At 37.2% G+C, this 521,045-nt stretch overlaps 6 protein-coding genes and 1 non-coding gene across 24 annotated transcripts; 3 read left to right on the plus strand and 4 right to left on the minus strand.

The window, feature by feature from the left end:
- Positions 1-18,391: 18,391 nt before the first annotated feature.
- On the minus strand, positions 18,392-60,871 carry CYP20A1 (cytochrome P450 family 20 subfamily A member 1). Its single transcript, XM_055398781.2, has 13 exons — positions 60,674-60,871; positions 55,502-55,551; positions 54,723-54,889; positions 54,118-54,260; positions 43,413-43,580; positions 39,388-39,466; positions 37,406-37,521; positions 36,524-36,578; positions 33,532-33,652; positions 28,760-28,871; positions 27,630-27,694; positions 18,830-18,919; positions 18,392-18,652 (listed from the first exon to the last, which is right to left on the minus strand). Exons 1-13 carry the CDS (start codon positions 60,743-60,745, stop codon positions 18,502-18,504), a joined length of 1,389 nt encoding a protein of 462 aa, XP_055254756.2. The 5' UTR covers positions 60,746-60,871; the 3' UTR covers positions 18,392-18,501.
- A 5,050-nt stretch (positions 60,872-65,921) lies between these two features.
- Positions 65,922-231,107, minus strand: NBEAL1 (neurobeachin like 1). 7 transcript variants are annotated; one of them, XM_055398716.2, is made up of 57 exons: positions 230,959-231,096; positions 230,418-230,535; positions 229,830-230,099; positions 207,825-207,916; positions 202,934-203,095; positions 190,818-190,899; positions 190,132-190,259; positions 185,599-185,681; positions 181,562-181,647; positions 178,607-178,913; positions 176,734-176,840; positions 170,452-170,538; positions 168,073-168,156; positions 163,231-163,329; positions 162,558-163,138; positions 161,525-161,657; positions 160,516-160,635; positions 159,257-159,560; positions 155,348-155,433; positions 154,476-154,565; positions 151,279-151,447; positions 150,751-150,884; positions 150,158-150,317; positions 149,946-150,048; positions 149,295-149,451; positions 147,835-147,993; positions 146,025-146,184; positions 143,140-143,228; positions 139,534-140,109; positions 139,023-139,198; positions 137,920-138,073; positions 137,488-137,616; positions 131,349-131,654; positions 131,104-131,253; positions 125,556-125,713; positions 123,305-123,429; positions 120,705-120,831; positions 114,570-114,718; positions 113,822-113,955; positions 111,403-111,504; positions 109,935-110,030; positions 109,415-109,539; positions 106,849-106,989; positions 103,796-103,926; positions 100,576-100,685; positions 96,292-96,409; positions 93,565-93,662; positions 90,942-91,058; positions 86,740-86,829; positions 85,311-85,420; positions 84,700-84,872; positions 83,632-83,726; positions 80,454-80,570; positions 79,914-80,075; positions 78,760-78,908; positions 76,248-76,383; positions 65,922-73,602 (listed from the first exon to the last, which is right to left on the minus strand). In XM_055398716.2, the coding sequence occupies exons 3-57, from the start codon at positions 229,878-229,880 to the stop codon at positions 73,501-73,503; spliced, it is 8,169 nt and encodes a 2,722-aa protein (XP_055254691.2). In that variant the 5' UTR covers positions 229,881-230,099; positions 230,418-230,535; positions 230,959-231,096; the 3' UTR covers positions 65,922-73,500. The 7 variants fall into 7 exon arrangements, with proteins under 7 accessions (XP_055254691.2, XP_055254693.2, XP_055254689.2 ...); XM_055398718.2 differs by lacking the exon at positions 170,452-170,538; XM_055398714.2 differs by lacking the exon at positions 65,922-73,602 and having other exon boundaries at positions 73,627-76,383; positions 230,418-230,490; positions 230,959-231,107.
- Positions 231,108-239,124: 8,017 nt separating this feature from the next.
- On the minus strand, positions 239,125-315,954 carry CARF (calcium responsive transcription factor). Of its 11 annotated transcripts, none has more exons than XM_088828252.1 (20): positions 315,837-315,954; positions 309,579-309,742; positions 306,728-306,838; positions 304,340-304,451; positions 303,674-303,901; positions 299,467-299,587; positions 298,289-298,418; positions 297,330-297,414; positions 292,542-292,731; positions 286,334-286,454; positions 278,341-278,484; positions 277,511-277,744; positions 275,529-275,691; positions 274,209-274,272; positions 264,114-264,244; positions 263,371-263,737; positions 261,191-261,369; positions 259,096-259,124; positions 248,059-248,197; positions 239,125-245,538 (listed from the first exon to the last, which is right to left on the minus strand). In XM_088828252.1, exons 4-17 carry the CDS (start codon positions 304,406-304,408, stop codon positions 261,251-261,253), a joined length of 2,166 nt encoding a protein of 721 aa, XP_088684378.1. In that variant the 5' UTR covers positions 304,409-304,451; positions 306,728-306,838; positions 309,579-309,742; positions 315,837-315,954; the 3' UTR covers positions 239,125-245,538; positions 248,059-248,197; positions 259,096-259,124; positions 261,191-261,250. The 11 variants fall into 11 exon arrangements, with proteins under 11 accessions (XP_088684378.1, XP_088684376.1, XP_088684366.1 ...); XM_088828250.1 differs by having other exon boundaries at positions 306,728-306,882; XM_088828240.1 differs by lacking the exon at positions 306,728-306,838.
- A 122-nt stretch (positions 315,955-316,076) lies between these two features.
- Positions 316,077-342,028, plus strand: WDR12 (WD repeat domain 12). Its single transcript, XM_055398897.2, has 13 exons — positions 316,077-316,727; positions 320,840-320,934; positions 323,180-323,274; positions 324,156-324,262; positions 325,132-325,247; positions 325,559-325,713; positions 326,997-327,042; positions 329,476-329,561; positions 337,276-337,416; positions 337,637-337,742; positions 337,914-338,046; positions 338,781-338,853; positions 339,667-342,028. Exons 1-13 carry the CDS (start codon positions 316,687-316,689, stop codon positions 339,742-339,744), a joined length of 1,272 nt encoding a protein of 423 aa, XP_055254872.2. The 5' UTR covers positions 316,077-316,686; the 3' UTR covers positions 339,745-342,028.
- Positions 342,029-370,701: 28,673 nt separating this feature from the next.
- ICA1L (islet cell autoantigen 1 like) lies at positions 370,702-404,991 on the plus strand. 2 transcript variants are annotated; one of them, XM_055397765.2, is made up of 12 exons: positions 370,702-370,863; positions 373,413-373,485; positions 377,438-377,561; positions 378,705-378,903; positions 381,750-381,875; positions 383,531-383,629; positions 384,849-384,934; positions 386,927-386,970; positions 392,599-392,673; positions 397,383-397,637; positions 398,754-398,843; positions 404,763-404,991. In XM_055397765.2, the coding sequence occupies exons 1-12, from the start codon at positions 370,702-370,704 to the stop codon at positions 404,876-404,878; spliced, it is 1,449 nt and encodes a 482-aa protein (XP_055253740.1). In that variant the 3' UTR covers positions 404,879-404,991. The 2 variants fall into 2 exon arrangements, with proteins under 2 accessions (XP_055253740.1, XP_088684407.1); XM_088828281.1 differs by lacking the exon at positions 392,599-392,673.
- A 5,886-nt stretch (positions 404,992-410,877) lies between these two features.
- On the minus strand, positions 410,878-481,575 carry FAM117B (family with sequence similarity 117 member B). Its single transcript, XM_055397764.2, has 8 exons — positions 480,846-481,575; positions 444,520-444,671; positions 439,628-439,720; positions 438,352-438,465; positions 425,982-426,125; positions 424,431-424,656; positions 421,906-422,026; positions 410,878-416,626 (listed from the first exon to the last, which is right to left on the minus strand). The coding sequence occupies exons 1-8, from the start codon at positions 481,438-481,440 to the stop codon at positions 416,308-416,310; spliced, it is 1,764 nt and encodes a 587-aa protein (XP_055253739.1). The 5' UTR covers positions 481,441-481,575; the 3' UTR covers positions 410,878-416,307.
- Positions 477,505-477,576, plus strand: TRNAS-GGA (transfer RNA serine (anticodon GGA)). The gene has a single exon. It is a non-coding gene; the product is annotated as a tRNA-Ser (tRNA).
- Positions 481,576-521,045: the final 39,470 nt, after the last annotated feature.

Genomic DNA, 521,045 nt, shown 5'->3' on the forward strand with positions numbered 1-521,045 from the left:
TTTGGTCTTGCAGTTACTATTCTGTATTGTATATTTTTTTTCCCCTAAATCTGACTACTCCACCCATGTAATTTTTAAAAACTGAAATTTCTGACAACTGCTGATGTATTATAAAGTCCATGACCTTTATTTGCACGATGGAAAGTCAAAGTTGACTGCCTTTGCAGTTTAGAGCAAGATCTATTGCTTCAAGTCTTGTATTTGTGATCTCTGGTTCACCTAGTGATTTTTACCCTTTTTTTTCTCCCCTGATAATAAGGAAACTACTTTGGCCACCTCATGCGATGACTTTACTCACTGGAAAAGACTCTGATGCTGGGAAGGACTGGTGGCAGGAGGAGAAGGGGACGACAGAAAATGAGATGGCTGGATGGCATCACCGACTCCATGGACATGATTTGAGTGAACTCCGGGAGTTGGTGATGGACAGGGAGGCCTGGCGTGCTGTGATTCATGGGGTCGCAAAGAGTCGGACACGACTGAGCGACTGAACTGAACTGAACTGTCTCAAATCACTTTAATGCTTTACCATTGTTTTGTTGGCTTTTTGATATATACATTAGCAAATTGTTTTGAGTTTTTTCTGTGGAGCCCGAGTTAAAGGATACTGAAAATGTTCCAGTCTGACTGGTTTTATTCTTAACCACTTAAGATGTCTTCTGTATTAGTGGTTCTCAAACTTAAGTGTAAGGCACTTTTTAAAATGAGAGCTCTAGGGTCACACTCTAGAGATATTCATTAGCCTTAGTGATGGAATGGAGTAGTTACTTAAATGGCACATAAACTTGCTTCAGGGATTAACATTATTAGATCAAGCAAACTTTTCTTTTAGACTTCATTTCAATGAATCAAAGTCTACTGTTGAGCTGTAAGATGTCCACCAGGCTAAGTTAAATGCTAAACACTGTCCCCCATTACTTGTTTCTACCTGTCATTCTTTCAAGTACTGCCTAGTAATTAGCCCAATAAACAGTTCTCCCCAGAGGGCTGACTCATCACCCTAGGAATCACTGAAAGAAGATTCTAGTATGTACTTTCTCGAATTAATTTGTGACAACTTCGGATTTTAGCTTCCTTAACTGAAAAATCAAAGTATTAAACTCAGGTCAGTTCTCAAACTTCTCCTTGGATTAGAATCACCTGCAGGGCTTGTTAAAACACAGAAGTGCTAGGCCGCACCCCTGAAGTTTCTGAATCAGTTGGCCTGCCTCCATTTATAGGTCTAACAAGTTCCCAGGTGATGCCAATGAAACTGCCCTTCTGGCTAAGAAGGCCTAACTGGGACTCTCTACCAAGAGAAGGCCTTTTAATATTCAGCAAAATCCAAGGATCAAAGAACAGAGATAGACACTTCTGTTGCCACCAAGGTCATTTCAGTAAAAAAGACAACTACAAAATCTATGAAAACTACATGCATCACATGTGCATATATAATTGGTGGGATTGTAGGGCATTTGTTCTTGCTCCTCTTAGTTTTTCTAAAATGACCATGGATTATTTTTCTAAGAGACCAATAAGGCTATTATCTCTAAATCAGAAAGAACAATCTTATTAACACAGCACAAGACAACATTTTTAATAATGTTATCGCCAATCTGATTCAAAGTAAGCATTTAAAATTTTGTAGATTTTTTTAATATATTAACCCAGTCATGCTGAGTGCAGTTGATTTTTTAAAAATCAAACTGTACATCCTGATATTTATTTCCAATTAATTGTGCCTTGACTTTTCACCAAATTTAAATCCTCATTACTATCTACTGAAATAATCTTGATTCACATCATCTACAGATTTAATAAGCAAGACTTTGAGGTGCATTATTGCCTTTAATGGAGAAGGCAATGGCACCCCACTCCAGTACTCTTGCCTGGAAAATCCCATGGACGGAGGAGCCTGGTGGGCTGCAGTCCATGGGGTTGCTAAGAGTCAGAGACAACTGAGCAACTTCACTTTCCCTTTTCATTTTCATGCACTGGAGAGGGAAATGGCAACCCACTCCAGTGTTCTTGCCTGGAGAATCCCAGGGATGGGGGAGCCTGGTGGGCTGCCGTCTATGGGGTTGCACAGAGTTGGACACGACTGAAGTGACTTAGCAGCAGCACCAGCAGCATTGCCTTTATTTATTTTTTTCTTTTTTTTTAGCATTGCCTTTAATAAGAATGTTGAATAAATCAAGGCCAAGAAGAGGGCCTAATGGCTTGGCCCTATAAGACTCACTTAGTTGGTCAGAGCCACAATCAATATACCTTGAACTAGGTCAGTTGTGATTGTACCTTAAAGGACTCACATTTATCAAATATTTCATCATAATCACATAACTGGTGAAAAAGTGTCAAATTCTTCTGCTGAAATAAAGATACTGTGGAATTCTCTGGATGTATAGCACTCCTAAATGAGAAAATTAAGGTAAAGCACAATATATTGCCTTAAAGTATGGGTTCTAAAAATACAAATTTGCTTAACTGAGAAGTTTACAATTGCTTCTCTTACATCTAGAAGACATGTCCATTCACTTCAGACTTTCCCCTCAGATTCTTCCTGCACACCACTGACATAATTCATCATAAATACTGCTTTCATCAGTAAATCTTTTTTTCTCCATATTATCAGTCTCTCTTCCCAGGTGGTTCAGTAAAGAATCTGCCTGCCAATGCAGTAGACACAGGAGACACAGATTTGACCCCTGGGTTGGGAAGATCCCCTGGAGAAGAAAACTGGAACCCACTCCAGGGTCCTTGCCTGGGAAATCCCATGGACAGAGAAGCCTGGATGGCTACAGTCCATGGGATCACAAAGAGTCAGACATGACTTAGCAACTAAACAACAAACAACAGAAACTTTTAAATGACATCAACCTACCAGCTTTAAAATCCATAGCACTGAGTATTAATTAGTACTTAATATTATTGTATTGCCTCAAACATTTTAAAGATTAGAGAACAAATAACATTTCTGGCATCTAAAGAATAATATTATCTGTTTCATTTACACACAACGGAACTTCCTGGTTTTACCTTAAACGTTTGGAAACTATTAAATAAGAATGCCATCCTTCTTCATGAAGATTTATTGTTGTTGAGTGACTTTAGTCGTGTCTGACTCTTTGTGACCCCATGGACTGTAACCTGCTAGGCTCCTCTGTCCATGGGACTTCCCAGGCAAAAATACTGGATTGGGTTGCCATTTCCTTCTCCAGGGGATCTTCCCAACCCAGGGATCGAACTTGCAACTCCTGTGTCTCCTGCACTGGCAGGTGAATTCTTTTACTGCTGAGCCACCAGGGAAGCACTCTTCATGAAGATACTTTGGGCTGTTTTCTTTCTTTACCTTGAGAATCTCAAAACTAGTTTTCTGGCTGCTATATAACTTTATCAGGCAATACTTGATATATATGTGCTTATATAATTCAATGAATGTATATTTCAATGAAATTTCAAAGAATTCCTTTTTAAGTAATTAAGTTCCCTGTTTGATATATTTGGAGAAGGAAACAGCAACCCACTGCAGTACTCTTACCTGGAGAATCCCACAGACGGAGGAGCCTGTTAGACTACAGTCCATGGGGTTGCAAAGAGTCGGACACAACTGAACACAGTAATAATCAGGAGAAATGCAAAGCATTGTTTTTTACTCAAGCAATAACATGGTTAACTTAATAACATGGTTTCCATTCTTACCCCAAACAAGAAAAATAGTTATCAGTGATTAATTTGTTCATACACATTTATATACATTTTACAGTTTTAATCAAATTTAAGACTACTGGAAATTTTAATACCAAGTGCATATAATTTGAACATACTAAATCTTTGAAACAAATTTTCTATATGTAATAAAAAAATAAATGACTGGAGTCTAAGCCTTATATTTTTAGGCACACTTTATCATATGAAATTTTGGTCTCAGTTTTAGTTCTTTAAATCTTGGTCTCAATTTTAGGGATATTTATTTAATTGTTTAAAATGTACCAAACTATTTTTCTTAAAGCCTTACTGTGTAATAGAGTTTCCCATGCTTTGTAACTGTATGAATGCACATTTTAAGAAATAAGTTAAAAATGATTGGAAAGAATACATATTCTCCAAAATTAGTCTATAAGAATAAAAAAAATCCCCTCCCATTTTCAGGAAGTCAGTAGTCCACAAGTCCCAAACATATTTTCATTTGTACTGAAAGTCATTTTTTGTTTATTTTGGAAATTACAAATATACAGTATGGAAAATGGTTTAATTGACTAGATGTAACAAATAGCTTCTATTTTACCTCATAAAATACAATATTGTAAAGTAAAATAAATAATTAATTTTTAAAAAAGCATAAAATAGATCATTGTTTCCCACAGCAGAACAGATCACCAATCAGTTCACAAAAACTGGATTTCTAAAATTAGCTACTTTTGTTCACACTGTCTTAAATTATGTTAAAGGTTTATAGAGTGTCAAGTCTCAAAATGTACTAACTAGGTTTTTATTACTGATAACTATACTTCCCTTAATAACATGAATTGCTAAGAGTTTGAAAGGTACCAGTTTTTCTGATTATTAATACAATTAATACCATTTATTAATTATTAATTATACCAATTATTAATTGGTAATTAATTATTACCAATTATTAATACCATTCCGTTCCGTCGCTCAGTCGTGTCCGACTCTATGCGACCCCATGGACTGTAGCCTACCAGGCTTCTCCGTCCATGGGATTCTCCAGGCAAGAATACTGGAGTGGGTTACTGTTTCCTTCGCCAAGGGATCTTCCCGACCCAGGGATTGAACCCGGGTCTCCCGCATTGGAGGCAGACGCTTTAACCTCTGAGCCACCAGGGAAGTCCATTTAATACCATTAGAACCTGTATATTGAATATTCACTGAAGCATGTATAATTTCCAAAGCTGCTAACTTTTTTGTATAACAATATTTCTTGTCAGTTTCAGTAATATTGCAAACAAATAGGTTATACTTTGACAAAATTGCTAACTAAACACCATGGTATATGTTAACAAGACTCACATGCATAGTACAAGGTTGCTAACAATAAGAATATTGTTCACCACTGATTGCTATGTTCATGAAATGGAATGTGAAAGAGCAAAAAAGTGACTCATGATTCTCTTTGTCAAAGTAATTTTATGTAGCCTCTTGGAAAGAAAGGACTAGAAGAGAATAATTTTGGTATATTAAAATGGAAAGCAATGCTGAATTTAACTACACTTAAAATACATTGGTAGGATTTCTGACTTCCTCCTCCACAGGAATTAACAATATATTTCTCACAGATTCCTATTATCTAGATGTCCAACCATATGAATAAGTGAACGACTCATATCGTTGAAATATTTCATAGGGTTTTATGTTGATTATTTCAGGGGAAAAATCCCACTTTATCTTCCAGCAGAAAAACTGTTTGGCAATTATGATTAAAATATAGGAAAACAGGAGTTTAAATGTGGTTTAAGATTTGATCCACTATTAGAGTATTGGATCACTTTTGCAACTTTTTAATAAAAATGTGTATTATGAAATTTTTTTAAGTTTGGCATCTATTTGTTGCTTATTTTGTAAATAATTTTAAGACATCCTGGAGAGGCTTAAATCGCTTGATGATAAATCATAAAAAAGACATTTATGGGTATTTGCAAGAACGACTGGCATAAACCAGAAAACACAGTGCTCAAAAACCACTGAGTCACAGTTCGATGATGTATAAGGTGAGATGTGCCCAGGGCTGGTTTCATGGGCTGCAATCAGTGCAGACCCTCAGAAGCCCAGTGCTCAGAAGGACCCCATGTTGGGGTATAACACTGAGAGGGCACTGCAGCGAAATTCTCACATTTTACTTGTGAATTTGTATTTTGTAAATGACGTCCAATGGGACCCTGGAGTATATACTAGGGACTTAGGCAAGGACTTCCTTGCCTCCCTAGACATGTTCTGTTACCAGCTTCCTGGTGCCCTGGACCCTGCCTGGCCTCCCTCTCCCCATCCCCACCCATTAATTACCATGGCTGCTTTCTACCCAGAGCAGCAGTAAGGCTGCATTAGCAGGACAGCTGATGGAGAAGGCCCACTTTCTGCCATGTCACCCTCCAGTGGTGAGTCTGGGAGTAGGTGTGGGGAGGGCTGGGATCCAGTAAGCAGTTTGCTCTGCAATCTTGAGGCAGGCAAAAAGTCATGTCTGCCTTGGGCTGGCCACACCACAGCATTTTCACCAGATGGGGCTTCTTTGCCTATACCAATTCAGGTAAACAACACTGTCCCAGCATGGGGACTTCAATCCCTTGGGGGCCACCCTCTCATCAACCATGGGTTACAGAAGTAAACTCATGTGAGGACAGATTGACTTCATCGCCAGCTAAGACCCCACATTTTCATTTTGCACTGAGCATACAAATTATAGAGCTGGCCCTGATTGTGCCTCTTATAAAATAAACCCCCAAACCTTTATAAATATCATAGCATGTCCCATTCACAGATAAGACAACTGTTTTTAAGTGTTTGTTTTTAGGAGACTATTATCCTATTTCTCCCTATGTTATCAAGAGCATAGTATAGTAAATTAGGCGGTTTTTGTTTAGGGGTCCTTTCCTTGGTTTTAAATTCATCCTTTAGAGAATAAGATAAAATCAAAAGGAAATCACATTTTGAAAAAGCTTGAAAAAAAAAACTGTACTGGTATGGGCAAACTCTCATATAAAATAAGTAGTCTCAGCTTTGATTTTCCCCTTCTACAAGGGTATTGGATTAGAACATACCCATGGGTTCTCTTAAATGTAACATAGTTTTACAAAGTCAAAGCTAAATCAAAGCTAGCACATTAGTAGATGATACTTCTAACCTCACCTTAATTAATTACTTTCAGGGGTTCTTGACTGTGCTACAGAAGAACTAAAATATAAAACATAACAGCTCTTTTGCAAGCATCTCAAAACCTCAAGTAGCCATGTTAAGAGTTAAGTTCAAGTCATAGTTACTCAAAGGCACCAGTGACCACCTCCTCATTCCATTGCTAAATAAATTTATATTTCCCTAACTAAGGATGAGAATTCCTTTCTTCCAAACTTTGGGTGTCCAAAATCCTAGCAGTCTGCTCCTGGCCCCTGACATGCAAAAGAGAGTCTGACAGACAAGGGTATCTGAAGTGAAGTAAAAGGAAGTGAAGAGGTCTGATAATGGTGTCTCTCTAGCATTGCTGGATTGGAGTTCAGGCCAGGAATCTCTGCGGTGTTTCTGTGCACATGCCTGGCCATTACAGAGATGTCTCTTGTGGTTCTGAGTCAACCTATGCGATCAACTATGGATTAGATTTAATGATCCCAAAGAGAAGGGATCAATTTGGGGGGTTATCCAAGAGATTTAGTACAAAATTTCCCACACCTCCAACGGCTCTCCTACAAATCCTCTAAACACAAAAAAACCATAAACTCAGAACAGACGCATGGTTCTATTTGCATCCAGAATTTCAGCTTAGATTTCAAGCCAGATCAGTCTCTGATCATGGAGAGAACAAGATGAAATTTACCTTGGTGGGATCACCATACTAAACAACTGCTGTAACACTTGATTTGCATTTCCCAAAATTACATAATTCTCACAGGTCATCATCTAGCTAGAAATATACCACAGTGCCCAATTCTTGTGATTAAACCCTGTATTGGGAAAGATGAAAATCTCAGAGACAGACATAAGTTTTATGCACACATTAAGAAAGGTTGTCATGGTAACTTTGCTTGAAGATATATATTTTTAAATCTAAGTAAGTTTAACATTCAAAACACATTTGCATCTCCCTCAAAGGCTCTGCATCAAGAATATTAAAAAAATTTTTTCCCAATTCCTTCTGAATCTACACCTCCTTGAAAGCTTAACAAAATCCCTATGAATATAATAGCAGCACTGACTTAAGCACCTGTCTTCAGAAAGCTATGAGAAAATCCAAAATGAAAGCCCAATAATATTACTCTTCTACTCCCAGAGGCTCTAGGCTTCTCCCTCCAAAATTTGAACTGTGAGCAGGTTGCCATATAATCTCTACAACATCATTTTAAGCTTTAAAAATTAATTATCTATTAGCTGATGACCTTACAATACAAACAAATCATAAAAGATAAACTACTTAGTGCTGCAGTATAACTGAACAATTCATAGAAATTTGGACAAAAATATCTCTTTAACCTAGTCAAACCAATTCCTAGCTTTGTTTCTTCTCACTCTAAATGATCTCCAGTATTCCTATTCATCATCAATGTTGACAGTTTTCCTTGGTAAGATATGTAGTTTCTCTTGCTCATAAACTAAAAATAACAAAAACAATGGCTTGACTCCCAACAGTTCCCCATGCTTCTTCCTTCCTTGTACCTATAACGGAAGCCTTCTGTTCTTTGTCATGTAATCAGCTTTCTTCTTTCCCTTTCAGCCACTAACCTGAAGGGTCTTTGAGTTGCTTCCAAACCAAGGACCTAGAGAGCTCAAGTGCTAGAAAGTTAAGCTTTGGCCCATGAGACTTTGGGGTTCTTCCTCCTGGGGTGAAGCACAGAAGACAGAGCACACAGTAAGTTGCATGTCTGTTTGGCTCACTGCTATATCCCCAGCATCTGGCATAAGATTTGGCTTACAGGAAGGGACCAATAAAAAATGTTGCCTGACTAAATGGTTCACATTTTTTTAGACAGAAATGGAAGTCACGAGGAGAGAGTCAGTAGAGTACGAAGGTTCTAACAAGGAAAAATAGTAGCGGTAAGGGAGTGAGAGAATATGGAATTCAGGTGAATTGGAAAAACTAGGTTAATCCTAGCCTGGAGAATTTCTGGACCATGCACAGATTGAAGAACTAGCAAAGACAGATGTTTCTACTTGTCTATGTAGATCACTTTGGACAAAAAGGGTTCTTTTCTGTGAATACTACATCTCCATGAAACACAAGTTTTTCAGGATAATAGGTGTTATCTGTAAAGGAGTACCTTCATCAAATACATTTCGAACATTTAGTGTCGTATCAAGTTAAGATAGGTTTCCTTACATTAGAACTTCTCAGCTCTTCCTATAGAATATGCATTACAGGTGTCTGAGAAAGAACATACATACACAATCTGAGAATGAATATGATCAAGGAAACTTTTTCTCAGAGTATCTCATAGGACAGGGCACTGTGAGACACTTTGGGAAATAATGCTCTTGCTAACCTAATAAAGAACTCTGATCCTTACATATTTTCTAGTTTACTGATAATCTGATGATAAGATATAGAGGAACAAAGGTCTGCTTGTTTACCAACTATTCTGGTTGATACTTTGTAGAACTGCTGCTGATTATAAATCTATGTTCACACTTAATACAGACATCACTGAAAGATGTCATACAATATCTTCTTAAATACTTCCAGCAATACATATCACAAAGTACTATTAGCATTATAAGTAGTTTGGTTTTCTTGATCAACTATTAAGTAACTTTAATAATTTCCAACCCAGGGATCGAACCCGGGTCTACCACATTGGAGGCAGACGGTTTAACCTCTGAGCCACCAGGGAAACCCATATATGCATAGAAAACCTCAATAAAGATTTCATTCATTGATACAAAAGTATTTACTGATTGCCATTTGGAGACAGGCACCTTACAACTTTATCCATGATAGTTACCATGGTGGAGTAACAGTTTCATTTTTACCATTAAGTGTTAAAAATTAAAACGAGAATTTGCAAGTATTTTAGACATACATAAAACCAAGTTTTTTTAAAAAACTACCAGACAGGATTATTTGTGATTTATTTACTCCTGGCACGTTTTCCATGCTATAATAAGATCTGCTTCCAATCTGAAGAAAGACAGCCACCAAACCATAAACTGCCTGAATGGGAAGCACACTGGAAGAAGGAATGTCATTTCCTGCCTTTTTGTTTATTGTCTGGATATTTTATAAAATCACTTCAAGCTCAAATGTTACAATTATCCATAAAATTGTATAAATCAAACATAAAATTAATTTCTACTTTCAAAGTCTACCCCCCTCAAACAAGACCTTACAAAAATGAAGTAACAAAAGAAAATGTTTGAAATCTATTAAGCAAAAAAGTAGACCATGTTGTTCTGACCGCAATGGGTAAAAATATATGTATGTGGGAACAGGGAAAAAACTTCAACAGCTGTACAAATGGCAATTGAGTTGGCAGTATTAGTTTTGAGAGTTCTTTTAATACCTATATTACTCTTTTATAACCTGTACATCATTTGAAACTACTGCTTCTCTCTTAAGAACAAAACCCCACTACACCCCACCGAAGATATTAAGAAAATCTGAACTTTAGATCTTTCAGTGTTTCTTAGCTAGTATTTGCTATCTTCATTTACAGTTCTGTTTCTTCTTACAAGAATGAAGAACTATTTTTGTTTTAATTGGAGGACAATTGCTTTACAATATTGTGTTGGCCTCTGCCATACATCATCAAGTATCAGCCCCCTCCCTACGGCCCCTCCCTCCTGAACACACCTCCCATCTCTCGCCCAATCCCACCCCTCCGGGTTGTCACACAACACTTTGTTGAGCTCCCTCTGTCACACAGGAAATTCCCACTTGCTGTCTGTTTTACATATGGGAATGGATGTGTTTCCCTGCTATTCTCTCAGTTCATCCCACCCACTCCATCCCCCACTGTGTGCATGTCTGTTCTCTACATCAGCGTCTCCACTGCTGCCCCGCACATAAGTTCATCAGCAACATCTTTCTAGATTCCATAGGCACGCATTAATATACAATATTTTTATATTTTTCTCTTTTCTCTTTTCTCTTTCTGAGTTACTTCACTCTGTACAATAGGCTCTAGGTTCACGCACCTCAAGTTAGTCCCACCAGCACCTACAGTCATGTTCTAAGGACTAAGTGAGATGAGTATATAAAGAATTTGGTTGGTAACAAAGGCTTCTTCCAGTCCCGTGTTCTACTTTCAGCAAGTTTCGGTCTCACTCCTTTTTATCAGTGTAGGTCACTTACCACACTCAAAGCAACACTGTATGGAGCCCTTCTGGCAGTGCAGGTTTTTTGGCTTCTGCAGTAACAGTAACAGCTTTGTTGTCAAGTCTCCCTCGCCCTCCTCCTCCCCTTCTACCTTCATCATCGGTCTTAGGAACTTAGGAAACAGGCACAGGGCTGGCAAAGAAGAAAAACAAGGTCACTAGCATCAATTTGTTGACATTATCAAAATCCACCCTTGAAGTAGTGTCCATTTCTCTCGTAGCTGTCTTCTCGCAGCTCCCAAACGACTCCTTGATTCTACTGGCCACTTTTATACTCTCAGTAGAATTATGCTTTTTTAAGCAATTTTCAATCTGTCAACATAACCACATGTGGAAAAAAAAGTACATTTTATAACAGGCGACAGTACTTTTTATGGATCTGAAGAAAAAAAATCAAGATGTCTTCAGAGAAGAATGTTAATATTTCCCTCAGAGTCCAAAAAAGACAACAAAGATTCTTAAAATGTCCTCTTAAAAGGTAAAATGCCACCCCAATTTCAACTTAATTATATCAAAATTTTTTCTTAGGCTAGTGGAGTTATTTCATTTTTTAAGTGCTCACTGCAGTACCTACATTACGTTTTGACTTTAGCAGCTTGAGTTTATTAATATATAACTGTTTTGAGAGGAGCCAAGAGGAGCTACCCCACACCCCAGGTCAGGGGCGGCGGGGAGAGGAGCTACCGCACATCCAAGTAGCGGCGGCTGAGCAGGCGCAGGAAGGCCGAGAGGAGCTACTCCACATTCAGGGTCAGGAGGGGCTGCTGTGAGGAAATACCCCTTGTCCAAGATAAGGAGCAGTGCCTGCGCTTTGCTGGAGCAGCTGTGAAGAGATACCCCACGATCAAGATAAGAGAAACCCAAATAAGATGGTAGGTATTGCAAGAGGGCATCAGAGGGCAGACACACTGAAATCATAATCACAGAAAACTAGTCAATCTGATCACACGACCACAGCCTTGTTTTACTCAATGAAACTGAGCCATGCCATGTGGGGACACCCAAGATGGGCGGGTCATGGTGGAGAGGTCTGACAGAATGTAGTCCACTGGAGAAGGGAATGGCAAACCACTTCAGTATTCTTGCTTTGAGAACCCCATGAACAGTATCAAAAGGCAAAATGACAGGATACTGTATGAGGAACTCCCCAGATCAGTAGGTGCCCAATATGCTACTGGAGGTCAGTGGAGAAATAACTCCAGAAAAAATGAAGGGATGGAGCCAAAGGAAAAACAATATCCAGTTGTGGATGTGACTAGTGATAGAAGCAAGGTCCAATGCTATAAAGAGCAATATTGCATAGGAACCTGGAATTTTAGGTCCATGAATCAAGGCAAATTGGAAGTGGTCAAACAGGAGATGGCAAGAGTGTATGTCGACATTTTAGGAATCAGTGAACTAAAATGGACTGGAAAGGGTGAATTTAACTCAGATGACCATTATGTCTAGTACTGTGGGCAGGAATCCCTTAGAAGAAATGGAGTAGCCATCATGGTCAACAAAAGACTCCGAAATGCAGTACTTGGATGCAATCTCAAAAACAACAGAATGATCAAGGCAAGCCATTCAATATTACAGTAATCCAAGCCTATGCCCCAACCTGTAACGCTGAAGAAGCTGAACGGTTCTATGAAGACTTACAAGACCTCTTAGAACTAACATCCAAAAAAGATGTCCTTTTTATTATAGGGGACTGGAATGAAAAAGTAGGAAGTCAAGAAACACCGGGAGTAACAGGCAAATTTGGCCTTGGAGTATGGAATGAAGCAGGGCAAAGGCTAATAAGAGTTTTGCCAAGAGAACACACTGGTCATAGCAAACACCCTCTTCCAACAACACAAGAGAAGACTCTACACATGGACATCACTAGATGGTCAACACCGAAATCAGATTGATTATATTCTTTGCAGCCAAAAATGGAGACGCTCTATACAGTTAGCAAAAACAAGACCGGGAGCTGACTGTGGCTCAGATCATGAACTCTCCTTATTGCCAAATTAGACTTAAATTGAAGAAAGTAGGGAAAACCACTAGACCATTCAGGTATGACCTAAATAAAATCCCTTATGATTATACAGTGGAAGTGAGAAATAGATTTAAAGGACTAGATCTGATAGACAGAGTGCCTGATGAACTATGGATGGAGGTTCGTGACATTGTACAGGAGACAGGGACCAAGACCATCCCTATGGAAAAGAAATGCAAAAAAGCAAAATGGCTGTCTGGGAGGCCTTACAAATAGCCGTGAAAAGAAGAGAAGCAAAAAGCAAAGGAGAAAAGGAAAGATATAAGCATCTGAATGCAGAGTTCCAAAGAATAGCAAGGAGAGATAAGAAAGCCTTCCTCAGCTATCAATGCAAAGAAACAGAGGAAAACAACAGAATAGGAAAAACAAGAGATCTCTTCAAGAAAATTAGAGATATCAAGGGAATATTTCATGCAAAGATGGGCTCGATAAAGGACAGAAATGGTATGGACCTAACAGAAGCATAAGATATTAAGAAGACGTGGCAAGAATACACAGAAGAACTGTACAAAAAAGATCATCATGACCCAGATAATCACAATGGTGTGATCACTCACCTAGAGCCAGACATCTTGGAATGTGAAGTCAAGTGGGCCTTAGAAAGCATCACTACGAACAAAGCTAGTGGAGGTGATGGAATTCCAGTTGAGCTATTTCAAATCCTGAAAGTTGATGCTGTGAAAGTGCTGCACTCAATATGCCAGCAAATTTGGAAAATTCAGCAGTGGCCACAGGACTGGAAAAGGTCAGTCTTCATTCCAATCCCAAAGAAAGGCAATGCCAAAGAATGCTCAAACTACCGCACAGTTGCACTCATCTCACACTCTAGTAAAGTCATGCTCAAAATTCTCCAAGCCAGGCTTGAGCAATACGTGAACCATGAACTTCCAGATGTTCAAGCTGGTTTTAGAAAAGGGAGAGGAACCAGAGATCAAACTGCCAACATCCGCTGGATCATGGAAAAAGCAAGAGAGTTCCAGAAAAACATCTATTTCTGCTTCATTGACTATGCCAAAGCCTTTGACTGTGTGGATCACAATAAACTGTGGAAAATTCTGAAAGAGATGGGAATCCCAGACCACCTGACCTGCCTCTTGAGAAACCTGTATGCTGGTCAGGAAGCAACAGTCATAACTGGACATGGAACAACAGACTGGTTCCAAATAGGAAAAGGAGTACGTCAAGGCTGTATATTGTCACCTTGCTTATTTAACTTATATGCAGAGTACATCATGAGGAACGCTGGACTGGAATAAGCACAAGGTGGAATCAAGATTGCTGGGAGAAATATCAATAACCTCAGATATGCAGATGACACCACCCTTATGGCAGAAAGTGAAGAGGAACTCAAAAGCCTCTTGATGGAAGTGAAAGAGGAGAGTGAAAAAGTTGGCTTGAATCTCAACATTCAGAAAACAAAGATCATGGCATCTGGTCCCATCACTTCATGGGAAATAGATAGGGAAACAGTGAAAACAGTGCTGACTTTATTTTTTTGGACTCCAAAATCACTGCAGATGCTGCCTGCAGCCATGAAATCAAAAGACGCTTACTCCTTGGAAGGACAGTTATGACAAACCTAGATAGCATATTCAAAAGCAGAGACATTACTTTGCCAACCAAGGTCCGTCTAGTCAAGGCTATGGTTTTTCCTGTGGTCATGTATGGATGTGAGAGTTGGACTGTGAAGAAAGATGATTGCCAAAGAATTGATGCTTTTGAACTGTGGTGTTGGAGAAGACTCTTGAGAGTCCCTTGGACTGCAAGGAGATCCAACCAGTCCATCCTAAAGGAGATCAGTCCTGGGTGTTCTTTGGAAGGACTGATGCTAAAGCTGAAACTGCAGTACTTTGCCCACCTCATGCGACGAGTTGACTCACTGGAAAAGATTGATGCTTGAAGGGACTGGGGGCAGGAGGAGAAGGGGACAACAGAGAATGAGATGGCTGGATGGCATCACCGATTCGATGGACATGAGTTTGAGTGAATTCCGGGAGTTGGTGACGGACATGGAGGACTGGCGTGCTGTGATTCATGGGGTCGCAAAGAGTCGGACATGACTGAGCGACTGAAATGAAATGTTTTGATAGAATGGATGGAGAAGTAAGGCCATTTGTAAAGCTGAATAGAATAACAATATCTGAGAAGAGAAAGAGGGGAAGAAAAAATTGGCAAGTCTGTATTTACTTCTGAGTGAGAACAGTAATGTTTCAGTTGTAGAAAACGCTATTGGTTAATAACACATTAAATGAGAGAACTTTATGTATACCTGTGAAAAGTATATGTGAATAAAAGAGTAGAAAGATTAACCTCAGAAGCAGAACATTGGTTAAGTTCAAATAGTGGGGATGGAGTTTAGTATTTTTGTGCTTCTATATTTCCCAGAATTTTCTACAATAACCCATATAATTTTTCTAATAAAAATATAACATTTTAATCTTTAAAATACAAACCATTTGAATACGAAGGAAACAAATGAAATTTTGATATTGATCTATAAAGAAGATATAATCTATTTATATATATAAATAAAACTGCACATTTGTGGGCCGGACAACATGTGTTTTTCTTTTTTCCCAAACACGTGCACAGAACTAATTCTGTTTCGTATTAGCACAAAGTATGGAAGAGCCCTTTCATGCCGTAAGAAATGTGTTGTGTTGATGTTTTTAAAAATAAACTTCTGAACTATCAAAAAGAATGCAGATCAAAATCAGTGAAGAGATAGATTTTAAAAAGCTAAAAAGCTATAAAACTTGAGAGTCCAGCCAGAGGCATGCTACAAGCATCAGTGATGATACCAAGGCTACTAAAATTTAGGTCGCTTGACAAAGGGCCAAGAACAACAGTGAATGGATAACTTATTTTACACATGATAAAGAGTATTTTTAAAAAATCTTACCGAAGAGGACTTATTTTTAATGTTGCACATTAGTTATGTTACTCTGGATAAAATATGCTTATGTACCTGATTCTTCTATCCTCTATTTTCCTCACATCCAAACATTACTAAACACTCTTTCTTTTCATTTATTGGCAATAAGGCAACACCCTGACTCTGGCTCAGCTACCCTGGTGTTGCTGATTCTCGTCTCACTTAGAATTCCACTTACCTGATTTTAATGACACTTGGCTTACACATCATCTGCCTCCTCTAACCTTCCACTGCCATTTTCAAAGCCAAATAAAGTACTTAGATAATAAGGGAAGATTCTGTTTACACTATGTCATAGAAAATGAAGGTGAGACGAAATAAATTTAAAACACGCCTTCACTGAAACAACATGATGCTAGGATCTAGGACATATCACTTAAAGTTTCCAAATTTAAATTATTCCATAAATATTTTTGACAGAAATAAAGGTTGCATCTAGTTATTACTTAGTTTCTATGTTTAACAACTCATTATTAGGTCTGAAATTTAGCTATATAACCATAAACACAGTATAAAATGACTCTTTAACCAGAGTACATTCTTGAAACTTAAAATTACAAGAGAAATTCAGCAGTGTCAATAGTAAGTCCATTTGCAAACATTTATCATTATTCTTCCTTTCCTCTCTATTGGAACTTGGCATATTTCCTTCACAGTTATCTTTTTAAAAACGTATTTAAAAGAAATTCTTCAAGAACAATATAACCAGGAAATAAAAGCAAAACTAAAATACAATGCTGTCAATAAAAAAGTATTAAATATAAAACTTATCAGTACTAAAATGTAAATCTGGAACGATACTTCAAATACTTTTGAGAAAGCTCCAAAAAAGAAGTATTTCTTACTAATTCTTACTAATGAGATTGATCTTTTTCTAAAAGCTTATTAGCTGTTTCCCAGTAAAAGCTGTTTTATCCATTTATCTACTGCATGTTTTCTTGCCAACTTGTATGAGCTTTTTATATGTAATATGGGTTATTATCCCTTTCTGTCATATATACTGCAAATATTTTCACCCATATTTGTTTTCTTTTTTAAAAATTTGGTTTGGTTTTTAGTTAATGTTCTCCCATTTCTTTTTTTATTGGAGGCTAATTATTTTACAATATTATATTGGTTGGTTTTGCCATACATTGACATGAATCTGCTCCGGGTGTACATGAGTTCCCCTTCCTGAACCCTCCTCTCACCTCCCTCCTCCCCTTATCCTCCCTCTGGGTCATCCCCGCATACCAGCCCCGAGCATCCTGTAACATGCATCGACCCTGAACTGGTGATTCGTTTCACATATGATAATATACATGTTTCAATGCCATTCTCCCAAATCATCCCACCCTCACCCTCTCCCACAGAGTCCCAAAGACTGTTCTATACATCTGTGTCTCCCATTTCTTAATCATAAGTTCATTATGGTTAGGATATAACATAATAAACAAATTTAGGAATTGCTTTTTCCACAAATGAGAACTAGTGGAATAATATAATGCTACTAAGATTTTCAGCAAAAATGGACAGACAAGCCTCAGTCTTGGTTTGCTACTTAGGAGGGACATTTCAAAACACATTCAAAAACAACTAATTTTCCAAATGATTCAGAACTGTTCAAAATGATGAGCAATATGTCATGAAATGAACACTGTTGTCTGGGAATGCACAACAACAGCAAATACAAGGTACATTATTCACTGAATTATTCAAACCTAATAACAATAATCTGCAAGGAGATCCAACAAGTCCATTCTAAAGGAGATCAGTCCTGGGTGTTCATTGGAAGGACTGATGCTAAAGCTGAAACTCCAATACTTTGGCCACCTCATGCGACGAGTTGACTCACTGGAAAAGACTCTGATGCTGGGAGGGATTGGGGGCAGGAGGAGAAGGGTACGACAGAGAATGAGATGGCTGGATGGCATCACCAACTCGATGGACACGAGTTTGAGTGAACTCTGGGAGTTGGTGATAGACAGGGAGGCCGCGTGCTGTGATTCATGAGGTCACAAAGAGTCGGACACGACTGAGTGACTGAACTGAACTGAATAACAATAATTAAACATAAAATAATTTATACTTGGAAAATAAAAACATTAATCCAATAAATAAAATTATGAAAAGTCCTTTTTCCCCCCTTTAAGGTGATTTACCGTAACTATGAAAAGGAGTTAATATTATTTTTCTTTTTTATGAATATTTGGAAAATATTACTGTGCAAAATAATTTATCTTCAAGAATATTAATTTTAGAAATCAAACCAAGGCTAAGATAATGAAAATAATGGCACAGAAAGTGTAAGACAAAAGTTAAAAGCAGAAGGCCACCCATTAAAATGATCACTATACTGATTCAATGAATATAAGTGTGCACCAAGTGCAATATATGGTGCATCAAGAAATTCCGGTACACAAAAATGCAAATTCACGTGATGAAGTATTAATAGGTGTTTATTTTATACAATGATGCTTGGTTTCTAAAAGGATTCAATACAGATTTTCTAAATGATCGTTTTCTTCAACAAAGTTAAATGCATACAATTTTAATATCTCTTTGAGACAGTGATCCAAGCTTCCTCTTTGGATGAAGTCACCAGTTCATACTTAGTTTCAATAACTTGTCCCTTCACAGAAAGGAGGTGCAGTCTCCTCAGCAGAACACTCAAAAGCACTGTGGCCACCATATAGGCAAACCTAGTCAGGAAGAGAATGACATGGTTACCAAAGATTAACGATTATTTATACAATTTAACTTTTAAACTTAATTTATACAATTTATACAGATTGTTCATTCTCATCAACAGTCATCTCAATCTTATCAAAATTTTAAGTACAAAGCCTGACATCTTTCCTTTCATTTTATCATCTCACCTCAACTCTGGGCATTCCCGTGTGCCTGAAAATCCAAGCAAGGAGAAAGTTTTCATTACAGATTCATCATCAAAACGCTCTGGATCAAACCTAAAAGAAGAATTGGGGCCAGTCAAACAGAGCTCCACTGGCATGGCATGTATTTACATTATAAGAACACAGGTATGTAATAAAGTTTATTTGTGGATCACAATAAACTGTGGAACATTCTGAAAGAGATGGGAATCCCAGACCACCTGACCTGCCTCTTGAGAAACCTGTATGCAGGTCAGGAAGCAACAGTTAGAACCGGTCATGGAACAACAGACTGGTTCCAAATAGGAAAAGGAGTGCGTCAAGGTTGTATATTGTCACCTTGCTTATTTAACTTATATGCAGAGTGCATCATGAGGAACGCTGGGCTGGAAGAAGCACAAGCTGGAATCAAGATTGCTGGGAGAAATATCAATAACCTCAGATATGCAGATGACACTACCCTTATGGCAGAAAGTGAAGAGGAACTCAAAAGCCTCTTGATGAAAGTGAAAGAGGAGAGTGAAAAGGTTGGCTTGAAGCTCAACATTCAGAAAACAAAGATCATGGCATCTGGTCCCATCACTTCATGGGAAATAGATGGAAAAACAGTGGAAACAGTGTCAGACTTTGTTTTTTTGGGCTCCAAAATCACTGCAGATGCTGATTGCAGCCATGAAATTAAAAGACGCTTGCTCCTTGGAAGGAAAGTTATGACCAACCTTGATAGTATATTAAAAAGCAGAGACATTACTTTGCCAACCAAGGTCCGTCTAGTCAAGGCAATGGTTTTTCCCGTGGTCATGTATGGATGTGAGAGTTGGACTGTGAAGAAAGCTGATCGCCGAAGAATCGATGCTTTTGAACTGTGGTGTTGGAGAAGACTCTTGAGAGTCCCTTATACTGCAAGGAGATCCAACCAGTCCATTCTAAAGGAGATCAATCCTGGATGTTCATTGGAGGGACTGATGCTAAAGCTGAAACTCCAATACTTTGGCCACCTCATGAGACGAGTTGACTCACTGGAAAAGACTCTGATGCTGGGAAAGGTTGGGGGCGGGAGGAGAAGGGGATGACGGAGAATGAGATGGCTGGATGGCATCACCGACTCTGTGGACATGAGTTTGAGTGTACTCCGGGAGTTGGTGATGGACAGGGAGGCCTGGCGTGCTGTGATTCATGGGGTCGCGGAGAGTCGGACACGACTGAGCGACTGAACTGAACTGAACTGATTATATTTTTGCTGACATATTGTTGAGCTATTATTGTTATTTTTTAAAATTTATTTATTTTAATTGGAGGCTAATTACTTTACATTATTGTATTGGTTTTGCCATACATTGACATGAATCTGCCCCGGGTGGACATGTATTCCCCATCTTGAACCCCCATCCCACCTCCCTCCCCATCCCATCCCTCTGTTTCATCCCAGTACACCAGCCCCGAGCATCCTGTATCATGCATCGAACCTGGACTGGTGATTCGTTTCATATATTGTAATAAAGTTTAAAAACTACTAAAGATAGAAACTGCTGTCACATTATATTTCATTTTGACCTTTTATGTTCTAAAACTACTGAACATATGTCTCTTTTTGCTTACTTTATTATTTCTAAACAATAGGCACAAAATACATTTCTCTAGAACCATAAAGGAATACAAGCATAACAGGCACTTATATCACTTATGAGATTTAAGGATAAATCACACAAAATCACATAGTGAGTATTTACATTGAGTATTCAAAATATGTTACATGAGACCATCAAAACAATATGCAAAGCATTTTATATTGCCTTTTCAATTAAATTTCATTTCTTAAAATTGAAGTCACCAGACTTAAAATTATACACATCAAAATCATATTACATGAGACCCAGACTTATTAATAAGTGAAGGAAATGTTGGTAAATCATTTGCCTGCAATGCTAGAGACCCAGGTTCAATTCCTGGGTGTGGAAGATCCTGTGGTGAAGGAAACGGCAACTCACTCCAGTATTCTTGCCTGGAGAATTCCACGGACAGAGGAGCCTGGCAGGCTACAGTCCACAAGATCGCAACAGTTGGACACGACTTAAGTGACTAAACTATCATCACCAAGGATTTTTTACTGTACAGAAAAAAAGTTTTACTCTGTAAAGAATCATGGGGAAATGGATATATTAAAACAAAATAATCAACCCACCAAGGAGCATAAAAATTCGCCTCAAAAACAAATGTTTTTAAAAGATCTAAACTCTACTATGAGGAAAAAAAAAAGAATTCTGCTTTCCTAGTCTTTTTAAAGAGTGTAAATTATCTTTTACTTTTAGGATATACTCTATTTACATTAGAATCTATAGAAAAATTATATCAAATATAATCAACTTTTTCCTTTTGTAAACTAACTTGAAAATTGGGACCCTAAGTGTTTACTTGAAGATATCTATGTTTCCAGGTTAAAAGAGAATGAAACTAGATTTTTCTAACTTAAAAAAATTTTTTAATTTTATATTGGAATATAGTTGGTTTACAATGTTGCATTTATTTCAAGTGAACAGCAAAATGATTCAGTTATACATACACACAGATCTATTCTTTTTTCCGGTTTCTTTCCCATATAGGTTATTACAGAATATTGAGTAGAGTCCCCCATGCTATATAGATGGTCCTTGTTGATTATCTATTTTATATATAGTAGTGTGTATATGTTAATTCAAATCTCCTAATTTACCCCTCACTCCCACTTTTCCCCTTTGGTAACTGAAAGTTTTGTAAGTCCCTGAGTCTGTCTCTGTTTTGTAAATAAGTTCATCTGCATCACTCTTTTAGAGTCCACATATAAGTGATATTATGTGATACTTGTCTTTCTGTATCTAACTTACTTCACTTAGTATGATAATCTCTAGGTCCATCCATGTTGCTACTGCTGCTGCTGCTAAGTCACTTCAGTCGTGTCCGAATCTGTGTGACCCCATAGACAGAAGCCCACCAGGCTCCCCCTTCCTTGGGATTCTCCATGTTTCATTCTCTTTTATGGCTGAGTAATATTCCATTGCAGGTTTCCCTGGTGGATCAGTAGTAAAGAACCCACCTGCCAATGCAGGAGACACAAGTTCAATCCCTGGGTCGGGAAGATTCAGAAGAGCCTAGTGGGCTACAGTTCATGGGTTGCAAAAGAGTAAGATGTGACTTCACGACTAAACAACAACATATTTCATTGCATATATGCATCACAGTTTCTTTAACCATTTCTCTATTGAGGAACACAGGTTGATGCCATGACTTGACTATTGTAAATAGTGTTCCAAAGAACATTGGAGTCCATGTATCTTTTTGAATTATGGTCTTCCCCAGATGTATGCCCAGGAGTGGAATTGATGGATCATATGGTAGCTTGATTTTTAGAGTCTTAAGAAACCTCCATATTATTTTCCATAGTGGCTGTAGCAATTTACATTCCCATCAACTGTATAGGAGGGTTCTTTTTTCTCTACACTCTCTCTAGCATTTACTGCTTGTAGATTTTTTAATGATGACCATTCTGACCAGTGTGAGGTGATACCTCACTGTAGTTTTGATCTGCATTTCTCTAATAATTGGTAATGCTGAGCATCTTTCATGTGTTTTAAGCCATATTCACTAACAACTAAAGATGAGAAAGAGAAATTAAGGAAACAATCTCACTTACCATCACATCAAAAAGAATAAAATACCTAGGAATAAACCTACCTAAGGAGGTGAAATAGATGGGGAAACAGTGGAAACAGTGTTTATTTTTTTGGGCTCCAAAATCACTGCAGATGCTGATTGCAGCCATTAAATTAAAAGACGCTTACTCCTTAGAAGGAAAGTTATGACCAACCTAGACAGCATATTAAAAAGCAGAGACATTACTTTGCCAACAAAGGTCCGTCTAGTCAAGGCTATGGTTTTTCCCGTGGTCATGTATGGATGTGAGAGTTGGACTGTGAAGAAAGATGATCGCCGAAGAATTGATGCTTTTGAACTGTGGTGCTGGAGAAGACTCTTGAGAGTCCCTTGGACTGCAAGGAGATCCAACCGGTCCATTCTAAAGGAGATCAATCCTGGGTGTTCATTGGAAGGACTGATGCTAAAACTGAAACTCCAATACTTTGGCCACCTCATGCGATGAGCTGACTCACTGGAAAAGACTCTGATGCTGGGAGTGACTGGGGGCGGAAGGAGACGGGGACGACAGAGAATGAGATGGCTGGATGACATCACCAACTCGATGGACATGAGTTGTAGTGAACTCCGGGAGTTAGTGATGGACAGGGAGGCCTGGCGTGCTGTGATTCATGGGGTCGCAAAGAGTCGGACACGACTGAGCGACTGAACTGAACTGAAGGAGGTGAAAAACCGATACTCCAAAAACTATAAGACACTGATGAAAGAAATCGAAGATGACACAGATGGAATGATATACAATATTCTTGGATTGAAAGAATAAATATCAAAATGACTGTATTATACAAGGTAATCTACAGATTCAACACAATCCCTATCAAATTATCAATGGCATTTCTTGCTGATCTAAAACAAAAAAACTTAAAATTTGTATGGAAACACAAAAGACCCCAAATGACCAAAGCAATATAGAGAAAGAAAAACAGAGCTGGAGGAATCAGGCTCCCTGACTTCAATCTGTACTATAAAGCTACAGTGATCAAAAGAGTATGATTTTGGCCTGAAGACAGAGATCAATGGGAAGCCTAGAAATAAACCCACACACCTATGGTCAACTAATCTACAATAAAGGAGGCAAGACTATACAGTGGAGAACAGACAATAACAATAAGTGGTGTCCAAAAACTGGACAGCTACAGTTAAAAAATGAAATTAGAACCTTCTCTAACACCATACACATAAATAAACTGATGATGGATTAAAAATATAAATGTAAGACCGGATACCATAAAACTCTTACAGGAGAACACAGGCAGACGAACACTCCTTGACATAAACCACAACAATATCATTTTGCATTCACCTCCTAAAGTAATGAAAATAAAAGTAAAATCTAACAAATAGGAGCTGGTTAAACCTAAAAACTTTTTTGCACAGCGAAAAGAAAACCATAAACAAAGTGAAAAGACAACGCACAGAATGGGACGAAATATTAGCAAATGATGTGACTGATAAGGGATTCATCTCCAAAACACACAAACAGCTCATGCAGCTCAAGATCAAAAAAACAAACAACACAATCAAAACATGGGCAGAAGATCCAAAAAGACATTTCTCCAAAAAAGACACACAGACAGCCAACTATTTGTTAAATATCTCACAATTTTAAGGATTAATAAATGAAAATAAATAGGTAACCTAATCTCAAGTACTGAGGTTTTTTTAAAAACTTCTATAACACTTATTTTGTTTATTTTCAGGGTAAGAGGTAATTCCAATTTTATTTTTCATCATTATTTAACTCAATTTACAACACAAGATTATAAAATATGTAGCAAATGACAGTGTTATCCAAATACTAGGTTTTCAGAATTTTGAAAATACACTAAATTATTTAGGTATGCAGTCAAACTCCTTCCAGAGAAGGTCTGGGAGATAGGCATTTTGCTGGCTATGCATTGAAATGTAGGGGCTAACTACAGCCAGTACCTCCATGCCCATTAACATATGCTTCTTTGTTTGCTATGATCCTGTGGGACTTATGAATGGAAGACGTGCCAGTTAACAGAGCAGGGAAATTTGGGGCATATCCCTCCCTCGATGGCAGTCATAAAAGTTGGGACACTCGATGTGTGTGAAAGGGAGATGCTGGCAACTTGGTTTTATGGTTGGAGTGAACTAGAAGAAGGTTGGGGGTATGTCCACTGACTCCCATAGGCTCTGGAGAGGATCACAGCAAGTATTTATAAATGCATGCTCATTAAGAAGTTGGATCTTCAGGCTGCAGCTTGTAAGCAATCAACCCCCTTCCAGGGAAAGACTGGGAGATAGGCTTTTTTGCCTGTTCCCTCTATGCTGAGCCCTGTGGAGACAGCCATGGTGAATGCTTGTGCTCCCAACATGCTCCCATTAAGAACTGCTTCTTGGCTACAGTCCTGTGCGATTCAGGGACGCAAGCTCAGATGGCTTTTGAAGTAGATGTTTTGGAAGCCCATCCCTCAGGTGGGAACATTTAAAACTGGGGCACAAAATGTGTGGTTCAAAGCCTTTAATCTTCAGGGAGAAGCTGAGAATTGGATGTTCTCTCCTGATTGTATGGCACTGTGCTGGGGGTGGAGTTTATGGCAAGAATGTGTCTTAGTCTTTCCTACCTGTTTCAATGCAGGTATTTTCTCATTTACCTAATGTAGAGGAGTCACTCAGCTAGTTTCTGGATTTTTCTCAGAGGGAATTGCTCTACATTCAGAGCATCTGTCGGAGAAGGCAACGGCACCCCACTCCAATACTCTTGCCTGGAAAATCCCATGGACGAAGGAGCCTGGTAGGTTGCAGTCCATGGGGTCGCTAAGAGTCAGACATGACTGAGTGACTTTACTTTCACGCATTGGAGAAGGAAATGGCAACCCACTCCAGTGTTCTTGCCTGGAGAATCCCAGGGGTGGCGGAGCCTGGTGGGCTGCCGTCTATGGGGTTGCACAGAGATGGACACGACTGAAGCAACTTAGCAGCAGCAGCAGCAGAGCATCTGTGTGAGGAAGGAAATTCACAAGTCTGCTATATCACCATCTTGGTCTCAGTCCATACTAAGGATTTTAATGTTTGCCTTAGTTCTTTTTAGTTGAGAATTCTATTTCAGTATTTTTTTTTTTAAGTTGATAATATTTCATTACTTGGTTTAGAGTTCAGTTCAGTTCAGTCGCTCAGTCGTGTCTGACTCTTTGCAACCCCATGAACCACAGCATGCCAGGCCTCCCTGGCCATCACCAACTCCCGGAGTCCACCCAAACCCATGTCCATTGAGTTGGTGATGCATTTACATTATTATCAATTTAAATCACAGAATTTAAGTCAGAGTTTCTTCCTCTGAGACACTGCCAATACAATAAAAGCAACAATGCATTTATTTCTATAAATAAATCATGTCTAGACAGTTTTCTATAAGGAGAATAAGGTAATGTCAGTTACTCAAAAAGAAAACTTATAAAAACCACAATGAAATATTACCACATACCCATTAGAACTAAAATAAAAAATAGAAACAATAGTTAATGCTATTGAGGCTACAGAGAAGCTAAATCTCTCAAACACTGCTGCTGAGAATCTATAAAAAATAGTCTGGCAGTTTCTTGTGAAATTAAGTATGCACTAACTGTATGACCAATCATACTCTGGCACTTTTCCTAAGAAATGAAACTCCATGTTCACACAAAACCTTGTACACAAATGTTCGTAAGAGCTTTATTCGTATAAGCAAAATATTAGAAACAAGGCAAATGTCCTTTAGTGGGTCAAAGGGTGGAAGCTGAACAAACTCTGCACCTGAAGACTACTACTCAGCCATAAAAAATATGCAACACCTTTTGTTGATCTTAAGAGCATTAAATTTAGTGAAAAAAGTCAACCTCTCCATCTTCCTCTGTGTGGTAATTATATTTAAACTGTAATTCATCAATCGTCTCTACAGGGTCTACCTCGGTCCTATGTACATTTTGGTTAGTGTGACACAGTCTCTCAAGGATCATCTCAAGGCACTGACACAAATTAATCTCTGGAGTTTCCACAAGGGATGGATGATGAGGTATCCAACTGAAGAAAGCTTTTCCATGGCATACAATATTACTAATAACATTTCCTGAATTTGACCGCATTTGACCCTAAAAATGATTTCTACATTTTAGCACATGTTTCTTTCAGTATCTTCAATCTCTGACCCTGATTCTCTGAGTGTTTTGAGGATAGGAATAGTGTCAAAAGTTCTAGCAAAGTTCTTATGCTTTTTGTATTACATATAAAAGTTTATCAAAAATTTGGCATTTTTCCACATGAAAATTTTTTTAAGATTTTAAAATGTGAAATTTTAATATTTTATAAGTTATAAAATTTTTATTTTACAAATGTGTATCTAATTCTGCTATGAAAGCCCCTTGGAATATTAAATTTACTTAATTTTTTAGCAGATTTTGAAGTATTGTTATTTAATTTGTTAATAGATTTCCCTTTAATATCACTGTAACATGAAAAACTAAAATTACTGAATGCTTAAATGTCCCAGGCTTATACTCTGGAAGTAGGTTTTTCTTTTACTTCAACCATGCCATCAACTCTGCCCCCTGCCTGTCACATAGCTGTCTTAGCCCTCATCAACTCAACATATAACCTTCTTTCAAGCCAGTAGATCTTAACCTACTTCTTTAAGGCAGATTTTACCAGATGCCTACTGAGGAGGCAAACTGTATCAGCTTTGTTCTTCACCTTTCCCCTCCCTTGCTGTTCTCACACACAATATACACACAATACCTATTTTCTGAAATCGACCAAAGAGCTTAATAACTGAGACCAACAGAATGAAAACAAAGAAACTGCATCGGCAATACCCATTTACCAGTAACAGAACTCCAAAATACCACTGAAATCAAAGGATAATTGTAGAGATTAAGTAATTAAATAGATCTTGGGACAGAAGTGGTAATAGGAGAAATAATGAGTAGAAGACAGCAGATTCATGAAAGAGAAAGTAGTGAGCAGAAGACATACAGGGAAGGTGGTGACTTTCCGCTTTTATAGCACTGTTACATACTGAATTTCTCCTCAAAACTTAGAAAGAGAACACAAAACATGCAAACACATAAAAATTAAGACAATGACAGAAATTTCCTACTTGAATGGAGATGACCAAGTACTGGGATCCTGAAGCACGACTCCAAGGGCATACAGGACAAGGGTCTGCAAAAAAAAAAGATACTCTGGTTATGAAAGGTCTAACAGAGACAAAATGACTCCCAGAAAGCCAGCTTATAAAAATATTCCACAACAGTAGAAAACACAGGCCATTAGTTTGGTGATCTCATGGTGAGAAGGTATCCCTTAAGCATGTAACAAAATACTGAAGTCATAAAGGAATAACAGACTTCACTATGTGAAAATTTAAAACCAGCATCCAATAAAAACAAAACACACCATAAAATTAGTAAAAGATAAATGACAGAAAAAAAAGATTAGCCATATAACTGACAGAATTAATGTATATAATCTACAAAAAGACATATAAACTCACTAGAAAGAAAATAATTCACAAAAGAAATACAAACTGTGAGTATATGTATGAAAAGCTGTTCAATCGCTCCAATTATCAGGGGAAGCAAATTAAAATTATAAGATAATTTTTCATATATGATTCACATAATATATAGAAGATTCATAAATCCAGAGGTGGTAAAGAATATGGAGAGGAAAAGCATTCTCATACACTGTTGCTCAAAATATAAATTGCCTTTTAGAGGCAATTTGTAGTAATGAAAAATATTAATGTCACTCTAAATTTTCATCAATGAGGACTACGTAAATTATTGTCCATTCATACAATGCAGTACTATACATCCATTAAAAATAATGAATTGGATCCACAGTAAGTACCAGTTGTATTAATGGCCTCAATAAAAGAAAAAAATTAAAAACAACATATAAAGAGTATATTTCCACATATAAATTAGGTTTTTAAAATACATACATATATATGTATATATACATAGAGTAATACATATACACAGGAAAAAACCTACAAAATATACACTAAATGATTCACAGCAGTACCTAGGGAGAAAGGAGTCTTTATTTTATGTTGTTTGAACCTTAAAACAAGCATATATTATTTTGTAATTTAAAACAACTGTCTTTTATTTAACAATAGGCAGCATTTATTGGATACTTTAAACAATAAAACTTAAAAATAAACACTAAAAGAGTTGAAAAGAATAACTGAATGGGTTAAGCATACCAAATGTTTCCTACCTCCCTAGGAATAATAAATTTGTCAATCTTTCCTTCAATATCTTGAAGCCGGGCAGAAACTGGGGTCAGTTTGGCAGTCCGAACAGTTTCACAAAGCACTTGCCGACAATACCTGTTTTAAAAAAAATTTTTTGAAGATCCTTATTTTGGGAGAATCAATTTGAAATGTATATACATTTTAAAGTGTCATTCAACAATTTTAATAACCTTCTTAACTTGAAACAGTCATCATAATTCTTATTTGCTTAAAATACAGTGTATACTAGAAGCATATAAAGTTTAGGTTTAGGTGAGTAAGAATTTAAACAAATAAAAACCACTTTAAAAGTACCAGAAGAAAACTCAAATCAATATTTTTAAAATTTGTGTGTAGAAGCATCCTTTATTTTTAATAAAGGATCTAATAAAAATTTTAACAAGACTTTTCTACTTCAAAATTAAAAAAAATATTGAAACGATGGATATCATAAAAACATGACTACTATGGAAAAATTTCTACATACTTGAACTCATCATTATGTAAAATTAAAAGCCAAGTAGAAAAATTATTTACTGTAAATATATCCTTAATGCATCAAAGCTCTTTAAAAATCCCAAATTAAAATGATCAAATATCCCAACAGGAATATGGACAGAAAATATAAAAACAATCCACAAAAAAAGAAAAAATATTGCAAAACTCATGGAAACATAAATGATACTCAACTACTCAACCTCATTAACAATGGAAAGACTGCCAATCAAAGCAAATTTTTTAACCTGCCAGATTAGCAAATATGAACAAGAATACTGTCATAGACAATGCTAATAAAAAATAGGGAAACAGACATTCATATTCACTTGAGGGAAGTATAAATTGGTACAACCTTACTGAAGGATGCTGTGCTGTGCTTAGTAGCTCAGTCATGTCTGACTCTTTGCGACCCCATGGACTAGCCCTCCAGGCTTCTCTGTCCATGGGGATTCTCCAGGCAGGAATACTGGAGTGGGTTGCCATGCCCTCCTCCAGGAGATCTTCCCAACCCAGTGATTGAACCCAGGTCTCCCGCATTGCAGGCAGATTCTTTATCATCTGAGCCACCAGAGAAGCTCTGATAAAGGATAACTTGGCAATATATATGAAAATATAAAGTTTGCATTACAATGAGAAGAATAAAAGCTAAAATATATTGAAACCTTGCTATGCACCAGTTCTGTTAAATAGTTTCTATGCAGTATTTCACTTAATCCTTATAAGAAACTCATGGGTATTATTGTTTTTTAATTTTACAGATTTTAAAAATGAGGCAATTGTTTAAGATCACAAAGCAGGATGAAACAGGGCACTCAAAGCTGGGGCACTGGGACAACCCAGAGGGATGGGATTGGGGAGGGAGGTGGAGGGGGGTTTGGGATGTACACCCGTGGCTGATTCATGTCAACGGATGGCAAAAACCACCACAATATTGTAAAGTACTTAGCCTCCCAATTAAAATTAATTAAATTTTTAAAAAAGGATCACACAGCAGGTAAGTGGTATTGACAGGATTCAAACCCAAGTCTGTTACCCCACAGCCCCTAACCGTAAACACTACACTACTGCCTACATTCTTAAATAATTATCTCATTTCTCGGACCTTATTAATAGAAAGATTTGAAAATATTTGCAAAGATATAAGCATAGGAATATTGATTTTTTATAATTTCTAAAAACATCAAAAAAAAAAAAAAGGAAACATCCTTTCCTCTTTGAACAAATATATTTTAGGTACCTACCACATTAGAAGCACTGCATCAGATACGAAGCTACAACAGTCAACAAGACAAAACCCTCAAAGAATTTCAAAGCCTAGTTGGCAGGGGAAAGGAAAGAGGAAGGAACATCAAGGATGAACAATTAAAAAGGCACAGTAACTGTTATGATAAAGGAAGTTCAGGGTGTTGGGGAACACATGGCAGGAGCACCCAACTGGAGAAAGGACTTTGCAGATGAATAAACACTTAGCCTGAGACCTAAAGAAAAAACTGGACTCAGCTAGAGGACAGAGGAAGAGAGAATGTAGCCAAAAGTCAGAAGATTAAAAATAGTGCTTCATGGAAAAGGAAATGGCAACCCACTTCAGTATTCTTGCCTAGAGAATCCCAGGGACAGAGGAGCCTGGTGGGCTGCCGTCTGTGGGGTCGCACAGAGTCGGATACGACTGATATGACTTAGCAGCATCAGTAGCACCTTTCAAACAAGAATCTAAATTTGTACCAGATTTAATTTCTTAAAAATATTGAACTAAATAAAAATTTAACTTGAAGGTGGCTTAGAGAGTGGGAAACCAAAGAGCTAGGAAAGGGAGCAAGAAATCGTAACCCGACAGCCATAGACAAATGGTGAAAGCTGAGAAGTTCATTTATTCACAGTAAAGATGCAGGAATTTTAGGCAACACACTGAAATAAAATGAAGACACCTGAAAAGTAAAAATAAATAAATAAATAAAAATAATGCTTTACATTTGAAGAAACAAAAGAATTTCAGTAAAGCTGAAATGCCTAATAAGCCAAGTTAGTGGGTATAAATTTTATCTTAAGGGAACCAGAAGTCATTGAAGGATTTTAAACAGGGGAGTATGATCAGATAAAACTTCCCAGATACAGAAAGATGACTAGTATAGTGATTCTCAACCTTGACTACACATTAGAATCATCTGAGAAGCTTCTGAAACTTTCTGATGCCCAGAGACTGTTGGTTTGGGATTAGCCTCAGGTATACTTTGGCCACCTCATGCGACAAGTTGACTCACTGGAAAAGACTCTGATGCTGGGAGGGATTGGGGGTGGGAGGAGAAGGGGACGACAGAGAATGAGATGGCTGGATGGCATCACCAACTCAATGGACATGAGTTTGAGTGAACTCCGGGAGTTGGTGATGGACAGGGAGGCCTGGCGTGCTGTGATTCATGGGGTCGCAAAGAGTCGGACACAACTGAGCGACTGAACTGAACTGATGTATATTTTTAAAGCACCTGAAGAGATTAGTGTACAGACACTGGCTCCAAGAGCAATCTGGAGTAGCTCAGTTGGTAAAGAATTTGCCTGCAATGCAGGAGACCCCAGTTTGATCCCTGAATTGGAAGATCCACTGGAGAAGGGATAGGCTACCCACTCCAGTATTCTTGGGCTTCCCTCGTGGCTCAGCTGGTAAACAACCACCTACAATGCAGGAGACCTGTTGGGAAGATCCCCTGGAGAAGCAAAAGGCTACCCACTCCTACCTATTCTGGCCTAGAGAATTCCAATGACTGTAGAGTGCATGGGGTCACAAAGGGTTTCACGTTCATAGGAGGACGAAAGACACAAGGCTGTTGAAATGCCCCAGACAAGTTGGTGGTGCTCCTCATGGGTGGGGGTGGGGGACAATGGAAAGAACTAAAACTAAACTTCTAACTAAATGCTGTTTGGAAAATAAAATCAACAAAACTTACTCACTGACTAGATGTGGTGGAGTTACTACGTATAGAACACTATCTACAACACACTAAGAGAAAACATGGAATTTACAGAAGAGTTACATGTTTTGTATTTTAAAATATTTTTAATTTTTTTGTTTTAAATACATACATATATATCTATAGAAAAAGTCTGGAAAAATAATATAGATAGTTAACAATTGTTATCTCTCTTGTCCTCATTTACAAAGGACATTCACCTTCCATGTCATACACTTCTGCATAATAAAAACTTCAAAAAACAAGTATGTATTACTTTTAAAAAATTGTAATCAATAAAGCTTTCAACATTTTAAAGAATCCCTAACAAATGTCTCCTTGTGAAATCCTTGGTTTCGAGTTCTTTCTAATGGCTATATCTGTATCTTCTTTTCTACAGTTGAAAGATGCTCCAAAGTAAGGTTGCTTGCTACCTAGTCTCAGACCTCCAACCCCCTAAGAAGTCACAGTTGCTATTTTTAAGAATCTTTTACATTCAAGTATTACTTACACATTAAAAATGTTATCTATTTTACCTGTAAAGTTTGATGAATTTTAGTCATCGTATAGGATTGTGTGACTACAACCACAAGAAAGATATCTAACAGTTCCCTCTCCCTAGAAAACTTTCCTCATGCCTCTTTGCAGTTGATCCCCTCCCCATTTCTGGCCCCAGCCATCACTGCCCTACTTTCTATCACAATAGCTTTGCCTTTTCCAGAATGTCACCTAAATGAAACACACTGTAGACAGTTTTTGTGCTTGATTTTTTTCACTTAGCATAATGAGATTTATCCATGTTGTTTTGTGCATTGATTTTGTGTTGGTACTATTCCATTGTATGCGTATAACACAATTTATCTATTCAACAGCTGATGAATATTTGGACTACTTCCTGTTTTTTGCTATTATGAATAATATTGCGATAAATGTTTGCATACAGGTCACTGTGGGGACATGTTTTCATTTCTCTCGGGTAAATGCCGAGGAGAACTGCTGGGTCATACTGTACAATTTCATAAGATCCTGCCACATTGTTTTACAACAGAACAGTACCATTTTGCATTCCTACCATCAGTGTATGAATGTTCCACTTACTAGACATCACTGATGCTATTTTATATAGGCCCATGTAAAAGTTTCCCAAGACTACCTTATGATTTTAAAAAGCAAATTAAGTCATCTTTTAAAATCTATATGTAAATACTTTAAGTCCTGTAAAAATACATAGCTTCCCTACATATTAGCATTAGTTTTAAATAAGATAAACCAATTCAAATTTTAAAGATCTCCCCTCCCTTTCCTCAGGTTCTTACCTGAGCTCTTCGATTTTCTCTGAAGTGATAGGTCCCTTCCCCAAAACTTGGTCAATCTCTTCATACAGTTTTTTCTGAATTTCCTCATAGGTGGTTAAAAAACAGATTGCCCAGGTGCACACTAAGAGAAAATTTATATTAATAACAATTAAAGCAGCGAATTCATAGTTTGGGTGCTGAATAAAAAACAAACTTACTATTTTTCAGTATTTTCTTTTTTTTCCCCTGATACAGAAGATACATAAATGCAACCAGAAGATAAAACAAGATTGTTCATGAGATTTGTGCTTCATTCAACAGAACATAAACATTTACAGAATATTCTTAAAGAGAGACAGTGAAATCTAGAAAATTTCTTTCATAAAATTGGCAAGTAGTCAAAGGCACTTGATGTATTTTACCTTAAGCAAAACAATAATGATAATAAATAAACTTCATATCTGGGGAAGTGTTAAATGCTGGCGACTGTGATGGACTGTTTGGTTCACTCGACCATGTAAAATAAAATAGTTGACTTGTCAGTTTCCTCAGGAGCCCTAATGAAATGATTCACACAAATCAAAATAGCAGGAGACTTACCTATAAATCAGTGTTTCTAAGTTTTTACTTGTAATACACTGATTCAAGAACTGAAACTGATTACTTGCTTAGGACAGTGGTTCTCAAAAGTCTCCTGGGAGTCAGAGACTGTGTGATGACACAATCCTACCATCCACAGTTCCTGACTTAGTAGGTTTAGGGTGTGTCCAAGGTATCTATATTTCTAACAAATATCACAATTATTCTGATGAATGCCAATACTGGAGTTCACTGGCTTATGGCTTACTTTTTCTTAAAATGGCTTACAGATTATAACCACTGAGGAAATCAAAAGGTAATTAATTACATAATAAATATAAAAGTTATATTTCCCTTAGGGATCCACTGGGATTATAACTGTTCAAATGGAACCATCCAGACATACAGCATCTCTTTCCTAAGATTAAGCTTGACATAGCTCTATCTACAGCTCTACTTTTTCTACGTCAAGTACTTTTTCAACTGTGTTTAATAATTTCAATTTCTATTTATTATCTCTTTCCTGAGCTAAAGGGCTAGCTTAAATTGGCCTTAAAGTTAATTTTTTTAAATATTTGCCAAAGTCACATATTATCCAAATCCAATGTAAATACATAACTCACTTTCTGCACTTAATATTATTATCAGTAAAATCAATAGCTACCCAGTACTCAATTATTTTGATAATTTATTCACATCCAGAGTTCATACAAGGCATATGAGTAACTCACTTTAACTTTTTTCCTATATGTGTTTCTTTATTATGGCTTGTGAGTGAACTGTAGAACTTCTATTTCACAAACGATGTGAAAACTCATGCAGACAGTATATATGTACATGTATGCAATCTTACAATAATATGTAGCAATATATAACACTGAAAGATTTAGCACAAGGATTTGGATACAGTAGGCACTCTACACCCTGACTGACTACATTATCATTTAAAATTAATATAACTGTTTAATAACCTCAAACACTGTTTTTTTGTATAACTATTAAAAATAACCTCAAACACTTTTTTTTGAACAACTATTAAAAGACAGAGAGTATAGCTTTAAAATGTGATTTTAAGCCACTTAATTACAATGTTGAATCAAGACACCAATTTATAGTTGGAAACCTTGGAGGTCATTTTTATTTCAGAAGAGGAAAAAAATGTAGAGGTCAGTATCTTGCTTCAGGCTACTAAGTCGCAGAGGAGGGACTTTAATTAAGGTTTCCTGCTGGCTGTGCCTCTCAAAATTTCAGAGGTGCTTTAAAAAACAACCAATCAACATGCAAAAAAACAGCAATACTCAAATTTTCCCCCAAAACTACAAAAAAGATTAAAATATTAAGTCAACCTTGGAAATGATAAATTTTTGTAATATCCAGAGTACAACTGATTCAAATTTTCTAAGCATTTATTTATTATTATTTAATTATTTGGCTTCATTTTGTCTTAGCTGAAGCACGGGGGATCGAGTTCCTCGACTAGGGATCAAACCCAGGCCTCTTATATTGGGAGCATGAAGTCCAGTCATTGGACCACCAGGGAAGTCCCTGATTCAGATTATTTGAAGGTCTTCAGCAAAGATATATTTAAACAGTAATACATTTTTTAAACAAGTATTTTTTTTTTAAGGTTCAAGACATTATTTGTGACACATGCTCTCCTATATTCCACTTAATCTATAAAATCTGGTACATCTCTAGATACCAAAAAAGTATACAAAGAAGAAAAACTTATAGGAACTTCACATTTGTACTCATCCTTTTTTAATTTTCTTAAACAGAAAAAGTTGTGAACAAAATCCTTCAAGTAAATATAAATTCTTTAGATTTTCAACTTGTGTTTTAATACTTCCTTTAGCATTTTTTGTTAACATAATTTTACGGATATACAAATTCTTAAAAATTGTATAAATAAATGGTAGTCTGATAAACTCAAAACCAGTAAGAAAGCTTAGAAATGGGATCACCCATTTTAGAATTTAAAATAATAATCACCTTTAATTTCACCAAGAAGTTCTTTTAAATCATTATTCTGTGGCCTATATTCGCTGCTGGTAGATCTTATTAATAGCAGACAGGATTGAAGTCAAAGTGAAAAGCCGCAGCAGGAAACTGAAAAGCTTACAGCTCTGGTTGGAAAGGTGTCAATAGCAGTTCATTTTAAAGGCACTAACTAGAATTCACAATCCATAAACTGTGTCAGGAAATTTATGGCAATGTTCAGAGGTGGCACAGAGCACCTGGGGTTAAGCAAAGTGGGGGTGTGGGGTGCGGGGGGAGGAGCACTGTGTGAATCTAGCCTTTCAAACAGGAATAAAAAATAAGAGCTAAGGGAAATTATAAAGAGATCTTGCAAACAGTATTTCCTTTATTTTAGAATAGCTTTATCTTTCTGTATTTTATAATCTATCTCAAAAAGAAATCACTTTATACTTACATTTTGCAGTTATTATGCAACTGGCCAGAGAAAATATCATAGTGTCTTCTAGGATCTAGGAAATAAAACTAAGTTTAGAAAGTGTGACATGTAAGGTGGCCTGTATTAGACCCTGTATTAGACCTAGTAAAATCATCTAGAGTATAGAATTGGGAATTAAGGAAAGGAAAAAAGTATATTATTCCTTTATGAAGTTTTCACTTGAATAAAATCTATATAATGTAAAAGCCAACCTAAACACTGCACTGCATTTTTGATATAGTAACACTTATCCAGTAATATTACTGGCTCATGACAGAGCAAACAAACTGGCTCAGTCTTATCTTTCTAGCTTGGCTGAGTGCAGCAATGAAGACTCAGTAAGAGTGAGGAGCCTGTCACTGTTCTGGAGCGTGATTTAATTTCTGTACCCACACTTTTTGTCTGTGAGGACTTACATCCACAGAGGAGGCAGAAGATTCCTACAGTGAACATGTGTGGCAGTAATGGCTCCACTCCTGTCATGTGCCTGACACCGCCATAAACACACAGTAACCCAGTGGTATGCTGGAGTAACAGATCCACACTGGGAACAAGCCACGCTGCCACATCTGGTCATGTGGACAGAGCTGTTTAGTTGAAAAAGGCTTACCCAAGTCCTCCTTTGTAACAACCAGAGAACTTTAGTTCAATATCTGCTTACTCAAATATTAGATACTATATAGCTGCTTCCAAGAGCTAAATAACAGTACAGCAAATCTAAATACTATTTATGGATGATGTATAATAAAAAAGGAAAAAGCCATTGAATTCTAGGAAGGCATCTGGGTTAAAGTGAATAAAAAGCACACTTATACATGTCTGATTATCCTTTGTTTGATAAACATTTAAGAATTACATCACCTGTTGGTCATTAAGGTTCCCCTGTACTAAGGAGTCAATGAAAATATGCTGACTGAAGTTCCTTCCTTTTCGTTCTTTAATGATTTTCTTTAAAATAGATTCCAGTTGCAGAAGGGCTTAGAGAAAAAAACAAAAAAGATTTTCATTTGTGAGGATTGAACAATTTTTTGTATTTCTACAATGTTTCTATGTGCAGAGTAAAACTTTCAGTTAAGAGAATAATAACATAATTTTTAAAGCTAATTTAAACTCTATTATTTCTCCTTTTTGCTAACTTTAACACATGTACCAAAATGCATAAAACATATATGCACAATTTAACAAGTAACTAAATCAAACACCCAGGTCAAGAAGTAGAACGATTCTAGCCCCTTAGAGGACTTTTACACACATACCCCTCTGCTGGTATTATTCACCTTCCTTATAAATTCTGTCCTCTTAATTCCATTCTTCTCCCAACTCAAGCATCACTCATTTAGAGACTCCAACAAGTGTGAAACAGAAAAGTAAATTTCTAAAACCCAGAAGATTAATCCAACTTCCAAGAAAATTATCCAGAGATCATTTCTCAGGCCCCATCTTACTTGACTTATCACAGCACCTGATGGAAACACTTTCTCATTTGGCTCCCAGGATCCCACTCTCCTGGGCTTCACACTTTGCTCCCAATTTACTGCCTGCTCATTCTAAGGATCCTTTGTCAGTTCCTTCTCATCTCTCCAATTTCTTAATGATGGAATGCCCAAGGTCAAGGACTTCTTTTCTTAGATCTTTATTTATATTCATTACCTTGATGATAACCATTCTCATGTTTTAAATACAATCTACAGATGGAACACTCCCAAATTTAAATTTCCAGTTAGGACCTTTTTCCCCTGAATTTCAGACTCGTATCAAACAATCTACTCAGCATCTCCAGTGAGATGTCTGAAGTATACTAAATGTAACATATCCAAAACTGAAGCCATGATCTTCCCCTCAAAACTGGATCTTTCCATAGTATCTGTCCCATCTGATTTCCTAGCAATTTCATTTTCCAATTACTCAGGTCTAAAACCTTGGTATTTCCTTCTCTCATACCTCACATCTAATCTGGCCATCAATGTTGGCAGTTCTAATTTTCAAAACACAGAATTATTCTCCCTTATTCTTTTTTTAAAAAAATATTCTATTTTATGCTACCTTCCACCCAGTCCAAGCAGTAGCCTCCTAATTAGCTTCCCTGCTTCTGTTCTGAGCCCAGAGATGAGAGCAGCCCAGTCACACCAAAGCCAGACAAAACCTGTTCCACTCCCATCAGTCTTTCTGGTCTTCTATTCGCCTAACTCATTTCACTCCAGCCATAGAGTCCCCTGTTGTACCTCAAGTATATCAGGAAGAATCTTACCTCAAGGACTTTGCAACTACTTTTCCTCTACATGGAATATTCTTTCTCCCCCTGGTCATGTGGATGTATTTATAAAATATATAAATATTTTTTTACTCAACATTATAATAGCAAGAATTTTTTATTTTGTTACATTTCTTTTATAACATTCATCATGTTGATATTATGTCCTTAATAATTCCTTTATTGTTGGATATTTAGATTTTCTTCTGTTTTTCTACTTGTAGAAATATTACTACAAAGATATTCATGAATATTTTATTTTAGATAATTTCACTCATTATTTATAACTCTTACTTAACATGCATTTTTAAATTGCTTTCCCAGGACTGTACCTTCGCACTTTCCATTAATCCTGTAGGCTATACCAGCACTATAGTACTCTCATTCTGAGCAAGTGCTAGAGTTTATTGACTAATTGACAGCCTTTACCTCTCTTTTATTTAAGAAAAACTTTCACAATAGGAAATGCAGGAAAAAACATAAAAGGAAGAAAAAACACGTGACCTATAACTTCATGAATCAGATATAACCCTATTAAAACTGGGTACATTTCCTTTTGTCTTTACTAAAAACTAAGAGTGAAAAAACTTACCATCTTCATATTGTTTTTTCCGAGTTGTACTTTTATCAAGTGATCCATCCAGAAAGCCTTTTCCAATCTCAGACCAAACCTGAAGATAGGAAAGTATATCTATATTTAGTACGTAATTTTTCCAAATAATACCAAGCAATCTAAGCTAATAACTGAAGAACCTGTCTCACCAACAGAACTGTTAAACTCTCCCTTTCACATGGAAATCATTTACTCCATTGTCTTTGAAGATAAGGCACAAAATATATCTTACTAATTTCATTCAAAGTACTTTCAAACTAATAATAACTAAAAAGTCAGTTTCCTTATTTTCAAAGGAATATGAATGAAAAGGAAGAGGAAATAGCAGTAGAGTAAATTCTCAACTTTCTATTACAATGGCACTGGTAGATAAGTAAAATTCACTGTAAAGTGGTAAAATGGAATTCGCTCAGTCGTGTCCGACTCTTTGCAACCTAATGGGCTGTAGCCTGCCAGGCTCCTTTGTCCACTGGATTCTCCAGGCAAGAATACTGGAGTGGGTTGTCATTCCCTTCTCCAGGGGATCTTCCCGACCCAGTCATTGAACCTGGGTCTCCTGCGTTGCAGGCAGACTCTTTACCAACTAAGACGAATTCCAAATTTTTACTTCACCATGATAACTGGAAGGGATTCCCTAGTAGCTCAGTCGGTAAAGAGTCTGCCTGCAACGTGGGAGGCCTGGGTTGGATCCCTGGGTCGGCAAGATTCCCGGAGAAGGAAATGGCCACCCACTCCAGTATTCTTGCCTGGAAAATCCCATGGATGGAGGAGCCTGGTAGGCTACAGTCCATGGGGTGGCAAACAGCCAGACACAACTGAGCAACTTCACGCGACTTCACTCTTCCCTGTTGCTGTGCACCTCAAAGATAAAGTTAAGATGATTAACTGGTAAGCACTGGCTAAGATCTAGAAAAAGGTTAAAAATTAGTCTAAAGTTTTATTTATTTATTTTTTATTTCTAAAAAAGAATTTTAGTCTAAAGTTTTAGAGAGAGTAGACAATAGGATTTCAATACTGGACACCTAGTCCCGAAAAATTTTCTTTATAATTGAGAAATTCTGAAAGAACTTGTGGAAAAAAGAAAATAAATATTTTAAAAATATTCATAGTTATGAGTCCTCAAGTCTTATCTTACAAAGAGATGCCTTTCAGACTATTTAAATGTAAAAAATTAAACTACTAAATGTACTGTAGAAACGTGCAGCAAATGTTTATATTAGGAATACCCTTTAAGTGAGAAAGAAGTGCCTAAGTACAACAAAGAGCACAGGATAAAAATTTACGATGAAAAAGTTGAGTTAATTTAGCTATTCCACCCCAACAAAAAAAGCTGAACAGACTAAAAAATCAACAGCTCTTCTTGGATCTCTGAGATAAAATAGGGCCCTAGGCGAACTGAGGCCCCCAAGACTGGAGAGGTGAAAATGGGGAGGCACGTCTTACTGTAGCAGACTCACAGTGCTGGGGTAGGAGAACCTGAACTAAACCTGACTAATGGCTGAGAGATTCATTATACACAACTCTGACAGTCAAAAACAGAGGCTTATGGTAAACTTAAAATTGCTTTTTTTAAAAAAAAAAAAGTCTTTTTAAAAACACTATAGATTGGTAAGAAAAAGAAAGATATTGACTGAAATACAGGTAGAGGACATGAGAAAGCATCCCACAAAAAAGAAACACAAGTTGCTCGCAAAAATATTAAACAATGTTAAACTTCACAAACAAGAAGAGAATTACAAATTTTAATCACGAAAGATCATTTTTTACTTACTAGATAGGCAAATATTTAAAAGATGAATAACTGTGTCAAAAACACAAGGAAAGAGCACACTAATGTTGGTGGGAAAATAACTAGGACCGTGTTTCTGGAGGGCAATTCAGAAACACAGTATGCAACTGGGTGTGAGATGTACATTTTTTCACGTTAACACCTGTGCAATAGAAACGCATCTTAGAGCGGATGACATCCCCCAAGTATGGACAGCCAAGCAGTAGGCATGGTGCAGCTAATGTTGCCTCTGCATTCACAACCCAGTTAGTACTTCTCGTGGCTTGGCTGGACAACAGCAACCCCTTAGAGTTTCAGACATTAAAGATCAGACATTAAGGACATTACAAATCACTTAAGGCAGGATTTTAGGTCATGATTATGGTCTGAAAACTTTCCTTTGACAACTTGCAGTAACATTAAAAAAAAAAAACAGATTCCTGCAAAAATAGAGAATTTGCACCTAGTCACACACAAAAGCATGTAATTTGAATCTAGTCAAATTAAACCCAAATGAGGGACATTTTACAAAATAACTGGCCTGTACTTAAAAAAAAAAAGTCAACATCAAGAAACAAAGAAAAGATGAAAAACCATTTCATGTTTGACCACTAAAAGTGAAGAAATCTGAATATGGGCTCTTGATAAAAATATGATATGAAAGCTAAATTTCCCAAGTCTGACAACTATTTTGTTGCTATATGAGAGAATATTCTTGTTTTTGTGATGTACACACTGAAGTATTTAGGGGGAAAGAAGTAAAGTGTCTACTCTCAAATGTTTTGGGTAAGGAGGAGAGGAATGCATGCAAGGATGGATGGACAGACGGATACTGAATGAGAAAAGTAAATGGGGCAAAATGTAAACAACAGCTGAAGGATGTCATGGGAGTTCCGAGTACTAGTTGCCACTTTTCTATACGCTTGAAATTATTATTTCTACTTTGAAATTCTAAGGAAAGAAAGGTAAAGAAAATGTCTGCTTAAAAATACTGAGAATAGGGACTTCCCTGGTGGTCTAGTGGCTAAGACTCTGAGCTCCCAATGGAGGGCATGAGTTCAATCCCTGGTTGGGGAACTAAGATTCCACATGCTGCATGTGTAATAAATATATAAAACATTAAAAAAAAAAAAAACCCAGAATAGGAACAGGTATCAGCAGCTTGGAATAAAATCCTAGAAATAACAGTGGAGTTCCTTTTTTAAAAATGCTGTCTCATCAACATTAAAAAAAATCAGACATCAACAACTGAGTCAAAAATTGATTCTTCATTAAAATAGGAAAACATTTTAGGAATCCTTTAGCCAGTTTACTTTACCTGGATACCCTGAGTAGTTTATTCTAGGAAGTGGAATTTAGGGAGATTTTTTCCAGTTTTAACACTCCTGAACATGTGAACATTTTCTAAGATCTGGACATTTTTCAATCATCAAACACAAGTAATAAAACCACCTTAATGGGAAAAAGGATAATATTAAACAGTGACACAGTATTAAGCCACAGTTCCTAGTGATTTTGTTTTACATGCATTGCACTGATTATTTAACCTGTTTTAATAGATTTGAAGAAAATAAGGAATAACTGATCAGAGATCCACAACTTCAGTGAAATAAATGACTTAAGTACAATTCAAAACAAATTAATATAATGTTGAGACTGGTAAAGATAGAGAATAATAAAGTCCATATGAGAGTCCAGAAAAGGCAAACAGTAACTCAATCTTCAACTGAATTATCCTTTTTTGAAATCATATTCATTAGCATGAACTTTAATTTCTTTCAATAGAGGATATAGTCTAGTTCTACTAAGTACAGTTTTCCTCTTTATCCCAGAAATTAGCATTGTTTTGTAACACACTTGGTTCTTATTTTTGTTTCTACCAAGCCACACAACTTGCAGGATCTCAGTTCCTCAGTCAGGGACTGAATCCAGGCCACAGCAGTGGAAGCCCAGAATCCTAACCACTGGGCCACCAGGGAACTCCTGACGTACTTGCTAAGTATTCAAGAAAAATTTTTGAGTCATTTTTTTAAATTTCAAAAGGTAACTGCTTAAAAAGGTAATTCTTAAATTTTTTTAAAAAAACAACAATTATCTTTCTTTCATTGTTTTTAGCCACAAACAAGGACATTCTGTACGACAGAATCTTAAAACTTCTTTTTAAGAGGGGAGGTCTACATTCCTCAAGTATCCAATTTGACGAAAGAGTAAACTTTAAGTCTGGTCCTAGACTTACTGTGCCATGATTCTTCTGGAAGCGAATGACTTCCTGTTCATCTTCAAATGTACTGCCCATTACCATCTGTGTAACAGACTTCATAGCAAAGCCAAGCATATGCTGGCAGAGGGGGACATGCTGGGACTCCGGGTACGATAGCCATTTATCCAATAATTCTTCTGAAAGCTGAAACAGAACAGAAAACCACAATGATTTTCTATTCCCTCCTGCTAAATCTTAGAGAACTCCAGCAAGTAGATTCATTTCATAGAGTTCAATTCTGTAACCAAGGCAAGCATTCAGGTGTTTACTTGATCTGTCAGACTAACACTGGCTCTACCAATAATTACATCTCTAGTAGTTTAGGTTCAGACTCTGTCAAAGGGCTGATATGTAACACAAAACAACCATGACAATAAGAACAGAAAATATAAGTCATTTAAAGGCTGGGAAAACCTTGAACCTAAAGGAACTTTCAATATTAGAGTCTTAGTATCAAATTAAAAATAGTAAAGATTCACCACAGAGGAGCTGTCATCTAGTAAACAATAAGTATACAAATGTGTGAAAGTCTTAGATAAGCTTCAGTGACGGAAACCTCTCAGGGTCTCTGTCATTCCTTCATCCACTGAACATTCATCAAATCCCTGTGGAACAAAACACCATGTGTAAAGAAAGTGAAAGTGAAGTCGCTCAGTTGTATCTGACTCTTTGTGATCCCACTGACTGTAATCCACCAGGTTCCTCTGTCCATGGGATTCTCCAGGGAAGAGTACTGGAGTGAGTTGCCATTTCCTTCTCCAGGGGATCTTCCTAACCCAGGGATCGAACCCAGGTCTCCCGCATTGCAGGCAGATGCTTTAACCTCTGAGCCACCAGGGAAGCCCAACAATGTGTAATAAAGAGATCAAAAGCTTTGGAGTCAAAAAATCCTGGGTTTACTTCTGGCTCTGTCACTTAGAAGCAATGTAACTTTGAGCAATTTGCTTGACTCTTCCAAGGTGTAGGTGTCTCAAAAGTTAAACAGGGATGCCATCTCCCACTTTTCATGGTTGCTGTGATAGGGATAATCATACTTACATCAGAAAACACAGTAACTAGGTTTATAAAGTAAAATATATGTAGACCCTTTCATGTTAGGAACTCAGATTTAACCTACTTTGCCATATCAACTCCATGAAAGTTTTGCCATAGGGTAAAGGGTTTCACTGATCCACACATATGCCACTATCATAAATTTTGAAAATTTATTATATCTTTATATTTCCCATTACAATTCTGTTTCAAAAAGTTCCAGAAGAGGGACTGACTTCCAGAATGGTGGAGTGAGACTCTGGTGATCTCACTCTGCCTCTAAAACAATGAAAATACGTGCAAAACCACTAACCAACTAACATTAACCATTTTAGCACTTTGGCAATTAACCAAAACTCAATACCATGTGAAGTGTCTATTCAACAGGAACAAATGGACCTTGGTAAGACAGTGAGTTCTTTGATGTTTTTAACCTAACATTACTTGATTTCCTTTCTCTCCCCATCTCAGTGGTAGCCAAAAGGCAATAGCATTGCAGAAAACAGCTCTAGTAAAAGCACCATCACCACTGGTGACCAAAATGGTCACTGAAAATGGACAATTAGGGAACCCAAAGGCTCTATCCCTCCCCAAAATTAAGTAATGAGCTAGCTAAGCTATCAGAATCAACTTCTGAAAAACTCTGGAATATGGTAAAAAAACAATCAAGGGAAGGCTTGATGAACAAAGAAGCAGCTGCTCTGAGATAAGGAAGTACAGAGGCATTTTAAACAACCTGGTTCTGATTCCCATATCCCAGAGAAGTAGCAGCTAAGACAACAGCAACACATACTCCTGATGCAAATTGCGAGAAAGCAATACAGTCATTTTGGTCAAAAAATTGTGGCCGTGAGTCTTAACCTGAAAATTCCCATTAAGGACTGTCCCTGTCTTGCCCAATTCTGAGCATTCCTACAGCTAAGACAGGTTCCTAGGTGACTTCTTCTGAAAACATTTAAAGGTGCAGGTATTGGCTGCAACAGCTGGTGAATGAAACAACAATTGGGATGAGCAATAAACAGGCCTAGAAGACAGGGAAGGAAGAGATTGGGAGAAGAGACAACTAAGAGAATGAGAGCTCAGATATCATGATAAACCTTTAGAGTTAATAAGGGAATTTGGCAAGGTTAATGACTATAAATAAGATCAACATGCAGAAATCAATAAAAATGTATATATATAACAAATAAAAAAGAAATTTAAAAACTGTACCATGACAGTATTTTTTAAAAACTACTAATTATGTAAGAGTAAATTTAATAAAGATATATAAGATCTCTTAAAAGTGAAAAAATTACTGAGAAAAACTAAAGACCAAAACTAAAAACAAAAAAGTGGAAGGGTATTCTTCCATATTCATGGATTGGAAAATTCCATAACATTGTGGACAAGGAATGTTGCCTACCATTCCAATAAACAAGGCATTTTGCCACCATCAAGCCATCAGTCACAGTAGCCCCTCCTCCCAACACAGCGTACCCTGAGGGGATTCAGAATGAAGAAAAACAGGATACTGGTCCTAGGTTCAGTTCAGTCGCTCAAGAGTCGTGTCTGACTCTTTGCGACCCCATGGACTGCAGCATGCCAGGCCTCCCTGACCATCACCTAGCCCCCCGAGTTTACCCAAACTCATGTTCATTGAATCAGTGATGCCATCCAGCCACCTCATCCTCTGTCATCCCCTTCTCCTCCTGCCCTCAATCTTTCCCAGCATCAGGGTCTTTTCCAATGAGTCAGCTCTTTGTATCATGTGGCCAAAGGACTGGAGTTTCAGCTTCAACATCAGTCCTTCCAATGAATATTCAGGACTGATTTCCTTTTTAGAATGGACTGGTTGGATCTCCTTGCAGTCCAAGGGACTCTCAAGAGTCTTCTCCAACACCACAGTTTAAAAGCATCAATTCTTCGGCCCTCAGCTTTCTTTATAGTTCAACTCTCACATCCATACATGACCAGTGGAAAAACCATAGCCTTGACTAGATAGATGGTCCTAGGTAAGTAGATGTATATCTAAGGAATTATTTTAATGAGTCCAGACTCTTAAATAAATTTCTCATATGAAGAAAAGCACTAAAGTAACTAATTTGTGAAGTCTTGTTTTTGTGATCAGCAGTAGTCTTTTGATGTTTGACTACACAGTTTTCTCAGGATACACAGGAGTATATCCTGGCTTCTCCCTTACCTCTCTAGAACAATTCCATAGGGCTTCCCTGGTAGCTCAGTGGTAAAGAATCTGTCTGGCAAAGCAGGAGACAGGGGTCGATCTCTGATCCACGAAAATCCTATGTGCTGTGAGTAGCTAAGCCTGTATACCACAACCACTGAGCCTCTGCTCTAGAGCCTGGGAGCTGCAACTACTGAGCGCACATGCCCAAGAGCCCATGCTTCACAGGAGAAGCCACCACAGTGAGAAGCCTGCACTCTGCAACTCGATAGTAGCCCCAGTTCTCCACAACTAAGGAAAGGACAGTGCACCAATGAAGACCCAGCACAATGAGAAATAAATAAAATTAATAAACAAAATTTTTAAACAACAGTTCCTCAGAGCCATCTGAGAGGCTGTTCCCCATGCTACTGTTCCCACTAAGGTCCCCAAATAAAACATAATTTTTAGGTTGCAGACTTTTCTCCGGCCAACAAAACTATACATACATCAAGTGACCTATACAGTTACCTGGTTTATGATAAAAGGAATATTACAGTACAATGGAAAAAGGATGATCTTTTCAATGTTACGCTGGATCAACTGGATAATCATATGGGGAAAAAATGTTAATCCCTTCCTCGTTCTTTGCACAGTAATAAACACTAAACAGATTATATATCAAAGTTTGAAAGATAAATATGACAACTCTGAGAACAAACCTTAAATTAATATATTCATTACAATAGGTTAAAGACGTTTTACAAAAGATTTAAAATGCAGTAACCATAAAATCAAAAATGAAAAGAAAAAAGCCAGACTAAACTAAAATTAGTATCTGTTCATCAAAACAAGCTTGTTGAACTTGTTCAGTTGCTAAGTCACGTCCAACTCCTTGCAACCTCATGAACTGCAGCACGCCAGGCTTCCCTGTCCTTTGCCATCTCCCCGAGTTTGCTCAAACTCATGTCCACTGAGTTGGTGAGGCCACCCAACCATCTCATCCTCTGTCACCCTCTTCTCCTCATGCACTCAATCTTTCCCAGCATCAGGATCTTTTCCCAATCAGTCAGCTCTTCTCATCAGGTGGCCAAAGTATTGGAGCTTCAACTTCAGCATCAGTCCTTCTAATGAATATCCACGGTTGATTTCCTTAAGGATTGACTGGTTGGATCTCCTTGCAGTCCAAGGGACTCTCAAGAGTCTTCTCCAGCACCACAGTTTGAAAGCATCAATTCTTTGGTACTCAACCTTTTTTATGGTTCAACTCTAACATCCATACATAACCACTGGAAAAACCATAGCTTTGACTATATGGACCTTTGTTGGCAAAGTAATGTCTCTGCTTTCAAATATGCTATCAAGGTTTATCATAACTTTCCTTATAAGGTGTGTCTTTCAATTTCATGACTGCAATCACTGTAGTGATTTTGGAGCACAAGAAAAGAAAACCTGTCACTGCTTCTGCCACTTTTTCCCTTTCTCTTCACCATGAAGTATTGATACTTTCAAAATGTGGTGCTGAATAAGCCACTTGAGAGTCCCTTAGACAGCAAGGAGATCAAACCAGCCAATCCTAAAGGAAATCAACCCTGAATATTCATTGTAAGGACTGATGTTGAAGCTGAAGTTCCCATACTTTGGCCACCTGATGCGAAGAGCTGACTCACTGGAAAAGACCCTGGGTCTGGGCAAGACTGAGGGCATGAGGAGAAGAGGGCGAGAGAGCATCATGGACTCAATGGACGTGAATCTGAGCAAACTCCGGGAGATATGAAGGACAGGGAAGTCTGGAGTGCTGTAGTCCATAGGGTGGCAAGGAGTCAGCATGACTTAGAGATTGAACAACAAAATCAACATTATTAAGCTGTTTCTAATGAAAATTTAATGAATATTAAGACTATCACTGATAGTCAAGAGGTTCACTGTTTTTTTTTTGGATAGTAACACAGGTTAGTGTAAAAGCAAATTAATATGTAGAAAATAATAATAAAAAATAACATAAATGAAAATACAGAAATTTAAATCACCCTATAAACCAGTAGTGATAATTAGAGAGGATTTTTCATACAGCTTCTCATGTTTTTCTATAGTGTGTCTATGTATATGTGCACATATATGTGTGTACAGAGGTATACTTTGAATAATGTAATAATTCTCTACAAACTATTCTGTATATATTGGTTTTTTCACTTATCATCTGTTATGGGTTGAACTGTGTCCCCCTCAAAAAAAAGATCCTGAAGTTCTAACCCCTGCAACGCCTGTGAATGTGACCTGATCTGGGAATAGGTTCTTTGCAGATAATTTAATATGTGCACATTAAGGCCTTAACACAATATGACTATGTCCTTTTAAAAAGGGGAAATTTGGACACTGAAACACACACACACAAACATAAACACACACAGGGAGACCTTATTATAAACAAGAAGGCAGAGACTGAGGTGATAGATGTACAAAATGGTCAGAAAACTACCAGCAACTAGGATCGAGGCATGAAACAGACTTTTCCTCGAGGCTCTCAGAAGGAACCAACTGTGCTGACACCAGAATCCTGGACCAACAAACAGCCTCCAGAACTGCGAGACAATACATTTCTGTTGTTTAAGCCAGCAAGGCTATGGTACTTTGTTACGCTAGCCCTAGCAAACTAACATATCACCTTAAAGCCATCTCCCCATGTCAGTAAATAAATGTCTTTATCATCTTTCTTAACGTTTTCATCCTCATCCATTGCAAGGATTTGTGATTCAAATAATCCTCTACTACTGGACATTCAAGTATTTTCTAATTTCTGCCTCAATAAACAATGCTTCAATAGTCATCTTTGCCATCTGGCTTCTTTTGACATGAAATTTATGAGTTAAGAAGTCGTTTTTTAAGCTTTTATCACACTGCACTGGAGAAAGCATATATCAACTTATACTCTTATCAGTAAAATGCCCATTTTCCATACCTTGGAGAGTACTAAGTGTTGTCATTTTATAAAATCTCTATCAGTCTAACAAGTAAAAAAATCCCAACATTGCTTTAATTGGTTTATTTCATGATAATTACTGATAGGCTCTGGATATGCTTCAAATTTAATGGCCCTCTACATGTTTTCCATAAAGTACTGCATGTTCACTTTTTTAGCCATGTTCCTATTGGGGCTTATATCTTTTTCTTAATAAAGAGCTTTGTGCCTAGCTGGTTTTTAAATGAAGTCCAGGATATATCTTTCTTCAGTTCTCAGTGATGACTACTCAACAGTTTTCGGGTGATCTTTCTTCTGTGAAATATTACACACTAAAAAAAGAAAAAACCTGAAAACGGTACTCCAAACACCAAATCTGGGATCCAAATGGTATCCTAAAAACCTATTAGGACAACATGGGACTTATCAGAGAATTTCACTGTGAATATCTCCCCACAGTACCAGATCATTGCTGATTATGTAACGAACAGATTAAATGCTTTCCATCTATGCTGGTAAAGTCTTTTTTTTACCCTCTTTTAAGCCATGGCCATAAAAATTTTATCATCAATACTATCATTTGTATCACAGAACTGTACTAGGATCTGCTCATCCATTTGTTTTACACAGTACTCTACAATATAATGCAAATATTAGATATGATTCGTGTCAGTTTTTACTCTAGACACAAAGCTAGTGCATCTGCTAGAAGTTTATGTGCATCTCATTTAGTTTATGAATCTTGGTTATGTACATTAGATGGGAATGCTAACAATCTGTTAAGCTTCATCTGACAGTGTTAAATCAATGAGTTCAATAATTTTGGTTATTAACATATGACTAATGAACTGTCAACTAAGAGGATTTTGGAAAACTGTCATAAATTCTAAGATCCAGAAATATTTGTTAAATCATAGTTTAACTCAAAAGTCAAAGGAGCATACGGGGTTGAAGCACTGAAGAGAGAAATTACACTCACAGAATTAGAGTGCAGGTTCACACACAGCCTTGAAGCAGAGAAAGTCAGGGCAGGAAGGAGCCAGAACTTACAGGATGAGGTCTGAGAGGGTTAGAGAAGAGTCAGAACACAGAACTCGGATCTGGATCAAAAAAAAAAAAGGAAAAGGTTTGTCATGTCAGTATGAAATTAACTTACTTTGGAGTGATAACTCTGGTAAACGCCCCTGTTCTACAGAAAACCATTAGCAGGGAGGAGGAGGATGCTCAGACTACGTCCTCTTCAATCATGTGCTTGTTGATTAAATATTACTCGGTATTTCTGACTGATGAATAAGCTAAGTAACTGGCTTGTGCTAAGGGGTTGACACTATAAGCCTGAAACACATTTCTCATGTATGGACATAGTCTATACACCAAAGCTTGAAAATATGATGGTGAGAAATGTTAAAATTGGGAAGTAATTTCCACTTTGATTTGCCTTTGATCAGACAGGAGAGGAAAAAAACCACAATACAGATAAACAATAAAAAGATTGAACATTTGGGAAATAGAGCCTATGATAAAAGATTAAAGAAGTTTGAATTACTCAGTTTGAAGCAAAGAAGAAAGACTAATTAAAGCTTTTAACAATAAAAAGTACTGAAAAGCATAATCACTGGAAGCAAAGCAAAGAGAAAAATGGGTAAAATTCCCGGAGATATACAATTAAACACTAAGATTCTTATGGTCAAATGTAAGGTATTTAAACAGAATAGAAAGAAAGATTCTGATTCATGAATGCTTAGACAGAGGTAACATAAGTGCTTTCAGGAGGACAACTGGGTGTGACAGGACCAGCTATGACAACCCAAGCAGGCAGCCTGAGAGGTCCAGAGAACATCATAATACAGAATAGTACCGACAACGATGAGTAGGTAGACATCTGATATACAAATCTCCTGATGGCCCTCTGAATAGTGGCCATCAGTGAGAAAAGGGAACTGGAAAGGAGAAAGACTAATCAGCAGCTATGAGTAAAAGCCTTGTTCAGTTTCTTTTCGGAAGCAAAACTGTGCAGAGAGGAGCCAACATATTAATTAATGCTTCCAGTAAACTCACTTGGAAGCCAGTAAGTTTGAGATTTGAGCCAGACTCAAGCCAGTCTCAAATCTTGAATATAAAGTGTGAGTTCCAAACAGAATTGGAGAATAAGGGAAAAAATGGCATTAAGTATTTATGAAATATAATTTTTTAAAAAGTAGTTACTGTAGGATGAATCAAAATGGTATCCTCTTAAGAATTATCAACTATTCTACAACTCAAAAAAGTCACAAAAGTGCTTAGAATGTGCAGTCTGAACATTTTTAGAAGGAATGAACATAGTTAAGGTCAAAGAAAACTGACCAAGTAGCTGCTACATGCTAAATCCTGTTAAGTCCTTGAAAAAGCATGTCCTCATTGTATGATGTCTGGAATCTGCTCAAATACAATCCAAAAAGAAAACAGGGGAGTTAAGTAGGGGAAAGATAAAGTAAGACTGCGTCGAATTTGATAACTGTTAAAAAGTTTATTGATGAGAATATAGATGTGTGTTATAGTATTCTATTTTTATTTAAATTGTCATGATTTTTTAAATTATTTACTCTATGTAATGTGAGAGACAGTGGGATGTATTTGTGTACTTGTGAGTGTATGTGGGTTTACTCTATATAGAACAGAAAGGACTACCATGTAACCTTTCAAATGGGACAGATATAGGTCCATCAACTATAAAATCCCAGCATGAAAGAAGTAACACATTAGATAAACTGGAAACATTAACAAGGAGATACAGTTTCAGAGGAGCAGGAAAAATATAAGGAGTGAGGGAAGCAGGAAACAAATGGCAGGAAAACCTCAAGCAGAAGAAGGAAAGGTATTTTTTTGAGTACTGACTGTGCTGTAAGACTTGATGTTAGGAATTTTACATCATGATCTCACATAATCCTCACAGCAAATTTGTAATGTGGGTGCTATTAATATCATCTTCAATTTAAGATAAGGCAATAGGACTTTCTTGGTGGTCCAGTGGTTAAGACTCTGAACTTCTAATGCAGGGGGCATGGGTTTAATCCCTGGTCAAGGAATTAAGATCCACATACTGCACAGCGTAGGCAATAAAAACTCACAAAGGTCAATCATGCAGATACTAAATGACAGAAATAAGATTGAAAGCCTTTTCTCCAAACTTAGTGTCTCTGCTCTATACCATATTGCTATTTCCCAAGAAGTTACATTAAACACACAACAAAATAAATAACTTTGAGATGCACTGAGTCTGCATGCCACAACTAAAGAGTCTACGTGCTGCTGGTTTTGAGTCAGGTCCAAAAACAAAGAACAAATCTATTGATACAAATCTACTGCTCTAAAAATTTCTTCAGGTTCTTCCATTATAAAGAATGAAGTAAGTCAGAAAGAGAAAGATAAACATTGTATTCTAACACATATGTATGGAATCTAGAAAAATGGTACTGAAGAATTTATTTACAAGGCAGCAGTAGAGAAACAGACTTAGAGAATAGACTTACGGACATAGGGAGAGGGGAGGAGAAGGTGAGATGTATGGAGAGGGTAACATGGAAACTTACATTACCATATGTAAAATAGATAGCCAATGGGAATTTGCTGTATGGCTCAGGAAAGTCAAACAGGGGCTCTTTATCAACCTAGATGGGTGGGATTGGGAGGGAAATGGGAGGGAGGTTCAAAAGAGAGAGGATATATGTATACCTATGGCTGATTCATGTTGAGGTTTGACAGAAAACAACAAAATTCTGTAAAGCAATTATCCTTCAATTAAAAAATAAATTACTTTTAAAAAGTAAAGAAACATAAGGTTTTAATTTAAAAAAACTTTCTTCAGTTTCTCTTCACTCCCATCATTCCAACTTACACAGGAAGTCTAGGTGTTAAAATTGTTTTGCTTTTGTTTCTGTTTCAGAATTTCAGGAGAATAAAAATAAGCTGAGAAAGAAGGTAAGAATAGCAAAGACAAAGACACACTAACAGCCAAAATATACAGATGGTCTCCAACCTACAATTTTTCAATTTTCAACAGGGCAGAAAAGCAACAGGCATTCAAAAGAAACTATACTCTGAATTATTTTTATTTTGATCTTCTCCTGGGTGAGTGATAGGAGGTGCGATACTCTCATAATGCTGGGTGCAACAGCAGCCACAGTTTACAGTCAGCCACGTTGGTGATCATGACAGTGAACAGCCCTTAAGCATACAAACATTCTGTCCCTAGACAACCATCTGGTTTTCACTTTCTATACAATATTCAATAAACTACATGAGCTATTCAACACTCTATTATAAAACAAGGCTTAGTTTTAGATGATTTTGCCCAACTGCAGGCTAGCATAAGTGTTCTGAGTACATACAAAGCAGGCTAGGCTACTAAGTTATGATGTCTAGCAGGTTAAGTGTATTCTAAATGCATTTTCAACTTATGGTATTTTTTTAGTTCACAATGGGTTTATCAAGACATAACCCCATTGTAAATCAAGGAAGATCCATATACTATTATCTGTAAAACAGAAATCCAGGTCAAACAAGTTTACCTTTAGCAGGAGAGCAAAATTACTCCGCAGACAATTATTCACACCATTTTCATACAATTTTTTCCTCATGTGGTTTTCGCTCACATTCCCACTATCAGACTGATACCTTAATAATGATTTCAGCATGGTTTCAAAAGGGTCCACTGAAACAGACATGATTAAACATTTGTAAGTCAAAGTAATCACTTAAAAAAAATCATTTCCTACTCCAGGGAATCTTCCTCATCCAGGAATCAAACTCACATCTCCTGAATTAGCAGGTGGATTCTTTACCACTGAGCCACCTGGGAAGCCCAAATGCTCTTACACCTTTACTCTTTCAGATGTACCCTTGAACTATTTTTTCAGGTTCAAAAAAAAAATCCTGTTGGCATTTGCACTGGGATTTTTTTCATATATATCTATAAATTGAAGGAAGAAAATGATCATTTAAAAATACTGTGTCTGAAGTGAAGTGAGGTGATTAATATAAAGACTTCAGCACAATGTCTGACATATATTTAATAAATGTTAGCTATTCCTAAAAGCAGTGTATGGACCTTCATTTGGAGACATCTATTCTTAAAAGATAAGGATCAGCTAATCAGAAAGAAAATCAGGCTTACGTGTCTTATTGGGGTTGATATGTTGCTTTAGTACATCAACAGTGCCCAAACTAACCACAAGGCGCCTGCCAAACCAGAAAGACACCACAGGCCCGTATCTCTCATGCAGATTAACCAGGAACTCGTGCAAACTTCCACTGTTCACAATATCTGGAAGATTACCATCTCTGAAAAAAGAGCAATATTTGACAAAATAATTTAATATGGAAGAATTAGAAAAACAAAAATACTAGTTGATCCTGAATTAACTGTGTCAACAGATGAAAACAAAGATAAACGAAAATCAAATTACTGCAAAATCCAAAACTGTATTATATTTGACTTCTCACTTTTGGTAGCCACATTTAGATATGAATTTGTCTGATATTTTGAGACTTCATAACACTTCACATCAACAAAGCTGCACAAGGAACATCTGACTTAAGACACTGGAAAATGATCCAATTTTGCAGCACCTCATTCTGAGACAGCAATGGAAGCCACCACTGGCTATTAAATCACAGGTGAATTTAAATCAGCTATGGCAATTTTTTCTTATTCTATCTTAATCCTATCTTTCTGTTTTCAACACTCTCTGGCTAGGGGAAGTGAAAGAAATTAAAGGTTTTGATTTATACAGGCTTTCTTTATTAACAAAGTTTAGGTGGTATGCCCAAACACAAGTTTAAAGAAAACAAAGGCACTAAATAAACTGAGCAATCTAAAGATATGGTTTAGTTTTTATCCAAAAATTAAGAGCTGACTTTACCTGATTTAAAAAAGTCAAAAAGCCAACTCACTTTTCTTCTGTTGGAGTAATGCCTGGAATTCCTGCAGCTTGTCTGGAAGCCTTAGGGAAAAAAATTTAAATAATTTAGTATAATGAATGATCATATATCCCATAAGTCAGATGTGTTTTGCTGACACATGCAGGACCTTAAATGATGGTTATTCAATTTGGTTGAATTCCAGAGATTATTTCTACACTAAAATTAAAAAACTGGATTCTTTTTACTTAAAAGAATTATCCTAATATTCCTCCTCTCTGTCAATTAAACTAACATTTTAGAAGAATTTAACATCCATTATATATCAATTAATATATAAAACCAAGTACATTTTTCTTTGTTCTGAGACTAAAAATGGTCTCATCTGGCTCAGCTTTCAAAAAATTTAATGTCATAATTATAATAGTGTCATTCCTAAAATAGTTCTCCTCTTTCAAGTCAATGAATTTGTCAAAATACAAAGTGATATTCATCTTTTAGGACTTCCCAGGTTAGTGTAGTGGTAAGGAATCCGCCGGGCTTCCCTTGTGTCTCAGCTGATAAAGAATCCGCCTTCAAAGCAGAAGACCTGGGTTCAATCCCTGGGTTGGGAAGATCCCCTGGAGAAGGGAAAGGCTAACCACTCCAGTATTTTGGCCTGGAGAATTCCATGGACTGTATAGTTCATGAAGTTGCAAAGAGTCATACACGACTGAGTGACTTTCACTTTCAAGGAATCCACCTGCCAACGCAGGAGACATGGGAGACTCAGGTTTGATCCCTGGGTTGGGAAGGTCCCCTAGAGACGGGAACAGCAACCCACTCCAGTATTCTTGCCTGGAAAATTCCATGGACAGAGGCAACTGGCAGGCTACAGTCCATGGGGTCACAAAGAGTCACAAAGGATATGATTGCACAAGTGAGCACACACACACACATTTATCTTTTGCTTTAATGTAGTTATCATTATCAGAGTCATAGAGTCAGAGAGATCACCTGGTATACAAATAAATAACAAAATAATTTATAGCAAATTGTTAAAGTGACAACCTCTGAAGAATGAACTATAAAAACGTTGGGGGGAATTTTAATTTTTTACAATTTTGTACTGGGTTTATGGTTACTGTATTTAGAGATTAGCATTTTTATTTTATCTTACAACAAGCATATCACTTTTAAAATAAGACTTCTTATAATTTTTAAATTAGCTAAATATCTATAGAAAGAATAACCTAAAATATTCAACTTTAGAATCAATTCTGAATTTTGTCTATGATTTTAACTAGGTAATAATCAGAGTTTGGCATTCTGCCCCTTTTGCCTCCTACTTAACATTATATAAATAAATAGTTATTTATTTGAACATTTAAAGTTTAAACTGTCTTCCATTACATGTTCAAAATTGCATAATCATGTTGCTACTATAGGTTGTAAAACATCTAGGCTATTTCCTTCATTTTCTCATTGTTACAGGTAGTGCCATGAAAATCACTGTACAACTTTACTTTTTTCCTCCTTTGGATTATGTATGCCAAGAGATATACTAAGTTCAACAGTACTAACGAAGGAGTTTTACAATTTCTACTACATACTACAAGAATACTATCTAGACAATAGTATGTGCACCTTGCCTTTAACTGATGACAATGAAACCTACAATGTAAGATTTTGTCCTACAGTCTCATCAACAATGGAAACTTGTCAAGTTTAATATATAAAAAGTGGGGGAAAGAATGGAAGGAACTCCATAATTAAAAGTCAGTGATACTAGAAAAAAAAAAAAGACCCTACTTGTTATTTTCTAGATTGAAGTTATTAATGACTGAAGCGAGCTTCCTGACTTCTCTTTAAACATGGTAGATTGACAACACTCATCAGTGATCTCTTCCTAAAATCCCAAAAAATGAAAGTGAAGAAATAAAAAAGAACAAAATAAGGACAAAGAGAATGGGAGAGGAGGCAACAGTGGATGAATAATCTGACCAGTTTCTTTGGAAGTGTTAAGTTGTTAGAGCAGTGATTAGTTGACCTTGAGAGGCCTCCTCTGGGGTCTGCAAAGGATTCCCACAGGAAGCAATCAGATTTGTACTTGTAACCACAAAGGCAGAGTAAGATGGAAGACTTCAACAATAAGCAAAAAGTCAGTATACAGATCCATCAGACATCATTTCTGTGACTGCCATTCTTCTGGAAGAGACCTTGAGATTCCAGATTCAGGAATAACAGGTTGGTGGGGGCATCCCCGATAATCTTAAGCGAAAACTGTTTCCAACCTAGAATTTTATACCATGCCAAGCTATCATTCAAGTGTGAAGCTAGAAAAAATAGATTTTCAAACAAGCAAGATTTCAAAAAATTTTTCATGCACACTCCCTCAAGAAATTATGGAAAATGATGCACTGCAGCAAATAAAAGAATTTAAACAGAAAGAGACAAAGGGAGAGAGAAACTCATGTGGCACCCAGGAAACAGGGTTTACAACAAAGGCAAAGAGAATATCAATTCTGAATTTTCTTCCCATAAAAATAGATAAAAGCAGAGATATTACTTTACCAACAAACCAACATGATTATGCAATTTTTCCAGCAGTCATGTATGGATGTGAGAGCTGGACTATAAAGAAAGCTGAGCACCGAAAAATTGATGATTTTGAACTGTGGTGTTAGAGAAGAGTCTTCAGAGTCCCTTGGACTGCAAAGAGATCCAACCAGTCCATCCTAAAGGAGATCAGTCATGAATATTCATTGGAAGGACTGATGTTGAAGCTGAAACTCCAATCCTTTGGCCACCTGATGCGAAGAAGTGACTCATTGGAAAAGACCCTGATGCTGGGCAAGATTGAGGGCAGGAGGAGAGGGGGAGGACAGAGGATGAGAAGGTTGGATGGCATCACTGATGTGATGGACATGAGTTTGAGTAAGCTCTGGGAGTTAGTGATGGACAGGGAAGCCTGGTGTGCTGCAGTCCATGGGGTCACAAGGATTCACACATGACCAAGTGACTGAACTGAACTGATGTCTTTGAATATTTGAACGAACTCACTGAATAGCATTATGACAGAAATGCTGAGATATCTGCCCCAAACTACAGACAGGCACAAGTAAAGAACCTCTATGCAAACACTAAGTACAACCCCTCCCCTTCGCCCTAATCACAGGTCTATAGCTCCAACAGCAGGTATGCAGAGAGAGCCTCAGAACTCCGTGTGCTCTGGATAAATGGCTCCCACACCAGACTCCATGTTTCAACATGAGAAATGAAGAGTGAGCCCCAAAATACCAGGCAAAACACTCCCCTGTGCTTCACTACATTCACAACTCTGAAATAGCTAAAATAATAAGATCAATCCCCACACCTGGCATGCCCCTCGAAGAACCCAGCAAAACTTCAATCTCTCTGATAATCACAGCCTCACCTTCCTCATCTTCCTTGAGACCATCCAGAATGTTGTTATGACATTTTCCCTTACATATATTAGACACCACACTAAGCCGAAGACTACAATCCCCAGGTCTTCCTTCATCCCCTAGACTTTTTATTCCTAGAGAAGTTTGTCTTCTTTCCTGACTCATCTGTCCCCAACTCAAAACTCCACCTGATCTCAGCCGTTCATTCCTATGGTTGCACTAGGCCTTGACAACACCAGTAACTTTACCATTCCTGGAGTTTTAACATCAAGCTTCCAAATTTCCAAGCACCTCCTACTTCTCCTTCTATTTTTAATATCTTGACTCCAAAAACTGTTTTTACCCCAAACAGCCTGTTAACCCACTTACTGCTGCTGCTGCTGCTAAGTCACTTCAGTCGTATCCGACTCTGTGTGACCCCATAGACGGAAGCCCACCAGGCTCCCCCGTCCCTGGGATTCTCCAGGCAAGAACACTGGAGTGGGTTGCCATTTCCTTCTCCAATGTGTGAAAGTGAAAAGTGAAAGTGAAGTCGCTCAGTCGTGTCCGACCCTTAGCGACCCCACGGACTGCAGCCTACCAGGCTCCTCCATCAATGGGATTTTCCAGGCAAGAGTACTGGAGTGGCTTGCCATTGCCTTCTCCGAAACCCACTTACTCCTATACTCATTTTCCAGCCATCCGGCTCAGATTCCATTGTCCCTTTTAATCACTCCCTTGCCCCGTAACCTTTTCTCAAAAGTACCTAGCAAAACACGAACCCTAATTAAATCCAATATTCTGTCAACTGCCCTGATGCCACATAGTTGAAGGAAAACAGCAGAGGAAAAACACAGCATGCTGCCTAGTCTTATTTTACTTTCATGAATCTCAAGTGAGTTGCCTGGAAATCTCATTTCCCTACTCCCTCTCTCTCCTCAGAAAAGAAAGACACCCTGAAAGTTCCAGATTGGGTAGTTCTAACATTCCAATCAAATTCATTTACCAGCAAGAATATTTAAGATGTTCTGTCAATATCAGTGATGTGTTTGCCGTTATTCTGTTGCTTTACAACTTTTTCTACAAAACCACCACCTTGCTTTGTAGATGATTCCTCATCCATTAGCTTCTTTGTTTTCAGAAGCATCTTTTGAGGCTGAAGAAGGTAAGCAGAGAAAGGTCAGAAGGAGATTCAGACTTGAATACAGCACTTGGCTGTAAGCTCCTTCCACGACCCCTTTAGCATGTGAGGCCCAAGAGGAACAAGACCCGGTCCGGACCTTAAGGACTTTAGATTTCAGAAATGAAAGTCGAAAGACAGTCGGAAAAGCAGGCGACAAAAGAAACACTGGGGGAAAATCCTTGGTAATGGATAAAGGCGACGAGCAGCCTGGAGTTTCCTCTCAGACACACTAGAAAATGGAAGTGGGGTGGGCAGTTACTGCCCGAAAGCCACCGAAGCACTTCGGACCCGCCCTCCACAGCGGCGCGGCGGGGACAGGGAGGCCGAATCCGCGAACCAGCTCTCAGGCCCCTGCGGCCGCGCCCGCTCCGCCGAGCCTCCGTACGTGCTTCTCTCGGCGTCCGAGGATGATCGAGCCTCCTGCCCTGCTCAGTCTTCAGCGCCGGCCGCGCGCGCCCGCGAGGCGTCACGTGCTCCGGGAGCGGGGCAGAGCGGGGCAGAGCCGGGCAGAGCGGGGCAGAGCGGGCGCGGGGGCGGGGGCCCTCCCCCGGGGCCCGTTCCCTGCGGCCCGCTGCGGGCTGCGCGACGTGGATGCGGGCGGCGGCCAGAGCCCGTGAGGGCCGGGACGGCGGTTACCGGGTAGAGGTAGAGCACCGCTCCCACCAACGCCAGCAGGAAGGTAACAGCGAAGATCGCGAAGTCCAACATGGTGCCTCCGCCCGGGAACCGCGTCTCAGTTCCGCGCTGCTCTGCAGCGTCTCAGCCTGGCGGGACCCGAGGGACCGAGGAGTGGGCCGGGGCGCCCGCGGGACCTGCGAGCGAATAGGTCGCCCGGGCGTGGCCTGGGCCGCTGGGGGCGTGGCCTGGGCCGCTGGGGGCGTGCCGTGGTCAGCCCTGCCGTCGGGCGCCGAGAAACAGGGAGACCCGAAGCAGGATTCCGGCGGATTCGACTCTGAACACGCCCATGTTTCCCGGGCCGAGTTGCTGGAGAAAGAGGGACCCCGCCTTCTGGAAAACGTTAGGAGTTATTGTCCTAACCAAGTGTTTTCCAAGTGGGTTTGAAATACATATAACAAAATAAAAATAGCTCAAGTTAATCATTGTTGTTGCACGTCTGGATGTTCTACCAGTCTACTGATTTTTGAATCAAACATATGGACACATAAGTCATAATTATTATGTATTTATTTCATGAAATAAGTCTTCCCTTTATTTCAGCATGATCTCTGTATTTTTATGATCAAGATTTTGACATCATTTGTCTTCTGTTGGCAGAAATGCCAAATTATCCTGTTCCGTCATTGTGGTCCCTGAAAAGATTTTTTTGATAAATTATTTTAAAACAATATTTTCAGGTTTATTGAATCATATAATTAATATATGGGATAGTTTTAATACTTTCAAATTGAAGAAATTTTGCTCTGTTAGCAAAATTCTAGGCAGTAGCAACTGGAATTATCAATAAAAATTTATAGTTAATATTTAGCTTAAGAAATGAACTGACTTTTATCTATGGTGTTCAACTGTAATGGAGTTGTTACATATGGTACCATTGTTATTCCAGCAAATACTGTAAAACAGTTTAAATTTATGGTAACGATTTTATCACTTACGATTCTCACCATCTCTTAAAGCAACAACTAAATCTGTAGGGTAAAGAATTGGTATCACACTTTACATCATATCTAGACCTACATATATATTATTTTAAAAGGAATTTAATATGGAAAAGTGTTCTTAAGCTGGCAGTTGCAACCACCATGTTTGCCACAATAATTGTCAAGTACTTCCAGTCCATTATTGGAACCCTTGGGGGAGATCAATCCTGAGTGTTCATTGGAAGGACTGATGCTGAAGCTCCAATACTTTGACCACTTCATGCGACGAGTTGACTCATTGGAAAGGACTCTGATGCTGGGAAGGAATGGGGGCGGGAGGAGAAGGGGACGACAGAGAATGAGATGGCTAGATGGCATCACCGACTCTATGGACATGAGTTTGAGTGAACTCCGGGAGTTAGTGATGGACAGGGAGGCCTGGCGTGCTGTGGTTCATGGGGTCGCGAAGAGTCAGACACAACTGAGCCACTGAACTGAATGTTTTTTAATTAGGCAAAAATCTATTGTGTTTATTCTGAGAACAAAGATTGCTAATTTATCTATTTTTATCGACTTGCTCAAATACTCTTTCCACTGTTATAGTCTCCTCCAACTTTAAAGCATAACTTACAAACACAGCACTTAGCTGCAGTCCCATTTTATTTAAAAGATATTGAACATGAGATATGAAGTAGTTCCCTGGAGCCTGAGCAGTGTTAACTATGAGGGTGGATATTAAAAGTTCAGTTGACCACAAAATCCTGATTAACCACTAAATCCTGACTGAACGCCAAATACTGATTTCCTCATGTGGGCATAAAAATTGACCATTTTTATGGATTTGTGATATGTGGGTTTCTCTCAAGCATGGGGCCCAGGGCAGGGGCCTGTCTTGCTCTGTTTTATAGGTGGTTCTATCCATATAAGAGGACATTCAGTGGGTTTCCTAGCCCTCTGACATCTGGTTAGATTGGCCAATAGGAAATAGTTTAGGATGAAAGGGAAGTCTGGATATTCTTTCTCCTGGTTTTCATGCTGTGGGCTCACTGTTGAGTGCAGCTTCTGTCGTAACGCCCCCACACAGATACTCTTTCTAGGAGCTGGAACTCTTTGTCACTTGAGGCTTAGGGTTAATGACAGCTTACCACTGTTGCTAGTCTTGGAGCACTGAAACCCTATGGCTTCCTTAAACCCTTCCCACATCTTCATAAAAGTTTCCATTCTTGAACTCTCCTACTTACCAGTTTCAGTATGCCAGCTGTTTCCTGCTGGGACTCCAATCCACATGGTAATTATCATCATCAAATTTGCCTATTTGGTGGGTGCAAAATTTTTTTCTCAATTTATGAATAAGGGTAATCAGATACAGTTTGCCTTTACCTGGAAGAGACAGTATTACACCTTCAGTGTAATACTCCAGGACATTGTCATTTCTCCTCTGTGATGTGAGCACATATACCTCTAACTTGTTTGTAATGGTATTCCACACAATATCTTGCCTGTCCATTACTCTGATGACATACAGTTGAGACCTGGTGAGCATAAGGTAGAAATTCCCTGCTGTTGCTGTTAAGTCACTTTAGTCATGTCCGACTCTGTGCGACCCCATAGACGGCAGCCCACCAGGCTCCCCCATCCATGGGATACTCCAAGCAAGAACAATGGAGTGGGTTGCCATTTCCTTCTCCAATGCATGAAAGTGAAAAGTGAAAAGTGAAAGTGAAATCACTCAGCTGTGTCTGACTCTTAGCAACCCCATGGACTGTAGCCCACCAGGCTCCTCCATCCTTGGGATTTTCCAGGCAAGAGTACTGGAGTACCTTCTCCAGAAATTCCCTAGATGCTTTTAAAAAAAAAATACATGCCAGAAAGTCAAAGAGCAATCTCAAAAATTATTTAGGAGTCTGGCATAGTGATAAAGTGCCCACAGGTTGAGTGGCATGGGGTACTTGCATACTGTAACAGCAGTCTGAGATGGAGTTTAAAATGCCGGATATTTAGTGGGGATTAATACATGTGAAAGATGAAACCTGGATTGGGCAGAGAGGAAGTGGAATTATGATGCAGCCCCCATAACTCCTAAACCAACCTAGTGGGGAGTTTGGGATGAGAATTACAACAATGATTGGGCTTTGCTGGGCCTTTTTTCTATGCACCCACCTTACTCTCTTCCTGAGAAAAAACTTGGAAGTTAGCCTCTGCAGTTTTTCTGAGGGCCACAGTTGATACTTAAAATCTTCTTTCTCCTCTATCCATGCTAGAATCTCTGCTCACCAAATCTTGAGGCTTGCTTGGTTAGCCTCGAATGAGTGAATTATTCCGAACTGCCTGAGTGCCTGGTGATCATGACTTCTCAGACTATGGTTTCTCTATCTACAGACACATTTGGGCAAAGAAGTACAAAGTAGTGCCCAAGGAGATCGCCTGGGTTCTACACTATTACATATTCCATTATGTAGTGGCAGCTGTCCCTCTAATTATCCAGGTCAATTACCCCTCACATCAGCTAGCTGTTCTGATGCTTTATCAGTATGGCAGCTTGTGGGTGATGGATATATGACTAGTGATCCCGCTGTCATGGGCTCCCTCCAGCACTTACTTCCTGTAAAGTGGGTCCTATGATCTAAGGTCATGTTGTGTGGAATCCACTGCCAATGAATCAAATACTCCACTGTCCTTAAGATAATAGTGCTGGCTAAGGCCCTGCAGACATAAAAGGCAAACCATGTACATAAAATACATGTCTATTCCTATGAGTTTCTAGCCCTTCCAGAATGGAAGGGGCCCAAAATACATAACTTGCCAGCATGTGGCGCACTGAGGAATTAGGAATGCTTGGGCACTAAGCATTTATCTTCATTATTAGTAATCTGGACATTCATTGGTGGCAGTAGCTAGACCAGCCTTGAGAAGTGGAGGGTTCATCCTATTAAGCCCATGGTTAGTCTCCACTTCTACCATTGTGGCCACTTTGTTCATGTACCTCCCCATTGTACCGGCCCTAGAGTAGCCAATGCAGGGGCCACCAGACATGACCTGAATTGCTTGTTTGGTCCACTTGATTGCATAATGCCTCTTTCATGGTGGATGCTCCTGATGAGTGCCAATATTTGACTCAAAGATTTTCATGTTTCTTTCCTCATCCCATATGTCCATCTATACACTCGTATCTGATACCTTTATGACCCCAATCATAAAATTTTTTTCCATTTATGCCTCTCATCAGCTGGCCAGGCCTTTCATCATGGCCCATGATTCCTATCTATATTCTAACCTTGGACCCCTTCTCTTTCCACCCAAAGTAAATTACATGGTGTACTGCTAAAGATCTGCCCACCAAGATGGTTTTCCCTTGCCACTGTTTTTCAAGACCACCCGTAAGTAAGGCTTCAACTCACCTGCTATCCATTTTTGTCTTTACTCACATACTGAGCCATCCCCTCTGTACATGCAGCTTGGTCTTTTTTCTCCTCTTATCTACTCATACAAGATGACTTGTAAACCAATGTGTTAGCTGAGGAAGGGGCACTGGTGCAACAGTGGTGGAGACTTTGGAGATCTGGGATCCTTGCTCAGGCAGCTTCTCTCTTCCCTATGGTCCTTGAGACATGGTGGTCTGACAAGACTTAGCGGATGATAGCGGAGAAGGCAATGGCACCCCACTCCAGTACTCTTGTCTGGAAAATCCCATGGATGGAGGAGCCTGGTGTGCTACAGTCCATGGGGTGACTAAGAGTCGGACACGACAGTGATTTCACTTTCACTTTCACATATTGGAGAAGGAACTGGCAACCCACTCCAGTGTTCCTGCCTTGAGAATCCCAGGGACGGGGGAGCCTGGTGGGCTGCCGTCTATGGGGTCGCACAGAGTCGGACACAACCGAAGCAACTTAGCAGCAGTAGCAGCAGCAGCGGATGACAGGTAGTGCTGGGAAACTGAAGCTGTTAAGAGCAAGGTATAAACTGCCATTCTGTTCTGGACATGTGTTTTCAAGGACATCTGTATAGCAAACAACCTTGGGAGGCACAAACAGTCTCCTTCTGGAATAGAAGGCAGGTTTGCTTACTCATCAGTATGTTTCTCTCCAGGGCAAAAGTCAGGAGGGTTTGTTTGCAGCCCATTATAAAAGATTCACCTTTCCAAAACTCAAATTCTTCAGCTGTGACAGAAGAGTGTGAAATGCATTCTTTTAGGTTCATCTGTAAGTTGACAGTTACGGGTTTCAAATAGCTTAGCAAATGTTAAGTTCTAATCAGACTATATAAATTAAGTATTACAAATGAACTGAAGAAAGTAACATCACTTTTTTATTTGATTCAAACCCATTTTCATATACAAAGCTAATTTATTATTTACAAAATAAATGCATATTCTTAAAAACTGTTAGAATACAAATTTCCAAATGACTAAAAAATGTGCAAATTTTTCAAATATTATCTTCAATCATGCTATACAGAAACAATCAAACATTAGCTCATATACACACACTGAAAAATTTTAAAACATTCAACGTAACAAAACAAAACATACATCTTATATATTTAATTTTAAAAGGATGAGAAGGGGAAGAACGTATTGCACCAAATTAACAGTAACTTCATTATAATGAGAATACTAATCAAAATTATTTACACATCTTTATTAAGTCTAAAACTATCTCAACTTTAAAACCTTTTATTTTTTTGGCATACAAGTATTCATTGAGTCACAGTTTGCAGTCAATAATCAGATATAAATAAGGCTTAATATTCTCTTTTTAATGGTCAATTCCAGTAGAACAAATGAGAAGGAACATTTTATGATAAATACGTAACTTTTTGAATTCCTTAAATATTTAAGTAGCAGCACAATTTGCAAGTACTTTTTTAAACAAGTAATTCTGAATTTTTAGCTATCCTCCTCTGAATTGCCTATGTGCATACACACACAAACACACACATATTCAATCACTGTCACCTCTATGATAACACTGAAATACTCCTATTTAATCTGGGTCCCAGAAAGATTGACGTAAGAGGCAAATCATATGTGTTCAATATTTTTCAGTCTTAATGTAATTCACTTCTATAGCAATGAACTTGACAGAAAATGACCGGTTAGATAATTATTTTTTACTAATATTTTTGCTCCAAATCTATATAAAAGTAAACAGTTGGGGGAAGGAAAGCAATACCCATTAGGAATTTCTGAAGAGAACAGACCAGCCATATGGTTTTCTGTAAAGCTAACTGTAAAATAGTAGCCACAAAAACTTTTTGGTGATGGTATTTAAGAATTGGAGAGACCAGTGAAAAGTACAATAGGAAAAAAAATAAAAAGTATAAAAGATCTTTAACAGTAAGATGTACTGAAATATGCAATAATTTTGGAAAAAATGTAGAAACTATTGCAATTAAATATTTTGAAAATTATCCATGAAAAAGTCAAAATCCCAAAGGAATAAAATTATTCCCTTTAATACCTACACAAGAAACGAAGGGGCTGAAATTTTTTCAATTAAGTCTGACAACTGACATCACCCTACCAGAACTACTCTCTAAATTGTTTATTGATTAATATAATTTTAGCATTCTAAATAGAAAAAATATGTTTATCATAGATAAGCTTTTTTTCCTCCAAAATGCAAGAGGACTATTTGTTGAATCTGTTGATTGAGTCCAGTAAATCTTAAACCACATTGCTTAGATATTGTGGGAAAATGTTTCCAAGATAAGGAACAACAAAAATAGCATTTGAATATTAACTATTCATTTGGAATACTGGCTACCAGAAAGCCTCTAATTTTATACACATTAAGTACAATATATTATTACAAAAATAAATTTTAAAAGGTCCACTGGAATAAGACTTTTTAAAAAGTTTATATTTTAATCAATAAAATATAATTTTATTTTTCAATCCCACCTAAATCCTAACTTGTTTTCTTTCTCAAATTACAATGCTATACTGTAAGAGTATTATAAATAGCTAATCAGTTTTTACACTCAAAAATAGTTATAAATTTTAAATAATGAGACAGCCATTTTAAGTGAAAATACACACACACAAATACCCAAAGTCCACTATCAGTCAACTTTGAAAAATGAATGGGAATTTTTTAAAAAAAAGAATAGGTAACCTTTTCAATGACAATATTGTGTTATTATCATTATTATGGTAATATTTGCAAAATAAGTTTCCAAGGAAACATTAATATTAAATCAAGGAAAACAAATGTTGACCAAGTGACTTTCTACTTGTTCTTTTTCTCTGAATTTTCAATTCATAAGATTAAAGGCATTAAGACAAAAGTAAATACAACTTTATCTCTGTCCTTTTTACACTAAAGCCATTAGCTTTATAGGTCCAAATCCTACAGTGTCTTTAGAAATCACCCACATGTGACAAATGTCAGTGAGATAATCTAAGAAGATGTATCTGATGAATTACTACAATATATCAGAAAAGTACTTGGTAAGATAGCCACTTTTTACACACTTTCTTATACTGATGAAAATCATAATTTCTATAATCTAAAATGGCCCTATGTTTTTAATGCAGAAAATTATTCCCAATACAGGCTTAAATATCTTAAATGTTAATGCTCTATTTTTTCTTAATACTAGGACTTTTCATATGAAAAATTAAGGAATATTTCCATACAGAGGCTACACCTACAAAAGTCCTCAGAAGTGCTTAGGGAATTTAAGTCAATGCTTTTAATTAGGAAAACTATTGATTACTAGCTTCAAAGCTTTAAGAGACCTAAGTCGATGTTTTAAATCTAGCATTTTGTTACTCATGATTTTATTAGCACTTAAAAATATTACCTAATTCAGATATGCAAAATATTCACTGATAAGTCACTAAGAACTAATACGAGACAGCAAAAGAGACACAGATGTATAGAACAGTCTTTGGGACTCTATGGGAGAGGGTGAGGGTGGGATGATTTGGGAGAATGGCATTGAAACACGTATGTTGTCATATGTGAAACGAATCACTAGTTCAGGGTCAATGCATGTTATAGGATGCTCGGGGCTGGCGTGCGGGGATGACCCAGAGGGAGGATAAAGGGAGGAGGGAGGTGGGAGGGGGGTTCAGGAGGGGGAACTTATGTAAACCCGGGGCAAATTCATATCAATGTATGGCAAAACCAACCAATATAATATTGTAAAATAATTTGCCTCCAATAAAAAATAAATTAATTACCTAAAAATAATAAAAATAAAAAAATAAAAGCTACATGGCAAAAAAGAACTAATACAAGCAAACACTTTTCTGGAGACAGTTATTAGTTACAATTTCAAATATGAAAGGTTTGAAGAGAGTTTATGATAAGAATAATGCAAACTGAAAAGGAAATTTAGATGTTACTGTGGCATGCAAAAAAAGATAAGAAAGCCATTCCAAGCAATTTTAGAAAAAAATGTCTTCAAGGATAATGATCACACCTACTTTCAAATAAGCCTGTAAATACCGGATCTGATTTATAAAAAATGAATGGATATAATTTCTATAGCAGAAAATATTTTGATTTAATAACCCTGAGACATAGTTTTTTTATACCAAGAATATCAAGTAAAGAGGTTCAAAATATCCAGAGTAGTGCCTAAACTTCTGTATATTTATAAAACTTCTCAGAGAAGTCTATCTGTAATCTCAGTTAAGAAACAATGGCCTTGAAAAATGCTAGATTCAAATTAAATAAATAAAGCTGTGGCCCACATTTTAATAATAATACTGAAATGATGACAACAAGGACTCTCATATGGGAAAACTCTCTAGAACAATGTTCTAGATGATCAAGTTTAAAAGCAAATCAAATGTATGCATAATAAATAAATAAAGCTGAAAGAATATTGAGAACAGTATTTGCTCAGAGTGATAAAAATGTTTAAGACTAGTCACTTACTGGAAAAGGACAGTTTTAGTTGATCAGAGAAACGGGAGTTAGGACAAGCTATGAATCTGCCTGATACCAACAGATTAGATTTAGGAAAAAAAAGAATGTATTTCATTTCTTAAATCAGTCAAAAACTATATCCTAAAGACAGGTTTAAGAATTTATTTATGGATGACATATTTAATGATGTATTTGAAGAGACCAACCTTCATATATGTACACCCACACATGATACATGATATTAATATTTATATAATATTTATATTTAAAATAGTCCATGTACTTGCATCTTTTCATTGGAAAGGTGATAAAGACAATGCTATTCACTTTATAAATATATAAAAGGAGCGCTAGCTCTTTAAATTCAATTAAGAGATTTCCATTAGTGATTCTTTTAATAGTAACAATATAAAATATACTTAAAGGCAAAGGCCATGTCATGGTGTCATCATTAAATAAAAATAGGGTATTCAAGTTAATTTCCTCTATCTACTCCTATGTAAGCAAAATACAAAAAATATTTGATTAAGATTCAACTTTCAAATCTAAATTCTAATTAATTATGAGGGCACGTTTACTCCTTCAGAAGCATAAAAGTGATTTTTAATACTAGTTCTTAAAAGATAATTTTTATACACCTTAACACAGAAAAAAGGAAGCCTCACTGTTGTTCTTTGTTAATGACGAATACTTGACATTTTCTCGTCTACAAAAGGATGTGACCTGAAAAAGCACTGTGACTAAAGGAAATTAATAGAAATTGATTCATAAATGACATAAGCTTCACAGGCTTATAAGACTTTAAAACAACTGGTCAAGCTCATTCACGCCCTGCTCTATTTTTCCCTTCTCTTCTCCAACTTTATCTAAGTAATGAAAGAATACAGTTTGGAAAGAGTTGAAAAAAATCTTACAAAGCTTCTTTTTTCTCTAAATGAGTAGTACCTGTATTATGTTTTAATACTTGACTTCACTTTCTAAAAATAAAATCAATATCTTACTATAAATCACTCCGCATCATCAGGATGCGGAGATTTTATTTGTGTCAAGAAACAAAAGCAGAAGAAAAGTTCTTCAAAGACAACATATTTCATATAACAGCTAAGTTGAAATATTATATTCATTGTCTAAAACGTCCACCTGTTACTACACTAATGATATTATTCATCTCTCCCATTATACAATACAGAACTAATTTGTATGGATAACATCTAAATACATCAGAATCCCTCAAAGTATATCTTTTCAGTGATTTTACCTAGCAATTTTTAATTCAGTGGTCTACACTGTTTAAAAGAGGAATTACTCAGCCAAAAGTGAAAGTTGCTCAGTCATGTCAGACTCTTTGCGACCCCATGGACTATACGGTCCATGGAATTCTCCAGGCCAGAATACTAGAATAGGTAGCCTTTCCCTTCTCGAGGGGATCTTCCCAACTCAGGTCTTCCCAATCGAACCCAGGTTTCCTGCATTGCAGGTGGATTCTTTACCAGCTGAGCCACCAGGGAAGCCCTATTCAGCCAAAGCTACTACTATATTTGCTTATTTAATAAACTTTAAGCTCCATTCTTCTAGACTGTTGTTAGTATTCTCAAAGACTTTTCTCAAAATTTTGAGATTTTGGTTTTCACTTTTTGGAAAATGTAAGGATGAATTCTACTGCTCTGAACATCTACTATTGTTCTAGATAGAAGATCTACTGTGAACAAAGCTTCTTCATGTTTGTGCTATAAAATGAACCCTGTTTGTTTAGTTACTCCATCTAAACGGCAGCAAAGTACCAAAAATTTAGGAATTTCCCCCTAATAGTCTAAGTTAAACTTTTCTGTAACTTCCAAAGCCAATAACTTCCAAAACCAGTATAAAATAACCTTAAAAATAAAGAAGGCATCCTTATACCAAAATCTCTAGATGAAATAGGCAAAAGAAACATTTCTAAAGTTTTCATTTAGAAACTTTTTTTAAAAACTTCAACATTTAAAATACCAAAAATCAATCATTTCTATTCTCTTGACTTCAAACCTACAAAATAGGTTTTGGAGGACAGCCTACATTTTATAAGATGAAAAATGAAAATATTGATGAATATTTTATAAGAATGAATATTTTATAAGAATGAAAAACTAATAGAAGAAATTAATCTTAATGTATCATAATTATCTCTACTGACTTGGTTGAGGCATTTTTACCCACAAATCACTGAAGTCCTCAAAAATGGAAACCTTCACATTTACGGATGTTCTACTTTATGCATCAGTTTATTTCAGTGTGATTCACCTAAACATAAGTTTTTTACTGATAAAAGAGAGGATTTTAAATGACTGGAAAGAATATTCTTCTACAACTTTTTGCTAGCTCTTCTACAAGCCGATCAAATCTATCAAATAATTTTCCTATTACAGAATCCTTCACTTCTCATATATTTTTTACTCTCTCATAGGATTATAAAGAAAAGAGTGTTAGACAACTGTGGGCAACAGGAAACAGGAGAGGACTGCAAAGGAAAAATTTTTCAAAGATTCAATTGAGAAGACAACTGGATATAAGGAATTCTATAGTTTGTGGAATAAAAAAAGAATATTATTATTTTAGAAGGTATTGTAAAACGTCTTTTTTTCCTCCTCTTTTTTCACAGACCCTGTTTAGAAAGCCACTCAACCACCCATTCCTAGAAAAAAAAAGGCAGTTAACAAACAGAATTTCCTCACAATTTTAAGGGATTCATAAATTCTCTCAAAACATGTGGAATCTCAGATTAAGGACACTCAAATAGTTGTAAAAGCTTTCTGACCTTACTCAAAACATGACCTTACAAAAGTACAAGGTTTAACAATCTCTTTGAATTCTAAAATACATCTATCAGTACTTTAAAATCTTGAATAGCAAAGCATAATGTAACATCTAGCTATGTATAATAAAATTAATTGTAGTCCTAAATTATACATAACATGAAACAAAAATGTGTTTTTAAAATTACTATATCTAAATGACTGGTTTAAGTTATGCATATCTTTTCAGTTCATCAATCATATGAAATAAGTAAAAATATAATTATTTGGGTATCATTTCTAACTCCAAAAATTATTGAGGGAAAACATAGTGTTTAATAAAGAAAAAGCCAAGAAATTTTGTACTCTGCATATATAAACTGAGCTGCAAATGCTATACAGGACCCAAATGTCAAAATCATAATTAGCATTTTTTTTTAACTATACTACTAGTGAAATATATCTGTAAAATGTATCTCTAGTTTCTTTTATTCCTACTCAACCTTTATTATTTAAGGATGATAATATGTTGCAATAAATTCTCATTCAGTTCAGTTCAGTTCAGTCGCTCAGTTGTGTCCGACTCTGCGACCCCATGAATCACAGCACGCCAGGCCTCCCTGTCCATTAGTAATATGCTAAGTAGTAGTGGGATGAGCCAATGTACCAGTTTCAAAAATACAAGTATGCAACAGATGCTTTTCAAATATTACCTCTGATCAGAAGTTCCATAAATACATTGTATTTTTAAATATGGTGGTCAGTAAATAGAATGATTAACTAAAGAATGTATTAAAAGCCATATCTCTCAACTGTCCCATTATCGCTATCTACTCTTTTATTAGAAATACAACTTTTGCTGTTTAGAATAAGTGAGTTGAATCTAACTTCTTCATTTTTAGAAGTTTTTAAAAAAAGATCTAATTATCCTTATCCATATCTAATCAAATGTCTTTTCTCAAATTCATCTTAGTGTAGACTAAGAATTAGTTAATAAGATAGATTCAATGATGTTAACCAGAAAATTTTAAAGTAGATAACAGTAATATCTATGACTAAATTTATACATATGCTATACCAAATTTTGGTAAACCCTGAATGATTTCCAGGGATAACAGACCTGAAGCATTTGAGATGGTTGAGAGATGTGGTTAAAGTGACAAAGTGATAAATCAAATTTCAGTTATCCATGACAGAAGGTAGAATAACAATCACTTGGAATCTTGAGTATTATATTCAGTTTCTCCAGCTGAGATCTGGCTGAGCCGTTTGCTAGATCCCCACAATTTTCGAGAAAGCTGACCTGAGCGCATCTGTTTAAAGTAATCCAGAAAAATTAAGAATAGATGTTATTAAGTATGAAAAAAAATAAATGAAATTAATATATAAGGCAATGATTTTGTAGAGTGTAGAAATAGGTTTGAAATAGGTTTGGTTAGCAGAATCATTAACATTTTAATGATTCTTAATTAATAAGAATTAAAGAAAGGCTTTTCTACACTGTCTTTTAGTTGAGAAAGATCAAATACCAATGTATAAATTTTTAAATTAAATGTGCCAGTTATATCAAAATTACAAGACTCCCTTACATTATATATTTACAAAACTACATTTCACTTCATTAAAATAATCTCAAATTATACTTAATCTCGCTAATAAGACACATAGCTTTGAGGATTTTTCTCCTAATACAGTACTATTAATGACAATCACAATCATAAGAAGAAGGTAAAATAACATTTTGATGAAAAGAAAGTAATTTTTAAATAGTTTGATCTAAGAAATTTAAAAATTCTTTATCAATAGAATGATAAAAGTAATTTAGAAAATAAGAACAGCATAAGCTCTTTGAAAGTGAGAATCACATTTTTCCACCATTAAATTTTTTACCACTTAGCACACTTCTTGGCACATAAAAATTATTAATCAAAATTAACTGAATCAGTGGGTTATTGCCCCTCTGAAAGTATAACATTTCTCTATCTAACCATATGATTTGTTGGAATTACTTTCCCAAGAGCAATCTACTTTTTAATGGTGCTTTATCTGCTACCCTTTTTTAATGCTTACTTTTCTAGGGTCCATTCATTAGTTATAAAAGACAGGCCTCAGGCAAAGACATTTTGGCATGTTTGCTTTGCATTTTCATTTCCAGATGTATTTCCAAAACCATTATTTCTATTCATCTAGTTCCACTTTAACATCTAATTTACAAATATGGATTCTGTACGACAGCATAACGCATGAAACTGATACGATTTAAAAATACATATTAACCAATAATTTTTACTTTTAGATAAAAATAGATGTTGAAATAGAACTCCTCATAACTACTGATCTATTTAATTTCTACATAAAATTATATAAAATTTCACATAAAATTATATTTTAATTATGCAGAATTCTAAGCATTCAATTATATTATTTACTAAAGTAGATCCATAATTCAGCTAATGGGAGATGAATTTCACGAAGATGTAAAAACAGATAAAAAATCAAAATCTACACACAATTCAAATTCTATTGTTGTAGACTACATAAATCTTCCAATGAGGACCAAAAAGTTATTTGTTAAGTATTACAGAACATTGACTTATTAGGCCTATGAAATGAAGCTATTTAGGTATTTTTTTTTCCAATTAATTTTTTTTTTAATATGTATGCACAAGGGCATTTCATTTTTTAAAACTTCAGTAAAATCGTAAGCTAACAAATTACCTGAGTTGGAGGATGAGCAAATTTAAAAGGCATTTGAGTAAACCACAGAAAGTGAAAATAAACATACTCAAAGAGTAATAACTGGGCAGAGTTCTCAAGTAATCATCACATTAGCAAAGGACAGGAGGGAAATCATTACTTGGGAAGTATATTAATCAAGAAACTATTACTGAATGTAAAAATGTGTATAATGTTTTAAATGTAAGTGGAATACTGAAATATAGACAAGATGACATTATTTGGGGAACCATTAGACCTGAAACTAAATGTTGTTGTAGTCACTTTAGTAAGACCTCTTTTATTAACATCCTGGAAGAAAGTATCTGGCAAAGAGGTTCATATGATCTGTAATGGATTTAATATAACCAATGACAGTATGTTATTCAATAATGTCTTCTCTTGAAATAACCCCCACAGATGTCATATTTTAGATTTCTCAGAAAAGACCAATGATATCAATAAAAATTTATAATGCTTAAATATGAGTCTATGTAATAAAATAAATTTTCTCAATCACTAGATTACTTGGAGTACAGCCACTAAGTTTTCTTAGGAATAGTCTTATATTTATGATATCTGAATATTCAGTAATTAATAAGCCACTGGCAAATAAATTTATAGGAACTATAGGAAACTCACTGAGAATCAGCATGTTATATGGGGATATCTGTAGTTCCAAGTGAAAAACAGAAAGCCGTTTTTACAAAAGTACAACTGGTATATAATCATGCTAAATATCTGTTGAAATTAAAATAGTTTGGAAAATTCCCTGGTAGTCCAGTGTCTAGGACTCAGTGCTTTCACTGCCAGGGCTCAAGTGGGATCCCTGTTCAGGGAACTAAGATCCTGCAAGCCACACAGCATGGCCAAATTTACAAAAGAACAATAAAGTAAATTGTTTTGTTGTTTAGTCTATATTTCATTTTTAATAAATGCTTTTATATGTATTAAAAATGCAAGTGTGTGGTTTTCAACCTAGATTTGGAAAGAAAGAATAAAAGAATTTTCCTACTCATCTAAAGTTGTAAATGAAAACTGCTAAATATGTGATTTCAACAATAATATAACTATCACTCTTGAATACTAGCTTTATTCACTTTCATTTACTGTACTTTGAAAAATCAAATTTGTTTTTCAGTTTGTTTATCCATAATGGAGACGTCTGATTCAGCTGGAATAAAGAAGAACCAAGGGAATCCCCAAAAGTACGGGAAACTAAATCCGTGATGTGAGGTTTTACCTCAGCTGGCTTGCCAACACCCACTACAATCAATTTGCCATCTTCTAATCCTACAAGAATATGGCTATGTTCTTTGGTTACACAAACACAGTGGATAGGCGATCGCATGGCTAATGGGTTGATGCTGAGATTCAAACTAGAAGAGAAATAAAAAGCACATAATTACACAGATATACAATGGATTCATAGAACTTTATAACTGGAAGATAACTTAATAGTCATCTAATTATACATTCTAATTTTATAAATGTGGGAACTTACCTTCAGAAAACCTGAGTGACACAAGAGCTGACATTTATAGCATTACTCAAAATACTTAATACACTTTTTCTCTATTTCCAACATTGTTTGCCCTGTAACCATTTATATGTGCTCTCACGAAATGATTAACAAATGAAAGTTGGATAAACAAAAGGGTAAAAGCCCAAAAAGTATGTGCTGGTAGGGGATAAGGTCAATAAAATTGGTATATTTGCTTTGTCATAAAGGATGTAATATATTTTAAAATATAATGTGGTATAAAAATATAACACGCCATTATGATAAATGCTCACAGCTTTTATGATTAGAGAATGAAGAGTTTTAGATGTGTACACTATGCTCTAGATTAACTTGCTAAAAGATTCCATTAACTTTTTCTAATTTGGGATTCTCCAAACAATACCCTAAAATCAGGGCTGTAACACAAAATGTTGGAAAGATACTGCTGAAATGTAGACTTAACGCTCTACCACATGGGAAAGAATGACAAAAATGAGAAGGAAAATATAAAAATCAAAAGTGATATTGATACAGAAGTGATTTTGATATAAAAGAAGTAAGAGAACACTCTGGATCAGGAAACTATTAAGAAGAAAGGGTTTAGGGAGGGGCCAAGATACTATGAGGCATATAAATAAGTCACAGTAAGTTTTTTAAAAGAGAAGAAAAGAAAAGAAAGTATTTGGGCATGCAAGGGAAAACAGTGCTTTGTGAATATAAGTTGTTAAACATAAAGAACACCAAACTTAAAAACGTACTTACTTTACAAAGATTTTTTTCCTTCACTGGGTTAAATAACAAAAGCCTTTCGCCAATTTCAAACACACACATACATAACATGAACAGATATGCTAGACTTAGCCTGAAAAAGACTTTATTTGATTACAACTGAAAAAAAATTTTAAACCCAACTTTACAAACAACTCAATCAAAAAATGAGCAAAAGATCTAAACAGACAATCTCTACAAAGAAGACATAGTGATGGTCAAAAAACACATGAAAAGATGCTCAACACTGCTCATCATTAGAGAAATGCAAATCAAAACTATAATGAGGTGTCACCTCATACAGTCAGAATGGCCACCATCAAAAAATCTACAAACAATAAATGCTGGAGAGGATGTGGAGAAAAGGGAACCCTTCTGCACTGCTGGAGGGAATGTAAAATGATATGGCCATTATGGAGAACAGTATGGAGATTTCTTAAAAAAACTAGAAATAAATTTACCATATGACCCAGCAATCCTACTAATGGGCATATACCCTGAGCAAATCACAATTCTAAAAGACATGTGTACCCCAGTGTTCACTGCAACACTACTTACAATAGCCAGGACACGGAAGCGTAAATAAATGTACATCAGCAGATGAATGGATATAGAAGATATGGTACATATACACAATGGAATATTACTCAGTTATAAAAAGAATAAATTTGAGTCAGCAATAGTGAGGTGGATGAACCTAGAGTCTGTTATACAGAATGAAGAAAGAAAAAAAAAAACCATATATTAACATGTATATATATATATATATATATATATATGAAATCTAGAAAAATAGTACTGATGAAACTATTTTCAGGGAAAGAATGGAGATGAAGATGTAGAGAACGAACTTGTGGACACAGCAGGGGAAGGACCAGGTGGGACGAATTGAGAAAGGAGCAAAGATATATACATATATATGGTCATGTGTAAAACAGATAGCTAGTGGGAACCTGCTATATAACACAGGGAGTCCAGCATGGCACTCTGTGATAACCTAGAGGGGTGGGCTGAAGGGAGGGGAGGAAGGCTCAAGAGCGCGGGGATCATATGTATAATTATGACTGATTCACGATGTTGCACAGCAGAAACCAACACAACATTGTAAAGCAATTTTCCTTCAATTAAAAAAAAACCCAACCCAACTTTAGTTTCTAAAAATTGAAGCTATAGTTGGACATATTCCCAAATCCATAATGCAGGCTTGGCACTTTGAAAATTGTTTTTTTTTTTGGCTATTTAAAAAAATTGTCGTAATTGTGGTAAAATGTATACAACATAAAATTTTCTACATTTTTTAATGTACATATAAATTTTATTTACTAATCCAGAAATAATTTAGCTTTCCCCATTTTTTAGTTACCAAAAAAAGCAAGTTCATAATAAATGATAAAAAGATTAGAAATCTTAGATTACAGATTTTATTCTCTGAAAATACTACTGTCTTTTCCTAAGTGATACTTCAATAATTCTTATTATTTACCTGTGGAGATCTCTTATGGACAGGAATCCTTGTAAGCTGCCTGTGACAATGTGCTCTCCAATTATACATATATCTGACACTTGTTCCTTCAGGACTTGAGACCCTAGATACTTGCCATTTACAGAAAACAAATGCAATGCATTCTTATCCTGCAAAGATTAAAGAAAATTTAATGATCTCAAATTAAAACTGAGTTTCAGAATTGTTAATTAAAACTATGACTAATAACAGAATGATGACTGGCTTTAAAATTCTGGAAAAAACATATATTATACTTAAAGAGAAAATATGTAGACAATATTGTTAAAGTGATTTCAGTCAGATTGCTAAGTAAATAAATATTAAACAGGAACTCTCATCCCTCCAAAATAATTTTTAAAAGTTCTCGTAATTTTTAAAAAGCTTTATCACTGAAATGAAATAAACATATAAAATTCATGGTTTATTTATACCCTGCCTTGTGCAAAAAGAATAATTTCCATCTAAGCTTATGAAGTGCCACACAATTAGAAATTATTTTTGAAATCATACAGGCCTATAGTGCTAGTTAGTGTTAGTTACTCAGTCGTGTCCAACTCTTTGGGACCCCATGGACTGTAGCCCGACAGGCTCCTCTATCCATGGGATTTCCCAGGCAAGAATACTGGAATGGGTTGCCATCTCCTTCTCCAAAGCCTATAAAAAGCTCTAAAACAAAACATGAGGCTAATATTGTGATAGGGAATGAACAAACTGCATGACGGAAGGAAAATACCCTTTTCAAAATACTGTGCTCTTTCCTTCGGAGAAGTTAATGGCAACCTATTCCATTACTCTTGCCTGGAAAATCCCATGGATGGAGGAGCCTGGTAGGCTGCAGTCCATGGGGTCGCGAAGAGTCGGACACGACAGAGCGACTTCACTTTCACTTTCATGCATTGGAGAAGGAAATGGCAACCCACTCCAGTGTTCTTGCCTGGAGAACCCCAGGGACGGCGGAGCCTGGTGGGCTGTCGTCTGTGGGGTTGCGCAGAGTCAGACACAACTGAAGAGACTTAGCAGCAGCAGCAGCTCTTTCCTTCTTCAAAATGCCCCATATGTACACAATGTATACAACATGGAAAGAAGACAGTCTCATTAATGGTCTAGCCATACTGCATGAAACTGTTATATACCTTGAGAGTGGTACTTTCTTCAATGCTGGAGTACATGACAACATGTCCTTCCCAAGACAAAGCCAAATTAGGAATGGTCAGGAGCAGAGAACTCTCACAAGGCGGTCGTAAAGTCTGCATGTACTGACCCTTCTGAATGGTATGTATAATCACAGTGCCATCCTACACACAGAAAATATTAGAAAATAAGAACAGAAAAAGAAAAAAACTGAGCAAGAGAAAGAAATATGGGAAAGTACCTGAGAAAATGATTATTCCATCAAGGAATAATACATGTACCTTAGGAAAAATTCCAATCTTGAAATTTCAAATAGCATTTTATTTCATAAAATGGCCTTCTTTTAATTAATAAGACCTGTAAAATCCACAAATAGAATCCAGTCTCTTTAAACTTTTTCTTGCTGTATTTTTCTACTTCTGCAAAGTCCTGCACAAACTTAGCATAAAATTTCTATGCTTTTACCAATTCTCCTATATAACACAAATATTGTCTCTGAATTTGTATTAAAAAAAATCATATTTTTAAAGGTACAATCTTACCCTTGATCCTGACACTGCCATGTCTAGCTCAGTACTGATGGCGACACTCAACACTTCATCAGTGTGTCCATACAGAATCTGAAAGGGTTTAGATGCTAGGCCCACGGGAACACCTCCCTAATATAAAAACAGAAAAGCAAAGGTCACTTTCTTGTACACTATTTTCTATAAAAAATCTTATACTGTATTTTAACTGTCTAGTCACAAACCAACACTGCAACTAGCTCTTATCACTAAGTCTATTCCCAGAAGTATTTGTTCTTGGGTTTCTCCTTGAATTCTCAAATGGTTCTCAATCTTTTCAACCTCAAAAACATATTAATAATATGAGGAGTTTCAAAGCTGATTGCTTTGGATTAATTTTAACAAGTGTATTGTTCGCCCTTTACAGAATTATTCTTCCTTTACTTCAAAGAAACTTTTTCTATTACATCTCTGAATACTTTCTCTTTTTTATTTATTGGAGTCCTATTTCAGGGACATCAATTATCTTTATGCTGACTTGTCTTTGATTTCTTTACTATCATTCTTTTTCTAATTGCTTTTGTTGTTTCTATTTACTTTGATTACCTTAAATCTTTCTTCCATGCTAATAATTTGATTTTTCAGTCACATTAAATTTGTTCTTCGCTTTTTCTGCTTTGGGTTTATTTATAATTGTAATGGTATTGATTTTAATCTCAGTTTGATAATTCTGCAATCTCCCTTTCATTTTATTATGCTAGTTTATAATTTCATCTTTGAGGTCCTATTTTATTCATTCAATATTATTATTCTATTCTTCTAACAGCACAACTTATTGCAGGCAATCTCTCTGTACATAAGTTATTTTCTTTATCTGCTTGTAGCATGCTTTGTTTGGTATAGTACTTTCTATGATACAGAACGCTTGAGTAGTTGCCATGGTGTTTGATTTATGATTACCATGGATAAATGTCCAGACTTTCTACCTCCATTACACAATGTAGATGAATTCTCCCTGACACTCTATAACTTGGGTCATATCTGTCTTCCTCTAAGAGAATCAGTCTGAGTGCTTACTGTACTCCATCTAATTTTCAAAAGTCAAATAATACCTATATTATTCAAAGAAGATGGACTCTTCCCAAATTCATTTTATAAAAGCTGCATATCCCAATGCTAAACATGCAAAGATAGAATAAAAACAGATTTCTTTCACATATAAGTAGAAAAATAAAGTACTAGCAAAGAAAATCTTGCTGTAGAATATAACAAGACAGTACGAAGTATATAGGTTTATTATAGAAATTCAAGGATGGTGCAAAACTAGGACATTTCCCAAAATAATACATGACTTTTTAAAAAAGTAAAAGAAAAACTTATACATTAAAAAAGGAAGAGAGACTGGGAAAAATAGCTGAAAAGAAAATGATTACGACTACTAACAAAATTAGAACATGGACTATGGATCAGATAAAGGTATTGTATAAATGTTCAGTGTTTTGGTTTTGATAACTGCACTGTGGTTATATATAAGAAAGTCTTTGTTCTTAGAAAATACACACTGGTGTGTCTAGTTGTAAAGGAACATAAAATCTCCAGCTTTTAAAATGTTCTGGAAAAAAAATAAGATAGGAGAAAAAGATAGGGAGAGAATGCTAAGGCAAATGGCAAAAATGTACTACCTCTGTATCTTTTCTGTAAATTGAAATTTTGTTAAAACTAAAAAGCTACCAAAAAAAAAGAAAGAAAGAAAGAAGGTAACCACTGAAGTATAAAAAAAAATCCCACAAAACCCATTTGTGAAACCTAACAGTAAACAGTAAGTGAAGGCAAGTTCATCAAAATCAGACATTAAGACAGGAATGCTCACTGTAATTTTTGTGCTTTATTGTATTCACTAACAATGTAAAAGGGTAAGAAAATAAGTAATTAGTATACTGGAAAAAGTAAAGAAAATCACTATTTTCAGTTCACATGAATGTGCATTTACCCTGTTTTCAGAAAATTCAAGAAATACTAATAATTATGAGTTAGATAAAAGGATTTGGTAAACTGATTAGATACAAGATAACTGTATAGAAATCAATAACTTCTTTAGCAATAGTCAGTTAGAAATAAAAACGATTTTTTAAATTCTACTGAAGCAGTCATAAAAAAATGATAGTTAAAAGTAAACATAACAAAGTACAGGACCTAAATGGGGAAAAAATTATTAAAAAATTTTACCAAAGGACATTGAAAAAAGACCTGAAATAAATACAGAAAGACATTTCCTCTTTAGCAATATTAATAATTATAAAATTGCAATCCACACTAATATAGAAATTAAATATAATTTCATTAAGACTAAAATGAAATGTTTTCAGGACAGTTAAAATATTTTTAAAGTTCATATGGAAGAATAAAAACTCATGAAAGAATAGCTGAGAATCTTTAATAAAGGAAACACAGTGAGAGAAGATCTGCCTTACCAAATATTAAAACTACTAAAATAAAGTCATTTTGATGTTGACATAGAATAGATATAGAAGAAAGGGAAATCTAGAAAAAGATCCAATTCAGTGGGTAATCATTTGTGTTGGCATAAATTTCTACTCATAAATATACAAAAGCATGTATTTTTATATTCTATATTGTTATATAATGTATCTATATAACTAATACATCTAATATTAAATATTCTATGTTATAAAATTTAGAAATGGATTAAAGATTGAAATGTAAAAAAATAAGTATTACAAGAAATATTTTAGATATTTTCATAAATTTGGAGTGAGAGAAAGCCTGTTTATTTTTCTAAGCAAGGTAGAAAATCCAGAAGCCATAAAGAGAAAGACACTTCCTTGCATCAACATTATCATGAGAGTACACAACAAGGTTGATGAAAATTCTAAATTTATAATTTCTAGTTTTTCCACTTGAAAGGAAAATAGGAATATTATGTAAACAAAGACAAGAAAAATAACCATTTTTCTAGAAGAAGTTAACAAGGAGCAATCTTTGGAAAGTAATACGAGATAATGTTATGAATCAGGACAATAAATCTAGGAAAAAAGTGGTGATTAAGACAGAACAGAATGAGGGGTAAAAGAGGGCAAAGGAGCTCAAATATTCATTCAATGTCAGAGAAAAATTCACTGACTATTAAGACATCTCAGTAGTATCCCAGGGAGAATTTCTGATCTAAACCCAGAGTATTTAAATGTGTGACTACCTGTTGGGTAATCTGCCATATCATACATGTAGTATCTCTGGAACCAGAAATCAAATGTATTCCACAGTAATCTGTAGCTAAACAAGTCACAATATCTGTAAGAAAAAAGAATGTAAAAAAAATGAAATGGCATAGTTTGACTGAAACAGAAATACAGGGGCAATTTTAGGTTATTTCAAACTATCACTAAATCAGTTGTTCTAGCAGAGAGAAATGTAGGAATGCCATTGGAAAAGCACTGGGAAAGAGTGACACAGGAAAGGAAGTCACTTAAATCATGTAGGAGAGCCTTCTTTGAGGCCACCCTTCTTCGGAGGTAACGACTAGACATAAGGCAAAATATGCCTGCCAGAATCTTGGCATGAGTTTAAGTAGCTTCAAATGAATCCCCACTTATTTTGATACTCTTCTCTGTCCCTCACTGTCTCATCTCCATTTACCTTCTACTACTACTGGAACTGCAATCCTACTGAATATGTGTCCCTAACTAAAACAGTACATGTTACACCATAAATTCACAAAATATATTTTCCCTAAACTGAAAAAACCTGCGCTAAGTGACATCTTGGAAATCACTGGCGCAGAATTAGTAGCAGACTATTTCCCTTTCTTAACAGCTTTATTGGGGAAAAAAAAAAATCTACTCAACGATTTATCCTTACGTTGAAAAGATTGAGATATTAGGAAGCACCAGATTAAACTATATTCAACAATTTTACCTATTTCATGCTTTACCCATAACAAAGTAATAGAACAGGTGACTTCTTATTCAACTATGAAAGATTATTTTTTACCATTTTGTCATAAAATTCTTATTCTATCAACCAATTTTTTCAGACTTACCCTAGCATCTTTCCAATACTGTGAAGCTGTATTTAATTTATATGATGCTTAGTATACCCAAAATACATTAGACACTCTTAAAGAAAGAATATTCATAACACTCTATCCAAAAGTTCACTCAATTTCAAAGGTAAAATTCATGTCTTTTATAATATAAGAGGCATGTACTACTATTATGGTTAGAAATCAAAAACAAAAATTTGGGTGGGGGGAGTTAATGCTTACCCATATGTCTGATATTGTGTGAAATAAGTTTGCCTTTTGTAAGTGACATCACTTGAATGCTATTATCCCAGTGTCCAGCACTAAAAAGCAACTTCGCATCATGTGATACTATAAATAGCTTAGAAGTGATCTCCAGCCCTGGAGCAAAAGGGCCATTCATACTACGCTGAGTTCTGTAAACACAATTAAATATTAGACTCTTCTGCAAAAGATCATTTAGACTGATATCAATGATTTTTTTAATCTCTCCCAAAAGAAATAAAAAATAAGTCTGTTCAAATGTTTAATTAGAAATATCTATTAATAAATGATACATTCAGAAAATACATTAATCTTATTATTAATAAAACAAAAATATATATAACAATATAGTCTCGAGGATTAAGTGTAAAGAAAGTGGGATTGGTGAAGGCGTGAAAATGATTTAAATCTTGACTTTCACAACCAATTTAGTAAGACTGTCAATTCTGTAAATAGCCTCAAAGGATAAAGACAAGACAAAGGGATGTCAGGAACAGGAATCCTGGGAGTTGGAAATTTTAATCTATTTGTTTTTCCTGGCAATAAGATACTAAAGGTGCCTGTTTTGTTTTAAATGACCATTTACTTACTTAGGATTTGTCACAGTTTGATCCCTGATAAATGTAAAGTAATTAGAAATGTTTCTGTCATACGGTAGCCATCCATGGGTTCCAATAATGTAATTCATGCTTACTGTTATCTGGAAAAGAAACACATGAGGACAAACCTTAAATGAAAAGATTAAAGAAAGCAACACAAAATAACCAAATGTCCACATGATGTTATTAGCGTTTGTCATTTAGAGAACAGTGCAGGATTATGTACTTAAAGCATGAGACTCATTAAAAAAGTCTTAAAATAATTCAAATGGTTAAAAATCTCATTGCTCTCCTACTACAAAAAAAGTTGTCCCAATGTATCCTCCTTTAGTAAGATTATTTTCCTCAAAATTTCTCAAATACTAGCATCTATTAGTCAGTAGTCAGAAGAAATTAAGGATCAAGTCTTACCACAAAAATAAGATACTTATCACTTAGAACATAAATCATAAGTAGAATTTAGGAAGAATTGTTAAAGAGGTCTCCTTTTAGTAGGGACAATAACAGTGAATATTTACATTAAAAAATGGAAAGTTTACTCCCCGTTGATGAAAGGGACAGACTTCCAAAAAAAAAAACAATTCAGATAGCTTAAGAATTCTGCCACTTAAAAAAAAGTACTTATTATTTTTGTTAATCTTTGAAGATGTTTTATTTAAGCAAACACACAATATGCATAATTAGAAAAATGCGTCTAACTCTGGAATCTCTACTGTTCACTGTGCTATGCTCAAATTCTTATCATCTCTAAGTGATAAAATAAGACAGACCTATGTTTGGTCAACTTGCTAGGGTCCCAGATCCCTTACTTGCTAGCTTTGTGACTCTGAGCAAGTGACTTCTGAGATTTAATCCCCATCTGTAAAAGGGAAATAATAATCATCGCGCCTATCTCACAGGATTTTCAGGAGCGGTAAAGGACAAAATTCACATACTCACTAATATGTCCTGCAGGTGGTTAGACCTTTGTCAGTTCTGTATTGTATCTCATTTTCACTGCTTTATGATAAATTTTAATATCTAATAAGATGTTATAGCATACTTTTCTTATACAAAATTTCCTGGTATTTTTCACATAATTATTATTCCAAATAAACTTTATAATTATAGAATTACTTAAAAGCTATGTAAATACATTTTTATACTTGATCAAATTAATTCTATAAAAATTTTATCTTTTTTTTCCTTTTTTGGTCATGTTCAGCAGCATGTGGGATCTTGGTTCTCCAACCAGGCAACTGGGGATAGAACCCATCCCCCATGCAGTGGAAGCATAAAGCACTAACCACTGGATGGCTAGGGAATTCCCTTATCTATTAATTTTTTAAAAGACTTTAAAAAAAAATTATTTTCTTAATTTTTTCAGTAAGTTGTAATGGATATAGTCATGGCAGTGTGAAAAAGGTATAAACCAACTTACCAGTAACTCAGGACTCCCTTGTGACATAAAAGAACGAGACTGATTTTTGGGAACAACTGCCTTTACTAGTGGAATACCGTCACTAATTCCCTATAAAATAAAGGACACAGGTTTTACTGGCTGGTTCCTCTTATCTTAATTAGATACAAATTATTGAAAACTTCTATTTCTTTAAATAAAGATAAACCCTGTAATATAGCATTTTACTCTATCCAAAACATATTACCAGTTAATTTAAAATACAAGAAAGGAATTTTATATCGTGTTTGAATGGCATACTTGAAAGTTCTGAAACCATCACCTTCTTGTATTCCACTACTCTGCTGTTAAACAGGGAAGTAGATTTCAAGGAGTGACAACCATCTAAAACAGCCAATGATTTAAAATATTTCTTTTTCCCATGCCTAATGACATGAATATAAAGTAGAAAATATAGACTTTATAAGAAAACATTACTCAAATAAGTGAAATGGAAAAACTAGTTATACATTCTAGACTTTTCCTTTTGGGTTTAACTTTCAAAAAACAGATCTGTTCCATTACCTGAGGCCCTTCCTGAAAGCTACAACAAAAGAACCAGAAAATAAAGACACTCCTTGGAAAACATCATTTTATTATTTTATTACATTATTGCCATTATTACATTACCATTATTTTACTACAATGTTAAAGAGAACAAAGATTTGAGGTAAATTTCTTGATGTGACAATAGTTCATAAATTACCGTTAACATTTATGAGGTAAATTATAACCTAATATTACTAGGTACAAACTACAAGCCAAGTGCTTTTCTAAGAGTTTTATATGAACTAAATAATTATAACCATACAAAGTTAGAATATATCTTTTCTCTTCATACTGTGAATTAATCAAGAGAAGACGACTGACATTTAAACAAGCATAAATGGAAATGATATCTGAAGGAATCCATTTAATAAGCTCCTGCTTTCACTGCTACATCAATTTTCTTCACCATTTTAACACCTATGAAGAGACCTAAGAGAGGCCTTCTCTTTTCATATGAGTGGGAAACACCTTCTTTTTTACGATGATGAAAAGGGATTAACAATTACTGGTATCCAAGGATATCAATTGCATTCCTTATCCTAATCCAGATACTGGCCCTAGGAAAGCTACCACGTAACTTGGGTGCAGAGAGAGGCAAATGCCACTGCACTGCAGATAGAACCCAGAATATATTACACTATAAAAATGCCATAAGTGATTCAGTTCAGTTCAGTTCAGTCACTCAGTCGTGTCCGACTCTTTGCGACCCCATGAATCACAGCACGCCAGGCCTCCCTGTCCATCACCAACTCCTGGAGTTCACTCAAACTCACCTCCATTGAGTCAGTGATGCCATCCAGCCATCTCATTCTCTGTCGTCCCCTTCTCCACCTGCCCCCAATCCCTCCCAGCATGAGTTTTTTCCAATGCGTCAACTCTTCACATGAAGTGGCCAAAGTATTGGAGTTTCAGCTTTAGCATCAGTCCTTCCAATGAACACCCAGGACTTATCTCCTTTAGGATGGACTGGCTGGATCTCCTTGCAGTCCAAGGGACTCTCAAGAGTTTTCTCCAACACCACAGTTCAAAAGCATTAATTCTTCAGCGCTCAACTTTCTTCACAGTCTAACTCTCACATCCATACATGACCACGGGAAAAATCATAGCCTTGAATAGATGGAAAAACCATAGCCTTGACTAGTTGGCAAAGTAATGTCTCTGCTTTTTAATATGCTGTCTAGGTTGGTCATAACTTTCCTTCCAAGGGGTAAGCGTCTTTTAATTTCATGGCTGCAATCAGCATCTGCAGGATTTTGGAGCCCCCCAAAATAAACTCTGACACTGTTTCCACTGTTTCCCCATCTATTTGCCATGAAGTGATGGGACCAGATGCCATGATCTTTGTTTTCTGAATGTTGAGCTTTAAGCCAACTTCTCCACTCTCCTCTTTCACTTTCATCAAGAGGCTTTTGAGTTCCTCTTCACTTTCTGCCATAAGGGTGGTGTCATCTGCATATCTGAGGTTATTGATATTTTTCCTGGCAATCTTGATTCCAGCTTATGCTTCTTCCAGCCCAGCGTTCCTCATGATGTACTCTGCATATAAGTTATATAAGCAGGGTGACAATATACAACCTTGACGTACTCCTTTTCCTATTTGGAACCAGTCAGTTGTTCCATGCCCAGTTCTAACTGCTGCTTCCTGACCTGCAAATAGGTTTCTCAAGAGGCAGGTCAGGTGGTCTGGGATTCCCATCTCTTTCAGAATTTCCCACAGTTTATTGTCATCCACACAGACAAAGGCTTTGGCATAGTCAATGAAGCAGACATAGATGTTTTTCTGGAACTCTCTTGCTTTTTCCATGATCCAGCGGATGTTGGCAATTTGATCTCTGGTTCCTCTGCCTTTTCTAAAACCAGCTTGAACATCTAGAAGTTCATGGTTCACATATTGCTGGAAGCCTGGCTTGGAGAATTTTGAGCATGACTTTACTAGCGTGCGAGATGAGTGCAATTGTGCAGTAGTTTGAGCATTCTTTGGCATTGCCTTTCTTCGGGATTGGAATGAAAACTGACCTTTTCCAGTCCTGTGGCCACTGCTGAGTTTTCCAAATTTGCTGAAATATTGAGTGCAGCACTTTCACAGCATCAACTTTCAAAATTTGAAATAGCTCAACTGGAATTCCATCACCTCCACTAGCTTTGTTCGTAGTGATGCTTTCTAAGGCTCACTTGACTTCACATTCCAAGACGTCTGGCTCTAGGTGAGTGATCACACCGTCGTGATTATCTTGGTCATGAAGATCTTTTGTACACAATTATTCTGTATATTCTTAGATGCAGTGAAAATACTTATCAGAATTACATAATAACTATAGTCTTACATGTCCATCAATTTAGCGGTCAAATAGGAATTTATGGGTTACTTTATGTATAGTAAAAATATAACAGCAGAATTAAGACTGCTCTCCTTAGGAAGGCTGTTTGCAAGGTTGGCCATTGGCTGGCATCAGGGAACTTGGCAGGCAAAGACTTCCTCATGTGGACATAAAACTTTTCTTCAATGATGCACATGGCTCACTATGTCTAGACTGTGCAGGCAATCATCTAAAGTACCTGCTTTTCTTTGGAGAGTCTAGAATTTGGAATGTGCTAGGCAGAGGGTACTTCAGCAACCAGCCCCTGATAAATATGTTGGGTGCTGAGTCGCTAATGAGCTTCCCTGGGACACAAAAGCATGTCCCATTTCACTATCGAAAGAAATTAAGTACCTTCAAATTATATGTAGGTACAAAGCCCAAAATATTTACTATCTGGCCCTTTAACATTTACCAACCTCTGTTATGTTGCATAAGAGTTACTGCACGTTCTATGTACATCTTCAATATATTCTTGATACCTTTTTATCATTTTTATTCTCTCAAAAGAGTTAATATTATCTGTTCTAACCACATTTATAGGTATGAACGCATTTCACATTCACATTCTGAACTATTCAAACAGCTGACCCTTCAGCAACTCAAGGGTTACGGATGCCAACTCTCCATGTATTACACAATTTATAGTCAGCCCTCTGTACCTGCAGTTCCTCCTTATCTGCAGTTCTGCCCACAAATTCAACCAACCAGAGATTATGTAGTACGTCTAGTATTTGCTACTGAAAAAAACCCATGTATAAGTTTACCCACAGTGCTCAACCATGTGTTGTTCAAGGATCAATTGTAACTCTATATGTATATTTCAACATTTGAATTTGAACATACTCTTTCAAGAACTGCATTAATTACTTATCATGCTTCACTGACTATTCCTTCTGATATTAGCAGTTAACAAGTTGACTCATGGGCCATACTTTATATATGAATAGACACTATAATTAAAAGTTATTTTAGATTTCCTCTACGTATCATCTCAACTGACACAAGAAGCCATTTAAATCAAATTATCCTTCCTTCTTATGTTTCCTTCAGGAAAACATGAAATTAGAAGAGAGAAAGCCAGGAGAAAAAGTTCAGCAGCAAACAAAAGCATTCAACAAGGTTGCTTTAAAAATTCTAAGAATATAAAAGTGAAGAATTATTTACTGTTTTGGATTAAGTATTAACAGCTATACTCTCCATTAAGGTATAAAAGGAATGTGAAAGTGTACAGAATTTATAGAGAAAATCTATTGATATTATCACGTTGGCGATTACCTCTATAAAAAATGACTTGAGTTCAGGGAGGTGTTGAAATAGGTTAAAGGTTGAAGTGTCTGTTTTGGCTTGCTTCTGCACTGCTTCCTCTGCTGATAATCTAGAAGGGTGTGGTTCCTTAAAAAACAATTAAGAAAAAATAATTCATAATTACATTAAAACACCTCTCACTATATTCCCTTATACATACTGGACTCTAGTTTCAATGGATTACACTCTATGCACTGTTGACACCTGAACTGCTCAGACAATTCCCTCAGCAGAGCTCAGCTCTCTTAATTTCTAGAGAAACCCTAATTCTACAGTCTTTCTTACTGATATCTCCCTTGAATTTCTAAGTCAGAAGTAATTAATTATTCATTTTCATTATTTTCCTCTGCACATTACATTATTTAGCATTTCATTCAGTACTTATTTCTTTTTATGTTGGATTATATATAGTTGGTTATGGTCTTTTCCAACTAGACAATAGGTATCTTAAAGTAAGAAAGTAAATCGTATTCAGTTTTGAATTTTAAACATGTAGAAGAGCACCATAAATATGGTACATGCTGATGTATATATACTGGTAAACTTAAATGGATTATTCAAAAGTCAAAGTTTATAAAATGGGTGAATCTTTATAATTCTTGAAATAATATCTGAAGGTCCATATTATTGGAATTGAATTACAGGTATTGCTGCATTGCTTTTCAAATAAATTATTATTATTTCTTAGATTTTATGTCACAGACAAAAGATAGTATCATCTTTTTAAATAAGAGAATTACAAGTCAAATTAGTATTCCAATGCCACAGTTAAAATGCAGAATAGAATTCTATCTAAAAAGGATTCTTCTGTCTCTATTGTAAAATATCGCTTGTATCTGACTCTGTAACCCCATGGACTGCAGCAATTTTTCCTAGAGTGTGCACAAATTCATGTCCATTGAGTCAGTGATACTATCTAACCATATCATCCTCTGCCATTTCTGTCTCCTTTTGCCTTCAATCTTTCCCAACATCAGGGTCTTTTCCAATGAGTCAACTCTTTGCATCAGATACCTAAGTACTGGAGCTTCAGCTTCATCATCAGTCCTCCCTGAATAGTCAGGGCTGATTTCCTATAGGAATGACTGGTCTGATCTCTTTGCAATCAATCCAGGGGACTCTCAAGAGTGTTCTCCAAAATATTAAATCATGGGAAATAGATTTGACAGCTCTAATTCAATATTTAGCTCTCAATTAACCATGTGAGTATTCACTTTATTTGAAACCAAAAGCTGATTTTTAATGACATTTTTTATCATAAAAACTAATTCATACTACCCTTGTTTAAAAAAATAAGTTAAGCTGCTGCAAAATTACTATAGAATCTATTTCAAAGTCCAATGAAGTGTTCTGTTATTGTTACTTTTACCTCTGACTGTCAGCAGGTAAGGTTTAAAGCACTGATTTCAAATATGGATATTCTGTAAAGATCAATATTGGAGACTTCAAATAAACTGTTGCTAATGAACAGTAATAATTATAAAGCTCAGTCTGATCAGTGAATTAATGAAGTATATCCATAAGCCAGAATTTAGATCTACCTTCGCGATTATAGCTATGGAGATGTCAATTCAACAAATATTTACTGCACACAAACTATATGCAAGAAAGATACAAAAATGATTAAAAGAAGGTTATTGCCTTTAACATAGCTATAATATAGTGAGGCAGATGGATAAATAAACAACTAAGTCAGAAAATGTCACAATTAGGATGTAAACAACAACCCACAAGAACTGGAAAAATGATCTACAAGTTCAACAAGGGGGTTTACAGCTATTAATTCAGAGGAAACACAGGATGGCAGAAAGGCTTCGGAGTTAGATGATCAGGCATCCAAATTCTGCCCCAAGTCACATTCTAGCTGTGTAAAGGTGGAAAAAGTACTTGACTTTTCTAAGGCTAGGTATTAATTTCTATGAAACAGAGCTTTATCATCTAAAAAAATAACGATAATTTTTGAATATTTACTGTGAGGGTTAGGTAAATCACTTAGCACAGTGCTAGCATAGGACAGTATTAACTTAATAAATGTTATATTATTAAGTATTCTTCATTTCTAAATTCACACTAACAAAGATAAAAATGTCTTTGCAAACTAATATTAGACTAACTTCTATGATAATTTTTTTCCTTCTCTCTCTCTCCTTTTTTCCCTCTGTGGACAAACAGGGATCAAACTGGTGGCCCCTACACTGGCAGTGTAGATTCTTAACCACTGGATCACCAGGAAAGTCCTCCTTCTCCATTTAAACAAGAGGGAATAATAGCTGACCTGACAGGGGCCTTCAACCTCACCTTTTCCTCTCAGGAGATAACTAAACAAAGGTGATTGGCTTTTTGAGTAAATATAAATCCTTTGTGACTCAAGAGAAACTGACTGAATATGTGGATTTTGACTGTAATATTTTGTTATTCAAAATAGAACAATCATTTAAATTCACTTTTTTTTAGTCACAGTATAATTTTTTTCCAAATTCTAGATAATTCTGAAATAAAGTTTTAAATCATTAAAATTATTGAAAATACTGGTAGTACTATTCCTTAGCAATTAAATTCTAGACTTATGTAATTAGTAACTTTTACGCTTTACCTTTAACAGTTGACAAGGTGTTTGCCCAAAATTGTTAATCATCCCTTCTAAGGCTTTTCTTTCCTTCTCATCTGTTAAGGCATCCAGATCCACAGCTCCTAAAACCAAGAAAAAGAAGCCAAATCAGTGAAAACAAATCAGTAAGCCACTCAACTGTTTAAAATATCAGAGACTGATTAGTATATTTTCAACAAAATATTCTGAATGGAAAGAAGCAAATTTTTAAAAAATCAGTAACACTTCAGATATTAAATATACATAAAAATAAATTCCATCCACTATTTACAACTAAAAAGGCTTTAACCAAAAGTTAACTATAAAAGTGTCCATAAAAGTCTACAAAAGTTTCTCTTGGAAAAATACACAGTATACTCACTGTACACCTGATTGCTTTCTTCATGACAGTGAAGCTGAAACAAGTGTAATAACCACACAAAAATGCTGCTATACTGTCTATCTAATAAAAGTTGGGAAAAGTGATGCTCTGGCAAACTGACTATACCAAGTCATACTTAATAGAGATTGTTACATGGCTAGCATTTGACCAAAGTAAGTAAAGTCTGATTTCAAAATCTATGCTCCTAACTACCATGTTATGCTACCTCCCTACAAAACTGTTACCAAATGAACCAAGTAGGGTAAAGTAGAACAAGCTTGTCTATTTACCAAAAGTCAAGTGGGCTCTGTTCAATTCACAAAACTTCATACTATTCATGATCTTTAGAAGTATTAGCTCTATGGAAGGATTAGAAAAGAACTCCTGGACTTCCCTGGTAATACAGTGGATAAGAATCCGCCGGTCACTGCAGGTGACATGAGTTCTATTCCTGATCTGTGAAGATTTCCTCACGAAGCGGAGCAACTAAGCCCGTGCCCAAGTGCCACAAGACTAAAGCCCATACGCCCAGACCCTGTGCTCCATAACAAGAGAAGCCATTGCGATGAGAAGCCCATGCACCACACGAGGAGTAGCCTCTCTCATAACAATTAGAAAAGGACTACGTGAAGCAACAAAGACCCAGCACAAATAAAAATAAAATAAACAGAAATATTATACAGAAGAAATTCTTCTTAAGCCTTTCAAAGCCTTCAGAAAATGCACTGAGCTAGCCATCAAAATGTTGTTTAGTCGCTAAGTCACATCTGACGTTGCAACCCCATGGACTGCACCACGGCAGGCTCCTCTATTCTTCACTATTTCCAGAGTTTGCTCAAATAGTGTCATCTTATTATCACTGGAAAATATTTTATTCATAATTCTAAAAAGTCTTCTATAAAGTGTGTTAACAATTTAATACTGTATATTCAGACTTGCCTGAACAGGACACATATGGCCAGAGATCAAAATATTTAATACCACCAATATTTGATCCTTATAATTTGATTTGCATATATGTACCTATTTTTTTTTTAAACCAGCACTCTGAAGAAGGAAATGGCAACCCACTCCAGTATTCTTGCCTGGAAAATCCCATGGACAGAGGAGCCTGGCAGGCTACAGTCCATGGGGTAGCAAGAGTCAGATACAACTTAGCAACTAAACAACGAACACAGCAACAATGGCAAATATTTACCTCTTATTTCCACCAGTACTCAACCCAACTATTTATAGCATAAAGACAAAGCAGATTCACCAAGGCTTCCCAAGGATATTACTATCCAAAAGTGTTGGGGCTGCTCACATTTCAAAGACATATGAGGCCCTGTTATCTCAACCTTTACATTCATTTTCATTCATCCTAAAGAAAACCTGTTCATAAGTTCTAGTACACATTTGGTACATAACAATTCCATGACAGTTCATAAATTCTACATGTCCCTTCAAGAAAAATATTGTGGTTATTTCTGTCATCTCTTCCTAGCTTTAAAGCATCTCAGATTCCTTATGTAAGAGAGAATTTATTTCATTAAAATATTTTATGGAGATATTTTCCATGCAAGTTTAAAGAGAAGTTCAATAAGATGAAGTTTACTATGAATCTATGGTAAAAGATAATATACAGTAGACTTGGTGCAGACAACTCATTATATTTTCTTTCCACTGAGAACAAGTAGATTTCATTCTCCATATTTTGAGTCAAATCATGATCAAATGGATGTTTAAATTTAGAGATGGGATAAATGAAACTATTGTTTAAAAAAAGTACTCTTTCAAACAGAAAAAGTCACTAAAGCTATTTTTTTTAATTTTTGTGTTTTTTTTTTTTTTGTGGGAGGAAGTGAGCTTTACATCCTACTATTCCACCATCTTGACAGCCCCCCACAAGTAGCTGGTTGGTTTTTAATTAATTATTTATTTTTAATTTTTTGGCTGTGCTGGGTCTTCATTGTGGTGAACGGGTTTTCTCTAGTTGCAGAACACAGGTTCAGTTGTTCCACAGCATGTAGGATCCTAGTTCCCCAACGAGGGATGGAATCCACATCCCCTGCATTGTAAGATGGATTCTCAACCACTGGGCCACCAGGGAAATCCCTAAACGTATTTTTAAAATGTAGTCTTTCTCGTGTTAAATAGTTATGTCTAAAATACCATGTATAAATACATATTAAATAATATTTTCCCTTTTTTTGACGGCATCCTGTGGCATGCAGGATCTTATTTCCCTACCAGGGATCAAATTTATGCCCCTTGTAGTGGAAGAACAGATTCCTAACCACCGGAGAGTCAGGGAATTTCTAATATTTTCTATCAACATAATATAAGAGAAAAAGTATATAGGCTTATACCTTCGTAACTACAGTAATAGAAAACATTGAGTGCCTCCACTGCAGCCGGCCCCCTCTGTTTATAGCCAAAAATCAGATCTATCCATTCATGAAGATGAGCAGAAACATATTCGGACTCCTAGAAAGAGAACAAATTTAATCATTAATATAGTTACCTTTGATGACAGTGTAAACATGGGTCCTTTGAAAAAGTAAGAGCATTTGAAACATTTCCACATACAAATATTAATGCTGTAAATAAAATAAAATTATCTCAAAATGACATTAAGTATGTATCTAACATCATTATAAATATTGACTATATTCTATCTAGGATAATACAGATATCATATTTATTAATATTTATTACATATATATTTCCTAACTATTGGGTGATGAAAATAAAATACATTCTAATAGCCCAAATATGAACAACAAAAAACTTAATGATAGCTGTAGAATACATTTTTGTTGTGAAACTTCTACTGAAACAGTTGTCTAGAAATTCAATTCTCTCTGTCCATGGAATTTCCCAAGCAAGAATACTGAAGTGGGTTGCCATTTCCCTCTTCAGGGGATCTTCCAGACCCAAGGATCAACGTCCGAGTCTCCTGCATCTCCTGCATTGCTGGCAGATTCCTTACCACCGAGCCATCAAAATCAAGAGTGTGGCTATAAGACAATCTACTGAGATGTCAAAGATCTGAGGTTGTGTGTCACAGACCCATTCAAATAGAAAATAGAGCCTCTTAAGAACGTTAAGAACATTTTCCTGTTGTAGCCTCCCCCTGAGCTCAAAGGAGATAATGGACAATCTTGTAATGTGGACTGTTTTTTGCTCAATAGAGTTGATTTATAAGAAACCCACAACATTTTAAAAGAAATCGCATTAGTTCAAACTGAGAAAGATAAAAACTGTTCAAAAAATAAGAAGATTTTTGGCTTCCAACTTACTATGAGGAAAGAGGCAGGCAACGATACTCTTGTGCATGTGCATGTTAAGTCGCTCAATCGTGTCTGACCCTTTGTGACTCTATGGACCATAGCCCACCGGGCTCCTCTGTCCATGAGATTCTCCAGGCAAGAATACTGTAGTGGGTTGCCATATCCTTCTCCAGGGGATTTTCCCAAGTTAAGTCACTCAGTCATGTCCGACTCTTTGTGACCCCATGAATCACAGCACGCCAGGCCTCCCTGTCCATCACCAACTCCCGGAGTTCACTCAAACTCACCTCCATCGAGTCAGTGATGCCATCCAGCCATCTCATTCTCTGTCGTCCCCTTCTCCCGCCCCCAGTCCTTCCCAGCATCAGAGTCTTTTCCAGTGAGTCAACTCGTCGCATGAAGTGGCCAAAGTATTGGAGTTTCAGCTTTAGCATCAGTCCTTCCAATGAACACCCAGAACTGATGTCCTTTAGAATGGACTCGTTGGATCTCCTTGCAGTCCAAGGGACTCTCAAGAGTCTTCTCCAACACCACAGTTCAAAAGCATCAATTCTTCGGTGCTCAGCTTTCTTTATAGTCCAACTCTCACATCCATACATGACCACTGGAAAAACCATAGCCTTGACTAGTTTGCAAAGTAATGTCTCTGCTTCTTAATATGCTATCTAGGTTGGTCATAACTTTCCGTCCAAGGAGTAAGCGTTTTTTAATTTCATGGCTGCAGTCAGCATCCGCAGTGATTTTGGAGCCCAAAAAAATAAAGTCTGACGCTGTTTCCACTGTTTCCCCATCTATTTCCCCATGAAGTGATGGGACCAGATGCCATGATCTTAGTTTTCTGAATGTTGAGCTTCAAGCCAACTTTTTCACTCTCCTCTTTCACTTTCATCAAGAGGCTTTTGAGTTCCTCTTCACTTTCTGCCATAAGGGTGGTGTCATCTGCATATCTGAGGTTACTGATATTTCTCCTGGCAATCTTGATTCCAGCTTGTGCTTCTTCTAGCCCAGCGTTCCTCAGGATGTACTCTGCATATAAGTTAAATAAACAGGGGGACAATATACAACCTTGACGTACTCCTTTTCCTATTGGGAACCAGTCGGTTGTTCCATGTCCAGTTCTGACTGTTTCTTCCTGACCTGCATACAGGTTTCTCAAGAGGCAGGTCAGGTGGTCTGGTATTCCCATCTCTTTCAGAATTTTCCACAGTTTGTTGTGATCCACACAGTCAAAGGCTTTGGCATAGTCAATGAAGCAGAAATAGATGTTTTTCTGGAACTCTCTTGCTTTTTCCATGATCCAGCAGATGTTGGCAATTTGATCTCTGGTTCCTCTGCCTTTTCTAAAATCAGCTTGAACATCTGGAAGTTCACAGTTCACGTATTGCTGAAGCCTGGCTTAACCCCGGGATCAAATCCACATTTCTTGAGTCTCCTGCATTGGCAGATGGGTTCTTTACCACTGGCTTCCAACTTACTACAATTAGGAAAGCGGCTGGCAAAGATATTCTTGTAAAAACATTTTTTGTTTTAGTTTTTATGGAAAAGAATGACTCAGCAAAAGCCCAAACGCCTGAGGGTAGAACAAAATGATTTATGGAAAACCAATTATCATGGAATAGCAGTGGGCTATACAGGAACTGAGAGCATGTCCAGGCTAGAATTCTGAACTGCTGTGAACAGTTAGAAGTTCACAGGAAGAAGTTAGGTGCCTCTAGTGTCTCACTCCCTTTCGAATGTTAGTGTCTATTATAGTTCTCCTGTCCTTATTACACTACTGTTGTTACGTGGGGGATTAACTTGTATCTACTTCATAGCCTTCAGATCTAAGAGGAGATACACCGTAGTAGTTTCATCCACACATGGATTTGATGTACATGACTAATAAGACTCTGGACTTCAGGTCTCATGGCTTTCTGCAGGGATCAGCAAAACTACTGCTTGTGGGCCAAACCTTACTTGCATTCAGATTTGTAGATTAGTAGAAGACAGCCATATCCCATTTTCTTTTGCACTAGAATGGCAGAATTTCAACAAACACTAAACTTAGAGCTAACAAAAATATTTACTACCTGGTCCTTTACAAAAGGTCTGCAGAACCCTACCTTAATAAGGTGGGACTGTGGGAAGATCTTAAGAGGAAGTATGCTCATTTTGCATGTGGAAGGAATGTAAACACTTCGAGGCCAAAGGGCAGCCTCTGTGTGGTGGATTAAAGATAGTTGCAATTCTTTCTCACTCCCACCATTAAGAGATGGGGTTTACTTTCTTTCCTCTGGAATCTGCACTGATCCTGTTACTATTTAACCATTAAAGGGGAAGGCATATGTGGTACTGTGACAGTTCACAGCTTAAACCAGATAGTTCACAGGAAGCATCTGAAAAGTTTCTGCCTAGTTAAAAAGTTATAGATTATTTTTCAGAGTTGTTTTACTTTTTTCCCCAATTCTTTATTCATGCATGGAGTTATTGCTTAGAAGTATTATAATCTAGAAGAGAACAGCTGACTCATTGGAAAAGACCCTGATGCTGAGAAAGGTTGAAGGCAAAAGAAGAGGGTGACAGAGGATGAGACGGACCCACTCAATGGACATGAATCCGAGCAAACTCCAGGAGATAGTGAAGACCAGGGAAGGCTGGCATGCTGCAGTCCATGGGGTCACAAAGATTCGGACATTACTTAGAGACTGAACAACAACAACAAATTATAAACTAATCCAGAATTTTGAAGTTTGACAAACTACCTACCAACAACAAGGAATGTTCCCAGGTATTGGCCATTTAGTTCTAGAATCTGAAACATTTCAGTTTAGATAGAAAATTAGGTGGGCTCTGTGGGTGTGGAGGCGGAAACAGTGTCTTCAAGATAATAACATAACAGCAATATTAAATGAACTCTTACTAGTCCTTCAACTCCAAAATAGAAACTTTGCTAAAAACTAGCAAAACACTTAAGTAGTATTTAGTATTTATTTAGCTATCTTATTAAAAACATACTGAATTCCTTCAGAGGAAAAAACAATGTTCTTATCCTTGATAGATTTGAAACAAATACGGGAACTATGACATATCACACTACACCAGCTTGGTGACTGAAACATACATACAACAGGCAGATGCCTTACAGAAGTGAATTATTTTTTTTGCTATATATCTGAGGGACAGTACTACTATAGTCTCACTATATCAGAAGATACATAACCTCAAAATAGATTACTATATTATACTTTCTAAAACAGCATATAATACAGATTACAAATTAATGAAGAAAAATAATAGCTATACTTTATTCCATCATCCTCTGGAAAACACATATATCTTTATCTTATTAATCTGCTTAATAACTAAACATAAAAATCTTACCAGAGCTTTCCTATGTTTATAGATGAAATCTTCAGCAGACTTAGCCCATTTGGGGAGAACGACATCATTTACTAGTTCTTTGGAAACTTGTAGACGACCCAAGTTAAATTCTAAGACATAAAAAATAAATGTATCAAATCATTTTAGATTTAAATAAATCAAGAAAAATAAATAAAAGGATATATACCTTAGCAAAACTAAGATTTTTCTTCGTTTATTAAAAGATGAGAATCAAGTTTTTATAAAATTTGACTTAAAAAATTAATTAAAATTTTTTTATTTTCTATTGGGGTACAGTTGATCAACAATGGTGTGTTAGCTTCAGGTACAGAGCAAAGTGACTCAGCCATGCATAGACATGTATCTTTTTCAAATTCTTTCCTGAATTAGGTTATTACAGAGCACTGAGTACACTTCTCTGTGCTACACAGCAGGTCCTTACTGTTAATCTATTTTAAATATAGCAGAATGTACATGTCAATCTCAAACTCACAATCTATCCCACTTATTAAGTTTCCTTCTTGAGTAAATTCATTGAACAGGTAAAAATAACTCATCTATTAGAATGCATTTTAACAGTTGATCAAAAAAGTAAATGAAAATAAGATAGTTTAAAATGAGTTATTAGAAAAAAATAAACTATAATTAGTTATTAGAAGATAAATAGTTTATTTTTTGCTGAGAAATTGAGAAAAATTATAATTATGACCAAAATCTTAATCTGAACAAAAATGCAACGGTAAGCATTCTTCATACATTAAAAAGAATTAACACAGTTCCTCTAATGGTTAATTTACAAAATCCAGTGACTTAAAGTTTTTGGGTGTAACTTATACCTTAAACTCACTCAAGTTTACCTTACGGAAGGACAATATATTTCTACAACACTATTTTAAATAGATACTGACATAATAAACATTTGCTCATACTAGTTATGATAGAAGACAGTATTTTGACAAAACTCTCCCAAAGATAAGATTTTCTTGTTCATCCATATGGAAAGGGAAAAGTGTTAACACAAAAGTCCTTCATTAAAGAAGTTATCTAAAAATATCAGTGTGTCCTTAAAGCTGGAGAGAAGTTTAAATGTCATAAAATATCACGATGCAGGGTCTGTGGCCTTAACTCAACTACTATATGGCAGATACTGGTGGCCACCTGACAGCCATCCTTTCTTATCTAATAGCAGAAACTTTATTTTATTCACGTGTGCATCCTGCCCTATATTTCATGCTTGTTGCAGGTGACTGGCATAGGGGTTGGTACATGACCCAGCTCTGGACAGTGAAGGGAGATCATGAGAAAGGATTTTTCATTCTTAAGAAACAACACAAAGAATTAAAAGTGTCAATTCTTTCTAAGACAATGTTGCATCTGCCTATGATGTCTAGAATTTTTTAGTCATGATAGTAACTGGCCAAGAACAAATCTAAAATACTCAGAACAGCAGAGTAAAAAAATACAGAAGGAACTTGACTCTGAGGATGCTGTTAAGTTACCATATCTCAGGATTTTTATTATGGAAAATAAATACTAACATTTTCTTCCTCATACAATTTTGAGTGGCTTTTATTAATATTTGTTGTCATTCTAATGAATATACTTTGTTTTCTCCCACCCAGCTCATTTTGAAAAAATTGGTGATGGATAATTAGAAATGGAGGCCACCAGGACAGTAGTAACAGAGAGCAACTAGCTCTGGCTCTGGTGAATGTCAGAAATTGTCAAGCTAAGCAGACCTTTAATTCTGGGTCCAAATTTAATTCGCTCATCCCTTCTATCCTGGATACCCTGCCCTAGAAGATCCAGTCCTCTGGTTGACTAGGGTCAGATTTGTCAATAGTTTCACTCAGTTTTCTGAAGGTGACCAACTGGAACTGCCTTTCTCTGAGAATCAGATGCCTTGGATCCAACAGCCAGTCCTAGAGCGCACGATCAAAGGTCATGAGATCCTGGATACGTTCTCACCAGCATGGCAAATAATTCTACTGGGGAAGCAATGGGTCAAACCTTAACATTACATGCTAGGGGAGGAAAAGGAAGTTGTTAACAGCTGTTGACCCTGGAATTTTCCTAAAGAACACAAATCTGAACGATCTTGCCATTTTCTTATTTGTACTTAGATCTAAAACTACGTCATCGAAAATGTATTTGGATATCCTTAAAGACCATATTTCCTTCTATGATTCTTTTCTTCAAAAACATAACATGATACGTATAGCTGATTCACTTTGCTGTACAGTAGAAACAACCACAACACTATAAAGCAACTATACTCCAATAAAAATTAATTTAAAACAATAACAAAACAATAATATGGTTTTTCAAATATTGTGGTAACTTAAACTCAGTCATTATTTTCAAATTGCCTCCTGTTTTCTACTCTAAAAGGAGTCAGCAAAATTCTACAAAGAGACAAAGAATAAGTATTTTTGGCTATGTGAACCTATGGTCTTTGCTGCTGCTGCTGCTGCTGCTAAGTCACTTCAGTCGTGTCCGACTCTGTGTGACCCCATAGACGGCAGCCCACCAGGCTCCCCCGTCCCTGGGATTCTCCAGGCAAGAACACTGGAGTGGGTTGCCACTTCCCTCTCCAATGTGTGAAAGTGAAAAGTGAAAGTGAAGTCGCTCAGTCATGTCTGACTTGTAGCGACCCCATGGACTGCAGCCTACCAGGCTCCTCTGTCCATGGGATTTTCTAGGCAATAGTACTGGAGTGGCTTGCCACTGCCTTCTCCATGGTCTTTGCTGCAACTGGTCAAATCTGCCATTATACTGTGAAAGCAGCCACAGCTTATGTAAATGTATTGGCCAGCTGTATTCCAAAAAATTTTATTGATAAATAGTAGTTTGCTCACAGATTTGGCCCATGAATCTATAGTTTGCTGACGCCTGATATAAACCTTCATCTTATCTAACTCAAACACTAACTCACGCAGCTGTATGGCTGAAATAGCTTGCAGCCACTTTTTGCTTCACTAGTAAACACTGTACTTGGATAAATTCCCTTACTAATTCAAATTTCACTCATTTATCTTATTCACTGCAGCATTTCTGTGGAAGGTAAGACTAGTACCTGGATATTAAGTTAAGCCTTGTCACTGAGTAATACAAACACAGAATAAATAATCTATAGGTCATCACAAAAAATGTCCTAAAAGATATTTTTCAAGATCCTCCATTGGGACCTATTCAATCCAGTTTTAAAACTATTTCTTACGATTTTGATTTTCTAAAAACTCTGGGAAATAGAAGAATTCGGGAATAAGTTCCTTCACATCGTATGGATTGTCCATGAGAGCCTGCCAGGTAGCAGGGATGGAATGGAATTGTCGATCGGCACAGTCGAACCTACATGTGGAGACGGGAAGGGAACAGTGAGTCCTGACTGTGAGTAACAACAGGCTAAAACAAAATTACACTTTCTTCAGGGTGCCTCATGTTTACTTTCTCCTTATTTACCCTTTCTCTTTAACATCTAAAAACAAAATATGCCCTCCTTATGAAAATCTTTCTTATTTTGTTGTCAGGAACTTAATACTATAATTTTAATCACTAGTATCATCTTAGATGAAAATGGCGTAATTTTGCTGAGTAAAATTTATTACAGAGTGTAAATAAATATTATTTGGATATTTTAGAATTACAGAGTTTAAATATCACTAAGTATTATAGTATTTATGACATAGTTAACAGATCTATAGTAATGCTGCTGATTAATCTATGATACAAAATATCTTCACAAACTCTTTGGCTAAAAAGTAGATGGTGAATTAGGGAAATAATTCTGAGGTTAAAGCTTTTATACTTTACTTCCATATACTATTATCTTAACTTTATTTTCAAGTTCCATCATGGGCGTACCGCAGTTGAAAGAAGTGGTCATGCTGCAATTTTTATTATGTTTTAGCTAATCACAAACCGCATAAACCCCTTCTGTTTCATCTCCTTTGACGTTGTTTTCCTAGTTTTATCCCATAAATGATGTCTTCTAAGTGACAACTGATGACTAATATGACTCTTCTTGTGCCTAGCAATCTTGTTTTGAAGCAGAGCTGAACTTAGCAGAACTCTAAATTTAACTATAGTTAATGACTGGGTCATCAATAAAGTCTAAGAATGATATATTCAAATTCAATGAGAGGTACAGCTTTCAGGGCAGAATCTTTTTGTTTGGGTGGGGGGAGAACAGCTTAACTGATATATAATTAACATATATGTAATTCACTCTAAGGGGACAATTCAATAGCTTTCAGTATATTCAGAGCTGTGCAGCCATCACAACAAACAATTTTAGAACATTTCATCACTCCAAAAGGAAATCCTGTATCTAATAGCAGCCACTCTCCATTCACCCTCCCTCAGCCCAGGGCAGTAACTGATCTACTTTCTGTCTCCATGGATTTGCTTTTTTTAGACATGTTATGTAAATCATATATAACATATGGTATCTTGTGCCTGGTTTACGTCATTCAACATACTACTGCTTTCACATTTCATCCATGTTGTAGCATATATCAATCTTTCATTCCCTCTCTTAACTCATAGCTAAATAATATTCCACACCATGGGTATACCACATTTCATTTATTCCTTTACCAGTTCACAGGCATTTGGGTTATTTAAATATTTGGACTATTACAAATAAAGCTGTTAAGGCCATTTGTGTGCAAGTGCTTGCATAAACATACGTGTTCAATAATCTTGGGTCTATACCTAGGACTGGAATTGCTGGGTCATGGGTAATACTGTGTATAATGTTTTGAAGAACTGCCAAACTGTTTTCCACAGTGGCTGCATCATCTTAAATTTCCACTGGCAATACATAATTGTTCCAATTTCTCAACATGCTCATCAACAGTAGGTATTATCTATCTTTTTATTACAGCCATCCTCATGAGTGTAAAGAGGTATCTCATTTTGGTTTTGATTTGAATTTCCCTGATAACCAATGATGGTGATCAACTTTTCATGTGTTTATTAGACATCTGTAATCTTCTTTGGAGAAATGTCCATTTAGATCTTTTGCTCAGTTTTTAATTGAGTCATTTGTCTTTTTACTGTTGCATTGCAAGGATTTTTTTTATATATTCTAGATACAAGTCCTTTATCAGATCTATAATTTGCAAATATTTTCTCCAACTGAACTGGTTGTCTTTTTAACTCTCTTGATAATGTCCTCTGAAGCACAAATCTACTTTTGAAGTCTTATTTAAAAAATCATTTAAAAGCTGTAAAATCACTAAAAGCTGAAGAGACCCAGGTTTACTTTCCTGGAAGGAAAATTATCTGATTTCATGGCAAACATAACATTTGGAGATATGTAGTGATCTAAGCCTCTCCTTGAAAGACAAGGCTCAGTGAACTAAAGACAGGAATAAGAAACCCAGGCTAATTTTAAGAAATAAACGTTACATGGAAAGAGAGCACAACAGGCAATGTTTACATAGTTTCTGATTCATCAGAAAAGGCAAAAGGATAATGTTAAAGAATAAGGCAACAGGGAGTCACAGTGAGAGTAAGTAAGGAGGAACCTGGAGGATACGCTTGGGAATGGAGGATTCTTGAAGAAGTTTCTTTCTTTAGGATAAATAAGAAAATGTGAAACTTAGGTTAAGTATAATATAGACAGGTGATACAATAATACAGTGGCATCGCAGACCTGTTTGAGCTGCTACTGATAATGTAAGGGCCTTCATTCCTCTCTATTTTTATTCCTACTGATCAATATTTTTAGGAGGACTACAGAGGCACTGGTTAGACATCTCTGGTAGATGTTTTGGATTAAGGTTTAAATCAGTTCTAAGTTTGAATCTCTGGTAGATTCCTAAATCCAGCTGAAAATAATAAAAGTTCACTAGATAACAGTAAAGAGGAATTCACCTTAAAAGTCATTTGTGTAAGTCAGTTTGAGTGACCCGTTCTCAAAGTAGTTTGACTACTTTTATCTAGGGGCTATTATATGAATCAAAACCTAAAAAGAGGAGAATAAAAAAGGTAAGGTCCTGTTATACTAGTATATGAAAGTGAAAGTGTTAGTCGCTTAATTGTGCTTGACTTCCTGCGATCCCATGAACTGTAGCCCACCAGGCTCCTCTGTCCATGGAATTCTCCAGGCAAGAACACTGAAGTGGGTAGCCATGATCTCCTGCATTGTAGACAGATTCTTTATCATCTGAGCCACCAGGGAACCCTATAACAGTACATGACATGAAGGCAAAGCGTTTTCAACACTATCATATAGTCTTAAGAAAACATTTACCCGAAACATACCTTCCACTCTGAAGCTGGATGTGGAGAGTGGTGAATGGTTCTGTACGAATAAGATAGTGCATAACTCCAGCAGAATTTGAATAGTGAGTACCATAATGAAATTTATCAATAGTTCCCATAGGATCCTCAAAATTTTCATATCTAAAAACAGAAACTAAAGTTTTATAATCACAAGAGCAAAATTAATTTAGGACAGATACTTGTATTGCTGAAAACAGTTTATTAAGAGGCTATGTATTTATATCATCACATCACATGAATAAATGAAAAAAATTACTAATACTTCCTGAACAATAAAGTAGCACTAATAGTGGAGTTTGGAATACTTTTGTATTATGCAATAATTATTTTCACTACAGATAGATTAGAAATCACAGAGAACCAAAAATAAAGAAATTTAAAATCAATTACAATTGTACTTCCCAGAGATAATAAATAATATCATTCTGGCAAACATTTGTCAATTATGAATTAATATGTATTTTAATATAAAATACACTTTAATATAAAACTGTTACACCTAGTATATTGTTCACAACTTATTTTTTCATCTAACAATTTTCTATTAACATCTTACAAAATATGTAAGTGACTCACTTTGCTGCACAGCAGAAACTAACACATCATAAATCAGCTACACTTCAATAAAATATTTTTACAAAATCTTGGAATATATAACAATTTAACTATTTATTTATAGATAGTTAGGTTGTTTCTATTTTTCTGCTATTGTAAGAATGTGATAATTAGACATCATAGTATGGCCAAGGTAATAGAAAAAAATACAGAGGGTCAGTCAAGAATTGTGAAAATGAATGTCTAATAATTCAAAGGTAGAAGAAGGAAATAGATGTGTATAGCACAGGGAACTCTACTCAATATTCTGTGATAAACTATATGAGAAAAAATCTGAATAAGAATGAATATATGTGTGTATTACTGAATCACGTTGTACACCTGAAACTAACACAACACTGTAAATCAACTATATTCCAATAAAATAAAATAAAAAGTAGACAGTGGAATAGAAAAAAGGCCTAAGTCAGATTACTAGCACAGGGCATATATATAATAACTCTTCAAGCACTATCACTAATATTGTAATTGTTCTGAATGGTGACATCTGAGTTAGTGGGCATAAACTCTAAATAAGAATGAACAGTTTTTTGGAAGCAATAAACATTAAAATTTTAAACCAAAATACTAATCAATTTGCTAAGCTATGGTCAATTTCCTTTTTACATAGAAATCATTAATATTCAGGAGAATAAAGAGAGTTTTTAGGTCAAAGTCATTTGTACCTAAGCAGAAAAATATACTATTGAGACATAAATTAAATTGTATCTTCCATTATCTATAAAATAAGTTAGCCTACATGAAATATATTTCCTAAGGAACAGTGTTAGTAGTTTGACTAATAGCAGTGAGGTAATATACATACAGCAAAATTCCATTAGTAAATCAAAATTAAACACTGCAAAAAGGTCTTACAGAAGATTTGCAAATAAAAAGGAAAAAAAATAATGTACTATCAAATCTACAACTAAGTTTTTGTTTGCAAAAACTTTTTTATTCCTGGAAGTTATCCATAAGTTCACATGGAGAAAAAGGAAAATTAAAATTATTGTTTTACTTGTCAGCCACTTGCTTTGAACAAAAAAAATTATGAGACATTTACAGGATGATCATAAATATATATAAGTATTTTCTTTCCTTTCAAATGTTACTTTCTAAATTTTCTTACATTTCACTGTTCTTTATTCACATTATTACTGAAAAGATTAGTATTATTAATTTGGTATCTACCAAAATAGTACATCAGATATAAATGCTAGATTAGCAGGTTATTAAGTCTAAAATACCTAGGGATAAAGAATTCCACCCTTGGACACTTACTTTTTATCTTTTAATTGGGTAGATAATTGTTTTGCAATGTTGTTTTAGTTTCTGCTGTACACCAAAGTGAATCAGCTATACGTATACACATCCCTTCTCTGCTGAGCCTCCCTCCCCCCAGCCTCCATCCCACCACTCTAGGTCATCACAGAGCACAGAGCTGAGCTCCCTGTGCTATGGAGCAGCTTCCCACTAGCTATCTGTGCTACACAAGGTTCAATTTACACGTCAGTGCTAGTGTCTCAATTAATCCCACACTTTGCCACCCCAACCCCACCGCCTGTGTCCACATGTCGGTTCTCCAGGTCTGCATCTCTATTCCTGCCCTACGAACAGGCTCATCTGTACCACCTTTCTAGATTTCATACATATGTATTAATATATGATACTTGTTTTCCTCTTTATGACTTCACTCTCTTATTACAAGGAGAAAAGCAATTCTAAACAACATTAAATTTGGTAATGAAGGGACACAGACTACAGTTAAGATATTTGAAAGACAACTGATAACATTTTCAAGAAAACTTAGTGAAGGAATTATCAGACTCTAATTAGCAAAAGCAGCAGTTGTGCATTTTTTAAAAAGTAACACTTGGTTAGCCATAGGAGAAATCAATACAAATTCAAACTGCTATAGGTTTATCTATCAAAGCAGATGAAAGGCACTTACTTTTCTCTCATGGCTTTGGCATTTTTATCATTAACTACCCCAATTGGTTTGGATAGATCTCGAAATACAGATGGGTTATTAAGATCCAGCTCTTCTGAAGTATAATCTTGTAAAATCCAGGGGAACTAAAAGAGCCACAATTTACAATTGAGACATTCTTTCCAAGGGAAGCTACCAGCTCCATAACTAATATCAAACACTTTTCTAAAGACAAAAAGGGACAGTCTTTACTTTTTCCCTGTTGGAAATGTTTATTCATTTTTAGCTCAATAACCAGAAACATTATCTCCTGTAATTCCACTGAAATATTCTCAATTAAGTAAAAGAAAAAAGGCTTTCATTTTTAAAATGCCCTTCATACTTGTATACTTCTTGAAAATAGCAGGGTAAGAAATAAATAGAAAGGCAAAAATAGTTTTTATATCTTTTTTTTTAAAAACTAGATATAAGCCACTTATATTTTTGTATATAATAAAACTGAAAGGCAAGTGTATATTTACAGAATTTTTATAAAACTCACCACAGGATACTGTGCAAGGTCATTATAAGTTCGTCCTGCCATTGTATTTAACTGAATGAGGTAGTCAAAATTTGATATCTCTCTGTTTACCCATTTCTAGATAGCACAGAAAAAATCAAAATTAGTCTACATCTCTTAGAAATCAATAACTATTACTGACAGTACTAACATAATCTTGCAACCACTATCTCTATCATCTTTCTGGTAAAAGTTAAGTTTTTTAAAAAAGATTTAACAGGGAGAAAAATCAACATACTTCTCCTAAGTTCACTTTCTTTTAAAAACTGGTCTTTAGAAAAGGAAAAGAAAGTTCTCACTGCAGTCTAAAAGATCTCCTAAAATAATTAAGTCTTTTCTTTAGTTAAAAACTATTTTATTTGAATATAAAAATGTTTAATTCTAGAAGGACTGCCCAAATTTTAAATTTTTGTCATTAACTGAAATCTAAGTATAAATATTAAAATATCAGTATCTCAATGTGCTTAACTGATCTACAAATTTTAAATAACATTATAATATCTCTGCTCAGAAAAATTCCTTTATACAGTAAAGGTAGGTGGGATTTTGCTATAACAGATAAAAAACTTTCTAAAGAAAGACAGAATCATTATTTTTTTAATTACCTTGTTAAATCTAGTCTACTAGTTACTCTACACAGTGTGAGTATGCTCAAGCATTTTTTTTGAAGACAGATTAACATACACCTTTAAGTTTACTGTGTGCCTTAAGCAAAAGACATGTAGAAATGGTGAGAAATCAATCTATCTATACAGAAAGCCCAATAATACTTATGTGCCAAATTGAGGACTCAGTACTTTAATGAATAAAGTGTATACCACAGAAAGCAGGGAATGTACTTTTAAATAAAGCTGATTCCATGAACAATAGGAAGGAACTGCTGATGGCTTTTGAATAAGAGCAACACTTTAAGATTAACACATATGTAGGAGGAAGGAGAGAGCCAGGAGGCAGAGAACCCAATTAGGAGACTACTAACAACACCAGAGAGCAAAAAAACAAGAGCCTTTCCTTGGCTTTTGACAGTGCAAATTCAAGAGATGCTGGGATTATGTGAGGATAAAATGCATGGAAACATTAGTTAGCTTTGGCAGACAGAAAGACTGGAGAAATTTTTTTCTGCCTGTATTCCAAGGTGTCTTGTATTTTTTCATTTTTTCTTGGCATGGATTTTTATTATTAAGAAAAGTTCCACATTATTTTTTTAAAAGAACATTATAATGAAAGAAGTTATAAGATATACCCATGAACTGAATGATATGGGAGCCGGAGGACAGGGCACTCTTATGTGTGAGGGAAACAGAAAGATTCAAAGACAGTTCAAAAGATCAACCTGAATGGAACAACAGCAGTTGTATAATCAAAATAAAATAGTCAGAAGGAAGATTTACTTCTAGGCAAAAGTCTAAGATACAAAATTAACACCAAACAGTGACTTAAAATTTCCTACCTGTGTCAGTCCTGATGTTTTGAATAACTCCTGTGGTGATCTGGTTCCATAACTATTTGGAGAATGAAGTGACAACAGTCTGCTATATACTTTGTTCCTAACCTATTAAAAAAACAGCACTTTATGGGTTAAAAATAGATTAAGACAAAACAGGATTATGACGTTATTAACAGATTTATTGAGATATAATTCACATACCATAAATTCACCCTTTTAAAGTATACAGTTCAGTGGGGTTTTTCTCTTTTTTAAAAAAATATTCACAGAGTTGTACAACTATTCACATTACCTAACTCTGGGACATTTATGTCATCCTCAAAAGAAACTACATACTTATGAGTCATCACTCTCTAATTTCCCTTTCATCCTGACAACCACTAAACTTTCTGTGTCTATGGATTTGCCTAATCTGAACATTTCACTTAAACAGAAGATTACGGTTTTAACTTCTTTATTTTACTAGGCTTAACAAATTTATGACATACATTTTTTTTAGAATGTTACAGTATATTAATAGTGTAACCGTCACACATTTTATCAGAAAGCTAGCTCACTTTCAGTTCAAATCTAGTTCTGTCATTTACTAATCATCTGAACAAATCAACTAATTTACTGAGTCTCATTTGTGTATTCAATATAATAATCTCTACCCTTTACAGCTTTGTGGATTATTCAGGACTATGAAAATGTAAAGAAATAAAATTAATCTTTGAACTTCAGCTTCCTCATCTGTAAAAAAAAGGAATGGAATTTTCCATATCTAATCTGAAGATTGTTATGAAGATTAGGTACCACATATCAATATGCTTTAAAGACTATATACAAGAGACTTCCCTGGTGGTGTAGTGGCTAAGACTCTGAGCTCCCAGTGTAGGGGACCCTGATTCAATCCCCGGTAAGGGAACAAGATTCCACATGCCACACCTAAGAGCTGCAACTCAGATCTGGTGCAGCCAAATAAAATAAATTAAAAAAAAACAAAAAACTATATACAACAGGAGTGTGTTTAGTTTAATTACATAAAATAGCTTTCTAAAAAACACATACATTGTATTTTCCTATGGGTGAAAATTTATTTTTAACAGTGAAAAATTACCCTTTTGTCAAAATAGAAAAATGTTCCTCAAAGGTCTGAATCAAATCATTTATAAATACACCTGGATCTCAAATGAATAGAAAGTAAGTTATTGACTCTGCTAATCCAGGTCCTTGGAAGAAAAGTTATTGACTCTGCTAATCACTTGCTCCTTGGAAGAAAAGTTATGACCAACCTAAACAGCATATTAAAAAGTAAAGACATTACTTTGCCAACAAAGGTCCATCTAGTCAAAGCTATGGTTTTTCCAGTAGTCATGTATGGATGTGAGAGTTGGACTATAAAGAAAACTGAGCGCCAAAGAATTGATGCTCTTGAACTGTGGTGTTGGAGAAGACTCTTGAGAGTCCCTTGGACAGCAAAGAGATCCAACCAGACAATCCTAAAGGAAATTGGTCCTGAATATTCATTGGAAGGACTGATGCTGAAGCTGAAATTCCAATACTTTGGCTACCTGATGTGAAGAACTGACTCATTGGAAAAGACCCTGATGCTGGGGAAAAATGAAGGCAGGAGGAGTAGGGGACAACAGAGGATGAGATGGATGGATGGCATCACTGACTCAATGGACATGAGTTTGAGTAAACTCCGGAAGTTGGTGATAGACAGGGAGGCCTGGCATGGGGTCACAAAGAGTTGGACATGACTGAGCGACTGAACTGAATCCAGGTAATCTGAGAAGCAAGTGCTAAGACAGAATTGAACATGGAGGATTTTATTAGGACAGATACCAGAGAGAAAAAATGGAGAGAAAGCTAGGCAAGGTAAAAGAAAGCTATCAAACTGTAATGCAACTCTGGCCTCACGTATATGCCAAAGGGAAGGAAGGTTGAGAGCAAGTATTGCGCCAAAGGTTACACTGCTAGTGGTGGAATGGTTTTGGATCCAGGGAACCTGAATTCAGTGACAATCTCTTAACTGCTTATACTATTTAAGAATTTATGTTATTCCTAGAAGAACTGCATGCTCCATTATATTTTTTTTTGATTACACATACTCCATTATTGTTGAATTCAACCCAATCTAATTTCATAAATCCAATTATATCATATATATATACCATAGTATTTCACAATGTGAGACATCTATTTGCTGACACTCAAAACTCTACTGACTTCTTTATCTACCTAGATATAAAATACCCTCCAAACACTCAAACACAAATTCCAACAAAAATTCATATGCTTCTTAGTCCCAAAGTATATTTTTTTTCTCTAATATTCTGACACAGTGGAAGAGCAGAGTGTAAAGTTTCATTATAGCTTACTAGTTGGAAAATTATTTCAAGCTAACAGTCTAGGAGAAAGGTAGTCTTTTACAAACCTCTTTTTTGAAATTGAGAAAGTAGTTGGATTGGTCAACATGAAAAATCTCAAGGGCTGACCTCCTTAAGTTGTACCGTCGTAGGTGAATCTCTCGAACTTGAGAGTGAGGCCACTTGAAATCAAAGCCTACTCCTGAAAACAGAAAAAAGTCTTGTGACTGTGGACCACATAAAGTTAAATATGCTATGCAGAAAATACATCCTTTTCCTGACAAGAATAGCGTTTAGGGAAATAGAATTCAACCTCTATAAGATAAAAACCATCTGTTAAATGTATTGCATGTTTAAACTATTTCTTTTAAAACTATTTTAAAATTCTATAGCTTTTTCTACTTCCTTTCCATTGGAATAGAGAATAACTCTGAATATTGTATCTTAAAAACATTTTCCCTTTTCTTTTTATGTTAGCAGCTTAGATTTAAATATCTTTTCATTTTCAGATAAAGGACTAGGTGAGAAGCCTATAGGAACAAGAGTACACATAAATAAAATATTGCATTTATAACTTAAATTTATAGCAATCCCCGTTAGGCAAACATTTTAAAAAGCATTGATAATAAAAAAGAAGCATTCCCCTCAGTACACTGTTGAATAATGAATTTAATCCCACAATGAATTTCTATTTCTCCCTTTACATGAGAGACTACAATTTTACAGGCCCATCTTATTGCTTTCTTCTCATCAATGATTGATAAACTGGATACTTAACTATTGAACAACAGAAATTATTCCCCCAGAACTCCTCACCATCTTCTTTTTCAATGCTGCCATCATAGAAGTAAATGTGTTGAGTAGTGATTTCTAATCTGCCAGGAATTACATCAATTATTGTTATGAGTTCACAATCTTCTGATAATACTGATTTTTCTTTTTGATTCTGTTCTTCTTTCTCATCACTGAAGGGGAAAAACAAACAAAAAAGATCCAACAATGTATTCTGGGTAAATGGAAAAGAACACCATATTCAAAATCAAATCTCATTTCTGTGAAATCACTATCCAAGAAAGGGTACTTGAATTTTCTACAAAAAACATTTCATTGCATATTTCACCAACCTAACAGGTAATACTGCAATCCTTAAAGCTAATCTCAAAAAAAATTAAGAATGTTTTTTTAAATAGTGAAATTCTAAAGTTCACAGTGATGAAATTGAGAAATAAGTGACTTAAGGAAGTACATAGTCTGTTCCTTATTTATATTTTATGAAAGAAAGAGTTTTGGCTTTTCATTTGTAAATGAATGAGACTTACATCTACTGAATTCACTAGTCATTGAAGAAAAAATAAAACCCCAATAAAGTCTGACTAAAAAAATCTACCCAAATCAAAGAGCTCCCTAGACAACCATGTCTACTCCATTTGCTAAAAAATAATCAAGGAAATATTTTAAAATTATTAAAATTATATGAACAAAATAACCTGCTTATGCTAACAAAAGATATTATTGAAACTGGTCAGTCTGTAATATTAAAATAAGTTCTGAAGAATTATTTGCCATATGTTATTTATAACCTGAACAAAGTGATGCTCAGAATAAATTATAAACTTGAGACTTAGCTACTCATTCTTAGATGACTGTGAGGCTTTACAATCATAGTAAAAGTCAGGGCAGATGTGTAAATCACCAAATTTGAATGAATTCCCTCAGCCACTTACAGATCCACTGGCAAAGAGTTGCAATATTACTGATCAAGGAGTTTAACACAAGCACAAACTAATTACTGGCTGACCACTAAGCTATGCTGATCCAGAGGCAACCCCCAACAAGCAGAGTTTTAAAAATAAAACAAAACAAAAACCCAGTAAGTACAGACATCAATGGCATTCACTATAGGTAAAACAGATTCCACAAACTTAATCTACCAAAGTCATTAGACAACCAAAAATACAATAACAACAACCAAAAACAAGGGAGGAAACCAGAAACCAAAGTGGATATATATATTTTTTTTAATGTATGGGTTTCACACAGATTATGAGACATAGCAAGAAACAGGAAACTATGGACCATGAACTCAAAAGAAGTAAAAAGAAACTATTTCTGGGAGGACCTCAGAAGATCAACTTAATAGACAAAGACATCAGGGCAGTTATCATAAAAATACATGAAAAAAACTAAAGAAAACTATGTTTAAAGAACCAAAGTGCATTATGGCAAAAATGTCTAGTCATAGAGAGATTACAATAAAGAGATAGTAATTATACATATATTTATAAAGAGGAATCAAATGAGAAATTCTGAAATTGAAAAATAACTAAATGAAAAATTCACCAGAAAGACTCAACAGCATATCTGAACTTGCAGGAGAAAGAAGCAGAGCTCTTGAAGACAGATCAAAAAGAAACTGTCCAATCTGAAGAATACAAAGAAAGAATGAATTAAGCAGAATGAAAGAAACTCAGAGGGTTCTATCATGCAAAACAACATAAGTGCAAAAGGAGACCCAGAAGGAGAGAACAGAGAAAAAGGCCAAGATATATTTGAAAAAATAATGGTAGCAACTTCTCAAATATGAAAGAATTTAATCTACAAATCCAAGAAGCTCAGTGAACTCGAAGCAGGATAAACACGAAGATATCCATACATGGATAGAAAGTCAAGGTGACAAAAGCTAAGGACAAAAAGAATAACTTTAAAGCATCACAATATAGTATATAAATTGTCAACCGAGAATTCTATAACCAGCAAAACTACCTGTCAAAGAGAAAGCAACGGTGCTCAGACAACTAGAATCACATGCAAAAGAATTAATACAGATCTCATAAGCAGAGACATTACTTTGCCAACAAAGGTCCGTCTAATCAAGGCTATGGTTTTTCCCGTGGTCATGTATGGATGTGAGAGTTGGACTGTGAAGAAAGCTGACTGCCGAAGAATTGATGCTTTTGAACTGTGGTGCTGGAGAAGACTCTTGAGAGTCCCTTGGACTGCAAGGAGATCCAACCAGTCCATTCTAAAGGAGATCAATCCTGGGTGTCCATTGGAAGGACTGATGCTAAAGGTCAAACTCCAATACTTTGGCCACCTCATGCGACGAGTTGACTCACTGGAAAAGAGTCTGATGCTGGGAGGGATTGGGGGCAGGAGGAGAAGGGGACGACAGAGAATGATATGGCTGGATGGCATCACCGACTCGATGGACATGAGTTTGAGTGAACTCCGGGAGTTGGTGATGGACAGTGAGGCCTAGCATGCTGTGATTCATGGGGTCGCAAAGAGTCGGACACTACTGAGCAACTGAACTGACTGACTGACATCATACCACATACAAAAATTAACTCAAAATGGATCAAAGACCTAACATAAGAGATAAAATATAAAATTCTTAGGAAAAAAATTGATAAAACGAAAGTCATCAAAATTAAAAATACCAACAAAAAAGTGAAAAACCCAATTTAATGGAAAGAATATTTTTGTAAATCCTCTATTTAATAAAGAACTTGTTGCTAAAATATATAAAGAACACTTACAACCCAGTAACAAAAAGACAGCCCAGTTAAAAAGTGCAGAAAAGATTTTCATAAAGATTTATCCAATAAAGACATATAAATGGCCAAGAAACACATGAAAAGATGTTCAGTATCACTAGTCATTAGGGAACTGCAAATTAAAACCACTAGATACCACCTTCTGAAAGTGAAGTTGCTCAGTCGTGTCCACTCTTTGAGACCCCATGGACTGTAGCCTGTCAGGCTCCTCTGTCCATGGGATTTCCTAAGCACTGGAGTGGGTTGCCATTTCCTTCTCCAGGGGATCTTCCTGACCCAGAGATCAAAGCCGGGTCTGCCGCATTTGAGACACTTTACCATCTGAGCCACCAGGGAAACCTTCTAGAATGATATAATAAATTTTACAAAAACAACAGACAGGGCTTCCCTGGTGGTTCAGTGGTAAAGATCTGCCTGTTAATGCAGAAGATATGTGTTCAATTCCTGATCCAGGAAGATCCCACATGCTGCAGTGCATTAAGCCATGTGCCACAACTACAGAGCCTGTGGTATGAAGCCTGGGAACTGCAACTGAGTCCTCATGCCACAACTACTGAAGTTCTCATGCTCTACAGCTCATGCTCTGCAATAAAAGAAGCCACTGCAAAGAGAAGCCTGTGTACCACAACTAGAAAGTAGCCCCCACACAGTGCAACTAGAAAAAAGCCTGTGCAGCAACAAAGATACAGAAGAGCCAAAAATAATAAATAAATTAATTTAGATTTAAAAAAAAAAAAGAGAATAACAGATGCTTGAAAGGATTGGAGAATCTAATATGAAAATTAGAACTTTCATACAATGCTGAAATGTAAAATGGCATAGTCATTCTGAAAACGGTTTCATAATTCCTCAAAAGGTTAAACATAGAATTAGCACATGATCGGCAAATCTAAATTTTTTTTTATACTCAAAATAACTGAAAACATAAGTTGACACAAAAATAAATACATGAATATTCAAGGCAGTATTATTCATAATCATCAAAAAATAGAAACTACAGAAATGTCCATCAACTGATGAACAGATAAACAAAAATAATATATTCATATAATGGAATATTATTTAGCCAAAAAAAAAACAAATTAAATTTTGTTAGATGCAATAACCTGGATAAACCCTGGAAATATTATTGAAAAGAAAGTAAAAATGTTAGTTGCTCAGTCGTGTCTGACTCTTTGTGACCCCAGGGACTGTAGCCTGCCAGGCTCCTCTGTCCATGGAATTCTCCAGGTAAGAATACTGGAGTGGGCAGCCATTCCAGTGATTGAATCCGAGTCTTCTGCTTTGCAGGAAAATTCTTTACCACCTGAGCCACCTATACCGAAAGGCAACATATCATATGAAATACATGAAATGTTGAAAGCAGGCAAATCCATACTGAAAGAAAGCCAATAAGCCATTGCTAGAGGATGCAGGGAGGGAAAATTGGGACCGATTACTAAAGCAGAGACATTACTTTGCCAACAAAGGTCTGCCTAGTCAAGGTTATGGTTTTTCCAGTGGTCATGTACAGATGTGAGAGTTGGACTATAAAGAATGCTGAGCACCGATGTATTGATGCTTTTGAACTGTGGTGCTGGAGAAGACTCTTGAGAGTCCCTTGGACTGCAAGGAGATCCAACCAGTCCATTCTAAAGGAGATCAATCCTGGGTGTTCATTGGAAGGACTGATGCTAAAGCTGTAACTCCAATACTTTGGCCACCTCATGCGAAGAGTTGACTCACTGGAAAAGACTCTGATGCTGGGAGGGACTGGGGGCAGGAGGAGAAGGGGACGAGAGAGAATGAGATGGTTGGATGGCATCACCAACTCAATGGACATGGGTCTGGGTGGACTCCGGGAGTTGGTGATGGACAGGGAGGCCTGACGTGCTTCGTCATGGAGTCGCAAAGAGTTGGACACGACTGAGTGACTGAACTGAACTGAAAAGTATAATATCTGCTTTTGGAGTGATGGAAATGTTCTTGGACTAGATAGTAGTGATGTAGTATAACTCTGTGAATAGACTAAAAAACCACTGAACTGTACACTTTAAAATGGAAGTTTTATAGTAAGTGAATCTCAATTTTCAAAAAATATATCTCAGTTATCTAAAAAGCAGCCAAAAATGAAGCCAAATTCAAAATCTCCACAGATGACAAAAGACTAAGATAATTTGTGGCTTAAAGACCTTCCTTATAAGAAATACTAAAGAGAGTCCTTCAGGCTTAAAGGAAATGCACCAGATGGTCATATGAATGAATACCAAGAAATAAAGTGTAAAGGTAGATAATTACGCAGGCAAATATAAAGGAATGTAAAGGAAAACATAATTACATAGTTTTTTCTTCTCAATTGATTTTAACACAAGTGCATAAAACAGTAACTGCGTAAGCTATGCTGTTGGGCTTAAAATATATAAAGGTTCAATATTATGGTAATAAAACAAAAGAGACACGAGAAATGAACATGTTTTACATTTGCTTAGGGGAAGTTTTGGGGCTTCCCTGAAGGTTCATATGAGAAAGAATCCGCCTGCAATGCAGGAGACCTGGGTTTGATGCCTGGATTGGGAAGATTTCTTGGACATGAGCATGGCAACCCACTCCAGTATTTTTACCTACAGAATCCCCACAGACAGAGGAGCCTGGTGGGCTACAGTCCACAGGGTCACAAAGAGTTGGATACAACTGAGCAACAAAGCACAGGGGAAGTTTTTAAACCACAAATTCAAAAATTTTAAGTGTATCTAAGGCTATTCAGGATATATATTTTTTCCTGGTAGAGGTCTGATAAGTTATATTTTTCAAAGAATTTATCCATTTCATTTAAACTGTCAAATTTATTGGCATAAAGTTGTCATTTCCTTTTAATTGTTTTAATGTATTTCTTTTTAATCATTTTAATATCTGTAATGTTTTCTCCTCTTTCATTCCTGATACTGGTCATTTATGCTGTCCTTACTTCCTAAATAGTCTAACTAGAGGTTTATTGTTCACTTACCTGATTTTTAATGACCAGCTTTTTAAAATTTTCTTTTTCTTGTTTGGTTTTCTCTTTCATGGATTTCTGCTTTTATCTTTATAATAATTTCTTCATTTTGCTTAAGAGCTTATATTTTGTGCTGTACTTACCATCTAAATACCTCAGCAGTATCTATAAATTTGGTAATGTATTTATTATCATTCATCTCAAAATATTTTCTAAGCAAGGTCCAGCTCCAAATTAATCCAGTTCTAAGAAGCCTTCAATGGTTTCAGTTGACACTGATAGACTCCTAACAGTTGATATGGTATTAACTACTGGATCCCGGAAATGTATAGTATTACAATTTCAAGCAACTATTTTCTACAATTTTACAATCCCATTTCTCAGAATAAAGTAATCTTAATTCTCTCAAGTACTGATACATACATATTTACTCTGGCTCTTATTTCCTCTTCAGGAAGATCTAATTTATCCTCCTCCATGTCACTAACTTTTACTTGTTTCACCACTTCCAGAAGCAATGAATCACTGGAAGGCTGTGAGTGTTGGATACCTGTTTAAACATAAAATATCCATTAAACACAAAGTAGAAAAATCATATCAGAGTCCTTCTGTAATTTCTGACTGTTAATTATATGATAATAATGTGTATTATAAAAAGGTGCTTGAAATTTTCTAACATAAAAAAGTGATTTACTACAGAAAAGCTGTTATACATAATTTAGAGTTATCTATGCTGCTTAGGCGTGCTGTGATTCATGGGGTCGCAAAGAGTCGGACACGACTGAGCGACTGAACTGAACTGAATGCTGCTTAACTGATTTTTTAAAATTATTATACATATAACAAAAGGAATAAATGTTTTTAAAATGGTATTTGTTTTTAATGATGGTATTATTTATGTCTCAGAAATAGGCAAAGTAATCTCTTGAACCATATTTACTTCTAAAGCATGAGAATAAGTATTATTCTCACTACATTAATTCAATAGAATTAATCCTTACCATGCATTTGTACTATACAAATATTAAGAAAGAATGTGAAAAATTATTGTTAACTGCAAGATAATACATAGGCCATTCTGAAGTGTTCCTTTCTGAAGTACATAGAATAGATAATTCTGATACATATATATGCCACAAATGTAATTAACTATGCATTATGTAAGAAGGCTGGGCTAGTGCAATGGAAAGAACATGGATTGTGAAGTGGTAAACCTAAATTCTAATGCCATTTATTAACCACATGACCCCTCTGAACCTATGTTTCTGTAACTGTGAAATGGAGATACATCACATTACACATAAAATAAATGGTAGCTATCCTTACTGTACATTTACCTATGAATTATCTGAGTGGCATAACAGTAGTAATGAAAATATAGGCATAATTTATAGATAGGACTGGAAAAAACTCATGTTTAACTATGAATACAGACATTTCACATTTAGAAAATAAAAATAGTTCATGCTAAATAACAAAACATTGTAAAGACAAAACCGCTCAATTTCTCAAATGGTATTCTTGCTGACACATAAACTGAATTAACCTAATGTACAGTTGCATTTTTCCTTTATAAATCTGCTTTGATCACATACAAGTTTAGATAATCTGATATAAATAGAATATTGATGAAAATACTTATGGACAAACATATGGAGTAGGTAAAACACTCTGCAGTTGATTCTGAAGTAAGCTTCAGGGAACTCTAAAAGTTTTAAAGACTGATAACACTGGTTTTCTACTATTACCAATTTCACTTTGAAATGTATGATTTCTTACTTCTGTACAATTTTATTATCACCACTATACCTGAGATAATTTTGAAAACTAGGTAAAGAGAGAAAGAGATGTAAAAAGAGAAAGGACACTGGTCTTCCTGAATTTAAAACAAATTATATCTGTGTACATGTGTTAAGAGGGATCAAGAAGGAGAGGAAAGGGACAAGGAATTTCCTGGAGTGATATTTCCTGACAAAAATGAAGAAAAATAGAGAATACTACTCCTTAAATGTTACTAAATTGAAGTCATTCACCAGAAGATGTTTTCTGAGTGACAAGTATAAAATTTCAAGAAGTAGAAAAGTGTAATAGTCTCAGGACACAAACAGGGAGGACAAGTTTGTATGCAAGTGACCATTCCTATATAAGAGATTCTCAAAGTTAGTGTTTGTACCAGGGAAAAGGCCATTATTTTACATTAAGGAAAATTACTGAGTCTCATTTATTTCAGAATGTAAGATTTGAAATGGCAGGCATGATAGCTCTCTTATTTTTATGGCACTTAGTGTACGGGCCAAGTTATTATGGCAATTAAAAAAAAAAAAGATTAAAAAATTGGTACTCATTTTATCTATAACTTAGTCATTAAATACAAGATGCACAACTAGCTTTGGTAAAGTAACTACAATTTAGTATACACATGACTCTTAATATTCTGGAGTATTTCAGAGATCCTTATTAAAAAAGAAAAGGATTTGTCAAGTCAGATGGTTATAAAGGAAGGGCTTCCTAAAGAATTATAGACACTCTTTAAAATCTGTTTTGATATACTGCTAGGCTACATATTTTTAAACACTTTTTTTTCTATAAAAAAGGCATTGACTCATCTAGATACTAAAATGTCTGGAGTTCTATAAGAATAGGTCATAAAAGAAAGACCTAAAGAGTTGCTAAGAATTCGAAATATATTTAAGATTGGCCTCAGTTTCAGGAGGCAAAAGGCTCAGGTTAAAGCACTGTATTTTACTATACCATAATGGATATAGAAACAACACATTTCACACCAACTGCTGTATAATTTTATGAGTTTATATTTTTTTTTGAAAAACTGCAAACAACTGAAACTGGAAGTCATTTTAGATATGACTAAGATTTGACAAAGGCAACATAGACAGCCATTTAAATATCAATTATAAAACATCACCCTCTCTCAAGAACAATTTTCAAACAATAAAAACAATTACCAACCCCTACCACCACTCTCATTATCTTCAATAGATAATTAAATATCCATTGGAACTCACCTAGATTATCTCTCAAAGCACTAGCTTCTTCATGGGTTTTGAAATTATAATTTGGCACCAATTTAAGTCTCATGCGGGAATAATTTTCTACATTAGCTAGTTTCCAGTGAATTGGATTTTGTTTCCTATGAATATTCATAAGTACAAATAAAATTATTTTAGCTTAAAATTACAAAAGATCAGCTGATTGAAACAGAGTAAAAAAGTGACATGTATTTTACGTTTCTTTGGCATCATTTTATAAAAGCATTCACATTCGTATCTCACTTGACCCAAACTATCCTTAGGAAAAAAACCAATGTTAGTATGCATATCAACGGTTTATACTTAAGGAATCTAAGACAGGCTAAATTACTTGCCTAAGATGCCATGGAGTTTATAGACATCAGAAATAAGATTTAAACAGAAATCTTCAGACTTATAGCTTGATATATTTTACTCTTTCACTGTTAACAAGGAATTTTTAACTAGCTATATATGAGTTTATTCCAAATACAGTGTTCAAAATAAAATAATAATTTTACTACAAATAAAGATAATATAATTACAAATGGATCAAAGATCTAAATATGAGTTAAAGCTCTTAGGGGAAACACAGGAGTAAATCTTAATGACTTTGGATTTGAAATGGTTTCTTAAATATGATATCAGTAACATAAGCAACAAAAGAAACAGATAAACCTGACTTAAACTTCAAGTCTTTGTGCACCAAAGGCTACTTATCAGGAAAGGGAAAAGACAACCTATGTATTTATAGACAATATATCCAATAAAGGCCTATTATTGAGAAAATAAAAGAAACTCTTACAATTCAACCACAAAAAGTCAAACAATCCAAGTTAAAAATGGACAAAGGAAAAAAAATAAAGGACTTATACATTTCTCTAAAGAACATATACAGACAGTCAACAAGTATATGAAAAGACACCAGTGTCATTAGTCATTAGGGAAATGCAACAAAATTATAAAATACCACTGTATAACCAATAGATGACCATAATAAAAAAAAATTTTTTTTAAAGACAAGTATTATAGTAAGGTTGCAGAGAAACTGGAACCTTCAAGCACTGCTGATAGGAATGGAGCAGCTGCTATGAAAAACTTATGCAATTCTTCAGTAAGTTAAATACAGAACTACCATAGCAATGCTGCCTGCAGGTATATGACCAAGAAAACTAGAAACAGGAATTGAAGCATACACTTGGTCACAAATGTTTACAGCAATACTATTCACAATGTGTGTGTGCTCAATCGTGTCCAACTCTTTGCAACCCCATAGACTAGAGCCTGCCAGGCTTCTCGGTCCATGGGATGATCCTGGCAAGAATACTGCAGTGGGTTGCCATTTTCTCCTCCAGGGGATCTTCCCAACTCAGGAATCGAACCTGTATCCCCAGTGGCTCCTGCACTGGCAGGCAGATTCTTTACCACTGAGCCACTGCGAAGCCCACTATTAACAACAGCCATAAAGAAAACAACCCAAATATCTATCATCCATTTCATATAATGGAATATTGTTCAGTCGTAAAAATGAAAGAAAGTGAAAGTGCTACAACAAGTGAAAACACTACGCTAAGTGAAAGAAGTGGCACAAAAGGCCACTTATTGTATGATTTCACTTATATGAAATACCCAGAATAGGTAAATCCATAGAGACAGAGAGCAGACAAGCAGTTACCAGGGATCAGGGGAAGAGTTAACAGGCAGTGACTATTACTGGTTCCAGGGTTTCTTTTTCAGGTGATGAAAAGGTTCTCAAGCTGGACAGTGCTCTCATCTCAAGCTGATTACACATTAGAAATATACTAACTGTCACTAAATTATACATTTTAAAGCAGTTAAAAGAGAAAATTTTATATGAAGTATATTTTACTGGAATAAAAAGGGCTGTTAAAAATATGTGTGTGGAATATAATTCAGCAAAACAAAAGTGACTGATCAAGTAAAGAAATAGTAAAATATTCAAACACACAGCATCACTAACCCTAGTTCAAAGAGGTAGTGTCAGGAAGTAAATGCATTCAAAACAAATTCTATGTTAAACGGTAAGAGTAAAGGAAACAACTCCACAGTGAAAAATATACAAACACGAGGTTCTACACTTACCAAACCTATAATTCATAAAAGAAAAGCAAATTAATTAAAAGCAATCTTGTAAAAATTGGATTGGAGAGGTCACTGGAGAGGTTCATGAAGTTCTAGATAAGAGTTCTAAAGAAGAGGGCATTTAATGAATGACAGCTAATCCTACCTTTTAGCCCAAGGTCCCCTTTCACATGTAAGATAAAGCTTTACTGCCTTCCAGCGTCTCAGAGTGGCTAACTGCTGACTGCTAAGTTGTTTCAGCATGTTATTATACCTCAAGTTCTCCTGGCGTGCTTTTCGATTAAATGGCTCCACAAAAAATTCCTGAAAGAGAGAGCAATAAATAAGAGCACTGAATCATGTATTGAGAGGTATGTTTAAATTTCAATGTCATCACTTTAGAAATCTGACTCAATAAAATCATAAAATGAAAGAAAGAAGCTGGCAACCAACAGGATTTTATTCCATTAGAATCATTAATATGACTCTAGCTATAAAACTTATTTTTCTAATATAAGAAAATAACAAGCCAACAAGAAATATATGAAGAACTTCAAAACTGTAAAGTGTCTCAAAATTGGATTATTTAAGACTTAGAATTATTAACTGTATCCCATCAAGTAAAATGATTTTCTTTGGGGATCTTCTGATTTATAAGGCATCTGGAATCTGACTCAAGTCAAATAAAGTACAAGGAAGAGGACCACATTCCACACTACTACTGATGGCCTGAAAGGCAGTGCTGAAGACAAAAGAAACCTATAGGAGTAAATGTCTCATAATGAAAAATTCCATCATTTAGGAGTGCTTCTCTCAGAATAGCATCCGCTCTAGCAAATGAATTCACACTCCTATTATAAAATAAGATTCTGGTAATAAGTTCTACCAAGATATAACTCTAAACCCTGAAATTAAAATTCTAAAGTTTTCAGAAAGACAAGAGGTAAGCCTGGTTTAGGACTTCCCAGGTGGTGCAGTGGTAAAGAATCTGCCTGCCAATACAGGAGACATGGGTTTGATCCCTGGGTGGGGAAGATCTCCTGGAGGAAGAAATGTCAGCCTATTCCAATATTCTTGCCAGGAAAATTCTATGGACAGAGGAGCCTGGCAGTCCATGGGGTTGGTTGCAAAGAGTCGGACACAACTGACCAACTGAGCATGGAAGCCTGGTTTACCTACCTCACACTGACATTGATTAATTAAGAAATACTAGGAACTAAAATAGTATTCAGCTTGTTTCAAACAAATCAACAGTGAATTACATTAAAACAAATGGTTAAAGACATGGATTTAAAAGACATCTTTTACTTTTTTTTTTTTGGTAATGCTACGCAACTTGGGGGATTTTAGTTTCCAGGTGGGATCAAGCCTGAGCCTGTGCAGTGGAAGCACAGAGCCTGAACCACTGGACCATCAGAGAAGTCCCTACCAGACATCTTTTAAAGAGTTAATACTGTACTATATGGTTGAGAATACAAGCTTTGGAGCTAGACCTCAGGACAAATCTTACCTACTTAATTCTCTGAGGCTCAGTATCATCGCCTGTAAGCTGAGGTTGACAATAATTGTTATGTGCTTAATATAGTGCTAGAAAAGTAGCAAGCTTTCAATAAATTAGTTATTATTATAATTATTACTATAATTACGGCTAGATTTATAGAATATCAATATTTGATACAGTGTTATCAAATATTTAAAACAGATCATTGTTGTGACAACTGAAGAAGTCATGAGAATTTCATAAACATCAATTTCACAGCTTTGCAGTTTGAGCACATGAGGATATTTGAGAATATAAATTAAGTTTTTCTAGAAGCTAAGGGTGAAATTACAGAGAAAAGAATGGTTGGAATAGTAACTGGTAGAACTTCTATGATGGAAATATAATAATAATTATTATCATGATTAGTGCTGCTGCTACTGCTGATAAGTCGCTTCAGTCATGTCCGACTCTGTTCGACCCCATGGACGGCAGCCCACCAGGCTCCCCTGTCCCTGGGATTCTCCAGGCAAGAACACTAGAGTGGGTTGCCATTTCCTTCTCCAATGCATGCAAGTGAAAAGTGAAAGTGAAGTTGCACAGTCGTGTCCGACTCTTCGTGACCCCATGGACTGCAGCCCACCAGGCTCCTCCGTCCATGGGATTTTCCAGCCAAGAGTACTGGAGTGGGGTGCCATTGCCTTCTCCGATCATGACTGCTACATACCAGTAATTCCACTTAGTCTAGGGAAGTCATTCTGGATAAACACAAAAATATGACTAGAGAGATGATCAGTACTATCCATAATAAAGAAAAAACTTGTAAATTAGGTCTAAAACCAGGAAACAAGTTTAAATTTTCTAATATATAACATTGTGGAATATTAGCCATATAATGGCATGGGAAAATACTCATGACACATTCTAAGTTAAAGTAGTAGCAAATGAAACTATCATTTCACTTAAACCAAATATATACATAAAACTACAGGAAAGACAATACAGCAAAATGTTAGTACTAGTGGATTACAAATGTTTCTTCTTATACTTATGAAATAAAGCTTTATTTTTATCTGATCTTCTTTGTTTCATCTGTGTTTTGCAGTTTTTAGCATATATATTCTGTACACACTTTGTTAGACTGGTATCTAAGTACCTCGTTCTTTTTAGTCTTACTGTAAATAGCATTTTCTTTTAAATTTCAGTTTCTAGTTGCTCATAGCTACTGTATAGAAATATGATTAAATTCTGTATATTGATCACAGATAATCATATGATCTGTAAATAGTTTTATTTCTTCTTTCCCAATATGTCTTTTATTCTTTTTCTATTCTTACTGAATTTGCTACATCTCATAGTACAATACAAAGAAGCATGAGAGTGAACATTCCACCCTTAATGGGCAAAGCACTCAGATTTTCATCATTAAATATGAAGCTAGTTGTAGGATTTTTGTAGAGATTTGGGTCTTCCCTTCTGGTCCTAGTTTGCTAAAAACTTTGATCATAACTGGATGATGAATTTTGCCAAATGTTGCACCTACTGATATGATCATGTATCTTTTTTTGACAAGTTTATTAATATGACTGATTATCAAATGATTATCAAATGTTGAATCAGTCTTGCATTTATAAGATAAACTATCCTGGTTGTGATGTTATTTTATTATACATTGCTAGATTTGGTTTATATCTAAAGCTGATCACTGAAGAATTGATGCTTTTGAACTGTGGTGTTGGAGAAGACTCTTGAGAGTCCCTTGGACTGCAAGGAGATCCAACCAGTCCATTCTAAAGGACATCAGTCCTGGGTACTCGTTGGAAGGACTGATGCTAAAGCTGAAGCTCCAATTCTTTGGCCACCTCATGCGACGAGTTGACTCACTGGAAGACTCTGATGCTGGGAGGGATTGGGGGCAGGAGGAGAAGGGGACGACAGAGGATGAGAAGGTTGGATGGCATCATCGACTCGATGGACATGAGTTTGAGTGAACTCCGGGAGTTGGTGATAGACAGGGCGATCTGGCGTGCTGTGATTCCTGGGGTTGCAGAGAGTTGGACACGACTGAGCGACTGATGTTCCAAAAGGGATACTGTCTTCAGTTTTCTTATACTGTTTTTGTATGATTTCAATATGAGGGTAATATTGCCATTATATAATGAGGTGGAAAGTTACGCCACTTTTCTAATTTCTAAACAGACTGTGAAGAACTGCTCTAATTTCTCTATTAAATATTTGGTAAAATTTGCCAGTGAAACCATCTGGGTCTACAGTTTTCTGTTTTGGAAGGTGAAGTGAAGTGAAAGTTGCTCAGTCGTGTCCAGCTCTTTGTGACTCCATGGACTATACAGTCCATGGAATTTTCCAGGCCAGAATGCTGGAGTGGATAGCCATTCCCTTCTCTGGGGGATCTTCCCAACCCAGGGATCAAACCCAGGTCTCCTGCATTGCTGGCGGATTCTTTACCAGATGAGCCACAAGGGAAGCTATTTAACTGTAAATTCAATTTCTTTAAGAGATAGAAGACTATCCAGGTTATCTACTTACTATTGAATTATTTTTGGAAATTTGTATTTGTGAAGAAACTGATCAATTACATTTAAAGCATCTTATTTATGTGCACAGGTTGGCCACAATAATCCAATTAGCATGTTGAGGTCTGTGAGGTCAGTGGTGATTAATGTCTGGTAGGAGTACTTTTTCCTCTTTTTATTCCCCCTTCAATTTGGCTACAAGTCTATCAATTTTATTGATATTTTGAAGAAGCAGATTTTGGTTTCATTGGCTTTCTCTATTGCTTTTCTGATTTCATTTTCATTACTTTATGCTCTTTAATAATTTCTTATTTAAAAACTAATGTAGGGAATTCCTTGCCGGTCCAGAGGTTAGGACTCAGTGCTTTCACTGTGATGGTGGGGATTCAGTCCCTGGTGGGGCAACTGAGATCCTACAAGAGGTGCAGCACAGGTGAAAAAAAAATAACAGTAGATTACCTTACTTTTTCAAGTTTCTTAGGATGGAATGAACTTATTGAGGTCTTTCTTCTTTTTTAGTATAAGTACTTTGTGTTATAAATTACCCTCTGCAAAGTGAAGTTGCTCAGTCGTGTCCGACTCTCTGCGATGCCATGGACTGTAGCCTACCACGCTCTTCAGACCATGGGATTTTCCAGGCAAGAGTATGGGAGTGGGTTGCCATTTCCTCCTCCAGAGGATCTTCCCGACCCAGGGATCGAACCCAGGTCTCCCACATTGTAAGCAAGACGCTTTACCGTCTGAGCCACCAGGGAAGTCAAAAATTACCCTCTAAGCACTGGTATATACTCAGCCTCCTTCAGTTCAGTTCAGTTCAGTTCAGTCGCTCAGTTGTGTCCGACTCTCTGCGACCCCATGAATCACAGCACGCCAGGCCTCCCTGTCCATCACCAACTCCCGGAGTTCACTCAAACTCATGTCCACAGAGTCGGTGATGCCATCCAGCCATCTCATTCTCTGTCGTCCCCTTCTCCTCCCGTCCCCAACCTTTCCTAGGATCAGAGTCTTTTCCAGTGAGTCAACTCATCGCATGAGGTGGCCAAAGTATTGCAGTTTCAACTTTAGCATCAGTCCTTCCAATGAACATCCTGGATTGATCTCCTTTAGAATGGACTGGTTGGATCTCCTTGCAGTCTCTCAAGAGTCTTCTCCAACACCACAGTTCAAAAGCATCAATTCTTCGGTGATCAGCTTTCTTCACAGTCCAACTCTCACATCCATACATGACCACAGGAAAAACCATAGCCTTGACTAGATGGACCTTTGTTGGCAAAGTAATATCTCTGCTTTTTAATATACTATCAAGGTTGGTCATAACTTTCCTTCCAAGGAGTAAGCATCTTTTAATTTCATGGCTGCAATCAGCATCTGCAGTGATTTTGGAGCCCCAAAAAATAAAGTCTGACACTGTTTCCACTGTTTTTCCATCTATTTCCCATGAAGTGATGGGACCAGATGCCATGATCACCTTATCAGCTTAATAGACATTTTACATAATCACTGTGCATAGAACATTTTGATATTAATTTTTAAATTGCTACTTATCAGTTCTTATATTCTAATTCTGAAATAATTTTCTGACAAACAGTAAGAAATACTGTTTGTTTTCAAAGTTCAGGCTTGCTATTACTCTCATTTGAACATTAACTGCTTGAAATCAACATAAAAAACTAAATATTGAAACATCTAATAATTTTTACCTGAAACTTGAGCTTGCTTTCTCCCCCTTCCCGGTCTCGCTTATGCATATTCACCATCAAGGCTTCATAACAATCCTTCCAATAAAGTGCCATGCTCTCATGACCATCATAAAATGTATGGGTTTCATATTTCTTCATATAAGGTACAATCTTATAAAAAAATATATACACAAAATTTACTATATGCTTCCATAAAAATGATACTTTAGTAGAAAAAAACCTCACTCAATAAAGATAAAACTTACATATTTTTCAATGTAAACTTGCCATTCATTTGAACTGCAATATTCTTGAAAATCTTCAAAAAATGAAGCGCTACCATTAGTCAAAGGTAAAGAAGGCAGATGCAAGTTCATGAAGAGAAGCTCATAAATTTTAGAAACTAGGGTACGGACAAGGGGAATCAGAAATGAATATATTTCAGTCTGTCCCTTGATTGACTGACTTAGAACATGTTCCAGCTTCCCTAAAATGTAACATGCTTCATCCTGATTTTCAATCACTTTGGTCTGAAGAAGGGTGTTTAGCTTAGCAGATGCCACTGCACAAACCTGGAGGAAAATAGTAAAATAAAGCAGATATTTAGTGATAGCAAAGTTCTTTGGCTGTTCTTGAAGTTGTTTTTTAAAATAAATTATAAAAGTAACCCGTGGAATACACAGAAAAGTTAAAAGGTTGATAATTAATCACCCCAACATCCACTCTATTCCTTCTTATAGTTTGCAAGAAGTGGGGGATGATTCCATCTCTAGTTCCAACTTAGGTCCTAAAAGATATAAGCCAAACAGAATATTCAACCCCTTGCCACAGTGACCGGTTCAGGTAACTTATCTCTCAGTCCACTCATGTCATTATATTTGTCACATGGATTCATTCAGGTCAGGTATTATTAGTGCAATGTCAGAACTTTTATATAGTAACTATAAAGAACTGTGAAAGGGCTTGGATACGACCTCACCTTCAAACTAACAAGTTAGTTTACCATAGTTTCACAGATGCAGGCAGAAGAATGAGACTCCTGGATCAGAAAAAATGATCAACAAAATTAGCAATAACCAGAATATCAGGCAGAGAAGGCAATGGCAACCCACTCCAGTACTCTTGCCTGGAAAATCCCATGGATGGAGGAGCCTGGTAGGCTATAGTCCAAGGGGTGGCGAAGAGTAGGACATGACTGAGCGACTTCACTTTCACTTTCCACTTTCATGCACTGGAAAAGGAAATGACGACCCACCCCAGTGTTCTTGCCTGGAGAATCCCAGGGACAGAGGAGCCTGGTGGGCTGCCGTCTATGGGACTGCACAGAGTCGGACACAACTGACGCGACTTAGCAGCAGCAGCAGCAGAATATCAGGATTTGCCCTGTTTGCCAAACTAATTCCACAGTGAGAAATGAATAGAAGGAGATGATGCCTGCACACGCAATGGCTGCATTATAAAAGAGGAGCCCCAAGCAAAGGAAATCCAAATCTTTTACCCTGGGTAGTAAAGGTGCCTGAACATTGCCGTGGAGGGAGATATTATCTTTATCACACTGGACAGTAAAACAAACCTGCCTTTTAGTCTGGAGGGAGATATTATCTCTATCTTCTCAAGCTGTTTACTATATATGCATCCTCAAAAAGACAGTTCGTCACAAAGGCATCCACTGTCTGTATTCACAAGAGATCCAAGAAGAAATGTCTACCAACAAGGACTATAGGAAGAAGCAGTCTCTTTCTCTGAATATGAACAAGCAAGCATGCAGCCTCAGTTTCTGCTGGCAGTCATTTTGTGATGGTAACAGCAGCCAGTTTAAGACAAGCTGGTACAGGATGGAAAACAATGCTACAAGAACAGCAAACAAATGGAACTGGAGCCTTGACTGAATCATGCCTGGAACTCATCTTAACTATGGAATTTTCAACTACATGAATTTTCTTAACTAAGTCATCTTGTATTGACATTTCTGTTATTTGGAATTACAAGCATTCTTACAGATAAAGAACAGTACATAAGAGAACAAGTAAAGTTCCCGTAGAAAATACATATTTAGGACACATGCATGCATGCTCAGTCTCTAAGCTGTGTCCAACTCTTTGCGACCCCATGGACCGTAGCCCACCAGGCTCCTCTCTTCATGGGATTCTCCAGGCAAGAATATTGGAGTGGGTTGCCATTTCCTTCTCCATGGGATCTTCCCAACTCAGGGATCAGATCTCACACTCTTGGATCTGCTACGTTGGTAGGCAGATTCTTTACCATTGAGCCACCTGGGAAGCAGAGTCCCCAAGGTAAACACACATTTAGGGCACAAACTCACACAAAGTAATACTCTATATTACTCTTAAGCTCTGGCCTCAAACTTCATTGCAGAAAGGTCACAAAGGGGCCTCCTTTCATCGAGACTAGAGAAAGATGTAAGTCTTAAAACCTTAACAAGACAAATGATAAAAAAAAAAAAAGCTCCTCCTTTTCCCTTAACCTATATCCCAATCTTGGATCGTATTACTTTCAAAATAAAGAAAAGCAAGAGAAAAAAAAGGAAGTATTAGAAACCAACATGACTTCAAGAATTAAGTGTGCCAAAAACTCAGCTGTTTACACAGGTCTTCGAAGGCCAAGGCAACAATAAGGGATGTCAGGCAGTCTTTCCGTAAAAGAAGATTTAAAGAAGCAAACAGCATTTGAGGAAATAACCTCTAAGATGGTTCAAAATTTTAACTTTTCTATTTTTAACTTAAGCTTCCACTGTGAAACATCTCTACCCTCCTCAGGTTTCCCCCAAACTCTTTCAATTTACTCTTTGAATCTGACTAAAGCAGCGTAAACCCAATAGAAGGGAACAAATGTGAGACAAAAGGGCATAAAATCTCATTTTCCAGGAAACACCAATGCTAATATTCTGGACTTTTTTGCTACGTGTTTTTAAAAACACTGTTTACATAAAAAGTTGAATATTCAGTGCTCTGCTTTAACTAGTGTCACAGTATTACATGATTATAAGTTTATATGATTGTTTAAAAATATAAAGACACTTTTAGTGAATATAATGATTTACATACCACTGGCCACCCCCCACACATAGATATGATCCCCCTGACCTCACATTATAAAGAGTACTATATTATGGTCACCTGAGAAATGACAGAAACACCAGTGCCCTAGTTCCCTGCTTAATTACTGAGTGATGCCCCACACAAAGCACACAAAAACATTTTTAGAAAGCTCCTCTAGGTGATTTCACGTGCAGCTAGTGAAAAGAACCATTAGATGAGCTAAGACCATTGAGGGAACATAAACCCAGACAAAATGGTGACCATAAGCAGCATCTAAAGAAATGAACAGATACTTGGTCCTGCTTTAAAGACATGCTGGGAAATTCTGGCATTTATGTGAAATCTCCTGATAATTAAATGCTGGGAACTAAATAATATAAATGGGTCAAATAAAACAAATTTGCTGGCCAGATTCATTTTGCAGGCAATTCTGTTTAAACCCCTATGAGGGAAGGGATTCCTTTCCCAATCTTTTAACATGCATGACCTCAGGGAAATCTGCTTTTAGCCTGAGAGAGTGAAATTAAACAAGTAGCTAGAAAGAAATGTTCTAGATCACTAACTACTGGTTGACAGAATCAAGTCTAAGCTGTAGGTGCTACAACTCTTAATTTATTTAATAGCTATGTCCTACTATGGGACAGGCACTGGATATTTAATGGTGAACAAATTATAACACACATGTTATTTCTCCTTGGAAATCTCACCAAGGCGAAAAACATTGAGGTCGATTATCAGCAGGAAAAAACAGAGTCTTAATATCTAAAACAATTAGCTATCCAGTATACTGGCTGCAAGGGCTTTAATAGCCACCAGGCTCATTTCAGTGAAAAAGCCAAAAAAGTTATTTTTGCTCTATTCCTACATGGAGGAAAAAAGAAAACTACAGTGAACATCTATGTGTACAAAGATTGCTTGATATTTTAGATTATTACCTTAGGATACAGTTTTAAAGCAGAATTACTAGACAAAGAATATAACAATCTTTATAAAAGTTCTTAGTTCATATATTTTCAAATTGTATTTAAAAGCTGTACAATTCAAACGTTCATCATTTATATATCAGAATTTCTAGTTTTGTTGAGTTTTTCTGCATTTTCCATGTTTTCTACAATGTATTACCTTTTTGATTAGGGAAAAAGCTCACTATCTTAAAAAAGTCAGTAACATGGGGAAATAAATTTAATATAATTGTAAGAAAAATAGAAAAGAACAAAATTATCAAAATATATGATAGTTTCCATCACCCCCCAAAAAATATATACACAGAAAAAAATATTAAAATGTTGAGAGATCGTTTCTTAGGCTATAGAATGAAGCATGTTTTACCTATTTTTTTCTCTTTATGTTTTTTGTGTATTTTCTACAATGAGCATATTTTCTTTTCTGATTGGAAAAAAATACTTACTGAAAAGTATGGCCTTCTTTAAAAAGAGCAAATGTATGGTATTTTAACATCCTCATGCTCTTATCAATATTATAGCAAGTTTATATTAGAAACCATTCACACCACAACTCCCATAACCCAAGTACTTAAAATTCCAATATCAAAAATGAATGTATAGCCAGGTAAACAGCCATGACAAAGACATAACTTAAGACAGCATATTAAAAAGCAGAGACATTACTTTGCCAACAAAGGTCCGTATAGTCAAATCTATGATTTTTCCAGTAGTCATGTATGGATGTGAGAGTTGGATTATAAAGAAAGCTGAGCACCAAAGAATTGATGCTCTTGAACTGTGGTGTTGGAGAAGACTCTCGAGAGTCCCTTGGACAGCAAGGAGATTCAACCAGTCCATCCTAAAGGAAATCAGTCCTGAATGTTCATTGGAAGGACTGATGCTGAAGCTGAAACTCCAATCCTTTGGCCACCTGATATGAAGAAGTGACTCATTGGAAAAGACCCTGATGCTGGGCAAGATTGAGGGCAGGAGGAGAAGGGGACAACAGAGGATGAGATGATTTGATGGACATGAGTTTGAGCAAGCTCCGGGAGTTGGTGATGGACAGGGAAGCCTGGTGTGTTGCATGCAGTTCATGGGGTCACAAAGAGTCAGACACAACTGAGTGACTGTACTGAACTGAACTGAAATAGCCATGGTACACATGTCATGACTAATTCAACCCAGGTAATCACAAACAGCCAAGTAAAAAGAAAGATGACAGACTAAAATCTGCATGGAACTTCTCTAACCTTTAACATTTTAATTTAAAACAGAAACAATAAATATTCTGTGTGTCCATCTTTGGTTTACCCTCATTACAGAAATCTAGCACAAAGCTAACACTTGGTCTTCACTAAGTGCTTAATAAATGAGAAAAATGTAAAACTGAAGTAGTGTTTTAGTATAGAAAAAGATTTTGACAGGAACAATTTAAAAAAAAAATTTCTTAAAAACGCAAGCCCTAATTGAAAAAGACACATGTATCCAATAGCCAGAACGTGGAAGCAACCTAGATGTCCATTGATAGATGAATGGATAAAGAAGCTGTGGTACTTATACACAACGGGAATATTCAGCCATAAAAAAGAACACATTTGAGTCAGTTCTGATGAGGTGGATGAACCTAGAACCTATTAATGAAAGTGAAGTGTCAGAAAGAGAAAGACAAATATATTCTAACCCACATTTACACAATCTCAAAAAATGGTCCAGAAGAATTTATTTACAGGGCAACAATGGAAAGACAGACATAGAGAACAGACTTATGGACATGGGGAGAGGGGAGGAGAGGGTGAGATGTATGGAAAGAGTAACACGGAAACTTACATTACCATATATAAAATAGACAGCCAACAGGAATTTTCTGTATGGTTCAGGAAACTCAAACAGGGGCTCTATATCAACCTAGATGGGTGGGATGTGGAGGGAGATGGGAGGGAGGTTCAAAAGAGAGGGGATATATGTATACCTATGGCTGATTCATGCTGAGGTTTAACAGAAAACAACAAAATTCTGTAAAGTAATTATCCTTCAATAAAAAAATAAAAACAAAAAAAATGCAAGCCCTAAACTGCACATGTACAAAAAGTCTATGCAGGCTATACAGCTCCTAGCTATGCTAAATACAGATGATGTGAGTAACGCCCTCTAATACAAGCTATGTATTAATGCTCTAAAAGAAAACCATAAATTATAGAGTCACAAACATCAGGGAAAAAATAACTGACTAGCTGCCTTTCAAGCTTGTTTCTAATCCTACAAAATTGAAAGTAGAGTTAAGTCATGGTATTTTTGAAACTAAAAAATTAAAGTGCTGAAAATATAATTGCCATTCAGTTATTATACAAATTCATATGTTGCATGTCAGTATATAAAATAATGTAAAAGAATCAACAAACCTGCAAATTACCCCTTCCAATGAAGCCAAGCAGCAACTGGATTTGAATCTGAGAGAGTTTCACCCATACTGGACTTTCAGAATACCAAACTGACAGACTGTCGAAGAGCAGCATCAAATCCTCTAAAAGCTAATACAAAGGAAAAATTGATAAATTAATATATTCCCATTTTTAAATCTACCTATGATGAGCTTCTCCCAACAGTAATACAAATCATAAATATTTCAAGGCTGATTCAATATTCAGTTGGTAAAAAACAAAAGAATTATCCTAGAAATAGTTAACAAAATCTGCAACTATTTATCACATCTTATCCATTGTTTATTGCATCTGATTAAATATTCATGCTCTGAAAGGAGAGGATATAAAATTTCTTTCTTTGAATAAAGTCTGTCACTATCAAAAAAATGATTTCAAAGAGATGTTACGCACCTTCTCAGTCCACATGTTCGAATTGACTAGTCCCTCTGATTGCAGGAAGTCCTGTATGATCAGTGTGAGTCGGAAAGCATTTTCAGCAGTTACTGGATTTGTTTTTGCTTCTCTGTTTTCTGTGACGGCCCATTCTAACATCTTCTGTAGCAAACTAGGTAGAAAGCAAAGTAAAACCACTTTATACTTATAAAAATAACAGGTCATTAAAAAATGAAAAGAAAACAGCAACAGCAAAGCCAGCTATTTATTAATAGGAGTGTATTTCCAAAGATATACTCTCACTGGCAGGTATCATAAGACATTGTGGATGGGTTTTAGTAAAAATGAAACCACTTTTTCAACTCTGGAGTATCTATCTTTAATATAACCTAATACACTGACACGATGGACATGAGTTTGAGTGAACTCCGGGAGTTGGTGATGGACAAGGAGGCCTGGCGTGCTGTGATTCATGGGGTCGCAAAGAGTCGCACACGACTGAGCGACTGAACTGAACTGAACTGAATACTAAAAGGCAGAGTAAAAGTTACCTGCTTGACTTGACCTTTAAAAAAAAAAAAGCGATGAAAATAATTCACATTCTGGCCATGAGATATTTAAAAGTTTCTTTTTAAACTGAAATTGGAAATGTTAGGGAAGAAAGCCTTATGCCTTACACAGAGTCTAGTTCTGTGGAAAAACAAGAAAGTAATTCTATTGTAGTGTGCTGCTGTTACAGTGTCCTACCATATGCCTGAAACTCAAAGTTTTAGAGGAGTAATTTTCATGAAAACACTACTCCCTTCCTTTAGCATGGGAGCACTCAAACCTGGGCTAAACTACAGAACACAATGCAACAAGTCCTTAGATACTACAGGAAACAACTGAAACTGAGAATATAATCACCTCAAACCCAAATTAATGTAAGATTTAAATCTCTTCACACTGGAGTTAGCTTTGTATTTCTCTCTAGATCCCACAGACAGAAAAAGGGTTAAGCACAAAGCTTCCCCTTTTCTCTCCCCCTACCCAGTGAATATGGAATAAATGTTCAATAACAAATATTTTAGACTCCTGCCCACTTTCAAAAGGAGACGGGATATCACTAAAGGAATGCTTACATTAGTTTTATTTCATCTGATGGTCGAAGTAGCTCACTGGATATTCCTGGTTTAGTTAGTGCTGAAAACACTTGTCCCCGTTCAATCCAAGTATCGTCATCAGACTTTTCTAGTCCCTTACATATTATACAGCTTAAAATATTGGTCAGTAACTGAATAAGCTCCTCCTCACATCTCTATAAAAAAGATAAAAATAATATGAAATTATTGGAGGGAAGGGTTGTTAAAAACACATAAACAGAACCATCAGGTACATAGAATATAATCATTTAACATATTTTTACGGTGTCTGGATGAACCCAGAACTTTACTAGGAAGGCCCCAGAGATGTAAAGAGGAATGACACTGGCTTTGCTCTCAAGACACTCACCACTGTGGGACTTCTAGGTGTCTAATACCTTCAATCATGAGACTTGGAACATGAATAATATATGAAGTTATTAACAATTACACATTTCCGAGGTTATACATATAAAAATAAAAACACATTTGGACAAATAAGGCATCTTACCTCTTTGTTTTCAAGTAAAGAGAAGTCATCACTGAAACCCACATCATTTGTGACACTGCTTTCTTTGTCAGGCTGCACAGGAAATGGCTTCATGGACTCTATGGGGGAAGGAGTGCTAGGCAGGCTGTCTGGCATTTGACTTCCACCATCACTCAGTTCACATGAATCAATTCCACTGAGATCTAAACTCAGAGGTGAAAGGTTATTATGCCAGAATTCTTCTTGATTCTCTGATTTGAAAGATAATTCTCCCATCAAGCTATCTTCTTGAAATAATGGCATGTTTGAGTCCAGAGAATGTCTATCCTCCAAATTCCACTCATCTGAAGATACATGAGCTGAGGCAAAAGAGGCAACTTTTTCTTCATCTGTCTTTTCGTCAAAGTTCCTCTTCGTATCTTCCACTGATATATTTTTATCATTGTCTTTCATTATAATAGCCCTATTGTGCTTATGAAGAGTATTTCCATTTTCAAAATTTGCTTTTAAAAAAAGCCTAACTAAGGTGTCTTGCCAGCCCACTTGTTGAGATATCTGATGTGCTGCATCTGGCTGGGACTGCAAAATCTGTAGAATCTGCAAAGAGATTAAGAATGCAAAAATTTGTCAACAGGTAAATGGTACTTTACATCAGAAACAGTTTCAGTTATTTCATGACAAAGTAATTTAATAAGAAACTTTGAAGGATATATTTTTCAACAGATTATGTTCTTAACTAGATTAGAAACTATCTGGAGGGCAGACACTGGGTTTGCAACTAATCTGAATATTACTCATTGTATATCTAGAGTAGGGATATATTCAAATATTTGCTGAAAGATAAAAAAGGAAAAAAGATAAAAGAATCCTCCATATAACAACATACTCATGTTACTAACTTAACTTGGTCAGAGAAAAAAATATAAACTGATTTAAGGCATATATAAAATGTAATAAAGTTATATCCTCTAAACTAAATACTCTCCATGAGCCTACTATATTTGTTTAGCAGATACTGAACATCAACTATGTGCCAAAGTATTGGATAGTTCCGAGACTTTGGCTACCTATTGCCAAGAGCTGACTCATTGGAAAAGACCCTGATGCTGGGAAAGATTGAAGTCAGGAGGAGAAGGCAACAAGAGAGGATGAGATGGTTGGATGGCTTCACCGACTTGGTGGACGTGAGTCTGAGCAAACTCTTGGAGACGGTGAAGGACAGGGAAGCCTTGCATGCTGCAGTCCACATAGTCACAAAGCGTCAGACACGACTTACAAATGAACAACTATGTGCCACGCACAGTTCTAACATTAGGGTTTGGGGAATCATTAGAACACATAAGAAACTTTGAAAGACCCTAAGTACACCAAGAACAATGTCCCTTATCATTTTTCCCCCCAAGCAAAGTTAATGGGTTGCTTTTGCAAAAACATTTGTTCTCATTAACTCTATATGGTGCAAGCAAACAAAAACTGAACTTTAATTCCAGAAAACTATTTCCAGTGAGATGGATGCTGCTATTTAGCTAGAATAAGAAACTGAAATTATAGAGTAGATATTGATGTGACAATGTGTATGATCTCTAGAATCCCAAATGACTTCATATTTTTTGGATAAAAACAAACTTGCAAACACTATATCAAAAATGCTGTTAAAAGTGGCCTGACCCCAGAACCCAAGTGCTCCCCACTACACCACACTGCCTTATGGTAGAGAATAGGAAGGGTACTGGGGAAGAGGAAAGCCCAACTGTATAGCACAAAGAACTCTACTCAGTACTCTGTAATGATATACATGGGAAAAGAATCTTTAAAAGTGGATATATGTATATGTATAACTGATTCACTTTGCTGTACAGCAGAGACTAACACAACATTATAAATCAACTGTATTTCAAAAAAATTATTTAAAAAATAAAAAAAAATTTATAAGAAATGCTGTTAGGATCTTTAAGATTTAAATCGCAAAGCCAATTAAACTTCTAAGGAGATAGAAAGAAATTCAGCTCCCAGTGTTTATAGAGTATCTCTTTATCAGAATTTCTAACTCTGACAAATTTCACAGCAGGAGATGAATTATGTCTGTGTGGACTTCAAAATTAATGGCTCTTATGTACACTGATGCTGGTACAGAAAGCAGTAGAGTCAAAGTAAGTTACAATGACAGGTCAAGTGTCTTTCCTCACGTTATGCTGTCAATCAGTGAGCTACTATGCCTCTGTCAGTGCAAAATATCAGCTTTAAACATATTAAATCTTGGTAGGCAAAGAAACTTTTCATGACTTTAAAGTTTCCATGAAATAAGACTTATCTTGCAGCTATTTTGTAAACACATAATGAATAAAAACTAGGCTGCACTGGGAAAGGTTTCTAATTGCACACTGAGAGGAAAAAGATAAACTTACATGACTTGCTTCAAGAAAAATATAGCAAAATCCACTAATATGTAAAATAGGAAAACTCTCTGAAAAGTTATTGTGTTTCATGAATTATGTCCTACATATGTATTACCACAGACAGGTAAATATCTGTGTTAAAAAAAAAATAAAAAAAGCTCCTAACAGAAGTTTGTTAACACGGTAAAACAGGAAACAATCCAAAATGTCCGTCAATAGGAAATCAGATTATACTTCATAGAACAGTCATAGAATAAAAAACTATGCAGCTGTTAAACAGAAACATGGGAACCTTCCTGTGGTACAGTGGATAAGAATCCACCTGCCAATGCAGGAGACACGGGTTTGATCCCTAGTCCAGGAAGATTCCACACGCTGAAGGGCAATTAAGCCCGTGTACCACAACTACTGAGCCCATCATGTCTAGAGCCCATAAGAAACAACTGCTGAGCCTGCATGCCGCAACTACTGAACCCCAAGCAACCAGAGCCCACGCTCTATAACAAGAGAAGCCACTGCAATGAGAAGCCCGTGCACCACAGCAAAGAGAAGGCTTCTGCTCACCACAACGAGAGAAAGCCTGCGTGGAGCAACAAAGGCCCAGTGCAATCAATAAATAAATAATAAATAAAAGAAAAATTAAATAAAAAAGGAGAAATATATATATGATTTACTGGTGGAAAAGTACTGTGACATAATTAGGGAACAAAATTAAAAAGAAAAGCAGGGAAGCAAATTAAATACCAGACTGGTCATTGGTTGCCAGTAGAAAAGGCTTTAAGCAGGAAGAAGCACATGGGATAACCATTCATCAACTTAGTTAAAGGTTAAATGAGTGGACTGAAGGCAAATCATTGTTGGAATACACTCGCAAACTACAGAAAACCCTTTCCATAAAGGTCAAAAGATTCAGAAACTCTAAAATATGGTATATCAATTAGAAAAGGTCACAACTGAAGGATCTTAATAAAGAAAATAGTCTCTGGGAATATATTTTTGATTCTGGGAAGGCCATTATTTCCAGGAGCTCATGTATGGTGAAGAAGAACAAATCTGTATGCTATATTTCTTATTATTACATAAAGTTAATTCACTTCAAAAAAGTAAACTATAACATTACGTCATATAAAAGATATTAGAACTTATAGCTGGTAAAAAATACTTCATCTAAAGGTTATTCACAATACAATAACACTGCAATTCTTATAGTATATTTTTAAAGTTTACTAACCTTTCTGCAGATGACCACCCTGACATTTATATAGGCTCTGTGAGATATATATACCACAGATAACAGATCTTTGAAATTAATAGCAGGATCTATGATAGAAAAAAAAAACAACAGTTAAAATTAAGTACTAGAGAAAAAACAAGAAAGAAATGTATTAATAGTTATATATAAGCTGACATATTTATTTCATTTATACTTTTTTCCTGCTGTCAACAAACATGCTTTTTCCACCCAACTTTATTAAGATATAATTGACATAAAAACATTGTTTAAGGTGTAAAACACAATGATTTTATATATACATATATATAGTGAAATGATTATACAATAAGGTTATTTAACACATCCATTATCTCACATAGTTACCATATTTATTTTTGAGGTGAGGACATTTAAGATCTGCTCTCTTAGCAACTTACAAATACACAACACATTATTGCTAACTACAGTCACCATGTTATAACTTAGATCCACAAAACATACTTATTTTACAACTGAAAGTTTTCACTCTTTGTACCTTTACCCGTTTCCCTCACTGCCCCAGCTCTGGCAACCATCCGTCTACCCTGTTTCTCACTTTTTCTCCCCACAGGTTAGGTGAGATCACATGGCATTTGTCCTCCTTTGCCTGACTTACTTCACTTAGCAGATTGCCGTCTATGCTTTTCCATGTGGTTGCAAATGGCAGGATTTCCTTCTTTTATATGGCCAATATTCCGTTTTGTGTGTATATATATACACACACATATATATACACATATATACATGCCTGAGTTTTGTTAGTTATTTATCTGTCAATGGACACTTAGGTTGTTTCTGTATCTTGACCATCAAGAATGATGGTATAATAAACATAGCGGTACCGCTCATACCTCTCTGAGATATGATTTCATTTCCTTTAGATATATACCCAGAAGAGGGACTGCTGAATCATGTGGTAGTTCTATTTTTAATTTTTTAAGGACCTTCCAAAGTGGCTGCAAACTGATATCCATTGAATCTCAGCTGACTAGACATGAATTCAGTGGATAGTCAGCTCAAATTTAATGAACTCATGTCCACAGGCATGAATTTGGACATGAATTTGAGCAAAATCCAGGAGATAGTGCACAGAGGAGCCTGGCATGCTGCAGTCTATGGGGCTGCAAGGAGTGAGACACAACTTAAGAGACTAAAATGACAGGAGTGGCTGCACCAGTTTATAGTACGCTCCCACCAACAGCACACAAGGGTTCCTTTTTCTCCACATCCTCACCACCAGCACTTTTTATCTCTTCTCTCTTTGTTAACAGCCAAATTAATAGGTGGGAGGTGATATATCTCACTGTGTTTTTGATTTTCGTTTCCCTTATAATTAAGGATGCTAAGTATATTTTCATGTATTTCTTGGCCATTTGTATATCTTCTTTGGAAAAATGTCTATGTGTGTCCTTTGCTCATATTCTAATTGGATTTTTTGCTATGGAGTTGTATGATTTCCTTATATATTTTAGATATTAACTCCTCATAAGATTTTGATTTATAAACATCTTCTCCTATACTATAGACTGCCTTTTCCTTTTGTTGATGGTTCCTTTTGCTATGTAGAAGATTTCTGGTTTGATCTAATCCCATGGTTTATTTTGATTTTTGTTGCTTTTGCTGTCATACGCAAAAAATCATTGCCAAGACAAAGGTCAAACAGTTTTTCCCCTATGTTTTCTTCTAGTATTTTTACAGTTCAATTCTTACACTTTAATCTATATGAGTTAATTTCTGTGGGTGGTGTATGAGTCCATTCTCATTCTTTTACAAGTGGATATTCAGTTTCCCCAACCACGTTTATAGAAGAGACTATCTTCCCTCCATTGAGTTCAGGGATCCCTTATCAAATACTAGTTTACTGTACATGCATAGCTTTATTTCTGGACTCTTGATTCTGTCTCACTTTTTTATGTGATTATTTTTATGCATACTGGAGCACTCTTTTGATTACTATAACTTTGTAGTATAATTTGAAATCCCAAAGTATGATGCCTCCAGTGTTCTGCTTTCTCAAAAAAAGAATGATACATAATAATCACATAAATGCTGAAATAACTGTTTCATTTTAAGTAAGAATCACAGATATGTTTAAATTTTACAAAGACAATAGGTTTAGAATGTTCAACATCTTTCTCAGTAAATCTGAAATAGCTGTTCTTAGACTGCCTAAACATACTGTCCATAATGCTTGGATCTTACACTTCTATTACCTTCTTATGTATATGTCTTATCAATAAGATGATAAACCACTCAAGACAAAGAAGCTTATCTTAGATCTTTCTGAATCTCTAGCATCTGATATAAATTCTATAGTTCGTATAAGTACTAACAAAAAGGTTTATAAAAGCAAAATTAGAAACAAAAAAGAATATCTAAAATTAGTTTTCATTTTTCCTTTAAGATTTTAAGCTCTGTAAAGAAAAACAATATCTTGTACATGTTTTCTCTAATGTCCTTTTCTTTTTACATAGTCAGTTATTTGCTTATCACTCAGTCAATAAACATCTACTGAAGGCATACCAAATAAGGTTCTATGCTATGCTCTGGGGAGACAAAAACAACAAAGGTATATTTGAAACAGTATCCAGTGAAAGCCCTGTTGAATCAAGCATGCTGCTGCTGCTAAGTCGCTTCAGTCATGTCTGACTCTGTGCGACCCCATAGACGCCAGCCCACCAGCCTCCTCCATCCTTGGGATTCTCCAGGCAAGAATGCTAGAGTGGGTTGCCATTTCCTTCTCCAATGCATGAGGAAAGAGGGGGAAAGAACCTTCAGAAGAAAAAAAATTTAGAGCCATAAAGTAGAATTATATGATGATGAATAACATTTCGATGCATCAGTATTTTTAGCCATGGTCATACCTGTATTTATAATTTGATTGGTGAGACTTTTAATGAGAGAAGTATTAACAGGTGCTTCATTAAGAAGGAGTCCAAATCCTGAGTAGCCAACTTCTCTGAGTCGAATACGTTGTTTACTTCGTTCATAAACATTTGTGCATCTCAACATCTGTTCCATAACCTGGTCAAAATGGTAATATATTCATCTCAATATAGAAAACTAAGAACCGTTGTCACTTAGGTTAATATTGAATAAATATTAGTGTACAGTGTTTTTGAAGCATCATTGTATTCCTCAAGAATTAAAGAAAAAATAGCACTAATAGGGAAGACTATTCCATATCTTGCAATCATTAAAAAATGAACTTAAAAATAAACTGGACTGAAATGCAACTGCATTTGAATAATTAATATGTTTCAAACCCCAATTTATATCAATTTCTTGGTAGATAAATAATTTAAAATTTTCTTTTAATGGCTTAAAGTGTAGAGGGAAAAAATCCTGTAGCTTGCAAGAAGAACAAAAGTGTGCTCTGAAATATAAGAAATATACTTCTAGATCAATCTAGTAATCTATTTATGTAATAGTTGTCAAAATAATTTTCAACAACAAGGAAATACTGTGAAACACCTCATCCATATGTTAAAATGGAAGAATGAATTAGTAACCTCAAACATCTTGAAGGTAAATCAATAATTTTACTAAGTGACATACTGAAAGCTTTTATGCAAAGGGTAATCTTGGCAAAATAGTATCATGAACCTCCGTGGGGCCATTTTTGAAGAAATGACATTAAATCTCCATATAGGAACCCTGGATGGGTACATGTTTTAAAGAATAGCTTCAGGGGTCACCATAACCAATACTCAGGAGAAACTATGTCAGACCATCATTAACGTACTTTTGTTTTCCAAAATTTAGGAATTCCATATAGAGGCAATCCAAATAGAATCTCACGAGTAGACTTCATGTCACACTAACGATGTAGGGGGAAACAACTGTCACAGGCAATCTGGCATAACAAAGGAGACTAAATGATGAAAAAAAATGCATTTGCAGTAGAAATATGACAGACTATTTTAATTTTAGTTAACCAAAAAGGTGGAGGGGGTGGCTTCCGTCAAAGTTCAAAGTCTGGGATATCCTGGAAAGCTTAATAAAACATGTCCTACATCCTTTAACAAGTTACTACTTTGTCCACTTCAGTTTCATCTGTAACATGTTAATAATATCCACTTCATAAAGTTGCTGCAAGGACTATATAAACTATACATAAAATGGGCTTAAAGAAGTGAAAGTGAAGTTGCTCAGTTGTGTCCGACTCTTCGCAATCCCATGGACTATAGCCTACCAGGCTCCTCCGTCCATGGGATTTTCCAGGCAGTAATACTGGAGTGGGTTGCCATTTCCTTCTCCAGGAGATCTTCCTGACCCAGGGATTGAACCCTGGTCTCCCATATTGTAGGCAGACACTTTACTGTCTGAGCCACAAAATGGGCTTAGTGCTTGATAAGCTTAGTGGGTGCTAAATAAGCTTAGTATGATGGGCTACACAGATCCACTGGAAGTCAAAAGGAGGTAAGGGTTTTTTTTACTGAGTATGACAAAGTGGATTTTCCACTGAAATTACTAATCAGATTATAATAATATAGTTTTTAAATACACAAACAGAAAAACATGAAAAATATATATCAAAACAAACCGAACAATTTAAAATTAGAAGTAGGGATGAGAAAAAAGAATTAACGTTCAGAGAATGGATATGTTCCAAGTAAATTCATATACCCACAAATGTCCCCAAATATAAAGATGCTTAAGACATGCTTGTACCTTAAAAATGATTTCTCTTAGTTTGTCAGAGTACTTCTGATTTAAGAGTAAGGCATAAAGTATGTCAGCATTTCCAGGTTCAAACAGCAGTAAGAAAAGCTGACCTCTAGTTGGGCTGGTACGTAGGAGATTGAAGAGTATGTCCAAAATTCCAAGAAGCTTTTAAAATTAAGCAACACAAAACAAATAACCACACTCATATACAGAAACACAAATAAAAGTCATAAACCACAAATAGTTACTTAACTAAATTCAATATCCCCTAATGTTTTAGCTTAACTAGATTATCAGAAGTCTTCTGAACCTGCCTTGCCTTTTCCTTCAGTATGCTTTTGTTTTATTCCATTTCCTTCTGCACATCCTCTCACTATCCACATTCACCTGCTGAATCTTTCTTTTCCATACAGCCATCTCTTCCATAAAGTCTTTCCTAGTTCCTCACCATCTAACACTCTCCTATGGAAATCTCATGTTACTTCATATATCTCTTACAGGTATTATCATGCTTTTTTTACTTTCATAATTACTTATAAATCTTTCTTATCAACCCCTGCCTTCATTAGGCTAAAAACAAGAATGATAATTCTTTCATCATTAAATACCTACAATATCTAGTATTATTCTATGTATAGGTATAGTAAGTATTCAATAAATATATAGTTACATATGTAATAAATGTTTGACTAAATTGATCAAGAAAATATTATTAGCAATGAATCACAGCATAGGTGACAATACAGCAATCATGAAATGAGATGATTATTCATTATTCTAAATAATGAGAAGCTTTTGAAGTAGTTCAACCTTATAAGGAAATAGCCTAAGTTAATTTATCTATATAATACCAACTATGAAGTTATATAACCACTGAGTACACAATGCATATTTCATGATAGAGGACAAAATTCTTCAGTCAACATAAATTAAGGCTGCTCAGATTTGGTGTTGAGAGTGGTATACCAAAAGAATACAGAAACAGCAACAAAAACACCTGGGTTATATAGTTCCAAGTTTATGAGCTGTGTGACTTTTTAAGTTAAGTCACCTAATCTCTCTGAGCACATATTTTCAAATGTACACATGGGAAGAGTAATCCCTGGTCTGTATATTTTATGTCAGTCGTCAAATTCTACCATACATCAGAATTACCTTGAGGGCTTGATTTGGACATACATTTGGATTTCTAAAAAATTCTCAAGTAAGTGGGTCCATACATTGAGAACTACTGTCTTATTAAAGGGTAGTTCTGAGGTATAAATGAATAGTGTATGTGAAAGAATTTAAAAATAGAAATAGTTATAATTTACTCTTTATGTAAAATTTTTATGAACCTACTAAACACTAAAATTTATGTGAGAAATCTACGTAGTAATTTTTGTTAATAGCTAAACATACAATACATGGCCTATGATACAGCAACTCATTTATTAAAACTAACAGGTTTATCAAGAGCATAATACCTGTTCTTCTTCATTGATAGCAGCTATGTAACCGATAATACTTTGTATCTCTTCATGAGTTCCGCCTTTGCTCAGAAAATATTTAATTAGTCCATACAAAGAAGTTCTTATTGTTCGAATATCATCGGGAGACAGCTCACTATATTTACAATCATTCCTAAAACAGAAAGTAAACAAGAAACAGTATAAATTTTTACCTTTTACAATTTTGTACTTTTATACATAAAAGAATTCATAGTTTAAAAGAAGATGTTTGCATGTAACTATTAGAATTCATAGTATCTTTGGCTTCTTCTTAAGAAAAACCTTTTTAAGTTAGGAGTTGCAATAATAAAGATATTAATTGTTAAAAACAGTTTATATTTATGTATTATGTAGCAGACACAATTTTAAGTGCTTTATACATTACTATTTCATTTAATCCTCAAACATAGGAAATCATACAGTTGTCCTTGTCACAAAGCAGAAAACCTTAGTACAGGAAAGTTGAGTAAGTTGCCCTTGTATGTGATCCCTTGTTCATCATTTTAACCTTCACAACGTCCTGGCTCTCTGAAGTTAAAGGTATTAGAATTGCTAGAAAATATCACAATCTAAGTGCTCCAATCAAGTAACAGACACATTATCAAACTGAGAAGAAGGACATCGTACCCATAATAAATCCTAAGTGTATCCAGGAGAAATTGTACACCATACTTCTTTCGGAAAACTCTCCTGCTGTCTTTGATGATGGTAGAAAGATACTGTATGTGACCTAAAATAGAAAGTTTACTCTTAAAATTATATACCTAAAATAAAAATCACATAGGTGGTAATAAATTTCTAAAGTAACTATAAAATTTTATCCAACAGCCTGAGCTTACCAATTCGAAAGGGAAAATCTCCACGGTTCCAAATACGGAAGTCAAAGAGTAAATATTGATACATTTGTTGCAGGAGCTGCATATTTTTCTCTAATGATACCTGTTCAATGAGTAACTGAATTGCCATCAATACATTAACATCCATCAAAGTGCTAGGCACCTGAAATCCAAACAGAAGAAGGTTCTTGTAATTGTCATTAAGCTGTAATTTGAAATGATTAATTTAGAACATCTACTAAATATAAAAATCTTGGTTAGAAAAATATAAACAATTTAAACATTAACTTTTCTGATATAATCTAGAATATATTCCTAAAATAGTCTTCAAATGATCAAATAACCCAAATACCAAAGTTAACACATAAGGTCCTGAATATCAAAGATTATACATTGTTATGTAAGGTAAGCAGTTCTTATATAAGGTGATTTCAAAGAAATTTTTAAAAGCTGCTTGTGAAATAAATTATATTCACTAATATAACTTATGATAGTATAATTTTTAAAACATATTTATCTACTGGAAAGAAAAAGTCTCAATATTAACTGGTAATTACAATCATCAGAAATATCTGCAGAATGTTAGACTAGTTCACCTTCTGAAGTAAGGCTCCAAGAACGGCAACTCCTTGGGAGTGAAGAAGGGTGTCCTGGTTAATAGGATGTCTTTGAATAAAGTGTTTCACAATCAAGATAAATGTTGCAATTAAATTTCTCTCTAGTCTTGACTCTGTGGGATTTTGAACAAGTCATTAATTATCATAATTACTCTAATCACTTTTATATCAGATGCTCTACATCATAATGCATATTGTAACAAACAAGTAATTGAGCTCAGGAATTTCCATCCTAAAGGTCACTTGCAGAGCATAAGTATCAGAGAAAACAGTGACTGCACATTATATATTTATATATACATGTAAATATTTTCTCTACCATAAATTTAATAGTGTAGTCAGATTTCTGCTAACAGTACAAACTAAGGATAGTCAAAGTATTATGAATTTTCTGAACTCCATTAGAAAAATTAGGAATGTACCACTTCAGCTACAAATGGTAGCAAGACATTTCCAATTAATTCTCACATTTCTCAATGACCATTTCACATTAATTCAGCTAAATACCTGATGCCTTTGTGGAGGTCAATACCACCCAATCTCCTTCTACAGGTGTGATCAACTCAGAAACTGTGCTTTCATTCAGTCCTTCAGGAATCTGTCCTTCACCAAAGTGGCTGATTTGTTCCAATAGAGGAAAGAGTACATTTAATCCACCTATGCAGTTTATAACGTCCTGAAAGAGGAAACTACAGATGATTATCTTATGATGCATGGGCAATTTTATCATTTAATACCTATACAGCATGTATGAGGTTATAATTTGCTAAAGTTTTAAGCAAAATGTACAACAGCCTAAGCTAAAGGAACCCTTGTATGGGCATATGCTTTAAGGGCAGCCTCAAGGGTCACCATAATGAATAGTCAAGAGAGACAAGGCCAGACCATTTTTTAAAATTTATATTTAATTGAAGAATAATTGCTTTCCAATATTGCATTGGTTTCTGCCATGCATCAACATTAATCTGTTTTAGGTACACATATGCCCCTCCCTCTTGACCCCTCACACCTCCCATACATTGCCACCCCTCTAGGTTGTTACACACCCCCAGTTTGAGTTCCCTGTTTCATACAGCAAATTCCCATTGGCTATCTATTTTACATATGGTAGTGTATATGTTCCCATGCTACTCTCTCCATTCATCCATCTCTCCTTCCTCTCCCATTCTGTGTCCGTAAGTCTGTTCTCTATGTCTGTCTCCACTGCCGCCCTGCAAATAGGTTCATCATACCATCTTTCTTGATTCCATATACATGCATTAATATATTTGTTTTTCTCTTTCTAACTTACTTCAATCCGTATAATAGGCTCTAGTTCATCCATCTCATTAGAACTGACTCAAAGTGTTCCTTTTTATGTCTAAGTAATATTCCAACAGCTTCTTGATCCATTCATCTGTCAATGTTCATCTAGGATGCTTCCATGTCCTAGCTACTGTAAATAGTGCTGCCATGAACACTGGAGTGCATGTTTCTTTTTCAATTTTGGTTTCCTCAGGGTATATGCCTAGTGGTAGGATTGCTGGGTCATATGGTAGTTTTATTTCTAGTTTTTAAAGGAATCTTCATACTGGTTTCCATATAAATATCCATTTATATTCTCACCAACAGTGCAAGAAGGTTCCCTTTTCTCCACACCCTCCCTAGCACTTGTTTCTAGGTTTTTTGATGATGGCCATTCTGACTGGTATGAGGTGATACTTCATCGTAGTTTTGATTTGCATTTCTCTTAATAAAAAGTGATATTGACCATCTTTTTCTGTGTTTATTACCCAGGCCAGACCATTTTTAATGCACCTCTGTTTTCCAAGGTTTACAAATTCAAAAGACAGGAAATCCAAACATGACCCTCTAAGTACATATCATTATCATTAATGATGTAAGAAGTAACAACTGTCACAAGGCAATAAGGCATAACAAACAGGAGAATAAGTCATGAAAAAACAGAATGTATTCGCATTACAAATATGACTGACTCCTCTAAGTTTACAACAAAGTGGAGTCAGTGGCTTCAACCTAAGTTCAAAGTGACTATTGTGGATAGCAAAATATATTCAGATATATTCAATATCTTAGACAAGTTATTTTCCAGGCCTCAGTTTCTACATCTATAAGATAAAGATAATATTAATTTCCACTCTGTAAAGTTGTTACAAGGATGAGGTAAACTAACATATGAAAAGTGCTTAGTGCCTGACATACAACGGGTGCTATATAAGATTAGATTGCTAAAGTGTTCTGAACTGCCATGTAAGTATCCTAAGCTATACAACCTCTTCCTAGTCTTTGCTTGTTTTTCATATTGATTTTTAAGGGCTTTGTAATCAGTAAACTAGAATTTTGGATGGAAAGCATTTTTTTCCAGTTGTCATTTAAAATTTTTTGTCTTTGATTTTGCTGCAGTATAAAAAAGCAATAGTCTTTTTCTTGATAATTGTTTCTTTTTGACTTCTGCATAGCTATATTCAAGGCAACAAAGACTGCTCTGAATTTCAAGTATAATGTATGACAAAGAATCAGCTTTCTCTATATAAGTAATCCACAGAACCGGCCTTATAAAATCAATCTTATAGGTCATCAAAAGTTAATTTATAAACTGGCAAACTGTCATAAATCTTACTACGTTAACAGGTAAGAATAAGTGTTATCTCAAAGTCAAAGAGAAAAAAGCTTTATATCACATGAATAACATGAGAATAATACAAATTGATGGATTCATTTTAGCCCAGGCAGAATTATCCTAAGAAATCTATTAATTGAAACAATCAGCTTATATGATTGGTATTAAATGACTAAAAGATAAAAGGGTTTTGTTTTCTTTGCTGATTTATCAGCAAGTTCCAACATAACTGTCTTTTATTTTTATTGTACTTTGGCTGTATTTCTACTTAGTATATCTTTTAAAGGAATTCTATATTTTAGAAATAGGATTTCTAAACTTTCTGACTTTCACATTAGCCCAAATAATTTTTACTAATTTACAATCACTCAGTCAATGATCTTATTGTATATCCCAGGTGCCAGGCACTGGTGGAAAAAGCAGTGGTCCCTCCTTTGAAGTTCTTAAGGACTATTGGAGAAATCAAGCAAGCAAATCATTAACTATTCACCATGATGAGTGAAATAATAAAAACTGCTACAAGTACTCATGAGAAGAGTTAACTCAGTCGTGGAAAATAAGTAGAGGCCTTTAGACAGAAGCAAAGATACTATATCCAGCTGAGACATAAATATGAGGAACACAAAAAAGGTAAACCAGATGTGATGGCTAGATGGTGTGTTGGAGAAGAGAGAAAATTACTCTTTAACCTCAGAGAGGAACCATCTAAGTTTGTTTAAAGCTGATGGACAGGAGACTAGACAAGAAGTGTATGTTATAGGAGAAAAGGGATAATCAATGAAGTCTCAGAGGGGTTGAAATCAGTTACATAGTTTTAGGGATTAAATACCTTAAAAGTGGAGCAATTAATGAGGTCAGCATATTTTTCTTATGAAAACTGACAACATAACTTAAAAAGATAACTAAGTTACAAAAAAATTAAATAGTCATTCAACTACTCATTTGTTTATCCTTCAAACTGTTCACCTGAAGATATTTTAAACTGGATTTACTCAGATCAATCTGGAGCTGCTCACAAGACAAATGCTTTTAAAGGATCAGTCAACTTAGACAATATGTTGCCCAATGTTCACCATTAACTTACCTTAATGTCCCAGTTTACTACTTTGTTTCCTGTTAACCTTCCATGGAAACAATTAGTAGATAAATCAAGACAGATAGAATTTTTGCAGGCCTAAAAATAAAAGAAAAAGAATGGCAAACAGCTGAGCACAATTAGGACAAAACAACTTTATATATGAAACATTTCATCATAATTTTAAAAGGTATATAGTATACTCAATGATAAGATGCCTACAATATTAAGTTTAGTATTACTATTCTCTGTCTTTAAAAGAATCAAGGACTAGATTCTAACACACTCACTCATAAAATGCAGGTCATTTCTGCTTGTCATCTGACATATAAGTTTGAGCTAGAACTTACCATTCACTAGTCACGCAAGTTAAAATTCTTTCTATTCTAAACCAGTATGTGCAAAACAGATATTTTACTTTTTTTAAAATTCAATGTTTTAGTCCCATTAATACAAAAAATTATAACAACAGAAAAATTAAACCACTGACATAAGACACTATTTTCCCTTATATTACCAACACTTTTCATTATATTCCAATCAGCTTTTTCTGCAACTCTCGAAATTGCTAAAGTTATCTGCTAACTTCCATTAAGGTTTATAAAGCAGGGAACTTTACATTTAAGTTGATTCATTAGTACAAATTTCCACTACAAGCATCCCCATTTATAATACTGGAATGACATAACATCTGAACCCTAATTGAGAGGTGCAACATAATTTTTACTGCTCCCCATTTTCTTTTAAAAATTAATAATTTTTAATAATAATTCAAGCCCCTTCTTCTCAATTACCCACTGAAATGACAAAAAGAATAAAAATGGAATTTTAGTTCACAACATAGTTACAGCTAGATGAACAGTCCGCGCATTTACTCTGACCTTTGCAGTGTAGTGAAGAAGGACGTTACCAGGCAGGTCAGCCATGTCAGACTCTTGAAATTTCCAAGGGCTTAAACAGTTTGGACCTAAAAATTATTTATACACACACACAAACACACAAACACACACGTATCACTGAATATATATGGCCTCCTCAGTTCTGTGTAATTAGAAAGAAATTTTTAATTAGCTGTTTCAAACTTCTTATATAATACAGTTAAAACACACTAGCCAAAATGTATTTTTATATCACTTCCAATTTATCCAACACAAGTAAAGTTGCGGGAGAGGGTTGATCAATGTCTACTACAGAAAAGAAATTTTATATAGCATCAAAAACTAATATAAAATATAACAAAGTTTATACGCTTATTGAAAGTAAAACAATTCAAAACTGTAAGATAAAATGACAAAACAACCAATCAATAATGTGAATAGTTATTATAGAAATGGAATAACAAATGAGTGGAATAACAAATACAAATAAAAAAAGATTATTGGCTTTACTAACAAAACAAGTTAAAAAAAGGTTCCAAAGCCAACACAACACTAAAGCAATTTTTCTCCAATTAAAAAATAAATTAAAAAAAATAAGGTTCCATTTTACACAAAAAATAGAGAAAACAATACTAATCATTCCATCTTAATGCAGCAGTGGTGAGTCTGGTATACTTATATTTGTTACTGGTTCAGTTCAGTTCAGTTGAGTTCAGTCGCTCAGTCATGTCCGACTCTCCGTGACCCCATGAATCATAGCATGCCAGGCCTCCCTGTCCATCACCAACTCCCGGAGTTCATTCAAACTCATGTCTATTGTTACTGGTAGACACTGTCAATTGGTATATTCCTTATGGAAACTGATTAGGTAAAATGTAATTAAGAGCCACAAAAATATTCACCCACTTTAAATATTTATCCTGGGAACTTATGAGAAAATCCACCAAAACATGAAAAAAAATTGGTATAATAGTTCATCATATTTAATATTTGATGTTTTTATCAATATTAAAATTATAAACAATCTAAATCATACATAGTGAATCCAGTGAAATATCATGGAGCCATTAAAAATAATCATTTTTAATGATTACTACAAAACATTACTATTTAATGAATACTATAAAACAATCATTATTCATAGGAGTAAAATTTGATGTAGGAAAAACTAACAGCAAGCTATATAGCTGTAATGACTACACTAAATGATTTATTATTAACTTGGAATTTATTTAAATTAAAGATCAGCTTCAAATGTTTTGATGAGTTTTAAAATAATGAAAAGGTTCTAATACAAACTGTTAAAGTATGGACAGACATATTCATCTCAAAACCGCATGTAATCTAAAAAGATATTTTGAAAAATACTAAGCTAATTTGTTGATTTTATACACGTAACTCGTTGTAGGCTTAACTCCTAAACATGCTACTAAAATACAGATATAATTTTGAAAACACTTATGATCTAATAACAACCAGCACGTATCTTTAAAATCAGAGCCAAAAGAAAAAAAAAGGCCAAAACAAAAACAGCTTGTAATTTTTATCAAAGGACTCCTTATTCTAATGCCTTCATGAATTCTTCAGATTATTACGATATAAATTATATAAGATAACAAGTCTTGAATAAGACTCATGATTTTAGAATCAATTATGTGATTTCTTATACAGACTTATATTTTGTTTCATCAATGTACTAAAATCTGTCAAAAGTACTGGCAGTATCATAGGTTGTATTATGTGCCTCCTGCCCAAAATTCCACAATGTGATCGCATTTGAAGATAGGGACTGTAAGGGGTAACTAAGGCCAAACGATGTCATAAGTCAGACCCTAATTTAATAGGGCCCCTTATAAAAAGAGGAAATACTCCCTGTGAGGATACAGCAAGAAGGCAGACACCTACAAGCCAGGAATAAAGGCTTCACAGGAAATCAAGCCTGATGAAAACCTGATCTTAGAATTCTAGCTTCCAGAAACTTCAGAAAACAGTATTTAAACATCCAGTCTGTGGTATTTTGTTACGGCAGACCTGACAGAATAACACAAACAGTCTTACTGATGATCTTTGAAATATTTCCCAATGTTTCCTTTATTTCAGTTCAGTTCAGTCGCTCAGTCGTGTCCGACTCTTTGCGACCCCATGAATCACAGCACGCCAGACCTCCCTGTCCATCACCAACTCCCGGAGTTCACTCAAACTCATGTCCATCGAGTCGGTGATGCCATCCAGCCATCTCATTCTCTGTCGTCCCCTTCTCCTCCCACCCCCAATCCCTCCCAGCATCAGAGTCTTTTCCAGTGAGTCAACTCGTCGCATGAGGTGGCCAAAGTACTGGAGTTTCAGCTTTAGCATCAGTCCTTCCAATGAACACCCAGGACTGATCTCCATTAGGATGGACTGGCTGGATCTCCTTGCAGTCCAAGGGACTCTCAAGAGTTTTCTCCAGCACCACAGTTCAAAAGCATCAATTCTTCGGCGATCAGCTTTCTTCACAGTCCAACTCTCACATCCATACATGACCACGGGAACAACCATAGCCTTGACTAGACGGACCTTGGTTGGCAAAGTAATGTCTCTGCTTTTTAATATGCTATCTAGGTTGGTCATAACTTTCCTTCCAAGGAGTAAGCGTCTTTTAATTTCCTGGCTACAATCAGCATCTGCAGTGATTTTGGAGCCCAAAAAAATAAAGTCTGACACTGTTTCCCATGAAGTGATGGGACCAGATGCCATGATCTTTGTTTTCTGAATGTTGAGCTTCAAGCCAACCTTTTCACTCTCCTCTTTCACTTTCATCAAGAGGCTTTTGAGTTCCTCTTCACTTTCTGCCATAAGGGTGGTGTCATCTGCCTACCAAAAAAGGTACGGGCATGCTAAGTCGCTTCAGTCATGTCCGACTCTTTGTGACTATGAACTGTAGACTGCCAGGCTCCTCTGTCCAAGGGATTTTCAAGGCAAGAATACTTGAGTGGGTTGCCATGCCCTCCTCCAAGGGATTTTCCCAACCCAGGTATCGAACCTGCATATCTTAGATCTCCTACATTGGCAGGCGGGTTCTTTACCACTAGTGTACTATAATTAATTATGATGTACAATATACTTGAAAGTTGTTAAGAGAGTAAATCCTAAATGTTATTAACACACATTAAAAAATGGTAATTATGGAAGGAGATAAAGATGTCAACTAACTTTATGATGGTAATCATTTTGCAATGTATATGTGTATCAAATCAGCACACTGCATACCTTAACCTTACGTTATATTGTCAAAATCACAATTATGCCAAAGGGAGTGAATGTATGGTGTGCAATAGGCTTCTCTTTCCCTTTCACCTTCAATCAAAACAAGTACAATTGACCCTTAAATAATATGGGTTTGAACGCAATTGTTTTCAATAGTAAATACCACAGTACTACAATTGAGTATCTGATACTGAAGCTGAAACTCCAATACTTTGGCCACCTCATGCGATGAGGACTCAATGGAAAAGATTCTGATGCTAGGAGGGATTGGGGGTGGGAGGAGATGGGGACGACAGAGAATGAGATGGCTGGATGGCATCCCCGACTCGACGGACATGAGTTTGCGTGAACTCCGGGAGTTGGTGATGGACAGGGAGGCCTGGCGTGCTGTGATTCATGGGGTCGCAAAGAGTCAAACACGACTGAGCGACTGAACTGAACTGAACTGAATACAAAATCACACATACAAAGGAACCACATATACAGAGGACCAATTCTAAGTTATACCTGAATTTCTAACTGCATGAAAGGTTGGCACCCCTAATCCTAGAGTTGTTCAAGGGCCAACTGTACACTCTTCGGATCAAATATAGTCTCCAGAATAAATTTAGGCAACAGAAAAAAACTATTTCAATTTAATTAGGCAGTATGATGGTACATGCTCACCTGCTAAATATAATGCCTTCACCTGAGGAGGCTGCAGTGCTTCATAGAAGATGATAACAGACCCCAGCTGACCCTCCAAAGATGTGGGGCATCCCCATTCACTGTCTTGGGTTCCAGCTGATATCAATTTGGTAATCAATTTTGATTTTTCAGTTGTCCCTCCCCAGGAGGCTGAAGACAAAATTCCACCAAATGATGTCCGATGAGGAGTAATAGGAGAAGAAAAAGGTGGATCTGGGATTTGGGATGGTGGGGGAGTGGTGGTTCTTTGCCCAGCTGAACCAATGCAGCAAGAAATAAAAGGCTAAAATATTAAGAAGCAAACAAACTTAATAAATTACACATTTTAAGTAAAACTTCATCCTCATATTTAAAATGAAACTACATAAAATTTAGCACCACACTAAAAAACAAAGGTTTATTTTTACTGGATCATGATATGTGTGTGTGTGTGTGTGTGTACACATAAGACAACATTACAGATGTTACATCTGGCCTGTGGAATTTGGATGCATTACTTTTAAAACTCACTTACATCCTTTTGTAAATTTTGAATGTTAATGAATGTATATTTAAAAGATTTTTTACTGTATTCTAAAATAGAGAAAACCACCTTTCTCCCTCAAAATTTATAAAAAAAAGAATTACACATCAGTGTAATACTGCTAATTACAGGTTATCCTGAAGTGATCACTGACATAAACAACAAGAAATGACTGGAATCCTAAAGGACTTGGGAAATAATCTAATCCATTCCACTATCTTCAGAAAAAGCCCTTTCAAAAATATCCAAAAATTCTCAGAGAACTTTTATAATGTTCTATAAGAATCTCCTCAGTAAATAAATTCTACCTAACTACAATATAAAAATCTAAAGTTTCTTCACTATTTTAAATTCATTGAAGGCAAAGAGTCCATCATAACCATCTGAATATTTCATATACTTGGAGAGCTTTATTAAACGATCCTTCAGCCTGGTCTAGACAATTTATTTGGTTTTCCTGTCATGAGCCTTTTATTCTTCTAAGCATTAATTACATGTGTTTCTTCCTTGAATTGTTTTTCTTTATTAAACATTAGTCTGACTTCATCTACTGATGACAGGCAAACAGAATTATTACTTATTGTATCTTAGTATATAGAAAATACTAAAACTTAGAGACACATATTTAGAATAGAACCTTACATTATTAAGTTGGAAAAATGTTCAAGAGTTCACAATCAACTGGTTGCATAAAGAGTAGGTTAGATGTGCTTACTTCATTCATGGCAGGAAATCTCAGAGGGGCAGAGACCTTCTGCTGTCCATTGTCATAGATATAGACAAGGCTCTGACCAAAGGGCCTTTTTCCAGGCATGTGAACAATGGTTATGTTGTGCTGGTAAAGTAAAACATACACTTAAAAAGTAAAAATTGCATTAAGTCCTTGGGATGACATATGTTTTCAGAATATTACTACATAACTAGTTTGTGTGAACAGTAGAAGAGTAAGTTTAAGCATAACTAAATTTTGATTAAAATGATGTTGTTACAGTAAATAACAATTTTGCTTGCAGTACTATAAAAGCACTTCTCAATATTCTAAAAAATCTATACACAACTATAACATAGCGCCTTTTCTGCATTTTCCAAGTCTGTGTGTATTCTTTAGAATAATTTTTTCTAATGAGAAGCATTTTATTTTTTAAGAAAAGCAATGAAAATGCATTATTAACAACCTCTGTTCTCATTTAAAATTGAAATTCAAAATCAAACTTGATTCTAGAAAACTTGAAAGAAATCATAACATTTCAATGTAATTTTTTAGCAGAAAAATTATTACTGCTGAAATTACAATTATTATGACAAATGGTATTAACTCCTTTATGCTGCTGCTGCTAAGCTGCTTCAGTCGTGTTCAACTCTGTGCGACCCCATAGACGACAGCCCACCAGGCTCCCCGGCCCCTGGGATTCTCCAGGCAAGAACACTGGAGTGGGCTGCCATTTCCTTCTCCCATGCATGAAAGTGAAAAGTGAAAGTGAAGTTGCTCAGTCGTGTCCGACTCTTTGAGACCCCATGGACTGCAGCCCACCAGGCTCCTCCGTCCATGGGATTTTCCAGGCAAGAGTACTGGAGTGGGGTGCCACTGCCTTCTCCGTAACTCCTTTATAAGTAAAATTTAACATGAACTCTCAAAAACTAGATGACAACACCGGATGTACATGCACCAAACGTGTTTTTTAAAGGAAAGAACCAAAGTTAAATGTGATGCCCTGAAGTCTTACCCAGAGGGAATCACAGAAACTGTGGTCAGGAAGCGTAACTGTTGCATATTCTCTCTTCGTGCACACTGCTACAACCAACACACCTGAATGGGTAATAAAAGCTTCAAAACCCATACCACTTCCTGTAAAAAAGCTAACAAAAATACGTATTATCAGAACTTTTGAAATCAGCTGTCCGGTTTTATCATCTCTGGGGTACACAAAACCGTAAACTCATCATGAATATCTTTATCAAACACATTGTGGCTTACATTCTTTGTCATACCTCATCAATTCCACCTTGCCTCAGAGATGATTTTTAAATCTTTCTTAGGCACAGGTTTAGTTAATTATAAAAAGTAGCCTTAGACACAGAATGCCATTAGCAACTGCTAACAAAACTATACATTTTTAAATCTTCAAAATTCTTCCAAATAAGATTCAGAAAGCATGACTAAGGGTCTTTAAAAAAAATCACAAGGCAAGGGAGAAGAATCAAATCAATAAAATTAGAAATGAAAATGGAGAAATCACAACAGACAACACAGAAATACAAAAGATCGTAAGAGACTACTATGAGCAATTACATGTCAATAAAATGGACAACTTGGAAGAAATGGACAAATTCTTAGAAAAGTATAACTTGCCAAAAAAAATCACAAGGCATAGTAAAAAATTATTAGTTACTGAAATAACAAGTTTGGCAGTACATATGTTTTCAGGTCCTTCATATAAAGGTATAATAGCATTCTCAATTGAACAGAGAAATCACCAATCACTTTCAAGTTTACTATTACTTTTTCCTCCACTTTTACAATAATTTTAAGAAGAAACTTTGTGTCCAAATTAGCTTCAGAACTAGCAAAATGTTTTGAATGTACAACTATTACTAGGAAAGCTTAAAATTAAACTGTGTACACCCGGAGGAGAGGCTTCAGATAAACTGTTGTACATATAAAAAGTAGAAGCTTTGAAAAGCATTTTCCTGTTGAAGAATCACAGCAGAATATTGTTAGGACAGGATCCATTTATATTCCATAACTTTTACCAGTACCTGTATAATTGTTTTCTTTTTCCTCCTTTGTTAGCGTTGCCAAGAGTCAGCTGATCCTGATCTAAGCAAAACCAAGCATTGAAAGAAAAGGCAGACCCTGGCCATTTCTGTATGGAAGGCACAGAAATTCCTGCCATACTATGTGACAAATTAAAATACTGAAGAGCGCTCTCTAGACTTTGTTTTCGAGCCATTGTCAGGATTGCTCGAGTTACAGGAGTGGTATAAGGGTGAAGAGATTCAGATTCATCCACTCTTAGCAATCTTAGTAGTTGATGGATTTCTTCTGAGCTCACTGACTGACTCCCCAAGGAACCATGGAGTGCGATCAAGTTCTCAGCACAAGTTCGATGGAGGGAAGAATGGGAATTAAGGGCTTCAATGATTCTAATTCCCATGTTTGCATTGACACAAGTAGTTCGACTCTGCCTGTTAATACAACAAATTTTTTTCAGCCAATCTGAGATGAAGATTTGCAGGTCATGGGATTCTAGCTCTGGAAGCCACTGGATAAGAATCAAGAGAGGCTGGACATTACTAATGCCCAAAATACCCACTGAAGTGTGGTCACCTTCTACAGCCTGTAAAGCAACATAAGAAACAAAAAATTAGACACCATCTTTGATACAAATAAAATGGAACTTCTTTTAATAAAGCTAAAAAAAAACCTCACCATATTCATAAGTTCTTTAAGTAGTTCCAGTGGTGGCTGACCCAGTGATTTTAATACTTCAAACATATGTGTATAACCAATTCGTTCTTTAAATACTTCCTAAGGGAGAAGAAATTAACACATCAAGCAGATTTTCTAAGACTGAATTTGTTAAAATATTAAAGATGTTGAATAATATTCATTTAAGTTAATTAACAATATTAAAAAGATCATGAGTTCAATATTTCTATTTTCTTAAGTCAGATGTCTTCATCTTAAATATCAAGATTCCATATACCTTCTGGAATACAATGCTATAAAATATGTAAAACAATTGGAATTGAAAAAATTGTGTTATAAAACTGTTCTGTTACTTACAGATTCCTTTACTTTCCTCACTTGCTTTGTTATTAGTACAGTACTACTTGAAGTCAAAATAAAATTGGAGAAAAAAATGAGGAGATTTTAGGGATAACAGGAGTCAGCAGCCTCAAAGAACTAAATTAAAGATTCCTGGCAATTCTGATTAGTGGCCAGAAAAACACTGGGTATGGTTTTCTCTGTTCTTTGTATCTAAATGGTCTGAAATATCTGGAGCACGAAGTCCAATTTAATAAGCTCTAAGTCACAAGCATTTCTGAACTAGTGGGCACCCAAAGTCATAAAGTAAAATGTAAAGACAACCAAAAACCCTATCAATAATAAATTGGTTCAGTAAGTTAGGCAAAAATATATACACTTCTCATAAAATTAAAAGATTTTCAACAAAACAAGCATGACTGGTTAGTTGTCTCTAGAAAGGAGAATTCGTTCACTGTGGGCCTTAGACAGGAAGAAAATTCCTTTTCCAAAGGCATTTTAAACAATAATCTTTCAATTTTAAACCATGCAATGCATAACATAGTTTTAAAAATTATATTTAAAAAAGACTTCTACATCATTTCAGATTTAAATTTTATAATACAGCATATGCAATCCATTATACTCATAAACCAATTACTTAGAACTTAAAAGTAATTCTTCCCTTAAGTAACTATTATAAATGGAGATTAGATTCCCATGGCAGCCTGTAATAGTTGCCAAAACCTATTCAGTAGTAACTTAACCATGAGTTATTTATAGTAACACTTATAGGACAAAGTTAGTCTTCTAACAAAAATCAATGGAATTTAAGAAATATGACTCAAAGCATGGCTTAGGGAACAAGGGATCATTCATTTCTGATTCTAAGAAGAATGAAATATATAAGAGGCGGTAGATAAGAAAGTAAAATGGTAAAAATAATAATAGACATTTATACTTATTAAGCACTTACCATGTGCCTGGCACTCTGCTTACCATTTTACATTGATGTCACTAGTCCTTAAAAGTACTCAGTGGGAAAACTACTAGCACAAAATCAACATAGTGGACTGCAGGGCAGTCAGTGGTAGCGAATGAAAAAGGAAAGAAAATCCTGAGGATCAGTGACTACAAACAAAGAAGGAGAATTTCCAAGGCCATCTGGAAAAACAAGTCCCAAATTGATGGGTCTATTCACATACTGATAGGTCTATTCACATATTCACAAAGCAAAAACAATACCCAGTTGTGGATGTGACTGGTGATAGAAGCAAGGTCCGATGCTGTAAAGAGCAATATTACATAGGAACCTGGAATGTTAGGTCCATGAATCAAGGCAAATTGGAAGTGGTCAAACAGGAGATGGCAAGAGTTAATGTCGACATTCTAGGAATCAGTGAACTAAAATGGTCTGGAATGGGTGAATTTAACTCAGATGACCATTATATCTACTACTGTGGGCAGGAATCCCTTAGAAGAAATGCAGTAGCCATGTCAACAAGAGCCCGAAATGCAGTACTTGGATGTAAACTCAAGAACGACAGAATGATCTCTGTTCTTTTCCAAGGCAAACCATTCAATACTACAGTAATCCAAGCCTACGCCCCAACCAGTAACACTGAAGAAGCCGAAGTTGAACAGTTCTATGAAGACCTACAAGACCTTTTAGAACTAACACCCAAAAATGATGTCCTTTTCATTATAGGGGACTGGAATGCAAAAGTAGGAAATCAAGAAACACCTGGAGTAACAGGCAAATTTGGCCTTGGAGCACGGAATGAAGCAGGGCAAAGGCTAATAGAGTTCTTCCAGGAGAAAGCACTGGTCATAGCAAACACCCTCTTTCAACAACACAAGAAAAGACTCTACACATGGACATCACCAGATGGTCAACACTGAAATCAGATTGATTATATTCTTTGCAGCCAAAGATGGAGAAGCTCTATAAAGTTAGCAAAAACAAGACCAGGAGCTGACTGTAGCTCAGATCATGAACTCCTTATTGCCAAATTAACTTAAATTTTAGAAAGTACAGAAAACCACTAGACCATTCAGATATGACCTGAATCAAATCCCTTATGATTATACAGTGGAAGTGAGAAATAGATTTAAGGGACTAGATCTGATAGATAGAGTGCCTGATGAACTATAGACGGAGGTTCGTGACAATATACAGGAGACAGGGACCAAGATCATCCTCATGGAAAAGAAATGCAAAAAAGCAAAATGGCTGTCTGAGGAGGCCTTACAAATAGCTGTGAAAAGAAGAGAAGTGAAACGCAAAGGAGAAAAGGAAAGATATAAGCATCTGAATATAGAATTCTAAAGAACAGCAAGGAGAGATAAGAAAGCCTTCCTCAGCAATCAATGCAAAGAAATAGAGGAAAACAACAGAATAGGAAAGACAAGAGAGCTCTTCAAGAAAATGAGAGATACCAAGGGAACATTTCATGCAAAGATGGGCTCGATAAAGGACAGAAATGGTATGGACCTAACAGAAGCAGAAGATATTAAGAAGAAGTGGCAAGAATACACAGAAGAACCATACAAAAAAGATCTTCATTCCAAGATAATCACGATGGAATGATCACTCACCTAGAGGCAGACATCTTGGAATGTGAAGTCAAGTGGGCCTTAGAAAGCATCACTACAAACAAAGCTAGTGGAGGTGAAAGATGATGCTGTGAAAGTGCTGCATTCAATATGCCAGCAAATTTGGAAAACTCAGCAGTGGCCACAGGACTGGAAAAGGTCAGTCTTCATCCCAATCCCAAAGAAAGGCAATGCCAAAGAATGCTAAAACTACTGCACAACTGCACTTATCTCACACGCTAGTAAAGTCATGCTCAAAATTCTCCAAGCCAGGCTTCAGCAAAACATGAACCGTGAAATTCCAGATGTTCAAGATGGTTTTAGAAAAGGCAGAGGAACCAGAGATCAAATTGCCAACATCCCCTGGATCATGGAAAAAGCATGAGAGTTCCAGAAAAACATCTATTTCTGGCATATTATTGACTATGCCAAAGTCTTTGACTGTGTGGATCACAATAAATTGTGGAACATTCTGAAAGAGACGGGAATACCAGACCACCTGACCTGCCTCTTGAGAAACCTGTATGCAGGTCAGGAAGCAACAGTTAGAACTGGACATGGAACAACAGACTGGTTCCAAATAGGAAAAGGAGTACGTCAAGGTTGTATATTGTCACCCTGCTTATTTAACTTATATGCAGACTACATCATGAGGAACGCTGGGCTGGAAGAAGCACAAGGTGGAATCAAGATTGCCGGGAGAAATATCAATAACCTTAGATATGCAGATGACACCACCCTTATGGCAGAAAGTGAAGAAGAACTAAAAAGCCTCTTGATGAAAGTGAAAGAGGAGAGTGAAAAGGCTGGCTTGAAGCTCAACATCCAGAAAACTAAGATCATGGCAACTGGTCCCATCACTTCATGGCAAATAGATGGGGAAACAATGGAAACAGTGTCAAGACTTTATTTTTTGGGGCTTCAAAATCACTGCAGATGGTGATTGCAGCCATGAAATCAAAAGATGCTTACTCCTTGGAAGGAAAGTTATGACCAACCTAAACAGCATATTAAAAAGCAGAGACATTACTTTGCCAACCAAGGTCTGTGTAGTCAAGGTTATGGTTTTTCCCGTGGTCATATATGGATGTGAGAGTTGGACTGTGAAGAAAGCTGATCGCTCAAGACTTGATGCTTTTGAACAGCAGTGTTGGAGAAGACCCTTGAGAGTCCCTTGGACTGCATGGAGATCCTACCAGTCCATTCTAAAGGAGATCAGTCCTGGGTGTTCATTGGAAGGACTGATGCTAAAGCTGAAAGTCCAATAGTTTGGCCACCTCATGCATCTAGTTGACTCACTGGAAAAGACTCTGATGCTGGAAGGGATTGGGGGCAGGAGGAGAAGTGGACGACAGAGAATGAGATGGCTGGATGGCATCACCGACTCGATGGACATGAGTTTGAGTGAACTCCAGGAGTTGGTGATGGACAGGGAGGCCTGGCGTGCTATGATTCATGGGGTTGCAAAGAGTCGGACACGACTGAGCAACTGAACTGAACTGAACTGATTCACATATGAAAAATGTTCAAATTGTAGGCAGTCATAAACTGACCAAATAGTGATTACTTTATTAACGAAGATAAATTAGAATATAAATTTTAAGTCTGTAAATGCATTAATCAAATAATCAATTAAAATGATGCTTTCAACATTTTAACCCCACTGCTCTCTTCCCAATCACTGACTGAAGCTGTAAAGCTGCAGAGCTCACAGTCAGTTCTCGGTGAAGAAAAGCACTGCCCATAGGTATCTGTCTTTTAAATTATCAGCAAAGTGATTCTTATGCAAAAATGAGAAATTTTGTGAACTATTTCATTTTATATGTGAAACTATATGTATTATATACTTCATATATTACTTTGGGAATTACATAGTGAAAACTGGTATATGTAAGATAACCTTTTAGAGCTTGAGGACTTATGTTTTACCTTAGCAGCTGGAGATTTGTTCATTACTGCTGTCAAAGCCTGAATAGCTGATACAGCCAAACAGTCCAACTGTCCCTGAAACACCTACCAGAAAAGGAAAGAAAGAAAGAAATTAACAAATGTATTCAAGATTTGTATTCAGTTAGGAAACCTTTTCTCTGAAAACCTGAAAAAAAATAATTATTTAACATGCAATACATTCCTCTTCCAATGAAATGGATTTCTGAAACAGCAAAACCTGTAAGACAAGTTACATACTTGACAGAAAATAAGCCATGTGTCAAAGAGAATAAGGCTACATTTACTCATTACATTAAAATGCTTTGGGAGGGGAAAAAAAAACCACCAAGCTTCATACATGCTTTTTAAAAGTAATGGACAATCTCAAAAGGAAGGGAGGGAAGGCTATCATGATGTTTTAATTTTCCTTCAAAAATACATTTGAAACTTCCTAGGTTAAAATTTCATTAGCATGTATAATAAGGTGTATAAAACAGTCTTGTCTCTATATTTTCCAAACCCTATGTTATTAATGAATTGATATGTGCCTATACCAACCTATCAATCACATTTGCAAACAACATACATCTATTTGTACATAAAATGCAGAATTTGAGGCAGAACAGAAAATGAAGTGTGTATCTGTAAGCACTGTCATGTTTTTAGATGGCAATCTTTAATGCTAAAAGTTGTAAGAAAAAATAAATACCATCTCCATGTTGTCTGTTTAAGCTTCATCAAAAAAGAAGAAAGTGGAAGTCACTCAATCACGTCCGACTCTTTGCAACCCCATGGACTATACAGTCCATGAAATTCTCCAGGCCAGAATACTGGAGTGGGTAGCCTTTCCCTTCTCTAGGGGATCTTCCCGACCCAGGAATCAAACCACGGTCTCCTGCATTGCAGATGGATTCTTTACCAACTAAGCTATCAGGGAAGCCTCTATAAGAAGAGATGTGTTAAATTTCAGGGTAGTGCATTCAGAGCAAAATGAAAACAAAACCAAAACAGAATATCAACAATATAAAAAAAACTGGATATGAATGTTAATCATTGGACTTAGTCGACCATGAAAGCATAGTTTGAGGACTAGAAAGTTGCAAAAATTACCAGTCCACGAAATCTACTTTTGGGTAACATATTACTATGACTGGAAACTCATTATCCCACAAATAGAATTCCCCTCTTTTCCTTCCAATAAAAATGATGTGAGTAAAAGGGCAATGATTAGATCTTTGTCATTGTAAGCTAACCTCTACCACTTTCAGGCAAGCTATTTAAAGCTGGTATCTTGACTTTTGTGGATGTTTGTTTGTTTATTAAGCATTATTGCATAAAATAAACATGTAGCAGATGTAATAAATATCATCATATTCATTAAACATTCTGCATAAAACTAAGTGTGAAAACTACTAGCACAAAGAATTTCATACAACTAAGATTTTTTTCTAGACTCTATAGAAGAGAACTAGGCACACAGTGCCTTAATCAGGAATTCTAATTGTAAACCTCTAAAAAGATAATTATAACTGATAGAGAAATTCAGAAGAGCAGTCTATAATTGATATTTCACATCCAGAAGAGAAAATAATAGATTATCATGGCTCTGTTTATACCACAGATCTGTGTGTACATCTGGTCATTAAGATAATGTTAATAAAAGACATCAGGTATGTAAGCTCTCTCAGACATTTTGCTGCTAAGTCACTTCAGTCGTGTCCGACTCTGTCAGACATTTTAGGAAAGACAAAAAGCAATTTTTACGGGTAGATTTTTCCAAACTACATTACCTAATGCATAATGAAAACCAAGGTGAGTTTTATATTTCTGCCTGATACTTATATAGAGTTGAATTTTTAGAAAAGAAAAATATGCTAAACTAAGACTCAAAGAGTTCAGCATCTTCTTCCCTTCCTCCAAGATTTGGGTTGTCCATTGAATTATAATCATTATTTGTCAACAAGAGGCAAAGAATCAAGATATTAAAATTGATCAAACACATTCACGAACAAAGCCCTAGATTCCAATACACCACAATGCTTAGAAAATGAAGCTCCCAAAATATGGAGTCATCACCAGGTCGACAGCATTTAAACTGGGATCCCATTCCTGTACTTTATGTCTCAAACTGAAAAGAAAACACACATACATACATGGAATACTGTTGATTGTTTATATCCCTCAGCAAGATTTCAATATATTTATCTTTTAGATAAAAGCAATTTTTAATTTTTAAAATAATTTTCAAAAATAATTACTCAAGATTAGAAATAGATAAGGTTTGTGTACTTTAAAACATAAGAAGAAAAGTACAGGAACAGGTGGCCCATTGACTGATTTTGGTCTTCAGCTGAAACAAGATGCAGGCTTTGTAGATACCTGGTCCTCATTCATTTCTGTCAGTAATTTGTTGGCAAGGTCTTTCTCGTTCTTGTCTGCCACCTTACTGTTAGCATTTAAAAATAGCTGTTAAAAACAGAGATAAGAATAATGGAGAAAGAAAATTAAATTGTTACCTACAAGTAGAAGAGAAGCTTAAATGGATCTCCATGTCTCTTGAAAATGAATCCAGGAAGCCACTCATGAAGTATACCACTTAAAAATGACAATCAACTATCCACTTTCTCAATGACCAACTAACATATGCTACATAATTAATTATTATTTATTTCTCTCTGAAACTCAAAGTTACTAAAATAAGAAACAACAGCAATTCCTAATAATTATTAGGAATACTTAGTTAATATTCTTGAATTCTTCAAGAATCAGCAGAGAATGACTCAGAAAAGAAGGAATCTGCTACTGAGACAGACTAAAGATACTGTAGTAAATAATGTATAGTAATGGTTCTGTAGCCATGCATGCTTGTGAATTACTATTTAACTTTAAAAAAGGGGTCTTTCTGGCAATACTTATCAGAGTCCCAAATATGCTAATATGTACTTTGAAAGGGAGGTCAGTGTGTAGCATTTCCCAAATTTATATGACCACATATTTTGTTAAAAATTTAATAGCAATATTCTCAAAAATCAGGGTTGATTCATGTTGATGTATGGCAGAAACCAACACAACAATGTAAAAGCAATTATCCTCCAATTAAAAATAAATTTTAAAAAATTTACAGCAGTATTCTCCAAAATTATCAAGAGTTGAGCATAATTTATACTATCTTGTATAGTAGAAAGAGGGACTAGGAATATCTATAAATTACATATTTATGAAAAATAACTGTGTTTTCCAAAATATACCTTGATAAGGATGGCACTGCTTTTACGTTTTTTGCACATGTTTTAAATGTCTGGCTTAAGAGAAAACAAATGAACTCTCCTATCTGCTTCTGCATTCAGACATTTATGATGTTGTTTTGGTTAAAGTTCAATAAGAAAATTAGCCTCAAAAAGAAACTTTGTTAAGATCAGACTTTGAAGACTCCCTAAAATGATCTTGGGGATCTCATGATTTGAGAACTGCTGGGTTGAAATATTTACAGTCATTAAAAGTAATCTTTCAAAAAATACATGATGGCCTATGGAAAGACCCATGATACAAAATACTTAAAAGCAGAATAAAATAGCACTCAGTAGTATTCCAATTCTATAAAGGAAAATACATCTACATTAAAAATATACACATAAATATTGTTATTATATTTTGTAGTAATTTAAATAATATGCACATATATATGCATTGTAAAAAATATTTAAAATATATTTTTATATTTCTTTTTCCTCTGAAACCTCCACACTGTAATTTTCTACAAGGTAAATAAAAATCTATATTTTAAAAATAAAAAGAAACTTGTTCAATGTCAAAAGTCACTACGGCAACGTGTGTCCAGAGGTGTGCTTTCCAAAGTCAGGCTTTCAACTTTACCATTCTGTCTATTCACTCCTAACACTCTTTTCCATAAAGTATTCTTTCATTGTTCCTCTCCTAAATTCTCATTTCTACTAAGACTGTCATGATGATGAATTTCTACGGTAGTTGATTTTAAAGAGTAGATGTGAAGAAGAAAGACAAAAAAGTAAAGAAAACAAATTAGATGAGCAAGGCCACAACATCAAAAGCTTTCCAGAATCTTAAGTCCTCAAATGAAACTTTATATACATATGTATATTTTTAAAAAATTATTTCAACTAGCAAAGTACTAAAGTCAACATAATGGTTTTGAATCCTTCTCTTTGTTGCTAGAAATTTGCCATTATTTACTTCACATTAATTTAATTATTTTTGGACAGCTTTAAAAAATTTTTCATTAACCCAAAGCATATCTCCTCTTTCACAATTCAATATAGTAAAACAAAATAATGCTTAAATATTTAAAGTTCATCATACCTATCATAAAAGTTAAATATATAATTCTTTGGAACTATATTTAAAATATGTTATAGTATGATGAAACTCAGAAATTTTACACAAATATTCAAGGAAATTAATGTGTATTTAAACTGGCTGGTGAATGTCATGCAAGAAGAGCAAAAAGAAAGCATAGAAACTGCAGCAGAAATCCTAAAGATTTCCATGTAATTCATAAATTGTTTATGATACTTTAAACTTTAGTTGACAATGCTTCAAATGGGTATGAATATTTAAATTACAATTGTATTGACTCTGTATTATATAAAAGAATAAATGATTCATTCTTTATTAAAAAAAACAATTTAAACAGAAATCAATCAGACATCTGTAGCATCCTATAACACATTTAGGAACTTAAGTTTTCACAAGATGTCAAACATTTTTATACATTCATAAATCATATCACCTATTTCCACCAAATGTCTGTATATACAGTAAATAAAACCTGTAGTTCTCTTATACCTAATGCACAGAAAACATTCTTCTACTGACTAAACAGTGACTTTAAGTACCAATAATATAGTTAAAAAATCACATATAACCACATATAACAATGATACCTGTGTCAGAATACCTGTGTAAGAAATCCTACCTCCATCATATATTAGCATTAACCCTGGGCTGGTCAGTTAATCTCTTAGGACATATTTCCTTATTTGTATACTAAGAGAGTTGGAACAGTTTATTTCCAAGGTTCTCCTTTGTTTTTAAAACTTAATGAGTCCTTTGGGGATGGACATGTATACCCTGCTATATTTTAAATGGATAACCAACAAGGACCTACTGTAGAGCGCACTGAACCTTGCTCAATGTTATGAGGCAGCCTGAATGGGAGAGGAATTTAGGGGAGAATGGATACAAGTATATGTATGGCTGAGTCCTTTTGCTCTTCACCTTAAACTATCATAACACTGTCAATTGGCTATATCCCAATACATCATGGATCATATCCTTATCATGGTGAAGGGGCTTGGGTAACTCAATGAAGCTATGAGCCATTTACTTTTAACAAAATTAAAAAAGAAACTTAATGATTCTAATGTTTAGTGAGGAATCTACAGGGATTCTGACTAGAATATTCCACAAATAAAGAATACTGCCAGGATAAAAGGCTCAAAAACCTAGCTTTCCTCTCCAAAATGGGTTTCTTCTCAAAAGCAAAATGTGTGATAAATAGCGTGAAAGTGAAAGTCAGTCAGTCGTGTCCAACTCTTTGTGACCCCATGGACTATACAGTCCATGGAATTCTCCAGGCCAGAATACTGGAATGGGTAGCCTTTCCCTTCTCTAGGGGATCTTCCCAACACAGGGATTGAACCCAGGTCTCCCACACTGCAGGTAGATTCTTTATGAGCTGAGCTACAAGGGAAGCCTAAGTATACTGGGATGGGTAGCCAAAATTTAAGCACACTCCAGGAGTTGGTGATGGACAGGGAAGCCTGGCGTGCTGTGGTGCATGGGGTCACAAAAAGTCAGACACGACTGAGCGACTGAACTGAAATGAACTGAGCCTATCCTTTCTCCAGTGGATCTTCCCGACCCAAGAATCGAACCAGGGTCTCCTGCACTGCAGGCAGGTTCTTTACCAACTGAGATATCAGGGAAGCCCAAATGGCATAAAATAATTAAATTTTATTTATTTATTTTTTATTTTGGCTGTGCTGGGTCTTCATTATTGCACGGGCTTTTTCTCTATTTGTGGAAAGCAAAGGCTACTCTATAGTTTCAATGTGTGGGTTTTTCACTGCAGTGGCTTCTCTTGTTATGAAGCACAGACTCTAGGGCCTGAGGACGTCGACAGTTGCAACTCACAGGCCCAACAGTGTGGCACATGGGCTTAGCTGCTCTGCGGCATGTGGTATCTTCTCAGATCAGGGATCAAACCAGTGTCTCCTGCACTTGCAAGAGGGTTCTTTATCACTGAGCCACCAGGAAAGCCCATCAAATAATTAAATTTTAAAACATCATGACCATCAACAAGTTTCAAGATCTAAATTATAAGAAACTTTGACTTCTAACATGGCAGAAAGAGTAAATAATAGCTTGTTGTCATGACAGCTATGTCAAACAGTTTTGTATTTTTTAAAAAAGGTACTGTTGACCATGATATGACAGAGATTTTTAAAAATTATATCTTAGTTTCACATACTATATAAATGCATACTAGAAATTTTAGTAGAAATTATTTTATCCTAGTGATTCATCCTTCTGTAAGTATGTGATTGACAGTTTCTCTACATATGTGAGATCTTGTCTATCACTGAAGTTGTCATTATAATTCATAAAGCCACACTGCATTTTTACAACACAGAGGTTTTACAAACATTTCTCTTATGTTGCTTTCACCTCCCTAGGATTTCTTCCCCAAGAATGATTTTTAAAAGGTGGAGAGAGAAATCTTGATGCTTCAGTGGTAATTTGGTACTTGTGTTGACTTCATAAGTATTCATTCTGACTTATTTTATCAATATATTTTTTACTCTTTTATGCTATTCTTTATAGTTTTACTGTAAGTTAAGCAACATAGTGACATAATGCTTTCAAAGATACTCTCCTAACTGTGGAAAAATTCAAGGAGCTGATGTTAAAATTTTTATTCTGGAATATTCTCACAAAATCAGAATGAACCCCTAGTATTTTTCAACAGGGAATTCATGAAAGGAATACCCCAAATAAAAAGTAAAAGCTCTCTGAAGTAGTTTATTTCCAAAGGGTTTTCAAGAAGCTCTCTAAAAGGTTTCTGGTGGCATGTTGATATTTATGGGAATATATAATGATCAGAAACATTAGTTATTATGTACTCATACGCAAATCTGCTACAAGTGTAAATCAGTAAAAACTTTAAAAAATAAGCAAATTGGAGGTATACATCAAGAACCCTAATAGCATTCTTGTTTTTCTACTTTTATACATTTTCCACTTATAAGTTGTTTCCATACAGTGCTTCCTGCTTTAAAAAATGTATGCCTTTTTATCTAATAGTTGTACTAGAAATAGAATTTTGTTCCATGAAACTTTAAAGAGTCATGTGATAGCAAACAAAACTGGAAACAAGTAACTATATATTTAACTAATACTATATTTAACTAATAGGGAATATTTAAGTAAGTTATATATTCACTTAATATAATAATATATAAATATTAAAATCATAACACATGAAAATGCTAATGAAATAAACTTAAATGAAATAAAAGTACAAAAACATATGCTTATCAAATGCTCATACCCAATTTTAATAATGCATAACAAGAAAAGATTTTAAAACTTAACAACAAAAAAGCTAAAAAAATAATTAAGAAATGCACCAAGAACCTCACATTTTTCTAAAGAATATAAATGGCCAATAAACACATGAAAAGATGCTCAGTATCACTAATCATTAGAGAAGAGCAAATCAGGCTACAATGAGATACTATCTCACACCCATTAGGATGGCTATTATCAAAAATAAAGGAGAAGAAGAGGAGGAAGAAGAAGAAAAGGAGGAGAATGAGGAGGAGGAAGGAGAAAACAAATGTTGATGAGAATATGGGAGAAACTGGAATTCTTGTGCATTGTTGACAGGAATGTAAAATGGTGCTGCCACTATGGAAAACAGTAAGGCAGTTCCTCAACAAATCAAACATTACTATATGATCTAGCAAGCCCACTCTGAACATACGCCAAAAAGAATTTAAAGTAGGGTCTGGAAGAGATATTTGTAATACTCATGTTCACGGCAACATTATCCACGATAGCCAAAAGGTAAGATCAACACAAGAGTCCATCAACAGACAACTGAATAAACAAAATGTGCCATATACATATATATCCATACAATGAGTTACTATTCAGTCTTGAAAGGAACAAAATTCTGCAATATGCTATAACATGGATGAATCCTGAGGTATTATGCTAAATGAAATAAGCCAGTCATAAAAAACAAACACTGTATAAATCCACCTAGATGAGGTACTTAGAGTAGTTAAAATTACAGAGACAGAAACTATAGTAGGTGCCAGGGGCTGCAAGGACAGGAGAATATGAAACTGTTTAATGGATATAGAATTTCAGTTTTACAAGATGAAAAGTTATGGGGAATGGATGGTGGTAATGGTTGCAATGTCAATGAGAATGTATTTAATACCACTGAAAGATATACTTAAAAATGATGAAGATGGTAAATTTTATGTTATGCCTCTTTAACACAATAAAAAATTTAGCTATGGTTATAATATGCTCAAGATAAAATCAAAACATAAACAAAATAATAGCTTCTTAAAATCAAAGACAATAATAATAGTAATAACAGAAAAATACCTTGCAGTTCTGTAGTAGTCGTATGAGATGTTCAAAGCAGTTACTGTTAAGAAAAATAGCCTGAAGAACAGGTCTATCTGTGCAGTCTAACATGGCTGTGATGGTATCTAGGAAAATAAAAACAAAATTGTCCATTAATAAAGCGGAATATTTGGGTTCACAGAAACATTCACTCTAGCTGTATATTTAACTTAGGCATTTCAGCTGACAAATAGATGTAAATTAATAGGAAATAATAAGGAGGTGGAGTAGAAAACAAATCCTGTACTTCTCTGGAGAAGGGAAAGGCTGCCCACTCCAGTATTCTGGCCTAGAGAATTGCAAAGAGTAGGACACGACAGAGCGACTTTCACTCTCACTCACTCACTTATTTCTTGATAAGAAAAGTGAACATTTTTATACTTTATTATCAAAAATATTTATATTTGCATATGAGTTATAAATATTTTTCAGAGATTTACTTAGGTGTTCTTCCATTATAACTTAAGTGTAATAAACTGTGGCTCCCAATTTGCTATGAATAAGCAACACCTGATTATATTTGGCAACACAGTTTCATTTATACAGCATAAAATTAACATATAGCCATCATGAAAATGAGAGTTAGGTAATTAATCTATTTGTGATTATGCTTTGGTCCTATTTCCTACTAAAACGACATCCTCACTTGGAAATCAAGGGGCATTTGACATAGGTAATATGAAAGTTCATAACAAAAAAGAAGTCCATTCAATAAAGACTCAAATTTCCTTATAAACTTCAAATTTCTAATTTTAAAACTTGACATTTTATAACACAGAATAGAAACTATATAAGGTGAATCTATATACAAAACACTGTTGTAATGAATCATTAAGTTTCACCAAGATTTTGATGTCCAGTATTTTTTAAATTGGACACCACACACATACCCACGCAAACAATTTTTAAAGTCTCTAGAGTTATACAACAAACCATTAGTGTTGGTTATGTCAGATGGCAGCATATAAAAACTTTTTTCTTTTAACTTTTCTGAATTTTCTAGTTTAGCTATAATGAAAATATTTTATTTCTATAAAAAGCAACTCTCAGTTAATAATATTAGTATACCTATTCATTTAATAAGAATACAGAAAGAAACCACATATATTGGTTAAGGAGTTTGCAGGGAGCAGAGAGAGGGAAAGGGAAAGGAACTGGGTGAGGGAGGAAAGGAGTGGGAGAGAGAAGCAAGAGTGACCGAAAACAACCAACATAAAGAGAAAGAGAAGCACAACACACACACACAGAGGATCCAAGGAATCAAAACAAGACAAGAAACCAGAAACTCTCAAGAGGAAGGCCATGTTGAAGCAATCACTACAGCGATGTTAGAGAAGCACATACAAAACTGATTACATACGACCCTCTGCTGTAGGTTAGAAATTTACAAATGGCACTTTCTGAAAATTTCAGTTCAGTTCAGTTCAGTCGCTCAGTCATGTCCGACTCTCCGCGACCCCATGAATCACAGCACACCAGGCCTCCCTGTCCATCACCAACTCCCGGAGTTTACTCAAACTCATGTCCACAGAGTCGGTGAACATTTACTTTTCCTAAAATTTCAAAATCACAGTTGATTTTCTTTTTTAACACTGATGCTTTGAGAGGATTACAGCTTTCAAAAGAGAATATAAAGGCTCAATTTTGTTACTGCTAAAGGAAATATGTGAAAGACAAATCAATTCCACATTATTTTAAAGTCAAAATCTATAAACAGTCACACAAAATCTGAATTAAACATTCACTGTTTTCTATATAATGGCCATGAATTCTAAATGAAAATGGAGAATAGAAATGTAAAACAACTAGATTCAAAGAAAACTGAACAAAATAAACTTCACCTAATACTCACTCAGCATTTTGATCTGAAGAGCTATGAACCGGTTTTCCCACTGTCTGGACCTCCTTTGATTAGGTAAAGCTGAATGATCTGAATTTAGCAATTTAAAATAGTTCTCCAGAATAGTGCTGGTTTCCACCTGACGCTGATCAGAGCTGCTAGTGAGAAGGATATGTACCACTTCTGTAAGGCACTTCAGAGTAAGTTCTACCTTCCTACCCACTTCTTCAGGATTTCCATCCTCCCAAGAATCACAGTCAGCCAAAACTCTCATAAGAACTTCCATGGTGGCTGGAGAAATTGCTTGCAAAGCATTCTTCTGAAACATGAAAGACAAAAAAAAATAGTGAAATCCAAACCCAACTAAAGTGCTATATATTTGCAAAAACAAAGAGAATTTAATAAATCTGCAGACAGTTTTTTCTTTACAAACCAACATTAAAAACTTTTTACATGGATACTCTGACAGACACTGCTGGTGTTTTACACATATTAAGTCTTCTCTTCACTACTAATAGAGTTCTAATTTTATTCAGAGAGTAATCTGCTCATATAGAAAACTTACTCATCACCCTCCCTTGTAGCTAGAGGTAGTCCTTGGTCAAGAATACATGCCAGTAGACCAGGAAGAGGATATCACTTTACAAATAAAAGAGGGAAGGATCCTTGGCTCTTGGCCTTTTCACCTTTTGCAACTGTGCAGCTATCTGATGGAGTTTTGCAAATGAGATGCTGTCAGCTTTTCAGTATTTCCTTCAAAGATAATTGGCACCTGCCGTTTGTCTCCTTCACTAACCCCCTATCTTTGTGTCCAAAGCGCAGACAAGATGGACAGAACTCCAGAAGCTATTTTGTAGCACAAGACATAACAGTAAGGATAACAAATTGACATTCAAAAGGAACCCAAGTCCCTGAAGATCCTAAAGCCACCAAATTCACTCTGGACTGTTAACTGCTCTTTTTTTAATGAGAGAAAAAGGTACACTTCTAACTTAAGCTGTTAGAACTTTACTACTTACTGCTATAGGGCATGGCAACCCACTCCAGTATCCTTGCTTAGAGAATCCCCACGTACAGAGGAGCCTGGGGGGCTACAGTCCATGGGGTGGCAAAGAGTCAAGACAGGACTGAACAACTTTCACTTTCACTTTTAAGGAGTTATAAATCTGATACACCAATGATATACTTCGTGCTTATAATCACAGGCGCTTTGTTAAGTACTTTATATATACAATGAGTCATTTGGTCCTTGTGTGTTATTATTTCCACATTATAAATAAAGAAACTAAAACACACATAAATAGTTTATCCAAGGTCATACAACTAGTTAGAAATGATGTAGGATTCAGTCAGGCTCCAGAGCCCTTGCTCTTAAGCAAGGGCTTAAGAGCCATGTTTCATAGCATGAAACAGCATAAATAGGCTAGCAGGAAGCCAGGCATGATGCTGAGGAAACGGAGACCAATCATTAGACTTTAAATTTTCAACTCTTTATGATAAAGGTATTATTATGTCTTTTAGATTCTCAATTTATCTAAATACACTTGTACTGAAGCTATATTCAACAGTCTTATTTCAATATAGTTATAACTATAGCTATGATCCAATTATAGGATTTTGAGCTATTTTCAATATATAAAATAATAAACTGGCCTTTAAATATCCATTTGATTTCCATATGAGTTTTAATTACCGGAAGTCTCTTAGGGTTCAATTACCTGGAGGCATTAACAAGTCTGGATTTGTTCAAAAAAGGTATGGGCTCCAACCAGCTTATCCATTAGTCAAAAAGAATGTCATTTCCAATTTTGTTCCTGTACACTTACTAATTCTTAGTAGTGGAGAAATGATGGAAATGGGGAGGAACTGAAGCAAAAGATGGATATTAGCTAATAAAGGAAAGTGACAAAGCAAATAAAGTGAAAAATAAGATTCTGGTCACCATTCCTCTCACAACAGAGACTCTTTATCTTCTATGAGAGTGAAGAGGAGAGGGCAAGGTGACCGACTAGGAAACCCAAGCAGTATTATTAGCAATACCCATGATTCTGTCATCAGTAAAAATCATATACATTTTCATGTTTTACAGTTACAGTGTCTTTAAACATCATTTATGCTCATCTCTTCTTAGAAATTACATTAGAAGAAATCACTAGACTTGCTGCTGTATTTTTTTAATTTAATATGTTATAAAGAAGCCCATTGCTATGTAACAGACTTGTTTTATTAATATTTTAGTAACTGCATTTCAGTATAGTTTCCTTTGTGATGGTGTGTATTTTCTTTCAGGCATGTGAAAACATTCTGATGAGAGGCTATATCCGACTGCCAAAAGGGTACGTGGTACAAAATTTATCAGAAACTTCTGATCTAAATTATTGGTTAAATATAATAAGTAGAATGTTCCTTCTGAACTATAATCCTGTTTTCAACTAGCAGTTAGACTCAAAGTTTACCACAGCTGTTGAGACATTCAACTGAAAAAAATAAACATTACTCAAACTCCTTTATTGTAAATAATTTAAAAAACAGTTGAGTTGGTTGAAAAAAATGCATATAAACCATATATGTATGCACTTAATAATTATAAGTAGACAGAAAAGTTACTAAATTCATATGTTCTAGGAAATGAAAGTCTGATTTCATCAAATGAACTATTAGAGATGACTATCCTCTATATTCTAAAGTAAAAACTGTAAGCTAAAAGTCAATACAACTAAGAACTTCATATACCAAAACCTGTTAAATCTATTTATGCAGTAATTTTATAGTTAATGCTAATATTATTGGATTTTTTTTGAAATTTATAAATAAAACTAAGTAAATTAGTTTTAAACAAGATTTAACTTCAGAAAAATATTTGTTCATTAAATTATAAAAAGACAAAGACTTCATTAAATAACCCGTGGCAAACTGTTTGTACTGTTTACTGTCATTTTACAGATTAACTTTCAACATGTTTCTCACCTGCCCACCAGCTACTATGGCTCCAAAGAGATGCAATAAGCAACACTTAAGACTCTCCTTGAGATGTTCACTTTCTTGAAAACACTCTGTGAATACAATACACAAATAACTACATAAGATTTCTCTTTCACAGTATGATTCATTTCTAAGGAATGTCTGAATGGAAATATTAAAAATTATTTGTGAAAGGCTGAAATTTATTAAAAAGCAAGGTTAATATGCATTTTTCATAGAAAGAAAGAGAAACCATCAATCTTAACATATACATCTGCCTTATTCATTTTTATGACTAGAGAGCATTCCACTATAATCACATACCTTAATTTACTTAACTAGTTCTCTACTGATAAACATTTATTCTTTTTCACTTTCTTTTGATACTGCTAACTATCCAGTAATAAATATCCTTTCAAATACATCACTATACACAAAGACAAGATTACAACACGAGAATGATTTCCAATTTTAGACACAAGAAACATTCCAAAAAGAAACAATTTTGAATTAAAAAATATTGATAAATTTAAAACATTAAGACATCTCTGCTATGTTGGAATAATTTCACTATACAAGGTTTCCTGCTATAAATAACCAGAAATTTTGACAAAATAGGTTTTAGAGATTTTTTTTGGTTCTAGAAATTGAAAGTGAACTCAAGGATCACCTCAGTTTCCAGTTTATAGATATTTTCTGAACAAATGTACAGAAAGGGGGAACCCTAAAAGAACATGGCTATTTCCAGAAATAGGAGACAGATTACAAGTTTGGGGAGGCCTAGGCAACTGAAATTCATAAAGCAGTACTAGAATGGAGGAAGCTATTCAGAGAAAACAATCTAGAAATACGCAAAGGGCTCACTTTGAGTCCAAGTACCAATCCTAATGTAAACCATGAAATCCCACCAGACAGGCAAAAACCTACAAGAAGTTGTAAACCGAATTGTCAGATTTCACACAGATGACAGAGTTCTATTCAGCCAGGAAACACAGAGGGAGGATGTAAAAAAAAAGATACATTATGTAAATTCTAATTATAAGATTGTTAGAGTGTCAGCAATATACTAGTATCTGACAAAACAGGCAAGAAATATTATCAAGGCAAGGCAAAAGACAAGAAAATATGGCTTTTTAAAAAATCTGCAATAGTTTATTTTACAGACTTTACATCTACAAGCACTTTAGATAGATATTTTGGGATAAATTAACAAAATATGCGCACAATCTACACGCTGAAAACTATGTAAAATTGACTGAAAAAATAAGTAACGTACAAATAATTTATGAGATACATCAGACTCATGAGTTGGAAGTCTAAATATTCTTAAAGTGGCAATTCTCCTCAAAGAGTCCCAAAGATTCAATACAATCCCAATCAAAATCCTAGCAAGCTTTTCTGTAACAATACTGAAAACTGGATTCTAAAACATATATTAAAATAAAAAGGAGCCAGAACAGCAAAAACAACTTGAGAAAGAAGAATAAAGCTGGAGGTTTTAATGACTTCAAGACTTGGTATCAACTCACAATAATCAGTAGAGTGTGGAAACAGAATAAAGGCAGACATGCGGAACAAAAAGGAGAAGGCAGAAGTCAACCCATGTTTTACAGTCAACCAATTTCTGACAAATGTGCCAAGGTAATTCAATAGAAGAAACATTTTTTTTTCAACAAATGCTGCTGGAATAATAATGAGAAACCTTAGGCTAGATACAAAATACTGACTTAAAACAGGTAACTGACCTAACAGAAGAAAACGTAAGAGAAAATCTTCATGACCTAATTTATTAGCAAGATTTCTTTGGGAAGACACAAAAACCACAGATCATAAGAAAAATTGTATAAATTAGATTCCATTCAGATTTAAAATTTCTATGTTTTAAAAGACTCAAATGAAAAGATAAACAATCTAGGAGAAAATATTCTCAGTGATCAAGTTTAGAATAATTTTACCATCAAAAACTACAACTGAGGGACTTCCTTGGTGGTCCTATAACTAAGACTGCATTTCCAATGCAGGTGGCCCAGGGTTCAAATCTGGGGTCAGGAACTAGATTTCACATGGCGCAACTAAGATCCTGGAGGTGCAACAAAAGTCAAAGAGCCCACGTGCTGCAACTAAGACCTGGAGCACCCAAAAAAATAAAAATAAGTATTAAAAAAACAACCTATAACTGATTCTAAAATACTGAGTAAATAAGACTGCGTCCACAGTGATACATGAAGAAGGGAGAAATAAAACATTGGCCCCACTTAAAAGTATTATTTGAACTCATTTTGAAAACAGTAAAAGAGAAAGATTTAAGTACTTTATGCAGCCCTTTTAGGAATAATTATAATTTATCTCCAATTGATGAGGGAAAATTATTTTTACAGAATATAACAACTTATAGAAGTATAAGAATGGAATTTGAAGACAATATTGCAACCCTGAATGAAATAACTGCAAGTATCATCAATGAATGCAGAAATATTAAATGAAAACTATTGAAAAATAAGATATTCACTCTATGCAGGGTAAGAAAAATTCTCCCTCCTTCTCTATAAGAAAAATGCACCAAGAATTAAATCACTGGAAATCTGACAAATGGAGATAGTCAATGTGTGACAAATGTGTTACCAGGCAACACTGTTCATGGTAAAAATGACCCTTGATCTGAACTAGAAAGATTATGATGACTATAAATAACCTGATGGGAACTTATAACCCTGGGCTTCCCTGATTTCAGTGTAAATTGTAATTTAGGCATTTCCTTTCCTAGGATTTAGAAGTTACATTCACGGGTATAATGGTATAAATGTCTTCTATGGGATACTGCACTTCAAAGCCAGGGTGGCTCACATACCCATCAATTTGGTTTCATACCCTCACTTGGAAAATTCAAGAAAAGCCCTTATAATGTTGTGAGATCTCCTTATGAAAAGAAATGCCTATACTGTTTCACTGGAATGCTGATTTTCCCAGTGTGGACACATGAGCTTGATTATCCAGCTAAAGCCAGTATTGCTACTGGTGGTCAAGCAAAGTATTGCAGTCATCTTCACCAAGCAATCAAAGAACTAATTGATAAGCACACCTTTGCTCCTGTGCAAAATGTCCATAAAATATTTGGTCCATGACAAAAGCTCCTTGATATTTGGTCCTACCCAAAACTATTCAGCATGAACCAAATATGCTCATTTTGGATAGGACCAAATTTCAAGGACCTTTTGGCATAGCCAAATGTCTTATGGACATTTTGCCGTTGTTTAGTCACTAAGTCATGTCTGACTCTTTCCAACTGCATCGAACCAAATGTCTTTATGTACATTTTGTGTTAGCTGCTCAGTTGTGCCTGACTCTGCGACCCCATGGACAGAAGCCCACCAGACTCCTCCAACCATGGGATTTTCCTGGAAAGAATATTAGAGTGGGTTGCTGTTTCCTTCACCAGGGGATCTTCCCGACCCAGGGATCGAACCTGGGTCTCTTGCATTGTAAGCAGACTCTTTACCGTCTGAGCCATCAGGGAAGACATTTTGGGCAGGATCAATTGCCAAGGGACTATTTCTGTCTTATTTTATTTCTTAGGGGGGAAAAAGGTGAACAAAAATGTGGTAAAATGGCAAAAGGTTAAGATCTGACAAATTTGAATGGGAAACACAGGGGGTTGCTATTACATTCTGCAAAATGTTCTATATTCTTGAAATACAGCATAATCATTTTTTTAAAGAAAGAAAACTAGAGTCCATATAAATCATACAAATAGGAACCAATTCTCTCAAGAATATTTTCAGTAAAAGTTCTGAAGTTCCAAAATATACTATTGTCTTTAAAACATTCAGCTCTTCTCAAAAGAAAAACACTTCGAGAACAGTAAATTAAATAAAACCAAGAGGAATAATCTCAGCAAAATAACAATCAAGTACTCTAGTAATAGGTTCTTAGAATCTTTATCTTATAAATACACAAGCTGAGACAAGGTTAGAATCAGAATAAGAATAAGGAATAATCAGAGTAACATCAGAATCAAAGCAAGAGAAATTAGAGCTGTTACTTACGATAAAAGAAAGGAACGAACTCCACTGTGAGAGAAGCTGGTTTATATTTCTGTCTGCTCTTTTCCACAGTACTAAAGATTCGTCTACCATTAAAAAGAAGTTAATGGCATATTACAACATGGGCAAACGGAGAAGGCACAGTTACAAAAACAATGATAAACAATATTTTGCTTTTCATTTGTATATTAAAAATACACCACCAGAATTGGAATAATCTTGAAAGGGAAGTGTAGACAATAATTTAAATGCTCACCAACTGAAAGGATTTTTTCTTTTGAATTGTGTAAAAAAACTTACAACAGTTAACAGTGAAACATAGCAGCCACGTTAAAAGTCTCATAACAACTGGAAACAGAAAAAGGAACTAGCCTTTTAAAATTTCCAATCTGCAAAAGAATTTAGTCAATAGTGCTGCTAATTTGACACCTAAGGCAGTGGCTTATACAGCACAACTAAAATCAAGGTATTTTGTGCCACTTTCTGACATTTTATCTGGACACACAGACTCCATACTACTGGCTTCCTCTACAATGAAGGATACTGATCTAGAGGGCTGGAATTACTTTTGTTTTTAATCACAGTTCCAGTAGTTTTGATGGCTGAAATATTTCTACTGACTTTGGTAAGACCTACACAAACAGCGTATGCTTTTACCAAGAACATTTCAATTCAACACAAAATGAGTGTATCTTAGACGAGTATGGTGGGTGTGTGGTTTAGGGAGCAAAGGTTACCGTTATGATGATACATCAGCCTCTGGTGGCTTGTTGAAAAATTAGAAAAATATATATATACTTTTTTTTCTCATTCCCTGAACACGCTTTTAACACTGGTAGAGCCAACAAAAACAGAAAATATCTAGAGGACAACCACAGAAAAATTCCATATATTTAAATATGAATTACTGATAAACTACTGCATTAAGCTGCCTTCTTCTTAACAATCTGAACAATACTCCATTATGTTATTGAAATTATTTTCCTTATAACTGTAAAGAAAGAAAAGCCAATTGACCATAGAATAAGACAAACAGGATAGGACTCAGTACTAATTGACTAAAAAGTTCTAAGATTCAGATATAACATTGAGATTCACTAGAAATCATATGAGACACCATTTGTCACTGCACTGTTTTCCAAATCTATGCCTATTTCCATTTTCCAGAGGGCTTAGGAATTATCATACTTCTGTATATACAAACATAACATCTTAGAACATCACTGGATCTGCCTATTTAATTAAGACCTTACCAAGGTTTTTTGAGCATGTCTTTAAACTATACAAATATTATTAGTTTCAATTAAAAAACTGAGTCATACTGTAAAAAAAATAAAAAATCAGTCATGTTGTAGAAAAATGAATTTTAAAAGGATGAAATCTGATTTACCTTCAGTTAGGCTTTTCCACAATATTATTTACATTTTGCACATTTATAATTAATTAAAATATTAACTAATAGAACATACATCCTATCCAAAGATCCTGTACTGCAAACAACAATAAAGATTCTCATTTGATTAACACAATAAAAATATACTCTTGTGATTTGTGATTAATGACTCCTTCTAAAGGCCCTGTATTAGATGTGACATATGAACATGATTTCCATTATACTTGTGGTAAAATTCAATAAGCTGAATTAAAAAAGAAAACAATTATATCATAACAGATATCAGAGCATAAGTAATTTGCACTGCATGCTTTCAATAGGTTGAAACAGAACAGCTAATAATGTACAATTTTTAAAACACAGTATATTTGGTTGCTCCATTATTAACTGGTATCTGGCCAAGCATTTAGCACCGAGCTATGCTAATACATATCAACAGGTTGTTGAGAGGGATGCAAAATGTTTGTTTTCATCTCAGTTTTCTAAAGTTTATGTCCCCTGGTCAATTTTTCTGTGCTTTTTTTTTGTGTTCCCATCGTACCTAGAACATAAGTTTTTTTTCTCAATTTGTAAACTTTTTATCTGGAAATAAATTCAAGCTGTGGCAAAAGCTGCCAGAATAAAAACAGTATAAAGAATTTCCAGTAGCGCTTACTCAGGGTCATTGTTTAAAATTTTATCCTAAATGCTTTATAATTTGCTTACTCTTCCCCCAAAATATATATGTACATATATTTATATGTGTACATATATTTATACATGTACACATATTGAGACCTATAATGTTTCAGATATTTAAGGGAAATTATGAATATTATGCCCTTTTACCTCTAAATACTTGATAGTGAATAATTCCTAGGAATAGGGATACTGTCAATATATAGTACTCTTGCCTAGAAAATCCCACGGACGGTGGAGCCTGGTAGGCTGCAGTCCATGGGGTCGCTACAAGTCAGACATGACTGAGCACTTCACTTTCACTTTTCACTTTCACACATTGGAGGAGGAAATGGCAACCCACTCCAGTGTTCTTGCCTGGAGAATCCCAGGGATGGGGGAGCCTGGTGGGCTGCCATCTATGGGGTCACACAGAGTCGGACACGACTGAAGTGACTTAGCAGCAGCAGCAGTATATATAGTATTACAGTACTGTTATAAATTTCAATACACTTACCATTAACGTTATACATTTATCGAAACTACTATTATAATCAAATATGTCGACTGACCTAACAGTGTCCTATAGCATTCCCACCTTCTCATCCCTAAGTACAGTTTCCTATCCAGGGTCAGGAATTGCATTTGGCAGTCACATCTCTTTTACCTTCTTTAATCTCAAACATTTCCACAGCTTTTCTCTATGACACTGTTAAAGAATGCTATCTCTTAACTCTTCCTTTTATTCACTAAAATGTTGTCCCTTTGGAGTTTGATGTTTCCATACAATTAAGATTCAGATTTTGCATTCTTAGCTGGCATATTATGCAAGAAATGATGGGTCCTCGTTAGAGTATCACAGTTGTAGGCACAGGGTGTCCACCTGCTTCTCAGTTCAGTTCAGTTCAGTTGCTCAGTCGTGGTCCGACTCTCCGCGACCCCATGAATCACAGCACGCCAGGCCTCCCTGTCCATCACCAACTCTCGGAGTTCACTCAAACTCATGTCCACAGAGTCGGTGATGCCATCCAGCCATCTCATTCTCTGTCGTCCCCTTCTCCTCCCGCCCCCAACCTTTCCCAGCATCAGAGTCTTTTCCAGTGAGTCAGCTTGTCACATGAGGTGGCCAAAGTATTGCAATTTCAGCCTCAGCATCAGTCCTTCCAATGAACACCCAGGATCGATCTCCCTTAGAATGGACTGGTTGGATCTCCTTGTGGTACAAGGGACTCTCAAGAGTCTTCTCCAACACCATAGTTCAAAAGCATCAACTCTTCGGCGATCAGCCTTCTTCACAGTCCAACTCTCACATCCATACATGACCATGGGAAAAACTATAGCCTTGACTAGACGGACCTTTGTTGGCAAAGTAATGTCTCTGCTTTTTAATATATTATCAAGGTTGGTCATAACTTTCCTTCCAAGGAGTAAGCGTCTTTTAATTTCATGGCTGCAGTCAGCATCTGCAGTGATTTTGGAGCCCAAAAAAATAAAGTCTGACACTGTTTCCACTGTTTTTCCATCTATTTCCCATGACGTGATGGGACCAGATGCCATGATCTTTGTTTTCTGAATGTTGAGCTTCAAGCCAACTTTTTCACTCTCCTCTTTCACTTTCATCAAGAGGCTTTTGAGTTCCTCTTCACTTTCTGCCATAAGGGTAGTGTCATCTGCATATCTGAGATTATTGATATTTCTCCCAGCAATCTTGATTCCAGCTTGTGCTTCTTCCAGCCCAGCGTTCCTCATGATGTACTCTGCATATAAGTTAAATAAGCAAGGTGACAATATACAGCCTTGACGCACTCCTTTTCCTATTGGGAACCAGTTGGTTGTTCCATGTACAGTACTGACTGTTGCTTCCTGACCTGCTTCTCAATGATGATGTTAATTTTGATCATCCAGTCATTGTACTATCCAGTACTCTTGCCTGGAAAATCCCATGGACTGAGAAGCCTGGTAGGCTATAGTCCATGGGGTCGCAAAGAGTCAGACATGACTGAGAGACTTCACTAATACCTACTTAAAATTTTCCTTTTACTATATTCTCACTTTTAAAGCACTGGTTTCTGTTTTCCTAACTAGACCTTGGCTGACACAACGTCCACAATTTAAAATAAACATTAATACATAAAATATTACTAAAATTCATCTACAAATTATGAAATATGCTTTTATAAAAAGAGAAATTTCCTTGAGAAATATGTACACTCTACTTGATGATACTGTGCTCTGAGATTTTTTACCATCAGATTATTAGCATTCAATTGCATTACAAAATAAAAGATCGGAGTAAATTAATTATCCAGAAGTGGCATTTATCACTAATTCATTACCTCCAATGTACCTCTCTATTTCAGAGATAGAGATGGAGCCTCAAACACAACTTACCACTTGCTTTCATAGAGAATGAGACCTGCTTTGAAGAAGTACATTCACAAGGACATTTAAGTGTGAAAATTAACACTATGATTTATAAGCCATACCCTGAAATTCGATGCCTCCAATTCCGATATGGGTCATATAAACTTTCGCAAAATGCCAATGCATGGATCACAAATTCTTCAATAGATGTCTGATCTGCCAATTCCTTCTCTTTTTTTTTGCTTTTTAACTGAGAATTTAAACATAAAATTATATACACTTAAAAATAATAAGCTATTAATGATATTGACATACTGTGCAATATCATTAAGGGATAACATGTTTCATTCATCTAATAATAACAAATAATTTTTATTCAAAGAAGCTTAAGTTCCACTTGAATCTACAGGTCAGTTAATCATATGGACTAGCTATAATCACTCAAATTTTAAATATTTCTGAGGAAAGGTTTCAAATTGTCAGCCAAACATTTTTCTAAAAATGAAGATGCTTTCAGTAAGAGGGCTATTTGATGAATAAATAATATAAACATAGAATGACAAACTGTCCATTTTAAAAAGCCATTTACAAATGCTTCAATTTTAACTTAAAATAATAAAATGTATTAATAATTGTCTATTTTTAGATAATATGCATAAGATGCATGCAATAATGTACCCAATGATAATTTAATGATCTTTTCAATTAATACCTCCTCTGAAAACATTTAACTTTACTAAATTTTCAAAAGTAAAAACTAATTACTCTCAGTAAAGCAACAAAAAGGAATATATTAATTCACACCTACTTGTTGAATATAGAGTGTTGTCATAGTGATAACATGGTTGATATACGAGCAGGTTCCAATTTCTTCTACATTAGATAGATTTCTGTGAGAGAAAAAAAAAGAATAGCCATATACTAATTGCATATGAGTGGTGAGAGAAATGCATGTTCATATATTCAGACTGATTTTCAGAAAACTTGTTGGCAAATGAAGTACAAATAACATTCATTAAAACTTAAAATCAATTTGATTATATAATTGCTTTCCCACTGAGAATGCAAAACACACCTCAAGCACTATTTAACTACTATAAACAGAGAATAAGAAATACATGTTAATTAGCATTTGCTTATTGTGAAAAATTGGAAAATATCACAAAGTAGAAAAAGTAAAACTCATTAATGTTCTTACAACTCAAACATTAGCAAATACATACATTGTGAATTATTTCTTTCCAGGTTTGTTGCCATTTTCTTCTGTAGATTCTTAGCTTGGTTTTTTTACATTTCATAGTGACTTAGCAGCAGCAGCAGCCTTTATAAGACATTTTGTGCAGTTTTACAGTTATCATCTTGCTTTCTGAAATTGGGTTCCCCTTTTAGACTCATCCCTGGTGGCTCAGATGGTAAAGCATCTGACTACACTGCGGAAGGCTGGGGTTCAATCCCTGGGGTCACGAAGATCTCCTGGAGAAGAAAATGGCAACCCACTCCAGAAGGCAGAGTACATGCCTTGTGTAAAGCAATAGATTAACAAGGGCATGGCATTCAGTTAAAATCTGACCCTCATTTTTATTCCATTTTTAACAAGATCAAGGTATAGCACATAAAGGGGCTTCCCTGGTGGCTCAGATGGTAAATAATCCACCTGCAATGCAAGAGACCCAGGTTCAATCCCTGAGTAGGGAAGAGCTGCTGGACAAGGGAATGGCTACCTACTCCAGTATTCTTACCTGGAGAATTCCATGGACAGAGGAGCCTGGTGGGCTACATTCCATAGGGTCACAAAGAGTCAGACACGACTGAGCAACTAAAACTTGCACTTTTTTTTTCATGACACATAAAATGTTAAAGTGTACTCTATCTAACCTCGCCAGTCTTTTTTTTACATATTAAAAAAAAATTCTATTAAGACAAAAAACTCTCGTGAGTTCTGAGACATTGTGACCTTGAAAAATACTCTATCTTAAAATCCAGTAGATGCTAAAAGAACAGGAAAAATTAACTGAATTAATAGACTTCTTAAGAAGTCAGAATGGCAGGACATCTTTGAGAAAGCAGAGAGTAACAGCAGAGGTAACATTCAAAGCCCCTATGGAGGATTCTGGGAAGACAGCCAAGTAGGAAGCACAAGGAATCTGTCTCCCCACCTAGAAACAGTTACACTGTCAAAATCTGTTTGATGTAAGTATTTTGGAAACCTTGAGCCTCTAATGAAGGCTGGCAACTTCCAGATGAAGATTTGGATGGTAAATTGCAATTAATGGCCTACATTATGGACATTATTTAAATTCCAGCTATTAGCACAACAGCAGCTACCAATCCCCATCCCAGACATTCAGCAAACAGCTGTGCAGCTTGGAAGCAAGTTTACAGGAACCATTATGGGCAAAAAGGACCCTGTCCTCCAAATATTGGAGAGCTGTGCTCTGATCACCAACTGTTGCGTCTGATTATAAAGGTGCAGAGAACCAGACAGGCAGCCACTGCTCTTGCATTTATCCCCACAGTTATTACTCTCTGGGCAACGTAATTTCCAGGGGACTTAATGGCTCATTACCCTTTCCACCTTCATCTTTTTATTTTCCCCTTTTGGGAGACAGATATTAAAGACTAGGATATTAAAAAATTATGGCATAAATGGGGAAAATTAGAGAGTGACCACATGCTGAGGGAAAATCATAATAGATTTGAGCAGACCTAAGGTTTACAGCTCGGATTGATTCTCAGCACAAAGACAATCTGTAATAAAAAATATTATAAAAGCAATAAACAAAAGTAACAACAAAAAGCAGTAAACCACTGGAAGGAGATAAATCTGTTTTTAGCATTACGTTATTAGATTCATTGTCCTGCATTCAATTAAAAAGAAAAATCAGAAGGTATACAAAGAACTAGGGAACTATGGCCCAGTGAAAAGAAAAAAAGAAATCAACAGAAACTCCCTGAAAAAGACTTATTGGACAAAAACTTCAAATTAACTGTCTTCAAGACACTCGAAGTATTCGAGGTAGGTGTGGAGGAAGTCAAGAAACTAATGTGTAAATAAAATGGAAATATTGATAAAGAGATTTAAACAACTAAAAAGAAATCAAAAGAAATTCTGGGGCTGAAAAGTACAATCATCACAATGAAAAATTCACTAGAGGAATCCAAGAGCAGACTTGAAGAGGCAGAAGAAAGAATGAGGGAAACTGAAGACAGCACAATGGAAATTAACAAGTCTAAATAAGAGAAATAAAAAGATTTGCGTCCCAGAAAAAGAAGAGAAAGAAAAAGGGGAACAGAGAATACCTGAACAAATAATGGGTGAAAACATTCCCAATTTGATGAAAGACATGAAAATAAACAGCCAAGAAGCTTAATAAACTCCAAATAAGGTAAACTCACAGACACCCACATTATGACACACAAAGTTATAATCAAACTCTCAGAAGACAGAGAAAGAATCTTCAAAGTAGGAAGAGAGAAGTAATTCATCACATATAAGGTATCCTCAATAAAATTATCACATTTCTAATAACAAACTTGATTCCAGCTTGTGCTTCTTCCAGCCCAGCGTTCCTCATGATGTACTCTGCATATAAGTTAAATAAGCAACGTGACAATATACAGCCTTGACGCACTCCTTTTCCTACCCTTATGGCAGAAAGTGAAGAGGAACTCAAAAGCCTCTTGATGAAAGTGAAAGAGGAGAGTGAAAAGGTTGGCTTGAAGCTCAACATTCAGAAAACAAAGATCATGGCATCTGGTCACATCACTTCATGGGAAATAGATGGAAAAACAGTGGAAACAGTGTCAGACTTCATTTTTTGGGGCTCCAAAATCACTGCAGATGCTGATTGCAGCCATGAAATTAAAAGACGCTTACTCCTTGGAAGGAAAGTTATGACCAACCTTGATAATATATTAAAAAGCAGAGACATTACTTTGCCAACAAAGGTCTGTCTAGTCAAGGCTATGGTTTTTCCCGTGGTCATGTATGGATGTGAGAGTTGGACTGTGAAGAAGGCTGATCGCCGAAGAATCGATGCTTTTGAACTGTGGTGTTGGAGAAGACTCTTGAGAGTCCCTTGTACCGCAAGGAGATCCAGTCAGTCCATTCTAAGGGAGATCGATCCTGGGTGTTCATTGGAGGGACTGATGCTGAAGCTGAAACTGCAATCCTTTGGCCACCTCATGTGACGAGTTGACTCACTGGAAAAGACTCTGATGCTGGGAAAGGTTGGGGGCGGGAGAAGAAGGGGACGACAGAGAATGAGACGGCTGGATGGCATCACCGACTCTGTGGACATGAGTTTGAGTGAGCTCCGGGAGTTGGTGATGGACAGGGAGGCCTGGCGTGCTGTGATTCATGGGGTCGCGGAGAGTCGGACACGACTGAGCGACTGAACTGAACTGAACAACAAACTTAGGCCAGAAGACAGTAAGAGAATATATTCAAAATGCTAAAAGAAAAAACTATCAACCAACAATTCAATATCTGGCAAACTTCTTCAAAAGTGAGGGAGAAACAAAGACATTTCTAGAAAACAAAAGGTAATGGAGTCTGTGCCAACTAGGTTGACCATGCAAAAAATGCTCAACAATGTCCTGCAAGGTGAAAATTAAGGACACTACACAGCAACTCAAACTTGTATGAAAAACTAAAGATCTCAATGAAGGTAAATAGGTGGGAATTATAAAAGACAGTATTATTGTAACAATGATTTATAACTGCATTCTTTGTTTTTATATATTAAGAGATCATATTTAAAGAAAAAAAGAACTGTTCATGTAAAAACTAGTATTAGTGTAACTTTGGTTTGTAACTCCAAATCTTATTTTTATATAATTTACAACACTAACACATTTAAAATAATTATTAGCTTATACATTGGAGCAAACAATGTATAAATGTAGTGATACCAAATTTATACCAATGTATAAATTTTGTGATACCAAAACCAAAAAGAGTAGGGAGAGAGCCATAAAAGAGCAGAGTTTCTGTATGTTATTGACGTTCCATTCCGTTCCGTTCCGTCGCTCAGTTGTGTCCGACTCTATACGACCCTGTGGACTGTAGCCTACCAGGCTTCTCCATCCATGGGATTCTCCAGGCAAGAATACTGGAGTGGGTTACCGTTTACCGTGGTATAAATTCAAATTAGAGTGTGATAACTTTAGAATGTAAAATGTAATACCAATGGTGATCACAAAGAAAATATCTATTGAATAAGCTGGGAGAAATATCAATAACCACAGATATGCAGATGATACCACCCTTATGGCAGAAAGTGAAGAGGAACTAAAAAGCCTCTTGATGAAAGTGAAAACAGGAGAGTGAAAACGTTGGCTTAAAGCTCAGAAAACTAAAGCTCATTCAGAAAACTAAGATGATGGCATCTGGTCCCATCATTTCATGGCAAATAGATGGGGCAACAGTGGAAACAGTGGCTGACTTTATTTTTCTGGGCTCCAAAATCAATGGAGATGGTGATTGCAGCCATGAAATTAAAAGATGCTTACTCCTTGGAAGGAAAGTTATGACCAACCTAGACAGCATATTAAAAAGCAGAGACATTACTTTGTCAACAAAGCTCTATCTAGTCAAGGCTATGGTTTTTCCATTAGTCATGTGTGGATGTGAGAGTTGGACTATAAAGAAAGCTGAGCACCAAAGAATTGATGCTTTTGAACTGTGGTGTTGGAAAACACTCTTGAGAGTCCCTTGGACTGCAAGGAGATTCAACCATTCCATCCTAAAGGAAATCAGTCCTGGGTGTTCATTGGAAGGACTGATGTTGAAGCTGAAACTCCAATATTTTGGCCACCTGATGGGAAGAGCTGACTCATTTGAAAAGACCCTGATGCTGGGAAAGATTGAAGGCAGGAGGAGAAGGGGATGACAGAGGATGAAATGGTTGGATAGCATCACCGACTCAATGGACATGAGTTTGGGTAAACTCCGGCAGTTGGTGATGGACAGGGAGGCCTGGAGTACTGTGGCTCATGGAGTCGCAAAGAGTCAGACATGACTGAGCAACTGAACTGAATATACAACAGAATATGACAAAGGAATTTAAACATTTCATACAAAATGACAGTTAAACACAAGGAAGACAGTAATTTAAGAAATGAGGCACAAAATCTTGTTTTAAGGCATAAAATAAACAATTAGCACAATAACAGAAATATTACTTTCAATGTAAATGGATTAAAGTTTCCAGTCAAAGACAGAGATTGGCAGAATTGACACAAACACATGATCCAACTATATATTATCTACTTGAGGTCCAAGGAAACAAACAAGTTGAAAGTGAAAGCAGAGAAAAAGATACTCTGCAAAGAATAACACAAAGAGAGCAGAGGTTGACATATGAATATCAGATGCAACATGCTTTAAGTCAAAAAAGGTTACAAGAGACAAGGACATTATATACTTTAAAAAGTGTAATATAATAAAGGTATATATGACATTATATATATAACAAGGGGCTTCCCTGATGGCTTAGTGAGTAAAGAATCCTCCTGCAAAGCAGGAAACACACGAGATATCCCTGAGTCGGGAAGATTTCCTGGAAAAGGAAATGGCAATCTGCTCCAGTATTCTTGCTTGGAAAATGTCATGGACAGAGGAGCCTGGTGGGCTACAGTCCAGAGTCACAAAGAGTCACACACAACGTAGCATGCAGGCACAGGCAATGTAACAAAGGTATAATACTAGCAAGAAGATATAGCAATTATAAATATTTACATATCTAATGACAGGTCATCAAAACACATGAAGCAAATACTGACAGAACTGAAGACAGAAATATAGTTCTCCCATAATACCTGGAGAATTAAATATCTCCTCCACAATAATGAAGTAAACCAACTAGACACAAGATAAGTAAAGAAACAGAGGATTTAATTAACACAGTAAACCACAGATCTAACAAATATACACAGATCACTCTAGCTAATAACAATAGAACATTATTCACAAGTGCACTTGGAACATTTTACAGGATAGACACTATGTTAGGTTACAAATTAAGTCTCAACAGATTTAAAATGGCAGATATTACACAAAGCATCTTCTCTAACCATAACAGGATGAAGTTGAAATCAAAAGGAAAACTGAAGAATTCTCAAAACTGTGAAAATTAACCAAAAGACTTTGAAACAATCAATGGATCAAAGAAGAAATCAAGAGGGAAATTAGAAAATACTTGAGATAAATGAATAGAAAAATATGACTTATGAAAACCTATGAGAGGTAGTGAAAGTGGTTCAAAGGAAAAATGTTACAGGTATAAGTGCTTACGCTAAAGAAAAGAAACCAACTGCTCAATTGCCTATCTTAAGGAATCAAGAAGAAAGAACAAACTAAACCCAAAACTAGCAGAAAGAATGAAATGATAAAGATCACAGTGGAGACAAAAAAATTCTTAAAAACAGAGAAAATTAATGAAACTAAAAATTAGTTCTTTGAAGATATCAAAAAGTTAACAAATCTTCAGTAAGATAGACAAAGAAAAAAAAAGAAGACAGATTATGAAAAGAAAGTGCGCACATTACTACTGATTCAGTTCAGTTCAGTTAAGTCGCTCAGTAGTGTCTGACTCATTGCGACCCCATGGATTGCAGCACGCCACGCATCCCTGTCCATCATCAACTCCCAGAGTTTACGCAAACTCATGTCCAATGAATCAGTGATGCCATCCAACCATCTCATCTTCTGTTGTCCCCTTCTCCTCTCACCTTCAATCTTTACCAGCATCAGGGTTTTTTCAAATGAGCCAGCTCTTCGCATCAGCTGACCAAAGTATTGGAGTTTTAGCTTCAACATCAGTCCATCCAATGAACATTCAGGACTGATTTCCTTTAGGATGGACAGGCTGGAATTCCTTGCAGTCCAAGGGACTCTCAAAAGTCTTCTCCAACACCACAGCTCAAAAGCATCAACTTTTCGGTGCTCAGTTTTTTTATACTTCAACTTTCACATCCATACATGACTATTGGAAAAACCGTAGCCTTCACGAGACGGACCTTTGTTGAGAAAGTAATGTCTCTGCTTTTTAATATGCTGTCTAGGTTGGTCATAACTTTACTTCCATCTGCAGTGATTTTGGAGCCCAAAAAAATAAAGTCTGCCACTGTTTCCACTGTTTCTCCATCTATTTGCCATGAAATGATGGGAACAGATGCCATAATCTTTGTTTTCTGAATATTGAGCTTTAAGCCAACTTTTTCACTCTCCTCTTTCACTTTCATTAAGAGGCTCTTTAGCTCTTCTTCACTTTCTGCCATAAGGGTGGTGTCATCTGCATATCTGAAGTTATTGATATTTCTCCCAGCAATCCTGATTCCAGCTTGTGCTTCTTCCAGCCCAGTGTTCCTCATGACGTACTCTGCATATAAGTTAAATAAGCAAGGTGACAATATACAGCCTTGACGTACTCCTTTTCCTAGTTGGAACCAGTCTGTTGTTCCATGTACAGTTCTAACTGTTGCTTCCTGACTTGCATTCAGATTTCTCAAGAGGCAGGTCAGGTGGTCTGGTATTCCCATCTCAAAGAATTTTCCACAGTCTAGCGTGATCCACACAGTCAAAGCATTTGGCATCATCAATAAAGCAAAACTAGATGTTTTCCTGGAACTTTCTTGCTTTTTCAATGATCCAATGGATGTTGGCAATTTGATCTCTGGTGCCTCTGCTTTTTCTAAAACCTGCTTGAACATCTGGAAGTTCACGGTTCATGTACTGTTGAAGCCTGGCTTGGAAAATTTTGAGCATTAGTTTGCTAGCGTGTGAGATGAGTACACTTGTTCATTCTTTGGCATTGCCTTTCTTTGGGATTGGAATGAAAACTGACCTTTTCCAGTCCTGTGGCCACTGCTGAGTTTTCCAAATTTGCTGGCATATTGAGTGCAGCACTTCCACAGCATCATCTTTCAGGATTTGAAATAGCTCAACTGGAATTCTATCACCTTTACTAGCTTTGTTCGTAGTGATGCTTCCTAAGGCCCACTTGACTTCACATTCCAAAATGTCTAGCTCTAGGTGAGTGATCCCATCATCATGATTATTTGGGTCGTGAACGTCTTTTTTGTATAGTTTTTCTGTGTATTCTTGCCACCTCTTCATAATCTCTGCTGCTTCTGTTAGGTCCATACCATTTCTGTCCTTAATTGAGCCCGTCTTTGCATGAAGTGTTCCCTTGGTATCTCTCATTTTCTTGAAGAGATCTCTAGTCTTTCCTGTTCTGTTGTTTTCCTCTATTTATTTGCACTGATTGCTGAGGAAGGCTTTCATATCTCTCCTTACTATTCTTCGGAACTCTGTATTCAAATGGGTATAACTTTCCTTTTCTCCTTTGCTTTTGGCTTCTCTTCTTTTCACAGCTATTTGTAAGGCCTCCTCAGAGAGCCATTTCGCTCTTTTGCATTTCTTTTTCTTGGGTATGGTCTTGGTCCCTGTCTCCTGTACAATGTCACAAACCTCCATCCATAGTTCATCAGACACTCTATCAGACCTAGTCCCTTAAATCTGTTTCTCACTTCCACTTTATAATCATAAGGGATTTGATTTAGGTCATACCTGAATGGTCTAGTGGTTTTCCGTACTTTCTTCAACTTAAGTCTGAATTTGGCAATAAGGAGTTCATGATCTGAGCCACAGTCAGCTCCTGGTCTTGTTTTTGCTGACTGTATAGAGCTTCTCCATCTTTGGCTGCGAAGAACATAATCAATCTGATTTCGGTGTTGACCATCTGGTGATGTCCATGTGTAGAGTCTTCTCTTGTGTTATTGGAAGAAGGTGTTTGCTATGACCAGTGCATTCTCTTGGAAGAACTCTATTAGCCTTTGCCCTGCTTCATTCCGTGCTCCAAGGCCAAATTTGCCTGTTACTCCAGGTGTTTCTTGACTTCCTACTTTTGCATTCCAGTCCCCTATAATGAAAAGGACATCATTTCTGGGTGTTAATTCTAGAAGGTTTTGTAGGTCTGCATAGAACCATTCAACTTCAGCTTCTTCAGCATTACTGGTCATGGCATAGACTTGGATTTCCATGATATTGAAAGGTTTGCCTTGGAAACGAACAGAGATCATTCTGTCGTTTTTGAGACTGCATCCAAGTACGGCATTTCAGACTCTTTTGTTGACTATGAGGGCTACTCCATTTCTTCTAAGGGATTCTTGCCCACAGTAGTAGATATAATGGTCATCTGAGTTAAATTCACCCATTCCAGTCCATTTTAGTTTGCTGATTCCTGGAATGTCGATATTTACTCTTGCCATCTCCTGTTTGATCACTTCCAATTTGCCTTGATTCATGGACCTAACATTCCAGGCTCCTATGCAATACTGCTCTTTACAGCATCAAACCTTGCTTCCATCGCCAGTCACATCCACAACTGGGTGTTGTTTTTGCTTTGGCTCTGTCTCTTCATTTTTTCTGGAGTTATTTCTCCACTGATCTCCAGTAGCATATTGGGCAGCTACCAACCTGGGGAATTCATCTTTCAGTGTCCTATCTTTTTGCCTTTTCATGCTGTTCATGCGTTTTTCAAGGCAGGAATACTGAAGTAGTTTGCCATTCCCTTCTCCAGTTGGGATTCCCTGGTGACTCAGATGGTAAAGCGTCTGCCCACAATGCAGGAGACCCAGGTTTGATCCCTGGTTCCGGAAGATCCCCTGGAGAAGGAAATGGCAACCTACTCCCATACTGCCTAGAAAATTCCATGGATGGAGGAGTCTGGTGGGCTACAGTCCATGGGGTCTCAAAGAGTTGGACACGACTGATTACAAAGAAATAAAAAGATATACAAAAAGATATATAGTACTGATTATAAAGAAATAAAAAGAATCATTACAGTATTATGAAGAACTGTACAACAGATTTAATAACATAGATGAAATGGAGAAATTCCTAGAAACACAAAACCTCCCAAGACTAAACCATGATGAAATAAATAATCTGAACAGATCATCAACTAATAAGGATACTGAATCAGCAATCAAAACTCTCAACAAAGAAGCCCTAGACCTGATGTTTTCACTAGCAAATTCTACAAAACACTTAAAGAAGAACTGATTCCAGTCCTTCTCACATCTTTCCAAAAAGTGAAGAAGAAACACTTTATAAATCATTATATGATACCAGTATTACCCTGATACCAAATCAGACAAGAGATTCCAAGAAAACTACAGACCAAAATCCTTATAAACATTAATGCAGAGATCCTCAACGAATGCCAGTAAAGAGAATTCAACAGCATATTAAAAGGATTATATACTATGACTAAGTGGAATTCATTCCTGGAATGCAAGGATGGTTCAACATATGAAACCTGACCAATGTAATAAGCTTCATCAACAGAATAAAGGGGAAAAAAATCCACATGATCATCTCAATTAAAAAGCATTTTAACTGCACAAAAAGCATTTGAGAAAATTCAACAATCTTTCCTGAGAACAACACTCACCAAATTAGAAATAGAAGGAAACTGTCTCGATGTAATAAAATCTATATACAATTTCATAAGAGGACAGTGAAAAGGTTGGCTTGAAGCTCAACATTCAGAAAACAAAGCTCATGGCATCTGGTCACATCACTTCATGGGAAATAGATGGAAAAACAGTGGAAACAGTGTCAGACTTTATTTTTTTGGGCTCCAAAATCACTGCAGATGCTGACTGCAGCCATGAAATTAAAAGATGCTTACTCCTTAGAAGGAAAGTTATGACCAACCTTGATAGTATATTAAAAAGCAGAGATATTGCTTTGCCAACAAAGGTCCATCTAGTCAAGGCAATGGTTTTTCCCATGGTCATGTATGGATGTGAGAGTTGGACTGTGAAGAAAGCTGATCGCCGAAGAATTGATGCTTTTGAACTGTGGTGTTGGAGAAGACTCTTGAGAGTCCCTTGGACTGCAAGGAGATCCAACCAGTCCATTCTAAGGGAGATCGATCCTGGGTGTTCATTGGAAGGACTGATGCTAAAGCTGAAACTCCAAGACTTTGGCCACCTCATGCGACGAGTTGACTCATTGGAAAAGACTCTGATGCTGGGAAAGGTTGGGGGCGGGAGGAGAAGGGGACGACAGAGAATGAGATCGCTGGATGGCATCACCGACTCTGTGGACATGAGTTTGAGTGAACTCCAGGAGTTGGTGATGGACAGGGAGGCCTGGCGTGCTGTGATTCATGGGGTCGCGGAGAGTCGGACACGACTGAGCGACTGAACTGAACTGAACTGATATATAATTTCACAGCAAATATCAGACTAATGGTAAAAGACTAAAAGTTTTTCCTCTAAGAACAAGAAGACAGATTTTAAGAAGCATATGATATTCCTAATCCAATGACTCTCAAATTTTTAGATGCAGATTAACATGGAATATGTGAAAAATCAAAATGCATGAGCTCTTTTAGATCCGAATTTCCATACATAAAGCTCAAACTCTGCATTTCTAGTAAGCTTCCCAATTGTTATTTATACACACCAAATTTAAGTACCATAGACCCAATCATCTATAAATCTGGAAATATAAGCTATGGAATAATTATACTTTCTTTGGTTAAAAAATAAAATGAAAGACTAGAAAAATACATTTTGCAAATGGCAATGTACAGTATAAAAATGTATATGTACATATTTACAGGTGAGGACCATAGAGAAAATACTAGTGCAATAAATTCTTAAGTAACAACTTGTCATTGTCTTAACTCTAAAGCAGTTATTCTTTTATCTTGGCTGACTCTCTCTACACAGGTATACTAAAAGTCTTTCCAATATAATAACAAACTACAAGCCTACTTCAAAAGCTGCACTCATCCTTAAAAGCTCCACATGAACAACAAACATCATTAATAACCAATAAATGCATTATTAGTTTGCTATTAATTGTTTAAAACAGATAACCAGTTTATTTGCACCAGATACCTGCAAAGAATAATGAAGAACTTGACAAGCAAAATTGACAAGGCTTGCTGTTCTTCTTCTAACCCATCAGCCACTTTCTGAACACACTGTAGAAGCTGGATCCTCAGAACCTGCAGAATATTATCAGGAAGCAGAGATATTCCGGGAGGCACATCATCCACCCTACATTAGAAAGGGAACAAAATAAGAAGTGTGTTTAAATACAGGATGAAAATCTCTGGCACTTTAAAGGAACTACATTTTCAGTTCGAGTCCTAAAGAAGCTCCTCTAGATCACATATTCTGTGCCTCCTCTCTGCAAGGTACCACCAAATGATTAGTGATATTTTAAAATATTATTAGAGCAGAGTGATTAGTAACACTTCAGAGGAAGCTTACTGAAAAGAGAGAAAAATATGCTATTTAGTATTCTCAACTGTGCTACTTTTAAAGAATATACTTAAAATATATATTAGTCCACCTTCTATTACTTAGAAATAAAATATGTGTCTATACCAATTCTAAAAGAAACAGTAACTAGCAAATAAAAAAGAAGTACCCAAAACTAGTTTAATATCTGTTAACTGCTTCACTAAATAAACAATATTCACCTACCTATAGGTTCCCTAAGCCATCTGATCAGAAGAGGGAGAGAAGATAACTAGCAAAAGGAAAGGAGAAAGAGATGAATGCAGAACTCCAAGCACAAACATCAACAGAAGACTCTTTTAAAGTGATATATTAATATTTTGTGACAAGTGGTTTCTGTGTAAAACTATTTGGTTCTACAGGGCAAAAACTAACACCAGATATAAGTGACTCCTTGCATGTGCCTCCCACATTAAAATCCCCTAGATTCAGTGTCTGAAGCCTGAATGCTAAATTCCACCTGTGTAACATAAAGTATTCATTTAATCTCATCTCTGAAGTTTCCTAATCTATGAAACTGTAATATCAGATATCTGCCCTATTTCACTGGGCTCTGAAACCAAGTCGTCAATGTGCATTTTCCACTTTAAAATAGGTGAAGAACTCTAAAAATGTAATGCATTTTAAATACACATTTCTAAAGTCTAAGAATCTTTTCATAAGTCACTATACTAATTTTATCTCTATTAGAAAATGCTCAAATCATAAAGAAGTACTGTGAAGAACTTATATGATTAAATGATAATTATACTTTATAACGGTCTCTTTTTCAGATAATGCTTAACATGAAGTATTAGTACTATTTTTACATTGGGTAAAAGGCATTCATTGTAGATAGAAAAATCTGAAGTACCTCAGCAGTAGTCACATAAACACATGATAAATATTAGCCTCTTCCTGAACCACCCTACAACATAAATTAATAGTCTTTTATAAAATAAATACAAGTCACAAATCAGACTACCAAGGCTGCCTAATTCTACAACTATGTTATAAAATATGCTTCGTTTTAGTCTGGGCTGATTCACTTGCAAATTTGGATTCTTTTTAATTCTCTCTTATTTACAGATAGCAAAAGAAACACTCATTTTTATACTCAGTTTTTTCTGAAGAGCTAAAAAAGGTGATTAGAGAAAACAGAGCAACTTCAAAATAACAAATATTTAAATAAAACTGATTTTCAAGACTAAGCAAAACTATTCCTCCTCACTTTTCCAAAAATGTAAGTCAGCAAGAAAGAAGACATCAGATTTCCCAATATTTCATTCTAGTTATTTAAAACTAGTTCCTTTTGTCCTTCGTTGTCCCTTTTTCTATTTACATATGTTTTTATTTTCCTAGGCAGAAAAAAATATCAGCTTCTAAAAGAGTAATCAAAAAAGATTAACTTAACTGACGCTCATAAAATTAGTTAAAACATAGTTTATAGTCCAAGTTGGAATTTTTGGCCTAATGTGATAACAATTTCAGAATTTAGAAGTATGTTCCCACCTCTAAGACTTCATTGCCATAATTCTAAGCTTCTTTTGCTGAAATTTCCCAAACTCCAGAAATCTTTTCCACTCCTCTGTTCGCCTACTCAATGTCTCCTGTAAACAGCTGCCAATTGTTCTAACACAGGAAAAAGTCCAGCTAAAATTTCAAGGCTTTGTAATCTGGTAAAAGCAACCCTTGCTTTGTATTATGAATTCTCTAACATGGAAATTTTATAAAGTCAGTATACTTTAAATGAGGATTATCTGTGAGCTGCTTTAAGATGACGACTAGTTTTATACATCTGACATATACTATTCACTTGAAAAATGGAAAATTTACTACTAGCTAAATCTAAATCCATATTCTGACAAAGATATGAAAAATAATTTTAAATAAACAAACTAAATCGCAAGTAAAAATGCTATTGGCATTCTTCATCTTACTTTAAATGTAGTGGCAATATAACTCTATGTACTGTTTTTAGAAATAACCTCTGAAGAAAGGTGACATTTATAACAGATGGATGATAACAAGTGCATCTTACAAAACACCAAGCATTCGAAGGCCAAAATCCTGACTCCATAAAAATTCTTACATTCATGATTTACAGTGAGCTCTAAGCTTTTATAATAAAAGCACTTCTAAGTATAAATGGTGGTTCACCTCCCTGGTGGCTCAGATGGTAAAGAATCTGCTTGCAATGAAGGAGACCCAGGTTCGATCCCTGGATCGGGAGGATCTCAAGGAGAAAGAAATAGCAACTCACTCCAGTATTCTTGCCTGGAAAATCCCATGGACAGAGGAGCCTGGCAGGCTACAGTCCATAGGGTCTTAAAGGGTTGGACACAACTGAGTAACTGAGCACGCATGCACGCACGCAATATAAACTAAAAGAACACTCTTGTGAGTAGAAATCAATAATACATAATCTTATTTTGAGTTAAAATTTAATACTGATTTTTTTCAGCCTTTATAAACTTGTAACAAATAATCTAATGGGGAAGAACTCTGAAATTGCATTTATAAACAATAAAGCACTTGTGCTTTCTGAGCATAACCACATCATTCCTTAAGTTCAATGCTTTGGTTCAAAAACTCAAATGATTTTCTTTCTCTGAATTATTACAATCACCTCTTAATGGGGCTTTTTGCCTTCAATCTCAACCATTCCCAATCCAACCTCCATAATGCCACCTAAATGACTTAAAAAAAAAAAAAAAACTTGATCATGATACTCTTTCACAAAAAATTCCTTACTAGAGTTTTGTATCTTCCATAACAAAAAATCAAAGTCCAAGAGGAGTGCATTCATGGCACTTCATGATCTAACTCCGATTTGATTCTCCAAATTCAACTCACCTGGTCTACACTCTCAGTGCCTACCTCTACCCCCAAACTGCAAACATTTTCCTTCCTGAAGATTTTTAATTTTCCAGATTCTCTTTCTTTGGGGGGGGGATGGGGGATAGCACAGCAGGTCACGCAGGATCTTTGTTCCCTGGAAACTAAGGCTCACACCCCCACCACCTTCAGGGGAAGCATGGGGCCTTAACCACTGAACGACCAGCGTGCTCACTCACATCTAACTCTTTGCAACCCCGTGGACTGTAGCCCACCAGGCTCCTCTATCCATGGAATTTTCCAGACAAGAATACTGGAGTCCAGGGGATCTTCCAACCCAGGTATGGAACTCCATCTCCTGCAACTCCTGCTTTGGCAGGCGCCTTCTTTACCACTGTGCCACCTGAGAAGCTAGGACCACCAGGGAAGTCCCAGTTCTCCAGATACTCTTTTTCATCATCAACCACCAGCCATTTCTCCCCTCCCCTCTCAATACATCTCTACAAATCGAGTTCCTTTTGTGGCTAAAATTATCTCCTCATTGCTCCAGCTTTTAACCACAGCCAACCTAACCTCTCCTGCCTAACAAGGATTAGGTCCACAAGATGACTTGAGATACAATACAAAGTTTATCGAGGAAGTGGGCCTGGGAACTGTGAGACTATGGAAATGGTGGCAGGCAGAGGAATGGGAGAAAATACTTGTACGTTCACTTAGACATTTCTTCAAGATTTTAATTTTTCCCCTATTTTATGATTTTCAAATCCAGTTTTTAAAAATCTGAAAACTTGACCTACTCCAAGGTGTTTTCCAGGGCCCTACTATAGGCCAGGAAAAATAAGTTTCAACTACAATGCCTGTCATATAACAAAGAAATTTTAGGCAAAAGAACGGAGTGACACACCATGGACCCTTAGATAGTTTCAAAACAGGGGTTGGTCATATCTGAATGACTCACCCCCCAACTTTCTGAGAGGAGAGAGGAAGTACAGACTAAGGTCAATCGAACAGTCAACGATGTAATAAGACCCAACAAAACTCTGGAAAACCAAAGCTCAAAGAGCTTCCTTCTTTGAACATGCTGATGTTCAGGGATAGCAACACACCCTGACCCCACAGGGAGACAGTAAGAAGCCCTGCATCCAGGCCCTCCCAGACCCTAGCCCTGTTCCTATGTGTATCCTTCATAATAATACTATAATCCTAAATATAGGACTTTCAGTGAGATTTCTAAGTCACTGTAGCAAACTACTGAACATGAGGGAGTCATGACAACCTCCAAATGTATAGCCCGTTGGTCAGAACTGTCAAGGTCTCCCTAGACTTGCTAATAATGTCTGAAGTGAGGACAGTCTCGCAGAGGACTTTGCCCTTAACTCGTGGCATATAGCACTAACTGTGGGTAATATCAGAACTGAAACGAACTGCAGGACACTCAGTTGCCCGTGCCTTAACAAAGCAAAGAAGAGGCTTCTAGAAGTCAAATTTAGTATCAGCAAGAAAGATGACTGTGATCAATCAGAAATGTCTGCTAGGAAAGCAGGGTTATGCAGGAGGGGCATGTGTGTCATATAACTGCCATCCTTTTAATATGTCATCAATGAGGTTTTTATAACAAGAATTAACAAATTCACCCAAGGGTAGGAAAGTAAGTGTTTCTACATACCTGGTAGGCAGCTTTTCAAAGTCAACATCTAAGAATTGTTCATAGCTAGAAACAAAACTGTCCAACCACAGCTTCAGGTAATCTGGATCTTTCTGAAATAAGAAAATCATTGTAATATTAAGTATGTCAAGAGTCTTTTTTTAAAAAAAGGTTTAACTCCTATTGAGCAAATATAAACTGATAATCTAAAGAAGTAATAATATGAAATCTCTAAATGATACTCAGGAAGACACAGGAGCTGTTTTAAAATGTGTATTAAGTATAATGAACTCATGTGACTCACACAAAGAGCTACGGTCTTAACAATACTCTGTAAGATTCTACACAATTTGCCCTCTCCTAACTCTGTGATCTTACCCACTATCACCCTGTACTATACTGGCTTCCTGACTATTAATGGGACAAGCCAGACATGTTCCCATCTGAGGCCTTTGCAATGGCTGTTTTCTCTATCTAGAACACGCCTCCCAGATAGCTGAATGGCTAACCCCTGCTTCTTCTTCAAGGCATTCTTTAAATGGCTTATTCTCAACAAAGCCAAATTTTACTACCCTTTCTTAAAATTAGAAGCCTTCTGACCATGTCTTCCTAAAATTACAAGCCTTACAAGCCAACATTTACCTTATACGCTATTCTGTTGTCCCACTTCATGGTGCTTTCTCACCTTCTCACATACTCTAGAATTTATTCATTACCTGTCAGTTCCCCTACACTGTGGACTTCACAATCATAGGGCCTATCTAAAGGCTCACCACAAGTGACTATTCTGTTTACTAACGGATACCAAGTGCCTGAAACAGTTCCTGGCACTCAACAAATACTTGACCAGTGAATTAATGAAAAACATAAAAAACATAAAATAAAATTGGAGATGGGTCATTAACCTAAACATAAGAACTAAAAGATCTTCTAAAAGAAAATATAGGAGAATACCTTTCCAACTTTGGGGCACACAAAGATCTCTCAGCTTGGACACAAAAATCACAAACCAGAAAAAGAAAAAAATAATAATTGCTCTTATTCAAAATTTAAAACTTCTGTTTATTAGAACACAACATTAAGAAAAGGAGAAGGCAAGCCATATATCAGCTGAAAATATTCTCAGTACATATATGTGACAAAAGACTTGTATCGAGAATATAAAAAGAACTCCGATGAATCAATGTAGAAAGGACAACTCAATTTAAAGACAGGCAAAAGGTTCAGATGTTTCACAAAAGAAAATACACAAATGGCCAAGCATGCAAAAACATTTACAATGTCACTAGTTATCCAGGGAAATGCAAATTAAAATGAAATGGAATATCATCACACACCCACTGCTGCTGCTGCTGCTGCTGCTGCTGCTAAGTCACTTCAGTCGTGTCCGACTCTGTGTGACCCCATAGACGGAAGCCCACCACGCTCCCCTGTCCCTGGGATTCTCCAGGCAAGAACACTGGAGTGGGTTGCCATTTCCTTCTCCAATGTGTGAAAGCGAAAAGTGAAAGCGAAGTAGCTCAGTCGTGTCTGACCCTACTAGAAAGGCTAAAATTTAAAAGACTGTCCATAACAAGTATCGGTAAAAACGTGGAATAACTGGAACTCACATTTCTGGTGGGAGTATAAAATGGTACAATCACTTGGAAAATAGTTTAGCAGTTTCTTTTATCTATAAAATTTAATAAATGGTACAAAGCACAATGCCATAAACATTAACAATTAAAATATCACCAAATGAAAAAAATACTATAGAATACACAGTTGCAAAAAGCTACATTAAGTTATTTTACAACTGCCTCAAGCTGCAATTCCGTCTATGGGGTCACACAGAGTCGGACACGACTAAAGTGACTTAGCAGCAGCAAGCTGCAAAAAGAAAAAAAAACCCAATGCCTTACCTAAGTTATCCCTCTCTCAAAATAATGCCATTTATATTATAAACCACGAACTCCCCATCAAAAAACAGGAACTGCTTTTGTTAATTCATATATATTTATATATGACTATCACTTTGCTATACACCTGAAACAAACACAACACTATAAATAAAATATAGTACAATATAACATAAAAATAAGTAACAGATCTTTGGGGCTTTACACTGAGTTAGAGTTCCTATCAGAGGGATAACAGCACCACAGCCGCACTGAATCCTCATGAAGGAGGCACACGAATGACTGGGTTACAAGAGTTACAGGAATGAGAGCTGCTCACTTCCCAGAAACTACAGCTCACAGGAAACCAACAAAGGCACCAGATACAGACCATTCACTTATGAATGTGTAAAACTCAAAAAAGTCCACATCACTCCCACAACATGTCAAAAGCGCCCCAGAATCCACACACCACCAACCCTCTCATGGTTCTGGCCAAATTACATACACCAGCCCACAACAAATGGCAAAATCTGCAACTCCGTTCAAAGCCCTAAAAAATTACTTGAGAATAATTTCTTGTATTTCTATGCCACCTTTATAGTTCTGGTTTCTCATTTCTTAATTAGTAAATTCAGCGTGCAGGTTCTATCCCAGGCTAATTTATACACTTCCGGAAGAAATGGCCTCTTAAATCCACAGAGTGTTGAGGTGGGGAGCCCCCAACCACGTCAGATTCGTTTCACGTATGATAATATACATGTTTCAATCCACTCTCCCAAATTATCCCACCCTCGCCCTCTCCCACAGAGTCCAAAAGACTGCTCCACACATCCAAGTCTCTGCTGTTGTCTCGTATACAGGGTTATCGTTATCCTCTTGCTATATTCCATATACATGTGTTAATATACTGTATTGGTGTTTTTGTTTCTGGCTTACTTCGCTTTGTATAATAGGCTCCAGTTTCGTCCACCTCATTAGAACTAATTCAAATGTATTCTTTTTAATCGCTGAGTAGTACTCCATTGTGTAAATGTTCCACAGCTTTCTTATCCATTCATCTGCAGATGGACATCTAGGTTGCTTCCATGTCCTGGCTATTATAAACAGTGCTGCGATGAACATTGGGGTACATGTGTCTCTTTCAATTCTGGTTTCCTTGGTGTGCATGCCCAGGAATGGGACTGCTGGGTCGTATGGCAGTTCTATTTCCAGTTTTTTAAGGAATCTCCACACTGTTCTCCATAGTGGCTGTACTAGTTTGCATTCCCACCAACAGTGTAAGAGCAGTTTCTTTTAAACATAAATTTACCACATGGCCCAGTCATTCCTCTCAAGAGAAAAAAAACAAAAGAAAAAAAACGCTTGTACCAAAATGTTCATAGAAGATTTATTTTTAATATCCCTAAGCTGGAAATAAACCAAAATTCCATCAACAGGTTAACTCATAAATTGTGGTATAGTCACACAATGGAATGCCAGCTTGCAATAACAATGCATAAACTACTGATATGACAACAATTAGAAATTTCAAAAACATGCTGAGCAACATGCCAGGCATTAAAGCATATTGAAACTGTGATTTCAATTATAAAAGTTCTAGAGCAGCCTAAGGTGACAGAAATTAGATTATTGAATGTCTTTCAGAGGACTGACTACAAAAGGGCACAGAGGAAATCTTCCCAGGTTAATAGAAATTTTCTATTTGTTTTACTAGGCAGTAGTTACACAAATGTCTGCCTGCACCAAAACTCATCAAATTTGACACTTAAAATCTGTACATTTTGTGGTAAGTTATATTTCAAAGATGATTTGAAAAAAACCATGATTTCTCATAAATTCTTTTAAATATAGATTGTATCATTAAAAATGATGCTCAAAATGTTTCCTTCATGTTCTTAACACTTTTTTACTCCAATTTCAACATGACCCTCAGGAGTCTTATTTATCATTGGTTAGGCACTGCTCTTGGATAACGAGAACTCAAGTAATTTATTTCCCTAAAATAAAAGCATTACACACAAATGAGAATTCCTAAAAGAATGTTCCCAGAATATGCAGACAGCTGAACTTTTGTATATTTGCTTTTTCTATTAATACACTGTTCCAAAATAAGATCATAAGTTGTTATAATCCACATCATCACTGAGAAGATGGAAATATTTCAGAAAAAGAACTACCTCTTGTGAGAAATTTTCCCAAGGATTTCATTAATTGTTTTTTTCATTTCCAGTCAGTACATCATCCATTCATTCATACATTCAGGATAAGACTCCAGAAATACAAGTAGCTGAAGCTTGCCTCTATTAAGAAATTCCTTCTTAAGAGAGAAGTTTTAATAAACTGTGTAAAAGTTCAACACAAAACAGTCTCATAATGCCATAAAGAATTAATGTATTTCTCCTTATAGATTATTTAGAAACTCTACAGTATCTGGTTCAAAGTCTGAAAGTCAAGGCTATCAAGTGTTTGGTAAGTACAGAGTTCTCTTAGGAAGTTGAACAACTAACTATAAGGAAAGAAATTGTATTTAAACCTGGAAATGTTTTACTTGGTAAGAAGTGGAGCAGTTACAATCTTTTCAGATTCTGCAACGTACCCAGTACTATTGTCATTTAGTCACTAAGTTGTATTTTCTGCTACCCCATTCACTGTAGCCCGCCAGGCTCCTCTATCCACGGGATTTACCAGGCAAGAATACTAGAGTGGGTGGTCATTTCCTTCTCCAACGGATCTCCCTGGCCCAGGGATTGAACCTGAGTCTCCTGCATTGGCAGGCAGCTTCTTTACCACTGACCAACAGGGGAAGCCCACCAAGTACTACAGCAGCTATTTTAAAAGTATACATCATCCCATTTACTCCTTACAATCACTGAGAGAGGGTTTCATTTTTCTCATTTTACAGGTTAGAAAAGCCAAGTTCTAAGGATACAAAACTTATCCACAGTCATACAGCTAGTCATTGATAGTGCAGAGATTAAAATGCAAAGATACGTGAATCCAACTGTGTCCTCTCCACTACACTACACTGTTTTTGAATTGTGAGCAGGAATAAAATGGAGCTTTGGCTTTGTGAGCAAAAAGAGGAAAAGAGGGACTGAGTCAGGATCAGTACATTCAAGTCCATAAACAACTTTAACACATAAAAAAGCCACATCCGACACAGCCTGAGAAAACCCTTAAAATGATCTATACTTTACTGCCAAAGGTCATAAAAGGAAAAAAGTTGATACATCCAGAAACAATATTAATTAAATCTCAAGCTTAGGCATTTTCATGGTTATGAGAGCATGATACAATAAAATAATACCATAGGGTCTAGCTCCCCAGTTGCACAATATTTATTAACACGAAACACAAATGTAGAAGTACTGCAGAAGCACTGAAGTCAAATTAAATGGACACTAATCCCCGCTCTGCACTTTCTTGAACAAGTCACTCTATGTATGCACAAGTTTCTTCTGTAAAAATGAAGATAATCATAGCACCTTTCTTTACAGGGTTGTGAAAATGAAATAACCTAGTTTAAGTGTCAACGGCTTAGAACAATGCCTAGCACATAGTATAGGCTAAATATAGTTATTTTTATAACCTATTATGTGCCTAAATTAGGTAACACTCCCAAAACAAGAATGTTCTAAGCCACACATATGCATACTTAAATATTTCATGATCCTCAGTGCCACATTATCTTAATTGTATTCTTTTCCTTTCACATCTGTTTGCATTTACTGTCTGTGTGACTTTGGGCAGGTAACTTCATTTCTCTGATCTGTTCTGGATTTATAAAATGAAGATAATACTTCTCCTTACAGCACTGTTGAAAGCACCGAATGGGATAATACATGTAAGGCATTTGGCAATACCTGATAGCAAATGCTCAAAACATATTAAGACACAGATTCTGCTATCAAGTTGGTCATGATCTAATGTCATAAAATAAGCAATTATAAAATAACTGAAAATCAACTTTATTGATTTTATACTCAACTATCCATCCAATCATCTGCCATTAAAATAATCGTTCATTTTGGACTGTTATGTAGCTCCCCACAGGTCTCTGTAGTATCAGTTTATCCCAGAGACACACAGCTACTAATGGGATTTGATCAATTTAAATATAATCTTCTCTTCTGCTCAAATACATTCAAAGGCTCCTCATTACCAGAGGATGAAGTTTAAACACTTAGAGATGTACTGTCCAATGCAGTGACCACTAGCTGAATGTGATGACTTAAATTACATTCAAGCATGAGAAATTTTTACCTTTTCATAATATCCACTCCTCTGCTAGGAGGCTTTAGTAGTAATAGGATTATGAGAGCCATATAAATTCACCAAGTTCTTATGGGGTAGGGTTACAGGTAAGAACAGAGGGAACACCTTCCTTTGTCCACATAACTATATTTGGGTTTTAATATTCTTTCAAGCTTCCCTGATGGCTCAGTGGGTAAAGAATCTGCCAACAATGCAGGAGACACGGGTTCAATCCCTGGGTGGGGAAGGTCCCCTGGAGAAGAATATGGCAACCCACTCCAGTATTCTTGCCTGGAAAATCCCATCAGCAGAGAAGCCTGGCAGGTTACAGTCCATGGGGTGCAAAGAGTTAGACATGACTGAGCACCAGGAGCACACACATATTCTTTCAAGTTTTATAAACTGTTAGATACACACATATATTTCACCTATATCCCCATCCTCTAATGAATTACTTTTAAGCAAACCCAGACATCATTATTTCAACCACAAATACTTCAATACATAACCATAAAATATATCTTTTAAAATATGACAATACTATCAATCTGAAAAAATTAGTGGCCCTTTAACATCAGTTGATGTTCAAATTTTCCTGCCTTGCTCAGAAATGCCTTTCTTAACTGTCTGATAAAGTCAGGACCCAAAGAAAGTCCATAAATTGCAATTTGTTGGTATATGTTTCAAGTCTTTTTAAACCTATGGGTTTCTATTACATTTCTTTTTTCTCTAATTTATTTGCTGAAGACACTACGCCATTTGTGATTTAATATTTCTCACATTAGAGATTTTGCTGACTGTCATTTAACATGTTTCTCAGTCCTCTGTATTTCCTGTGAAGTAGTAAATCTAGAGATTGTCAGATTTAAGGGTTTTCTGGCAAAAAATACAACACAGGTATGTTATATAAGTCCTTCAGAAGATATATATCTAGTTCTCTCTTCTGTGATGTTGGAACTATCTTTTCCTAGATTCAGTATTTCATTATGAATAATTTCTATAATAAACCTTATAATTCTTCTATGATATCACCAGGACTACTAGAAAGATTTGCAGAATGAAAAGCTATTATTGATTTACTTTCAATCTCACTTCCAGATTCTTAATTAAAATTATATCCAGAAACAGATTGTGTTTATGATACTCATGCCAAGGTGTTAAATAATGGATTTTATTAAAGTTACACATTCCTTAATGTTGTCAATCTTCTTACGTATACTTCCCTGAACAACTGAAAAATAAACATAATAAAGTTCATAATTTTACATTAAAAAAAAAAAACCCTTACAATTTCCTTCACTCTACTTTGGGCTTATTTTATTCTTTCATTGTCTTCTTGAAATGGATAATTTATCTATAATATTAATGTATTCCTGTGTAACAAATTAAATTTAGGAGCTTGAACAACAAATATCATCTCAGATTTTTAGGGCCAAGAATTGAAAAACAGCTTAGTTGGGTGGTTCTGGCTCAGCATTTCTCCCGAACCTGTGATGAAGATAGAAACCAGAGTGCAGTCACAGCAAAGACCGACTGGCTGGTGAAACTACTTTCAACTTCACTCAGGTGGTGGTTGGCAAGGCTTCAATTGTTCACATAGGGTTCTACACAGGGCTGCTTATAACACAGCAGCTTGCTTCCCAGAGAGTAAATGATAACAGGGAAAAAGAGAGCAACTGAGATGGAAACAGTAGAAAAAACAGTGTCTTTTCTAATTTCAGAAATGATATACCATCACTTTTGCCAAATTCTACGCAACGGGAGAGAGTAACATGGAAACTTACAGTACCATATATAAAACAGACAGCCAATGGGAATTTGCTGTATGACTCAGGGAAATGAAACAGGGGCTCTGTAACAATGAGGAGGGGTGGGATGGCAGGGAGATGTGAGGGAGGTTCAAGAGGGAGGGGGCATATGTACACCTATGGCTGATTCATGTTGATGTCTGACAGAAAACAACACATTTCTGTAAAGCAATTATCCTTCAATTAAAAAATAAATTAATTAACCAAAAAAAAAATTCTACGGGTCATAGACAAACCAATACAATGTAGGAGGACTGTAAAAGGGCATGCATATGACAAGGTGGGATCTTGAAGGCTTGGCTACCACAAATGACTAGTTCATTTCGTTTTATCCTTTTTCTCTAACACATTTATGGCCACAAATTTTCCCAGGTAATGCTATAGGTACTTCCCAAAAGGATCTAAATGTGTACTTTTATCATTCAGTTCTCCCCCACAAAAATTCCAATTTTCCTTTATTTCTTGTTCTTTAATCAAAACTTTGTTTTAAACTGTGTGACTTTTAAAAAAATCTTCTTGCAATTTGTCCCTTAGTTGCATTTCTCCCTTAACTACATTCTCATTAGAAAACATACTCTATTATTTCAATAATCTGAAATTTGCTGAAACTTGCTTTAAGTTCTGTCATATCATTTTTGTAAATATGTATGCTTGAATGTATGGGTATAATGTTCTACATAAGTCCCTTTTAATTTGTCAACCCTACTGTTTCAATCCCTGGTAGCTCAGACAGTAAAGAATCTGCCTGTAATGCAGGAGACCCAGGTTCGATCCCTGGGTTGGGAAGATCCCCTGGAGAAGAAAATGGCAATCCACTTCAGTATTCTTGCCAGAATTCCACAGAGGAGCCAGGTGGGCTACAGTCCATGGGATCCCAAAAAGTTGGACAAGACTGAGCAACTAACATACAACATACATTGTTTAAATCTTCAGTATCTTCACTGATTTTTTTTGGTCTGTTCATTCTATCAATTATTGAGAAAAATGTGTTTTTAAAAATTACTAACCTATGTTACCTTTAAAAAAACCTATCATGACTGTCATATGTTTATTCCTCTCTAGTTCTGTCAATGCTTGTTTTAGAGACTATGTTATGGGGTGCACATGAATTTAAAATTGTTGTAGTTTCCTGGGCTTCCCTGGTGGCTCAGCGGAAAAGAATCCACCTCCAATACAGGAGATGCAGGGCATGCGGGTTCAATCCCTGGGTCAAGAGGATGTCCTGGAGAAGGAAATGGCAACCCACTCTAGTATTCTTGCTTCCCTGGTGGCTTATAAATATTCAGTAAATATTCAGCCCGCCTACTGCATACATATGTTATCTAGAAAAATGGTACTGACTAATTTATTTACAGGGCAGCAATGGAGAAACAGACATAGACTTATGGACATGGGGAGAGGGAAGGAGAGGGTGAGATGTATGGAGTAACATGGAAACTTACATTACCATATGTAAAATAGATACCCAATGGGAATTTGCTATATGGCTCAGGAAACTCAAATAGGGGCCCTGTATCAACCTAGAGGGGTGGGATGGGGAGGAAGATGGGAGGGAGGTTCAAAGGGAGGGGATATATGTATGTATACTGATGGCTGATTTATGTTGAGGTTTGACAGAAAACAACAAAATTCTGTAAAGCAATTATTCAATTAAAAAATCAATAAATTTAAAAAAACAAAAAGAATTTGCCTGCAATGTGGGAGACCCAGGTTCAATCCCTGGGTAGGGAAATCCCCTGGAGGAGGAAATGGCAACCCACTCCAGTATTCTTGCCCAGAGAATCCTGTGGACAGAGGATCCTGGCAGGTTATAGTCCATGGGGTCCCAAAGAGTCGGACACAACTGAGGGACTTAACACTTTCACTTTTTCACTTTTCAGTATTCTTGCCTGGGAAACCCTATGGACAGATGAGCCAGGCAGTCTACAGTCCATGGGGTTCCAAGAGTCCAATACGACTTAGCAACTTAACAACAATAGTACCGAAAACTGTTATATTTTCCTGATGAATTGAACTGCTTTTGTTTTGCTAAAATGGCTTCATTTCACTTTCCTCTTTGAAGAAATGTCACTAGGTTGGAAATTCTACATTACTCTTTCCTTTAAAGATATCAATCCATTATCCTTTCCTTACAATCACTATTATTGAAAAATCAGCTGATAACTTGTAATCCCTTTGAAAACAGTTCTTTTTTCCTCTAGTAGCCTTTAAGATTTCTTTCTTTTGCTTTGGTGAACCACTATGGTTTCACTATGATGTATACTGGTATGGAATTTGCTTTAATTCTTCTCAGGGGGTTTCACTAGACTTTCATCAATCCTGGAAAGCTCTCACCTGCAATCTCTTCAAATACTAACATCCATTTCATGCTTTCTTTACTCTTCTTTTGAGACCAATTACATATGTGTTAAATCTTCTCATATTATTATTCAGCCTTCCATATTTTCCAACTCCTTGACTTACTAGGATATATCCTAAAAGAATTCTTGTGATCTTCCTTCCAACTCTCTAATTCTCTTCAGCTACCTTAACTCATATCCTTTTTACTGGTCTTTAATTATCATTATTGGGATCTTCTTTTCTATTTCTAGACATTCATTTTTAAAACTACTAGGTCACTTGTATACTATATTTCTCTGATTCTAAGACATAATTTTTTACCATTTGGCATCTCTGAAATCAAAATGCATCTTACAGTTGCTCTCAGAAAGGCTGCTGTTATGACATATTTGTCATAGCCTGTGCAACCCTAGTCGCAGCTGTTCACACTGATGTTCCTTCACTAGATGTATGTGCATGGTTGATACTCCAACATCAACTGCTGTTGATGTTGAGATTAACTGCTGTTCAAAATGTCTTCAAAAAATTACACTAAATTAGGCAGCAAGATTGGAGAAGGCAATGGCAAGCCACTCCAGGACTCTTGCCTAGAAAATCCCATGGATGGAGCAGCCTGGTAGGCTGCAGTCTGTGGGGTCGCTAAGGGTCGGACACGACTGAGCGACTTCACTTTCACTTTTCACTTTCACACATTGGAGAAGGAAATAGCAACCCACTCCAGTGTTCTTGCCTGGAGAATCCCAGGGACAGGGGAGCCTGGTGGGCTTCCGTCTATGGGGTCACACAGAGTCGGACACGACTGAAGTGACATAGCAGCAGCAGCAGCAGGCAGCAAGATGGAGCTATTCAATACAGAGATATGCACGAAAACAGAGCAGCAGGGTACAATCTGACATTAATGATTTAAATCTATATTAAGATCACTTTTCCTTTTGGTCATCCCTTGTGTGTCTGGAACATCCTCTGTGACTATTAAAATACTAGGGATTCCCTCATAGCTCAGCTGGTAAAGAATCCACCCCCAAAGCAGGAGACCCTGGTTTAATTCCTGGGTCAAGAAGATCTGCCGGAGAAGGGACAGGCTACCCACTCTAGTATTCTTGGGCTTTCCTTGTGGCTCAGCTGGTAAAGAATCTGCCTGCAATGTGGGAGACCTGGGTTCGATCCCTGGGTTGGGAAGATCCCCTGGAGAAGGGAAAGGCTACCCACTCCAGTATTCTGGCCTGGAGAATTCCATGGGGAATTCTATTATACTATTCATGTATAGTCCATGTGGTTGCACAGAGTTGGACATAACTGAGCAAACTTCACTTGCAGTTTCAATTTAAAACCTTGATCAAATGCTACCCCTTCAACTAAGCGATCACTGATGACTTCATTCATCTTCCTTTAGGTCTCACATCCTATAATCTAAGAGGGAAACTGACTCCAATTGGAAAAGCATGACCTCAGATGAAGTCACAGTCAATCAAACAGATGAAAGATATAAAATTTTGATGGAAATTCTGATAAAAAGCCAGTTACATCCAGGAAAGATTTGGAAGCCATTTTTAGCACAAACAAAAGAAGCTATATTCTAAAAGAGGCCTGTGCATAAAAATAAGCTAGAATATACCGACCTCTCAGCTCAGTTGCTCAGACGTGTCCGACTCTTTGTGACCCCATGGACTGAAGCATGCCAGGCATCCCTGTCCATCATGAACTCCCGGAGTTTACTCAAACTCATGTTCATTGAGTTGGTGATGACATCCAACCATCTCATCCTCTGTCGTCCCCTTCTCCTCCTGCCCTCAATCTTTCCCAGCATCAGAGTCTTTTCAAATGAGTCAGTTCTTTGCATCAGGTGGTCAAAATACTGGAGCTTCAGCTTCAGCATCAGTCCTTCCAATGAATATTCAGAACTGATTTCCTTTAGGAAGGGTTGGTTGGATTTCCTTGCTGTCCAAGGGACTCTCAACAGTTTTCTGCAACACCACAGTTCAAAAGCATCAATTCTTCAGCGCTCAGTTTTTTTTATACTCCAACTCTCACATCCATACATGACTACTAGAAATACCATAGCTTTGACTAGACAGACCATTGTTGGTAAAGTAACGTCTCTGCTTTTTAATATGCTGTCTAGGTTGGTTACAACTTTTCTTCCAAGGAGTAAGCGTCTTTTTATTTCATGGCTGCAGTCACCATTTGCAGTGATTTTGGAGCCCAAAAAAATAAAGTCTGACACTGTTTCCACTGTTTCCCCATCTATTTGCCATGAAATGATGGGATCAGATGCCATGATCTTTGTTTTCTGAATGTTGAGCTTTAAGCCAACGTTTTCACTTTCCTCCAGAGGCTCTTTACTTATTCTTCACTTTCTGCCATAAGGATGGTGTCATCTGCATATCTGAGGTTACTGGTATTTCTCCCAGCAATCTTGATTCCAGTTTGTGCTTCATCCGGCCCAGCATTTCTCATGATGTACTCTGCATATAAGTTAAATAAGCGGGGTGATAATATACAGCCTTGATGTACTCCTTTACTGATTGGGGAACCAGTCTGTTGTTCCATGTTCAGTTCTAACTGTTGCATCCTGACCTGCATACAGATTTCTCAAGAGGCAGGTCAGGTGGTCTAGTATTCCCATCTCTTTACTCCTAGTGAGAAAGATTTTAATTTTTACTTTAGATATTTCTTAGACTTTAAGTAACTATTCATTTGTGTGTGCATGCTCAGTCATGTCCAACTCTTTGCAACTCCGTGAACTATTGCCCACCAGGTTTCTCTGTCATGGAATTTTCCAGGCAAGAATATTGAAGTGGGTTTCCATTTCCTCCCCCAGGGGATCTTTCCAATCCAGGATCGAACCAGTGTCTCTTGCATTGGTAGGCAGATTCTTTACCACTGAGCTATCCACACGCAGGGTTAATGAAGTGCTACATTTGATCAGTAGAGTACAGAAAATTCTCAGTTAATATTAGCAAAGCTTGAAAAGATCAACATCTTAAATGTTGGAATATTAGGTATGTCCTGTTAACTTTTTGTGTTCTTGGAGTTTCACACAGAGTGAACAGGTAAAAACATTCCTGGTTCAAGTGTTTTCTGGAGTCAGTCAAGTGGTCATTTACCACTATGGTGTGGGATGTCAATAACAGGGAAGGTTGTACATATATGGAGACAAGGGATACATAGGGAATTCCTGTTCAATTTGCTGTGAACATGAAACTGCTGTAAAAAAATATTTTACTTTTTTTTAAATGACCAAATTTCTAAAAACAGGAAAAATATAAAATTCAAGAGATAAAATGACAGTAAATAACATGTGTATACAGCAGGCATCCAACGTGTGCATACGTGTGTGTGTGTTAGTCACTTAGTCGTGTCTGACTCTTTGTGACCCAAAAAGACTATTGCCTGTTAGGCGTCTCTGTCCATGGGATTCTCCAGGCAAAAGTATTGAAGAGGACTGCCATTCCCTTCTCCAGAGGATCTTCCTGACCCAGCGATCAAACCAGGTCCCCTGCACTGCAGGCAGATTTTTTACCGTTTGACCTACACGGAAGTCCCAGGCATCCAATAAAACTAGCTAAACTGGACTAAAATAAATTCTTTAGAAAGGAAAAGGATATCACTACATAGGCATTAAATAAATATAACTTTGACACTTTTTAAATGGGGCTTAGAAGCTTAAAACAATGTTCAAGTTTCATGTCAGATGGAAGTTTTTCAAATTTAGTATCTTAATGTTTTGTAGTAGCAAATCTAACTAATTTACACAGATTTCAATCACATGCATAAAAGTACTCTAAAAATTTCTGAATAATGAAATTTTTATTTTTTGCATATCTGTATTTTACTAAATTTTCTGCAATTAACTTGCATATCTTAAAAAATTTTTAAACTCAGTAAAACATCTTTACTACTTTTCTTAGAGCATAAACCAAAATTAGAAAGTCTATATATTTTCATCCTTCAAATGAAGTTCATTCATTAGAAAAATGAAATTTTATATTTTAAAACTTAATTAAATTTATATTTTGAAAAAATCCTAAGTCAAAATTATTCAATAAAAATTTATAAACTCGCCTCACAGTGACAGCATAAGCTGAAATAGTACATATCTTTCCTACTATTCTAATGTTTATTATCAGGAAAGATTATGTAGTAGTTAAGTTAAATGCATCAAACAAAACCACTTATTTTTTTAAAAAAAGCAAACTGTTTTGAAATGCCTCTGGAGAAGGGAATGGAAATCCTCTTCAGTACTTTTGCCTGGAGAATCCCATGGATAGAGAAGCCTAAGAGGCATAGTCTGTGGGGTCACAAAGAGTCAGACATGACTAAGTGACTAACACACACACACATGCACACTGTATACACATACAGTGATGCCTGCTGTATACACATGTTTTGAATGACTTCTCTGTGAAATGCATGGACCAGTTAATGCTTTGGTTCAACCAAAGAGTAATTTTACCAGTCTAAATCTAAGTCACAATACATAAATTCAAAGAAAATGCTGATATTCCTCAGATGTAGTTAAGAATAAGTTTGAAAGGCAAATGAGCACAAAAATCAGGAGTAAACATTTACAACTTTAATGGCAGTCTGTCATAATTTTAATTCTGTTGAATTCAACATAAAATAGGGACTTGTATTTTTAACATCTTTTTTCTCCATTCTTTTTAGAACTACTTTGCTAAAGCCACCAATAATCTCTTAACTGTGGAATCCAATACATGCTCCATAATGCTTTACTTCAAAGCTATGTGGAATTGGATACTACTGACTACTCCCTTCTTTATACCTGTCTACTTTCAGAGGCAACCACTCATTCCTGGTTCTCCTCCCATTCCAACTCCTAACTCTCCTTCCTCTATCCTCCTCTTAAATGATAATGTTCTTCAGGACTCCCTGACTTTGACCCTCTTTTCTTCTTACTCTCAAGTAACTCTTCAATAACTGCCACTATGACAACTCTCAGATCTTTATTTCCAGTATAGATCACCTTCTAAACTCCATTTTGTGGGGGTGTTCTCTACTTAGATGTCCCTCAGGCACTGCAAATTCACATGTTCACCTGAAAACCTAGTCCACTTGCACTAACTAACTTGCTGAATGGGATGACCAAGTACTAAGTTTGCAAAATCCAAAAATCTGAAAATTATTTTAGGCTCTTCCTTTTCCCTCTTCCTCCACATCTACACATTGACAGGCTATCAATTCAATCTTCTACCAGGGAAACTTAAATTATGGTATTCAAAAGAAAAGAATAAATTTTCATGCATCTTAACAACTTTTTAGTGTAGTGTATAAGTTCACAAGTCAAACTACAAAGCTAGTAATATTCCTTTCCTAAGGGCAACTCTATTAACAAAAAGTACTCATTTCTTGTTTTCTTTCACATCTAACTTCCTAAAATGAACATGTAATTGATAACCAATACTACTAAGCTGATGATTTTGTTTTGCCTCAGAGTCAAACACCACCATTTTACTTATATACAAAGTCATTATTAAGCCAGAGAAAACAGAGCTGTTTCTATCTACATTTTTCACACACCAGAGACTTATTAAAAATGAGTTAAATTATAAGGGTTGATGTATATTGGTACATCCTGCCAAAAGCTTCACTTATATAACTAAACTTGTAAAAATAAATTATAATTTTCTGATTTAGAAGAGTATTCATCCGTTTTTTCCAAACCTATGTATCAAAAGAGGTATTTGCCTTTTTATCTAAATAAAACACCTCTAAATTCTACCTTCCTTATGAAGCAAAACTTTTATTCTGAAAAGGAAGTTTACTCTGAGCTCATTGTAAAACTATCTATTTCAGTCATATTCCAGATTTAGCAGGACAAAGGGCAACAGCAGGAAATGGAGCATCACCAAGTTCCAAAACAAACTTGGTTTAGAGTAAAAAAAAAAAAAAGCAATCCCGAAGCATTACTAGGATAATTAAGCACTAAGCTTGAAAGCAAATATAAATACAGATTAAAAATTAAGACATTCATGGGCACAGTTTCATCACTACTGGTTAAAACAAGAGAATATTTCCCAGTATCATGATACAATATAAAGACAAAATGGAAGTAATCTTGATACACATACTCACAAGATCATATATGTGTTCTTTAAATACTAATAAAGATGATATTTTATATTTCTTACCCTTAAAACGCATTTAAACAACAACTTTGGAAGATACGCAAAATAGCTTTATTTTCCATTTGACAGATGAAAAAACTGAAACATAAAGAAATTACATAACCTGATCTGGGTCCTTAAAATCAGAAAGAGAACTGCGACTAAATCGTGGCTCTAATTCTGAAGTTTCACAGAATTTTTCAGTGTAAATTGAATCTCGGGAAAAAAAAAAAGCTAGTGACAAAAATGAACCATGAATTTCAACTCACAGTGACAGGTTTCAACATGTTTTTCACTCACTTTGTATCCTTTTACTGAGTTAATACAGTTGATACTTTCCATTATATAGAACAAAACCAACTTTATCAAAGAATCTGAGAACTCAGTTTCTCTTCTGCATACTTCGGAGACCAACTAAAGGACTTCAAAAAGAATAAATGCTGAACAGAAATATATCCTTAGGCCCTCTAAGGGGAACAGTTGAGACAGGGATACATATATGCCTGTTCCCCAATGTATGAATTCCAAAATGTTGTATGATAATGTACACAACAAAATTGTTCTCAGTACCATCTTTCTTACCATAAGCACATTAAGGAAAGAAATACTGTCAAAAGATACAGGGAATAAGAGGGTGCCTAACACAGATAAAATAAACTCTTTAGATATTAAAAAATAAAGCTGCTTTCTACACTTCAGAAAAATATGCTAAGAAGTACTTAACCACTCAACTAAAATTCAGGAACAAGAGTAAACCTGTTTCCAAGTTAACGTTTAACTTACAAGAGCTATATGAAATGCATTGTTGATGAAATCCTTGACCCTGGGTGGGGATGCCTGTTTGGACTCAAGAAAAGTTCAGACTACATAACTGAATTAGTAGTCTTATACACTGGGGCAAGATTCTATACAGAACAGGCATGTCGGGTAATCAGAAATCATCCTGCCTCGATTATATAAAAACAACTATGCGAGGTTAATAAATAACCTACAAGGAAGATGAATTTTTTTAACAATCAAATCCTATTCCTAGAAAGAGAAAGTGAAAAGTTAGACCTGAAAACTTTGGATTAAAAAAAAACAAATTACAAAGCTTTTTAGCCAAATTTTTCTGAAATATTGAGTTTAATATGTGGGACCCACCTGGCAAACACTGGATTTATCTTAATTCTACTTTAAAAACTTTAATACTAGGATTTAGGCTTGCAACTAAACCTAGACTAACGGGAAGAAGATCTCTTTATACATCTCTTTAGTATTCCTTTGACCAAGCAGTGTTTACCCAAAGGTTCTTTCTGATAAAAGTCTTATTTAAACATATAAAAATCTCATGAGGTTCTTTTGGGGCTTCCCTGATAGCTCAATTGGTAAAGAATCCGCCTGCCAATGCAGGAGACCCTGGTTCAATTCCTGCGTTGGAAAGATCCCCTGGAGAAGGGATAGGCGCAGCTGTTAAAGAATCCGCCTACAATGCGGGAGACCTGGGTTAGATCCCTGGGTTGGGAAGATCCCCTGGAGAAGGGAAAGGCTACCCACTCAAGTATTCTGGCCTGGAGATAATGCTCAATGGCAACCTTTAATACATCACTTTAGACAGAACATTATGACAGCATTTTAATATTCATTTACTGCAAATACACCATGGAATACCTGTGTCAAGGTTTGCAGTGTGGCAAACAGGGAAGATGTCTTAACCACACATATTGCCCTAAAGCAGACCTTCATAAATCTTCAAAGTCTTCTTTAGTCAGGTATGTGTACAGGGTTTAACATGAATGGAATACCAACTAGGGCAGCAAAACAGAAGACAGTGTTTAAATTTTACTCATGAAGATGAACTTGATAGTCAAGAAAATTAACTGGTCACCTTGGGAGGATGCTAGTAATCAAGGTATTGTTCTGAAAACAAAGAGAAAGAATCAAACATTTATTCTGCTTGACTTCCCTTTAAGGAACTGTCATCAAATAATCGACGAGGATTCATTTATATATATATGTTCTGCTAATAAATAAAAGATAAAATTGGAATATCATAGTTTTTCAAACTCCTACTGAAATAATTAACGTGTAGAGGCAAAAGTCACTGATGGCCAAAACACTCATGAATTATACTAGCCTCCCCACACCAAACAGAATGTGATCAATGAAGCCTACTGATCTGCCAGTGTGCAAACACCTGCAAAAGTAACAATTAGGTGAAAGTGGTTCAGTTGTGTCCGACTCTTTGCAACCCCATGGACTGTACAGTCCATGGAATTCTCCAGGCCAGAATACTGAAGTGGGTAGCTGTTCCCTTCTCCAGGGGATCTTCCCAAACCAGGGATCGAACCTAGGTCTCCCACATTGCAGGCAGATTATTTACCAGCTGAGCCATAAGGGAAGCCCAACAATTAAAATCAAGAGAATTCAACACGCAAAACCCAACTGAGGAAATTTTAATGTCAAAACCTGGTTTCTTCAACAAATAAATAGAAGGGATAAAAAGTGTGGTGAGGGGGAACCCACAGATTAAGACTTCACAGATAAATCTCCAGTAAAATACAAGTATGTTTTGTTTAAATACTATGTCAAACAAACAATAGGAAAATAAGAACATTTATGAAGCTTAGGAAAATTTGAAAACTGACTAGATATTTGATGATTTAAAGAATTATACTGAGATTATGTTTTTAAGAGGAGTTCTTACTTTACAGATATATGTTTAAATATTTATGGATCAAGGGGAGATGTATGGAGAGAGTAACATGGAAATTTACAATACCATATGTAAAATAAATGGCCAATAGGAATTTTCTCTGTGACTCAGGGACCTCAAACAGAGGCTCTGTGACAGGCTGAAGGGTGGGTGGGATGGGGAGGGAGAAGAGAAGGAGGTTGGGTGGGGAGGGGACATAGGTGTACCCATGGCTGATTCTTGTTGATGTATGACAGAAAACCACAAAATTCTGTTAAGGCAATTATCCTTCAATTAAAAAATTTATGGATCAGATACGTTGTTTGGGATTTCCTTTAAAATAATTCAGGGGTGGAAAGAAGGGTCGTGGCGGTGAAGTCGCTCAGTCGTGTCCGACTCTTTGTGACCCCATGAACTGTAGCCTACCACGCTCTTTCCTCCATGGGATTCTCCAGGCAAGAGTACTGGAGTGGATTGCCATTTCCTTCTCCAGGGGATCTTCCCAACCCAGGGATCGAACCTGGGTCTCCTGCATTCCAGGCAGATGCTTTAATCTCTGAGCCACCAGGGAAGCCCCGGAGAGAAGGGTAGGGGAGGCTTATAACTGAAACATCATTGAATATGAACTGATAATTATTGAAGAATAGTAACAGACACGAAAGTGTTCACTACAGTACCCTCTCTATTTATGCCGGTTTGAAATTTCTCATAATAAAAGTTTAAAAAAGAAAGATGAACTAAAAAGTATCACATGATAATCCACAGAATAGGGATAAAAAAAGCTCCTTGTCCCACAGAGGTCAAAACAAATGAAAGTCAAATGAAAATCATATGGTGAGTTAGACAAGAATTCTCCTTGTATACACAGTACTACTCGACAAATAAGAGAACTGAGACCCAAAGAGATAAGTCATGAGCAAGGTCACAAAACAAAGCAGCAGAGCCAAAACTAGACACCACAACTGCAAGCCCAAAAAGAAGTCTAAGTCCGAGCCAAGTTAAAAGAAGATCTGAGCAGTCCTGAAGTAGTCAGAAAGCCCATCAAAGATGTAAAAAGCAAGGCTAAATGTTAGTCAAGAGAAAAAGAGAAAGCCAGGTGGTTTGAAGGGCTGTGTGCTAGAGTGAGAGCGGTAAGGCTAGAAGACAGTACCACAAAGAACCAGGTATTAGGGAATCATCCACACTAGGAAGCAAGAGTTAAATCTACGATGCATATTTGGAAGCTATTTGAATTCAAGGTGTTGAAAGAAAAGAAAGTTGTTGTCTGGCTTACAAGAGCTTATTCATGAATTGCTGAAACATAAAATCATTAAATAATGATTTATGAAAACAGCTGAAAAAAATTACAATTTTATTAAGAGCATAAGTGATTTATATCTTAAATATAAAAATGGGATTGATCTTCCAGCCCAAGCATAAGTTTCAAAATTTGACCACGAAGGGGCTTCAATAATTACTCAAACATTCTCATAAAATAGTAAGGATTCACATTTATGTTAAGTCATTAAAAACAAAATTCTGCATATGTCAACAAAACTGCACTATCTTTTCAATAAGCACAGTGTCCCTTCAATAAACATGAACTCGACCTAGAAACATGACTAATTAGTAAGACAGTGTAACTCCATTTACTTTTTGTCATTCTTAAAGTGTAAAACCTAGTAAGTTTGATGGATTTTTAAAGGAGTCATTTTCAAACTACTGGGCACACATACTAAAATGTAAAACGCATTTTAATTTTTGGCTGACATGTGTTAGTGACCATTTTCAAAAATAATGAATTGGATTCCTTTTTTATTGGAAGAGTGGTCTATTTTAAAAAACTCATTTCTGGCATTAAATTACAAAACACTAAAAACTATTTCAAAAATCCATATTAAATATTTCAAAGTATATGTCCTTCAGTAAGAAATACTAAACCAGGAAGTCACCGAAAATTCCAGTGTGAGCTCTAATATTTAATATTAAGATAACTGAGATCATCTGTTAAAGAATAACTTGTTCTTTAAAGAGCTCAAAGTATTGAAAGGGAGCCCTAAGAGATAGTGCAGAAACAGAAGCTGAGACCTTCACAGAGACCTAAAGTAATTTAAGTAATGAATTAGAGATGTTACTATAACACACGCCAGTATCTTCAAAGTAGTAATGCAGCTCCTCACTTGAAAAACATGTTTTTAAGTAGCACCCTTCCCCTCTAATAACATGCAATCAAAACTAATATGTAAAAATTCACATAAAGATGAAAAGAAAAAAAATAATTTTTGAGTGACTGAAGTAAAAATAATGAGGAGTCATAATAGATAAGAGCACAGACTTGAATCGGCAGTGCTGACTTCCCAGCTATATTCAGAAGCAGAAGGGGCTGCTTCTCACTAACCCCTTTAAATTCTGCATCATTAAGTTCTTCTCATTAAAAAAAAAAAGGCGGGGGGTGGGGGGGGGTAGTGGGTAATTACAATACACATTTCCCAAGACTGTTGTGAGGATCAAGGGAGACAAAGGTGCTAACACCAGGGCAAGCTTACAGTAACCACTTCAAATCAATAGCCTTTTTATATAATAATCTTTTAAGAGTTTAATTATGAGAAAAATGCTTAATTCTCTTCTCATAAAAATATCTCTATTTTTACTCCAAAGTGTGGGAGGAAAAACTAGCACAAACAAAAGTACAAATATTTTACTTTTCTCAAAGGTCATAATTTTACTTATATAATTTTAGGATCACTGAAGACAAATTAAAACCACACCTTACAGTTTTTAATAGCATGCCAATACTGTCTGTTCAAATCTGATAAAGTGGGAAAAAAGAAAATTCCGTGTTCTTAAAGTCAATACTGGGAATAAATATGCCATTATCCATTAAATAAATTGCTGATAAGGCAGGTCACAAAATTTTATAACAAAGTATTTTAAAATCAGAAATAAAAAAGGAAAGCAGTTACCTTTGCACAATAAAGCATCCAAAGTTCAAAGAGTCTCTCTCTAGATGCCATTCTGGCTTTCACTCTGGCACTTTAATTTTTCCTCAAAAAAAAAAGTTCAAGACCATAGAGTGTTCATTTTATTTTCCAAGTTTTTCAGCCGTTACAGTAAAGCTCAAAGCAGTAGGTTAAACAAAACGAAGTGGAACAAATGGACTGCCTTCTGGTCAATAAAATTCAGTTTCAGCAGTTACTCCACTTCACCAGTGGTCGTTGGATAATTATAAAAATCTGTGAAAGAGAAAAACATGCAAGGATTTGCTTTAAAAAGAGGCTATAATAGTAACTGCAGGTTTATCAGAACTAGAAATTTATCTACCTCACGTCCACGAACAACAGGCTAAGCTTTTACAACTGACTGAATTTCACAGAAACTTGTTTCAGGAAAACATCACAACTAATGCAGTATTTCATATCAACATAAAGTCAGAATCCCCTTGGACAGAACTCAAATATGAGTACTTATAACAAAAAATCTGTCCAATGATAATAAGCAGCAAAAATGCCACTCATACACTTTCTACAAACTTAAGAAAAAGCACAACTTACTACTGATCCATTGCAGACATAGAATCCCTCAGAATTTTACAGTCGGCTTCTTAAAACTTGTTGGGAATGTTTGCTGTTGTGTTGCAGGGCAGGGCGTGGGGAGGAGGGTGAAGAATTCCTGGTTTGTTTGTTTGAACAATCCTCAGTAAAGGTCGACCAGCCCACCTAGCCTCTCTACCTCTCCATCCAGTAAGAAGAAAGGAGCACACACGCACCAACAAGGAAAACACCCTGGGAAAGGCTCCAAGTGTTTTGGGGATCTTTAAATTTCCACCCCGCAGCCCAGACAACCGAAAGGGAGGCAAACTTAATTTGTGCCAAGCTGCAAGAGAAGCTTTGGAAAGGAGACAAGAAGAGCAGGGCGTCCCCCGACCCGCTATCCACGCCCTCCCGACCGCACCGGGACACGCCCCGGTCAACCTCGCCCCCTCACGGCCGCCCCTCACTCTAGCGCGCGTTCGCCACCGAGGACCCGGGGCCCTCCCATTTCTGCCACGCGGCCCTCGACTCCCTATGACCCGCTACCCATCACCGCGCTCACATTGGGGGGGTTGTGCCGCCGCCTCCGCCAAGCCGACGTCTAAATCGCTTCCCTCGCCCCCTTCCCAAGCCAAAGCCCCGTGTCACCCCGCAGCTAGGCAGGCGGGCGGGAGAGGGAGGCGGGGCGGTGACGGGTCGAGGCGGGGCACGAGGGCTGGGAGGAGCCAGGGGCGGGACTGCCCTTTCGGCTAATCATTCCGGCCTGTAAGGCTTTACCCGTCCCGGGCCACTAACTGCTCATTGGCGGCAAAGGCTGGAAGGGGCGGGATTATCTGATGCCTCGCCCCTGCATACCTGCGCAGTCTCAGTCGACCCGGTTCCTGAAGACCCGGCGGCGGTCCCTGGCGGAGCTCTGTATAGACTTCCCCGAACTGAACGAGTTGGAGGACAGACGTGCTTACGTCTACCGCCCGCCGCTGCTGCCGACTGGCAGACGGAGCGTAGGGCTGTCGGCGTCATTTCCGGGGGTCATCTGAGGGCAGGGAACCCTACGGTGATAACTGAAAGGGATTTCATTTTGATTTATTTTTCTAAAAAGGGGATTGGTCGGGGCAGTGTGTCGTCAGAACATACACCTGCTCCCACACACCCCCAAAATCCTTTCCATTAATCGTGTTTGTGCCAAAGCCCCGTGCCACCCCGTGTCAAACTTTCGCTGTCGCTCAGTGTCAAGTGCAAAAGGCTTCAAAAGGGTTTTGCTCTTACAAGACAAGAAACAAAAGGAAAACGGCAGCATTCACTAGAGATAAGTAGATAACTTTGCGCGGGATGGGGTTGGAGGGGTTTAAAGAGAGGGGAAGACGCATGAGATTGGTAGTGGCTGTTATTCAATCGCTGAGTCGTGTCTCACTTTGCGACCCCATGCACTGCAGCATTGCCAGGTTTTCTGTCCTTTACCATCTCCTGGAGTTTGCTCAAACTCATGTACATTGAGTCAGTGACACCATCCATCCATCTCTCCCTCTGTCGCCCCCTTCTCCTCCTGCCCTGGATCTTTCCCAGCATCAGGGTCTTTTCTAATGGGTCCGCTCTTCGCATCAGCCAACGAAAGTATTTGGAGCTTCCTTCAGCATCAGCCCTTCCAAGGAGTATTTAGGGCTGGTTTCCTTTAGGATTGACTGGGTTGATCTCCTTGTTATCCAAGGGGCTCTCAAGAATCTTCTCTAACACCACAATTTGAAAGCATCAATTCTTCCGATGCTCAGCCTTCTTTATGGTCCAGCTCTCACATCTGTACATGACTGTTGGATAAACCATATATTTGACTATACGGATCTTTGTTGGCAAAGTGATGTCTTTACTTTTTAATATGCTATCTAGGTTTGTCATAGCTTTCCTTCCAAAAAACAACCGACGGCTGCAGTCATCATCTGCAGTAAAAAAATTAAAAACTGTCACTGCTTCTACTTTTTCCCCTTATATTTGCCATGAAGTGGGGGCTTCCCTGGTGGCTCAGATTGTAAAAAATCTGCCTGCAATGTGGGAGATCCAGGTTCAATCCCTGGGTTGGGAAGATCCCCTGGAGAAGAGAATGGCAACCCACTCCAGTATGCTTGCCTGGAGAATTTCATGGACAGAGGAGCTGGAAGGCCACAGTCTGGAGTCACAAAGAGTCAGACACGACTGAGCAAATAACACTAGGGACAGGACCAGATGCCATGATCTTAGTTTTTTCAATGTTGAGTTTTATTACAGATTTTAATTTTACTTTCACTTATTTGGGACTCCCCTGGGTCTAGTGGTTAAGACTCTGTGCTTCCAATGCAGGGAGCACAGGTTCCATCCTTAGTCGGGGAACTAAGATCCCACAAGCCACACAGTGTGGTCTAAAAAAATAAAAAAATAAGCACTTTCACTTATTTTTTCTCTGATGCTCTTCCTTTCTTTCCCAAGTATATGATCTATTGATACATTGTTTCCGTTCTCTCTGAAGAACTTCTTTTACTATTTCTTGCAAGACAGAACTACTAGCAACCATTTCCCTCAATTTTTGTCAAAGAAAGTCTTTACAGGAAATTCCCTAGCAGTCTGGTGGGAATGCTTCTAATGCTGGGGGCACTTGTTCTATCCCTGGTCAGACAACTAAGAATCCTGCATGCCATGCTGTGTGCCCCACCCCCAATTATTTCGCCTTCACTTTTGAAGAGTAATTTCATGGGGTACAGAATTCTAGGTGCATGTTTTCTCTCCCAGCACTTTAAATATTTCACTCCACTCTACTTGCTTGAATGACTTCTGAAGATAAGTCAGATTTAAGTTTCTGTCTCTGTTCCTCTATAGGAAAGGTGATTTTTTTCCCCTCTGACTTCTTTCAAGATTTTTGATTTTCTAATTGTGAATATGATATGCCTAGGTGTAGCCTTTGGCATTTATCTTGCTTGGTGTCCTTGGAGATTCCCAAATCTTGTCTATCACTACTTTGGGAAATTTCTCAATATGTATTGCTTCAAACATTACTTCTGTTCCTTTCTTTCATTTCTAGTATTCTCATTATACACATATCTTTTGTGGTGGTCCTACAGTTTTAAATATTCTTTTCTATTTTTTTTTCAGTATTTTCATTTTTGTTTTTCCGTCTTGGAAGTTGCTTCTGACATATCTCAAGCTCAAAGATGCTTTTTTTCAGCTGTGTCCAGTCTAATAATGAGTTCATCAAAGGCTTCTTCATTTCTATTACAGTGTTTCTGATTTGGAGCATTTCTTCGTTCTTTCTTAGAATTTCCATCTCTGTTTACATTGACCTTCTCTTCTTGCATGCTGTCTACTTTATTTCCTACAGCTGTTAGCATATTCATCATAACCATTTAAATTTTTCTGTATGATAATTCTCAACATTCTTGCCATATATAAGTCTGGTTCTGTTGCTTGCTTGGTCTCTTCAAATTGTGATTTTTTTTCCCTTTTAGTATGCTCTGTGATGAGATGGTTGGATGGGATCACCGACTTAGTGGACATGAGTGTGAGCAGACTCCGGGAGATGGTAAAGGACAAGGAAGCCTGGCATGCTGCAGTCCATGGGGTTGCAGAGTAAGACATGACTGAGCAACTGAACAACAACATGCTCTGTAATTTTATGATACCAAGACATGATATACCGAGCAAAGGAACTGCAATAAATAAACCTTTAGTAGTATGATGGTGGTGTGTTAGAGGAGGGCAAGCTTTCTATAGTCCTGTGATTAGGTCTCAGTCTTTTAGGTCTCTGACTTGAGGTGCTTTGTCACTCCCCTGCCCCTTAAGAGGGACAGGATGGCTAGAGTGTACTAAAGTTGGGTATTTCACATCCTCTAGATCAGTTCAGTTCAGTTCAGTTCAGTTCAGTCGCTGTCGTGTCTGACTCTCTGCGACCGCATGAATCACAGCACACCAGGCCTCCCTGTCCATCACCAACTCCCGGAGTTCACTCAAACTCATGTCCACAGAGTCGGTGATGCCATCCAGCCATCTCATTCTCTGTCGTCCCCTTCTTCTCCAGCCCCCAACCTTTCCCAGCATCAGAGTCTTTTCCAGTGAGTCAACTCGTCGCATGAGGTGGACAAAGTATTGCAGTTTCAGCTAGGCTCTGATAAAACCCCAATAGTTTCAGCTTTGGTAAAACAGTTTCTGTTGACAGCAGACCTTTGGTTATTTGAGAATGGTTATTCTCCCCCTCCCTCTGCCAGCAACATGAGGGTTTTCTCCAGGATTTACTGTGACACCTCATTGAACTCCTAGCAATAAAATTCATAAAAGTGGAGGCTGGGGCCTCAATGGCTGGAACCTCCTTTAATGCTCAGACTTGTCCATTCAGCCTCCAGAGGTTTGTTAATTACAGGCAAGTTTCTCCAACCCAGAATGGACTGCTATGGACGATTCTGCTGAGGGTTTCTGTTCTGGTAAGTTGGGATTCTCTGTATTCACCTGTCACTGCAGTTTTGCAGGTAATGGTTTGCCCTGTGACCTCTCATCTCTCATGGAGCTAGGAAAAATTGTTGGGTTTTCAGTTTGTTCAGTTGTTTACTTGTTGTTAGGATGGAGTGACAATTTTCAAGATCCTTACATGCTGAACCAAAAACTAGAAGTCCGATCCCATACCTTTTCAGTAGGTACCACACAGTTGTCTAAACTATGATCAGACATGCTAATGCAAACACTCTAATTCTGATTACATTGACTGGAACATGGGTGTACATAAATACATGAACATGGGTTTTTCTAGAATTTTCCACCCATTTACAGATTCTTTTATTAAAGTTGATTATTCACTCAGAATAAGAGAATTATTGTATTGTCCTTTAGAATCACAGAACTAGAAAACTGGAAGTTACCATTAGAGATCATGTAATTCAATATCTTCATTTTAAATATTAAAAAATTAAGGCCTGAATCTGATCAAAAACAGCCTGTAGACAAGCATTGTCCAACAGAAATTTCCACCAAATGGAAATGTTCTACATCTGTGCTATTTAGTACAGTAGCCACTAGCTATATGCAGCCATTGACCAATTGAAATGGGACTTATGCAAATGAGAAATGAATTTTTTATTTTTAACTTAGTCACAAGTAGCTAGTGGCTACTGTTGGACAGTGCAGCTCGAGTGAATTTGCATTGTAGAAAACACAGAAAATAGAGAAATAAGTTAAATGATATTAAAAATAAATTGAGGTCTGGAGGAGTTGACTAGCCCTGCAGCATACTGCATATGGCTGACAGAACTAGAACCCAGAACTCCTTAATTCTAGGCTGTTTTTGACCTCAGTGTGCCGCCTTTTCAGAGTCCATAGGTTGATGTGTTTGGAGCAAATTTTCTGAGCCTCAACACTATTGACATTTTGTACTGGGTACTTTTTTGTCCTAGGGAGCTTTCCTGTGCATTGAAGAATGCTTAGCAGCATCTAACATCCAGCCAGTAAATGCCAATATGTCTTCCAGTTATGACAACCAAAAATGTCTCCAAACAAGGCCAAATATCCTGGGGACAAAAACTGGGGGCAAAAACTATGCTCAGTTGAGAACCTCTGAATCCCAGGATTGCCTAGGTACGTAAGATGTCCTTTAGGACTCCCAAGAGAGGCAAGATAGATCCAGCTTACTTGATAGTGTACTGCAAACTTCGTGATCTAGTTTTAAAACTGCAAATGAGAGGATCCCCTGGTGGCCCAGTGGTTAGGACTCAGCACTTTCACTGTCAGGGCCCAGGTTCAATCCCTGATTAGGGAACTAAGATCTCACAAGTTATCTGGCTCGGCCCAAAAAAAAAAAAAAGTAAATTAACTCAAGACCGGGCTGCTATTGGTGGCTATCACCAGAACTAAGACTAAAAATCAAGTATGCTTAATAGTTGTTTGTTGAGCACCTGCTATGTGCACAGTACTGTGTATTTTACATACACAGTACCGTATGCTTTACATCTTTTATCTCTAATTCTCAAAATAACATTGCAAGGAAAATGGAATTCTCATTTTACAGATTAGATAACTGCAGTTCAGTAAGTTTAAGGAACTGTGGCCCAGATAGTAAAGAATCTGTGTGCAATGCAGGAGACCTGGGTTCAATCCTGGTCAAGACCCCCTGGAGAAGTGTATGGCAACCCACTCCAGTATTCTTGCCTGGAAAATCCCATGGACAGAGGAGCCTGGTGGGCTACAGTCCAGGGGGTCACAAAGAGTCAGACATGACTGAGTGGCTAATACTTGCACTTTCACAAGGTCACAGCTAGCTAGCAAAAAAGAGAGGCAAAATTCATACCGATTAGCAATCTCTGAATTTAACACACCTGTACTTTCTACTTGGATAACCATGTCTCTAACAGTTTTTTTTTTTTTTTTGTACTCAAGACTGCAGATCTGAAGCATAAGATAAAGAAAGGGGGAAAAACAGAATAAAGGGGATTCTTACTGAGGTAAAGGTATATTTAATGGGGAGAGTTGCAGAGAGATACTACCAAATAACTACTATGATTAAGGCAGGCTTTTAGCAGAGAGTGGTACCTGAGCAAGGCTGTGAAGGAATATTAGAATTTGGGTGTCAAGAAAGAAGAGAAAGACAATTCTGAAAAAAGAAGGCCTTAGGTAAAGGCTTGATTCCTGGGGAAATTGTTTCCCACGTTTTTAGAAAACCATGAGCAGTCAAACTCAGGTGGAAGAAGGAAGGAGATGAGGTTGGGAAGATATAGGTTGTAACTAGCTCACCAGAGTGTCCTGAATGCTGGATCACTGACTTTGACTCCATTCTGTCTGAATTAGAGTTTTGTAAGTACGCATATGACAAGAATAAAACCGTATTTGTTGTTCAGACCTTGTGATATCTTTCTCAAGGCAAGAAGTAATTGTACACTCTCCCCGACACACACACACACACACACACACACACTTATAATTAAAATTCAGTTGAAACATGAAAGAAAACCACTTCACTTTCATGTATAATGAACTTTTATGGTGGCTGGCAAGTTAATTGAAAGTTAAGACTTCCCTAGGTTACAATACAGAAAAATTCTTTAATCAAGAAGAAAAAGGAAATTACAGGAAATTTTAATTTAAAAGGCAGTATTTTCTTTTTAAAATCCTTATTTCCTTCTTAAATGTGAAGGAAAGAAAATGTTGAGACTGGAAGAGATTTCTTGTTCTAAGAAAGCAGTTTCCTTGAAGTTCAATTGCTCTAATTCAAATTCAAGTGAATCACCATCTGAGGTCTCTTGTTGTCGTTCAGTCACTAAGCTCATGTCCAACTCTTTGCAACTCCAAAGACTACACAGCATGCCAGGCTCCTCTGTCCTTCACTATCTCTCGGAGTTTGTTCAGATGCATGTCCATTGAGTTGGTGATGTTATCTAACTATCTCATCCTCTGCTGTCCCCTTCTCCTTTTGCCTTCAATCTCTCCCAACATCGGGGTCTTCTCCAAATAAGTCTCTTTACTTACCATTTATCTAGGAGTGTCTCTTTCTCAGAGCAATACAATACTTTAGCCAGGCTCCTCTGTCCATGGATTTCTCTACGTAAGAGGATCTTCCCAAGCAAGGGATAGAACCCAGGTCTCCTGCATCACAGGAGGATTCTTTACCGTCGTCAGAGCCACCGGGGAAGCCCACTTTAAGAATTTCAAAAAAACAAAACTTTGTGTAATCTCTGTTCCTGTATGTGTTGTACCACCACATATCTCAGCTTTTTCCCCTACATTTTTCATGGAAAAAAATTAAAAAGAACTTCCCTGGTGGTCTAGTGGTTAAGACTTCTCCTTCCAAAGCAGGGAACTCAGGTTCAATCCCAGGTCGGGGAGCTAAGATCCCACAGGCCTCATGGCCAAAATACCAAAACAAAACAGAAGCAATATTGTAACAAAGCCAATAAAGATTAAAAAAAAAAAAATGGTCCACATTAAAAAAAAAAATTTAAACAATGTATGATATTTCTAACAATTAATTAGTGTTCCTAGGAACTATATCTCGGAGAAGGCAATGGCAAGCTACTCCAGTACTCTTGCCTAGAAAATCCCATGGATGGAGGAGCCTGGTGGGCAGCAGTCCGTGGGGTCCCTAAGGGTTGGACACGACTGAGCGACTTCACTTTCACTTTTCACTTTCACACACTGGAGAAGGAAATGGCAACCCACTCCAATGTTCTTGCCTGGAGAATCCCAGGGAAGGGGGAGCCTGGTGGGCTTCCGTATATGGGGTCATACAGAGTCGGACACAACTGAAGTGACTTAGCAGCAGCAGCAGCAGGAACTATATCTAGAACTGTTTTCAAGTGTTTGTTTCGGATAGTTGTTTTGACTTGTATATTCATTTGAATACCTGGCTTCTTTTACTTTTTCTGTTTGAGTAGTAAAGTGGTTTAATAATTATCAGCTTATTTGGAATTAAGGTTATGAGAATGAGATCTAGAGTTTCAGGGGTAAATGACTATAACTGTGACTCATTAGGCTTAACTTTTATATTATACTAAAATTTTAATGGTAATCAAATAACAATTAAAGAAAGATCTGAGATCAAGTAGTTCTTTAATAGTCTGACACATATTAAAGGCAGTCAATAATGGTTAAAACAGGAAATGCTTCAGTTCTTTGAGGATATTTCTAAAAAAATTATATATTTCATTTTTCCGATTTTATTATAATGGACTTAATATAAGGAAAAAGATCTTTGTTTACTGAACATTCCATTCTCACATATATTTCCTGCCAAAAGGATCATTAGCATTTGCTTATGACATGATTCATCAGAGTGAAAAACATTAGTAGGTCAAGAAGATTATGGTTTCCAGCTGTGAATAAGCATATGGAAAATAGTGCCTTAAAGAAAAAAGTATGAATGAAACAGAAGTTTGTTTCAGTATGAATTAAGAGAATAGAAAATTAAATAAATCAAAGGAAGAAAAAATTTATTATTTTTTTTTAGTTTTAGAGCTTCAGTTCTCGACTTCCTACCTATAAAGAATTTAATCTCTCTGAGTTTATTTTTCTTCCATAAAAATTGTGATAATAATACCCAGGCCAGTTGAGAGAATTAACTGATAAATAAAAAGCATCTGTCATTCAATAAATGTTAATTATCGTATCGTGAAATTAAGTAAATACATGTTAAATTAACAACACCTTTATTTTCCAGCATTGTTGACAGTCCAAATGCTGTATAGCTTGGGGAATGGTAGGGCAGACAAGTTGAATAGGAAATGCATGCTGCTAGGTAGCAAGGCATTATGCAATTCTTCCTTTTAAATGACTTTTCAAAACAGTAAGGTCTGTACTACAAGTTCCATGTACATTATTGAAAAGCAAATGATTAAATATATTGTCATTGACTATGCACTTAATTTCATATCTATGTACAAAGTTCAGACAATTCTTTATAAGTAAACTAACTCCTTTTTCATAAAAAGTGATTCATTTCCGCTCATTTTCTCTTTAAATAAAATCAATGCTTTCAGTCCTGAATTGTGAGAATTATTGCAAAGCTAGGAAAAGTAAGGAAATTTAAGAATCCCAAGATATAATGGTTGTGGCTTATTTAATCTCAAATTTTAAAATTACTCAACTAAGTTTCAGAAGACTACTTTCAGATGATCATATATAATTTCAGTTCCAAATGATTTCACAAGTAGTACCAAAAAAAAATGTCAATTATTCCCTACAATTTTGTGTCCTTAGCTACAAAACAGAAAAATATACTCAGACTTAATTCTACCACAGAAACTTTGTGACATTAAACAACTTGTGAAAATATTTAGAAATAAGGTAAGTAATAAAGCCTACATATCTCATGCATACATTCCTGCATGCTAAGTTGCTTCAGTCCTGTCCAACTCTGAGTGACTAACACTTTAACTACTACTATTACTACTACTGTAAGGTATTAATCACATATAACAGTGTAAAGGTAAGATTAATTTAGAAAATCAGAGTCGAGCAAATTTTTATACTGCATGGAAAAAAAATAGTGCCTTAAAGAAAGAAGTGTGGATGAAACAAAAGTTTGTTTCAGTATAAATTAAGAGGGAGAATAGAAAATTAAAGAAATTAAAGGAAGAAAAAAATTTATTATTGTTTTTTAGTTTCAGAGCTTCAGTTCTTGACTTCCTACCTGCTGCTGCTGCTGCTAAGTCACTTCAGTCGTGTCTGACTCCATGCGACCCCATAGACGGCAGCCCACCAGGCTACCCGGTCCCTGGGATTCTCCAGGCAAGAACACCCGGGTTGCCATTTCCTTCTCCAATGTGTGAAAGTGAAAAGTGAAAGTAAAGTCACTCAGTCGTGTCCGACTCGTAGCGACCCCATGGACTGCAGCCTACCAGGCTCCTCCAACCATTGGATTTTCTAGGCAAGAGTACTGGAGTGGCTTGCCACTGCCTTCTCTGTGACTTCCTACCTACAAGGCATTTAATCTCTCTGAGTTTTTCTTCCATAAAAATTGTGATAACAATACCCAGGCCAGTTGAGAGGATCAACTGATGTGTGCTCAGTCCTGTCTGACTCTGCTGCCCCACGAACTTCAGCCTGCCAGGCTCCTCTGTCTATGGAATTTTCCAGGCAAGAGTACTGGAGTGGGTTTCCATTTCCTTCTCCAGGGGATCTTCCCAACCCAGGTATGAACCCAGGTCTCCTCCATCAGCACATTTAGTAGTATTACTACCATTATAAAAACTGACTACTCCAACTACTGTTCCATGTGGATTCCCAAGTGGCTCAGTGGTAAATAATCCTCCTGCCAATGCAGGAGACGCAGGAGATGTGGGTTTGATCCTTGGGTCGGGAAGATCACCTGGAGGAGGAAGCGACAACCCACTCCAGTATTCCTGCCTGGAAAATTCCATGGACAGAGAAGCCTGGCGGGTCGCAGTCCATGGGGTCACAAGAGTCGGACACAACTGAGCAGGTACACATAGACAAAAATAGAATTAATTGGATATAAAACTGCAGGGTAGGTTTGGGTGAAATTAGAAACAAGGGGAATTTCTTGATGGTCCAGTGGTTAGGACTGCCTCTCACTGTGGAGGGTCCAGATTGGGGAATTTAAAATCCCACAGGCCACTAATAAAGGATCAATAAACAGCTACAAGATGTAACTAAATGAAATACATGACCATTTTAAACCATCTTTTCCTCCTTTACATTTTTTAAAGTAGAAATGGGTAAAGCTTTAGCTTTTGTGCTTACTACTGAGTTAAAATTGCTGGAACTATATACTCGAGTGTTAATTAAAAATTAAAATGACTTCAGTGTTTCCATGGAAATAAAAAGACCTCATGAATAAAATACTATTATGCAACTGATAGAGAAGTCTGTTACTCTGAAAGTCACACCTTGTTTCTTAGCTACTACAAGCTAGATGTTTTTCGTTGTTTTGTTCTTGCCTATACTCTTTGGTTAAATTTTTCTTGAAGGTCTAAATATACCCATATTTTTTTATTAATATAATTATCATACCAAAGCATTTCAATATATTTTCAAATGTTAATCAATCTGGAAAAGAGAGGAAAGATCTTCTAAAGACAGTTAATATATTTACATAATTTTAGCTGTCTATTTAAAGCCAGAATTTATACTGCCACTTAACTGTAATTTAGATAAAAACAAGTTTAGTACTTTATGAAATATAAAATTGAATAAAGTATAAAAAGAGAACAAAAAAATGATAGTGTAAAGCAGTTTTTAAAAAAGAATAGAAAGCAGAAAGACTAGAAAGAAAAAAAATTCTGAAATATTTTTATAACCAAGCCTAGAAATCCGAATCCCCTCAGGTACAGGGGAGTGGTATATGTAAATACAGTCTATTATAGAGTATTTAAAAATAAGCCACAAGGTTCAGTGTCTTTCCCAGTGGCTCAGTGGTATAAAGAATCCACCTGCAATGCAGGAGACTTGGGTTTGATCCCTGGGTCAGGAAGATCCCCTGCAGAAAAGAAATGGCAGTCTACTCCAGTATTCTTGCCTGGAAAACCTCAGTCTATGGACTCACAAAAGAGTTGTCACAACTGGGTGACTAAACAACAACTGCCAAAGCATGAGGGCTGGAAACATGGGTTCAATCCTTGGGTGGAGAAGATCCTCTGGAGTAGGAAATGGCAACCCACTCCAGTATTCTTGCCTGGAAAATTCCATGGACAGAGGAGTCTGGTGGCCCCCAGACCATGGGGTCGCAGTCAGACATGACTGAGCGACTGAGCACACACACACACAAAAGGCATTTAGGTTGGAGTTCCTATCTATTGCAGTTTCTCTTGGAGACCACTGTTTATAATATTCACCAGATAAGTATTTGTTGATTAAGAGACTGAAGAGATTTCTTCAATTAGCAACTGATCTGAAGTACTTTCCACCCCTAAGTTCCCTCACAGGTTCCAGAGTGGACTCAGTTGACCAGTGTGAACCATTATTAGCGTTCCTTTGCACTTCTTAGCTGTCTTTCCTGTCCTACCTGATCTAAGTGTTGGAGGGCTCCAGGGCTAGATCCTGAGCATTCTTCTCTTCTTTATGTACGTTTCTTCTCTGTTTTCTGTTTTTAAATACCATCTTTATGTTGATAAATCACAAAAATGTTTATCTCCAATTCTGACCTCTGCTGCTGCTGCTGCTAAGTCACTTCAGTCGTGTCCGACTCTGTGTGACCCCATAGACGGAAGCCCACCAGGCTCCCCCTTCCCTGGGATTCTCCAGGCAAGAACACTGCAGTGGGTTGCCATTTCCTTCTCCAATGTGTGAAAGTGAAGTCACTCAGTCGTGTCCGACCCTTAGCGACCCCATGGACTGCAGCCTACCAGGCTCCTCCATCCATGGGATTTTCTAGGCAAGAGTACTGGAGTGGCTTGCTATTGCCTTCTCCAAATTCTGACCTCTAGATTTGTATTTTTTTTTTTACCTCTAGATTTGTATTTCTAAGTGCCCACTAAACATTTCCATTTGGAAATCAAACTAACCAGTCCAAAGACAGCTCTTGCTTTTCTCTTCTGAATCCATTCAACCCAAATCTGTCTCCCTCAACTCAGTAAAATTCACTACCATCCCTGTAGGTGCTCAAGGCTAAAACCCTGGAGTCATTCTTCATTTCTTCCCTTACATCACTTACCATCCCTGCACCCACTTCCCAACAGCCCTTCAGTCAGCAAGTCTTGTTGATCTTCTCTCCAAAATATATCCTGAATCTATCCATTTCTCTTTGCTTGCCTATCACTATCACTCTAGTTCACCTAAGCTCTCACCTGTGCAATTCCCATAACTTATAATTGCTCTCCCCACTTCCGTTTGTGTCCCTATATAATACACTCTCCTACAACATATAAAGCAAGGTGTATCACTGTCCACTAAAAATCTTCTAAAGGGAATCAGTTCCCAACAAGGACCCTGATGTTTCTGAGAGGCCAGTTTTATATCCCCCATTACATGACTGGTTACATTAGCAACTTCTTTGTTGTACATGATTGAGTTTTACAAGTAGGTGCTAGGAGAACAAAGGTTAAAGCAGGGTAACAATGATTATACATCAAGGGGGGATGTCTCCATGGTTAAAACAGAGGCAACCTGACCTCAACTACAATCTCCATTTGTCATCTGTAGGGAGGGAAGTCTCCAGGAGACCTGGTTTTCACTAGCAACGGTTTCCTCACTCTTGGCCAGGGTTCAGGCCCAGTTCACATCCTGTCTTTAAGATGAACAGGCTTCTAGATGGAGTCTCTCCTGCTTTCCTCACACTGGCCCCAAAAGATACTCAGGATGAAACTGACCCTCTGATTACCATGGATTCCAAGGCTTTCTGTACCTGACTAACCTCATCTCAAACCATTTTCTGTATTGTTCTCTAAGCTTATGCTGCTGGCATTTGTTTCAACCCTTTAACATATTTTTTTTCCTACCTCAAGGCCTTTGCATTTAACTGTTTCTTCTACCTGTGAAGGTCTTCCCTCTGCTTTTTGAGTGATAGGTTCTTTTCATCTGTTGAATGCTCTCTAAAAATATCACCAAAAAAATAAGCTGATAAAGCAAAACTAAGTTTCCTGCTTACTGATGTAAGAAATACTACCTTGACAATCTGAACAGTGTCTCTTGGGGGAAAAACAATGGTGAGATATTTAGTTTGGCAGGGGAGTCTAGTTTAAACTGTTTTTCAATGCAAGAACTTGACAGGTATTAGGTGAAGTCTGCTGACCTAAGCCAAAGTTACCCATCAAAAAGTCCTTCTCACAGAAATGGGCCTCCTTCATTACCTTTGCCATGCTCAGTCATCGGCTGGGAGTAGCCTGTGAGCAGCATAGTTTCTACGCACCGCCATGCTAGATCCAGAGCACAGCAGTTGGGGCAGTTAGACAAAGATGCCCATTCCAGTAAACACCCTATACTGCCCCAACCAATCACCTAACGCCAACCTTCCAGCAGGAATTTTCTTTGTCTGAGGTTATAAAAATTGACTATTAACTCATGAAAACTGTTGACTCTCCCTGGCCTGTCAGGAGTTGTCAGCCCTCTGTGCTCACAGTGTTCATTTTATCTCTGCTCTTTGTTCTTAATAAACTCACTCCTTTCTGCAATACTCTTCAGTCTGGAAATTCTTTTTCCAACCCGTGCTTCGACTGCCTCTATATAAATTATTTTGCATATATATTCATAACTCTTTGTATTAAGACTGAATACAGTCTTAATTGCTGCATTAACCTAGATGTCCAACTTTTTCCCTTCCCCAGACAACTAAAAGACAGAACACCAGGAACTGTATTTTTCTAATGAGCATGCTTACCATTTTATATTTATCAATTTTAAGGATGCTATGTATATAATAAAATACAAAGGCATTTTCACATCCTATTGATTTATATCTATTTTTAAATATACAATAACAACAGTGATAAAACTATTTAGTGGCCAGTGTTCTGTTTTTTAGATTTTGTCTAAGTGTTCAAAGATTATGTATCAAATAACTCAGTTTATCTGTCTAACCTATTTTAAGTTACCTATGAATCTTCCCAGTAGCTCATCTGGTAAAAGAATCCACCTGCAATGCAGGAGACCCCGGTTTGATTCCTGGGCCAGGAAGATCCTCTGGAGAAGGAATAGGCTACCCACACCAGTATTCCTGGGGCTTCTCTGGTGGCTCAGATGGTAAAGAATCCACCTGCAATGAGGGAGATCTGGGTTCAGTCCTTGGGTTGGGAAGATCCCCTGGAAAATGGAATGGCTACCCACTCCAGTATTTTGGCCTGGAGAATGCCATGGACAGAGGAGCCTGGCAGGCTACAGTCCATGGGGTTGCAGAATCAGACATGACTGAGCAACTTTCACTTCAAGGATCTAGAAATTACAATTTTAGTTAAATATAAAGTTCTTAAGAATTTTCATGTGGGAGAGGGTGAAGGTGGAATGATTGGGGAGAATGGAATTGTAGCATGTATTTTATCATAAGTGACCAGTCCAGGTTCGACGCATAAATTTTCCTCTGTTCATTTCTTTGCATTTGTGCTTTTTTAATAAAAATACATTTAACTGTAAAAAAAAATTTAAAAAAAAATTTTTCATGTTATAGAAATATCATAATAAACCTTTTAAAGATACCTACCTTTATAATTCTACCTAGTTAAAATAATGATTCTAATAATAATGGTTCTAGATTTTTGTAATGTTAAACAATCCATAGAAATAAAAACTATAATGCTACCTCACTTGGCCCATAAAACCAATGCAAAAATATAGAAAGTTTAAATCATGAGATGTTCAATCTTCTTGTATAATCTAGAATATTGTATTGGCAGTAATTTCATATATTAAAGTCAGGAAAAGATCATTGTTTTTCACTCCTTTAAACCAGTATGACTAATTCACTCTAATTTATCTAATGATTCATCTATTTATCAGAAATATTGTATGAAAGAATTTTATATAAGTATATAAATTTCAGGCCTTCCCTGGTGGCTCAAACGGTAAAGAATCCACCTACAACAGAGAGGGGTTCATCCCTGAGTTGGGAAAATCAGCTAGTGAAGGGAATGGCTACCCACTCCAGTATTCTTACCTGGAGAATTCCATGGGCAGAGTAGGGCTATAGCCCTGGTGGTTTATAGTCTATGAGGTCGCAAAGAGTCTGATACAACTGAGCGACTAACACTTTCACTTTTATATAATGTTCATATTCATAAATAAAATTACAAAAACTCTTTAAATCCTGTTTCAGAACCCTTCATCTTGGAAACAAGACTTCTTTCTCTTATAGTTTTAACCAGAAGTGTCTCTTAAAAGCAATTTTAAGAAAAGAAACAAAAACAGTTTCATTATTTTTCTTTCCATTTTATAAATTCTTCATTAGATATTGCCAGACTGAGCACAGGATGACAGAATAATCATTTTCACCAATTAATCTTTAATGTTTCCCTAGGGAGGGAAAAGGAGAAGAGGAACAAAATGGAAAAATGAGAGGGAGCTTTAGTCAAATACAAAATTAACATTAAAAGACGAATTATCTTTACTTAATTAAAGAGATGGGAAAACTCAGATTCAGCAAAAGTTATTTTGACATACATGCACGGGGGAGAGGGAGGAAGGGAGGGACAGAGAGAGAGACAGAAGAAGAGGGTCATTATAATTGGTTTAAACTTTTATTCAGGTCCCTTGACAATTTGATTTGAATGATTAAAAAGCCAGTACTTGTTAATACTTGTGTAGTAATGATACGGAGGGAACCTCATATTAAACAAAGTAATCGTTCTCTTTTAGATAAATAAGACCTCCTTCTGAGGTGTTTTGAAGGGAAGGAGAAAAAGAAGGTGAGACAGAACAGAGGGAAATGGAGGAACACAGGACGAGAAAAGTAGAAGAATAAAGGACACTATATTCAAATTATGATTTGAAAGGATCTAGAAAATATGGTTTTCCTTTTTTTTTCATTTACCCCTTGCCTTTGCCAAGGAATCTTTTAAGGAGGCAAGTTCATAATCCCTGGAATATATTCTGGAAGTTTCCTCTCGCCTTAAAATGTAGATGGCTGAATGTTTCATATGTTGCTGCTTTTTTGCTTCAAAGTGCCTCTCAAAAGGAGCAATTTTGTTTATATCAAAAGTTCCCCCAAAGTAACCATTAAAACTCTAAATAATCCTATCATTTAGAAAGTTAAGATTACACATTTTGATTTTAGTACAAATAGAGATAAGATGCAGGAATTCAGCAGGGAGAGAGTGCAGAAGTAGACTAAAGATAAACTGGCAACAGTAAGTCAAATTTTATTTACTTTGTATCTTGGGGCCCCTCCTCTACAACAAGACCTAGACTTCCAATGGACAAAATAAAACAATAGTAAGTAAGTTCCGATAAGATTTTCATCAGTGACCTGAGACACTTTTTCCAAGGGATGCTAGTCTGAAGAGAAACCTTCTGAATATACAAAACTTCTCCTCATCTTCATCCTTATGAATTTCCGCTTATAGATGCACAATGAAGAAATGATAAGGACAAACAGTAGTGTTGTCAGTAATAATGCAGATTTCTACCCCAAATAAGTTTTTCAGGCTGATCAATCAATGGATTTTTAAAGAGTTTCTTATTGTTAGATATTACTCTCAGATTTAACAAACTAAACTTAGCATTTGCATTGTAGTGTTTGATTTAAAAAAAAAGAAATCAGAGTTCAAACCCGATATGAACTTACCTCACCATTGTCATTGAAAGACCCTGTGCAGGAGGCTCAAAGGGCCTCAGAAAAACACGCTGTTTCCAAGTTGGTCAGATTTTGATGGGACCTCCAAAACAGTCAAATATTGGCTCCTTTAAAATACTTCCAAAATTACCTGTTGATAAAGCAAAACTGAGTTTTTTGCTTACTGCAGTAAGGGAGAATACTATTTTGATAGTCTTAGCAGTCTTCACAGGGAAGTCAGAGGTACAATCTTTATGAGCTTCGGGGATCTGGTTTAATATGAGTTTCAATACAGGGGATCTGAATGGAAATAGGCAAAATTTTTATTACATAATATTTTTTGATTGGACAAAGGGAAGTGAGTTTAGAAGTGAATCTTTCACAATCTTCTGCATTTTTGGTCTAATGGATTGCTATTCCCTACACAACCTGAATTGTTCAATAGCCTGGACCTACTTTGACTTAAAATGGTTTTTCCTTTGTTAGAACTGATAGTACTTACCATGTAATTTTACAACTGGTTGATTAAATGTTTGCTTGCCACTGTACTGAATCCCTGTAGGATTAGGATTAGATTTACTTCATTGTTCTTACAGTCAGCAGGTAACACACTGTCTGGTTCTCAATACTCAAGTCACTGTTGCCCATGAGTGGAGAAAAACGCACAAACATGCTGACTAATCTGATTCTCAATTTATGGACATGACCTCAAATGAATCTTTATTTAAGTAGAACTATTAATATTCTTTCCTCGTTTACTCTTTTATTAGCTTTTCTCCTCAACTCCCTAACACACGACCCCCCTTCACCCCTGCACCAATCTCCACGCTCCCCTAAGGGTCTTGCTTCTTATTTCACTGAGAAAACTGAATAAGAACAGAATTTCCACAGATTTTCACTTGTACCCACCCACTAGCATCTTTACCCATGTAGTCTGTCTGGTCATCATCCATCCATTGATGAGGTACCCATGCTTCTTCAAGCAGAGCAAGGACTTCTCAGTCTTGCAGTTCCCTCTTAACTGCGTTACTCTTCACACTATCTGCCTGACTAACAACCTTACTCTTTTTAAAAATTTACTTATATCTTCCTTAATGAAGCCCACTCTGCTTACCCTATTTAAAACTGAAATTCTCTCCACACTGAACCCTTTCTCTGCTCCATTTTCATTCCATATTACTTATCAACCTAACATAGAAGTACTTTATACACATATATACTATATATAAGTACATATAATAGACATATATTGTTTATTATTTATTGTGTATCACTCTCTACTGGAATATAAACTCCCAAAAGGTAGGCAATCTGTTTTCTTAAATGAATGAATGTCCATCTTTAAGATTTTAAGATATTTTTATAGAACATAAGTATAAAAACACAAGAGTTTCTAAAAGCAATTACAGATGTAATAGCCATGGCCAGAAAAATGTTATACAATTTTATTAATATTACAGTACCCAATAAATTACCCTATCATTTCCATTGGATTGCCATATCTATTTTCAAAAATCTTTGATGCTTAATTTTTCACTCAGATTTTAGGAAACCATTTTGATTCAACAGGCTACTTTAATAGAGTAAAGTAACTGAGACTTCTAAAAACACACTAAGCAAAATGTAAAATCTTAGCCTAGCCCTGTAGGATTGCTATTATTTAACCTGTCTTTTATCTTTCAAACCTATTATTTCCCCAGCTTCTTAAATTCTCTGAATCCTAAAGTTCTCACCACAATGAACCTACAACCACCCCCCAAATGGGCTATATAATTCCTTCTACTTGCTCCTTGAATTCGATATATCTGCAATTTAATCTCATGTCATAGCCTGTCACGAAAGATCCAGCCTAAAAATCCTACCCTGAAAAGATCACTTGCTTTGTGGAATAGTATTGGTCAGACTTTGGTACCAATAAGAGCTTTATCACTTAATAGTTACATAACAACCTCAAGCAAATTATTGAATTCTGAATTTCAGTTCTCCAATTTGTGGGAGACACTATTAGTGGCTTAAATGATATTCAATGAATTCTTTCTATCTTACAAAACCACAATTTTTCTTGGGGTGGTAATGTGCCCTTTAAAAAGAGCTATATTTCCTAGAATCCTTTGTAACGAGGGTAATCATACAATGGTTTTAACCAACAAGTTGAAAGTGGACGTTGCTTTTGCTTCTGATGATGATCTCTGGCTCACTCACTCAGACCTTTTCCTATTCCAGTCTTCTTGTCTTTAGTTCAGTTCAGTCGCTCAGTCATGTCCGACTCTTTGCGACCTCATGGACTGCAGCACACCAGGTTCCCTGTCCATCAGCAACTCCCGAAGCTTGCTCAACTCGTGTCCATCGTGTCAGTGATGCCATCCAATCATTTCATCCTCTGTCAGGACCCTTCTCTTCCTGCCTTCAATCTTTCCCAGCATCAGGGTCTTTTCCAATGAGTCAGTTCTTCACATTAGGTCTTAAGACAGTTCTTCATGTCTTAACGTTGATCATTGCTGGAGGTGGAGCAACCACCTCTGGTCAGTCTGGTTAGACTGCCTTTGGACTTGGTTTCATAGGAAAAATAAAACCAAACTCTTTGATTAAGTCACCATAATGATATCTCTGTTGTGAGTAGCCAAAGGTGCTCCCTAACAGATACACTATCTTCAAAGTAAGGATAATGCTTACATTTCAGGATTTTAAAGCTCATTAATTATAAAAATTAACATATATTGAGCAGCATGTATCAGATTCTGTTTAAGATCTTAACATGGGTTAACTCACTAAATTCTCATAACAATTCAGTTAGGTAGCTATGACTACTACTCCCTCAGAATAAAAATATGAAAAACTTAAAAGTCTCAGTAATTTGTCAGCTAGTAAAGAGGAAGTAGGATTCAGATCCTAGCACATGCTATTAACCACAAGTCGAAGCTCTAATAAGAAGAAGCCACTTACTTTATCCCAGGCAAAATGCCAAGTGCTTTAACCAAAAAAATACATAAATAAATAAATGAAGCATAAGTACATAGCTCAGTTGGTAAAGAATCCCCTGCAATGTAGGAGACCCTGGTTCGATTCCTGAGTTGGGAAGATCCCCTGGAGAAGAGATAGGCTACCCACTCCAGGATTCTTGGGCTTCCCTCATGGCTCAGCTGGTAAAGAATCTACCTGTAATGTGGGAGACCTGGGTTTGATTCCTGGGTTGGGAGGATCCCCGAGAGAAGGGAAACTCTACCCATTCCAGTATTCGGGCCTGGAGAATTCCATGGACTGTACAGTCCATAGGGTCACAGAGTCAGACATGACTAAGTGACTTTCACTTTCACAATGTCTAGTACTCATTAAAATGTCAGTTCTGTTCCTTGTAAATAATGTCTTCTTCCTATGAATTACTATATATAATTTTATCTGTATTCCTATTATCCAGAAGAACATCTACTTCTGCTTCACTGACTACACTAAAGCCTTTGACTGTGTGAATCACAATAAACTGTGGAAAATTCTTAAAGAGATGGGAATAAATACCAGACCACCTTACCTGCCTCCTGAGAAACGTATGCAGGTCAAGAAGAAACAGAACTGGACACGGAACAATGGACTGGCTCAAATTTGGGAAAGGAGTACTTCAAGGCTGTATTTTGTCACCCTGCTTATTTAACTTGTAAGGAGAGTATAATATGCAAAATTCCAGGCTAGGTGAATCACAAGCTGGAATCAAGACTGCCAGGAGAACGATCAACAATCTCAGATATGCAGATGATACCACCCTAATGGCAGAAAGCAAGGAGGAACTAAAGAGCCTCTTGATGAAGGTGAAAGAAGAGAATGAAAAATCTGGTTTAAAACTCAACATTCAAAAAACTAAGATCATGGCATTCAGTCCCATCACTTCATGGCAAAGATGGGGAAAAATATGGAAGCAGTGACAGATTTTATTTTCTTCACTGCAGATGGTGACTGCAACCATGGAATTAAAGGACACTTGCTTCTTAGAAGAAAAGCTATGACAAATCTAGATAGAGTATTAAAAAGCAGAGACATCACTTTGCCAATATGGTCCATATAGTCAAAGCTATGGTTTTTCCAGCAGTCATGTACAGATGTGAGAGTTGGACCACAAAGAAGGCTGATCATTGAAGAATTGATGCTTTTGAACTGTGGTGTTGAAGACGACTCTGGAAAGTCCTTTGGACAGCAAGGAGATCAAATCAGTCAATGCTAAAGGAAATCAACCCTGAATAGTCACTGGAAGGACTGATGCTGAAGCTGAAGCTCCAATACTTTGGCCGCCTGATGCAAAGAGAAAACTCACTCGAAAAGACCCTGATGCTGGGAAAGATTGAGGCAGGAGAAGGGGACAAAGAGGATGAGATGGCTGGATGGCATCACTGAATCAATGGACATGAATTTTAGCAAGTTCAGGGAGATGGTGAAGGACAGGGAGGCCTGGCGTGCTTTAGTCTATGGGGTTGCAAAGAATTGGACACAACTTAGCTCCTGAACAACAACAATTCCTATGATCAAATTTACCATTTTCTATATTGTATAAAGTTAAATATCTCATGTAACAGATACTTATTTTCCTTGAGGGAAACTTTTGAATCATTCCTTTTGGTATCCTACATGGCACCTACCTCTGTCAGTGATGGTACACACAGAGATGAATCATTAGGACTGGCACAATCACAACAGTGAGGATTGGAAACTATACCCTCAAAGGTGGTTGCTATCCAAACATGCAGTTCTTGGAAATTACTTTAGATCAATCAAAATTACTTTAGATCCACAGCTTCTTCTAAACATATCTCTTGACATGGCCCTGCCCAACAGAAAGACAAGGCCCAGTTCCACCCATCAGGAGGCAGGAATCAGTCCCTCCCACCAGAAAGCCTGCTCAAATCTCTTGGACCAGCCTCACCCACCAGGGGCAGACATCAGAAACAAGAACTACAGTCCTGCAGTCTCACAAACATAGGAAGTCAGACAAAATGAGGCACAGAAGGACTATGTTTCAGAAGAAGGAACAATATAAAACACCACAAGAATAACTAAGTGAAGTGGAGATAGAAAATCCACTTGAAAAAGAATTCAGAGTAATGAAAGTAAAGAGATTCAAGATACCGGGGAAAAAAGTAGAGGCACACCAAGAAGATACAAGAAATACAAGATAAAAGATTTAAAAAAATAAATAAACTGCTGAACAAGTACAATAACTGAAATGAAACATACAGTAGAAGGACTCAATAGCAGAATAAATGAGACAGAAGGACATATAAGTGAGCTGGAAGACAGAATGGTGGAAATCACCGAGAGAAAACAGAACAAAGAATGAAAAGAAATGAGGACAGTTTAAGAGACCTCTACGATAGTGTTGAGCACATCAACACTCACATTATAGAGATCCAAACAGGAGAAAAGAGAAAGGGCCTGAGAAAATATTTGCAGATGTAATAGCTGAAAAGTTCCCTAACATGGTAAAGGAAAGAGTAGCCCAAGTCCAGGAAGCACAGAGATTCCCATACAGGATAAAGCTAAGGAGGAACACATCAAATTGATGAAAATTAAAAACAAAGAGAGAAGAAAAGCAACAAGGGGAAAGTAACAAATACAATACAAGGGAATTGCTATAAGGTTATCAGCTGATTTTTCAGCAGAAACTCTGCTGGCCAGAAGGAAGTGCACAATATATTTAAAGTGATGAAACATTAAAACCCACAATCAAGAATACTCTGCCCAGCAAGACTCTCATTCAGATTTGACAGAAAAATCAAATGTTTTACAGACGAGCTAAGAGAATTCAGCACCACCAAACCAGCTTTATAACAAATGCTAAAGAAACTTCTCTAGGTAGAAAAGGCCACAACTAGAAATAAGAAAATTATGAATGAGAAAGCTCTCCAGTAAAAGCAAACATAAAACAAAGGCAAGAAAACCAAATAATCATCTCAATAATTCCAGAAAAAGCACTTGATATAATCAAATAACCAATCTTAATAAAAACTCTCAGGAAGCCCGTAACAGAAAGAATCTCACTCAATTTGATAAAGGACTTATGCAAAAATTATGGTATTAGAGTTAATAGTGAAAGACAAGAAACAAAGTATGTACGTCCACTCCAGTCACTTAAAATCACAACTGTACTTCAGGTTCTAGCCAGTGTAGTAGTTGAGAAAAAGAAATAAAAGTCATCCAGATTGGAAAGGAAGATATAAAACAACATGACTGTCTATGTAGAAAATCTGATAGACTCTATCAAAAAATTATTAGAACACATGAGTTTAATAAGGTTGCAAGATATAAAGTCCATATAAAAAAAATCAACTGCATATCTGCATACTAATGCAAAAATCAGATACTGAAATTAAAAACAATACCATTTATAAAGTCTCAGTGGTAAATCTGACAAAGATATGTCAAATTTCTATACTGAAAACTCTAAAGCACTGCGGAGAAAAATTAAGAGTCAATATTAAGATTTCAATTACTCCCAAATTCAGCTGTATATTCTACATGATTCCAATCATTATTCTATCAGGTTTTTTGTTTGTTTGCTTTTTTTTTAAGAAATTGACAAGGTGACTCTAAAACTCATGTGAAAAACCAAACAGCCAAACAAAATGGAAAAAGAAGAATAAGCTTCAAGGATTTACACTATCTGACTTTAAGACTTATTATAAAGGTACAGTAATCAAGACAGTGTGGTACTGGGTGTCAAAATAGACCAGAGTTTTTCAGTCTTGGTACTATTTACATTTCACATTGACAATTTTTGTTGTGGAATCTGTCCTATGTACTGTATGAAGCTGAGCAGCATCTCTGACTTACTTCTATCTACCAGAAACCAGTGGTATCTCCCTTGTTTTGACAACTAAAGTTGTCTCCAAACTTTTTTTCCTGAGAGACAAAATTGCCTCAGTTGAGACCACTGAGATAAGAGATAGATAATAGATCAATGGAAGGGAACAGAGAGTCTAGAAACTGACATGTGTGTATATATATACACACAGAGAGAGAGAGAGAGAATGGATTTTTATCAAAGGGATAAATTCAAGTCAATGGGGAAAGTATAATTCTTTCAAAAAATGATGCTGTAACAAATCAATACTCAAATGCTCAAAAGAGTCACTCTATGCCCTGTACTTGTATACAGAAATTAACTCAAAATGAATTACGGATATAAATTTAAGCCCAAAGTTATAAAATTTTCAGAAGAACACATAGAAGAAAATCTAAACTTGGGTTAGGCAAAGATCTCTTAGATACAACACGAAAATATAATCCTTAAAGAAAAAAAAAGATAAATTAGATATCAAAATTAAGAACTTCTGCCCTTCAAAAGATTCTGAGAGTAAAAACATAAACTATACACCAGGTGAAAATACATATTAAATCATGTTTCATACAAGTAATGGACTTGTATCTAGGATATACTTTTTAAACGTCTATAAGAAAACAACAATTCAATTTAAAAACAGATGAACAATTCAGACACTGAAAGAAGAAATACAGATGGCAAATGAAACATGAAAAGATGCTCAACAGTATTAGTCATTAGAGAAATGAAAATTAAAACGATAATGAGCTACTACTAAACACCTATTAACAACGCCTAAAATGTAAAAGTCTGTCCATACCAAGTGCTACCTACAATACACAGCACCTGGAACTCTCATACACTGTAAATTGGAATGTAAAATGGTACAATCACTTTGGAAAATCACTTGAGTTTCTTAAAAAGTTAAATTTATACCTACCATATGACCCAGCCATTCCACTCCTATAGATATTTAACCCAAGGAAATGAAAGCATAAGTCCATACAAAGACTTACACAAATGTTCATAGCAGCATTATTTGTTATAGTCAAGAACTGTAAACAATCTAAATGTCCATCAACAGCTGGAAGGATAAACAATTTATGGCATATTTACACAATGGGATACTACTCAGCATTAAAAAGGAATGAATTATTCATACATCTTGTGACATAGATGAACCTTAGAATAACCATTCTGAGTGACAAAAGTCAGATTTTAAAAAGGCTCATACTATATGATTTCATTTTTATAAACCAGTAGATGTAATAAATTGATCTCTAGTGACAGAGAGCAGTATAGTAATTGTTGGGGACAGGGTGGGACAGGTAGGAGTAAAGGGTAGAAGAAGTGGAAATGGATTACCAAGGGGCACTAAAAATCTTTTTGGGGTGATGGATATGTTCCTTATCTTGACTGTTATGATGGCCTCATAGACATCAAAACTTACCTAACTGTACACTTTAAATGTGTGCAGTTTCTTATGTCAATTACCCACTTCAACAGAGATAGTTAAAAAATAAAAACTCCTGCTGGTATCTGACTCCCACTCTGTCCTTTTCTTTTTTTAACTGAGATATAACTGACATATAACATTTAAGATGTAAAATGTGTTAATCTGATAATTTATATATTGCAATATGATTACCACTATAGCTTTAGCTAACACCTCTACTATGTCTACTAATTATTATTTCTTTTTTGTAGTGAGGATAATTAAGATCTACTCTGAGCAACTCTGATGTATACAATACAGTATTGTTAACTATAGTCACCATGCAGTAAGTACATCAGATCTCCAGGACTTATATAACTACTAATTGCAAGTTTGCACTATTAAGCAACATCTCCCCTGCACTTATACCCATATCGCATTCTCAAATATTTTCCATACTAATCATATTTTATTTTTCTCAGAAATAAATTTTCCATTAACAAATGTGATTTTTTAAAAAATTCTGATTTTATTCCTTAAGTTTTAAATAGTCAGCAATGAACATTTATATTTATATTACAGAATACAGCTAACCTGTATGTGGCGGAAGTATACTAGGCTTTGTCATCACCACTAAGTTAATTGAGTAGAATTACAGATATCAATAACCTCAGACATGCAGATGACACCACCCTTACGGCAGAAAGTGAAGAGGAACTCAAAAGCCTCTTGATGAAAGTGAAAGAGGAGAGTGAAAACGTTGGCTTAAAGCTCAACATTCAGAAAACTAAGATCATGGCATCTGGTCCCATCACTTCATGGGAAATAGATGGGGAAACAGTGGAAACAGTGTCACACTTTATTTTTCTGGGCTCCAAAATCACCGCAGATGGTGACTGCATCCATGAAATTAAAAGACGCTTACTCCTTGGAAGGAAAGTTATGGCCAACCTAGACAGCATATTAAAAAGCAGAGACATTACTTTGCCAACAAAGGTCAGTCTAGTCAAGGCTATGGTTTTTCCAGTGGTCATATATGGATGTGAGAGTTGGACTGTGAAGAAAGCTGATCGCTCAAGACTTGATGCTTTTGAACAGTAGTGTTGGAGAAGACCCTTGAGAGTCCCTTGGACTGCAAGGAGATCCAACCAGTCCATCCTAAAGGAGATCAGTCCTGGGTGTTCACTGGAAGCTGAAAGCTGAAGCTGAAGCTGAAACTTCGATACTTTGGCCACCTCATGCAAAGAGCTGACTCACTGGAAAAGACCCTGATGCTGGGAGGGATTGAGGGCAGGAGGAGAAGGGGATGACAGAGAATGAGATGGCTGGATGGCATCACCCCACTCGATGGACATGAGTTTGGGTAAACTCTGGGAGTTGGTGATGGACAGGGAGGCCTGGAGTGCTGCGATTCATGGGGTCGCAGAGTCGGACACGACTGAGCAACTGAACTGAACAGATATTTAGATAAAAATAGTACATTATTTAAAATGTCAAAAGCCTAATCAGTTGATTGGGAAGAGTCAATGCAGTCCCTCTCTGGAGAGAGAAAGATACTCTATGATCCTGAAAAACAGGCAGAGTGGAATAAAGGGGAAAAAAAGAAAGAAAGAAAAAAAGCCAAGAGGGAAAAAAATTAATGATCCCTCCCTTTTAAATCATACATTCTTATTATTACTCCAAAAATACAAAACTGTCCTTGAAGATGTTATAATGTCAAAAATATGGGGGGGGGAGGAAGAACTATTTATACCTTATTACATGCATTGTTTTAAAATGCTGATAGTTGGCTAAGTTGAGAGCACTAAATACATATATATCCCCTAACATAACGATAACAGGAATTACTGGTAGTTATGCTTTAAAATGTTCAGGTTCCAAATTGAACATAAATCTCTAGCCAATATTTTCAGGTATTAATGTTTTTATTTAGCATCTTCAAGATGAACAAAATTACCACTATGCCCAGGAAATGTATAAAAAGAAAACTAACAAGTGTAAGAAAAAAATAACACAAGATTTTTTAATGAAAAAAATTACATTATAACAAGGACACTAAACATTAAGTTACTATACACACACACACACACACACATACATATACACACATTTTAAACTTTTCAAAAAACCTGGTACAAAATTAAACTGCATCTTTCTCATATTCACATGATTAAGTATGTGTTTTGACAGGATATAAAGATGGAACACACACAGCTAGGCCTCAAGATTAGAAACTCTAATGCAGGACCATATCATCAAGTCTATTTTCTATTACTTTTGAGATTTTTAGGAAACATTTACCTTGTATAAAACATCAAATCTTTTTAAGTATGTTAACCACTTACATAGAAAATTGAGGGAAAGAAACACCATGGCTGTGTTTATCTATAATTCACTGTATTATATATAATGTTCACTCAGAGGCTTGAAACATGATAACCACAATGAAGAAACAAGCTCAGCTGTAATAATGAATTCTGACTGCTTATTTTGAACACCCAACTTTCTACTACAGATATTACACCTTGTAATACATGACACAAAAGAGCATATGTCAAACTTTGCTGTAGAGCTGTTAGGAGAATGCCAAATACAGATACTGAAAACTCTATGTGCTGTATTTAATACCCTGTGCATTTAAAATTTAACTGAATATTGAAAATATGTAAACATACTTTTTAGAAAGCAACGCTAAGCATCTTTAAAATACAATACTGATATACTGTAACTGAACATGCATTTAGAGGACAAATGAATTTTTAAAAACTAATTTAGAAAGCATTTTTAAAGAGCTACTCATTAAAATACTTACATGAAAATATTGGTAGTTCCAGTTCCTACCTAAAAACCAAAAGAGTATACAATTAGGGATTTAAACCTTCATGCTCTTTTTTTTCTTTCTCTTTTTGTTTTTGGGGAGGATGTACTGCAACTTTCTGTTCTCATGAAAAAAATGTCAGAAGAGACAGTCACATAAAATGAAGTGAGAAATGTTTTTGAAATATGCTTTGTTCTTTTTTTAGGTGCCAAAGTCTGGATCCTCTACCATCTCTCATCCTCCTAGGTAACTGACTAGAGTCTGTATCTTAACAAGCATTTCTCCTTAACAACTCAACATCAAAAAGCAAGGAATGTCTTCAAAGGAATATAGCTCAAGAAACTATAATTATTTATTGTCATTAATGAAAAGGAAAGATCTATTATTTGAAATACTGAAAAAAGTTTCCATAAAAACTAGAAATAAATGAAAAGAATTATTACCCACAATGCAATATTAAACTATAAATTAATTTGGACTTATACCCGTTAGGTACACACAAACTAAGAAAAATCTGGGTTTGAGGTAACTAAGAGTTGTGTTCAGCTTAGCACTGACTTCACACACATGCACACACAACATAAATTTGGCAGCCTGCCTCTATAAATGCTGACATCAAGTATTTTTGATTCTTAGGAAAAGGAAAAGCAATTCTTATTTTAAAAAATCATGTATGTAACTGAATATTAACTTTGCATTAAATAGAGGTATAAATAATAAATTTTATGTTAAATAGGGTTTAAATATAAAGAGCAAGTAATTTTAGAATTCTATCTACTTCTAATGTAACAGTGCTTTATACTTAGATACATGTTGTGTACCTGAAACAATTAAAGTAAATTAAGATTGTGAGACTGGACTTAGAAAAGCCAAAAAGACTCATATTCATATAAAGAACTAAAGTTAAATTTCATATGCTGCATGCTTTGAATATTAAACCCTAATATCCATTGGAAATCATTATTATTTTTTAAATGAAAATTTAAATATACCCACAAAAGGTCTCTGAGGGTGGGGGAAAGGCTTTAGGTTGATTTCTTGATAGCTGCAATTGACATTTCTAATTTACCAACCTTCCAGAAAAGAGAAGCTTATAATGAATATACTGATTAGTATGTATTCAGTATTCGAAGTAAATATGCTTATTCAACAAGCAAATATAACACACTAGTTGTTTTAAAGTTTTAAATATGAGTTAAATTTTAAACTATAAATCTTTACTTTGAAAGATTACCATCTTTCAAATACCATCAATTTATTAAGAACTCTGGCACAGAAAAATAAGTACAACTCAAATTCTTTTCTAACCAGAGCTGATTCTTTAATACAAAATAGGAAAAAACATCTGCTGATATAAAAAAGTTCCCGACTATCTAAACACCACGGAATTCTATTATTCTTTCTGAATTCTCTCCATTTCTACATTTTTCAACCCATAAGTAGTATTTTTAACTATAACACCGTATAAATCCATGCAAAAGGCATTTATTTCTCTTGCTTATTTGACTCAAGTTAAAATTCTCAATACTTAATCATGACACAGTAAATTTCTATGAGATGACCATTGGTATACTACTTGTTTCTAGTTTTGGAGGAAGTTAAAATGCAACTACATAGTTTTCACAGATGTGAATGTTGGGCTTAATATTATGATGCAAAATCTCTTGTTTTTCTTTCCAAATGAGACAGACTTCAGATATTCTCTTGTCTGTTAAATTAAAATTTTTCTTCGTAACTTTAAAGAGGGGTAAGTTCTTTTAAAACTTAAAAAAATCATCACACACACACATATATACTCACATACTGTTTTTGATGTTATTTTTTAAGAACCAAAATTCGATATTTTCAAAGGATGAATTAGATAACTATTTGTGTTCAGACTATATCACTGTGGATAAGTTCAGATGATCTTCTGAAATACTGGCCTTATCAGATAATCAAAAAGTATAAGAATTTTATAAAATAAGAGTAAAATATCTCTTAAGGTAAAAACGGGGAGTTAGCAACAAATGTCAGTTTTGAATTAAAGCTGCTCATTGACCCAGTCTTCAGTCCACTTATCACAATGTTGTGCTTTGATAACATTCACCTTCTTTTTCTCTGACATCAGAAGTCACCAGAGTTGTAAATTCTGAAAAGCTTCAATAATTTATGTAGCAGATAATTTCTTACAGTCCAAATTTGGTTTTGCTTCCAGAGACAATGCTGGTTCTTTGGGTTCTTGCTTAACTTGGTTCACAGAAATGGTACCTTCTGAATTTTCTTCAACTTTAAAACCAAACATAAAAGAAAAACCCTAATGGTTAATATAATTTGTAATACTGGAATCTTAAGAATTATATGAATTTAGAAGCAAAGCACAAAAACAGTATTTTGCTAGAACCAAGTAATTTAGAAAATCAACTGGTGTATTTGAGAACTCAGTACTTCTGACATCTTAATGGTCATTCACACTAAATTCCTTCAGGAGGAAAAAAAAAAAAGAAACTAATAAACTGCAAAGTTATTCTCTTCAAAAGATACTCTGACCAAAAAGCAGTCCATAATTTGACGAAATTATGAGGAATATCAGAGTTAAACTTAACTGCCTTTAAATGTTTGGGTGCCCAAAAGTCAGGAAGCCTCTCATTATTTAAAAATGCTTTTTTTTTCTTTTTTACACACATCAAGCATGTGCTACAAATCACTGATGTGTTACCATTCATATGGTTTTCATACATGTTCATATATTTTAAAAAAATGTTCTCTCCATAAAGAAACTGTACTACATAAGTACTTCAGAAAAAAATATGCCACATCTTAAATGATAGCTCTGACTTAGTTGCACAGCTAGGTGTTGCTTATCTGAAATATTTCAGAATGTACAACCATTCTGATTTCAAAGTACTTATGAGCAAATTAATGTAAATGCAGCAAACCGGCAACACTACTGACATCTGGCACCTAGGATACCTACGATAAAATCTTTCTCTTCCTCAGAAATCTATCAGTTTTTTTTCTCTACCAATTCTCAGGAAAATATCAGTTTTTCAGTTGCTACAGGGAACCAAAGTTAAGGGGATTCTACCTAGTCAGGAATGCACTGAACACACCTAATGATTGTCACATATGGGTTAGAGTTTAGCTTATGCCATATCAAGAAAACCAATACAGGATAGATTTGAGTAATCCTGAGAATTCATATTTAGGTGACATAGTCTCTCAGATCATGATCTAACTTGATACATCATGCAAGTTCAGATCCAAAGAGGGTCTCTTTTAAGGCAATTTAAATTAGAGCTCCCAGAAATACCCTGGCACAACATAGGGAGGAAGCATCTTGGAACGGGAAGATGCTTTGGAGGCAGACAGGTCTGGCTTCAAATGTCCTCTCTGTTACTTACTACATGTGATTTTAAGGCAATTATGTAAACCTCCCAGAGCTTGGCCTCCCCATCTGCAGAATGGGAACATCACTCGCTCTTTCATGGAGCAGTCCTAAGGATCACTTCATGTATATACCTTGTCCCACTCTTCCACTAAATTTCCTATAGACAACTGCCACAGCCCTCTGGATAAATTTACTTAAAAGTAATAAATTTAAAAGATAATGATTCTTTTCTGGAAGGAACTATCTCATACATAGAGGGAAAATATATGTTCTAAGGATAATTTCTAAGAAGACTTTTTTTTCTTCAGGGCAACCTGCAAATCTCTTTCCACAAAAATGCCGAATCCAGAACAATTTGTGGCATACATCACGTAGGAATTCACAGAGTTTATTACTATGTTGACTGGGTTAATTCCAAAGTGAAGGTAACAAAGTCTTGATTAAACCCAAGTCCTCAAGTCTTCCTACTTCCCTTGCAATGTCCATAGAACTCAACATGTAAGTTTACAACTCAAAATCCTTTTTAACCTTTACATCTGCAAACTTCACCCCATTTTTGTGTGTTGCAATTTTTCTATGATAACCTTTACACTGAATAGTTTTTAGTTTTCCTAATTTTTGATCATGTGTACAAAAATGACCTTCCTGATTTCACATCACCACAGATCTCCCATTTAAAACTAGGTAGTTAGGGAATGAATAATCTTGATAAAGAAAACAATTAAGTTTACAAGTTATTAAACTTGTGCTCACAAAACTTCTTTCCCTTTTCTTCTGGTTTTACTTTATTTATATATTATATACCGACTGAATAAAAAACAATAGTTTTTTTTCTGTAGCGTAATACTGATGATAGTCCATAAAGGTTAAAAAAAAAAAAAAAGATGATTTTAACTTACTAAGAACTGGTGGGCTGTCTATAATCTGTATTGGTATGGTCTGCACATTTCCCAATAGAATCCGACGAACATTTCCTTCCAGAGTCTCTGTATCTTCAGCATCTTCAACTTCTACCAGCTGATCCACTGCAACCAGATTTTGATCTGGTCCTGGAAGGTTACTCATGGTAGAAGAAATACTACTGTTTGGGGTTAGAGGTGTATCTGTTTGAAGGCAATGAGTCTGACCAAGCAGTAGAGAATTATTATTCATCACAGCACTTCCTACTGAATCCAGAAGTCCTGAAGGACTGGAGGAGGGGTGGTTATTTACTGATATTAGAGCTGGTGATCCATCAGAAGTGAATCTTGGTTGTAACTGCAAACCCTTTTGAACCAAAAAGAATTATATCAAATGTTTGAATTTACTGTGTATGTTTTTTGCTTTGAATGTATTATTCTTTTGACCCAAACTTAGAATAAAAGCTAAGAGTATAGTTACTAACAAATATTAAGCAAGGACAGAAACAAGAACCAAAGGAAAACTGCACTACTAAATTTTCTTGCATGTATAATCGATTCAAACGTTTCCAAAACATATTGTTTAAATTGTCATCTTAAATCAAGACACAAAAGTCAGAAAATTAATGATAAAAACATCACCGATCATATTCGTAATTCCATAACAATTCTGTAAAATCCCAAAGAAAAGAAAAGAGATTGAGGAAGAAAGACAAGGGCCTCAAATTACACTGCATACTTACCTGCAGGTGTGTGAATAGTTTTGGCTGAAATGAAGAAAGTGAGGAGAGCAAGTGGGCTGGTTCTGGAGACAAAGAATTCCTTGTCTGATTTGCTTCCACTTTGCTGGAAACTGATTCTCCTTGTGAATTACCTAAATTATAAAAAAAAAAAATTATTAAAATGATTTTTATGGCTACACTTTATTACAACCTTTACTATCCGAAATGGAATAGGAAATAAGGTCAAAGGACTTTAAGAAGTTATCTAGTTATCTAGTCCACTATTTCTAAAATCAGGTAGTTCATCAGAATCACTAAGAAAACTTTAAAAAAATATAAATTCCTATATTCAACCTCCAGTAATTTTAATTTAGCATAGCTAGGATGGGTTGCAAGAAACTAGTTTTTTTTTCCTTGAAAGATTCTATACCTGTAGTTCTAACCTAGTCTATTTTTCATGCTGTAATACTGGGCTTACACTTCTCCAGATATGGAGCACCTACTGAGTATCTCAGTTACAAAGATGAAACTCAATTCATCTTTGGTAGCCCTAGTGCCGAGGACAATGCCTAGCATAAAGCAGGTCTTCAATAATAATAGTATTAAATTTCTTTCAACAACTCATTTTGGAATAAATGAATTGGAGTAAAAATGTCTTTCTTTTCTAAATATCTCAACTTTTAAGGTAATTGTCCTTAGGGAATTTGAGTCCTCCTCATGTAATTCTTATATGTTAACCCAAATATATTCATCTCTTTAAGTCAATCAAAAACAAAGTATCAATAACTATTTAATGGGACTTCCCTGGTGGTCCAGTGGTTTAGACTCTATGCTTCCAATACAGGGGGCACAGGTTCAATCCCTATTCAGGGAACTAAGAACCCACATGCTGCATGGTGCAGCCAAAAAAAAACCTACCAAACAAAAAACAACTGTTTATTGCTTCTATACTGCATATTGCACCCACATTAACTGAGTAATTTTAAAAAATGGCCCTACCGTCAGACAAGGATGGATTTAAGTACTGGTTTTTCTCTGGAAACATGTTAAATTACAACATGCCATTTAATACAGTTTCTAAACTTCAGTTTCCTCATCTGTAAATTCAGAATAAGAGAATTTTTCTCAAAGGACTACTGAGAGAATCAACAGTACTCTCACATTTCTAGGCTTCTTCATTTCTAACTGTCCCACCTCAATTTGCTGCAGTCTCCCACTACTATGAGCATGCCCTAGATTATTCCACATGTAAAATCTCTATTTCAAACATCCCATTCTCTGACCACAACATCTATTCTTCCAGGGATTTTTCTCAGCTGAAGTGAAAGATGCTCAGTCATGTCCAACTCTTTGAGACCCCACGGACTATACATTCCATGGAATTCTCCAGGCCAGAATACTGGAGTGGGTAGCCTTTCCCTTCTCCAGGGGATCTTCCCAACCCAGGTCTCCCACACTGTAGGCGAATTCTTTACCAGCTGAGCCACAATGGAAGCCTGTGGCTTTTCTCAGGTACTCCACTACAACTGTGCTTCAACTTCATGTAAACCTTCAGTTAATTGATTCCTCAGTTTTTTTCAGATCCATCAACGTCATCTTTAATAAAATTCTCTCCCATCCAGCTTAGAGGACTGGGTATATAATTTCACTCTCTTGCAAATACCTTAAACTCCCTTTCCTCTGTCCTTTGGTCATCACATGCGATAAAATCCTAATTCTGGATGAAAACTGCTTCCAGGGCCTATATACATGTAATGCTGACTACCACTGAAGAAGAAACTCTCTGCCACTACTAATACCAATTCACGACCATCAACCACAGTAGGACCTTTCATGTATAGGACAATCTTACAATGTTTCTCTCATTCTGCATTAGGGATAATATTTAATCTCCATTTTCCTCAAATCTTGGCCACTTTGTGTGATCCTTTCTTCCTCTTTTTATTGTTCAGCTGCTCAGTTGTGTCCCACTCTATGCGACTCCATGGACTGCAGCATGCCAGGCTTCCCTGTTCATCACCAACTCCCGGAGATTGCTCAAACTCATGTCCATTGAGTTGGTGATGTCATCCAACCATCTCATCCTCTGTCATCCCCTTCTCCTGCCTTCAATCCTTCCCAGCATCCAGGTCTTCTCTAATGAGTCAGCTCTTCACATCACATAGCCAAAGTATTGCAGCTTCAGCTTCAGCATCAGTCTTTCCAATGAATATTCAGGACTGATTTTCTTTAGGATTGATTGATCTCCTTGCTGTCCGAGAGACTCTAAGTCTTCTCCAACTTTTTTGAACCACAGTTTAAAAGCATCAATTCTTTGGTGCTTAGCCTTCTTTATGGTTGAACGCACATCCGTACATGACTACTAGAAAACCATAGCTTTGACTATATGGACCTTTGTCGGCAAAGTAAAGTCTCTGCTTTTTAATACACTGTCTAGGTTTGTCATAGTTTTTCTACCAAGGAGCAAGTGTCTGTTAATTTCATGGCTGCAATCACCATCTGCAGTGATTTTGGAGCCCCCAAAAATAAAGTCTCTCACTGTTTCCCCATCTATTTGTCATGAAGTAATGCGACTGGATGCACTCTCGAGAAAAGAGAAGCTATGAACATTCTATCACCAAAGCTAGCAAGTACCGTCCTCATTACCTACCTCTTCAGGTCTCTCCTTTCCTAACATACTTCCTTACCATAGCAAACTTTTTAAAAAAGTCCACACTATCTACACTTCTTCAATCATTTCCCATTCACTCTTAAGTCATTCCAATATGGCTTCCTCCTAGTCCACTTCACTGAAATGACTCTGGTACTCATGCTTCTGCAAACTTGATCTCAAGATCTTCTCTCCTCTGCTACCAATACTCTACTCATATGCCAGTGTTGCTGAGCTTGGTAAAAGGTATGATCAAGGAGCTGTTCATGGAAGAAACTCAAGAGTCATCCCAGATCATTCCCACTCCTTTACCTCTCACACCTATTCAATCAATAACCAGTTTCTAAGATAACTCTGGTGATGTCCATGTGTATTCTCTTGTGTTGTTGGAACAAGGTATTTGCTATGATCAGTACATTCCCTGGCAAAACTATTAGCCTTTGCCCTGTTTCATTCTGTACTCCAGGGTCAAATTTGCCTATTACTCCAGGTATTTTTTGACTTCCTACTTTTGCATTCCAGTCCCCTATAATGAAAAGGACATCATTTTCGGGTATTAGTTCTAGAAGGTCTTGGAGGTCTTCATAAAACCATTCAGCTTCACCTTCTTCAGTATTACTGGACGGGGCATAGACTTGGATTCCCATGATATTGAATAGTTTACCTTGGAAATGAAGAGAGACCATTCTGTCGTTTTTGAGACTGCATTTTGGACTCTTCTGTTGACTATGATGGCTACTCCATTTCTTCTAAGGGAATCTTGCCCACAGTAGTAGATATAATGGTCATCTGAGTTAAATTCACCCATTCCAGTCCATTTTAGTTCGCTGATTCCTAAAATGCCGATATTCACTCTTGGCATCTCCTGTTTGACCACTTCTAATTTGCCTTGATTCATGGACCTAACATTCTAGGTTCTTATGCAGTACTGTTCTTTACAGCATCAGACTTTACTTCCATCACCAACCACATCCACAACTGGGTGTTGATTTTTCCTTGGCTCTGTCTCTTCTGTCTTTCTGGAGTCATTTCTCCACTCTTCTCCAGTAGTATACTGGGCATCTATGGACCAGGAGAGTTCATCTTTCAGTGTCGTATCTTTTTGCCTTTTCATTCTGTTCATGGGGTTCTCAAGGCAAGAATACTAAAGTGGATTGTCATTCCGTTCTCCAGTAGACCACGTTTTGTCAGAACTCTCCACCATGTCCCTGAAGGTCTTGGGTGGCCCTACATGGCACGGCTCATAGTTTCATTGAGTTAGATAAAGCTGTGGTTCATGTGATCAGATTGGTTAGTTTTCTGTGATTGTGGTTTTCAGTCTGTCTGCCCTCTGATGGAGAAGGATAAAAGGTTTAAGGAAGCCTCCTGATTGGAGAGACTGACTGAAGAGGAAACTGGGTCTTGTTCTGATGGGTGGGGCCATGTTCAGTAAATCTTTAATACAATTTTCTGTTGAAGGCTGGGGCTGTGTTCCCTACTTGTTATTTGACCAGAGGCCAAACTATGGTAGAGGTAATGAAGATAATGGCGACTTCCTTCAAGAGGTCCCATGCACTCAGTGCCCCAAAGATGGAGAAGCTCTATACAGTCAGTAAGAATAATACTGGGAGCTGACTGTACTGAATGCAAAAGCAGGCAGTCAAGAAACACCTGGAATAACAGAAAAATTTGACCTGAGAGTACAGAATGAAGCAGGTCAAAGGCTAATAGTTCTTCCAAGAGAATGCACTGGTCATAGCAAACAGCCTCTTCCAACAACACAAGAGAAGACTCTACACATGGACATCTCCAGATGGTCAACACCGAAATCAGATTGATTACATTCTTTGCAGCCAAAGATGGAAAAGCTCTATACAGTCAGCAAAAACAAGACTGGGAGCTGACTGTGGCTCAGATCATGAACTCCTTACTGCCAAATTCAGGCTTAAGTTGAAGAAAGTAGGGAAAACCACTAGAACATTCAGGTATGACCTAAATGAAGTCCCTTAAAATTATACAGTGGAAGTGACAAATATTCCAGGGATTAGCTATGATAGACAGAGTCCCTGAAGAACTATGGACAGAGGTTCATGACACTGTACAGGAGGCAGTGATCAAGACCATCCCCAAGAAAAAGAAACACAAAAAAGGTGAAATAGTTGTCTGATGAGGCCTTAGAAATTGCTGAGAAAAGAAGATAAGCAAAAGGTAAAGGACAAAAGGAGATATATACCCATTTGAATGCAGAGTACCAGAGAATAGCAAGTAGAGATAAGAAAGCCTTCCTCAGTGATCAATGCAAAGAAATAGAGGAAAACAATAGAATGGGAAAGACCAGGGATATTTTCAAGAAGATTAGAGATACCAAGGGAACTTTTCTTGCAAAGATGGGCACAATAAAGGACAGAAATGGTATGGACCTAATAGAAGCAGAAAATACTAAGAAGACGTAGCAGGAATACACAGAAGAACTATACAAAAAAGATCTTCATGACCCAGATAGTCACGATGGTGTGATCACTCACCTAGAGCCAGACATCCTGGTATGTGAAGTCAAGTGGGTCTTAGGATACATTACTAGGAACAAACCTAGTGGAGGTGATAGAATTCCAGTTGAGCTATTTCAAATCCTAAAAGATGATGCTGTGAAAATGCTGCACTCAAAATGCCAGTGAATTTGGAAAACTCAGCAGAACTGGAAAAGGTCAGTTTTCATTCCAATCACAAAGAAAGGCAATGCCAAAGAATGCTCAAACTACCACACAGTTGCACTCATCTTACACGCTAGCAAAGTGATGATCAAAATTTTCCAAGCCAGGCTTCAACAGTACATGAACCATGAACTTCCAGATGTTCAAGCTGGATTTAGAAAAGGCAGAGGAACCAGAGATCAAACAGCCAACATCCGTTGGATCATAAAAAAAGCGAGAGAGTCAAAAAAAAACATCTACTTCTGCTTTATTGACTATGCCAACCTTTGACTGTGTGGATCACAAGAAACTGTGGAAAATTCTTGAAGAGATGGGAATACCAGACCACCTGACCTGTCTCCTGAGAAATCTGTATGCAGGTAAAGATGCAACAGTTAGAACTGGACATGGACAACACACTGGTTCCAAATCGGGAGAGGAGTACATCAAGGCTGTATATTGTCCCCTGCTTATTTAACTTATACGCAGAGTACTTCATCAGAAATGCTGGAATGGATAAAGCACAAGCTAGAATCAAGATTGCTGGGAGAAATATCAATAACCTCAGATATGCAGATGACACACCTGATGCACAGAGCTGACTCATTTGAAAAGACCCTGATGCTGGGAAAGATTAAAGGTGGGAGAAGAAGGGGACAATAGAGGATGAGATGGTTGGATGGCATCACCGACTCAATGGACATGAGATTGAGTAAACTCTGGGAGTTGGTGATGGACAGGGAGACCTGGCGTGCTGCAGTCCATGGGGTTGCAAAGAGTAGGACAAGACTGAGAGACTGAACTGAACTGAAGATAACTCTTAAATGTGCCTAATTCTTGTATAAATATCACCAACTGCAAACAACACCACCATCACCTTTCATTTGGATAGGTGAAGTTCAGTTCAGTCACTCAGTCGTGTCCAATGCTTTGCGACCCCATAAATCGCAGCACGCCAGGCCTCCCTGTCCATCACCAACTCCTGGAGTTCACTTAAACTCATGTCCACAGAGTCGGTGATGCCATCCAGCCATCCCATCCTCTGTCGTCCCCTTTTCCTCCTGCCCTCTATCTCTCACAGCTCAGGGTCTTTTCCAATGAGTCAACTCGTCGCATGAGGTGGCCAAAGTATTGCAGTTTCAGCTTTAGCATCAGTCCTTCCAATAAACACCCAACACTGATCTCCTTTAGAATGGATTGGTTGGATCTCCTTGCAGTCCAAGGAGCTCTCAAGAGTCTTCTCCAACACCACAGTTCAAAAGCATCAATTCTTCGGCAATCAGCTTTCTTCACAGTCCAACTCTCACATCCATACATGACCACTGGAAAACCACAGCCTTGACTAGATGGACTTTTGTTGGCAAAGTAATGTCTCTGTTTTTTAATATGCTATCTAGGTTGGTCATAACGTTCCTTCCACGGAGTAAGCGTCTTTTAATTTCATGGCTGCAATCACCATCTGCAGTGATTTTGGAGCCCCCTCCAAAGAAGTCTGACACTGTTTCCCCATCTATTTCCCATGAAGTGATGGGACTTTTAGTTTTCTGAATGTTGAGCTTCAAGCAAACTTTTTCACTCTCCTCTTTCACTTTCATAAGAGGCTTTTTAGTTCCTCTTCACTTTCTGCCATAATGGTGGTATCAACTGCATATCTGAGGTTATTGATATGTCTCCCGGCAATCTTGATTCCAGCTTGTGCTTCTTCCACCCCTGCATTCCTCATGATGTACTCTGTATATAAGTTAAATAAGCAGGGTGACAGTATACAGCCTTGACGTACTCCGTTTCCTATTTGGAACCAGTCTGTTGTTCCATGTCCAGTTCTAACTGTTGCTTCCTGACCTGCATACAGGTTTCTCAAGAGGCAAGTCAGGTGGTCTGGTATGCCAATCTCTTAAAGAATTTTCCACAGTTTATTGTGAGCCACACAAACGCTTTGGCATAGTCAATAAAGCAGAAATAGATGTTTTTCTGGAACTCTCTTGCTTTTTCCATGATCCAGCGGATGTTGGCAATTTGATCTCTGGTTCTTCTGCCTTTTCTAAAACCAGCTTGAACATCTGGAAGTATATTGCTGAAGCCTGGCTTGGAGAATTTTGAGCATGACTTTACTAGCGTGTGAGATGAGTGCATTGTGCGGTAGTTTGTGCAGTCTTTGGCATTGCCTTTCTTTGGGATTGGAATTAAAACTGACCTTTTCTAGTCCTGTGGCCACTGCTGTTTTCCAGATTTGCTGGCAAATTAAGTGCAGCACTTTCACAGCATCATCTTTCAGGATTTGAAATAGCTCAACCGGAATTCCATCTCCTCCACTAGCTTTGTTCATAGTGATGCTAAGGCCCACTTGACTTCACATTCCAGGATATCTGGCTCTAGGTGAGTGATCACACCATCGTGATTATCTTGATCTGTGAAGATCTTTTTTTACAGTTCTTCTGTGTATTCTTGCCACCTCTTCTTAATATCTTCTGCTTCTGTTAGGTCCATACCATTTCAGTCCTTTATTGTGCACATCTTTGCATGAAATGTTCCCTTGGTATCTCTAATTTTCTTGAAGAGATCTCTAGTCTTCCTAGTCTGTTGTTTTCCTCTATTTCTTTGCATTGATCGCTGAGGAAGGCTTTCTTATCTCTCCTTCTTATTCTTTGGAACTCTGCATTCAGATGCTTATATCTTTCCTTTTCTCCTTTGCTTTTCGCTTCCCTTCTTTTCACAGCTATTTGTAAGGTCCCCCCAGACAGCCATTTTGCTTTTTTGCATTTCTTTTCCATGGGGTGGTCTTGATTCCTGTCTCCTGTACAATGTCACAAACCTCCATCCATAGTTCATCAGGCACTCAGTCTATCAGATCTAGTCCCTTAAATTTATTTCTCACTTCCACTGTACAATCATAAGGGATTTGATTTAGGTCATATCTGAATGGTCTAGTGGTTTTCCCTACTTTCTTCAATTTAAGTGTGAATTTGGCAATAAGGAGTTCATGATCTGAGCCACAGTCAGCTCCCAGTCTTGTTTTTGCTAACTATATAGAGCTTCTCCATCTTTGGCTGCAAAGAATATAATCAATGTGATTTTGGTGTTGACCATCTGGTGATGACCATGTGTAGAGTCTTCTCTTGCGTGTGTTGGAAGAGGGTGTTGCTGCTGCTGCTGCTGCTGTGTCACTTCAGTCGTGTCCGTGGATGGATGGAAGATGGTGTAGGGCCTCCTAAATCTATTATGCTTATTCAGTTTTATCTCCAACCACTGTCTCTACTTAAGACCACCTAAACATTAAGTTCCTTGGACATGGCATCCTCTTTCTTGCTTAGCCTTTGAACATGCTATTCCTCTGATTAGTAAATTCCTATTCATTCTTCAGTTCTTAGTATAAAAGTCACTTTCTCTACTACTATATATAAAATGGATCACTAATCATAACCTACTGTATAACACAGGGAACTTTACTCAGTGCTCTGTGTTGACCAAAATGGGAAGGAAATCCAAAAAACAGAGGATATGTGTATACATAGAATTGATACGCTTTGCTGGACACCACAAACTAACAGCCATTTTAAAGCAACTGTCCTCTAATTTAAAAAAATAAAAATAAAAGTCACTTTCTCTAATGTCCTTTCCCTACTCTCTGGACTAAGTTACATATCTCTATCACTGTTCCCACACAGTTTGGCACAATTCTATCATGGTAATACTGTCAACTCTCTCTTATAGTAATACTATTACTATTCATTATAGTAATTAATTAGAATATACTGTAGTTCTCTTCCTAAAATTTAAATTCAATGAAGCAAGAAACTTACTTTTCTATGCTCAGCATTTATCACACTGAATTAAATATACACAGAACAAAAAAATAATTCTAAAGAATTTGCAAGCTATTCTATAAGCAAAGTAACTTAATGGTCAATAGACAAAGAATAAAAAAAAATTGTATTCTACACATTACTAATTTATTTTAAAGTAATTATTTAGGTTTTAAGTTTTTAGAAGTCACTATGCTAAGAACTAGGTATATTAATTTGAATAAAATATGATTCTTAGCTCCTCCTCACTAAGGGGGATGCCAACACCCTTTCTTTCTGGGTGTGTATCTCTGCCTTGCCCCTCCATCTTAACTAAACTAACCGTTTCTCTGTGTACTGTCCCACTTCTTGTGCTATGTCTCTGGTAATAAACTTTATACAAAAAAAATACAATTCCCAAATCATAATGAAATATATATATATCCCTAAACAAAGAATACCATGTTAAATGCAGAGGTAAATAAAAAAAGAGTGAATATCCAAATTTACATAGGGGGATGAAGTTAAGAAAGCACCTAAAGCCAAAGAAACTGCAATTTGAGTGGTGAGAGGAGTTTGCCACACAGAAGCGGAGAAAAGAGATTTCTCGAAGAGAGAATAAAAGGGCTGAAATAAGCCTGGAATATTGAGAGAACACAGGAATAAGAAACATAGGAGAAAAAGCAAACCATACAAAATGGACAACAGTTTCCTGATCAAGGTGTCTTAGAGTTATTACTACTGAAATTAGCCTAGTTTTAGAGTAAACCATGCTAATAATCATTAGCCTCAAAATTTCAATCATAAAGAATAAAATCTGATATATACATAGGAAATTTAAATAGCTAGAAATATTTTTGATAAATCCTAACATAGCTGCTCTTGCCTCTTTGGGTCATGGTTTCCTTATCCATAAATTCAATGAGACAAATTACATGAGATAATATCTTAAATATTCCAGTTTTAACGCTGCTTGATCTTATATCTTGAAATTGAATTATTCAAGATAACCTACCTTCTGCAAGCGTAACTGTCACAGTCTCTCTGAGAATATTCCCACTATCTGTAGTCCATTGAAGCTGAAATGGGAACACTTACTTTAGTAAAAAGAACAAAGCATTTATCTCTAAAACTATTTTAAAATAGCAGTGCAACTGTCAAATCTTACCCAATCATAGTATAAATGTGCTTTATTCTATAACTACTTTCTTCACTTGTTCACATTCTCAAAGTGTAAGTATACTTAACTATTCAAAGAAATTATCTTCCCAAGTTCAGACAGCAAGAATTTGACAAAGACTGCTGCTGTTGCTGCTGCTAAGTCACTTCAGTCGTGTCCGACTCTGTGCGACCCCATAGACGGCAGCCCACCAGGCTCCCCCGTCCCTGGGATTCTCCAGGCAAGAACACTGCAGTGGGTTGCCATTTCCTTCTCCAATGCATAAAAGTGAAAAGTGAAAGTGAAGTCGCTCAGTTGTGTCCAACTCTTAGCGACCCCACGGACTGCAGCCTACCAGGCTCCTCCATCCATGGGATTTTCCAAGAAAGAGTACTGGAGTGGGGTGCCATTGCCTTCTCCGTGACAAAGACTACTGGTACTCAAATCTGTTTTAGTTTCTGAATTTTGGATAGTGAATAACTAAGCATTTTGGATAGAAAAGAAGAATAGCTCAAGCTTAAAAAAAAAATCTCAAACTATTCAGTTACTGAATCTAGAGAGTAAAAATGTAGACAGCAAAGGATATTGTTACTTGAGATTTTAATGACAAAATCATTGTGTGTATTACAATGAGTAGTTTCTGGGTAATTTCTGGGTAACCACTGTGTATATTACTATCAGCAGTTTCTGAGTAGTTTCTACTCTCATCAGAGTAGGTAGAAATGGCCACTTTTCTGGGGGAAACTACAGTATCAGAGTATGAGGTAAGTTTTATATCCACAGAGGGCATATAGAACCAACATCATCACATTCAAGTCTATACTATTCTATTCAAACTTGCTGACATATTTGAAAAGAGGTGGAGATATACATAGTATGTACTCAATAAATATCTGTCACATAAATAAGATATACTTTTATGGAGATAAAATATGTTGATTTTTAAGTGAAGATTACTATTGTTATTATAGTCATGGCTAGAAATTCACTTAGATTTCTTTTTATGGGAGTAATAAAAAACATTTTAGTTAAATCATCACCTAAGAGTTCAGTGTTTACATTTTGGGAAAAAACACTATTTTTCCTTACATCACAGTTATTTACATGGCCTAATAGCAACCACGCATTAGCTGAGGACTACTGTAATAAAACAAGAAATTACAGTTGCAATCATACCGTTGCTGGAATAATCTCTGAGTTATATATATTATCTCCATTTCTCAAGGATTTCTGTACTTCATGGATGTGATTTCTTATATCATTTACAGTTGGAAAAAAGGATAAATTATGTCTTTCAGGTACTTCATCAGGTTTGAAGAGTTCCCTTTCCACAAATTTTCTGTGGAAATATAAAATAGAATAAAAACATAAACAATCTAGCAATGTAATAATTTAGTTCAAGTGAGAAAGGTTCTCTTTTAGCATATAATTCGGTGAAGTATGATTTACAGCTTTATAAGTAATTTATATTTTTCTACTTTTTTCCCACATGTTGTCATAGAATTCATGCAGATTAAAAGAAAGGTACTATTTTCACTGGTTAAACACCTATGAATGAGCTTTGATATTTTTATGAATTTAATGAAATCACTGTTTTCAGTTCAAACACAGTATGTTTTCGAATGCTTACTCTGTCAGTCACTGAACTGAACACTTTATATCTAGTATCTCCTTTAACCCATCTTATAATCTTGTGAGGTAAGTATAATCAACATTCGGCCATTACAGAGGAGGGAACTAAGGACTACAGAAATTAAGTAATTTGCCCAAAGCCATACACCAGGCTAGTAACTAAGACAGACTGGGCCTATACAAAAAGTTACACATATAAACATCATATTTCATTGCTTTCAAAAGTCTTCAGATAATATATGAAATATGATCTGCTAAAATTTTACAAGTAGACCAAAGAGAAGATAGAAATAAAAGACAATGTTGCCACAAGATGGCATAAAAAGTAAATATATAAAAAGAAATGATAAAATTCAATGTACACATGCTTTGTGCATTATATTCAGTAGGCCATATTGCAGAGCTGTATCATACTTTTGTTCTTAAGATTTAGGTTTAGTAAAATAGTGGATGGCTTACCAAACTCTGGCTCTAACAATGCCCCAATGTAAATAAACATAAAATGTCTAAGAAATCTGTTAAACAGAAGTCATGTATTAATTAAGAAATAATCCTGGGAAATACTCATTCTGCTGTTCAGATCCGACTATACAATAACAAGCAGTAATAAGGTAGTTAAGAAGCAGAAATCATGGTAAAGAGCAAAGTTGTACACCTAGACTTTACTTCTAGCTATATCTCTTCAACCATCCCAAGTCTCCATTTCCTCATCTAAAGAATGAGGATAAATACACTGAATTTATAACGTCATAGGAATAATGATATTGTGCCTATAAATTACTTAGCATAATATTAGGTACACACATAGTAAGTGCCTCATATTTATAATAATAATTATTATTATATCCTCAGTACCAATAAAATTAGACCAGAGTACTACATGGGGATTCCCCAGTGGCTAAGCAGTAAAGAATCCACCTGCAATCCAGGAGCCACAGGAGACACGGGTTTGATCCCTGTGTCAGGAAGATCCCCTGGAGGAGTGCATGGCAACCGCACTCCAGTATTCTTGCCTGGAGAATGCCATGGACAGAGGAGCCTGGCAGGTTGCAATCGGCAGGGTCACAAAGAGTCGAACACAACTGAAGTGACGTAGCATGCACACACAGAGTACTACATATAAAATTTCATTAGACAAAAAACTGCTCATATTCTTTTGTTTCAAACTGCACATTTCAAATGAGTTAAAACAAATATCTTGGCCAATGTTTTAAAATCTTTTCTAAAAATTTTCTTTCTGTAAAGGTATTTAGTATATAATTCAATATATATATCATTTAAAAATAGCCTAATTTGCCAAATCTGAACATGGAATATCTCAAATGAGTAATTCAAATCATTACTCATGGCTTGCAAAACATCTGCTAAAAGTGATTAATTCATAAATAATACTATTTTAATAAATTAATAAACTATATTCCCTATATATTCTGATAGCATATATCCTGGAATATGTCTACAATGTTAAGTGTATTATTTAAACCAACAAACAAAAATGAAAAACATAAACAATGTTTCTACTGTACCTTAGCTGTTTTCTAACTGCATACACTTGTTCTATTCCCTGTGATACTAATTCTTGAATTTTATGTGCTACTTGAGGATGTAGACGTGAGGGCAATGTACAGTTCTCATCTCTAATTGCAGCTTCCTCTTCTTCAAGAGAAGATATGGGAAAGGAGGAAGATGATAAAGGGAGGCAGGGAGTCTCTAATTCATGATACTGATGAGCTTGCTGCGTAGGTAACTGTACATACCACCTAACGAGAGAAAATATTTAAAATTATATTACTAGAAAAAGGCAAGACTCATATACTTATGTTAATACTCATTAAGAGAAGGAATAATTTTTTTGAAAAATTATATATAATAATATCATATTAAATACCTCCCAAGTATTTCAGTGGTAAAGAATCCGCCTGCCAATGCAGGAGATGTGGGTTTGATCCCTGGGTCAAGAAGAACCACTAGAGAAGGAAATGGCAACCCACTCCACTATTATTGCCTAGGAAATGCCATGGACAGAGAAGCCTGGTGGGCTATAGCAAATTAGGTTGCAAGAAAGTACTAAATATATAATAAAACGTGTTTCCAAATATGAATTTATTATGTTGGGAAAAAACTTCCATATGGTATACAGAATTCTTTGGTCAAAATTATCCACATGTGGTTGATAAACTCAATGGCTTATACATGGCAAATCAGTTTAATACCTAGGGAGCTAATAATAAAACATCTACCTTATAGAAACCATTTCTTAATGGAATAATTGGAAAACATAATTTCTCTTATAGACAGAATTCTTGTAAAAGGAGCAAAGTAACTTGTAAATACAAGAACAAAGTAAAAGTCTTACCTAAGAACACCACCAGCATCTACCAAGTTCTTTTTTAGCAAGTTAAAGGCTTTCTCCTGCTCCATTCGGATTATCTTCCTGTCAATTTTGGGGTCTGTAGGAACTCTATAGTCAGGAAATTTCTGTACTTTTTTAATGTAAATCCTTTTCATAAGAAAAAGAAGAATTTGCTCCATTAAACTATAATCTCAAGATTATCTAACTTGTCAAACAGAAGTTTAAGCATTACTAAAGTTTAGAGAAAATTCGATTATCTAGAAAGCATTCAGATCATTATATGAAAGATACGCAATATTCTCAGTATATAATACTTAGCAAATTAACAATAGTCATTACTTTAGTAAAAAATGTCTAAACACTACGAAACCACCGTTTTTTTTCCTGGATCTGTCTCTTCGTTCTCCTGCTCATGCCTGGATTACTGTAATGCCCTACTTCTGGGGCTTCTAGCCGCCATTATCTCATTTCTTACATCCACCTGATATATCAACGCCATAATACTTCACATTGTACCACTTCTGAAATCTACTTGCTCCTTAATCAAGTAAAAATGATTTACCAGCATTCAGAGCATTCTATCTGATTCCAGTTTATTTATCCATCTTTTAATTTCTTGAAATATTATATTGCTTTCATGTGAAGTTTATCATCTCAGTGTTCCATCTCACTCCTTCCCATGATACACAATGTTGTTGTTGAGCACAGAGTCAGTTCAGTTCAGTTCAGTCATGTCCAACTCTTTGCGACCCCATGGACTGCAGCACGTCAAGCCTCCTTGTCCATCACCAACTCCCGGAGTTTACTCAAAATCATCTCCATTGAGTTGGTGATGCCATCCAACCATCTCATCCTGTTGTCCCCTTCTCCTCCCACTTTCAATCTTTCCCAGCATCAGGGTTTTTCAAAAGAATCAATTCCTTGCTTCAGGTGGCCAAAGTATGAGAGTTTCAGCTTTAGCATAAGTCCTACCAATGAATATGCAGGACTGACTTCCTTTAGGATAAACTGGTTGGATCTCCTTGCTGTCCAAGGGACTCTCAAGTCTTCTCTAATACCACAGTTCAAAAGCATCAATTCATCAGCACTCAGCTTTCTTTATACCCTCTCACATCCATACATGACTACTGGAAAAACCATAGCTTTGAGTAGACAAACTTTTATTGGCAAAGTAATGTCTCTGCTTTTTATTTTTATTTATTATTATTTTTTTTAATGAGAGTTTTAATTTTTTACTTCTTTATAACCTGTGTTTCTCTCACTTTAACAGGGACTAAGACTTTTGCTACTACAATGGTGAATAAAGTAGAGATAGTAGACAGTCTTGACCCATTCTCAAAATATCAGGAGAAATCTTCAAAATTTATCATGAAGCATAAAATTTCTATAGTTATTTAATAGATAAACTTCTATTTCTGCTTTGCTAAGAGGGTATTTTAAAAATTATGAATAAAGATAGATTTCTGTCTTATTCCAAATTTGTTTCGAGAGTTTTGAAAAAACATGAATGGAGATATAATTTTATCAAAGGCTTCTTTTATATCTACTAAAATAGATATTTGATGTTTTTTTCTTTTTTTTTGTAATTAATTAATTTTTTATTGGAGGCAAATTATTTTACAATATTATATTGGTTGGTTTTGCCATACATTGACATGAATTCGCCCCGGGGTTTACATAAGTTCCCCCTCCTGAACCCCCCTCCCACCTCCCTCCTCCCTTTATCCTCCCTCTGGGTCATCCCCGCATGCCAGCCCCGAGCATCCTATAACATGCATTGACCCTGAACTAGTGATTCATTTCACATATGACAACATACGTGTTTCAATGCCATTCTCCCAAATCATCCTACCCTCACCCTCTCCCACAGAGTCCCAAAGACTGATCTATACATCTGTGTCTCTTTTGCTGTCTCGTATACAGGGTTATCATTTGCATCTTTCTAAATTCCATACATATGCGTTAGTATGCTGTCTAGGTTAGCCATAACTTTTCTTCCAAGGATCAAGCGTCTTTTAATTTTATGGCTGAAGTCACCATCCGCAATATTTTGGAGCCCCCAAAACAGTCTCTCACTGTTTCCACTGTTTTCCCATCTATCTGCCTTGAAGTGATGGGAACAGATGCCATGATCTTACTTTTCTGAATGTTGTGTTTTAAGCCAACATTTTCACCCTCCTCTTTCACTTTCATCAAGAGGCTCTTTAATTCTTCCTTTTCTGCCATAATGGTGGTGTCATCTGCATATCTGAGGTTATTGATATTTCTCCCAGCACTCTTGAATCCCGCTTGTGCTTCATCCAGCCCAGCATTTCTCATGATGTACTCTGCATATAAGTTAAATAAGCAGGGGGACAATATACAGCCTTGAGGTTCTCCTTTCCCGATTTGGAACCAGTCTGTTGTTCCATGTCCAGTTCTAACTGTTGCTTCTTGACCTGCATACAGATTTCTCAGGAGGCAGGTCAGATGGTCTGGTATTCCCATCTCTTCAAGAATTTTCCACAGTTTCTTGTGATCTACACAGTCAAAGGCTTTGGCATAGTCAATAAAGCAGAAGTAGATGTTTTTCTGGAACTCTCACTTTTTCAATGATCCAACCGATGTTGGCTATTTGATCTCTGGTTCCTCTGCCTTTCCTAAATCCAGCTTGAACATCTGGAAGTTCACAGTTCATATACCATTGAAGCTTGGCTTGGAGAATTTTGAGCATTACTTTGCTAGCGTGTGAGATGGGTGCAATTGTGCGATAGTTGGAGTATTCTTTGGCATTGCCTTTCTTTGGGATTGGAATGAAAACTGACCTTTTCCAGTCCTGCTGAGTTTTCCAAATTCGCTGGCATGTTAAGTGCAGCATCTTCACAGCATCATTTTTTTAGCTCAATGGGAATTCCATCAACTTCGCTAGCTTTGTTCACAGTGATGCCTCCCAAGGCCCACTTGACTTCACATTACAGGATGTCTGGCTCTAGGTGAGTGATCACACCATAGTGACTAACTGGGTCATGAAGATCTTTTTTGAATAGTTCTTCTGTGTATTCTTGCCACCTTTTCTTAGTATCTTCTGCTTCTGTTAGGTCCATACTATTTCTATCCTTTATTGAGCCCATCTTTGCATGAAATGTTCCCTTGGTATCTCTCATTTTATTTTAAGAGATCTCTAGTTTTTCCCATTCTATTTCTTTCCTCTATTTCTTTGCATTGATCAATGAGGAAGACTTTCTTATCTCTCCTTGCTATTCTGTGGAATTCTACATTCAAATGGGTATATCTCTCCTTTGCCTTTCATTTCTCTTCTTTTCTCAGCAATTTGTAAGGCATCATCAGACAACCATTTCACCTTTTTGCATTTCTTTTTCTTGGGGATGGTCTTGATCACTGCCTCCTGTACAATGTCATGAACTTCTGTCCATAGTTCTTCAGGGATTCTGTCTATGAGATCTAATCCCTGGAATCTATTTGTCACTTCTTTAAAATTACTGTATAATTTTAAGGATTTCATTTAGGTTATACCTGAATGGTCTAGTGGTTTTCCCTACTGTCTTCAACTTAAGTCTGAATTTGGCAATAAGGAGTTCATGAGCCACAGTGAGCTCCCCGTCTTGTATTTGATGACTGTATAGAGCTTCTCCACCTTTGGCTGCAAAGAATACAATCAATCTGATTTCGGTGTTGACCATCTGGTAATTATCACGAGTCAAGTCTTCACTTGTTTTTTGGAAGAGGGTGTTTGCTATTATCAGTACGTTCTTTCACAAAACTCTCTTAGCCTTTGCCCTGCTTCATTCTGTACTCCAAGGCCAGATTTTCCTGTTACTCCAGGTGTTTTCTGACGGCCTACTTTTGCATTCCAGTCCCCTATAATGAAAAGGACATCAGTTTTGGGTGTTAGTTCTAGAAGGTCTTGTAAGTCTTCAAAGAACGATTCAACTTGAGCTTCTGCAGGATTATTGGTCAGGGCATAAACTTGGATTACTGTGATACTGAATGGCTTGCCTTGGAAACAAACAGAGATCATCCTGTCGTTTCTGAGATTGCATCCAAGAACTGCACTTTGGACTCTTTTGCTGACTATGATGGCTACTCTATTTCTTCTAAGGGATTCTTGCCCACTCTAGTAGATATATTGGTCATCTGAGTTAAATTCACCCATTCCAGTCCATTTTAGTTCGCTGATTCCTAAAGTGTCGATGTTCACTCTTGCCGTTTCCTACTTGACCACTTCCAATTTGCCTTGATTCATGGTCAGTTTTCATTCCAATCCCAAAGAAAGGCAATGCCAAAGAAAACTCAAACTACCACATAATTGCCACGCATCTCACACGTTAGCAAAGTAATGCTCAAAATTCACCAAGCCAGGCTTCAACAGTACGTGAACCGTGAACGTCCAGATGTTCAAGCTGGATTTAGAAAAGGAAGAGGAAGCAGAGATCAAATTGTCAACATCGGTTGGATCACTGAAAAAGTGAGAGTTCCAGAAAAACATCTGCTGCTGCTTTATTGACTATGCCAAAGCCTCTGACTGTGTGGATCACAAGAAACTGTGGAAAATTCTTGAAGAGATGGGAATACCAGACCACCTGACCTGCCTCCTGAGAAATCTGTATGCAGGTCAAGAAGCAACAGTTAGAACTGGACATGGAACAACAGACTGGTTCCAAATCGGGAAAGGAGAACCTCAAGGCTGTATATTGTCCCCCTGCTTATTTAACTTATATGCAGAGTACATCATGAGAAATGCTGGACTGCATAAAGCACAAACTGGAATGAAGACTACCGGGAGAAATATCAATAACCTCAGATATGCAGATGACACCACCATTATAACAAAAAGCGAACAAGAATTAAAGAGCCTCTTGATGAAAGAGAAAGAGGAGGGTAAAAAAGCTGGCTTAAAACTCAACATTCAGAAAAGTAAGATCATGGCATCTGGTCCCAGCACTTTAAGGCAGATAGATGGGGAAACAGTGGAAACAGTGAGAGACTTTATTTTGGGGGGCTCCAAAATCACTGCAGATAGTGACTTCAGCCATAAAATTAAAAGACGCTTGATCCTTGGAAGAAAAGTTATGACCAACCTAGACAGCATATTCAAAAGCAGAGACATTACTTTGCCAACAAAGATCCATCTAGTCAAAGCTATGTTTCTTCCAGTAGTCATGTATGGATGTGAGAGTTGGAGTATAAAGAAAGCTGAGTGCCGAAGAATTGATGCTTTTCAACTGTGGTATTGGAGAAGACTTGAAAGTCCCTTGGACAGCAAGGAGATCCAACCAGTTCATCCTAAAGGAAGTCAGTCCTGAATATTAGACTGGACGGACTGATACTGAAGCTGAAACTCTAATACTTTGGCCACCAGATGCAAAGAACTAACTCGTTTGAAAAACCCTGATGCTGGGAAAGATTGAATGTGGGAGGAGAAGGGTAGGACAGAGGATGAGATGGTTGGATGTCATCACCGACTCAATGGACATGAGTTTGAGCAAACTCTGGGAGTTGGTGATGGACAGGAAAGCCTGGCATGCTGCAGTCCATGGGATGGTAAAGAATTGGAAACGACTGAACGACTGAACTGAACTTATGGACCTAACATTCCAGGTTCCAATGCAATATTGCTCTTTACAGCATCAGACTTTACTTCCATCAGCAGTCACATCCACAACTGGGTGTTGTTTTTGCTTTGGCTCTGTCTCTTCATTCTTTCTGGTACACATTGGACACTCAAAAAGTACTTGTAGAACGATTGAGAATAAAATTATTTCTTCACCTATAGTTTCTTTCTCCCAAGTTTGGTCCAAAGTTCTAAATTGCTTATACTTCAAAGCAATTGTTTAATGGTCATGTTTAATGGTCAGGTTTTAACACTGTCTAAAGTTAAAAGACGCTTACTCCTTGGAAGGAAAGTTATGACCAACCTAGATAGCATATTAAAAAGCAGAGACATTACTTGGCCAACAAAGGTCCGTCTAGTCAAGGCTATGGTTTTTCCAGTGGTCATGTATGGATGTGAGAGATGGACTGTGAAGAAAGCTGATCGCCAAAGAATTGATGCTTTTGAACTGTGGTGCTGGAGAAGACTGTTGAGAGTCACTTGGACTGCAAGGAGATCCAGCCAGTCCATTCTAGAGGAGATCAATCCTGGGTGTTCACTGGAAGGACTGATGCTAAAGCTGAAACTCCAATACTTTGGCCACCTCATGCGATGAGTTGACTCACTGAAGACTCTGATGCTGGGAGGGACTGGGGGCGGGAGGAGATGGGGACGACAGAGAATGAGATGGCTGGATGGCATCACCGACTCGATAAGACATGAGTTTGAGTGAACTCCGGGAGCTGGTGATGGACAGGGAGGCCTGGTGTGCTGTGATTCATGGGGTCGCAAAGAGTCGGACACGACTGAGCGACTGAACTGAACTGAACTGAAAGTTAACATTATCAGATTAAAGCTTAACTGGCTTTAAAAACTATTTGAGAATGTTCAGATTGTGATATGAGACATATTGCTAAAATCGCATTTCAAAGCTCAACTAAATGTAACATTTACATGTTACTTTTAAATTTTATCTTATGATTTAAACACTATAAATGTGCGAAACAGAATATTACTACTGAAAAACATTATAAAAATCTTTCATTGGTGTACATTTTTCATTCTTAAAGTAATGACTACTCAGTGGTCCTATTCTACCTAAAACTGACCATGTTGGTCTTATATATTGCGGCTGTGAATATAATTGGTAAAATCACTATCAAGCAACTCTCCAACTCTCCAAAAACTGCTAACATTTAAAAAGAACACAATACTTGCCCTAACAATTTAATTTCAAGGAATTTATTCCATTGATATACTTATAGAAGAGAAGGCAAAGGAAACCCATTCCAGTACTCTTGCCTGGAAAACCCCATGGACAGAGAAGGCTGTCCATGGGGTTGCAAAGAGTTGGACATGACTGAGTGACTTCACTTTCACTTTTCACTTTCATGCACTGGAGATGGAAATGGCAACCCACTCCAGTGTTCTTGCCTGGAGAATCCCAGGGACAGCGGAGCCTGGTGGGCTGCCGTCTATGGGGTCACACAGAGTTGGACACGACTGAAGTGATGCAGCAGTGGCATACTTATAGAAATAGCTACAATGTTATTAGCTGCAGCTTCATAAATAATAATGAAGAATACTTTTCAGTGCCTACAGTTCACTGTTGGAGGGCTAATTAAGTAAATGAGAATTCATCTACAAGTGGAATATTATATGACTATTAAAAAGGAACCATGAAACTAATGTTATATTTCAATTTTTAAAATCAATTAATCCATCAATAAAAAGAAATAATCAGCTCATTTATACACAGACATGGAGTCAGTTTTGAGACATATTGGGAATGAATAAAAAAACCACAGAGTAAAACACCAGGGTCCTATGATATAGTGAGGGAACTATAATTAATATCCTGTGATAAACTATAGTGGAAAAGAAAATGAAATGAGTAATGACATGTATAACTGAATCACTTGGTTGTACAGCAGAAACTAACACATTATAAATCAACTATACCTAAATTTAAAACAACTTTTTTAAGTGTGTATAGTAATATATGTCTTTACAATCACACTAGTATGAAACGTAGCAGCTTTGAGCAAATAACCACATTAGGCATTCAGAACGGAAATGTATCAATGTGAATTCACAGAAGAAAAGAAGGTATGCTACTACCCAAATTTAAGGAAAGAAAATATTAGTAATCTTTATTAAGATCTTCAACATTCATGAGGCTAAAGTGGGATATATACATATAAGCATATATACAGAATATCTTTGAAAAGTTACTCAAGAAACTGGTAAGAGCTGTTGCCTTAAAGTGGGACATGCAGGGTAAGAGGAAACAGATTTCACTGTATAGTTTCTGGCACAGCTTAAACATAATAAAAACATGCACACGTGCATATTAACTATACAAACATAAGTACCTAATAAAAAATAAAAGAAAATGAAGCTTACCGGGCTGGACAAGTGGCTTTGTAGAGCTGACAAGACCTATTTTCCAGCTCACCAATTTTTTTTAACTGGAAACCTTTTCTCCTTGGCCCATACTGACACTCCATTACCACAGCTCTACTCCCTGTGGGCCAAAACGAACTATTGATATTAATTCAAGTATCCATCTGCTCTGGTGCCAGCAGTGACAAAATCTATACTTCCAATTACACAATCTTAAGGAAAGAAAATAACAGTCTTACTGAGATATGAAAACACATAAATAAAAAAGTTTATTATAATAGTTACCAATTGTATCAAATATGTAGGGAAATCAGCAAATACCACATCTACTGAATGTCACTGATATTTACATATATATAAATAATAAAATTTACTACTTTATAAGTAGAAATTAGCAAATGCTACATTTGCTAACAAATATGAAAGTCTTTTATAATTTTATTTCCTTTTATAATTGACTTCCTTATTTCTATTTGAGTTGTTTGATCATGTGATTACCAACCTCTAAGATAGACCCCAACGATCCTGGCTCCTGGTACTCATGTCCTTGGTAATTCCATCCCCTTGGGCATAAGCTAGACTTATTAACTTACTTCTAATGACTATGGCAGAAGTCATCAGTCAGTTCAGTCAATCAGTCGTGCTCAACTCTTTGTGACCCCATGGACTGCAGCACACCAGGCTTCCCTGTCCTTCATCAACTCCCGGAACTTGCTCAAACTGAAGTCCATCAAGTCAGTGATGCCATCCAACCATCTCATCCCTTGTCATCCCCTTCTCCTCCCGCCTTCAATCTTTCCCAGCATCAGGGTCTTTTCCAATGAATTAGTTCCTTTCATCAGGTGGCCAAAGTATTGGAGTTTCAGCTTCAGCATCAGTCCTTCCAATGAATACGCAGGACTGACTTCCTTTAGGATGAACTGGTTGGATCTCCTTGCTGTCCAAGGGGCTCTCAAGTCTTCTCCAACACCACAATTCAAAAGCATCAATTCTTCGGCGCTCAGCTTTCTTTATACTCCAACTCTCACATCCATACATGACTACTGGAAAAACCATAGCTTTGACCAGACAGACCTTTGCTGGCAAAGTAATGTCTCTGCTTTTGAATACGCTGTCTAGGTTAGTCACAACTTTTCTTCCAAGGAGCAAGCGTCTTTTAATTTCATGGCTGCAGTCACCATCTGCAGTAATTTTGGAGCCCCAAAAAATAAAGTCTCTCAGTGTTTCCATTGTTTCCCCATCTATTTGCCATGAAGCGTTGGGACCAGTGCCATGATCTTAGTTTTCTGAATACTGAATTTTAAGCCAGCTTTTTCATTCTCCTCTCTCACTTTCTTTAGCTCTTCTTCCCTTTCTGCCGTAAGGGTGGTGTCATCTGCGTATCTGAGGTTATTGATATTTCTCCCAACAATCTTGATTCCAGCTTGTGCTTCATCCAGTCCAACATTTCTCATTATGTACTCTGCATTTAACTTTAATAAGCAGGGAGATAATATAACATCCTTGATGTACTCCTTTCCCGATTTGGAACCAGTCTGTTGTTGAATATTCAATTCTGTTTCTTCTTAACCTGCATACAGATTTCTCAGGAGATAGGTCAGGTGGTCTTTTTGTTTGAGAACTAAAAATCTTCAAGAATTTTCCACAGTTTGTTGTGGTCCACACAGTCAAAGGCTTTGGCATAGCCAGTAAAGCACAAGGAGATGTTTTTCTGGAACTCTCACTTTTTCAATGATCTAACCAATGTTGACAATTTGATCTCTAGTTCCTCTGCCTTTTCTAAATCAAGCTTGAACATCTGGAAGTTTATGATAAACGTACTGTTGAAGCTGGGCTTATACAAGTTTGAGCAATGCTTTGCTAGCATGTGAGATGGGTGCAAGTGTGCGGTAGTTTGAGCATTCTTTGGCATTGCCTTTCTTTGGGACTGGAAGGAAAACTGACCTTTTCCAGTCCTGCACCCACTGCTGAGTTTTCCAAATTTTCTGGCATGTTTAGTGCAGCACTTTCACAGCATCATCTTTCAGGATTTGAAATAGCTCAACTGAAATTCCATCACCTCTACTAGCTTTGTTCGTAGTGATGCTTCCTAAGGCCCACTTGACTTCTCATTCCAGGATGTCCGGTTCTAGGTGGGTGATCACACCATTGTGATTATCTGAGTCGTGAAGATCTGTTTTGTACAGTTCTTCTGTGTATTCTTGCCTTTTCTTCTTAATATCTTTTGCTTCTGTTAGGTCCATACCATTTCTGTCCTTTATTATGCCCATCTTTGCATGAAATATTCCCTTGGAATCTCTAATCTTCTTGAAGAGATCGCTAGTCTTTCCCATTCTATTGTTTTCCTCTATTTTTTTGCACTGATCACTGAGGAAGGCTTTCTTATCTCTCCCTGCTATTCATATAGGTGTATCTTTCCTTTCATCCTTTGCTTTTTGCTTCTCTTCTTTTCTCCATTATCTGTAAGGCCTCGTCAGACAACCATTTTGCCTTTTTGCATTTCTTTTTCTTGGGGATGGTCTTGATCACTGCCTCCTGTACAATGTCAGGAACCTCCATCCATAGTTCTTCAGAGCTAATCCCTGGAATCTATTTTCACTTATACTGTATAATTGTAAGGGATTTGATTTAGGTCATACCTGAATGGTCTAGTGGTTTTCCCTACTTCCTTCAATTTCAGTCTGAATTTAGCAATAAGGAGTTCATGATCTGAGCCATAGTCAGCTCCTGGTCTTGTTTTCACTGACTGTATGGAGCTTCTCCATCTTTGGCTACAAAGAATGCAATCAACCTGATTTCGGTGTTGACCATCTGGTGCTGTCCATTTACAGATTCCCTGGTGGCTCAGATGGCAAAAGTCACAGGATTTATTTTTGATATTAGCTTATAAGAAGACTATGACTTCCATCTTAAGACATTTCTTGGTCGATTGCTCTCTCTGGGTAAAATCAGATGTCATATGGTGAGGCAGCTCTCTGACGAGGCCCACCCAACAAGAAAGAAGCCTGCCAACAGCCACAGGAGTCAGCTTGGAAGCAGATCCACTCCCAGGCAAGCCCTAAGATGACTGTGCTCCAGCCGACACCTTAATTGCATTTTTGTGAGAGAACTTGCAGCAGAACCTCCTTGCTAAGCTGCTCTTGCATTTCTGACCCACAGAAACTGTGAGACAGTAAATGTTTGTTGTTTTCACCCACCATATTTGGGGTACTTTGTTACACTGCAATATATAATACAAATAAGCAGATGTGAAAACTATACAATTTAAGATGCTTAGTTGAATATCCTAATCTATGTAGGATACAGCAAACCTTGCAAATATAAAGCCAAACATACCAATCATGAACAAAAATGTTGATAAAGATGATATTAACTTCTTCTAAGTAATGGTAAAAGGAAAATCAGTTTGAGAAACTATTTTAAAATACATAAAACAAAGAACTAATATGCAGAATATAAAGAACCACAAATAATTTTTTAAAAATAAAAACTAACTGCCAAACAGAAAAATGGGCAAAGACCATGAACAGGCAATTCAGAAAGAAAAAAAAAAAAGGATATTAAACAAATAAAAAGATCCTCAAATTCCCTAGTAAGCAGGGAAATGCAAATTAAAACAACAGTAAAATACTCTCAACACTCCTCAAACTGACAAAAATAAAAACCTGACAATACTCTAAAACAGCTGAATCTACTGATCAGTCTTAAAGTTAAAAATGCTATCTAGGTAGCGATAACAAGTATACAGCACACCAATGAAGTATTCTTCCAAAATATTTTAGTGAAGATTATATCTTCATTTAATCAAACTCCTAGATCTAACAGTCTATAGGAAATACAGGAGATAAAAGAACATGTTAAAAAAAAACACCAGAGACAGAAGCAGCAAAATCTTAAATATGGCAAACTCTACAGAACAAACTACCCAGAGGAACAGAGAGAAATTTTTAGATGAGAAGAAACTTAACCAAATTTAATCTGTGAATTGGTTTGCGTGTGAATTTGAACAAACCTCTGAAAAAAGAACTATGAGCAGTGGAAACATGCTAACATTGGACAACTGATGACATTAAGAAATTGCTATTAATTCTTTTAAAGTCCAATAATGGAATTGTTGTTACATTTATATATATAAAGAGTCCTTATATTTCAGATATATACTTTAGTATATATTATATACCTTAGTAATTATAGATGAAATAATATCTGGAATTTCCTGTGAAATCACCTTTGAGAATGAAGAAGTAGATAGGCATATAAATGACACAAGACTGACCACATGCTGGTACTTGTCGAAGCTGGATGATGGATACATGGAGTTATGAAATTTCATATATTATCACCTCTACTTTGATGTCCATATGAAAATTCCAATAATATAAAGATGTTTTTAAATCTGACAATGCTAAATCATAGAACAAATGTGGGAAAGGGAAATTTTCATACATTGATGAAAGGACTAAAAATTAATACAGGTTGTCAATCCCTCATGTATGATTTTGAAATTTAAAAAGCAGAGAAAACAAAATAGCTTGGAATACATTTGTCTGTAAAACCTGGTGTGAACTTCACGAGGCTGTTTATAGTCTTTATTTATTCCTTTTACTGTAACTATAAAGTCTTACTGGGTTTGAGCATGTAATATTGCCTATAGAATACTTGCTGGGAGCATTCTATAATATTATCATATTATACTCTAAAAAATTCAGAATTCTGAAATACATCTGGAAAAAAAAATTTAGAGAAGGGATTTGGACCTGAACTATCATCTTAGCAACTTGAGATAATCTTGTGAAGACAAAGTGAGCATACTTTACAACTCAGCAATTCTACTTTAGTGCACACAAAACTAAAAACCTAGTTTGGATTTCTGACCCACAGAAACTGTGTTTCAAACTAATAATCTAGAAAACTCCTTATGCTTTTCAACAGAAAATATATATTTTGGAGGTTAGACTATAGAATTCTTTGCAATATTGAAAAGTTGGAAACAACATAAATGATCATTAGTAGAAAAATAACTGCAGTTTGGTCACATGCTGGAAAGACCAAATTTAAGCAACAATTTATTATTATGTAATAGTCCATATTATATGATATTAAATTATATAATAACAAAATAGAATTAACCAGAATCCGTAAGTATCAATATAGATTTTCAAAATGAGTGAGAAATTTACTTAATAATGTCTATATTTTACTACTTACGTATAATTTAAAACATTTAAAATAATAAAAAATACTATAAATGCCAACATGTATGAAGTACAAAAACACACCATATTCATAGAGCAGCTGCCTGAGGAGAGTTAAGAAGGGATTAGACAAGAGGGAGGGAATATATGTATACCTATGGCTGATTCATGTTGATGTTTCACAGAATACAACAAAATTCTATAAAGCAATTATCCTTCAATTAAAAAATAAATTAAAACAAACCAAAAAAAGGGATTAGAACTAGGCAGGAGAATAAAACCTGTGCAGAAGGGTTACGTTTATCTCATCTTTCTCTAAGGAGTTCTCTTTACTCTCAGAGGTCCAGGATGAGTCTACAACTCTTCCTGTAGAATTGCTCACCCCTGAAACAAATCACTTATTCTTAGGTTCTTTGTGGTCTGCCTAGTCCTAGGATGACACTTAAGGACTTGCTTGAAACTCTACTGCTTTAGTAAATGCAGCAGCAACACAGTGTTTGAGAATGCTGCAACATACCTGATGTTAGAACATCAGAATTCTATATCATAATTCCAAATTGTATACCAATCCTATACAGTATCCCCAGGGTTATAAGCTATATAAAACAAACAGTGATTTTTTTTCCCCACAAGACAAATCAAGATAGAAGGAAAGAATGTCTGGATTGGATGGGGGGAAAAAAAACCCAACTACAAATAGCTACACATATTTAAAATAATAAAACTGCTCTATGGCTTAATTTTTATTAAATAGGTCTACCTTGAATTTAATTATTTTTTACTTCTCATTTTTCAGTATAAAGTATTATTTATTTACCCTAACATATTAAAATATAATTTTACAATATAAAATAATTGGTTGTATTTACCGTAAGTTTTCTTTTCAGTTTAATACACATTAACAGTCAGTTGTCATCTACCAAAATAAAAAGGTATCACCTTAGGAAAGTCACATTTTCACAATGGATCATGGCTGCTGTTGAACTTCTAAAAGTAAATCTTTACAAAAGTACCTGCATTGACAAATGGGATTCCATCATATGGGACATACTGGGATTTCCACATCAAGCGCGTAGCTGGCTTGGCTGGGCTCGGAGACTGGCGGGTCCCCCAAACACTCTGTGTTTGCTGTTTGTGAAATGTTAGAACGCTTTCCAATTCAGTCTCACTTATACAGTAGCCACGGTATGAATCTCCAATTTTCTGCATGTAGAAATTCAGTAACAAAATTATCAACAAATTGTGCTTCATTGTGCAAGAAATTTAATAAGGTGGTTGCCTAAGATGAAAGACTCATTAATCTTGCAAAAGAGAACGTCATTTCTGCCCTCCGTCTGAGCTGAATTTAAACATCATCATCAAATAGATATTTTGTAGTAGTCTATTAGAGTATAATGCCAAACTCACTGCCAAAGTATCTTTATCTTGTTTGAGAGAATTAATACTTTTAGCAAAGATAGCTTCAAGAACATATTGTGTATTCACCCTTCCAAATAAACTTCTACCCCCGGATCCAACTAGATCAACATAAAATTAGCCACAAAGTACTGGTTCCCTGTGGGGTTTCTTCTACTGAAATAGATTTTTTTTAATGTATTTGTTTGTTCATTTATTTATTGGCTGCAAGGCAAGTAGGATCTTAGTTTCCTGACCAGGAATCCAACCCATGGTCTCTGCAGTGGAAGCATGGAGTCTTAACCACTGGACCACCAGGGAAGTTCCTGAAATAAGATTTTGATATGATGAATGAATCTATTTGAAAACCTATGAAAACTGTGATGGCTATCTCTTATAAAAAATGATGTCAAAGAATTTGCTTATTATACCATTATGCTTTTAATGAAGGTCTTCCTCTGAGAGAAATTCTGTCCTAGTATCAAAAATAGTTAAGGTTTTCTTTTATCTTATGGAAATTAACATAATTACTTTTACCTAACACATACAGAACTTAGTAACTAACTAGGTTTCCCCTTTTGAAATGTAGATACTTAGATTACAGCTGTGCGTGCATATAAACACACACATATAATTCATTAAGATAAACATTCTTACTTTCACTTCATACTTCCATTCTTGTTTTTCTTTATTCTTCAGCTCCCATTTTAACTTCTACCTTGCTAATTTATTTTTAAGTATTTTTGTAAGCTGTCCTAAATTCTCCCTGAAACAAGGCAACGTATAAATATATCATGTAAATAAATTGCTGATATCTATCTTGTATCTCTCAACTAAGAAAAAAGCTTTCTCTATACCAATAGACTTCTCTATACCAACTGGACTCCCCTGGTGGCTCAGATAGTAAAGCGTCTGCCTACAATGCGGGAGACCTGGGTTCAATCCCTGGGTTGGAAAGATCTCCTGGAGAAGGAAATGGCATCCCACTCCAGTATTCTTGCCTAGAAAATCCCATTGACGGAGGAACCTGCTAGTCCATGGGGCTGCAGAGAGTCGGACATGACTGAGCAACTTGACTTTCTTTCTTTCTTTATACCAACAGAAAATTTTTTTTTAAACTGTGATTTCTTAAACTGAAATGCATTTAGACCTACAATTGACTCCATGTAAAGGCAACCCATTCCAGTACTCTTGCCTGGAAAACCCAACAGACGAAGGAGCCTGGCGAGCTACAATCCATGGGGTCACAAAGAGTCAGACAGGACTGAGCGACTTCACTTTCACTTTCATGTTTCTCCTTTATAGGGAATAAAAGCAGAAATGTGGAATAGGGATCTTGTTGATCCTAATTAGACTAAATATTTCACCTGGCAAGAATACAGTTAACAAAAGTAAGGTATGAACATACTGTTGTAGGTATACTCTGAGCTGTAATAAAAAGAGACAATCTAATGCCAAACAATACATTATAATTTCCCTTAAAAATAATGAAAATGCCTGTGCTTATGAATTTTCTTCTAGCCTAGACAGTTCTTCAGCAAAATATCTCCTAAAAATAAAAGTAGGGATATAAAGTCTAGCTATGACATTTTTTTACAAATAAAACAGAGTATATAATGTTGTCAGTGAAAGGAAAAATTCAGAACTACAATGTAGTCAAACCCATATCAGGAGATAAAAGTTTAATTCAGTATTAAAACTTTTCCAACTAATAAATTTTGGTCAAATCTAAAAATTGCCTATAAGAAAAACATCATTAAATAGAAACTCAAAAAGTAAAAAGGACTAGGAAACTATTTTGAAGCAAAATGCATAAAATATTTCTTCAGTCACTAACCAGAAATGTTTTTCTCTATTGATATAGCTTGGAGGAAAAAAAAGAATCCTTCACTGAGCTAAGTCAGGCTATTAAACAGTTTCAACTAATTTCTTGCAAGATATATGATGTTAGATAAGCTACACAATGTACCATGGTATAAAATGAGGTAATTTGGCCACTTAATTGCCAATGCTTTAATGTCCACAGCATTTAATAAAGTTTATGATTATTTCAAAAACCTTCATCAGGACTTCTTTGGTGGCACAGTGGATAAGAATTCGCCTGCCAATGCAGAGGACACAGGTTTGATTCCTAGCCTGAGAAGATTCCACGTACCATGGAACAATTAAGTCTGTGCACAACTACTGAGCCCTCGCTCTAGAGCCCAAGAGCCACAACTACTAAAGCCCCATGTGCCTAGAGCCTGTGCTCCACAAGTGAAGCCACAGCAATGAGAAGCCCACACAAAGCAATGAGGAGTAACCCCCACTTGCTGCAACTAGAAAAAACCTGCACAAAAATCAATGAAGACCCAGCACAGCCAAAAATATATAAATTTCACGGTTGACAAATCATTTTTTAAAGAAAAAAACAACAAAACCCTTCATCAAACAACAAGAATAGTAACTTTAGGAAGAAACCATTGAAAAACCATGACTAACAAAAAGGTGAGGGGAAAAAAAAATCTTATTATCTATACACACATACAAGTATGTAACTTAGAAAAGCAAAAACAGTGATAATGTCCTAACAAACATAATACATCATTTGACTTCATGATAAGAAATTTCCTCAAAATGTTAAAACTGAATATTGCTTTTCTTTCTCGTATTTAAGAATGTTAAAAACAATGAAGCATTTTAATAATTAAATACTACTTATCATATATGGTTTATATGTAGAAAACCATGATCCCTTCCCTCAAAAAATATATAGTCTAAATGTTATGTAATAATGAATAACCCAAGCTAGCAAATAATTAAGAATGGTTATTGGTAATAATTTTCAAAGAATGTTCATGATACAAGACGCTCGGGGCTGGTGCACTGGGATGACCCAGAGGGATGATATGGGGAGGGAGGTGGGAGGGGGATTCAAGATGGGGAACACATGTACACCTGGGGCGGATTCATGTCAATGTATGGCAAAACCAATACAATATTGTAAAGTAATTAGCCTCCAATTAAAATTTTAAAAATTTAAAAAAAAAAGAATTTTAAGAGAGAAATAGGCAAAAAATAATTCTTAGAATATTTCAGAAAAGATATGTAAGACTTCCACGGGGATTTGAAGAATAGTAGAAAGGTAAGTAGAAGGAAAAAAATAACATTAGGAAATGGATATAAAAACAATTGAAGGCTGGCATAAAGGAAGATTCTAAAGTATAAAGTAAGAAGACTGGGCTAATACAAATGAAAGATAAATTGGAGAAAAGTAAGACATAAAATAGGACAAGATTAAGTGATATCAGATTATGAATGATCTTGAAAGCTAGTAACAAGTGGCTAAATGATGTGGAAAAAATAACACTGAGCTTACTGGGCAGTGAGAAAAGATAATGAAAGTGGTATGTAAAGATAAGTAGTGTTTAGGAACTTCTCTAGTGGTACAGTGGTTAAGATTTTGCCTTCTAAAGCAGAGAGTGTGGTGGATCCAATCCCCTGGTCAGGGAACTAAGACCCATGACTCATGGCCCAAAAGCCAAAACAGAAGCCATACTGTAACAAATTCAATGAAGACTTTAAAAATGGCCCACATCAAAAAAAAAAAAGATTGGTAGTTTTAGAAAACCACACAGAAAGCACTAAAAATGGAAGAGTCAAAGAGATTAATGGGAAGGCTGTTACTATAACTGAGTTCAAGATTATAAAAGGTTGTGGAAAGGGCTCTTTTTAAACCACTTTAAAGGAAAAACTAAAAATATCAGGTGATTATCTAAATATGGGGAAAATATAAGTTAATCGAAAATTTTATATCTAAGAAAATGGTATTTGTCATTATACAGACAAGAAATTTAGGAAGTAGAGCTAGTTGTGGTATGTTAAATAATTTCTATTTAGGATATGGTGAATTTGAGGTAAAGTTCAAATAAAGCTTCAAGTAAGTAGCTGGAGATCTGGGACAAAAGCAAGGGAAGAATTAAAGAACTGGTCATAGAGAATTGGGATCATTTTAATAAAAGTGAGAATTGAAAGACAACAAAGTTGGGAAGCTCTTCGAGGGATAAGACGTAGAAAAACAAGATAAGGTCAAACAGCAAACCTTGAAGAATTTCCACTGAGACTATGAAAACAAATAAGTGCGAGCAAAGAGAAGGAATGATTAAAAGATTAAACATAAAGAAACATGAAGTTTCATGGAAAACAAGGAAAAGATTGTAAGAGAGGAAATGAAAATGAAGAATGAAGGGATTTATATGATCTCTGCTTTAACAGATCTTATAATCCCTAAGGAATAAAATAATGATGAGGAGCACAAACATAAAATATTACAGACACAGCCTCTATTAGTTATACTCAAAAGTAGACAATGAATTATAGTTATAATCAACTAAGGCAATCTACATAAAGATTACTTTTTAACTCACCTCACAGCTCCTAAGACGGCAGGCCCATATAGGTGTGTTAGAAGAAAGTGGCTGGAGTGGAGCCAAAAGAGGTTCTTCGAGTACCCTGGGATAGGTGAGAATGTATACTAAAATATATTACCAGATACACAAACACACAGAGCATTCAGTTGCTTTTTCCTCTTGCCAGTCAAAGACAATACTGAAGTCATCAAGGAGAAACTGTAATGATGACAGATTATTCTGATGGCTGTAACTATGCTATTTTTCAATCATTACTATTTTATCAATTGCTAAAGTCTAAGTTTGTTTTTCCAAATACCTGTAGTTTCAACAAATTCAACTGCTTTATGTCTTTCTCAGAGCTTATTTTGTATTCTTATACACTTTTCACTTAACAAAAATGAGCTAATAAACCATCTTCAGGTGACTTATTAATAGTAACACAATATTATGTCTAAGATTAAATGTCACTTAACTTGTGTTAACTTTAAAATATTTTCATAGAACAATTAAAATATAAATATGAAACCCATGTCTGTATTTCCCTAAGTTGTTATAAAGAGTGTTATTTTATGGCAAAAATAAAAGCTGAAATAGCTATGAACAAAAAACATTTTAAACAATTAACCACAGAGATCATAAAATGTGATGCATAAAATGTGATGAACCTTTAAAAATTATAGGACCTAGAATAGATATTTCTTTATTTTAAAAACTCTATTAATGCCAGCTGTTTTCAGATTTCTTCAAAGATAACGAGCGTCACTGAAGTAAAGCAGCACTTTGATCTTTTACAGCTTCTAAAGTAGTTGCCTTGTTGCCAAGATGCCATCAAAATGATTTAAGGATGTACCTGGTGATGCCTTGTTCTATTTCTTGCATTTCTGATCTCCATAGGCAGCCAGCCTTAAATGTGATATCGTAAAAAGTTCTTTCCATGGTGATATACAAAGACGAGCTCCTCCTTATTGACTCACCTGGTCGCCGTCTTTCTGGGCAATGCAAGGGATGCCTCTGGATGAAGAATGTAACTACTGTCACTTTCTGCTAGAGCATCCACTCTTACAGCTGGTAAGTCTCTGTCACTGGGTTTCTCTTCGGAGACATCTTAACAAGAATAAGAGCAAAGCAACATTAATACCTTAAAAGATGATGAGAATGTAATAACCGAAACTAATATATTTGAAACAGGAAAGGGAAGATATGCTCTGAAGCTAAAGATAATAAAACTTATAATACTCTGATAAACTTATAATTTCTTATAAAAACTTATAATTTCTCTGATAAACTTGCTTTTAAACTGTAAAACTGATTACTGAAGTTTTATAATTAAGTTTTGGAACTTATATTGAACAGCTAGGATATAAAAATGGCAGAAGTAACTTATATTAAAAGAACCACAATATAATAGGAAAATGTAAAACTAACTCCTTTTTGTTTCTGTATCATGTTTATGTTTTCTGCAAACTATGTTTTTTCTCTTAAGTTTTAAAAACTGCTATCAAAGACACAGAATCATAACACTAAATTAAGAATATCTACTCTAAATCATTATCTATGAAAAAACCACAACAGTGTAGCTGTGATGTTAGAAAAGAGATTCAAATAGATGGAAGAGGAAAGAGAGCAAAAGGAAGAGAACTAATATGGATATTATCAAATAGGTAAAGAAAGGATAAAATAAATAAGGAGCATGATTCTTTTGGAATCTGAAGAAACAAAGTAAAGAAGAGCAAATAGGAGATGAGAAGAATATTTTACAAATGAATGTCACATGCCTAACAACAATATTGATAAAAATATAAATATAAAAATGTCTCCAGTAGCTATTAGCACTATGTTCTTGTTATTATTGCTGTTATTATTACTGTTATTAAAGTTAAGAAGAATTTATTTTATGCTCACTGGTCATTTGGGAGGAAGCAAGAGTCAACCAGCTTCATAGAATTCCAAAATGAAATAGACAGCTAACCTAGACAGGAGTTGAAAAATGAACTTGAAATTTATTTGGGCTAAGAAACTTTTTCTAATCATTCAGTTCACAATCTTACCCAAAGAAATCCACTTATGCACTGACTTTCATGGGGTGATTTTCTGAAATATACATTTATTCTTTAAAACATTCTTAAATCCCGTATATCCCATAATTACTCACCTTGAGGACTATTCTCATCCACAAGTGGTCCCTGAGGTATAATCACTTGTGTCATTCCTGTCTGGGGAGATGGAATTACACGCAGCACCTGTCCATTTTCTGATGGGCTGGCAACAATCATCTTGGAAGCATTTTAAAAAAATCAAGTGCATAAGTCTATAATGATTCAACAGAATCACTACTTAGAAAACTGTTAGACACGCCTACCTCAACAATGGATACTATCATTTCCCTCACTTTATAGATGAAAACACGAGGTACATAACATTTTATTTCCCCCCCCAGTCTCTCAGTCGATAAACGGTAAAGCTAGGATTCAAAATAGGTAGTTTGACCATATGTTCTATGATCTTAATCATTGCATGGGTATGAAGTCTATTACTTAGTAACCTGAACAAGTCTCTGACTGGATTAAAGATAATTTACTTTTTTCTACTTACTGTATTATCCATACGTTTTACCTATTTGTGTGATAATTACTAGTCTCATAGTTTAAGTCATTTTCATTTAAAAACAGTAACTTGTAAAATGTCTAATTAAACAGGATTTTTATATCTCCGCATTTTTTATATGCTGTCTTGATCCATAAGGAATGCTACAGAGTGCCCTTAAAGTCTGAAAACATACGGAAATTGTATATTTATTATTTCCTTTTTTTCTCAGTTTAGCAAATGAATTCACTGCCTCAAATTTAGAGGAATGTAAACCGAGAAAGCATATAAGCTGAAGAAAAACATTTTGAGCCTATGAATTAAAATATAACTAAAATATTATTTAAAAATAAGTTTATCCTTTATTTCCAGACTTTCTAGACACCTTATAAACTTTATTACCTAAAATACTACTCTCTACTAACAGTTTTCCTGCTTTACCCAAAACCCCCTGTCCTCAGTTTTCCCTAATGCAGGAAACTCTCCTTAAGCATTCCAACCTACTTTCTCAAGTCTCCCTTTTGGTATGTAAAACATGGAAACATTACTTATGGCCTGATAGAGACAGTACTCTTACTCAAGAGGGTCATTGAAAAACTTTAAATTTGGTGGGGGGGGAATAACAACAAACCTAAACCCCAACAAAATAGAATGCCTTAAGTACAATCATAAAGATTTCCCAGAAATTCAGATTAGGAATTACTTCCTTCTCCCAATGTTTATCATGTCTGTTGAGCTGAATATATCATGCCATACCTCTTATCACCTCAGCATGAAAAAACAATTGTAAACCCTGATGATGACAACTGATTTTCATTAGTTGAGTTCATACTAGTGGCAGGACTTTTCACATACTACCTTAATCTTCATGAACTATATACATTTTATACACGAGTAAATTGTCACACAGAGGCTACAAAACCCATGCAAGGTAACAGAGCTATATATACAGTTCTGAGCTGAAATTCAAACCCAAGCAGTCCTACTCCTTTTAACCACTACTCTGTACTGCCTTAGTCTTCTACCCATAATCGCAAGTGTACTATGTTGCCTCCCAATACCTGATGATGTTGCTTAACCTAAAAAAAAAGACAAAAATAAAACAATACAAAAACCCTGCTGGACTTTAAAAGGTAGTAACAATAATAGTTTTAAATTCTTTCCATATAAATGAGATTAGATATATGTGAAAAATATTTCATTCATTCTTACAAGATAAGAGTGTTATGGTTATTTTAAAATCCAAATATATATATATAAAATAAAGTTATAATTTATTCAACCATATGGAAATTCCATAATTAAGAATAATTTATGGAATATCCTCTTAATTTTGAAACTGTTTCTGAACAGTGAAAAAGAATCTCCTCTATTTCTGTTTTCTTAGCTTATTCCACCTGGTACCTTAAAAACTATTTTCAATTCATATATTTGTCAATAGTGATAACATTACTGCTTCTATTACCAAAAAAGTAAATATCTTTAATCTTTGCTATGAAAACAAACATAGTTTTGAAGAGTCATCTGCTGCAATACATTCTATTTGCGGCCAACCATGAAAATTATCAGAAAATCTTGGCTAATGAGTAGTTTTATATTTACTGGGCTCTTTGTGCACAGTATTTCTAGTAAATAAAAAACATCATCCCTGATTCACTCTAAAACCTCCTCCCATCCATAGGAGATTTACCCACTACAGAAACTTTGCTAGTTCACAGATAGCTTAAAAAAAAAAGTCATTTCTTACAAAAGGCTCCACTTGTTGGGAGATACTGGTAATGGGGAAAACTATCTATGCATATATGAAGGCAGGGGGCATATGGGAGGGAAATCTATATTTTCTGCTCAATTTTACTGTGAACCTAAAACTGATCTTAAAAAGTCTATATAAAATAAACAATAAAAATTTAAAATCTCCACTAAGTTTCCCAGAATATCACCAGCTTCTGATCTTTGATTCTTTGGAGAAAGTAACTAGTTATATTCCATTTGTTGCTTACATTTATTTCTAAGTTCATGACATGTTTCCTTATTTCACAACTTCAACTCTCTATATCACCTCCTACCCCAATGTAAAAATCACCTTTATAATTACTGCAGATAGAAAATGTAATACAATTACAGAGAGAATGAAACCTCTTTTTTCAGACCCAAATAAATAAATAATTTTTAACATGCTTTTTAGGAAAGTTACCATGTGTAAAATGGGGACCCTTCATACATTCAGACTCTTGTATCCTTCCATTAGAATATACAGACTTTCTAAATGTTCTGATAAAAAATAGAATAAATGTCAAATATCAGGGGAAATTACAGAAGTATTTCATTCTGAACATGAAATATTAAAATGGATCTGTTCACATCTAAATTATTTGTTGTTTATTAATCTCTGCTGGTGATACAGTATGGTTACAGAAGCTTACCCTTACTTTGCATTTCAGTCCTGAAGCCCAGAAAATGTTGAGCTTGAACACAACACAAAAAAGTTGTCTACAATTAGCCCCCTCTCAGTCAATAACTCTCAACACCAAAATTTAGCTGGATTAAAACGGAGCCAAAGGACATAGATTAACTCTAGAATGCTCTAGACTAGAAACAGAAACAAAGGGTAATTTTGGGTTATTATAAATGGTTGCCTACTTAAGCATAACCGATATTAGAACTTAAGATTTTAAAAGTAATTTTTATTATTGAATTAAAATTCGCTGAAGAAAAATTGGAAAAAACAACCAAAACAGATATATTATTGCTAATATAAGTATATTATTAATCAGAGAACAATTTAGAAGTTTTTCTCAATTTTATTTCAATCAAAACTATCTTTCACGTCTATTACTGAACTTATGCACTTGGTCATAAATACCTCTGGCTAAAAGTTTAAAGCACCATTTTCAACTTTATACATTGTTATTCACATGACATCTACATATTGACCTACAAAATCAATAAGGGTATGTCTAAATTTCATCATTCCACTGGTACTTTTGTTGCTTTCTTTTCCTTCAAGAAAGCACACCAGCATGTGGCATGCAAATCAGTAAATGACATACCGATAAGAGAAAATAACCTTGAGTTCAGTTAAATGTATAAACAAAAAATAAATGTAAGTTATATGTAGGCTCTGGCACGTTAGCACTAGCGACCAATTACGTTACATTTCCAACTGCTCTCAAGGCACAAGTTTGCCTAGACAAGGTGGCAGCTGGGCTATATTGGTTTGAAGTACTACTTGTAGTTCTGAAAGGAAATAATCTATTTCATGTTATTTCTGATTGCACGACACAGCATGTGTTAGTTCCCCAACCAGGGATCAAACCTGAGCCCATGGCAATGAAAGCATGGAGTGTTAACCACTGAACCAGCAGAGAATTCTAGGAAATCTTTTAAAATCCTTGTGTGTGTTAGCGTGTTAGCTGCTCAGTCGTGTCCTACTCTTTGCAACCCCATGGACTATAACCCGCCAGGCTCCTCTGTCCATGAAATTCTCCAGGCAAGAATACTGGAGTGGGTTGCCAGTTCCTGCTCCAGAGGATCTTCCCAAGCCAGGGATCTAACCCAGGTCTCCTGCATTGCAGGCGGATGCTTTACTGTCTGAGCTACTAGGGAAGCAAAGGTGGCTTTCAGTAAAAATCCTTACCTAACTTAAAAATGAGTATCATAGAAACACTGTTTTCAAAGGAATATAAATCAATAGTGCCAAGAAATTAAGGTCATCAAGTAAGACTAATACATTTTAACAAACAGCAGAAAATTGGTTATTTTAGAAACCTACTCACCATTTGTGTGTTAGAATCCCCCAATGACTGAAGCTCATACTGAATAGGTTGCCCATTTTGGTCCACTAGATGGAATTGCTCTGCAGAGAGGGTCTGTGTCTGAATCAGGGGCCCTGGTATATTCTGAGATGTGAGTGAACTTTCCTCTTCAGGAGTAGTAATGGGTAAAACTCTAGGCGAACCATCTTGTCCAAAAGAAGACTCACTGGAGTCCATACAGGTTAGATGCTTTTGCAAACAAAAAAGTCACTTGAGTGTTTGTAAAATACGTCACAATTTTTTAAAACATAGAATGTTTATGATAAAAAAATGAAAACATTCATTTTTCAGTTCATTATTCACTTTACTTTTTGTAAGGGTTATCAATTCAGACTGATATAGACAGAAGTTCTTAAGTGAAACTGTTGAATTTTATCATTATTTTACTGCAAATTGTTCATGGGAATACAACATGAAATGATGAAACGTAATTCAACATGCAGATTTTTCTTTATAATTAAATCTTCATGAATGTATCACTTTATTAAGTTCTATATTATAAAATTAAATAAATGACAGGATTATGGAAAATTAAATGTTAAAATTCTTGAATATATTAAATATAACACTATTTGTTTTCCCTTTGAACGGAAAAAAAGTTCCCAGTTGAATCCCTACTTCAAATACCTGAGAATCTGTTTTTGACTCTTCAGAATCATTATGGTTGACTTTTAATGAATCAACAGACTGTTCCATGCTGATATCATATTCAATTCCATTTTATTCTGTTGTTTAATAGCTGAAAGAGTTTAAATGCCTGATCAAATAAAATACATATTTTTACAGAATATTTGTTTTAAACAAATTCCTCTTCTCTATTATCCCACACAACTTAGGTTAAGTCATTTATACCCTATAAGATTAAGAAAATAAATTTCTTAAGTGATTTGCAAAGGCACCAGAGTAAATTCAAGGCAGAGCAAAGATTAGTGTTATGTAGTTTACTCACCCTATCCTTAATTATACTCATGTACTGGTTTATTAAGACTTGCTATGTGACAGAAACTGTTGTTACATGTTGTCAGACACTTCTAAAATTCTCATTTTACAAAGATTTACTCTAAATGAAAATGTTTAATTTTATGAGACATGCCATATGCATTAGATAATTTTTAAAGATATTTTGGTGTAGATGGAGATTATATACATACAACTCTTACCATAACATACAATTATATACCACTTAACATTGGAATGACAAGATTTGAAAAGGAAGAAATACATATTCCAAAAAGATTAGGTCTAGTACAGTGGTTTTCAACAGGTGGCGATTTTGCCCCCACATATACCTCCAACATCGCCTTATTCCCTGGGGATATTGCTAAATCACCATATGTAAAACAATAAACTTTGACCCTTACCTCATATCAAAGATTAACCTGAAATGTATATAGTCTATAAAACTATAAAACTTCTAGACAAAAGTAGTAGAGAAAATCTTTTTGACTTTGGCTTTAGCAAAGATATCTTAAAAAGGACACAGAAAGCATGAAATATAAAAGATAAAGTCTACAAATTGGACTTTTTTAAAGTGATGAAATTTGCTCATTACAGATCAGGAGAATATATTTGCAGAACATACACCTGGAAAAAACTTTTTCTGTATTTGAATTCTGTAAAGAACTGCTTTGGCTCAATTATAAGACAACAACCCAATCAACAGTAGGCAAAATATTTGAATGGATACTTCACTAAAGAAGCCATAAACCTATAGCTAGAGCAAGACAAATGCTGTATGACCTCTCTAATATGTGGAATCTTAAACGCAAGCTCAACAGATACAGAGAACAGACTGGTGGTTGCCACAAGCAAGGGCATTTAAAAAAAAAAAAAGGAAGAAAATTCCCTGGCAGTCCAGTGGTTAGGACTCAGTGCTTTCACCACCAGGCCTGGGGAACTAAGATCCCATATGCCATGTTGTGCAGCCAAAAAAATCAAAACAAACCTTTCTAAAAAAAAAAAGTCTTATATTTAAAAAGCAATCAGAGTGCCTGTAAACTAAAGCCAGTAACAAACCACAGTATATGAATTCAAAAATTATCTTGAAATTTTTGGTTAAGTTACTGCATTCTGGGCAATGTTGCAGTTAGGGTGAACAAAGAAAATGTATTACTTCTTCATTAACTTTTAAAATAAAAATTGAGAAAATTTTGTCAGTAAAACTGTATAAAACTGTTGAAAACAGTGTTCTGTAGTCAAATGGTCTGGGTTTTAATTTTAGCTTTATACTTAAATTGGTTAACTACTCTGAGATTTAGTTTTTCTCTTCTGCAAATTGGCATTTATACTGCATCTCCCTCACAAGGCTGTTAAAAAGATTAAACAAAATAATGTATGCAAAGGGCTTCCTGCAATTCCCAGGACACTGTCAGTACCTAATAAATTATTCCTATTACCTATAATTATGCAAACTAAGATAAAAAATCTACCTATCTATAAATAATTTGATTCTTGAAGACAAAAATCTGTTAAATATCAATCATCTCATTTATGTAATCAAAATTTACCTGGGCTTAGTACAAAGCTTCTAAACATATTTTTCTATACTATCTTTAAAAAATTACAAAAAGTCTTACATTTTCAGATGACTAACAAGTTCTATTTAAATATTACTGTTTTAAATTCAACATCTTGCATGTAGTAAAAAACAAAGGGTCAGTCGAGATTTGATGAAAAAAAACAATATGTCAACTTTTCTGAACTCCAGTTACTAGTTCATTAAAGATCCCACTCAGTTCTAAGATTTTATGTTCCTAATAGTTGATTATCCTGATGACTTCTAAAATTAATTTAACTGTCATTTATTGACTGACTTCTAATGTGCACTGAGTATAAAAATAACTATTCAAAGAAAAAACAGTTCACAGAGTTTAGATCCAATTAATTCAAGTCCTACTGAGGGACTTAAAATTGAAATAACTGCTGTCAAGAATACAATTTTTTTAAGTAAATTAAATACACTGAGATATTCACTGTCTAGACACGGTGACATTAAGAAATATTTTTGCTTCTTGCCTGGAAAATCCCACAGACAGAGGAGCCTGGCAGGGTACAGTCCATGGGGTTGCAAAGAGTTGGAAATAAACGAATCTGGATTGTCCTTTCACAGTGGTCAGAAAATCTAGGCTGTGTTCAGAACCAGAAAGCAGAAAGCCAAAGTCTTTAGGCAGCTGAAATAAAAACCTTTGATGAATAAAAATATATATATTTTTGAGACTTTATTCTAATTTTTAAGTATCAGCACTACTAACACAGAACAAAGATAATTAATTATCATAGCTATAAAATAATTTAACACTTACTGAATGCTTATCATATTTTTTTCAACCCCCATCGACTGTAGCCTGCCAGTCTCCTCTGTCTATGGAATTCTCCAGGCAAGAATACTGGATTGAGTAGCCATTCTCTTCTCCAGGAGAATCTTCCTGACCCAGGGATCAAACCCTGAGTTGCAGTCAGATTCTTTACCTTCTGAGTAACCAGAGAAGCTCACTTAATAATTACTAGCTAAAATTATTAATAATTACTCTTATTCTGTGATGTAGAACCTAGTATCAACAATTTACCGAAAAGTAAATTGAGGCTCACCGTTCAAAGTTATAAGGTTATCATTTATTGAGCACTTACCACAGGAAAGCACTAGGCTCAGTGTTTTATACATGTCATTCTATTTATTTATTTTTTAATTTTTTAGTTCTACCAGTTTATTGCTACCAACCCATCTCCCTCCACCATCATGCACACATTCTCAGTCATGTAACCCCACAGACTGCAGTCCGCCAGGCTCCTCTGTCCATGGACTTTTCCAGGCAAGAATACTGGAGTGGGTTGCCATTTCCTTCTCCATGTCATTCTATTTAATCCTTTCAACAACCCTGTGATTCAGTTACTTGGTCCAGTTATACACATAAGGCATTAAGACTTATTTGTTGTTGTTAATCACTAAGTCATATCTGACTCTTTGTGACCCCATGAACTGTAGCCTACCAAACTCCTCTGTTCACGGGATTTTCCAAGCAAAAATACTGGAGTGGGTTGCCATTTCCTTCTCCAGGGGATCTTCTTGACTCAAGAGATAGAACCTGCATCTTCTGCATTGTAGGCCAATTCTTTACTGCTGAGCCACCAAGGAATCCCTTTCTTCATTAGTCATGGCTTTAAAATTTTGTTTTGTTTTTTGATAGGTTAGCAAACTAAACATGCTAAAGAAATTCTTCATTCATTTCTGTTCTCAACTATTCCTGGTTGAAATTTAATTATAGGCAGTCCCTAACACACAAAAGCCCTCCTACAAGAAATCTAAATATCTCTGACCCCATGAAAAAGCTAGAATTCTAACTATGCAGGAATTGTAGTCACTGAGAAAATATTCTGTAAACAGATCCAAAAGTAGACCTTAGGACAGAGAGGTAAAAAGTAAAAACAGTTTAGGGGAAAAATTCTGAAAACTTACTCTCAGTTTCTTAATATGTGCCCTGATTCCATTGCAAATCATCCCTTACTGGTTTACTTACACTTTTCTTCATTTACTTTGCCTTACCCTATTTGAAATTTGATCAGTGAAATTTTCATTGGAGTTAACAGGATTTTTTTCTTAAAAAGAAAAACCCTGGAGAGATTATCAGTCATTGACAAATTTGTGTATATTTATATAATAACGTTTAAACTTTAACATGTGTTAAAAACAACTACCCTGAAAAGTTGGAACTTGGAGGTTAGAAAGCAAATACATTTGAGGCTCGGAGCACTTTAAACTTTCACTTTTCACTTTCATGCTTGGAGAAGGAAATGGCAACCCACTCCAGTGTTCTTGCCTGGAGAATCCCAGGGAAGGGGGAGCCTGATAGGCTTCCGTCTATGGGGTCACACAGAGTCGGACACGACTGAAGTGACTTAGCAGCAGCAGCACTTTAAAAGGGATTTTGCAGGCCTGAGTGAGATGCTTCAGTGAAGAGGGAGGGTGGGATGAATGCCCTGGAGAAGTGCACTAGTCAAAGTGAAAATGAAGGTCGCTCAGTTGTGTCCCACTCTTTGTGACCCCATGGACTGTATTCTGTGAATTCTCCAGGTCAGAATACTGGAGTGGGTAGCCTTTCCCTTCTCCAGGGGATCTTCCCAACCCAGGGATTGAACCCAGGTCTCCAGGATTGCAGGCGGATTCTTTACTGGCTGAGCCACGGGGGAAGCCTGCACTAGTGAAGGGGTGGGATAATAACACAAGACGCTTGCCAAATATAAACTACTTACTTCAGAACTTTGACAAGACTGAAATTTTGCAAATGGAAGAAAGGTAACTTCTTTCCTACTGTCTTCTGGGAATTCAAAACTCAAAATTTTCCTTTATGCAGTACATTTAGTATGGAGTAGTACTACATGATAAAAAAGGTTTTTGTGGTTATTATAAGAAAAAGTGGGTGTGAGTATCTGTTGACCTGATTTACTGTTGAAATGGAGATTAAAAATACTTTTAAAATTACAGATATCCTTTTCAAAAAATAATTTGAATAAAGCGAAAACTATTACTCCTGCTTTCCCTAATTCTTCCATCAATTTGCATTATACTCCTCAATCGTGACAACTGCAGTGACTTAAAATACCCAAATTTCCCATCTAACCTCGATGTCAGCACATACTATAGATTATTATCCCTAACTTTCAATTAACCACCTCAAAGTAAAGTTTCAAAGAATGAAGATATTAAGACTAAATTGCTAGGAATAAAATGTTCTCTTCCAACTGGTAACCATAAACAGAACAAAGTACCTATACATAAAGCATAATTTGTCTTTTTCATTAATACGTAATAGACAATAGTTAACTTTTATAGAGCTGATACTTTCAATTAGTCAAAAAATAAAATTATTACCTTCAGGCAGTAGCTTAAGTTTAAATTCAGGTCTCACACATTCTACTATCCCCAGAAATACCCTCTTTTCCACTGAATTTCTTCCTTTGGAGAGCACTGAATCATGATGGTTGTGACTTCATTTATGTGAAAGTTATAATTATGTCTTCACAGCAGCATTTTTTCTGTAAAGAGAAGGTAGTCAATGTGTATTTATTTTCCTACACATAGAGAAATCTACTAGCTTCTGTTGTGCAGATTTTATTGCAGCCATTACCAGTCTGGTATAGTTAACCCAACAATTAACTCAAAGTGAAACAAAGACTGGAACTACCTTTACGGAAGACTGACATTAACAGGCAGCTATCTTAGAAAGCATCACTACGAACAAAGCTAGTGGAGGTGATGGAATTCCAGTTGAGCTATTTCAAGTCTTGAAAGATGATGCTGTGAAAGTGCTGCATTCAATATGCCAGCAGATTTGGAAAACTCAGCAGTGGCCACAGGACTGGAAAAGGTCAGTCTTCATTCCAATCCCAAAGAAAGGCAATGCCAAAGAATGCTCAAACTACCGCACAATTGCACTCATCTCACACGCTAGTAAAGTCATGCTCAAAAATCTCCAAGCCAGGCTTCAGCAATATGTGAACTGTGAACTTCCAGATGTTCAAGCAGGTTTTAGAAAAGGCAGAAGCACCAGAGATCAAATTGCCAACATCCGCTGGATCATGGAGAAAGCAAGAGAGTTCCAGAAAAACATCTATTTCTGCTTCATTGACTATGCCAAAGCCTTTGACTGTGTCGATCACAATAAGCTGTGGAACATTCTGAAAGAGATGGGAATCTCAGACCACCTGACCTGCCTCTTGAGAAACCTGTATGCAGGTCAGGAAGCAACAGTTAGAACTGGACATGGAACAACAGACTGGTTCCAAATAGGAAAAGGTGTACGTCAAGGTTGTATATTGTCACCTTGCTTATTTAACTTATATGCAGAGTACATCATGAGGAACGCTGCGCTGGAAGAAGCACAAGCTGGAATCAAGATTGCTGGGAGAAATATCAATAATCTCAGATATGCAGATGACACTACCCTTATGGCAGAAAGTGAAGAGGAACTCAAAAGCCTCTTGATGAAAGTGAAAGAGGAGAGTGAAAAGGTTGGCTTGAAGCTCAACATTCAGAAAACAAAGATCATGGCATCTGGTCCCATCACTTCATGGGAAATAGATGGGAAAACAGTGGAAACAGTGTCAGACTTTATTTTTTGGGGCTCCAAAATCACTGCAGATGCTGATTGCAGCCATGAAATTAAAAGACGTTTGCTCCTTGGAAGGAAAGTTATGACCAACCTTGATAGTATATTAAAAAGCAGAGACATTACTTTGCCAACCAAGGTCCGATTGGTCAAGGCTATGGTTTTTCCCGTGGTCATGTATGGATGTGAGAGTTGGACTGTGAAGAAAGCTGATCGCCGAAGAATCGATGCTTTTGAACTGTGGTGTTGGAGAAGACTCTTGAGAGTCCCTTATACTGCAAGGAGATCCAACCAGTCCATTCTAGAGATCAATCCTGGATGTTCATTGGAGGGACTGATGCTAAAGCTGAAGCTGCAATACTTTGGCCACCTCATGCGACGAGTTGACTCACTGGAAAAGACTCTGATGCTGGGAAAGGTTGGGGGCGGGAGGGGAAAGGGACAACGGAGAATGAGATGGCTGGATGGCATCACCGACTCTGTGGACATGAGTTTGAGTGAACTCCGGGAGTTGGTGATGGACAGGGAGGCCTGGCGTGCTGTGATTCATGGGGTCGCGGAGAGTCAGACACGACTGAGCGACTGAACTGAACTGAACTGACTGATAGATGACTTAACCTCTTTGTGCTGGGCATTCAGACTCAGGCCTTGTTTCAAACTCACATTCTGTAACTACTACAGGAACAAAGATGTTCACAGTAAATTGCAGTTTTCTCCACAAGCGAAATATTTACTGATTGAACAGATTTACTAATTTGGAGCCACAGAAACTTGAGAATAAAGGCCCCCCTCCTCATACAGCACCTCCTATAAAATCTTGGGATTAAATTGATAAGCTTATTTCCTAATAGTTATGGAATGGGATAAAGAGAACAGAAAGAAAAGAGAAAGCATTAAATCTATAATATAGAAGGTTAAAAATAATTGGAGTTCAGAACCCACACTAAGGCCATTAAATTTTGCTGGCAAACTGCTTTCTAGAATATTTTATGTCACATTTTAAAAAGTGGATTTTACCTTATACCGAAAGCAAATAGGGAGAAATTGTTACATTGGAATTTTTTAAATTTATAGGAAAAAAGGGCTTTTTATTATTTATACATATGTACTGAATACATCGTAGAGAGGAAGACACCATTCATGCTGTAGTTACTCAAATCTCCGTGGATTGTAATAGGGCTACCTCTGTTTTGATTTCATTCAACAGCAAATTTATTTGTTCAAAACATTAAAGGTAATTCTCACTGTTAAGTTCTAAAAAATTGTCTTAATATTTCATTGTTTTGTTGTTGTTTTCTCTAGAGGCTTTTGTGTGGTAAAATTTATCTGTTAAAAACCAATAATCTAAGAAAGAAGGAAAGAGAGTGAAGTCACTCAGTCGTGTCCCGACTCTTTGCGGCCCCATGGACTATAGCCCACCAGACTCCTCCATCCATGGAATTTTCCAGGCAAGAGTACTGGAGTGGGTTGCCATTTCCTTCTCCAGGGAATCCTCCTGACCCAGAGATCGAACCCAGGTCTCCCGCCATGCAGGCAGATGCTTTACCATCTGAGCCACCAGGGAAGCCAGTAAATCCCAAAACAGGTTAACTGAAAGAGGAAGCCACTTAAGTTTAGAGAGTCTCTTAATTCTAGGTACCTTGATTAATGTCCCAAGATTTAAAAGATATTAAAATCTTGTATTTAAAATCAGTGTCTGACCTTTATTAAACTACATTAAAAAAACACTGCTCAAAAGTACTTTAGAAAACACCATTTCCCTCATCTTTTAGGGCAGGTAAACAACACAAAGTTCCTTCTATGATGTATACAAAATTGCTATGAATCAGTGGTGTCAAAAATTACATCAAGACTCCTAGTTCACAAATATTTTATACAGTATTTTTTAAGAGATGGACTCAGAAAGTTACAGTGTGTTAGAGCAATATCAAAATGGTAAATGTACTCAAATATATATAAACAATAAGCAATATATTTCAACTTTTCGTTTTTCAGTGAAAAAAACTTAAGGTCACTATTCACAGTATTTCTTTTATTAAGGTTTGCCCTCTCTAGTGGAGAAGGAAATGGCAACCCACTCCAGTATCCTTGCCTGGAAAAATTCATGGACAGAGGAGCCTGGTGGGCTGCAGTCCATGTGGTCGCAAAGAGTCAGGCACGACTGAGTGATTTCACTTTCACACACTGGAGAAGGAAATGGCAACCCACTCCAGTGTTCTTGCCTGGAGAGTCCCAGGGATGGGGAGCCTGGCGGGCTACCATCTATGGGGTCGCACAGAGTGGAACACGACTGAACCGACTTAGCAGCAGCAGCAGCCCTCTCTAGAAACTTCCTGTAACCTTAGCTTCTACTCATTTCTTACCATATACATACCTCTTTATATCTCTTTGCTTTTTGAGGGATTTACAAATTATTTCATTTAATCTCCACAATGATTCTGAGATAGACCTTATTATCTCTATTTATAGATAAGAAAACCAAAGGTGTCAAGTAACTTGCTTAAGATCACAGAACATTACAGCTCAGATTCAAAACTAAGAAGGAAAAAAATCACCAAAACCAATAGGACACCAACACCCATGCCGTCTTTGCATTAATATCATACCACACCATGCCTTTACATACAGAAAAAAAAAAAAAGATTTAATAAAGAGAAACATTTTCCAAGTGTAGTTATCCAGACAACAAAGAGTCTTCATAAGGACCTTAGTAAACGAATCATGTAGGAAATCATTAGAACCGAAAGCTTGAAGTTAATGTTCTAATACAGTTAAGAAAAACATTCAAAAGTAAAAATACTAACTACTCTAGGTATTATATAAAGAAAACACCAAATATGACACATAAGCCACTGATGAAAAAAAAAACAAAGCCCTCATACTAGGTGTTCAGGTATCTTGGAACACCTTAACTAAAAGTGTTATAATAACTAAAAATAATATATAAATATATCTCCTTACATATCCATATAAGGGATATAATACTGTATCCCTTAACTAAAGGTCTCAGTCAAATGAAAAGTGTATTTTAGTGAATTCAACATTCTACTTTGCAAGTTTTTTATCTTATTAAGCACATATTTAGGTTCTGTATCTTACTGATCATAGAAAAATTTTTCATTCGAATTAGGATGAATCTGTATTGAGTATCACAATAGTATTTTTTTATTTTGATAAATTTCAAATTAATAATAGCTAAAAATGAATTAACCTGATTACACATTTAAAGCTGCTTTTTAACAAATAATATCAACTAAAAATTATCTGAAGAACCTATAATATTTATTTCAGGTTCTGATTTTAAATTCAGACAATTTTACTACTGTAACTAAAGAATCACTTATGATTAAAGGCAAATGATGTTTGAAGCTGTCAAATTTCTACTTCTACCAAATTCAAAACTATGTATCACATAGCAAGACTTCAATTGAGTTTCAAGTGCTCTAGATAATGCATACAACCCTCACAATGACAATGAATCACAAGGTTACATGGCCACGGCTTCTATCTGCAAGCCCAGTCCTTTCTTAGACCCATTAGCACAGAGGTTTTCTCTTCTTATTCCTCTAACCATGAGGCTAGTCTTTCTTAAGTTGTTCACATCGGCAGAGCTCCTAGTTAAACTAATACGTAAGGACAACCACGGAATAGTTGACATCTACGATGAGGCACTTAATCTCACTGCTGACCAAGATGTGGCACAGAGAGGTTAATAAATAAGAAGCTGAGGCAGGATTAGAACCCAGGCTTCAGGTTCCACAGTCCGCATTCTAGAAAGGTGAGTAAACTGAACATACTCCTAGTTTCATTATCACTGCGCTCTGTTAATAGATTATTTTTCGCTTATAATTGCTCAAATTCCTTCTCATAGTCTATGGTTGACTTAAACATCATGTCTTTTGTAGTACATCTTTAAGCAACGTAATAGAGGAACGCTTCAGTTGTCTACACCTGCACACAGACCGCTTTGCCCACAATCTTGCAATCCAGTTGTGCCTTACTCTAAAATGCTGTCTCTTCAAGCCTCCCTCTTGAAGCTTTTCTGGCGAACGCCTGAAAAAGCGACTGTGAGAGCTGGATAGTATCTCTCCATCCATCCTCCCTCAGAAAAACAACTACATTCCATTAGAATAGTTCTCCGGACAGTTTGAGAATAAGATATAGGCCTCTGGGTAATGTCAAGACCAAAAAAAGTAAAAAAGGAAAAAAAAACAAGCGGAGGGAGAACGGAGGACGCCTTTCGCATTCCATAAGGAAGGTATAAAAGTGAAAGTGAAGTCGCTCAGTCGTGTCCGACTCTTTGCGATCCCATGGACTGTAGCCTACCAGGCTCCTCCGTCCATGGAATTTTCCAGGCAAACGGACTGGAGTGAGTTCCCATTTCCTTCTCCAGGGCATCTTCCCAACCCAGGGATTGAACCTGGATCTCCCGCATTGCAGGCAGACGCTTTACCCTCTGAGAGATCAGGGAAGCCTAAGGAAGGTACAAAGGATCTCATAAAGAGAAAAAAGAACCCTGAAAAGCGGGGCGGCGCAAAGGACCACACAGTGGGCTCTCCCGCCCAGGGGTCCAGTCCTCCTCCTCCGTGCCAGGGCGGACTCAGGCGCGGCAGCCCTCCTCGCGACACCTAACTTGCACCTCCTCCAGCCTGCCTGTCCCGGGCCCGGGGCCCCCGTCCGGGCGGGGGCGGGGAGAGGAGCAGTAGGCCTCTTCAGGTGGGGCCCCGAACACGGCCCGAGGCGGGGCCCGGAAGGCGCCACTGAGGCCCGCGGCGCCCGAGGGCGGGGGCTGGCGGTTGCTCAGGGACCCGGCGGGTCAGGAGGTGACAGGAGGAGGAGGCAGCAGAAAGAAAGGGAGGGGGGGCGGGATGGGCGGTAGAGTCTCGCCCGCCGGCGTAGGCAGCTCTGCCAAACCTCCGACTTCCCCAGTCCCGCCGCCGCAGAGCGCCCTAGAGGGCGAGAAGGGAAGTCCACAAAGTGCTGGAGCAGAGGGGAGAAAATTCAAAACGAGTCTACTCAACCTCGTCTTGGTTCCGAGGCCGCGCCATGGAGACCAGTACAGTGCGCAGGCGCGGCCCTCCGGGAGCACGCAGCGCAGCCGCTTTAGAAAAGATCCTGATCAGCCACCGTCGCGCGTTTCCTTTCTGATTGGTTCTTTTTTTTTTTTTTTTCGTATCCCCGCCTCTCACATGGATCTAAAGCCTGAGGCTAGTAGCTACAGCCCTAGAGAAGTCTCGGTAGACTGAGAGTCTTGATTGGGAGTATGCTTGAGAAATTAAACCCGGAAAGACTTTAGGAAATTAAAGCTGAAGGCCGAGGAAATATTATAGGTCGTTGCCTGGACTCGGGAAAGTTTAATGCAAAGAAGATAGTTTGAGGGCAGCGTGGTAAAAAAGACTACAATTCCCAGTGGTTACATCATCTGAGAAGCGCTGCTTTCTGGGAGTTGTAGTATCTGGGAGCTGTGTTTAAATTATCACGACTAAGGATAGCCTGTTAACATTTCAAAAGGAGAGAAGTCGGTTTGAAACGTGCCTCTTTCTATCTATAATCGATCTCAAGCGTAAATATATATATTTTTTAAATACAAAAAAATTTTGAAGAGACGCTTCGCCTTTAAAACTATGCCTCACTAATCGACGACTCCTGCTCTAGGAATAGGTAGTTGATGTTTATGGGCTGGATCTTGAGGAAGGGCAGCCTCGTGGTGCCTTCTGACTGAGGCCCCGGGAAAGAAAGCGGAAGCCCTGGCATCGAGTGCATCTTTTCTCTGACACGTGCAGCCTCATTTTGAGATCCCTGTTTTTGTAGTCCTGAAAGACCAGAGTGCCGATTGTCTGATTGTTACCCATACGTTTCTCTAGGTACGCCATGGCTCAGCTCCAGACACGCTTCTTCACTGACAACAAGAAGTAAGTGAGCGTACCCGCTTTCTCTCCCTTCCTCACTCCCTCCCCTCCCCCGTCCCGGGCCCCCGGAAATCGTTCGTAGGACCTCTTCCCTGTGACCTTGTGCATCCCTGGTTGTCTTTGCTGTCAGTTTACTTGTTCCCTTTTTGACTGGATTCGTCACTTGAGCGCGTTTTCTGCGGTACCTTGCGAGGACTTCTCAAGAATCATCCATCGTTCCTGCCTAGCTTCTCAGGCTGTATATAATTTGAATTGTAAGGGTAGAGAGACCTGAAGGGATTCAGGTTTGCTTCCTGAATGAAGTGCATTATGCAGCTGAACAGTGAACAACGGACCAAATCGTTAGAGGCTGGCGGCTAGTGGTGTTGTCTAAAAACATGAACTTCATTTTCTTAAGTAGGTGATGGATAATGTTTTTATAAACCAGGATAGAAGGTGGAGCTCCTAATAGGGAGTTGGTAGAACTAATTTTTTATAAGAGTGTGAAGTCAATTCAGTTATAATTCCGAGTATTTATATACATATATCTACACACATACGTATGCATGTTGTATATGTGTGTATACATATATGTATATGAACATTTTACCAATTTTACAAATGGTCCCCAGATACATAGCAATCGTTTGAAACCTAATTATATTCTGCTTTGTGGCGTATCAGTTCAGTTCAGTTCAGTTCATTCGCTCAGTCGTGTCCGACTCACGCTATTAATTTTTCTTTTTGTTTGCCTAGTCTCTTCAGCTATATTGTAAGTCTCCTGATGGTTCAGTTCAGTTCAGTTCAGTCGCTCAGTCGTGTCCGGAGACCACCTTATGCTAATTGGATTGATTGAGTCAAGAAATGTTTGTCTAATGTTTCTGGCATTGATGATAAATAATAAATATAAGCTGTATTAACAAGTTAATGTCAGCTAAAAACTAAAAATCTCCCACATCAATTAAGATTACATTTTTGATTCTTTGTTTGTAGTTTTATGAATTGACCTGGTAAATCATACTCACACCTCTTGTACTGTTGCATACAGCATATATGAATTGTATTATCAATACAGATGAGTATATATACTTAGTCTAAATAGTTCTAAAGGAATAGGTGATGCAATAGCATAACTGCTGTATTTTTTCTAATTAAAAGGTTTACAGAGACTATTGTTGATTCACATGAAGTTTTAAGAAATACTAGAGCAACTGCAACTGTATTTAAATTGCTGTGATAAATGGATAAATGCCAAATGTGTGTATATGTGTTTGTTTATATATTTAGGTTTTCCCAAAAGTTAACAAAATCTAGAAATTAAACTTCTTTCTTCTCCCTTTCATATAATATGTTCTGATCAAGGGGAAAGTAGATTTATTCACATATATGCATATAATTTGCCATGAAGTGATGGGACCGGATGCCATGCTCTTAGTTTTCTAAGATTTGCCATCATTTCATGGCAAATAGAAGGGGAAACAGTGGAAACGATGGCAGACTTTATTTTTGGGGGCTCCAAAATCACTGCAGATGGTGACTGCACCCAGGAAATCAAAAGACACTTACTCCTTGGAAGAAAAGTTATGACCAACCTAGACAGCATATTAAAAAGCAGAGACATTACTTTGCCAACAAAGGTCTGTCTAGTCAAGGCTAAGGTTTTTTCAATAGTCATGTATGGATGTGAGAGTTGAACTATAAAGAAGGCTGAGCATAGAAAAATTGATGCTTTTGAACTGTGATGTTGGAGAAGACTCTTGAGAGTCCCTTGGACTGCAAGGAGATCCAACCAGTCCATCCTAAAAGAAATCAGTCCTGAATATTCATTGGAAGGACTGATGCTGAAGCTGAAACTCCAATCGTTTGGCCACCTGATATGAAGAGCTGACTCATTTGAAGACTCTGATGCTGGGAAAGATTGAAGACAGGAAGAGAAGGGGACAACAGAGGATGAGATGGTTGGATGGCATCATTGACGGGTTGGACATGAGTTTGAGTAGACTCCGAGAGTTAGTGATCGACAGGGAGGCCTGGCATGCTGTAGTCCATGGGGTCATAAAGAGTCGGAGACAACTCAGTGACTGAACTGAACTGATGCATATAATTTACGTATGCATGTATGTTCATATATAAGTATGTGAATTATGCTTCTCTTTCCCCCTACCCCCATCTTACTGACCAAAACAGTAAACCAAAACTTTCAGTTTCTAGGTTTTGTTACCTTTTGGAGAACCTAAATAAGTCCTTACTTTTTTCAACATAGCCTTACTACTCAAAAAAGTATAGTTTGAAGGCCAGCATCACTTGGGAGCTGGTTAGCAAAAGCACAATCTCAGACTCTACCTCAGATCTACTGATTTAGAATCTACATTTTAACAAGATGTGAAGCCTCTTCCCCCCAATCCCTTTGCTGCAGAGAGAGATTTATTATAGACTTGTTGAACCCTGTAAGTTCTACCTAAACCTCTTTTACATTCCACACAGATAAAGCTGTAATTCAGACCTTATGGAGACTTTTCTGGTTTTGGTTTTTGTAACAACTTTATTAAGATGTAATTCATGTATAGTAGATGTCACACATTTGAAGTGTTCAATTCACTAATTTTGAGTATATTTGTAGAATTGTGCAACCATCACCACAGAAAATTTTAGAACATTTTTCATCACTCTTTTGCTGTTACCCTTTTCCCCCACCCTTCCAAAAATTTCCAAATACCCCAGCCCAGGGCAGTCACTTATTCAGTTTTTGTCTCTAACATTTCATATAAATGGAATGATATAATATGTGGTCCTTTGTGACTGGCTTCTTTCACTTAGTGTGGTGCTTTTCAAGGTTTGTCCATGTTGGACTTCATTCCTTTTTACTGCTGAATAATACTCCATTGTGTGGGTATACCACATTTTCTTTTCATTGTTCAATTGATGGACTTTTAGGTTGTTTCCACCTATTGGGGCTATTAAGAATAGTGGTAATGTGAACTATTTGTGCACATGTTTTTGTGTGAACATATGTGCTTATTTCTCTTGGGTATATACTTAGGAATGGAGTTGCTGAGTCAAGTGATAATTCCATGTTTAATTTTTTGAGGAACTGCCAGATTTTTCCAAAGCAGTTGTACCATTTTACATTCCTGCCAGCAATGAATAAGTGTTTAATTTCTTCATTTACTCACCAACACTTAATATCTGTTTTTCTTATTGTAAACGTCCTGGTGGGTATGAAGTGATAACTCCTTGTGGTTTGATTTGCATTTCCTTGATGACTAACAGTGCTCAACAACTTTTCATGTGCCTGTTGGTCGTTTGTATGTCTTCTCTGGAGAAATATCTATTTTGATTCTTTGCCAATTTTAAAAATAGGGTTGTCTTTATTATTGAGTTATAAATGTTCTTTATACGTTCCAGATGCATGTTCCTTGTCAGATATGTGATTTGCAAGAATTTTCTCCCGTTCTCTTCAGTTTCAGTTTCTTATCTGCCTCCTGTTGTGGGTGCCTCTAATCTAGTCACTGCAGTGCTGCCCAAGAGAGATCTAACTAAACAAAATTTTGATGATGTTATTTGATTTAGACAGTGGTTCCTCATTGCCTAAGGAAAGAAGTCAAAAGTACAGCACACAGCATCCAAGCCACTCCATGCACATCTCTTTAGCCTTATCCTTGGTCACTGTCTAGAGTAAAATAACACTTTGGAATAGGTTGGTTGGGCAGTTTAATAACTTAGCTTTTTTTGTGTGTATGCTGCTTTTTTGCACCCCTTCTGTCTTCCCCCATGTCACCCAGGGAAAACTCACTTTTCTGTGTGTAGTGTAAGAGTGTTTTTTTTATATATATACATCCTTTCAGACTCTGCTCTCTCATGTTCCTTTTCTCTGGTTGAAATACCTTACTGCTTCCTTGTTCTCTCATTTTATGTATTACTTATGACATTGTTCTCACACAGTTTCTTTGTATTTGTTTACCAGACGTAAACCCTTTTCAAGTACAGAGACCACAGGTTAATTCACTTTTTGCTAACCCCATGTAGCAAAATGTCTGGCATGTATTAGATACCCAGTAAATGTTTGCTGAATGAATAAATGCACATTTGTTAAAATATTTGTAGACTGGATTTGATGTATCATTTCCTTTTTGTAGATATGCGGTAGATGATGTTCCCTTCTCCATACCTGCAGCCTCTGAAATTGCTGACCTTAGTAACATCATCAATAAATTGTTGGAGGCCAAAAATGGTAGGTATATACCATGAAAAGTTAGGAGAGGGAAAAATGACTAACTAAAGTACATCACATTGTTATAGTCCTTTGGGGGCATTATTCTATAAAACTGCATGTATTTTATAATGGTAAAATTTATAAATTATATAATTTCCCTCCTACATGATAACTTTGAAAAATGCTTCAAAATAAGTTTTTAGGGGAAAAAATTCAGCTTAATCTGCTTTTAAGGCAATATGGAGAGAAGATGGTTGAGATTTAGGAATAAAGATTTTTAGGGTAAAAGTTCTTGATACAGAGATATTCGTATAATATTTCCTATCGTTGTCATCATGGATCTAATGTAGAGATTCTGATGAATAGTTAGTTTTCTACATTTCGAAGATGTCATATATCCTGCTTGCTGAAAAACTCTTTCGAACTAGAATAAAAATTATTTTCTTGCAATAGATGCTTTACAATACTAGTACATGGTTCTTTGTTGTTACCCAAGTAAAAGTTGGACACAACTGAGCACGCAAGCAGATATTTCCATAGTTTTCTAAATTGTAGATGAACATTCACTTATCTTTTTGTATAAATCGAATAACTGAGTCATTGCTTTTGAGTTGAAGATGCAAATGATTCAGATTTTTTTTAAAAACTTTATTTTGTAGTGGGGTGTAGCCAGTTAACAATGTTGTGATAGTTTTAGGGGAACTGCGAAGAGACTCAGCTGCACATATACATGTATCCATTCTCCCACAAACTCCCCTCCCATCCAGACTGCCAGGTAACATTGAGCAGAGTTCCATGTGCTGTACAGTATTTCCTTGTTGGTTATCCACTTTAAATATACCAGTGTGTACACGTCCATCCCAAAGTCCCTAACTATCCCTTCCCCCTGGTAAGCATGAGTTCGTTCTCTAATTCTGTGATGCAGATTTTTAAAAAGTAACAAGACACAGAGACAGGGAATTCTTTAAAAAAGAGTATAGCTAATAAATCAGATAGAATGAAGGATTTTTAGCATTTCGTAACTCTAAATGAAGTGATGGATTTAAGAATTGATCATCAGTAGTGACTAAAGCCATTTATTTGGTAAAAGGCTAACAAAGAACATTGTGATGGATGGGAACAGACTGACATCCTCTGAACTCAGAGATAATGTAATGTCGTAAAAAGAGACACAGTGAGGTAGCATGCTTCATGCGTGTGTGCAAAGACGCTTCAGTTGTGTCTGATTCTTTGTGACCCTATGGACTTAGACTGCCAGACTCCTTTGTCCATGGGATTCTCCAGACAAGAATACTGGAGTGTGTTGCCATGCCCTCCTCCAAGGGATCTTCCCAACCCCGTGATCAAACCCATGTCTCTTATGTCTCATGCGTTGGCAGGCAGGTTCTTTACTACTTGCACCACCTGGGAAGCCCCCGGATGCTTCCTAATGTGATACAATAGGAAACAATACTGTGTGTAAATATTTTGCCAAAAGTAAACCCAAAGTCTAATCAGGCATTTAGGTCTGCCTAATGTACAGGTTGTATGTAGGTGGTAGAGGAATATGGTAAGGGATACCTTGGAGATATAAACAACCAAAGCCAGAATGTGAGTATTAGACCAATTTCTTCAGTAAGTAAAAGGCAGAGAAAAAGAAGGATGGAGGACTGTTAAAGATATTAATCAGCTATAATATGAGGACTTTGGATGCCAATTCTAAAAAATCTCACTGTAAAAAGACACTTACAAAACAAGGAAATGCAAACATTGTCTGACTTCATGATATTAAGAGAAATAATTTAAAATTTTTAACACTGCGACTTTTTAAAAGTCTATATTTTAGAGATATATACTGAAGCATTTACAGATGAAATTATATCATTTCTGAGTTTTGGTTTTAAATAAACCAGCAGGAGAGTAGGGGGAGGAGTATAGGTGATTGTCCATGAGTTGGCAAAAGATACAAATGAGGATTCATTATGTTATTTCTACTTTTGTGTATTTGGGGATTTTTCATAGAATACAAAGGTTTTCTTTACTCAAAATGGTTATACTATCCACAGTAAAAATATTAATACCAACAGAGCAAAGTATTTCTGTTCTTTAAAATCACATAACATACTGGAATATATGGTCCTGTTGTGCCATGGGGAAAGTCTAGGGAAACTCTGGAGGCCACACTGGGATAATAGGTACCTATTTGTTTTGGGGTCTCTCATTTATGTCTGCCAATACCACTTCAGGTCCTAATACTGATAATTTTATTACGTATTTTCTGTAGAGTTCCACAAACATGTGGAGTTTGATTTCCTCATCAAGGGCCAGTTTCTACGAATGCCCTTGTTCAAACACATGGAACTGGAAAACATCTCATCAGTAAGTTCAAATGTTTACCTGCTCTATTTTACTGAAGGTATTACCAGATAATGTAATAAAACTCCATTTAGAATCAACCTGGATCTACAGCAACCAAGAGCCTTTTGATTATTATTTTTTCCTAAAAATTTTAACCTCAGTTTCTGTATGTTCAATTTTTAAATCCCCTCTTTTCTTCTAAAAGAAGAAAATTATTCAAAGAATGCAGATAAATGAATATGGAAAGATAACTTTATGTTTGTGAAGTTATCAAGAAACATATCAAGCAAATATGTTTACTACTAGTAAAGGTGTATAAAATGATTGTACATATATATAAGCTTGTGGGTTAGGTTTATGTGATTTTTAGTGATTGCCCTCTTCCTCTAATTGTCAAACTTACCTTATTATTGCTTTTATAACTTAAAATATAATTTATAATTGCTTTTACAAAAGGGGGCAATTTTTGAAACTGTAGTAACGTATACATAAAATTTACCTTTTAACCATTTTTAAGTGTACAATTCATTAAGTACATTCCCAGTGCTATGCAACCATCACCATTGTCCATTTTCAGAATTTTTTCATCATCTTAAAGAGAAGTTCTGTATCCATTAAATTGTATGCTTTTATGATTTTATAGTTTATAATATTCTTTTTAAACTTATTCTTAATAAACTTTAAGCATAAGTTTTCCAAGATCATTAATATTTCTTAATATTACTGTTAGCATACTGTTAGGTCAAATAAAGTTTTTCACTTTCTATATGGCTCCAAAATTTTTGGATTTGGAAGAGGAATTATATGAAGGAGATAAATTAAACTAGGTCTCCTTTATTTTCACAATGTACTATTTAAAAACTGCACCACCTGATGGATTTCTGCTTTTTCTCTGTGACTAGGAAGAAGTTGTGGAACTAGAGTACGTGGAGAAGTACACTGCCCCTCAGCCAGAACAATGCATGTTCCATGATGACTGGATCAGTGCGATCGAAGGGACAGAGGAATGGTATTGTCAGATGAATGTTCTTGTTTTTAATGTAATATGTGAATAGTTTTCTCTGATGGCCTGTTCTTTGTGAAAGTAATTTATATATCTCATCACCATGCCAAAGACCTTTAAATTTAGTATAGTCAAGAAGAAACATACCTATTAATAGGTTTTCTTTTCTGTCTCAAGATGTCATAGTGACATTTATCTTCTGAATAGATTTTGTCTCTTAGGGCATTTATGTGATTATGTTGCTTTTAAGACTAAGAATATAACTTGTTTCATAGAGGGGGAAAAAACCTTTTCTAGCCACAGATCTCCTAACCTACTACCCTGAAGATGCAGGTCATGCTATTTTAGAGATGAAAAGAGCAGATTGGAATCAGAAGGTGTGAATGGGTTAGAGCAAAACCCTGTTGGCCTTAATTGTAGAAAAACACATCAAAAATGGATCGTAGTAGGAGTTTGTATTCAATGAATGTCTCCCTGGAGTTATTACATAATTATGTTTTTACTGGTTTTACTTTTTACTTTAAATGGTTCTATTGTTTTTCTATTTAATGGTTTTCACTGGTTAAACACAAAGGACCATTAGGCTTTTCAAACAATTTGCTTAGCTTCCCTGGGAGTGGTAGTATTTTACAACAATAGTAAAAATGAAATTTACAGCTTGTCGATTATATTTTTATTTTTAGGAGGTGAGGAAAAGCCAAATGTAACATCTTCTGATTTATTCTAGTGTGTTTTAAAGTCTTAATCTTTATATTAAAGGTTAGAAATATAATCTGCAAGATTTACTTTATCATTGCTTTAGAAATAAAATTGATTTCAGGGTTTGAAAAAGGTGCTCTTTGTATTTCATAGGATTTTTTTTTCTCTCCTCATAGGATCTTGACTGGTTCTTATGATAAAACTTCTCGGATCTGGTCCTTGGAAGGAAAATCGATAATGACAATTGTGGGACATAGAGATGTTGTAAAAGATGTGGCTTGGGTGAAAAAAGGTTCGGACTCTTTGCCTAAACTGAGAGGAATCCTAGATAGGGAATTGGAGATAAGCTATTTTCAATGTTGGGGCACAATTGGGACAGCATAGGAAATGTCTCATGCCTTAATTATTATGGGGACTTTCAAATACCGAGTGTTTAAGAAAAGACATACTTTTTACCATAAGCTAGCTTTTTTTCAAAGGTGACTATATGAGGTCTTTTACCTTTTTAACATCTTTCTCAACACCACAAAAACTTAGTTCTTTAGTTTAAGAACACTGTAAAATTTTTGTACTAATTTGTTTCTTGTGTTCTCCTTTCTTAAGACAATTTGTCTTGCCTACTACTGAGTGCCTCTATGGATCAGACTATTCTCTTATGGGAGTGGAATGTAGAAAGGAACAAGGTGAAAGCTCTGCACTGCTGCAGGGGTCATGCTGGCAGTGTGGATTCCATAGCTGTGGATAGCACAGGAACCAAAGTAAGTAGTTACTGTGTTAGTAGTACTGTGTTCAGTTAGAGTTTGAGATCCTTGTGCAAGTAAGTTCTTTTCTACATAAAGTCACTGTGATCGACCTACTTTTATAACAGCTGAAGAATATGATTTCAAACCAGAAATAAATACTCATATATAATAAGACATATCAAGAGTCATTCCCTCACTCTAGGTATCTTTGGTTTGGAATTTTATATAAACTGCAGAAATTTTAAGAACTCAGGTAAACAAGTAATTTCTTTGTATAACCTTCTTAAATCATAGTGATTGCCATTTTCAGTCCTTCAACTACTCATAGTGCCGTCATCAGTTGAAAATGTCTAGCTGATCACCTAAAACTTGGCATACACTAAAGTTGGCGTTAATCGAGGTTGTTTTACAATTATTGCCGATCTACTCTGTATCATGACAGAATGGTAAAAGTTAAAATAAACCATGAGGCAACACAGTTTTTACTTAAGAGGGGTTATAAACTCTTCATCTGAAAATTCTCTAAACCACAATGAAGTACTCTAGATTTAAGACTGTTTCTTCAATAGTTCTTTGCCAGTTAGCATAATAGAGGACATTTCTGCATTCAAAGATTGATGTGTATTCATTCTGAGCCATAATGAAGATTTACATGTTGTTGAGTCCAACTTTAAGTGAATTAACTGTTCCCTTTCTCTTGGCTATAAGAGACAGAAACTCATCCTGAAATTTTTTAGCCTAAAAGATCCAAGGAAGGAGTAATGAATCACATCATGAGCAGGGTGATGATCGTTTTCGAACCAGTGGAGTAGAAGCTTGCATGTGGCACACCTCCTCCTTCTCTTCTTGTCTCCCCATATTGACTTCATTTTCTTACCTCAAACTGGCTTTCCCTACATGGCAATGAAACCAAGCCTTCAGTATTCCCAGGTTTTACACCCTGTACTGTCTATCTCTGAAAAACAAATAACTTCAACTCTCTAGAACACAAGTTTTCCCAATACAGGCTCTGAAGGAGGAAAAGACTTAGTGGCACAGTGTAGGTCAGTTGCCCACCCTGATCTAAGCAACCGTGACCAGGGTACAGGCCCCGTAAGAATGGTAGTTCTTTAAACTGCCATGAGATTAAGGATACAACTTCCCAGAGAGTAGGAAGACAAGCAGAAAGATGATGCCATAGTAGTAAGAATTTCATGGCAAAGTAAAGGTTTCAAGTTAAATAGCAGGAAAAAAAAAAGGCAAATAATATGATGGATTATATTTCATCCTGTTTTTCCCTTCATATATATTTTTTTTAGTTTTGCAGTGGCTCCTGGGATAAGATGCTAAAGATTTGGTCTACAGGTAAATGAAATATTTCTTCTACTTTCACTTATTAGTGTATTTTAAGAATTACAATGTAAAAAAAGACTTTTTTAGCCCATAATTTGCCATAAAAATTAGACCATAGCTTTTGGGTCACAAAGTACTATATGCATGCTAAGTCGCTTCAATCGTGTCCGACTGTTTGCACCCCATGGACTGTAGCCTGCCAGAATCCAAATGTTATTTTCCAGGCAAGAATACTGGAGTGGGTTGTCATGCCTTCCTGCAGGGTATCTTCCTGACCCAGAGATCAAACCCAAGTCTCTTACATCTCCTGCACTGGCAGGTGGGTTCTTTACCACTATTGCCACCTGGGAAGCCCAAAACAAAGTACTATAGTAGAGAGAAAAATTAGTAATTTCTGTTTTTCTGCCCCACCACTCCCTTATTTATTGGGCAGTGTCACTGAATCCCCACAAGTATCAGTAACACATCTGGTGCAGTGGGACTTAACTGCCTTAGTTCTCAGAGTTCCCTTATTCAGAAACCTGGAAATAACTAACCTTCTGAGTCATATTGATACTTTAGTATTAGAGAAATTTCTTCATTAAGGTGGCTTAGTTTAAATAATTTTTTAATACAATTTTACTGAACTTTCTTACTTTGAAAACATAGGTTAGAAGGAACAATTAGAGGAGAAAGGGGGACTCATAGAAGAAGGTTCCTTGATAATAGTAAGAAGACACTTCTAGAAGAAAAGAAGGGGAAAACCCACATAAGTTTTAAAGAAGAAAATCCCATGGATGGAGGAGCCTGGTAGGCTGCAGTCCGTGGGGTCGCTAAGGGTCAGATACGACTGAGCGACTTCACTTTCACTTTTCACTTTCACACATTGGAGAAGGAAATGGCAACCCACTCTAGTGTTCTTGCCTGGAGAATCCCAGGGACGGGGGAGCCTGGTGGGCTTCCGTCTATGGGGTCACACAGAGTCGGACACGACTGAAGTGACTTAGCAGCAGTAGCAGCAGCAGTACAGAACTATTTATTGCACAGGTTAACAGAATTCCTCTGCTAACTTTTGAGGGAATTACTCTTATTACTACTGTACAATTTCCCTCATAGCTCAGTTGGTAAAGAATCTTCCTGCAATGAAGGAGACCTGGGTTCGATTCCTGGGTCAGGAAGATTCCCTGGAGAAGGAAATGGCAACCCACTCCAGTATCCTTGCCTGGAGAACCCCATGGACAGAGGAACCTGGCGGGCTACAGTCCATGGAGTCGCAAAAGTCAGACATAACTTGGAGACTAAACTGCCTTCACCACCCTAAATTCAGTTCACAAAGTAGAGTCAGGGAGGGGAAGATAATCAAGAAAAGCCTAAACAGTTTTAAATAATTATGTGTAAGATGGCAGGAAATACAAACCCATTTTAGTTGATTTTTTTCCCAAAATTCATTAAAGCAAGCAGTTTTGAGGCAGAACCTTTATGGAGGAATTTTTCCTTTTGTGAAATACTTTTTGATAGTGCTGGGTAGATGACATATATATGAATAGTCATTACCCTTAAGATGCTTATAGTTATTTTGGGAAAAGCACATGACATTTATAAACAGTTACAAAACATTAAACTCTATGGTTTGTTTATCTGGGTTTGCTACCTAGCCAAATGGTGGATAACAAAGTTTTTTGTTTTATTTTGTTAAAAAAATCTATGAAACACTTTGAACTTATTGATAGAAAAGTGAAATAGGTCTTCCCAGGTGGCTCAGTGTAAAGAATCAAGAGACACATGGGTTCGATCCCTGATCTGGGAAGATTCCACATGCTGCAGAGCAACTAAGCCCATGCATCAAAACTATTGAGCCTGTGCTCTAGAGCCCAGGAGCTGCAACTCATGAAGCCCACACACCCTAGAGCCCGTGCACTGCAACCAGAGAGTAGCCCCTGCTCGCTGCAACTAGAGAAAAGCCCATGCAGCAATGAAGACCCAGCATAGCCAAAAATAAATAAAATGAATTTTTTTTAAATGCAGTAAAAATAAAAGTGAAATAGTCAAGAAAAATGAAGATGGCTGGAATGTATGTCCTTTTAACATGTTTATTTACCATGTCATTCCCTTTATAATATAAATACACTCTTGTCAAAACTCCTACAACTAAAGTGTAAGCAACTTTTCATACATCTGGTAAACTGATGAAGGTCGATAATAATTATCTTTACAAGATACCAGACTGGTTAGATTTTAGGATTTTAATGTACTTATATTTTTTGCTTTCTCCTTTTAAAAGATTGGTAACCCATGTATTGTTTTTAGATAGGATTTTCCACTAACCAAAATAAAGAAAAATATTCATTCCTAACCAGTTGAGATAACATGAAGTATATACCCAGAAATATTAGAATCCTTTGAGATTGTTTGTAATTAATATTTACTTTAAATTTTAAACATCATATCTGCTTCTCTATGATATAGTTCCTACAGATGAAGAAGATGAAATGGAAGAATCCACAAATCGACCAAGAAAGAAACAGAAAACAGAGCAGTTGGGACTAACAAGGGTAAGTATTTGTGAGAACTGATGGTACTTTACTGTCTTTAGTTTCCTTTTGTCTTGGTACTTCAACCATAATTAGACTTTCTTTCAGTAGATAACTAAATTTTTATTATGAAACTTCTGCATTTTGAGTCACTGAATATAATGGCATTAAGCTAGGCTTTTTATACTGTTCATGGGGTTCTCATGGCAAGTTTACAGGAGTGGTTTGCCATTCCCTCCTTCAGAGGATCACATTTTGTCACAGCTCTCCAGTATGACCTGTCTGTCTTGGGTGCCCCTGCATGGCATGCCTCATCGCTTTAATCAGGGGATCAGATCTCGTAAACAGAGTGCCTGAAGAACTGTGGACAGAAGTTCGTAATATTGTACAGGAGGCAGCAAACGAAACCATCCCAAAGAAAAATGTAAGAAGGCAAAGTGGTTGTGTATAGCAGAGGAAAGAAGAGAAGCAAAAAAGCAGGGAGAAAGGGAAAGTTCAGTTCAGTTAAGTTGCTCAGTCATGTCTGACTCTTTGCAACCCCATGAATCACAGCACGCCAGGCCTCCCTGTCCATCACCAACTCCTGGAGTTCACTCAAACTCATGTCCATCGAGTCGGTGATGCCATCCAGCCATCTCATTCTCTGTCGTCCCCTTCTCCTCCTGCCCCCAATCCCTCCCAGCATCAGAGTCTTTTCCAGTGAGTCAGCTCTTCGCATGAGGTGGCCAAAGTATTGGAGTTTCAGCTTTAGCATCAGTCCTTCCAACGAACACCCAGGATTGATCTCCTTTAGAATGGACTGGTTGGATCTCCTTGCAGTCCAAGGGGCTCTCAAGAGTCTTTTTCAACACCACAGTTCAAAAGCATCAATTCTTCGGCGATCGGCTTTCTTCACAGTCCAGCTCTCACATCCATAGTTACACCCAACTAAATGCAGAGTTCCAGAGAACAGCAGAGGCAAGAAGGCCTTTTTCAATGAATAGTGCAAAGAAATAGAGGAAAACAACAGAAGGGGAACGATTAGAGATCTCTTCAAGAAAACTGGAAATATCAAAGTGACATTTCATCTGAAGATGGGCATGGGCACAGTAAAGGACCGAAATGGTAAAGACCTAATAGAAGCATAAGGGATCAAGAAGAGATGACAGGAATACACAGAAGAACTGTACAAAAAAGATCTTAATAACCCTGATAATCACAGTGGCGCGGTCACTCACCTAGAGCCAGATATTCTAGAGTGTGAAGTCAAGTGGGCCTTAGGAAGCGCTGCTGCCAATAAAGCTAGTGCAAGTGATGGAATTCCAGCAGAACTATTTAAAATCCTAAAAGATGATTCTATAAAAGTGCTGCACTCAGTATGTCAGGAAATTTGAAAAATCCATCAATGGCCACAGGACTGGAATAGGTCAATCCTCATCCCGATTCCCAAGAAAGGCAATACTAAAGAATATTCAAACTATTGTAAAATTGCACTCATCTCCCATGCTAGTAAGGTTATACTCAAAATCCTTCAAGCTCGGCTTCAGCAATATGTGAACTGAGAGCTTCCAGAAGTTCAAGCTGGGTTTACAAAAGGCAGAGGAACCTCAGAGATCAAATTGCCAACATTTGCTGGATCATAGAGAAAGCAAGGGAATTCCAGAAAAATATCTACCTCTGTTTCATAGACTACACTAAAGCCTCTGACAATGTGGATCACAATAAACTGTGGGAATTTCTTAAAGAGATGGGAACAGACCATCATACCTGTCTCCTGAGAAACCTGTATGCAGGTGAAGAAGTAACAGATTCTTGTATGGAACAAATGACTGGTTTGAGATTGAGAAAGGAGTACAACAAAACTGTTTATTGTCACCCTGTTTATTTAACTTACATGCAGAGCACATCATGCAAAATGCTGGGCTGGATGAGTTACAAGCTGGAATCAAGATTGCTGGGAGAAATATCAACAACCTCAGATATGAGGATGATACCACTCTAATGGCAGAAAGCAAAGAGGAACTAAAGAGCCTCTTGATGAGGGTGAAGGAAGAGACTGAAAAAGCCGGCTTAAAACTCATTATGAAAAAACTGAGATCATGGCATCCCATCAGTTCATGGCAAACAGAAGGGGAAAATGTGGAAGCAATGACAGATTTCCTCTTCTTGAGCTCTAAAATCACTGCAGATGGTGCCTGTAGCCATGAAATTAGAAGATGGTTGCTTCTTGGCAGGAAAGCTATGACAAACGTAGATAGTGTGTTAAAAAGCAAAGATATTACTACTTTGCCGATAAGGGTCCGTATAGTCAAGGCTATGGTCTTTCCAGTAGTCATATACGAACATGAGAGCTGGACCATAAGGAAGGTTGAAGAATTGATGCTTTCAAACTGTGGTGCTGGAGAAGACTCTTGAGAGTCCCGTGGACAGCAAGGAGATCAAACCAGTTAATCTTAAATCAACCCTGAATACTCATTGCAAGGACTGATGCTGAAGCTGAATTCCAATACTTTGGCCACCTGATGCGAACAGCCAACTCATTGGAAAAAACCCTGATGCTAGCAAAGATTGAAGGCAGAAGAAGAGGGCAACAGAGAATAAGATAGCTGATGGCATTACCGATTCAATGGACATGAACTTGGGCAAGCTCTGGGAGATGGTAAGGGACAGGGACACCTGCCCTGCTGTAGTCAATGGGGTTGAAAAGAGTTGGACACGACTTGGCAACTAAACAACAACAAAAAGCTAGGCTTACAGATTGGTGGGTTATTTAGCTATTTTATTTGATCTCAAGGTGAATTTTAAAGTAAGATCTTTCAATTGTTAGAGCTTGCACAAAGTTAAGTAACTCATTACCTAACTGTTTAATGATAATGTTTCACAGACATAAAAAACAAAATTATGGTTACCAAAAGGGAAAAAGGTGGTGGTTGGGGAGGACAAGTTAGGAGTTTAGAATTAACCAATACCAACTATTATATATACAATAAATAAACAACAAGGTCTTAACTGTATAGGACAGGAAACTATATTCAATATCTTGTAATAAACTATAATGGAAAAGAATCTGAAAAAGAATATGTAACTGAATCATATGTTATATACCAGAAACTGGTATATATGACATATCATATCATATATACCAGAAACTAACAAACATTATAAATCAACTATACTTCAATTTAAAAAGTAGTAGTAATATTAATGTTTCATACATCGAAGATGTAATTCTAGTACATCTCCTAAATCACTAGAAATCAAGAGTTCTGAAGTTTTGATTCTATCATTTCACTAGTATATCCAATTAAATTACACTCAGATAGTTCATTCATATTTTTATTTGCTCTGTTCCTTTAGAAGGATATTTATTATGATCTGAGCTGAATTAATATACTTAATGAGAGGAACAGTACTGAGTCAGATGTAGGAAATCATATTTTTTTTCTTTCATTATCTCACAGCTTTAATGGATATGCAGTGAATTAGGTACACATTTGCACCTTAATTCTTATAGTCACCAATAAAAAGATAGCTTATAAAGTTGTTGAAAATGAGAAATAAAGTGTGATCATAAGTGATTCATCAAACTCAGGTAAACTGCAATAAACAGCAGCACTTACTGTTTTCAATTGGAAGTAATGATTTACAGTTTTTACATTTAAAAACAGACTGCTGAATTGCAAGTGGAATGATTCTCAACTCAGCTTCCTTATCATTTTTCTCATAGGACAAATTAAAACCATAAATGCCTTATCAATTGGATAATGTGCCAGTGGCAATTTATTGATGCATATACCTGATCAACCTTTAAAGAATATATCTTGACTAGAAAAAGACTTCTTGAATTATCAAAATTCTTTATTCATAAGGTAGCTTTTTTAAAATCTTTATATTAATTAAAGGTTGGCATACATATAGTGAAGTATGCAGCTCAATGAATTTTTTAGTTGTGTAAAGAAGTGATTACTATCCAAAGCAAAACATCAAGAATTACCAACATCTCCTAGAAGACTCTCTCTAGGTTCCCTTGAAATCAGTAGCCTCCTGAAAGTGATCACTCTTCTGACTTATATCACTTAGATTAGTTTCATCTAGTTTTATACTTCATATATACGGGCATACCTCATTTTATTGTACTTTGCAGATAATATGTTTTTTATCAATTGAAGCTTTGTGGCAATTATGTATCAAGCAGGTTTGTTGGTATATTTCCAACAGCATTCATTCACTTTGTGTCTCTGTCACACTTTGAGATCAATAATTCTCACAGTATCTCAGACATTTTTTAAAAACTTAATGTATTTATTTTTTGGCTGCACTTAAGCAGCATGTGAGATCCTAGTTCCCCGACCAGGGATCCAATCTGCAACCCCTGCATTGGAAGCTCAGTGTCTTAACCACTGGTTGTTGTCCAATCACTCAGTCATGCCTGATTCTTTGTGACCTCATGGACTGCAGCATGCCAGGCTTTCCTGTCCTCCACTGTCCTTAACCACTGGACCACCATGAGAAATCCTCAGACTTTTAAATTATTATTATTGTGATCTGTGATCGTTTTTGATTATAGAATTTTATTTATTTATTTATGGTTACCCTGGGTCTTTGTTGCTGAGCAGGCTTTCTCTAGTTGCAACAAGCAGAGGGCTACTCTTCATTGTGCCTGCAGGGGCTTCTGTTGTGGAGCACAGGCTCTAGATGAACAGGCTTCAGTAGTTGCAGCATGCAGGCTCAGTAGTTGTGGCACACGGGCTTAGCTGCTCTGCAGCATGTGGAATCTTCCTGGACTAGGGATCAAACCCACGTCTCCTGCATTGGCAGGCAAATTGATATGCACTGCATCAGCAGGGAAGTCCTGATCAGTGGTCTTTGACGTTACCGTCGTAATTGCTTTGGGCTGCCATGAACCATGCCTCTGTAAGACAGTGAACTTAATCAGTGAATGTGTATGTCCTGACTGCTCCACTGACAAGCTGCTCCCCCATTTCTGTCTACCTCCTTGGGCCTCCCTATTCCTGAGATTCAACAATATTGAAATCAGGCCAGTTAAAAACCCTACAGTGGACTCTAGGTGTTGAAGGGAAAGGCAGTGTTTCATGTCTCATATTTTAAATCAAAAGCTAGAAATGATTAAGCTTAGTGAAGAAGGCATATCAAAAGCTAAGAGAGGCCAAAAAGCTAGGACTCTTGTACCAGTTAGCCAAATTGTGAATGCAGAGAAAAAGTAGAAGAGCTATTTGAAGTGAAAATCAGAAATAATAGGAAAAGTTGGGTTATGAAGACTAAGACAAATTTCAGAAATTGTTATCTTCTCTCTAGATTTCTTTCTAGTATTTGACTTCTCTTAACACGAATTAATACTCTCAATCAGTTCATTTAATGATCATTTCTTTCATATTAATATATTAACATACGATAAGGTTTTTTCCACATTTTCTCTCAAAATGGCTTTTCTCCAGTATTATTCTACTGAATACCAGAATAATAATAATAGACCTGGGAAGATCCCCTGGAGAAGGGAAAGGCTACCCACTCCAGTATTCTGGCCTGGAGAATTCCATGAACTGTATAGGCCACAGGGTTGCAAAGAGTCAGACACAACTGAGTCACTTTCACTTTCATTCTACTGAAGTTTGTTTGCAGTTACAAGTGCCAAAGTTGACTTTTCTACCTCTTTTTTATTTTTTTTCTACCTCTTTTTTAAAAAATTTACATCCTTGGTGGCTCAGCAGTAAAGAATCTGCCTGCCAATGCAGGAGACACAAGTTCAGTCCCTGGGTCAGGAAGATTCCCTGGTGAAGAAAATGGCAATCCATTTCAGTATTCTTGCCTGAGAAATCCCATAGATGGATGAGCCATGGGTTTGCGGAATCAGATACAACTTAGCGACTAAACAACAAAAACAAGAAAATTCACTCTTTTTGGTGTATAGCTTTTGAGTTTTGGTAAATACATATAATATGTAACTAATACATATTCAAGATATGGAACAGTTTGCCATCCCCTAAAACTCATGTTGCCCATTTGTAGTCACCCTTTTCTCTCTATTTATATACTCTAACAACTACTATCTGATCTTCGTTCCTGGAATTTTTCTAGAATATCATATAAGTAGGATCACACAGTATGTAGCCTTTTGCCTCAAGGTTTTCCCCACACACACATAATATATTTGAGGGGAAAAACAAAGATTCATCCAAGTTATTGGGTATTTCATGGTTTGTGCTGTGCCTCGTTGCTCAGTCATGTCCGACTCTTTGCAACCCCATGGACTGTAGCCCGCCAGGCTACTCTGTCCATCGGGATTCTCCAGACAAGAATACTGGAGCAGGTTGCCATGCCCTCCTCCAGATCTTCCCAGCCAAGGGATCAAACCCAAGTCTCCTGCATTGCAGGCAGATTCTTTACCATCTGAGCCACCAGGGAAGCCCCCATATCATGGTTTATTCCTTTCAAATTCTGAGTAGCATTCTATTGTATGGATATATTGTACAACAGTTGGTTTAATCATTCACCAGTTGAAGGATATTTGGGTTGTTTCTGGCTTGACAGTTATGAATAAAACTGCTAAAAATACTTGTGGGCAGTTTTTTGTATGAACCTAAGTTTTAATTTTTCTTGAAAAGTCTTTTTCAATTTCAATTCCATACCTAAGAATGGAATTGCTTATTCATTTAAGTCTACCCATCATTTTACATGTCATTTTCTATCCTGGAACCTCTGATTATCTCTATGTTACCTTAGTTTTGTTTTGGATCACAACAGAGGCTGTTCTGTTCCTCACTTCTCTATCAGGTTCCTTTACTACTTTCAGGAAAATTTTAGAGCTGGAAAAGAGATTTTAGGGATCATTTGGTCCAGGAGGTGGCAAATAACAGCCCAACATTAGCTCTCACTCTGGCCTATTTTTGTACTATAGAGAGCTGAGGGATTTTTACATTTTTAACAGGCTTTCAAAAACAAAGAGGAATATGCAAAAGAGACTGTATGTGGCCTGGATAGGCTAAAATTTTTTTCTTTCTGGACCTTTATCAAAAAACTTTGCTGATGTCTAATCTGGTGTAATTCCCTTAACATGTAAGGAAGTGAAATGTAACAGTTAAAAAAGTAGATTGACTGTCCCTCATTTCAGAGCTCTTTCCCTCTTTCTTTTACATTTTCCTTGTGTTTAATACAGACACCTTACCTAGTTTGAGGATTTTAATTTGAGAGGGATGTTAGAGATTTTGGAGTTTTAATAAATGAACCAGGGACATTATTTAAAGATTGGATGCTGAAGAAATGAGGTGGTGAGAATAACTTATTGAAATTAATTAACCTGGAAGAGTCATGTAGAAAATGGCAGCACGTTAACTCAAACCTACATCTTTCTGCCCCCAGGGCTTTTTCTCCTAGCTTCTACATGTGACAAGTTTGTCAACTGGGAAAATTTAGTGTCAATATTAATATTACCCAAATGAAAAGTAGAGCAGATGGGGTAGCAACAGAATCTTGTGGAAAGACTACAAATTTTGGAGTAATATTTGGGTTCAAACTCAAATCTGCCATCTTTAAGCAGCATGACCTTGGGCAAGTTATCTTTCTCAACTGAAGTGTCTCTTCGAGGATTTCTGTAAAGATGAAATAGGGCAGGATATGAAAGCTAAAGTACCTGACAAAATGTCTGGCATATGGGTTTCAGAAGTAATAACTACTATTATTGTTTTGATTTACTCTGAACTGAAAATGCTTTCCCTTTTGGGTGTCTTTTCATTTCTAGACTCCCATTGTGACCCTCTCTGGCCACAAGGAAGCAATTTCCTCAGTTCTGTGGTCGGATGCTGAAGAAATCTGCAGTGCGTCTTGGGACCACACAATTAAAGTATGGGATGTTGAGTCTGGCAGTCTAAAGTCAACTTTGGTAAGACTTACAAATTCAGTGCTTCTTTGATTGAGGTTTTTTTTAAAAAAAAAATTACTTATTTAACTTTGAGCTTTAAATGCAGTGCTTCTTTGATAAGAGTTTTTGTTTTTGTTTTTTAATTTTTCAACTTTGAGCTTTTAAGTGGTAAACTTCTAGGAGATGATCACTTTTAGCCTACTCTGGTTACATGTTCTTTCCTTTTCTTTTCCCTTCCCAGACAGGAAATAAAGTGTTTAATTGTATCTCCTATTCTCCACTTTGTAAACGTTTAGCATCTGGAAGTACAGATAGGCATATCAGACTGTGGGATCCCCGAACTAAAGGTGAGTTATGTAAATCTCCAGAGGAAACCATGGGTGAATAACATCAGTTTCTCTTCTCACTAGAGCCGTGTATGAAAGATAATTTTCTACAAATTTGATGTGGTGGGGGGAGGTGTTCTGCCTGCTTCTCTTCTAAAATTTAATAATCGTTATCTGTTTTGTTTTGTTCAGATGGTTCTTTGGTGTCGCTGTCCCTAACCTCACATACAGGCTGGGTAACATCAGTAAAGTGGTCTCCTACCCATGAACAGCAGCTCATTTCTGGTTCTTTAGATAATATGGTTAAGCTGTGGGATACCAGGAGGTAATTCCTATTTATGATTAATAAAAGAAGTATATCAATTGCCTGTTGAATACAAAGAAAATGAACACTGAAATGACTATCCAAAAGCAGAACGGTGAAAAAAATGTTCTTGGTCATATGCCCTGAAATGATACATAATTGGTATCAAAAAGGAAGGCCAGGATCAAAGGAATTTTCTCAATATGTTATCTTTTGCATTCTGGATGAATTTGTGATAGTTTATCTTTTGCCAAAAAAAAAAAAAATACACAAGTTTATGAAATCCATCTTTCTCACCTCGTTACATAAAATAGCAAAAAAGAGTCCTGAGCCTTAATATAAATATGACACAGAATTAGAAGGCAAGTGGTCTAAATGAATGAAACTGATCATATTAGAAATTATGTTAATAGGACATTAAATAATAAAAATATATACTTTTAAAGATAAAAATTTACAGATTCCTTTCTTTAGTTAGGGCTACAATAATAATATATGCAAAGGGCCTCCAAGAGAGTGTATATACAATTTATTTACATATTTCTACAAGTAGAATGGAGAGGCAGTAACCAAACCCATAATCTGTTAATGATACAGGGAGAGATAGTCAAGAAAATACTCAGAATTTTAAGATTAAGTGGTTATTGGGACAAGGATGGCAAACTAAAATTTTCAGAAGAGTGTAAGTGATTATGCATGCACATGATATTTAATACTATGAAATGCATATAACATGTTAATATTTTCATCTTTAGTTGTAAGGCTCCTCTCTATGATCTGGCTGCTCATGAAGACAAAGTTCTGAGTGTAGACTGGACAGACTCAGGGGTAAGAATTTATCAGTTATTTGATAGAGAGGAAACTATATTATTAGAATAAATTTGTTGTTTGTGTTCACATAGTTATTAGTTTCAATGTATTATCTGATATTTATAATTCTGTATTCTAAGTTAATACTCATAAAACCTCATCATTTAAAGAAGAAAAATTATCCTTTAATATTAGGAATAGAAAATTTTGAATATTTTGAAGCAGTTTTTTTTCTCAAGAGTATTTTTAATAAAATTTTTAAGTCCGTAAACTTGCTGCTTCAGACTAATTGGGTCAAAGTATTTCCTACTTAGAAAAATATTACATAATATGGCTATATTATAAAATGTACTTAAAGAATTACAATTTAGTTATTTTATTACCTAAGAACTCTCTCAAAATACAGGGCCTAGGGCTATTTCAAAAATCTGTAATATCCATTTATCTATAAACAATTAATGTGCTGTTCTTTACAAACTTAATTTTCTTAAATAGGTAAAACTATATCACCCTTCAAACTTTTAATTTTATTACATTCCTTAGCAAATGTTCATAGAAAGTATGATAGCATATTATGCCTCAACCAAATTAAAATCATCGCTTTTAAAGTTTTAAGATACTGTATATATATGTGTGTGTGTGTGCTATAGTAGTGAAATTTGATACAATTGGCCCATCTGAGTATTAACTGTCAATGCAAGTTAATTGCTCATCTGTAATTCTTTCTGTAATCAGAATATCTACTGATAGTTTAATTAGGTTTAGCTATCATATGAAGTAATTGTATTTACTTCTGTGTTTGTTTGTTTTTTCCCCTCTCGCTTTATGCAGTTACTTCTGAGTGGAGGAGCAGACAATAAATTGTATTCCTACAGATATTCACCTACGACTTCCCATGTCGGGGCATGAAAGTGAAAGATAAATTTGACTACAGAGATTCCTTCTGTAAATAAAATCAATAGAGAATACTCGGCTAACACCAATACAGATACAGGAAGCAGCCTTTTAAATTAAAGTTAATATACTGTATCACCCTTGATGGTAGTGGTATCACTGTATTTTTATTTTGTATTTATAACAGTTATGTTTATTAAATATAAAACATGGCCTGCATTCTCTACGTTATGAAAACCTTTGAAATTAAACTGAATTTTTAATTTTTCTTCTAAAAGGTATTGGTTTGAATTACGATTTGCTTTTGAAGTCCTATAAAAGTATGTATTAAAAGTTCAGTAATTGTTCAGATTTTTATTTCTGAGGGAGAAACTTCACTTTTTAAAGTTAGCATTTAAAAAAAGCATCTAAAAAGTAATAAATTTTAACAGAGAAAAAATCAGAAATACAATCTGTGTTTGGTAAAAAAGTGATTCTGTAACTGTAATAATGTTCTTTGTAAGTATTCAGAACATTAAAACATGTAGATGTTGCCAGTTATTAAGAATTTGTTGAAATATTTTAAGTGAAGTACTTTGTTTTAAAGATAAGTCAGGGCAGTTCCCTAGCGATCCAGTGGTTAGGACTCCATGCTTGCAATGCTGGGGGCCAGGGTTCTGTCCCTGATTAGAGAACTAAGATCCCACAAGTTGCATAACGTGGCCAAAAAATAATAAATAAAAGATTTTAAAAATACATAAAGCCAAGTCAGAATCCTTTAGAAATAGCATACAGATTTCATGGTAACCAGGAATCTTGTCTCCCACACTTATGTATAGATAAGAATTCTTCAGACAAAACCTTTCAGTAAGTTTTAGGTAAAAACACTCTAAAATTTTTGTGTCATTAGCACTTATCTAAATCCATTTATTATATGCCAGATATTTAAAGTAAATGTCTTAAAATGTGACTTTAATGGATTGGTATTTCTCAAGCAGAGCACCTCTGCCTCTAAATAATAAACAGGACGTCAGTTTGGTCTCATCATTAGACTCTAATGCTATGTATCTCATATGAGGTTTCCTGTTACAGAGGTCTAGGAAACAACCAGAATAACCTGGCTGCAACTGAGAGCCAGACTGACAGTGGATTAAACCATGTGAATGATTAATCCTCGAGTATATAGAAGTTCCGAGGCAGTTCAGTACTGTTAAAGTGGTTTTGTTCCACACTCCTTAGGGACCTGCACCCCCTCTTGACCCTATGTTTCAAAGGACAAAGTTATATTCCTGTTCTGGGTGGTTCTGAATGAACCTTAAGAACAGAGTTATAGAAAATATTTTCCTTAATTCACCCAATCTGTTCTGCTCACATGTAGTATGCATAACCTAGGTGGTTAAAGTAAAGAGCTTCCCTGGTGGCTCAGACAGTAAAGAATCTATCTGCAATGCAGGAAGCCTGGCTTCGATGCCTGGGTTGGGAAGATTCCCCTGGAGGAGGGAATGGCAACCCACTCCAGTATTCTTGCCTGGAGAATCCCGTGGACAAAGGAACCTGATGGACTCCATGGAGTCGCCAAGAGTGGGACGCTGACTGAGTGACCAACAGACACAAAGAGGCCTGTTTGCTAGATGAAGGACAGAGGAGGAGCGGCATCAGTCCTGTTTCCAAGCCTGTTAATGACGGTGCCGGTGCAGGATACATTCACAGTTTAGGTATTCTCCTTTGCGGTGGATGTAGTGTCAGTGGCCGAGTCTCTTAGAGAAAGACTGATTGATCTTTACCAAACCTCTTCTGTAACTCAAGTGGTTAGATCTTACTCTCCAAACAGGAAGAGCATGAGAGGCCAACAGACACCTACAAGACTTAAGTCCTTTCAAAACATAGTGCTTCCCTACCTCCCATCGTTTGTCTTGCCTAAAAAAGTAGAGGGTCCCTTTCAATAGTCCATTTTCCTCCATTTTAGTTACACCAGAGACAGAGACTTTATGTGGACTTGTTTGTGCCTAAGATTTGCTTGGAGAAATGCTTTTTTGTAAATGTTAAAAAATGCTTTTTTACAGCTGGAATTTAGGTGCAGCTGCACAGTGTGTAGTGAACACAGACAGTGCAGTGTTCAGGACCTGCAGACCAGTGTAGGGTTATCTATGCTGTCTTGCCATAGTAATGCCGTTCATAAACATGTTAATCCTTATTTTTACCTCAAAGTGTTAAGAAATTTCTGTTAGGCAACAAATTTCCTAATTTTAAAGTTAGGCTCAAAATGTACTCTAATTGCTGAAAAAGTCAATCCAAGGAATAAAGCTGACCTTCTACCATGGCTTCCCTGGTGGCTCAGATGGTAAAGTGTCTGCCTGCAATGCGGGAGACCCAGGTTCGATCCCTGGGTCGGGAAGATCCCCTGGAGAAGGAAATGGCAACCCACTCCAGTACTCTTGCCTGGAAAATTCAATGGACAGAGGAGCCTTGTAAGCTACAGTCCATGGGGTCTCAAAGAGTCGGACACAACTGAGTGACTTCACTGCACTTCTACCATGTACCAGGGTCTCTGCTGGGGTGGAGTAAAGGGGGGAAAAGGTATGAGATATGGAGACTACCTTAAGAAAGATCACGTTTTCACATGGGAGATGCTCAATTAAAATTGGTTACAACAGTATCCTAAAATACAAAGAAAGATGTGAATCTAAGGTAGAAAAGAAGCATAGAGAAAGGAGCAGTTTAGCTTTGTGGGGAGCAAAGTGGCCACCAAGAAAGGCATGTAGAAGAGTGACATCTGATCGAGATTTGGACAGTGGGAAAGTGAAGATGGAATTTATTTCTGGCAGGGGAAGCACAGAAAGATCAGAAATGATATCTCAGAAATACTTTGTGGCAGAAAGTGAGCATAATATTTTCATATGCTAAGAAGTTTAATTTTATTTTCCTCTTAAATAAAGCTGCCTTCCAGGTGTTACGTAAGATGATGATCTTCCTGTATTGGAAACTGAAAATAAAACCTGGCTGTGATGACTACCTAGAGATTATTAGAGTAGAAACTATAGTTACTTAAGATTTTTATTCTATATAAAATAATATTATAGCTTTTCTATGAATAGATGACCAGTGTTTTTCATATTCTTTGGATTTAGAATGACCATTTTGGAACTGTTGTCAACAATGCATATTTTACAATGCTTCTTAGCATTATCAGGAGGAAAGTACAAATCAAATTTTAAACTGACATAAAATACACATAATTGAACAAACAGCCCTACAAAGTGAAACTATCTGGGAACTAGAGTCGGACACAACTGAGTGACTGAACTGAACTGAACTGAACAGGAAAATTATCTTGGTTAGATACAATCTGATAGAAAGTTTACAACACGTCAATTCTATGTATAGCTATATGCCTGGGACTTACTAACACCAAATAAAGTTCAATGAATGTTTCAGGAGGAGGAAATACCTTTTTATGTCTCTAACAATTCACATTTTAAACAATTCATTTCAATAACACTAATTCTAGCCTTACTTGAATCAACAAAAATGCAGTATGGGAAAGTAAGCATACTTACCTTGCCACGTGTAAATAATTACTAGCATGAGCATCTGGGGAGATAGTTTCTCCACACTCTGACTGACTGCCACTGACCTGCTCCTTCTGATTTCCTTGATAAAATCAGATTGCAAAGAAAGTGGAAGAACTGGAGCTATTTCCATGGTATCAGGCTTCATGACATCAGGTTCAACAGGTCCCTAATCCTTAAGAATAAAACAAGAGGGTAGAATTCTTAATGTGATCTCTCATGTCAATTGATGTTTTATTTGGTATGTTAACTGGAGGCTTATCAATCCTAATCCGTGCTTTCAGTTCAGTTCAGTCACTCAGTCGTGTCTGACTCTTTGCGACCCCATGAATCACAGCACGCCAGGCCTCCCGGTCCATCACCAACTCCCGGAGTACACTCAAACTCATGTCCACAGAGTCGGTGATGCCATCCAGCCATCTCATTCTCCGTCGTCCCCTTCTCCTCCTGCCCCCAACCTTTCCCAGCATCAGAGTCTTTTCCAGTGAGTCAACTCGTCGCATGAGGTGGCCAAAGTATTGGAGTTTCATGGCATCTGGTCCCATCACTTCATGGGAAATAGATGGGGAAACAGTGGAAACAGTGTCAGACTTTATTTTTGGGGGCTCCAAAATCACTGCGGATGCTGATTACAGCCATGAAATTAAAAGACGCTTACTCCTTGGAAGGAAAGTTATGACCAACCTAGACAGCATATTAAAAAGCAGAGATATTACTTTGCCAACCAAGGACCGTCTAGTCAAGGTTATGGTTTTTCCCGTGGTCATGTATGGATGTGAGAGTTGGACTGTGAAGAAAGCTGATCGCCAAAGAATTGATGCTTTTGAACTGTGGTGCTGGAGAAGACTCTTGAGAGTCCCTTGGACTGCAAGGAAATCCAACCAGTCCATTCTAGAGGAGATCAATCCTGGGTGTTCATTGGAAGGAATGATGCTAAAGCTGAAACTCCAATACTTTGGCCACCTCATGCATCTAGTTGACTCACTGGAAAAGACTCTGATGCTGGGAGGGATTGGGGGCAGGAGGAGAAGGGGACGACAGAGAATGAGATGGCTGGATGGCATCACCGACTCAATGGACATGAGTTTGAGTGAACTCCGGGAGTTGGTGATGGACAGGGAGGCCTGGCGTGCTGTGATTCATGGGGTCGCAAAGAGTCCGACACGACTGAGCGACTGAACTGAACTGAACTGAAAGGTTTATCAACCCTGAATATTCATTGGAAGGACTGATTCTGAAGCTGAACCTCCAATACTTTGGGCACCTGGTGCAAAGAGCCGACTCAATGGAAAAGACCCCGATGCTGGGAAAGACTGAAGACAGAAGGAGAAAGGGAGAAGATTAGAATGGTTGGATAGCATCAATGACTCAATGGACATGAGTCTGAGCAAACTCTAGGAAATGATGAAGGACAGGGAAGGGTGGCATGCTGCAGTTCATGTCCATGGGGTTGCAAAGAGTCGGACACGACTGAGCGACTGAACAACAACCAGAGGCTTGCTTGATGGTGCAAAAATAAAAGTAAAGATCATTGCTCGCTAAGGAAATCTGGACTCCAGGTTGGGATCCTAGATTGTGGATCTCCACATTCTAAGCTATCTAACGGTCTGCTTTTCCAGTTAGCTTGTGGAAGCCTGAAATGGAGGAAAACACTGCTTATCCTGGGATAAATCTATTAGTATGTTGAAGAAAATGAAATAGCAGTTCTCTGAATGTTTGTTACTTCTTAATGAAATTAAATCCTCCCATATAAAGTATTTTCATAGTGTTAAATCCTTTCATTTTATAAAAAAGGTTTTTTTTTTAATGAAACACTAAATTTTAACTACTGCTGCTGCCTCATTTGTTAAGGGATTTGTACAAGGACATTTAAATAGTTCTTATCAATCCAACACCATGAGTGAGAAGACCTGATTCCTGGCCAGGAAGTGTCAGTAGCTCTACATTGCTTGCTGACACCTTTCCTATATTGTGTTCCCGCTTGCACACTTTTCTTAGTGACCTGTAAAGGAAAGTGATGTGTAAATGCTACATTATTTGGCTCAGAGACATTGAATATCTCTTGGTAATTTTCCCTAATTAATGAGCAAAACTGATGGTTTTGGCCCTAGAGTCACTACCCTGACCTCCTACTGTGTTCCTTGGAGGCCCTTTCTCTGCTTCAGATTGACCTGTAGAAGCTATTAGCTGAACATCCTCTTGAGTTAAACTTCATCCAGTTGGAATAAGCACGAACTGAACTGAACTGAACTGAAAATATCCCAAGAAACTTACTATGCTGTATAGTAACAGTTTTGAAGTCATCTTGCTTACCATATTAGAAGCATTTATTCTTTGGGGAGAAAGGTGTTCAGTTCTTTTTAGGTAATTAACATTGTATACTTAAGTTGTTAGTTAGCTCTCCTTTCTGCTCATTTATTAATTGAATAAATATTCATTCGTAAGGAAGTGTGCATTAGGTACTGTGCTAATAGATAAGGCTATGGACATGCATATGGAGAAGTACCTAATGGAGAGACAGGCAGGTAAATTGAGTAGAGTAGTTGAATTTGAGAGTAGAATTATGCCTTTAGGAGGGACACCTGAGCCAGGAAAGATCTGTGGAATTACAGCAAACATCATATTTGCCAAATTATAACTCTTACCCTTTTAAGGATCTAGACTGTGAGATTCTGAGGAAAGCTGAAGATTTTTTCTTAAATAAAAGAGCCAAATTTTTGCATATTATTTCATGTATTCACCTTGAAACCTCATATATTTCAGGGTTAGAATTCCTGGTCTAAAGACTTAATTTTCAGTCCAAATTAGCTCTGTAGTATAAATAGCCTACCCTTTTTCTTATTATAAAACCTTTTTCCCCCAGATTTTTAAGCTAAGTACTTTGTAATAATATTCTAGAATCTCACCCCACGTTTATGTTTTTCATAATGTACAGACTTTATTTACTACCTCGTTTTTTTCCTTGCTAGCCCATATGTCACAGCTGTGACTAATTCATATTTTGTAAAGTTTTAAAGTTGATAACTTTTGTTAACCTTTAAAAAGAAAGCACTTTGGGACTTCCCTGGTAGTCCAGTGGCTAAGACCATGCTCTCAAAGCAGAGGACCCAGATTTGTTCCCTAATCAGGGAACTAGATCCCACATGCTGCAACTAAGACCCAGGGCAACCAAATAAATAAAAGAAAGCACCCTGAGTTTAAATTATATTCCACCAATAACAGAATTTTACTTTTGCCTTATTTCCAATATTTTTTCTTGAGGTTTTTAGGTGCAGATTTTACCTTTGATTCTTTAAGATTAATTTATGACAAACTGTGGTTAAGTTGGTGCTTCCCCAATGGCTCAGAAGAGTTCGATCCCTCGGTGCGGGGGGAAGATCCCCAGAAGGGCATGGCTACCCACTCCAGTATTCTTGCCTAGAAAATCCCATGGACTGAAGAACCTGGCGGAGCTACCGTCCATGGGGTCACAAAGAGTCAGACACTACTGAGCACGCAGGCACAAATGTGCATCTCAGGTTATTAAATCGTTGACTTAATCCTCTTTACACTTTTAAATAAGAGTTATATACAGCACGTGAACGTTTCCCGCGTGCCGCCACGCGTGATGAGAAGCGCCCGAGGACTCAGGGATAAGCAGGGCTCAGAAGCTTCTGTCCCCGCAGGGGTGGCAGCGCAGCGCCCGCAGGTGCAGTGGGGCTGGGAGGCGGCAGGGTCCCGGACTCAGAAGAGAAGCGCAGAATTCCCTCTCCTGCCCCAGGCCTCGGAGGTCGCCCACTCAAGTACCTCATACCGCTGTTCTAACGATTTGATGTTTGTCATTTCACTTTATTAGAGGGATTCCTGAAAGGAGGAGCAGAGAGGGTCCCGGAGTTTCTTCAAGAACCGGCTAAGAGCCGGGGCCTCCGCGGGTCGGGGTTAGGCGGGAGCCCGAGAGGCGTGAACGCGGAGGACGCCGGGCCGAGGCGCCGAGGACAGCAGCGCGGCTCCCGCGGGCGCCGGGCCGCAGCGTTTAAATCTCCCGCCTCCGGCGGCGGGAGCCCGACACCTCCACGCTCCGGTGCGGAGGGGCACCGGCTGCGGGCGCGCCCCGGCGGCGGCGGCGGCGGCGGCAGGAACCGGCACCGGGACCGACCCCCGCGCGGCCGAGCGCGACCCGACGCGGCGGAGGACGGGCGCGTCGCGACTCCGGCGTCCAGGTGAGCGGCGGCGGCGGCCTCCCCGGGCTCCCACCCTGCGGGGCGGCGGAAGGGCCGCGCCCTCCCCGGACGGCCGGGGCCCGTGGTTCCCATGACGACGCCCCCGGGTGGCTGCGCCGGCGGGAGGCGCCCGCCACGCGCGCACGCGGTCTCTCGGGGCCTCGCCGGCCTGCCCGGTTCCCTTGGGGACCCCGGCCCCTGCGGCCTCTCTCCCGGACGAGGTCCTGGCAGAGCGCCTCCGGGCTTACTCCGGGCGCATCGGGCTGGCAGTGGTTTTAGGCTTGCCTGCGTCCCTTCGGGCCTGAGGGAGTCCCGCCCACGCTCCCCCCGGGGAGCGCAGGAGCGCCGGGGCCTGAGACTTGATTGAGTGGTTTCTCTCGAAGGTGGAGGTCGCTTCCATTAGAAGCAGATGCTCCCGGCCTTTAGGTGCTTTCCTGCTGACCTCCTTTTTATCTTGTTATTTTCCTGTCGTTATTTTGTAATGGGAATGTCTTCTTTAGAAACTAAATGGCGAGCAATGGGTAAAAACACAACCTAAGTAAAGGCGCGGTTTAAGACGAAGTGCGGCCGGCAGGAGCTGCCGGGAGTCCGGCCGCACAAATCCTGCAGCCCGAGGCCTTTATCCCAGCGCCACGGACCGCTCCTGGGCGGTCATGGAAACTCGGATCACCTGGTCAGTGCCCAAGTGCTGTCAGCAGTTATATACCTGATGCTCTGAGAAAGATGGAGAGGGGAGAAAAAAAAAAAAAAATCCATCCTGGCAATTAACCCGCGATGCTGTGGATTTGCCAGTAGAGGGGGTGGGGTTATTTTTCAAGTAGTAGATTATCTTGATGCACGGAGCATAAAAGCTATCGTAAGCTATGGATCGCTGTGGAATAGCTTATTGGGAAGATAACGTTTAACCGTGGTTTGGGTTTTTTTCTATGTATTGATTTATTTGGTTCTGACTCTGTTAACGTATTGTAAGGTGATATTCCTTTAATGATCTTCACATCAATATTTATGCCGTAGCCACAGGTGCCTCATCCTTTAGAAGGAGTTAATTATACTAATAATTTACTGGCCAAATAAACATCATCCAATGGTATGTATATATTTTTTATACGACCAAACTTTCTAGTCGCTTTTGTATTCGTCTTTGCCTGACATATCCAGTATTCTTTGAAATGTATGTATTTAATAGTGCAAAATTATTGCACATCTTGACGTTGAAACAGTTATGTGCAAGACATTGTTCTAATTAACAGTAATTAATGTTAGGGTTAGGTGGTTGCTCAGAGATCAGCCAGTCCAAAGTGAAAAAACTGCAAACATAAGACTGGTGGAAAACCTAGGGAGCCATATTTTTTTAGAAATATTTATTATAAAGCAATAAAATTTATACCAATGAACAAAATATCAAAATATTAAATATCAGATATAAAGCAGTATTGTTTTGTTCTACTGTACTGTCAAACTCTATTTCATTGTGTGGTAGTACATGCTTTATTAAAAATTTTTCCTTTTCCTTTGTTGTTGACCTCTCTCAGTACTCACTGTGCCTCCTTTAAATTTTTATTCTTTAACAACAACAGATGGTGTGTGTGAAAGACATTTCAGTATGTCTATGACTGGTAAGATTTCCTCATGTGAAGTGGCTTTTGTTATATAATATTCTTATTCCCCTTTTCCATTGTATTTTTCCTTCATCTTTTATGTGTTTCCTTTTTCCTGAAGTCAGACTTTTCGAACTTCTGCTCTCATCCAATATTTGCTTTCTATGTAATTCTTTATTGTATTATTATGATGATGATTTTCCCCTTGTTGACTCATTTGCAAATATCACTTTAGGTTTAAAGTTTTTTTAATGCATGAACTCTTGATTCAGCCCTTTTCTGTCCAGGAATTAACTTTATAGTACACTTACATGTATTTTAAATAATACATACATGTATATTAATTTCAGCATGGTTTGAAATAATAAAATTCTAGAAGCAGTCTAAATATCCGTCAATAATAGACCAGTCAAGTAGATTATAGTACATCCATACAAATGAAATGTTATATATTCATTAAAATTGTATTACAGTTACGTAGAAAATTCCATGTCATATTCTTTTACCCTCAGTACTGTACAGTCTCACTTTTATCCATAATCTAATGTGGCTGAGGAGATGCCTGAGGTCAGCATAAATAATTTAAACTGTAGGTGGTCCTCTTTTTTTGTCTAGATCCTAGTAGCATTCTTTCTTTACCCTTAAAATTCAGCAACATTCCACAGTATATCTTATTCTTGATAATTCTGTATTGATTTTTCCTGGAACACGATGAACCCCTTCAGTTTTCAGCTTTATATTCTAGAATATTTTGGCTTTTCCATATGTCTGTCTTTCTCAAGAATGTTACTTAGATTAGATCTCAATTGTTTATATTCCAAACCTGTACATCATTTTGTTCTGTCTAACCACTTTGTTTAAATCTAACCACCTTTATCTCATAATCTTCATTCTGAATGATCTTCCCAGGTTTGTCATCAGTATTATTAGTTTTACTGAAGTATCTATTCTACTTGCTGCTGCTGCTGCTAAGTCGCTTCAGTCGTGTCCGACTCTGTGCGACCCCATAGACGGCAGCCGACCAGGCTCCACCATCCCTGGGATTCTCCAGGCAAGAACACTGGAGTGGGTTGCCATTTCCTTCTCCAATGTGTGAAAGTGAAAGTGAAGTTGCTCAGTCGTGTCCAACTAGTAGCGACCCCATGGACTACAGCCCACCAGGCTCCTCTGTCCATGCAATTTTCTAGGCAAGAGTACTGGAGTGGCTTGCCATTGCCTTCTCCTTAGAGTTGTTTCTAATGTAGTTCTGAGTTCTCTGGTGTTTTTTTCTTATTTTTCTTTATATATTTAGCTTCCTTTAGCTCTTACTAAAAAAAAATCTCTTTTATGGAGTTTTGTTCCACTTATCTTCAGGCGGACCAGTTTTTCTTTAAACCTGTTCTTTGAAGCAATTTTTCAGATGTATGTATTTTTCCCCTTTCTTGCTTTATGATCCCTCCTTCTTTTCTTGTGGCTTCCCTGGTGGCTCAGATGGTAAAGCATCTGCCTGCAGCATGGGAAACCCGAGTTTGATCCCTGGGTTGGGAAGATCCCCTGGAGAAGGAAATGGCAACCCACTCCATTTTCGCACTCTTGCCTGGAAAATCCCATGGACAGAGGAGCCTGGTAGGCTACAGTCCATGGGGTCGCAAAGAGCTGGACACAACTGAGTGACTTCACTTTCATTTTCTTTTCTTGTAGTACTACTTTTTCATGTTATTTATTTTGCATGTTATTGTTGGAAAGAGCATTTCTGTTCTGGCCTGCTTTTTGCCCAAGAGTAATGGAAGTAGTTTATTATATAACCTTGTACCTTGGAATAACAGTTTCAGAGGCTGCATAGGTTAATGGGTACTTTATTGTGATCTCTTCTTTAGCTGGCTTCTTGGGGACAGTTTTTATATGCTCTCTTTAAGCAGTTTCCCTTAGCATGTGTAGTCATTGGTTCCAGAGGCAGGTGAATACTGATAAATCTTTGATTATTCTAGGGTACTTTTGTTTGCTGTGCAAGGTTCACTGCCAGCTTGTTGTTCTGTTTCTCTGCAGCCATGCCTTGCCTCTTGGCAGGGAGAACTAAAAACACCGTGGCTGTTGTCGGGTTTAGGGAGCCCAGTACATAACCTCTCACCTTTTTGTTATCCCTTAAGATTGAAACCAATTCAGATGTAGTCAAAACCTCAGCAGATGGAGATTAACATTGAGAGAACTGTTAGAGGATGTGTATCATATCAATGGTCTTTTAATATTTCTGTCCCCTAGTCCATGCCTGAAATAGCCTGCTCAAGGGAAAGTTTGGATCTTCATAATAGACATACTTGCCTAAGATTTTTACCTCATTCCGATTAGGTTGCAAGTGGTGGATTAGAGGTTAAAATAAGACTTAATTCACTAATTCTCTGGCTTGATAGATTAGCTCTACTTAGTCAAGAAATGTGGGCCAGTGGTTAATTCACCAGTCAGTTTTCTTACTGTAGGAGAGAAAGGGCAAGAGACTGGGAATATTTATAGAAAATATCCCTTCATAGAAACCAGGAGAGCTTAAAAAAACATTTCCCACCATAAACACAATAATCTCTTCTTCAGTAGTCTTCTTTGCAAGCGTATGATAATATAGGAAGACAAGCCAAGTAAACTGTCTCCTTAAGTCTGGCTGTGCTTGCACAAGAATTCACGTCTTCAAGTTAGTGATTAATTATTGGAATTGTTCTTCAGAACCTACTCCATTTGACAAAACCGAACCTGCTTCAGATTAGAGATGCTCGTTAGATTTGGACATCCTCTTTAAATCTAATGCAGACTTCATTGTATCTGACATTTTTTCATTGGCTTCAGTGCTATCAGTTCAGTTCAGTCGCTCAGTCATGTCTGCCTCTTTGCGACCCTATTGACTGCAGCACGCCAGGCTTCCCTATCCATCTCCAACTCCTGGAGCTTGCTCAAACTTATAAAGTTGGTGATGCCATCCAACCATTTCATCCTCTGTTGTTCCCTTCTCCTCCTCCCTTCAATCTTACCCAGCATCAGGGTCTTTTCAGTGAGTCGGTTCTTCACATCAGGTGGCCAAACTATTGAAGCTTCAGCTTTAGCACCAGTCCTTCCAATGAACATTCAGGACTGGTTTCCTTTAGGATGGACTGGTTTGATATCCTTGCAGTCCTAGGGACTCTTAAAAGAGTCTTCTCCAACACTCCAGTGCAAAAGCATCAATTCTTTAGCACTCAGCTTTCTTTATAGTCCAACTCTCACATCCATACATGACTACTGGAAAAGTCATAGCTTTGACTATACGGCCCTTTGTTGGCAAAATAATGTCTCTGCTTTTTAATATGTTGTCTAGGTTGGTCATAACTTTTCTTCCAAGGAGCAAGCGTCTTTTAATTCATGGCTGCAGTTACCATCTGCAGTGATTTTGGAGCCCAAGAAAATTAGTAAAGTCTGTCACTGTTTCTGTTGTATCCTCATCTATTTGCCATGAAATGATGGGACTGGTTGCCATGATCTTTGTTTGTTGAACGTTGAGTTTTAAGTCAGCTTTTTCACTCTCCTCTTTCACTTTCATCAAGAAGCTGTTTAGTTCCTCTTCACTTTCTTCCATAAGGATGGTGTCATCTGCATATCTGAGGTTATTGATATATCTCCCGTCAGTCTTGATTCCAGCTTGTGGTTCCAGCCCAGCATTTCACATGATGTACTCTGCATATAAGTTAAATAAGTAGGGTGACAATATACAGACTTGACATACTCCTTTCCCAATTTGGAACCAGTCCATTGTTCCAAGTCCTGTACCAACTGTTGCTTCTTGACCTGCAAACAGGTTTCTCAGGAGGCAGGTCAGGTGGTCTGGTATAACCATCCCTTAAAGAATTTTCCACACTTCTTTGTGATCCACACAGTCAAAGGCTTTGGCATAGTCAGTAAAGCAGAAGTAGATGTTTTTTTGGAATTCTCTTGCTTTTCTGTTATCCAATGGGTGTTGGCAATTTGATCTCTGGTTCCTTTGCATTTTCTAAATCCAGCTTGAACATCTGGAGGTTCTTGGTTCATGTACTGCTGAAGCCTAGCGTGGAGAATTTTGAGCATTTGCTACTGTGTGAGATGGGTGCGATTGTGCGGTAGTTTGAGCATTCTTTGGCATTGCCTTTCTTTGGAATTGGAATGAAAACTGACCTTTTCCAGTCCTGTGGCCACTGAGTTTTCCAAATTTGCTGGCATATTGAGTGCAACATTTTCACAGCATCATCTTTTAGGATTTGAAATAGCTCATCTGGAATTCCATTACCTCTTTATGCTTTGTAAAGCCAACTTAACTTCATACTCCAGGATGTGTCGCTATAGGTGAATGATCACACCATCATGGTTTTCTGGGTCATTAAGATCTTTTCTGTATAGTTAGTTCTTCTGTGTATTCTTGCCACTTCTTAATATCTTCTGCTTCTGTTAGGTCCATACTGTTTCTGTCCTTTATTGTGCCCATCTTTGTATGATATGTTCCTTTGGTATTTCTAATTTTCTTGAAGCGATCTCTAGTCCTTACCATTCTATTGTTTTTCTCTATTTCTTTGCACTGATCGCTGAGGAAGGCTTTCTTCTCTCTCCTTGCTATTCTTTAGAACTCTGCATTCAGATGGCTATAGCTTTCCTTTTCTCCTTTACCTTTCACTTCTCTTCTTTTCAGCTATTTGTAAGCCCTCCTCAGACAACCATTTTGCCTTTCTGCATTTCTTTTTTCTTGGAGATGGTCTTGATCACCATCTCCTGTTCAATGTCATGAACTTCCATCCATAGTTCCTCAGGCACTCTCTATATCAGATCTAATCCCTTGAATCTATTTGTCACTTCTATTGTATAATCATAAGGGGTTTGATTTGCGTCATACCTGAATGGTCAGTACTATGAGATGTGGTAATTTTTTTTCCCATTGAGAACCTGATTTAATGAATAGCGGGATTTTTAAAATTTATTTATAATTGAGATATAGTTAATATAGAATATTATATAAGTTGCAGGTGTACAATAATTTTTAAAGGTTATACACCACTTATAGTATTTTAAAACATTGGCTATATTCCCTGTGATTTACAATACATCCTTGCAGCTTATATATTTTATGCATAGTAGTTTGTACCTCTTAATCTCCTAACCCTATTTCCCCCCTCCCCTCTTTCCTCTCTCCACTGGTAAACCACTAGTTTTTTTCTCTGTGTCTGAGTCTGTTTCCTTTTTGTTATATTCCCTAGTTTGCTTTATTTTAGATTCCACTTATAGGTGATACCACACAGTATTTGTATTTCTTTGACTTATTTCACTTAGCAAAATAACCTCCAAGTCCATCCATATTGTTGCCAATGACAAAGTTCATTTTTTATTATGGTTGAGTAGTATTCCATTGTATGTATATATACCATACCTTATTTATTCATTTGTCTGTTGATGGACATTTAGTAAGTGGAAGTAGAAGTGTTAGTTGCTCAATCATGTCCAACTCTTTCTGACCCCATGAACTGTAGCCTGCCAGGTTCCTCTCCATGGAATTCTCCAGGCAAGAATAGTGGGTTGCCTTTCTCTTCTCCGGGATTGAACCCGGGTCTCCGACATCGCAGGCAGATTCTTTACCTTCTGAGCCATCAGGGACGCCCTGGACACTTAAGTTGCTTCCATATATTGGCAACTGTAAACATGGTGCTGGGAACATTGAGATACATGTCTCTTTTCAAATTAGTGTTTTTATTTTTTTCTGATCTATACACCTGGGAGTGAAATTGCTGGGTCATATGGTAGTTCTATTTTTCGTTTTTTGAGAAACTGCCATACTGTTTTTGACAATGGCTGTACCAATTTATCTTCTTACCAACAATGTACAAGGGTTCTTGTTCTCCACGTCTTCCCCAGTATTTTTTGTTGTATGTATTCTTTTTTTATGGAAACTTTTCTGATAGGTGTGAGGTGATGTCTCATTGTGGAATTTTAATTTGCATTTCCCTGATGTTTAACCATGTTGAGCATCTTTTCATTAACCTGTTGGTCATCTGTATGTCTTCTTTGAAAAAATGTCTATTCAGGTCTTCTGCCTTTTTAAAACAAAAATAATTTCTTTTCTTGGCTGTGCTGGGTCTTAGTCATGGCACGTGGGATCTTCGATCTTTGTTATGGCATGAGAGATCTGTTGTTGTGACACGAGAACTCTTAGTTGAGGCATGTAGGATCTAGTTCCCTGACCAGGGATGGAACCTGGGTGACCTGCATTGGGAGTGCAGAGTCTTAGCCACCGGACCACCAGGGAAATCCCCTTATGCCTAATTTTAAGGCAAAGAAAATAAAAGCAGGAATAAACAAGTGGGACCTAATTAGACTTAAAAGCTTTGTATGGCAAAGGAAACATAAACAAAATGAGAAGACAACCTACTGGATGGAAGAAAGTATTCTCTCCAGGGAAAGGAATGATACAGACATGCACTCATTCCCTCATCTTTTAAATCATTGCTCATCTAATAGGATAAATATATTTTTCTTTCATTTGTGCTTCAGTTACGAAAGTGATTAAATAACATTTTTGTGTAATGTTACACAAAACATTGGGCTTTTGAGGTCCTTTTGTGAATTGCCTATTCTTGTTTCACCCTTATTTTTAAATTAGTTTATCTTTCACTATTGAGTTATGAATTCTCTAATTTAAAAATACTTTTTCTTCTTTATATCTTACTTTACCCAGTTATTTCTTTTCCAGATTTACTGATGGCCCATTTTGTTATATGACTTAGGGTTTTTTACAATATCTTACGTGATTTCTGTGCCTGGTTCCACCTAAGTTTTCTGGCCCCACCTAAGTTTTCTGGCCCCAAACATTCATCTGTATTTTCACATGTCATTGTTACAAGATTTTAACATTTAAATTTTGAACCATCCGTACACTGACTGAGAATAAAACACTTCTTTTCTCCAAATAGACAGTTAATTATCCCAACAATATTTATTGAATAATCTATCTGTTTCCTAGTGATTTGAAATGCTACATTCATTGTAGTGTGCTCAATGTGACCCCCAAAGATAATAGGTCCTAATTCCTGGACTCTGTGTGTATATTACCTCATATGGTAAAATTTTTACAGATGTGATTAGGATTAGATTGTGTGAAGGATCTTGAGATTATTCTGGTTTACCTGGGAGGGTCCGAAGAACCATCATAAGTGTCCTCAATTTTTAGAGAGACAGAGGGAGATTAAACACATACAGAGAGGAGAAGGTGATGTGAAGACAGAGGCTGATTGGAGTTATGTTGCTGTTGACCATGGACTACCAGCAGCCACCGGAAGGTGGAAGAGGGGAGACAGTTTTCTTCCCCGGAGTCCCACAGCAAGTACAGCCTTGCTAAGACCTTAATCCCGGATTTCTGGCCACTAGAACTGAGATGGCAAATTCTATTGTTTTAAGCCACCAGGTTTGTGGTAATTTGTTACAGAGGCACAGGAAATTAACATATAGACTATATACTACATTCTTTTTATTTTTTTTAAATCTCTTTGTGTATTTCTTTTCATTTGTTTCCACTGTTTTATGGTTCCGGTATCAGTGCCATTCTGTTTTAACTAGTAAGATTCACATTCAGGCTTATTTTTTCATAATTATTATTTTGTTAAAGTTGTACATGTCCATGATGTTTAAAATCAAGTGTTAAAAGGATTATAAAGTTTAAAAACAGTTCTCCCATTCCTGCTCCAGTTCCAATCTCCAGTGTCACATACCTTCACCTCTGTGTTTTCGCTGGTCTTTTCTAAATCACATATAGATGCTACATTTTGCTAAAGCACATATATGCTACATTTTGATTTATTAATTTAAAACATTATCTACTTACTTTCTATATGGCAGATGAAGACTAGCTCTCCTTCACCACCATAATCCCCTTTTGTTCTTCCCCAGTAGAGCTGTATTATAATTTTATTAAACCAAGTAAGTGTTTATGTTACTGTGAACTAACAAGTATCTTTAAAACTTCAGTTCAGTAGCTCAGTCGTGTCCGACTCTTTGCAACCCAATGAATCACAGCACACCAGGCCTCCCTGTCCATCACCAATTCTCGGAGTTCACTCAAACTCATGTCCATCGAGTCGGTGATGCCATCCAGCCATCTCATCCTCTGTCTCATCTCATCCCCGTCTCCTCCCACCCCCAATCCATCCCAGCATCAGACTCTTTTCCACTGAGTCAACTCGTCGCATGAGGTAGCCAAAGTATTGGAGTTTCAGCTTTAGCATCAGTCCTTCCCATGAACACCCAGGATTGATCTCCTTTAGAGTGGACTGGTTGGATCTCCATGCAGTCCAAGGGACTCTCAAGAGTCTTCTCCAACACCACAGTTCAAAAGATTCAGTTCTTCGGTGATCAGCTTTCTTCACAGTCCAACCCTCACATCCATACATGACCACAGGAAAAACCATAGCCTTGACTAGACGGACCTTTGTTGGCAAAGTAATGTCTCTGCTTTTTAATATGCTGTCTAGGTTGGTCATAACTTTCCTTCCAAGGAGTAAGTGTCTTTTAATTTCATGGCTGCAGTCACCATCTGCAGTGATTTTGGAACCCAAAAAAATAAAGTCTGATACTGTTTCCACTGTTTCTCCATCTATTTCCCCATGAAGTGATGGGACCAGATGCCATGATCTTCGTTTTCTGAATGTTGAGCTCTAAGCCAAACTTTTCACTCTCCTCTTTCACTTTCATCAAGAGGCCTTTGAGTTCTTCTTCACTTTCTGCCATAAGGGTGGTGTCATCTGCATATCTGAGGTTATTGATATTTCTCCCGGCAATCTTGATTCCAGCCTGTGCTTCTTCCAGCCCAGCGTTCCTCATGATGTACTCTGCATATAAGTTAAATAAGCAGGGTGACAATATACAACCTTGACGTACTCCTTTTCCTATTTGGAACCAGTCTGTTGTTTCATGTCCAGTTCTAACTGTTGCTTCCTGACCTGCATACAGGTTTCTCAAGAGGCAGGTCAGGTGGTCTGGGATTCCCATCTCTTTCAGAATTTTCCACAGTTTCTTGTGATCGACACAGTCAAAGGCTTTGGCATAGTCAATGAAGCAGAAATAGATGTTTTTCTGGAACTCTCTTGCTTTCTCCATGATCCAGCGGATGTTGGCAATTTGATCTCTGGTGCCTCTGCCTTTTCTAAAACCTGCTTGAACATTTGGAAGTTCACGGTTCACATATTGCTGAAGCCTGGCTTGGAGAATTTTGAGCATGACTTTACTAGCGTGTGAGATGAGTGCAACTGTGCGGTAGTTTGAGCATTCTTTGGCATTGCCTTTCTTTGGGATTGGAATGAAGACTGACCTTTTCCAGTCCTGTGGCCATTGCTGAGTTTTCCAAATTTGCTGGCGTATTGAGTGTAGCACTTTCACAGCATCATCTTTCAGGATTTGAAATAGCTCAATTGGAATTCCATCACCTCCACTAGCTTTGTTCGTAGTGATGCTCTCTAAGGCCCACTTGACTTCACATTCCAGGATGTCTGGTTCCAGGTGAGTGATCACGCTATCATGATTATCTTGGTTGTGAAGATCTTTTTTGTACAGTTCTTCTGTGTATTCTCGCCACCTCTTCTTAGTGTCTTCTGCTTCTGTTAGGTCCATACCATTTCTATCCTTTATCGAGCCCATCTTCGTGTTCCCTTGATATCTCTAATTTTCTTGAAGAGATCTCTTGTTTTTCCTAGTCTGTTGTTTTCCTCTATTTCTTTGCATTGATCATTGAGGAAGGCTTTCTTATCTCTCCTTGCTATTCTTTGGAACTCTGCATTCAGATGCTTGTATCTTTCCTTTTCTCCTTTGCTTTTCGCTTCTCTTCTTTTCTCAGCTATTTGTAAGGCCTCCTCAAACAGCCATTTTGCTTTTTTGCATTTCTTTTCCATGGGGATGGTCTTGGTCCCTGTCTCCTGTACAATGTCATGAACCTCCGTCCAGAGTTCATTAGGCACTCTATCAGATCTAGTCCCTTAAATCTATTTCTTATTTCCACTGTATAATCATAAGGGATTTGATTTAGGTCATATCTGAATGGTCTAGTGGTTTTACCTACTTTCTTCAATTTCAGTGTGAATTTGGCAATAAGGAGAGTTCATGATCTGAGCCACAGTCAGCTCCTGGTCTTGTTTTTGCTAACTGTATAGAGATTCTCCATCTTTGTCTGCAAAGAATATAATCAATCTGATTTCAGTGTTGACCATCTGGTGATGTCCATGTGTAGAGTCTTCTCTTGTGTTGTTGGAAGAGGGTGTTTGCTATGACCAGTGCGTTCTCTTGGCAAAACTCTATTAGCCTTTACCCTGCTTCATTCCGTGCTCCAAGGCCAAATTTGCCTCTTACTCCAGGTGTTTCTTGACTTCCTACTTTTGCATTCCAGTCCCCTATACTGAAAAGGACATCTTTTTTGGGTGTTAGTTCTAAAAGGTCTTGTAGGTCTTCATAGAACTGTTCAACTTCGGCTTCTTCGGCATTACTGGTTGGGGCATAGACTTGGATTACTGTAATATTGAATGGTTTGCCTTGGAAGCAAACAGAAATCATTCTGTCGTTTTTAAGATTGCATCCAAGTACTGCAGTTCGGACTCTTTTGTTGACCAGGATGGCTACTCCATTTCTTCTAAGGGATTCCTGCCCACAGTAGTAGATACAATGGTCATTTGAGTTAAATTCACCCATTCCAGTCCATTTTAGTTCACTGATTCCTAGAATGTCGACATTCACTCTTGTCATCTCCTGTTTGACCACTTCCAATTTGCCTTGATTCATGAACCTAACATTCCAAGTTCCTATGCAATATTGCTCTTTACAGCATCGGACCTTACTTCTATCACCAGTCACATCCACAACTGGGTATTTGTTTTGCTTTGGCTCCATCCCTTCATTCTTTCTGGAGTTATTTCTCCACTGATCTCCAGTAGCATACTGGGCTCCTACCGACCTGGGGAATTCCTCATTCAGTATCCTATCATTTTGCCTTTTGATACTGTTCATGGGGTTCTCAAGGCAAGTATACTGAAGTGGTTTGCCATTCCCTTCTCCAGTGGACCACATTCTGTCAGACCTCTCCACCATGACCCATCTGTCTTGGGTGGACCCACACGGCATGGCTTAGTTTCATTGAGTTAGACAGGGCTGTGGTCCATATGATCAGATCAACTAGTTTTTTGTGATTATGATTTCAGTGTGTCTGCCCTCTAATGCCCCCTCCCAATACCTACCGTCAAAACTTAGTCAAAAAGTATTACTGAGACCAGTTTCAAAGCACATACTGCCTATGTTTTCTTCTAGAAGTTTTATGGTTTGGGATCTTATATTTAAGTCTTTAATCCATTTTAAATTTATTTTTATCATTGAGAAAGTAGTCCAGTTTGATTTTTTGCACATAGCTGTCCAGTTTTCCCAAAGCCATTTATTGAAGAGGCTCTCTTTTCCCCACTGTATATTCTTGCCTCCTGTGTCAGAGATTAATTATCCATGTAGGTGTGGGTTCATTTCTGAGCTCTCTGTTTTGTTTCATTGATCTAAGTATCTGTTTTAGTGGCAATACCGTACTGCTTTGATGACTTTAGCTTTGTAGTATAGTTTGAAATCAAACAGCATGATCCCTCCAACTTTGTTCGTTCTCAAGACGGTTTTGGCTATTCAGAGTCTTTTGTATTTCCCTACAGATTTAGAATTATTTGTTCTAGTTCTGTGGAAAATGCCATTGGTATTTTGTTAGGATTGCATTGACTCTGTAGATTTCCTTGAGTAGTATGGTCTTTTTAATAGTATTAATTCTTCTGATCCATGAGCACAGTTTTTCTCTCCATCTATTTGGGTAGTCTTCAGTTACTTTCATCATCATTCTACAGTTTTCTTAGTACAGGATTTTTACCTCCTTAGATTTATTTCTATGTATTTTATTCTTTTTGACGTTTATAAGTGGGATTGTTCTTTATTTCTTTTAGATAGTTCATTATTAGCATATGGAAATACAACAGATTTCTGCATATTAATTTTGTATCCTTCAACTTTACCAAATTCATTAATAGTTTTCTCATGGTATATTTAGGATTTTCTATGAATAATATCATGTTTCCTGCAAACAGTGACAGTGTGAGGTTGTTGGCAGGAGAGGGGACTAGGAGCTCCCTTAAAAATAATGTGTATGTGATAGTCTTTGTAATAACTATTTTAATTCCTCAGACTTTTTCTTTGGCCATGCCACACAGCTTACAGGATCTTATTTCCCCATCCAGGGACTGAACCCAGGTAAAAGTAGTGAAAGCACTGAGCCCTAACCACTGGGAAACCAGTTAATTCCTCTGACTTCTCAGATTTTTTTATGCAGTTAAACTAGTTCTGACGCATTTCAGATAAGTAAAATTGCTACATAAAAGTATAAGTACTTAATATATAACAATAAATGAATGGCTCTTACTTTGGATAAAGGCTGCTGGTGTTAAATAGTAATCAGTTCCTCAGTTCAGTCGCTCAGTCGTGTCAGACTCTTTGCGACCTCATAGACTGCAGCACGCCAAAGCCTCCCTCTGTCCATTACCAACTTCCAGAGGTTACTCAAACTCATGTCCATAGAGTCAGTGATGCCATCCAACCATTTCATCCTCTGTCATCCCCTTCTCCTCCCACCTTCAATCTTTCCCAGCATCAGGGTCTTTTCAAATGAGTCAGCTCTTCACATCAGGTGGCCACAGTATTGGAGTTTCAGCTTTAGCATCAGTCCTTCCAATGAATATTCAGGACTTATTTCTTTAGGATGGACTGGTTGGATTTCCTAGCAGTCCAGTTGACTCTCAAGAGTCTTTTCCAACACCACAGTTCAAAAGCATCAGTTCTTTGGCACTCAGCTTTCTGTATAGTCCAACTCTCACATCCATACATGACTACTGGAAAGACCATAGCTTTGACTAGATGGACCTTTGTTGGCAAAGTAATATCTCTGCTTTTTAATATGCTGTCTAGGTTGGAGAAGGAAATGGCAACCCACTCCAGTGTTCTTCCCTGGAGAATCCCAGGGACAGGGGAGCCTGGTGGGCTTCCGTCTGTGGGGTCGCACAGAGTCGGACACGACTGAAGCAACTTAGCAACAGGTTGGTCATAGCTTTTCTTCCAAGGAGCAATCATCTTTTAATTTCATGGCTGCAGTCACCATCTGCAGTGATTTCGGAGCCCAGGAAAATTAAGTCTGTCACAGTTTCCATTGTTTCCCCATCTATTTGCCATGAAGTGATAGGACCGGATATCGTGATGTTAGTTTTCTGATAATTGAGTTTTAAGCCAGCTTTTTCACTCTCCTCTTTCACTTTCATCAAGAGGCTGTTTAATTCCTCTTTGCTTTCTGCCATAAGGGTGGTGTCATCTGCATATCTGAGGTTATTGCTGTTCCTCCCAGCAATCTTAATTCCAGCTTGTACTTCATCCAGTTCAACATTTCACATGATGTACTCTGCATACAAGTTAAATAAGCAGGGTGACAATATACAGCAGTAAATATTAAAAAAACAAAAGGAAATACCTTGATAATCAAGTAAACGTTTTTCATAAGAGTGATACAATAGCTAATTGTACATGTTAATTGTGGCAAACATGGAAACTGCAGAAAACTGTCATCTGTTATCACACTGCAGAGAAAACCTTTGTTGACATTTTGGAGTGTTTTCTGTCAGTTTTTCCTTCCCTCAAGTTGAATTACTAGCAAACTCTGAATCTTTCGGGAAATGCTGATTGTGTTTGTAAGAAAATTCATGGCTTCCAAGCCAGAGTAATCAAGAATACTACATTAATATTAAACAGCAAACTTGTCTAATGTATTTCCTTAATTGCATCAAACAGTGATGTTATATTTAGTTAAAAGTCTTCACAGGTTATTTTTCTCCAGGGGATTTCAGTGCTTCAGTTTGCATAATACCATCGGTCTGTTTTGCTTGTTTCTTAGTGATTACACAGTAATGAGATAAGTAAGGTGAGTACAGAACTACCTCTAAAGAGAATACTGATTTGTTTTATTCTAATATTTGTATTCCATATCCAGGAGATAGCTGAAAATACAGATTTAAATATTATATAGTGCAAAAATGAATAAAGTGTTCTACATGGTGACTGTGTTCAAGTAAAAAATACTGTCCACTTTCTGGAAATAAAGGAGATTATAGACTTCCCTGGCAGTCCAGTGGTTAGGACTCTGTGTGTCCACTGCATGAAGCACAGGTTTGATCCCTGATCAGGCACGTAAGATCCTGCATGCCCTGTGGTGAAGCCAGAAAAAGAAAAAGGAGATTTCTAGTTAAGATGGCATAGTAAGTTTTGCGTCAAACTCATAGTAATTATAAAAAATAAAACAAACCCCAGAAAGTTTATCTTGGCTAGATAGTAAGATAAACATGGACTAGAAACAAAATAGAATGACAAAGAGGTGAGTGGGCTGAAACAAATGGTTTGAGCTCCCAATATAGAATTAGGTCCTGGTTTCTGGAAATTCAGTTTCTGTAGCTTGGTAGAAATTAAGTGTTTCACCTGCAGTGGTCCTTCAAAAACCTGAATAAACCAAAGGTATTTCAAATAGCACTGTATCAGGGGCCCTAAAATATCAGTAGAAGATACTGTGGAATTGGAAACCCTGAAAGTGAGGTGTAGACAACTAAGGATTATAGACTAGTGATCTATAATCACTAGATAAGGACAATTAACCAGAGAGAGGAAGAAAGAAAAAAGTAAAGATTATACACTCACAATAAGCTTGTAGAATTCAGCCAATAAAATCAATATTTGGAACATGAATTTACTCCAAGTAAAAAGTCTAAGAATTCGCTGAAGAATTGATGCTTTTGAACTGTGGTGTTGGAGAAGACTCTTGAGAGTCCCTTGTACCGCAAGGAGATCCAACCAGTCCATTCTAAGGGAGGTCGATCCTGGGTGTTCATTGGAAGGACTGATGCTAAAGCTGAAACTCCAATACTTTGGCCACCTCATGCGACGAGTTGACTCACTGGAAAAGACTCTGATGCTGGGAAAGGTTAGGGGCGGGAGGAGAAGGGGACGACCGAGAATGAGGTGGCTGGATGGCATCACTGACTCTGTGGACATGAGTTTGAGTGAACTCCGGGAGTTGGTGATGGACAGGGAGGCCTGGCGTGCTGTGATTCATGGGGTCGTGGAGAGTCGGACACGACTGAGCGACTGAACTGAACTGAACTGAAAGAGAAAAATTATGGAATGATGTTATTAAAAAGGATACAAAATTAGAATATTAAAAAGTTGATTAGAGATCTTGGACATTAAAAAGGAAAAAGTCACTGGATTAAAAAGAAAAAAAACACCTCAGTAGGTGGAATGAACTCTAGCCTGGACAGAATTGAAAAGAGAATGGGTGGGATGATTTGGGAGAATGGCATTGAAACATGTATATTATCATATGTGAAATGAATTACCAGTCCAAGTTCGATGCATGATACAGGATGCTTGTGGCTGGTGTACTGAGATGAACCAGAGGGATGGGATAGGGAGGGAGGTGGGGGGGCGTTCAAGATGGGGAATATATGTACACCCGGGGCAGATTCACGTCAATGTGTATAGCAAAACCAATACAATAATGTAAAGTAATTAGCCTCCAATTAAAATAAATTAAAAAATAAAAGAGAATTCATAAACTGGAAGGTTGTACTATAGAACTTGTCCAAAATATAGGACAGTAAAACAGGTATAAAAATGAACCATCTTTATCCAAAACATAAGACATATCAAGAATAACACCCAATAAAAGATTCATATAAAAAGAAGAAATTATGGCTGAAAAGGAATATTTGAAGGGAGTACAGCTTAGAACTTTCTAGAGTGAAAGGTTAAGATATGAACCTCCATAATGGCAAAAAACTCTACATAACTGCATCTTAGACAACCTCAGGACATCATAGATTAAAACACTTTTTAAAAGATTCAAAGAGAAAAAGGAGGGACAGTAGGAGCCCAGACTCATTGACCTCAATAGATGAACTAAGGTGTAGGGATTCTGTCTTCAAAGAGTTAAGGAACACTAAGAAATGTTAATATAATGGAAACACCAAAAGAGATAGATACATAGCAACGTACATAGAACTTAAAGTACTGAGTGAAAAAAACCTGAAAAATCAGAAATGAATTCTACAGCACAATATCATTTATGTAGATTAGCATATGTATATAATGTTTTCTAAGAACGCATTCAAATAAAAAGGCACACATCAAACACATTAGAATGATCGTGAGGGGAGATAGATATGAGGAAGGGGTTAAAAAGGGAATATACAAGTAAATGAAGAAAGAAAAGAATGAGTCTTGTATGGATCGATAATGATAGCTTTAAAAAAGAAAGGAAAGTTGTTGACAGTCTTATATTTTTATATACAATTAAACTGTCATTTATGAATGAAGGCAAAATAGAGTTTCATAGGTACCAAAACAGAGAATTTCTCCCCACACGATTCACTAAAAGAGCTTTTAAAGTATTGTCCTATATAAGAGGAAAGAAGGAAAGTATAGGATAAAAGAAATAATCTTCTGCTTCCCATATGGTGAAACCCTCCATAAACCGAATTACCTGACTGGTTGGTGAATCTGTTTAGTCCTGATGCTCAGTTAGGAAGACCAGTTACCTCACACTAAACTATATTCACAAACTTTGCTATTATCTGTAAAAAAAAAAAAAAAAGATATTTTGGCCTCCAGATACTATATTATTTGTTTCTTAACTTGTTTAGACTAATTCAGGGAAAAGGTATACCATTTTTTGGGTCCCATCAAAGATCCCACAATTTCATGTAATGATGAAAACATCAGGAAATAAAAATGTGGAATTTAGTAAAGTAAAATATACGGATAGAAAGAGCTTTGGTGAGACTAGGAGATGTGCTATTTATAAAAGCATCTATAGACAAAAAATACTTAAGAATAAATGAAAAGCAATAAACTTATACTAAAAAAAAAACTTCAGAACACTGCTGAGAGAAATCAAAAGAAGACCTAAATAAATGGAGATGCATACTATATTCATGAATTGAAAGACTCAAAAATTATTAAGACACCAGTCCTTCACAAATTGATCTGTAGATTCAGTACCATCCCAATCTAAATCTTAGAATTCTATATCTCAATAGTAAAAAAAAAAAAAGACTACCCAATTTAAAAATGGGCAAAAGACTTACACCTGTGGAGCATTTACAGAAGGCCAGTTGGCACATGAAAAAGTGTTCATTACCGTCAGTCATCAGAAAAAGACACATTAAAGCCATAAGGAAATACCAATACACAACTGGAATGGATAAAACTAAGAACTCTGCCATCATTAAGTGTTACTGAGATTGTGGAACAGTTGTAACTCTCGTACATTGCTAATGGGAATGTAAAATGACAATTTTCATATAATGTACACCAATCCTTTGACAGAAAAATCCATTTATAGGTTTTATTGAAGAGAAGTAAAACATTTGTCCATGAAAAGACTTGTTTAGGCATGTTCATAGAAGATTTATTTACAATTAATTCCAAGTTGAAAGTTAAAACATGCTGTTAATATTCATACAATGGATTACTATTCAGTAATAAGAAAGAACAAAGTAGGAAAGGAAAACCAAGGTAAAAAAAAAAGGCAAAACATTATTTATGGTAGGCTAGGCATTCGCTGGAAAAGGGTACAAGGGAAATTTCTGGGATGCTGGAAATGGTCTATAGCATAATATCTATTTGTCAAAAGTATATAGCTAAAAATTGTACATTTCAATGTATGGAAATATTACCAAAAAGAATCATATAATGGTGATGATGATGAAAACAATTATGGAGTAAGGTGGTAGGGAAGACATATAAATGACACAAAAATGACAGAATGATGACTGAGCTACCATTTTACTGTTGTCCGTGTATGTTGAACTATATCAAACTTTTGAAGAAATTAAGGAAAAAACCAAGTCTTATGTTTACTCAGACATTTATCAATTCCAGTCATCTCTTTACTGTAGATCCAAATTACTATTGTAATTTCCCTTTAGAATGTTAGCATTTCTAAAAGTCCCCAGCCATGAATTGTCTCAGTTCTTTATCTGATAATGTCTTTATTTTTATTTCATTTTTAAAGGACAGTTTCAGTAGAGAATTATGAGTTGATAGTTTTTCTTTCTTTCTTTGAACACCTTAAATTTATCCTTCCATTACAGTCTGGGCTTTGTTGTTTTCCTTGAGAACTTGCATCTCATGTATGCATTTGTCCCCCTTTATGTAATACACCATTTTTCTCTGCTTCAAGATAGATTTTTCTCTTTGGATTTAAGCAGTTTATCTGTGATGTACCTATTTGTGGTTTTCATTGTGTTAATCTAACTCAACCCACCCCCAGTGGCAAGCAGATTTAGCAGTGCCCTCTGTCAAAAACGGCTTCCCTGGTGACTCAGATGGTAAAGAATCTGTCTGTAGTGCAGGAGACTCGGGTTTGATCCCTGGGTCAGGAAGATCCCCTGGAGAAGGAAATGGCTACCCACTTCAGTATTCTTACCTGGAAAATTCCATGTACAGAGGAACCTGATGGGCTACAGTCAGGGTTGCAGGATCAGACTTGGCTGAGCAACTAACACTTCATTTCTATCAAAAAACCACAGATGTGCAGATCTCACCTTTCTCAGATTTACCCACCCAGCCACTGTGTTCCCTTTGTCAGGGAATGTGTGCTCTCTGCAGGCAGGATAGATTTCAAACAGGAAAGGGGGGACTAAGTTTATCACTCTGAAATCCAGTCAATTAGGATTGGATTATTGGATTATAGCTAATCGGGTAAAGAATCTGCCTGCAGTGCAGGAGACCTGGGTTTGATCCCTGGGTTGGGAAGATCCTCTGGAGAAGGAAATGGCAACCCACTCCAGTATTCTTCCTTGAAGAATCCCATGGACAAAGGAGCCTGGCAGACTGTAGTCCATCATGTTACAAGAGTTGGACACTTCTTGGCGTCTAAACCACCACCAATCAGATAAGTTACTCTTTGTCTCCTATGAAGAAACTAGTAAGGGAATGGAGACAGGCCAGGCATATACTTTTTTTTCCCAGGCATATACTTTTGAGCTACATTAGCATGTGAGTTGGGGTAGGGAAGAGCTGTTCTCTTCTGATACTGTGAAGACTTGTACTCGTCACTGATTTTGCCTAAGCCTGCATCCTTAGTGGCTCAGTTCAGTCGCTCAGTTGTATCCTACTTTGCAACCTCATGAACTGCAACACGCCAGGCCTCCCTGTCCATCACCAACTCCCAGAGTCTATCCAAGCCCATGTCCATTGAGTCGGTGATGCCATCCAACCATCTCATCCTCTATCGTCCCCTTTTCCTCCTGCCCTCAATCTTTCCCAGCATCATGGTCTTTTCAAATGAGTCAGTTCTTTGCATCAGGTGGCCAAAGTATTGGAGTCTCAGCTTCAACATCAGTCCTTCCAATGAACACCCAGGACTGATCTCCTTTAGGATGGACTGTTTGGATCTCCTTGCAGTCCAAGGGACTCTCAAGAGTCTTCTCCAACAACACCACAGTTCAAAAGCATCAGTTCTTTGGCGCTCAGCTTTCTTTATAGTCCAACACTCACATCCATACATGACCACTGGAAAAACCATAGCCTTGACTAGACGGACCTTTGTTGGCAAACTAATGTCTCTGCTTTTTAATATGCTATCTAGGTTGGTCATAACTTTCCTTCCAAGGAGTAAGCGTCTTTTAATTTCATGGCTGCAATCAGCATCTGCAGTGATTTTGGAGCCCAAAAAAATAAAGTCTGACACTGTTTCCACTGTTTCCCTATCTATTTCCCATGAAGTGATGGGACCAGATGCCATGATCTTAGTTTTCTGAATGGCAACCCACTCCAGTATTCTTGCCTTGGAAATCTCATGGACAGAGGAGCCTGCCAGGCTACAGTCCATGGGGTGGGTTGCAAAGGGTCAGATACAGCTTAGCAACTAAACAGCAAGAACAAAGCATCAGTGTAGTTGAAGGGACAAGCAGTTTGTCATACAACTGGACTGACCCTCATGCTGATGGGTTGGGAAAACTAATTGAAAACCATCAAGAGCGACTAAAGACAGGCAGAAATTGAAGGGGAAAAATGAACTGCAAGCTTTCCCTCAAGACTATGTGTCAGACAGTGTAATGCTTATATCAAGTCCATTACTCCTCTACTGCTTTCTATCCCCAATCATGTCCAGCCAAGTTACCAACATAGCACACAAGAGGTTATGCAGTTAAATGATGACTGATCTCTGTGTCCAGAAATCCAGTAGGAAACACGAGGGAGAATATCCAGCAAGTATCTGGAAGAGTGGCCACCTGTGGACATTACATTTTTGTCTTTGTTCCATATAATGCTTTAACTGAACTGAACTTTGATATTAATGCAGCCATCCCCACTTTCATTGTCTCTGCACTATATTTACCTGGTATATCTTAACTAATACTTCTATCATCTTATTTTAGGTGGATCCTGAATAGCATGTAGTTGGATATGGTATTTTGTATGCTTTTTTATGATTTGAGATTAAAGAATCTGTTATTTAAGAGGAAACTTGTATTTATTATACTAAATAGTATAATTGCTGTTATTCTGTGATCTTCGTTTGCACTGTTTATGTTGCCTTGCTCCTGTTTTTTCAGTCTTCTTTTGCTTTTGCTAGTTTTTCTTGCTGCATTGTTTTGCTCCTAGTAATTTAGAAATTAGACACCCTATTTTTATTTGATTGGTAATTACTTCAAAATAAAAAGAAAGGAAACTTTCACTTCTTTCCCAACATTAAGAATACATTAGTCATCTGTTGATTCCCCTCGAAATGAGTCACACACTTAAGTACCTCCTTTTGTTCCTATCTCCCACCATTGATTGGAATAATTTGGGCTTTTAAAACTGTTATTATCATTTCTTTTTTCTTTTACATTTCATTAAGGAACACTTCACATTTGCATTTCCTAAATGTAACCATGTTAGCCTTGTTAAGAACAATTACTTAGACATTAATTTTTAAGTTTACAAATAGTTACAGTTTTCACCTCTATTTCTTTTACAGTGTGTCTCCCTTATACTTAAGATCTTTATTTTTTTTAATTTATTGGATGCTAAAATATTACTTTAAGTGACTTTTAAAGAAGAATATACATCTGAATCTTTGCATAGCTGAGGATATATAATAAATGTGTTTTCTTCTGAAATAACAGTTAATCCATAGGAAATTTTCCTGAGGAAATAATAGCAGGATTCAGAGATGTGTGTATAAGTTCGTTTGTCAGTATTTTTAAAAAGCAAAAATTAGAAACTAAGAAGTGTCTGCAAGTAGACACTTGGTTGAACAAAAAATTATTTCCAGTCATTAATGGAAAATCATAACAGTTGATCATTTTCTTACCTAATTATTATGTCATCAATCTCTCTGCCTGTTATTTATGCAAGTTATAATTAAAATATAAATTTAGACCATACAAAGTAAACATTAGCATGTTTAGCTGTTAACATTAATACTCTGTGTAGTATCTATTTCAGTTTTTCAACTAAATATTGGCTAAATAGATACTTATTATTGAAAATATATTTAAAGAAATTTAATTTTAGTCTGTTTCTTGTAGTCACTCCATGGATTTTTTTGGGCAGCACAGACCAGAAGATAACCAGTCAGTAGTCAGTAGAATGCAGAAGAAATACTGGAAAACCAAACAGGTCTTCATCAAAGCAACTGGAAAGAAGGAGGATGAGCATGTGGTGGCATCTGATGCTGAACTGGATGCTAAACTTGAGGTAAATTCTTATAAGGATTCCGTGTATTGCATATAACTTATTGTTATTTGGGACTGCTAGGGGGACTATGACAAGCTTTCACACTGAAGAGCTGACCTAGGTACATGTAGCATTTGATAATAGAATAGTTGGGTCCATTTGTCGATCAGATCTCCTGGATAAGCAAGCCATAGTTCTCACAAATTGTGCATTGGCAGAGCTGGAGTTCATGTTAGGTAAATCATGAGCTAGATAATTTCTCTCGCACTAGTGTAATACTTTCTGTGCTGTGTAAGTGAATTAATTATGTTCCTGCTGCTGCTGCTAAGTCATTTCAGTCGTGTCCAACTCTGTGCGACCCCATAGACGGCAGCCTACCAGGCTCCTCCGTCCCTGGGATTCTCCAGGCAAGAACACTGGAGTGGGTTGCCATTTCCTTCTCCAATGCATGAAAGTGAAAAGTTAAAGTGAAGTTGCTCCTGGGACCATATACTCATTATGTATCATGTCATTAGTATTTTGTACTACTTTTATCTGAAGTCTATACCTCACTGGCATAGTGATAATTATAAATTAAGTGAAATCAAATAGTGAGTGAGGATTTTACAAGTTGGAGTTTTTGTTTCTCTTACTAAGGATGGAGTTAATTGACGTATGTCATAATGTATTTTTGGCTGTTTTTTGTTTTAAATAAAGGGAACAATTAGTATGAAACTATTTGTAATTTCAACCTATATGTAATCTTATACTTTTAAGTAATCAAGCTAATTAGAAGGAAGGTCTCATGTATATTAATGAAGTCTGAATTTTTTAATGCAGATTTGCTTATTCCATGTGTATATCCTAATTTAGGTAACCTTTTACAAACGTTTCTAGCCAGGGGCTCTGTTATGCCTGAAATATAATGATTTGTTGGGATTGTTAAAAATATAGGTCTAATAATTATAGGTCTAATAAATAAATTTAGGTCTAATAAAATAGGTCTTAATTTACTAAGTAGTTTTTTCTATAAAAATAAACTTTGATCAGTGCTGTAAAAAATGTGAAAATAAAAATTATTTCTATTTAACCAGATTTTACTATTTGTGTAAGAAAATATTAAAAAGTATTCTTAGGATTGAGTGACAAATTGTGAAAAAAAATGAAGGGACTTTATTATAAGTAATATGTTTTAGCACTAAGGGAACTCTTCACTCCCATTCATATATTCCCACAGAAGTAGATTTTTTGGGGGTTGTTTCAATTGATAGGTAATCTGTGGGTGACATTTTATATTCAGTGTTATTTTTGTCCATTAGAGAATTATTTGGAATCAACCAAGAACTTTCTCCCACAATTGTATTATCTTTTTTTAAGAATGAGAAATATTTTCACGTATACATATGCATCAAGTATGTACTTAGATTATCATGTTGTACACTTTAAATATATAACAATTTTATATCTCACTAAAACAGAAAAATATTTTTGTTATAAAAATGAAAAGCTATAATATATATATCTTTCAAGGACAGATAGGGGGAAAATCAACCATAATTGCTTCATCATAGTGTTATTAGAACTATTATTTTTGTATTCTTTTCTAATCTCCTTCCACGTGGACTTAACAGCAGCTTTGGCTTCCCTGGTAGCTCAGATGGTAAAGAATCTTCCTGTGATGCAGGAGACCTAAGTTTGATCCCTGGGTTGGGAAGATCCCCTTGAGAAGGAAATGGCAACCCCATTCCAGTATTCTGGCCTGGAGAATTCCATGGACTGTATAGTCCATGGGGTCCAAAGAGTCAGACATGACTGAGCAACTTTCACTTTCTCTGGTGGCTCAATTAGTAAAGAATTTGCCTACAATGCGAGAGACCTGGGTTCGATCCCTGGGTTGGGAAGATACCCTGAAGGAGGGCATGGCAACCCACTCCAGTATTCTTGCCTGGAGAATCCATGCACAGAGGAGCCTGGCGGGCTGTAGTCCACGGGGTCACAAAGAGTTGGACACGACTGAGCAACTAAGTTTGAAATGGGAGTCTATTAGATATTTTATTTTTTTGTTAGCTATTGGCAGCAGTGGTAATGAAGGGATTAATATTCATGAAAAATTCTAAACAAAAATAATCTGAAAGTAATTTATTTTTGTTGTTATAACAACATTATTTAATTTTTATGGTAAATTCATTGACCTATTTTTCTTAGACCAGTATTGGAGAAAAGCCAGACTCTGAGTTATTTAATGTTTTCTAAAACTATCTATACTCTTTTCTTCTGTGGTAGACAGTATTTAATGTACATTTTAAAAATTAGATTTACCTTTTTGCTATTTAGATAGTTTGGAGCTGAGGGGAGGACAAACTCCACAGTCATAAATTTTTATTAGCTTCCATGTATTTATCATCATTTTTTCCAACTCTAATGGGAGAAAGCTACTTGTGCTTTCTACATCTGAAATAAAACCAAAACTATCACAGTCAAGGAAAATAGACAACACCTATAAGAAAATGTTTTGCTTTTGAAGTGTTTTTTTATATTTTGTATTTGTTTATGGTTCTTTAAACTGTCCTAATAAAATTTATATTTCAAAGGTTTTTCACTCCATTCAAGAGACATGTACTGAACTTCTGAAGATAGTTGAGAAATATCAGCTAAGACTCAATGGTATGAAATCATAGATATCTATCCACCAACAATTCCTGCTTAAAATAAATATTCATTTGCATTTTTGATATTGAAAGATTTAATGTAAAAATAGTAATTTACTGAACTGTTTTGGGATCATTTCTTATGACAAAAATGAATATTTATAGTGATCTACCCTGAAATCCCCCAGCATGCTCAATTCATCAAATCCTCTGACACAGATTGATTTTACTGAGGTTAGTCTTCCTTCCCAGAGTCTTAAGTGGATTTTTTTTCCCATCATTTAAAAGCTCTCTTTCTCAACCCCTACTTGCTCTAGCAGTTACCCTTCATTGACATAATTATCTGTACACACAGTCTCTATTCCCTCTCCTTCTCCTTCTCTTCTGCTCACCCCAGTCAAGTTTTCATCCCCATCACTCCACCAAATCACTCTTGTCATAGTCATGAAGAACTTAATTCTGGGACCAATTCTCAGTCGTTGTCACATTATTTAACACAGTTGATTATTCCCTCCTCCTTGAGACACTCTACTCTCTTCACTTGGCTTCCAGGTACCAGCATTCCTGGATTTCTTCTTAATGGTCATTCCTTCTCAGTATCCTGTGACTGCTGGAATCTCCTCTCTTCTTCACCTCTTCTGGTTAGAACTCAGTCTTTGAATCTCTCTCCTCCTGCCTTATTTACAGTTCCCTACTGGGCATGGCCATCTCCCTGATCCTGGTTTCTTCCCTGATCTCATCTCCTAAAGCTCTCTCCTTTTGAGCCATTAATCTCCTCTACAGTAGTCTATCTGCATACCTAATCCTCTTTAGGTATTTGGTCAAGTGTCATCTTATTAGTGAGTCCTTCTCTGACTCCCATATCTGAAATGAAATATACCCCTCTTTCTCATCAATCTCTGTCTACTTAACAATAGCACTTAACAGTATTCAACATTCTGTATATTTTATCTATTGTTTTTCTTACCACCACTAGAATATGCTCTCCTTAAGGATAGAAATGCGTGTGTTTATTTCCGTATCTCCTAGCCTCAAAACATTGTCTAGCATATAGTCCATATGCAGTGCATATTTGCTCAATGAATGATTTCTTTGTGCGGCAATGTAGATTAGTCTCAAAAGTTTATAATCAAAGTTCATATATTGTCACATTAAGGCAAGAAATCCATTATAGCATGGTAATTTTTTTAGTGCCTGCCATGTGTAAAACTATGTATTTTTCCCCAGGAAACAACTGGAGAAACAACTTTCTGTAAGAAAATAAGAGACAAAGAATAGTATGTAATTGAATTCAGGATTGTGATGCAGACATGCCTCTAAATTCTCTTGGAGTAAAAATAACTGTATTAGAGAGATTGGTAAAGGTAGCTACTCAGATGGGAATGGAAGTAAAACTCAAAGGGTTTATAGAAGTTGAATATGTGGGGGAAAAAGGGAATTGGAGTCAAGGGAATAAAGTTGAAGGGTGAGAACAGTCCGCATGACAGAAGAGTTTGTAATGGAGAATAACAGGGTGATACACGAGCAAAGGAAGGTTCCAGTTGGATTGATAAGGACCTTAAATATTTTACCAAGCAGTAAAATGGACCAAGGGAGTCATTGAATCAAGCAGTCATTGGACCAAGGGAGTTCTGTGATAGAAATGGAAATGTAAAGAAACACTGGCCGGTTTGTACATCCTGCATTTTGTCCTGGAATCACCAGATCATTTAGCATGCTGGTGGAGCATTTCAGGGAAGCCTGAAGACAAGGAAGCCTGGTGTACTAAAAAGTCCACGGGGTCACAGAGTCAGACACGACTGAGTGACTGAACAACAATAAAGTATATGATAAAATCCATATCTGTATGTCTCTTCATCCTGAAATGTTCATTTCAGTTGCTCAGTCATGTCCAACTCTTTGCGACCTCATGGACCATAGCACGCCAGGCTTCCCTGTCCTTCACCATCTCCCATAGCTTGCTCAAACTCATGTGCGTTGAGTCGGTGATGCCATCCAACCATCTCATCCTCTGTCGTCCCCTTCTCCTGCCTTCAATCTTTCCCAGCATCAGGGTCTTTTCTAATGAGTCAGCTCTTCGCATCAGGTGGCCAAAGTACTGGAGCTTCAACATCAGTCTTTCCAACGAATATTCAGAACTGATTTCCTTTACAATTGACTGGTTTGATCTCCTTGCAGTCCAAAGGACTCTCAAGAATCTTCTCCAACACCACAGTCAAAAGCATCAATCTTTTGGTGTTCAGCCTTCTTTATGGTCCAACTCTCACATCCATACATGACCACTGGAAAAACCATAGCTTTGACTAGATGGATCTTTGTTGGCAAAGTAATATCTCTGCTTTTTAATATGCTGTCTAGGTTTGTCATAGCTTTCTCTTTAAGATTGTGTATAACTGTGTGATTTCTTGAAGACTATTTGGTTAATAGATCTTCTGTTGAGACTAACATCAGATAATTGCATAGATTCTTCCAGCACTGTAAACCTTTATGAGAATCTCTTGACTGGGAAAGGACACATAGGAGTAGGGTCTTGGTGGGTTTTGGCATCAGGTCTGAACACCGAATCAGCGCAGACTCAGCTTCATCTCCTTCCCTTTCTGCACTGATAAGGATGAGGCTCAATTATGGTTAATGTTCAGTTGATATTTGATAAGGAGGTGGTCCATGTTTTGTGAGGCTTTTATGGATCATCTACAAATTAATATCTTTTTCTAGTAGTTTTCATTGAGGTATATTTTATGAAGTTCTGATTCAGAGGAAATGTGAAACCAGTATATCTCTGAAGTAATCAGAATATTAACAAGATTCCTCAGATCCAGTCCACTCTTGATCAGGCAAACTATTCATAAAACAGCACATGTTTTTTTCAAAGACGAGACTACAGATGTGTAGACACCCTCTCCCAAACACCACCGTGCCCTCCTAGGGACTTGTGGAAGGACTAGTGAGGGGGCAGCTAGCAAGTGAGAAGGCCCGAGTTCCCCTGCTGCTTCAGAGTGACTAAAGGGACTTCCCTTTCAGTTTTTAACTTCAGTTTTTCCATCAGAGTGAAACGAGGCATGACATTTGTCATGTTTTTCACTTTAAGCTCACAGTTTGAACACTTCATGGGCTCCCCTCACCTGTTGGTCTTATTGTGATGAAAACTCATCTTATGCTAGATCAGTACTTCTAAAACTTTGTGGTGAAGGGTCATCATTTTACTTTAAATCTGTTGTCAGCTGACACTTTTGAAAATACAATAAAAAATTTTTAGAAAAATAAAATTAAAGAAGACATGCACAAATATAAGCATACTTTTTGGTGATTAGAGTCAACAGATATAAGATAGTCAAACAGGTAAAAGTTTCTTAATGGTATCTTAGTTTGAGTATTTGTCACAAGCTGGTAGCAAATGGTCCACAGACCAGACCATTGGACTAGCCTGGTACTGGTCCACGGACCACACTTTGAGTAGTATTGCACTATGTGACAACTTCTAGGGTTTTACCAGCAAAATTGTGGACAATTGTGAATCTGTGATACTGAGCATAGAAGATGAAGCCAGGATGGGAGACAAGAATATGTTTAAATAGGAAACCAAATACTTTATAAGTGCCAATGATCCTAATATGCATCTCTGCACATTTGAAAATGTGTCATCTGTGGTTTTATCATTTTGGAATTTTTTTTTTTTCACTAAAGATCAGTCTGTCCCAAAGTGAGGTCTATGGAGTCACTGATCAAAACCATTTGAAATTCTTGTTTAAAAAATAAACAAAGAAGGCAGATCCTCAGACCTGTAAAATCAATGTCTCTGGAAACAGAGCCCAGGAATTTACATTTTAAAAACAAGTGTCTCTCCTTCTGCCCCTAAGTAATTGTTAAGAATAGAGAATTATTGCTGTGAGAATGTTAGTTGCATATGTGTGTGTTTTAAACAAATGATGAAATGAAACAATGAACTTATACTGTAATTTTTCCCCTAGTTATATCGGAGGAAGAAAACGAACTAGGGCTCTTTTTAAAGTTCCAAGCAGAACGGGATACAACGCAGGCTGGCAAAATGATGGATGCCACTGGCAAGGCACTCTGTTCTTCAGCCAAGCAAAGGTTTATCATGGTTTTGCATTATCTTTAACTTTATAGTCAGTATGACAGTTTTGATGTATGTAGCTAAATTTGAATATTTTACGGTTTCTCTTGATTCCAGTGGAAGGTTAAAAGAGAAGAATTGTATATTGCAGTATATAACTGTTTTGATGCCTAACTCTTACTTATTTTGTACTTAAAATCATTACTTAAAATTTTATATTCATAGGTTGCTTAATTCCTGGAAATAGCCTTTAGGCCTGTATTTAAATTTCTTAAGTGGTTTAGTGAAATAGAGGCACACAATGGCTAAAATTTAAGTATGTGTATATATATTTTCACTTTTTGGATACTAAACCATCTATGAGTACATTGGAACATGTTTAAGCAGAGGAAATATTTTCTTCTTAATTATATACATTTATTATTTTATGACTTTTTAGCATAAAGATACTTGTTACAAAGAATCTCCTGCAATTACTAAATTCAGCCAACATATTTCCTTTTTCTAGAGAAAAATAAAACAGGCTTTATCAGACCTGTAAATGGCAATGCATAACTTGAGTGGCTTTATGCTGAAACACCACATTAGTGCAAAATTCCCTCAGGAGATGACCGAGAGACATGAAATACAAGTCCCTCCATTCACCAAGTCAGAGTCAGAAGCAGACAGAGAAACTGGGTTTGACTTATGTTTCTTAAATCCTTTTTTTTTTCTTGTTCTCATCCTCAGATGCTATGGATTTTGTCCTCATTAGCTCATCTAGCATTTTATCTACTTTTCTAACACCAAGATTTTCCTTCAATTTTTCAAAAAACTGCAGTTTTCTGCTTATAGGAACATGCTTTGTAAATGTGGGATCTCATTTACTCATGAAATACTTTTCTAAATGGCAGATTTACTTGGCAGATCATTTATACATGGTAAACATCCAAAAATGTTGCAAAAATTATGTATTCCCTAAAATAAGAAAAAGAAATATAAACATACCTTTATTAACAATTCAGAGTTAGCTGTATGAGCCTTATTGCTTTCTAATTTTCTTAGGCATCTTAATAATTTCCTGTTTATAGACTCATCTTGATAGCAAATTTTGCTTTATGGTTGTCTTTATTTTGCTTGTGAGATGTACATTCCTCTGATCTTTACCTCTCTGTCATTAGATTGGCCCTGTATACTCCCCTGTCTCGACTTCAGCAAGAAGTAGCAACATTCAGTCAAAGGGCGGTATCTGATACCTTGACGACAATTAATCGGATGGAGCAGGCGCGCACAGAATACAGAGGAGCCCTGCTGTGGATGAAAGACGTATCTCAAGAACTGGACCCAGACACCTTAAAACAAGTGGAAAAGTTCCGAAAAGTATGAAAATACATCCTATTAATTTATTTTCTTGAACCTCTACAGAATAACTTAATCAAGAGCATTAAGCATCAGACTAGTTTTGGAAGATGTGTTATATTACAAATTCTTAAGTTGCTTGGAAATCTCCAGTTGAAGTAAATATAAAAGGTTGTCACGTGCTTTCCCCCCCGCCACTGTTTGGCATAATATAACTGCCTTTCAAATGTTGCTTACCTGGGCTTTTAGGAGTGGTTTGCAAGAGGAAAATCATTCATTAAGTAGGGAAAGTACTTAAGTAAAAACTCATGTAAAGTGATTATTAATTATAAGTGAAGGTTATCAAATTTTTCATTCTGCCACAATACATAAGTTTGACAACAAACTTTTAAAGCAACTGTATGTGTGAACATATCAGTTCAGTCGCTCAGTCGTGTCTGATTCTTTGCAACCCCATGGACTGCAGCACGTCAGGCTTCCCTGTCCATCACCAACTCCCAGAGCCAACTCACACTCATGTCCATCACATCAGTGATGATAACCAACCGTCTCATCCTCTGTCATCCCCTTCTCCTTCTGCCTTCAATCTTTCCCAGCATCAGGGTCTTTTCAATGAGTCAGTTCTTCACATCAGGTGGCCAAAGTATTGGAGTTTCAGCTTCAGCATCAGTCCCTCCAATGAACATTCAGGACTGACTTCCTTTAGGATGGACTGGTTGAATCTCCTTGCAGTCCAGGAGACTCTCAAGAGTCTTCTCCAACACCACAGTTCAAAAGCATCAATTCTTCGGTGCTCAGCTTTCTTTATAGTCCAACTCTCACATCCATATGTGACTACTGGAAAAACCATAGCTTTGACTAGACAGACTTTTGTTGGTAAAGTAATGTCTCTGCTTTTTAGTATACTATCTAGGTTGGTCATAACTTTTCTTCCAAGGAGCAAGTGTATTTTATTTTTTTTTAATTTTTTCTTTTTTTTAGCAAGCATCTTTTAATTTCCTGGCTGCAGTCACCATCTGCAGTGATGTTGGAGACCAAGAAAATAAAGTCTCTCACTGTTTCCATTGTTTCCCCATCTATTTGCCATGAAGTGATGGGACTGGATGCATTGATCTTAGTTTTCTGAATGTTGAGTTTTAAGCCAACTTTTTTACTCTCCTCTTTCAATCAAGAGGCTCTTTAGTTGTTCTTCGCTTTCTGCCACAAGTGTGGTGTCATCTGTGTATCTAAGGTTCTTGATTATTTATCCCCGAAGTCTTGATTTCAGCTTGTGCTTCATCCAGCCTGGCATTTCACATGATGTACTCTGTATATAAGTTAAATAAGCTAAATAATCTACTAATTATAAATTGTATCCCCTGAATTAACCATACATGAATAGTAAAATTCACTCACTCTGGGACTTCCCTGGTGGTCCAAGGGCTAAGTCTCCATGCTCTCGATGCAGGAGGCCCAGGTTCCATCCCTGGTCAGGGAACTAGATCCCACATGTCCCAGCTAAGAGTTTGCATGCTGCATGCCTGAACTAAAAGATCACTCATGCCATGACTAAGACCCGCTGCAGCCAATAAATATTTTTTAAAAATGTACTCACTCCATTTTATAAATATTTAAAGTAGCTGTAATAATTCATACTTATATTTAATATAGATGGAATCTTTCTACTAGCTGTTACAAGTGCTTCGCCTCATTGATTTCTCCAAGAGACATGGGCAGTAGGTGGACACGTGGCCTCAGTCAACCTGTCATTCTAGCCCCTTTATAATCCTTGACAGATACAATCCAAGGGAGTCCTTGCACAACACTGTGAGTGCACTGATGTCACTGAATTGTACAGTTTTGAAATGGTTAAGTGCATGTTATGTGAATTTCACTTCAATTAAACAAACAAAAATAATAGGATCCACACCTCCTATCTAGACCCACACTCCATTCCCTGGGCCCTCTGCAGCCACATCTCATACTTACTTTCTGTGCTTAAGGAAGGAATATGCTCTACCCCATTCCTTCCCTTTCAGCAGACACCCCCCCCCATACCTAAAACTTGTCTTTCCTTTTCCCTGGGTCCAGCAGGCTCTCCTCAGTGCCTTAGCGTGGTCCGCTCATCTGCTCATTGTCTTCCTGTCCCAGTTCAGACATCATGCACTGAGCTCACCAATGGCTTTGCTGACCAACTTACCAAAAGTTGTTGCTCAGTTCTGTTTCATGCATATGCTATCTTTGTGACTTGAGATCATCTTATATATTTATTTACTTCCTTTTTTTCCTGTGCCCCCTCACTCAGGGATGGTGTCGAAGAACATTGTTCACCACAGTATCCCCGTCCCTTGAGCAGTGCCTGGCACATAGTAGATACCTTTTAAGTATTCGTTGAATGAATGAATGAGTACATTTAAAGTTGAATATTCACATGACTTACTGACAAATGACTCATCTTGTGTGTAAGAAATATAAGCCTGTATTTAAGTTCATAAATATATCTGTGTGATTCAGAACTATTATTAATGCTTTACAACACTTTATGTCCCCTTTCCATTTATTCTTCTACTCTTTCTTAGCTAAATATTATCTATCAGTAGTTTTGGATATTTCTTTTTACTTGGAATCTGTTTTTTCTTCTTAGCTATATACTTTTTTTTCTGTCTTTCATCACATAGTTTCTCAGCGTGAAGATACCTGGTGGAAAGAATCTCCCACAGTTACCAAAAATAGCCAGAATCTTTTCAATGAATCATGAAATTCTAATTCAGGGAAGGAGAATCTTCTTTGTTACAATTTAACGTGTCTGAAAACATGTATCATGAACCTGTGTGGTACATTTATTTCTATATTAGAAGTATTAATAAGTTACATTTTTGTGGTTGCAGGTACAGATCCAAGTGAGAAATAGCAAAACTTCTTTTGACAAGTTAAAGATGGATGTTTGTCAGAAAGTGGATTTACTTGGAGCTAGTCGCTGCAATATGTTGTCTCATTCACTCGCTACCTACCAGGTACCCACCTCCATGGTCAGCATGTCCTTGCAGTAAAAAGATGAGTGGTGAGATTCCTTTTCAAAAGTTGTCTAAAGGGTGCAAAAAAATTGTATAATTGATCAGATTCCTTTCATTTTGTTATATTTGACTTACTAAGGTTATGACTGGGTGTTCATTGGAAGGACTGATGCTAAAGCTGAAACTCCAATACTTTGGCCACCTCATGCGACGAGTTGACTCACTGGAAAAGACTCTGATGCTGGGAAAGGTTGGGGGCGGGAGGAGAAGGGGACAACAGAGAATGAGATGGCTGGATGGCATCATCGACTTGATGGACATGAGTTTGAGTGAACTCCGGGAGTTGGTGATGGACAGGGAGGCCTGGTGTGCTGTGATTCATGGAGTCGCAAAGAGTTGTACACGACTGAGCGACTGAACTGAACTGAACTGAAGGTTATGACATTCAGAATGATAGAATACTAGACTGGAAAAGACCTTAGCGATTACCTACTCCCATAGCTTCCTGTTATTCCCTTTGATATCCTAGGAAGGAGAGACAGAGAGACATTTAGGAGCTTGAGAGGAGTCAGGATTCAAGGCCTCTTAGCCTGGTTCATTCAGAGATGCTCCACTTTGAACTTGTTCTACACAATTTCATTTGAAGCAAAGATGCTGTGACCCAAAAGTTGAACACTTTTCTATCATTGGTGGATGAGGAAAGTGAAAATTAGATGAGATTTAAAGGAAATGGTAGTGCTGGGCTTAAACACTACCATTTCAGTTCTGCCAGATAACCATTCCAAACCACTGTAATCTCAGAAGTCTCATTTGTGCTTACTTTATTCCAAGTCACACATAAATAGCATACAGTGAGTAAGTTAGGTATTAATAAGTAACAGTTACTGATTTTATCAGTTAGTGGCAAAATAGAATACACTTTTGCATAGGAGAATAATAATAAACTAAAGGAAATGGCATTCGATGCTGCTTTTAAGGAATCTACCTGATTCAGTTCAATTCTGTGGAATTTAAGAATCAAGACAAGTGACACTTGAAATAAAAGTATGTGGTAATCTGTGTAGCATAATGCCGGAAGCACAGCTGCTGTTGGCCCAACTCTCCTTTGCTCTCCTCACTCACCCCCTCACTCTGAACGGAAACCTTGAAGCAGCGAGGAACATGTTCAATTACTTGAGTTAGCTTGATAACACATTTTTCTTTTGACAAGTCTTTATTTAACCCTAAATGAAAGCCCAAATTTAATGATACAAATTATTTTACTCCAGCTAATAAAGGTTTATACATGCTTACCAACATAAAAGTTTACACATATACCTCTGATGCAAATATGATATTTTGGCGCTCTGAACATTTTTCTCCTGGATTCCTCGGAAGGTGTTCTAACCTGCCAGCTTCATCCATTGGCTGCAGTTACTCCCTAGCTGGCTCCATTATGTGTCAGTGCTGTATAGACACAGGCGCACAGACATGCAGACTCGGGGCCTTGTGCAGGGTTACTGTTCACAGAGCTTTCTGGTTCCCCAGACCTGGAAATTGATTTTAGATCCTACTTCTTGTTATTTGACAACTATTTGTCTATGATAGTGAGGAAAAATAGCACTGAAAAAAGGAGAGGAAGCAGGACTGTAGTGTCACCTTTTCTTTCTCTACAGAGAACACTGCTTGGATTCTGGGAGAAAACAGCTCGAATGATGTCCCAGATTCATGGGACCTGTATAGGCCTTCATCCATACGACTTTGTAGCTCTCAAGGTACATTCCTTTCAGTGCTCTTTTCTTAGATATGTGACACTTCATCTGGATGAGAACTTTGAGACTGCTTTTTGCTAAGCCTAATTTCAAATTTACAAAACACTGGGAATCATTATTCTCTACTCTTTCGGCTAGTCATTTTTATGAAGTTCCCAGACTCCAAATGCTGCCAGCAGCACTAAACAAATACATGGGCACACTGCTGCTGAGCTCATGATATTAGTAGAGTGGGGGAGAGGGGAGTAAAAGAAAAAATGAAAAGATAATGTAAATGCAAAAAGAAAAAGTAATGGAAAGAGGAACAGGTGATGGAAAGTGGTCATATGTTTTCAAAAATGACCATGTTACCTACCTGACAATTTTAGGAGTTAAAGTCTCTGCTTTTCTTTTACACTTATGTCATAGATGTGATCCATGGTACCATTATGCCAGTTTTGGTCCTTATGTATGTGTGATTGCTGCTGAGGAGTCCCGAATTAGGTCAGCTCTTTCCATAACACCTACATGTAAAATGTACTCTTCCTGTCAACTTTCTGTGGGTGTGGCTTATCCAGAGATGCACTGTGTTAATCATTTCGTCCATTCTAGTAGGCTACGTTTCAGTTCCTTTGAACTAATCATTCTGCTTTATTTTCAGTAGAACTTGAAAATGTTAAGTTTGCCTAAGCTGGATGTGATGTTTGTGATGGGTTCATATCCTATAACCATATGTTACTGGGGCTTGGTGTAGATTTTTAAGTCAGGTCCTGACATGGGATCTTCCAATCTAGTAGATTTTTGGTTTTGGGGTTTTTTAGTTTTGTTGTTGTTGTTGTATGTGTGTTTTGGTTTTTTACTTTTCTATGTTAATGTTTTAGTGGATAGCATACTGTGTATTTAGGCAACTTTCGTATCCAGTTTCAGCTCAGACTTGACGTTGAAAATCTTTAGTTGTATTTAGAGCATCACAGTGCTGGCTAGCAACACAGTGAGGTCTTCTGTGGCATATCTTAGAGTGGTGGACCCTGTGACTAGTCCACCGTGTGTCATGGCCACGGGCAGCCAGGATACAAAAGACACAGGGCTCAGGTCAAATTATGTCAGCATACATCTCCCACTCTTGACTTCAGAACTCTTCCTGTTTTATATTGTTCTTTAGAATTTTTATTCTCATTTTTGTTTGCACAAAGAGAGAAAAAGATTCCTCCCACCTACTTAACACTAAATTTCTTATCCTTAGCAACTACAAGACACTCCAGTGAAGCTTACTGAAGACCACAAGGAAGAACGAATAGAAGACAGTTCTCTCCCTGAAAACCTCAATAGGTAAGCAGACAAAAGTTATAGGTCGTGCTATGAAGTTCTGGATATCATTGTATTATATATTAGGAAAGAGTTGTTTTTTCTCTGCTTTACCAAATACTGAATACGTCTATGTCATTTTTCCAGTTAACGTTAAGACATTTGCTCTGAAACTTACCCCCTAGCCGCAGTTTTGGCATGGCAGGCAAAGTTGGTGATAGGAATATAGAACAGTTGGGTGATAACCCCAAACTATTTAGTGTAGGAGACTGGGTCTTGTACTAAGAGCCTGGCTCTAGTGAATCCCAGAAGGGACAGCTTGAAAAAGAAAGAGGTGTTGATAGCTATGAGATGGAAGCTGGTGACTGTCTCCAAGACAACACCGAGGGGACTGGGATTGGTTCCCTAGAAATGGAGGCCCTTGCGTGCTCATCCTTCATGTTGCCTGTTTCCCTTTAGTTACATGTTACCTTTGTTTTCCTTGCAGACCCGCCACTTACTTGTCATTTTAATTAGATTTCACTGAGTATAATGATGAACCCAGAAATAGGCCCAAACACTATATTGTTGAGTGAAAGGTGATCTGAAATATAGGCATTTCACCCTTTTCCCTAGGGGGATATCCAAACAAATATTTTTTTTTACCACCTTGGATATACAAATGTTTTAGAATATAGATTAAATAATCAAATGTATAGATATAAATTAAATGTATTAACTTAGTTATGTATGTATATGTATGTATACATACATACATATTAACTTAGTTATATATTTATATGTATGTATGTTATGTATGTATACATACATACATACATATTAACTTAGTTATATATGTATATAATATATGTAACTACATATATTAGAGTTTAAATTGTACATTGTTTATTAATTTAGTAACTATATTTGTTATCACATTTTATGAAAGTTTTATTCAAAATCTCCTTGTGCATCTTCAGTATTATGAAAGCTACCTTTCAAGTTAACTAACACTTTCCAAAGTACCTCACCCTCTCTTCTGTCCAAAATGTTTAAAACACAATCTATGTATACTATTGTTGAAAATTTCATTCCATATCAAACTGTTTGTTCTGTAGGTTTGTTTCTGTGGTATTTCAAATAAATACTGTATTGCTTTTAAGTGTCTTTAAAGGCTTATTAAAAAAAAACCAACACTAGAGTTGTGAGTTTATACGCCAAGAATTATGAAAAACAGTTTTGTATCTCGGGACTTTTCTGGTGATCCAGTGGCTAAGACTCCGTGTTTCCAGCGCAGGGTGCATGAGTTTCATCCCTGGTCTGGGAACTAAGATCCCACATGCCGCTCGGTACAGCCAAAAAAGAAAAAGATAAAACTTTCTTTATCTCATTGTTTAAAATTATTATACCAGATGGATGATAACACTTTCCAAAATTAGTTTTGGTCGAGAATGTTTTAGCCAAATGTGCCTTATTTTGTAAACATCAATTTCTTGTTCAAAATAGAGTACTCCATTTTTTCTACAGTTCTGCATTCCCTGTAGTTCCCAAGTACTCTTTTTTTTTTTTTTCGTCTCTTTTTTAAACTTTTTAAATAGTAAATCTTTGTTGGTTATGTTCTAAATACAGCAGTGTGTACATGTCAACCCCAACCTCTCAATACTTTACTTGCCAAGAATTCTTGAGCAAAAACCTTTTAATGCTTGAAAACTGAACTTCATACTCGATAGCTTTGGTGGCAGATGTTCTCTGTGCACAGTATTTCACACAGTGCTCACCATGCTGAACATGGTACCTGGTGCTTCAGTCAATACTCAGTATATATGCATTTAAAGAATAAGAGGTGAAAGATTATTTTTATAGTCTATGTAGCTCTAGAAAAGATTTGTCTCAGATTTTAGGAGATCTACCAGACAACTGCCTCCTCAGTTAAAAAAAAAAAAAAAAAACTTTTTTAAGCCATACAGAACTGTTTGTAGAGTGTGAGTCCCCAATGTATTTTAACCAAAATCTTTTCATATTTCTGTTTTACTTTAGGTTAGTTTTGTCAGATGAGGAAGTGAACTTGGGAAGTGAACCAGGTAAGATGGTAGATTTGTTAAAATGTGAAATGATCACATACAAATATGAAAACAGCTTGTTGCAGCCTTTTCAGAGAGATTGTATTAATATCCATTTAATTTAAAAATCTTAAGTCGCTTTATGTCTCTGTACAAACACTTCTGAGTTTGCATTTCCCCTCAGCTTTATTAAGTTGTAATTGACATGTAACACTGTAAGTTTAAGGTGTACAATTGGGTGATTTGGTACTTGTATGTATTGCAAAATGATTTTCACCATTAGACTAGTTAACACATCCATCACCTCACATAGTTACTATATTTAATTTGGGATGTGGTGCTGGGCAGTACTGTAAGCTGGGCTCAGAGGCTCCCCAGGGTCACTTTTAGGGCATCCTGGTCAGGTGGGCCAAGGACCACGCTCCCCTGTTGGGTGGGACTGCTCACCTGCTTCCCTGCCTGGGCAGGTGGTAGGATTTGCTCTGCAGCCGCCCAGGGTCTCAGTCCAGGCTTCCTGCTTGGGTGGAACTGGAGGCTGTGCTTGGCAACAAGTTAGCTTTCAGGTAATCGTTATTAGAGTGTCCAATTATCTTCTTTAGGGAATTCTGGCCTTCTTTAAGACAGTTGCTTTTAGTGTAGATATTCATTTCACAGGGCAGTATGATTGTTTCAAAAATTATTCTCATATTTAAATTTATTATTTTAAAATAAATATACGTTATATATACAATCAACATATATATGAATTACTATAGCTTTGGAGCCAGAAAAATCTGGATTTGAAGGCTGCTGCTGCTGCTGCTGAGTCACTTCAGTCGTGTCCGACTGTGCGACCCCATAGACAGCAGCCACCAGGCTCTGCCGTCCCTGGGATTCTCCAGGCAAGAACACTGGAGTGGGTGGATTTGAAGGCTAACTTGTTTTTAAAAATGAGTCATTTATGCCTTTTTCATATTTCTCTTCTGAAAAATGACTCATACACTCCTACCTGGAAGGATGCTAGATATATTTATAAACTATGTAGCACATAGTAGGTGTCCATTATTTTTTAAGCATACACATAAATACAGACCATACAGATAAACTAAAAACTATAACAGTCATGAGCTTATGTATCTAACATACCATCAAACATATGTTCCAAATGTTATCTAATTGTGCATACATAATCCTGTATCCAATTAGAGAATATTTTTTAACCAACATAAATGAGATATAATGGGCATTGTTGTAGTTTCAACATCCACTTATAGTATTATTCTATCTTTTAAAGCCTGCTGTATCAGCAGTTATGTCCCCTTTTTGTTGAAGTACAGCTGATGTAATATTATATGTTATAGACACACAACAGAGTGATCACACTTTTTAAAGGTTATGTCCCATGGTCATGTATGGATGTGAGAGTTGGACTGTGAAGAAAGCCGATCGCCGAAGAATTGATGCTTTTGAACTGTGGTGTTGGAGAAGACTCTTGACAGTCCCTTGGACTGCAGGGAGATCCAACCAGTCCATTCTAAAGGAGATCAATCCTGGGTGTTCATTGGAAGGACTGATGCTAAAGCTGAAACTCCAATACTTTGGCCACCTCATGCGACAAGTTGACTCACTGGAAAAGACTCTGATGCTGGGAAAGGTTGGGGGTAGGAGGAGACGGGGATGACAGAGAATGAGATGGCTGTATGGCATCACCGACTCGATGGACATGAGTTTGAGTGAACTCTGGGAGTTGATGATGGACAGGGAGGCCTGGCGTGCTGTGTTTCATGGGGTTGCAAAGAGTCGGACACGACTGAGTGACTGAACTGAACTGAACTGAACCGTTTATAGATATTGTTGGCTATATTCCCTGTGTTATACTATTATATAAACTATTATATAATATCCTTCTAGCTTATTTTATACATAATAGTTTGTATCTTTTAATCTCCTATCCCTAAGTTGCCCTTCCCTCTTCCTTCTCCCCATTGGTAACCACTAGTTTGTTTTCTATATCTGCGAGTCTGTTTCCTTTTTGTGACATTCACCAGTCTATTCTGTTTTGTAGATTCCACATATAAATGATATGCAGCATTTTGTTTTCTCTGTCTGGCTTATTTCACTTAGTATAATACCATCTAAGTCCATCCATGTTGCTGCACATGGCAAAAATAAACTCAAAATGACTGAAGACCTAAATGTAAGGCTAGAAACCATGAAACTCCTAGAAAACTTATGTAGAACACTCTTCGACATAAATAGCAAAATTTTCTTTTGGATCTTTCTCCTAAATCAAAGGAGATAAAAGCAAAAATAAACAAATGGGACCTAATTAGACTTAAAAGTTTTTGCACACACAGCAAAGGAAACCATTGACAAAATCAAAAGACAACCTGTGGAATGGGACAAAAATTGGCAAATGATATGACCTATGAGAAATTATTATCCAAGATATGTAAACAGCTCTTACATCTCAAGATCAAAAAGACAACCTGATTAAAAAATGGTCAGACGACCTGAACATACATCTTTCCAAAGACATATAGATGGCCAACCGGAACATGAAAATATGCTCAACATCATTAATCATCAGAGAAATGCAAATTAAAACTATAATGAGGGACTTCCCTGGTGATCAGGTGTCTAAGACTTTGTGCTCCCAATGCAGGGGGCCTGGTTTCAGTACTGGGTCAGGCAACTATATCCCACATGCAATAACTGAAGATTCCACGTGCTGCAGTGAAGACTGACAATCCTGTGTGCATCAGCTAAGGCCTTGAAAACAGCCAAATAACTGTTTAAAAATAAGTAAAACTATAATGAGATATCATCTCACACCTGTCAGAATGGCTGTCACCACAAAGACTATACATAATAAATACCTGTGAAAATGTGTAGGAAAGGGAACCTTCTTACACTGCCAGTGGGAATGTAAATTGGTGCAGGCACAATGGAAACCAGTATAGAGGTTTCTCAAAAACTAAAAATAAAATTACCATATGAGCAAGCAGTTCCACTCATGGGTATATATATCTGAAAAAAATCCCCAAAACAGTAATTGGAAAAGATACTTGTATCCCATTGTTCATAGCAGTAAGTGTCCATCAACAGATGAAAATAGATAAAGAATATGTGGTATGCATATAGGAGTACTCTTCAGTCAAAAAAGAATGAAAATTTGCTATTTCCAACAACATGGATGAATAAGTGAAATAGGTCAGAGAAAGACAAATACTATATAATGTCACTTATATGAGTACTCTAAAAACTAAAACAAACTATTGAACATAACAACAGCAAAAAACCCAGAATTACTGATATAGAGAAAACTAGTAGTTACCATCAGGGACAAGAAGGGGAGGAGGGACAAAATAGGGCTAAGGGATTAAGAGATACAAACAATTATGTATAAAATAAACTATAGGGAATATAGTCAATATTTTATGAGTGGAGCATAACTTAAAAATTGCAAATCACTATGTTGTACACTTGTTACTTATACTGAGGTATAATTGACATATAACTATATTAGTTTCAGGTGTACAACATGATTTGCTCTATGTATATATTGCAAAACGATCACCACAATAAGTCTAGTTAATATCCATCCTCATACATGGTTACCATTTTTTTCTTGTGATGAAAACTTTTAAGATTTACTCTTTTAGCAGCTTTCAAATATGCAGTATTTGAAAGTATTACTAACTGTATAAGCTGGGTTTAGAAAAGGAAGAGGAACAAGAGACCAAATTTCCAACATTCACTGGATCATAGAGAAAGCAAGGGAATTCCAGCAAAACATCCACTTCTGCTTCATTGACTATGCAAATGCCTTTGATTATCTATCTTAACAAACTGTGGAAAATTCTTAAAGAGATGGGAGTACCATACTACTTTCCCTGTCTCTGAGAAACCTGTATGCAGGTCAAGAAGCAACAGTTAGAACCGGACATGGAATAAAGGATTGGTTCAGAATTGGGAAAGGAGTACATCAAGGCTGTATATTGTCACCCTGCTCATTTAACTTGTATGCAGAGTACATCGTGAAAAATGCCGGACTGGATGCAGCACAAACTGGAATCAAAATTGCCAGGAGAAATATCAACAACCTCAGATGATACCACTCTAATGGCAGAAAGTGAAGAGGAACTAAAAAGCCTCTTGATGGGGGTAAAAGAGAAGAGTGAAAAAGGTGGCTTAAAACTCAACATCAGAAAACTAAGATCATGGCATCCAATCCCATCACTTCATGGCAAATAGAAGGGGGAAACATGGAAGCAGTGACAGATTTTCTTTTCTTGGGCTCCAAAATCACTGCACACAGCGACTGCAGCCTTGAAATTAAAAGATGCTTGCTACTTGGACAGCTGTGACAGACCTCGACAGCATATTAAAAAGCAAAGACATCCCTTTGCTGACAAAGATCCATATTGTTAAAGCTATAGTTTTTCCAGTAGTCACATAACAGATGTGAGAGTTGGACCATAAAGAAGGCGACCACCAAAGATTTGATGCTTTCTCACTGTGGTGCTGGAGAAGACTCTTGATTGAGAGTCCCTTGTATTGCAAGGAGATCAAACCAGTCAATCCTAAAGAAAATAAATCCTGAATATTCATTGGAAGGACTGGTGCTGAAACTGAAGCTCCAATACTTTGGCCACCTGATGCGAAGAGCCGACTCATTGAAAAAGACCCTTGTGCTGGGAATGATTGAATGCAAAAGAAGAGGGTGGCAGAGGATGAGATGGTTATAAATAACATCATCAACTCAATGGACATGAATCTGAGCAAACTTAGGGAGATAGTGAAGGACAGGGAAACCTGACATGCACCAGTCCTTGGAGTTGCAAAGAGTCTGACACTTAGCGACTGAACAATAGTAACAAAGTACTAACTATAATCAACATTCTATACATTATATCCCCATGACTTATTTATTTGATAATTGATAGTTTGTACTTTTTAACTTCCTTCACTCATTGTACCCCAACCTCAGCCTTTGGCAACTACCACTGTTCTCTAAATCTGTGAGCTCAGGTATCCTTCGTTCTTTATACACCACATATAAGTGAGATGGTACAGTATGTGTCTTTGTCTGACCCATTTCACTTAGCATAATGCCCTCAACGTCCATCCATGTTGTCATAAATGTTAAGATTTTATTCTTTTTATGGCTGAATAATGTTCCATTGCGTATATGAACCACATTTTCTTTTTTCACCCATTGATGGACACTTAGTTTCTTTCAGTGTCTTGGCTATTGTAAATAACACTGCAGTGAATATGGGGGTGCATATATCTTTTTGAAATAGTGTTTTTATTTTTTGGATAAGTACTCAGAAGTGGCATTGTTGGATCATATGGTAGTTCTATTTTTAGTTTTTTTGAGAAACCTCCATATTGTTTTCCATAGCCACTGTGCCAATTACATGGAATGTGAAAACTTTTAACTTTTAAGAGGGCATGGATATAACAGAGGACCTGAATATTTGTGGGTGTTATATTTATACACATGTAATTTTTATCTATAGATCTTTAAATTTTTACATATATGGATTATAATCTAATTTGGTCAGTTAAACAGTTGGGTTAAAATTATTATAAACTACTATAGTAAATAAGCTGCTGAATTTTTTCTTCTTCAACTTACTCTTTCATGTGCTTTTGTTTCAGCAACTGAAGATCACGAGGAAAAACATTCTCAAATAAAAGAATTTGTAGCACCTCAGATCTCTGACTCTGAAAATGGTATATTATAATTTCACTATATATGGATAATTTATTAGTTAAAATTCTTTAGCTTTTATTTAATATTCATTTTGATAACATGAAAATCTGACAGATCTTTACACAGGAATGCAGTCTTGCACTTTATTTCATAGCATGTCACGTGGAAATTAAGTAGTTGTTTATTCTGTGTGTCTCGGCGCTTGGAACGCATCTGACTGTGAGGACGTGCAGGGCTATTGCTCGTCTTACTGTCTCACGTGTCTCGACCACCTATCGGTGTAGACACTCAGTGAATACTACCCTGAACCTTTCTTCCAGGCAATTATGTTGCATGCGTTTTCTCCCAGTGTGTCATTTGTCTTTTGGCTTTTCTTATCGTTGTTTTTTGCCATGAAAAAATTTTAAACATTTTATATAGTCAAATTTATTAATCTTTTATTTTATTGGATCTGCATTTATGTCCTATGCAAAGCCAGGTTAGAGGAGTTCGTTTATGCTTTCTACTAGTATTTATATAGTTTTTTTTTAACCTTTAGATCTCAAATTCATTTGGAGTTTATTCACGCATATGGTGTTGGAACAATGGATTGAATGTTATATTTTTCCAAATGGCTATCCTTTATTTTTTTAAATGCCATCTTTGCCCCAGTAATTTGAGATTAACTTCCACTCGTATGCTAGATTTCTATACGTATATAAGTCTATTTCTGGACCTTCTTTATAGGTTATAGATGTGTCAATGCACCATTGCCACGTTTTTTATTTAAAGACTTATTTATCTATTTTTGGCTGCATCCAGGCTTTCTCTAGTTGTGGCAGGAGGGGGCGACTCTTCGTTGCAGTGCCCAGGCTTCCATCGCAGTGGCTTCTCTTGTCGCAGCACACAGGCTTATTGGCTCTGCGGCATCTGGGATCTTGCGGGACCAGGGATCAAACCCCTGCACTGGCAGGCAGATTCTTAGCCACTTGATCACCAGAGAAGCCCACATGGCTTTAATTATAGAAACTTTTCTTGTGTGTTTATGTATCTGGTGGGACTAATATCTTCATCTTCATTGTATTCTTAACTATTCTTGCATGTTTATTTCTCAATATGAATTTTTTTATCAAATTGTCTAGCTCTGTAAGAAAGTTTAATAGATACTTTGTGATCACATTAAATCTGAAAACTGACAGGTTAATGAGGTCTAAACATACTAGACAAAAACAAGGGGAATCTTAAAGTTTACTTTTATAGCTTTCATATAGTCTTTTTACGTAGGTTTTGAACATTTCTAGTTAAGATCATCTCTGAATATTTTCTTTTATTGTGAATATAAATGACATTTTCTTTCCATTTCATCTTTAATTGGTTACTATTTTGGGTATATAAGTGCTACTGATTTTTGCATATTAGTTTTGTATCCTGCTACCTTGCTAAATTTGTTTATACTTTAAGTTAGTTTTATGAGTGATTTTCTGGAACTTTCCAGGTAAACCATCATGTCTTCTGCAAACACAGATAGTCTCGTTTTTTCTTTAACAACTCCTGTGACTGTAATTAATTTCTTTTTTAAAGTTGAATTGGTTACTACCTCCAGAAAAATGTGAAATAAGAGCAGGCATTTCCTGATCTTGGTGTCAGCGCCTGTTTCTGAATTAAGATGCTAGCTTTTAGACTGAGGTATATATTTAATAATGTTAACTATCCACACATTACTGTTTTCTCAGGAGATTTTATTAGGAACGGTTGCACACGCGCTCCTTGTTGAATTTTGCCAACAGCTTTTTTCGCATCTATACCAGTGATTATTTGATGTTTGCTCTTAAATACATTAAGATGGTGAGCTATATTAACAGGATTCCGCTTATAAATCCAGCTTTGTCATTGTGCATTGTCTGTTGATATTTTATTTACTGTTTACGTTGATAGTAATTTCCCTGTGAAAATATCTCAGCCTGTGATTTTTTTAGTTTTCTTCTTTGTGGAAATTGATCAGTTTAACCTTTTTACCTGTCCTGGGACCAATTTAATAAGTTATATTGTTCTCAGAAATTATTCATTTTGTCTGGGTTTTCAGGTTTATTTGCATAGAGTTGTACAAAATCTCTTTTCATTTTTTTAAAGTTTTATTGGGATTTAATTTAAATACCATAAGATTCACCCACTGTAAGTATCATATTCAGTGGCTTTTAGTAAATTTATAGAGTTGGGCAACCATCACAATTGAGAATTAGAATATTTCCATTACCCTTCAGATTCTCTCATGCTTGTTTGCAATTATTCCTTGGTCCCCTCCGTGACTCCCACCAGACTAGAGCAAATTTTCATCTTGTTGAATTGAGAAAGGGGAGTAGAAAGGAATGGTTCTTAGTTCAAATACCATAGTCTTTCATTCTTTTTGAATTGTAATAGATTTTCTTGTGTAAATGTTTCTTCATTTGAAGTATGTCCTTGGAAAATTTCCAGAGATTTTAAAAAAATTTTCACCAGTTACTTAAAAACTGATATGCAGGTCCCTAGACCTCATCATTCTATCATGCCAGAAGCCTCTTTGATTTTTATTGATAAATGTAGTCATGATTTTTCTATTTATTATTTAAATACCCCATGGATTATGATATGAAATGTCTTCTTTATTACTATTTTTCAGAAATTACATTCACCTTTCAACCAGGAGTTGTTTAAAAGAAGGTATTAAGAATGTGCAGGCAGAAGAGCCTTTTAGTTTCTGGTTTCATTAAAAAATGGTCTCATTTTTTTCCCTTAATCAAACTTTATTTAAGGTATTAATTTAGTAAGTTTTTGTTTCATACATAAATATAGGAATCACAAGACCAAATACAGTTGACCCTTGAACTCAGTGGGGGTTCTGGGTCCCCATCCTCCAGCAGTTGAAAGACCTGCCTATAATCGATTGTGGTTGTTGCTGAGTTGCTCAGCTATGTCTGACTCTTTGTGACCCCATGGACTGTTGCCCGCCAGGCTCCACTGTCCATGAGATTTCCCAGGCAAGAATACTGGAGTGGGTTTCCATTTCCTTCTCCAAGAATTGTCTCATTTTATTTCATTATAATCACAGCATGTTGTTTGTAATATTTCTATTTTAGGAAATTGATTTGTGTCTGTGCCTTAGTTACTAATTTCCGTGAATTTTCAATGTGTGCTTCAAAAGGAGATATATTTTCTATTAGGGTTTGTATATATTCAAAAACAACCACAGTAGAACCTCCTCAGCAGTCTAGTGGTTAAAACTTTGTACGCCCAATGCAAGGGTTACAGGTCTGATCCCTAGTTGGAGAACTAAGATATCACATGCTGCACAGCATGGCTGGAGGAAAAAAAAACAAAACTACTGTGTTGATTATGTTGTTTAGATCTTTTACATCTTTACTTCTGTCCTCTTGGCCTGTCTTTTAACTTGGTATATTATAGTCTATTATTAGCTTCTGTTTTTCCTCTCGTTTCCTATAGTTTCTGTCTTACACAGGTGGTTGATTAGTTATTTTATACATAAGTATTTGTAACTATTGATTTCATTGTGAAATGTGGTCATTTTGATCTTTCAGTTCAGTCACTCAGTCATGTCCAACTCTTTGAGACCCCATGATCTGTAGCACGCGAGGCTTCCCTATCCATCACCAACTCCCAGAACTTGCTCAAACTCATATCCATCGAGTTGGTGATGCCACCCAACCATCTCATCCTCTTTTGTCCCCTTCTCCTTCTGCCTTCAATCTTATCCAGCATCAGGGTCTTTTCAGTGAGTCAGTTCTTCACATCAGGTGGCCAAACTATTGGAGCTTCAGCTTCAACATCAGTCCTTCCAGTGAATATTCAGGACTGATTTCCTTTACGATTGACTGATTTGATCTTCTTGCAGTCCAAGGGACTCTCAAAAGTCTTCTCCAACACCACAGTTCAAAAGCATCAGTTCTTCGGCGCTCAGCTTTCTTTATAGTCCAACTCTCACATCCGTATGTGGCTACTGGAAAAACCATAGCTTTGACTAGATGGACCTTTATCAGGAAAACAATGTCTCTGCTTTCTAATATGCTGTCTAGATTGGTCATAGCTTTTCTTCCAAAGAGCAATTGTCTTTTTTTAATTTCCTGGCTGCAGTCACCATCTGCAGTGATTTTGGAGCCCAAGAAAATAAGTCTGTCACTGTTTCCATTGTTTCCCCATCTATTTATCTGACATGATGAGACTGGATGCCATGATCTTTGTTTTTTGAATCTTGAATTTTAAGCCAGCTTTTTCACTCTCCTCTTTCACTTTCATCAAGAGGCTGTCTAGTTTCTCTTTGCTTTCTGCCATAAGGGTGGTGTCATCTGCATATCTGAGGTTATTGATATTTTTCTTGGCAGTCTTGATTCCAGCTTGTGCTCATTTTGCATGATGTACTCTGTATATAAGTTAAATAAGCAGGGCGACAATAACAGCCTTGATGTACTCCTTTCCCAATTTGGAACCAGTCTGTTGTTCCACATCTGGTTGTAACTATTGCTTCAGGTAATGTGGTCTGGTATTCCCATTTCTTTAAGAATTTTCCACAAATTTCTTTAAGAATTTTGATATGTAACCTACCTAATTAGAAATTATCTTCACATAAACTTCTAATCACTTTATTTGTTAAAATTATGCTAATAAAATATGAAAATGAAACAAACTTGATTTGCCGTATATCCTACTCTTATTTCCTTGAAAAGATAAAAGCCATTTTGTTTTTATGTTCACTCAACAGTTGCAAAAGATTTGCCAGTAGATTCACTAGAAGATGATTTTGAGAAGGAATTCTCGTTTCTGAACAGCCTCCTAAGTCCTGGTTGTTGGAGTGCTGGTGAATCTTCCCAGGAATGCCAGGCTGTCTTTGGAAGCCCCAAGACCAGTCTCATATACCAGGAGCCTTCTGGGGGGTCTGAGCCTCTTGCTCACTCCGCAGGATTCCTTCCTTCACAGCTTTTTGACCTTGGCCTTCATGCTGCTGGAGCTTTCAACAGTAAGTGTCTGTGCAACATTTGGACACCCCTGAATTGCTGTATATTTGTGAAGCAAAACTAGGTACATGTGAATGCTGAAATCAACAAGGAGACTAAGTTAGCTTCAGTATTGCTGCCTCTGCGTCGCGTCAGTCGTGTCCAACTCTGTGCGACCCCATAGACGGCAGCCCACCAGGCTCCACCGTCCCTGGGTTCTCCAGGCAAGAACACTGGAGTGGGTTGCCATTTCCTTCTCCAATGCATGAAAGTGAAAGTGAAGTCATTCAGTCGTGTCCGACTCTTCAGCGACTGAATGGACTACAGCCTACCAGGCTCCTCTGTCCTTGGGATTTTCCAGGCAAGAGTACTGGAGTGGTTTGCTATTGCCTTCTCCGTCAGTAATGCTAGATAAAATCTGCAGTCACACCACTCAACAAGAAAAGCAACAGATATCACTGGAGTCTGTCAAGGAGAGTGAAACAAAGGCTGTTTTCCTGCCACCTCCCCTAAACCCCATATTTTTCTCATTGACTTTCCCAGGTATCTTCTCTACAGAGAAAACCAGTGTCTTGTTTAAAATTCTTGATCTGCTAAGTTATCCCTGCCTAGGGCAGGTGACACTGTTTCTTCCACCTAGCAAAACCTGATGCTTTCTCTTTCCTGTGAGCTCAGAGATGACAAAAGAAAAGGGAACAACTCCAGGACTGGTTCCATGACAGCCTTCTGGACAAGGCGATGGGAGTGGAGGGCTGTGTGGAAAGCTGGAAGCAGGAAAGGGTCACCTGCTTTGTTTACATGTCAGGGAGTCTCTCCACTCACCTGCTGTTCCACCATCCTGTGTCCAACCTGATGCCTTAGGAATCATATTATTCCCCACTTCCATAATGGTTCCTAAGTCCTATCAATTACATTTCTAAAATGTGTCTCAAATTTCCCACTCCTCTTCCATTTAGAACCTCGTTTGATTTCCTGGGTTACTGTGACTCCTCCTAACAGGTCTCCCGAACCCTAATTATATTATGGAATATTACCCTGGTACAAAGATTGGAGGAATTTTATTAGATATTTTCCGCTTGTTTTTCTAATACTACTTCCCATTTGAGTAACAATGCATAATGCATTATTTCTCTCCCCAGGCTGGGCCTCCCATGGGGGATTAGAATTTCCTCTTTCACACATTGATAACCAGCCAGTGCCTTCACAGAGTCCAAAGAAATTAACAAAATGTAAGTTAATTATTTACATTATCTGCCATCATAATAAGGCAAATTCAAGTAAATTTAGAAAAGAATCATTTTACAGCCTTTGCTTCATATTGTCCAGAAAATTATTTTGTTAATAATGAATTAAAATGAAGCTGTATTTGGCTGTCCCTCACTGTGAAGAGTAATGACTAGACTTTGTGGGCTTGCCATAGTAAACTGTATCCTTTACTTCAATCTTCTATATTTTGTGTTAAAATTTATTGATAATGAATAATACCCTTAGAATAGAACATGCTTTTTGTGCACAGGATGCCCGTTGACAGAGAATGCACTCAGGCTTGTAGCATAGGACCTGGCACATAGTAATTGCTAACATATATTGATTACTTACTATATTTTGTCTGCAGCGCTGTTTCATGTTGTAATTACCATGTAGGATATACATAGAAAATAGACCCATTCCCTGTCTTACAGGATCTTATACATATTAATCCTAGTCACTGACGTTGATTTAACTTTTTAATTGGACAGAATTTCAGACATACAGAAATATTTCATAAATGAAAATGGCACAAAGAACACCTTCACGCAGATTTACCTGTTGTTAGCATTTTATCCCGTTTGCTTTATACGGGCGTGTGTAGTGTTGCTTGATCTTGTGGGTGAGTTACACGCACCATGACCCTTCACTCCTACACGCTGCAGCTTGTGTTTCCTGAGAACAGCTATATTCTCTTGCACAACCACAACATGGTTGTAATGACAGGAAATGTTAACATATGTTTCTATAATCTGCTAAGTGTATCTTGTGTTTGAGTTGACCCAGTAATGTCCTTTATAGCACTGTCCTGTGTCTGCCTGGCAGGGCAGGGGGCAGCGGGGGGTAGTCTGTGTCGTGTACTGTATTCAGTTGCCATATCTCATTAGACTCTTTTAATCTGAAACGTTTCCACAACTTTTGATTTTTCTGGACGTTGGCATCTTAGAATATCGTCCCTCTGCTCCACTGTGGTTTCTAATAGAAGGCTCCTTATTCAGTTTTATTTGAGGTCTCCTTGTAATTAAATTTAGGGTGTTAGTGTTCGTGACTGTCTAGTCAGATTATCCTGACCAGAATACACACAGGTGATGTTTCTGTCTCAGTGTCTCACAGCTCAGCGCTGTCTCCCCCCGTGGGTGTTAGCGTGGACCACTCACCCAAGGTGTGCAGGTTTCCTCCTACACCATCACTGCTTTGTTCTGTCCTCCCTGACAGTTACTGAGCAGTCTGTGGGAAGACACTGTGAAGCCTTGTACATGTCCTGCTCTTTTCTGTTTGTCAGAATTTCCACTTAGGTTTAGCATCCATTTTTGCTTTTTGCCTGATTCAGCCTGTGCTATTACAGGTGAAAAGTGATGATTTTCCAACCTTAGCACTTTCTCCACACTTTTTTTTTTAATTGTAGTAAAAACACAGAACACAGTCTAGCATCTTAGCCATTTTTAAGTGTACAGTTCAGTAAAGTATATGCATATTGCTGTGAACAATCTGAAACGTTGTGCCCATTAAACAGTAACTCCCTGTTCTCTCTTCCCTGCCCCTGGTAACCACCATTTTACTTTCTGCTTCTATGAATCTGACTGCTTTACACACCTCATATAAACAGAGTCATGCAAGTACTTGTCTTCTTGTACCTGGCTAATTTCACTTAGCATAATGTCCTCAAAGTTCATCCATGTTGTAGTAGGTGACAGGACTTCCTTCCTTTTTAAAGATGAATAGTATTTCATTGTATGGATATAGCACATTTTGTCTACCCACTCATCCGTTAATCACATTTTTTAAACAGCCTTATTGACATATAATTCACATGCCATACAGTTGGTTTCTTCCACCTGCCCAGTGCTGTCTGTGATGGTCACTCAGTTGTGTCTGACTCTTTGCAACCCCAGGGACTGTAGCCTGCCAGGCTCCTCTGTCCATGGGGATTCTCCAGGCAAGAATACTCGAGTGGGTTGCCATGCCCTTCTCCAGCGGGATCTTCCCAACCCAGGGGTTGAACCCAGGTCTCCCATCCCAACCCAGGGGTTGAACCCAGGTCTCCCGAATTGCAGGCGGATTCTTTACCATCTGAGGCACCAGGGAAACCCAGGAATACTGGAATGAGTGGCCTGTCCCTTCGGCTGTAGCAGAAAACTCTCTTATTCCCCATTTACATGTGTATTCACTGTCAGAATGGATTCATACTTTTTCTGTGGTTTATAATCATTTTGGTTCTCAAATTGTCCCCATGTTGACCAGTGGGAGCACTTTCAGGCTGACATCTAAATCTTTGTAGTATCAATATTTTAAAATTCTCAAACCATTTCAGACCTACAGAAAGGCTCGCAAAAATACCACCAAATATTCCCACATTTTCCCACCTAGATTTCCCAAAATGTTACCATGTTTGCCTTATTCTGTGTGTGTGATATATGTAATTTCTTGTGAACTGAAATTATTCTGAGACTTAAGTAGCAGACATAATGCCCTTCACCCCTAAAAACGTTAGCATCTGTTTCCCAAGGACATCCTTTTACATAATCCCAATTTAGTGATCAAAATTGGAAATTAAACATTACCTTACTACTGTTATCCAATCTATAGATCTTATTCAGATTCTTTCGGTTGTTATAAAATACAGTAGTGTTATCAATTATATAATTTTTGTAATTATATATTTTATAATTTTATATATTTTATAACAAGAGAAAAAGATGATTTTCCTAGACCAATCCAGGATCCAGTCCAGGATCACACTGTCTTTGTTGTCAAGTCTCTTTAGCCTCTTAATCTGCAACAGTTCCTCAATCTTTGCCTTCCATTGTTGTGGCTTTTTGTGTGTGTGTGGTTTATTTTGTAGAATATTCCTCGAATTGAGTTTATCTGACGCTGTCTCATAGATCCGGGTTATGCATTTTGTCACGACTAGCAGCAGAGGAACGATGTTGTGTGTTCTTAGTAAACCATACCAGCAGGCACACAGTGTCTCTTTTGCCCCATCACTTACAATGTTATTAACTTCGATCACTTGGTTAAAGTGGTGTCTGCCAGGTTTATTCACTATCAAATTACTATTCTTTCGTGATGAATAATTACCATGTGGAAAACTATTTTGAAACTGATATTTTGAGAATATTTTGAGAATGGGTCGTTTGTGATTATCAAAGTCTCACCCACTGACTTCGCATTCACTGATAATTGCTGCACGGAACGCCTGTTCCTGTGGTTGTTGCCAGGTGATAGTTTTGTTTCCTCATTCCTTCTGCGTTTACTGGTTGGCCTTCCACTGTACAGAAAAGCTTTGTCTTGTCCTCACTTTTACTTACTTGTTGATATGTATCATTGTGGACTCATGGAATCCTATTTTATTCTTCCTAATACTTTGGGATAAATCAGTTGGGGAATCTGTCAGTTCCAAGCAAATCACAGATTCACAGCAGCCAATTCTGAATACAGACACCCTTAGGGATTCAGACTATTTAGTTTTCTCTTTTTAAACTCACTAAAACTTAATTGTGTTTAATCATTAAAAAAGTGAGCAAATTTTACCACTGAACACAAAAAAGCTGAGATACTGGGAACGCTGCTATTTGCCTGCAATCCTTGAGGCTTAGTGGGGGAAAAGCTTTCAGCAAAAAGCTACAATAAAATTAAGCCTTAGAATTTTAATAAAAATTAAAATTCTTAACAATTTTAAAATTCACTCATTAAGTACCCCCCACTGCATTAGTCATTAGTGAAGTGAAGTGAGTCACTCAGTCGTGTCTGACTCTTTGCAGCCCCATGGACTATATACAGTCCATGGAATTCTCCAGGCCAGAATACTGGAGTGGGTAGCCATTCCCTTCTCCAGGGGATCTTCCCAACCCAGGGATCGAACCGAGGTCTCCCACATTGTAGGTGAGTTCTTTACTAGCTGATCCACCTTAAGGAAATGCAAACTAAAACCAAAATGCAAAAATACCATTACCCACCTATTGGAACAGCTTAAATAAAAAATGAAAACCACTCATGCTAACAAGGATATGGAAGAATTCAGACACTACTTGTGGGAGTGTAAATTATTATTACCATTTGGAAAACTGGCAGTTTCTGCTAAAACTGAAATACACGTACCACAAGATGCATGTACCTTTCCACTCCTAAGTACATATCCAGCAGAAATGCATTCACTTGTTGACCAAAATAAATGCAAAAGGATGTTTTAACAGCACTGTTGCTAACAGCCCCAAATGGTATTTATTTTATCTGTGATGCTGGGTGAGAGGTTGGGTAAGGGTGGTGTCAGTGGTGACTGGAAGGGTGCCACAAGGGCAGCTTCTAAGGAGTGGTCATGTTGTTTCTTGATGTTGGTATTTGCATGGTTGCTTTTACTGTATGAAAATTAGTTATTTGGGCTCCTTTTCTCTATACATGCGTGCATGCTAAGTTGCTGCAGTCTTGTCCGATTCTGTGGCACCCGTAGCCCAGCAGGCTCCTCTGTCCAAGGGATTCTCCAGGCAAGCATACTGGAGTGGGTTGCTGTGCCCTCCTCCAGGGGATCTTCCCAACCTAGGGAACCGAACCCACGTCTCTTATGCCTCCTGCACTGGCAGGTGGATTCTTTACCACTAGCGCCACCTGACTCCCTCATTCACCCTCTAGTTGTTGACCTCTAAGAATCTCTGTAGGCAAGAAAAGTGCACAAGGAAAGCCCCCATGAAAATAACATAATAAGACCTTCATTTCCCATTATGACAGATAAATATAAAACCATCCCACATTTGTAGAATGCTGTACGATTTTCATATGCTCATCAGAACCTCTCAACAGCTTGAGGGAGTTTAGGTGTTAATGGAACAGTCACATGTCCTGCTTGACACTGTTCAATTATTAATAGCCCCCCCCCCGCCCCACTTCCTCTCAAGTATCCTGGTTTAATAATAAATTATATGATCTTTACAAATGAAGAAGCAAGGGGACCCACGGTTAAATGACTTGCTCATTATTACTTATTAGTAGGTAGTACACCCAGGACTCAGAGCCAGAATTTTGTGTGGGCATCACTGACACTACCTTGGGGTTCCCAGAAACAGAACTGGACACACAAGGCTGCCTTTCAGTCTGTCCGGATCCCCACAGCCCAGGCTCCAGCCCCCTCACCTGTGTAAAGTGATAGCCATGATCGTAAGAGAGGGCTGCTTCAGCCTCTTGAGTTGGATTGCCTTCCATCCTCTGTCCACTGCGTCTCTGGTCTCATATGTAATCTTCAGATTGTCCCCTGGGTCTCAGCCCTGCTTTCTGGACCCCCTGAGATGACCCACTGTCTATGCCACTGAACAGTCTTTCACTAGTCCCAGCCTTCAGCATAAATGTATTATTCTTGACTATCTGCTCATTACTTGTAGATTATCCATATATGCAATTTTTCCATTCTCCACAAGGAGAGAGTTGGTTAACAGGAAGTTGTATCTGAGACATAATTCACTCCATAATATATTTATCAAAAATTTGTAAAGTACATATGGAAAAGACAAAACAACTGTAAATGAAAATGACAACTGTTGAGTGACAGGATTAGGGGATTGTTTCCCCCCTACACCTAGTATTTTAAGATTACTTTGATAATAAATATGTATTCCAAGCACTAAGTTTGTAAGTATAGGAACAAAGGTTACTTTTAACCTTGAGCCTTATCTGAGAGTCTTCTGTTACTTCCTGCCTTTTCACTTTTAATCAAGTCCTTCTCAGAGCAACATGCAATTAGCTTTTAAAAATTATCCTCAAGGAGACATAATCAATGTTTATTCTTGTCAGTTGTCTTAAATTTGACTCAAAAGCAGCGTCTACTTTAAAATCATAAATGTGGTACAATGATGTGATTTTTTAAAATCTGGGACTCTTCAATGTGATTTTTTTTTTTTTTTCTTTTTTACTAGCTCCGAACAGTGGTAACCAAGACATGTCAGCCTGGTTCAATCTATTTGCAGACTTGGATCCACTTTCAAACCCAGATGCTATTGGACACTCAGATGATGAACTTCTTAATGCTTGACTGAAGTTACGATGCCACTTCAATGCCCTTGAGACGCCAGTTTTGCAACTTACTGCCTTAGTGGAAAGGAGTTTATGTTGTCACTCACATACGAAGACACTGTTTGAAAATTTAACACTTGACAGCCAACTTTAGACAGATGGTAAGGACCAACCACATTTTTATACATTAAGTGTCTATTTAATATCTTGGATTTGCAGCAGTTGGTAATATATGGAAAACTTTAGAAAGTATTGAGTCTGAAATTGATACCAAAACTTAGAATAACAGGGATAACTGTTGGTAGGGATTGGGTTTATTTATTTGGAAAGCCTTTTATGTACGAGTTGCCTTGCTGGCTGTGAGATTTCTATATATAGATAAAGGACAGCATGTAAACTGCGTTGTGATTTGGGGTTGGTTTTTAAATAAAACACTGGCAGGGGGAATTTTCTTTTGTGGAACACAGCACTAGAAACAAGACTGGTTTTGTCTTTAGAAAGGAAGAATAAGATTTGAGAACTCAGTTTTCTTCGATGAAATTGCAGAGAAACTTGGTAGTTGTTCTCTCCACTTGGAGGTTAAAATGTGGTATCTCAGTTCTTTTCCTTCATACAAAATCATGGACACCCTCCAATTTCATTATTGAATTTTTTGGGAAAATAGCAGGATGAGTTATTTGCTAAGTCGACCCTCTGTAGAAACAGAAAACTCTCTTCCCATCTTATAAACCACAGGACTGTCCAGCAGTATTTCAGACATTGTACTTCATTTTGTCTTCAGGCCTAAGTCTGCACACAATGCACTGTATTTACACGCTGCCTGAAAGAAGACAAGGGGAGGATACTCCTTGGGCAGCTGGCAGTCGTATTCCTGCAATTACCCAGAAATGTCTATTTGAATGAGGGAAAAATCTAATTAACTCACCCTCCAACAGATGTGCAATACTTACCCAGTATTTCTTAACATGATTTAACCCAGAATACTTTCTGGCAAAGTTACAGAAAGCTCTGTACCATCAGTAAAGCAGTCTTTCATTTTTTCACTTTTCTGTTGGTGACATCAGCTGAGGTTCTATTTGATTACTAAGGACGAACTTACCCTTGGAAGTTTAGAGTCTTAAGTATCAGAAGGCAGGTTATTTAATGGAAGTTGAAGTGTATGCTAATATATAAGCACAGCCATTGTAGACACAGTAACTCTGTGTCCCGTTCTTTCTTCCTGCCCAGCCTTTGGTTCTGAGGCAGTTCGCCCGGCGTCCTGTTTCATCGTTGTCCAGTCCATTGTATAAGCGACCATTTTCACTAACATGTTCACAGTAGATTTCACTATACTCCTAGTTCCAAGCAAGCTTAACTGTTATTTACAGGAGAATTGCCTGTAATCTCTGAGTCACTGTATATAGAAAAAACATTTTCCTAGGAATGGACTAGGGCAGGTAAATCGCAGTCCACTTCCCATCCATAGCAGTCTGGCCTAACTACGATCTGAACTGCCCACAGGCTCTTTGGAAAACCACAACTGTAGTGAGTAGTGAGTAGGCTAGAAAGACCTTAACTGAGGGTCAGAAATATGGACTTAAGAGATTCTGTAAAACTTTCCTTAAAATATTTTCACGTGCTTATTCCTATTTATTTGGTTTAACCCTTAAGAAGCATTTTGTAACTCTCCCTTTTTATTCAGTGAAATTCGCCAGAGTGTAGTACATTGTTCCACCAAAATTCCATCACCAGGGGTCATGATTATGAATCACAATCTAAAGTCTATATCCATGGTCACTCTGAGCTCTCAACTTTGGGAGTACCTCAGAAAATGTTAATTAATGGTCTTGAGTTTTGCCATTTTTCTCTTTTCAAAAATACTTGTATAGCTCCCTCACATCCATGCAGAGCAGTCCTTATTATGGTGTAAATAAAGCCACTCAGTGCAGAGGAAAACCACTACTCTCACTAGGCCTAAATCCCTGACAGTGGATGTAGGAGGGGATACTGCCCCCGTTTTCCAAGAGCAAAGGTTATAAAAAAATAACATCAGAATTTTTATCATTCAGTTCTTAGTTTCTCTAACATTTCTGCTTTCAACAGAGTATCGTTGCTCATTTAACCCAAAAGCAACACTGTCTTAGAAAGTCCAGTTATAACTTCAGCAAGTCTAATGACTCCATTTTTGAAGTGCACATTTAAAACTTTATTTTTTCTGAAGGTTAGTTATTTGAAGCTCAATCATTAATTTAAGAGCCAGAAACAGAAATTTGGCTATATTACACCTAAAATAGGTGTAATAGGAAACCAAGCACATATTCAGTAGGGAGTGAAAGGAAGGACAGGATTAACACAGAACAGAAAGGTGATCAGTTGCTGTTTGGTTAAATCTAGAACCACCATTCAATAAAAAATAAATTAACCTTAACCAAGGGTGAGCTGAGAACAGCTCTTATCAAAATAAATGAATGCTTTTTATATTAAGTGGGGTGATAGCTATCTTATACTTTTTAATACCAGACAAAAATGCATTTAAACTTAGAAAAGCCCCCAGAAGAACTAAAATTTGCCTAATCTTTCTTCAACCAACTTTAAAAGGGCAGATTAAGATCAAATTGGTGTGACTTTGTATTTTTTGAAATCTTTCATTAATTGTAAAACATAGATATGATTAGAAACAAACTGTTTTAACAAAACAGGTTTCAGTATTTGCACAATGAAAAGGTGTATTTCAACCATGGATATTTCACATAACTATCTTTACAGACCATCTGGAAATGTAAAGGTCTTAACTGTGTATGAACAAAGGAAGTTTGAATGTGCTATTTTTCTGAGCCTCTTTAATTAATAATAAAATTATAAGATGGCATAAAGTTTATTTTCTAAAGTGTTCAATACAAATCTAGTTATCGTTTCCCTATTCAAAAACTTTGGTTTTTACCTCAGGACCATAGTAATAAGAAGATAGTTTGAATGATACAGATACCACAGAATGAAAATAAAACGAGGGCAATTAATATCCTTGTGAGACTGATTCTAATTTATTTCACGCAGGAGGGACTTTGTAAGATATGAGAAGTAACAGAATGTGTGTTCTTTGTGTAAATACTCTTAGTAACAAAATACAGAATACTAAACAGCAAAATTTTGAGCCTGGACACAATAACCAGTGAAATATAAGCCATATTATTTAACTTGATTTGCTGAAAGGAAGAACAGAAAGCCAGGATTAATTGATCCAGTTACTTTTATCTTCCATAGCACTGGCAGGGCCCTGCATTTCCTTACCTTGAGCAGTGAAACAGACCCAGAATCTTGGGATGTAGACATTAAACTGAGAAACTTTAACTTTACATTAAACTACAAACTTTAACATATTAACCAATTCAGCAGTACTGAAAGTAATGCATTTAAAACAGACGGCAATAAGGGTTAATTTAAATATACCAAAGAACACCTACAGAGCAGGATGAGAAGAAAAATGCTTATTGTTAGGATGGGTCATAGTCTGTCTTCTCCCATGTTTTATGGGCAACTTAAAACTAGAGTTCCCTGATGGCTCAGTGGGTAAAGGATCCGCCTGATGGCTCAGTGGGAAAGGATCCGCCTGAAATGCAAGAGACACAGGAAATGTGAGTTTGACACCTGGGTCAGGAAGATCCCCTGGAGGAGGGCATGGCATCCCACTCCAGTATTCTTGTCTGGAGAATCCCCGTGGACAGAGGAGCCTGGTGGGCTCCAGTCCATTGCGTCACAGAGTCGGACATGACTGAGTGACTAAGCATGCACACATAAAGAGTTCATTAAGAACTGTCCTTGGCATTTAAATTTAAGACATGGTTCTCTACTCAGTGGTGTAAATAAAACCATTCAACATTCAAAAAATAAGTACAAACTGGAGATAAAGGTGGGTGTTAACGGGTAAGATTTTGAAGGACGTGTTTCTGCCTTTAAAAAAAATTTCTTTATCCCATTTCAAAATAATGCTCTCTGATTTAAAAAGTCTGGAAAATTAGAAGACCAAGAAATCCTGCACAGCCTGACCATCTAGGGGTAACTCCTGTTAATGTTACATAGGAACTGAATTGTCATCTGGGTGATTCATTTTACTGTCTGTCTGAAATGGGCATGCAAAGTAACAGACTAAAAATTACTTTTCTAAGTCTTTACCTCAAAAAGTCAGGTTAAAAAAAAATTCACCAAAAATGTGATTGAAAGCCCCGCTTTTTGCCTCTCTAAAAAAGATAGTGAAAGTCACCCAGTCGTTTCTGACTCTGAGACTTCATGGACTATATAGCCTGCCAGGCTTCTCTGTCCATGGGATTCTCCAGCAAGAATACTGGAGTGGGTAGCCAGCCATTCCCTTCTCCAGCAAATCTTCCCAACCCAGGGATCGAACCTGGGTGTCCTGTGTTGTAGGCAGATTCTTTAACATCTGAGCCACCGGGAAAGCCCCTAAAAGATATGCTTCTCAAATTAAAGAAAATATTTCTTTTGAATTTCTGCAGCTGTAGCAACATTAAAAACCAGAGCTTGAGGATTTGTGTCACTAACTTGCTTGGTCAGGAACTGGTGTTTAACTAGCTTACTTTCTCTTTGCCCTCTGAACCAAACTGCCAGCAGTTGAACCAATGAATACCACAAAGAACAAACAAGGCAATGACCCAAGGGCACATGATCTGCAATGATACCAGACACTTATATTTTATTAATGTCATTGTTACAGGAGAAGTAGCAGTAAGGCTTTGTGGTTAAGTCTAAGTTGTGGAGTCAGACTTGGTTCAAAGCCAGATTTTGACATTTCTCAGATATATGACCATGGATAAGTTACTTAATCTAATTCTGATCTTGTGATTTATAAGATAGTAACTAGCAGTATCTGGCTTCCTAGGGTTCTGTAAGCACCAAGCCTGGCACGTGGAAAGCTATCAGAAAGTGTTACCTACCTTTATTATGATTTCAGCTCAACACCCTTGACTGTATTATACTTTACAAGGTAAAATGAATTTCATGGGATCATTTTCCCTGATCAACAGCTTGTGGCTTTTCTAAGGAATGAATAAACTTACCTAACAAAAGAGAAAGGAGATGATAACATGTGTTTGCTTCCAGTTTTGTTATTTTCATAGTCACTAGCCATTTAACTGACTAGCACGGTCATCAGCATTTCCTGAAATCGTGTAAGAAAACTGAAGTTCAAAGAGGTGACTTCTTTGCTTAAGATCTCACGATCATTAAGCTGCAGAGTCAGAACTAGTTCCCAAACTGTGGCCCTAAATCTTGGGCTTTTCCTGGATCTCCTCTGAATGATCCCAATGATCTCAAAAATAAACTGCTTAAGGCATGGAACTGAAATGAATGGTCATACTCCTGGTTTCTTGCCCATCAAAGCTCCATGATAGAAAGTGAAAGTCGCTCAGTTGTGTCCGACTTTCTGCGACCCCATGGCCTACACGTCCACGGAATTCTCCAGGCTGGAATACTAGAGTGGGTAGCCTTTTCCTTCTCCAAGGGATCTTCCCAACCCAGGGTTCGAACCCAGGTCTCCCACACTGCAGGTGGATTCTTTACCAGCTGAACCAGAAGGGAAGTCCAAGAATACTGGAGTGGGTAGCCTATCCCTTCTCCAGTGGATCTTCCTGACCCAGGAATTGAACTGGGGTCTCCTGTGATGTAGGTGGATTCTTTACCAACTGAGCTACCAGGGAGGCCCTGAGCTCCATGATAGTCTTCTCCAAAACATAATGATTTAGCATGATCCATCCATACTCCTGTGTAAAATCAAACAAAGAGTATACAGAGTTAAACTCTCAGTGTGAGGAAGATGCAAACCACTGAAGAGAAATTTTTAAATAAAACCAGCAATTTGGAGATAGTTACTAAAAAGAAGTAGAAACAGTATCCTTAAAGACTACAGTCTCAGTGTTAAGATAGCAGACCAACCCCAAAACACATATATACAAAAGCTGTATCTACAACAGTATTTTTCAAATTATTTTTTATGACAACTCACAATAAGAAATGTATTTTACTTTACAAACTAGTACGTATGTATCCCTGTGGCTACTAAGGGATTCCCTGGTGGCTCAACCGGTTAAGAATCCGCTCGCAATGCGGGAGACCTGGGTTTGATCCCTTGGTCAAATCCCTTCCCAATCCCCTGGAGAAAGGAATGACTACCCACTCCAGTATTCTGGCCTGGAGAATTCCATGGACTATATATTCAAGGGGTCGCAAAGAGTCTGACATGACTGAGCGACTTTCACTTTCAAGGCTAGCAAAAGCTTTACATACAAATACTATTTTTTGTTATACTTCATTTAAAAAAATGTTAGCTAGACCTATATAATTCAAGACCCAAACAGTTTTACAACACTGAACTAAAGAGATACAAAGGTTATTTATATTATATCATCAGTCAGTTGTGTCTGACTCTTTACAACCCCATAGACTGGAGCCTGGCATGCTCTTCTATTCATGGGATTTTCCAGGCAAAAATACTGGAGTGGTTTGCCATTTCCTACTCCAGGGATCTTCCTGAACCAGGGAACAAACCCACGTCTCGAGTCTCCTACATTGGCGGGTGGATTCTTTTACCACTGCAACACCTGTGAAGTTACCTACCATGTTCTAATAGAAGTGAAAGTGTTAGTTGCTCAGGCATGTCTGACTCTTTGCAACCCCATGGACTGTGGCCCACCATGGCTCCTCTGTCCATGGAATTCTCCAGGCAAGAGTACTGCAGTGGGTTGCTATTTCCTCCTCCAAGGGAATTTTCTGACCCAGGGATCAAATCTGGGTTTCCTGCATTGCAGGCAGATTCTTTACTGTCTGAGCCATCAGGGAAGCCCATTCTAATAGAGGTCTAAAATAAAGATATTTAAAAAGCAAACAATCTTAGCAAGGGAAAAAATGATATACATCAGCAGGGAACTCCTAGGAAGGGGATGCTAAGTATTTCACAACCAGCCACTTAAAAAAAATTAAAGGGAAAGAATCATTATAGACCTAAAAACTTTTGGGGGAAAGGGGTATATTTAATATTAATGAATCAAAGCAAAAAAATCAAACTAAGGCACATCCAAGTTAAAAAGATCTAAATTTTCTCCTCTCAACCTCTTTAAAGGTGGAGGGAAAAGACAGAAAAAAAGAAAAATGGGAGAAAATGTTACACAAGTTTGAGAGATTCTCTTCATATTTGATGCTATGTTACATTATAATGTGTTTATATGTGTGTGTATGTATATATATACATACACACACATATATATATATCCAAATTATGGTTAACTTTTTCCCCCCAGAAATAATTTTTAGAATTTCTTACAAAGTAATTTGGTGACCACTTTTTATGACAGGCAGCCATGGTGACCCTTATTTCACTTAAAAGGTGACCCTGCTTTCTAAGAGATTATACTGCATGCAATCTTCATACAGATTAAACCCCTCAGCCTAAAAAACTGCCTTGCATCTATAAACCGTTGTCACAAAGGAAGAATATAGCTGGCTTAGCAAGAATGAATTACCAAAAGGAAAAAAACTCCTTTATGTGTAATTTACAATGAAATTAAGTGACTGCCCCCAGCTAAATCTCTTAACAACCTGTAAAGTACTGAATTTAAACAGGTACATCGTTCAGTATGCTTGCTTATATTTTAATGTCTGCTTAGCACTTACCACAAATACCAGGTGCTCTCATTTCTAGAGGAAGTTAAGGAGGAGGTAGCAAGGAAATAAGAACAACTGAGAATATTATATATCCTGCTACTTAACAAAAATTCATTTTTATACCTGTGAAAAAGAATATACTAAAGTTTTTTCAAGCTAGAAATATCCAAAAAGAAATTTGCATTTGAGGCAATATTCATAAAAGTACACAGAAAAAACTCTCAAGAAGAACAGACTTTATTTTTAACATAAAAGTTCTATTTTCTTGTGAGGCAGCAACAAGTGTTCAGATATAGGGAATACATAAGTACAGAGTAACAATATTTATCACCATTGGAAATGCAGTTTTTTGGGAGAATTTTGTTAGAAAAACGAAACTTTAAAAACTGCATTTGGAAAAGATTTACACAGCTTTAACAGAGATGAAAAATAAAGACTTTTAAAAAACATAAATTATATTCATCAACAGGATTGTATAAACAAAATATTGTTCAGGGCTGATCTGCTTATCCCTAATTTAGGCAGAGTAAAACTTAAACCTTAAAGTGCGAAATTAAGTATTTTAGCTTTTTTAATGCAAATTCAGCACTTCCACGGGTCTAGTCTTAAAACATCAAAATTCTAAGCATTAAGGAATGAATCTTCGGAGTAGTATTTAATAAATTCAGTAGTGGCGATTTTTCTTTTACTTCCTTTTAACAAAAGAAGATTCTGACAATCCAGTCCTAATCATGGACACAGAGGAGGCTATAAATTCTGCTATTTTTTTAAATACCTTTCCCCATTAGGAAAAAAAAGGGGGGTGGGGCCTTCCTTGTTGCCAGTTACTCCACAGTTAGCAATAGCACCTTCTAAAAGGCTGATTTGGCTTGTCACAAATATCAGAAATAGTTTAAATAAAATGAATCTAGTTAAAAAATAATTTTGGCATCCATGCTCACCATATTAATCAAAGAAGCAAAACAGGTATTTTAAAAACATAACTGCTCACAAAAGCCATGACAACTTAAGATCTAAATTTGACAAGTAATACAGACTTGGTCATGATCAGAAACAGTAAATGTGTATTTTTATCACAGCAAGGAAGAAACTGTTTAAGAGTAAAAATAACAACACTGACAAAGTTAATAACCAGAGAATAGCTTCTTTTTGCTGAAATATGCAAGCCACCTGTTTCTTTCTTTTATAGCAATGGAAGTAAATTTATTCAAAATTTTAAAAAAATTTAAATTGTATTTCCATTGAAGCTATTCTGATTTACTTACCTTCTGTACAGTTTTCTACAGAATAACAAGACAATTATGGAATGTAATTTTAGAAAACAGTATTATGTATTCTATTAAGAGTAGACCCATTTAAAAAAAAAGTCAACCACCTGTGCACCAAGGTTAAATAAAAGCTAAATGGACTACAATCAATATTTTTTTCAAGACGGCATAAAGCTCATAAACTTAAAGTTTAGCCCTTTGGCACTGGCAGTTAAGAGTTTTTTTATACCTTGTACCTCTTTTCCTTCCTTCAAACCTCAGGCTCTATTTCTCCCAAACACAAGGGCTTTGTCTGGTTGCCATATAATTCATTTACCTGCAAATTCACATTCTCCTAACAGCCAGACATTAAAGGTTCCACCTATAAGACTATGAAAATGATAGTATCTTAAAACTGTCTCCCATTCTGATTTTAAATTACTTTAAGGATCTATGAATACAGAGAGATGTATTAAGACAAACGGGCACAACAGAGTAAAAAGAAAAACTGTTTACAAAGTGGCATTTCAGTACAACACCCTTGTGACCACGTCCAGATGGCAAAAGAAGTCAGTCTGAGGCAAGGAAAAGAACAGAGATTTAACAGAATTCAGGTAATCCAAAAACTGATTGGGGATTTTTTTGAAACCTTATTTTTAACTTCCAACCTTCAACACCAGCTCACCTGATTTGTTTTACCCTTCTTCTGTACTTCTGACAGAGCAGTACTCAGTGGTGAAATGGTAAAGTCAAATGATCAAGGTTCTCAAAAACCAACCCACCAGAGAACACTTAGACCTTGAATAACTGAGCTTTTCCAATTTAGAAGCCACAGTGTACTAATTCCAGGTAAATCAGTTTTGGACGGAAAAGGTACCAAAATTCATCAGGCCTACCAACTGAAACCTGAGACTATTCAAATGTTGAGTTTACCTAATTTGCCTAAATCCATCTCCATTTTTAACAGGGCATATTTTTAATTATTTAGATGTTTTAAAGGTACTTAAAATATAAGAAGTCCTTTCAGAAGATTTATTGCTACCACTAGGTTTTCTTTGATGGGATATATCTGGACAAACTGACATATTAACCTTCTAAACTGAATCCCTTTTACAGTATTTAAACGTTCTCTTCCTATAATATGTATAGGAACATTAAATTATTGCATCATAAGGTAGTTTATGAAGATCTTCGAAGGATGCTTTCTATCAACAATGCTGTGTAACTTTTTAAAAAGCACTGCTCCTTAATACCACATATCCTGACATGAAATCTGCTGTCATGTGATACTGGCAGTGCTTGTGTTAAGATCGGCCTAAATCCCAAATTCTTCAAAGGTTCCTGCTGTTTATGCTCCAAAGCCCTTCTGGCCTGTTTTTTTCCCCCTCTGTGTGGAATGTTGGAGCAAAAACTAGCAAAATCTACAGGCAACATATCTCAGTGCCAACCACCACAAAGGAAACGTCAGTCTCAAGATTCTGTGACTAAGGGTTGCTATTCAATGGATCACACTCCTGGCAAACTACTAACCCAGACCAAATCCACAAGACGACAACATCACAAAAGCAGAGGAGGAAATCCATGCACAGCCACTTTCAGGATCTCTTGGGGCTATGATACAGTGACGGCTAAAGGTAGAATGACACCTGTGGGACAGAAGGGCGTTCCTGTGATAAATACTGCGCAGAAAATCCAAGGGGCTCATTACTCCTAGCTAGCAGTCGACACTGGGCAGTTAAGTTTCCTTTTGGCTCGCTGACTTTTAAACCAAGTTCCAATGATGGGTGAGAACATATTAAAGCACTTGTCTCCAGATTATAATTTTTCTGACAATGTGGTGAAATGTGTACAGGAGTAGTGAAGAAAACAGCAGTTTTACAGATATTTCACCCAAAGCACAAACTTCTGACATCAGAAAACATAAGTCACATAATGTACTCATATTGCTTTTTATCTTTTTTATATATGTTCTTGTTCAAGGTATTAACCTATCAATTCTTGTTTGGGAGAAGAACACAGTCATGAGATTAAGATTGCTAGGAAAATGTCAACAATCCCTTTGGTCCCAAAGCTGAAAACAGCTGAGAAAAGCACACATCTAGAAAGGGAAACAAGAAACAGAGGCCACCAAAGAACATCCTGTTTGCTACGTTTCCAGAAAATGTAACATTGGTATAAAATAGTCATTTTCATAGAAAAGATGGTTCTTGCAGCATCATTCACATCTCCCTTCAGGAATCATGTTTGCAGGGATCAGTTTTTTGTTTTTGTTTTTTTCAAAGAAGTAATTTGAGAACAAAAAACGTGATATCAGCCCTCCAAAAGGAAAGAATGATACCTTTTTCTTGGTTCATCCGGTGCTTTAAGCAAAAGCAGGCTCGGCGCAGAGGGCCGGCCTCCAGAGGGGCCGCTCCCTTCCAGCAGCCACGCCACGCCACATCAGTGTGGAAGAGCTGGGGCACAGCACAGCCAACCAGGAGCCACGATGCCATCGCTGCCAAGGGGTCGAGGAGGTTCTCAGTTGCCCAGAACTACAGCCTCACAGCACTGGGACCTATCCTTCTGCTTCCTCAATGGGTTCTGGTGTGGGGAGGAGAGAGGCCGGGGGCAGGACTGTACTCGTTCCTCGAGAGACTCGGTCTTGCTCTGTGTTTGTAGACAGGGAGGCCACAGCAATGGGCTGCAGCAGAGTGGTGGTCATGCCCGTGGTGACGGTCAGGCTGTGGCCAGAGCCCTTGAGGGTAAGATCTGGTGTGGGGAGGAGTGGCTTCAGGATGCTGACGAGGCAGAAAGCAGAGCCGCTCTTAGGAATGAAATTCACCTTGTTTTTGTCAGGACAGTAAAAGGCTGGGATTTCGTGAAGTTGTTTTGGCCTAGACACAGAATAAATAACCCAAGACTTTTAAGTCACGAAACACCAGAAGTACGTTTCTTTTTCTTTAAAAACAACAACTTATAGACACAAAAAAGGAAAACAAAACTCAAGCTATGTCCAAGGCTCCAAATACCATCAACCAAGGACACATGATTTGAATTATGCATCTCAGAATGCTGGAAGGACATGAGTTTACTGTTGATTTCAGCTCCCTGGCGAGCCTAGGCTCCACACAGGATGCTCAGGCATCTCAGTGAAGCTCTAAGACAGCCAATGTGAATAAAGAATTTCCTAAAGCAAAAGATATTCCAGCTGTTTAAAGACAAAAATATGTTCCACTATGATTTTTCCAAAGTCTGTACTATTTTGAAGAGCAAAGGCAAGGAAATGAATGACACAAGGTCTATCTTTTGCTGAGCTTTGCCACTGCGAGACTAAACTTTGCTGGGCATGGCTTCTTCTTTAAGTGTCCTTAAAAATCTCTTTGAAACAGTTCTGAGTTAATAGCCATAATAATTTTCTGAATAACATAATGTAAATGTAAAATCAAAGTAAAACTAATGACAGTCCTCTGTTCTAAAGGACTTATTGAAGCCAAATCCTTCCCTGACCTCACGTGCACTTGACAATTAATCCAAATGGTTGGAAAAGGATACAAGTGTTAGTGGTATTCCCTAAAAGTAAAAATATAAAATTTAAACTGTTAAAGTAACATGGAAGTGACACAAAATTAAAAAGAAAGTCAAATGGAAGAACCTAAATAAATCAAGATTCAGGTGGGAAAAGGTAGTATGATCATATGATAAAAGTATGGTTCTCATCTCTCCTAATAAAAAATAAATAAAAATCCAAGTGTGCCAAGTCTGCACTCGATTCTGGAGACCTAAAGATAAAATGACATACATGGAGACATACTAAATATGTAGTTCTTGGGACGAGAGAGGCATAAGGGACAGACTGTATTTCAGTATTATCAGTCTCCCTTATAATCTTTAATGTGTTCTTACAACATAATTCAGAGAAGCTATGAATCACATCAAAGGTTTTACCAAACTGCCAGAGATGTCCACAGCAAAAAAAAGGTTAAAAACTCCCACAAGCATGTCTGAGAGATGTGATAAAAATCGTTTGTAAAGTGTTTAGAGGTAGAACAAGCGAGTGAATAACCTCTGGCACAAAGAAAGAGGGGGAGTTCGGTGGGAAGATAACTTCCAGAGGAAGGAACATCTGAGCTGGGTTTTAAAGAATGAATAAACAACAAACCTGGGGAGTAGGTGCAAAAAAACCAGAAATGTTCCATACAGGCAGTGCTTTGGGTAGGCATATTTTATTAATAGAATACTACCCATGGATAACTTTGGCAAGAATAATTTAAGAAAAAAGAAATTACATCATTTAAATTTGTTTTACTTGTGTATTGTTCTTTCTTGGATATAATGGAAACTTTATATGTTGAGTACTTTTAGGGTTACATGTGTATTTGGATATACTGTAAGAAGGGCATACACCCCTCTATTTTTACTGACAACATGGTTTTCAATTCCTTAAAGCAGATAGGAAGTTGATATTATGTTTCTATAATTAAATAATGCTTGTATTTATTTTTTTGAAGAATTAGTAAAGATAACTTTCATTCTTATATTAGGGGAAAAAAGGGCTAATCAAGTTTTACACCCTCCTTCAAATGAGGCTTAGCTTTTTAATTCTTCATTGTTTGATGTTATCTTGCTAAAAATCATGTAAGACACAATGCTGCCAATGGATCTTGAGGATTAAACCTCGTATTTCTGAAATACAAACAAACTTCTTACTGACTTTTCTTTAAGGCTAATTCATTTGTTTTGTTAATGTTATTAAGTAGGTACCTACTCCAAGTTTTAGCTCTGGCCTAAATGGGATCACATTTCAAATGAATTCTCAACACAACATTAATTATATAGCATCATTATTATCAATAAGTTTCTCAGCCTCTATACTGCTAAAAGAGAATCTAAAATTCCCTCTCACCTACATCCCATCAGCACCAAAAATACACTTTTAAAAATTACATATATTTATACTTAAGAGTCAAAAAAACTGTTTAGTTTTTCTCCAACTAATGATCTGATAACTGTGACTTTTTTTAATGACAAAACCTAAAATCAGTTTAACTCCTTTTCTGCTTTCATGAAAACAGACTTAGCAACATATCTCACACAAAATAACATAAAAAATCATAACTTGTCTAACGGTCACACAGATCAAGAAACAAAACACTAACAGTAAAAGAAAAAAAAAAAGCATCACGCCCCCATCCCTCTTCCAGTCTCCCCTCTTCGAGTCGTGACCCCAACCCACCAAAAGCAATCAAGTTTTACTCCATTTAACTTTTAGGATAAGATTCTCCAAGAAATTCATTACCCACCCCTGGGGTGCATGACAACTGTAATACTTATGCCACTATTAATAGAAGCTGCAAGTTCTAATACTACTACAAAGCTTTCTTCAATTTAAGAAACAAATATGTCAAAAAAACAAAACATTTACACACACAGAAACCCTCAGAACTAATTTAAATATTTTATTTTTCCATAAGTTATACCAAAAGTGACTTTTTCTCGAAACAGATATAACTGTTTGCTAGCTGATTTCTGAAAAATAGATGGTCAGACTGGATAATTATTATAGGTATTTTCATACTGATGTAAGGAATTCTTTGGTATTTTTTTTTAAGCCTTATGCAATTTTATTTTCAAATTCAGGAATAAATTATCAGCTAATGGTGGTTCCAATTTACTTAGAATGGGAGAGAGGGTAAGAAAGGAAGAAAGAGAGGAAAGGGTTCTGTCGTACTTTAAAAAAAATCTCTATGCTGCAAAGAGGCCATAATATCTAGGAATCTAAGATAACTAAGGTCAAGGAGTTCATTAACCGGGATCAGGAAACAGCCTATGTGACTTCATTAAAAAGGACTTGCTCAGTGCAGAAGGAATGGCTAAGGTCTTTGATGTATCAAAAAAAAAAAAGCCAAATCTGGTCTTGTCCTTTCTGGGCCCAAATCCAACTACCTATTTTCTTTCAGGCAAATAAACATACAGATGAGAGATTAACCCCTCACCTGACTCCAACAGCTGGTTCAGATCTTTAAGTCTACCTTTAAACAAAAATGAAGACTTAGAAAAATATACTTTAAAGAATGATTAAATAAGCTAAAATTTTAAGATTAGGACCAATAATCACCCTTGCTTTAATGCTAGTGCATCCAGAGGGTTTTACTCTAATTATGACATACATATCTGGGGCAAAAAGAAACCAATATTTTAGACTCTGAGTAACTTCTTTTATTGATAGAAGGTTAAAATTAGCTCTAAAAAATCCATTATTGGGTTACTGCTATTAATTTCTTTTCGGAATACAATTAAGATATTTAAAAAGAAATAGGTTTCTGTGTGCTACACATCCTTTAGGTCAGTAATTATAATAAACCATGTGCATTCAAAAAAGAAGAGATTTACCTTCTAATAACAGATGGATATGCCATAAAACATTTTATATGTCATGGTTCACCTTTTATTTATCCATACACACACATACATACATATTCCCCATCCTTTCTTCCCTCTCTTTAGAAACAACCAACACGGTTCTATGTATACAGTTCAGATACTGAGAATTTTTCTAAATATAACAGTCTAGGCAGGTGCCACAGGACACCAACCTACACAACCAATATTCACTCAAAGTCATTTATACAGAAATTCAAATTAATTTTTAAGTCCATCAGCCATGAGTCAAATACTCCAAAAGGTTCCACATGGACCATTTAACTTTCACCTATTAGAATGACTCCATTTCTGAAGAACTCTCATGAAAAGGTCTAAGCCAGCATGTTCAAGTGAAGCATAAAAGTCCTCTGAGATCTGTTAAAGATGAATAATCCAGGTCCTATCTACCTCCATATTTTTTCACTCCTTAGGGCTAGGGTGGGACCTGGGACTCTGTAGTCTGAACTAGTTTCCTGGATGATTATGGTGCAAGGAGTCCATGAAACAAACGTGTGGAGAAACACTGCTTAAACTCTCTGGTACCAGGCATGCCTTCAGACTTAATGGTGCAAAGAGTAAATAAGCAGCTGCTAAAACAGGGTTTTCAATTATTGTCACAAAAGCAAAAAGACTGACAGCTGGGATCTCCTAGTAGAGAAGGTGAAGGGATTCAAAGACAATGCTCTTTGTGTGGCAAACTGTTTAGAATTGATATTAAAGGAAGCACTGACAGGAGGGGCACACAAAACAAAAGGATGCCATGTTTCAGAACGATTCTAAGATACTCATGATGGAACAAAGAAGTTATGTAAACCAAACAAGGCTGGACAATCTCCACACTGTATTTTTAGTTTCACAGTGAGAAAAAGCCAGAAGGTGTCTCTTAGTCTTGCAACGAGATTGAAAAGTGAGATTTATATATGTACCATCATTCTCTCTTCAAATAATGTTTGTCACCTAATTTGCTCAGCGTCATACATACCTACAACCCTGTAGCCATCACTTACAAGGCAAGGGGCCATGGCTGCTGAAAATAGGCCATGGTGGCAGTACCTTCTAAGCAGATTCTGAGTCCAAAATTAAGAGTCCCTGACTAGAATAAAAGCCAACAGAAATACATGAGTACAGAAGATCGCATACCAAGAGTTCCAGATACTGTTTAAAGTTCTGCTTCTTCAAAGCAACATGTTTCTGCAAAGTAATAGAATTCTCTTCCCCATGTCGGCAGGAAAATATTTTAATTGTTTAAAGAACTGGAGACTAAAAACTGAAGGGAATTTGATCCCTGAAAGGAGGAAACCCACCCTGCATTGAGATCTGTGGTCTCTCTTGAATAAATACACTGCTAAATTCAATGTGTGGCACTGACTGTTTACAGGTTCAAAAATAACCACGGGTGATATGCTGGGGACGACTGAGGAAATGTGAATAATAACTGGATGCTAGTTGATGTTAAGCATAATTGTAATTTTCTCTGGTGTGACAATGGTACTGTGGTTATGTAGGAGTGGTTACTTTTAGGAAATAAGTATTAAACTGTATTCAAGGTTAAATGTCATGACTACAAGTTACTTTCAAACAGTTCTATAAAAACTAATACCAAAACACAAAGAGACAAAGCAAAAGGTTAACCATAGGATCTAGTGTTGGATATACGGGTGGTCACTGTACTGTTCTTCAGTCTGTTTGAAATTCTTTTAATACTTCTCATAATAAAAGCTGGGGGTGGGGGAGGGATGGGGGGGATACTTACGAGCATTCCTCAAAGACTTTGACCCTCTCACAGCCCTCAGGAGGTTCCCTTTTGAACATGTAACTGTTGTTAGGTTTTGGTGAGGTTGCATATTTGGGCAAAGGAGAGTTGTTCCCATTCTCTGCAAGAAACGATATGCTGGATTACTAAGAAATACTAGCACATGTGTGCATAGTCCTACTGTATTTGATTGCTCCTGGCCTCCCCCGCACCATGAGCTACTACTTGAGGATAGGAACAAGGCTTTACTTATCCACATTACCCCAATATCTAACACAATTCCTGGTAAAAAAGACATAATTGTTTGTTTTGTTTGTTAAAACAATGCATAAACCAGAGATTTTCCTTTCTACTTACAATTACCACAGCCTAGGCCTGTATAACTTAGTCCTCAGCACTGAATACTGCGGTATGCTGCTGCTTATTTCTATTCTATACACAGCACATGGGCTCAAATGCCACCTCCATTCATCCCAAGACAAATAACTAAAATGGTTCCTCACTGGTGTTTTATCATTCACTCGTGGCTGCCCCTCAGAATCTCTCAATGGATTTCTCTACTCCTCTGGTTGCAATCTCTGCTCCAGGTAGTCACAGTCTATGCACAGTGTATGGCAGAGACTTTCTTCTGCCTACAAACTTCTCTATACCTAAGAGGTTCTTCTCTGCTCATTTTCCAAAACCTCCTTCAAAGTCTGGCTCAAAGTTTTTGTTATCTTTCTAAATTAACCCTACCCAAGGGAATACTTCTTTACTCTGGTGATTCTGTTCAGTGCTGATGTCCTCAGTTTCTACCACATTAACTTAGAATTCTTGATATGTAACCTATGTGTTCTAAATGTACAGTCTGTGTCAACTAAACTACAACTCCTTGCTGACAGTAGCCCTTTCTTACAAAAGAAATCAGAGAAGTTAACCAGTCACTAGTCTCCTAGTGACTAAGTCAAATATAGCAGGACACAAAACTTACAGAGTTCCTATATGCTGCTGAAGTAAAAGTAGAAAGTATGGAAAATCAAGGGGCAGATTTTAATAGCTATGGTTAGTCTGGGGGTGGGTTGGGTGGGGCAGGTACATCTGATTGAGCTTAAGTACTCGAGCTTCATTCACTCTCTCTTTTAATCCTTACAGCAAGTATCAGAAGTAATTATGTCAACTCCTGACAAGAAACACAGGCCCAATCAAAGGATTTAATTCAGTGGTGTCAAAATTCTGTGCATGTGAATTGCCTGGGAGCACCAAAAACTGCTGGTGCCTGTGTCCTGCCCCCAGGGGGTGTGATTTATTAATAACTGGTCTAGGGTATAGCCATGTTTTATTTAACCTTGTAGATGACAAAAAAGGGCCCAAATAGTATGATTTTACAATTGCCCATAGTCTGAAGTGACGTCTTCAGTAAACCTTAGGTCTGTTGCACTTGCTATAGTCTCAGTACTTCAGATGACTGGCACTAATGACCAGCTGTCATCAGATGTAGAACATTTTAGGACAATCAACACATTGCAAGTAGGAGGTTCTAAATAAATGACTACTGAACTGAACCATAGAATTTATCTTATCATTTTTCTCAAGCTCATGCAGTAATAACTAGAATTTAGGCTAAGAAAAGATTGCCTTGATAAAGATAGATGAAAGATCGTATTTGTTTTAAAAGTAAAACATTATTAGTAATTAATATTCAAAGTGCTATGTCTCCAATTACTTTCTGAATCATGCAAGTGGTTTAATACTATGAGTATCCCACCTCCCCTTTTACTGCAGGCTTGCCTGGAATACTCATCTTGCCCGGATGTAAGTCAGCTTAATTCTTATTAGAAATATCACAAATATAGATCCTGATACACACTAACGTGAAGACTTCACATTCAATTAAAAAGTAGTAAGATAGTAAAAACATGACAACTAAGTAACAGAAAACAAATGCTTTTCAGGACAAATGTTTATCTCAATTATAGCAAAAACAATGTTGCTGCTGCTAAGTCACTTCAGTCGTGTCCGACTCTGTGTGACCCCATAGACGGAAGCCCACCAGGCTCCCCCATCCCTGGGATTCTCCAGGCAAGAACACTGGAGTGGGTTGCCATTTCCTTCTCCAATGTGTGAAAGTGAAAAGTGAAAGTGAAGTCGCTCAGTCATGTCCGACTCGTAGCGACCCCATGGACTGCAGCCTACCAGGCTTCTCCGTCCATGGGATTTTCCAGGCAAGAGTACTGGAGTGGCTTGCCATTGCCTTCTCCAAAAAACAATGTTACTCACTATTAAGGAGCTTGTATTAGTAAGTGCAAAAAAAAAAAAAAGTGTATAAACAAAAGCCTGTAAACCCAGCCAACTTGACCATCACCTGAGTACCACAGTAAATCCTACGGTTCTGTACAACAATTCTTTAAAATCTGTATTTTGAACACATCTCAAAGTCATGATCTTAGTGGCCCTTAGTGTATGTGTTCTGCTAGAAAACGAACAGAAAGCAGGATACAGCGGTGGCGTCACTTATCCCATGGCAGCAAGCTCCTCCTGTGTTGTACCTTTATCCCTGGGATCGACGAGCAGGTCATCAGCCGAACACGGGCTCTCCTCGCTCCCCTCGTTGGAGATGGTGAGGAAGGATGTGGGGGACACAGACTGGGAGCGGCTGCTGTTGTTGCTCCCCCGCTCGGCCCCACCGGGCGTCTGTGTGTCGGTGCTGCGTGTGCTGCTGCTTCTCTGAGCAAGGGGCGGAGGCGCACGGTGGCCATCTGGGATGTCTTGGGGCTGTTACAAAAATGTTTTAAATGTATGTGTTTTTGCCACTGATTTTGAAATTCCCCTAGAAAGGCACCCAAGGTTCAACCTTCCCCTGTTGTTGCAGAAGACTCAAAAGTCAGAAACCCTCTCCTTATCGGGCCTCATGATAGAGAGAGAAGCCTCTGTGTTGGCTGTGGGGACAGCCATTCCTGTCTCATCGCCCGCCCTCCCCTGCCGCTGGACATGGAGTGGCAGAGCAGAGCAGAGCCTCTGAACTCCCTGGGGTCTGGCACATGAGCGGTCAGTGCTCGCTGAAGGATGAAACAATGCTAAATTACTTATCACGTGCTAACTGTTATTTTCAAAATGATCAAGACACACCATTATAAAAGAGGAGAAACCTAGGTGTAACTCTAGGTTCCGCATGAGAAGAAAAGGCTGTGCATGCACTGTATGAACTAGTGATACCTTATGACAGCCCCTGCCGCCCTCTCCCCCTGGCTCACCTCCTCCTCAAACAGTGTTCTCAAAGAAGCCTTCCTAAATGAGAGAATGGTTAATCACAGCAGTGCTAATTATAGGGGGAAATCAAGGAGAATGTTCAGAGGAAGGCTTGTGTGACTCACTTAGCAGGGAAACCAGCTCCCCGCACACCTTTGCTGCGTTTACCTTTATTATACATCAGTGGAAGTTTCACCATCATGCAGTGGAGGAGGGTAGGGTGTGGGCAGTGGTGTTTTCTCTAAGCTAAACCAACCTTTGATCTTAAGGGAGAGAATCTCAGGCGTCAATAAAATACTACTTTAAACTCCCCAATTCCTCTTTCACTGAAGAATGAAAGCTTCAGTATACTGTGACATGCTTTTAAATATAAACAGGAAATTTTCTGTCTTACATATAAACCATACTTTTGTATGTCACAGTTAATAGAATACACATTCTATGTATGTTATAGGTAAGCAGACCTGTGCTTCATGATGATACAGTCAACCAAACAGTAACTGACAAACAGTAAGATGTATATTCATACTCAGAAAATATTCCAGGCCACCACCAACAAACTAGTAAGCTGAACTTTTGTTAAATGGAGTTACAGACAACGAGAAGCATATCTGTGATTTTTAAATACAGAAAAGCAAAAAATAATTTCTGTTCAAGGACCCTAATTTAAGTCCTATCAGTTGTCTCTATGAGATGCAAAGAAATAAAAATTGTCATTCACTTGCAAAGGTCAGGGTTTTTCAAAATAGATAAATTTTTATTCTCAACAAGAAGAAACATGTAAATATGAAAACCAAAATAATTAGAAGAATTAACGTATAAGGCTGATTTTAAGACACAAGATTACTTACTATAAGTTGCTCTTCCTTTTCCCCGGTCTCTTTAATTATAATTTCAATCTCCTGATTCAATCCTTCCACACTATTCCGGAACCGGGAGCCTGTTGATTTGGTGATGGGAATTACTGGAATAAGTGCACTCTTTGGAACAGGAGCCTTAAGAAAAAGTGGTGGAGGGAGAAGAAACATTTACTACTACCTTTACCATTCTCTAGATGGAAGCATACTTCCATTTGATCTGGGTAACTCTAAAATCAAAATTTATAGACCTCACAAAAAGTATGAATAACAAAACCTGCTCCTTGGTATACATGAAATATAATTTAAAGCAAAAATCCCAGACAATCAAGGTAGAAAATTCAGAAATTAATTCACATCTATGAGGGACTGTAAAGAGAAGAGGGATAAAGGAAAACACTAAAAGAATCTTAACCTCAGACATTCTTTTATGATTATAGGAGTTCAGATTTCAGAACATAACTTTGAAGTCCTCCAGTGCCATAATTATCTATATTCCAGAAAATAAACAACAAAAAGTAATTTATCAAAAAGAAAAAAATTTGGTAGGAAAAACAAAATCACTTCCAAAGTCCATATACAGTAGCAAAAAATGATAGAGTAACTTCCCTGTAAAATTTATTTATACTTCCACTGCAATTATTTTAATGTTTTGTTTCAAAGCCTATCTCTAGTTAAAAAAAAGTTCCCATTGGCATAGTATTAGTTTTGAAAAGAAATAACTGATTATATTACAGGATATCACTTGGTTTCCTGACAAGATACTCAAAATAAATTATGAAACAAGAATTGCAAGGTATCTGCCAAAGTTCATAGCAACAGTGTGCCAGAAGGTCATCTTGTATTGTCCTGCTGTCTGGTCAAGAAATGTGATTAATTCATCCTTCATTGAGGGAGGTCTCTTTGAGAAACCTCTCTTTCAGGGAGGTTTCAGATCCCCTATTCTTCAATCCTTCCGTCTTAGTGCTACAAAGCCAGTAACTTCCCGCACTTCCCGAAAGCCTCAGCAGCAGTCCAGCCCTGGTTCACCCTTTGACAGGACTGTGATAAGACGGGACAGGAAGAGGAAAGTAAACACCAGAGCCCTCCCCTCCATTCTTCTAAGAACTTGCATTCTCCACCCTCCGCCCTACTCTCACCCCAAGGTCTTCACTTTCCTACTAAAGCAAAACAATGCCTAAGACAGTCACTGAAACTGGCTATTTCCCATCAGTTTTTTATATCCCCAAGACCTGTCACTAACACCTTGAAGGGTACTTTTTTCTTTTTTTAACCTATTCTCACCCTCTTGTTTCCTTAGCAACAGAATAATATCCCAAAGAATAATCTAAAGCAGGCTTAAAAAAAAAAGAAACTCTCTCCAATTAGATATGTACTTACTCCTGGGATAAGAGTGGGAGAATGAAGCTAAGAATATGGTTTGGTTCATGACAGGTCAAGGGAGGAAAGAAACCTTTTTCAAAGTGGTGGCAAGAGAAAACAAAAAACTAGTGAAGGGACGAAAGGAAACTGATTTGGACTGAAGCACCTATGCGTTAAAAGAAACCCAGAGCTCACTAGTCTGCAGAGGAGAGCGTGTCAGAGCATTTTTGTCAGGCAGGCATCTTTCCTGTGCTTGGATTCTTCCTCTGCCAAAAAATAATAAGGTAATAGAGAGCTGCTACAGACTAAGATTTCAGGAGTTATCAGACAGAACTTTGATTTTATTGTTTATATTGAGTGAAAGGCACTCAATTCTAAACTTAATTTTCTCTCCTAAAAGTCACAAAACAACATGAATAATGGCTTGCTTTGGATGCCATTTTCAGGCTGCATCTGGTTTGTAGCTAACGTTATAGAAATGAGGAAGGAGAAGACTAGAAGGGGAAAATGATCTGTCAAGGTTTCTGCAAAATGTTGACCTTTCTGGATTTTGGAACTATAAGGATCTGTTAGTAAGTCTTCTAAGAACAGAAAGCTTAAGTCTGCTGGGTGTCATGTTGAGAAATGCACATAACAGGAACCCACCAGTGTAATAACTAACTGGACATCTTGTTACTGCCTTTCCAGGCAGCTACAGAAGTCATATCCTACATAATTGGTAAGAAGTTCTTCTCAAATGTAATCTAAAATAGCGGCAAGTGTTGATAGTTTAATTTAAAGCAAAAGAAAAGAAGGGAAAAAAAGAAAATGGCCACTTTCCTAAGGTCAACACACCATTTTAGGTAAATGAAGCAAAGGTTCAACGGTAATTCATTTAACTAGCAACTAGTTATATGATTAGAAGAAAAATAATCTACCCAAGCTGTCTGGGAAAGATTTTCTTCATTAAACATACTGTTATTATTCCAGAAATAAAAAGTAATAGGACTTTGATTTTATTCCTTACATAAACTATGCTCTAAAATATTTTTAAAAATGATTATACTTTAACTTTTATGCTTTATTTCAAGGGTTCTTAAGGAATTTTGTGTGTGTATATATAATTTATTTTTCCCACATCTACATAGCTTTCTGTAATAAAACGTGTATTTCTAATACAAGTGGGTTATCATATTAACTGAGAGGTATCCTTAGACAGCTCTGAAAGGTTAAAAATCCTTCCATTATTAAGGAAAAATCTCTCTCCCCTAAGATTTGACCTTTGGAAACAACAAGGATCTCTTATTTTTCTCAGTTCTTGATTCTTTCTCTTCAAATGAGAATGTTTTCCACTCAAGATTTCAATTAGGTGGATCAAGGCTTTAAAGTTTTCTTTTTGCTATTTATATTCTCCATCTATCTATATATTACATTACAGCTTAAAGATCAAACTGCATAAAAGCTGTGGATTAACCAAAAAAGAATTCCAAGAGAGGGTTTGGCTAACCCCGAAGCTTCATTAGAGTCCAATCTACACTATAACTTATATATCTGTTTCAAAGCATGGGGATAAAATTGTGGCAAGACAAGCAGACTCAGGAAAGGTGGGAAGAATACCTCCTGAAGTAGTAGCTGAGCAGAGAAAAAGATAAAGAGAGCTAAATTTTCAAAGGAAAAAAACTGTGTAGGACAGAAAAAGGTCTGTTCAGCAATTCAACAGAAATCTAGGAGAGAAGGATGAGCCAGAAACCCTAATACAACAAAACGGTGGTCACAACTGAGGTTTAGAATGGATTTTTTTAAAAATTAGAAAGCACTGGGGAAAAAAACACTTTCCCATCATAGGGGCTTTTGTACGGGGCTCCACGTGACCTTGATTCCTCCTGTCCCATCAGCATCACTTTATTTCTGTCCTCGAGAGATCAGTGTCCTCTCATGTGTATCCCCCTCTTAGCTCTTCTAAGCTACAGCTATACTCTCTAATGAAGATCACAGCTGAAGCACCTACTGTTTTGATTTCTCAGTGGCAAAATCTTGAAACTTTCAAGAACAGCAATCATGTCCTGGACAGTGCCGAGAAGCAATTTTCTCTTTAAAGTGCAGTGCTCCTCTCACTTCTCAGATGAAAATAGGTTTTTTTTTCCCCCCTTTTCTTTCTCATGATCCCTTTGCTCTCAAACCCTCCTAAGCTATTACAAAACTACTGTGTCCCCAGTCCAGATGAAGCAGTAAGAAAATCCTATGGGAGGGCTTTCTTGTTTGAGCCTATCACAGCCAGAAATACCTGCATGGTTTTAAAATTTGCACTCTTAAATTAGTTTATGCTGCATCTCCAGCTCTTCTGTTACTAACATCTGACTCTAATCATCAAACAATTCTGAAATGTGTTAACTACATCTTTTTGAAAAAAATTTTTTTAAATTTTTAACTGGAGGATAGTTGTTTTACAATGTGTTGGTTTCTGCCATACATCAACATGAATTAACCACCAGTATTCTGAAACTCTAATACTTTGGCCACCTCGTGCGATGAGTTGACTCACTGGAAAAGACTCTAATGCTGGGAGGGATTGGGGGTGGGAGGAGAAGGGGACGACAGAGGATGAGATGGTTGGATGGCATCACCAACTCGTTGGACATGAGTTTGAGTGAACTCCAGGAGTTGGTGATGGACAGGGAGGCCTGGCGTGCTGTGATTCATGGGGTCGCAAAGAGTCGGACACGACTGAGCGACTGAACTGAACTGAAACGTATGTCCCCCCCACCTCTTGAACCTCCCTCCCACCTCCCACCTCTCTAAGCTGTCACAGAGCACCAGGTTAAGCTCCCTGCATCATACAGCAAATTCCCACCGACTATCCATTTTACATACGATAATGCACATGTGTCAATGCTGCTCTCTCAATTCATCCCTCTCTTTCCCCTGCAGTGTCCACAAGTCTGTTCCCTATGTCTATGTCTCTATTCCTGCACTGCAAATAGGTTCATCAGTACCATTTTTCTAGATTCCATACATATGTGTTAATATATGTTAATATTTGATTTATTTTTTCTGACTTACTTCACTCCATATAACAGGTTCTAAGTTCATCCACCTCACCAGAACTGACTCGAATTCTTGGCCACATCTTCTAATGACAGTATTTCTTGAAATACTCCTTAAAAATGATATCCTAAATATCCAAGAGTTTTGTCAATTTTGGAAACCAATGACATGTGAAAAGTTTCTCTCTCCTAAGAAACATGGCAGCATTTATTCTTCATAATAAATAGTTCCCCCTCCTGAATTTCCAGGGAAAGAATCACTCAAAAGTATGTGAGAATTCTTTTCTAACTGTAAAAAATCCACTGCAAGCCCAAGAAAAAGATCTTGTGTTAGCCAGTGGTTACAGACTATCCATTATCAAAACAATACGGTCCTTGATCATTAAGGGGTGCTAAAGGAATTTCCCAATAATATTCTTAAAGACCTGGACCATGTGGTTTATCTATCCCTAGCTTAATGTTTCCTCTCCTTTAATATTGATGTAAACAGTGTGCTACAAACAGTAACATGTATTTGACTTTTCTTTTTTAATGTCTTTTATAAAAACTACAAACTACTGTCATTTACATATGTCTCCTTTTTTATTTTTAATTGGAGAATAACTGCTTTACAATATTGTGCTGGTTTCTGCCACACATCAACATGCATCAGCCATAGGCAGACAAATGTCACCTCCCTGTTGAACCTGCCTCCCACCTCCCATCCTTCTCTGTGGTCACAGAGCACTGGGTCCCTCATTATAAATAAGCTTGTCTTCCTATCTGGCTTTTTATGAATGTGTTCCACCAATTAACTCCTTTTGCAGTTTTAATCCTATATCATTTCTTCTGTTTTGTTTTGTGTAAAGGGGCAAAGATAAAAGCTGGAACACCGCCCCCCTCCAAAAATAATCATCTACATATCATGAACTCCAAACAAACAAACAAAAAAAACTGTAGTAACTTGGAGAGCCTATGAAGAGGAAAGTCAAAGAGACCCCAGATATTTAAACTTATTAACCAAACAATGGAAAGTTATTTTCCTACCCCTAGAAAAGTACAATGTAGCAAAAAGCTTTAAGCACACAGTAACTGGACCCAACTAAATGACCAAAATTAGAAAACTGCTCTATAGACTCTGGAACGTTAAAAATGTTTCTGAAGCCCTCTGAATAACGAACATTTTTCCACACTAAATAAATTTTTAAAAATACATAGTCTAATATATGGTATGATCTCCATAAGGAATGAAAAAGGAAAAAGAATTTAAGGAATAGCTGTCTTTAGAGAGTGAAACTCTAGATGAGTTTTTTTCCTATTTGATTTTTTTAAAAAGTAACAGATTGAGGTCTAATATTTCTTATTTTTAGTTTTTCTTCCAGTTTTATTGAGATAATTGACATACCACATTGTATAAGTTTAAAATGTACAGTATAGAGAAATAATTTTTCTATTTGACTTTAGTTTCTAAAGTTTTTTGTAATAAGCTTGTAAATATTTTTATGATAATTAAAGTTTTAGAAAATAAGTTCAATATGAATTGGCAGAGAAGTCTACAGAAAAATACAACTGGAAGCAACCTAAGATTTATTGAGCAGTTATTCTGTGCCAAGAATTACATTAACTGTTTTATAATACTCTATACCATAAAGAACTGTGGTGTTGGAGAAGACCCTTTTGAGAGTCCTGTGGACTGAAAGATCAAACCAGTCAATTGTAAAGGAAATCAGTCCTGAATATTCATTGAAAGGACTGATGCTGAAGCTTTAATAGTCTGACCACTTGATGTGAAGACCTGACTCATTGGAAAAGACCCTGATGCTGAGAAAGGCTGAAGGCAGGAGGAGAAGGGGCCGACAGAGGATGAGATGGTTGGATGGCATCACCGACTCGATGAACATGAGTTTGAGCAGGCTCTGGGAGTTGGTGATGGACAGGGAGGCCTGGCATGCTGCAGCCCATGGAATCACAAAGAGTCAAACACAACTGAGCTACTGGATTGAATTGAATACCATTTAATGGGCTTCCCTGGTGGCTCAGATGGTAAAGAATCTGCCTACAATGCAGGATACTCTGGTTCAATCCCTGGGTTGGGAAGATTCCTTGGAGAAAGGAATGGCTAACCACTCCAGTATTCTTGCCTGGAGAATTCCATGGACAGAGGAGCCTGGAGAGCTACAGTTCATGGGAACACAAAGAGTCAAACATAACTGAGTGACTAACACACACACACACACTCACCATTTAATCCTCAGAACAACACAACAAACAGGTTGTTTGTTAATGCAGAGAACCCAAGGAACTTCAAACAGCTAGCAAGCAGCATGACTCAGATCTTACGCTAAACAATCTGAGCTCAGGGCACCTGTGCTCATCTTCTACAGTTATAAGACCTCCTGGGTTACTTGTGGGTTCTTTGTTAGCATCTAATCTATTATTTCCAGACAATTACATTTGCATTTTATCTATTCATTTTTATGTTGGTTAGTACATATTTTTTGATAGAATTTTAATGAAAAATAATTCACAGTATCATACAACTCACTCATTTCAAGTGTACAACTTCTGCTTATGAACAGTAATTCAACAGAATTGTACCACTGTTATCACAATTAATCTTAGAATCAAACTAAAAAAAAAGTCCCTCACACATCAGCAATTATTCTCCATCTTCCCTCAACTTTCTTAGCTTTAGGCAATCACCATTCTACAATCTGTCTCTATGGGTTTGCTTCTCCTGGACATTTCATATGAGGGAAATCATGTGTTCCTTTGTGTCTGGCTTCTTTCACTTAGCATAACGTTTCCAAGGTTCACCCATATGGTAGTATGTATCAATACTCCATTCCTTTTTTGTGACCGAGTAATATGGGCTCAATAAAGGTCAAAAATGGTATGGACCTAACAGAAGCAGAAGATATTAAGAAGAGGTGGCAAGAATACACAGAAGAACTGTACAAAAAAGATCTTCACGATCCAGATAATCATGATGGTGTGATCACTCACACTTACCTGGAGCCAGACATTCTGGAATATGAAGTCAAGTGGGCCTTAGGAAGTATCACTACAAAAAAGCTAGTGGAGGTGATGGAATTCCAGTTGAGCTATTTCAAATCCTAAAAGATGATGCTGTGAAAGTGCTGCACTAAACATGCCAGCAAATTTGGAAAACTCAGCAGTGGCCACAGGACTGGAAAAGGTCAGTTTTCATCCCAAGGCCAAAGAATGCTCAAACTACGGCACAATTGCACTCATCTCACATGCTAGTAATATTCAAAATTCTCCAAGCCAGGCTTCAGCAATACGTGAAGTGTGAACTTCCAGATGTTCAAGCTGGTTTTAGAAAAGGCAGAGGAATCAGAGATCAAATTGCCAACATCCGCTGGATCCTCGAAAAAGCAAGAAAATTCCAAAAAATCATCTATTTCTGCTTTATTGAAATATTTCGCATACCAAAGTCTTTGACTGTATGGATCTCAACAAACTGTGGAAAATTCTGAAGGAGATGGGAATACCAAACCACCTGACCTACCTCTTGAGAAACCTGTATGCAGGTCAGGAAGCAACAGTTAGAAGTGGACATGGAGCAAAAGACTGGTTCCAAATAGGAAAAGGACTATGTCAAGGCTGTATACTGTCACCCTGCTTATTTAACTTATATGCAGAGTACATCATGAGAAACGCTGGGCTGGAAGAAGCACAAGCTGGAATCAAGATTTCCGGAAGAAATATCAATAACCTCAGATATGCAGATGACACCACCTTTATGGTAGAAAGCAAAGAGGAACTAAACAGCCTCTTGAAAGTGAAAGAGGAGAGTGAAATAGTTGGCTTAAACCTCAACATTCAGAAAACAAAGATCATGGCATCTGGCCCCATCACTTCATGGGAAATAGATGGAGAAACAGTGGAAACAGTGTCAGACTTTATTTTCTTGGGCTCCAAAATCACTGGAGATGGTGATTGCAGCCATGAAATTAAAAGACACTTACTCCTTGGAAGGAAAGTTATGACTAACCTAGACAGCATATTAAAAAGCGGAGACATTACTTTGTCAACAAAGGTCTGTCTAGTCAAGGCTGTCATTTTTCCATATGGTAGTCATGTATGGATGTGAGAGTTGGACTATAAAGAAAGCTGAGCACCGAAAAATTGATGCTTTTGAACTGTGGTGTTGGAGAAGACTCTTGAGAGTCCCTTGGACGGCAAGGAGATCCAACCAGTCCATCCTAAAGGAGATCAGTCCTGGGTGTTCATTGGAAGGACTGATGTTGAAGCAGAAACTCCAATACTTTGGCCACCTGATGTGAAGAGCTGACTCATTTGAAAAAACCCTGATGCAGGGAAAGATTGAGGGCAGGAGGAGAGGGGGACGACAGGATGAGATGATTGGATGGCATCACCGACTCAATGGACACGGGTTTGGATAGACTCCGGGAGTTGGTGATGGACAGGGAAGCCTGGTGTGCTGCAGTTCATGGGGTCACAAAGAGTCGGACACAACTGAGCAACTGAACTGTATATTGTATATATACTGCATTTTATTTATCCATTCATTGGTTGAAGGACAAGTGGGTTGTTCCAAATTTTGGCTACTGTGAGCCATGCTGCTATGAACATTTGTGTACAAGTTTTTATATGAACATATGTTTTCAACTCTCTTTAGTATATAATTTGGAGAAGAAGCACTGGGTCATACAGTAACTCTATGTTTATTTAGCCTTTTGAGGAACTACTAGGCTGTTTTACATTCCTATCAGCTTATACAGTGCTGACAGTATTTTACATACCTATCAGCAATATATAAGGGTTCCGATTTCTCAACATTCTTTCTAAAACTTGCTATTTGTCTTTTGAGTTTTAGCTGTTCTAGTGGGTATGAAGTAGTATATCACTGGAATTTGTATTCATTTCCCTATAGACAAATAATGATAAATACCTTTTTCACATACCTATTGGCTATTTGCACATCTTCCTTGGAGAACTCTCTATTTAGATCCTTTGTCCATTTTTAAATTGGACTGCTTGTCTTTTTATTATTGAGTTTCAAGAGTTCTTCATATAGTTTAGATACAAGTGTTTCATATGATTTGTATATACTTTTGCCTATTTTGTAGCTTATCGTTAAAGCACTAAAGTTTTTGATTATGATAAATTCCAATTTTTGCACTTTTTCTACTGTAGATTGTGCTTTTGGTGTCATATCTAACAAACCATTGCCTAATCAAACATCACATTTATGCCTATGTTTTCATCTAAGAGTTTTTAGTTTTAGCTCTTATATTGAGGTCTTTGATCCATTTTGAGTTACTTTTGTACATGCTGTGATGTAGGTGGATATATTTCTTAAATTATGTTTAAAAGCTAGAATTGACCTTACCTTTTACTCCTATATGTCCATCATTCCCATATCATCAACCATAAGCTAAAAAAGTTTAAAGGCTCAGACTCTGAAGTCAAAATGCTTGAATTAGAATCCCAGCTCTGTCTCATATGACCTTGAACAATATACATGAGCTCTCTGAGCCTTAATTCTTTGCCTGTAAATTGGAGTAGTAACAATCTCCACCTCAAAGATGAAGATTAAATGCTTAAATACAGAAAAGCTGAGTACAGTGTTCTTACTAGAGTTCAACTATTAATTATTGCTTTCTAAATATCACTCAGGTTTATCCATTCTCTCCAGTTCCATAGCTTCTACCTTATTTTAGGTCACCATCATTTCTTACATGGATTATAAATTTATTTATAGATTTTCCTGCCCCTAATCTTGTCCTGTACCAAATTCATTCTCTACTCTGAACTCATAATGATCATGTCAAAATGCATATCTGATCACCTGTCAAACACCTGCATTGTAGAAAATAGTTCTCCAGTACTTCAAGGACAAAGTCCAAATTTCTTAGCAACTGAGACATGAAGACTTTTAGCTCTGACTAACCTAATCTCTTACTACCACCCCTCCCTAGAGCCATGATTTCTTCTGCGTCCAGAGAGTGAAAGTGAAAATCTCTAGTCCTGTCTGACTCTTTGCGATACTATGGACTATACAGTCCATGGAATTCTCTAGGCCAGAATACTGGAGTGGGTAGCCTTTCCCTTCTCCAGGGGATAGTCCCAACCCAGGGATAGAATCCAGGTCTCCCACATTGCAGGCAGATTCTTTACCAGCTGAGCCACAAGGGAAGCCCAAAACTGGCTAAATTCTACCTATCCTTCATGGATCACTTAGACACCACTTTCTCTAGAAGCCTTTCTAGACGGCTCATTGTCAATTCAAGGATAAATGCCCCTTCTACAATACTCTGAACAGTTCCTGATCAACATACTCATTATACTGTAACTGTTTACTTATTATCTGAGATTTGGTAGGGGGAAAGCCCCAATATTTCATTTATCACTACATCCCCTAATGAGTACTACAATACCAGTCATATGGCAGATATTTGATAAATGTTGCGTGGATGGAGGAATGGCTTCAAAGCACACATATCTCAAAGTGGTCCTTTATCCTCTAGAGAGAGAATCCACTAAACAAAGCCACAATCATGACTTGAATAATATTTTCACGTTCACAATCTTAAAGTTTCAATTAACTCTGAATACTACTGCCATAGCTATCATAATACACATGTGCTTGATCTCTGACTGGATTTAACACTCAATAAAGCAAGTCAAGTAGTCAAGATGATTGGTGTGTCAAGTGTACAAAAGTCAAGCCACATCAATTTATTTTTCAAGTTACTATATTTTCTAGTCCTCACCTCCACAAAGAGACACCTTCATTTAGACAAAAATGAAGTTCATGCGAACTTCAATAGTCTTTATTAAGCAAATTCAACTTGCAGGGGAAAAAAGTTTTTGGATAATTTTACCACTGTAATTGTTAATTTAAATACAACTTAAAAAAAATCACTTCAGAAAGTTATAAACTGCTAAAATCCATCAATTAAAATTCAATAAAACTCAACCTTAACTTCTATTCCACTTGGAGTAAAAATATGGATAGGAAATAAGAACTGGATTTATCTCTTAGAAATACATTTAAATTATCTATGGATGAATTAGAGGGAGTAGAAGGTTGGCAAACTCACCTGTAAAACCAGGTGGGTCTGTGGCCTTTTGTGATTGAATGGAATATTTATATTCCAATAGTCTATTCAAATTTTTCACTTCTTACTTGGTCAATTTTGCATTTTCCATTTCTCCAAATATAAACGCAGTTTGGTTGAGGCTTTTAAATGTGTCAATGTGTATTCATATTTTATAATTAAAATGCCTTATACATGGAAAAAAGTTACTGGAAGCCAAACTTCAAGTTATAAATGTGTGAAATCAAGTTTGACCCATCTATCAATATTTTACGACATAATTAGTTAGTTTAAAATATATATATACTTTCACCCATACTTTCTCTTGAAAACAATCCACATATATTTGACAATCATCAGAAGCTATCAACCTAAAAAAGAAGCAGGAAATTTTTCTTGATCTCTCTTTGCCAAGGGATGCCATCCAATTTCAATTCAGTATGAAGAGAAATGCTCCCTGGGTGAGCAATCAAGAGCAGTTCATAGGGTTCAGTTAAGAAATCAAAGCAGTTAAAGACCTTTTCTAGTAAAAGACTTCATATGCCAGGTATCATGATCATCCTCTGTTGTCACATGAGGAAACTGAGACTTTGAACAGGTTACTTATCCAGGCTCTAGTTCCACAGCCAATGCTCATCTGTATTATTCTGCCTCCAATATACCAAACTGACAAAGACAAAAATCAAAATACGTAACTAGCTATATCTCCTAGAAGTCATATCACTAAAGGAAAATATCATTTTTGTCAACTTAGTATTTTTTTTTTAATGAAGGCTGTGATTCAGTATTTAATCACTGTTTCAAACATGCTTTTGAACATCTTTATCATAAAATTTACCTATGCAATAATATAACACCAGGAAAACAACATATCCCTTCTCTGGATTTTATGGTATCTTGTGCTCCTACCTGACTCTGATTAATAGCTGCATGGTTGCCATGGAATGGAGACTGTCTTTCTTTATCTCGATGATGCCGACTGCTGTGTTTACTTCTCTGCAATTGCTGGCGTAATTTTGCAATCTGAAAAGGGGAAAATAAGTGCGTTAGAGTGTCTTCCACATCACATAAAACATATCCTTGCTTAATAATAACCAATAAAACTCAACCCTATTATATCTTTTGAGTTTTTAAACCATACCACAAAAATCTGATTTACTTTAAAAAATTTATATGTATATATACACATATCTATATATGTATAAATGTATATGTTTCTTTCAAAGAAAAAATTATGTTCCAACACTGTTATGCACCTTTAAGCTTCCCAAAAGTATTAAACAAATGAAGCTTTTAGCAATTATACCTTACAGCTTTCACAAACAATTCAAAAACAATTATAATTATTCTCTGATTTTCCTTATAGTGAGTCACATTTTATTCAGAATTAGATTTCTTTATCAAATACTTAACCTTCAACAGCTTCAAAAAAGTAAACAGTATTATTTAAAAATCAATTCAAGCCATGAAATGCATTTAAATACAATCTTTAAATAACAAATATAATATTGATTAAAATCTGATTATTAATTATTATTAATATTCATAATTTTATTCCTTGACTGAATTGTTCTGTTTTATGGCTACATTATATTTAAAACACAAATGTGCTAATTATAGACCCAAAAAATGGTAATCATAACATAGGGCCATAATCAACTTGGTTACACTGGGTTGCTGCTGCTGCTGCTAAGTCGTTTCAGTCATGTCTGACTCTGTGCGACCCCATAGATGGCAGCCCACCAGGCTCCCCTGTCCCTGGGATTCTCCAGGCAAGAACATTGGAGTGGGCTGCCATTTCCTTTTCCAATGCATGAAACGAAAAGTGAAGTCGCTCAGTCATGTCCGACTCTCAAAAATACTTACCATTGTATATAGAAATAATAAGAGTGAATTTGTTGTATCACTACAATCTCATACATTTGATATTTAATTATATTAACAGCTATGGATTCTCATTAAAAAATAAAACACATAATCAGGTATGTTACACGTATATTTCCCTATTAAAATCTTTCTGTTTTTCTGGTGTTATTTCCCAAGTAAACAAAACTGCCACCCAAAAAAAAAGAAAGAAATTAAAAAACAATGGAACTGACAAAACTTTGCAGCTCACAGCTTCTGGGAACTAGTCAACCAAGGGATCAAATTTTCACACCCACTTCCTTGGAACCATTTTTCTGACCTCCTTAAGCTGATCTGTGCTGCCCCACGATGCTGAACGTTTGTGAGACCCTTTCTTCTTTTCAGAGTATTCTTCAGCCCAGGCACTCTCTGTCTGTAATGGGAAAGAGAAGAAAGAGGTTTTAATAAAATAGTTAATCATTTAACAATAGTGAATGCCATATTTGCAACAACATGGATTGACCTTGAGGATATCATGCCAAATGAAAAAAGTCAGACAAACAAAGATAAAAAAATGCTGTATGATCTCACACATGGAATCTAAGAAAAAAGCCCATAGAAGAAGAGATCAGATTTGTGGTTAGCAGAGGGGGAATTGGATGAAGGTGGTCAAAATGTATAAACTTCCAGTTACAAGATAAATGAGTACTGAGTATATAATATACAACACAGTGGCTATAGCTAACACTTGCTGTATGGTGTATTAGAAAGTTGCTGAGAGCAGATCCTAGAAGATCTCATCACAAGGAAAAATGATTTTCTTGGTAACTATGAAGTAATGGATGTTAACTAAGCTCATGGTGATCACTTTGCTACACGTATGTCACATCATTATGTTGTATGGCTTAAACTTTACAGTGCTATATGTCAGTTATATCTCAATAAACCTGAAAACATTTTTCCTTTCTAAAAATAGTATACCATATTTTTCTATTACAAAATACATGCCTATTACAAAAAAATTAGGTATTAAAATATACTTAAAATAACACAAATTACCCATAATTCTTCAGCACTAGTTACCTAACTGCAATACTTTAGCCTATTTCTTTCATTTCTATTACTAATAAAAATTATTATTTTTATATAATTATAAGCATACCATTTACTGAACAAATGCATACTGATAATAGGCAACATTCCTGTGATCTTATTATGTGCTAGGTACTGTGCTTTATGAAAGTAAATGAAAGGTCATCACTGTGCTATCTGATTTAATACATACACAAAGTTCTTCAAGGTCTGTAGATAAAGAAGTTGTGATAATGAGGGTTAGGTAAGTTGCCTGAGGTCTCACAGCTAGGAAGTGGTGAAGTCAAAGATATAAACCTAAAATTCCAGAGTTTATAATCTTAATCTCTAAATTACAGCTTTTCTTGGTTTAAATAACTGCAGCGTACAGCTCCAAAAATTAAATTCCTAGTGGTTACACAAAATCCAGAATTTAAAAACACTGTATCGGGGGGAAAAAAGTCATTCTCGGCACATGACAATTACTGCTCAGCTTCACCCCATAATAAGAGAAATGCAAGTTAAGGTCACTAAGACTGGGCAATTTGATTACATACACTCTCCTCCATTGCTGGTGTAATGTAAAATTGGTACAGTCTTTAGTGAAGGTGACATGGCAACTGCTGTAAAAGTTACAAATGTACATATTGTTTGACACAGTAACCTTTGGTATTTTATATCACAGATCTACACATTTATGCCTCTTGCACAAAATGACACATATTATTCCCTACAGCACCATTTGTGCAAGCAAGAGATTAGAAAAATGTTAATAGAGGACTGGGCTTCCCTGGTGGCTTAGCAGCAAAAATTCTGGCTGCAATACAGGAGACGTTCAATCCCTGGGTTAGGAAGACCCTCTGAAGACGGGAAAGGTCACCCACTCCAGTATTCTTGACTGGGAAATCCCATGAACAGAGAAGCCTGGCAGGCTACAGTCCATGGGGTTGAAAGAGTCGAACAAGACTTAGCGACTATCGTTGTTCAGTCACCTAGTCGTGTCCGACTCTTTGTAACCCCATGGAAAGCAGCACGCCAGGCCTCCCTGTCCCTCACCACCTCCCGGAGCTTGCCCAAGTTCATGTCCATTGCAGCAGTGATGCCATTTAGCCATCTCATCCTCTGACGCTCTCTTCTCCTTCTGCTCTCAATCCTTCCCAGCATCAGGGACTTTAACCACCTTAGCGACTATAATCACCACCATAACCAAACAGAGGATTGGCCAAATAAATTATGGCTTATCTTTACAACAGAATAATATGTAGCTATAAAAATGAATAAAGAGATCTAAAATGTACTAATACAAAATAATTTCCATGAGATACTGTTAAATGAAAAAGTTGAGGCTCAGTACAGTATGTACAGCAACTACCTTTATATATAGGACTGCTAGAAAGAATATATACACACGTAGAGTATCTCTGAAAGCATATACATGGTAACAAAAGAAACTGATATCAGTGGCTGCCTCAGGGAAAGATGCCTCTCAAATTCTGTACTATATGAAAAACATATAGCCTATTCAAAATAATACCTCTTTACATATATGATGTAAAAAAACTTTTACCACCAGAGGAAATTTTTCTATATGGATAAAATTTTTCTATATATCTTTAAGTGAAAACAAAATTGCAGAAAAATGTATAGAAAATGCTATCTTGTGTTTAAGGAAAAAAAAATCACCTGTAGGCAAGGATTATCAATGGACACTAAAACATTAGGTGAAAAGTTACTAAGGAACAGGATATTCACTGGTGCAGAGATATATTCTACAGTTACTTCCTAATTCAAAAAGGATGAAGTATCTCCTTTACAAATATGTCATTCATAAAATAAGATAAAGTAACAATGTTATTAAAACTGAAAGAATGAGAATGAAAATGAACTGTTCTAAATTAAAAGGAACTAAGAGAAACTAAGTAAAATGCTTGAATCTCCAACTGGATCCTGGTAAAAAAAGAAAGAAATCTTGTGTAAATTTTACATGAACTGGATGTTACATGATATCATGTAATTATTCATTTTCCTAGGTGAGCTGACGGCACTGTGATTATACAAGATATATGCTGAAAGATTTAGGGATAAAGTGTTGTGAAATCTGCAACACACTCTGAGAAAGTACAGCAAATACACACCTAAAAGCATGAAGGCTGGTAAAACAAACACAGCTATGTTTAAAACTGCTGAATCTAACGACAGCTAAAATGTCCTTCCCATTTTTTTGTATATTGAACATTCTCTTAGTAAAAAGTTAAAGAGGGGGAAAAAAATCTTAAGTCATATCAACTGATATTTTGAATCCATTTTGGACAATTTCATAAAGAACCATTTCTATCAAAAAGTATTAGACCAACAAACAAAGGCAGGAAGAATGACAAGAGTTAGTAAGTCATCATTTGGAACTTCTACAGTAATTGTTGATTTAAGCAAGTATCATCAACAGATGCTAAAAACAATGGGTGAAAGTCTGTTGGGGAATGGGGTATTTATAGTCTCAAATATTTCCCCACAGCCTATGCAGGTACAGTTACAAAGGGTATCCGGTGGGTGAAACATTACTGACATTGGGCACCTCTTGATACACATGCACAAAGAACATACATCAACTACAGTGTTTCTGTAAAAAATGTTATTACTGAATCGAATTGTTTAAAAAACAGATAAACCCAGGTTGAGAAGATTCAACAAAATACCACCTTGCACCCTTAGAAAATATCAATGTCACAAATGACAAAAGCTGAGGAATTGTTCCAAATTAAAGAATTCTAAAGAAATATGACATCTAAACGTTGTCTTGTGCTCCTTCACTGGATCCTAGCTTAAGAAAGAAACTGCTACAGAGAATATAATTGGGGAAACAAACCAAAAAAATGTGTCTGTGTATCCACATAATAAAGAACAGAATTGCATCAATGCTAAATCTTCTGAATTTGACAATTAAATGTTTAAAGTCTGTGTTCGTACATATTTTCTGAGGTATTTGAGAAGAGTCACAATGTCTGTAGTTGTAACTGGAGTATAAACGCTCAAGGTAATTTCGCATCCTAAGTATCTACCCTAACAATGGGGTTCAGTTTTAAGACTATCAGAACAGAAAACAGAAAACAAACTAACCCCATCAAGAACATCTGGAATTCTGGAAACCAATATGTAAATCCAGAAACCACTGCAAAGTGCATTTACTTGGTCCTGTAAAAGGACGCTCTCTCATAAAGTGCTGAGATCAAGCAACCATCAAGTGACGTAAATTTAAAGCCTAAATCAAGATGTACCTTAGCTGATTTTCAACAATCAGTATCAAGGATCTTTTAACTCTTTAAAATGTTTTCATTCTTCACTAGCCATAAAACTAGCTCATTCAATCCGTTGCAAATATTCCTGGAGTACTTACTCCATCAAGTATAGTACTAATTTCTGGGGATGAAAATATAAAAATGGGCAAGTCAGACACAGTTCCTGCCTTCATGGGCTTGCCATCTAATGACTATGAGAAACATTAAATGATTATACAAAGATTTAATTAAATTATAATTGTAGTTAAGTTGCTGCAACAGAAACTACACCCAACTAAGACACAGTCAACAACTGGCTTTATGATCTTGGACCTTAGTTTCCTCACCCGTAAAACTAGGAGTTAGATCAAATGATCTTTCAAGATCCCTTTAATTAAAACTTTTTATAAATCTAAAAGTACAAAACTTTGCTTCCAGAGTCCTTTTGTCAGGATATCTACATTTATAGACTCTATCAGCAATATAAAATAATCCCCGTTTCCCAAAACATGAAGATTTTTGGCACAAAAATATAAGGTTGGATGAAAAAGTAACCTTTACTGTAACAAATTTTTAAAATCCAAATTCCATAAATTAAATTTACTGTGATGTTCTAAACTGTAAAATAGTGAGAGAAAACATGTCCATAAATTACTGCATATATCAGAATTCCTTTGAGAGCTGTTTAAAATGCACATTCTCAAGACTCAACCAAAACCTACTGGAGAACATTCAAGGTCAAGCCTGGGGATCTGCATTTTTGATAAGCTTCCCAGATAATGCTAATACACACTAGTTTTAAGAATTTGAGAGCAGAGTAGAATAAACAATATTATGAGAAATGGTTTCAGAGTGAAACACTTCAAGATAAGAACTGTAATAAACCTACCTGTGTGGCCTTGTCCTTCATGCAAGGAGCAGCTTGCCCATGACCATCACGAGGCCAGTGCCCTGCCAGGTACGGAGCAGCGAGTGTATCCAGGGAGGAGGTACGGCGGATGATGCTAGAGGGGCTGGAGGAAGGCGGTCTCGTTTTGTCCCCTAGATTTAAGACAGATATATTTATTTAAAAAATAGCTTAGGAAGGAAACAAAGCAGAAACTAGGTACAGTTTCTCTAACTTAAATATAAAAAGTGAGTGACAAAGAAGAATAAGCTATTGATTCACACAAACTTGGATGGCTCTCACATTAAGGGATTCCCTGGTGGTTCAGAAGATAAAGAGTCTGCCTGCAATGCGGGAGATCCAGGTTCAATCCCTGGGTTGAGAAAATCCCTTGGAGAAGGAAATGGCAACCAACTCCAGTACTCTTGCCTGGAAAATCCTGTGGACAGAACAGCCTGGCAGGCTACAGTTCACAGGGTCGCAAAGAGTTGATCACGGCTGAAGCAACTTCATTTCATTTCCAGATATATTAGGTAAAAACAGTCACTCTCAAATGGCTACTTATGACTTCATTTGTACATTTTTGACATGACAAAATTTTATAAGTGGAAGAAAGATTAATGGTTGCCAGGGGCCCACTAGTAGATAGGAAGAGGGAAAGTGAAGCGGCAGGAGAGAAGCAGGTGTGACAAAAAGGCAACATGCAGGACCCTCTGGTGACAGAAAACTATTCAGCATCTTGACTGTAGTGGTGGATGTACAAACAGAAAAAGGAGATTAAGCAGTATAGAATTTAAAACACATACACACAAGTACAAGTAAAAACTGAAGAAATTTGAGTAAGAGCACTGGTTTGTACAATGTCAAAATACTATGTAATCCTACAAAAATGTTATCACTGGAGAAAATAGGCTAAGTGTACAAAAGATATCTGTATTATTTCTTACCACTACAATTAATCGCTACAAAAAAACAGAAAAAAAGACAAATACAAATGTATCAATATTATCCAAGAGAGGATTTACGAGCTTAATGTGTCCTGAGAGATAAAAAGGCATAAGAAAGGCCACCATCCTTATCTACCCATTTTTAAAATGCTCAGCTTGGGTTTAAGTAGGTGTAATAGGTAAATATCACTTATTACTATACTACCTATACTCACTCAAAAGGAAATAAGGCAGCTAACATAAATTACAGTAAAATTCCACTTTAATCAGCTCTGTCAGGCACATGTCTTACTGAGTTTTGTTATAATAAATAGACTGCAAGAAACCAAACTAACCAGCCTATAGGAGCTATACTTGAAGACATACATGCAAATATATTTTACATTTCAAGCTACAGGATATGTATTTAGATATAAGCCAAAAATAAAAAACTATAAAAAAAAGAAAAGAAACTAGGGGTAATGGGAAGTTAGAGGTGATATAGAAAAAATACTCTCATATTTCTTTTTTTTTTTTGAAGGGGGAAAGTAATAGGCTTAGCTAATTATATTACAAAAATTTAAAAATTAAAGGATTTAAAAATATGAAACATGAATATAGGCATAAGTAGATTATATTATAATGCTACCATTCAAGCTCTCTCTATATAACAAATACCTTGTTTTTCTTAAGGCCATATATGAAAACATTTTAAGATGCCTCTCTTCTAATCATATCACATTATTTCTTGACAAGGGTCTTATATAGTTACAAGTATAAAAGTTCAGTTGCTGGTTATGTGACCCAAATAAGAGATTCAATTCCACCATAAAAGGAAGACACTGCAGAGATATGGTTAGCTTTTGCAACATTTAGGCATTGTTTTAGTGACATAATTGTGCCATTTTGAAAACAAATTATGTATCTGAGCCATATCTTGTGAAGCAACTGTGTTGTTGATAGTTAAACAAAAAATACAGTATATATCGATAAGTTCAAGGAAGCATGTACTCATATAACTACCTGTAACAAGTGAAAAGCAATAAATATACATGTACATGATTTTTCCTTTAACTAAAAAATGAATCTCTACTGGGATAGTCACAAAACTATTGTTCTTGGCCACAAAAAAGGGACACAGACTATGTAAACTGGGGTATATTCATTAAAATCCAATTGTTAAAAGCCGTCTGGCACTTTTCTTCCTTAACTACATTACTTCTATCGCTGTTCAGTGCACCAATCAAATTGGTCTGATTTCATTATCAAGATTTTAAATGATCCAAGCACTGACTTTTCAATTAGACTTTCTAAGACTATTAGATTTTCCATAACAAAATGGAGAATAGAAAAGTTATACAAGGTCACACGTAAAAACACTAAACATTTTCTTTTGAACTCCCTTCATGTAAACATTTCCTAAGGGTCTGGAAGCCAGTGCTAAGCCCTAGAAATTAAAAAGACTAAGCTACAGCCTGCCATAAAGAACAGAGTCTACATCTAGTTTGTCATTATTCTATTTCAATGCAAGTTCCCAAAATTGACAAGATTTGGTGCCTAATTATGAGGAAGTTTAAGGGAAGGGAGGAAGACTTAAGAGTCAAAGATGACTCAAAGAATTCCAGTCTCTGTGAACAAAGGCTGTATTTACATGGAAGTCCAGAGAAAGAAACTCGCTGACAGCTGACAAGACCCTTCATGATCTGGCTTCTCCAGCCTCCCTTTTTCTTGCCTGGACTGCCTCTAATCCCAACCATGCTGAAGGCCTTACAGTTCCCAACATGTGCCATGCCCTGTCTGCCTCCAAGAGTTTGTCTCTACCTACATTACCCTCATATCCCTTTCCTGGGTTTGGCTAATTTACGTTGAATCTTTGAAACTTTAGTTCAGATGTCTGAACTGAAATTCAAAATTCAGTTCAAATGTTTCCTCTGAAAAAAAAATCTTCCTTAAATAGTCACCCAAACCCAAAAAAACAATACATCAACATCTAGGTCAAAAGCCTTCCTGTGTGCTGCCTTGGGACAGTTCACTGAAATGGTCTCCTGACTGTCCCAGTGCTCTAGGAGAGTGAGATTTTGGAGGGCAGGAATTTTACTTTCCCTCATCCCAATGATTTAAACAATACTTGACATATATGCAGAAAAGAGAATGATTTCTAATATTTCTATCGTTTATCAACAAGGGCAGGTGTGTGCAATAAATTCAGATACTTTGTTAATCCAAAGTAAAGCCACAAAAATTAATACTGCACTGTATCACTTACATGTACAATCTTTTCTAAAGAGTCAAACTCAGGGAAACAGATAATAGGAAAAGTGACGGCCAGGGGTATGGGAGAAACAGGGAAAGGCTGATGAAAGAGTATAAATTTTCAGCTATAAATGAATAAATAAGATCTGAGATGGTAATACATAACATGGTGACTACAATTGGTAACACTATATTGTATAAGTGAAATTCACCGAAAGAGTAGAACTTAATGTTCTCTCGCATAAAAGATAAAAAGATAAATATGTGAAGTGATGGATGCTTTAATGAAGTAAATGGGAGTAATCTTTTCACAATGTATACATATATTGAATCATTATGAGCTACGCTTTATATATCTAACAATTTTGTTAATTATAAACAAAGCTGAGAAAAAGTAAATCAAAGCAACAAAAACAAAGGTTCAAACTTGACTCTGTTCTTTAAAAATCAAGCCTTAAAGCACTTACAGTAGGGTGTGGCAATGAAAATTTCAGTAAATGCCCCGGGCTCTGGAGTTCAGAACTTCCGAACTATCGGCACCAGTTCTTGGGTAATTTCAACGGCAGTACTAGAGCATCCCAAACCATGGCCCTAAGATATCACATTAGAAAGTTTCTACAGACATTGTTAGAGTTAGGTATTTCTAGAATTTATCAGGTATTGGCTTAAAAGCTGTATTTCTTGTTATCCACAAAGTCAATTAACAAGCAGAAGCGATAAATTAGACATATTCATTTGTTCAGCAAGGGGAAAAATACTCTTCCTTCTTCAAGTATGAAAATGATAAACACTAAAGAAACCAAACAGTAGTGAAAAAAAAAACCCACAAAATCCCAAAAGGCCACCACTCAGAGATAATCATTTTAAGTATTTATTTCCAGAAATCTGTCTACATTTATACACATGTACAATTTTATACAAACAAGGTCCCATTAGGCATGCTATTATTGTTGAGAAAGAAAAAGGGCATGTCAAGGACCTATTTCCACTGTAATAAATATGAATCTATACCACCATTTTTTAAAGTTTATTTTTAATTGAAGGATAATTGATTTACAATATTGTGTTGGTTTCTGCCATACATCAGCATGAATCAGCCATAGGTATACATGTCCCCTCCTTCTTTCATCACCATTTTTAATATTAACAACTGTACAGTATCCAATTGATTAGATACATCATAACTTAATCTTATAGTGATGGACATTTTCAGCGGCAGATATATATCATTTTATGCTTACTTATCTCTTTATGAAAAATTTCTAGACATCAAATTTTGTATCTCCAAGGGTAAACACATATTAAAATTTTAAATATTGCCAAATTACCTGCCACCAGAAAGAATTTTGCCCTTACAAGAATACTCATTTACCACATTCTTAAGTATATTTATTAATTTTTCTCAATTTTCCCAAAGATTAAAAATATCATTTTATTTGGATTCCAACTGTTAGAGTTCTAAAAATTTTAATTTTACTGCTAATTTATATTTCTCATACATTACTAGTATTGTAAGTATTTTAATTTTCTTCTGATGAAGAATGCTTTTTTTTTTTTCAGGCTGTGCTGTGTGGCTTGCAGGAGAGATCTTAGTTTTCTGATCAGGGATTGAACACAGGCCCTAGGCAGTGAAAGCAGAGTCCCAACCATGGAACCCAAGAAATAGATAAATCAAAAGAAATTCCTTCAATTTCATTTTACCTTCCTCTTCTTTTATTAAATTCTAGTAAAGTTACATGTAGTTGATTTTATCTTAAATAGTACACATGTGCTCGCTCAGTACTCTTGCCTAGAAAATCCCATGGACGGAGGAGCCTGGTAGGCTGAAGTCCATGGGGTCGCTACAAGTCAGACATGACTGAGCGACTTCACTTTCACTTTTCACTTTCACACATGGAGAAGGAAATGGCAACCCACTCCAGTGTTCTTGCCTGGAGAATTCCAGGGATGGGGGAGCCTGGTGGGCTGCCGTCTATGGGGTCGCACAGAGTTGGACACGACTGAAGTGACTTAGCAGCAGCAGCAGCTCGCTTAGTCATGTCCAGCTCTTTGCAACTCCATGGACTGTACCCTGTCAGGCTCCTTTGTCCATGGGATTTTCCAGGCAAGAATACTGAAGTGGGTTGCCATTCCCTACTCCATAATAGTACACATAGTATGATTAAATGCCTATAACAGTGTATGTCTATTCATCCACTGTCTAAGCTTCCACCTCCTACACACACACAGACATACACATACTTAAAATGTCTCTGGAAAGAAATATAAAGAAATTGATGACGATGGCTGCCTCCACAAAGGGGAACTGGATGGTGGGCAGACAGAGAGGTACAAGGGAGTTATTTCACTGTATTTCTAATTATACACTTTAAAATTTACATGTGAACTTACTACCTGTATTTAAAAAATTCATATACTTTGATTCAACGACTCTCTATCTAGGCATGTAAATAGAATAATCAAATGTAGAAAAAGGGAACTTCCCTGGTGGCCCAATGGTTGAGCTTCTGCTTTTCAGTACAGGGGATGTGGGTTCAATTCCTGGTCAGGGAGCTCAGATCCCACCCAGCTCAGTGCAACTAAGCCTGTGTGCTGCAACTACTGAGTGTAGGCACCTCAACTAGACAGTCTGTGGACCACAAACTCTGGGGCCCACACACTCTGGAGCCCTCGCACCACAACTCAAGAGAAGACCACACACAACAATGAAGATCCTGTATACTGCAAATAAGACTCAATGAAGGCAATAAATTAAATACTGTTTTAATGTGGAAAGGGTTTTAAATTCAAAGACATTCATAACATTTACAACAGCAAAAACCATAAATAATATATCCAATATTGGAGGTTAAAGAAACTGATGGAAAATATAAGGGAAGAGTAAAATTATTAATTATTAAAAATTATGTTTTAAAATGATAAGCATGAGAACTTTATAATCCGTTAAGGGAAATTTAGGGGAAAAGTATGTGCTTCCATAATTTATTTCTACTTCATACTTTCTTCAGTTACTCTAGGTTTCAGTTAATTTTTTTATTAAGTTTTCAATGAAACATTAACAGATATCATCAAGAACTGGGGCAGGCACAGCAGTACAAAATTAATGATTAACCCTAATAAGAACTAAATAATCAAATTAACCAAACTGATTTCCTATAGACATGGTATAAAAAAAAATGTCTACTCTAGAAATTTAAAAATCTAATTTACAACAGCCAGGACATGGAAACAACCTAAATATTCATCAACAGAGGAATGGATAAAGAAGGTGTGGTACATATATACACTGTATACATATATACAATGTGTACCTATATTCAGCCATAAAGTAGAATGAAATACCATTTGCAGCAATATGGATGAACCTACAGATTATTATACCAAGTGAAGCCACAAAGAGAAAGACAAGTACCATAAGGTATCACTTACATATGAAATCTAAAATATGACACACATGAACTCATTTACAAAACAGAAAAAGATCCATAGACATAGAAAAAAAACTTTTGGTTATCAAAGGGGAGAGGGGGTAAGGGACGGGTGAATTGGGAGACTGGGATTGAAACAAAGTCCTACTGTATATTCACTAACCTACAGTAAACCATAATGGGAAAGAATATGAAAAGAATATATACATACATATACAGAGATGTATGTATAACTGAATCACTTTGCTGTACACCAGAAACTAATACAACATTGTAAATTAACTATGACTTCCATTACGAAAACCAAAAAAAAAAACGAGAAGAATGATAGGTCCACAGTGTTATGAGGTCACAGGGCCCCTCACACATTTTGCTATAAGCAGCAAGAAGAAACTTCTTGGCACCTTCGCACTCTGCTTAGAAATCTCCTTAGCTAGATCATCCTGTTTATTAGGCATAGTTCCTGCTTTCCATGCTACTAATGTCAAGAGTGTTGCTAAATGTTCTGCCTCAACATAACAAGGACGCCCCTTTCTCCAGTTTCAACGATATCTTTCTCATCTCCTTCTGAGTCCTCAACTACAGCTTCCTCATAGTCCAAATTTAAATTTTTCCATCATCATTGGCATCTTTCCTTTTCCCACCTATAAGAGGTCATACCTATAAGGACCACGGTACTAGTGATCACAAATTAGGAAACTCAAAGGGAGAGGAAGGAAATGCTGAAAGAGCAGAGGTTTTATGAAAAAGCTGCCACTTAATGCAACTCTTAAAAATGGGAAATTGACAGTGATGAAACAACTAAAGGGCATACCCAAAGAACAAAACGTAATCCTGAAATATAGCTCTAGGACGTAAATGTACCTTATAATGGCTGAAACAAAAGGACCGTGTACACAACATGACCACGAACAAAGAAGGTCTTGAATAGTGTGCCAAGTATTTTATCCTAAAGGCAATAAGGGAAATGACATAATCAAATTTGCATTTTAGAAGAAATTTTTTGACAGCAGTATGGATGTAAAACAAACTAAGTCAGGAAGATTTATTAAGTGGCTATTGCAATAATCCAAGTAAGCAAAGCAACCAGAAGCAAGAGCAACTCAAAAGGTCAGCAGTAGTGGGTGCTCATACGTGTACATGTGCTGTGCTCATGTTGAAGGGAGGGGGACCAGAAGTGCCACAGAACGGATCGAGTATGGAGTTTGCAACTACACATATTCTGTTCAAACCCAACTTCATCTGTTGTACTGCCAACTGGTTAAGCTCCTTAACTCTTCTAAATCTCTCTTAGTGCTTCTGTAAAACAAACAGGGTTGTTGTGAGGATTAAATGAGAATATTTCTGTACAGAGCACAAATCTAGTAAATAACATCTAGCATGATGATGATTTCCCCAAGTTGCAGGCTCAGGCAACCTGTCTATAATTCAATTTCAAACTCTGGGTTTGATAAGTTGTAGGATATTAAATTGAGACTTAAGTCAGTTTTACACTTTACTGAGTGTGTCTAGAGTTCTGTGTCAGAAGGAGAAACTTAGAAGTAATCTGTCTATACAGGTTAAAGTGACTAGTGCATACACAACTGATGAAGCATAAGAGAAGGGGGTACTGAATGGAATCTTAGGAAACAAGAACATTTCAGGGTCCTGCAAAGAGAAGTTTGGGGGAAAGGTTGTCTCTGGATTGCTGTGAGGATCAAACAGAAAAAAATATATAAAACACCTGGCATGTAGAGAACACTGTACTCCCACCCTTTCAAGAGATAATCAAAAAAGTCATCAGGCAGAAGTCATACTGTATAATCTGAGGCATAAATAGGATGTGAGAACTTAGACATGACCCTTTAAAGAAGGTTGCCTGTAAAGAAGTATAAAGTAAGAGCTTTAAGAAATGGAGGAGAAGGGGAGAATATATAAAAAAGAATATATAAATGTATAACTGAATCACTTTGCTATACGGCAGAAATTAATACAATATTGTAAAGCAACTACATTTCAATAAAATTTTTTTTTAAAAATGGAGAAGAAGGAATAATTGGCCTTTAATTCATCACTCTAAAGCAGGCACTAGCAACTTTTTTACACTAAATTCAAGTCTAAACAAACAGTAAGAGGAAATACTGAACAGTGAAGCAAGGACTTAGCCCTCGAGCATTCTCAGCATCAGCCAGCTGTAACCAAAGTTCATGCTACCTTAGTTCACAGCATGTCACAGCTCCTTTCTGGGCTTCCACTGCAGTCTTACACTTTTCTTGCAAACAATTTTTTTTAAAAACTAAAACAGATCCTTTTGCAACCAATAAAGACTTGTTAATACGAGTCTTCAAAGAGCAACAATAAATAAAATACAAAAAACAAAAGGGAATTTAAATTTCCTATTTCAAGAGGTACTTGAAATTTTCATACCAATCAGTACATGCGTCATGTTGTAATTGTTAACATCTACACCACTAGCTTCAATTCTCTATCCCTTAAGAAATACATTTTAGAATTGCCTGCCGTATATGTCTAAAGAGGTGAGTTACAAAGCAATTTTAAACCTACCACGTCTATTCATCTCCTGAGTGGCCTACCTTCCATGGCTTTCATTCAATAAACATTTATTGCGTACCTATTACAGATATAGGAATGAACAAGAGAAAAGATGCCTGCCGTTACAAAACTTGTATTCTAATAGGGGAAGTTGTTCATAAAACCAATATGGTAGGTGTCAATAACAGGGGGAAATAGGGCAAAGCAGTAGAGGAGCAAGTTGTGTGAGGTTGCCATTTTATACAGAACTTAGGAAGGCCTTTGAACAGACACAGGAGAGAGGAAAGAGTATATGAGAGGTGGCCCAGCTGGAGAGAAGAGCATCTTGGGAAAAAGCTCTGAGGGAGAAGCACTATTGGCCTTCCAAAATCACTTTACCTTTTCCTCTCCTGTAAACTCTCCCGAACAAAAACTGTAAGATTCACCGAGACAATACTTCCTTATCATTCCTTCCTTTCCATATCCATCAGTGTTAGTCACTCTGCTGTTGCTGCTAAGTCACTTCAGTCGTGTCTGACTCTGTGAGACCCCATAGATGGCAGCCCACCAGGCTCCGCAGTCCCTGGGATTCTCCAGGCAAGAACACTGGAGTGGGTTGCCATTTCCTTCTCCAATGCATGAAAGGAAAAAGTGAAAGTGAAGTCGCTCAGTCATGTCCGACTCTTTGCGACGCCATGGACTACAGTCCACCAGGCTCCTCCGTCCATGGGATTCTCCAGGCAAGAGTACTGGAGTGGGGTGCCACTGCCTTCTCCTATATTAAACCCAAATTTGTCTGCACTCCCCAAGGAGGTGGATGGGCGCACGGGGCCACTGCTGGTACCAAAGCTCTGGTTCCTCTTGGAGTCCAGTCAAAGGAAGGAAGTCCACTCTGGGTCCCATTGTGGTCGCCATAAGTGTCAACTAAAAAAAGATGTACAACTTGAAAGTTGTAAGTTTTATTTGGGGCAAAATGAGGACTGCAGCCCGGGAGGCAGCATCTCAGATGGCTCTGAGAGACTGCTCAGTTGTGTCCAACTCTGTGACCCCATGGACTATAGACCACCAGGTTCCTCGGTCCAAGGGATTTCCCAGTCAAGAATACTGGAGTGGATTGCCATCTCCTTCTCCTGGGGATCTTCCCAACCCAGGGATCAAACCTGGGTCTCCAGCATTACAGGCAGATTCTTTACCATCTGTCCTAATTTCAGGTTTCATCACTTCCTGCTTTGACAATTACATCAATCAGCTTTGGCTTCTCCTCCCACCACCCCATCCTACACTCTGCTATCATTTGTTCATGTAGAATAAATCAGCCCCTTAAACAATCCTTTTGAAAAGTAGTGCCAAAACTTTAAAGAGGAAATTAAGAAATTCTGCTGCAATTCTTTGCCAGGTGCCAAATTAATGACAAAGCAAGAATATTCAGTTTTGTGAATAGTAAATAACTGTTCTTTATTTTTACCATTTGTTATGTAACCATCAATAAAGGAAACGGTAATCAATTGTGTATGTGCAATATATGAATACTATTAAGGAAGAAGAAATGTGACTTATGGGTCTTGGAGACCACCATTCAGTTCAGTTCAGTCGCTCAGTTGTGTCCTACTCTTTGCAACCCCATGAATCACAGAACACCAGGCCTCCCTGTCTATTAAAATTCATGAAATCTTGACAGCTGAGTGAAAATTCTTCATTGCCAAATGGGTCAGAGACAGTGCCTTCCTTCTAGTTAGGCTGGAGCCCTGTAACTGGTTCTGGCCACACACTATGATTGAAGTGACATCTCCCCTCTCCACGCTTTCTCCTGTCCACCTGGTGGACAGGGAATACTCTGGGACAGTGGAATTTCAGCTTGGAGCTCTGAGTCATTGTTTGGAGGAAAGCTCTTCCAGAAAGCCACCAAAACTACACTGGCTACAATAAACCTTTGTTAAGCCCCTGAAATTTCTGCAGTACATTTCAGCCGACAGTGTCAACAATCATAATGTAGAGAAAATGAGCTGAACTGGGGTGGGAGGTAAGTATGGCACTTATGTTGTTCTAGCACTACATGGGAATTTTGGTGAAAAATCAAAGGAACAACCCACCTACTTGAGGATATACCATATCTTTCACCATTTATAGCTGAAACTATCAAAGGCCTACCCATATCCATTCACAGTCACTATGGAGAGCACCTGCAGTTTCTATGGACAGTTCTCTGAACAATTCTCAAGCATCTGTCCCTCTGTGCCTCAGAGCTTTCTCTAAACTGAAGGAGCACACTCAACAGGCAGCAGGCCAAACAGGAAGTGGCTGGAAGTCAACATCCCTTAAACCTCCAACGACTGAGGGACAAAAGTGATGGATAAATACCCCAGTTTCCTTATCTCCTCATTGAGACAATTCTGAGGTATGTTCCACATGATCAATCAGAGGTGCTTAGTAGGCCTGAGCTCCTGTTGTCCACTGTGGTATACTACTTATTAACACATTCATACTGGCTTTTGTCCTTTCCCCACCTCTTCACTACTTCCTTAACAGCTCTTCCTGGAATCAACCAAACAAGTCCGTGTTTTGGAGAAACCCAAACTAAAACACCATGCAACATTAGCTTTCAAAACCATGTCTTTATAATCTACAAGACTACAACTTTCCAATCAGTGTGGCGAATTATGTGGGAAGCAACACGTTAAATTATTTATCTGGCTCTTCGCATATCAAACTGAAGTTCACAATTACTTTAGATTTAGAAATGAGGAGAAAGACCAACATTTTTTTTAAGTTTTCAAAATCAGTAAAGCTTTGGCATACGTGAACTGTTTATCTGAAGCACGAATACAAGAAATCAAACTTCATAATGCAAATGCCAAGGAAGAGCTACTATGTTTGCCTGTCTAGTATCTTTGCCTTTCCTCCTTTTGGTAACAGACTCTGATCCCTGAATATTGAGTTTAAATGACCCAGGCTTAGTTAGTAACAGTATCTTACCCTTCTGGGTGCAGTTACTGACTGCAGAATGGGATCACAACCTAACACACAGTCCTTCCCCGGAATTTTTCTAGGAGAGTAAGTGGGGAAGACGCCCTCTTGCCTCATGGGTCTTACAGATGAAAATCAAGTCCATAACGGTCTCTGGCCTTGTCCCCTGCTATGTAGAACAAGTCCCTGCACCAGAAAGAGTGCTTCTTGAGGACACAGACTTAGTTTGTCTTATGCTATCACTTGCTTCTCCACCAACTGAAATCGTGTCTAGCACATAATAATTCAGTGAAGGACTACTGATTTGAGTCAACAGGACAGAATGAAGCTAAGAGACAGACAAAGATGAAAAATTAAAGGAGTATCAGAAAGTATCCTGAAAGCATTTCATCCTTGTGGACAGATCTGTCCAAGCTCTTGGTTGTTCATAATTTCACCAAATCTACTGTCATTCTACTTAAGTTGGTTTGTCATTTACAGCCAAGAGGATAGAAAAAACTACCTCAAGCAAACAAAGAGAAAACTGCATCAAATTGGTGCTTTAATATTCCTTCATTTTTGACCCAATAAAACACTCAAAAATAAGGATTTCAAAGGAAAAAAAAAAAAAAGCAAAACTCCTCTAAAGGATGATCTAAGGAAATACTTTCACAATGACATGTCTGAAAATTCCACTTGAAACAATGTGAGGAACATTTCCCTTAGTTATGTTCCTGCTTGGCCAAACTATCTCTAAGGATAGGTTTTATAATTTAAGCTTGTCTCAGTTAACAAAGTAATTTTCAAAAAATAGTCTGGAGAATTTCAGGGGAAAATGTCTTCTAGTTTGCTGCCCCTCAAAAATAAGCAAACTTTATCCTCCCTATATAATTTATTTTGCAAAGCTGATATTTCCTGCTGTATTTCTGGCAATAAAATCAGGTTTCCATAAATTAAAAAACTCAGATTCCACACTATGTGTGATTGACAAGCCTGATGGCAAGTAAGCAGACCCATCTATATTGATATTACATGACTGATACAGAAGAGTATGTGTTTTTTAGAAACTAAAATTTTTTTCTCCTATAATCACTTTATTTTTTAAACTATACTTGTTTTGAAAATTTCTAACATCATAGCATAATATTTGTATTTACGAAATCAAGAGCTGAGATTAATATTTCTACTTAAAATGCCCTGTTTTCTAACCTCTTCTACCAATTTTCCTGGACCCCTCATCCACCGATTTATCAGTCTATTTATTCGATATCCTTCTCTTAAGACTAAAGGCAATCCTGTTCTAGGCAGTCTTAGAGGCTCTATATACGCCCCCAAAAAGAAGCAAGAAGGAAGGAACCTCTAGTACACACTGTGCTTTACTTTGGGTTCTTTCAAATCATCCAGCTTTATATGATACCTATTCATAACAGGTACTCAATGTCACTCAAATATGTAAGTACTATTACATATTATTGTGACAAGATTTTAAAAACAGAGGCCTCAAAACTAAATAGCCATTAGTAGAAATCCCACACTTAGTAACTCTCTAAAACACTAAAATACTTACCTTTCTGGACCTGAGTATTCTTATAAAATGGGAACAAATAAGCCTAATTTTGAGGCAGGCATCCAATGCATAATGCATATTATTACTTCCTTTGCCTTTTTCTTTGCAGATACAGAAAAATAATGAAAATTAGCTCCAAAATTCACAGCTCCATACTACACATTTTAGTATTCTTTTATTAATATACAAATCCTTAAGTCAGAAGAGAATTACTATTACTAATCTCTCCTTAGAAAGAGAAAACAGACTTTTAAAAAAACTGTACTCCGTATATGTTTAGACTCTAGATAAACCAACGTTGGTGTGTGTAGGGCAGTTCTGCCCACTGATGTTTAGGACCTAGTTGTTTTGACCAGGCATATGTATGTTGCTACGACAGTAATTTTACTTCTATTATTCTATAGCCTTATCCACTGTTCTGTGGTTGAGCCATGCCAGATGTTTCAGTTCAGTTCAGCTGCTCAGTCATGTCCGACTCTCTGCGACCCCATGAACCGCAGCACGCCAGGCCTCCCTGTCCACCACCAATTCCCGGAGTCCACTCAAACCCATGTCCACAGAGTCGATGATGCCATCCAACCATCTCATCCTCTGTCGTCCCCTTCTCCTCCCGCCCTCAACCTTTCCCAGCATCAGAGTCTTTTCAAATGAGTCAGCTCTTCGCATCAGGTGGCCAAAGTACTGGAGTTTCTGCTTCAACATCAGTCCTTCCAATAAACACCCAGGACTGATCTCCTTTAGGATGGACTGACTGGATCTCCTTGCAGTCCAAGGGACTCTCAAGAGTCTTCTCCATCACCACAGTTCAAAAGCATCAATTCTTTGGCACTCAGCTTTCTTTATAGTCCAACTCTCACATCCATACTGGAAAAACCATAGCCTTGACTAGATGAACCTTTGTTGGCAAAGTAATGTCTCTGCTTTTTAATATGCTGTCTAGGTTGGTCATAACTTTCCTTCCAAGAAGTAAGCATCTTTTAATTTACTTCACTACATACATGATTATCTCCTCACCAGCCACTATTCTAAAGGCCTCAAAAAGAATGAAACCTAGCAGAAATCAACACACCCAGAACACTACTTTAACTGTGTAACCCAACTTACTTAGTTTAGCTTACATCCTGAAATAATCCAGTGGGGCCCAACGGCTAAGGTTCACTTTGAGATTAGTCTAAAACATAACACAGGAACACCGTCCAAGGGCATTCCTCTAGATGCAATTATTTTCATCCAATAACTGGATCCAATACAGAATATCACTTCTCTTATGAAAACAGAGGACACACACAGAAGAAGCTTGTTTCAGTTCAGTTCAGTTCAGTCGCTCAGTCGTGTCTGACTCTCCGCGACCCCATGAATCGCAGCATGCCAGGCCTCCCTGTCCATCACCAACTCCCGGAGTACACTCAAACTCATGTCCACAGAGTCGGTGATGCCATCCAGCCATCTCATTCTCTGTCGTCCCCTTCTCCTCCCGCCCCCAACCTTTCCCAGCATCAGACTCTTTTCCAGTGAGTCAACTCATCACATGAGGTGGCCAAAGTATTGCAGTTTCAGCTTTAGCATCAGTCCTTCCAATGAACACCCAGGATTGATCTCCTTTAGGATGGACTGGTTGGATCTCCTTGCAGTCCAAGGGACTCTCAAGAGTCTTCTCCAACACCACAGTTCAAAAGCATCAATTCTTCGGCGATCAGCTTTCTTCACAGTCCAACTCTCACATCCATACGAAGCTTGTTTAGAACCATGTTAAAAAGAAAACTCTACCAAAACAGCCCAAATAGAACCTTAGAGCAAACCCCAGAGGTAACACTTTTACTGTTTTTTATCCTTTCTTTTTTCAATACTTAATTCCATTGTAAGTCACTGCTATTAATACAGAATTTTGATTAGCTTTTTATTATAGAAATGAAACATGCTATATCAAAATATTAAAAGAAACGGAACTGGATAAAGTAGAAAGTGAAAAGTTATTTGTAATGCATTCCCCCATGCCATCAGTGGAAACCCAGTTAGCAGGCAGTAGAGTCTGAGATTTTTCAGAATACAAATGTTCATATGCACACATTCAGATACAATTTTTTTAAAAAAACAGATGTGGCAGTGTAAGCTTCTCTGACTCTTCAAGCCTTCATCCCTTCCATCCTGACCAAAGCTGTGTGTGTATAGTATGTTGTGTATGTGTTTTTGAATGTGGAACACTAATCTTTTATCAACAAAGTATTCTTTCAGTGCAAATTCTAATGGGTCCATTAATTTTTTATTACTTTACTAAAGATAGACTATTTCTATTTTTTTTCAATTTTCGTGTTTATTTTGCTAAAATAATTTTTTATTTCAATTGCCTTTAATGTAAAGCTTACAGCAAAGATGCAATCTGCTTTTGACTCACCAAATTTTATCAATTAAGGCCTTTATCACCAAGAATTTTCCTTTGTAAAATTATTACTGTCATGCCCAATTTCTTAATGGAAAATCGTAAAGGCATATACATATGGTCATACGTATGATCTGTCATACATATGATATGTACAGAATTTTCAATGTCTAAAGTTATAATACACATGAACACTCTAATATAAAGGGAAGAGGCCAGAAAGACATAATTTATTATATAATTTCTACATTTTATCTGATTACATGAAAAGTTAGGTATGTATACTATAATTCCCATAGCAACCAACAATGACAACAAAAATGTATACAAACAACATAAATTAAACAGAAAAAAAAAATTAAACAGAACATTGTAAATCAACTATACTTCAATTTTTTTTTTAGGGCTTCCCTGGTGACTCAGTGGTAAAGAATCTGCCTGCCATTGCAGGAGACATGGGCTCGATCCCTGATCCACGAAGATCCCACATGCTATAAAGCGACTAAGCCAGTGCACCATAACTACGGAGCCTGTGCTCTAGAGCCTGGGAAATGCAACTACTGAGCTGCCACCACAACTGCTGACGCCCTCGCACCCTAGAGCCTGTGCTTCCCAACAAGAAAAACCACCACTATGAGAAGCCCAAGCACAGCAAGGGAGACCTAGCACAGCCAAAACTAATAAATACAAATATTAAAAAAAAATTTTTTAAATCTATATAGAGTCAAAAGCCAATATATAAAATAAAATATATTACTAAAAAGTACTCAAGTAATCCAAAAGATGGTATATGGTGTCTGTAAGAAATGCCCTTCAAATACAATACACATAGGATAGAAATATAAAATAATACAGAAAAGATAGAAAAAAAATAGATGATGCCAACACTAATCAAAGCACACTTCAGAACAAAGAAAATTACCAGAGCCCCAAAAATATGCATAATGATAAAAAGCTCAATTCCAAAAAGACGTAACAACTCTTAAATAGTTCTGCACATTAAAAATAAATAAACAAAAAAACCCTTCAAAATATACAAAGCAAAAGCTAACTGGAATGAAAGAAAAACCCACTAATATATCTGGAGAATTCAACACTCCTCTCTCAATAATTGATAAAGCAAACAATCAGAAAGAACAGAGAAGACCTAAACACCATTATTAATCAATTTTATCTAACTGACATTTACTTAACACTCCATCCAACAACAGCAGAATACACAAGGGCACATGAAAGATTTGTCAAGGTAGATCACGTTCAGGGACATGAAACAATTCTTAAGAAATTTAAAAGAAATGAACTCATAGAAAGTATGTTTTCTGGCATGGAATCAAACTAAAAATCAATCAAAGAAAGCTACATGGAAAACTTTCAAATACTTATAAATTGAACAAAACCCTTCTAAATAATCTATAAATCAATGAAGAAGCCTCAGAGAAACTAGAAAATATTTTGAATGAATTAAAATGAAAATAAAATACAATAAATTTTGTGGGATGCAGCTAAAAAACTGCTTAAAGAAGAATATTCAACATTAAATTCTTCTATTAGAAAAGAAGGTCTCAAATCAATAATTTAAGTTTCCATCTGAGAAAAACTAGAAAAAGAATAAACTAAACCCAAAGCAAGTGGAACAAAGAAAATAATAAATACAGGAGTGGCAGTGAAACAAAAAACAATGTAAATTAAAAGCTGATTCTATGACAAGGTATATAAAAATCATAAACTTCTAGTTAAAATGTCTGAGGAAAAAAGAAAAGACACAAATTTCCAATATTAGGAATGAAAATTCTCAAATATCTTTCAACTAGGAAACGAATCAACAAACTGGGATACAGCTATATTATGGAATACTACTCAGAAATAAAAAGCAGTGAACTCCCGATATATGCACGAACATGAATGAATCTCAAACGTATTATGGTAAGCAAATGAAGACAGAATAAAAGAGGCTAAGTACTGTACAAATCATTTAAATAATATTCTGAAAAAAGTAAAAGTTACAAGAATCAAAAACAAATCAGTAGTTGCTATGGCCTAGCAACCACTGAGGGGAATGACTTTAAAAAGCATGAGGAAACTTTATGGGTGATAGAAATGTTCTATATCTTGATTGTGGTTGAGATTATACAACTGTGTTCTTTGTCAAAGTTCATACGCCAGTATATATTAAAAAGGATGAATTTTAGTGTATGTAAATTATACCTCAATAAACCTAACACTCCACACAACTACCAAATGGAGAAAATCTTTTAAAAACAGTAAGGGCTAAAAAAGTTAAACATTTAATGAGTAAAATGATCAGTCAACAGATACAAACAGAATTATCTATTTCACATAAAGAGTGAACAAGCACTTAAAAAGAATACAGTTAAGTCCCCTATGAACCTCCAAGTTGCAAACTTTCAAAGATGTGAATGTGCATTTGCATGTCCAATCATGTAGTTCACATGTGGACACTGTCATATGTATGCATCCTCCACAACTGGTTGTGCTTTTGTGTACTTTACTGTACAGTACTGTGTAGAGTACAATAGTACAGTATCTTTATTTCAAGACCAGGATGTCTGGAAGCAAGGGTAAAAGCATGGTGATGCAGCTTCTCTACCTCCGCTCCCTCCTCTAGTCAGTAACTTTTCTTGCCTATTTACTCGATGCCAGCCGCTGTAAGCCAGCATTTGTACCGAACTACTATATTATTCAAGATAGTGTACTGTAAGATTAAAAATGTCTTCTTTAATTTTGTGTTTGTTTTTTATGTATTATTTGTGTGAAAAATACTACAAACCTATTACAGTACAGTATTATATACCTATAGTACTATATACCATATACGGGAACTTTCTGGCAGTCCAATAGTTAAAAGACTCAAGCGCTTTCACTGCCATAACCCAGATTCAATCCCAGTAAGGGAACTAAGATCCTGCAAGCTTTGTGGCATGGACAAAAAAAATAGAATAAAAAAAAGAATATTTAGTTTAGTTCAGTTCAGTCGCTCAGTTGTATCCGACTCTTTGCGACCCCATTGACTGCAACACACCAGGCCTCCCTGTCCATCAGCAATTCCCGGAGTTCACCCAAACTCATGGCCATGAGTCGATGATGCCATCCAACCATCTCATGCTCTGTTGTCCCTTTCTCCTCCTGCCCTCAATCTTTCCCAGCATCAGGGTCTTTTCAAATGAGTCAGCTCTTCACATCAGGTGGCCAAAGTATTGGAGTTTCAGCTTCAACATCAGTCCTTCCAATGAACACCCAGGATTGATCTCCTTTAGAATGGACTGGTTGGACCTCCTGGCAGTCCAAGGGACTCTCAAGAGTCTTCTCCAATACCACAGTTCAAAAGCATCAATTCTTTGGCACTCAGCATTTTTTATAGTCCAACTCTCACATCCATACATGACCACGGGAAAAACCATAGCCTCGACTAGACGGACCTTTGTTGGCAAAGTAATGTCTCTGCTTTTTAATATGCTATCTAGGTTGGTCATAACTTTCCTTCCAAGGAGTAAGCGTCTTTTAATTTCATGGCTGCAATCACCATCTGCAGTGATTTTGCAGCCCCCAAAAATAAAGTCTCTCACTGTTTCCCCATCTATTTCCCATGAGGTGATGGGGCCAGATGCCTTGATCTTAGTTTTCTGAATGTTGAGCTTTTAAGTCAACTTTTTCACTCTCCTCTTTCACTTTCATCAAGAGGCTCTTTAGTGCCTCTTCACTTTCTGCCATAAGAGTGGTGTCATCTGCATATCTGAGGATATTGATATTTCTCCCAGCAATCTTTATTCTAGCTTGTGCTTCATCCAGCCCAGTGTTTCTCTTGATGTACTCTGTATATAAGTTAAATAAGCAGAGTGACAATATACAGTATTGACATACTCCTTTTCCTATTTGAAACCAGTCTGTTGTTCCATGTCCAATTAATAACAACTATTATTTCTTATTAAATGGTATTACACGGCTACTATATGAAGTTATTAAATATATTATCTCAAATATTTTCTATGACTCCAAGAAATAGATATGTAAGGAAATATCAATGGAAGCAATGAGGTACTCTATTACACGCACTGAATTGATAAAACTAAAGAAAAAATATGAAGTCTAATTCTGACAAGTCTTCACAGCAACAGGTAGACACATTTCTTTCTGTTCACAGGGTAAACTGACTCAATTAGTTTTTGGTAAGCAGTGCTACAAAGCAGCAAATTATTTAAAACAACTAAATAATCTCAATCTTGGGAATAGTTTTTCCTAAAGAGGATACATATCAATGTATACTTTTATACCAGTCTCCAAACACATATATTTTAAAATATATTTTTACTACGGTAATTTATAGGAAAGAAAACAGAAATCCACTGAAAAGGAGAGTGACTAAGCCAAAGTTTATAAAGTTTTACAAAGGGGAAGCTGTTCTATAACCTCTCACTATACTTAGCATTAAACCCAGTTACCAGTCAAAAGTATACTATTAATAAAAAAAATATATCAGGATTCTGTTCGGCGGTTAAGAATCTGCCTTGCAATGCAGAGAACACCAGGTCCAGGAAGATCCCACATGCCTTGGAGCAACTAATCCCTACAGATGTGCTGCACAATAGGAGAAGCAATCAGAAGCCTGCACACAACTACAGAGTGGTCCCCACTCTCCACAACTAGAGAAAAGCCCACACAGTAACGAAGACCCAGGAGAAACCCACCCCCAAAAAATATATGTATCAGACAAGAGTACGTATTAATAGGTGGGTCAGTATAATCTCATCAACCATTACTAGAAATATGCAACTTCTCTATCCAACAGGATGTCCAACAGGCCTTCCAAGGATTATTGAAGATATTCTACTCAATATAGAGCTAGCAGTATAATCTACATAAGCACAGCTCAATTACAAGAAAACAGTAGTACTTAAAACCTAGGGCTATGCAAGGACTTCAAACCAAGGGAACAGACAAAAGACACACAGAAGACAGGTGTGGGTCTTCAGGCTAACACTGCTTTAAAATAGGAAGCCATCGTTCATTCAAAGTTTTTACTGGGTCTCATTTAAATCTTGCATTTTATTAATACCCCAACTGAGGGGAAAGAGTAACAGATTTAATTACAAAGGAGGTTTTGGATGGGCATCTGGGAGAATGTAGGTTTAACTTGTGGATCCTAATTCTTCCTAATACAATAGAGACATCTCTGAAGTAGGGCAACAGCATTCCTGTGACACTAAATCAATTTCCAGGAGCAGACTTTCCAAGAATTCCAGGGACAGTATTAATGGTAACTGCTTTCTAGAGAAGAGATGAATGTCTATCCTACAAGTCACCTAGCAATTCCTGACTGCACACAAAGCACTCAGAATCAAGATAGAGTCCCACAGGGCCAGAGCAGGCTTTTGCAATTAAGTAACTGGAAAAGACTCTGATGCTGGGAAAGGTTGGGGGTGGGAGGAGACAGGGACGACAGAGAATGAGATGGCTGGATGGCATCACCAACTCGATGGACATGAGTCTGAGTGAACTCCGGGAGTTGGAGATGGACAGGGAGGCCTGGCGTGCTGTGATTCATGGGGTTGCAAAGAGTCGGACACGACTGAGCGACTGAACTGAACTGATCTGAATACTCTTCTTAGAAATACTATATATTTTCTTACTTTTATTGTTAATCCTTGAATAGTACGAAAATCCACACTGTCTCTCTCTTTACTTCTAAAGCCCATAAGGTCAGGGATGCCGTCTCAATGACTTACATGTTGTTCTGCACAGAGTGAACATGGATTCTAAAAGAATACAAAGACATCACTTGGACTTCCCTGGTGGTACACTGGATAAGAATGCACCTGCCAATGCAGGGAACACAGGTTTGATTCCTGGTCAGGGAAGATTCCACATGCCAGGGAACTTAGCTTAGGCGCCACAACTACTGAGCCTGTGCTCTAGAGCCTGCAAGCCACAACAACTGAGCCCGCAACTACTGAAGCCAAGGCGCTTAGAGCCTGTGCTCCATAAAAGAAGCCACCACAAGAAGCCTGTGCACTGCAACAAAGAGTAACCCCATTCACTGCAGCTAGAGAAAAGGAACAAAGATCAGCATACGTTTTAAAAAATTTTTTAAAAAAAGATACCTTTTGTCCTTATCTTTAAAAATATCAGCATACATGCACAATGGGAAAACATAATTAATGCAAAATAGTTTTTCAGAAAATACTAGATCACAGTATGACAGTAAGTAAATCACAGTAGGACAGTAAGTAAATCACAGTAGGACAGTAAGTAAAATAACTTACAAATTTTTAAGAATAATAAATTGGAAAGGGTATATGCAGAAAAAAAAATTAGGCTTTTTCTTCCAAATTTTCCATATTATTTCTTTTGAAATGTTAAAAAATTTTAGTGCATTATGCCTCAAAAGTTTATGGCCTACTCTGTATGCATACTGAATATAATATCATTTACAAATGATACGACAACATTATTAACTCAACCACTCAGGTAGGTTGGAAATCTCAGTCAAAATGATGACCCCTCATCGTCTCACCCCGCAAATCTAATCAGGTAACAAGTCCTATTACTTCTTTGCTTCTCAAATAATCCTTTTTTCACTCACACTACAACCACCCTATTTCACACAAAGAAATGAAGAAAGATGAAAATGAGAATAAAGATAAAAAATAACCATCTAAAGTAAAAAGAGTAACAATGTACTGTTACTGTGGAATTTACTGTTACTGTGGAATTTACAACAGAAAAACAAAATGCTGGACAACAGCACCAAAGATGTGAGGCAAGAAACGGAAGTATATTACTATAAGATTCTAATGTGAAATATTAGGTAACAGATACAGAACATTCCATCACTGCACCAAGTTCTCTTGAACAGCACTGCTGTAGCACAACCATTAACCAGAGTGTAATGGCAAGAGGTGTAACTGATAACTAATAGTAGAGATAAAATGAATATAAAAATAATCCAAACAAAGATAGGAAAACAGAAGCAGGGTCTTAGAATTCAAGTCTGAACTGATACTGACTCCTGAAATATATTTTACAATAGAAAAAATGTACATCTTTGATAAGAAATTTCATTTCTAAAAATTGTCTACAGATAAGCTCATTTATATATATATGTGCACAAAGAAGTATAAATAAGAACGTTCAACATAGGACCATTTAACAACAGAAGACTGGAAAATGATCTAAACGTTCAAAACAGAAGTCTGGGGAAATAACATATGGTCTATAGACCGAAGCGACTCAGCAGCAGCAGCAGCAGACCTAAACAGTCACACACCCATATATGTATATGTGCATTGAATAACTGTAGAATAATACAAAAGCAGCAACTATTTCTCTGAGAAGAGTGAACTTAAAGACAAGTAAGGGAAGACTGCTGCTGCTGCTAAGTCACTTCAGTCATGTCTGACTCTGTGTGACCCCATAGATGGCAGCCCACCAGGCTACCCCATCCCTGGGATTCTCCTTACTATATTTTGTTTATTATCTATAATTTTTATCATGTATATATATTAACTGCACAGAAAGAAAGAAAAGAGAGAGAGGGAGGGAAGGAGGGAAGGCAGGAAGAAAGGGAGGAAAAGAGGGAAGGAGGGAAAGAGGAATACAGGCCGGGAGGTAAACTTGTAAAATACACAATTCCAAAATTAGCTCCTTGGAGGCAAGAAATCCCACCAAATTTAAATTTACTTCCAAAAGAAATTTACACTAGTTCATAAAGAAAAGTGGGTCAATTAAAAATGTTATGTGTATTTTCATTTTGGAATAAACTGTAGTTAATTTCACCTTGACTACATGCTAGCCTTTATCAGAAAAAGTAGCAAAGATTTCCAATTAAAATAATACTGAAGAAAAATAATAAGAATAATAGTGAAAAAATAAAAACGTTACTCACAAAGACAACAGACAGGGAAAGGAGGCAAGAGCAGAAAAGAGGTTTCAATGAAGCTTCCAAAGCAGATGTCTAAGTGGTAACTTAGCTGCAGTCTGACTATAAATGCAAATCAAGACTTCCTGATCTGCCCTGATACAAGTTCTAGATTTCTGTGGCAAGAAAAGTATCTTGTCATTCACAGGAAAGCAATGAATAATTTGTTGCATTTTCAACTTCTTACATGAATCAGTTCAGTTCAGTTCAGTCGCTCAGTCGTGTCCGACTCTCCGCGACCCCATGAATCACAGCACACCAGGCCTCCCTGTCCATCACCAACTCCCGGAGTACATTCAAACTCATGTCCACAGAGTCGGTGATGCCATCCAGCCATCTCATTCTCCGTCGTCCCCTTCTCCTCCCGCCCCCAACCTTTCCCAGCATCAGAGTCTTTTCCAGTGAGTCAAACAAACTTAATTGTTTAACAAGTATCAAGGGCTAGGAAATAAATGTTTCATTTCATTTGAAAATGAAATGTGGGTGCTGTTCATTTCTAATTCAACTCGGAATTGACTATTTGTACAGAAAACACACATATACAAAAACCTCAAGAACACATTTCACCTTAAAAAGATAAATTTTTAAATATCATTTTTTATGTATAGATCTATAAATGAGGTCACAAAGTCAATATGTGCCAGTAATTCTGCTAAACCTATATTTGAGACAGGGGATGTTACTTGAAGGGGCTTCCCAGGTAGCTCAGTGGTAAAGAACCTGCCTGCCAATGATGGAGACACAGGTTCAATATCTGGTTGGGAAGATCCCCTGGAGGAGGAAATGGCAACCCACTCTAGTATCCTTGCCTGAGAAATCTTATAGACAGAAGGGCCTGGCGGGCTACAGTTCATGGGGCTGTAGTCAGACACAAATGAGCGATTGAGCAGGCACATGTTACTGGAAGTTTTCAAATTCAAACAAAATTGTATTTCAGGCTAAATTTTTATCATATTATCTTGGCTTATAGTTTTAGTAGTTTTACTGTACAATCTTCTCAATAAATTTTCACATTATAAAAGGATAAATTTATTAATTTTATTTAAATTAAATCTACTGAGCCAACCTTTGCTGTGCTGTACTTAGTCACTCAGTTGTGTCTGATTCTTTGCAACCCCATGAATGTAGCCCGCCAGACTCCTGTGTCTATGGGGATCCTCCAGGCAAGAATACTGGAGTGGGTTGCCATGCCCTTCTCCAGGGGAACTTTCCAACCCAGGGATCGAACCCATGTCTCCCACACAGCAGGCAGATTCTTTCCTGTCTGAGCCACCAGGGAAGCCCCATTAAAACTACTGAGTCTACCTTTAGAAAAATTAAACTTCATTTGGCTTAAGCCAATTATTATTAAATAATGTACTTTTTATTAAATAATGTACTTTTGTTGCCTTTGAGCTTTAAAAAAAAATCTATGAAAAGGGATTAATACCAAGAAAGGTAAGCTAAGCTTAACTATGTTTGTGTCCAAGAAGGGTAGAGGTGAAATCTATACACCTACCTGTTTACACCTATACACCTATAAAATGAATAGGCTTATAAACTGGCCAAATAAAAAGGTCCACAGAGAAACCAGTCTGTACTCAGAACACTGTTATTATATCGTACCTGAACTTACTGGTCACTAATGCAGGGGTTCCCTGAGAAATGGAAATTATTCCAAGGGTGTCTCCAGAGCAAAAAGACTGGGAGAAACTGCTTGAGAGAGATTAACTAGACAGGCTCTGTATTTAAGGACACAAGACAGATCCTCAGGCATGATATTGTAGGACTCTTCCCAGGAGAAACTGGCCTAAGAGAAGGGAAAAAAAAAAAAAAAACCTACTTTTGAGAGACCCTGCATCATCATTCAACTTTGAGATCCTCCAGTCTACCAGACTGACCTGCACTCAGATGGAAAACCTAATCAGCAATTTTGTATCTTATTTAAATATTAATAGAAAACTAAGGAAAGTTTCCAACAAGAAAGACACAGCTGAGGACAAAAAGGGCTCTCAGGACAATGAAGAAAGCAAAGAAAACTTGGAGGGTATTTATACCTTTTATAAATGTTTTCACAAGACACTGACAAGACTAGGAATAACTTAAAGATACTGACACAAAGAGTAAAGTTAAATCCTTCCCAAAAATATTATGTCCAAAAAATTTAAACTCAGCTGCAGTGATAGAAAATGTATCTGCTAGAAGAACAACAACAACAAAGATATGGAAACTAGGACAGAAATAAGGAAATTATAGATTGAATCCAAGAGGTTCTACATAGTGATGGTTCCAAAAAGACAAAAAGATAAAAAAGATAACAGAAAGAACAAATGAGAGAAGGAAAGGTCCCAAACAAAGAGTCCTGAGACTGTAAAATTCAGAGTAATCAGCACAGGGAATGGGGGCAAACAAATCCTACACCAAGGAGATCACTTCAGAAGAGTGGCAGCACTGTCACAAAGAAATACACACACACTCCACACACACACACACTCCACACACACACACTCCACACACACTCCACACAAAGGACCACACACACACACTCCACACACTCCACACAAAGGACCACACACACACACTCCACACAAAGGACCACACACACACACTCCACACAAAGGACCACACACACAAACACACACACACTCCACACACACACACACTCTACACACTCCACACAAAGGACCACACACACAAACACACACACACACACTCCACACACACACTCCACACACACACACACTCCACACACACACACACTCCACACACACACACACACTCCACACAAAGGACCACACACACACACTCCACACAAAGGACCACACACACACACACACAACTAAGACTCAGGATGGCAGTCATACTTCCCAAAGGCTTTTCCAGACACACACACACACATACCACACACACACCACACACCACACACACACACCACACACACACCACACACACACACACACACCACACACACACGACTAAGACTCAGGATGGCAGTCAGACTTCCCAAAGGCTTTTCCAGAGCTGAAAAAATAAAGTCCTTTATCAGTAGAAACATTATTTCCAACCTAGAATTCGATACTGAGTTAAACCATTAAGTGCAAAGACAGGTAAGTGCAGACATTCAAGGTCTTAACAAAACTTTGGAGGTTATGCTCTAGTAAAAGAAGTTCCAGAGATCAGGGTGTCCAAAACCAGAGGCAGGTGAAGGAGTTTCCAGAGAAGTTCCAAGGCAAAAGCCATGCCACCAATCTGGAAATCAATGTGACAGTTGGGAATAGGAGGATAGGAGATTCCAGAAAGGCTATCTTCAAGAAAAAAATAAAACTGACAAAGTACTGGATGCGTTTTAAAATACTTAAGAGAAAGTTTGTTATGAAAAGTTTGGGGATGACTTAGTCAGAGGTACACAGAAAATAAAGCAAACCAAAAGCCTTTTCAATCTCAAGGAGCCTAAAAAGTTATAAAAGAAAGGAAATATAATTATAGCATACCACAAGGTTCTTCTGTAAACAGTATTTACACAGTCATAATAATATAAACAATAATAATTTAACCAAAAGAGTGCTGTAACTACAATGGGAGGACTGGGAAGGACAATAAAGGACCAAGTCTCCATCTCTCAAAGTAGGAAGTCACTGTATAATGCATAAAGATGAACAAAGAAATCCTGAAGAAGTTATCAGTTATTTGGAAATATGTAGGTAAACACCTGAAGAAACCACTAAGAGGTGAAGGCAGCTGTCTCAAAGGGGCAAGAAGTGGGAGTGGAAAGAGATGTGGCAGGGAAACCCTTCATTTGATTATAAGTTTTAGTGTTACTTGACATTTTAAATTACATACGTGCACTTTGAGAAAAATAAAATTTAAATTTTAAAATACGGTATCTGACAAACATACTATTTCTTCTTCAAGTAGTTTGGCAATGGAAATAGCTTACTTTATCTACTCCCTTCCTGTCTATTGCTGAGTCATCTATCATCCCAACCCACCCTTACCTCCTCTCCATCCTCAGAGAAAGAAGTGTCCTTAATTGTTTCTGAGATTTCTAGACTACACCCTGTGGTGGATCCTACTGCCTCTCTCATTTTCCATGACCTTGCTCCATCTATTATTTCCTCCTCTTGAACTTGCAGTCTTTCATTTTCCTGTAAATCCTTTCCCCAAACCTATAAAACATGCTGAAGTTTTCCCCATCCTATAAGTAAACAAATGAACTTTAAAAGCTCACCTCTTGGTCCTGTTTTGTCATCTTCCTTACAGTGAGAGAGTAATTAATACTACATAAGAGCAATCTATAATCATTATCTCTACTTCCTCAACCAATACTTTAACCTGATTTGTGTCCCCAACATACTATTCTAACATTAACAACTGGACTGAAATGTCAAATTCAAAAGCCTATTCTCCAGGCTCAGCCTACTTGCTACCATCACAGAATTTTAAAATCTTTACCATCTCCTCCTTGAAATCTCAATCTTTCTCTTGGCTTTCTCAACACTAACTATTCTACCACCACATTCTCAGGCTTCTTCGTTGGCTTTTCTGTCTACCCTTCCCGGGTGGCTCAGCTCGTAAAGAATCCACCTGCAATGCAGGGGACCTGGGTTCGATCCGGACTTGGAAAGATCCCTTGGAGAAGAGAAAGATAACCCACTCCAGTATTCTGGCCTGGAGAATTCCATGGACTGTATATCCATGGGGTCACAAAGAGTCAGACACAACTGAGCAACTTTCACTTAACACATTATTGACCAGAGACATACTACAGCCACAGGCATTAGTTTCTACAAAAATTTCCCCAGTCAATAATGTGCTAAAATGCTTGTATTCTCCCATCGCCATATCCTCAGCATTCTCCTATCATCTTATCCATCCTAGTAACTAGTCATTTCAATTACCATCCTTACGCAAATACTTAGCATGAAGAGTGGGTTAAATGAATGTTTACTGAGCTGAAATAAACAAGTCCCAATTTTCTGCCTCCAGTTCAAACTGTACCTCCAAGCTCTAAAACTGTATTTGCCACAATCTAGAAAATTACCTGAATTTCCTGACAGCACAAACTAAGTATGCCCAAAACTGAACTCATTTTTCTCTTCCCAAACTGGCATGACTCACAGTGTTGTTTATCTCAACTAGTACCACCATCCAATCCTCAACTCCTTTCTCCATCCCTACACCCAACAGGTTACTGAACCCAAGTTTCCTCAATCTCCTTTATCCTTGCCATTCCCACTGCCAAAGCAACTAAATTCACGTTCTTGATGCCTTTGTTAGCACTATCCGACAGTCTCTCCCATCTCACATTTGTAGTCTACTCACCCAAGATATATACCAACTCTATGTATTTGAAGAGTGTAAACACCACTAATGTAATCATTCACTTTTAATGCCTAAACCCCTGGATGATGAGGATGATAAAAATAATGTGAAAATAGCTAATATCAAGAGATTCCTTATTATTCCCACAGAGAAATTACAAACATTTTGTCCTTCTAACAAATGCTGGGCTGGATAAAACTGAAGCTGGAACCGAGATTGCCAGGAGAAAAATCAGTAATGTCAGACATGCAGATGATACACCCAACTGGCAGAAAGTGAAGAAAAACTAAAGAGCCTCTTGATGAAAGTGAAAGAAGACAGTGAAAAGTCAGCTTAAAACTCAACATTCAAAAAACTAAGATCATGGCATCGGTCCCATCACTTCATGGCAAATAGATGAGGAAAAAATGGAAACAGTGACAGACTTTATTTTCTTGGGCTCCAAAATCACTGCAGACAGTGACTGCAGTCATGAAATTAAAAGATGCTTGCTCCTTGGAAGAAAAACTACGACAAACCTAGACACCATATTAAAAAGTAGAGATATCACTTTGCTGACAAAGGGCCATCTAGTCAAAGCTATGGGTTTTTTCCAGTAGTAGTGTATGGATGTGTGAGTTGAACCATAAAGAAGGCTTAACACCAAAGAATTGATGTTTTCGAACTGTGGTTCTGGAGAAGACTCTTGAGGGTCCCTTGGACAGAAGATCAAATCAGTCAATCCTAAAGGAAATCAATCCTGAATATTCACTGGAAGGACTGATGCTAAAGCTGAAGCTCCAATACTTTGGCCACCTGATGCAGAGAATTGACTCACCAGAAAAGACTCTGATGCTGGGAAAGATTGAGGGCAGGAGGAGAAGGGAACAACAGAGGATTAGATAGTTGGATGGCGTCACTGACTCAATAAGCATGAGTCTAAGCAAACTCTGGGAGACAGTGAAGGACAGGGAAGCCTGGAGTGCTGCAGTCCATGGGGCTACAAAGAGGCAAACATGACTGAGCAACTGAACAAAAATGACCGTGAATAACAAGGGGTTATGACCAGACTCTCTGCATAGAAGAAAAGTCCAAACTTTAGAGTCAGCCATCTGGTTCCTCAGTCCCACATGTGCAGATTCAATCAAGCTCGGATCAGGTATGTTGTAGCATGATTTAGACTTCTAAAATTCACGAATAAATGGACCAGGGCAATGCAAACCTGCTTTGTTCAAGGGTCAACTTATTACTAAATATTAGTTAGTATCCCATTTTTACAGGTGAAGTGAATTTGCCCAAAGTTAAACAGCTACTAAGTAAGCAGTAATACCAAGATTTGAACCTGACAGTCTGGCTCCAGTGGTATTATGCATGGGATACATCTGAATTCACACATTTTATTCCAGGCCATTCTGTAAACTTACCTTCCTACTCTCTTTTTCGACTGCTTGCTCTCTTTCCTCCCCAAACATCCTATACTCTACATTTTAAGACATAGGACTGAATATGATATGTATATGTTCATACCTCTATGATCCAACTGTAAAATTCTGGTCCTCTCTTTCCAACTCAAAGCAAAATCCATCTCCTCTGAAGTTCTATACCCACTCCCTACAGAATTACTCACTTCTCTATGAGCCCAAAGCACTCATATTACATACTGAGGAACCTGTCTTACAAGGCTGGTTTGTGTCTTTGGAGTTCTCTTCTACATTCCTGTATTGCACAGTTGAAGAGGGCATGGCAACCCACTCCAGTATTCTTGCCTGGAGAATCCCCATGGACAGAGGAGCCTGGTGGGCTATGGTTCATGGGCTCACAAAGAGTTGCACACAACTGAACAACTAAGTACACTGCACAGTTACTAACGCATAGAGTAGTTCAGAGATTACAGAATTGAACTTAACTCAATATAAATTCTACTAGCCAAGATGCTGAACTAATAATAAGGTTCCAGTTGCCTCATCTTCAATGTTTGTAAATACAGATATTAAAACCAAAAGGATTCCCCTGAATGTGTGAGATTACCTGCGATCCTCCAAATGGTTAGAAACACCTAAGTCTCAAAGCTGTATACTTCACAAAGTACTAGAAAGCAGAAGTCTGAGATGGCGCCAATATGAAGTTCCCTTTCACTACTTCCTTATTATTAGTCCAGAGAAGTCCATCTCTTGTTGCTGCTCTTGCCACACCTCCAGCTCAACTAAAAACCATATTTATACACTACAAAATGCATCCAAAGGAATGGAAAAATAAGCAAAAACACAACTTGCTGTCTACCTATTAGTCAGCCACACTGCAAAAATCACTTTCATACATACTGTACAAATGCCTTTTTCTCTAAAGAGGAGTTTTCAAACTATTTCCCTTTGTTGCTTCTAATAACTGTTTTTCAAACACAGAATTCAGCAAAATCAAAGAGGTGGCAAGGTACTTTCAAGATCTGGAGTAGGTAGGGACTGGGAACTTGCATTTTTAATTTTTAACAAAGACCTTATATGATTCTGATACAAATGAACCACAGATTACACTCCAAACAGTTCTGGATATTCCTGGCAACTTGAAATTTCATACAACCATGAAAACTAAGCCTACAGTGCCAATTCATGCTATATCCACTAAAACTAGAAGCAAAAACTAGTATGACACACAACAGCTAACTTTTATACTGAGGTACTGTGCTGGGTATTTTTCACTTTTCTTACATTTAATCCTTACCACCATATGAAGTAAATATCATCACCGACTATATTTATACAAATGAGAAAGTTAAGGGATAGAAAGTTAATCACTTCACCATATCATATATATGGCTTCTAAGTGGTAGAAGACAGACTGTCTACCCAAAGCCTACGCTCCTGCCCTCTTTGTGCCACCTCTCTGTAATACATCTGTTCAACATTATACAGAGTAAGACAAAGTCAGGTAAAAGGAGGGAAGGAACAAAAACTTCACCTTCTTCACCATTCTATCTACAGTTATCACTGCTGCCTAGTTATCTTCTCTCAGCCTATCTCAGCTTCTAATGACAAACCACTTGGCCCTGGAGATGGCAGGCATTGAAGCTGGGAAGTTGAAGCTGTCAGGGACAGGTGCTTGGAGTACCTTATAGTCCTCAAGAGAAGGAAGTTCTCAATTAGCCAATGATTAACTGTAACCCCGGGGGAATAAAGCAACTGGGGAGGGAGCTGATTGAATAGGGACACCCCTCAAAAGATCCTGAGACCTTCAAACAGGGGACTTTCAGACTGCATTCCTAACAAAGATTAGGGCATCCAACTCACCTACAAGCTGACTGCCTGATCTACATGGACCCTGGAATTTGAGTCACCTGAGGTTTATTTAATAAGGTAGACCCTTGCCTCTACCAATAAGGATGTCTGCATTTCATTGAAACTGAAAACTAGCAGTAATCTCCTTCAATCAAAAAGGGAGTCTCTGATGTGCACCTGAAACTCTGTAAATCAACTATGTTTCAATTAAAAATAATAAAGGACTTCTCTGGTGGCCCAGGGGTAAAGATTTCACACGTCCACTGCAAGGGACATGAGTTGGATCCCTGGTCAGGAGAGATCCCACATGCCATGTAGGGCAGTCAGAGGGGAAAAAAAGGAATAAAAAAAATGTTAAAGGAAGACTCATGATTTATCCCTTTTCTTCCAGATTTTAGAGAAGGGAGAGGAACCAGAGATCAAATTGCCAACATCCGCTGGATCATGGAAAAAGCAAGAGAGTTCCAGAAAAACATATATTTCTGCTTTATTGGGGCTTCCCTGGTGGCTCAGAGGTTAAAGCATCTGCCTGGAATGCAGGAGACCCGGGTTCGATCCCTGGGTTGGGAAGATCCCCTGGAGAAGGAAATGGCAACCCACTCCAGTACTCTTGCTTAGAGAATCCCATGGAGGGGGGAGCCTTGTGGGCTACAGTCCATGGGGTCACAAAGAGTTGGACACGACTGAGCAACTTCACTTTCTTTCTTTCTGCTTTATTGACAATGCCAAAGCCTTTGACTGTGTGTATCACAATAAACTGGAAAATTCTGAAAGAGATGGGAATCCCAGACCACCTGACCTGCCTCTTGAGAAACCTATATGCAGGTCAGGAAACAACAGTGAGAACTGGACATGGAACAACAGACTGGTTCCAAATAGGAAAAGGAGTACGTCAAGGCTGGATATTGTCACCCTGCTTATTAACTTCTATGCAGAGTACATCATGAGGAACGCTGGGCTGGAAGAAACACAAGCTGGAAATCAAGACTGCCAGGAGAAATATCAATAACCTCAGATATGCAGATGACACCACCCTTATGGCAGAAACTGAAGAGGAACTCAAAAGCCTCTTGATGAAAGTGAAAGAGGAGAGTGAAAAAGTTGGCTTGAAGCTCAACATTCAGAAAACTAAGATCATAGCATCTGATCCCATCACTTCATGGGAAATAGATGGGGAAACAGTGTCAGACTTTATTTTCTGGGGCTCCAAAATCATTTCGGATGTTGATTGCAGCCATGAGATTAAAAGATGCTTACTCCTTGGAAGGAAAGTTATGACCAACCTAGATAGCATATTAAAAAGCAGAGACATTGCTTTGCCAACCAAGGTCCGTCTAGTCAAGGCTATGGTTTTTCCAGTGGTCATGTATGGATGTGAGAGTTGGACTGTGAAGAAAGCTGAGCGCCGAAGAATTGATGCTTTTGATCTGTGGTGCTGGAGAAGACTCTTGAGAGTCCCTTGGACTGCAAGGAGATCCAACCAGTCCATTCTAAAGGATACCTACCAGTCCTGGATTTTCATTGGAAGGACTGATGCTAAAGCTGAAACTCCAATACTTTGGCTACCTCATGTGAAGAGTTGATTCACTGGAAAAGACTCTGATGCTGGGAGGGATTGGGGGCGGGAGGAGAAGGGGACGACAGAGAATGAGATGGCTGGATGGCATGACCGACTCGATGGACATGAGTTTGAGTGAACTCCGGGAGTTGGTGATGGACAGGGAGGCCTGGCGTGCTGTGATTCATGGGATCGCAAAGAGTTGGACACGACTGAGCAACTGAACTGAACTGACTCAAAGAGGACAAAATCAGAAAATACCTGTCCCACTCTGCACAGAAGTTCACTAGAGTGAAACAAGAACACATTCCTGGGAAGGAAGCTATCAGATACTCAGATGGTATAATTCAGTAACAAGCAGTATCCCTTTTTCACACCCCAGTGAGAGCGCTCCATTGGAAGAAAAAGGTTTTATTTTTCTAGGGTTTTTTTTTTTGTGGGGGGAGGGGAGGAGAGGGCTAATGAAAAGAGTCAGTTTTACAGCATGAATACTCTATGAAATGACAGATCTGAGAGAAAGAAGCTTTGGGAAACATGAAAAGTGGGCATATGAGGAGTCTGAGATCCTGGAAAATAGAGCCCTTCTAGAGAGATAAGAAAAGAGCACCTTCCTCCACACATTCCCAATACTTAATTTAACCCGGCTCTTGTCAGGTCGCTGTTTTTTAAGGGTCAAATAGTTGAGAGAGTAGTCAGATGTTGTTATCAGACCATCAGATCACCACCTACTTCCTCCATCTTAACTGCCTACGTAAGTAGCTCTCCTTTCTTTCCACTTGCCACATTATTCCAGCTCCAGAAGGGTGAAAGCAAACTGAATTAATTATGTTCACCAGATACCTCTAAGAGTTGCTTGGAAAACTAAGCACATGTCATTTTTGGTGTGCTACATATTTCCCCAGTACTATCTTACACACCATGAAGCTTCTCCTTGATACAATGTAAAAGATATGGTTTTGGAGTACCACCCATCAGAGTTCAAATATCCACTCCACTGCTTACTCTCCAAAATCTCCCCTGAGAGTTAAAGTAAGATCCAGGAGGTAAGTTACTCAGAGTATGTAGGAGCTCAATAAGTAAGAGCTATTATTTGAGGGAGAGGGATTTTTTCTTCAACAAAGTTTTTTAAAAAAGCGTTTTGCATGTTTGAAAGGTTTAAAACAGTACTCTTGCTTTAGTCAGAAAACAGTATCAATAATTTTTCAGGACAATTCTCTCCCCTCAAAGTATCCACCATCTAAAATCTTTGATTAAATAAACGGTAGAAAAGATTCATCCCATTCCCTGCAATTCTGAATGAACCCTTGAAACCACTTCATTATCATTTTTATTTGGTTAGGAAATACTGTACTAAGTTTCCTGAAATAACCAGCCATTCTGCCTAAAAATTCTAACAGAAGTTTCCCAAACAGGGTAAGACAACAGTAGATGCTGGCAGTATTAGAACACAAGCTAGAAACCACACACATTCCTCTTTTCAGGAGATTCTACAAAGATAATCAGATGATAAATATTATCTCTTTGAATTTCTCTTTATGAATGACTCCTGAGGAATTCAACAGCTCCATTCAGGACCTTTCCCAAAAAAGCTCCCAGGTCCAGAGAAAAACAATTTTTAGGTCCCTAAAATAACAACAAGGAGACAAACCTTTAGGTCTTGTTCTTTAAAAAAAAAAAAAGGTTTTATGTCCTAAACACAAAATCAGTATATCAGAAATATACCAGACCCTCAAAGCCCATAAACCTTCCAAAGGAATCTTGCTTAACTTACTTCTCACTTCTTGTTACCTACTTAGTCTTAGGAAATGCTAACACACCCCCAGTCTCACGTCTCTTCAGGGACCCAACCAAACCTGCTATGCTAGTGCACTCAAGTTCCCCAAATCTGACACTGTTTTGTGAAAGAGAAATTCTTAGCAACATGTACTATACTAACATTAACCATGTCATTAAAGTGACAGACTACTCTTAGCCTCACTCCCAAGGGAGGGTAAGCAATAGCCAGCGGGCGGCCAGAACCCCAGGTTTATCATAAACACATCTGGCTAGGCACAAGGTTGGCGGCTGCACCTCCACGGACCCGCACCGAGTCAAGGCGGCCCGAGGGATGAATGAGGCGGCCCGGAGAAGGCGGGGCCACACCGCCCAGGTCCCGCCCCCAGCCCCGCCCACGGCCACCCCGGCACCGCGGTAGCGCCGCAGTCCCCGCGCGGTAGCGGCGCGCGCCCCGGACCCCTTCCCGCCGCCGCCTTTCCCTCTTTGCGCAGCCCCCAGCACGTACCTGCTTTGCAAACCGGGGCGCTCGGGCTCCTCCTCTCCGGGGAGCTTCGGCTGTGCTCCGGGGACCTCCTCCGGTGCCGGACGCGAGCTGGGGGTGGGGCCGCGCTCACCTCTCCAGTCCACAGGTGGGTGGGCGACGAGCAGGGTGACGACACGGTACCCAGGAGCGGCGGCGGCGGCGGCGGCCGTGGGGGGCTTCCACGGGCCCCGGGCGCGGCGGCGCGCGTGGGGCTGGTGCCTCGCGTGGACGTCGCGGACGCGCCCGTCTGCGTGGCCACCGTGGGGCTGGTGCGCGCGGCCGCACTCCCGCCGCCCCGCGTGGGGCTCGTGCTGCGCGAGGCGGTGCGCGGGGCCCCGCCGCCGCCGCCCGAGGGGCCTGAGGCGCCACCACAGCAGCCGCCGTTGTTGTTGCCGCCGCCGCCGCCGCCGTTGCTCCGCGTGGGGCTGCCATGTTGCTGCTGCTGCTTCAGCTGGAACGGAACCGTCGCCCTCATGGGCTGCAGGCGGCTCCCGGATCCCCCGGCCGTGGCGACCGCACTGCCCCCGAGGGAGCCGCCCGGCGTGGGGGACCCATTGCGCCTCACCCGCTGGGACATGGTCCCCCCTCCCCGGTGACTGGGCGAGACGTGGGGTGGTTTTGTTGTTAGAAGACAGCGGGAGGATTCTCGAGGCTGGAGGGAAGGCCTCCGCGACGGGGTGACGAAGCCGGAGTCTGGGGTGCTGGGGGCGCCCGGGCCGCGGCCGGCAGCAACGAGGTGGTGCAGCCGTCGCCGCCGCTGCTCCTCCTCATCAACAATAGTGTCTCCTTCGCTGCCCCCGCCCCCCGCGAGCGCCCATTGGTGCAGCGTCAGCCGCGCTCGAGCCGCTCCACCGCGCCCATTGGCTGCGAGGAGCTCGGGTCCCGGGCCCCCGGGCCTTAGAGAACCTGGGTTTGCGCTGAGACCGTCTGCTCTTTAAAGAGAAAGAGACCCGCCCCCCCGGGGGAAGGGGGAGCGGAGGAAACAGACTGTGTGTATGTGTAGTGTGTGTGCGCGCGCGCGCGTGTGAGTGTACACGTGAGTGTACACGCGTACGCGCGCGCCTGGCCACGCGCATCTTCCCTTCCCACTGGGGGCAGCCCTGGGGACTCAGATTCTGGAATATTGCCAAAGGGATTGCCCCCGAACCAGAGCGGTCCCCAGGGATGTCTCAAGTCTTTTCCCCCCAACTCATTTCCTTAACTCAGTATTTACTGGCACAGTCTGTGTTCCTGAGTCTCTTTCTGGCTTTTTTTTTTCCTTGATCTTTTTGTTCTGTCCTAATTCCATCAACGTCTGGACAGGACTCAAAGGAAAAGAAATTGAACTAATGTTACTGGCATTTTACACCTTGTCTCTCTTTTTTTTAAGTTCTGTAGAGAGCCAAATCTTAGAAAGATTAAAACTGCTGGTTAGAAGGCCGTTTTAGATTGTATCAACGAAGTCCAGTAACCAAATGCTATCACTGCATCTCCTGTATCTCAAGTAATCAAGAATTTATTTCAATCAACCACTTCCGAATTCCCCCATACCTTCGAAAGATGATTGTTGCCTTACAAGTTCGTTAAGTGCCATAGTTTTCAAAGGGCCTATTTTATCCTCACAGTCATTATTTGAGACAGAAGTGGACCAGCCATTCATATTTTTGTCTAGTGGAGAAAACAGGTCTTGTAGAATGGGCAAGAAATCAGTAATACTAGTTCTCAAATAACCTGAAAGACTCTTCATCAAGACAAAAAAAAAAGTGAACCCATATCCCACATACTCATTTCCCAAGCTATAAACTCCCTCTCCATGACCTCTTTTCCCTTTACTACTTTATTAGATAAATATTCTAGACAGATTTCATCCTGTAAAAATACAGGAGTGGAGGCCCCAGTGTGATTTGCTCCGGACCTGAAATTCTGCTGGGTGCTATACACTGTGGTGGAGAGCCTTTGAGGACCTATAAAAGAGATTCATATTACAGATCCACAGCATACTCTGTGGCTGGGATTAGTCATCAGCCACTTTCCTTTATCTGTAAAATGCAGTTAAACAATACCATCTCCTTCATACCATTGTGATTTTCAGCCAAGAGTTAAATGAGAGTATGGTGCATACAAAGTACTCAGTACTTTGAGTCTCCATGTGATTCAGAGGCCCATGTCTCTCCTTATCATGCATTCCTCCTCTCTTCCCTACCAGAAAGAAAGGCCCCAGGCCCTTATTCCAGGACCTTCCTTAAATTGGCTGGTGCTCTAGATAGACCTAAGTCACTACTCATCCCAATAACCTGGGTTGAAAACAAAAGCAACTTCTCCCTAGACAAGGAGAAGGAAGTTGCAAACTTCCATGCAGACAGCTAAAGCTACTCTTAATGAGTAAGAGAGAAGATAAGCTACAAGGCAAGCCTAGAAGCTGTATCTGGCACTTTGTCCTATGCAGAGTAGTAAAAGTGAAAATCGCTCAGTTGTGTCTGACTCTTTGCAACCCCCTGGACTATACAGTCCATGGAATTCTCCAGGCCAGAATACTGGAGAGGGTAGCCTTTTCCTTCTCCAGGGTATCTTAAGTTGATAAATCAAGTGAAGTGAAGTGAAAGTCACTCAGTCGTGTCCAACTCTTTGCGACCCCATGGACTTTTATAGTCCATGTAATTCTCCAAGCCAGAATACTGGAGTGGGTAGCTTTTCCCTTCTCCAGGGGATCTTCCCAACCCAGGGATCGAACCCAGGTCTCCTACATTTCAGGCAGATTCTTTACCAGCTGAGCCATCCATGTTGCTACAAATGGCATTATTTCATTCTTTTTAATGACAGAGCAATATTCCATTGTATATACCAAATCTTCTTTATCCATTCATCTGTTCCAAAATTGACTAAACCCTTGGATACTTAAGATGTCATTTTTAAGGAGTATTTCAAGAAATAGTCTCATTAAAAGATGGAACTAAGAATTCGAGTCAGTTCTAGTGAGGTGGATGAATCGCCTGATATACAGAATGAAGTAAGTCAGAAAGAGAAAAACAGATATCACATATTAACACATATACATGGAATCTAGAAAAATGGTACTGATGAACCTATTTGCAAGGCAGGACTAGAGACTCAGACACAGAGAAAAACTTCTGAGAACAGTAGGGGAAGGAGAAGGTGGGACAAATTGAGAGTATAGCATTGAAACATAGTTGCTGTATAATGGGGGTGGGGGCACTCAACCCAGTGCTCTGTAACAACCTAAAGGGATGGGATGGGATGGGAGAGAGCGGGTGGGAGGGAGGTTCAAAAGAGAGGGGAGATGTGTATGCTTAATGGCTGATTCACATTGTTTTATGGCAGAAACCAACACAATATTGTAAAGCAATTACCCGCCAATGAAAAAAAGAAAAATAAAACCATAGTTCTACCCTGGGAGAAAAACCTCTGTTAAACCTGTTTATCTATTAGAATGTGCATGTTGTTATTTTTGTTGTTTTTTTACAATAATAGAATTTTATATTATTTAAAAAAATACTCGTTTGGATATCTGAGAACTCTTCAGTCCATTTTTAAGATTTAATGGCAATGTATAAAAGCATTATTTACTCTTGCCCTTGACTTACATTATCTGTTGATAAAGATTCAAAACAATATGCATCAAGGTTCAGTTCAATCATGTCTGACTCTTTGCGACCCCATGGGCTGCAGCACAGTAGGCTTCCCCCATCGCCAACTCCTGGAGCTTGCTCAAACTCATGTCCATTGAGTTGGTGATGCCATCCAACCAGCTCATCACTGATATTCAGTTTGCTAGTTCATCTACAAACACAGTCCATGTATTTCAAGACTCGATGAAATAAACATGTCTCCCTGTGTTTTAACCCTGTTCTTAGGATATAATTTGAATTTTCCATTTTCTATCCAAGGTTGACTGTATGAAGTTGAAAAAGCAACATATTGAATTGACTTATTGGTATTTAATCTCCAGAAAACAGGATTATCAATAGACTCATTTGCTTCCATGGTTTTTAAACTATTTTAAATGATCTTGTTAATGGTAAAGGAGGATGGGTTGTGAGAAAAAGCTGATCTTCCTGTACTTTTCTTTCTTCCTGTAGTTTTGATAGACTAAGCCATATCTCTTTACAGATCTCTAAAATGTCATTGAATGAAACATTACACAGCCACTAAAATGACAATTAGGAAGTCATTAAGTTTCTTTCACTTTCAAATGGAAAAAATTAAAATTAGGCATTCGTTTTAGCTACATCCATGCAAAAATGTTTATGCATTATAAGTAAATACTGGAAGATAAAATACTTATATGAAAATAAAATAGTTATTTTAAGGTGGGAGTGAAGGAGGTGTTTTTTCCCCCAAGAAACGTTGATATACTATTTCCTAATAAAAGGGGAGAATTATCAGAACTTAAATTATTGAGTAATGTTCTCTACTTAAAATTTGACTGCTAATTCACTGAAACATTTGTCTTAGGCCATTTCCTCAAGGCCTTCCATAGCACCACACAGTCCAGTGTTACTTTTACCCTCTGACTATTCGTTGGTCACTTTGCTGGCTCCTTCTCAACCTGATCCTTAAAATGGTGAGAGGATCTCAGGATTTCATCCTAAGCCCTTCACTCCACTCACTTGCTAGACAGATAGACAGATAGATTCATGTGTACACAGACTCCCTCTGACCATTATATTGCCATCTTTTCCACTATCTGCTCAGCCTCACGCCTTGTATCTCACATGTGCCTCAAATTGTGTCCACAGCTGAATTCATCTTTCTCCCACCACTTACCCACAAACAACTGGCTCCTCTTCCAGTTTTCACTTATCTCTATCAATGGTGCCACTGAGTCATCTCAATCAAAACTTTGGAAATCATCGTGGTCCTCCTGCTCTCTTACAGCAAGTCTAGTGACTCACCTTATCTTAACTACTCTAGCTTCTAAATCTCTTATGGATCTATCATTATTCTGCAAACCTGCCGGCCTCTCTAGCCAAGCCTCTCTCTTCTCTGGCCTGTGCTCCTACATAGCCACACTAACCAAGATCATCTCTGCCCTGGCCTCCTTCTCCAAGCTTCTCCCTTCTCCATGCGCTCTGTTTCTCACCTGTAATCCATTCCCCACACAGCTGTAGTAGTGTTTTAAAAACACAGACGTAGGACTTCCCTAGTAGTCCAGTGATTAAGAATCTGCTTGCCAATGCAGGGGACACAGGTGGTTTGATCCCTGGTCTGGAAGATACCATATGCTGTAGAGCAACTAAGCCCATAAGCTGTGACTACTGAGCCCACATGCATAGAGCCTATCCTCTGCAACAAGAGATCAGTCACCGCAATGAGAAGTCCAAGCACCATAATGAAGAGTAGTCCCTTCTCACCACAACTAGAGAAAGCCCATGTGCAGCCAAAAGGAAATAAATAAAATTAAAAGGAAAAAACAACACAAACCTAACTATTTCATTCTGCTCCCTGAAGATTTTCGTTTCCTTAGGATGAAGCTCCCAATCCTGAGGGTTAGCACGTATTCACATGTGCCCACCTCTTCCTCTCTAGGCTTTAGCCATAGTGTTCTTCTTTGATTCCCCCCAATACTCCATACTCTATAGAGTATCCTGAGGCTTTCACACTTGTTATTTCCTCCGCCTGAAACAAACCTCACTCTAGTCATTTGGCCAACTCCTAACCCATTTTTAGATCAGGGAGGCCTGGATCGACTTGCTCCCCACATAAATTATCCTCTTCAGGTTTACGGTAATATCATACTTCCCTGTTGCAGTTGTCATAACGTGATCATCTGTTCAGTATCTGTCTTCTCAAAATTTTAAGCTCTACAAGAGCTTGTTCACTTAACAAATGTTCATTTTCAGCCTTCAATGTGCAGAGCACTGTGAGAGGCATTGGCTCTACAACAGTGAACAAAGCCACAGACTCCTTGTCCTCTTAGACGTACATCTGCTGGAAAGAGACAATGATCAACACAGACATGCATGCACACACACATGAAAAAATTATCAACTACAAAGTTCTATGAACCAAACCACAGAGTGCCATGAAAGAGAACAACAATGGAAAGCCAGCTAAGACAGATGCACAGGACATTTGAAAAGATGACATTTAAGACAGGACCTAAAATAAGAATGTGCCATCCTTTAGGGCCTGGTAAAAGATTTTGAATAAAGCTGAGCCCACTCATTGCTTATATCATCATAGCCTGTCTCATTCAAAAGAAACAGCAAGTACCAAAAATAAAAATGAAAAGCAATGTTTATAGAAGTTTATGAAATAAGCACAAAAGGGAAATTTCTGTGTATGAGTCTCAGTAAACAGTACTTTAAAAAAAATCTTGATCTATCTATTTCTCTAAGTTCTATCTATCAAAGTACAACAGTCTGCAATTGCACTTCTCTTTAAATATCACCCCCAAACTAGATCAGACCTGGACCTGACTCTTCTTTCCTTGACCTCCTTTTCTCACCTTTTAAGAGACCATTCTTGATCCTTGAATAACCTCCTGCTCTTGCTCATGTAAATCAATCTGTCCTTTCTGATCTCTATTTCTTTATCTCTACCAATTTATCCTCATCAACACAGCAGAAGCCCCAGGCCCAGGGGTAAGAATCTTCCCAGAAAGGAGTGGGAATGAAGAATACTTATATTTTTAGTTTTGTTTATTTGTTGTGTTTTGTGTTTATTACCAGTACTGTAGCTGTTGCTTTCACACTGGGAATCCATTCTGACCACTGTATAGAGAGGGGCTTGTAAGGTAGCAAGACGAAGCAGGGAAAATAGTAAAGCACCTATTACAAGAAGTCTGAGCAAGGAGGGTTGCAGAGAGGCAAACAGCAGATGGTGTGAAGATCTGCCTTCTAGGTAGAACTAATTTGTCTTGCAGGTGGGAGGTCAGGGAGATGATCTGGCAGGCAAGTCCCCCAGGTCTCCAGCTTGAACACCTTGGCCGATGGTGGTCTGTTTACAGACATGGGGACAAACAGCTTTGGGATCAAAATCAGTCTAGGTTTGGGTGTATTATGTTTGAGTTTCTTATTAATTTTATTTTAAAGGAGTCATCAAAAAGGTGGGATGGACTTCCCTTGTGGCTCAGTGATAAATAACCTATCCTACAATCCAGGAGACACGAATTCAATCCCTGTTGGGAAGATCCCTGGAGAAGGAAGCGACATCCCACTGCAGTATTCTTGCCTGGGAAAACTCATGGACAGAGGAGCCTGGCAGGCTACAGTCCGTGGTGTCACAAAAGAGTCGGACATGACTAAGTGACTAAACAATAACATCAAAAAGGCATTGTATATATAGAAGTTCAGAAACATTAGTCCTGGAAGTATAAATTTGGGAGTTTTCATATATAGATGTTATTTGTAGCTATGTGAGCAAACAAGACAACTAAAGGATTAACCACTACTTCTCAGCCTTAGCACAGAGCCTGGCACATAATAAATGCTCAAAAACTACTTAAGCTCCTATCTGTCTTGTTCACTCTTATATCCTCACACTTAGGACAGTGTCCAGCATACAGCAGGTGCTCAATAATGTCCTGTGACTGAAATAAATGATTTTGCAACTATACCATTCACAGCTTCAAAACAGTCTTTTCATACCTATGTGTCTTAGACTCCAAAGACAATCTAATCTGCTCTCACCATAGGATATTACTCTAGTTCAGTTCAGTTCAGTCGCTCAGTCGTGTCCGACTCTCTGCAACTCCATGAATCACAGCACGCCAGGCCTCCCTATCCATCACCAACTCCCGGAGTTCACTCAAACTCATGTCCATAGAGTTGGCGATGCCATCCAGCCATCTCATTCTCTGTCGTCCCCTTCTCCTCCCGTTCCCAACCTTTCCCAGCATCAGAGTCTTTTCCAGTGAGTCAACTCATCGCATGAGGTGGCCAAAGTATTGCAGTTTCAGCTTTAGCATCAGTCCCTCCAATGAATACCCAGGATTGATCTCCTTTAGAGTAGACAGTCTCAAAACCTGGTGACAAACGTAAGTAATGTGGTATCCCCATTATAGAAATTACAGAAAATTACAGAAATTATGTGCTTGCTTAAAACTAGAACCCAGGTTTTTTTACTCAAATTTCAGCATTCTTTCAACATACCAGGGATGACTTTCAATCGACTAGCAGCTGCTCTGGGTATTTCAATTCGGTTCAGTCGCTCATTCGTGTCCGACTCTCCGCGACCCCATGAACCGCAGCATGCCAGGCCTCCCTGTCCATCACTAACTCCCGGAGTTCACTCAAACTCATGTCCATTGTGTCGGTGATACCATCCAACCGTCTCATCCTCTGTTGTCCCCTTCTCCTCCTGCCTTCAATCTTTCCCAACATCAGGGTCTTTTCAAATGAGTCAGCTCTTTGCATCAGGTGGCCAAAATATTGGAGTTTCAGCTTCAACATCAGTCCATCCAATGAACACCCAGGACTGATTTCCTTTAGGATGGACTGGTTCAATCTCCTTGCAGTCCAAGGGACTCTCAAGAGTCTTCTCCATCACCACAGTTCAAATGCATCAATTCTTTGGCGCTCAGCCTTCTTTATAGTCCAACTCTCACATCCATACATGACCACTGGAAAAACCAAAGCCTTGACTAGGCGGACCTTTTGTATCTACTAATTCACATGTGCTATGAGGAAAGAACAAAGAAAAACCAAGGAATCAGGTTTAGAACAGTGAGTATTACTACTTAAAACAATCTTCCAGGGCTTCCCTGGTGGCTCAACAGTAAAGAATCCACCTGCCAATGAAGGAAACACAGGTTTGATCCCTGATCGGGGAAGATTCCACATGCCTTGGAGCAACTAAGCCCATGCACCACAAATACTGAGCATGTGCTCTAGAGCCCAGGAGCCCCAGCTACTATAGCCTGCATGCCCTAGAGTCCGTGCTCCACAAGAGAAGCCACTGCCATGAGAAGCCTGCGCACCACAACTGGAGAGTAGCCCCAGCTCACAGCAACTAGAAAAAAGCCCACACAGCTATAAAGACCCAGCACAACTGAAAATAGCTAACTAAATAGCTAAATAAATAAATAAAATTATTTTTTTAAAAAAAGCTTCTCGTACTTCTCTGCCATGCGAGCCTTTCCATCAAGATTCAGCTAAAGCATCATATGGTCTTTTTCATTTCCCAAAAGCTAGATATTCACTCCCTCCTCTCTTTGCTCCTTGATCTTGTGCTGTCAGAGATATGGTTCCTATTACACCAGCAGTTTTGTATCTTTTCAGAAACTCTTTGATCTGTGTATTAGAAGAAACATTAATGAACAAAGGCATGGTATAGAACAGTGTACACTGCCAATAAGGCTTTTCTTTTCTCTTTAAGGATTATAGTTACGCACATGCTTGTATGTGCATGCATAGAATATTTCTGGAAATTCTCCCAAGAAACTGGCCTTTGAAAAGAGGAACCGGGAGGGGTAGGGGTAGGAGGAAAATATTCTTTTCTATGTGTACCCTTTGTACTATATTTAAAGCTTTTAAAGCATCTTTATGTATTAATTTTAGCAAAAAGAATTAATATAAAAAAATTCTCAAAACCCAGATTATTTTGGTAGACACTCAGGTTTGAAATTAGGATTTATAAATGATAATCGCAGTCTTTATCTTTTTTTAAATTTTATTTATTTAGCTGTGCTGGGCCTTAGTTGCAGCACACAAACTCTGAGTTGCAGCATGTGTGATCTAGCTCCCTGACCAGGAATAGAACTCAGGGCCCCTACATTGGGAACCCAGAATCTTAACCACTGGACCACCAGGAAAGTCTCTTTTTTTCTCTTTTTTTTTTAAATTGTAGTCTTATATAAGCTTCACCATCCAAAATATTTCTCTATTTTGTTTCAATTGAGTAATATTGAGGAAATACTGATTAACAAAGATAAGGAATTACAAATGGTAACAGTGTTCTTTTCATTGTTCTTCAACTGGACAGATTCAGATAAAAAGGAATAATGGAAAATGTTTATTAGAAAAAATAATAAGTAGGGAACAGATGGAGATTTGGATGATGTAAGAATGGCAGATTATAACTGTTGAAGCTAGGCAATAAGTGAAGAGTTGTTCATTATTGTATTGGTCAGTGTTTATGTTTCAAAGTGTTCATAATAAAATGATTTACAAATTGGTTCACAAAAAATAGCCAACCACTGCTCACATGCTTTACTACCAAAGTCAAACAATGAAAACTTTATAAAACTTTAAATGTAAGGATCTGCAAAATCCTATCTACCCTACCTGTTATACATTTATCTGTTATGGCACATAAGAATGTCCATCAAGCAGATGAACTTGAACTTTGCTGTGTATTTAGTCATGTTCAGTACATATATGCGGTGGTTGCATAGTCTCATTGCAATTATTATATAAGCACATTTATGCGGATTAGATTTTTTTAAAAGACCAATATAAAGCTACAATCTTTTTTTAAAAATAATTTATTTTATTTTTGGCTATATTGGATCTTCGTTGCTGCACAGGCTTTTCTCTAGTTGCTGTGAACTGGAGCTCCTCTCTAGTTGTGGTGTGCGGACTTCTCATTGTAGTGGCTTCTCTTGTCGCAGAGCATGGGCTCTAGGGTGAGTGTGCCACGGTAGTTGTGGCGTGTGGGCTCAGTAGCTGGGGTTCCCGAGCTCTAAGCACAGGCTCAGTAGTTGCGGTGTACAGGTTTAGTTGCTCCGAGGCATGTGGGATCTTCCTGGATCAGGAATTGAACCTGTGTCTCTTGTATTGGCAGGCAAATTCTCTATTACTGAGCCACCAGAGAAGCCTAAAGCTACACCTTTCTAAGTAATGACATGTTTACAATAAATTCAAATATATGCTCAGATATAACAGGAAAAATTTAGTGCTGATAGCAACACAGCTATATTTATTATACTAAATTAATTGATTTTATTATAGGTGTTTTAATATTTAAATATATTTTGAAATGAAATTCAGATCAAACATTTACTCCATCCCTAAAGCACCAGACAATTTAGAAACCTTTTCACTAGACTGTGATAAAATTGAAGGAAGATATTTTATTCATCTCTGTCTCTCTAGTACCAAACACAGTATTTTGATGAATGAATTGTGTTAACTGAAGGTATGGAAAAATTGATTTCTAATCTCCAAAGTAATCTTATTAAAAATTCATCTGAAACTATTATATAAAGGATGGATAGGCAATAAGGTCGTACTGTATAGCACAGGGAACTATATTTAGTACCCTGTGATAAACCATAATGAAAAAGGATACCAAAAAAAGAACATCTATATGTGTATAACTGAGTCACTCTGCTGTACAGCAGAGATAGCACATTATAAATCAACTGTATTTAATAAAAATGAAAATAAATAAAACAAAATTCATCTGTGTTGATTTTTCTTAGTACATGAAGTCCATCCTTAGTATGAACAACAATTCAACACCAAAATTTTTAATTAGGAAATAAAAATCCACAGTTCCTCAAACTTTTGTTTTTCTATGTATAAAGTATTATATAGAAGAAGTTTTTTACTTTAAAAAATAGAGTCACATCTTGGATACAAATTATGAGATCTGTTTTTCTTTTCCTTTACACATATATCCTGGACATCTTTTTGCTCAGTATACATCTAGATTCTTTTTCATTCCTTTTCAAGGGTACATAGTATTCTATCATTTGGCAGCACCATAATTTAACCAATCTTTCACTAATGGACATTTTGTTTATTTTCAACTTTTTGATATAGCATACAATCGTGGAATGATATCTTTGCACTTATACTTTGCATTCTTGTGAGGGTATTTTAAATTTAACGTTGTATAAATGCAATCAGTTTAGTCCAGTCATTCAGTCCTCTCCGACTCTTTGCAACCCCATGGACTGCAGCACGCCAAGCCTCCCTGTCCATCACCAACTCCCAGAGTTTCCCCAAACTCATGTCCATTGAGTCGGTGATGCCATCCAACCACCTCATCCTCTGTAGTCCTCTTCTCTTCCTGCCCTCAATCTTTCCCAGCACCAGGGTCTTTTCAAATGAGTCAGCTTTTCGTATCAGGTGGCCAAAGTATTGGAGTTTCAGCTTCAACATCAGTCCTTCCAATGAACACCAAGGATTGATCTCCTTTAGAATGGACTGGTTGGATCTCCTTGCAGTCCAAGGGGCTCTCAAGAGTCTTCTCCAACACCACAATTCAAAAGCATCAATTCTTTGGTGCTTAACTTTCTTTATAGTCCAACTCTCACATCCATACATGACTATTGGAAAAACCTTAGCCTTGACTAGATGGACCTTTGTTGGCAAAGTAATGTCTCTGCTTTTTAATATGCTGTCGAGGTTGGTCATAACTTTTCTTCCAAGGAGTGAGTGTCTTTTTATTTCGTGGCTGCAGTCACCATCTGCAGTGATTTTGGAACCCAAAAAAAGTCTGTCACTGTTTCCACTGTTTCCCCATCTATTTGCCGTGAAGTGATGGGACCAGATGCCATGATCTTAGTTATATGTATACACAAATTAAGAAGTCAAATAGCTTTAGAAGGCTGATTTTCTTAAATGGTCATTTGCTTTCATTGCCCTTCCCAAATCCTCCAAAGAATTGTTAAATCTCTCTGAAAATGATTAGTGGTTTGTCTTTTTCCTTAAAGATGTCTTAAGAGAAGCTTCTTCTCTCCTGCTCTGTTTAAATCCTAGAAATATTCTAGGATTTCTGCATAGCTGTCAGCCTGCGATTTCCCTTCACTTCTTGGCTATGCATCATGTTCCCTCAACCCAGGAAACTTCTGTTTTTGTTTCTTTGCTGTTCACTCCTTTGTTTTTGTGATAGCTTCTTAAGAAAGGGTGTCTAGAGGGTAAATTTTTGAGACATTGCATGTTTGCCAAAGTCTTTTTTCCATCCTTACAATTAACGAAGATTTGGCTTGGAAAGAAATTTTCCTCAGAAAGTTGAAGACATGGCTCCATTGTCATACAGCATTCAGTGTTGATCCAACCTAGTGCCACTGTGATTTCTGATCCTTTATATAAGATCTATTTTTTCCTCTGTGGAAGCTTTTAAGATTTTTTATTTATGGGGTTGTGAAATTTCATTTTTCCGTGTTTTCGCTGGGCTTTTTTTTTTTTTTTTTGTCACATTCTCTGGGATGGTCACCAGATGGTTTTCAGAAGGGAAATTGTTACAGTATTATCCTTCAGTAAATTATTTCCTTTCATATGCTAGTCCTGCCCTGCTTTGTGAGAATGACCCCTGTAAACTATAGACTGTATCAACTGGTTAGGCTTGGCCAATGTGAGATCAGATCACAAAAAGAGAAGTCAGAGTAATTCTTCCCTGCTTATGAATCCCTGAAGTGGAGCCACATTTCTTGGGTACATTTCTTCCTGCTGGGAAGCCCTACTTCCTTGGCTGCAGTTCTTGCTGGGCTCCATGTATACCACCTCCTACAACCTCGTCCCTTTAGCCCTGGGAGTGTAACAGCTTCTCACTGTTGCTAGTCTCTGGACACTATGCATGTGTGCAATGCTAAGTTGCTTCAGTCATGTCCGACCCTTTGCAACCTACAGGCTCCTCTGTCCTTGGGATTCTCCAGGCAAGAACACTAGAGTGGATAGCCATGCCCTCCTCCAGGGGGATCTTCCCAACCCAGGAATTGAACCCACATCTCTTAGGTTTCCTGAATTGGCAAGCAGGTTCTTTACCCCCAGCACCACTTGGGAAGAACCTTGACACTATACCACCCTTGTTTTCCCTTAATCCTTCCTTCTCACATTTCCATAAGGAGTCCATTTATAAAAATGACTTTATCAGAACCATGTAGGGTCAATTGGGTTTGCTGTTAGGACTCTGACTGCTACAATCTGCTCTCAATCTCTCTCTCTCTTTCCATTTTCCAAGAATTATTGAACTTCCGGGACTAACCCTCTAATGTTCTCTTCTTTTTTCTATCTCATCTCTTGGATCTGCCTCCTGGGAAATTTCCTTGTCTTCATCTCCCAACCCTTCTACAAATTTCTTACTTCAGTCACTATATTTTTCATTTCCAAAAGCTCCCTTTATTCTCTGATCATTCCCCCTTTTTTATAGCATTCCATTGTTGTTTATTCATGTTTTGTGGATATAATTTATCTTCCTGCATTGTCTCTTTTTTCCTCTAAATCCTTTTGTTTTGGAATCTGCCTTTCATGATGGAGGCAATCCTCAAATGTCAAGTGACTTTCACATAATAGCTGATTGGTAGCTCTGTGTACTCCAATAGTGCTTGTCTGTTGGTGGGCTTTACTTTGGGGTCATGAAGCAGGAATCTACCTGCTTCATTTGTAGAGCCCCCAAACATAATTTCTCTGGAGATGTTACACTTTTTCAAAAGAGAATCCACCAATATCTTGTCTGGTATTCTTTGAGCCAGAAATTTCAAGTGCAGAAATTAGGCTGAGTAGCTTCAAGTTCATAACAGACTTTTATTTAATGGAAATATTTTTCTGGAAAAAATTCCTTCAGGTGAAATTGTGGTATCTACGGGTATGCATTTTAAAATTTGATAGATTCCAATGCAATTTTAGAAGCATCCAAAGAAAAAAGTTTAACGTGGTTTAAAAGAACAAAGTAAATACATTTTATAAGTTTTAAGTGTCAGCAGAATTTAATAAAGTGCTTTCCTTATGGAATTAACATTCCAAGAGGTAAAATAGACTGAAATAAATTCTTTTTTTCCATGAGTCCTACTTGGCTTCAGAATTAGTGCTAATACAGGCTATTTGAAAGATTAGAATTTCTCACCTTTCTAGAAAACAAAATTTGATTCTTCATAAAGGCCATTTGCAATAGGGGCAAAAATGGAAACTTATAGAGGTATTTGGTCTTATTTATCTATAAGGACCTAAGGAAGTAGCAGTTAAAAAAAATTGTTTAAACCAGATGATCTTTGGTAACTGATATTTGAGTTTATGACTTAATTGTTTGTGGGAGATCTATCTCAGGGCAGTGGTTGTTCTGTAAGTTACAAGAATAATTAGGGCAACAAACTATTCAACCACACTCCAGAAAGAGGCAGGCCACAGAACATGAAGATAAGTTACTTTTAAAGTGCATGCGTGCTAAGTCATTTCAGTTGTGTCTGACTCTGTGCGCCCCTATGGACTGTAGCCCTCCAGGCTCCTTTGTCCATGGGATTCTCCAGGCAAGAATACTGGAGTGGCTTGCCATGCCCTTCTCCAGGGGATCTTCCCGACCCAGGTTTGAACCCACATCTCTTATGTCTCCTGCATTGGCAGCCAGGTTCTTTACCACTAGCACCACCTGGGAAGCCCAATTTAGCTACTTCTAAATTAACTAAATTATATCCTGGTCATAACTGACCTGCAGGACCTACCTCTATGGTAATCAAAGTAGGTTTTTCCTTTTTTAAAATTTCTGATCATCTTACCCCATAAAGTTGCTCCATATTTTGTCTTAAATACTTCACTACATGGCACACAGTAGGAAATTCTTCACAAACTCTACCCTGGAGAGGCCAAATCTCAGCCAGAAATAGACATTTCCCTTCTCAAATGATTGTAAGGAAGCCTTTACATTTTCTGTCTCTATGGTGACAACTTGATGGAGATAGTTGAGGGCTGGTACACAAAATATGCTTTGCCCTTTCAAATTCTATAACAAGCATTCAACATGAGCTCACAGGCTACCAATCATTGCTATATAATAGTCACTGTACCATTGCTAAACTAGAGCTGGATTTCTTAACAGAGGGAATCAGAAGAGAGAAAATAGTCAGTCTACATCGTACCTAATCACTCCTTCTTACCTAATCTTTTGCTTTATAGATACAGTTGAACTTTCCTGAAAGAAATGCAGTTCAATGCTGTATATTGGCAAATGTACAGTCCAAGCACTGGTTTGAAGTCAACAAAATGTGAGATTTTACTAGGTACTAATACTGTGTTCTATACTCACCATTGTCAATAAATATTTATGGATGGGTGATTTTAGGTCACTAATTTCACCAATGATTACCACTATCTTTTCTCAGTATCACTTAGTCATACCAGAATACAGAGCAAATCCAAACAGCACAGTGCCAAATCACTGCTTCCTGCTAGATTCAGTGGGGAGTAGCTTAGCCCCCCATGCATGTGTCAGCTGGGAGAATTAATTGAGCCATGGTACCCTGTGAGATGACTTAGGCAGTTCACATGTGAATAAACTTACCCCTCCCATGCAGTGAAAGCATAGGCCTGCCCAGACTTGGTCTTTAGAGAACTAAAATAAGACTGGTTGTTTGACTCAGCTCCTAAGTAGTCATTACATGGGACACAAAGACCTTTCTCCTTAGAGATCTCTTTAGAGAAAAAAGCTGCTAGAGAACTAGCAGCTCTGACCTATGAACAATGACAATTGCCTATCATGTTCTTTTCATTGTATATATATTTTAAAGCAATGTCCTTTAAAACCCACTCATAACTCCCTTTAAGTATTCAGAGTTTTGAAGGAGAGTTGCAGCATGGATTACTTCTTAATATGGGCATCGTCTATTAACAGTGAGGATGAAAAAGCGGAAACCAAAAGGGAAGTTAAATTCACAGTCAATATGTAAGTTAATAAAGTAGCAATCCCACTCCTTCCTGCCCACAAAACAGAGGCTCCACGCCAACCAAAGTCTTAGCCTCCCTGCCTTACTCTCACTTCTGTATGGTTTTTCTCCAATGCTCTGAATGACTGGCATTTTCAGTTAATTCTTCTCTTTGGAACATCCTTCAATTTCTCTTCACTGCCCTCAGCATGATTTCTGCTGATCCCTAAATGTTCTGTAACTCAAGAGCAAAGGACTTGTGTGTGGAAAGTAACCAAATGTCTCCCTTTTCTTATTCTGGCAGTTACAGTACTGTCCTGCCAGGTTCTAAAACATGGGGTGATAATAACCATTTTATTGATAGTTAACCTTTATTGAACATTCACTATGTGTCAGGAACTGGGTTGAGTAGAGTGTACACTATAGCACATTTATACTTTATAGCAACCCTATACTTGGGTGCTATTATCTCTTTTTATAGATAAGGAAAAGGAAAGGTAGACTTTTAAGTGGATTGTTTAGGCATTTGTGGCTAGTCAGTGCCATAGGCAGAAATCCCAGGGAATCTGAATCTAGAGGTCATACTCTCAACCATGGCAGTAGGGTAATTTTCTTCCTAACTATTTTTGAATTCAGAGATGTAGCCTCGTTGTTAAGTGGCCTTGGAGCCAGAGTGCCTGGATGTAAACTCTGGTTCCTTGCTTATAGTTGTATGTTCTGGAGCAAGTTATTTAATTTCTTCTCAAACAGTTCTGTTGAAGTTTAAACACATTAATTCACATAGCAAGCTGTTACCTTGTGACAGGCACAGAGAAAGCACTCAGTGAGGGGTGGTCCTGATAATTGTCCAAGTGATGGTCAAGCTCTGTTCACTGGTCCATCCTATGCCTCCAGGTCACCTTTCCTTCATTTTCATAGCTACAGCTGTAATCTGAGCACTGCTACTAGCTTTTCCATGTTAGTTTATACACAGGAGGAAGATTAATCTTCCTCAGATAATTTCATACACGATTACCATGCTTAAGAATCTCCAGAGGCTCTCTATCACAAATTTTATCAGATCCAAATTCTTCAACTCGGCCTTCAGGTATATTTCTACAAAATCCTGTTTCGCCTCCTCATTCTGTCTTTTCAACCCTTTCCACACAGCTTGCCATGTTTGCAACTTTTGTGTTCTCTGGAATATGACTCTGTGGGGCTTTCTTTAATCATTTAAACTCTTTGGAAAACTGTCCCTGGGTTCTTTGGTAAGTATGTTAGTATAGTCAATTACATTTGCAGGGAAGTCTTCTTCTAAGAAGGTTTCTCTGATTAACTCCCAAGTTTGATCTTGCCAATTAACTCCTAAATCTGTCCGGAAATACTCTGCATCATGTTAATTTGTACTTGTTTGTGTAGTACTTCATGTTTTTATGCATTCTCAAGTTTCTCCTCAGCAAGTTTTTAGTCCTCAAGGCCGGAGATCATGGTTTTTCTTCCTTTCCAACCTTTCCTTCAAGCTTAAAGGAAGTGCTTAAATAAATGCTGTTGAGTGAATGGTGTGAAACAGTCGATGAAAAAAGAAATTTCTGTTAGAGGCAAACAAAGTAATGTGACGCTGGGTCTTATGTTCCTTTAAGTGCAGGTATCATAACGATGTGTTCTGCAGCTCTGCACATCAGGACAATTTTCAGTGTAAGGCAGTCCACTTGCCTCTGAAAAACAGGGCATCCTTTCAACAGCAGCCAGAAAGCTGATCTCTTGATTCTCCATTCCTGGGTGTGTAGGCAGAAGAAGGCAAGGGATAGGCTGCCATGACACGTCTAGGGGACTTTGCCGAGACAACAGAAAGTCAGTAACCCCACAGTGGGGAGAGGAGTCAGGTTGCAACTAACTCCTTATCACCTGCTATAGCAACCTGGCAGCTTTCCCTCCATTTACTTAGAGAAAATGTTCCCCCTTCCAGGCATCTCCCTGGATCCCTGGTCCTAAAGAGACCTATGCCGTCTCTCCCAATTGCACAAGAAGAAAAAGAAGATAGGTTCCATGGATATCTTCCAGCTCCAGATGAGTAACAGATAGAGGGGAGGAGGTTTAGAGATTTTCAAAGTAACACTTGAAACAGGACCCAAAAGAACTGAGTCATAGATCACCTTTAACCATTGTGCCAATTACTTCCTTGGTAGAATGACAAATGGAAGCCAATAATTGAAACCTCTGAAATGAAAATTAAATCATTCCAGTTATACCAAGCAGAGCAGAGAAGGCCTGTCAACACTCACACAAAAATGTGAGGGTGATCAAATTCCATGGAGCTTAGGTGTGGCTTTTACTTTAAAAATGAAAAACAGTTTTAATTCTTCATAATTCAGTGGAAACAGGTAAACTCATAGGATTTTAGAGCTTATATAGTGCAAGTTCATGCTTTTTAAAGGAGGAACTGAGGCCTAGAGAGGAACATGAACTTTCCCACAGCCACAAAAGTGTGACAAAGTCAAGGTGAGAGCTCAGGTCTCCTGACATTCCAGGGCAAGGCACCTCTACTGAACAGTAAAAATGCTTGCACCTGGGCAAGGCTCCCACATTCAACTATGGCCCAGAGAACATGAGTAAATATAAAACCTTTCCAGAAAGAGAAAGTTCCACCCCCCACCACACTGGACCACAACACAACAGCCCTGATTTTTATAAAAAGTTCTAAATTCTCTGCTTTGCCTGTTGATCTCTTGTACAAGTAGTGGGATAAAGCATGTGAAGAAAGAGAGAAAGAAGAAAAAGGAAAAAATCAAAATGGAACAGGATAACCTAAAGCAGAAGCAGTCTTCTCAATGGCTTTGGAGTGTTTACTAGCAAACTGGGAGCCAGGGGGATCTGCATTCTCCTGCCTCTATTTCTGCCACTAACTAGCTTTGAAAAGTCATTCAACTTCTGGGTGTCTGTTTCCCATCCGCAAAATGAAGGCTGGTGTTCAGTCAATCAGTTGTGTCCGACTCTTTGCGATCTCATGGACTGCAGCACTCCACTACTGCAGCACTTCCCTGTCCTTCACTGTCTCCCAGAGTTTGCTAAAATTCATGTCCTCATTGAGTCGATGATGCCATCCAACCATCTCATCCTCTGTTGCCTCCTTCTCCTCCTGCCCTTAATCTTGCCCAGCATCAGGGTCTTTTCCACTGAGTCAGCTCTTCTTCCGGAGAAGGCAATGGCAAGCCACTCCAGTACTCTTGCCTAGAAAATCGCATGGACAGAGGAGCCTGGTGGGCTGCAGTCCATGGGGTCACTAAGGGTCGGACACGACTGAGCGACTTCACTTTCACTTTTCACTTTCACACATTGGAGAAGGAAATGGCAACCCACTCCAGTGTTCTTGCCTGGAGAATCCCAGGGACGGGGGAGCCTGGTGGGCTGCTGTCTATGGGGTCGCACAGAGTCGGACACGACTGAAGCGACTTAGCAGCAGCAGCAGCACTTCTTCTTCCCATCAGGTGGCCAAAGTATTGGAGCTTCAGCTTCAGCACCAGTCCTTCCAATGAATATTCAGGGTTGATTTCCTTTAGGATTGACTTGTTTGATCTCCTTGCAGTCCAAGGGACTCTCAAGAGTCTTCTCTAGCACCATAGTTTGCAGCATCAATTCTTACGGATTCAACCTTCTTTATGGTCCACCTCACATCTGTACATGACTACTCAAAAAACCATAGCTTTTACGAGACGGCCCTTTGTCAGCAAAGTGATGTCTTTGCTTTTTAACATGCTGTCTAGGTTTCTCATAGCTTTTCTTCCAAGGAGCAAGCGTCTTTTGCTTTCAAGGCTGTACTCTACAGTAAATTATTTCTAAGGTCGACTTCATCTTTAATGTTTTAAAATAGTATTAGGACAGCACCCAAGCCTCACAACACTAACACAGTTTTATCTTACCCTACATTAGTAACAGAACAATATATATGTAAAGAAGGTGGTGAGCAAGTAGGTAGCTGATTATGAATTCAACCAAAGAGATAATTATAATTATTATTCCTTTTATCTCTTATCTGCTTGCTCTATGCCTTCACTCTCAGGACAAAGAAGATACCACCCACGCTCTTGAGGAGCTGTTGGCCTACAGGAAACACCTAAGACTCTGTATTCATAGATAATCTCTAAGTACTATGGGTCTGACCAAAGATCAAACAAAATTCAGTCTATTCAGGAAGGTTTTGCCAGAGGCATCTTGGTAGGCAACTTCCTGGTTTCTTTTCCCTTCTTACCTCTCCAGCTCCCAAGTACTGCAAGCAGTAGAAGCTGCCTGGTCAGGGCAGGAACCCACATGAAGAGCATTCCTAATTCAAGCTAACTGACCAGGAGCATGGTAGGTCAGACGCTGGAATATCAAAGCTGTTCACTGAGAGTACTATACACAATAGATATAAATAGCCATTAAGTTACATTTTATCAGGGATCAAAGCAAAATGCTAGGAACTCGGAGGGCACACGCATGACTTTTCTCTGAAAATGGGCAACTTGGCATAAGCATTTCTTTCTGTTTAAGAAATTGAGAGCAAGAAGGGGACTGTGACATGTGTGCCTCTGCTGAGGATTCTTAATTCTAGAGGTAGTCTCAAGATTTGTCAGAAGTGTAAGCAAGGTGCTTAGTTCAAGAGGCCCTCTTTATTGTAAAATGAAATTTTCAAGTTCTGCCATTGTTGCACACTACCTACTTAAACAAGTATTGTGTGCTAATCCATTGCTATTCCATGTGACAGCCAGGGTAGTAGCTGCATTTTGATGGCCATGTAGGTGTATTATATACAAAGTGAAAGCTTACCCTGTGGAGTTGTGTGCATTGGTAACCTTGAATTACTTTATGATGTCTTAACTTAAGTGTGTTGTCCTTTTATTCAAGTAGTATCTGTTTCGAGCATAAATTACCCATGCCACAGAAGTGGGGGAAAGGAAAAGAGAGACAGGACTATAAGAAAATAAGTAGAGTGGTAGGCCCAGCCTATAAGAAATAGCAGACTTTAAAAGAAAAATGCCTATAGTCAATTCTCCCATGAATGAGAAATGAATAAGCACCTTCTGCTTCCTAAACTAGAAATCATAGAGATGAGGACTCTGAACATATCTACCCTGCTCTCTTCTTGGGAACCTACCCTCTTCAAGTTTTTCTTCTCTATTTAAGTTTGAAAATAGAGTTCAGAGCCTGTCTGATCATAAGCCCTAAACCAAGATGAATCATTCAGTTATAATGTCACTGGCAACGTCTTATGATTACACAAAAACCTTTCCAAACAGCATCCAAAAAAGACTACACTGAGTAGTCTGAGCACTGTAAAAAAAAAAGCACAGTGAAAAAGGGCACACTGAGCACTTCATTGCACTTTAAACGAGCAGGCCAACCCTACATAGGGGCAAACAGAACCAGTCAAGAACACTGAGTAAGCTTTCATATCCCACTGAAACTCACTTTAGCAGCAAGAAAGCTGAAGGAAAACTATCTAAATAGAGAGCTGTTCCCTAAAACGTGCTTTAGGTAAAAGGTAGATTTCCTCATCATCTCTGTGTGTGTGTGTGTGAGAGAGAGAGATGATGATGGGGCAGGGAGGGAGGAGTTTTTTTTAAACATTGCAAAAATTTATTGTGGAAAAAATTTAAGTGCACAATTAAGCAAAAAATAAGTAAACAAAAATAAAACAAAGGGAAAACACTCCTCTAACCCTCAATGTAATTTCCATGCTTTTGTGTATGTACTTCACACATAGAAGAGAAGAATATTACACGTATTAATTTGTAGCCTATTCTTTTCACTGAGTAACATACATCACGAAATTCTTTCCATGTCATATAGATTACTAGGGCTATTTTTAATGTCAATATTAAAAATTTGCACATGAACTAGAATGTATATATTATGTGAATATATAATTATGCGAATGAATCAAAGTATTTACCTAACTTCTAATTCTTCGATTAGGTTATGCTATGGGCTGAATCACGTCCTCCTAAAATTCATATGTTGAAGTCCGAAGTCCAGTGTCTCAGAATGTGAGTATACTTGGGAGATTAGATTTTAAAGAGGTAATTATGTTAAATGAGGAGATTAGCACAGGCGTTAAGCCACTATGATGGGGGTCTTTTAAGAGGAGGAAATTTGGACACAGACATCCACAGAGGAAAGACAATATAAAGGTACAGGGAGAGGATGGCCATCTACAAGCCAAAAACAGAAGCCATAGAAGAAATCAATCCTGCTGACACTGGATTTCTAGCCTCTAGAACTGTGAGAAATTAACTTCTGTTAAATCACCCAGTCTGTGGTGCTTTGTTAGGGCAGCCCTAGCAAACTAATATAGATTGTTTCTAATTTTTTCCTTGTATTTAACTCTCTGGGCACATGTCCTGTTATTTTCTTGGAATACATTTCTAAACAGAATTGCTGGGTCAAAGGGTGAATAGTATTTTTAGGCTTCCGATATGAATTGTCAAATGGCCCAGGACAAGAGTGGGTTTCGAGTTACTGCGAAGGACAGTAGTCAAGGTACCATAATTTTTCATAGGTTTCTCTCTTTTTCTTCTAATTATGTGTTTTTCAAATTTTCCATTGGGAATACATATTGCTTTTATAATAATAAACTATATTTGTTTTTGAAAAAGGAAAAGAGAGCCCAATACAGTATAAATGATTTCAACATTTGACTGAATTAAAATAAAAGTTACAATGAAATTGTTGTCTGAAGAGACAAAACTGACGATTAGCCAAGATAATGAGAAGAGAAGCCACAGACTGGGAAGAAATATTTGTAAAAGACATATCTGATAACCATTATCAAAAATATACAAAGAACTCATAAAACTCAACAATAAGAAAATGAACAACCTGATTAACCTATGAGCAAAAGACCTGAACAGACACCTAACCAGAGCAGATACATATGTGTGTGATGATGATAAATAAGCATATGAATGATGCTCAACATCATATGTCATTAAGTTCAGTTCAGTTGCTCAGTCATGTCCGACTCTTTGCGACCCCATGAATCACAGCACGCCAGGCCTCCCTGTCCATCGCCAACTCCCAGAGTTCACTCAAACTCATGTCCATCAAGTCGGTGATGCCATCCAGCCATCTCATTCTCTGTCGTCCCCTTCTCCTCCTGTCCCCAATCCCTCCCAGCATCAGACTCTTTTCCAGTGAGTCAACTCTTCGCATGAGGTGGCCAAAGTATTGGAGTTTGAGCTTTAGCATCAGTCCTTCCAATGTAGGGAACTGTAAATTAAAACAGTAGGAAGATACCATATAACACCTATTTGATAGGTGAAAATCCAAAACACTGACAACATCAAATGCTGGCAAGGATGGGGAGCAGCATTCATTGCTGATGGGAATACAAAGTGGTGCAGCCATTTTGGAAGACAACTTGTCAGTTTCTTACAAACTAAACATACTTTTACCTTATGACCCAGAGATTATGCCCCTTAATATTTACCCAAAATAATTAGAAACTGATGTCTACCTAAAAACCAGCATTTGAACTTTTATTGAAGCTTTGTTCATAAATTTACAAGGCTTGAAAGCAACCAAGAAATCAACCAAGGATAAATAAACTGTGATACATCTACACACTGTAATATTTTTCCCTGTTTAAAAAAAAAATGAGCTACCAAGTCATGAAAAGACATAGAGGAAGGTTAAATGCATATTAATAAGTAAATGAAGAGGTGGCAAGAATACACAGAACTGTACAAAAAAGATCTTCACGACCAAGATAATCATGATGGTGTGATCACTCACCTAGAGCCAGATATCCTGGAATGTGAAGTCAAGTGGGCCTTAGAAAGCATCACTACGAACAAAGCTAGTGGAGGTGATGGAATTCCACTTGAGCTATTTCAAATCCAAAAAGATGATGCTGTGAAGTGCTGTACTCAATATGTGAGCAAATTTGGAAAACTCAGCAGTGGCCACAGGACTGGAGAAGGTCAGTTTTCATTCCAAACCCAAAGAAAGGCAATGCCAAAGAATGCTCAAACTACCACACAATTGCACTCATCTCACATGCTAGTAAAGTAATGTTCAAAATTCTCCAAGCCAGGCTTCAGCAGTACATGAACCATGAACTTCCAGATGTTCAAGCTGGTTTTAGAAAAGGCAGAGGAACCAGAGATCAAATTGCCAACATCTACTGGATCGTCGAAAAAGCAAGAGAATTCCAGAAAAACATCTATTTCTGCTTTATTGACTATGCCAAAGGCTTTGACTGTGTGGATCACAATAAACTGTGGAAAATTCTGAGAGATGGGAACACCAGACCACCTGACCTACCTCTTGAGAAACCTGTATACAGGTCAGGAAGCAACAGTTAGAACTGGACATGAAACAACAGATTGGTTCCAAACTGGAAAAGGAGTATGTCAAGGCTGTATATTGTCCCTCTGCTTATTTAACTTATATGCAGAGTACATCATGAGAAACACTGGGCCAGAGGAAGCACAAGCTGGAATCAAGATTGCCGGGAGAAATATCAATAACCTCAGATATGCAGATGACACCACCCTTACGGCAGAAAGTGAAGAACTAAAGAGCCTCTTGATGAAAGTGAAAGAGGAGCCTGAAAAAGTTGGCTTAAAACTCAATATTCAGAAAAGTAAGATCATGGCATCCGGTCCCATCACTTCATGGCAAATAAATGGGGAAACAGAGTAAACAGTGAGAGACTTTATTTTTTTGGGCTCCAAAATCACTGCAGATGGTGATTGCAGCCATGAAATTAAAAGACGCTTACTCCTTGGCAGGAAAGTTATGACCAACCTAGATAGCATATTAAAAAGCAGAAACATTACTTTGTCATCAAAGGTCCGTCTAGTCAAGGCTATGGTTTTTCCAGTGGTCATGTATGGATGTGAGAGTTGGACTATAAATAAAGAAAGCTGATTGCCAAAGAATTGATGCTTTTGAACTGTGGTGTTGGAGAAGACTCTTGAGAGTCCCTTGGACTGCAAGGAGATCCAACCAGTCCATCCTAAAGGAAATCAGTCCTGGTGTTCATTGGAAGGACTGAATTTGAAGCCAAAACTCCAATATTTTGGCCACCCGATGTGAAGAGCTGGCTCATTTGAAAAGACCCTGATGCTGGGAAAGATTGAGGGCAGGAGGAGAAGGGGACGACAGAGGATGACATGGTTGGATGCCATCACCGACTCAATGCACATGGGTTTGGGTGAACTCCAGGAGTTGGTGATGGACAGGGAGGCCTGGTGTGCTGCAGCTCATGGGGTCACAAAGAGTCGGACATGACTGAGCAACTGAACTGAACTGAATAAGTAAATGAAGCCAAGCTAAAAAGGCTATATACTATATATTTTTATCTATATAACATTCTGGAAAAAGCAAAACCATGGAAGACAGTGAAAAAAAAAAAGGAGTGATTACCAAAGAAAAGAAGGGAGAGATGAGTAGGCAGAGCCCAGAAGATTTTTAGGGCAGTGAAACTATTTTGCTAAATACTATAATGCTGGATACATGTCATTATATACTAGTCAAAACTCAAGGAATGTACAACAAGAAGAGTGAAACTTATGCTGGAGAATAAGCATAAAAGACTAAAAATAGAGTTACCATATGATCCAGCAATCCCATTCCTGGGCATATATCAAGAAAAGACAAAAATATAATTCAAAAAGATACATGAACCTCAATGTTCATATTTACAATAGTCAAGACATGGAAGCAACTTAAGTATCCATCAATAGATGGATAAAGAAGATGTAGTATATATATGGATAATGGAATACTGCTGCTGCTGCTGCTAAGTCGCTTCAGTCGTGTCCAACTCTGTGCGACCTCACAGACGGAAGCCCACCAGGCTCCCCCGTCCCTGGGATTCTCCAGGCAAGAACAGTGGAGTGGGTTGCCATTTCCTTCTCCAATGGAATACTGCTCAGCCTTAAAAGAAGAATGAAGACTGACATTTGTAGCAACTTGAATGGACCTAGGTATTATCATACTGAGTGAAATAATCCAGACAAAGAAAGACAAATATCATATGATATCACTTATATGTAGAATCTGAAAAAATGATACAAATGAATTTATTTACAAAACAGAAACAAACTCACAGACATAGAAAACAAACTTATGATTACCAAAGAGCAAAGGTAGGGGAGAGATAAATTAGGAGTTTGGGATTAACAGATAACACACTAAGAAGACTCTTGGGAGTCCCTTGGACTGCAAGCCAAGATCCAACCAGTCCATTCTAAAGGAGATCAATCCTGGGTGTTCACTGGAAGGACTGATGGTAAAGCTGAAACTCCAATACTTTGCATGCAAAGAGCTGACTCACTGGAAAAGAGTCTGATGCTAGGAAGGATTGGGGGTGGGAGGAGACGGGGATGACAGAGAATGAGATGGCTGGATGGCATCACCGACTCGATGGACATGAGTCTGGGTGAACTCTGGGAGTTGGTGATGGACAGGGAGGCCTGGCGTGCTGTGATTCATGGGGTCACAAAGAGTCGGACATGACTGAGCGACTGAACTGAACTGAACTGACTGAAACATATATATGTATATAAACATACATATATATATATAAAATAAACAACAAGGACCCAGCACAAGTCCCTGTATATAGCACAGGGAACTATATTCAATACTTGTAATGACCTATAATGGAAAAGAATCTGAAAAAGTATATATACATGTGTGTGTGTGTGTATATATATATATAGCTGAATCACTTTGCTTATACACCTGAAACTAACACAACATTGTAAGTCAACTATACTTCAGTTTAAAAAAAAGAGTGAACACTAATGTAAACTGTGGATCTGGGGTGATGGCATGTGAATGTAAATTCACGGATTTTAACAAATGTATGACTCTGGTGCGGTATGTGGACAGTGGGAGAGGCTATGTGTGGCACCAGAAGGAATTCTCTGTATTTTCCACTCAATTTTGCTAAGAATCTAAAACTGTTATAAAAGATAAAGTCAACTAAAAAACAAATAACTAAAAGCTCATTGAGAGATCCATTATTAGGAAACATGTCACCAAACTTCCCATTTAAGTAAAAGACACCACCTTCTTGGCTCAGTGGTAAAAAAAAATCTGCCTGCAATGCTAGAGATGCAGGAATTGTAGGTTCAGTCTCTGGGTCAGGGAATTTTGAAAGATGGTAACGATGACCCTATATGCAAGACAGCAAAAGAGACACAGATGTAAAGAACAGACTGTTGGACTGTGGGAAAAGGCGAGGGTGGGATGATTTGAGAAAATAGCATTGAAACATGTATATTATCACATGTGAAACAGATCGCCAGTCCAGGTTCGACGCATGAGGCAGGGTGCTCAGCCTGATGCACTGGGATGACCCTGAGGGATGGGATGAGAAGGGAGGTGGAAGGGAGGGTCAGGATGGGGAACATATGCAAACCCATGGCTGATTCATGTGAATGTATGGCAAAGACCACCACAATATTGTAAAATAATTAGCCTCTAAGTAAAAGTTAAAAATAAATAAATTAAAATTAAAAAAAAAATCCCTGGGTCAGGAAGATCCCCTGGAGAAGGAAATGGTAACCCATTCCAGTATTACCTGGAGAATCCCATGGACAGAGGAGCCTGGCGGCTACAGTCCATAAGATTGCAGAACTGGACATGACTGAGCACACACACACCACCTTTCTCCTAGTTATACAAACCAGTAACCCGAGGATCATTCTTGATGACTGCCCTTACCTCACTCCCCACTTTCATCCCTCTTGCTGAAAATAAAATCTTAATATTCTTCCCAGTACTGTTGCAACTTTTGTAGGCCAATCCAGACTACAGACAGTCTCTCTCATCTTTGTCCAGACTAGAGACAGTCTAATTGTTCTTCTAGCTTCTATTCTTGCCAGAATTTAATCCATTCTCCACACAGCAGCCAGAGTAATCATTTGGAAACATAAACTTATGCATTTCACTCTTTAACATATGAAAGGATTTTTTTCTGCAATGTGAATAAAAGCCAAACTCTTCAAAGCTGGTCAGGTGTCCACTTATCTTCCAACCACAACTCACTCCCCTCCCTGTCTTGATCATCAAGCACTGAGAACATAAGCCTTCTTTCACCGTGTTGTCTAACAGACTTTCCATTATGCTCCGTCTCTGGATATGGTTTGTTTCCTTCACAGCCCTTGGAATTTATAACTTGTTTGTTTACTTATTCTCTCTTGACCTCTCCCACTAATGTGGAAGTCCCATGAGGACCAGAGTTCATTAGTTCTGCCTAATGTGGCATTCTAATACCTAACAGTGCAGCTTGAGCTTAGTAGGCAGCTGTGTACCAGGGATGGGTAGTGGGAATAGTACCCCCATGGCTCAAGCAATAAGAGGATGTGTTTAAAAACAGTAATTCAAGGCAACTAGGAGTTGGTTTGCTTTTTATCATTACCATGAGTCTTAAACAGTGTGATAGACTACTCCTCCCTCTCACATTCTTTTTTAATTTTCTATTGGAGAATAGTTGATTTACACCCCCCAAATTCTTTTGTTGATATAAATTCTGTAACAATTGTTGCTGGACTTCCCAGATGGCTCAGTAGTAAAGAATCTGCCTTCCAATGCAGGAGCTGCAGGAAATGGCAATGCACTCCAGTATTCTTGTCTGAGAAATCCCACATACAGAGGAGCCTTGTAGGCTACAGTCCAGAGGGTCTCAAAGAGTCGGACAAGACTGAGCAACTGAGCATGCACACAATTGTCGCTATTACTGAGTTTCACTGATGAAAGCTTCAAAATAACATATTTGTATCACTTTTGCATCAATAAACATTTTATTTTACATAAAAGTTAATTGGGAGAATTCCCAGTTAGACATGCAGACTCAGCTACATAGGCATTTCAAGAGTAAGTTTACAGGATGGAGGTTCAAGAGCGAGGGGACATATATGTATATGGGGGGACATATGTATACATATATGTATATGAGGGGACATAGGTATACATATGTATACCTATGGCTGATTCATGCTGATGCATGGCAGAAACCAACACAACACTGTAAAGAAATTAGCCTCCAATTAAAAATAAACTAATTAAAAAAAGAGTAAGTTCATAACAGTTTAGAATTATTCTACTCATTTCGGGAGCAGTTCACATCTCAAGCCCCTGTAATACAACATATTCTTGAATTTAAACATTAGATTCCAAATAAATAATATCCTGCGATTATATAGGTTAGGACATGGAATGATTTCTATTCTCTCACTCTATGTGATCATTTAAAGTTCCATTTGTGCTTAAAATTTACAACAATGAAACAGAGTGCACATGGTAGGATTTTATCTGGTTAATGTATGTTTTAGTTCATACATGAAATAATTTACTGAATTTGAATAATATCTTTGAAATTGAAAGTCTTTAAAATTGCTATTATTTAATAAGCTAAATATAATTATTCATCAGTAGATGAATATATAGGAATAAATTAAAAAAACTTTTTTCAAAAAATACATTAATGCAAATAAAGAGTATTCCCTGGCAGTCCAATGGTTAGGACTCTGTGCTTTCACTGCTGAGGGTAAGGGCCCAGGTTCAGTTCCTATTTCAGTTCCTGGCTGGAGAACTAAGATCCTAAAGCTGCATGGCATAGCCAAAAAAAAAATTATCAATTACTTCTTTTCTTTTTTGTACTTATGTATTTTATTATTTAGTCATATCAAGAGTATATATGTGTGTATATATGTATATATACATATACACACATAAAATTCAATGAAAGAAAATTTTTGCCCTTAGATTTCTTTTCTGGCTACTATTGTTCATTTCATTTCATGATTCGATAAAAAAAATCATAGAATGTATGAATTAGTCAATTTGAAATGTCAGCAACATATAAAATGATTTAATCACTTTCCAAAATAACTAGACTACATACTATTTAACATTATACCTAAAGACACTGACAATTTTATTTCCATCTGGTAAAAACTGTTTACTTATAGAAAATTCAAGCCCAGACAAAGCAAAACATTCCCACCCAGAACATGACACTGACATCAAGGTTTGACCTAGACCATAGTCACAAAGCAACAGTTTTAAAACAATACTTAAATTCTGTGAAGTAAGCCACCCATTTTGAAATGCAGACTCCTGAGTTCACCAGACAAATGTGTGATAGACAGCACTGACGCTTCTGCTGTTAGTTCCCTGAGAAAAGGTGAGAAGAGGGTCCCCCCATCCGCCTCCTTCAGGAGAAAAGGGGAGGCAGCCTTTTCAAACCACCACCTCCTGTACCTTTGTGAGACTGTACCCTGCTCTGTTTCTAGGACAGTAAGTTCCCTATGTTTTATCACTTCTAACTTCTGGGTAACAATGTAAGTGAAATGGATTTTCCACTGCTCGAGGGATCAAAGGAGTTCTGAGCTTCACAAATTCCAGCAACTAACTGATACTGTTTTCTCAGTTTTCATTTTCTGTCTCTCTTTCTCTTACACACACACACATAGCCGTTAGGAAATAAAGTTCCCTAATCCCAGCTTCATAGGAGTTTTGGGTGTTGGCTCACACCTTTGAGATATCAGTGTCAAGGGTGGAGTTTATCTGAAATATTCAAGGAATTGTTTGAGTTAAAGGGAAGTTCTTACTTTGTCTGGTTTAGTTAAAGTGTAATCTTAAAAAATAAAGAGTAAGCCTCCAAATCAATTTAATTATTTTGAAACTTATAAAGGAAGAGAAATTAATAAATGTTTACTTCTTTTTTTTTAAATTGAGGGGTTGATTCGCTTTCTGTTTATCCACTACCTTTTTTTGGGAGAAGCTTATTTATTTAGGCTAGAGGATAGTAGAAATGAAGTCCTTTAAATTTCACTTTTGAGTAGAGACTTATTAAGAAAGGTGCAGGAAGACGGAAGGGAGGTTTGGGAGGAGGGGACACGGGTGTGCCTATGGCTGATTCTTGTATGACAGAAAACCACAAAATTCTGTAAAGCAAATATCCTTCAATTTACAAAATTAAGTGGCCAAAAAACAAAGAAAGAAAGGTGCAGGAAAGGGCAGTATAGAATAATTTGACACAAAGTTACATCGGTACTTTCTCTAAAGTTAGCAGTTCTTACATTGCTTCAGTTTGTACATGGTTTTCTTCTCACCCTCTCAAATGATACAAGTGCATGTTAATTCACACAATAAACCTATTACTGAAAAGATGATTTGTACCAGAGGAAAGCCTATTTAAAAAAAGGGGGGGGACTGGTGAATCCTTGAATCCTTTCAATTGAAGAATCTCTTTCTATTCTACAAAGCCAGGTTTTCAGGTAGCAGATTTGCTCCTAAAGAGAGGCACACCTGTCTGCTATATAATAAAACATACTCCTTTTGAATTCTAGCCTAAATTTCACTCAAGTTTCGGTCTAGAAAATCCAGTTTAGCAGGATTAGTAGCATCAATAACCTTCCCCAAGATGAAATTTTAAGTTATCCATTGAAAGTTAAAGTTGAAGGTACTAAAGGTCTGATTTGGGCCACATGATTTAGGTGAAAACAAATCAGAGAAAGGTTAGCAATAAATGAGGAGAGAGGCTTACAGGAAAGTGGAAGGGGATTTTAAAAGTCTGGAGAAGAAAAAACTATGGGGAAGGTATTATGTTAACTGTGAAAGCTGTTTAAAAGCACATCACCAATTATTTTTGTTGACATGAACAACTGAAAGAATATCCCAGTGTTAAAATCAGAAAAAAATTAGGTGAGCAACAGAATCAGTAGGTCTTGACTTATGAAGGTGAAGAACACGGAGGTAAGTTTCTGAGGTCAGTATCCCCATTCTGTATTTCTCTGGTTCAGTGTGCCATGAAGCCGGGGCTTGACTTGGAGAAAATAATTTCTGAAAGCCTCTTCTCTCTGGTCCCCCCATTCTGAAAGGCTGAAGTGAAACTTCTGTCTCACCTTTCCTTTCTCAAGAGTGGCCTTTCTTGTCTACTTTTCCTGACCATCTCACCAAGTTAAAAAAATTAAAAAGGATTAAGAAACAGAAGCTGTTATAGAAACCAAGCAGGCTTCAAGTAGGGGTGACTACTGATGAAATTTTCTTTGGGTTTAAAGAAGCCATATTGGGACAGGATACAGCTTTTAAAATAATATATTTTTAAAAGTAGTCCTCTATCCCATGAGTGAGGATTAGACCCATATTCATTGTTCAGGTTTCAATGGGAGATGAAGGGAGAATGGAGAAATAAAACAACAGAGGACTTGCTACGGAAGAAGAGTGCTCACCAGTGGAAAGAGTGCAAGAGCTGCCTTGCTTCACAGTTTAAGTTGGGGCTGTCACTCCTCTCAAGTTTACCCCAATATTATAAGCATTTCCTCTAGGTCCTTATTTCCATGTTATGCCTGGGATAGAAATTCCTGGAAAGGAAGCACACATCAAAGTTAAAAAGGTTAGGAAGGAAACCTAAATGGGTAAATCTTTGGTATAAAACAATAAGGAATTGCTGGATTTGGGGAGAGTTCAGGTCACACCTAAAAGACATTTAAATTAAAACACATTTTAAACATTATGCAGGTCAAACAAACAAATGGTTGGCTGAGTTCCGTTCTTGGCTCCTTTTTATTCCTTTCCTAAAGTATTCTCTTGTGTGTCAGATATAGAAACGATATAGAGAAACAAAACTAATTAAAAGAAAGGTATAGAGTACAATTTAGTGAACTTTTGCATAGCTTCAGTTCAGTTCAGTTCAGTTCAGTCACTCAGTCGTGTCCGACTCTCTGCGACCCCATGAATCACAGCATGCCAGGCCTCCCTGTCCATCACCAACTCCCAGAGTTCTCTCAAACTCATGTCCATCGAGTTGGTGATGCCATCCAGCCATCTCATTCTCTGTTGTCCCCTTCTCCTCCTGCCCCCAATCCTTCCCAGCATCAAAGTCTTTTCCATTAGGAGAGGTTATTTCTAGAATTTTAGTCACACTGTGAATTTAAACCAATCCTGGTTCTGATTTCTTATGTTAATTCTTCAATTTTGGGCTGAGCAATATATTTTTGTGTAAACCTTTTTGAAAGGATGGAGCTTCCCCTCCTCCCCCTCAAATAGTTCAAAAGTCAATTACTGCCCTTTTTGGTTCTTGATTACACAGTCTTCATTTTTTTATTTTTTAAAATTTATTTTTAACTGTAGTATAGATTTACAATGTTATGTTAGTTTCTGGTGTGCAGCAAACTGAGTTAATTATACATATGTATATAATCTTTTTTATATTCTTTTCCATTATGGCATATTGCAGCATACTGAATATAGTTCCCTGTGCTATATAGTAGGAACTTGTGTATCCATTCTATATATAGTAGCTTGCATCTGCTAACCCTAAACTCCCAATCTACTCCCTACCCAAGCCCCTCTCCTCCGTGGTAACCACAAATCTGTTCATAATCTATGTGAGTCTGCTTCTGTTCATAGATAGGTTCATTTGTAACATAGTTTAGATACCACATAAAAGTGATACCATATGGTATTTGTCTCTCTCTGACTTACTTCGCTTAGTATGATAGTCTCTAGTTTCATCCATGCTGCTGTAAATGGCATTATTTTGTTCTTTTTATGGCTGAGTAGTATGCCTTTGTATATATATGTACCACATTTTCTTTATCCATTTGTCAATGGACATTTGTTGTTGATTGGATGTTGTGACTAGTGCTGCTATGAACACAAGGGTGCATGTATCTTTTTGAATTATAGTTTGTCCAGATATATACCCAGGATTGGGGTTGCTATTTTTATTGCTTTGAGGAAACACTATACTGTTTTCCATAGTGACTGCACCAACTTACACTACAAGAATATCATTCTTGATGTTGCTAAAGATTTTCATGTTGAAAAAGATCCTCTTTGAAAACAAATGGAAGTCTTAAAATTTGTTACAGGAGAAACAGCCCTAAAATCCAGAAAGATTTGAAAGATTGGGAAAATAATTTATCTTTTGAGAACTTGAGAAAACAGTGGTTCAGATTTAGATAAAAGACAAAATAATATTGAAAATTATCCAACATTTCTGAAACAGGTAACTGATGTCATATTTGACTCAGGCATGATCTATTCTAGCCCAAAGCTCTGATCATTTGGGGTATTTCGGTTTATCAGGATAGAGGTAGTGATGTCTCATCCTTCTCTCACTATCTCATTTTCATTTTTAGTAAAGGAGATATCAATAGCTTCATTTACCATCTAAAATTTCCAAGTAAGTTCTTAGAATTGGGGAAGTTCCTATCAGTTTGTACAGCTGAAGGCATCTTAATGGAAACTTAAAGACACAAAAGCTTTAGAGTAAAAGAAAAAAAATTGTTCCCATTTCCCCCTTCTTATGATACCATACAGAGTAATATTGAAAACTGCTCAACAATTCTGAATATTGGTAGGAATGAAATTTTAAGGTAGAAAATAATCAGAGAAGAGAAAATACAAGGAAGGAAAATAATCAGAAATTGTTTCCTCAAAAAATTAAGTATCAAGAAAGTCAAAGTAAAAATAGTTAAAAAAAAAAAGCCAACAACCCTAAAAGCTAAGTTTGCTTATAAAATGCCCTTATAGAATTTTGCTAAATTTTGACAGAATTCTGGAAAATGCCATTGTTTCATGAAAGTGTTTGAACAACTTGCAATTAGTCACCTCTTCCAATATCTCAGGAATTGTACACCATGTTTCATTGCAGGGCTGTAGTGAAGTCATAAAGAAAGTCATGTTTATCAAATCCAGGTTTTGGAGAAAAAAGAAACTGGACTAGTAGTTCAAACCTTAGTCAACAAAATGTACTGGACTCTTCTAATGTAAATTGTGTTCATAGAACCTGTACTGCTTATTATTCATATTCAATAAGAAAACACTATGAACCAAACTTGAGATGTGTAGACACTGAAAACAACGGAGAGGCCCCTAGTTCTTGGAACATGAAATAAGAGAGCCGCCTGGTGGTCAACATGAAATAAGAGAGCCGCTAGCAAGCACAGGCTTGCGGCTGAGGGAGAGCGATTTTACTATTTAATTAACATGACTGAAAAAATAAAGAGAAATAGACTCTATCATAAAAGGCAAAAAGATAAAAGCATTTAACTGAAGGACCTATTTCCCAAACCCACTTACTCTAACTCACATTTTCTAGAACCATGCCTGCTGAATGTAGTTTTATAGGCCATTTATTGAAAACTCTCTGTTTATCTTCAACATCTCTCTGTACTTAAACATGCTTAAAATGTGGATGTACATGTTCTCCCAGTGCTTATCATTCTGGTCAATTTTAACCCCAAAGGTGTGCCATGAATCTCACAAAATAACTTACAGAATGACCTGCAGTTAAGTTATTGCAGTTCAAGCACACAGAGAACTCAGGTGGACTAAGACGTCTGATTAACAGAAGTTAGGTGAGAGTCTAAAATATTTTTAAAACTATTTTAATTTTCATCACTCCAGGTGGTGTGATCTTGCTGTGATTTGTCAGAGAGTATTCTGCCTATAATCTCCTCTAAAAGTTTTATAGTATCCAGTCTTACATTTAGGTTTTTAACCCATTTTGAGTTTATTTTTGTGTATGATATTGGTATCAGCATCAGTTCAGTTCAGTTCAGTCACTCAGCTATGTCCGACTCTTTGTGACCCCACAGAGTGCATCACACCAGGTATCAGCAGATCAATCAATTAAAATTGGAACTTCAGAGACAGATAAAACTGATAAGGCTCCCTCCTGGAAATAAAAAGATAAAAATCCAGTAAGGAGATAAACAACAAGCAGCTATAGACTATAGATGGAATCGAGTGGCGGAAGGTAAGGCTGGAAAGGAATTGTCTGATGCACTGTAGACAATTTAGAATTTCAGGTCGAGGAGAATGAACCATTGGCAACCTGATAAGGGTACTGACAAGATGACAGGGAGCAGAGTATAGAATTGCTTGGAGTAGGGAAAAAATTTTAAAAAGGAAGACTTAAGACCTATCAAAACAGCTCACAAAGGAGTTTTATAACTTAGTTAAGAAGGTGCCATTGAAAAAAAAAAAAAAGAAGGTGCCATTGGAAAAGACTCTGATGCTGGGAGGGATTGGGGGCAGGAGGAGAAGGGAACGACAGAGGATGAGATGGCTGGATGGCATCACCGACTCGATGCATATGAGTTTGGGTGAACTCCGGGAGTTGGTGATGGACAGGGAGGCCTGGCGTGCTGTGATTCATGGGGTCGCGGAGAGTCAGACACGACTGAGCGACTGAACTGAATTGAACTGAAGAAGGTGCAATGGGTGTTAGGAGAAGGAGACAGATTTAAGAGGTTTTATTTCAGAATTTTCTCAATTACTTTTGTTTTTTTACTTTTCTAAATGTGAGAAGATGTGACTTACAGAGGGCATCACCAGTGTCACAGAGAAGCAAGTTTAATAAATGTATTTGTTTGCTTAAAAAACTAAATAAAATTCTTGCTTTAAAAAATCCAGGTAGTTCTGAAGTTCTCCATGACATTTAAAAGAAAATAGCTTCAGTTCAGTTCAGTCGCTCAGTCGTGTCCGACTCTCCGCGACCCCATGAATCACAGCACGCCAGGCCTCCCTGTCCATCACCAACTCCCGGAATTCACTCAAACTCATGTCCATCGAGTCGGTGATGCCATCCAGCCATCTCATTCTCTGTCGTCCCCTTCTCCTCCCACCCCCAACCTTTCCCAGCATCAGAGTCTTTTCCAGTGAGTCAACTCGTCTCATGAGGTGGCCAAAGTATTGCAGTTTCAGCTTTAGCATCAGTCCTTCCAATGAACACCCAGGATTGATCTCCTTTAGAATGGACTGGTTGGATCTCCGTGCAGTACAAGGGACTCTCAAGAGTCTTCTCCAACACCACAGTTCAAAAGCATCAATTCTTCGGCGATCAGCTTTCTTCACAGTCCAACTCTCACATCCATACATGACCACGGGAAAAACCATAGCCTTGACTAGACGGACCTTTGTTGGCAAAGTAATGTTTCTGCTTTTTAATATACTATCAAGGTTGGTCATAACTTTCCTTCCAAGGAGTAAGCGTCTTTTAATTTCATGGCTGCAATCAGCATCCGCAGTGATTTTGGAGCCCAAAAAAATAAAGTCTGACACCGTTTCCACTGTTTTTCCATCTATTTCCCATGAAGTGATGGAACCAGATGCCATGATCTTTGTTTTCTGAATGTTGAGCTTCAAGCCAATGTTTTCACTCTCCTCTTTCACTTTCATCAAGAGGCTTTTGAGTTCCTCTTCACTTTCTGCCATAAGGGTAGTGTCATCTGCATATCTGAGGTTATTGATATTTCTCCCGGCAATCTTGATTCCAGCTTGCACTTCTTCCAGCCCAGCATTCCTCATGATGTACTCTGCATATAAGTTAAATAAGCAAGGTGACAATATACAGCCTTGACGTACTCCTTTTCCTATTTGGAACCAGTCTGTTGTTCCATGTACAGTTCTGACTGTTGCTTCCTGACCTGCATACAGGTTTCTCAAGAGGCAGGTCAGGTGGTCTGGGATTCCCATCTCTTTCAGAATTTTCCACAGTTTATTGTGATCCACACAGTCAAAGACTTTGGCATAGTCAATGAAGCAGAAATAGATGTTTTTCTGGAACTCTCTTGCTTTCTCCATGATCCAGCGGATGTTGGCAATTTGATCTCTGGTGCCTCTGCCTTTTCTAAAACCTGCTTTAACATCTGGGAGTTCACGGTTCACATATTGCTGAAGCCTGGCTTGGAGAATTTTGAGCATGACTTTACTAGCGTGTGAGATGAGTACAATTGTGCGGTAGTTTACATTTCTTTAGATGTCATCTTTTCTCTGACATCTTACACTGAGTAGGGGTTCAATTTGTGGAAAGGTTGCTAAGCAAAGGAAAACTTCCCTCTTACCTGTCTTATTTATCACAATTACAAAAAACAAACACCCATTTGCGGGGGTTGTTTCCTTGGATAGAAAAGTTTCTGGGTTTTCTACCTTCCTTTCATATTAAGTAGAGAAGAAAGGAAGACCTCCAAAGTTGACAAGTTAAGCTGTCTGAGGACGTGATGGGAAAGGGAAGCACCAGGCAAGAGAAAAGCAGCTCTCTTTGGAAGATCATGTAACTACAATCAACACAACCTCTGCAGTATCTTCCCACCACCCACCACTTTAGGATATCTTTTTGTTGCCATAGTTTAAGGCTTCTTTTAATACTCTTTTTATGGGGCAGGGTAACCCCCAAAATATCCCAGTACAAAAATTTGTCAACAAGATGGTCTAATAAGGCGCACAGTCAAAAAAATAGAAACTTGTGTGTGACTTACTTAGGGAAGGCCCTGTACTTGAAGTGTTTCTACAGAAAATAGGTGAAAGGAGTCTGTATATATTTTTTGAAACAAAAATTTGAACACATGATGTCAAAAATGTCTATTTTAAAACCTCTAACGGTAGTCTCCTCTGTTAGCTGTGCATTCCCTGAGATTCCTTTGTAATCCTGACCCAATCTGCTTCCTCTTCCCTACCATCACTGACTCAGCCTTGGTTCAGGCTCTCATATTCTCTCACGAGTCTCCATGCTCAACTATACTTCACTCCCTTCCACTCAATCCATGCTTTATACTACCAGCTGAGCTATCTAATTTGAACCTTCCCTGGTTGAATTTTTCCACTGGTTTCCAGATAGGTCCAAACTCTCAGTATGGTATGCTAGCGTTTCTGTCTCCCAGTCCTGTTTGGGTCATCTCTTTCCACACTTTCAGCTAGCATTCCAAACTCTTCATCCCATCTAACAAGAAAAAGCTCTACCCTTCCCAGCCTCTAGGGCTTTGTGGATGCTACAACTTCTGCTTAGAAGGTCATTGCTCATCTCTTAACTAATTCCTTATATTTTAAGACAATCAGTAATCCCTGGAGAAGGAAATGGTAACCCACTCCAGTATTATTGCCTGGAGAATCCCATGGATGGAGAAGCCTGGTAGGCTACAGTCCACGGGGTCGCAAAGAGTCGGACACGACTGAGCGACTGAACAGAACAGAACAGTAATCTCAAAGGAAAAATTCTGACTCAGTAAGACTGGATTAGCTTTCCTTGCCATGTACATCCATAATACCCCTAGTTTTCACTCCATCATAGTACTTACAATCTGCATTATAATTTTCTTCAAGTCTACTGTGAGGGAGGGCTATGTCCTTTATCTCCTACTACAGTGTTTGCAACACAACAGGTGGCAAGAAGAAGTTTTTTGATGACCCTTCAAAAAAGTAACTTACTGATAACTGAAACTGCATTTGGCTTGAAGTTCCTCTCATACCCCCAGTCCCACCACGTTCCTTTACTTTATCCTGCCCATCTGCGACTCTAAACTTCTCCAAATTACTTCTAGGCCTTTCCTACCTAAGAAACTTCAACCTCCCTCTTGTCTATGACAGCAAGTCCAAAACCTGGATCCTGGGTGTTCACTGGAAGGACTGATGCTAAAGCTGAAACTTCAATACTTTGGCCATCTCATGCGACGAGTTGACTCACTGGAAAAGACGCTAATGCTGGGAAAGGTTGGGGGCAGGAGGAGAAGGGGACGACCGAGAATGAGATGGCTGGATGGCATCACCGACTCTGTGGACATGAGTTTGAGTGAACTCCGGGAGTTGGTGATGGATAGGGAGGCCTGGCGTGCTGTGATTCATGGGGTCGTGGAGAGTCGGACACGACTGAGCAACTGAACTGAACTGAACTG

Source organism: Moschus berezovskii, chromosome 2 (assembly GCF_049115385.1).
Source record: "Moschus berezovskii isolate FMDL1 chromosome 2, NW_MosBer_1.0, whole genome shotgun sequence".
Classification (NCBI taxonomy): domain Eukaryota; kingdom Metazoa; phylum Chordata; class Mammalia; order Artiodactyla; family Moschidae; genus Moschus; species Moschus berezovskii.

What these genes read in the sequence shown, in the direction of transcription:
- CYP20A1 (XM_055398781.2), bottom strand. Translation starts at nt 60,745, where the DNA reads ATGTTGGACTTCGCGATCTTCGCTGTTACCTTCCTGCTGGCGTTGGTG. An exon ending in TATCAACCCCAATAAGACAC is followed by an intron (nt 54,261 to 54,722) that starts GTAAGCCTGATT and finishes TGTCTGTTTCAG; the next exon opens with TGGACCCTTTTGAAACCATG. An exon ending in GAAAAAACAATATGAAGATG is followed by an intron (nt 37,522 to 39,387) that starts GTAAGTTTTTTC and finishes TTTTTCTCTAAG; the next exon opens with CCCTTCTGCAACTGGAATCT.
- NBEAL1 (XM_055398714.2), bottom strand. Translation starts at nt 229,880, where the DNA reads ATGGCATCTAGAGAGAGACTCTTTGAACTTTGGATGCTTTATTGTGCA. An exon ending in GGATGCTTTATTGTGCAAAG is followed by an intron (nt 207,917 to 229,829) that starts GTAACTGCTTTC and finishes TTCTTATTTCAG; the next exon opens with AAAGATCCAGATTACCTGAA. An exon ending in TAAGAGAAATCATTTTTAAG is followed by an intron (nt 146,185 to 147,834) that starts GTACAAGCATGT and finishes CATTTTGACCAG; the next exon opens with GTTATGGAACAGATGTTGAG.
- CARF (XM_088828240.1), bottom strand. Translation starts at nt 304,408, where the DNA reads ATGGAACAGTCTGTTGATTCATTAAAAGTCAACCATAATGATTCTGAA. An exon ending in AAAGCCACTTGTCCAGCCCG is followed by an intron (nt 278,485 to 286,333) that starts GTAAGCTTCATT and finishes TCTTATGAAAAG; the next exon opens with GATTTACATTAAAAAAGTAC. An exon ending in GACAGTTACGCTTGCAGAAG is followed by an intron (nt 264,245 to 274,208) that starts GTAGGTTATCTT and finishes TTTATAATTTAG; the next exon opens with GTAATTCACAAGGAGAATCA.
- WDR12 (XM_055398897.2), top strand. Translation starts at nt 316,687, where the DNA reads ATGGCTCAGCTCCAGACACGCTTCTTCACTGACAACAAGAA. An exon ending in TGTGGCTTGGGTGAAAAAAG is followed by an intron (nt 325,248 to 325,558) that starts GTTCGGACTCTT and finishes TCCTTTCTTAAG; the next exon opens with ACAATTTGTCTTGCCTACTA. An exon ending in TGGATAGCACAGGAACCAAA is followed by an intron (nt 325,714 to 326,996) that starts GTAAGTAGTTAC and finishes TATTTTTTTTAG; the next exon opens with TTTTGCAGTGGCTCCTGGGA.
- ICA1L (XM_055397765.2), top strand. Translation starts at nt 370,702, where the DNA reads ATGGATTTTTTTGGGCAGCACAGACCAGAAGATAACCAGTCAGTAGTC. An exon ending in AACTGGATGCTAAACTTGAG is followed by an intron (nt 370,864 to 373,412) that starts GTAAATTCTTAT and finishes TATATTTCAAAG; the next exon opens with GTTTTTCACTCCATTCAAGA. An exon ending in TGTTCTTCAGCCAAGCAAAG is followed by an intron (nt 377,562 to 378,704) that starts GTTTATCATGGT and finishes CTCTGTCATTAG; the next exon opens with ATTGGCCCTGTATACTCCCC.
- FAM117B (XM_055397764.2), bottom strand. Translation starts at nt 481,440, where the DNA reads ATGTCCCAGCGGGTGAGGCGCAATGGGTCCCCCACGCCGGGCGGCTCC. An exon ending in TGAAGGACAAGGCCACACAG is followed by an intron (nt 439,721 to 444,519) that starts GTAGGTTTATTA and finishes TTCCCATTACAG; the next exon opens with ACAGAGAGTGCCTGGGCTGA. An exon ending in AAAAGGAAGAGCAACTTATA is followed by an intron (nt 424,657 to 425,981) that starts GTAAGTAATCTT and finishes TTTTTGTAACAG; the next exon opens with CCCCAAGACATCCCAGATGG.